Source organism: Halichoeres trimaculatus, unplaced genomic scaffold (assembly GCF_033239565.1).
Source record: "Halichoeres trimaculatus isolate MK-OKI-2021-1 unplaced genomic scaffold, fHalTri1.1 fHalTri1_scaffold_20, whole genome shotgun sequence".
In the NCBI taxonomy this organism is placed as follows: domain Eukaryota; kingdom Metazoa; phylum Chordata; class Actinopteri; order Labriformes; family Labridae; genus Halichoeres; species Halichoeres trimaculatus.
In genome coordinates, this window is record NW_027437198.1 from 3,476,778 (window position 1) to 4,014,568 (window position 537,791).

General features: G+C 40.8%; 13 protein-coding genes across 20 annotated transcripts; 5 read left to right on the forward strand and 8 right to left on the reverse strand.

The window, feature by feature from the left end:
• Nucleotides 1-4,115: 4,115 nt before the first annotated feature.
• On the reverse strand, nt 4,116-121,363 carry septin9a (septin 9a). Of its 5 annotated transcripts, none has more exons than XM_074696438.1 (11): nt 121,243-121,363; nt 75,179-75,925; nt 22,717-22,926; nt 17,160-17,288; nt 16,673-16,754; nt 16,325-16,462; nt 11,560-11,677; nt 10,815-10,910; nt 10,615-10,711; nt 7,855-7,906; nt 4,116-5,510 (listed from the first exon to the last, which is right to left on the reverse strand). In XM_074696438.1, exons 1-11 carry the CDS (start codon nt 121,262-121,264, stop codon nt 5,369-5,371), a joined length of 1,833 nt encoding a protein of 610 aa, XP_074552539.1. In that variant the 5' UTR covers nt 121,265-121,363; the 3' UTR covers nt 4,116-5,368. The 5 variants fall into 5 exon arrangements, with proteins under 5 accessions (XP_074552539.1, XP_074552536.1, XP_074552538.1 ...); XM_074696435.1 differs by lacking the exon at nt 121,243-121,363 and adding an exon at nt 91,730-92,024; XM_074696437.1 differs by lacking the exon at nt 121,243-121,363 and adding an exon at nt 77,339-77,755.
• Nucleotides 65,130-72,213, forward strand: LOC141809317 (uncharacterized). Its single transcript, XM_074696297.1, has 3 exons — nt 65,130-65,155; nt 65,469-66,335; nt 72,207-72,213. The coding sequence occupies exons 2-3, from the start codon at nt 65,470-65,472 to the stop codon at nt 72,211-72,213; spliced, it is 873 nt and encodes a 290-aa protein (XP_074552398.1). The 5' UTR covers nt 65,130-65,155; nt 65,469.
• A 52,903-nt stretch (nt 121,364-174,266) lies between the features above and the next one.
• Nucleotides 174,267-184,141, reverse strand: LOC141809992 (uncharacterized). 2 transcript variants are annotated; one of them, XM_074697280.1, is made up of 4 exons: nt 184,052-184,141; nt 183,597-183,923; nt 182,745-182,860; nt 174,267-174,659 (listed from the first exon to the last, which is right to left on the reverse strand). In XM_074697280.1, the coding sequence occupies exons 1-4, from the start codon at nt 184,116-184,118 to the stop codon at nt 174,573-174,575; spliced, it is 597 nt and encodes a 198-aa protein (XP_074553381.1). In that variant the 5' UTR covers nt 184,119-184,141; the 3' UTR covers nt 174,267-174,572. The 2 variants fall into 2 exon arrangements, with proteins under 2 accessions (XP_074553381.1, XP_074553380.1); XM_074697279.1 differs by having other exon boundaries at nt 182,745-182,863.
• Nucleotides 184,142-197,221: 13,080 nt separating this feature from the next.
• On the reverse strand, nt 197,222-217,928 carry LOC141809043 (jupiter microtubule associated homolog 1-like). The gene is made up of 5 exons (XM_074695850.1): nt 217,732-217,928; nt 215,320-215,462; nt 203,728-203,873; nt 203,311-203,341; nt 197,222-197,756 (listed from the first exon to the last, which is right to left on the reverse strand). The coding sequence occupies exons 1-5, from the start codon at nt 217,785-217,787 to the stop codon at nt 197,623-197,625; spliced, it is 510 nt and encodes a 169-aa protein (XP_074551951.1). The 5' UTR covers nt 217,788-217,928; the 3' UTR covers nt 197,222-197,622.
• A 976-nt stretch (nt 217,929-218,904) lies between these two features.
• LOC141810161 (small ubiquitin-related modifier 2-like) lies at nt 218,905-233,735 on the reverse strand. Its single transcript, XM_074697535.1, has 4 exons — nt 233,581-233,735; nt 230,128-230,259; nt 222,602-222,673; nt 218,905-219,640 (listed from the first exon to the last, which is right to left on the reverse strand). Exons 1-4 carry the CDS (start codon nt 233,599-233,601, stop codon nt 219,578-219,580), a joined length of 288 nt encoding a protein of 95 aa, XP_074553636.1. The 5' UTR covers nt 233,602-233,735; the 3' UTR covers nt 218,905-219,577.
• A 619-nt stretch (nt 233,736-234,354) lies between these two features.
• On the forward strand, nt 234,355-249,495 carry nup85 (nucleoporin 85). The gene is made up of 19 exons (XM_074697534.1): nt 234,355-234,533; nt 234,884-234,974; nt 235,063-235,219; nt 235,325-235,395; nt 235,485-235,528; nt 237,132-237,201; nt 237,284-237,405; nt 237,571-237,705; nt 238,240-238,362; nt 238,464-238,595; nt 238,674-238,780; nt 240,146-240,229; nt 240,328-240,393; nt 240,532-240,683; nt 240,780-240,897; nt 242,070-242,170; nt 243,632-243,783; nt 245,502-245,603; nt 249,334-249,495. Exons 1-19 carry the CDS (start codon nt 234,501-234,503, stop codon nt 249,430-249,432), a joined length of 1,959 nt encoding a protein of 652 aa, XP_074553635.1. The 5' UTR covers nt 234,355-234,500; the 3' UTR covers nt 249,433-249,495.
• A 94-nt stretch (nt 249,496-249,589) lies between these two features.
• gga3b (golgi associated, gamma adaptin ear containing, ARF binding protein 3b) lies at nt 249,590-270,568 on the reverse strand. 2 transcript variants are annotated; one of them, XM_074697532.1, is made up of 17 exons: nt 270,502-270,568; nt 268,356-268,440; nt 268,197-268,272; nt 268,019-268,117; nt 267,824-267,947; nt 267,646-267,749; nt 267,421-267,501; nt 267,126-267,263; nt 264,467-264,548; nt 264,251-264,376; nt 263,914-264,159; nt 263,740-263,822; nt 263,512-263,651; nt 263,147-263,424; nt 255,070-255,239; nt 253,873-253,983; nt 249,590-253,688 (listed from the first exon to the last, which is right to left on the reverse strand). In XM_074697532.1, exons 1-17 carry the CDS (start codon nt 270,539-270,541, stop codon nt 253,578-253,580), a joined length of 2,094 nt encoding a protein of 697 aa, XP_074553633.1. In that variant the 5' UTR covers nt 270,542-270,568; the 3' UTR covers nt 249,590-253,577. The 2 variants fall into 2 exon arrangements, with proteins under 2 accessions (XP_074553633.1, XP_074553634.1); XM_074697533.1 differs by having other exon boundaries at nt 263,914-264,162; nt 270,502-270,565.
• Nucleotides 270,569-270,731: 163 nt separating this feature from the next.
• mrps7 (mitochondrial ribosomal protein S7) lies at nt 270,732-273,634 on the forward strand. Its single transcript, XM_074697473.1, has 5 exons — nt 270,732-270,831; nt 271,357-271,548; nt 271,644-271,707; nt 271,802-271,969; nt 272,054-273,634. The coding sequence occupies exons 1-5, from the start codon at nt 270,788-270,790 to the stop codon at nt 272,273-272,275; spliced, it is 690 nt and encodes a 229-aa protein (XP_074553574.1). The 5' UTR covers nt 270,732-270,787; the 3' UTR covers nt 272,276-273,634.
• mif4gdb (MIF4G domain containing b) lies at nt 273,305-280,185 on the reverse strand. Its single transcript, XM_074697474.1, has 6 exons — nt 279,982-280,185; nt 279,188-279,269; nt 276,436-276,545; nt 276,002-276,157; nt 275,784-275,876; nt 273,305-273,532 (listed from the first exon to the last, which is right to left on the reverse strand). Exons 2-6 carry the CDS (start codon nt 279,264-279,266, stop codon nt 273,305-273,307), a joined length of 666 nt encoding a protein of 221 aa, XP_074553575.1. The 5' UTR covers nt 279,267-279,269; nt 279,982-280,185.
• A 111-nt stretch (nt 280,186-280,296) lies between these two features.
• On the forward strand, nt 280,297-285,263 carry LOC141809667 (mitochondrial thiamine pyrophosphate carrier-like). The gene is made up of 7 exons (XM_074696795.1): nt 280,297-280,605; nt 281,340-281,503; nt 281,654-281,809; nt 281,886-282,056; nt 283,507-283,691; nt 284,315-284,441; nt 284,527-285,263. Exons 2-7 carry the CDS (start codon nt 281,372-281,374, stop codon nt 284,740-284,742), a joined length of 987 nt encoding a protein of 328 aa, XP_074552896.1. The 5' UTR covers nt 280,297-280,605; nt 281,340-281,371; the 3' UTR covers nt 284,743-285,263.
• A 6,937-nt stretch (nt 285,264-292,200) lies between these two features.
• On the forward strand, nt 292,201-298,528 carry LOC141809795 (mitochondrial thiamine pyrophosphate carrier-like). The gene is made up of 7 exons (XM_074696985.1): nt 292,201-292,506; nt 293,241-293,404; nt 293,555-293,710; nt 293,787-293,957; nt 295,408-295,588; nt 297,576-297,706; nt 297,792-298,528. Exons 2-7 carry the CDS (start codon nt 293,273-293,275, stop codon nt 298,005-298,007), a joined length of 987 nt encoding a protein of 328 aa, XP_074553086.1. The 5' UTR covers nt 292,201-292,506; nt 293,241-293,272; the 3' UTR covers nt 298,008-298,528.
• Nucleotides 298,529-302,242: 3,714 nt separating this feature from the next.
• pitpnc1a (phosphatidylinositol transfer protein cytoplasmic 1a) lies at nt 302,243-409,449 on the reverse strand. Its single transcript, XM_074696986.1, has 9 exons — nt 408,839-409,449; nt 347,614-347,762; nt 329,863-329,951; nt 327,479-327,486; nt 317,477-317,548; nt 313,271-313,366; nt 307,187-307,342; nt 306,557-306,620; nt 302,243-303,520 (listed from the first exon to the last, which is right to left on the reverse strand). Exons 1-9 carry the CDS (start codon nt 408,884-408,886, stop codon nt 303,210-303,212), a joined length of 993 nt encoding a protein of 330 aa, XP_074553087.1. The 5' UTR covers nt 408,887-409,449; the 3' UTR covers nt 302,243-303,209.
• A 60,007-nt stretch (nt 409,450-469,456) lies between these two features.
• On the reverse strand, nt 469,457-518,881 carry cacng1b (calcium channel, voltage-dependent, gamma subunit 1b). Of its 2 annotated transcripts, none has more exons than XM_074696882.1 (5): nt 518,392-518,881; nt 485,313-485,387; nt 474,893-475,030; nt 471,067-471,305; nt 469,457-470,956 (listed from the first exon to the last, which is right to left on the reverse strand). In XM_074696882.1, exons 1-4 carry the CDS (start codon nt 518,630-518,632, stop codon nt 471,073-471,075), a joined length of 687 nt encoding a protein of 228 aa, XP_074552983.1. In that variant the 5' UTR covers nt 518,633-518,881; the 3' UTR covers nt 469,457-470,956; nt 471,067-471,072. The 2 variants fall into 2 exon arrangements, with proteins under 2 accessions (XP_074552983.1, XP_074552982.1); XM_074696881.1 differs by having other exon boundaries at nt 469,457-470,976; nt 518,392-518,880.
• Nucleotides 518,882-537,791: the final 18,910 nt, after the last annotated feature.

Here is a 537,791-nt window from a genome sequence, read left to right on the forward strand (position 1 = left end):
TCAAATTGAATCTGCCTTCTGTGAATTAAAATTGAATTCTCTGTTTTGGAATTTTGAAAAAAAAGGTTGAATTCAAGTATAAAAAGAGTTGAATTTTCATAGGAAAAATAAAAATTCAAAATCAATTAAAAAAATAAATCCAATTGAAAAAATTAATTCAATTTCAACACATTAAATTTCATTACCCATCATGCTTTTTCACATTCAATACTCTAATTCAAATTCAGTTTCTGATGGCACAAATTTAACCTCATATTGATCCCTCATCAGCAAGCTCTCCATAAAGTTTATTTGCGAATTTAGAGCTTCAAAATTCTTCTTTCAATTCAGTTTATGAAGTAAACTCTCACCACTTGAGTGTGTGTGTGTGCGTGTGTGTGTGTGTGTGTGTGTGTGTGTGTGTGTGTTTGTGTGTTTGTGTGTGTGTGTGTGTGTGTGTGTGTGTGTGTGTGTGTGTTTGTGTGTTTGTGTGTGTGTGTGTGTGTGTGTGTGTGTGTGTGTGTGTGTGTGTTTGTGTGTTTGTGTGTGTGTGTGTGTGTGTGTGTGTGTGTGTGTGTGTGTGTGATGTGTGTGTGTGTGTGTGTGTGTGTGTGTGTGTGAAGTTCCATAAACAAATGGCAGCACAGTATGATACACAATACTTTGTAACTGCTCTGAATCAATCTGAATCATAATGTTTATATAATTGTTATACTTTTTAATCAAGCTTGATATCCTGATATTTTGGATTTTAAACTCCTTTTGAATCAATATTTACGGTGGCCCTGCAGTGTAAAACAAAAACAAAAAAAGGCAACTTGAGAACAAAAAAGAACAACAAACAAAACAACACCAAAAGAACATGGAAAGGGTAGGTACCTGGGGCCTGTACTACGAAGCTGGATTAGCTCTTAAAGAGATAACTTCCAGGGTAAGTTTTGGGTTTTCGAATGTGGCACTACGAATGTGGATCTCTTTAGACACGTTGCCCCGGTAACTGATGCTGAACGCCAAACCTGGTCTGGAGCAGGTTAAGTTCCAGGATAAGAGCTCACGGGATGTGACAGACCGCCCGGTTCTCTCGGGCGGGCATAAAAGGCCGCTCAGTCACCAATTTGCTCAGCTGGAGTAACGTCCTCCGGCGCGGGACCACCCCCTGTCTTTTTGGCCCAACATTTTTTCTTATGGGCTGTGAACAAACAATATCTTACTGATCATCATAACTGAGACATTGTCAGGGAAAAGTAGAAATGTGTGCAAATGGAATCTTTCATACTGACCACTTTGAAGGATGTTTTTATATTTATTTTTTATTTGCTCCCACGTCCTTTTTTCCCCACTGCTATTGCTTCTACAATACAAACTGCCTATAATGAGCGTTTTCCTTGGGATTTATAGGAAAGTGGACTCTTTCTAATTATGAGGTCGGATATGATGCTGATCACACACACACTGACTGACAACATGAATGAATAAGGACCTAACTGCCCGTGTCGTCACATGATGAGATAGGTCTGTTAATATCAGCATTTTGGAAATTCACGCATTCACAGAGTCGACGATTTTTTACAGCAATCCCTCCAGCTTCTTGCAACCACAGTCGTGTTGCTCCTGGCCTGGATAACACTGCTGTACTTGTATTTTTGCAGGATTATTTAAAGTAGTAAAGTAAAGTAGTAAAGTAGGCTGCTCTCTTCTACATTGTGGAAAATGCTCCAGGGCCACTAACCACGCCCATTTTATGTGCGCGCGCACAGATCCTAGCTGGATTCACTTATCGAGTTGATAACGAGCTTCATAGTACAGCAGATCTGGATGAAGGAGATCCGGTGAAGTTCAGCGAGTTGTCGCAGAGTTGTCCTGGATGACTTCATCCAGCTTTGGCTTCAGCTTCGTACAGGCCCCTGATATGAGAGTAATTGTTGCTGATTGGACAAACACACCATACATGTCCCAGCCTTTTGGACTGGAAGAAAAAAAAGCTTCATATGTGTTTTGGTGCCTGTAAGACAAAGAAAAACGACTGAAAAGACTTAATGTTTTGCTCTTGCATCTTGAAATGATAAAGCCAAACTTTTGAAGATGTGGTGAGAAATTTCAAGATAGCTCAAATGTTGAAGACACCACCTTCAAGTAAGTTAATGAAAGTTTGTTTTCCCTTGCATGTATTCTTAGTGTTTTTTGCATTTTTTTCTTGTTGCTGCAATGTCTTCATTGTTGTTGTTTTGTTTTTCACTTTAAGGCTATCATAAATATTTATAATGTACAGCACCTCATGTTAACCCATCTTCTTCTTCATCTCCTTTTTGGTTTTACATTTAGTTTTTTGTTGGTGAGTTGTCTTCTTCATTTTAGCTTTCTCCTTTCTGTTTTATACATTTTCTTTTTGTTATGAAGTTTTTTTTGTTTTGTTTTTGGGATGTCCTTTTGTTTTATTGTCTTTTGTTCGTTTTGTGTTGTTTTTTTTGGTTGTTTTGTACTTCAGGGCCACCATACATGTAAAAAATTTAAAGCAATACATGTCAACAGTCTTAGTTTTTTTATGTATTATTCACTGTTGTTGAGTTCTTTTTTTGTTGTGGTGCTTTACGTTTTTTTAATTTCTTTCTTCTTTTAACTTTTCTGTCGTGTGTCCTTTTTTATGTTGAGATGTAATTTTGTTTTTGTTATGTTTTGCACTTCAGGGCTACCATACATATTGTAAATGTAAAGCAATACACATCAAATCATCTTCTGCAGTGTCACCAGCCTGCAGTCAGTTGTCAACCTGTAAATTAGTTTCATCCACGGGTCTGTGGCTAAAGAAAAAGCCTCTTTTTACATCTCCACGGCAAAGAAAATCACAACTAGTGACAGATCTACCTGTTCAAGGACAACAAGACATGAAACTAAAAGAATTTTGTCTTTTTCGTTGTAGGCGCTGCCCAAGTATCTGCCTGTTGCAGCAGCTCTCTCTTCTTTGTCCGTTTCTTGTAATTTTTTTTGTCTCTTTTTTGTCATCTTTGTATTTGGAGTGGATCATTACTTTGTATGGTTCATTGTTGGTCATGGACACCAAACTTTTTGTGTCTTCAGCGATATTTTTACTACTTTTCTCCTGTGTTTGTCTGGAGATCCTACATGTAACCATGGCTGCATTGTTTACATGTGAAATTAGCTGTTAGCAGCCTGTAGCATGTCAATGCTAACTAGCGTAAGGCCTGATGTTTCCCACAAGTTGAGGAGGAGGAGGTGAGGACGATGTGCTGGTTCTCGGGTGTGAGCTGGGAGGTGACGTGGACCGACGTGGACCTGTCCTTCCTTCCATCCATCGTTGTTGGGAACGTGGGACCTGTCTCCGGTGGGATGGACGAGCTAGCTGTTCTAGCCCAGTGGCAGAATGGCATCGTACTGTCCACGGATGTTGACGGAGCTGACATCGGACGCCGGCGCCACATTGGAGGAGCTTCACCTGCTGTGAGCAGACAGGATCCAGGAGACAGAGACTGAACAGACTGCTGAAGAAGCTCAGTCCTGGACCCTGTGGAGGTGGAGACTGGCTGGGCTGGAGAGTGGTGAACAGGCTGTCGTCATCTATTTTCTTATGGACCTTTTTGCACTTTCTATACACTTTCTTACTTTTGTTTTATTGATTGCTGCTGTGACTCCTGAATTTCCCCTCAGGGATAAATAAATGATTATTATTATAGTATTTTCTATTCTTTCTATTCTCTATTTCCCTCAGAGGAGAGGAGGAAACCCCCACAGTCGTAGTCCTTCAACCATCATCAGTGTGTTAGCAATACCTGAAGAAGCTAACATCAGCACATCCTCTCACAGATCCAGGCCTCGTCTGCATCTCATCGTCTCCTGTCTCTCTGGCTAAAGCAAGAAAACACTCACTTATGCATTCAAGTAATTAGTGCTCATCAACCATGCACAGACCTAGCAGGCGGCCATATTGATTTCAGAGACGAATCGAGGGAAAGCTTAATGACATGACGATTAAAGTGCTCCAGTGTGTGAATTAAACTTGCTACGAGGATCCATTTAGGGGGGAAATCATCTGAAGCCTGATTCCTTTGCACTGAAACAGTCTGACGTTAGAACGTGATGAATTCATGGGGCTTTAACTGCACAAAGAAAATTGGATAAAGTTTATTTACAACTTTAATCTTTATTTCTTTAAAATTATATAAAGGAAATTTTGTTATCAATAATACAAGTACAAAAAAATTGGCAGAACAGAGACGCATATACAGGACAGAGCATGACAGTGAAAGTTAAGGAAATGATATATGATGTATATGATGGAAAACTGAAGCAGAAGGCCGTCTGATAAAAAAAACAGGATTTCTTCTTGCAGAGATTTTAAATGTCTAACTGTTGTCTACATGGCACCAACAAACCTGCTCTCTTTCCAGTTTCAGCAAACATGTTCGCAAACATTCTCCAATAAATAAGGCCCTGTGACGGGCCCAAAGGCAGGAAAACTTGTGTGAGCGTGTAAGAGAGTGTCTGTGTGTGGGTAATATGAATACGTGGACCAAAACAAATGACAAACTTTCACAATTTTCACGTGCATAAATACTTGCTCATCTTAAATCACTCTTTAGATATTCCTATCAATAAAAAAAGACATTTACTACAAAGAGTTTGAAAAATCCAACATGACATGAACGTTTAGAGCAGAACATGAAGGAGAAAAAAGATAACCTAACACATGTGAGGTGATCATCTTTTTGGTGTCACTGTGGGGATAGCCCTGATCACAAAAACAGACGGCCAGTCGTGGCTGTTTATCCGTCACATGTTGGCAAAGCGCTGCTCGGCCTCTTTCCAACATGTTTCCAACGACAGATGTTTGCAGAGATCAAGTGCAAGACTGAATATCATCACTTCTCACGTATGTTGTTGATAAGAAAGTGAAATGCTCTGTTGTTACTGCATGGTTTCTTAAGGCACTGTTAAAAACATGGAGCTTGAAAGAAGTAAAAGTGGTGGTGGTTAACTTGAGACTGGTTAAGGCTGGTTTGACTCTTGAAGATATAACGTTTCAGTCCATCGTGTCTGGCAGATGCATCGCGTCGACACCATTTGATAAAAAACTCAAAGGTAAGCTGTGGCTGTAAAATCACATCCCAAAGACTCAAACGTCTCTTCACTCTCTTTGTGAGCGACAGTGAGAGGATAGTGTTTGTGTGTAAGCCGACACAAGGACGTGGCTGCTGAAAGTCATTGTAAAATTAAGTCCCTCTGGCAGGCGAAGGTACGGTCCCACCTGTGCGATAGAGACTGATGGAGTGGAGGGCTGGAGGGCTGGGAGGATCGACAGAGTGAGGACCGACAGAGTCTCATAGCAAAATGATTGACACCCAGATGAGGTCATCTGCAGCCAGGCAGGTGGGGTTTACATCTCATGGGCAGAGAGGTGGTGTTCTGGGATACCGTTTGCGTGAGCCACCACTGTGTTGCTCTCATTGAGGCGCCTCACGCGATACATTTCATAGTGGATGCTGCTGGTGATGTCCTTAATGTTCTGCATATGGGTCCTGGAGAAAAAGATCAAGCACAGGCATGAGGAACCGAGATGAAAAGATTTGAAAAAGAATCACACAAGTCTGCAAAAAATTATTGAGTCATGAATTTGATTTCCTAAGGCCCTGTGTTCCAAGGTACTTCGGTTGGAATTGGTCTTAGATATGAAAAAAAAAAAAAAAAAAGTTAATTAATGAGATTAATCTCAGAAATTTACAAGAATAATTTATGATGATTTAAAATAACTTTATTCATATGAATTTATGATATTAATCTTATAAATTAACTAAACCTGCATATAGCTTAAATTTAGCTGCTGTCTCCACCGGGTGGTCCAGTATGGATCAGTTTGATCAGATCAGTAAACCCTGATCCTGTTTGCGTTTCCACAGTCAACCACTCCCCCTCGTGGTAGGCAACGTGTAAGCCAGATGCCAATAGCTGTGCCAGCAGAGCAACACAGTGATCCCTACTTACAGTTTTTAGATTGATCTGTTTTTTAATTTTACTGTTACCCTGCCATTTTATTGTTGGTAAATCCAAATTTTTTGATCTAGTTACTTTAAGTGATACTCCTGAATGGAACAAGTTGGGTCCTATCACAAGGTTTAGGGCAGAAATTACCCCTACAGCAGTGTTTTTGTGCAGCAGAAGATCAGGGCGCTCGCACCAAACACCCCCTCCCTGCTCGTCAGCCGTTTTCCTTTGCCCTCAGACGGGGCTAGGGCTGGACAATTAATCGGATTTTAATTGTGATTTCAATTTTGCCATCTGACAATCAAAAAAACAATATAATAGAAGAAAAACAATTAATATGCCACACAGTGTAGATGTATGCAAGTTCCTGTGCTTCATAGCTCTTCTGTGTTCCATGTGCAGCCACAGCGAGTGTGTGTGACTTGTGTGTATCAATAATACTGTATGTGCCACTTGCTGGTTCTTTAAAGTTGTGTTTAAATCAGTACTGAAGTTTTTGAATAAATGAATAATTGTGTATATTAATTGTGATTTCAATATCACTTAAAATAATCGGGATTCTTATTTTTACCATAATCGCCCAGCCCTAGACGGGGCCATATTTTACTTTACACAAATAAACGGACTCCCACCGAAAAAATCTGATATCAGTCTGCATTCATGCTTTATTTAGAGAATTTTCAGTGTGTTACTTTCACACAAAATCACCGCTAAATAAGGCTCTAGTTCTCATTGTGTCGTAAAACGGCGCTACCTCTGCTGCAGAGCCACAGCTGGCTATGAGGTGCTCGCCGCTTAGTGTATAAGTCCGCGTGCAGCGTGCTAGATATAAACAAACGCAGGTAGTCTGCCAGGAAGAAGACTCACGATGTGAACTAGAGCCTCATTTAGCGGTGTTTTTGTGTGAAAGTAACGCGCTGAAAATTCTCTAAATAAAGCGTGAATGCAGACCCATATCAGATTTTTTTGGTGGGAGTCTGTTTATTTGTGTTTTTGGTCAAGTAAAATATGGCCCCGTCTGAGTGCAGAGGAAACCGGCAGAGGAGCAGGGAGGGGGTGTTTGGTGCGAGCGCCCTGGGCTTCTGCTGCACAATATCACTGCTGTAGGGGTAATTTCTGCCCTAAACCTTGTGATAGGACCAAACTTGTTCCATCCCAGAGTATCATTTTAAAGGTCCAACTAGGGACAAGAGTTGGAAATTAGCACTTGCTATAAACCCTTTGTGCAGCACAGCAGATTTGTGCTCTGTTGTGAACTATGTTAAACTGCATTGTCCTTACCAAATAGATAAATTCAGATTCAATTTCAAATTCCTGCCGAAGAAGAAAAAAGCAACACGGTAAACAAAGAGCAATGATGGAAGACATCCATCCACTTGTCTTCATTAGCATTAGCATGTAGCTCTTTGTTACAAAGAACAATCAAGCTTTGTTTCAGAGAAGGCTGTGAGCCGCCAGGAGGAATACAGCAGCTGCAGCCACACAGGAAGTGATGACTCTTTTGACCAATCAATGGTCTGCAGTGTTTCTAGCCCCACCTTCTGGGGTTGGGCCAGTATGTTTGTTACACCAACAAAAGGGTACCAAAAAGTGGGACGGTACAGGTTGGTAATTTGGGGACCTGTCTGAGGGTTAGTCAGTGGAAACACCACAAAATGTGTGCCATACTGAGACAAACCAAACCGAGCTGCTTGGTGGAAACGGGGCTTGAAAATCCCCCAGAAGCCTGCTTTCATCTAATTGGCCAGCTTTCAAAAGCTTCCTTCACTGTTGCCATGGTACAAAGCTGCTGTCACTGATTTCAGCAATGTACCTCTATTAAATATCCTTCCACAGACAAAACTCAGGACAAAGTGACAAGAAGAGCTCAATCAATCTCACCTGATGAGGAGATCCCGTAAATAAGCAAACTCACAGTGGGCTATGTTCTCAACTGATGTGGAGAGAGGGAGAGAGATACAGACAGACAGACAGAGAGAGGGAGATTATTAGTTGTAGGCAAAAACATGAAGTGACAAAAACAAGTGACAAAATAAGAACCCAAGGATAGACACTGCTGAGGCTGTGTTATTCCTGTATCATCCACTAGATGGAGTCAGTGAGCCCAGCATGATGTCTGTGTTCTTAACAATATACATTTTAGATCTCTGTTACCAACCAATCTAAATCAAGTCCTCTGAAGAGATAAGACTATCTACTCAGATAAACCCTGTGTGTCTATTGTTGTGTGTGAGTGTGTGTGAGAGAGAGAGTGTGTGTGTGTGAGTGTGCAGCTCACTGCAGGAAATGAGACTTCCTTAATGAGACACTTGATAAGAGGTGGGGCCTCCTGTCTGGAGTGGATAACATAATTAAATATTGAAAGACGAATGCTGTGTGAAGAATGGATGATAAAAATTCAGCACAGCCCTGGTGGCGATGGTGCTCTATTGACGAAGCTGAAGATTTCCGCTCTTCATCATCTTCTATTGAAGATCCATTAACCCAAGATTAAGGGAATAAAAAGATGAGAAACAGTATGTGTTTGATTTTTCTCTTATCCAGACTTCAGAATCAGAAAATCCCCTCAACATATTTATCCCTATGTGACTGTATGTGTGTGTATGTGTGTGTGTGTGTGTGTGTGTGTGTGTGTGTGTGTGTGTGTAGAGTAAACAAATGAGGCCTCTTCAAATGGACTGGGTGTGCTGCCAGTCTAAACCAGCTGCATGGCACACGCCAGCAGTCTGAAGCTGAATGGAGCTTTGTTTCTCTGACAGACTGACTCTGACGACCTTCATACATGTCCTGTTTCTTTCTCCTTTTCAAAAAAAAAAAACCTGAAGTAAAAAGTTTTATGGTGTGTCATCCACTTTTATGAATGGACCTGTACAAAACCAAGGCAATGTGAGGAGTGTCTGTTTGGCAACTTTTTTTTTTCCACTCAGGATAAAGACTCTGTTTCCCATAAGCAGCATCGCCTAACACTCAAAGACATGACTCTTGACAAGATGAGCATTTGTTTTGGAAGCGAATGAATAAAGAGCAGATCTTTAAAAAACATATTTTCTTTGTTCAAGACAACTTTTGACAGAATGCAAAGCAATGAGGTAATGTGTTTTTTGTAGTGACATAGCACTATTGTTGGAAACATGACGTCAGTAATTTGAGATATAAAAATATTAGATCTCTACTCAAAGATTGATATCCCCCCAGATACTTTATTTCTTCTTCTTTTTTTGCTTATATATTTATTTATTTATTTATTTATTATTATCATTTTTTTCTATTCTGTTCTGTAAATTAAAATGACGATGAAAATAAATGGTTTAACAAAAATGTAATTTGTGATGTGCAGGTAACCTTGTTAGCTTGTGATTTAGCCTTTAGCTCATGCTCTAGCTCTCTCATGTGTATCTTTCTTCTGCAATTCTGTCCTTTTTCTGTCTGACAGTAAAGCTCCAGAAAAACACAGATCTCTCTTCCCTCTACTAAAGTTCATCAGACGGCGTGGTGTCGTCATAGAGACTTCAACGTGCTGTGAATCAATCTGACCTGATCAGGAAGCTAAGAAAGAGTATTCTGAAATAATCTTGAACCAGTAATGTTGGTGTTGATAATCTTATTTTAATGTACGGATTAGGATCAGGCATATATCTAGAAGAGAGACTTTTTCAAAGTCACTTAGAAAGTCCTCACAGAGACTAAGGCTGTATTCAGACCAGAAAAGTCCTTTAGTCCTCTTGTTTGGTCCGGACCAAAAGCGGAATTTATTTTTTTCTTTTGGTGCGGTTCGTATTCAGATTGTACTTTTTGCAAGTGGACTATATTCTGTAAACACATCCACGTGTGAGACGATCAGTGCTCTCATTGGACAGCACTGACAAAGGTGGCACACAGAGTACAGACCCAGAAATGGAGGTAAACATGTGTTTGTGCTCTTATTAGAGCTGCAAAATCATTCTCAGTTTCAAGAGCAGCTCCTTCAAAGAAGGCTTAACAACACCGTTTACAATTTTGGAACAGCAAAGACGGATGCGCGCAGCAAGGAGACGCTATACTCTGTGTGTCCTGACCCACAACATGCTAGCAACAGCGTGGCTAAACAGAAGACGGAGGATCAGGTATGAACCAAAGACGGTTAGGTTACGGTGGCTTTATAGGCCCAAAAGGCGCATGTATCCTGTAGTTAGTTCGGATGGACCTTGGTTTGTATTCAGACCTGCACCAGAGAACCACGAACCGCACCAGAGTTCGTTTGGAAGCGAACCAAGACCACCTCAAAAAGTGGGTCTCGGTCCGGTTGTTTGGTCCACACCAGGGTTCGTTTGTGTCTATTCACACCTGCATGAAAAGTCCACACCAGCGTGGGAAACAAACCCTGGTCCGTTTAAAGTGGACCAAAAAGTCCAGATCTGTTTATGCCCTTAAAGAGGACTTTTGGTCTAAGACGTAAATGGGTTTGTGTTGTCCAGGAAAAATCTGGCCTGACTACAGGTACTGAGAAATATTATTCAGAAAAAAAACTATTTTAGTACTGATCTTTTTTAATTGTAGATTACGAACAGGCAAATATAAAAAAGTGAGACTATTACTAATTCTAAAATCTGTGATAAGGTCCTCAGGGGGTGTTTTATTAGGAAACAAAGGTTACATTTTTACCTTCAATGGTTCCCCACTTGGTTTTCCTCCCCAGCAGCCTCCTGCCATTCACCTGGTACTCCTGATCGCTGCCCACCACCGCAAATGGAATCATCTCCTGCTCAGAGGTCAAAGGTCAAGCAACAGAAATGATTAAATTCATGTAGATTGACAGAGAGAGGTACCTCTGTGAGGTCAGTGTTAGAAAATAATCCCCTCACCCTGATCTTTTCATTGATCATTCTGTCCTCTGCATCCTCATCAAACTCTTTCTGAGGGTACACGTCAATCCCGTTGGCTCGCAGCTCTTCCCTGATCTGTAAATTAAACAAAAAAAAAAAAAACAAAGCCTGTAATTCCGGGAGTGATAACACAGACCTGTGTAATGTTGTCATGAGAGACATCAAACAAACGTGTCTAAATCTGTAAAGTGGACAGATTAAAGTGGTGTTAATACTGATCTGCCTCTTAATCACTCAACAAGTTCAGGCTTAGTCATAAACCTCTGTCTGTTTACAAACAAAATAAAAACAGAGGTCTGATGAATCCCTGAAAACACACGAGCACATGTTTCTAAACCAGAGGGGAAGTTTAGCCTCCTCATTGCAAATGAGAGGTGGGGGAAATCGGTGGTCCTTGAAGACTCGGCCAATAAAAACACTCAAATAAAAGGCTGCAGCCTTATAAACTGTGAGGGGGAAGTGAGGAAAGTAGAGGGTGACGGTAGGGAATGACAGAGGGAGATGCTCTGGAGCTTGGAATTGAGCCATGTTTGTGACTTTTTCAGAGAATGAGAGGAAACAACCACCAGAGAAAACCACAGGAACTTCTCCTCTCTCGGGTTACACCACAAACACGAAAAACATGCACTGAGAGGAGGGGAGGAGAGAGAAGATTCTGCTTGGTTTTAAATGTTATTAGAGTTAGAGAAAAAAGCAAAAAGGGTAGGAAAAAAGGAAATGCTACCTTCTTTTTGAAGAAGTCCCTCTCCTCCAGGGTGAGAGTGTCTGCTTTGGCGATGACCGGCACAATGTTGACCACCTTACTGAGACGTCTCATGAACTCTACATCGAGAGGCCGCAGACTGAAGGAAGAGGAAGATGAAATGACAAAGAAAAGAGAAGGATAAAAGGGAATTAGAAACAGGAGCAAAAGCATAAATGTAATGAGGGTATAATTCCACTGGAGGGCGTATGTTCCTCACTGTCACACGTGGAGAAACTTCCACGCCTGCTAACACACTGTATTTACACTTCCAGCTGTTGCATTCATGACCTAATCCTGCTTTACGGTGTGTGCGAACAGCTGCGTGATGAAACGAAGCTCAGTTTGAGGAACAGGCGTCTTCCTGCAGTTTAACAAACGCGTGTGGTTACAGTGGTGCATTCTGCTCTCGCCAACACTTCCACAAGCACTGGCCATTGTCAGCAGGCAAAAGCACACTCAGAAGATTGATTGCATGCTCCCTGACATTCACGCAGACTCACTGTCTCTCGTCCTTCCTGCCTCACTCTCCCGTTGGACTGTTGAAGGCGATCCCTGAGCAGCTGCTGCACAGCCCATGTGACATCTGCAGCTCTGGATCAACATAAAATGTCAGGGCAGAGAGACAGGGGGCCATTTCACACCAGGCCCCTGCCTGAGAAAAGACAGGCTGGGACACAAAGTGCAGCTCTTGAAGGGGCTCTGCTTTAAACTGTGTGTCTCTCTGAGTGTGTGTGCGTGTGTGTGTCTGTGTGTTTGAATGAGGCAGACAACCCACAGCTGCTGGACATTTTCCCAAGACTGCCTGCTTTCCACTCGAGCCGGGTCACACAAATTCAAAAGCTATAAAACGCACGGTGAATCTATCACTGATAGACACATGAGGCTCTACGCACCCTTGCCCTACTTCTCCCTGCTCGTACACCCCAAGCCTGTGAACACCAAACTGTGCCGAGCTGGACCAACAGAGAGCAGAGTTCCATCAGAGCCAGATGTGGGATTCTGAACCAGATCCAGGGGAAGAAATTTGGGACACTGTGCTGCTGCAGGGCCTGGGGGGAGAACAGCATCTTGTGTGTGTGTGTGTGTGTGTGTGTGTGTGTGTGTGTGTGTGTGTGTGTGTGTGTGTGTGTGTGTGTGTGTGTGTGTGTGTGTGTTTGTGTGTGTGTGTGTGTGTGTGTGTGTGTGTGTGTGTGTGTGTGTGTGTGTGTGTGTGTGTGTGTGTGTCCTGGGATCTGTTGCATGGTGCTGAGCGGAAATGTGAAGTGATGTGTGTGAATTCATTACAAAAACTACAGCAACTGAAAAATGTCACCGTTTTTAGAGAAAATAGGAAACATTTCAATATACAACCACGTTAAAAACATTGTTACTGTTGGAACAGAGGCAGATGCTTACAGTAATACTCCGGGATGACTTTCAGACAAAAACATTGCTAAAAAAGGCTCTAGTTCTCATTGTGTCTCTTCGTCCTGGCAGATATCTGGCACGCCGCGCGTGCGGACTGATGCACTAAGCGGCGAGCACCTCGTAGCCAGCTGTGGCTTTGCAGGGGAGGTAGCGCTGTTTTATGACACGATGAGAACTAGAGCCTCATTTAGCGGTGTTTTTGTGTGAAAGTAACGCGCTGAAAATTCTCTGGATAAGGCGTGAATGCAGACCCATATCAGATTTTTTTCAGTGGGAGTCCGTTTATTTGTGTTTTTGGTCAAGTAAAAAATGGCCCCGTCTGAGTGCAGAGGAAACCGGCAGAGGAGCAGGGAGGGGGTGTTTGGTGTGAGCGCTCTGGGCTTCTGCTGCACAAAATCACTGCTGTAGGGGTAATTTCTGCCCTACACCTTGTGATAGGACCCAACTTGTTCCATCCCGGAATATCACTTTAAGATACTGTTTAAGGTGTAGTGTGTGGAGGTACGGATTTTAGCAACACAGAGCTTTCATTTTAGAATGAGTCCATCTGTTCCTAAAACATCCCATCACTCAGTGACTCCCAGCCTTTGCAGATCAAAGGGGATCCTGAAGATGGCCTCATTTATTCTGATCATCATGTTGATGGCGTTGATGCTGAGGGACATGTCTCATAGCTGGAGAAACAACAGGCAGAAAGCTCCATGACAGACACATCACCCTCTGATAGCTCATGTTCTGTTTGACAGAGCTAGCCTTCAACAATGAAGCACCAATCCACCTCTGACTGTCAGAGAGAAAAGAAAACTCTCAGACAGAGAAACAACAACGTTTGTTAGACTGTACCATAAACAATAAACAATGACCTTTACAACCAATGAATGTTGCTACAGAAATGTTCTCCAACGATACGTGTCACCTTTACCTGTGGAGCAGAAAACAGCCAACTTCAGCGTCGTCCTTCAGATCCAACTTTTTCATTAATGACTCCCAGCTTTGAAACTCTACACTCATGTTTACTCTCCTTTTAGTCGTTGACTGTCCCGGTTTCTCTTCATTCCTTCCTGATCTTTTTGGAGCAAAATCTGATGATTTACACTCATGTGATGCATGTTTGTGATTCTCCAGCACAAAATACTCTCAATACCAAGTCTTTCAGGCAAAACAACAAGAACATACAACAGATGTAAATGGTAAATGGACTTGAGCTTATATAGTGCTTTTCTAGTCATGGACTACTCAAAGCTGCTTTACACCACAGGTCACAGTTACCCATCCACACCCATTCGCGCTCACAGTCACTCACTGATGGAGTGCTGTCGACGGATCCAATTTTTACTATGATAGCTATCCATCAGTATCTCTAATACAGTCTCGCCCTTTCATACCCATTCACACACCACTGACACAGCAGTGGGAGCAACTAAGGGACTCTACTAAAACCAGTTGTGCCCAAGGACACATCGCCATGTTACGCCCAGAGCTGGGCTTGAACCTGCAACCTTCTGATCACCAACCAAGCGCATTCTCCAACTGCGCCACCTACGCCCCTTGATACCTTCTACTCCTACTGTAAAAACAACTGCCTCCCTCTCTTCTTCTCTGCCTGACTCCCAGGTAGATTTCAGGACCGGTAGACAATCATCGCTGTTTGTCATGTCTGCCTACGTGAACAGGACCCAAATTGATGTAAATATAAGAAAAATAAAAATTCTAACTTCATGAGAAAAAAAGGTCATGTTTTATGTGAAATGCTGCCAACTTGTACACACTGCAGCTTTTGAAGCACCCTTATTCTTTTTTCAACCAGGTAAAATCGAGACAACTACTACTACAAGACTTAGGAAAGGTAATTCATGCCTTCATTTTTTCCAGACTGGACTATTGTAACTCCCTCCTCCCTGACTTAAATAAAAAATCTCTCCATTGCCTCCAACTTGTCCAGAATGCAGCAGCTAGGCTTTTAACTGGTTTTAGTAGACAACATCACATCACTCCAGTTTTAGCCTCCCTTCACTGGCTCCCTGTGAGTTTTAGAATTGATTTTAAGATTTTATTGATTACTTTTAAATCACTCACGGGCTTGACCCCCAGCTATATCTCAGAACTTTTAACTCCTTTTCAGCCAGCCCGCAGCCTTAGATCCTCTGGTGAGGGCCTCCTGGTCGTTCCAAAGTCGAGGCTCAAAACTAAAGGTGATTGAGCCTTCTCCACCAGAGCACCTCGACTTTGGAACGACCTGCCAGAGGAGATAATGCATGCGGAGTCTGTAGCTTCTTTTAAGTCACTTTTAAAAACTCACTTTTATAGAACTGCTTTTATGTGATGTTGTCTTTTAGTCCTTTTAGTCTTTCATTCTTTCTTTTATTTTTATTCAGATTGTTTATCTTGCCTCATCTTTTGTCATTCTTTTAATCTTTTATTGAAGTCTTCTAAGCTATTTGTGTTACTGTTCTGTCTCTTTTATCTATATTTTGTTTTATTGCTGTCTCCTATTTATAAATTTAGTAATGTATCTTATTTATTAACTTTAATTATTTATTTATTTATTTATTTTTAGATTACTTGATCTTACTCGTCCTCACGGTCTCATCTTATGTAGCAGTGTTCCTGTATTGTCTGGGTTCTTATGATTTATGGAGGGGGCCCTTGATTTATGGGGCTGGAGTCACTAGACACCTAACACCATCAGGGTACAGTTGCACTTATGTTTTGCTGTACCCTGGTGTGTTGTGTCTCCAGCCCTGTGAGGTTGGGGCCTCCTCTGTGTCTATGGCTAGCGGCCTGTTGTGCCCTCTTCTGGGGTTTAAGTTCTTTGTGTTATGTCTGTGTTTGTGTTATGTGTGTGTTTGTGTTAAGTTTGTGTTAAAGTTCTTTGTGACTCTTTATTTCATTTTGCCTTTGTGTTTGTCTTTAATTGTTCTTTGATTTTATTTAACCTTCCTTTTTTTTTAAAGCTATACTCTTATGCTTGCTGTCGATGTCAAAGCACATTGTAAACAAATGTTTTTCAAAGTGCTATATAAGTAAAGTTTATTATTATCATTATTATTATTATTATTGTTATTACTACTAGTACTTATTTACTTTTTTAAATGAGAATTCACCATTATTCCCATCTAAAAACACTAAGCTATAGGTCAGTTAAGGTGAGTTACCTGGCTGATGTTAGAGCTTCATCATTATCGTGCAAACAGGAAGTGTTTTCTCATCTACCTCCTTCCAAGAATGCAAATAAGTGCAGCGCAGCATGGGTGTGTTTGTGTGGTTGTATTAAAAATGAAGATTGAGCCTCTCTCAGCTCTGGTTGTGTATGTTCACTCTCTCTTTGTGCCCTCACCAATGTCCCGTAGGGGGGATGAAGTAGATGCAGCAGTGGACTCTGGAGTCTGGGATCCGTTTCTTCCTGTTGATGTTGATCTCCTCCTGCAGGTACGCCTCATACTGGTCGTTGATGAACTTCATGATTGGCTGCCAGCTGAAACAAACGAGGGGACGTAATGAGGGGGAGAGGGGAAGTACAGCAATGCAAAGTAAAGGGAAAGAGGGATGTAAGAGAAGAGGAAGGGGATAACACAGGACATGGAATGCTCTCAGAGATAAGAGGGAGACACAAAGGAAGAGATGAGGGGAAGTTTGACACCAGGAGGAAGAAGTAAGGGAGGAGCAAGGTAGGATGGTAACTTACCAGTTCTCATTGTTGATCTGGTCTCCAAATCCTGGTGTGTCGATCACTGTCAGCTTCATTCTCACCCCTTTCTCCTCGATGTCTGCACAGAAAGAAACACAAAAAGCTCAGCTTTACATTATCAAAAAGGATAACTGTAATGTGCATTCTGGGTAAGGAATGTGGGGGTATTTAGGGATAAAACTGCAGCTAATGCAGCAAAAATGGAAACTTGGCTTATTTTGTAAGGCCATTAATGAATTCAGACATTGCTTCAGCTGTGATTACAGTGAATTATAAGGTATTAAAACCTTTTTTAAGAAAGAGCAGAAGAGGAATTAGAGAGCAGAAAAATAACATGCTGAAAATGTCAGATGTAACTCCACAAGCAGTGTGTAAGGGGAGAGGATGACGAGTACGAGCAGTTGTTTCTTGGCACAGAGTGCAGGCAGAGGCAGACAGAAAGCAGAGGTAGCAGAGACAGGGTTGAGGTGGAGGAGGGACCCACCGTGACTGATGGACTTTATTTCAATTGTTTTGGGGATCTTCTCCTGGGCCATGGCCAGCACTGACTTGCGGCTGACTTTAGACTTGAACAGGGTGTTCATCAGAGTCGACTTTCCCAGGCCGCTCTGTCCTGTGAGGCGGAAAAAAGAAAAACACACACACACCTTAAAGACATCATTTTTCACACCACTTTAAGAATGTAGGACGACTGCAGGCCGTCACAGTGACGAGCTGCAGGTGCCTGAATACCAACACATTATCAGCAGATCCATCACTGAGTGTGACAACAACCTAAACACACTGTCAGTGAGACAGATCACATCGGATAGCCAAAAAGCACGGGTAAGTCATGTGAAGAGGATTCTATATGTCTTCAGATGTACCCCAACATCCTAATTCATCAGGATAAGAACCCTGTTTGTTCAAAGACTTTTTGTACAGCACATCAGCTGTCTTAAGCCCAGGTGTGTGGGTATGTCTAAACCAAAAACAGACATCTATATGCCTTCATTCACCAAATAATGTGTCTTTACTGAGGATTTACCAACCCAGCTTTGCCACAACCTCTCAAACCAAACTTTTCACTTGTTCTTCTCTCTGCTTCTTCAGTTTGTCATGTTTCTGGGAGCATTGTTTACACTTCCCTCCTCCCCAGTCACCTACCCTCCCTGTCATCAGTTCTTCAGATGTTCCCCACCAGCCCCATCTGGTTATCCTGTCTGCAGTTGGCTTGATCACCCCCTCAAAGACAAGCACACCTCGATGTCCAAGGTCTTGGTCCAAGGACTTCACAAGGTGAACATCATTTTCTAAATCTTGCAACATAAAATATCCTTCAGTTGTGATTAAGAAGTCACGGATTGAAACATTTTGGGGTGTATTTACACTTGTGGCTCGTTTGCTTTATTCTAATTCACAAAAGATCCAGTCGATGAAGTTAGCGTAAGTTTGTGCAGGTCACAATAGTCGTACACCCCTGTATCAGGGTATTATTTGTTCATTCGATATCCGTTTTAGAATCCAAAATCGGAAAACGGATAACGACTTGTTATACAATTCCTCGTTTTCAAATCGAAAATCAGAAAATAAATACCGGTCTTTTTTTCCCTGTTTTGATTTTGTTTTTAAATTAAAATTAGAATATGAGAGAATGGAATTATGATGGGATTTTTAATCCGTGTATGGTTCGTTCTTTCGTTATTCTGTTTCAAAACAAAATTAAAAAAAAACGAAAAACTGACATGTTTTTTTGTTTTTCTGTTTTAAAACCAAAACGGAAAAACGGAATAACAGAATTTAAAAAAAAATTTCTTTTAAAAATTAAAAAACAAAAAATAATAAAAGATTGTGTCAAAATTGTTTGTTTGATATTTTGATTTTAAATGTGAACATCTCTAAAGTTAGACAAATAACTCACATTGAAGGTTTATACAGACATGTTCCTGAGCTTTTTTTAAATATAGGTAACAGATTGCTGACAATCCACTCCATCTTATCTGCGCGCATCTGCATTAACCCGTGTGTTTCAATGAGATAGTCAGAGCACAGTCTGCTGCTGTCTGATCTGGTCGCAGATAAACCAAGAAACATTAGAGAGGAGCTGGCCCACAAGGTGACGCGCTTTGTGTCCTCTGATGTGCCCCGCTGTCCATTCTCCTGCTGCAGGGACAGCGGCTCTGACTGTCTCCGCTACCGGGTCTTTCCAGCACATTGTACTGCTCTGTTACTTCTGTTACAACGATCTGTTACTTATATTAAAAAAAAGCAGTGAGTAACTGAGCAGTACAGTGATGAATATCGTGATGTTATTCTAAGGCTACATTGCCCACCCCTACTGTTTACATGTATTTCAATCTCGTGCTGACTTAGCTCATAGTCTGATTTCTGATGCTGCATGTTAATGTACTGACTGTTCCAGAACAACTGCCCCAAACGAGCCCTGTGATTACACCCTTACAGCCTTCAGCTGTCTGATTCTCAGGACAAGACCAACTCTGACCACCTGAACACTGTAAACACACATCTCCACAGCTCAATGACGGAGAGTGTGGAGGGCTGCTGTACCTGACTGACTGATGGACGGACAAGATAAACGGCTCAACTTCAGGTTAAGACAACATAGAGACCAAAATTTTGCACACAGCTTGAGGAGCCAAGTTAAAAAGTTAGGAGTTTGACAGCATGGATGAACCAAATGTTTTGAAATGCTACATCTCTAAATGTGTCTTTGTTTGACATCCTGGCTAGATCAACTATCCTCACTGCAACCTAGCAAAAAAAGTGATGAATTTTAAAAAACAGAACTTCTTTTCAAGATCTTTTTTTTCCTCCCTACTCAGACTGAATTATTGGTTAACAAAGGCAAGCCACATATCTGAGAGTGCATGAGGAAAAAAGAAAAAACAGGGATCCTTAGACAAATAGTCCTACGATCTTTGCCAACAGGCATTTCTTTTATTTAAGCCAGACCGATTTTTTTTTTTTTTGGATCCAATTCTGTCACAAACCACAAAACTTGGTTATCTTTATCAAATCTTGAACAGCATCTCAGTATGGCATATAGTTTGACCAGTGAGTAACATCGCCACAGGAAACAGGTTTGCTCAGTTTTGTTTAGAAAGCTTTGATGACTTTCTGCTGCTCCGTGTGAACCCTGAGGCTGCGTCTTTAAGCCTCTTTATTTGAGGATGAAACACAGACCAACTGGCGAGACATCATCCAGAGGAGACACGCAGCATGGAGGAGGGTGTGTGTTTTATGGTCCATGTCTACTGAGGAGCTGCGTGTTTACGTGTGTGTTGTAATTAGCTTCAGTTTTAAAAGGTGTCTGATCACAGTGACGATGACTCACTGAGGGAGCGTTTTCTGTGGCTGCTCATTAAAACTTTGGAGGCTCTCATTGCAGATAAAGTCTGAATGAGAGGACACACATCAGAGCAGCTGGCTGAAGATGATTTCTGATGAACACATTTAAGTGTAATCATAACAAGGCTGACAGTTCATGTTTAACTGACCTGAGAGTCTACACTCGATTATGAGGCCATGAGAAGAAAAAGACGAGCTTTGTAATTAAAGATTTGCAGGATGCTCGTGTGTGCATACATGCAAGCTAGGTTTACAACAACCAGGCACATCTTCACACACTGGTGAGAACCTCCTGCAGTAATTCCTCTCGCTGAATTTTAGCCTACTTTACTCATTCAATATTTTTACTCATATAATAATATGTACTTTTGTGTGTTTATGTGGTCATAAGCATTACTTTGAGCAATAACAATACTTCAAAGATTTTCAATGTAAAATATTTATTCCTCAATATATAAACTTGCAGTGCTGTGCTAATGTCCAGTATGGAAAATCATGTCCTCTTCCACTGCCTCACAGTCACAAGGATGTGTTTTGGTACCTAAACATGGTATTGTTCGCTTTTTTTCCATGAACTGGTAATCAGTGCTTCAGGCAGAATTCGGTCGTTACCTAAAAAACTACCTAATTCAGCACCTATCCTTACCCTTAGCCCAGGGGTCTGCAACCTGTGCCTCTGGAGCCTCATGCAGCTCTTTGACTCCTTTGCAGTGGCTCCTTGTAGCTTTAAAAATATTGTTAAAACAAAGGGTGTTTTAATTTTTTCTTACAGAGGGTATTTATGATACACCTCTTGACATAAAGCTTTTAATTTTTTGCAATTTTTTGGAACTTTTTTGATTTTTCTTAATTTCAATTTTCTGACACTTTTGCAATTAAGAAAAACAATCTATATTTTTAAGATTAAGCAAATTTTTTGAATTCTTTATATAAATCCCCTTTTTTTTTTGCAATTTTTAGAAAGTTTTTCAATATTTGGAAGTAAAGCAAAATTTTGAAATTGCATTATTTAGTTAGTTGTTTTTTTTTTTGTAAAATTATTACATTTCAGCAAATGTTTTGAAATATCACAATTTTGCCCATTTTTTAATTTCTTTTTTATTTAACAAATTTTTGATTTAAAAAAAAAAAATATTTTCAACTTATTGAAACTTCTTAAAATTTGCAGATTTATTGAAAATAAAAAACTAAGAAATCACAAAACACACACAAAAACTTCTCATTTAGATAATTATTCACCAGATTAAACACTTTTTTGTCTCAATGTGAAGATAAAGTTGATTTTGTGGCTAGCAAATGACTTTCATCCAGGTGAGCAGAGGCAAAACGGCTCTTTGAAAAATAAAGGTTGCAGACCCCTGCCTTAGCCCCTGGTTTTGTGGGTGCATGTCTGGTCTGCTCTTGAAATCGGGACAAACCTGGATCTCACTTGAAACCACAGGGTATGACAAATTTCCTATAATATCAATACATTTATTTAATCAGATATCCAATTCTTCGCTACTCCATGTAAACATTAGCCATGTTTTAAATTGTTGGTTTTATTTTGAAATTGCTCGTTTTAATGATCTAGCTAACGCTGCTATAGCGACAGCTGTACCAGGATAACAAATTCACAGCAAACAGACTTCACTACAATGAAGTGCATTTCATGAATGATTAGACAGGTAAACTGCATTCAGGCGCTGCATTGGCTACATCAGCTATGATAAGCTATCGTTACAGCATTCAGAAGATACATAATATAGCTTCAGAATACTGTTAGTTCACTGTTAACTTTACATAGCTTAGCTGTCTCATCACTCATGCAATGCAGTAGATGGAAGTGAAATCAGTTTGAAGCCATGTGTTGCCCTAATCTAGCATAAGTTTATCATCACTTTGTAAAAATGTGTTCAGTTTGGAAGTGAATAAACGGTCACTCTAAATATGACACAGCGGCTAAGTGACCAGGGGTAATGGCATAGAGGGGACAGAGTGACGTCTTGTTCCTAGGAGATGTGTTTTCACCTCTTCCCCTGCCAAGGCGAAGAGGTGGATGAAGGAGAAGGTAAAGAATGACAATTGGGATCGGCCTTTAGTCTGACATCCCCCTGCTGATGCGGCTTGCTTCCCTCATAAACGAAAAATCAGCCTGAATGCCTTTCTTCTTATTTCATCTTGTAAGTTAGAAATTGTAACTTTTGTTTGTCTTCGTGCAATCTGTTGTTCAGGAATTCTAACCCATTTTGGGACCCAGGCACTAAGTACATTTTACAAGGAGCAATCAATGGACTGAGTTTGAATCACAAAACTAAGTGAGAATGATTTTACATCCTTGGTAAAAGTCCGGGGAAAGAGTAAAAATGTGGGCTTCTTGAGGCTGTAAAACAATCAGTGTCTGCTCAAACAAAGGCTTGAAACAGAGGATGCAAACAGAGTCCAGAAAGAACAGTGAGCATCACAAAGAGTGATTAAAACCTCCCCAAGTTTTGAGCTTTTTTGCAGGAAGTTAGCCAACACGTGGATAAAGCTATTAAACCTCACAAAGGTTTTTCAGTTACAAGCCTGTCGCTTAGTAAATCAGAGTAAATCTCTGAATACAAGCTTATCCACCACAGACATCCTGCCCTGGAAACAAAGTAAGAGAAGTCTGTAAAGGAGACAGATTCTCTAAAGGGTTCGGTGGACCTTTGATTCACAGAGCTACTTACCCACAACCATGATGTTGAGCTCGAATCCCTGCTTCATGGCCTTCCTCCTCATCTGCTCCAGAATGGCATCAATGCCCACATAACTGAAGTCCACCACTGGTCCCCCGGCCTTCTCTCCGTACAGAGCCCCCATGGCGGAGGACACCATCGCTTCAGGCACCACCGCCTCAGACATGGCACTGCTGTTGTAGCTGGGAATCACCTCTGGCCCTGATCAGAGGGAGGGGGAAAGAAATACGAGGGTTAGAGAAGGTTGAAAAATGTCTGCTGAGGTGTTGAAAGAGGAAGGCTGTTTGAGCGTCTGTCTGGCCGTTTCTCAGACAGAATTTACTGTTGTGCCTTGTTAATGTTGTTAGTTTCGTCCCCTGTGTAATAATCCAACTCTTTGTATGTTTATTACCAAAATTCTCAGCAACAACTTGGACCAAGTTGTTTGCCTCCAAAGGCCAGCTTCAGGTGGGGTGTAGCATTACATTAGAAGAGGAAAGGCACAGAACACAAACACCTTAGGGATGGACCGATTATCAGCACTAATATTCAGCATCTTGAGGCATATCGGCATCTGCCTTTTTTTAAAATCCAACAGCAAGAAATATACTTAATTCTGGGATATTGTGGATTTGGTGAAATGTTTTGCCAAGTGCAGAAGCTCCAGACAGCAAATGTATGTTTCCAACACAAGTTTTGGTAGCAGACTCTCCCACAATTGAAATCAACATCCCAGTCATCAACAACTAGTAACATCACTGTAAGTCCAACAACATTACATTAACACAAGCTCTGCTTGCTTGAAGTCCCTCGATATGTTTGTGTTAATTTCTTGAAACAAGGTTGCAGGAGAGCATATTGAGGTGAAGGCTAATTAGTAACTTTAATCAAATGGCAATCTCCAGTCTAAAAATATGAAACAATGTGGGGGTGCTAAAATCTGCTGTAACTTGAATGGCTGGCTCTGGAAGTAAAGCAGGTATTAACATGTTTACAGCCTGGTACAAAAAAAAAAGAAATTAAATTTTAGTAATACAGAAAAAAAACCTTTATTTACTGTACAAAATTTTAGGGAGCTGTTTATTTTTTCGAAGTTTTCATTCAGCTTTATAAGACATGCTGCTGAGTCTGGGAGCTGTGAAATAAAAATAACAAACATATGCTTAAAGGCATTTATACAAACTTAAGTGGTGGAGTTTGTATTATTCATAATTTTGACACTAATATTTTTACTTTTACTGCAAATAAGTATTGGCTCCAAATATCAGTTGCCGGTCTCCTTATTTATTTATTCATTTGTTCCATACATGAAAGCTGGCAACCAAATCCATACACAGGTGCACATTACACCCTAAACAAACACATTCATGAAAGGAAAGGAGCAGCGTGAAGAGAAATGTCTCTTATAATTGTCTGCCCCTACTTGAACAACTTTTAAAAAAGAACAGATGGTCTGACATCACAAACAGTTGGATTTCAACAGCCTGCATTAACCTGTCATTGATTTTAACAAAAAAAAACAAAAAAAAACCCAAATAAATAGCCTACAATCAAATAAAGAATCCCCCAAAATTTTCAAATTTAAATCTCAAAACATGTATCACATCCAATTTAATTTTCTAGTGTGTATTGACTCATTTTTTTTGCATTTATACATTTTTTTAAATTGATAAGTCTCTGCACAACCCTTTCCTCCTGCCTTAGCCACAAGTCCTGTGATTGAAAATTCCATATTTTTACACCTGCAACTGAAGTACACATTTGCTTTGAAGTAGTTTGAGGGACTTGGTGCTTAAAATCAAATTTTCTTCTATGATTTTGATCTTCTATGGTAAACACAAATAGCTTTTGTAGGTTTTCTGGTAAAGCTCTGTTTCTGGCTTTAAACATAACTAGTAATGTCTGAAGCTCTATTATCTCTGGAAGCTTCAATAACCCTGATTTAATAAATAAACTACTGGTGTGTTCTCTAAATTTGACTTTGTGAATGATTCCGATCGCTCTCTTCTGCAATAAAAACAAAGGCTTTATATTAGTCATATATGTATTACCCCACACTTCTGCAGAATAACTCAGATAAGGCAGTATAAGTGTTATTGTGTTGCCAACAACCAGTTGCTCCAGGACCCAGTCTTTGCAACCAAAACACTGGTTTTCAACAAAATGTCCAAAAGTGTGGATAGAAATGAGTATAATGCTCACAAAAATGATTAAATCATCCACGGATGGCACCTTGTTTTGGTGTTTTTTGATGGATTTTTAGAAGGCCTCAGAGCTGCAAAAAGAAACAGTAGCAGCCATCTTGTTCTCCACAGGAAGTGGTCTCCTTGACTTCTAATAATCAGTATCGGTAAAAGAACTAAATCAGTCTTTCTCCAGAGCAGAGGTTCTTGAAATTTTCTTAAAGTGCTTCAAAAGCTCACAAATTCCTAGATTGTTGCTCATAAATCCACAAAAACAGCACATGCAAAAGGTAATCTATATGCTCATCACCGCTTGGTATGCACCTGCTGGAGGGAAGGGAGCAAGTTTCACTTCACAGACCATAAACCTGTTCAGTTGTCTCTACCTGCTCTTCAATCAAACACACATTAAATAAATCTTTCAAAATGGTGCTTTCCCTCCAAAGATTTTAGACTTGATAGAAAACGATCGTCTCAGTTGTATTTAAGCCGTTTGCACTTGGCAGAGCGTTTCCCTGCAGTTTGTTTAGACAATGATTAGCTTAATTCCTCTCATTGGAATGCCTTTGAATGTGTGTCTAATCATAAGGTAAATATTCAGCAGTTTATACCCTCATTGAAGACACTATTGTGCCTGCAGAAAGGGGACTCCGACCTCTTTAACAATGTGCAAAGTCAGTGTAGGCGAAGAATTTACAGTGTGTGTGTGTTTGTAGTGATTCATGTTGCTGTCGCCCCCCTTCTCAGGGCCTCTCTTCCCTTCTCATTCTACATAGTGCTGAGTTACTGTCCTGTTAACATGAGAGTGGAAAAGACAGAGACGACGGAGACTGAAACCTGATACACTTACCCGCATACCCTGGGTCAAACACACAAAGCTGGAGTACATGCTTGACTTTTTCAGACACTAAGTTGAATTGAAGGATCATGTGAAGGTGGACAACGCACAAGAATGAAGTGAGAACACCCTCAGCCCCTGAAACCAAGGCATACGCAGAAACAGAAACTTGTCGAGCCTTGGAGCGAAGCATCCTACCCACTCTGCTTTCCAAAACACACATTTAACTCACTAACAAACAGCTTTTTTAGACCATGTTGTGGAGCAGGCTCTTAAAGAAAGCTCATTGACTCTTGCGTTAGTGATTGCTAAGTTTTTTTTTGCTAGGCTGTTCTTCTCATTTGGTTCGCAAAGTCCCACAGGAGCATTATCTGTCAACAGAGCTGTCATCATGGTATTGTCTCCCCCTTTAAAGGCAGAGTCTGCAAGATTTTCCTGAAAAATAACATGCCAACTTTTACAGGAAAAAATCCTGCTAAATTGTCTCCTCTGGACCTATATATATGTGTGTGTCTGTGTCTGCCTTAACCCCTTACTCTGCCTGGATAATGATGTTTTGTTTGTGTCGGGGCATTTCTGGGCATAGAGTAGACATGGCTACCTTAGCTACCTTTGCTACCCAATCACAGTGCACCCAGTGCGCAAGTGACTTTTCATGTTGTTGATAGCAAGTGAAGAAGCTAATCAGAGCAGTGATAGTGGATGTAGCATGAAGCAACAACAACACAAACAAAGTGAAACTAAATGCCAAACAGATAGAGCTTTTTCTTAAATGAGGGTGGAGCTTGGCTCAACTTTCATTTGCGACTTTCGCCTTTCAGTGATGAGAGTTTGCTTTCTGCTAACCAGGTATGTGTCAAATACCCGTGATTAGCTTGGGCTGATGTGCCAAGTCAGGTCAGTGTGCTCTTGAGCCTCTTCCATGTAGAAACATGATGCTATCTCTAGGGATGGGTACCTTTCACATTTGAAACGATACGGTACTGATGCCTGGTACCTGGCAATCAGTACCGGTACTCAACGGTACCAATTTCGGTACTTTTTTTGTGTTTATGTGGTAAAAATATAAACTTCTTTAATAATAATAAAATGTATTTTTTTTCAATTTAACATATTTATTTGTCAATATGTAATCTTGCAATGCTGTGTTCATGTCCAGCATGGAAAATCGCTTACTCTTCTACTCCCTCAGTCACAAGATTGCATTTAGGTACCTAAACATGGTACCTTCTGATTTTACATAAATCGATACCAGGTACTTTGGACAGAATTCGGTCGGTACCTACAAAAAGTACCTAATTTGGTACCCATTCCTAGCTGTCTCTGACCTTCTACTATAACTTTGTGCCATTTCTCCATCTGTTCTTCTCCTGGGTGACTTCAACCTTCACTTCAAAAACACTAACTGCAAATCTGCCACTGATTTCCTCCAACTTCTACAATGTCACAACTTCATTAAACATATCAATTTCCCTACACACACCCATGGTAACACTCTGGACTTGGTCTGCTCCACCAACATCCACCTGCAACAGATATCCAGTCATAATCTTCACATATGAGCGCAAGAAGGATTAACAATCAGCTGATGTGAAATACAGGCGAGTGCCGGAGCGCAGCACTCATCATTACAGAATCCACAAAATGATTTAGATGAAGGTTAAAGTAAACATAAAAGTAAATCTGGACATATCGTTGAATCTAAGTTTTCTCCACGGCTCATGTGACGTTTAGGTTAAGACGTGAATCATTACAGCATAGAAAACTCAGAGGGAGATAAGAGCGCATCTATGAAAACTGTTAAATGATCATAGGAAGTGCAGATTTGATGTCCTCAAACAACTTTTCCAGCCATGGTCTGCATTTGCCTATAATGTGTGAGCTTTGGGGTGGAACTCCATCATGGGTGATGAGGAGCAATTCATTTTTCTTTTATTTTCAAGATCTACTGGGGATCAACCGGTCGATCGTGATCGACGGGTTGGCGACCTCTGATCTACAGTAATCTCAACACCTCTAGCACCTTACCCACCTCCCCACCTGGCTCCCTACCCTCCACCACCCAGCCCATATCAAAGTTTTCCCCACTGGCCCCAGGAGACCTATGCATCAACAATGAATACCACTACCTGTACCCTGGACCCCATGCCATCAACACTCATCAAAGACTGCCTCCCTGATATCTCACCTCTGCTCACTGCCATCGTCAACTCCTCCCTCACCTCTGGTTTTGTCCCCCAACCTCTAATCCCGGTCACCTTGGCATTCCCACCCTTCTTGATCTCACTGCAGCTTTTGATATCATCAATCACACCATCCTCCCATCTGCAATCAACTCTACACATCACCGGCACTGCATTCTCTTGAATCAGATCATACCTCGCAGACAGATACCAGTTCATCCATATCAACAACTGTAAACAACTGTACCTCCACCACAGCTCCCTTGACCTATGGCGTCCCCCAGGGCTCGGTGCTTGGTCTCCTACTCTTTATTCTCTACATCCTTCCCACTGGTAAAATAATCTGTCGTCACGGTCTCCGGTATCACTGCTATGCTGACAACATCCAACTTTACACCTCCACCAATTCTATCTCTGCTCCAACCCTCTCCACCCTGACCAGCTGCCTCTCAGACATTAAATCCTGGATGCAAGCTAACTCCCTACAACTCAACTGTGATAAATCTAACCTCTTGATCACTGGCCCAAAACCCCTCACCACTACCACAAAAAACCTTTAAACTATCATTTGACAATGTTTCCCTCCACTTAAAAAATATTGCCCGTCTTCGTCCGTCTCTCTCCTTTTCATCCACGCCTTGATCACTTCCAGACTCGACGGCCTCCCTTTGAAACAACTCAATTAATTGCAATACATCCAAAACTTCGCTGCCCGCCTGCTCACTGGCACCAGCCCCCAAGATCCCATCACTCCTGTCCTCCAGAACCTTCATTGGCTCCCCATCAAACAGCGAATACACATACTAAGCCCTCCATAACCAGGCCCCTTCCTACCTCTCCAGCCCGCTCCACCACTACACCCCCTCGTAACTTTTGGTGACCAAGCCTTCCTCCTTCCCCTTCCACCAGACACCAAGCACCGAACCTGGAGGGACAGAGCTTTCTCTGTTGCCGCCCCCCACCCTCTGGAATGCTTTACTACTTCACACCCTACCTGTCCCAAGCTCTTTACACCTCTCCACTTTCAGAAAACTCATCAAAACCCACCTTTTCAAAAATGCTTGAAATTTTTGATCGCCTCTGAATGTACTTGGTTGTATTTTTTTTCTTTCTTCTTGTCTTGCTTTTTTTTAATTCATGTTTTATTTTCTGTGTTGTTTTATATACTTTTTTTATTATTAACCTGAGTAAAGCATCTTTGAGGACCTAGAAAAGCGCTATATAGATAAATTGTATTATTATCATTATTATTATTATCACTATTATTATCATTATCATTATTATTACAGGTGGTTGCTGGGCTAGTGAGTGCATAGCCACGGTTGGAGGCAGTGGGTGTGCCCTGCTGCTAGCACTGATCCTAGGAGGAAGGAGCCCAGTATAAATGTTGTGTTTACTGACAAGTAAGGAAAATTCCAACAGAACACTGGGCAAAAACACACCTAAGAACAAAATGTAAAAAGAGAAACCATGCTTGTCAAAATGTCTTTCATTTTTTTCTGTTGTACTGGATTTCATGGCATGTTCAGCAACTAGCCAAATCCTTTGGCTTCACTGCAGCCGACCTGTCGAGTCATCCATCATTTTACAAAGCTCTTGGCGCATAAAAACATGGAAACACACCCAGACCATTAGTCCAAAGTTGCTGCCAAGAATTAAACAGCTTTTCTTTTTCAGTTAGAAAAAATAAAAATAAATAACAGCCTGCCAGGAGGAGAAGAATTCCAGACAACCAGCCGGCTAACTCTAGGAATTAAAACGGACAAGGAGTGAGAACATTGCTGGCGAAAAAAGTCTAAATGCTTCGCCTGGTACAGCAATGATAAATCGGAGAAATACAGAGAAGAATGTAAATCCAATCTGGTTTTGTCTTTAAAAGTGCCCCCTTTGTGTGTGTGTGTGTGTGTCACAGAGACCCACCTATGGAAGCAGCTCTTCTGGCCTCCATCACCACTTCCTCATCCTGTTCCAGCAGTCAGTCAGCAACTTACTCTCTGGCCTCCACCTCTCCTCTGCTTTGACCACATTCCTCTACCTCCCCCATTCCTCCACCTCTCTTTCTCTACAACCTCTTTTTATCTTATCTCTTCTGTCGTCACTCTCTCTCTCTTCCCATCTCCTGCTTTTCTATTGTCTCTCCTGGTCTTTATTTTGGATCCTTTGTCCCTTTTCTACACTCACCTAAATTCTTTGATTTCCTTTTTCTCCACCCAGACGTTTGTGTGCTTTAATCTTCCTCTGACCGCTCCTCCTGTCAGTCCACCCATGCCTGTGTGTCAGTGATGTGCTGCAAACAGAGATGTTGGCCTGAGGCTAGAGGACTTTTACAGGAGAGGCTGCGGCAACCAGACCTCACCTTGGGCGGGACACATCAAAGGAAAGGGACATAAAAAGAATAGCAGGGAGACACAAGATCAAGTGTCAGCTTCTGAACTTTCGACTGTCATTTAATGGCCGATACCCCGTCAAAACATCAAAGTGAGACTGCCTCTTTTAGAGGTTCAGCAATGACGTGACAGAAATGTATTCATCCTGACTTTTTCTTGCTTCATTACAGGTTTCTCGCAACACTAGCACAAACATCTCCTTCACATCACCAACTGGTTTCCCAGAGAGAAGCAGCGACACTCAACGTCCTTTAACGGTCCTTCATGAATGCACACCACCTCTTTTCCCCACATTCAGAGTCAAACGCTGTGAACGACTTGGCAAACATGCAACACAGAGAGAGAACAGGATCCTGAAGCATTACTGTGGGAAACCCTGCTCTACACCAAACAATGCAGAAAATAAATCTCTGCAAGTGCTAAACTGTTTCAATGCAATGCAACTACAAACCCCACAAAGTCGTGACACTGATCGAAGAATGTCAAACTGTATGAACACCAATAAAACCAGACTGCGAAGGACTTGGAGGTAGCCAATTGTAAAACATCTGCATGAAGTGACCATTAATCAGACAGAGGTATTCAGGCTTTCAGCTCTTCCATGATGTCCTGCCAGAGCTCTGCAGACGTTCAACTTTTCCTCGCCAGTAAACACAGGTGTCAGGAGACAGACGGGTGGATCACGACCCCGTAAATGTTAGCAGAAATTTGACCTCCACATGAGAAATGTCTAGGCCTGGTGAATTACCAGCTGAATAGAGCCTAAGCCTACCAGGCTTAAATTATACAGGTTTACTTCAGGTCACATGAGCAGAAACAGCACAGCATGGCGGAAAATTCTGGGTTTCTCTGTCTAAATGCAAACAAGGATGGTTTAATAAGTGTCTAATGAAGTCAAATGATGTTGCTCCACCTTTTCAAAACAGATCATTTGTGCAGTTGATAGCAGCAGAAATGTGCTAATGCCATAGCTATGTTTGAGGTAGCTGTCAGGTGACTCAGTTTAGTCGTGATAATTACAAGCCCCTGCTAACTTTGGCATGTTGGTGAACGAGAACGACACTACCCAGCTGAAACACAGCCCTACAGCCAAGACCAAAAAGAAGTAAATGCAAGGCAAAGACAGTGAAATGGATGCTCAAATACATCTTTGATTCATGCCAAACAAACAACCTAGTTTAAGAATTTCTGGTCAATATAATGAAGCCCATTATTATCCATTATTCCAACCTTCCTGAAGTTTGAGCACATTCTCCATGACCAAGAGTGTCAGCAATGTGCATCAAACTCATCCAAAATGTAGTATTTTCAACAGTCTTTGGGTAAATAAATGTCACCTCTGGCTTCTCCTCCTCCTTAAAGCAGCCATAGGAGTCACACCCAAACTCTGCAGCCATTCTGCCTAGTTAAAAATAGTACTCTGATGTTATGTCAAAATCATCAGGATTAAAGCCAGTTAGCTAGGGATGAGTACCGAATTAGGTACTCTTAATGGTACCGACCGAATTCTGTCAAAAGTACCGGGGAACCGATTCACATTAAACCAAAAGATACCATGTTTAGGTCCCTAAGTACAGCCTTGTGACTGTGAAGGAGTGGAAGAGAAGGCAATTTTCCATGCTGGACATGAAAACAGCATTGCAAGGTTATATATCGAAGAATAAATTTGTTAAACTGATTTTTTTAAATATTTCATTATTAACCAAATTGATATTTTTACCACATAAAAACAAAAGAATACCGAAAATTGGTACTGTTAAGTACCGGTACCGATTGCCAGGTACCAGGCATTGGTACAAATGTGAAAGGTACCTATCCCTACAGTAAGCTAACTCCAGTGGCATCTTAGTTTGGCCCATATCAGCTGACTATGGTGGCACAGAAGTGTAAACCAAAGTTACAAAGTTGGAAAGACTTTTACAAACTTTTAACAAATTTATAAAACATTTTTACAACAAAATAAGAAAATTTGCCAAGCAAAACACTTTTACAAGGGAGAAAACAAACTTACAAGATGCAAAACACTCTTACAAGTCCTGAAACAAATCTACTAGAGCTGTAATGAAAAAGCCAACTCACAATATCAAATATGTTAATGGGCTCAAGATGCAAAAAAAATTGAAAAAGAGTCACATATAAAAATTTCAAACACATGTTTTCTTTCTTTTTTGATGCTTGTCATTTCAGTACTTTCTTTAAAAAATGATTCCCATGTCTAACTGACGTCAATGGAATCAGGAGTAATATTGGGATTTGCAATGTATTTGTTGTGTACAGAACAATAAACAGCAAAGTTTGTCTTTGAAATTAATGTCCTATCCTAATGAAAAAAAAACCCACCTAAAGTTACTCTACAAACAGGGTAGACTAGGTTAATAAATAAAACGCACCCTTCCTAACACTGTATGTGTTTATGAAGCAGCTGTCAGCGCTCAGAGGATCAGTCTAAAAACAAACAGTGAATCATTGCTCTTGTTCGAACCCTCAGAATCAAACTGAACACCTTGTAACAAACAACCACCTGTTAAAAAACACAAGCACTTAACACAATGGAGCCAATAGTTTAGGACGAGCGCATTAGCTTTAAACTGTTGTGAACTCTGAAAATCTCACACTGCTATGTCTTTCCTCAGCACCTCCCCTTAACACAAACTGACTGACCTCTCATCTAAAACCACTGTTCTGCATTTAGCATTGTAAAAATGTTTTGTAAAATGTAAATCTGTTAAAAGTTTGTAAAAGTGTTTCCAACTTTGTAATTTTGGTTTGCACATCTCAGCCACGGTAGCTGACAGCTCAGACCTTCAATGTATCCATTTGACAAGTCTCAACAGGTGAGCTCTTTCTCATATGTGGACGTTAAGTGTGCTCTCCCTTCCTCACACTGTAAAAAAAAAATCATCCTAATTTAAGGGGTTATAACTCCAAAATTTCTGAAGTGTTTTTTCTGTTTTTCAAAAATACTATACAAACCTGTAAAGTTACAGAAATTACCTGTAAAATAACATCCTGGATGTTTTTTAAGTATTATGCCAATAATGACATGCAATGTTTATTCATTTATTTATTTTTTTAAGTGGACATATCGTGCTTTTTTCTCCTTTTCACTATGCCAGACTAGGATGCCTGTAAAGCATTTCTGCCCTCAGTACAAGTCATTTAGTTCCCTAATTGCCCCACAATAGTGTTCTCAATATCCTCATTTTAGGCCATTCTGAAGCTTTGAAACGCTCCGTTTCTAGAATGACCTCCAGTAACCTCGCAATGTCACAGCCCTTTGTGCTCTGATTGGTCAGTTCTATCAGAGGGGCAGAGGGGGTAGAGCAAGGGGGCGGTTTTTGCAGCATGGCAGTATTTACAAAATCGCCGTATTTGATGGGGCAGACTGAGCGAGTTTGCTGTTTGTCAAAACTTCACTGTAAGGCATTGATAGCACTAATAAAATGGCAGAGTGTAGGATACGTCCTTTTGTATTGGACCCCGAGTCAGACCCGGACGGTTCTGTAGCTCAGGAGGAAGAAAATCCACCTCCACACAGATCATCCCAGGACGCTTCAGTGTGGTGAGTCAAACCGGTACTGTAACATGTATAGTTTATACCTGGAAATATAGGCAGTCATCACCAATAAACTATTTCTATAACAGGGCTCCATCCTGCTCCTTCACTTTTCTCTGTCTGTTTTATCCATCATGCTGAAAGTGTAGTCTAAAGATCGCCTCTACCGTCAGTTCCTCACTATGTTATTACCCCAGCATTATTGTGGTCCAGGTTCACAGTGCATGTCAGAACAAGCATGCAAATATCACAGTCTCACAAGTATTACGACGTCTGCTAAAACTACAGTGTTATAACTGCTAATTCACCATGTAAAGCCGAGCTGCTCAGCAGAGCAGAGTCCCTGCATCCAGCATCTGAGGGGGGATACTCGGCTCTTGGTGGGTGTATCCCTCAGTGGCGGTTGTGTGACTAACTGACATCACAGAGGAGGAGCTGCTTTATCAGATTACTCCAATAAAAAGAAAGGATCCTTGTGTCATCTCGAAGGTCAAAATCTTGCAGCCAAATGGCAATGACCTATTTTCAGAGGCATCAAATCTCGTTCTAGGATATCAGAAAAAATACAATATCTCATTTTTTGAAAATTCAGGGGGTGAAAGGTCTTGTTTTCAAATTTGTAATATTATATGTAAGTATTAAATCAGGGATCAGCATATGTCCCTTTTAAGTATTATGCCAATAATGACATACTATGTTTATTTCTCTTTTTTTGTGATGGAAAAACTCCTGTTTTATCTTTTTGGCTCTAAATCACAGTCAGGTTTTGGCGTATACGTCCACATACAGACAGGGAAGAGCAGGGGGCTCTCAGAGCAGCGCTGTAACCCAAAATTTTACTTGGTGAATGCAAGAATTCTCATTTGTGAGCGAGGCCCTGACTGAAATGTAGTCAAGTGAAGTTGTTACTGGGCACATTTAAGGAGAGGGGTCTCACTGGAGGCCTGAACTCCCACATGCCATTCTTGTCAAGTCAGCGTCAGAGTTGCAGAGAAGTATTAAACCATGAGAACCAGAGCTCCCACCACCATACTCTTCTGATTTAGGAGTGAATTCACCCTTAGCTCCACTTTCTGAAAGATTTTCCTCTGAAGCTGAGGGACGGCGTAGATAATGCATTTGCTCTAGGTCTGTGAGAGAGCAAAATAATTTTAGAATTTGGAGAGCAGAGAATGACTCGTGAGCTCGCTGTAATCCTGTTTTCAATTACAGGCACTGAAGAATTTTCTTTTCTTGCTTGCAGCAGCATCAGGTTACTTTGCTTTCTGTAAATATGGCCAGACGTCTCTGATACCTCAGAAAGGAAAGGTGGGCAAAAATGGCAAAGAAGACAGAGAAGTAAAAAGTCCACATGGCAGAATAAGGTGATATTAAGAGAAGGGTGAAAGTGTCAGAAAACTTTTAAAATGTAGAATATGGAGACGACTATCGAGTAGCGGGAGTTAGAAAGTTAAGCCAGGAAAAGAGTGAGAGAGAGGTGGAAGGAGGAGGGGAGGAAATAGTAAACGAAAAAAGCCAGTGGAGAAAAACTCTCTTGATTTATTCCTCACAGAGTCCACATAAGCCTCCAAACAGAGATGTAGATCCGGCAGAAACCAGATAAAACCATCCCTTTTTTGACTCACAATAAAACTGAGAGGAACCATGAGGAGCTGTGTGACTGTGTTGTCTATGTTTAGTGAGATGTGGTTTCAAACCGCTAAGCCGTGCCTCAGCTGTCCAGGGTGTTGATCTTGACAGCGTGGCGAGCAGGTCAGAGGTCACGTTACCAGTTTAGGTTGGTAAAGAGGAGCGCTGGGGTTTGTCTTCTGGTGACAAACCAGTGATTTGATCTTTAACCTGGCTACGTCATGCGAGAGGAATCTGTCGAAGGATAAGGACTGGAAACCTGGATGAAGAAAACTCTGAATCTGGAGGAGACGTGTAGGGAGGAGTGGGTAACATTAGGGAAAGGAAATTATTAGGAGCACTGTAATTTCTTCTTTAAATGACCAACATTCAGTTTCAAAGTATCCATGACTCTATCTCACAGATCAATACAACAACATTAACACAGACTTATTAATAGTTTCCTGAGTTCCTAATCACATACTAACTTTTGGCACATCTTATGATGCAGAATAATCCAATCTTACAGCAGGACAACTTCACTTTCCTATGAGCAAACACACTTTAAAGTGACGTTTCTGTGGCTTCGTGTTCGGCAGCTCGACGTGGCACTTGTTTTATAACATCCCTCTCTGTCCCTGGTGCTCCATGTCAAACACACATTAGAGGACTAATCCGCTAAATGGAGTCGTTTGCATATTTGCTCCACTCTAAAATCTTTTTATGGTCCCTCTTTAAAAACATCTGCTGCTCTTCTCCTTATTTACATTCCCAGACAGGACAAAGAAAGCTTGTCGTCCTGTCTCATCTTCACATTGTTGCTACTTTTTCTTTTTTTGTCTTTCTCACAGTGACCCAGATGCTTCTTCAGGAGTGTTTTTGCTGCTGTGGATAATTTTCACTGTGACGAAATCAACCAAGTTTCTGCAAGCTTTTTTTTTTTTTTTAAATAACTTTTGCCCAGAGGAGGAGATCATGAATGAGCACAGTCAAGTTGGCTATGAACATATAAAAAAAGAATTAAATCTGGGGATATTTGATTGCACTGATCCGGGTTTCCAAGCTTCCCTCCAGCACAGAATCAATTAGGTATCTCAGACCACAAGGGTTTGGGACAGACCCAAGGGAGGGACATAAACATGCATCTATACACACCCAAACGCTACTTTCCCACCCTCTGACAGTGAATCCTTTAATAAAAAGAGGAAATTGGAGTGGTGGCAGAGCAAACAGGGACTGTTGTGTTATGAGGGAGTGTTTGTGCAATGTGAGGCTAAGTTCCCAGAGCCTCCATTATTCAGAATTTTGCAGTAAGCTGGCCTTTTGACCCTACAGGGTGCAGCTCGCTCATCAGGTCACCTACAGACTGAATGCTGTGTGTATGTGCCTGTTTGGTCTATTCCAGTGATTTCCAATCTGTGGGCCGAAGGTATCACATGTGGGCTGCCAAGCCTACAGATTCTGTTTTAGCTTCTATCGTGTTTCTCCTGTGGTCAGCTCAGTCCTTTATGTTCAAGCTTCAATGAAAAAGTGCTCTGAGAATGCGTAAAATGGCACGGTTTTTGCCACATGTAAATGATCGCATCTAGGCCTGTCACAATAATCAATAAATCAATTAACCGAACGATAAATAAAAACGTCCTCGGTAAGTTTGCCAGCCTCGATAAACTGACACGTGCATGCATGTTTGTTTTCCTCCTCTCTTTCGACCAAAGAGGCTGAATGAGAAGATGGCTCACTACGTCTATCTTTCCTAACATCGGGGTGCATAGGTTCTATAGCGGATCTAGTGGATTTATAGCGGAGTGAGCATCTGTCAAAAATGCGATCTTTGGGGTGAAGATGGGGCTGCTCGCGCGTACACACAGAAAGAGCTGAAGCGAGCGTCCTGAGGGGTAGGGAGGAAACACACGCTAATATGAGTGATGGCACGAAGGATACGGTTCTTAAGCCGCCTGCCACAGTCCCAGTGTGGGAATATTTTGTTTTTTATCAGAATGAACAAAGTGTGAGCTCATGAACACCAACCAGCTGATATGTCACATTAGTTTGAAAATAGTGGCGACGAAGGAGAAGAGGGGGAGGTGCAGTGGAGCCTTGTTCTTTGACTCTCTTACTGAGGCTTTTGGTCTGCAAAGTAAATAGAAATAAAAGCGCCAAATGGTGGGTGCTCAAAGACAGCTACATTGCCAAAGAAATGCAGCCCTTCAATACGGTTGAAAGGCAGAAATGTTAAAAATGTTTGACAGACAGTACGGATTGACTGGGAAAAAGTACATGTTACAAACAATTCAGGAACTGTATAAACTCCCTTTAATTTAGGCTATAGTTTTTATTGTTGTTGGTTTTTTTTGGAGTTTTGTTTTTTCTTTAGAGACAGGGTCTATGTTTTATTGTTTTTGATTAGTATTAATTATTTTCATTGACATGTATCTTTTTCTAAAAGAGAGTCCATTTCATTTTCATTGTATTTTTTTTCTTTTTCTTGTTTGTTAAATTTATTATATTTTTTGTTTAATTTATTTTATTTAAAAGATCCTGACCTTTTAATTACAGTTAAATACTCTTAAAAAATTAAAGTTTCTTGCTTTTGATATGATGTACTCACTTAATTATCCCATTTATCATAATTACATCAATGAAAAAATGAAAAAAAAAATCAAAATAATATTGACAATAATATCGTTTATCAGAGATAATATTTTGGAAAATTATCGTCTAGCAAAAGTTGTTATCGTGACAGGCCTAATCGCGTCTCATTGCGACACCAAAATAAAAGCCACCGTTCTTCTTCATTGTGGATTGAATTCTCCCTCTCTTTCACTGGCTCAGTCAGTCTCCTCCACCTGAACTCTCTCCTGTTCTGAAGAGAGAGCGCCGTTGCGTACACCCGCAGCGCCTATGCGAATCACACACTGAAGACAGACACAACTTCACAACGACACACGTTTCACTATTTTAGAGTCAGCCTTCTCACTATATGATTCACGCTGCTTGAAACTCTCCTTATTGGAGAGGATGCTACATTAGAGCAGAGCTACGTTAGTTTAACTCATGACATATCGTGTCAACACCAAAAAAGAAAGAAAGAAAACAGCGAAGGCTCTGATAAACTCTTCATCAGCGAGTGCTGCGTGCTGCACCGTTATCTGTCTCTGTCCCTGAGAGGTCTCCTGCAGTGTTTTTCAAACCAACCAAGAGAGAGGGGGTGGATGGTTTTTGAGTTGTCGATATAACGCCCAAGTACGGGACTTGATTTGACTTAGAAAAGCTTGTTGCAGACAAACTTCATATTTACAGTGAAATATTTAGTCAAATCATAGCTAGAGTTACTACACACAAATAAATAAATAAATAATTCAATAAATGGTGCGACCAAATCATGTGCTGGTGCGACCAACTAAGAAAGTTGGTTGCACCAGTGCTACCAGTGAAAAAGTTGGTGTAGAGCCCTGAACATGCATTTTTTTTTTCAAGAGTCTGGAAAATACCTGGAAAAAAAGGAAAATAATGTGCTGACGCACCTGTCAAGACAGAGATGTGCCACTTCACGGAGCTACAGATGTAGATAGGCTCTTCTACTCCTTCTTCTTCTATTGTTTTGTCTGAATGGTTGGCAACTGAGGCCATTACTGCCCCCATTACTACAGTGTAAACAGCCAAACAAACCAGACTTTCCGGGGGCTCACTCAGTATGTTAACATGCACGCAGCAGTCCGACTGAGGTCATAACTTGATTGTAAAGCCACAGCTGGAGATCTAGTCCTTTCTACGTGTACATGCAGAGAAAAAAATGGACCTCTGTCTGAAAACATCTTACTTTACTTTGACAGACGAGTGCAGCAACCCTATTAACTATGGTCATCTACTTCCTCTTCAGACTGAATGCTGTGGCATACCAAGACCTGTTGAGTTCCACCAAATCCAACCATTGTCCAATAGCAATCTTGCTTTTTAGTTGTGTCAATCAAGCTATGTTTTGTCCTAAGCTGTTTGTGACTAAGCTGTTTACTGAGGGTGTGCAATATCACACTGTCTATGATAATACTGGTATAATGTTTTTTAAGATATAAATTTGTCATTTCATGATATTTACAGTGCAGAGACGCAGTGATGTGTGACGCTCCTAGCTGTGTACAAAACAATAATGTCAGAGAGCAAAAGTAGCAAGGCAGCATCAACGTCATCCTCACATGAGGATTTAGTGCCTAAAAGAGGAGCTACCTCAGGGATGTGGAGGTGGTTTAGCTGAACAAAGTTCACCAATGCAGCAAATGGGCAGGAGAACTATTACCGGGAAAGGTGGAAACACCACAAACATGTTCCATCACCTAAAGCTGAAACGCAATACAAACAGGCTTTGAAGACGCGTAAGGAGGACGTGAAAGCTACATCATTGTTAGTGGATTTTTTGCCTCTATGACAGACTTGTGATCGAGCTGAACGTCTGGGACTCTGTATCAGCTTTACCCCTTAGTCACACAGAAAGCATGCACAGCCCAGTCCACGGATTTTGGGTGCGTGCCAATTCATACTGGATGCGTCTCTCGAGCACCGGGCAGCACAGTGCAGGGCAGCAGCCATAGCAGCTGGGTACCTGAGATCACAAGATCATAGGAGACCCACATGTTCCTGCAGGAATCCCAGCCATGACAACATACTTTCATGGTAATTAATTAGTATGGTAAGCTAATCTGTCCCTCCCAAAACTTCAGCACCTTCAGTCCATGCCTTCTCCTTTCTGTTGATGTCCTTATAGAAAGAATGTGTTGTGTCGTATAGAATGATGAAGTTTTTCACCTGCAAGATCAACTTTTCCTCCTCTGGATCTAACCTGCTTACTATGTTTATATTTCAAGCTTGTGTGTATTAGTAAATGATTGGAAAAGTGGCTTCCATACTTTGTGTGCAATATCATTTTTTCCTCCATATTTTCATAAATATTGCTACCACAAATTTCCTTAAAATATCATGATATAATTTCGAGGCTGTATCGCCCACCCCTAATTACACCCCCAGGTTATAAATCATTAGGATGTGATTTAGGGAAGACCTAGTATGGTTGTAACATGAGGAGAGTTGTAACTCCACCAATTCCACCAATCAGGGATAAGATAGGAGTCATTAAATCATTTCAGTATTTACCCACTTCCACCCTGATCCCACATGGTGGTGGTCAGGGCTGGAAATGGGTGCATGCAGATTCTATAGAGAGAAAACTAACTTTGAGGTAATAAAGTAAACTTTTTGACTAAGAATATTCTGTTTAGTACTTATAATCGCAGATATAACTTTTTCACTTATATCATAATAAAATGTAGTTTTTAGGGTAAAACCTGATGCATTTTATTATGCTAATTTCAATCCACTATGCTAATACAGCTAGCTAAACACTGGCTGACAGGGTTGGGGTGGGTTGTAACACATTCTTAAAAAGTATCACAACCAATCCTTTTTGTACAACTAAGACCATGTCCTTGATTTTAATAATGTTACTTGATGCCCAGGCAGTGGAAAAGAAAGACTGACAGAGGTGTGCCTGAAGATGTTTTTATAAAAGCATCTGATGAAGTCACAAAGATCTGCAGGTCAGTCAGATCAGTCACAAAGGCTCATGGGATCCGCCATACTACTACTACTACTACAAATCACTGCAGAAGCTGAGGGTCCAGTGATGTCCCAGTGTAGGTTACTGGAGCTGCAGCAAGTGGCAGGAGGAAATGATGCACCACAAAAAAGAAAAAAAAAAGCCACCACTCCAAAAAAAACAACTATTTGTGACTTTGATTAAAAGTACACAATCACAAACTCAGTTTTTGTTAGACCTATGTGTTCTTTACACACCTACACTGTTTCGTTTGAGCATACATACAGTTAAGGATGAACTCTTGAGCCAAACAGGAAGTGAGTTATGGTCAGTCACAGAGAGAGACGTTGTTCCAGATCCTTCTTTGACCTTATGTTTTTGCTTTTCTTATCTAACTGTTTCAACTTACCCCAGCATGTGTTATAACCAACCCTGATAGTGGGGGTGGTTGCGACAAAGGACCACCAAGTATTCGACATCACCTGGTGAGGTCTGTGATATTCTTGCAGAAGCTTGAATAGGAACAATTTGTAGTAAACAAATGTGGGTACTTTTCATTAAAGTTTGAGAACTCTGACTCAAAAATTCAGCGAGTTGGAGGTGCTGAAGCAAAAAGTGTTACGATACCCGGGCTCCCTTATTGCATCGTTTTTCCTTACTACACCTATGCGTCTGTCTCTTACCTTCTCCATAGACCCCTGATACTTTGAGTCTCTGAGGCCAATGTTGTGTCGATGTCTATGTGAGTACTTTTGAATCTAGATTTACTTTGCAGACATTTGAGAAATGTTTCTAAATTGCAGTAAATGACAGTCGAAGCCCACAGGTTTGTCTAGACTGCCAGAGGAATGTGTTCAGTCTCCACATGCAGTGGTGCACAACAGAGCTGTTGTCTTTCTAGGCTCTTCCACTGCCTGTGTCGTCAATCAACCAACACAGGGAAAGGATCCTTCAACTGCAACAAAGCATTTACAGTTTGAATCCACATTTTATGGCTACAATAGCACACCTAACCTCACTGACCCCTCATCAATCCAAGTCTCATTTATTTATTTGAGGAAAGCAATTCTTCATCTTTACCACATTCCTCATTGCAGCAGAATGAATTTTTAAGCCTTAAAATAATATTCAAGCCCAAATCCCCTCAACATTAACCCCAAAGTGTGTTTACACAAAAGCCAAATGAATCAGGAAGTTGCCAATTTTCTGAGGCGATGTTCTGCACAGAGAGGCTCAAAGATGGGTAATCCAGCTTTCTCTGATAGCTGCACACTGACAGGAGCTGTTGAAAGCCATAAGCCAGAATGTGCTAGCTGAGCCGGTAGAGGGTATCTTAATTTATCTGCAGGACAAGGCGTATCAGGGAAAAGTGGGTTCATGGAAACTGTGATCAGGGTGGTCGTTTCACAGCGCAGTCCTAAGCTCCGTAGATCCTGGCGACTGTATGTAGACTTCGCCCAACATAGTGTGATGTTTCCGCACAAAAACACACAAAACAACACGTACAGACAAATTAACACTAATACCAAGTGGAGAGCCATGAGCCGCTGTGTCTGCGCTCGCTGCCATATTGCAACTCAAAGTCCAATATTCTTATAAAAGATTATATTCCAGTCAAATATGCGTTGGTCATTTGGGGATCCGTCCCATGATTAGTCAATGGAAACGCCACAAAATGCGTGCCTTACCAATACGAACCAAACTGAACGACTTGGTGGAAACAGGGCTTAAAATGGATAATGACTGTATTTACAGAGTTGTAAAGAACTTTAAACTAAGATATAGAGGTCAGAATGCATTTTTTCTTGCCAAGCTTTAAACATGTTTAGTCGTGCTGTAAAAATGGGCACTGACTGTGAGTGTGTCTTGGCTTTTCAACTCAACCTGTGGACACCTGCATTTCTGCTAGGGGTGTAACGGTACACAAAAATCACAGTTCGGTACGTACCTTGGTTTTAGGGTCACGGTTCGGTACATTTTCGGTACAGTATGAATCCGTGTATGGTTCGTTCTTTTGTTATTACCAAAACCAAATAATGGAATTACAGAAAAACAGAAAAAACATTTCTGTCCTGGTTTTAAAAATGGAAAAACGAAAAAATAAAAAAAGATTGTGTCAAAATTGTTTGATATTTTGATTTTTAATGTGCACAATTCTATATAAAATTAAAGAAATAAACCACATTGAAGATTTATACAGACATGTTCCTGAGCTTTTTTTTTTTTTTTTTTTTTTATAAGTAACAGATCGCTGACGATCCACTCCATCTTATCCACGCGCATCTGCACACTCTGGTGTGTTTCAATGAGACAGTCAAACCAGGACAGAAAAACGTGGTTTTTCGTTTTTTCTGTTATTCCATTTTTCCGTTTTGTTTTTAAAACAGAAAAACAAAAAAACAAGTCAGTTTTTTTGTTTTTTTGATTTTGTTTTGAAACGGAATAATGAAAGAACAAACCATACACGGATTATAAGGCTCTTCAAGCTCCGGTTGGTCGTTAGCAGCAGCCATGATGCACAATTCAGACGCAAGCTCCTGTGGCTACGGAAGCTCTTTGATATTCATCTTCTGATTGGCTCACCGTGAGACGTCACGCCCACATGATATGCACATGATTGCAAAGAACGAATCACAGACCACTTTCCTCATGAATATTAAAACATCTTCCCTGCTCAGCCAATCATAGACAAGTCCTCACGTGAATATTAAAGAGCCATGGCTAACGTAAACTTAAGGTACTTGTTCGAATACAACACTGTACCGAACCAAACAGCCGTATGGAGCGGTTCAGCACGGATACATGTACCGTTACACCCCTAATTTCTGCACTTGCTACTTTTCATAGCAGGGGGTTGCAGATCTGTTTGGTTCGTAGTGAAGAAGAAAGGTAATCATGAATCCCAATTAGAAAAAGCAGCTTTCTAGATATAACATTAGTCAAAGTCATTTTTCAGATGTATCAGTAGCTCAGGTCGGGATTTAAAGTCCAGGAGGCCATGTCCTGTTTTCTATCAGAGCTCTTTAAGGTTGTGATACTACCAAAAATTAAAAGGTGAGGACAGACAAGCTGCTTCACAAATATTAAAAGACTGATAAACTGTTGATACAGCAAACTCAACATGATGTAGTTTGATTGCACGACTGTAAAAAGCTTGTACAATATAGAAGCACAGACAAATGCTGCAAGGCCACATATGCTGACAAGCAGATCTGTAATGCTGTCACCCAGACAAGTACAAGGGCCAGAGGGATTGGGAGGCACGTTTTCGGGTTTTCTAACAAAAAATAAGGCGATAATCTGAGGTTAGGAATTCTGTTGGGATTTTGGCCACAAATTTAGACCTCATTACTAAATTCCATCAGGTATGTGAATTCCAAACAAAGGAGCACAGAAGGAGCGTGATTGTATAAAACAAGATTGGGATTAGGGTCAATCTGGGTATTTATCTTTTAATATCAATAACGTAGTTTCTATCTGAGTCACAGTAGTGATTTTATCAGATGTGATCTTAAACTGTATGGGAAAAATAAAAAAGTTTAACACTTTGATAACTTTCATTATTAAGGTGCCATGAATTTAAGAGCACACAGACAAAAAGTTGCTCTCCTATTGGCCTGGCCCTCTTCAAATCCTGGTGTGTGGGACACAAGGCCCGTCACTCTGGGTCTCTCCAGGCTTTAAGAGCGGTATTTATGGACTATGACTGACCCACATACAAAGCTCTGGAGTACAATACACTCAAGAGACTAAACTTCTTGTTGTGATTATATGCTGAGCCTCTAAATGCCTTCAACAGTGGTTTTTGTATCACAGTGAGTTGTTAGTCTCTGACGTTTAATGCATGACATCCAGGAGTAGATATGGGTCAGTAGTTTGGGTAACCTCAGTATTCCCATCAGGATAGAAGAAATCCAACAAATAGCAAGACAGCTGCTTGATTTTTTTGGATGAAAAACTGTGAAGTTAAATTGTTTCCCGGTATATGTCACACTACATGGATAAAATTGTATTACTTTGGCATTACAACGCTCAGGGTCACTCATGGAATATTTTGCATTTCAAAGCTATGATGCAGAATTCCCCAGCAGATGCATAATCTCTCTGCCCAGACTCAAAGACTGAAAGACGAGATGCAAAAGGTAATGGTGACCTTTTCAGCGAGCAGTCAGACACACTGGTGAAAGGCCACTGTCTGTTCTCGCCTGGCAATGCAGCGAGGCACAAAAGAGCGCCTTTCAACAGCCCTGTGTGTATCAGAGTGTCTGAGGCAAAGCAGAGGAGGCTGACTCACCAAAAAGGCGAAGGTTGGTCGCAGGTTTTCATCCAGGGCTGAAACGATTCCTCAAATAATTCGAAAACCTTGGTTACAAAAAATGATTGAGGAATTGTTTAATTTATTTCTGAAGCACGGTATTTTGTCTATTACTTTTAAGCTTTAAATATATTTCTGACAGCACCTCATATCTGTGGCCATAGTTTAGTTTTGGTTTCTCTTTCCTATAGCTTTTTCCGAGTGAGTGAGTGTTGCCAATGAGACCGGTGCAATATGATCCTACATGAGCTTCATCGGATAAAAGTTGTCACTTTTAAAAAGTTTGGGGAGTTTTGACATTAGTTTGTGAGTCAAATTCCAAAAACTGAGGATGTGAGTGAACTATTATTTCTCTAAATCATGTTATCAGGCATAGGGATGGGTACCGAATTAGGTACTATTATAGGTACCGACCGAATTCTGTCAAAAGTACCAGGTATCGATTCATGTAAAACCAAAAGGTGCCATGTTTAGGTACCTAAACACATCATTGTGACTGTGAAGGAGTGGAAGAGAAGGCGATTTTCCATGCTAGAAATGAACAGAGCATTGCAAGGTTATATATTAAAGAATAAATATGTTAAATTGAAAAATTTTCATATTACATTTTTAAACAAATTGATATTTTTCCCACATAAACACAAAAAAGTACCGAAACTTGGTACCGTTGAGTACAGATACCAATTGCCAGGAACCGGGCATCGGTACCATATCGTTTCAAATGTGAAAGGTACCCATCCCTAATCAGGCACTTCACACCGAGAGCTGTCAGGCTGTCAGAGCTAGAGATGCAGAGCCATTAGGGCCAGGGTAATTTTTTCCTCGTCAATATTCCTCATGTATCAATTTAGGGATACTCCTAAAGTATCCAAATAACACAGCACCTCATCTATTTGATAAATAAAACACACCTGACTATAACTTTTAAACTATGAAATAAAGTCTCTTTTGCTGGTCCCAAGCCCAGGCAAAGGATGAGGGTTGATGTTTTGACATAAAGGGAAATAAACAAAAATCAACCAAATAAAGCTCATTAGTAGTACTCATCAATTAGATGACAATTACATGCAAATGACCCGTTATGCAAATGAGGCAATGGCATCATTTAGCAACTTATGTCATAGTAAAAATAGCCTTTCAGAGTGAAGAAGATGAAAAATAGAAAACATAATAAAGTTTGCTGGGCAGTTTTCAATTCTGGCTTAAAAGTTATAGATTGGATAATATTTCAAGTGACACTGGTACCTGATGTGCTTCATTATTAGTTCAAATGTCTTATTTTATTCAAATTCTACTTCACACCTAAAGCCTGGCTCACACTACAGGATTCTCAGCCCGGTTTAACCCAGATTGGTCCTCCCAACAATCTGGGAAGAAATCTGGTCGGGGACTAAAATCGTCCCCGACGTTGGGCCAAGATTATCTTCTAGTATGAGTGATTAACAGATGAATCTTCAGCCCCACGATCGTCTCGAGGAGCTGCCCCAATAATTTTCAAACATGTTTGATATTTATCTGGATGATTACAACATTCATTCTCACTGAGGATGAAAACAGCCAATTAGAGAGAGCCCCCTTAGTACAGCAGCAAACTGTTGTTTTATCAGTGATGGGTGTGAGATCATGCCATTATTGGCTGATACAGCAACAGTTTCACCTCTGTCCCTCTGCGTGCGCTTAATGGATTAAAGGCACCGCTGCAGACAGCTCCGCTTCTCTCTCCTCCTGTCCCACCGATGTGCTAAAAACCTCAGATCAAACAACTGAGCACATGTGGTGCATCACTCTCTCTGGTCAAATAATCTTGGTGAAATCCTGTAGTGTGTGCTGGTCAGTATTTTCAAATCTTGTTGTTAGAGCGTGCTTAAGATTTGAGAGAAGATGATCTGTGAAGATTCTCCTTATATGTGAGATACAACCCGATTTCAGAATCTTTTAAGATTTTTAATATCCTGTAGTGTGAGCCAAGCTTAAGGTGACTTGTTTTTAACTTGTTTCAAACAAATTTTCATTTAAAGAATAATTGCTCTTTAAACAAAAACATGTTTTATCCTATTACTTAATTGATGGAATTTAAAGTAGAAAACTGAAACACTAAAATATTGGATAGCTGCAGCCCTACTTTCATTTATTTTATAGTGTTGGAGGCCACTGTTTGTTACCCTCATTAAGAACAGAAAGCTTGATTGATGGCAGGCTGTTATTTGATAATGGCATACATGCAAAATTACATTAAGACTAATCAGAAAAAAAACAGACTGAGAGACAAACTTCACTGAAAGAAGTTAAAAGAAACATTAAATTGTGGAGGAGAAAAAAATGTTCAACTTTGATCAACACTTGACATGTTGTGTTCTCCACTGGCAGGAAAATAGACATTTTTCCACGGATCACAATTTGCTTCTTAGGACTCTTCACTGGACTTTCCAAAACAGAAACTTAACTTTAATGAGTCCCTTCAGCCAACTGACCACATGTGTGGAACTAACCTTTAACTTTGCAGCACAAACACACACACACACACACACACACACATACAGTCTAGTGTGGATATTGACACAAGCAAGGACGCATTACAATAGAGAGAAGTGTCAGAACAGTTAGAAGCTGACATGATTGAGCATCTGTCTTTATATACAGATAAATATTTGTGTTATGCTAAAGTGCATTGATTACAAAGCCTGCTACAGACCACACACACACACACACACACACACACACAAATTGGTGGACGGAAAGCAAAGGAAACGAAAACCCTCAACAATGTTAAACTGGAGCACACAAGCAGCTAAAAATTCAGTCAAGAACACTTTTTTTGCAACAGCAGGCTTGACGCTGAGTCACTAAAAACAACAGCACAATGCAGACACATAAACAGCTGGGCTCTTGAGTCAAATATGGAACGGTATGCAAAGATATCAATCAACTTAAGTATGAAAACAGATGATTAAATCTCTAAGCAGGAAAAGAAACCTCCAAACTCAGAATTAAAAAACAACACACTACACATCATTACTCCCGCTTCTCCCAACTGCTTTCTCACAAACACTCACACGACACACATTCCCTCCTGGCATTTAAAACACTCACCGTGTGAAGTGTGTGTATGAGTGAGTCGCCTCCTCTGCCAAAGTGCAGCTCTCCGGATAAAGGCCAAACTCTGCTGTGGCTCTGGAAGCTCCCTGCCTGCCCCTCCCACCCGTCTGTGTCACATGACTCAGCAGAAAAGGCAATGGGACACGCCCACTTCCTTCCAACAACCCACTCCCTCCAACAGAGCAAAAAAAAAAAAAAGGAAAAATGTCAGCCCCTGATGTTTCCAACTTCAGAGAAGATCACATCAGACTCTGACAAGGCGTCTGTGTCTGAGCACAGGAAGAGGAGTTCTGGTGAAATAAGGCAGAGACTGTTTGGGCATGTTTCTACTCAGAAGTTGCCTCCAGCTTTAAGCCAGACGAATGTTTTTTCTTTTCTTTTTTTTTTTTTTTTTACCTCCAGAGATAATTTACAACCCTAATTACCTGGCCTGACCCTCTCATCTGCTCCTTGGACTCTACATACATCGCATCCCTCTCATGCTTCTCACACAGACCAGAAACAAATCCATCCCCTGAAAAACTTAATCTCTTCCTCTCCACGTCCATCTGGTTTTAATTTGAGAATCAAAATACTCAAGAAGTGTTGGATGGGTTGTCATGAGGGCTGTTTTATGTTCTGCATAATGAGCAGAGGACAATATCAAGATTTTTTCTGCATTAAAAAGAGGAGAGATAGGTAAGGGTTGAGATATTGTTCTTTCAAGCTATGGGGGTTCAAATTATCTTAAACCTCATGTTTCATGACCAAAGTACAAACATTTTAATCATTTCTGAAAAGTAAAATTCCCCAGTTTTTCAATTTTGCATATAAGATGTTAATGGTTTTGTAGAAATCCTAAAAATTCTCTTTCAACCTCAGATAGTCACTGATGCAGCCTCCACTTCATTTTTAAAACCTTAGAGTAAGCCTGTCACAATAATCAATAAATCAATTAACCGAAAGATAAATAAAAACGTCCTCTGTAAGGTTGCCAGCCTCGATAAACTGACACGTGCATGCATGTTTGTTTTCCTCCTCTCTTTCAACCAAAGAGGCTGAATGAGAAGATGGCTCACTACGTCTATCTTTCCTAACATCGGGGTGCATGGGTTCTAGAGCGGATTTAGCGGATTTAGCGGATTTATAGCGGAGTGAGCATCTGTCGAAAATGCGATCTTTGGGGTGAAGACGGGGCTGCTCGCGTGTACACACGGAGAGAGCTGAAGCGAGCGTCCTGAGGGATAAGGAGGAAACACACGCTAATATGAGTGATGGCACCAAAGATACTGTTCTTAAGCCGCCTGCCACAGTCCCAGTGTGGGAATATTTTGTTTTTATCAGAATGAACAAAGTGTGAGCTCATGAACACCAACCAGCTGATATGTCGCATTTGTTTAAAAATAGTGGTGACGAAGAAGAAGAAGGGGAGGTGCAGCGGAGCCTTGTTCTTTGACTCTCTTACTGAGGCTTTTGGTCTGCAAAGTAAATAGAAATAAAAGCAACAAATGGTGGGCGCTCAAAGACAGCTACATTACCAAAGAAATGCAGCCCTTCAATACGGTTGAAAGCCAGAAATGTTAAAAATGTTTGACAGACAGTACGGATTGACTGGGAAAAAGTACATGTTACAAACAGTTCAGGAACTGTATAAACTCCCTTTTATTTAGGCTATAGTTTTTATTGTTGTTTTTTTCTTTTGAGTTCTGTTTTTTCTTTAGAGACAGGGTCTATGTTTTATTGTTTTTGATTAGTATTAATTATTTTCATTGACATGTATTTTTTTCTAAAAGAGAATCCATTTCATTTTCATTGTATTTTTTTTCTCTTTCTTGTTTGCTAAATTTATTAAATTTTTTTGTTTAATTTATTTTATTTAAAAGATCCTGACCTTTTAATTACAGTTAAATACTCTTAAGAAATTAAATTTTATTGCTTTTGATATGGTGTACTCACTTTATTATCCCATTTATCATAATTACATCAATGAAAAAATGAAAAAAAAAATCAAAATAATATTGACAATAATATCGTTTATCAGAGATAATATTTTGGAATATTATCGTCTAGCAAAATTTGTTATTGTGACAGGCCTACCTTAGAGCAAACCGATTCCTTCCACTGTTGACTATTCTCATAGGGTTTGTATATTTGTGTGATTAAAGAGTAGAGGAACAGCTGTCTCCAGCCTCATTAAGTCTAATTACACAGCAGTGCAGAGGCTCGAGTGCAGCCTTACAGCTACAGAGGCAGAGACACACACAGGGCAGCACCTGCAGACACGATGAAGACCTGTGTGTGTCAGAAAGAAAGAAGAAGAAAAAAAAGCAAAATATGCTGGAAAATGGGTTGGATTCAACTCATTACACCAATTATCTGCTGGGGAAGAAAAATCTAACACCTGTGTTGAATGCCAGCTTCATCCAGGACAGAAATAAACCATCTGACTAACATGAACCATCACTATAGGTCTCAAATGCTTAACACTACACCAACATACTTGGGTTAAAAAAAAAAAAACACTCAGATGTCCTTGTATGTATTATCAGAAACAGGTTTTACCAAAAAAGGAGTTAAGATGAAGCCTTGTTATACCAAGTTTTACAGTGTGGTTTACGGTACATTTTCCCAAACATAGGCCCCCTCGTCTTAAAGCCGTCCAGTCTGTGCCGTCTCTCTTTTCATCTGCCTCTCTCTGAAAGTCCACTTTATCGCCCCATAAAAAAACAGACTGACAGGAGTTTCCAGGGGGTTTAAAAGACACTCCAGAGTTTTCTTGATTCCTTTCCAGAAAAAGCTCTTAAAGCAGTTGTTATTTTTTACTATGCCTGGCACAGAAATACCAAATGAACACAGATCAATAACTGTCGTACTGCTCATAGTACAGAGGAGCAGATTAAAGACACACTTTACATATTTTCCTCTTTATAGATTAAAAATGACAATATGAGCGCCAAGAGAAGTTACTTCTATATGACATTTCTCAGTATCTCTGGGGTCAGAATTCCCCAGGAATACCCAAATCCGTTTATGGCACACAGACAGCGAGATCCTATGATGACAGTATGGCCAGCAAAGATTATTAGTGAGAAGCAAAATGTGTTCTGTTTCTGGAGAAAAGGGTTTCTTGTCCCGATTTAGTTGTAATGTTGGACATTAGAGCTGGACTGTCAAAAAGAGAAAGGCCAGAAAAGCAGAAAAACTGTGATAGTGCAGTGATAGAGCATGGGATAAATTATGGGTTAAACTGTGACAATGTTCATTCCTGTTCAAACTTGAGAGTCTATCAATGAAATGAAGAGTGGGGTTACGTTAGCTCTGCTTGGTGAGATTGAAGTTAGTAGAGGTTTACATGCAAACCATTAAGTTACACGTTACAGACACATCTTAGGCCCCGTTTCCACTAAGTGGTCGGTATGGATTCGACAAAGGTGTTTCCATGCATTTTAATAGTCTGATCTCACACTAGCCACGGTTACATGAGGAGTTTTTCGTCTTTCTGAATTGAATCTTTCCGAATGACTTTTCCGAAAACAATAGTATACATGGAAAGGAATATTCCAATCTCTGGTCTATATGTGCCGTTGTAATCAAACAGAAAAGTTAATGGGGCATGCACAGAAAAACGATAACATTACGAGATTTATCAAAGCTGGAGGACGACAGTTTGTTTATCACTGTGTTGCAATACTCTGAGTTATAAATATTGCAAGTTTTTTGTCTGTCCAGTCTTGAAATTATGTTCATTTCTTTCAAAGTTTGGATCAAAAACAAACTTTCCGCAGCAGTCCAGTGCTGAGTGGATACATGATCCCTCAATCGGTTTGGGGAAAGGAATATTCCACCCCTGTGAAACCGATTAAATGTCCAGTCGGATTGAAACTTTTCTTTTCGGAATGAGGTGTTTACAAAGGTTAAATTCTTTCCGTTTCAGCAAATAAACCGAATGCAAACAAAATATTTAGGTCCATGTAAACGTGGCTACTGACTAAGCTCATAGTACGATATCTGAAGCTGCATGTAAATGTACCGTGTGAGTAGCTCCCTGCTGGGAGTATAGCCTGGAACTGAACTACGGCACAAAGTTTGCTTGTTGCCATATTTCAACAAGCAAACTTAGAAATGCTATGTAACTAAAAAAATAAATCAATTACCTCGTCACTTTGTATTCTGCACAAAGTTGTCTGGAACAAAGGAAGTCAAATTATTTTATTGCTTCCAAAACAAATGCACAGCTTGGCAAAAATGACGTCCTTACAACAATAGATGATGGTGTTCATGGGAAACATTATTTTCATCCCATAAAAAACACTTCTGATGAAACCAAAGAGGTCACTGCAGTCAATGCCAAACGAATAGTCCTCCAACTGCCTTTAAAAGTGATGTAATGGACCTGGATTGATAAGAACTATTCCTCTGAAATATCACAATGAGGAGCAGAAGTATGGAGTGATGTCTGTTTTTGCAGATTTTGCTCTATCAACTGCATTTCATTTTCTTAAACATGTTTAGTGTAGGATACAAGAACAGTCAGGGTATAAAGATCCTGTTTTTTTAATTATTCGTATGCTACACAGAGATAAACTAGTTGTCATCACTCTTCTGTATTGATTTTAATTGAGCTAAATGTTACACTATTTATTATGTATGAGTAATTTGCCTTGACATGTTGTGTTTGTGTGCCAGGAGACTGAGTGTGGACTCAGATGACTGAAAGTTAGGCTGAGTAAGCATTTCCAACACAGCAACCAGTGCATAACAGTGGCTTTATAATGCCTCTGAAGAAACCAGTGGGTAAGCCATTAGTGCTCTCAGAAAAGGAATCATTACTGTCAGGGTCAGTGTCTGATGCACAGGTGAAACAGCCTTTCCTTACATTTTCCACAGCAACAGCTCACAATGAGTGTGTTAATGAGTCAAACAAGGCGGGAAGAGGGTTTTCTTGATAATGTTCATGAATGCACAGGACAGGATCAGCAGAAAGACTCAGACTAAACTACAAATGTCGCTACTTGCTACTTACTACTTACTACTTGCTCTGAACACAAAAGCTCGCCTCTGTCAATTCAGGTTGACTCTTGAACAAACACAACTCGATACACAGATGTTGTTGCTATTAAAACAAACAAGAAATCACAGAGGACCAACCTGGAACCAGTCCCCAGTTGTCTCTGAATTCTTGGACAAACAAGTTCACAGATGCAATAAGCAGGTAAGAAATACGACGATGGTAGGATTACAGACTGACTTTTTTTGTTACAGGCCTTGACTCCTGAAAAACTCTGCGCACATTAAACCAAACCCTTTGTTTGATTGGACATCATTTGGCATGCTCCTCTTTTATGAAGCTGCTGCCCTTTCCACATGAAAACGTACTGTAGTTTTGACGAGGCAGGGGCTGGGGTCGACAGAGAGTACATGGCACAGGGCTGATGTTTCTGGGTCGTGCTGAGCCAAGATGGTGTCATGTATTGGCAGGCGGAGTGCAGGGCTGCCTGGCTGACCCTGACAGAGTTCCACACAGCTGTCCAAGGTCTTTCATAACACAGAAACATGAGGAATAGAAGCAGCATGACTCACTGGGTGCATTTTATTGAATGTTTCAATCGCTGCTTCTTTTCCTCTGCGAGGAGCAAGCAAAGCTTTCATATTCCTGATTGTAAAATAATTGGAGCATAAATGAATAACCTATAGGAAAATAAAGGTTGAGTCTGGATCATACTAAAGTATGTGCAGCTACCAGCAGTGAACATTTTGAAGTTTCTCATGAATACCAAAAGTGAGGATGAAAATCAAGCAAAGCATCGTTTGTATGATGGTCTTGTGTTTCCCATGAGAAAGATGTGGGTGGAGACCACAGGGAATGAAACTAAATGTTTTCATTGTCTGTTTTTTTTTTTTTTGTTCTTTCTGACTTTGACAAGGAGAACAGCAAAAGCTTCATACAGGATAACAACAGATCACACAGTGAGTGGAGCCACTTTGGTGCTCGTGGGTGTCAAATGATTCGACCACCCTGGGAAAAGAAAAAGCATTTTCCTGGCGTAGATAAACAAAAAAAAAAGCAGTGAAAGGATCATCTTCTATCAGCTGTGCATATACAAACACATTAAGATACATCTGCTCTGCTGTTAACAATCTTGATCAATGAAAGTTATAGTTCTCTTCAAACACAGGTGTCTGAATCAACTACCTGTGTGACAGCTCCTTCTGCTGGTTCCACGGAGAGTTGCAGCTGAGCAAGCTTCTGAACAAGAGTTTAACAAAGCAGTTACACAACCCTCCCCTTTTGTTTGCAGAAGATCAGAAGAGAGGCACAGATTGGAAGTCCTGAAAGATTTACTTCTTTGGACCAGATTAACAATGGAGGACCCTAAAATAAGACAGAAATTAGCACGCTTAAAAAAAAAAATCTGTTTAAAGCTTGTGATGATGACCTAGATGTCATCCTGTCCTCTTAAAACATTATTTCTGGCACGAAACTTTTTGGACATCCAGTAAAACCACCTCTCCTACATCCACTGGCAGGCTCAAAATATTACCCTACAACCAGGGCTTGACGTTAACTTTTTTTGCTTCCTGGTGTCATGTTTCAGCTTGGGGCTGCTCTGCACCAATGAGCAACAGTTTGTGTGTTCAGGGCATGTAAAACTGAAAATACTTCACTCTTCTTTGATCCAAGACTTGAAAAAAGTGTTTTGTACATAGTTCCTCACAATTTTTAAGCCTTTAGCCCTGGTTGCCCTGACCTCATAGAAATATAGAAGTTCATATTGCACTGAAAATTGAGTCCACATTGTGTAAAAATGTCACAGAAGCAAAAACCGTCCTAAAAATCAAATCAGCTTATTTTAGGTACAGGAATGTGTAGATTTTGTAAATATAGAACCATATCACTTTTTTTCATGTGTTCCTTATGCCTCATACTTTCGCAGAAATCCTCCTGCCACTATACCAACATTTATCAATGGGGCAGCTGTTGAGACTGTGACAGAATATAGATATTTAGGAACCATCCTAGATAGAAAACTGACTTTTGATGCTAACACCAATGCTATTTGTAAAAAAGCCAATCAGAGATTGTGCTTCCTGAGGAAGTTAAAGGGATTTAGTGTTGACAAATCTCTTTTGAAAGTGTTTTACTCATGCTTTGTTGAGTCCATATTGACCTTTGCTGTGATCTGCTGGTTTGGTAACCTTAGCATTGCAAACAAAAACAAGCAAGGAAATATTACCAAACTTTGCAGGAAGATTGTTGGCATAGACTTGAATGACCATGTTTTTCAAGTAAGAGCTTCTAAGAAGGCAAAAATGATCCTGGAGGACCCACGGCACCCCCTGCATGCAGAGTTTAGGCTCTTGCCGACAGGGAGGAGATTTGCTTATGTAAGGGAGGCAAAATGCAATAGATACCTGAGGTCATTTGTTCCATCAGCTGTTAGTTTTTTAAATAAGTTATAGACATTTTTGATAATCATTGCTTAAATTATGTTTGTTGGGCCTTTTAAATAATATAGACTATACAGACAAATGCTGCCTTTCGCATACATTGCACATTGTTCTTAACTATACAGTGTTGGTTTTATCTATTTATTCTTACTTTTTTACTGTCCATGATGTAATCCATGAGTTAGTCAGACTAGCCAATACATGTATGTTTTTTTTTCTTGTTTGTTTGCTTGTTTCTGTTGATGTATGTTCTACGGCTGCAAAACAAATTGCCCCTCGAGGACAATAAAGATTTTCTAATCTAATAAGGGTACCTAAAAATGTGTTGTATACATTCCCACTAGAGGTAGACCGATATATCTGCCGGCCGATATATTTGGACATTTGTCTCCATCGGCCATCGGCCATCGGCCGTATTTTCTTTTAAAAAGCCGATTTTTGATCCGTTGTATAAAATGACGAATGATGTTAAAAATATAAGGAAATATGTGATGTAGTTTTTATACATTGTTTTAAATTTTGCATTCACTGCATGGTTTGTGTTTTGCAGTTGCAAAAATAATTAAAATAATCTTTTTCAATCATATTTTGTATGCAAGCTCATTCTGTCAAAAAAAAAAAAAAAAAACATTGTGAGAAAATCGCTTTGTTGACTCAGTATCAGAGATCATATTGAATCGTGGGTTGAGTGTATCGTTACATCACTAGTCAGAAATGAAGGACAGGTTTGATATTTTTGTATGCTACATAGAACTGAGAGGCTGCAGACTGATCTCATTACCAGAGTTATGGGATTGGTGAGAAAAATTAGTCTTAAATTTGCTTCATCCAAAAAAACCTTCAAGAAATCAACTTCATGCAGGCACAATCCTCCACTTGCAATTTTTTAAGCCTGTGTTCCTTTAATACCTGTACCATTTCTTCTTCTTGTAAACAACCTAACAGAAAGGGGAACTTTAAAAGAGATTAGCTCAACATTCAAAAACAACATTCCTAATATTCCTTTGACTTCAGTTGTGCCGGGAGTCATTCTAGTGAATGCATGAAACTTGAACAAAACGTTATTTGTCATTGCAACAAGTACAACGAAATGGTACTTTTTTTGTATTATTTAAGGTTTTGACACAAGAGTTTGGAGAGCTGGCATGTTAAAACACCAAAATAACAGAAAAGACATCCAGCTGCAGCTCTATGCTTTGGTTTATCTGCATGTTTAATATCTCTTTGAACTTCATGAGAATTCCTGGAACTGCTGTCTTCTGCTGTAAGGATTACAACATTCGTAAAACCATTTCCAATTAAGGGCAGGAAGTCTCTGGGCCTGACTCGATTAAACGTTCTTTCTAAATGTTGATGGTCTTAACTCATTAAACCATGATTAAACAGTGGAGGTATTGTCAGTTTTCATAAGTAAATCCTGAGGACACTTTTCCCTCAATTTGTTCAGACTAAGTGATTTTTTAAAGAAGACGGAGGAGAAGAAAACATCACTCCTTAACCATTTAAGGTGTAGGCTGTCATAGCCAGCAAGGCTTTTACTGCGGGCAAGAATAAAAAATGGTGCTCTGGAATTTTACACGTTTTCTCAGTAAAATATTACAGCTGCACTACTTTCTGCGGCATGGTTTAAGTAGAGCATCTATGAAATCAAAATTTACCCCTTTGTTTCTTCCAAGTCAAAAAAAATATGTGCCCTGACAACAGAAGCTGAAATAAACCACCATCAGCTGAGTAAATTAGGAATTTTTTAGTCAGAAAATTAAAGTTTGAATCTGTTGTCAGAGAACACACCAAGGATGTCAAAGACCTCAAACTTGTGTTTTTTTTCCAGATACCCCAGCCTTTAGTGATCTGTAGTAGGACTTTCTGAAGAAGCTTGGTTATTTATTATATAATGTAAGACAACAGCTTTGGTAAATATGATTGAAAAAACAAATGCTTCAATAGAAACCTTCAAAATAAATTCAAAAGCATTCAACTAATAGCTAAAGTATAAATTCTACCTAACCAGAATGTATTGAGTAGTGAGAGTGCCGAATTACAAAAATAAATCTATAAAAGAATAAAAGAATAAATGAATAAATAAATAAATAAATAAATAAATAAATAAATAAATAAATAAATAAATAATATAAGAATCTATAAAAGAATAAATTAAAAAATGAATTGATAAAAATATTATATAAGAATCTATGAAAGAATAAATAAATTAAAAAAATAATATATAAGAATCTATGAAAGAATAAATTAATTAAAAAAATAATATATAAGAATCTATGAAAGAATAAATAAATTAAAAAAATAATATATAAGAATCTATGAAAGAATAAATTAATTAAAAAAATAATATATAAGAATCTATGAAAGAATAAATAAAAAATGACTTAATAAATAAATTATATAAGAATCCACAAAAGAAAAGGCTAAAAAAAAAATATATATATAAAGAAAAATAATAAAAAACAAATTTAAAAGTGCTTATTTATGAAGAAAGAAAGAAAGAAAGAAAGAAAGAAAGAAAGAAAGAAAGAAAGAAAGAAAGAAAGAAAGAAAGAAGGAAAGTAGCTTTATGAAGTGATACTAATCAAAGAACAAAGCCTTTAAATAAAAGGCTAATTAAAGTAAAAATAAAAATAAAAAATAAATGAATTAATAAATAGAAAAGCGCTTGATAAATTAATAAATAAATAAGTAAATGAATAAAGAAAGAAAGAAAGAAAGTAGTGATGAGGTGATATTAATCAAAGAATAAAGCCTTAAAATAAAAGGCTAATAAAAGTATAAATAAGATAAGATAAGATAAGATAAGACATACTTTATTAAATATTAAGACAAATAAATAAAAGTATCTAAATCACCTTATAATGTCACTTTAAAAGCAAAGGAAATATGCGCAGAAAAATATGCGCAGCAGGAATGTCGTTGTACGCATGCGCAGAAGGAAACCTATCGAGGAAGAAGGATGGCGGCTGAAAACTTGACGGGATAACTTTTAAGATTGGCTGAAATTACAGAACACAACGATTAGGACAGAGAGTATGTATTGGGAACGGTAGAGGACGTAATGGAAAGTGTTGGTGTTATGTGTGCGCTGACCAACACAGACATCGCCGGCTAGATCAGGCCTTGTGTTAAAATGTTGTCATATGTTATGTCTTGGGTATCGAGGAAGGACAAGCATGTTGGGATATGCTTTGTTTACATTCTCAAGATTTCGCCACACGAGCTCATCGAAGTCTGTGTGGGTCAAAGCACACATACCAGCACTTACCTAATGTCCTCCTCGTCCCAAAAACATATCCTCCATCATAATTATGTTGTTCTCTAACTTACAAGTGTTCTTCTGTCAAGTTTTCTGCCGCCATGTTTCTTCTCGATTAAGATTCCTCCCATGCTTGTGATGCAGCCACATTTTTACTTCGCATATTTTTCTGTGAACATCTCCTTCACTTTTAAAGTGACATTATAATGTAATTAAAATACTTTTATTTATTTGTGTTTTATATATAATTTTATTAGCCTTTTCTTTTAAGGGTTTATTTTTTGATAAATATCACTTTATATAGCTACTTCCTTTCTTTCTTTATTTTTTTTATTAAGCACTTCTCTATTTATTTTTTGATTTGTCTTTATATTAATACTTTTATTAGCCTTTTCTTTTATGGATTCTTATATAATGTATTTATTAATTCATTTTTTAATTCTTTTATAGATTCTTATATAATTTATTTATTGATATATATTTTTAATTATTCTTTTATAGATTATTTTATACTTTATTAATTCATTTTTTATTCTTTTATAGATTCTTATACAATTTATTTATTACTTCATTTTTCCTTCATTTTTTTTAAATTCATTTATAGATTCTTATATTTTTTTAAATTAATTAATTTATTAATTCATTTATTTACTTTCTTCCTCTATAGATTTATTTTTATAATTTGGCACTCTCACTACTCCTTATAAATGTATTCATTATGAATGCAGAGTGATTGTATCGATCTTAAATAATAACACTCGATGATAAACCAGGCACAGCTTTAAAGAGCAGCTCCCCATCCTGCAGTATCAAGTGCACACCCAGTCTCAATCCACAAACTACTTCAGGACTCAGAGTCACTTCACATCTCACTCATTCCAACAATAAAACATGAAGACTTGTCAGCTTTAATCTCCCCTACACACACTTAACCAAAACCCAAACAAACACTTCCAACAGTGGAATGAGTATTTGAGAAGACAGAGGAAGTTTCATAGAAACAGTTAAATTCCTGCAGTCAACAGTAATGCCTGCGCGTCATTAGTTTCGTTTTCAAGGAAACGGTAACTTCAGGAGTTTTCTATGTGCTACCACTAACACAGACCCCAGGCAGCAGCAGACTGAAGTGGGTGAGCTCTTATTTTCTGTTTTCTAAATTCTGAATTCACCAGGAATCTATTCTCATATGACTACTGCTTGGCATTAAATTCAAAATACTCAGGGAAAGTTCAGATCTTAAATCTTTTAAGGGCTTTTTTGACAGAGGAAGACACAGTGCAAACGCTCTGCTTGTATTTTTGGCTGATCAATTTTTGGTCTGTAAAACAATTTGTAAAACAGTTTAAAAAAGGTAACAACTTGATTCTGTTTGAGAAATCACAGCATCAGGCAGGGAGAAGACAAAGGCCGTGGCAGCTGGTCTTCTTTTGTCTACACTACAAACGCTGAGTTATAATGTGGTCAAAGGCTTTGATACAAATTGTGTGTGCCAGTTCTTGAGATTCACATTAGGAATGAGAAGACGCCTCATAGTTAATATACTGAGCTTCTGAAAAATAATTGTAGTAACAATCTGAATGTCTTTCCAGAATGTGGCTGATGGGAGGAGAACACTCTTGGGTGTGTGTAGCTTTGCTCTCAGCCCTGTGCTCTGTGTCGGCTGTGCAAAAGCTTAAAACCATAGAGGACCTGAAGGAAATTGACTTTGGTGAGTCTGTACCCACTCACAGTCTGGTTCTGCTTCACTGGTTTGCCAATACCATCATCATTGATGACAACAACCGAATACGACTGACCTTTGACCCCAGCAATGGAGATTATGGTTCACATCCTTACAGAAACCGTGAGTGGTTGTTAGACCCACTACCTCAAGGACATCGATACTACACTGTTGGAAGACTCCGTCAGGAAACGCCAGTCGAGCTTCCTGACTATGTTGTGGATCCTCCAGCATGTGTGGATGGAAGAGACAGGGACAGAATTGTATTTAGAGTCTGTGGGGAGAGGATAGACCGAGTCTATATCACACAGCATTATGAGGACTCAGATGGCCAGGGGGCCTTGTACGATCCAGATCACACCTATCAAATCACAACACACCTCTTAGGACAGATCCAAGAGTTTTCACTGCGAAGAAGCTTTAACAATCTAGTACAACTTAGGGACCGATATGAAGGTGATGTTGATGTTTCAACTGTCAGAAACAGCTGGAGACACCTGGCCTGCCTTGGACTGTTCTTGTGCATTGTGATGAATGAAACAGTCTACTATCAGGAACAAAGAAGAAGGCCAGAGAGGAGGCAGAGACCAGAGTTGAATCCAAGCAGAGGCTCAGGCAGCAACAACTCTAAATGGACAGACAACAAATGGCTGCGCTGTGGACTTGTACTTGTACTGTTTGCCTTCATTGTTTTCCTGTGTTACAGCGCTAATATCTTACCCAGAGTGTAAATATTATGAATGAGAGATGGGCTTGATATCTTTGTGTACCAGAGGGTCCAGAGTCTGCAGACCATCAATATGAAGGGAGATTGGTGCATCAGTTAACTTGTGATTTTGCTTTTCTGAAGGTGCCCTTTGGCCTCCAAGCTCTGATTCAGGCATCCACTGTAAAAAGTAAAGTCATGTCAATGTCTTGTTTTTTTCATGTTATGTCTATGTCATCATTTTATTATTCAACATATTACTAAGATGTTACTACCCTCTGCATACCAAAATCCAATATTGAACTTTATGGTCACAATCATATATTTTTTATTTGCTGACTGCTTAAATATCATGAATCACTGCTGATTCCTCCAACGACTGCCTGAACTCGACAGTCTTCACTGTCTTTATGATGAATTAGAGCTTCACAGCGTGTCCTTTCAATGATCGTATTCAGCTTTTAGAAACATGGCTGTAACTTTGATATGTTTTTGTACTTCCTGTGGTGTGAAAATTGTGACCATTAAATAATGATTTGTCAGACTAACCTCTGTCAGCATCTTCATCATCATCATCAAATCAACTTGATCAGCACCCATCTTTCCCTGCAACTCCCTCTGTTCCACCAACTAAATCCTCCATTCAGCAGTAATCCATCCGCTGACGAGCAGAGCAACATAACGAACCAGCATCGAGATGCGCTCTGTCAAGCAGGGGCGGACCAGACTTTTTAGACTGGGGTGCCCCCGACCAGGGCACTGACTTATGCAGGGAGGCATGAAATTTGTGAGTCCGCAATTGAATGAATAACGTTTATTTTTACTTATTTGTTTGTATTAAATTACAGGATAAACAGGCTACAGCCTTAAAAAATAAAACTAGACAGAAACAAAGTTTTTTAAATCATTTAAAAGCAGAATATATAACAGAACAGTGCTGTAGTGCACTGAAACAGTACTGTACACGCTTTTCCAGGCAGTATTTTTAAATTCAAAATGTACAAAATGCAGCTTTCAATGTGATTGTGAATGTGCCTCCTTTAAAACTACAGAGTGAAGTTATTGAAACAGAAGAAGAGCTGAAACTTCAATTCCAAGAGCCAAATAGAGGTTACTTTTCTTATTTCAAGTTTTTGACAAAATTAAAACAAAACTGGTTGTGTCAAAACTACAGATGGACCAATATGAATTTTTCACGGCCAATACTGAATATCAGTCGTCAAAGAAGCCAATAACAGAAGCCAAAAACAAAATTTTGATTAATCCAAACTCATGCTCAACTCATGGGTGGCCAGAGTGTGCATTATTACAAATTATCACCATTTATCTTTAACTTCACTCTTTACTTTAAAAACTATGAGTAACTATGATGTATCTCAGCATGGCTGCAAACTTTGCGGCTCAGTTAGGCAAAAACCTTCATGTATTAAGATGCCCTGAAAAGCTGAGAGTCTTCAAAGGTGAGGTGCTTTTATACAGTCTTAAAAAGTTATTCTGGTTTGAACCAGTCATCAGGAAACCTCATCGCCTGGGCAACGATGTGATCAGTGGTTTTGTTAATATCATGTTTGCTTGGTATAAAATCTGCAGCGTCTGACCTTGATGTACTGATTCAGGTACCTAATGTAAATATCTGATTTTAATATCTAAGACTTAACCTGCCTGGATGTTTTTAAAACACTTTTATTTCTTTCCATTTTATTTTTTCTGCCCTGAAAATGAAGAAAAGAAAGATTGCTTTTATGTTTTAGTTACAGAACATTTTGTTAATTATGCATGTCAACTTAACCCTTTCACAAACATTTGAACTAGCTCTTTTCAGTGCTTCTGATCGTCTGTGAGTTTATGCACCCTGCAGGCTCTAACTTCAACAGCAAACTGATTTGGTTTCTCGCTAAGAGACAAGGATACTGTGACATTTCAAAGTAAATGTATTTGATCTGAAAAAGTAGCTTAGTTTAAATTCTTTGCACTGCCATTACTGATGATCAAGTACCTGATTATATCCAGATTTAAGAAACATTGTTGTAATTATGGTTTTTTTTTTTATTTCCTGTGGTGTGAATATTTGTGCTATTAAAATGATTTGTCATTCAAACCCCTGTCAGTGTCACATGTGTAAAAACTAAGGAATAAATGTGTCTTTTTTTAAAAACAATCTGAGTCTCATGCCAAAACCACCAACAAGAATGATCGTATATTGCTTTAGTAGAAGCAAAATCAAGAATCAGAACCAAAGACTAAAGAAACTGAGACAAGCTGGGAGGTTTTTGTGCTTTTTTCCCCCCGCATTTTTCCAGAAAAAGACTTAAAAAATGAGTTCTTTTTTTTTTTTAAAGATGTGGTCTTGTATATTTTGTTTTGGCTTCATTCCGTACCTTTGGTATCCCTGTAGTAGCTCTACATGATTTATTTTTTTCTTTTTTTTGAATACTCTTATTTCAGCCTCTTTCTGAGACACTTTGTTTTACTGCTGTCTGAAACCTTCCCTCTGATTGGCCAGCCCTGTGGAGGTCTGTGGAGGGGGCAGAGCTATGAGCAGACCTTGGTGTTTGAGGCCTGCCTCCTCAACATGACATGGGTTAGAAGATCCTCGTGCTATGACCTCATCATTTCAGCAAGTGTCATGACGATCAATGTCCTATTTTCTGGAACAGACCATTTTTAACAGTTTAAAGGGAGATTATTAGATTTCAATAATGATTAAAAATCTCCAGACGTTTAGTCTGGACATCCAGTATTTTTTACTTTATATCCTTGTTTAAAGTATGGGAAAGCCTAATACCTCCTTTTTAAATATTAGGGGAATAAAACACTTCACTTCAGTATTTTAAATTAAAAGTAGGGTAAGCAGAATTCTTCTTAAAAATAAAATGCCAACTTTTACAGGAATAATCCTGACTCAATCATTTCCTATGGTCTTAAAGGAGACAATGGTCATAAATGTGAAAGCACACGTTTTATGATGTTCTAACTCTAAGTTCATCATGTAAAATCTGTTCTCAGTGTTTGATTGTTGTGTTTTTTCCTTCACTTAACCTCGAAAAACAATTTGTTTTTGTGTTTTTCTTCATTTTAAACTGTTTTATTCTCATATAACACATTGAAAGTTCAAAGCATCCCAGAAAAATTGGCCAAAGCATTTACTCACAGGACATTTTTTGACCGTTTAATAGTTAAATTTAAGCAAAAAGGTCCAGACATGCTTTTTGAGGCTCAGGTATTAAAGGGTTACGTACTCACACAGAGTCAATCCCCCAGGTTTCCATCTATCCTCAATGTGCCAATAAAACAACTTTATGAGGTGGAAGTTCACTGCACACTACATCGTCAGTTGTATCCTTTTTAAAATATAAAAAGAAATAAACATAAGTAGGATCTTTTAACACACTGAAAAGGAGAATTAACTTTCTCTAAGAAGACATAAGAAGTTTAATCACTCCTACAATCAGACTTCTTGTTAAAACCGGTTATTCCAGTTCATCCTCACTTCCTTTTCCAGAGAAACGATACCTAAAAGAGTATTGTCTGTTCTCCAACAGAAGTATAGAGCAAAAGTCTTCTGGCAGCAGACGGGTGCAGGTAAGCTCTTACTTTTTTATTCAGGCCACTACTTCGCATGATTTTTGTTCGGTATTTGACTTAAACTACTTTATCAGTGTTCTTCAATCTCATTTCTGTGTCTGTGTAAAATTAAAGGGAATGTTTTAAAGTCAATGAAACCTTTTTGTTCATATTATCTAGATATAAACACATTTTCATTTTACTGATAGGGATGAAATAAAAGTATCAATGAGTTAATGACTACAATAAGTAATGAGTATAGTGATTAGTTGAAAAAAAATCAGTATGACCAAACCAAAAAAAGCTGAAAAACTTTTGAAATGTTTTACAGGATGATGAAGATGACAGGAGGAGTCGCATGTTGCTGTGTGGCTCTGCTCTTTGCTGTAGCCTCTGTGTCAGCATCTGTGAAAAAGCTTAAATCCATCAAGGATCTGAAGAAAATCGACTTTGGCCGGTCTGTGCCCGCTCACAGTCTGGTTCTACTTCATTGGTTTGCCAATACCATCGACATCGATCTTAACAACCGAATACGACTGACCTTTGACCCCAGCAATGGAGATTATGGTACACATCATTACGGCAACTATGAAAGGCTTTTGGACCCACTACCTCGAGGACATCAGTACTACACTGTTGGAAATCTCAACTTAGGCTCATCGATACGACTCCCTGACCATGTAGTCCACCCTCAAACTTCATTGGATGGAGGAAACAGGGACAGGATCGTATTTAGAGTCTGTGGGGAGAGGATAGACCAAGTCTATCTCACACAGCACAGGGGACAAAATTATGATCCAGATCATACCTATCAAATCACAACAAACCTCTTGAGACAGATCCAAGAGTTTTCTCTGAGTGGAGACTACCAGACTCTGGTGGATCTAAGGAACCGATATGGAGGGTATATTGATGAGTCCACTAATGAAAACAACTGGGGACACCTTGCCTTTCTTCAACTGTTCTTGTGTATTGTGATGAGCAAAACAGTCCACATTCAGGGACAAAGAAGAAGGTCGGAGAGGAGGCAGAACCCTGAGCTGAATCAAAACAGAGGGTCAGGCAGTGACCACAACAACTCTGAATCCTGGACTGACAACCAGTACAACCACACAGCACTGGTAGTCAGAGAAATTAATCGAAACAGAGGATCAGGGACGAACTACAACTCTGAATCCTGTATTGACAACAAGTGCAGGTGCTGTGTAGTTGTAGTGGTTGTCCTTGTCATTGTAATTATTTTATCAGTGTTCATCTATTGGCTGAGAGGCTGAGAGGCTGCAGACTTTCAGCCCATCTCATTATCAGAGTTAGGAGGTGATTAGTGAATCAATTAAGTCTTGATTTTTCTTTGGCTGAAAACCTTTGGCCTTAGCCTTGAAACACTGGCTACATTTACATGCAGTTAATATTGAGGTAAAGGTCAAAATTACAGTTTTTGAAACATTTGGAATAACTTGGTCACATATGTGAGCAATCAGGGTTATTCCTGTTTACATGGTATTCTATTTAAAATAGCCACACATGCAGAAAATGACCAAATATTCATTTTGGAAAAGAAGTAGCCCAGGTTTGACTTCCAAGTTTTTAAAAAACAGAATATGAGCATATTCTGTTTTTTTATAAAAGGTTATTGGTGTTTTCATGGCCATGCGCAACTGGGTTACTGCTAATATTCCAAATATGAACGAGTTAATGACTGCATGTAAACATAGCCACTGTTTCATACGTCCACTGTAAAATCAGTTGAGGGTTTTATGTGTAATTCTTATATGGCAATTAGTGCTGTGAGGCGATTAAAAAAAATTAATCAAATTAATTACAGTATTTGTAATTAATTAATCTAATTAATCACATTTTAATCTCATATCTGCTTAAGGTCCCAAAATAAAGAATTTGAATTCAAGGACATTAAAATTACATTAAAAGACATTAAAAACATTTAAAAGTAAGGTGGGAATATATAAAACACATTTTTAGGTACCCTGAGGCATAAAGAACACATGAAAAAAGATGTTATGGTTCTATCTTTACAAAATCTACACAGTCCTGCACCTAAGATAAGCTGATTTGATTTTTAGGACGGTTTTTGCTTCTGTCACATTTTTACTCCATGTGGACTCAATTCTCACTGCAATATGAACTTCTATACTTCTATGAGGTCAGGAGAACCAGGGCTAAAGGCTAAAAACTGTGAGGAACTATGTACAAAACACTTTATTCAAGTCTTGGATCAAAGAAAAGTGAAGTATTTTCAGTTTTACATGCTCCGAACACACAAACTGTTGCTCATTGGTGCAGAGCAGCCCCAAGCTGAAACAAGACACCAGGAAGATGGAAGGAAATTTTCAAATAATTCTTTAGATTTAAATACAGGACATATATTGATATTTCAGAAGTTTAATGCAGTAAAGAGTGTAGAATTATCTGGGGTTCTTTTTCAGAATTGAGCTAAAGCAAACAGTTGATTTTCTGCAGATTTTCAAAAAGGACGTGTGAATAAACGAACTGGTACTCAGGAAACAAATTTTCTCATTCCACAGGAACCCACTGTGCCTCCTTAGCCACAGCTTTCCTAGCACTAATTGAACATTGCAGTTTGTAAATAACAGATTTTTTTTCTTTGCTACAAAGGGAGGATTTTTTTCATTTGCTGACTGTTAAAACATCATAAATCACTGCTGATTCTTCCAACGACTGCCTGAGCTCCAGACAGTCTTCACTGTCTTTATGATGAATTAGAGCTTCACAGCGTGTCTTTCCACTGATTGTATCCAGCTTTTAGAAACATGGTTGTAACTTTGATATTTTTTGTATTTTCTGTGGTGTGAAAATTGTGACCATTAAATAATGATTTGTCAGACTAACCTCTGTCAGCATTAAGTCAACTCGATCAGCACAAGTCAGATATGTCAAAACCAAATGGGGGGGTTCTATAAAATAATCTGCAAAAACACACACCCAACAAACAGATTAAAGACTTATCTGTGTGACTGTTTCCAACCCTTGTGACTTTCACAAGTCCTTGTTTGTAGCCAAGACCCAGGCAGTCCTATCAAAAGGCCTTTTCTTTTCGCGTTAAAGAGTGAATTCTGTTTTAACTGAGGGAAACTAGGTTAGCACTCAGCAGGCCGGCATAAGACCCAACAGATCATAAGATAATGACTCACTATTACAAACTGTTGCACACTCGGCTTGAGAAAAATGCTAATCAAAGATTCCTCACAGGACAGGTCAAGTCCAGAGCCAAGTATCCAAGTCTTAATGACAAACAGGCACTGCAGTCTGGTGCTGGTCCAGCTCTTACTCCACAACGTTGGAGCGGGCTGTTCTCATTAACAGGTCAACAAATACCGATGTGGCACAACTATTCAGCACCTCATAAAGAAACACCATGAATGCACCCATTAAGTATCTGTAACAATTACACAGAGAGCGAAGGGAGAGAGAGAGGGATGTCATCTGGGTGCTGTATCTTCTTTTAATTCTGACTTTGAAGTGATCCTCCGGGATGGAACAAGTTGGGTCCTATCACAAGGTTTAGGGCAGAAATGACCCCTACAGCAGTGTTTTTGTGCAGCAGAAGCCCAGGGCGCACGCACCAAACACCCCCTCCCTGCTCCTCTGCCGGTTTCCTCTGCACTCAGACGGGGCCATATTTTACTTGTCCAAAAACACAAATAAACGGACTCCCACCAAAAAAAGCTGATATGGGTCTGCATTCACGCTTTATTTAAATGGCGCTACCTCTGCTGCAGAGCCACAGCTGGCTACGAGGCGCTCGCCGCTTAGTGTATCAGTCCGCGCTAGCGGTGTGCCAGATATAAACAAACGCAGGTAGTCTGCCAGGACGAAGAGACACGATGAGAACTAGAGCCTTATTTAGCGGTGTTTTTGTGTGAAAGTAGCGCTGAAAATTCTCTAAATAAAGCGTGAATGCAGACCGATATCAGATTTTTTTGGTGAGAGTCCGTTTATTTGTGTTTTTGGTCAAGTAAAATATGGCCCCGTCTGAGTGCAGAGGAAACCGGCAGAGGAGCAGGGAGGGGGTGTTTGATGTGAGCGCTCTGGGCTTCTGCTGCACAAAAACACTGCTGTAGGGGTAATTTCTGCCCTAAACATTGTGATAGGACCCAACTCGTCCATCCCAGAGAATCACTTTAATGTCAGTCTCCAAACTCTGTCACTAGTCACTAAGGTACTGAATCAAAGTTTAAATCTCAGTACGGTTACACTTCAATACAGCAGCCAGGGGAAACAAGGTCAATGCATGAGACAAGACACAAAGACGAGAAGTTCACAGACACAAGTGTGCGTGTGTGCGTGCGTGCGTGCGTGCGTGCGTGCGTGCGTGCGTGCGTGCGTGCGTGCGTGCGTGCGTGCGTGCGTGCGTGCGTGCGTGCGTGCGTGTGTGTGTGTGTGTGTAAACATGAGATCACATCCTGTCAAACCATCACAGGGTTGAATACAGCTGCTCATCATTATCGCTGCTAAATCTACCAAAGCAAGCATGTCATTACAGCACCTTGTGCTTAACAACATCCGCTACAAAAACAACCTGTTATCAGCCAGTTCATCTTCAGAAACTCTCCCCCCAGGGCCAGGAACCCGGGACTGCGTCATCTGTGTAAGGGTGACTGTACATTTAATACTTAAAGCAGGAGGAAACTTCCAGAGCCCAGAGGAAAGTAGACCCTGGTCAGTTTCATACAAGTCAGGAAGCAATTATATAAGAGGCCAAACGGGCCACACAAAAACACCAGCGTCCAGCAGGATACACTGCTGCAGCAGGAGAAAGCAACAGATACAAACCAAGAATACTGCCAGTTTTCCATTCAAAAGAAACCTGAAATATTTATCCTTGAATTACAACATGAAAAAGAGAATGCCTGAATCAGTGCTGTGTTTACTTGCTGAGGAAATGGAAAGTAAACTGTAGTTTAGGGCGTGCTGTCAAAGTCATGTGGTCTGTCGGTTTAGTTTGACTCCCAAACAACTGCAAGTTAAAGTGAGACTTTCTCTTTTTATATTCTCCCTGCAAACAGACTTTTTACAGGAAATCACGCTCTGTCTCGCAGGCCTCATCTCTCTTTTTGTCCCTCCTCTTATCTGTTTATCCTCTCTTCTTCACTAACTGCCTTCTCAAGGCACCTCCCTCTCACCACATGCACAACTGAGCAGGAAGGTTGTAATCTGAGCCGAATGTGACTGAAGCCAAGACTTAATCTTCTCACTTTTTCTTGCTGATTCCCCCTCTTCTTACGAAAGTCACCATCAGCATGCTTATTTTCCCACTGGTTTACCAACGTTCTGCCTTAAAAGAAACTATAGTGCAAAAACCCCTTCAGTAAGACGCGGAGAGGGTAAAATCAGCATAGTGTGTTAAAGTGCAGAGATGAGAGACGGAGATACACAGACAGGCAACATGCAGCGTAAAAGGTGGAAATTGAAGGCTTTCTATTTTTAAGCAGAATGTTTTATGACCTCCAGATTTGGAATGTATCACCTCCCAGCCGCCTACCCCTCAATCCTTCAGCCAGAGAGAGAGAGAGAGAGAGACAAGCCATGAATGCAGCTGTCTCAAGATAACACGGCTACGCACATATACGACCACATGTTCAGACACATAGCAGCGAGGAGATGAGCTGATCTAGAGAAAAAAATGACCTAAAAGAAAAATAAAGATTTTGCTGATAAAGCAAAACAAGCTCGAAAAAAAAGACTGTATTTTTATATTAAAGGGGACATATCATGCTTGTTTCTCCTTTCACTATGCCAGACTAGGATGCCTGTAAAGCATTTCTGCCCTCAGTACAAGTCATTTAGTTCCTTCATTTCCCCACAATAGCGTTCTCAATATCCTCAGTTTAGGCCATTCTGAAGATCTCGTTGAAACACTCCGTTTCGAGAATGACCTCCAGTAACCTCACAACATCACAGCCTTCTGTGCTCTGATTGGTCAGTTCTATCAGAGGGGCGGAGGAGGTAGAGCCAGGGGGCGGTTTTTGCAGCATGGCAGTATTTACAAAATCACCATATTGAATGGGGCAGACCGAGCGAGTTTGCTGTTTGCCAAAACTTCACCCTAAGGCATTGATAGCACTAATAAAATGGCAGAGTGTAGGATACGTCCTTTTGTATTGGACCCTGAGTCAGACCCGGACGGTTCTGCAGCTCAAGAGGAAGAAAATCCACCTCCACACAGATCATCTCAGGACGCTTCAGTGTGGTGAGTCAAACCGGTACTGTAACATGTATAGTTTATACGTGGAAATATAGGCAGACTTCACCAATAAACTATTTCTATAACAGGGCTCCATCCTGCTCCTTCACTTTTCTCTGTCTGTTTTATCCATCATGCTGAAAGTGTAGTCTAAAGATCGCCTCTACCGTAAGTTCGTCACTATGTTATTACTACAGCATTATTGTGGTCCAGGTTCACAGTGCATGTCAGAACAAGCATGCAAATATCACAGTCTCACAAGTATTACGACGTCTGCTAAAACTACAGTGTTTTAACTGCTAATTCACCATGTAAAGCCGAGCTGCTCAGCAGAGCAGAGTCCCTGCATCCAGCACTCAGTTAAGTCAGCCAGAGCTAGTAGGGAGCTATATTTATACTCGGCTCTTGGTGGGTGTATCCCTTGGTGGCGGTTGTGTGACTAACTAACATCACAGAGGAGGAGCTGCTTTATCAGATTACTCCAATAAAAAGAAAGGATCCTCCTGTCGTCACGAAGGTCGAAATCTCGCAGCCAAATGTCAATGACCTATTTTCAGAGGCATCAAATCTTGTTGAAGGATATCAGAAAAAATACAATTTCTCACTTTTTGAAAGGGTGAAAGGTCTTGTTTTCAAATTTATTATATTATATGTAAATATTAAATCAGGGATCAGCATGATATGTCCCCTTTAAGAGCTTCAACTCAGTAACCACTTTCACTGAAATGTCGCAATAAATCAAAAAGCATGTTCCTGAAACTGTAACAAGGTCATGCTCCATAATTCTCAGCCTTTAAGGAGCCACTTCTCACTCCTTATGCTCATGCTCCTTGTTCTGTCCTAAAGGTACTGAAAATGCTGAGAGAAATGCTGAGAAAAAATAAGCCATATTACTGGAGAAGTCTGGCAAACAATGGACAAACAAGAGCTTGACTCAAAAACAAATGATAATACACGTAGACACTTTGTTTTCAGTAAAAAAAACCTCCACATGCTGTCACTTTCTGATTTGTAGCTAATTAGCATCGGCTGATTTAAGTAAAAGTGGGTCCATCCAGCTGCTGGCCTGTGTGAGTTATTTTCTAACTGCTGTCCTGGGACCAGCCCTGGGATTCTCATCACCACCCTTACTGACCTACATTCACAGTTAGTCTGGGCTGACAAGCTCTCACAGACTGGAGCTTAGATCCTTGAGGTTGTTATTTTTACCTCTCAGCTTCCTCCTCAGTTGGATCAACAGACATCCCACTGTAACGGCTGACGACAAATAAAAGTAGATGACGCCAAGTGAAATCTTTAATGTTCACTCATATATTTAGGCTTTACAAAGAGGAGAAATGATCGGGAACTGAGTGTCTGGATCAGAATAAACAGGGCTTGACATTAATCATTTCAGCAGTAGCGAGTAACACCACCGCTCTCACTCGTCACTTTGGCAGGTTGAATTTTTTAACTGTAGTTTCCTCAAACAGCATTTCAAATACTTAACGGACACGAAGAGAAGAGAAACTGGTCACAGATATGAGGAGCTGTAGGAACAATATTTAAACCTCCTTCTTTACAAACGCGTATCAGAATTAAGGTCACTCTGGAAATACTGTGAAATACTGTTTCTGAGCTTCTGTCGCTTCTTTTGAAAACTCACTCACTTACAGCCTGGCTTTTATGTGATGCCATCTTTCATTCTTTTTTTCTTATTTTTGCTTTACTGTCTTTTAGCCTTTCTCTTATATTCTATTTCCCACTGCTTTAAGTCCATTCATCCTTTTTTTATTTCCTCTATGTTATGTTGACATATTAAAGTAGTAACTCACTTTTATTCAGATTTTATCAAATCTGTTACTCACCTTTGTTTCACTTTTAATCCCTTCACTGGTACATTATAGGCCTTAATTGTTTATCCTTTGCTCATGTGTGTTATTGTAATTTATCTTTGCTTTAATATTATTATTACTTCATTATTTTTTATTATTGTATCATCATTATAATTTAATCTTTTCATATTTGCTTTCCTGCCTTTTGTTTTTAATTGCCTTTTATTGCCTTCTTTCTTTTTAATAATGAATATATGCTTTTAGCCATTATTTCAGTCCACATGGTCTCATTTTATGTTGCATGGTTCTTGTATTGTCTGGGTTCCTATGGGTTCATATGACTCGTGCTTTTTTGCCAGGGTCTTGATTTTGTGTACTGTTTTTAATGTGTTTGCCTGTGCTTTGTTGTGTCCTGTCTATTGCCAAAGCACTTTGTAAACTGTTGTTTTAAAAAGCGCTATATAAATCAAGTAATTATTATTAGGGCTGAACGATTTTGAAAATAATCTAATTGTGATTTTTTTAGTCTGATATCGTGATCGCGATTTAGCATGCAATTTTATTTATTTAATTTAATTCTTTTTTATTAATTAATTCATTTATTTTATTTGTATTTATTTATTTTCTATTTTATTTTATTTTATTTTATTTTATTTATTTTTTTTTGGGGGGGGGGGTATCTTTTGCACTATTTACTAAAACAATTAATAAAACCATTCTATACCATTCTTTAGCATGAAGGTCAGGCCTACATGTTATGATGAAATGAAATAGACTGAAGCATGAATTGATGTGAATAATACATTTTTATTTAACTATCACAATCACAGAAGAATATTGACTAATAGACATGTAATGTTTTTGTCAGAAAAACAGCATTTTGACTTTTGCTGGTTTTAAGGAAGAAGGAGCACAAGTTACTATATCCCCTCCAAATTTGTTACATAAAACGTTTTTTAAATTTTTTATTAATAAATTGCAGACTCTGGGATTTGAAAATTGCACTTGGTTACATTGCGATGTTGGTTTAAATTTGATTAATTGTTCAGCCCTAATTATTATTATTATTATTATTATTATAAAAACAAATTATCTCAAATAAACGTGACTTATAGTCCAATGCGACCTACATGTTGTTTTTCTCTTCATTGACTGATATGAATTCAAATTCAAATCTATAACTAGTATCCCAAGTGACTTATATTCCAGACAGTCTGGTACTTACTTAATTACTGAAACATTGTTGTAAATATTGAAGCAGACAGTCTCTTGCTATTTTTTTTCAGTTTAGTTTTTATCTTTTCAATTCATCTTCATTAAATGCAATAATCAACTACTTCTTTTATGACTTTGTCGTAATTAGGGATAGACAATATATTGAATACTTGGTATATTACGGGTTGTTGCACGTCAGATGTATAAAATGACTATATCGCAACCATCGTTTTTTCACATAAAATGAGAACAACCTTACACACAACCTTTTTTGAAGCTAAATACCTGATCAAACTCTGTAGCATAAACATTTATGTAGTCTTGATTTGAGTGTAAACGGGGGTTACCGGTATTTACATCTAGGAAGGTTTTGAATCTAGCTCTGGTCATTTTTAGCACTTCATCGTCAGCTTGAATCACATTTAACATCATTATCCAACAACAAAACTGCGTCTGGTGAAAATTCTGAGAGGCTAGCAACTCTGGGATACCACTAGGCACAGTAGCTGGTGAGCAAAATAGTTAATGTCAAGCCCTGAGAATAAATTTGTGTTTGTTTGACCTTTCAACAACCCCACTCCTAATTTATATAAACATCCCTTCACACAGGTCTGACGAAGCTGAAATGCATAATGAGCTGTCAGGAGGGCCAAAGATTGTAGAATAGAGAAAAATCCACTTTACTCCATAATTAACTCAAACTAAAATACCTCCTGGGAATCTTTTGAGCAAATTGTAAGTTAGTAGGTTAAGTAGTTTGAAACACAGACGGACTGAGCAGGTACTCACGGTCTGTTGGTCTGGCAGCAGGCGGCTCTGAGATAGGAGAGTGAACCCTCTCCTCCCGAGGTTCCACCAGAGAGGGCAGGGGGGCACTGGGAACAGGAGGGGGGTGGCTGTTATTCTCCACTGCACCTTGCACCAGACCATCTTGTTGTCTGAAGACCGGCATCTCCGGCCTCCTAAAGGTCCCCTCAACTGGGCTGACTGCTGGGGGTGGGGGCTCGGCTCTTCTCTGAGGGGGCTCTGGGATTCTTGAGACTGGGGCCGACGTCAGCTGGGTGTCCATCCTCCTGGGAGGGGCAGGTGGCTCACTGGGACGCGTCACACTGAACTCTGCCCTCCTGTTTGTTGAAAAGGAGTTGGAGGAGGTGTCCAGGGAAGTACTCCGACTGCTGAGGCTTACTTCAGGCCGTTTGAGGCCAAAACGGGCAATTCCAGCACTGGGTGAGCTGTCAATCTGCTTTGATGAGACTTCAATGGAGATTTCAGTGCGCCGTGCAGAGGCTGCATCAGGGTTACGACCCCCTGATAGCTCCATTCGCCTCATGCCTGTCTTGGGGGATCGTAGATTGGAGGACTCAGAGGGAGAGGATCTGGAAGAGGAGTAATCAGAGCTGCGAGAGCTCAGATCATAGCTCCGCTGGCTGGAGGCAGAGGAGGTGGATGAGCGAAGGGGGTTGGTTGTCCGACGAGTCAGGGGTGAAGGGTGTGTGGATGAATCTGTCTCCTCAACCTCAAACGACCGTTTCAGCGCTGGAAAACAGAGAACAACTGAGTTAAACAAAAAACTACAAAACCCTGGAGCAGACTGCTATGATGTGAGGAGGCAGCCGAGGCTCAGTGATGATCGGCTGTCTCTCAATCAAAAGGTTGGTGGTTTAATGCAAGATCTGGAAATCACATGCATGAGTGTCATTGGACAATTAACTGAGCCTTTAAATGCCTGCAGTGGTCTTGCATGAAAGTATATGTATGGAGAAATTAATGCGTGCAACAGACACACATTTGATGGATTTACTAAAGCCCTGGAGCAGCTGTACATATGACTTTGACTCATTGAGGTTGAAAAGGCGCAAGCATTGGATCAAAGCAGGATCTAAACAGCTTAGATTAGTTTAAAAAACTAAAAACCATTTGTTGTTGACTGGAAATTTAACGTGAAAGACAAAAACTTAATTCTACAGCAGATGTCTGGGAGTCAGCGCCACATCCAGCGTCAACAAGTTTTGAACACATTAAAAGTTCACATGAAAAATTAAAGTATTTCTTTTAAAATCCTGCCAGCAAGACCAAACACCACTTATTTTGAATTGACTAGAATTTACAAACCATTCTTCAAATCCGAAAAGTGAAAAACTGGAGAGCACCTGATCTCAAGTGAGGCTAGTAACATATCTAAAAAGACCAGATAGTACGAGAAAGTACTTCATCACTTTGATTCTCATGTCTTCTTTGAAATTTGGCAGAAAATAGATCATTTGCTCGAGCTAAAATATATTGAAAGCAAAAAAACAAAACAAAACGATGCTTTGGTCTGCTTTCCTGACCCCAGAAAAAAATGAGTCCACAGCGATTGAAAAAATAAAATCCAAACATCAAAAGATCCTCTTAGTGCAGTGCCACCACCACTATTTTTCCTTTGTTCCTTAGGTTTGAGTATATCTAAAAATGTGTTGTATACACTAATTCCTTATTTTATCTATTTATCTATTTATTTTAAAAGCATATAAACAGAGAAGTAGAATTTAAGTTTTGTTTTCTTTCTAATGATTATAGCTTCTTAATTTTGTTACACTGCATGAACACAAAATTGAGTTGGTTTATGGTTGTCTTAAATCTAAAGAGGTGCGGGACTTAACTTTGCAGAGAAAATTAAAAAACAGTGACAGAAACAAAAAACGACCAGAAACTGCTTCGGAATTACGACTTAATGCTGCTTGCATTGCTTATCTCTTCATATTTGCCAATTGTAATATTCTATAATATAACAGCAGGCTTCATTTCATACTGCTGAAATTTAAAACTGAAGAGCATAGCCAACTGTAAGGCTAAATGTTACTGTACTATAATTTACAAACATTGAGCACCACTTTTTAAACATCACTGCTGCAGGCTGCAACATCATTCAAACCAAACAAAGCAGAGTATCACACGAGCTAATCTTACCAGATTTCACACGCTTGACGTAAGTCGACAGCATGGCGTTTGTCCAGTTATTCTAAACCCACTCGATAAATATTTTACCTTGATGTTATAAAGTAGTTCCCCCACAAACACTGACACAAACGGAGCAGAAACGTAATCCTCCTGCTAAAGTTTTGAAGGTAATTTCCTCGGAAAACGGCTTGACTGACAACGCCACGCGAGTGCTGCTGAATGACCACGTGACCACAGCCAACCGGTGTTACGGGAAAATTTGACGCCTTATTATTCTGATTCCTCTTTGGCTGTGTTACAAACCGCCTACGCTAGCAATGTTTCCTGATTTGAGCGAAAACTAGGCAGAGTGTAAAAAATCCCCGGATGTCCTTCTGACCCAGGAGCATTTCTCAGTAAGCAACGGACCAGTCCACCTGTTTCCATCAAACAGCGTTAACGCTGTTTGTGTATGCAGGTCTATGGGAAGCACTCGGGTTTAGGTGAATTACCGTCATCTTCTGGTATGGGTCGGCATTACAACAACAATACAACAGTCTGTGTGGTAGAAGTGACGGTCTGTGGACTGTGGCTGTGAAGAAACAGCCATGTATACATGGACCCAAATATTCCGCTTGCATTCGGTTTATTTGCTGAAACGGAAAGAATTTAACCTTTGTAAACACCTCATTCCCAAAGAAAAGTGCCAATCCGAATGGACATTTAATCGGTTTCACAGGGGTGGAATATTCCTTTCCCTAAACCGATTGATGTATCATGTATCCACTCAAACGGAAAGTTGTCAGGGTACGTTCTTTCAGCGCATGCTCAGATATGACGTAAGACGCAACTAGAGACGTTCCTCAACTTTAAAAATGGCCGCGAGCCGTCAGCACTGAAATGCTGCGGAAAGTTTGTTTTTGATCCAAACTTTGAAAGAAATTAACATAATATCAAGACTGGACGGACGAAAAACTTGCAATACGGAGGATTGCAACACCGTGATAAACAAACTGTTGTCCTCCAGCTTTGATAAATCTCGTGATGTTTACGTTTTTCTGCGCATGCCCCATTGACTATTCTGTTTGATTACAGCGGCGCATGTAGACCAGAGATAGGAATATTCCTTTCCATGTATACTAGTGTTTTCGGAAAAGTCATTCGGCAAGATTCCATTCGAAAAGACGAAAAACTCCTCATGTAACCGTGGCTGTTAAATCGAATCAGTTCGAGTCTCAAAGAGGTGTTTCTCTACCAATTCATGAAAGTCCATATTTATTACCTTATTTAAAACCATAAGTGAATTATACTGAAGCGAAAAGAAGAAAAGAGAGAGAGAGAGAGAGATACTGTAATACCATAAACAAAAAGACAGTTCCTTACCATAAACAAAAAGACAGTTCCTTCTAGAGTTATATAACTTTTGGTCTGGTGTTCAAAGTCAAATATGGTGATTCTGCTGTAATAACATTTCAATGCTTTTTCATATTTTTTATTCATAAAAATAGGACCCTGACCTCTCTCCCTGGTTTATTTTATTTTTATTATTTAGAACTCCTCTCTGAAATCTTACAACCATTTTCTTCCCTTGGTCAATTTATCAATGTTTTTATTTTTTTTATTTTTTTTTGTATTTTTTTAAACTCTTATTTAATTTATATTTTATTTCATTGTTCCTGTATCTTCAACACTGATTTATGTTTAATACTCTTTCAGGTTATCTCTTTACATGTTAATAACTACAATGTCAACATGTAGTTTGTGTTGTACATTTATAATCAACGTAAAGAAAAAAAAATCTTCATAGCCCTGCTGTCTGAAAATGCAAACCAGTTACTGTTTTTCTCATTTTTTTTGTTATGATTAATATTTTCTCTTTTGCCATGTTCATTCACCACAAAAAAAGAAATATGTTTATTTAAACAGCCCATCATGTTTGTTGTTCTTTTATGCTTTTTTATTTCTGTTAACATTTCATATGTACAGGCCTGTTTACAACAAATGCTCTTTTTAAGAGCTGCTTTCATATCTAAAATATATTTTAAATTTGTAGATAAATTTCAAACCAGACTTTACAAACATTTTAGCTGTTAGCCCTGTTAAGTATCTCTTCCACACTTTGCACTTCGTTTTTTCTCTTACTTCACTTGGTTTGTCTTAAAGCTTATAACAACCAACCAAATAAGTATGCAGTAGGAAAATCATTGTTGTTGCACACACATCTTACCTACGTATCTACTCACTATAGATGTGAGCCTAATTCACTGATCTCATGGGAAAAAATCTGTACAGAAACAACGGGAACCACTTACTTGTTTTTTATGTCATAAATTCCTGAAAAATGCAGAAAACATCCCATTAAATGATTCAGATAATAACCCTCCCTCTCTCTATCATCCCATCTATTGACATGTATAATACATTAATCCATGAGAATGAGGCTAACATTAAGATTAATTTGGAAGTAATCAATTAAATAAGTTGACTTTTGTAGAAGTGCATGTTAAAAACGCACCCCTATGATCATAAAAGCATAGCTGTGCTTTTCACATGGTAACACTTTCTTTCTTTTCTTTTTTTTCTTTCGTTTTCTTTTCTTTCTTTCTTTTTTTTTTGAGACAAATTGGCTCAGAGTTTTCTGTGAAGAAAGTTAGTCAGTGTTGTCCTTTGAGTGCTGAAATGAGTAATCTAGTCACACTTAAGCCACTTGTCAGATACATACATGGTTGTATGGATAAAGGCTTAAAGCAAAACAAGAGTAAATCTTAATTAATTTATTGATTAACCGTCATTCCTAATGAGCATTACTAGCAGATCCTCAATAATGTGTGAGGCATTTTGGCAAGGCCTGGAACAGAAAACTGTATAAAGTGTTGGTGATCGTGATATAATGAACTGTTAGCCTGGGATTGTACTAATGTTTGGTGTGTGTGCCTGGTGACAGATAAGCCTAGCACAACAAAATCCTCAGAGACCCCGTCAGTGAAACACTCTCTCTGTCGCTCTGTCTCTCTCTGACTATGCATCTGTGTGTGTTTAAACACAGCTGTAGTGTAAAGCAAACACACCCTGGAGAACCCCGCATGGAGCAAAACTATTACCCTATGTTGATGTCATACCCTACTGCATCCTGGGAGTTTTATGTGTATGTGTATGCACTGTACTGAGATAGATGAGGCCACACATCCACAACATCATAACTGTAGAACTTTCCCTCGAGGAGAACCTGAGGGGCTGCAGCCTCACAGCAAGAAGGTCACTGGTTCAATTCCCAGCTTGGCTGGTGGGTCTTTCTGTGTGGAGTTTGCATGTTCTCTCTGTGCATGCGTGGGTTCTCTGCGGGTCCTCCGGCTTCCTCCCACAGTCCAAAAACATGCTCATCAGGTTAATTGATTACTCCAAATTGCCCATATGTGAGTGTGTGTGTGAATGGTTGTCTGTCTCTGTGTCAGCCCTGTGATTGACTGGCGACCAGTTCAGGGTGTACCCCGCCTCTCACCCAGGGACAGCTGGGATAGGCTTCAGCATGACCCTGAACAGGATAAGCAGCTCAGAAAATGAATGAATGAATGAATAAGAACCTGAGGAGGTATTAAAGCTATGTTTCTACCAGAACCACCCTTTCATCCATGAGACTCCAAGTTTAAGAAGTTACTGTAGTTTTAAGTTATTAAAAGTTCCTGCTAGCAAAGTGTTGTTATAGCTCAGGCAAAAAAAAGTCTGTTGACATGGGAAGAAGTCTTTTAAGTTCTAGGTGCTGTATTCATCCGAAATATTCAGCACTGTAGGTTACACCTGAAAAGTGGAAGTGTGCCTTCAAAAAGTACCGCAATAAAGTACCGCAATAGCAGGAACCTTTTGATTTACTCTATAAACCCTGGTCTGATACCTCTGAAGTTCCTCATCCTTGGAGACTATTTAAATAAAACCAAAGGGTCTTTAAAACACCCTAAAAGGTTCCTGCAAAGTGGGTGGTGCCTGCTCAAAACATGGGGACAGTTAAGTCTCAGGAACTCTCCAAGGGCTGATAAAGGTAAGCTGTGTGTTTCCACGACAACCTATTTCACAAAAAGATCCCTTTGAAAGGGTTGCACTTTGTAAACACACAGGGACTTTGGATGTTACATCAGTTAAAACCGCATTTACATCATCACCATCCATAATAAGATGCTCCCACATGTCAGCTGACCAGTTTTGCTTTTAATAAAAAAATAAAAAATAAAAGAATTTAAAAAAAAGCGTCATTAGCATGAATTTTTGATAGTATATGTAATCAGGCTTTAAAAACCCTTTGAAATGAGTATATGTGAGCTGTAAATTTAACCTCTTTTTACTCTGAGTCTACTCTATTAGCCCCATCTCTTTAGTCTTCATTCAACCTGGATTTTACAAAAGAAAATGTTTTGAAAGTTTCTGGACCTTGTTAAAGTTCCACGTTGGTCTGAGTGATGTCATGTAAACATGCCTGCAGACCAAACTTCCAAATAAGGATGACCTTTTCAGCCGAGCACCGTGTTATTCACCCAACACACATAAGAGGATATGAAACTTCCAGTCACATGATGATGGTGCTGTGTTCTCCAGTGTAGCATGTACTAGATGAGCACCACTCAGACATTCTCTACGCCTCTCTAAGCGTGACAGGCGATGAATTAAATGGATAACAAGAAAAAGTCTGAAAATCTGTCTTACTGCCAAACCTCTATATGATTAATTGGTCTCTAACAACAAAAAAAATAATTTTATTTTCATTAGATCAAATTCTGTTTTTTTTCTTTTATGGGTCATATGTTTTCATTTCGTATCACATCAAATTACATTGCTGCTTATTGCGTCATATTTTTGTTTGGCTTTCTCCTGCACAAGAAATGGTCAAAATGACACTGTAAAATATGACACTGTAAAATTAAGGTAAAATCCAACCCTGCTGCCAGTATTTTACCATTATTTTACAGCACAGCAATTTTTGTCCTGATGGTGTTTTGTAACCGTGAGTGGGGAGGGAACACAGTGGATATGAGACCTGCTGTACATTGATATGTTGCGCAGAAGGCAAAGGCTGTCTTTGCCTAAGTCAAATTACTGCTTCAGTAGTGATATTTTAAATTCACTGAAAAAACATGCACCCACAAAAAAAAAAAAAAAAACCCTCAGTGAATCTTTTTCTTTATTTTGAAATTGGTCAACACACTATAAAAACCACCAGGTACAATGTCTTTGCCATGTGAAGCACAGACAGCCATTCAGTGCCGTTAAGTGCATACAGCCAATCCGTGCAAAGTGGAGCACAGCTAGCTGGGCCGTGCCATTGAGCACAGATAGCCTGTCCATGCTAAATAGAGTGCAGACAGCTGTTCTATACCATGTGGAGCACAGACAGCCAGTCTGTAACATGTGAAGCACAGACAGTCCGGTCATGCTTTGCCAGATAGCTGTTCTGTGCCATTAAGCACAGAAAGCTGGTCTGCGCCATTTGAAGCACAGACAGCTGTTCCCCTGCAACATCTCAATGTACAGCTGGGTCTTATATCTACTGCGTTTCCTCCTCACTCATTGTTACAAAACCCCATCACAACGAAAATTACTTTGCAGTAAAAAAAAAAAAAAAGGTAAAATACTGGCAGCTGGGTTGCCACAAGTTTTTTGTTTTTATTTTATATTGAAATTCTTCACAGTGTTGTATCTAAACATAACAGGATTTTACTGTTAAAATTTCCTCGCTTATTTACAGCAATTTGTTACAGTGTACTAAACCTCATCCACCATTTAATGCTTCAGGAAAATGAATACATGAGGAAACTGCATGGCACCCATCTGCTGAAGTTCCCTTGCTGTATGTTAGGAGCAGATATCAGACTAGGTCTTCTTTGAATGTAAATGCAGGTTGTCAACAAATTAACCACAACCAGAAATTGAGGACAGTATTCCAATACAGCCAGTTTGACATCTTAAGCACTTAAAGCTGAAGTTACTGACATTCCCTTTAGAAAAAAAAATGTTCTGCAGTTTATCACAGTAGCATAAAAGGAATCTGGATGCCAGAATGTGCTCAAACCCACAAGAATAAAAGCATATGGTCCTTAAATACAGTCTCAAAGGCCAACTCTCCTCCCTGAAGGCGTCTCTTACAGTTGTCAAGCACACTTTCCATTCCCTGCAGACTGAAAACAACTTTCTCCTCAGTGCACAAAAGAAAATCTATCATCACATGCTCTTTTTTATAGCCCCAGCATGCTGACTTTTGATAACAACAGGCTCTTTCCTAAGTTTTGCATCAATGCCGACCTCACCCCACGTGTTCAACAGGGTGAAAAACACAACTTTGGAGCCCAACAAAGACCTGCTATGTTCGCTCCACCTCAGAGTGACCCTTACGTCTCTGGGGCTCCAATGTTGTCGGCGCCATGAGCAGGAAACCTTTTTCAACTAGGAGGCCAACTGAGGAGCTTATTGATAATCCTGATGGGGAGGGAGACTCCTGGGGATGGAGATAATCAGAGGACTTCCTCTCTCTGAGGCTCTATCAGTGAGCTTCCTTGAGGTTTTATCTCAAGACAAGAGCCCAACCGGCACATGGACCCTTCTCTCCTTCTAGGAAAAATACTTATATTAATCTATCATAAGAGCACAGTTTCAGTGCATTTAGGGTCACAAAGCACAAACTTGACAGAGTTCCTGAAAAAAATCCCAAGCCACAGCTAAGTGGTAGTTGCCTTATAATAACAGTTTTTCTTCCAGAAGGCTTCTGAGATCTCACGTGATCTTTCATCAAACTTCTCACGTCAACATAAAGGCATTTGGTACTACGAAACAGGGCCGGTCCCTTAATTTAGAGGACATGTTTTAAAAAAATGGCTTCATTGAACAGAGAACAGTAAGTGCAGCAGCAACACTGTGCTTCATGACTTTCAGGGCTAAATCTCTGAGTGTTTATAAATTAACAACTTTGTCAAAAACATATCTGTGAAACCAGAAGCCACTCTGAGCTTATCTTTAAAAACATGTCTCACTTCTATTTCTATAACCTCTCTTTGTGTTTATATGTAAACACCTTCAGGTTGATTAAATCTTTAACTGTACTGACAGTTAAATGCTGTGTTGGTCCGATAGTTAAAGAGAGAAACCGGCTGTGCTCACATTCACTCCTCCACAGCTTACCCCGACATTTTCACCCACCACAGAAATCCACTCCTGTGGAATTTCCTCTCACTCTGCCTGTGAATATCCTCAACGTGCAGCTCAGAGATACAGGGGAGAAAGATATTCAACGTTTGTCTTCTCTCAACCCAGACATCTTGCTCACAGAAAGAAGAAGGCTGAGTTGTCCCTACTGTACGTACTCTTTGTTTCAGAGAGAGGCCCACAAACCACTTCCAAGGAGCTGTAAAAATGACTCTGCATGACTGTGTGTGCATTTTCTCTGAGCTGAGCGGGAAGCTGAGTGTCCCGGTCAATGATCTGTGTCACTTTGTGAGGGTGAAGTCACAGCTGAGGTCATCAACCTCAGGGGCATCACCAGCAAGCACCGCGAGTGAATCACCTCCGTAATAACAAAGAAAAAACACACTCTTCTTACTTCAAACACTTGCTCTTTGTGGGACTTTTTACTCATGAAGTGCGAGAATACTTGTGCATTGATATACATGTTAGTGAGCTGTCCTGATTCCCAAACTGTGGGCTGCGGCCCCTTGGTGGGCCACGGAGGTATTGCAAGAGGGCCACCAAATATTTTCAAAAATAGCATGATTTTTGTGGGAGTGGTGTTGTAGTTATAGAAAACTAAAAATGCTGCTTCATGTTACAGATGCTGTGTTGGTGACTGTGGAGCTTACATGTTTCTCCTGTGTTCAGTTCAGTCATTTTTGTTCAATCATCAATAATAAAACAGTGCACTAAGAACGCAGTATGGCAGGATTTCCACTACACGTAAATGATTGTGTTTCACTGCCATGCCAAAATAAAAGCTGCCATGCCTTCAGAATTATGATCTCTTTTTTTTAAGATGTCTCAAAAGTAGATCATATTGTACATGCGACAGAAACTTTTAAGAAAGCCACCAACAAACACTTGATGCTGCCCTCCAGAAGAAAACAGATTTCTTTCACAGGTGTACCATCTCTCTGTGTTCTTTTGTGACCACTTGTGGAAACCAAGGGGCAACATTCAGTTTGAAAAAAGAAGCCTATGCAGCAGTGCGAAAAGCTGCTATTTATTAATTCATTTCTCGAGAATTTGCAGACAGGGGCGTATTTAGTTGTTTGGGAGCCCAAGGCAAACCCAGTCAATGGGGCCCTCCATGTCCTTGTAACTCATCTTCCTCAGAGCTAGACTGGCCTTCCCTGGGTCCACTGTCTCTTTCTGAGAATCAAGGCATGAGACACTGTAAATCTTGTACATGGTAACTTAACACAACTAAATGCATTTCCTCAAGTTCTGTACTTTAGTTTGATTTTGAAAAAAGTGAATACATAATTTAGTCCACTTTGTCCTGGATTTGAAATCTTTTATGGTCAATTGACAGCTTATTTGTCCCACAGTGGGGAATTTACAGAGTAACAGTAACAAACAAGAAAGTATGAAGTGAAAAACATTACAATAGGTAAATATTGAAAAAAAAAAACAATTTAGTAAAGAAAAAATATGTAAATATCAAGCACAACATAAAACTGGAAAAAAATCCACTAAAAGAGGTAATATTTACAGTTACCATACTTTTTGGTACTGTTATTTTAAAGATAATGTATTTTTATTTGACCCCCTGTCCAGTAAGTTATGTATCCAAAAAAGAGATTTTGAACAATAATGTTAATCACCAACTCAAAAAGTTTGATTTTGAGAAAATTATCCTATTTCCTGGGTTAGATAAAGTCCTTAAAATTCTAAAAGTCTTATATGTTTATCTCAGATCTCAGAGCAACATTGTTTTTATTTCCCACTTGGTTGAAATTAAGAACAAAAATGGGGGAAAAAAAGTGTTTTTTCTTGAATCAAATTTTCAGATGTGTTGTAACATGGAAAAGCCCATTGAATAAGAAGGGGGAGTACCCATAACAATTATAAAGATTAAGCCTTTTGATGTATTTTGAAGCATTTGAAGTAAGATTCAGAAAAAAGAAATGCTTTCAATTGAAGAGAACTTCATAAATCAGTTTTTAAGAGATGATGCTTTTGGGGCCCCTGGGAATCTTGGGGCCCCAGGCAACTGCCTGTGTTTGCCTAATTGTAGCTACGCCCCTGTTCGCAGCCCCCTGAAAAAAGGACTTTTACCGCATTAAAACATATTTACAGTCCAGGTCAAAAAACGGCTTGGGTCTGAAACGCTAATTTTGCTATTGGCACACACTGTACGGTGAGTGAAAATTTTTCTAACTTAGCAGTTTAGGATCGTCTGAAACAGAGACAACGCCTTGTCCGCTGATAGGCTCCATGTCACTGTTGCAGGAACGGACAGGTGACCTCACAGAGACTACGTCCATATTTTATATAGTCTATGGTCTTAACCAATAAGGGACAGAGCTTCGGCGGGTCTTAACCACCCAGCTCAGTGACCTGTGCTGATGCCCACATAAGAAGTGCCCACAGACGTGTTTTATCATCTGATGATTGGTGCGGTGCTTGTGCTGTAAATTAAGTGGCGCACTCCTCGTGATTTAACAGGAGTCACCTTTCTGCTCTCATTGGGATAGAAGTTGTAGTTTGTTTATCTTTCCTGTCATTCTTTGAAAATCAACAAAGGAGTTTTCCTCCAACTTTTGTTGATCAAACCCGAAAGCCTGTTAGCTTCATACCACTGTCACAACGTGCCTCTGTGCAGGGGCGTGTCCAGACTTTCAGACTGGGGTGGCTCACTGAAGGCAGTGGCAAGTAGGGGTAGCCAGGGTGTGCACATATACAATTTATTACCATTTATGCTCTTTATGCTCTACTTTAATAAATATGTATGTTTTGTACTCCAGGGAATGATTTTAGTGTGAAATGTGAATCATTTAGCCAGTTTAATAAATTCAATTCGTTTTTAAGCCCAGATAAAAAGAAAAACCTTAGCCTGGCTGTAAACCATGCCATTAGATGAGGCTAAATTATGTTTGCGTTAAATTATTTATAAAAGTTTCAAGTTGTGAGAATCTTTTATTTTTGCTTTGTCAGAGTTGGGGGGCAAAGCCTTCTTCAAGGTTTCAAAAAGTTCTTGAGGAAACCCTGTAAGGCCTCTGTATTTAAGGTTGGAGGTAGATTGCGAAAACGTTTGAGGCTTAAAACTGAGCCCTGACTGTATTCACACACTTCCCATCATCCCAACTCCTTTTTTGTATTTTTGTAAAAAGTAAACTGACCAAACTTAACTCTGACTCCTTCGCTGCATCAGCGCCAAGCTGTACTGAGCCTCCCAGGGTCATACATCATGGTACATGATGGTGACACTGAGGTATAACCACACACCCTGCTTCAACAAGGAGCAACACACACCACTGACAACAACAACAGTTGCCCTTTTTGTTGTTGTTACACATGAGTGAAGGTGTGACTCCTGCCTCATGCTTTAAGCACACTTTTCCCCTCTCCTTTTTCGTGAATGCCACTTATCTTTCTGCTCTGCTGCACAGTGTAAGCCTTCAGCGCAAAGAGCAACAGCAAGGTAGGGAGGCAGACAGTCCCCGTACATACCACGAGCAAACTGGTGTTGACAGAGGGGCAGCCCTGGACAAGTGCAGATGCGTCCCTAATGGCTGTGTGTTTGAGAGAGAAAGGAGACAGATAGTCAGATAGACAGCATCTTAAGGGAGAGGTGTCGGCCTGTCAACCCCCACACCACCACCACTACCACCAACCCACCCTCCTCACCCCAGCAGCAGAGAGAGGGGCCGAGGATGGACGAGCTGCTGAGAGGAAGAGGGGGAAGCAGGAGGATAGAGTGGGAGGAGAGAGATGACAGGGAGAATCTGTGGGCCAGGGGAAGAGAATGAAAAGGAGAGGGGGGGCATGCCAGGTGTTCCCCCCACGGCCATGTGGTCAGAAGTTGTCCTCTGACTTAGCATATAGTAGATAAAAACACTCATTTGACATCCCTCATGCTGTTTGTTCCCAAAAAGGAGTCAAAAATAGTGGCATGCTCTCCTGCTAGCATGATGATCCAAGTCAATAAACACATAAAAATATACTTATACGTATGACGATATGCTTGTTTTTTTTTGTTTTGTTTTGTTTTGTAATTGTGGTTCACACTCAATAATCCCATTCTGCAACAGAAAATGTCAGTATTTTGACTTAAATATATTGTACATTTGCTATCCTTAACAAAACAACTCTGGAACTTGGAACTTGTGTCTCATTCTGTGACATGACTTTGTTTTAAACCAGAAACCAGTGTTTATCTTTCATTATATGGTTATTTTAACATAATATTGTTGGAATTAAAGGTCCTTTAGGGAATTAATTCCTTATTTCAAAGTAGATTGGGATTTCTATTGAGGCCAAATTTAAAAAAAGATCAACAGCAAAAAGAGTGATTACCATAACATCTGGAATAGAGGTCTCCCCTGTTCCATAAGAGGCTATCTGCTTTGGGACTTTAAGAAAAAGGTCTGACTGTCCGTCTACATAAAGAGCTTCTTTTTTTTTTGAAAGCCTTATAACCATCTAATTGAAGTAGAACAGCTACTACCAAGTGCGTAGACATTTGGGTCTTCAAGCACCACCTTCTGGGAAAGCACCACAACATGAAAGAAGAACTCTCTGCACAGTACACTGGTGTATTGTTCACACTGGTGTGCAGAATTTGTGTCTCATGCAAGGTTATGAAACCCAATGATGGTGGGCAAAATATCTGAAACACCGAGACAAAGTTTCATTACAAACCAAACTGCCTCGTCAGAGGCAGAGAGACTGGGTTAGACCTGGGTTAGCCTTCTAGCTAACAGCTGCTATGTGTCTATCCATCAAGGCTGTCTTTGCAAAAGCCTTAATACCTCAAAAAGAATGACTTCAGGCCTAAACTGGTTTTGTACCAGGCTTGTAACTTATCTATTTTTGCTGATAAGACACAGCATTTAGCATGGAGGTACAGACACAGCCTCAAGTGGACACTTGAAGAACTGCAGTTTAAGGCTTCTTCATTTTGGCCTCTTTTCTCAATATTTGAGGCTGCCAATTGTGGGAAAACAACTAAAACATGAGGTACCACTTTACTGACAGGGGGCACCAAAGTCAACACAAACTAGGGATGGGAATTGAGAAGAGTTTATTGATATTAAAGCCCTTATTAATTCTGCTTATCCGATTCTTTATTGATTCTCTTATTAATTCTTCATGTGAATTTTTTTCTGTACAAAAAGTAGCTTTACAGGTTTTCTGGGTCAACAACAATTCATTTAGTTTGTAAGTAAACAAATATGAAATCGGCCACTGGATCGGGATATCATTGGGCGTAGATAAATAAGAATAAATAAAAATTGCACGCCACATGATGTTGATGTGCTGTTTTGTTATATGTTATTGAATGTAGTAGGCTATTTAGTGTTAGAGGTTACAGCAATGCTTTAAGCAGTTTGGAACCTTGATGTGAGCTGGCATGTGTGTTTTCTTGTATCTTGCCTGTTAGTATTTTGACAGTCAGAGTTCCAAGTATTTTTTACAGAGTGTAACTGTGATATGTTTCTGTGATGAAAGTTGAAATTCTGTTGTAAAACTGAAGTTAAACCAATGTATTCTAACTGCTAGCATTTCAATGCAATTTCCCATATAAATTAGTATCCAGCTAGCGCTAACTTTTCTTTATGATTTGTTGAATGTACTGAATTGGAATCTTGTGTAAGAGGGTTATGTTCATTTTTTTGTGTGTTCATTTCTTCAGTAAAATTTCAAGCTGAAAATTCTGGATTAGAGTTTTCTTGAGAAACTGTTATCATATGCTATGCTAAGGTCCGGCAGTTAAGGGAATCGTTCAGCATAGAGGCTAATGATATTGAAGGATTGAACCAATTCTTGTTGATTATTAAAGAGGACATATCATGCTTGTTTCTCCTTTTCACTATGCCAGACTAGGATGCCTGTAAAGCATTTCTGCCCTCAGTACAAGTCATTTAGTTCCTTCATTGCCCCACAATAGCTTTCTCAATATCCTCACTTTAGGCCATTCTGAAGATCTCGTTGAAACGCTCCGTTTGGAGAATGACCTCCAGTAACCTCGCAACGTCACAGCCCTTTGTGCTCTGATCGGTCAGTTCTATCAGAGGGCCGGAGGGGGTAGAGCCAGGGGGTGGTTTTTGCAGCATGGCAGTATTTTCAAAATCACCATATAGGACGGGGCAGACCGAGCGAGTTTGCTGTTAGCTAAAACTTCACCGTAAGGCATTGATAGCACTTCAGCTCTTCGGTGGTGAGTCAAACCGGTACTGTAACATGTATAGTTAATACGTTTATACTCGGCTCTTGGTGGGTGTATCCCTCGGTGGCGGTTGTGTGACTAACTGACATCACAGAGGAGGAGCTGCTTTATCAGATTACTCCAATAAAAAGAAAGGATCCTCGTGTCGTCACGAAGGTCGAAATCTCGCAGCCAAATGTCAATGACCTATTTTCAGAGGCATCAAATCTCGTTCTAGGATATCAGAAAAAATATGATATCTCATTTTTTGAAAATTCAGGGGGTGAAAGGTCTTGTTTTCAAATTTATTATATTAATGTAAATATTAAATCAGGCATCAGCATGATATGTCCCCTTTAAAAGGAAATACTTTTGGATACCCATCCCTTATACAAACCAAAAGTTCCGTACAGAAGTTTTAATTAAACTTTTCAAAATAAAAGAAGTAAAATAATTCATTTTTAAACACAGCTATGTCACTTTTGTTGGGAAAGAGCATTTCTTCTAGCGCCAAAAACTATTTAGAAGAGTGACCTGTTCCCATTTAGCTGAGAGGGATGAAAAAGACTGTTAAACTAATGCAGTTTGTCAGGTGCATGAAACTTCAAAGGCAGGACATTTTTTCAGGCATTGATGGTCAAAATCTGCTTCAGAAATCTCTTGTCTTGCAGTAAATATCATATTTGTATTTAAAATACTCAATATTTGGCTGAGTTACAAAAAAAATAAAGATATTCTACCATGTTGTAGCTTCTTGATAATGTCTCAGTCTCAGTCCAGTGTTTCCCACCCAAATACAAATCATCAAACACTCTAAGATTTCAACAAAAGTTTAAATGAACTTTAAAAAGCAACATTTTTATCACTCTCACATCTAAAAACACCATGGCCTAGCTCAGGCGTCATCAATCCCCTTCTCTATTTTTCCAGATCTGCTCAGTTCCAATCAAACATGTGGAAACCATCTATAGTGTCCTCATGGCAGGGTTACAGAGAGCCTCTCCACAGAGTGAAGATCAGCAGAGGAGCAGCACAGCTTAAAACAGAGAGCAAAAACTAACCTTCAAAGTCTGATATGATCCCCTCCAAGTGAGCGTTGACAGTGGAATCAGACATTTTGGGGAGCGGGTGTGTGTGTGAGGGTGTGTATAATCTCACAGAGAGGGAGCTGGGTTCCCTTTCCCCAGCTAGGAAAAAGTCTTCCAGGGGCGAAGTCCTACTTTCAAACAAATCCCAAATTAGGAGCCCATGCAGGAGAGAGGAGGGGAGTAAGAAAAACACACACACACACACACGCTCAGTGATCCAAACCCCTTGCTCTGTCTCCCCTCTCTTCCTTAAATCAGCGACTTGTTTCTTCTCCTCTCCTCCTTCTCAACTTCCACACTGAGGAATGGGCGAGCCATGTCAACCCCCCGCCCTCCTTCTCCCTCTCCCTGTCTCACTCACTATCTTCCCTCCCCCCTGTTCCCCTTCCCTCCTTTCCTCCCTCCTCTTCTCCAGCCTTCCTCTCTGACTCTGTGAAAGCTCTCATTTTTGACTGGGCTGGTCCAATTATACGCATGCTAACATTCAAACACACTTCCTGTAGGCCCGATCACATGACCGACACACAGTCAAGAGGGAAAAAAAAATTTTCCTGAGATTTTTGAAAACTTTGCTCTGTAAAATCTGCTCTGATCAAAGAATCACATGAAGTCACAGAGAATGAGACAAATCTGATCAAACTTGTCTGACAGTGGACGGAGTTATAAAGGCTGGGTAAATAAACTCAGCGTGGAGACAGGATCAAACTATGCACTGATATGGTCAGGACAGGCTCACGCAGGCGGTCAGTGGAACGTCTGACATGCTCAGTTGCTCTGTAGGCAGACATCAATAAATAAGTAGCCTAATGACTTAATGACCATGTGAATGCGTCTCTGTGTGTGAGTGTGTATGTCTGTCTGTGTGTGTGTGAGGGGGGCAGAGGGGGAGGAAGGACAGGGGCGTGGGTCAGTGCGTTTGTAAGAAAGGAGGCGGATGTGGTAGTCGGGGGAGGCCTACATCAACAGCATATGAGTGTATATGTCCAGTGTTTGCACTATCAGCAATAAGATCAGCAGTTCCTATACGGTCATTTGAAGGGCATGGAGCCACCGCGAGGGGACGGGCGCCAGAAGAAATAGCCTTTCTTTGTTTTTTTTTAAGAGCAAATATTCACAAAGAGTGACACATCTGACATTTGATTCAGGAAAAGCAGGATGAGATTTTGGATGAGTGGGTGACCCAGATGAGGACAGAGTTTGTTTGTCATATATTTCAGATGAAATTGAGAATGAGATTATGTTTCTTTTTCAGTGTCTCATCTATCATGACATGTAGGATATACTTTTTATTAAAATGTTAAACATTGATGCTGATTTTCAGAAAAAAAACAAAAAACAAAACCTGAGCTGTGCTTGAGAGGAGAAATATTTATTGTAGAGGATTTGGTCTTAAAGGCTTAGGGGCCGTTTACACAACAACTGTTTTACGCAAAAGTTTTGTTGCGTTTCAGCCTCCCGTTTACACGGAAAGGTGTTTCAGCTGACCCAAAACGCAAACTTTTGAAAACGGTCTCCAGAGTGGAATTTTTCTGATACGTTCCTGACACCGTTGCCGTGTAAACAGTAAGCTGGCGTTTTCAGTGGAAACGCTGACGTCACACTCTGCCTCACACGCGCATACAACAGGACAACAGTACCGTCGTTACAATCCTCGTGAACTACCGTGTTGTGCTGCACAATCTGCTGTATCTGCAGACTGTCTTTCAACAAAATGTGCATCTTTTGCTCCACTTCTTAACTTAGTATTCCCCAATGCACCAGATGATCAGCTCAACTCTACTTGGAAGGAGATCTCCCAAAAGCGGCTTCTGAACAAGACAGTTATAGCACCACCTACAGGCCTGGTATGCTTACTATAGTGTTTTCAGTCCATCAGCGTTTCCGTGTAAACGCAGATTTTTTTCACTTCGTTTTCACAGCGTTTTAGCATTTTCAGATGAAACATTGTCGTGTAAACGGGGCCTTAGAGAAACTATAATGTTCAAAACTGAGCTGTAATAGCAAAATAAGAGCAACTTGCAACGGGGGGGGGGGCAATGTGTGCACTTTAAGATCCCTGTGAGGAGTCTCTAAGGGCGTATTCAGACCTGGACTGTTTGGTCCACTTTAAACGGACCAGGGTTCGTTTCCCACGCTGGTGCGGACTTTTCATGCAGGTGTGAATAGACACAAACGAACCCTGGTGCAGACCAAACAACCGGACCGAGACCCACTTTTTGAGGTGGTCTCGGTCCGCTTCCAAACGAACTCTGGTGCGGTTTGTGGTTCTCCGGTGCAGGTCTGAATAAAAACCAAGGTCCATCCGAACTTACCACAGGATACATGCGCCTTTTGGGCCTATAAAGCCACCGTAACCTAACCGTCTTTGGTTCATACCTGATCCTCCGTCTTCTGTTTATCCACGCTGTTGCTAGCATGTTGTGGGTCAGGACACGCAGAGCATAGCGTCTCCTTGCTGCGCGCATTCGTCTTCGCTGTTCCAAAATTGTAAACGGTGTTGTTAAGCCTTCTTTGAAGGAGCTGCTCTTGAAACTGAAAATGATTTTGCAGCTGTAATAAGAGCACAAACACACATGTTTACCTTCATTTCCTGGTCTGTATTCTGTGTGCCGCCTTTGTCAGTGCTGTCCAATGAGAGCACTAATCGTCACACACGTGGATGTGTTTACAGAATATAGTCCACTTGCAAAAAGTACAATCTGCATACGAACCGCACTAAACGAAAAAAATAAAGTCCGCTTTTGGTCCGGACCAAACAAGTGGACCAAAGGACTTTTCTGGTCTGACTACAGCCTTAGTGATCTTGAAAACGTCTCCCTTTTAGAAAACTGCCTGATCCTAATCCAAACTTTAAAATGGGAATATCAATAGGAACGGCACGTTAAAGTCTCCCTGACAACACCACACCGACCGATGAGGGTTAGTAGAGAGAAGGGACATCTGTGTTTTTCTCTGCTGAAAACGATTCCTGTGATTGATTTTGTAGTGGTGGTAGACACTGGAGCCAAACTTTCAGACAGAAAAAGGACAGAAGAGCAGAGGAAAGACAAACAGGAGAGAGAAAGAGCATGGGCTAAAGGCTAAATCACTGGCTAAACTGTTTGTGCTAATGTCTATTCCAACCCATATGCAGCAGTGATCTACTCACAGCACCAGGGTGTGAAAAGTGCTTAATATTGGCAGCTACTAAACTACGGTACAATCTGACAAAGTTCGCTTGTTGTCATGTTTTAAACAACAGTGCTACATAACTGTACTGATAAATACTTTGTCACATTGTAAATTGTAGTAAAAAGTTGTCTCGAACAAAGAAAAATTGTTGTGATCTGATCGCCATTCATTTCCAAAACAAACACACACCTTGTTTAAATGTCACGTTTTCACCACAGTGTGCGTGGGACTCTTTGCCAGAAGGTGGTGCTGCATTCTTATTAAAACAAATCCTTCTCACAGCCTCTTAAATATCTACTACTATCTTAAGACTGTCTATAACTGTGAGTGTCTGCTACAAACTAAACCTTGAATCTGTCATGCTGTGGACTTTACCCACCTGAAGAATCTTTGATATTTAAAGATAAATCACATGCTTCACTTTCCCCAGCATGAAATGTCAGTTCCCACCCAGCATGATACAGGCATGACACTCTAAGATGTGCTTGTCCATGTGGATATGAAATGACTGATCCAGTTCAAAGGGAACTGTTTGATGCCATTTTTAGACACATCCTACTTGTACGTCTTCTGTCAGAAAGAGGTATGGTCTGTTAGATTCCTTATATCTGTGTGTTCTTGAAAAATATCTGGGAAATTACATTTTCATCTCTCCTTTTTATAATCAAACTTTGCCTGTCAAAAGTGACCTTTCCATGTTTTTGACTTTTTGCTCTGCCAGATCGTAAGAAGTAGCCCTGAGGCAACCATAGCATACAGTGGGGAAAATAAGTATTGAACGCACAAACTTTTTCTCATCACATTTATTTTCAAAGATGCAATTCAAATAAAATTTCTTCCAGACATTGGTATTAACTCAAATAATCCACACATGAAAAGAAATCACAACGTTCAGGTCCAGAAATAACTATTATTTGGAATTAAGTGCGATAACACAGGAAAAAGGTTTGAACACGCTGACTGAGACTCATCTAATACTTAGTGGAGAAGCCTTTGTTTGCAATGACAGCTTCCAGACGATTCTTGTATGTTTGAACTAATCGCCCACACTGCACAGGTGTGATTTTGGCCCATTCCTCTGCACAGATTGTCTTTAAATCTTGAATATTCTTTGGTGCCCTCTGGTGAACCCTTTTCTTAAGTTCTTTCCACAAATGTTCAATTGGATTGAAGTCAGGTGATTGACTCGGCCATTCTAACAGATTGATTTTCTTTTTTGAAACCATTTGAGAGTCAACTTTGCCATGTGCTTTGGATCACTGTCCTGCTGGAAGGTCCAGCCACATCTCATCTTCATCATCCTGGTGGATGGCAGCAGATTCATGTCAAGAATTTCCCCATACATGGCTCCATTCATTGCTCCGTAAATTATATGAAGTTTGCCAACACCATGAGAGGAGAAACAACCCCATGTCATGATGCTTCCACCTCCAAATTTCACAGTTGGTGTAGTGTTTTTTGGGTGATGTGCAGTGCCATTTCTCCTCCAAACATGGTCTGTAGTATGACAGCCCAAAAGTTGAATTTTGGTCTCATCTGACCAGACAACATTCTCCCAGTATTCTACAGGCTCGTCAAGATGCTGTTTAGCAAACTTCAAATGAGCTTCAACATGCCTTTTCTTGAGGAATGGAGTCTTGCGGGCTGAGCGTCCATAGAGGCCATGGCTGTGGTGTATTGTTTTCTCTGTACCAACTGTACCTGCTGCCTCCAAGTCTTTCTGGAGCACTTTCAGGGTGGTCTTTGGCTCGTTGAGTACTCTTCTGACTATCTTTCTGACTTCCTGGTCAGAAATCTTGCAAGGAGCTCCTGTGCGTGGCCTGCTGATGGTAAGGTGGTGCTTCTTCCACTTGTGACTAATGGCCCCAACGGTGCTGACTGGACTATTCAGGTGCTTTGATATAAGCCTGTAACAGTTCCATTGTGATGCTGAGCAACAATCAGGTTGTGAATTTCTTCAGAGAGCTCTTTGCCTTTACCCATCATGAGGTGTGCTGTATTTAACTGCTTGGTGAAAAACGACCTTTTTTATAGGACCATCAATTTGCTCTAGCCCAGCTGATGTTGGTTTGCACTAATTAGAAGTTCAAGTAATCATTACTCTAGATTTCAGGTGGTATGGTGCATTTTCTTGCCAAAGTATATAGCCATGGTGTTATCGCACTTAATTCCACATAATCATTATTTATAGACTTGAATGTCTTGATTTTATTTCATGTGTTGATTATTTGAGTTAATAACAATGTCTGGTAGAAAGTTTGTTTGAATTGCAGCTTTCGAAATAAACATAAACAGACGCGTTCAATACTTATTTTCCCCACTGTATGTTGCCTTTTACCAGTTTTTTTTTACCAGCCTCAGGTTATAGCAGTAAACCAGTTCTGATTGTGTTTTCATCAAGATAAACCACTGAGTGAGGACCAGAAGGTTTGAGCCCCAAAATCCTGTTTTATGTTGCCTATTCATTATATCTTGCCTGAGCAAGTCAGTGTGGTATAAACATTAATGTTTTCAGAGAAACATTAGTTCCACAAGTGACATATATCAGTTTCTCCAACTGACCACGTCTTTCATCCAATAACTTCTTTTCAACATCAGTTTAATATCACAGTAGTTTAAGTGACCAAGTTGAAGCATGTTGATGATGTTGTCTTCAAGTTAAGTGTTTGTATGTCACACTGCATCTGACTTTTATCATTTCAAACACAAGCAAATGGAGAAGTTGTTTTAATTTCAACTTAATTTGTCCTTTCAATTTCAATTGACTTCAATTGTGCAATTTGCATAGTCATCTCTGTTTTTTCTTAGTGAACAGTGTAGAGTATCACTATATATCACCATATTGTGATAGTGTAATACACTGTGACACTGTGCTATTGTGATCCAAATATTGTGATGACACATGCTTGATTTAAAAGGCAGAGGACAGGGGAGCATATCTTGATAAGCTGATTTAAGCTTATACTTTTCAGTTCTAAATACCAGCAATTCAATGTTTTGTGCTCTCGTACAATCACTGTGATCCGTTATAAAAAACACATTTTTAACAAACAAAGGCTGAGTACTGTTTAGAAATCTCAGACCGCTTATAAACTGTTAGTAGAAGGAGAGTTCATTGAATATTAAGATTTCTATGATATACTTGTACGTCTTTGCTCTAAAATAAAGGCAAAAGCTTGGACCTGTTTTTTTTTATAGGTAATTATGCTATGATTGTACTGGTCTGGCTCACTTGAGATCAGAAACTGAAATGAGTTTGACACCTCTGTCACAGCACTTCTGGGAAACTTTAAGCAGTTCAGTGCACGTGTCTGCATGTAACTCTGCTCTCAAAAATGCACTACTGCACTACTGTTTCAAAAATAAATAAATAAATATATATATATATATATATATATATATATATATATATATATATATATATATATATATATATATATATATATATATATATATATATATATATATATATATATATATATATATATAAAGAATAATCTAAAAAAAAGAAGAAGAAAAAAAAAAAACCTGAGGTGAAGCTGAGAAATGTGTTATGGGAAATAACAGCAAGTATGAAAACTGATACAGATTCAAGCTGGAGTAAATCAATCAGACTGCAAAGTGAAGTGAATTCCTCAATGGCTGTTGTCCCATGTGCGTGTGATTTATCACAAAGGGTTTGGGACTGAAATGCTGCATGTCTGACTGTCAGAGTGTTGCTTATATTGGAATCTAAGTTTACATTTTCTGTTGATTTGGGCGTCTTAACAGTTCTTTAAACGCAGATGAGCACACATGCACAAATACATCCTGGCTTTGTCTTGCAGTAACTTTTTAAAAATTATTATTTGACCTTTATTTCACCAGGATTATCCCTGTTGAGAAGCAAGATCCCTTTTACAAGGGAGTTCTGGGCGAGACAGCAGCACTAATAAGTTTCACACAGAGGGCAAAGACAGAGACAAAGGACGGGAAAAAAATCAAACAAGTGCATAGGCTCATCAGATGATCCTTGATCTTCTGATTAAGATGATTAAAATAGTGCAAGCTAACAGGATTATCCAGTTTTAGATGCCCTTGTAGCTCAGATGATGATGAAGAATCAAAGACACTGAAAGCTTTCTGACCAAAGACAGAGCATGACCAAAGGGACCAAAGACATAATCTGACCGTTTAAATGAAGGTTACAGCCGGGGCCAACCTGAGGAGTCGGTATAGAGCAGAAATAAGACGGCAGATCATTTAATATGCCTTATAAAGAAATATTTACCAATGCTCCATTCTTCTGTTGTGTATTGAAGACAGACCTGCTTCAAGACACAGTGATGTGTGCAAAATTCTAAGCCCAAGACAAAGGGCAATGCAGCATGGGAAACTGAGTCCAGAATTTTTAGAGGCTGATATCACCATAAACAAGGATAGATAAAAAGATTGTCTGAATTAGCTTTTTATTAGCAACAAACGAGAACAAAAATCCTTTGTTTCTTTAAAAGGAATCCAACTTCACCCTCAGTTTTTTGTCAAGCTCTGGAAAGGGATAGGTACCTTTCACATTTGAAACGTTTCGGTACCAATGTCCAGTACCTGGCAAGTGGTATCAGTACTCTAAGTACCATTTTTTGGTACTTTTATATGTGTTTATGTGGTAGTAAATATTGATTTTTTTAAACAATGAAAACCAAAAGTTTTTCAAATTAACACATTTGTTTTTCAATATATCAACCTGAAATGCTGCGTTCATGTCCAGCATGGAAAATCACCTACTCTTCCTCTCCCTCAAAGTCCAAAGGATGTGTTTGGGTATCTAAACATGATACCGTTTGATTTTACATGAATGGGTTCTTGGTACTAGAGACAGGATTGGGTTGGTACCTATAAAAGTACCTAATCGGATACCAACCCCCAGCTCTGGTTGTGATGGCTAAAAGAAAGCCTTTTCAACAGTATGAACCCATTTAATCCCCTCATTTGAAAGAGAAAAATCTGACATTTATCTCCCACTACCCTCTTGGCAGTAACGTGCGGTGAGGTCCATGATGAGGGAGGCAGGCAGCCAGCTAAAGTTGAAATTTCTATTTGTGTGTGTTATATATACAGTGCACTGCTCACATTTGCTAATACAACCTATTACTGTCCAGCCCTGCCCCTTTAACATGGTGACAGTCTGTGCTGTGTGTGTGTGCGCGCGCGTGTGACATAGCAGAAGGAGAGACGGTCTGAGTGCATGTGGGGCGGGAGTACATTTTGGTCTTTGTTTCCTCAATAAATGTGCAGTTTTGCACAAGGTGCACCTTTTTTTCCTCCTCTTTAGTCTTTTCCCTCACTTTGGCCCGGACTCCTCGACACCGGTTACCAGCAACAAGCCAAGTAAATAAATGTTAATCAGCTTTCCCATCAACGGTTCGGAGACAGACTGAAGTCCCGGAGTTAACGAGACGAAATGCCAATTAAAACCCGAAACATACATTCATCTGTATTTCTACAGGATTTACATCAAAGGAGCAAGAGCAAAATAGGAACAAAAGTAACCCGTTTCTCAACAACACAAGAACACAGGCCAGGCACCTCCGGTATACTCTATTAAATGTCTGCACTAACAAACCATCGCGAGACCTCAAAGAGGGTGAGGTATTACAACCTGTGGAGGCAGAGAAGCGCTGTGCCTCATCGATGCCCACGTTAATCAGCGTGAGACCTTAGTACGCATGCGCGAACCTGCAAAACGTTGTGGTTTCAAGTAAACGGTCTCTCTCTCTCTGAGTCTCTGCCTCCGACGCACATTACAAGTATGAAGCCAGCGTGAAACGCTGTCCGTCCCCTGTTAGCCTCCCTCTTATTGACAATTCAGCAATTTCCTTTTTTTATTTTTTAATTATGACAAATTGTATACGAACAACTGAAAAATTATATTTTTCTAAATATATATATATATATATATATATATATATTTCTTGTTAGCCTCAGAGAGGCACTGCCTCCCCTGCCTCCCCTGATCACACACCACTGCCTCTTGGATGACGTACATCACTTTAGCTTAATCAGCATTTAATACCAGTTTTAGTTCCAGAGATTTCTTTGGACAGCATTAGAGGCAGTCTGTAGTTGGTTAACTGCACTCAAAATAAAAAAGATCCTGAAGAGTAAAGGATGGTGTCATCCACATAAATATCTTCCTGTCATAGACCCATGCAAAGTATCAAACCTGCAATCTTTACACAAGCAAAGTCTCAATTTCAGACTTCTAATTTCTACCATGAAGACTTTAAGGACACCAAATGCAAAGAGCTTAGAGCTTTTGTCTTGATTTTGTGTCACCTTCTGCCGACTTCTTTGTATTTTTTCAAATGTACTTACAGCTCTTATGTAAGAGTCTACCTGAAGTTTGTCAATTAAGTATGAACCTTGCTTTCTCCAGCAGGGGTCAGCATGACTCCTATAAATAAAACCTGTCGCTTTAGGCAACAGCGTTAGCATTGTTGTAGCACACAGTAATGTGATCTAGAAACAGATAGGTATGGAGACACGGGGAGAATCCTGCTCCTGACACACCCTCAACCCACAGAGTGTGTCCTGCCCAGCGCATGTGTGCCAGATTCTTGGCACACACTCAATCAGACCCACTCTGAGTAGCATGCATGTATGCGCACACACACACACACACACACACACACACACACACACACACACACACACACACACACACACACACACACACACACACACACACACAGCAGCACCAAAAATGTGTGCAGCAGATGCATGCAAAAATACGAAGCATGCACTGGGCCCTGCACCCAACCCTTTCGCTCAAACGCACACACAAAAATAAAAGCACACTTCCTTCCAGTGCATATCCCTGCAAGCCCCAGCAGGCCCAGACAGCTCCAATCCAATCTGCAGGAGCAACTGTCACACACGGAGGACACTCCAATGTTTTAGCTCTTATCTCCAAAGAGCTACAGTTAAACCTTGATGCAGTGTGATCACTTCTTTGAAAACACTTTAACCTGCAGGAGGCAGAAATATCTGTTGCACTTGGAACAGCATGAAATGTTCGTGTTTGGCACAGCGAGGCCATATAAGGTCATGTGACATCAGCACTGATAAACTTAGCTTTGTGTGGTGTGAATGCTGCTTTCTGGTTTATCTGGTGTTTCATCAGCTTCCTTGTGAGAAGTGACTCATTCATGTTATCATTGCTGAATGGAACTGACACACGTTCAAAAACTGGCACTGACACAGTGATCAAAGCTGGAGACAATCTGCATATATGGTATCCACATTCAGGGTCATGTTCAACATCTGCTGAAACAAATGACAGCTCATCTCTGTTTACTCCATTTCTCAAGAATTTGGGGGTGTGGCCACTTTTGTTTTGATTGACATCTGGCTCCTCACACGACAACAGCACATGTGGCAGTCAGTGCAAGAAACTCTGAACTGTGTCTGAGTCAACTTACATTTGAGATGTTTACTTTAGCAGCAGTTTACTGTTGATGTTGGTTGTCTTTGCTGCCACTTTATCACTCTCAATAAATTTACTCCTTCATGCAGGGATATGAGTGATGGGTTAACATCTTGGTGGCAGTGGTGCTGTGACTATACCCCCGTTTCCACTAAGCAGTCTGGTGTAAATCAGTACAGTTTGGCACCCTTCTTGGTAGGCCGCTTGTCAGCCACATGTCAATGGCCATGTCAGCTACATAACACCACGACCAGGGATGTCCTATTACAGAAATAATGACTTCCGATCCAATCCAATCTTTTCCTGATATTTTTTGCTGATATCGATCTGATACTGATACATTTCTCTGATAAATCCTGTACTTTGTCAGGTGATTCTATTGTAAATGACAAATCATATTTGTTGAACTGGAGTGAGCCCTGTTGGTACCTCCTCGAGGAACACTGACTTTACAAATGTTGCAAGACAGTGTTTTACTATCAGTGCTTTCCAAAGAGAAGTTGTCCCACACAGATGAGCCGTAAAGCGTGACGGTGCTGAAATCACCCGATCATGTAACAAAATCCGATGCTATTCCCTCCTAGCAGGCCTTCCTGTGTGTACATTTAAACCTCTGCAGATGATCCAGAATGCAGCAGCATGTCAGGTCTTTAACCAGCCCAAAACAGCACACTTCACCCAGATGTTAATCTGGCTTCACTGGCTTCCAGTAGCAGCTCCAATCAAATTCAAAGCTCTTCGTCTGGCTTACAAAACATTGACAAGAATGGCTTCTTCCTACCTGGGGTCTCTCATCCAGGTTTACACTCCCTCTCACCCACTACACTCTACTTGTGAAAGACGCCTGGTGCTCCCAGCCCAGCGCTGCTCCAAATTACTAGCCAGACTCTTCTCCTCTGTTGTGCCCAAATGGTGGAATGAATGACCTAACTCTATACAATCCGCCGAGTCCCTTACTACTTTTAAGAGAAGTCTGAAAACTTATCTGTTCAGGGAACACTTGCGCACTTAAGTTGACCCTTCTCCTCTTTGCCCTCAGGGGTAGAATGAGTCAGTAGGTCTCAGACTCAGCTCTTGTGATTTTTTAGCACTATTACTGAATGTTGTTGAAGATTGAAGTATACTGTTGCAGCAATTAATTGTGGTTTGTTGGCTTGTTGATTATTGTAAACCCCCCACCCCACCCCACCCCCACCCCCCCAAAAAAAACAAAAAAAAAAGCTTGCACTTAATGGCAGCACCTGCAGCCGCACAACTTGTAGCATTGTTATCGCACTAACTAGGTTTTCCTTCCATCTAAATTCTTGCTAGTGTTGTACATTGCTTTGGACAAAATCGTCTGCTAAATGAAACTGTAAACTGTAAACTGTATTCAGTCCTTGAAAATTAGCCATACTGGGCGCAGATACAGATCAGTGTATCGGCTTGGGACATCCCTAACCACGACACAGTGTTCCACAGATTGGCATGTGGCTCTTTGTTACAATCAAGCTTTGTTTCAGAGAAGGCTGTGTGCTGCCAGGAGAAATACAGCAGCCGCTGTTGCACAGGAAGTAATGATTCTTTTGACCAATCAACAGACTGCAGTGTTGTAGCTCCATCCTCTGGGGTCACCCCAGCAGAAGTGTACCAAAAAGTGAGAGGGTAAGGATCAGGGACCTGTCTCCGTATTAATCAATGAAAATGCCACAAAATGCGTACTGTACCGAGGCCTTTTCAAACCGGACTGAACCGCTTGGTGGAAATGGGGCTTATGAGCACTGCTCTGGTGCCGGGAACAGAGGGGAAGAGGGATGGGCGATTTTCAGAATGATGTGTGCAGCTGCAGTTGTCTGCCTGAGCTAGCTTGGAGGTCTTCGTCAATGTTTGGTGGTCCAAATGAATCCAAATCTGAGTGCCAAAAAGCCATCTGATCTGAAATACTCATTCAACTCCTCCTGAGTGATGAGTTATAAATTGCTATTAGTGCACACGTGTAACATTACCTTGGATGTCCTTATCTGCACTCTGTAATACTAATGTGATGCTAATTTAGAGCTGTTGTTTTAGCTTGTGTGACATAGTGACAGATCTTAACTCCCACTTAGTATTTAGAACCTCATGTATCAGATATAGACCATCAATGCCCTGATCTCAACTCTGTGAGATTAAAATAGTCAACCTCAGTTGACAGCCAACACCCAAGGGGGTCAAGAGTCAGCTACAGCTTTTCATAGCACCAACATCCTGGGGTAAAGAAAGTGTCAGTGATATTTTCAGGTAATTATTTTATATACCATGTAACAGAAACGTTGGGTTGAAGTTTGGAGCTGATTCAATCAGAAGTGTTATAAGGTCTAATTGTTACACCCTCCCATGGCGTCCCAGTAAGGGCCTGCTAGTTTTTAAAATGCAGTGAAAGGTATACAGATGAAAAGAGACAGAGACAGCTAACTGCTTGAAGAAACCCAGATCACCACCACTGTGAAGAGCCCCTCATGAGGGCTGAAAAATGTGAGGAGCAGAACAGGAGGAGGAGGAGGAGGAGGAGAACATCCATAAACAGAGGCCGGGCTGCAGTGACAGTTACTCGAGCAGTGCCAGGGCAACAGTAGGTTGAACACACACAAAGACGACAACAAGTCCTCAAGTCTGTGCTTCGGTCTTTCTGTTTCAGACTCATCATAAAGCACACTGACCTGACAGTGGGGATAAAATCCTTAAGATGTTATGAGCCAAAAATGGAGCAACACCCATGAGTTTTAGGAGACACCTTTGACATCTGCCTTGTACCATTCTCTGAATCCCCTGACCAACTATCCTCACAGTGAGGTTGTCGATCTAGTCTGTTATCACTCTAAGTCCAGACTCTGACTGCAGTTGGTGTGAGATTTCATGTCATCACCCCCTAATTTCTGCTGTATTGTTAATCTGCTCAGAGTAATAAAATGTTTGGAGCCTAAACCTCACAACACAAACAGTGCTTTGGAGCTGTAATAAAGTTTTAATCAATACAACATGATCTGGATAACTGAAACATGGAGTGAGTTTTTCAGGAAATGCGTCTAGAAAAAAAAACATTTTGGGCTCTTTGCAAGTTTCCTGCAGTGCCAAGAGAGGCAACACTCAAGGTGCAGAGAGGCGCAGAGGAGCGCATCCACGCCTCCCTCTGCGCAAATGGCAGAGAGGGAGGAGAAAAGCCGTGAGTGGGTTTAACACAGCCGAGCGCTGTCTTCACCAATCAAATGAGCGCCTCTCCTCACCTTTAAATGCGTTGCGGCCAAGGCGCAGTGACAATTTCATTTTATCATGGACGACGATGGCAGCAGCAGCTCCAAGCAGCCTAACTTCTCCCAGGAGGAAACTGATGTATTGGTCCGGGAGGTTCAAGCTCGCAGTACCAGAATATATGGTACTGTGAACAGACCTCCACGGGCTGATGATGCAAAAACAGCCTGGGGTGAATTTACAAATACTGTTAATCAGGTTTGTCCAGATATTCTGAGAACTGCCGCTCAGTGTAAAAAGCGGTTCAATGATGTAAGGAGATGGGGCAAAAGAAAGCTCAGTGATCAAAGGAGGCACATGGTGGCCACGATGCGATTCACCATGTCGACCACCTTGCGGGACAGATGTAATCTGTTCCTGTGTCGTGAATAGGAGTGAAATGAAGGGACAGTTAAATTTAAACACTAAAGTGAGCAAATAGATTTATCATGCTTGTGATCCACCTGCATTCCTGGTCTGTCATCGCCAAATAGCAGAGCCTTTGGTGATATATCCTCTCCCGGTACCTCCTCCTCCTCATCCTCCTTGCAATAATGTACTCCATCTATTTAGATCACGTTTACAATAAAGATTAATCCAGAGATATTTTGGCAATCACAGGTAAATCCTTAATACAAATCTGAGTGTCGTACCGTTATTCAGCAAGCAGTCTTTTTTTCTTTTGAATTTCATGAGATAATAGAAGCCAAATATACTCTGCCTGGGATGATGTGGCTGTTTGTGGTTGACTGAGAGATGTGAAGGCGTTAGTTTGCATCACTGCTCCAGCTGATTTCAATTAAACGGCTTGAATCTGACATCAGATGTGATGGGACAGTTAGATATAAATGTACATGCTGGTTTAGACGGTTTCATTAAATAGTGATTGCTGTGATTGTTTATTGCATTAAAATGTGCCTGACATGCCTGACACTCTGGAAACCTGCCTCTGAGGCTTTGTTGACACGTGTGCACATGTGCGCCTGTCACCACATTACAGCTGTGGAGGGTGCACTCCGCTTTGCGCCGAAAATTGACCAGGTTGGAGCTGGCGAGCTTTCAGCGCACTTTCTGCGCTGTTTTTGTCACGAAATTGTCGCTGCGCCAACATGAATCTGCTGACACCTCCTCCTGGTGCGCCATCAACTCCCCCTGGTGCGTCGTCACACCTATCTCTGCACAGACGGTCTACCAAATTGTCAAATTGGCAGCGCACAAAATTAACACTGCGCGGGGTGCGCCAGGCTTGCGCCCCGTGCACTGCGCCATGAAATTAGAGCCCTTTGTGGTCATTTCCTTGAAGTTTATGTAATCAATATGCAATATGGCTGCTTGTTACAGCAGCTCTCTTCAGTGATGTTTTTTTTGTCTCTTCAGTTCTCTTTGTATTTGAAACCTTTCTTTACTTATTATGCCTCATTTGTTGGACATTGACACCAAACTGGTTGTGTTTGCAGTGTTGTGTTTCCTTTTTTATTTTTGCACCTATGTGTGTCTGGAGATCTTACATACCACCAAGGTTGCATTGTTTACACAAGATTTCAGCTGTGACTGGTGTTCTCTGCGAGCTGAGAAGGAGTGAGCTGTGGTGTGAGCTAGGAAGAGACAGCATCGACCTGTCCTTCCATCCATTTTTATGGGGGAAGTAAGATCTATTTCCAGTAAGATAGACGAGCTAGCCGTGCTAATCCTGGAGGCTGACTGGAGAATGATGGCCGAGTTGTCGTCTCTAATGGACTTTTGTTTCTATATTCCTAATTGACACTTATTGTATTATTCTATTTATATATTCCTGATTTTTTTGCACTATATACTTTCTTGTCTTGCTGCTGTGACTCTGTATTTCCCTTTCTTTTCCATGTGTTTCAAGGAATGTCCGAATCCTTATCATTGAATCAGGGTTAAACCTCAATACAGGACTTTAACTCACACTAACCTTGTTTCACTCCTTAAAACACAAGAAAATGTCTGAAAAGAACATAAAATGTAACGTATTACGTGAATAGTTTGCTATAACATCAAAGGACAAAGTGAGATTAGCACCTTGATGTCTAAAAAGCAGATGATTGTGAATGCAGTGATTCTAAAGAGCAGTTTTCTTGCAATACATCTGCTCATTCAGGAGAGCATGGCCCAGTTTTATGAAGTGAATAATGATCCAATTAAGTCAGGTTTAGACAGCCATCTCTTTGTTACACATTATGAGTGTCAGCGACAGAGGAAAGCCCAGCATCCTGCTGAGTTCATCCTAAAACAACAAAGGCTTTGTCGGCCTGGATGCAGACAATCGCCCATGAGTCAGTCTGTATCTCATAAGCCATCTGAAGGAGGTCAGATGTGTGAGTGCTGTCTGTTGGCCAGTGTGTGCATTGATTGCATGTGTTCTTTGTTCATGTATGTGTGTGTGTGTGTGTCTTGGATGTCCCTGATCAGGGCTGACTGGTTACCGCTGCTCTGTTTACATGGCAACCTCCATAATAAACGGCTCTACCTGGACTGTGACTTCAGAGAAGAGGAAATGTGGAGAGAGGTGTGCCAAGAAAAAAAAAAAGGAAAAAAGACAGAAGTGAAGTGACGCTGACTGCCTCTCATGGCTTTAATAGAAACAAGGATCAGGAAGATTCCCCCTGCTCTGTGTGAGAGGGCAGAGCCAGAGAAGGAGAGCAGGGTTAGCATGACTAATGGAATCAGCAGCTCTGTACAGTAAACACAACCAGAGAAGTGCCTGGCTTTCAGTGTAGGCTTGCTGCTTTCAGCTGAGTGTGGGAATAAATGGTGAGGGAAAGCAGTGCTGTGGGGATGAGCAACAGTCCAAAATGTTAAAAATGTTTGCAGACGAAAGACTTAAAACACTTACACAGCTGAGGGTGATAAGTGACCGCTGACATGCAGCCTCTGGAGCTGAGAAAGCTCACATGAAGGGGTGAAAAACTGTCCTCAAGTGGCCACTTGAGAGTGGTCCCAAAGGTTAGTCAGTCTATGTGGAGTCCAAGGTCTAAATACCCAAGTTCACAGCAAGACAGCAAATGTTCAAAGCCTGGTACAAAGAAAAGTTGTTGGTATCTCTAACATATGTCTCTGTTTAAGACAATATGTGGGGAGATATGTTAATAACTCACCCATTTTCACAATAATAAGGCTTCAATCATTGTATAATTACAGGTATGGCAGCAGGAGCTGCTACCACTTCAGCTAAATCAGTTACTAGGCCTGTCACGATAACAAATCTTGCTAGATGATGGTTTTCCAAAATATTATTGGCGATAAACAATATTATTATCAATATTATTTTGATTTTTTTCCCCCATTTTTTCATTGATGTAATTATGATAAATAGGATAATAAAGTGAGTACACCATATCAAAAGCAAGAAACTTTAATTTCTTAAGAGTATTTAACTGTAATTAAAAGGTCAGGATCTTTTAAATAAAATAAATTAAACGAAAAATATAAAAAATTTAACAAACAAGAAAGAGAAAAAAAATACAATGAAAATGAAATGGACTCTATTTTTAGAAAAAAAAAAATACATGTCAGTGAAAATAATTAATACCAATCAAAAACAATAAAACAAAGACCCTGTCTCTAAAGAAAAAACAAAACTCCAAAAAAAAAAAACAACAACAATAAAAACTATAGCCTAAATAAAAGGGAGTTTATACAGTTCCTGAATTGTTTGTAACATGTCCTTTTTCCCAGTCAATCTGTCAAACATTTTGAACATTTCTGGCTTTCAACCGTATTGAAGGGCTGCAATTCTTTGGCAATGTAGCTGTCTTTGAGCGCCCACCATTTGGCGCTTTTATTTCTATTTACTTTGCAGACCAAAAGCCTCAGTAAGAGCGGATTGTCAAAGAACAAGGCTCCGCTGCACCGCTCCTTCTTCTTCTTCGTCGCCACTATTTTCAAACTAATGCGACGTATTAGCTAGTTGGTGTTCATGAGCTCACACTTTGTTCATTCTGATAAAAAACAAAATATTCCCACACTGGGACTGTGGCAGGCGGCTTAAGAACCGTATCTTTCGTGCCATCACTCATATTAGCGTGTGTTTCCTCCTTACCCCTTAGGACGCTCGCTTCAGCTCTCTCCGTGTGTACACGTGAGCAGCCCCGTCTTCACCCCAAAGATCGCATTTTTGACAGATGCTCACTCCGCTATAAATCCACTAAATCTACTATAGAACCTATGCACCCCGATGTTAGGAAAGATAGACGTAGTGAGCCATCTTCTCATTCCGCCTCTTTGGTCTAAAGAGAGGAGGAAAACAAACATGCATGCACGTGTCAGTTTATTGAGGCAAACTTACCGAGGACGTTTTTATTAATCGTTCGGTTAATTGATTTATTGATTATCGTGACAGGCCTATCAGTTACTGAGCTTAACTTTCTGTTTGTTTGTGATATGGGAGCCTTAAAGAGGCTTTGAGGAGTTTCTAAGTGATCTTGTATAAGTCTCCTTTTTAATTATAAGCCTGATCCTTATCCATACTTTAAAATGAGATTATTAGCACCAATACAGATTATTCCCAAATGCTACTTTTTAGTCTCCTGGGTCGGGTTGATCGGGTCAGGTAAGACCAGCTTGATGTACAGCCAACCAAGTCTCCATGACAATACCACGCCGGCTGATGAGGTTTAGTAGTGAGAAGAGAGATCTGTGTTTCCCACAGTCAGCAGTTATTCTGCAGTGGTCTGTTATAACTTGAGAGTCTATCAATAAAATGAACAGTGAGGTAATGTTAGCTCTTCTTGGTAGATGACAAGACATAACCAGGATTCAACGTTACACATTACAGACATGTGTTGGAGCCCCAGGCTGTGAGTAGGGCTAACTATATCTACTAACCTATGGTAGAAACTGACAAAGTTTGCTTGTTGTCACATTTCAAAGCATAGCTCCACATAACTGTTGATAAATACCTTACCTTGTGGAGTTGTATCTGGTAAAAAGTTGCCTTGAACAAAGAAAAATAGATTTTAAAAGATCTGATCTCCTTTCATTTCCAAAACAAACACACACCTTGTTAAAAGTCACGTCCTCACCACAGTGTGCGTCAGACTCCGGGTCAAAAGGTGGCGCTGCAGTCTGATTAAAACTGATACTCCTCACAGCATCTTTAAAGGAATTTTTCATTGCAAATTAAAGCTCATATTTTGATTTCTGTTTAACAAACTACAAAAAAGCCTTAGAAAATACGTACACTTATGCCGGGCAGACACTGTGCGATTTTAGAAATCTGACTGTCGGGGAAATGCTCCCACTGCACGACCAGGTTTGTCACTCGTACTCTATTTGACCCTACGACATGCTGTACGACTGCTGTCAGCCATGATTATTGACAGCCATGACTACTTGTCGGCATCAGTCGGCGTGTGACGGCACAACGTGGTTGAGTGTGAACAATGAAAAACAAAGGTTCCTAGTTCCTATGACAACCACAGCGTGCCTGACAACAAGATGGCGAGCAGGCAGCAAGTTGTTGCAGTTGTGTGCGCTGTCTTGTGCGCTGAAACTAAAAAAAAAAAAAAGAAAGAAAAGGATTTGGGTACGTGAATGGCTGAGGAGGAGATGTGGTCGGTATGGGATGTCCATCCTTCATCAGGAGCTTGAAGTAACGTTAATGTTAAACTATATATTGTTTTACAGTAGCTATGATAGTTTCACGTTAGCATTAGCCAGCCAATGTTGCTTTAAACACCATACTGCCCCGGCAAATTCCTCATCTGTACCCGATAACGTTATGATGAACATAGTTCCTAATGAATGAATGATAGAATCGTGACGTAACACCACTCACACTGTACAAGCTACGGTGAAAATGTCTGACATGCCAGAAGTTTGATTGGGAGGTCGCAGCATTATCGTTAGAACGTAGCAGCAATTCATCCTTCCTCATGAGTCTTCTCACACTGTGCGGCTTACAACCTCCCGACCTGATATCCCGATGCTACAATATTTCCACGATGACGCAGCGTGGTCTGCAACCAAGGTTATAATAGTTAACTAAAACGAAACTGAAAATGAAGACTAAAATTTTAATTACATTGCAGTTAACTCAAACTAATAAAAACTAGAAAAGAAAACAAAAACGATAAGTAAACTAAAACTGTATCTTGTGTTCACAAAACTAACTGAAACTTACCAAAATTATAGAGAAAATGCCCTTGGTTTTAGTTTCTGACAATATTAATAGCCTAGAATTTAAATCAATCCAACACATTTTCCCAACCAATGTTACAACGGTTTGAGGCAGTTGTTAGCGCCATATAGCACCATCATAACGACGTACTGGGTCGTGCTTGTTTACTGCACTGACTGGCTGTGCGCTGTGCTGCAACGAAACGTAGTGGAGCAATGAATCAGAGCGTCTGTAATAGTTTAATTTTATGTGAGTCTGACTTTAACTGTATTTAAGTCTGCCTTTCATGTTACAGAGTCCAAGTTTCTAAATATAAAAGCTCATATTATATAGTTTTACATTGTTTTTGTTTATATTATTTTTATGTAATTTAGGTTAACATTATTTTTATATAATTTATTTTTTTATTTTTTATACAAAGTTTATATATATATATATATATATATATATATATATATATATATATATATATATATATATATATATATATATACATTTGTTTTAAAGGCAGCTGCAGCCAGGTCAGAAGAAGCTGAAAGAAAGGAGGGGGGACGGAGCGCACTAGCGCTGCGCGTAAGGACAGGTGAGTTAGTTAGGTCCAGATAAATGTTTATATTTCCGAAGACTTAATGTACTTAAAAAATATTTTATGTATCGTACTCTTAAACTGTGGTATTACTTTTTGATTTTAGTTCTTGTGGGCAGAGAAAATAGCCTTTGAATTTGGTACCGTCTGTCCCTGTTAGCGTCTATTTCCTCGTCAACATCAATTAATGTTTGTGTCTTACTGAGGGAGAGGAGACAACTTTCTACTATATCCAATGTCCTTAGTGGTCACATAGAGCTCATACAACCCCACTTCAAAAAAACTGAACTATCCCTTTAAGTATGAAAAAACGAAAACTAAACTAAAACTAAACTAAAACTAAGCCTTGTTGCAAAAATCAAAACTAAATAAAAACCACAATGCCCGCTCTAAAGCTAATTAAAACTAAACTGTAATGGAAAAAAAAATTCAAAACTAACTAAAACTAAACTATAATGACAAATCTAAAACTATTATAACCTTGTCTGCGACAGCAAAATTGTGATTAAATCCCCTCAAAATCGCACAGTGTCCGCCTGTTATTAGCGAATTCATCTGAGGCAAAGTGAAGCCCAAAGATTTCTGTCTGTATAATGTAAATTCTTCTGATTGAGCCCTACGTAGCCTCTCAGAGATACTACAAAATACCCAAAGCTGACCACCAGTCACAACGCAAGGAAAAGTGGTGTACCTCTTCTGCAGTTCTTCTGTAAAAGTGCATTTATGTACACTTTCACTCTGAGATGAGGACAGGACCAGTTTTGATCAGTTATCTTGTTTGCGTTTTGTGGAACAGGTTTGCTGGCTGGTTACTCTACTTATGATAGAAAACAAGGTTAAAGGTTGACATATCCAGAAAAACATATAAGTGAAAAGTGATGGATCAAAAGTTAAACTAAAGACAAACTTTGCTTTAGAAACTTTGAAATAGACATGAAGTGAAAATATCTGGACCCATTTTTGTTAATCTTTCCATATATTTTTAGCCCAATCCCCTCTTCCACTTAAGGTCATCTGTGGCTGCAGAAAATAAACATGGAGTCAGTAAAACCTCAAGTCTTAAAATAAAGGCATACAGCAGAAAAACAAGTGATGCCATGGTAGGTTTTTTTTTTTTTTTCTTTTTGGCAACGTTTAGTTGGAAGTGAGCATATAGCTGCTCACATAACTTTGGCGGCAACTCTCTGTAATATTTGGTGACTGGTAATACACGTATGAAACCCTGTGCTGTGGCCTCAGAGACCACACGGTGAATGAGCTCTGTGTAAAGTTTATGCAAAGCTGTAGCAACAGCAGCTGCCCTCAAGCAAATGTTACACAGCAGCACCCAGCCAGGCCCTGCTAACTTTAATCAAACACAGCACCTGTTAGAAAGAAACACACACACACACACACACACACACACACACACACACACACACACACACACACACACACACACACACACACACACACACACACACACACACACACACACACTGGCAAACCCCTTCAATTACTCTTGCTCTGTGGTTTTCTTTGCAGTGAGCATGGGCTATATGATTGAGTGAGTGTATCGACTGTCTGCACACATGCTGCTGCCTAAATAAAGAGAGCAGCTGTCCTCCATCCAACAGGATTCTCCTTTAGTCTCTCTCTGTCTCCCTTCTTTTTAATTAAATGACTAACCTGGTAGAAAACTCTGTGAAATAGAATTCTTGTGTTGATCCACTCAGCGTGTTGCCACAATGACTCACCCAGCGAAGCCTACCGTGTCTCACCACGAGGTGCGTGGCCTCAGCTAACCTTCATAAAAACTCTTCTTACACTCACAGAGAGGGACACTCAAAGCAGTCAAAGGTTGAAAACAAAGCAGAAACAAAGCAGAAAGAGAGAGGTCAATGTAAAGGGAATACTAAGAAGCTTTTCAACTGTACACCTCCACCTAGTGGTGAATGTGTATGTTGCATATTTAACAGACAGAAGCAAGATAATCACTGTTGTCATAGGGATAAAGAAGTGGCCAAGAAGGCTCATAGACATATATTTTTTACCATAGGGGAGGCTGGGGACACTTGTAACATTTTTGACATCTCTGTCTTTAACTTTGAGCTCTTTTAACCCAGTGTCTTCAAACAAGCTTTAAGTCTCTGCCAATAAATGGCCTCGAAACTGTCTGTGCAGCATAAACAGGAAATGCATGGCCCCATCTCAAAAAACAAAGAATGTCATGTTACAACTGACCCCATGGTTTGAGACAGTTGAAACACACCTTGGGGTGACATGTAACATGATAAAATAAGGACCATGAGAATGACTCAGGATGAGAAAAGTTTTGTTTTGCTTTGCTTTTTTCAAAACTTATAAACAAACTTGCTGTGGTTCTGCAGAGTAAAGGACTTAACCCTATAACACCGAACGTATCAAATGTGACCCGTGAGTTTTAAAGGCCTCCATCTCATCGGCATAAATTGTTTTCTTGAAAACCTGTTAAAAGTGTATGAAAACAGTAAATCTATCTATCTATCTATCTATCTATCTATCTATCTATCTATCTATCTATCTATCTATCTATCTATATAAATATGTATATATATATATATATATATATATATATATATATATATATATATATATATAGAGAGAGAGAGAGAGAGAGAGAGAGAGAGAGAGAGAGAGAGAGAGAGAGAGAGGTTTTCCTCTAATTCCATTCAGAAAGGACACTTTTGGTCAGCAATCATTTTCTGTCAGAGCAATACAACATTGGAATTCAATGCCCAACACTATCAAATACATCCATGAATACTCCACTTTTATATCCCATCTCAAATTTTGGCTTATAGACAACTACAAGTGTAGACACTAATCCTGGACAAATGGGAAAACCTGTGTTGGATGTGACATAGTCATTGATGCTACCTGCCTTAATTCAATGTCTTAATGAAATGTTTTATCCGTGCTTTGAATGTGGTTTCTATGATTATTTCTTCACGCTTTGTTGTCTCAGTCTTGCCTTTTAATGCATAAATTGCTGTGTGTCTTTTCTAATTTTGTGTGATAAGTTGTATGTCTCTTTTATACATTTTCTTTTGTGTTTAATTGTATCTTAACTTTTAACAATTACATTGTGGGCTGCCTATTAAACCAATGGCCAGGGACTACGGCTGGAAATTAGCTGTACAGGCTTAAGCTGCCCCTTTTGCTGCATAGTGAATTAAAGGGGACTGTCCACGGAACAATAAACATATAAACTAAACTATATATATATATATATATATATATATATATATATATATATATATATATATATATATATATATATATATATATATATATAAAGCATCAGATGAAACAAAATTGAATCAAATAGGAAATTTTGGTCCAGACGAATCAGAGAAACCAACACTGAGATTTTAATGTAAGCCAATCAAAGCTGGATTTAAGGCACTTTTTAAAATCACATTTGCTTTGATAGTATCATAATCTTTGCATATATTATGAGTATTTTTCTAAAAGAAAAAATGTGCATGCTCTATGTTTGTCCACACTATCCCTCCCAGTTTCTCACTCTATCAATTCTTAGTACAAAGTCATACAAGTCTCCAAAAATGAAAAGAAAGGCAAAAAAAAGTTTGTTGAAAAGTGACCTCTGAGACGTAACACAACAAATGTGTAACTGGTAAGGTGCACGTCCTGTGAAAACTGACACCAGAGCCTAAATGTACACAAATGTATTTGTGTGAATGTTTTTTTTCTCAGCCATCTGCTGGTCCCATGATAAACTTACACCAGCAGCTACTGGCCTGGCATGCATACTGCAGAGTTTTCTGTCTTTCAACAGAAGCATTAAGAAGCTTTCCATGACGGTCAGCTCAGTTATCTGACATTTCTGCTGTTCCAGCCCTGACCCTGAGGTCTCAGCCAGGCCTGACTACGTCTGTGTCAAACAGACTTCCCTCAAACATCAGCTGACCTCACTGTGACTGGAACCAACAGGACACGTCAGCACCGTTATTCATAATCTCAGAGTGGGCGATGGACAGTTTCCGTTCATCGCTCCGACTCATGGGAAAAAAATCACAGGAAACAAAGGGAGCCGTGCAAAGTCAGCATCACCACCCAGAGGGAGGAACATCAGTGAGGAGAAGTGAATTAATCCAAGTGGAGGATGTAACGTATTCATACAACGGGTCCAGACCAGAAAGAACACGTTTCAGTAAATTGTAATCATGTGAATAAAACTAAAGCATTTCTCATTAACAGTTGGTGGAGTTTGGGACACAGCTGGTTTGACTGACAGGTACCCAGGTCTTCGCCAGTAACCCAGATTCATTTGGCGGCCTCTGCGCCACCTTGAGTCACTTTTTCCAACATGGTTTCCAAATGCGTCGCTGAGGCCATGTCCATGTTTTATAAAGTTTTTGATCAGCTGAGCTGAAAAACAGATTTAAATCCTCTCACAATTATTATTTTTTTAATGTTATCTCTCTTTACTGAAGATAAACAGCATAACTCAATGTTGTAGACCCTCTATTGTTGTTGTTTTTTAAAGACAGGAAGCTAACAGAGCTATGATGCCTTTAGAAAACAGCTGACAGACCTGGATGTTGCAGTGCAGGTTACATTTTTTCATTATTTTCCAAACTGAATCACTGCATCTAAAAGCTGCAGACTTCTTGCCTCTAGAATTAAAACCACCTCAGGTCTTTCATTCAACCACATCTGAACAATCCTAAAATACACCAGCACATTAAGCATGGGCATATGGGTGTAATAAAATGTATTCAGCTTTTGTTGGTGAATTACTCCACAGTGTCCTTTGTCTGAGCTACGATTGTTAAGAGTTTGGACTGTTTTCTGTTTTGGTTCCATATTTGTGTAGCACCAACAAACTTAATTGCTTCTCAGTTGATTTTTGTTCCCCTTTCTTCTTCTGTTTCCTAAACCAGTCACTTTCATGCAAATTAGCTACAAAGAAGATGCTGTATGAAATTAACTTTACCGTCAAACTAACTTTGGCTTTGTTTATCTCTGTACAATAACGCCTCTGACGACAAAAATCCATAACATCAAAAGTTTTGGCTCATCAGGACACTTAACAGTCGATTTTTCTTTTTTTTTCAATGCAACATAAAGATGTTAGTCAGATTACAGAAGACAAGCTCATTTACAAACACATATTAGAAAATATATAGAGGTTTCCAGGGGCTGTTAGGTTGAAATATTTAAGTATTTTTTTATTTTTGTATTGTTTATCGCAAATTTTGCATGAAAAGGAGCAGATAAAAGATTATATCTGTTCTTCTTTCACAAATCATTCATTAAACCAAAACAAAAACACTTAATTCCAAATCAATCGAAAATAAATGAATAAATAGGCTGCAGTCAAACAGCTCCCTCAAAGGTCCTTCTTAATTCAATTTCATCTTCCAGTACATATTACGTTGAAGAAATGAAAAAAAAAAGACTTTTTCTCAGAGCACCAGAAAAAGAACCACACACTGACTTGATACCACTGGCTTTAATTTTTCTTTAAACACCTTGCTTGATGATGTCTCTTTAATATCTCTGTTAAAATTATTCCATAAACTGATTCCTTTTATATTAAAACAATGTTCCCCTTCTTTGGTTCTGAATCTCCAACCAGCAGTTTCCACAAACTTTGACAGATATCTGGGTGTCATGATTGATGACCAGCTGACCTTTGAGGCTCACATGGCCTTGACTGCTCGAGCTTGTGGATCTGCCGTCTATAACATCAGAAGGATCAGATCCTACCTGACACAACAGGCCACGCAGCTTCTAGTACAGGCCCTTGTGACTTCATGCACCTGCAGCTCTCCTCTAGCAGGCCTCCCAGCGTGTACATTTAAACTTCTGCAGATGATCCAGAATGCAGAAGCAAATCTGGTCTCTAACCAGCCCAAAACAGCACATGCCACCCTGCTGTTAATCTCTCTTCACTGGCTTCCAGTGGCACCTCCACTTGAATTCAAAGCTCTTCTTCTAGTTTACTAAACATTGACAAGAATGCCTCTGCCTACCTGGGGTCTCTCATCCAGGTCTACACTCCTTCTCGCCCACTACGCTCTGCTTGTGAAAGACGCCTGGTGCTCCCAGCCCAATGTGGCTCCGAATATTTAGCCAGACTCTTCTCCTCTGTTGTTCCTAAATGGTGGAATTAATTACCTAACTATACGATCCACAGAGTCCCTTTCTACTTTAAAGTGATACTCCGGGATGGAACAAGTTGGGTCCTATCACAAGGTTTAGGGCAGAAATTACCCCTACAGCAGTGTTTTTGTGCAGCAGAAGCCCAGGGCGCTCGCACCAAACACCCCCTCCCTGCTCCTCTGCTGGTTTCCTCTGCACTCAGACGGGGCCATATTTTACTTGACCAAAAACACAAATAAACGGACTCCCACCAAAAAATCTGGTATTGGTATCGAGAACTAGAGACTTATTCAGCTGTGTTTCTGTGTGAAAGTAATGCGCTGAAAATTCTCTAAATAAAGCGTGAATGCAGACTGATAACCGATATCAATACGGAGTACTGCAACACTGTGATAAACAAACTGTCGTCCTCCAGCTTTAATAAATCTCGTGATGTCTACGTTTTTCTGTGCATGCCCCATTGACTATTCTGTTTGATTACAGCGGCGCATGTAGACCAGAGATTGGAATATTCCTTTCCATGTATACTATTGTTTTCAGAAAAGTCATTCGGAAAGATTCCATTCAGAAAGACAAAAAACTCCTCATGTAATCGTGGCTACTGACAGCTACGAGGTGCCCGTCCGTCAGTCAGGTCAGCTGTACCTCTGATTGAGTAAAACTTGTCTTAATATCTTCAAAATACTGAGTAATGAATTAATTCAGCTTCAGTAGAGTGTGCAGAATAAAGCTGTAAAGATCTTTATTTCACAGGTGTGTATTTGTTTCTGTTTCTTCTGGAGCCTCTTCTCGTGCAGTTTTTAACACTCCTGCTTTAGTGTCATTTCTCCCAGACAGGTTTTCAATTTGAATCCACCAGGCTGTATTCAGACCAGAAAAAGTCCTTTGGTCCACTTGTTTGGTCCGGACCAAAAGCGGACTTTATTTTTTTCATTTGGTGCGGTTCGTATTCAGATTGTACTTTTTGCAAGTGGAGTACATTCTGTAAACACATCCACGTGTGACGATCAGTGCTCTCATTGGACAGACCTATACAGACCTGGAAATGGAGGTAAACATGTGTTTGTGCTCTTATTAGAGCTGCAAAATCATTTTCAGTTTCAAGAGCAGCTCCTTCAAAGAAGGCTTAACAACATCGTTTCAAGTTTTGGAACAGCAAAGACGAATGCACGCAGCGAGGAGACGCTATGCTCTGTGTGTCCTGACCCACAACATGCTAGCAACAGCGTGGCTAAACAGAAGACAGAGGATCAGGTATGAACCAAAGATGGTTAGGTTACGGTGGCTTTATAGGCCCAAAAGGTGTATGCATCCTGTAGTTAGTTTGGATGGACCTTGGTTTATATTCAGACCTGCACCGGAGAACTACGAACCGCACCAGAGTTTGTTTGGAAGAGGACCGAGACCACCTCAAAAAGTGGGCCTCCGTCCGGTTGTTTGGTCCGCACCAGGGTTCGTTTGTGTCTATTCACACCTGCATGAAAAGTCCGCACCAGCGTGAGAAACGAACCCTGGTCCGTTTAAAGTGGACCAAACAGTCCAGGTCTGAATACACCCTTAGTCTAACAGAACCACCTGGACTATCCCCTGCTAGCACAGGCCTGACAACTTTCCCCGACAACTTTTCTGGGGAAATCCTGCAACTATACTGTGAGTGCATAAATAAACAAGTTAACAATCATCTATAAGGAAACATACACACTAAATGTCCTGCTAAGGCTGTTACAACTCCCTAGAGGAAGCACCTGGAAACATGGGCCACAATGAGAGAGAGAGGGAGAGAGGGAGTGAGAGAGGGAGGGAGAGTCAAACATGCACACTTGTCAACAGTCTCACCTATGTCCAGATTTCACACAGTGGGTAGGTGCTACAAGTTATGCAAGATAACCACAACACAAACATGCTGGCTGCAGTTGATTTAAGAGTTTGAAACTCCCAAAAATCCCATTAAGAAGCAGACAGCACTGATGAAAACTGCCATCAGTCTAAACTGAATATTATTCATGGTAAATAAAGACAGGGGGGGGGGGGGGGGGGGGGGCAAAAAATGTGTCAGACTTCTGTTTGCCAAGTGTGGAGCGAAGTGGGCTTTTCTCTGTCCTGTTAGCTAAAGGAGGGACTGACTGATGGCCAGAGTGGGATCAGAGCCACGAGGGACAAGAGTAGTACTGTTCAAACAGAGCTCCTTCCTGTTTTCACACCACAGAAGAATAGGAGAGAGCAGATGGAGAAACAGAGAGAAATGTCTTAGAAATAAACATGTTTTTTTTGTTGTTGTTTTGTTTTTCTGGACAGTTATTTCACGGGAAGTCCTTCTCCCATACTTTTCTACAGGGCTGTACAAAAAGCATGATTTCAAGAAAGACAAGACGAGAGAAGAGAATGTAAGTGAGCAACAACCTTCAGAGACCAAGTACTGAACTGGAAACAGTGGAAACAGAGGGCTCAAACAGAGACAAAGAAGCCTGCAAAGAGATTAACAGAAAGAGACAGATAAAGTTAAACAGGTCCACTGAGCTGCTCCACAAACCATGCAGAGCTCCAGCTCCAAACCCCAAAGAAAACAAGCAGTCAGCAAACAGGACAGAATAAGAGAGTGGAAAATACCATGGAGGGGGGAAGAGAGGCAGGCTCTTACAGAGAGACATGGATCACAGAGAGGAAGATGATGGAAGGACTTTAAAAGACACAGAAAACGTCCCTCCAGGCTGCGTTTGTCTTACCTGAGAATTTGTCTCCCTCCATAACCGGATCACTCCCTCCACAGCCACATGTAGTCTCTGCTCTCTGACTCCCCACTCCCTCTTTCCCTCTCTGTCTTTTTTTGGACTTCCCTTCCTCCCTCCCTCTTGTTCCTCTTCCTCCTCTTCTTACTCTCCCTTTCCTTTCCTCTCCCTCCCTCTCCCCACTTTTTATTCCTTCAGTGTGTCTTGCTAATGAATCCAGAATTACGACATCCCCATGTGCTGATCATATGTTGCAGCTCTCTTTTTTTCCCCCTCTGGTGACACTGAGAAACTGAAGCAGCATTGTGTCTTGAAAATAGAAACCATTAGCTCTGCCATGTGACATGAACCGGCTCCTTACAGACTAAAATAACCTGCTGGACCTGCAGACGCTTCCGTCTGCAAACTCCAAATGTTCCTTGTGCGGGCGCTCATTTGACACCATCCGCAATCTTGGTCATGCTGGACTGAAAAGACGTTCCTTGAACTCTGTCTAGACTTCCTCGAGGTGGATCCTGACAGCTCTGCTTTCGCAAATGTGCGGAGGGATGATAGCCTGTGAAAACACCGCTGAAAAACAATACAGGAGGGAAGTGAGGGTGGAACTATCAAAACACACTTCCTAAAAGATGTTTAGATACAGAAGAGCACTCGTGTCTGTGTTATTTTTGAGGACTGAGAGAATATTCCAGAAACACTGAGCGGGAGGGAGTGTGTGTGTCAGTGGAAGTGTGTGTGACCTGTGTCTGCATTCAGGAAACTCATGTGAACCTTAACCCTCGGCATGCTGCTCACATTGCACCAAAGGGGGGTCAGAGGTCACATGGCAAGCGTCTGAGCCCTGATAGAGAGATCAAACACACTCAGACATGTCAGGCTGACGGCTCCAGCAACACACACTGCTGTAGTGCATGTATGTATTGCATGTTGACCTGGGTGTGGCCTGTCTTTGTGAACTTAGGTTGGCAACTAGTGAGACAATGTGTGTGTGTGTGTGTGTGTGTGTGTTTGTGTGTGTGTGTGTGTGTGTGTGTGTGTGTGTGTGTGTGTGTGTGTGTGTGTGTGTGTGTGTGTGTGTGTGTGTGTGTGTGTGTGTTTTATTGATGTTAGTGATATTTCCACTAATCTTTGATTTAATCCATCTGCTGCAGTTTACTATATTTGGTGTAGAATAAATCAGCACAGTGCTGCCCCCTCATGGCCAAATGATTGAAGATGACAGCTAGAGTGGACACTGGCAGGTTGTTCACAGGGAGATTCAGGTCATTTCAAACAGTTAGGAGCACAGTTTTCAATGTTAGGGCTACATTTGTCCATTAAGTTATTATTATTATTTTTAACTAAAATCTAACAATGTTCATGGTGTTGGATATTTATGAAAGAACATTTAAAAAAACACATAATTTGCCAGGCACTCACTGTATTTAAAGCCCCTGTGAAGAGTTTCTGGGTGATCTTAAAAAATTATCTCTTCTAGATGCCTAATCCTAATCAACACTTTTAAATGAGATTATCAGCACCATTATGGGTTATTTCAAAACACTTCTTCTTAACTTACTGATCAGGTCAGGCAGGACCAGATTGATTTATGGCATGTCTAAGGGCGTATTCAGACCTGGACTGTTTGGTCTACTTTAAATGGACCAGGGTTTGTTTCCCACGCTGATCTGGACTTTTCATGCAGGTGTGAATAGACACAAACGAGCCCTGGTGCGGACCAAACAACCGGACTGAGACCCACTTTTTGAGGTGGTCTCGGTCCGCTTCCAAACGAACTCTGGTGCGGTTTGTGGTTCTCCGGTGCAGGTCTGAATACAAACCAAGGTCCATCCGAACTAACTACAGGATACATGCGCCTTTTGGGCCTATAAAGCCACCGTAACCTAACCGTCTTTGGTTCATACCTGATCCTCCGTCTTCTGTTTAGCCACACTGCTAGCATGTTGTGGGTCAGGACACACAGAGCATAGCGTCTCCTTGCTGCGCGCATTTGTCTTTGCTGTTCCAAAATTTGAAAAGGTGTTGTTAAGTCTGCTTTGAAGGAGCTGCTCTTGAAACTGAAAATGATTTTGCAGCTCTAATAAGAGCACAAACACACATGTTTACCTCCATTTCCAGGTCTGTATTCTGTGTGCCGCCCTTTGTCAGTGCTGTCCAATGAGAGCACTGATCGTCACACACGTGGATGTGTTTACAGAATATAGTCCACTTGCAAAAAGTACAATCTGAATACGAACCGCACTAAACGAAAAAAAAAAAAAAAGTCTGCTTTTGGTCTGGACCAAACAAGTGTACCAAAGGACTTTTCTGGTCTGAATACAGCCAAAGTGTCTTTGACACCACCACGATGGCTGATAGAGTTTAGTAAGAAGAGATTTGTGTTTTTCTCTGCTTAAAACGATTTCTGTGATTAATTTTGTAGTGATGGTGGACACTGGAGTCTAATGTCATACACAAGCTAAAGGCTAAAACAGGCCAAAGGCTTAAACACAAGCTCAAGGTCAAAACACAAGCTAAAGGCCAAAACACAAGCTAAAGGCTAAAACATGGGCTAAAGGCTAACACAGGAGGTAAACTGTTTGTGCTAATGTTCATTCCAACCCACAGTCAGCAGTTATTCTGCAGTGGTCTGTTCAAACTTGAGAGTCTATCAATAAAATAAAGAGCCAGGCTATGTTAGCTCTGCTTGGTGAGGTTGGAGTTGGTGTATGAGCACTGGTAGGACATAACCAGGATTCACTAATGTTACACATCACTGACACGTCTCAGAAGCACCAAACTGCCAATAGTGCTACATATAGCCAGCTACTAAACTACGGTACAAACTGAATAAGTTTGCTTGTTGTCAGGTTTCAAACCGTAGCTCTACCTAACTGTTAATAAATACCTTACCTCAGGGCATAAGCCTTGTTGTTTTTAAGGTAGGGTCTGCATGAATAATTGTTACATGTTGATAAACACAACAATAAACACACAGATCACAACCACAGCCCAGACTGTGACTACGTGAATGCACTCACTAGCCGAGCAACTACCTGAAACGTCACGTTTCCAAGTGGGAGACTCGAGAGCCGTGCACCTGACTTGGTATGTTAGCACAAGCTAATCACAGGTATTTGACACATTCCTGGTTAGCAGAAAGCTAACTATCATATCTGATTAGCTTCTTCCACTTGCTGTCATCAATACGAAAAGTGTGCTGGGATTGGCTGATGTAACCACGTCTACTATCTGCCCAGAAACGTCCCGACGCAACCAAAACATTACTCCAACACTGACACACATTTTCAGAGGCCCAGAAGTGATGATTTAGAAGGATTATTCCTGAAAAAGTTGAGTTTTTTTTTTTTTTTTAAGGAACATTTTGCAGACCCTTCCCTTTGATGGTGGAGTGGAGTGGAGCCTCCAAGAGAGTCCACTGAGAGTGGAAGTCTGCAGCTGCACCCCTCTCCACAGACCTGTTGATTCAGCTTGAGTACAGCTCCTTTCACACATGCTCTCCTGATTTTTTTTTTTTTTTTTTTTCCAGACTTCTACCTGCTTCCTTCACATCATGGTTCATCCCAACCTCCTCCAGTAATTTTACAAAGGGGCTGGCAGAGAAAAGTCGAGGAAAACTGGGGGGAAAATCTGTCCGTTTGCATTCATGCACAAAGCTATTCAAAATTTTAAAGGGTTCGGTGCATGTGTGAATACAGCTTTTGGAAGACCTTAGAACCGATGAACCAATGCTTTTCATTAAATCTTGAAGTGATTTCCTCTTGTTCTTTTGAACTTGAGCCAGGTAAAACAAGAGTTGAGGAAAGCATATAAATTCATATGAATTCATTATTAGATGTGTCAATAGGGTAAACTTTTACAGCTCATTTAAATCCTGTGATATAAAGTCTGTGTCAAAAAGAAAGATGTGACCAGTACCAGATGGGGTTTAACCACTAATTCTGGTGTCTTGTGTTAGTGTGCGTGTGTGTATGTGTATGTGTACATTAACTAAGGTTACAGTAAAGCATCTTCCCGCCCACTGGCTCGTAAATCTGCCCTGTTGGCCCATATTTTGTGTGGGGCAACTGTCTCCAAATGACAATGAGCACCTACACACACATTTATGCCCCGTAGCTACAGCACTAGCGTCAGGGAGGTCTGCTGACATGCAGGGCCTCATCCACAGCCTAAAGTACTTCCCAACAACCTTTGTGTGAGTGGATCTGTTCATTCAAATCTGAATCTGAATGAGTCTGAGTGTTTCTGCCTGATCTTTGAAACATATAATGCAGACAAAAATTAAAAATCATGAATCACAAAATTTGGGGAACATTTTTCAAATTTTGTGCACACCCAGAAAAATGACATAGACAGCTGCTGCTCACATCCTGACATGGCATGTACTACAATTTGGCATCTAGAGCAAATGATATGACCCTATAAGGCTTCCATACTACCTCTTTTGCTGTGTTTACTTTTTGTATTAAATGGACCACTACATAATTATACAAACAACAAAATTTACTCCAGGTTTTAACCCGAAACACACACACTAACCACTACATTTTGACTGTGCTTGCTGTATCTCCTGCCAGCTGTCTTTAAATGAATGAACACACACCCTGAGGCCAGTGTGTGAGTCTTAAACTCACCCTGCATGCTCGTACAATTCAGATTACTATGACAAAAACTGACACAAAAGGAAATGATCTCACGTTCAAGTCACAGCTTGCATTTTACAATTCTGGTAAGCAAGCTGTTGCAAAACGCATGTCGCCTCCTGTGGTGAGTTTGTCTCGCTGTACAGTTTACAATCTGTGAGTACACTGTGAGCGTGTGTGGAGGATATCACACTTTAGAAGGCATAGATTTCACAATCTGGTGTTTGACTAAATTCATTTATTTATTTCATTGTTTCGAAGTTGATCCAAAGTTCAGTGAAGTCAGCCGTTGTTGGCTTTAACAACACCTCTTTAAAACCCACCGAGTGGAGTTGTTGAGACCAGGTCCATGTTTTACACAGATCACGGTTTTCATCAGTTCAGCCTGTACTGACTGTATGAGCAGATGGAAAGATGCAGAAACAGAGGGCACAGGGCTGCAGTCTACTTACTGGGGCTGGTGATGCCTGACGCCTCTCGTTCTGTTCTCCTCGCCCGAGCGCTGGCTGATCTCACTGTGAGGGGTGGAGAAGACAAATCAACAGATGTATGATTAACTAGAAAAGCAATTTCTGAAGAAATTGCGCTGTGAATGCAGAATGCTGAAGCAGCTTGCGCTGAACTGCTAATGCAGAATGCTGAACATGGATGACTGAAGATATGTCTGAAAATGGCTGAATGAAGTCTTAAATAACTCGCGCTGAAATGCTAAAGCAGAAGCTGAACATGAATGACTGAAGATGTGTCTGAAAATGGTTGAATGAAGTCATGCAAGGCTTGCACTGAAATGCTAATGCAGAACGCTGAACATGAATGACTGAAGATTTGTCTGAAAATGGTTGAATGAAGTCTTTAAAAGCTTGTGCTCAACTGCTGATGCAGAATGCTGATCAAGAATGACTGAGGATATGTCTGAAAATTGTTTAAAGAAGTCCTGTAAAAGCTTGCGCTCAACTGCTAATGCAGAATGCTGAATTAGCCTGCCATGAACTCTTGGATGAAAGGAAATGAATGGACAAATAAATGGAATGGATGAATGAATTTAAAGTTGAAATGGTTGCGTCTATTCAAAAATTAAAGGAATGAATGAAATTTTAAAGAACATTGATGGAAATAATGACCTGACTGAGGGGAAAAGTAAGTCGGCTATCTTAAACCCTGTTAAAATGTAATCCTGTGTGTCCTGTGTGTGAGTTTTTTAACCATGTAAGCCTGTAGGCTGAGGCCCATCTGAAGCCAGATGTTGCCATGGTGATCATTGTTTACCAACTGCCATCAGAGAGCTGGTGGAGTCTGTTGATTCCCAACACATTCCCTTTGAAATCAGGGTGTAAAAGTGCTTGAAATTCTGACAAAGAAAATGATCATGAAGCATGAATCAGTGCAATCTAAAATTGGATTTAAAAGTTTGAATGGCTGAATCAATTCAGAAATTAAAGGAAGGGATTTAAATTAGAAGAAAAAAATCTGGGAAAATAAGGAGCTGACTCAGGGAAATGGAAGTCAAATGCTGTTAAAGTGTGATACTTTCTGCCCTGTGTGTGTGTGTGTGCGTGTGTGTGTGTGTGTGTGTGTGTGTGTGTGTGTGTTTGTGTGTGTGTGTGTGTGTGTGTGTGTGTGTTTGTGTGTGTGTGTGTGTGTGTGTGTGTGTGTGTGTGTGTGTGTGTGTGTGTGTGTGTGTTCAATCATGTCAACCTGTCTGCTGAGGCTTATCTGAAGCCAGATTTTGCATTGGTGATCACTGATAAATTAACAGACACATGCTTGTCTTTGTTCCTGAATGTTTTGATGAGTTACTATAAACAGCTGCATGAGATCAAAGGTTACCACGGTGACCAGCTCGTCAAGGGCAGCAGGTGCAGGTGCACAACTTTGCCCTTGTTACTGTAATCTTCTGAAGATTTTGTGGCAAAGCAAGAGTCCGAATCTCCTGTCACCTTGCCAAAACCGTGAGGGCTAGAATAAAAATGAACACACCGTAGGAATCCTGAGACCCAGAGGAAGCTGTCCGTCTAAATTTCATGCATGAAGGTCAAGAAACGAACCCACGAGAGCGATAGATAGATGAGGGAAATTTTACTGATCTCTGAGAAAACCCCTCAGGAATTAACATGGAGGTATATGGGGATTTTTTTGAACTTCTCATGACAGTTGGCCATTTTGTGAAAAAGTGCTCCATCCTTTTGCTTTAAAAACCACTTTTTCAGAAGCAGGACAAGCCTCTCTCCATTTTGATATATAAAATGCCTATGTGGAGTGAAAATTGTGACCAAAAGAGCAGTTTACCCAGAAATTTTTCAGGTTTGGTTTCACCCTCTCCCTGCTCTAAGCCGAAACATTCCGTCCAATACACACCAATGTTAAACGCCTCGAAGAGCTGAAATGCATCATGACCTTTGAAGGGTCATTGTGAAGAAACTATGAATGCTAGGAAACATTTGAAACCAACTGAATGAAGCCAAAAGGTAGCTTAATATTTTAAAGTTTGAATGGAGTTTGTAGCTGAATGTATGACTGAATGAGGAGCGTTTGAAGCAGGCTGAAAAAATGTCCTGAAAGGAGAAAATTTTGAAAATTCCTCATTCATCTCTATGAGACCAAAAAACGCACAAATTCTGAAATATCTCGAAAAGTATTTGTGAAAAGTGTCTGAAGAGTCATAGCCCCCTTGTCCCAACTGAAACACACGTTTTGAAGTTTGAACGGTGAAAATCGGTTGAAGTTTGCCTGAGTTTTAGCGGTCCAAAAAAGCGGGCGGAAGAATGAAGAAGAAGAAGAAGAAGAAGAAGAAGAACTAGACAATTTCCGCGGAAATCGTGAGAGGGGCTCGGGCCGCGGCCGGGCTTTTTGCAGTCATCAAACATCAGAAACACTGATGTGACCAGACCTTGTTTTGTACTGACTTCTGATTGAACAGGTGTCAAATTATCCCATGAACAATGAAGCGCGCTTCGCGCGCACACTTTCATATCTTGAAAATGTTCAGAAACACAGATGTCAACAGATCTTGTTTCGGACTGACATAGCGAAACACTCCTTAACATTTCTTATTTCTGATTCAACACGTGTCAAATTACCTCATGCACAATGAAGCGCACACTTTCATATCTTTACTGTTCTAGCCCCAAAACATTATGTCACAAACATACACCTACATATCACAAGACATGGGAGAGTGGCTGGTTATAAAGCCTTAACCCCAAATAAGCTCTTAAGAACTTGTTAGAGTACTTGTGTGTGTGTGTGTGTGTGTGTGTGTGTGTGTGTGTGTGTGTGTGTGTGTGTGTGTGTGTGTGAGGGAGAGAGGGAGCGAGAGGGAGCGAGAGGCAGCGAGAGGGAGACAAAGCGCGAGGGTGAGAGAGAGAAAGAGAGTATTGAAAGGAAAGGGGGTTCATGTGTGTGTGTGTGTGTGTGTGTGTGTGTGTGTGTGTGTGTGTGTGTGTGTGTGTGTACACTTTCATATCTAAACTATTCTAGTTTCAAAGCAATACGTCACAAACATAGACTGTATAGTGGATAACGTGGCTCCGCCATTTACAATTGCACAGTTCTTAAGCCAAAATACCTCCGTCAAAGGCGCAGCCATTGGCAGCAGTTGTGCAGCCAGAGTCTGCGCAGTACAGACTGTGAGGGATTCTGGGAGAATCTGAGTGGCGCTAGGTATCAAAACTAATAACTTCATTTTTCTTTTGTGAGTCTAATCACTTCTTGACTCTACGTCCTGACATATTTTACAATCCCAGAAAAAAAAACTGTGTGTGTGTGTGTGTGTGTGTGTGTGTGTGTGTGTGTGTGTGTGTGTGTGTGTGTGTGTGTTTGTGTGTGTGTGTGTGTGGGTTGGCTGTACGTGTGTATGTGTGTATAAGAAAGTTTGGGTTGGCTGTTTAGGCATAATAAAGAAACACATGTGTTTCCCTGTCCCTCAAAGACCTAATCAGTGATTACCCACAGCTGTGTGGTTACCATGGTGATCATCATGATGTCATAATGAGTGTGAAGTGGCAGTTGAACTTTGGAACTCCTTTGTATCCACTGATCTTAAGCTGGGTTTTTGGGCTAGACATAGGTCCGAACAAACTGCATTTACGCTGAAACCCTAAGGGCTAGAAGAAAAACAAAAACATTGTGAGAATCTGGAGACTCTGATGAACAAGATGATATGCTTTACAAGCTGGTAGGACTAGAACTGACCGCAGCAGGGTGATGTATAAAAGTAGTTAGGAATCAAGTTGATGAGAAATATAGGTCAGATTTTAACATTACTTCAGATTACAGGGATGTGACGGTTTCACTCACACTGAGGCGTTTTTTGGCAAAACAGTACATTTTTGGGGTAAAATACTCCCTGTGTAAGAAGCAGGAGATGTCAGGGAACTTCGTTATGTAGTTTTTATTTATCTGCTGTGAAGATTTTGGAAGTTATGACAATTCATTGGAGAATGCTGCAACCTGTCATCAGCCGCCTCTCTCACTCTACTTTCAGACATTCCGCACTGGAGGAGCTGAGGTTTCAGGGCAAAAACCAAAAAGTTTATGTTGCTTCAACAGTAAAATCTCAAAAACTGTAATAGATATCAAAAAAGTAAAGTCATACTCATAGAGCTGAAAGATCAGTGAACATTTTAGTGCAAAAATGATGCCTGTAAGTGGAAGTATGCCAAAGTCTTAGCATCTCATAGTAAGTGGAAATTTTGGGCAGTGAGAGGGAGAGATTCCTAGGTTCCCCATTCATTCTCTATGAGGGATTTTTCGCCGTTTTTGGCCAATAAGTCGGCCAAAATTTGGCGAATTGCTGAAAAAAATAATAGCACACCATTCCCGGCCGAGCCGCACATTTTGATGTATAATTTGTGGGGGTTTTCTCAAAGCCCTTGGAGGAGAAGCGAGCCAAAGTTTTGGCCGGAAGATGAAGAAGAAAAAAAAAAAAGAGGCGAACGGAAGAGCATTAGGGGCTCGTGGCTTCGCCACGAGCCCCTCTCCTGCATAGCTTGCTATGCAGGAGAGGGGCTCGTTCGAAGCCCGAGCCCCTAATAAATTTTTTTGTCACAGAAGAACATATGCTGTGAATGCATTGCTGCATTCACAGCAATGATAAGTCTATTTGTAAGTCCCTGGATCTGGAAACACTCTTGGTTTGGCATCACCTTTGTCCTCTCTGCCATCAGACCCCAAAACAAACAAACCACAGTCACTGTTGGGTGTGTATACATGGAGGATCATGTGGGAGGTGCAGGTAGACGTGCTGTAAGCTGGAGTCAGGAAGTTAAGATGTTCTGAAGTGTATCGAGTATGTTCCTTATAACTCCCAAATAGAGGAAAATCAAGATCCATCCATTCATCCATTCATCTATCAATTAATCTATCAATCATACATAAATCCATAATCAATCTATCTAACCAATTCATTCACATATTCATCCATCTACACATCCACCCATCCTTTATCCATCCATCCATCCATCCATCCATACATACATACATACATACATACATACATACATACATACATACATACACACATACAGTCATCTACTCATCCTTTATCCATTTAACCATTCATGGACGTATAATTGATCTATCTTTCCATCCATCCACCAATCTATATATTTAGGATTGATCTATTTGTTTGACAACCCATTCATTTGCCAGTCCAATTAATCCATTCACCCATCCATTAATTCATCAATTTATCCATACATTCATCAATCCTTTACCCATTCAACCATTTATGCAAGGGATAATGCCCGACGAGGTGTCCATTATCAGAAATTAATAGAGGACGCAGAGTCGTGAACCATCTGACGCGAGGATGGTTGCTTCACTCGTTGTGACGCGTTGCTAAGGTAACCTCCTCTGGCCACAGAACCTGCGGCTGGGTCAGCTGCAGTTGTTGTATTAGGCCTAATCAGTGGAGGGAAGTGTGATGATTGCTTGATGTTACGTGAAAAAAGTGTGATTTCAGAGGGCAAGTGCACCTCTTATCGTTTGTGTTTCCAAAGAATGAAGCGATTTTATTTTCAAAGAATCAAAGTCAACAGATAGTTTACTTTTAATTGTTTTTATTGCAAGAAATATTGTCCACCATTCATTCTGATCATTAAATGTGTTATCAAGAAAGTAAGTTTATCCTACATTGATGTTAAGTTTCCGTTGTCACGGTTACCAACTACTGTTTGATCCAGCGCAGTAATTTAGAACCATCAGGCTATTTGACCAGGACTTCTGTTCTAGGTGTCCTTTATCAACTTTTAACAGACACCCTGCAGCCAATCAGAATCGAGTATTCACCCAGACCATGGTATAAGGATCTATAATCCATCCATTCATCCATGAATCAATCAATCCACCCATTTATGTACCACCAATTTATTTGTTGATGCATCCATCCATTTATTCATCCACCAATCAATCCATTCATTCTTGATCCATCCATCTATTTGACAATCCATTGGTCTACAAATCAATCCTTTGGCCCATTCATTAATTTGTCAAACTGTTCACCTAGTCATCTCATGATAAAATAGGTAAACCAGAGAAAAACTTTATGCTTGCTGTTGTTCTTCTTTTAATTTCTTAATCATTTCTGATTAAAAAAGTATTAATGGACTACTTTGTTTAATCTGCAGATTCATGGAGGTCTGATAGATTTAGTTTTCAGGCTCATTTCACTAAATCTTTCAGGCCAAACATCTGGAAAGGAATTCAAACTAAAGAGTACAACAGCATTGAGACTAGAGCTGAAACGATCCCTCGAATGATTTGAGGTACTCGATTACAAAAAATACTTCAGTAATTTTCTCTGCCTCGAGGAATCGTTTAATTTTAAAAAAGATCACAGAGTGGTATTTCAAATAGAGCTGAGGCCATATTAAGAGAGTTTTCAGACCCCTCAAGCTACCTCTTATACAAAATAGTAACTAGCAACAAATCTAGCTTCTTTTCTGGAGTTTGGAGACTAATGGGTCATTCTACAAAACAGGTGCCATTTGGGTCCGCAACATTTGATGAGATGTACAAAGCACAAAAAATGTGTCAAAGTGCATTTACAAATTTTGGAGCTACCAAAGCAAGTGCTCTTATTGACATGCTGTATCAGGAAATTCTATTTCTTAAAGAGAAAAAAAATCATTTGAAAAATAACTGCTCTTTAACTAAACAAAAATGTATTTTATCCGATTACTTGATTAATCGATGGGATTTTCAGTAGAATACTCAAATACTAAAACATTCGATAGCTGCAGCCCTAATTGAGACAGAGGGAAACATATACCAACAGTGGGTTAAAGGAAATCGGGTTATAATCTAAAGTCAGAGGCACAAGTGTGATAAAAGGTTAAATACTTCAGAGCGCTCGTGCTAATTCACCCATCCAGACAGAGAAAAACCCATCAGGGGCTGCGTCCATCAGAGGAAACATATTCAGAGTGATGTAAAGTGAAGTTTCAAACGCTACCACAAGCTCTTTCAGCTCAGCCTGTGTCTCTGTTCGGCTGTGTCCTTCAAAGGATTCTACCCCCAAAGTGGAACACAGGTATGATTTTCTTTCCTCCACTCCCCCTGTCCTACCTCCTCTGAGCCAGGTCCAGGCTGCACAAATGAGGTTAGCTCATCCTGTGGCTGATGAGTCAGTTGTGTCATCCTGTTTTTAAGCTTTTTTAAATACTTCCCACAACAGATCACGGCACAGCATGACGTTCATTTTCTCTTAAATAATGCCTGCAAACACTGTGGTTTACCTCTGGTGTTGTTGAAGTCACAACAGAGACAGCTGGTTGCAGAGGAGGAGTGAGTGTGTACTGCTTGAGGATGTGAGTACAGCTAACATAATGTGTGTGTTGAAGAAGCAGGCGGAAGGTGAGACACCAGTTCCCCCGAGTTAAAATCATTTTAAATGACTGTTTGAGTCTATACAGCTGGAAACATCGCTCCACCTTAGAGGACGACACGTTGATGGATTGATGCATTTTCAAGCTTAGTCTGTAGGTTAAGACCAACTTTTTATTTTTGCTAATTAACTTGCTTCTTTGGTGTTTGTGTGTATTCAGCTTCCAATGCCCATGCAGCCGGCCTCTAGTGGATATTCTTGGTACTGCACAGCCACTTGAGCTTTATATTTAAAGGAGACATATCATGCTTGTTTCTCCTTTTCACTATGCCAGACTAGGATGACTGTAAAGCATTTCTGCCCTCAGTACAAGTCATTTAGTTCCTTCATTGCCCTACAATAGCGTTCTCAATATCCTCATTTTAGACCATTCTGAAGATCTTGTTGAAACGCTCCGTTTCAAGAATGACCTCCAGTAACCTCGCAATGTCACAGCCCTTTGTGCTCTGATTGGTCAGTTCTATCAGAGGGGCGGAGGGGGTAGAGCCAGGGGGCGGTTTTTGCAGCATGGCAGTATTTACAAAATCACCACATTGAATGGAGCAGACCGAGCGAGTTTGCTGTTTGCCAAAACTTCACCGTAAGGCATTGATAGCACTAATAAAATGGCAGAGTGTAGGATACGTCCTTTTGTATTGGACCCCGAGTCAGACCCGGACGGTTCTGCAGCTCAGGAGGAAGAAAATCCACCTGGACACAGATCATCTCAGGACGCTTCAGTGTGGTGAGTCAAACCGGTACTGTATCATGTATAGTTTATACGTTTATACTCGGCTCTTGGTGGGTATATCCCTCGGTGGCGGTTGTGTGATTAACTGACATCACAGAGGAGGAGCTGCTTTATCAGATTACTCCAATAAAAAGAAAGGATCCTCGTGTCGTCACGAAGGTCGAAATCTTGTGGCCAAATGTCAATGACCTATTTTCAGAAGCATCAAATCTCCTACCTGGCTTTCTGTTTCCCACAATGCATGGCGCCAACGCTGTTTATAGATGCAGATGGCACTCAGGGATTGAATGATTTTTAATCAAATTAATCAAGGGAAGGATTTGTATAGTTTTTGTTTTTGGTTAGTTCATTATTTCAGTGGTCTAAAGTCAATTTTACATTCATAAAAAAAAAAAAAAAAAAAAAAAAAAAAATCATTGAGAGATTTCAGATCCTGTTTTGATGAATCAAAACTTTGAAAGGTTTATTAATCTTGTTACAGCAGAATCAAAATATTTGATTTGTTAATGTTACAATAAACTTATATTGTTGATTAAAATATGATCTGGAAGGGATTGACTTTTATATTTTACAGCTGTTGGGAAAAAACACTTCCATAAATACATGTATGGTAACAAAGAAGTTAATTGATTGTTTATATTGACTTTACTAAATTATATTATTTATTTGATTTATATATTAAGGGACAATGTACAATATTTAGCATAAATGTCACTTTCTGAAGCAGTGTCCCAGAGTTAGTTTAGAGCTAATTTTCATCTGCATGACATTAACCTGTATGTGGTTGGTGTTCATGTTGTCATTGTGTCATTGTGTTGATGTTGTTGTCACTACACTATTATAAAAGTATCATGAATGTTTTTGCCGACCTCAAGTAAAGTGGAACACTTTGGACTAGTCATTAACGCTAACATATAAAGGTAAACAGTTACTGGAAGTTTGACAATCAGGCCTGTTGTGACATGTTAATGTCAAGTTGTCGAAATGAAGACGTCATGGTTATGACAGGGTCATGAGGGTCTTATGTATACCCCTTCAAATAACGTGTTATCAAAACTCCTTACAGGGGCCTTTAAAAATCTTTAAGCATTGGCTCATTTCTACTTCCCATGAGCACGATCAGCTCTAAATGATTTGCAGGAGGGAAAGTTGGCAGAAAAAGCAGGCGGGTTAATGATAGAAGGGGTATTTTTTTCTAAATCTATGTCATTAAGATAAGAATACTGCAGTTAAATAAATTGGCAGGAGTGTGTGTTAAGGTCAGAATAACCCTACCTCCTCTCTTTCTCTTTCTCTTTCCCAACAGCTGCAGCCTCAGCACTTTGAGCACCTTGTTCAAAAAGTCAAACTTAATGACTTTTGTGCAAAATGAGGAGAACTTCAGAACTTTTAGAAAATAAGTCAAGATCAGTCTCACGATCATTTGTTAAGAAATATTACAAACAATCAAGCAAAAATTGATGCAAACGTCAACTTCAGTTGTTTCTGGCTTCATGGAGGAGTCGAGGAGGCAGGACTGACTCATTCTTTAAACTTCTAAATGACTGAGTGCTCAGGCTGCTCCAGTTGAAAAAGCAGCCTCTTTTCTTCCTTTAAGAGCAAATCATTAATCTCCCATGAGCCCTGTGATGACACCATCAGTCTATCATGTAAGTGTGTACATTTTAAGTGCATGGAAAAATGACAGAACAAATAAAGACCGCCAAGCTGTTCAAGCCTCGCAGCCAAAAAACATGTCTGTGCCTATTTACATCTCTGGCCGGGAATAGAGGTAGAGAAAGGTTAGGGAAACACATACACACACACACACACACACACAGTCACACACATAATCGAACAACACAAAGAGCTTCACACAGAGCACAGAAGTTGACTGTTGCTACAAAATAGTCACGGTGACAAAAGCCACAAAGCCGTGTTGATAAGACGTTTGCCGCCGGTAGCCGTGTGGTTTAAAACCAGGGCAGAGCACTAACAGACACAAAGATGACACACATTAACCAATCACAGCCAGCCTCAATACAAACTGTCAGACTGACATCTGCACAGTTAAACTGTTTGTTGGCACAGAGATGTGAATGTGTGTGTCTGTGTTCAGTCTGTGACTTTACTCACCTGCTCAGTCTTGTCTGACGCCCCGCATACACACACTCATACACACACAAACAGCACATTTCACTGCTTGAACGGCCCTTGTTCAAAATCTCCCATCAGTTTGATCCATGCCTTTTTCCTATGAAGGGGGTTAGACATCTTCTGAGGTCATGTTTTCCTTTATGGCAGCTAAAACATAGGTCATTACACACAAAAGGCTCTAATTTCGTGGCACAGCGCGCCAAAAACAGTGCAGAAAGTGCACTGAAAGCTCGCCAGCTCCAACCTGGTCTATTCTCGGCGCAAAGCAAAGCGCACCCTCCGCAGGTGTAATTTGGTGACAGGCGCACATGTGCGCACATGTCAACAAAGCCTCAGAGGCAGGTTTCCAGAGTGTCAGGCACATTTTAATGCAATAAACAATCACAGCAATCACTATTTAATGTAACCGTCTGAACCAGCATATACATTTGTATCTATATTAACTGTCCCGTCACATCTGATGTCAGATTAAAGCCGTTTGTCATAATGGAAAGTTAACCTGACGGCAGCTGGAAGTTTGATGCACATCTTACAATTAAACAATAAACAGCCTTAACATCAGATACTGAGTATATATCTGGTTCTCTCATTTCATTTAATTCAAAGAAAAGAGGGAGAGGAAAGACAAAGAAAAAAGAGACAAAATAAATGTGTGTCACTCAGGATTTACCCCTGATTTCCCATATTTCTCTGTTTAAGTCTTTATTTTTAACGTGATCTAAAAAGATGGAGTACATTATTGTAAGAAGGATGAGGCAGAGACACCGGGAGAGTATACAGTATATCACCAAAGGTTCTGCTATTTGGCGATGACAAACCAGGAGTGCAGGTGGATCAAAAGTATTCTGAATGGATAAGCCAGCTGTGTAACTGTCTCTTCATTTTGTACTCCTATTAATGACAAAGGAACAGATTACATCTGTCCCTGGAGCAGGCCCACACAGTGACGTGCTTCGTGTCCTCCGATGCGCCCCGCTGTCCATTCTCCTGCTGCAGGGACAGCGGCTCTGACTGTCTCTGCTACCGGGTCTTTCCAGCACACTGTTTCCGCGGTACTGGGGATCACTCAGACCAATCAGACACTGCGCCTTGGCTGCAGGGCATTTAAAGGCGAGGAGAGGCGCTCATTTGATTGGTGAAGACAGCGCTCGGCTGTGTTAAACCCACTCACGGCTTTTCTCCTCCCTCTCTGCCATTTGCGCGGAGGGGGGCATGGACACACCTCTCTGCACCTTGACTGCGCCTCTCTTGGCACTGCAGGAAACTTGAATAGTGCGCGGGACACGCCCTGTCCGCACGGCGAAGACCGGCGCAGGGCAGGTGCGCCTGCGCTTGCGCCTGGTCTACGAAATTAGAGCCCACAGTGTTTATGCTCATGTGACATAATGGCCACAAGTCAGATTCTGCAACGAAGAGAAGTCTGACAGCTTGTATGTTTCCCATGGACTTTTGAATGCCTGGTGTAGTCTCTGTGACATCAGTCAGTGGATGGCGTCCTGCTTTTTGACCCTCTGAGTTTGTCTGTCATCATATTGCTCTTCTGGAGACAGAGGTGACCGTTAACCAGCAAGGAGAGTGAAGTTAAAAAATTAGTGGAATCAAGCTACACCCTGCACAGATGTCAGCCAATCACAGGACTGACATGAACAGACAGCCAGTCATACCCACAACTATATGGACAAATTAGAGCCGTGACTCTCAGCTGATGGGTTGTGGGACATCATCCCACTTGGCTCAAAGTTCTGAGACAGCCTTCAGTGGTCACTTGAGGTATTGCAGTTTATGACAGTTCTTAGCTTTCCTCCTTAGCTTTCCTGGTTTTAACTGAAGGCCTGCACTGAATGTGTGTGTTTGTGTGTGTGTGTGTGTGTGTGTCAGTGAAGTGCATGGCTCTACCACATGTCGACTGATTAGTTATTGGTCACAGGTGAGCAAAAATGTAAACACAGGGCACAGGGTGCAGCACTTTAACACACTTAAAGCACAAGAGCAATCACACAAAGACCCCCCCCCCCCCCCCCCCCCCCCCCCCCCCCCCCACACACACACACACACACACACACACACACAAATAAGCACACACAGATGAATGGATGCTTGCAAGCAGCTGCACTTGCAGAGGTGAAGTGATTTGTAAAACATACACTATGATGCATGCTCTGTCTGCCTCTTATACACACACTTCCTGAGATTTGTGTGTTTGCAGAAGGAGGCCACAGAGTATCTTATGCGAGCAGGAGTGCAGAAAGAAAGAAAGAAAGAAAACTCACCTCCCTTCTTTCTTTTCCTCTTTTTTTTACAGTCAAAGTTCTCCCTGCATGCACTGTTAATCCACTGTTTTGTTGAAATGTCAATTGCTGCATTGAAACACTGACTCAAACTCTATTCATCATTTAATTTTAATATCTCTATCCCATCTAAACCTCCTCCTTAACAAGTTTTACTGAGGATTACATGAAATAATAAGACCAGAAAAATTGAGATGAATCACAACTTTCTTAGAAGTTAAAAACACGACATGTTATCCTCTAATCCTGAACTCACCTCTCCATCTATGCGCCTCTGCACGCCCATCTGTTCCTTTGTATGTTTATGGCCCTTATTACACATTTTGAGGGTATGCCGCAAACATAGCGTTACACAACTCTGCCTATGAAAGAGCTCAGAGTGGATGGACGAGTGGAGAGATAGACAGCTGGAGAAGAAAAAAGAAAGAAAAGAAGACAGACTGAATGGCTCGATGACTATTTGTCAAGATTTGTTTTTACAGCCCAGATAAGGCCTTTACCTGGCTGCATTTTTAATGAGCACCAAACAAGTCCACACAATCACCCACAGACCCACACACACACACACACACACACTCACACATCATAGTCGTGGAAAGACGTCGGCCTTGACCCTGAACTGCACTCCTCCCAAATGAATAGCCGTTGTTCTGGAGCCAAAGGTATGAACCGACAACACCTTTTCCTACCTCTGCACTTTCAACACACACCGATCCTTCACTCAGCATGCTTACAGAGAACCAACACAGCTTCACCAAACACACAGTCACCTCTCTGTGCTCCTCGCTATGCAAACACCGGCTCATATCATGATATTAAAGTGGCTGAAGCCCGGGTAAGACAGGATATAATGGCAGACTATAAAACAATACTGGTGTGCCAGATAAAGATCGACCTTCCTTCTTGTGAGGCTGTTAAAGCCACTGAGTCATTTGAATAGTCCATAGAGCTTTATGGGCTGAAAGTCCCTCAGGAAACATAAAGCAACAGGATGTTGCAGGTGAACAACAGAGGAGCGAGAGGTCCCGTCTGTGTGCGTGTTTGTAAATGTCAGAATAATGAAGAGCAATATTGATTGTTGAGTGGATTTTATCTCCTCTTTATGTCCTCATAGTTTACAAGTTTTTGTAGAGGATGGAAAAGAAGTCATCTGGTGAATTCGTTCTGTTTAACAAGCTCAGAGAAAAAAAAATCCCTTTGTATTTCCATATTGTGATAAGAACAGAATATAATGCATATATAAGGCATATAATTAAAATGTTTCTCAAATTCCTGGACTCTTCATGCACTATGGATAGGGATAGGTACCTTTCACGTATGCAACGATACGGTACAGATGCGCGGTACTTGGCAATCAGTACTGGTACTCAACGATACCAGTTTTCGGTACTTTTTTGTGCTTATTTGGTAAAAAATATCAATTTGTTTAATTATATATATTTTTTTGTTTTTCCATTTGAAATATTTATTCTTTAATATATAACCTTGTAATGCTGTGTTCATGTCCAGCATGGAAAATCACCTACTACTCCACTCCCTCACAGTCACAAGGGTGCATTTAGGTACCCAAACATGGTACCTTTTGATTTTTTGTGAATTGGTACCCGGTACTTTTACAGATTTTGGTCGGTACCTATAAAAGTACCTACTTCGGTACCCATCCCTAGCTATGGAAATATAATGAAACGTTTTTTTTTTAACTTGATGGAGTAAAGAAATTTTGGTACAAAGGTAAATGTTTAATGTTGTACAAAATCAGTGGGTGACGAAACTGTTACATATTTTATCCCGTTGGTCCTTGCTAAACTATACCTTGTCATAAATTATTGCATCAGATCACATAGTATTTCATTACATCACATCATATGGAGTTGTATCGTATTGTATCAGGTCTTATCATAACACTTTGTACATAAAGTATCTGATACAATCACATTGTATAGTATTGTATTGTATCATATTGTTCTGTATAGTACTGTATTATATTGTATCACATTGTATCTTATTGAATCGTACATTACTGCACCGTACCGTATCTGTTGTATCCTATTATATCATGTCTTGCCATGTTAAATTGCAATGTTTCTTACTGCACCATATTGCATCAAGTCATATCATATCTTGTTGTATCTGACATACCCAGTGGCATTTTAAGTATTATACTGCATCATAACTAATTGGATCAAATTGTATAATTTCTTATGGCGTCGTGTCATGTCACATTGTATTGTATTAGGGGCGCGAGTTAATAAGATTTTATTGATATTAATGCCCTAATTGAATCTGCTAATTGATCCGATTTTGTATCGATATCCCTTTACAATATCTTTCTTCGTGCCAAAAGTAGCTTTACAGGTTTTCTGTGTTCACAACATTTTATTGAGTTAATAAATATGAAATAAGTTACTGGATCTGGATATCTCTGGTTGAAAAAAAAAAAAAAAAAAAAAAACTAAAAATAAGTAAGAATTGCACGTCATGTGACATTGATGTACTGTTTTGTCAATAGTAACTGACTGAAGTAGGCCATCTAGTGTCTGGAAGTGGTTACAGCAATACTTTGAGCTTTTTGGAACCTTACTCTAGTAATGCTAAAGTCACATAACTTTTCTTTCATTTGCTTGTGAGTATTTTAACATTTGTAGAATTTTTTTAACAAAGTGTAATTGTGATATGTTTCTTCGATGAAAGTTTAAATTATGCTGTAAAACCAAAGTTATGCATTATCATCAAGCTTGTGCTATTTTTCTATATGGTTTTTGGTCCATTATATTTTAACCATGTTGAATATAATGAACAGGAATCTCCTGTGAGTACTGTTCATTTCTTTGTGTGTTCAGTTCTTCAGTAAAACTTAAAGCCGAAAATCCTGAATTAGAGTTTTCTTAGTTCGTTATCATCTGCTGAGCTAAATTTGCTGGGGCAGACCAGATGACGTAAGGTCCAACATGTTCCTGTATAAGGTGAAGAAACCATCGGGGAATTGTTAAGCATAAAGGCTAATAATGTCCATGGACTGAACCATTCTTATCAATTCTTAACAGGAACTGGTTTATGATACCTGAGCCTAGTCGCACTGTATCATGCCCTATTGTTCGGTACTGTATTGCGTCATATCTTACTATATTGTATTGTATTGTATCTGTTGTATTGTTTTTGATAGTATTGTTGACATATGAATCATCACATCATGCTATAGCATTTTGTAATGTTGAAACCACACTGTATTACATGTATTGCTGTATACCATTGTAACTTACCATACTGTATAATGCCATATCAAATCATGTCATATCACATCATAGCATATCGTATCGTATTGTATCGTATCGTATCGTATCGTATCGTATCGTATCGTATCGTATTGTATCGTACCGTATCGTATCGTAACGTATCGTATCCTATCGTATCGTATCCTATCGTATCGTATCCTATCGTATCCTATCGTATCGTATCCTATCTTATCCTATCGTATCGTGTCGTATCCTATCGTATCATATCTTATCCTATCCTATTGTGTCGTATCGTATCACATCACATCACATCACATCACATCACATTACATCATATCATATAACATATATCATTTCATATCATATATCATATCATATCATATCATATCATATCATATCATATCATATCATATCATATACTATTTAACAGTATTATATTAGCTTACAGTACAATTATATTCTACTATATCATATCTTCGCATCGTTTCTTTACATGCTGTGTTGTAACATACTATAACACATTGCATTCTGTTGTGTTGCTGTACTGTACATTGGATTGCATCATACTGTATCATACTGTACTGTATCATGTTATACTGTCAGTTTCTTATTCAATTTCATCATTCCATGTCCCACAAGATCACATTTTTTATTGTGAGTGGTGTGAGCCACATATTAACCTTATGTGTTTCATATGAGTCTGCAGGAGGACTCTGGCCTTTCTGGTCTAACAGAAACTAAAGTTGGAGTATAAGTTCAGCCAGTAGAGTTATAAACGATTAGCAGTGATAAATATATCATGCAATAAAAGAATCCATAAAACGTTAAGGTCCACAACATGGTCATAACATGGATTACTATGTTACAGCAGAAGAGCTGTATTTAACTCGGTGGATGGATGTGAATAACTAACACGTATACAGTTTGCTGTTGCAATAAACTATTTTTACATGTCTCAACAGGACTAAGCTGCTCCTGCCAAACAGGAGTTGTTGTTTCTTGCAGGGTTCAAGTTGACTGTTGTTCTTTCCTCCTTCAATGTTTGTGGTTTAGACTTTCTAACAAAGTCAAAATTAATTTGCATCCGGCAGGAGGAGAGAACTAAAGCTAGGGCTAAAACATCCAAAAAGCGCAGTTCCAAGAGCAGCCTCTGGAGGCCGGCTCCTAGAGTGATCCAGGACCCAAAGACAAACTGTCCCATATCTTAACAGCTGGACCTATCATCTTCTCATGCTGCAGTACAGCCTAGTATCCCAACAGCCAGTTTAATAGACTAATAAATTTTCTCACTAATACATTGGAAGTACTTCAGTCAGTACCGCTATTGTTAATGATATGCCTGTGCCAGCACTTTATCACTGTAATACCCACATCTAGATGTCAGTGCACATGTTCCACCACACACCAGAACCACTGTGAGCCTGCTATTATCTTTTTACAGGCTCTCTCCTGGCCTCAGGCTTACAGTACAGACGGTCTGTTATATCACTGACACCCCCGGCAGCAGCAGCAGCACAGGCAGCATCACAGAGCTGCATTCTTGGCTGCAGGTAATTCACACTGTGGATGTCCTCTGAGTGGACACTTCAGAGCTGGCTCCAGAGAGGAGTGTGCAGACACAGATTGGAAGTGTTCTGCAAACAGGAAGGTCTTCAATCTTAAATACATTCATGAACAGTGTGAAAACAGTACACGGATCAGCATTTGAACATAAGTTTGATCATGAGCAATGTGCGCTACCAGATTAGAGTTAAAGCTTCTCTAATCCCCCGAGGATTCAGTTTTAGGCTTTCTAGCCTTCCAGTTAGACACACCTTCTGGGTCATAGGAACTTTACCTGTCAATACATGTATTCTTATGAGAAAACTTTCAATGAAATCAGGAAGATTATTTGCGCTGGTCTTAGTCGTTTTGGAAAAACAATTCACATTAGCCAGGATTAGCCTTGATACGAAGAGCTGACTCTTTGATGAATATTTTGATACCAGACATCTTTTTTACTAGGGCTGGGCAATTATTCCAAAAAAACCCTGACATTTAGAGCTTCTAACTGATGTAAAACTGTCGTGTAAACTACTGATTGTGTCGTCTGCGCCTGTGACAGTAAACCAGGTGTCACAAAGTGTGAAGGCTGCCAGAAAACCAGCAGAAGAAGAAGACATGACACTCAGTATGTTTCAATGCGGGCAGCAGTTCAACTAAGGTCATAGCTCCATTGTAAGGCCACAGTGAGGGGGGGGTCTAGTCTTGTCTGTGTATATGTGCAGAAAAGAGAATCTGACTTCTGGCAGAGAATGTCTCACTCTACTTCGATAGACGCTGTGTCCTTTTTAAAAAATCAAAGCTGTGAGCGTATCAAACTAGTTTAGGCTAAAAAACAATATTCTAACCACAACAGCTGAGGATGCAGCTGTAGCTCTATGTTTTTATGCCAGTATGTGCCATGGTGTTTGTTGTGTTGGAGCCATAGACTGTATGAGCACAGCGACTCTATTATTTATGGTCATCTACTTCCTCTTCCTGCTGAACACCGAGTGTACCCAATCCTGCCGAGTCCAACCATAGTCTGAAAGCAATCTCACTATCTTGGTGTATCAATCGTGCTACGCTTTGTCCAATTTCAATTCATCCAAGCTGTTAACATGCACATATATACAATGGGTAACATCATCACTAACATAGGGTATACTTAAGACACAAAATACCCAATTAAAAAAAAAATACTTCACATCAAAATACGCTGAAGTACAATAATACATGGCAAAGTTAGGAACTCCTCTTTTACTTTTCCATATACAAAGTCTCATAAAACAAAAGAAGTATCATGAGCAAACCCAAAAGTAAGGCTGTGTCCGAAATCACTCCCTATTCACTATATAGTGAATACGCCATTTTGTAGTGCTGTCCAAAATCTGAGTGAGCATGGCCATTCACTATATAGTCCACTCAATGTATCCCACAATGCATTTTGAATAGTAGTGTATTAGCGATGCTCACTATATGAGCAATATATACCATTATGCATTTCAGTTCAAACAGAAGAAATGGCTGATTACATGTTTAATGATTACTTATAGCATGAAACAACATTAAAAACTGTCAGAGAATAACACTTAGCTCCCTGTTTAACTTTCGGACGAGCGCGTCTCACAACTTTGAGCTGAGAAACAAACAACACGGACGTTAGCCGTTGAACCGTTCCACGTGGGTGATGCATTCACTGGACCTTGTAATTCTTAAACACAGCATAAGTTCCCCACAAATATACGGTTTATTTATTTAGAAATAACGTGTAATAAATGTTTCTATTGAATTTGGCTGTTGCAGAAAATAAGCTAAATATAATATTAGGTATTACTAAAACAAATACTGTTTTGCAGTTTTTAAGAAAAGATATAACTGTAAATCCCCAGCCGTCCGTGAGCGACGCAAGAGTAAATACGTCACTGTCAGCGGCTTGCGTATGAGTGAGTTGTGTCCGAAATGTTGTTTTAATTTAGCTGATTGAGTGGACTATATAGTCAACTACATCTAATTCATCTAACTGAGTAGTGAGTAGGGAATGAATGAGTGATTTCAGACACAACCTAAGGCTCTAAAATTTGTGAAAAATCAGGAAGTCATAGATGAAAAATTCCTTTAAATAAAAATAATTAGCTGGGATTTTTTGGCTAAATGTAGCTCTACTAGCAGCCTCGTGCTACGACGTAACCTTAGGCTAACCTGAAGACAAGCTCTTACAGTACATTTAGTAGCCGTCCATGGCTGGTAGGAGTGGTACTGCGAGCCAGGTGCTCTAAGACGTTACATTCGCAAATAAATATCGATCAGCCCCTTATTTGTTTCAAAATAACACAAATATTTACTGAACAAACTGAGTTGAGAGGGGGATAATTGTACATTACCTGAAACAGAGGTAGGAGGTTCAATTATTCGTGATTGATTTTTGTAAATCACCCAGCCCTAATGTTTCATTTTCAGGTTCTTTCTGAAGTCTTGAAGTCAAACATGCAGCTCCAGGACACCATATTTCAGATCTCTAGACCAGAGAACTGTACCTGCACGTCCACGTCTTCTAATACCTTATTAGTCCATTATTCATGGGCTTCTGGGAGGCCAAATTGAAGGTTAGGCCATCCTCGGCATGCTCTACTAGATGACAGGGCAAATATGTCTGAACACAGTTTATAGCCTGACTTTCAAGTTACCATCTAACAATAGCTCCAGGCTGAGAATCAAAGCCTGGCTGCCTCTGCAAAATAAACAGGCTCAAAGCTGTAATGCACTGTCACAAATGCACAAGTTAGGAGTAAGGTGTGCACATGTGTGTGTGTATGTGTGTATATGTGTGTGTAGAGCATAAAAACACATACCAGGAGGAATGTGTGTGTGGAAAATAATGACTGTGTGTGTGTTTGAGGGGCTGTTATTCATGCAGGTTACTCATTGATCCGCCAAGGGAGTCGTGTGCAAGGCAGGGATTGGCTCCTAGTGCAGGGTTCATCTGTGTGGGGTTGCATGAGTGAACGCAGACACACACACAGACTGACACAAGCATGCGTATATAAACAGTCCCAGACACACCTATACAACTTACACACACTCATTTACTGAAACCTTAGAAGTTCTTAAATTTTGCTTGTGTGTGTGTTTGTTGGTGTGTAAGCAGGGAGCATTTGCATACAAAACACACACACACACACACACACACACACACACACACACATGCCAGCCTTCTTATCCCAAAGTCACCCCTCCTAATCTCTAATGCTTGTGTAAACACCCCTACACGTTTGAAAGGTGGGCCTTTCACAGCTCACACACACACACACACACACACACACACACACACACACACACACACACACACACACACACACACACACACACACACACACACACACACACACACATCTTCCTTCACAAACTTTGTTATTAGACCATTCCCTGAGTGAGGTTCTGACAAAGAATGTGACAGCTCCACTCAGGTCACACAGCAAAAGAAACACACACACACACACACACAGAAAGAGAAGGAGGAGAGGCTGCATGACCCAGCATGCGCTTGGCTCCAATGGAAAACTGAACTGTCGGACGCTCCATCACACAAAGACGCGGGGAAGAGGAGCTGAGGAAGCTGGAATTCAGCAGGTTTTGGTCGTGTTCATGAGAGTGAGCTGGGAAGATTGAGGTGATAGAAAGCAGGAGATAAGGAAGAGGAGAGGAAAGGAGATCAGAGGAGAGGCAAAGGAAAGAGGGTAGAAGGAGCTACGGCGTCATGTAACTGACAGCGAATAGCATGATGTCACAGCAGCACGACACAGTGAACCCTGCTGATAAATCTAATGAAGAAGAAAAACATGACACAGTAAACAAAGAGCAAAAATGGAATACATCCAGCAATTCTTCTTCTTTGTGATTGGCATGTGGCTCTTTGTTACAAAGAACCATCAAGCTTTGTTTTAGAGAAGGCTGTGTGCCACCAGGAGGAATACAGCTGCTTGGTAAATGATAATTCTTTCAACCAATCAACAGACTGCAGTGTTTCTGGCTCCACCTTCTGGGGTCAGATCAGTACATCTGGTACCCCAACGGGAGGGAACCAAAAAGTGGGACGGTACGGGTCGGTGATTTGGGGACCCTTAGTCAATGGAAATGCCACAAAATGCATTCCTCAACCAGGTGAACTGAACTGAACTGCTTGATGGAAACAGGGCTTATTAGTCCCTGCAATATAAGGAGAGCACCAAGCTGCCTGGTTTCCATTGACTGTCTATAAATAGGAAATAAATAGTAAAATGATAACCTTAGTAAGTAGCTATTGCATAACTGATAGCCATCAGCAACCAGCTAACACGCTGCCCACCAAGAAGGGCACCGTTGGTTGTGGAAACGCATCAGGCTCTACCAAGTACTGATTTAAACTGGACTGCTTGGTGGAAACAGGGCTATAGTTGAGAGTAAACCCCTACACTAAGGTTACAAAGTTGGATCACATTCTGTTCAACAGTTTAAAACACACCACTACGAACCAAATAAGATCAGGTGACTTGGTTTTGATTGCTCTTTTAGGTATGATTAAGACAAATTTGATCTAACTATTAGGGTTATTGTAAACCCAACAGAAAGCTGATTTGGACAAGTAGGCTTAAAAAAAAAAAAAGAAAATCATGACATTTTAAGGACCACTTGAGGATTGGACTATAAGAGTCTTTACAATAGATTTCACCAAACAGAATCAGTATCAAAGATTTGATATTTAATGTAAAGCATCCGTTGGGTCTTTTAATTTTGTAGATTTTTGCGCCCCCTGTGGAGAAAATGACTATTTGTCTGCTCATTCAGAGCACTTGTAATCCAGATTTAGTAACAATTCAAAGTCTGAACTTGAATCAGGTTGAGACAAAAGTAATTTGGATTTCCTCCTCTTGCTTGGGAAAATCAAAAACAAAATCCATGGTTTCCAAAACCTAGATCATTTTTCTAGATCAAACATTTTTAGTGAATTTTACAATCTTAACTGGATGAAGAAAAAAAAAATCATTTCCTCTCTCAACAGAAGGAGCAACTCCTCAGATACTCTCCTCTGTAATCTCAAACATGCACACACTGCAAGATTTGAGAATAACAGAGTGAGGCTCATGAGAGGATATTACCAAAATTATCATGTGTGGCAGAGGAAGCGATGTACCACCTCACGAGAGGTGTAAACAAAGTGGAGACTAAAAACAACCTGCTATGGCAAAAACAGAGGGCTGGAATCCAAAACACAGACAGAGGGAAACAAGTTGGAGATGAGAAAACTGGACATTACCTGTTTATTTTTTGAGTAAACTGGTTCAAAACTAGACTTTTACTGAAGCTTGATGAGCGTCCAAGCTGTTTGGTGTAGGACTGGATCTGTTTTCCCTCCAGTTTACCAACTCATCGGTAACCCTTTATTTTAAGGTCCTGTAATAAGCATTAATAAGACCTTTGTAAGTACTTATAAGATGCTTATTAACATTATTATTTTTTTGTAAGACTACATAACTGCTTAATAAGTGTTTAATAAGGTCAATGTAATAGTTAATACAAGACAACTTAATCTGTAAGGTATAAGTAACCTAACCCTAACCCTCTTTGTTTTTTTGTCTTCTGCTTTTGTCTCTCATGAGCCCGACCCCAGCCCTTCCCCTAAACCTCACCATTCAGGACCCCATGCCTAAAGCTAACCTGTGGGGCCCCATGCCTAAACCTAACCTGTGGGGCCCCATGCCTAAACCTAACCTGTGGGGCCTAACCCTTACAATGACCTTATTAAACACTTATAAAGCAGTTATACAGTCTTATAAACACATAATAATGTGACTAAGCATCTTATAAATACTTAAAAAGGTCGTATTAATGCTTATTACAGGACCTTAATATAAAGCGATACCAATAATGCTACATAGCATAAAAACTTACATCAGATTCCTGAAATGATTCTTTACACTCCTGTAGTCCTTTGTGGTTTGGGAAACAAACCACAAACAAAGAGAGCATAGGAAGATGTGTGTAAGATTTTCTCTGCAGATAAGTGAAGGAGGAGGGATCCCCACTGGTTGTGGTAGTCAGGGCTGCATAAATCTGAACCCAGAGATCTCTGTGAAACTTTATTCTTGACATATTGTTAACAAATGTATGTTAAAACTTAGAAGCAGAACGCCTCCTGATCCTTCCCCATCAATGAACTGTGAAGAGGTAAGAGGGGGAAGGAGTCAGATTAATAATTTGAAGCTATTTTGGTGAGACAGAACAAAACCCAACCTGCACAATCAGTTTAATGACAAAGTCTGACAGAGATCTTTGATAAGCTGCTTACAGCTGAATACAGAGTTCAGATAACCTCTGTGCCTGGTAGGATTTCACAACCAGATCCATCGAGACCTCAGAACAAACCAAACCTATTGTCTTGCAATCAGATGCATAAATCAAGTCATTCTTCAGGGTATTAGTGTGTGTGAGGGGGGTGATGACACTGCTACATAAAAACGTCAATCAGAGCAGATTTACAAGATAACTGTCCTGTGATTGGAAAACAACAGCTAATGAATCGTGCAGATTCAGAGTTTAATGTATGATTTATCTCTCTGAAGTTTTAAGTTTGACACAGGCCCGTTAAACTTCCCCACTTGTTATTTTTCTGCGCACAAACCTTAGACTCTGCCAGGAGACTTGAAGAGGAATGAGCACAGTTTATCTCTCTGTGCCATCTCTCTGTCATGATGTCACTTGCAGTCATCTTAGGAAATTTTACAACCACACCCACGGATCCATGTGTGGGGGATTTTTTTCCAAAGAGGAATCCTGCTTAATTCATATCTTATCTAGTTTGCTGTTAACGCTAATAAACACCTGAAATTACATCCACCGATTGTAAAAGTTTGAGCTTTTACCTTTAATCAGTCTGTGTCTGCAGACTGATTAAATCTTTACAGACAGCTCAGGTTGAGTTGCAGGTGAGAGGGAAAAAAGCTTACCTGGATATGAAGATTTCTTCATGGTTCTGGATGTTTCCTCTCTGGGACAAACCGCGTAAACACTGCTGAAAATCTGACAAGTTGATGGGTAGCTCCGGGTTCTCTCTGCGTCAACAGGACATCCGTAACTTCTCCAGATTCTTTCTGGCTCTGCGTTTCTTCTTCCTCCCTTTCCCCGTTTCAGTCACTCCTACACAATCAGCTTTCCAAAAACACCTGGACGCAGGTACACACACCTCTTATTAAACTTCCTGGTCTTAATCTCGTCTTAATTTCCACAGCGGACCACTCAGAGAGGCGTAGTAGTGGGAATGGAAAGGATCTCACCTGCGCTCCTGACGCACGCCTCAACGCAGTCCTGGAGCGGGAGGGGTTTATGTACACGGTGAGTGTGTGCTCCCACAGATCGAGAGTCAGAGCAGGAAAATCAACTGCTCATTTCCCAAATAGATAAAAAATAGGATTAAATAATCGGAAGTAATTTGATCAGGTTTCTGCAACAGAAGTTGATCAACTGTTCCACTAAATATCCTTATGTTGCTGCAGCTGAGCGACAAACCACTTACCATAGGTCGAAAGCACCTATAAGGAGCAGGGGCGTATTTAGTCGTTTCGGGGCCCAAGGCAAACCCAGTCAATGGGGCCCTCCATGTCCTTGTAACTCATCTTCCTCAGAGCTAGACTGGCCTTCCCTGGGTCCACTGTCTCTTTCCCAGAATCAAGGCATGAGACTGTGCTAATCTTGTACATGGTAACTTAACGCAACTAAATGCATTTCCTCAAGTTCTGTACTTTAGTTTGATTTTGAAAAAAGTAAATACATAATTTAGTCCACTTTGTCATGGATTTGAAATCTTTTATGGCCAATTGACAGCTTATTTGTCCCACAGTGGGGAATTTACAGAGTAACAGAAACAAACAAGAAAGTATGAAGTGAAAAACATTACAATAGGTAAATATTGGAAAAAATAATTTAGTAAAGAAAAAATATGCAAATATTTAGCACAATATAAAACTGGAAAAAATCTAGTGAAAGAGGTGATATTTACAGTTACCATACTTTTTGGTACTATCATTTTAAAGTTAATGTATTTTTATTTGACCCCCTGTCCAGTGAGTTATGTATCCAAAAAAGAGATTTTGTACAATAATGTTTATCACCAACTCAAAAAGTTTGATTTTGTGAAAATTATCCTGTTTCCTGGGTTAGATAAAGTCCTTAAAATCCTAAAAGTCTTATATGTTTATCTCAGATCTCAGAGCAACATTGTTTTTATTTCCGACTTGGTTGAAAATAAGAAAAAAAAAATGGGGGAAAAAATTTTTTTTAACACTTTCTTCCTGAATCAAATTTTCAGATGTGTTGTAACATGGAATAGCCCATTGAATAAGAAGGGAGGGGGAGTACCCAAAACCATCATTAAAGATGAAGCCTTTTGATGTGTTTTGAAGCATGTGAAGTAAGATTTTGAAAAAAGAAATGCTTTCAATTGAAGAGAACTTCATAAATCTGTTTTCAAGAGATGCTTTGGGGGCCCCTGGGAATCTTGGGGCCCCAGGCAACTGCCTGTGTTTGCCTAATTGTAGCTACTTCTGATAAGGAGTATTTACTGGGTATGAAACAACTCGTGATCAAAACCGATGCCTCTTAATACATTAAAAAATTTAAACTCAAATAATATTATAAAAATAAACTGAGACCATCAGCTGCATGACTGATGATTTCCATAGTGTGTGTTTTTTTATGAGGGGAGTTTGTGACAAATGAAGCCCTGCTTCATTCAAATCTGCACAATAAATGAGACATCCAACCATCATCAGAACATTGCTTTATGGCAGCTGATACTTCCTAAAGCAAGTCAAGATAAGCAATGACTGCTTTGTCCACAGGGGGCACCAAAGCTAAAAAGTCTAACACTTGAAGGAGCATTGGTTAGAAATAGTCGGCATTTGGTCAAACAGAAATATTGAAAATGAGATACAATGTTTATTTATGTTTATGAGGGATGTTACAATAAGTGAACAATAAACCCCATAAAACTTAAGTTTTCTCTTACCTTTCTTTTATTAAAAGATGATAGAATATTTTTAGCAATTTTGCATAAAAGAATTGGTACCGAGTATTTTCTGACGGACAACCACAAACATGCATCACATGAGCGTAATTCATCAGATTTTGGTCCAAAAAGATCAGAAAGAAATGAAGAGAAACTGGGACAGATAACGACTAAAAGGAGAGTAAACATGGGTGTAGAGTTTCCAAGCTGGGAGTCATCAATGAAAAAGTTGGGTCTGAAGGACGACGCTGAAGTTGGCTGTTTTCTGCTCCACAGGTAAAGGTGACACAAACCGTTGGAGAACGTTACCTTAGCAACGGTTATTGGTTGTAAAGGTCATTGTTTATTGTTTATGGTACAGTCTAACAAACGTTGTTTCTCTGTCTGAGAGTTTTCTTTTCTCTCTGACAGTCAGAGGTGGATTGGTGCTTCATTGTTGAAGGCTAGCTCTGTCAAACAGAACATGAGCTATCAGAGGGTGATGTGGCTGTCATGGAGCTTTCTGCCTGTTGTTTCTCCAGCTGTGAGACATGTTTAGCAGCATCAACGCCATCAACACAATGATCAGAATAAACGAGGCCATCTTCAGGATCCAGTTTGAGCTACAAAGGCTGAGAGTCACTGAGTGGTGGGATGTTCTAGCAACAGACGGACTCATTCTGAAATCTGGACTGCATCTTTAACATGGTTCCTGAGAGAAGAGGGGATGAGGTTTCCGAGCATGAGCTCTGACTTTTTTATGGTCAATATCACAAAATCTTAAGAAGTCCAGGTGGCCTGAATGGGTCTTGGGTGATAAAGGGTTGAAATAAGCAAAATTCTCACGAGTCTACCCAAACTCCACACAGGACCTTTATGATGAGTCAATCCATTCTGGGTGGGTCCTTTCTGACCACCACAGGTCCTTGTCTTTTAAGCAGTAATGTGTTGCAATAGGCATGTTTATAAATCATAAATTGAAATCATAAATTTACATCTTTTCTATCTGAGAGCCTGACTTTAATGCTTTTTTTTGGAGGGGGTAGGCATAGTGGATGAGCCAGAAACTGGGAACAAGTGAGGAATGACGTACAGAAAGGGGCCAGATGTCAGAACCAAACCCGTTCCACCCACGTGCAGACTAAAGCCTCAGTACAAAGTGTGGGCAACTGAACCACAAGGCCAAACTGGGACCTCAAGAGTCTGACCTTCAAAATGATTTTAAAAAGAAGCTCTTAGGAGGATTTTGCAGTGTTTACTTTTCTCTGAAGAGAAGATATTTTCTTTACAGGTACATACATTTGTAAGACTGGAGCTCCCCTGACAGTGCAGTGCAGAAACAGTCTTTTAAAGATTTTTAAAGATCTTCAGAGTTCAGAGGGGAAAAAAATGATTCACAAAGGTAACAGGATTCTTTGTTTTATGTTTTTAAATCGTGATTCTTTTGTTCAAAAAACTTTTTTTAATCTATCTATATTTTTCATTTATCTAAATCCTTCATTTCAGTTTTTGTTTATAAGCTGGATAGGAAAAAAAAGTTACCACTTTCTTCCAGCAGAGGAGGAGATGTATTGCTCTGACCCATATTATGTGCATTTTTGTGCAAATTTGGCTCCTGATATAATCTGTTAACATTATCATCATCATTCAACTTTTTCACATGGTCTGGTTTCTATAAAGCAAAAAAAAATTCACAAAATTGGGATACATTGAAGAATCGCAATATACAAACTGAATCAGCACCCAAAAAATGGTCGAATCGGGAGAAAATCACCAATAGTGCAACACCACATAATGATATATTTAAAGGTAGGGTCTACAGGAATTTTTGGTTACTTGTTTGTTTACACAACATTAAAACTGGGTTTCTCCTCCTTGGATCAGTGCCAGCTGCAGCACACACCCACAGCCTCCAACTGTGACTACGTGAACACACTCACTAACCCAGCAACCACCTGTAGAATCATGTTTCTACATGGAAGAGACTCAAAAGCCATGCACCTGACTTAGCATGTTAGCACAAGCTAATCACAGGTATTTGACACATACCTGGTTAGCAGAAAGCTAACTCACGTCCCTCTTCGTCCAGTGCCCAAAAGTGAGTGAAAGTTGATCCAAGCTTCACCCTCGTTAAGGACAAAGCTTTACCTGTTTGGAAATTTGTGTCACTTTGGTTGTTTTTCTTCCTCTGTGCTATGTCCACTGTCTTAGCCGTTCAGGATAGCATGTACTCTCACTATTATCAACACTCAAAGTCACTTGCCCACTGGACGTGCTGTGATTGGCTGTTGTAACCAAGTCTACTCTCTGCCCAAAAACGTCCTGGCATGACCAAAACATCAACATACAGGCAGAGGAGGGGGTTGAGGCAGACACAAACACTGACACACATGTATAGAAGCCCAGAAGAGAAAATCAAGCTGGATTATTTCTGTAGAAGATTACATTTTACTTTTTTTTTAGGAAAATCCTGCAGACTCTACCTTTAACTGCCTGAATATTGTTGCTGGGGAAGGAGGGAGCAGATTGGAGCAAATGCAGGCAAAATAGAGTTTAAAAAAAATCCCAAACCAAAACCATTGTGACAAGTGCCCTAGAAGAACCCTTACAAATAAACCAAACACGATTCAGAGTCTGACCTCTAACTGGAGGATAGGCCTTTTGAGTGTTATGCCATCATGTGTTATTTCTAGCTTTTTGCTTTTTTATGTGACACTTCCCTGTATGGTTGTCTGTCATTGTCAAGGCACCTATATTCTCAGGGTTGCAAAGCTGGAGGATGCACACGCAAAAACAAAAAACAAAACGTGATTTTATCCCTTTATGAAAAAAAAAAGAAAAAAAAAAAAGCTAAAATCATACAATACAAGGTCAAGATCAGCAAAGACATATGTTCAGAGGAGGCACCATATTCAACAAAATTCAAGGTTTTATGTCTTGGTTCTCACTGAGGCTTAAAGGATGCCTGTAAAGCATTTCTGCCCTCAGTACAAGTCATTTAGTTCCTTCATTGCCCCACAATAGCGTTCTCAATATCCTCAGTTTAGGCCATTCTGTAGATCTCGTTGAAACGCTCCGTTTGGAGAATGACCTCCAGTAACCTCGCAACGTCACAGCCCTTTGTGCTCTGATTGGTCAGTTCTATCAGAGGGGCGGAGGAGGTAGAGCCAGGGGGCGGTTTTTGCAGCATGGTAGTATTTACAAAATCGCCATATTGGATGGGGCAGACCGAGCGAGTTTGCTGTTTGCCAAAACTTCACCGTAAGGCATTGATAGCACTAAAAAAATCAGTCATCTCGCAATGACTTATTTTCAGAGGCATCAAATCTTGTTCTATGATATCAGAAAAAAATACAATGCCTCATTTTTTGAAAATTCAGGGGGCGTAAGGTCTTGTTTTCAAATTTATTATATTATATGTAAGTATTAAATCAGGGATCAGCATGATATGTCCCCTTTAAACTCTAAAACATTGTCCCAGTCAAAGCACAGATTATCCAGATGTGGTTAATCATAAACACTTAAGGTCAGGATAAGGGTAATCTAGAATATAATGGTATATAATATAGTCATAGTTATTAGTTATAGTTACACAAAGTCTGTGATACATTCTAAAATAGTAGGGCCCAGCTTTGTTATGTCGACATATGAAGGCTAACACCTGCAGATCATGAGGTAAGGTAAACAACAGGTGTAAAGAACCCTCTCTGAATGTAATACTATAATTAATTTAGCAGACCGTACCATCCTCCACTCTTCACCACGTCTTTGTCGTGTGGGCTGCCTTGTGTGTCAGCATGTTGTGTGTTTAGTATGAGATAGAGGACCAATCTGTTTGTTGTATCAACTTTGAGGTTGGGGTGGATCCACGTGCTGACTTAGCCCACATCACTTCAAACATTCAGCTGTGCTAACGACCTCTGACCTTTACAAACCATGTGTGTCGTCCTGCTGCACGTTCATCAGAGCTGAAACCACACCTTGCCCCAGAAGACTCTCGCAGGGCTGAGCTGCAGAGACCTCTAGTGCCTGTGGGGTGGTAATGTCCTCTAATCTGTGCCTGTGCTGCAGAGCTTTAAAACAGATTTGAAGCTGAAGGAGAAAGAGCTATTTTCATCAAATTCTGAACTAGCAAAACATTTTCATCCATATGATTGAATTCCTGTTAGATAAAAGACTTTATGGCAGTCAGATCTCACTAGAGCTAACACAGAAATTGTTTTTAGAGCATTAAAGTGTACATTTTTGACCACAGAATTCTGAGTTGAAGGACTAAACCTTTGGTTCCTGTGTCAAGCTGTACCAGCAATGTGTGAGCGTGTCTCAAGTTGAAGTGCAAAGCCCACAAACCATGAGATGAAACTTAGTTAAAGAAGCGTCATAGCATGAAATGCAGTGTGGAAGGAAAGTAGAACAGGAAGCTCAAATCTTTTTAAGTTTACCAAACACCAGATTCTGCTTTTACAGGCTGATTTCAGCTCTGCTCAAATGTTTTCACCAAAGTTTGATAACTTAACCCACAGGGTAAACTTCTGAAGATCTTATGCCTCTTTAAAAGTACACAGTCTTGCTCTGAAACGTAGACGTGCAGGGGAAGTGAGGCATGAAAAGTCAAGTGAATCATCTGTTTTGAATGTCTGAATGTGTTTTGCACCCAAGGGACACATGTGTCTCACTTAAACTTCTACAAAGTTGTGTTATGCTGACGATGGAGGTTACATTTGCTAATTGAAACAGAAAACTTTTTTTTTTTTTTTCACTTTCACAAAGACTTTTCATTCCTGATCCTCTGCACCACGCTGTAACACTGTATGAGCAGAGATATTTTACAGTTTTTCTCCACTGGTTCATTTCTTCAAACAGAAATTACATTCTCAGAACAACATGGACAAACCTCCAAACCACTTGGAAACTGTTTATTACATACCTGAATTTCCCATTCATTTTATCAAATGTTAAATGTCTTAACCTGGGAACAATTAAGAACACATAGCTTACAGTTAACACCATGGACTATATATAGAATGGACGGCATGGCGCCATCATTTACAACTGGTTTTGAAGCCAAAAGACTCCCACTAGAGGCGCCAGTATCATGCAGCCAGAGACGCAATGGAGATTATGAAGGACCCTTGAGAGAATCTGGTCAGAGCCGGGTGTCAAAATTTCTTCTTTTTCTTTTGAAAGTCCAATCTCTTCTTGCCTCTCATTCCTGACACATTTTACAATTAGAAATTTTATTGTTTTTCATTTTCCTGTAGCTTCATTTGGTTTTCTCATCAGCAGATGGTAACTGTAAATACAGACACAGGCGTTATACATTTCAGCTTCAAACCTGCTGCTAAGCCAAATGAAGCTACAGGAAAATGAACATCTACAGAATAACACATCAACATTTTAGGATAGAAAATAGGAAATGGAAACTAACAAATGCAATATAACTTTGATTTAAACCATATTTTAAAATTAGACATCAAGAAATGACGCTGAAAAGAAGCCCTTTGAACGTGTGTTTGCTAAGTGGGCTCACCCACTCATTTCTTCTTGATGTTCAAGTGGGGTCATGGTTAGACGTCCAAATAGTGCACTTAATTTGAACGTTGTGTAGACATCTAGAATTGGTTTTGGACTGACAGACGCGATATAGACTTGATCTGCATGTCCATCTGTCTAATGTTTGTGGGTAGAGCTTGACCAGGACCAGTACAATTTCTGAACGTGGAGGTGAAAGTAGATGAAGGGCAACTGCCTACTGAGAAAGAAGAAGAAGAAGAAGAAGAAGAAGAAGAAGACGAAGAAGAAGAAGAAGAAGAAGTAGAAGAAGAAGAGGAGAACAAGAGGCAAAGGAGTGTGAAGACACTCTTGGCTCTAATTTCATGGCGCAGTGCAGGGGGCGCAAGCCTGGCGCAACCCACGCAGTGTAAATTTTGTGCGGCGCAGCGTGCGCTGCCAATTTGACAATTTGGTAGACCGTCTACGCAGAGATGGGTGAGACTGCATGCCAGGGGGAGTTGACGGCGCACCAGGGGGAGGTGTCGGCAGATTCATGTTGGCGCAGTGACAATTTCGTGCCAAAAAAAGTGCACTGAAAGCTCGCCAGCTCCAACCTGGTCTATTCTCGGCGCAAAGCGGAGTGCACCCCACGCAGCTGTAATTTGGTGACAGGGGCACATGTGCGCTCACGTCAACAAAGCCTCAGAGGCAGGTTTCCAGAGTGTCAGGCACATTTTAATGCAATAAACAATCACAGCAATCACTATTTACTGTAACCGTCTGAACCAACATATACATTTGTATCTTTATTAACTGTCCCGTCACATCTGATGTCAGATTAAAGCCGTTTGTCATAATGGAAAGTTAACCTGACGGCAGCTGGAAGTTTGATGCACATCTTACAATTAAACAATAAACAGCCTTAACATCTGATACTGAGTATATATCTGGTTCTCTTATTTCATTTAATTCAAAGAAAAGAGGGAGAGAAAAGACAAAGAAAAAAGAGACAAAGTAAATGTATGTCACTCAGGATTTACCCCTGATTTCCCATATTTCTCTGTTTTAGTCTTTATTTTTAACGTGATCTAAAAAGATGGAGTACATTATCGTAAGGAGGATGAGGTGGAGACACCGGGAGAGTATACAGTATATCACCAAAGGTTCTGCTTGGCGATGACAAACCAGGAGTGCAGGTGGATCAAAAGTATTCTGAATGGATAAGCCAGCTGTGTAACTGTCTCTTCATTTTCTACTCCTATTAATGACAAAGGAAGAGATAACATCTGGCCCACAAGGTGACGCGTCGCCGATGTGCCCGCTGTCCATTCTCTTGGTTGCAGCGCATTTAAAGGCGAGGAGAGGCGCTCATTTGATTGGTGAAAACAGCGCTCGGCTGTGTTAAACCCACTCACGGCTTTTCTCCTCCCTCTCTGCCATTTGCGCGGAGGGGGGCATGGACGCGCTCCTCTGCGCCTTGACTGCGCCTCTCTTGGCACTGCAGGAAACTTGCAAAGTGCGCCGGTCACGCCCTGTCCTCGCAGAGAAGGCCGGCGCAGGGAAGATGCGCCTGCGCTTGCGCCTGGTTTACGAAATTAGAGCCCCCTGTGTTACAGTTTATTATGTTGTATTTGTTGTGTTGTTACTTTGATGCATGGAAGATACTTTGTTTATGAATAATAATGGTTACAATTTCCTTGGCAGTATGAGTGCAATTTGAGATGTCAAACCTTGGAGACTGTTCTTACCATAAAATCCTTTTTTGTTTGTTTGTTTGTTTTCATTTTTGTTTTTTTAAATTTAGGGGGGGTTCTAGGGGCCCATTCTTGACAGGGCCCAGAAAGTCCCCCGAAAGACCCTGGTAACCTTTGTCAGTGGAGGACTGGGCTAAGACAGAGAGGTGAACATGAGGGATATTTCAGTTGTCCTCTGCCATAGTGACAAAACATCCAAACGTCTTGAGCTGCACTGTGTATACAAAGCCATAGGGACCATGCAATTTAGTGGCACTGACTGTTAGAATGAGAAAGGAATGTCATTTTGACTTGTGAGTGAAGTGTTTATGGAGAGCTATGAGCTTTTGCAGGTGAACCATGGTGTGGTATTGAGCTGTAAGACTGTTTTTGCCAAATGAGGAGAAATGAGCCAAACCTATGGAGAAAAACTGTAAAACACTTCACCCTGTGCTGAGTAAGTGAAAGATAAAGCAAAGGGAACTTGTGGTAATGTGAAGTAAAGTCCTGAAAGGGTGAGCAGGGGTCTTGTCTCACCCTGTTGGTATTCTAATTTGCCTAAGCACCCACTCTGTACATTTTCCCATGTAACACCCAGTAAGCAGCCTGGAACTAATCAACTCAAGCTGTTCATGTGAAAATGTTTTTATTGACTCATAATGATTCATTTATGCAGCAAACAACATTAAACTGAGCTTTTGGTGCTCCGCTCAAGTTCAAGCCTTGAGCTGCAAGAACAAGGGGCTATGAATGATCAGAATTAAGTAACTAACACATTCAGGTTTGAGGCCATATTGAAAATTTGTACCAAAGGTTTCCTCTTTTTGACATCTTCCAAATGTCAACACCAGGAGACACGACTGAGTGCACACCAGCAGGAACCAGAAACCTTCTGCAGAAAGATGATAATAATCATGAAGTGCTGATTCAGAGCCTCGTTGTCTCTGGGAACCAGATTTAGTAGACAGTGGTGCCTACAAACAGTGTGCAACTACACAGTATGACTCCTGGGATTGAGCTCATGAGCTCCTCTCACAGAAAAGATTAACTCTGAATCATGCTAATGTGTGAGCAGTTCAGGCTCTTTCTGCATGCATACATCAAGTTATTAAAGCTACTTTGCCTTGTGAGGCAGGCTCATGGCTAAGACGGCCTCCGTCTGTTTAATTCTCTCTGTGTGGAAAAGCGTGTCTATGTAGGTCAAATTTCAGTCATCTCAAAGTATGCTGTGCTAAGACTTACCATCAGATCTGTACAGCAGCAGCCTCAGACGTTTTTAACATTCATGCTCAGGAAAACTCAGCCTGATGTATAATAAAGACTGTGTGTGTCCCAGATTCAGATCAGCGGGAGAGAGTGTGTGTCCACTATCAGCAAAATTGAAGCAGGAGAAAAAACATCTCCACAAGGAAACTTGTGAATCTATTACAACTCGTAACACTGGCACATGTTCCACATTTTAAGGAGGCACTGTAAGGTGTTTGCACAGTACAACATGAATCATGTTGTGTGCACAGGGGCGAAGCTACAATTGGGAAAACACAGGCAGTTGCCTGGGGCCCCAAGATTCCCAGGGGGCCCCAAAGCATCTCTTAAAAACTGATTTATGAAGTTCTCTTCAATTAAAAGCATTTCTTTTTTCGAAATATTACTTCACATGCTTCATAGTACATCAAAAGGCTTAATCTTTAATGATGGTTTTGAGTAATACCCCTCCCTTCTTATTCAATGGGCTATTCCATGTTACAACACATCTGAAAATTTGATTCAGGAAGAAAGTGGTAAAAAACCCTTTTTTCCCCATTTTTTTCTTATTTTCAACCAAGTTGGAAATAAAAACAATGTTGCTCTGAGATCTGCGATAAACATATAAGACTTTTAGGATTTTAAGGACTTTATCTAACCCAGGAAACAGGATCATTTTCTCAAAATCAAACTTTTTGAGTTGGTGATAAACATTATTGTTTAAAATCTCTCTTTTTTTTGGATACATAACTCACTTGACAGGGGGTCAAATAAAAATACATTAACTTTAAAATAATAGTACCAAAAAGTATGGTAACTGTAAATATCACCTCTTTCAGTACATTTTTTCCAGTTTTATGTTGTGCTTGATATTTACATATTTTTTCTTTACTACATTATTTTTTTCAATATTTACCTATTGTAATGTTTTTCACTTCATACTTTCTTGTTTGTTACTGTTACTCTGTAAATTCCCCACTGTGGGACAAATAAGCTGTCAATTGACCATAAAAGATTTCAAATCCAGGACAAAGTGGACTAAATTATGTATTCACTTTTTTCAAAATCAAACTAAAGTACAGAACTTGAGGAAATGCATTTATTTGCGTTAAGTTACCATGTACAAGATTAGCACTGTCTCATGCCATGATTCTCTGAAAGAGACAGTGGACCCAGGGAAGGCCAGTCTAGCTCTGAGGAAGATGAGTTACAAGGACATGGAGGGCCCCATTGACTGGGTTTGCCTTGGGCCCCCAAACGACTAAATACGCCCCTGTGTGTATATTCATAAAATTGGACTGTCTAATACATTTAATGAAGAGAAAGGCAAAACTTACAGCTATAATATCAGACAATAAGATCACATTGGTGAGAACATGCAGGGAAATCAACAAGATTAATAATAAATTCATCATGGAAGATACCTGTACACAGGAGCCTGCAACCTGTGGCTCTGGAGCTTCATGTGGCTCTTTGACTCCTTTGCAGTGGCTCCTTGTAGCTTGGAAAAATATTATCGAAATCAAGAATTTAATTTTCTTACAGAGAGTATCCATGATTAACTAAAGTGATAGTAAATAAAATCATGATTTTATATTTTGTTGAACTGAATATACATCACATCTTTGATTCAAGCCTGGCACCGCTCTACTTCACCTTCTACAACATCAACAGCCCACCATCTTTCCATGCACCTGTGGCTAAGCTCAAGTTTTACAGCCCTGGGAAGAAAACTTAATATACAAAAAGACAGATCTGAATAAAATTAGAGGTTTTAATTCTGTGCGGATGGATATTGAACTGCTGATGTGCAAGCTTGAGACAAAAGGCTGATATTTGGTGAGAAATAAGCAAAAAACAAAAAATGATAAGTTGAGCATGTTATAAATTTTAAAAAATCTATTTTAGGTAATTATCATTATATTTTTCTATGTTTAGAATTTATTCACCATGTTGTCTTTATTATGAAGGTAAAGTAGATTTTGTGGCCCTGGAATGACTTTAATCCAGGTGAGATGGGGTAAAATGGCTCCTTTGATAGTAAAGGTTGCAGACCCCTGCTGTTGACTAACATGATATATGGATGTAGTCTTAATAATGTAACCCATTTGTTTCTGATACAGAGTTTTAAAGCCCATCATTGTCATATTGGAGATGATAAACTCAACCTACCTTTGTTTTCAAGTCTGAGGAAAGTGAAGAGGTGGACATGTAGCCTCACTGCAGACAGTAATGCACACCTGACAGTCTAGTCAGCCATATCTTTATATTGGCAAACCTCATAAATTTAAATGAGTCTTTAACAAAATTAAGGCCATACAGTTTGTGCAGGGTGTGTACATGTTTAATTTTGCTGTAAAAATCAGATTTTTTGCTTATAGCTTATCATCTATAGATAATCTACTGACAAAATATGCCTCTAAAGAAGATCAAGAAAATTATTTTAAATAAATAAATAAGTCTTCTTTACATATATCTCTGTGAAGTGCTTATCATCTGACATCCCGTGCAGTCATTTGTGCTCAAAGGTTGCGTTTTTCTCTGTGAAACACGTACTTGTGAGGTTGACCTTTGCTGCTCAGGCCGTATGAACATCCTGTCACCAGCAAACCATCTGTGTTGCTTAAGTCTCAAAGTCAACCACAAGGAGAAAAGAAAAATCAGATAAAAGAGAAAAAATTATGGAAATGCTTTTAAACTTTTAAACATTCTGTAGCTGGTACCAAAAAGTACGGAAGCCTTATGAGGCAAATGATGGAAAATATATGTGATAATCCATATTTTTTTTAAGTTTACAGGTCAAAAAGAACACAGCATGAAATTAAAAACATGTCCAAAAAAGTTTTCTCAAACAGATTTTCTGTCATTAATTTAGTTCTTATCCTGATAATTTATGCAATTTGGTTTTTCAAAACAGCTTTAGTTTTTATTGGTTACTCTGTGTTGAAAGTGAAGATACAATGATGTGATAGCTCTGAGGACAAAAGTTGACCCAGCTGAGGAATCTTAAGCCCCGTTTCTACTAAGCAGTCTGGTATGGATCAGTACGGTTGGATCAATAAATTCTGATCCTGTTTTCCCTTTTCTGGGCGTATTCAGACCTGGACTGTTTGGTCCGCTTTAAACGAACTCTGGTGCGGTTCGTGGTTCTCCGGTGCAGGTCTGAATACAAACCAAGGTCCATCCGAACTAACTACAGGATACATGCACCTTTTGGGCCTATAAAGCCACCGTTACCTAACCGTCTTTGGTTCATACCTGATCCTCAGTCTTCTGTTTAGCCACGCTGTTGCTAGCATGTTGTGGGTCAGGACACACACAGCATAGCGTCTCCTTGCTGCGTGCATTCGTCTTCGCTGTTCCAAAATTTGAAACAGTGTTGTTGAGCCTTCTTTGAAGGAGCTGCTCTTGAAACTGAAAATGATTTGCAGCTCTAATAAGAGCAAAAACACACGTTTACCTCCATTTCCAGGTCTGTATTCTGTGTGCCGCCTTTGTCAGTGCTGTCCAATGAGAGCACTGATCGTCACACACGTTGATCTGTTTTCAGAATATAGTCCACTTGCAAAAAGTACAATCTGAATACGAACCGCACCAAAGGAAAAAAATAAAGTCTGCTCTTGGTCCGGACCAAACAAGTGGACCAAAGGACTTTTCTGGTCTGAATACAGCCTCTGTTTCCACAGCCAACTGTGCCCTTCTTAGTAGGCAGTGTAAGCCAAATGCCGATAGCCACGTCAGTTACACAGTAGCGTGAAGCTTAAGCAGCATGACAGTGTACCCCGCTACACAGTAAACAAAGAGCAACGATGGAAGACATCCAGTGATTCGTCTTCTTTGTGATTGTCATGTGACTCTTTGTTACAAAGAACAATCAAGCTTTTTTTTTTTTTTCCAGAGAAGACTGTGTGCTGCCAGGAGGAATTCAGCAGCTGTCGCACAGGAAGTGACCATTCTTTTGATCAATCTACAGACTGCAGTGTTGTAGCTCCACCTTTTGGTGGTGAATCAGTATGTCTGACACACCAACAGTAGGGTACCAAAAAGCGGGATGGTCTGATCTAAACCGCTTGGTGGAAACAGGTGTTTAATCAACAAGTTTAATGTGTGGTTTGGTTAGATATGAATCCATGTCAATGCTGGCTTCACTTTTGTTCAACAGGAAGTAGTGGATGTGTCATTTATCTTTAAGTCAGTGGTTATAGCTGAAGAAATAAACTGTAATATAGTTAATAATCCTAGAAAATGAAATTTAAAAATATTACTCTGAAAAAGGTGTTATTTCACAGAAAACTTAATTTAATCTATTGTTAAACTGTATCAAACAAAAAAAAAAAATCAACCTATCTCTAAGAGTTGGTGCTGAATGTCACAGTTTCCGCTCTTGCAGCTGTTTTGGGGGGAGGGGGAACCTGTAAATAACTGCTTCACTTTGTATTAACACCTGTGGATCTGCAGATCTGTTACTGTGCTCTCTGGACACGCTGTCTCTGCATGAGGTGTCACAATCTAAATGGAAACGTCTGTTTGTTTGTATTTTTATCATTGGGGTGTTTCACCTGTGTCAGCATGTTATCTCTGACACAGTCAGCAGTGTTTTTGTACCTTATCATCTGGTGTTTCCTGTGCCAAATACACCACAGGTACTGACACTGTTGCAGCTGCACAATCAGTTTTCTGAAGTTGTGCAAAATGGAGCATGAATGAAACAGAAGAGTAGATGAAAATGTGAAGCCACAACTCTTCCAGCCTCAAGCCTCACATGTGCATACACACAGACAACAATGTGCTGCATACTCATAATGGAGTGATAGTTAATGTGCAGAAATATTTACGTGATCAGAGGCAGGTCAAGCATTTTTCATCCATTAGGCAGTCTTTGGTTTCAAATTATTAAATTTTAACTAAGTCTTTAGATACAAGGATCAGATATAAAGAAAGGCCGATGTTACCCTTAGCGAACCCTCTGGATCTGCTCCTGTTCGTTAGGTTCAAAAACATTCAAACTGTCTCACTTTGCAGACGGAACTGATGGCCCCGTGTTCTTAACCTGCTTTTAAACATGCTTTTGTTGCATGTCTGGCTAAATGCATGTGGTCAGATGAAATATGTCAGCCTCTTTAGTCCTGTCCTTCCTGCTCTCTTTCAGATGCCGTGAATCTGAATGTGCTGATCTTGTTTTTCTTGTAACTGGGGTCCCAGTTTCCGTTCTCTTGCGACCACTCATCTCAAAACAGTTTCCTCCCCACGCTGGACCCCCTTTCTTTCTGAGTTGTTCTGACTGGCCCCCCCTTCCACCAACCACCAAACACACACACACACACACACACACACACGTGACACTTCCATACAGCTTAAAGGTGTGATGACATTTCACACTTGCCGTGGCTGAGGCTCAGCCTGTGGTAGAAGAAGACAAAGGCAAACATGCAGTCACTTGTGACCACACTGACATTTGCTCAAGTAAACAATCAGCCGCCTTACACGCTACTTAAGAAGTTTTTTTTTTCATGGAGTGACATGTTAACAATCAGTTTGAGTTTGCATGCAACCTCTTGAATACTACTGTTTGTCTGGTTTCTTAATTTACTGTGTTTTGAAGTCCAGTGTTTGCATTTCAGGACACACTCTGGGCTCTACTTGGCACCTGTGATGTATTACTGCACTGCACAACTATTTAAATACAACTTTGAAACATGACCTGATTTCTTCTTTTTTTATTGCTGACAAAGAATATTCTCAGTTTTATACTGTACATTTGCTTTTGGAGAAATAAATATACAAACACTTTGATGGATGATCCATTTTGATGTGCGGTGTTGACGGCAGAAGTCAGGTGAGCCACAAACGTGTTGTAAGAGATATTTTATTAATGGAACATGTGCATAAAAACAGGTCACAGTGTATCCTGTTTGCTGCTGTGACTAGTTTGCAGTAAATGATGTGATGATAAACAGTAAGACTCAGGGACTTGCGTCATCAGCTGCATAAATCCAGTGCTTTGAAAGAATCGCTAAAGTCTGACAGGTTGGCTGGAAAAATAAAGAGCTTCAAAAGAAATTTAAAAGAAAAAAATATATTCATACCATTTCAAACAGTGGAGAACACAGCAGCCCCCTAGAGTGAAGCCAAAAACTTTTGAGTTCCCTCTATTGTCAGGCTTCAGTTGAGGTCATAAAGCTTGTCTCCTCCATGGGTCCAACTTGAATTTAAAATAAGATAAAATAAAATAAGTGAATTCTTAAACAGATTGATGTGTTATCATTACTTTTAGGTTTGGTATCCAGTTATTCTGCTCTGTTCAAACTTGAGAGAAGAGTGAGGTTATGTTAGCTCAGAGCACCAGGCTGTGAGTCGAGCTAAATATACAGCCGGCTTCTAAACTACGGTACAAACTGATAAAGTTTGTTTGTTGTCACATTTCAAACAACAGCGTTATGTAACTGTTGAGTAATACTTTATTATAGCGTTGTATCTGGTAAGAAGTTGTCTTGAACAAAGAAAAGTAGAGGTAAAAAGAAGGTCTGGGGGGTATTTCAAGAAGCTGGCTAAAAAAGGCTGGGCTATCACCGATAAGCGTGGCTTGAATAAGCGGCCACTTCAATCTTAGCTGCAAGTCGTTGCACTGACGAGGCTCAGCTGATTTTTAGAGGTGCTTATTCAAGCCAGGCTGATCTAAGCTGCGGCTAAGCGCGTGTACGAGGTACATGTGTTAATGTTTAATCAAACACTGACTGAAACAGAAGAAAAAAACATGTATAGATGAGATGTTATTTTTTTATCAGAGATGATAGTGATACAGCGCTCTATATTTAAATAAGGGGGAAGACACAAAAGTATCTCACCATTTGGAATCACATTTACATTATCATCATGACCAGAATGAGCTGCTGGTAAAAGGAAGGTATTTATATGGAAAATCGTGGCTGTTGTCACCTTTTATATCATAAGACAATTTGTGTACTTTGAGGGTGACAGAAGAAATAAAATCAGATATTTTCAAATAGTTAGCACTGGTGGGATCGAACCCACGCTGTAAAACACCTGTGTCCTTCACTCTAACCACTCAGCCACTGACTTACCTGCATTAGGAACAGACAGTCTAGTATCTGACATGTCTTGATTCCTGGTTACTCCAGTCTAGTATGACAGGGGTGCAGGGTCGGCTTCAGACAAAATTCAAGGGGGGGGGGGGCATCAAAACAACAGCAGGAGGGCACAAAGTCTTGCTCATGACTGGATTTATTCTGTATATCTATGTCTATGTTTGCCGTTAAAACACACATCAAGAATTGATAAACACATTGTCCAAAGTCCAAATTTACGCCCACAAGAAGGCACTAAACCACAGCTGAAAGTCACGCATCTCTCTCTCTTCTCTCCCTCTGGTGTGCACACAACTATGCGCTCCAGCGCCGCGCACCAATATTAAAGCAATTAAACACAAAATGTTTACATAAACAATGAAACCCAAACAGTAACTTTAAAGATAGCTGTACCTCTAAAACAGCTGGAGGCAGTGAGTGTTGCTGCTAAACCTCCTCAGAACGGTGTCCTTCCACTCCGTAGTACATTAAGTCTCTTTCAAAGGAAAGCTGAACCAGCTGGGCCTTTCTCCAGTGGAGCATCACACGTCTGTTATCAGAGAAGATGTTTCTTAGTGTGGAGAATGAATTCTCACACATGGCGGTGGAGGCTTCGAATGTAAGGGCATGTTTTAGAGCAGTCAGCACGCTCAGCATTGTGGCCAGATGTGCGTGATATTTAGATAGAACGTACTGGATCGTCCAGTTTTCTTCATTTTGTGCTCTTTTCTGCTGACTGAAAAACTCTCTCGCGACCTCAAACTCAGTCTGAACTACTGGTGACCCTGTGAGATTCATTATGTGTCATTCATTATGACATGACCCCTGACCTGGTCAGGGGTCATGTCCGGACCAATCAGCACCTCCCCTAACTAGACAATCGATCAACATTATTTTCTCCTTTTGTTTTTATTCCCTTTTAAATACACATTTTTTGAACCATTTTTTTTAAATATTACAAGAAACATGAATTCTAGAACTTTAATTTTATTTTATTTTTTTTCACGAGGCTCCCCCTTGTAAACTGGGGGGGCACAGTCAATCTACTGGGGGGGCACAGCCCCCGAATGCCCCCCCTTGACGCTGACACCGCAGGGGCGGTACACCTGTCAAAGGATAAGGCAGGTGTCCTAAGGTGAGCTCAGGGAGGACGGAAACCTTCCGTGGAGCTGAAGGCCAAAAGCTTGCTTGATCTTGATTTTCAGGTTGGATACAGACCGTGAAAGCGGGGCCTCATGATCCTCCTGACTTTTTGGGTTTTAAGCAGGAGGTGTCAGAAAAGTTCCCAAGAGGTCTCAACTTGTGTTTTCGAACAAGAACATCATTAGCTGCGTTTCCACCAAGCAGATTGGTTCGGTTCGTCTCGGTACGGCACGCATTTGGCGGCCTTTCCACTGACTTATCCCTGGACGGATCCCTAAAAACCGAGACGAGCCGGCTTACTTTTTTTGGGACCCTTCCATATGGGTGCCAGACTGAACCGATCTGCTCTCAGAAGGTGGAGCTACAACACTGCAGACCGTTGATCAGTGGCGGTTTTTCACAGAGGCCAAGGGAAGCCTGGCTTCCCCAAAAAATATTGCAAGAAAGAAAAAAAATAGCCCATAGACAAGCTTAACCACAATGTATTTTATATTGTCATTTCCTTGTCAAAACACTACATTGGCGCACTTCTGCTTTGGCTGAGCGTGAGAAGCAAAACAGCACCCTCCTGTCAAGCTCTCATTGTGTATTACACTACGTGTCTCATGCCCTCTGCCCTGTCAGTCAGCTCGGAGGCCCGCTTCACTTTGCCTCCCTTAGAAAAACAAACAGCCCGTATTAACCAATCAGGTTGAAGCAAGGCTCATCGCTTACTGGTTGATGCATCATTAAAAAAAATATGTGGGAGGCCAGATCGTATCTGGCTTCCAGCCCTACCTACATACTACTTTCATAAGCAGTATGTAGTATGACTGTTCAGTTGGGTTAATTTTTGTAGTATGCTACGCTGGTCTTCAGTTCAAAGAAAACGGAAGTTGGCTACGACTGACTTTTTTTCCCCAAAAAACTTTATTGAAAATGTACAAAATAAACAAACCACAAGTAACTTATCTGCAAATATATTGCCAGAGAGAGCATTTTATATTAACTTTCAGTGGTGGAGATGATGAGGATTTAAAGATAAAAAATGTGTGTGAAATGGCTCTTAAATTTATATTCCTCTGCTACTCCGGTTGTTGTTGCTCCGCTCTCTGCCATTTTCACTTCTGATATGGGACCAGGCGCGTTGCATTGTGGGTAACAGCATGCGAAGCAGACTGGTCCGATGCATACTGTGGATTTTTCCCGATTCAGTACGTCATCCGGGTGTTTTTCTCATACTACAACTCTGACATTTGTTCGCATACTGCATACTGCATACTGCATACTGCATACTGCATACTGCATTTTGGTCGAATCAGTAGGCACTGCTAGTATAGTATGCGAATTCGAAAACAGGCAGTGGCTGTTTCCCAAAGCCAAGGTACCTTGCCTTGCATTGGTCTGATGTGGGCGTGGGGTGGGCGTGGGCAGGCATCCACATCATCAGTCCCTGCTCAAGTGCTGTTCCAATGTTCATGTCCTCCGGAGGCATATGTCCTCCGTTTGGTTAGCATGCGGCTAATTGACCAAGGATACACAGGTGTATCCTTCGCTGCCTTGCCATGGCCATAAATACCCAACATGCAACGCGTGAATCTACGAAAAAGGAAAAAAAATGGAAGGAAAAGACGCACCAGAGGAGGCGCATGGTAAATTCCAATCTAAATGTAAGTAACAAAATACACCTCTGAAAATAACAACTTATACCATGTCCACCTCTTAACTCTTTTTTGTGTCACTCACGTAACTATAATTACTGAGAAGCTGCACCTGCAGAGTGTCAATGATGTAACAATAAAAAAGCAAAAAGTGTAGAAAAGTGGCAAGCTATGACAATATTTGTAGCCATCTGAGCTCCTCCCAAAATATGCCTTTGTAGGCTGTTCCATTAGCATCTTCTTTAAGCAGAGGCAGGACACTTGCCATGGATTGGAAGGAAGTGGCTTCGGAGGCACTGCCTTCAAAGGCAAGGCAAGGCAAGGTACCTGGGCTTTGGGAAACAGCCAGTGACTTGTTGCTAGGCACTTGACGTCATCGCGTCAACACCAGCACCGTTTAACACCGCTCCGCAGATCCACTCAACCGGATATTTTTTTATTTCTTCACTTTTTTATCAGTTTTTAAAAATCTCCATTTATGTGGGTGAAATCGCCGTGTTCGTGTGTTTGAGAGGCCCAATTGGACAGAAAAATGGACGTTTAGGAATATATCTATATACGTGTGGTTCAGGCCTCAGAAGTTCGTCGGACCTTCTCTGAGTCTGCCCGGGACCAGGCTTGTTGCGCTGGCTAATTTACCATGGTTACCAAGCCATGCTAGCTCTTAGCCATGCTAGCACTTAGCCTTGCTTGTGGAACCAAACTCTCACTAAAGTTAGCGAGGCTAACTGAAATAAGCCAGGCTTTGAGCTAAGCCAGCTTCATGGAACCCCCCCCAGATCTTCATTCATTTTCAAAACAAACACACGCCTTGTTAAGAGCCATGTCTTCGTCACAGTTTGCCTGAGACTCCAAAAGGTGGCGCTGCAGTCCAATTAAACAGTATCTTTAAACGGAGGAAATGAATGTATACAGCTTTATTTTAAATGATTCTTTGCAGGGGTTTAAAAGAACAGGGCTTTCACTGCTGAACCATCTCTACCTCCTCCCATAATGTAACAGCTTAACCACTGTAGTGTCACCTGACTGCGTGTAGAGATGAGGTCAACCATATTTAACAAGTTTCAAGAACAGTATGACATAAAAATTTCACCCCATGTCCGTCTTAGAAATACATATAAAAACGCATGTTAAAGTCGTAGTCTATCCTGTTTTCTAGCTTGACCCACGTCAAGGGCGGCCTTAAGCTCTTTACTGCAGCTGGTCACCAAGGGGAGCACTAACAGTTTTACTCAGTATACCTAATAACCTCTTCATGGTTTTTAAGTTAAGTTAAGTTGTGGAGGCCTCATGTTTGTATTTTTAACACAGCAGTTTCATTTCAGATTTTTTTTTGACACTTTGAAATCCCTTTTGTTGCATTGGCAGCTTTTTTTCTGATTTAGTTACCAAGCTGTTGCAAGGTTTAATTTTTTACAACATGATTCAGTTTGCAGTAAGGGTTTCCAAGTAATACCTCACTTTTTTGGTGTCTTTGTTATGACGAAGACACTTTTGCTCAATTCAAACTCTCTTTGACACAGAAACAGCATTTTCGCCGTCTAAAATGTAAACTTTTAAAAGCATCCTCCAGAGTGGATTTTTTTTCTGAAACGCTGCAGCCACTGTTGCCACGAAAAGAGTGAGCCTGCTTTTTCAGAGGAAACCCTGACGTCACATGTTCCTCAGAGTTTCCACTGAAAACATTTTTTTTCACTTTTTATCAGTTAATGAAGACAGTTCATTTTTGTTTAATAGTTTGTCTGGATAATTTTATGGTGTTTTTATGAGTTTGTGGGATATATAGTTTTTTTTGTCACCTTTGTTTCCCCCTTGTGTTTATGTCAGACTAGTCCTTGGTTAATTTAACCCCCAATCACTTAAGTTTAATTTTGCTTGTTAGGTTGCAGCTTTAGTTCTTTTTGCAGAGTTTACCTCTTTTAGTGTGGGCCCAGGATTGTTTTTGTGTTGTTGTTGTTGTTTGTTTTTGTTTTTAAAAACATGTTGAGTTAAATATAATCTCGTTTATTATTATTATTATTATTATTATTATTATTATTATTATTATTTATTAGAATAGAATATAACTTTATTTGTCATTGCAACAAAGGACAATGAAATTGCATTTTCAATTCATTTTCCAGTTTCATCAAAGGATCAAGATCTTTTCCCCCACACCTTTGTCCTTTGCCTGATTTGCCTGAAATAAGTCTTGGATAAAGCCACCAGTATCATGACATTCAGTGAAAATTTTGGTCCTCTGGAAAGAAATTTCACAAACTACCTAACTTCACTACACAGAGCAGCCCCAAGCTGAAACATGACACCAGAAAGATAAAAGGAAATTTTCAAAGAATTCTTTAGATTTAAATACAGGACATATATCGATCACTCAGTGCTTGTTCGATGCAGTAAAGAGTGTAGAATTATCTGTTTTTTACAGAATTGAGCTAGAGCAAACGGTTGATTTTCTGCAGATTTTCAAAAAAGGACGTGTGAATAAACGAGATGTGGACTGCAGTCTCACAAAAATCCTCTCTTCCCCCGGTTTAAAGCATGTTGCTGACGTCACGTGTGATACATTCAGGGGCCGTCAGAAAATTGAGAATCTGACGAGAACAACTCTTTTTTTACAGCTTTTGAATTGGACAAACGTTTTGTAAATGCCAGATATTTGAAAATAAGTGCGTCTTTGAACCTCCCCCGGGTACCAGATTAATCTGCATTAATTTTTATAACGCCTGAATTTGCGGTGTACTTAATTAATCTAATTAACACGTTAAAATGACAGCCCTTGTGTTGATGTGTTGGGATTAGGACAGACAAGACAGCTGGTCTATGCCATTTGGAGCACAGACAGTCTGAACCCTCTGCGCAACATTTCAATGTACAGCAGGGTCTTATATCCACTGTGTTCCCTCCTCACTCACGGTTACTAAACACCATCACAAAAAAAAAATTACCTTGCTGTAAAAACTTGATGAATTAAGTTCAACCAACATCTTTTTTAGTGTTTGTTTTACACTGTATCCATATAAAAAGAGACAACTTGGAAAAATAAATTACATCAGACAGTTCATCATTCAAAAAAAATAATAAAACATATATTTATTTAGACAACTTAAATGTTGTTATAAAAACTTTTGGTTGTGATGCATTTTAATAAAAAAAGTGAAATGAGACGTCATCCATTAAAAAGTAATTTTTTACTTTACAAAATAAATGAGAGAACACATATATTGACATTAAAAAAAGTACATACAATGATCTGGACCAGCTCATGTTCCAGTTGAAAATGACTGACACTTTAACACAGACAAACTGAGACAGGTGTATGTGCTTGTATGTAATAAAGTTGTGTTATGCCCTCTGTACATCTTGGCAAACATTTCAGACACAGTGCAGGTTTGTATCTCTTACAGTTCTTGCCGCTTTCAGTCATCGACAAACAGACACACGGTCAGACAACTTGCTGAGTTGCTACATTTGCTCGCATGCATCACCTTGGCTGTGCAGACATGGAGCTCAGGATGGCTTCTTGCATGGTGACGGCTTCAGCGTCTGACTGTGCCTCGCATATCTTCGTAAACATCGTTGTTGCTGACACGCTGTGGTTTCACTGTGGTGCGCAGAGCCTTGGTCTGTAAACACATTGCGGTCAGTAAGTTTGATGTCATGCTGTAACAAAACACCAGACACTTTTTAAAACAAAAAACCTTCTGTTTACTGTGTCTATTTCCTCCTTTTTTTATTTGAAGTAAAGGTAAAAGTTTTAAAACTCTGTTTTGTCAGAAACTTCCTTCAGTGTGAATCTGATCTGAGTCATTTGCTCGCAAACAGTTTCAGAATGACTTTTTAAAGAGTACAGAGAGAAAGCTTTGAAGCTGCTCTTTAAGGATCAGTTCTGGGCTCTGACTTATTTACAGTTTATACAAAAAGTCTTGTCTTTTTAAAAACTTTTGAAAATTAGGTGAAGTCATGTTTTATGCTGATGATACCTTCCTTGATTTCAGCTTTTGTTTGCATGTCATTTTGAAATCCTATTCAATACTTTTACAATGGACGGGTTTTCAGGGATGACTTCCCTTGTTTCCATGTACTGTTTTTTTTTTCATATACATTCATAACTTCCTAAAAACAGTTACTGTATATGTAAAGGTGATATATTCTACACACATGCTACTGACCCCTCTTTTATCAAAACTCTTTTTATCACTGTGTCGGTGTAGATTTTCCCACACTCACAGGACATTATTTGAAGCTTTATAGGTCTCATATGACACAAAAGTGTGAAAAACAACTTTGTCGTTTTATCTTTAAAGTGAAACTCTGGGATGGACAAGTTGGGTCCTATCACAAGGTTTAGGGCAGAAATTACCCCTACAGCAGTGTTTTTGTGCAGCAGAAGCCCAGAGCGCTCACACCAAACACCCCCTCCCTGCTCCTCTGCCGGTTTCCTCTGCACTCAGACGGGGCCATATTTTACTTGACCAAAAACACAAATAAACGGACTCCCACCGAAAAAATCTGATATTGGTCTGTATTCATGCTTTATTTAGAGAATTTTCAGCGCGTTACTCTACTCAAAAACACTGCTAAATGAGGCTCTAGTTCTCATTGTGTTGTAAAACGGCGCCACCTCCGCTGCAGAGCCACAGCTGGCTACGAGGCACTCGCTGCTTAGTGTATCAGTCCGCACGCGCGACGTGCCAGATATCAACAAATGCAGGTAGTAAATGGTAAATGGTAAAATGGACTTGAGCTTATATAGCGCTTTTCTAGTCATGGACCACTCAAAGCTGCTTTATACCACAGGTCACACTTATCCATCCACACCCATTCACGCGCATATTCACTCACTGATGGATCCAATTTTTACTATGATAGCTATCCATCAGTATCTCTAACACATTCCCTTTCATACCCAGTCACACACCACTGACACAGGAGTGGGAGCAACTAGGGGTTGCTCCCACTCCTGTGTCAGTGGTGTCTTGCCCAAGGACACGTCGCCATATGTCACCTAGAGCTGGGCTTGAACCTGCAACCTTCCGATCAACGGCCAAGCGCATTCTCCAACTGCACCACCGACGCCCCCAGGTAGTCTGCCAGGATGAAGAGACACGATGAGAACTAGAGCCTTATTTAGCTGTGTTTTTGTGTGAAAGTAACGCGCTGAAAATTCTCTAGATAAAGCATGAATGCAGACCCATATCAGATTTTTTTCGGTGGGTCTATACGGAAGCGTATTGCATTCACTTAAAGAGAAAAAACAACTCAGGTTTTTCAGAGTAATTTATTCTTTGGTTTGTTTTTTGTGGTAATTAATTTTGTTTTTCTGATTAATATTTTTTTTATTGGTTGTGTTTTTTGTTATAATTATTTCTGTTTTTATTCTTTTTTTTGTTTTTTGTTTTTTTCCAGATTACTTTTTTTCCTGTTTTCCTGCGTAATTTTTTGGTGCGAGCGCCCTGGGCTTCTGCTGCACAAAAACACTGCTGTAGGGGTAATTTCTGCTCTAAACCTTGTGATAGGACCCAACTTGTTCCATCCCGGAGTATCACTTAAATGCTTCACTTTACTGACATGGGGACATACTTGTCAAACTTCCCCTTAACCACTTTTCATTCAGCAAAAAAAAGCAATCATCACACAAACAACTTCTTTTTCAAATCTAGATCTCTGAATTTTTTTTGACTTGATCACAAAACAGCTCAACAACTCTATAAAGGCAAGAATAATTTACTGCCAAGAAACATTTAGAAAATGTTTCATGAAGGGGTGGGGGGTGTTGTGGTTTAAGGGAAAAGGTAAACCTAAAGGTTAGACGTGTGTACAGCATTAAAAAGTTTCTGTATAACTGTGTGGGGTTCAACTGTGGAACAGACTGAGTGCAGAAGTAAAAAATATTTTGAGCATAAGTTTCTCAGGGTGTGATAAATACATTTGTAAAGCAAGAATGAATATGATTCTTTTTTTCTGTGTAAATATGTTGTATATTCACTGTACATGATTAAAAATTGTTTGTAAATCTTAGACAGTGTTATAGAATTAGTCAGGAAGTATAGCAACATTTTAAGTGGCAGGGTGAGATGAGTTTTGACTTCTTCCTCCTTTTCAGTCATGTAAACTGAGAACCTGGTTATTGTCTTGTTTTGTTGTTTGTATTTTTAATTGTTGAAGTTGTCATCTACATGAATAAAAAGAAGAATCATTCAAAATGTTATCATTTTTGTCTTGTGTGCATAAAAGAAAGATCTTTTGGACACTTGTCAATAATCTTGTCTGCATAGAATTAGAAAAATGTGTGGGAAGCCGAAGATTAAACCTTTTCTTTTTTCATTATATTTGAGGAACCAGGTGAACCCAAACCCTTTCACTTTTGGTTCAGAGATTTTTATTTCAGGGAAAAAAATAAGTGCAGGGGCTGTCCCTGTTCACTATAATGTAAATTTTTCTCATTGTTTTTCATTTGTCCTGTTAACAGAAAACAATAATGATTTACTGGCAAAATGACCTCAGAGTGTTTGAATAACCTTATGCTGAAGCTTCAGTAATGTTTGGTTACAATATTCAATCCCTGGCGAAAAACAGACAAGTCATCTGAGAAAGGATGTGAGCGTCACTGTAACCTAACATGTTTTAGGTGCTTTTATGACACTATAAATAGAGAGGGCAGGGGCGGATACTGGAGGCTGGTAAGAAGTTCTTGAAACAAACAGTTTGTCAAGGGGCAGGATTTAGAAATGATGTTCCCACTCACTGAAAGCTGAGGCATGGGTCTCTGACAGCTGAGCTTCAGGAAGACTTCAACAAAGAGAATCATAGTTTGAATCGTTTTTATAGTTTTAATTTTAGAACTTTAAAACTGTAAATCATTAGAATATAAATATATTTTCTCTTCATTTATCTTTTTAAAATTGAGTAAATAATTTATTGTTGTATACAACACATCTCCAGGTTCCCTCAGCCTAAGGAACAGAAGGAAAGTATTGGTGATGGCACTACATCCAAAGAATCTACAGGTGTTGATCAAACTTGTTTTTACCAGGAATGGTCGAGTACAGATACCTGGCATCAGTATCAAGGCGATATCAGCCTAATTTCAATGTACTGAGTACTCGTAAAGGCTGCTGATAACCAGAACCCAAAAAGATCTGATATGTAGTAAGTCCTCTTCGCCAATAGATGGCGCTACATTTCTGTGGTTTGACACCAGAGCAAATGTGCGCCAAGTCCTGTTCGGACAACATGGATCAGTTAAACTGTTTTATTTTGAACTTCAGTTAATTTAAAAAGGATTACTTAAACTCTGAAAGCTGTTATTTAGGTTGTTTTTTTTTTTTTAACTTTCATTGATTCATTACAAACTAATCATGAACTCAGAGAGAGTTGTTTGTGTTTTATTTTGGACTTAATGGCAGAGTTGACTGAGCAAAATAATCTGACTGTGATGCTTCTGTCATGAGTTTGCTTTTTGTTGATTTCTGGGTTTAAGTTTCCCTTTGTTTCAGTGTTTTGGTGTTTCTTTGTAATTATTCATGGGAGCCTTGTGTTCCCCATTTACATGACAACGGTTTTAGGGTGAAACTCAAAAGTTTACACAGAAACTGCGTTTTAGCCGACATAAGATGCAAACTTTTGGAAACGACTTCCAGAGTGAATTTTTTCTTAAACGCTGACGTCACGCTCCGCACTGTGCGAGCATATACAACAGCACAACACCCTTACAAAAAAGAAACATAACTCAAGTTTATTTTATTAAGTATACTGAAGTAAAGGCAAAGTGTATTTTTCAAGTACACTTTTTTACAGCAAGTGTACTAATATTAATATACTAGTAGTTTACTTACCAGTGTACTTTTTCAATACTTATTGGGACTAAATTGGCCCATTATAGTTTAAAAAAGTATTCTATAAGTATTTTTTTTAGGTTAAAAGAAGTAAACTTTGAGTACACTACTAGTTTGTATTCAAGTTTTATTTTGTACTGCAAGTACTGCAAGTAACGAAACTTACACATACACTTTAAATTTACTAGTTACATACTTCTGGCACACTTTTCCGTTTGTGAAAGTATACTGTGAAGTGTACTGCTGGTACACTTTAAGTCCACTAATTATATGATAGTAGTCTACCTTTAGTTCATAAAAGTATACTAAGAGAATACTAAAAGTATGTTGTCAAGTTAAGAGTAGTAAACTTTGAGTACACAGCTCGGTCATATTAAAGTTTTATTTGGTATTGCAACAATACTACAAGTATCATACTACTAGTATTCTGCAAGTATACAACTTATAATCTTCCAAACCACTTTGTAGTCTATGAAAGTGCACTCTTAGGTATACTTCAAGTCTCAATATAGTAAAAAAAAATTCAATACGCTGCTAGTTTAATAGTTTTTAAACTGTAAGTATACTCTGAAGTTCTTCTTAAGTGAACTTAACATCATACTTATATTTGAGTTTTTATTTATTGTTTTTGAACCTAAAAATAAAAGAATAGAAAAAGCACAGAATAGAATAGGCACAGCTACAACCCAAATTCACTTGAACGTTATGTAAGTTTGACTACTTACTATACTTTTCCTTTGTATGTCTTGATCAAAAGGTTAAGTATATGCCAAACACACAGACTTTTCCTTATACTTCTCAGTTAAAGCCAAGTATACTTAGACTTTCTTTATACTTTTAACTATAGGCTAAGTATACTTGGACTTTTAAATATACTTTTAAGTATAATCTAAGTATGCTTACACATTACTTTGTTAAGTATACCTGGGATAAGTACATTGAAAGTAAACTGAAAGTGTACTGTCTTGAAAATAAGTATACTAATAGCATACTTTAATAAACTTCTTTTTTGTAAGGGCAGTCTTGTTGTTCCGATCATCGCGGTCTACCATGTTGTGCTTGTGCTGCTCAATCTGCTGAATCTGCTGATTGTCTTTCAACGAAATGTGCATCTGTTGCTCCACTTCTGCTCTTAGAATTCTCCAATGCACCAGATGATCAGCTCAACTCTACTTCGGTGAAGATCTCCCAAAAGCGACATCTGGACAAGACAGTTACAGCGCCATCTACAGGCCTGGCATGCTTACTACAGTGTTTTCAGTCCCTTGGCATTTCTGTGTAAACTCAGATATTATTTTCCTTTTAGCGTTTTCCGATGAAACATTGTTGTGTTAATGAGGCCGTGGTTGATCTTTATGTGTTTCCTTGTGTTTCATTGGCTTTGTTACTCTGTGTTTGGTTTAGTTCTCCTTGTGTTTACCTCCTGTCTGGTTGTCCCTCATGTTTCACTCATGTCTCATCCCACTCTTGTGGTTAATTGTCGCTGAAGAGCAAATGCAGCGTTTGTCCATCATTAATTCATTTGTCTTTCAGAAAAACAGTAACTTCTTAAACTTTAAAAGGCCTTCTAACAGCACAGTTGACTTCTTTCAGCTACCATCTTACTGTATTACAAACTCTGAAAACTACTTTTGCTATATATTCACATTCAGCTAACTGAAAGGGCTTTAATTTCGTGGCGCAGCGCAGGGGGCGCAAGCCTGGCGCAGCCTGCGCAGTGCTAATTTCGTGCGGCGCACCGATTTAAGGAGTCAGTGAGCAGATGAGTTCAACGTCCTGATTTATTATTTTGTTCCCATTTATGAACCACTGCTAGTCATTACTTTTGGAAGCTACACATACATTATTTTAGGTATTTACCTACTTATGAACACATTACTCATACGAAAAGTTTCCATGTTCCTGTTATTCTAAACCAAGAAAAACACATGAACGTGGTATATTGTAGTTCTTCAGTTTTGTGTGAAGCAAGAAGGTACAGCTTCTGTTCACACCATTTAACTGTGCTGATCTTCACTGCGTGCTTGGTTTCGAGGTTAGGGTTTGTGTTGCTGTTGGCTTGAACCACATCTAAAAATGGATTTTGTCCTCAATCTTTTCTCTATTCATTTAACCCAAGTAAATCATCTAAGTTGACCTCATTTGCAGTTTTGACCTATTGTCTTAGAAAAAAAAAATGATATCGGTCTGATCATTATCCTGAATTCTCCAAAAGATATGACATTTAGATGTGGCTAAAATGCAATGTGAACACAGCGGTGGCAAAAATTGTTTTAGAACTCTTGGCATATTTGACCTTTAACATGCACTCCATAAAATACAAATGCAAAAAAATATTTTTTAGTAAAATTGTCTTGCTGCCTCTTCATTTAGCAACAATTCAGGTTATATTCAGATTAGCCAACCAGGAAGCAGATATGCAAGTCAACCAGCTTGTTGAGCTGCTGTTGAGGGTCATTTTGTCTTTATATGCAAGCCAATGCTGCACAGATTTAAATGATATAAATATTGAAGCTGTTTGATGTATATTTTCTAACCACCTCTTAAAGTGATACTCCAGGATGGAACAAGTTGGGTCCTATCACAAGGTTTAGGGCAGAAATTACCCCTACAGCAGTGATTTTGTGCAGCAGAAGCCCAGAGCGCACGCACCAAACACCCCCTCCCTGCTCCTCTGCCTGTTTCCTCTGCACTCAGACTTATATATTTTACTTGACCAAAAACACAAATAAACAGACTCCCACCAAAAAAATCTGATATCAGTCTGCATTCACGCAGCAGAGGTAGCGCTGTTTTAAGACACGATGTGAACTAGAGCCTTATTTAGCGGTGTTTTGTGTGAAAGTAACACACTGAAAATTCTCTAAATAAAGCGTGAGTGCAGACCGATATCAGATTTTTTCGATGGGAGTCTGTTTATTTTTGTTTTTGGTCAAGTAAAAAATGGCCCCGTCTGAGTGCAGAGGAAACCAGCAGAGGAGCAGGGAGGGGGTGTTTGGTGCGTGCACCCTGGGCTTCTGCTGCATAAAATCACTGCTGTAGGGGTAATTTCTGCCCTAAACCTTGTGATAGGACCCAACTTGTTCCATCCCTGAGTATCACTTTAAGAAGTGGTTAGAAAATATACATCAAACAGCTTCAATATTTATATTATTTGAATCTGTGCAGCATTGGCTTGCATATAAAGACAAAATGACCCTCAACAGCAGCTCAACAAGCTGGTTGACTTACATATCTGCTTCCTGGTTGGCTAATCTGAATAAAACCTGAATTGTTGCTAAATGAAGAGGCAGCAAGACAATTTTACTGAAAAAATATTTTTTTGCATTTGTATTTCATGGAGTGCATGTTAAAGGTCAAATATGCCAAGAGTTAAAAAATAAAAATTTGCCACCGCCATGTTCACATTGCATTTTAGCCACATCTAATTGTCATATCTTTTGGAGAATCCAGGATAATGATCAGACCGATATCATTTTTTTTCTAAGAAAATAGGTCATAACTACAAATGAGGTCGACTTAGATGATTTCTTTGGGTTAAAATAAACAAAGACAAAATTGAGGACAAAATCCATTTTAGGATGTGGTTCAAGTCAACAGCAACACAAACCCTAACCTCGAAACCGAGCACGCAGTGAAGATCAGCACAGTTAAATGGTGTGAACAGAAGCTGTACCTTCTTGCTTCACACAAAACTGAAGAACTACAACAAACCACGTTCATGTGTTTTTCTTGGTTTAGAATAACAGGAACATGGAAACTTCCCTCAAGTTTCAGAAGCGTCTGTGAGTCATGGCTCATCACAATCAGCTTAATCACACATATTCACCCACACACTGACTCACACACACACACATTTAGAGGCAGTGTTACCTTGATGATCCACACGAAGAAAGCCAGGAGGATACCGAGCAGCACAACGGCAGAGATCACCACAGACACCAGGACCAGGTCCTTGTTTGGTTCCCCACACTGCTGTGCAGTAGATTCTGCTAAAGAAATATAGAATAATAAAACAGATTAAAATCAAGTTATTGATCCAGACCTGGGAAATTGTGGTGTTACAGCAGCAACTGTCAGAGCCAGTAGGACAAAAAACAGATACAGGGTAAATAAGCATTCAAAATATAAATAAGCATTCAAAATATAAATAATGGAAATGGAAGAGATATATACACCAAGATTTAAACTAACATACCTACTGGTTTAAAAAATTAAACACAACAGTAGCTTAGACTGGCCATCTGAATGTATAGAATGTAAAAAATTGTTATTTAGGTTGAGAGGTGAGGTTTGAAAGTTGAGCTGCTCAGATTAATGTCGTCATTACAGGTTTAATGTGACCCATTAATCAACTCACTGGACTTACAAACAAAACTCTGTGATAAGATAAGCTTGACATACCAGAAGACGTCTGTCACACAGCACTGTTTCATGTCTTAATGCCATTGTTCATCATTTTCCCCTTTTTCTCTTTACTTATTCACTTTTTATTTTATTTTTTTATTATGTCTGTTTGATGTCTCACTCACCTCCAACCTCCCTGAGCCTGATATTCTATTCTCAGATTCTCTGCCATTTTTTGTGTGCCAAAGCTCTTTGTAATAGATTTGTTTTCAAAGGTGCTATATAAAGTTATTTATTATCACTATTATTATCATTATATACAGTTATGAGACTTCTCCTGAGCAATGATGATGATAAAAGAGATAAACAGAGACTCACCACGGTTCACCACCAGGAGGACAGACCCCTGGCCTTTGGTTTTTTGAGGGGACATGCTAATCTTCTGGTACTCGCACCAGTACGGATCAGTGTCGTCAGAGGTCAAGTTTCTGATCAGAATGTCCACATTTGGAAAAACTCCATGTGTCTGAAGTCTGCTTTTGAAACCTGTTGCTATCGTATCCTTTTCTGACCCTTTCTGTCTGAAGAACACGTCAAAATCATTAAGACCTTTCTTTAGGTACATGTAGCTCTGGTCTTTGGTAGGGAACCTGCACTGGATAGTGATGGAGTCTCCTGGATCTTTCCAGATTGCTCCACTGCTCTCTACATAGACAGACAAAGAAACATGAAGGGAAGGGTTATCCTGTTTTTATACCTTTTATATGATAATATGAACCAAACTAACAAAAAAACATCAGTTGTGACTCATTAAAGTATAAAAGCAGTCTCACCTGAGGCACTGAGCGCTGTGCAGCAGACAGAAAGGATGGTTAAGAGCTTTAAGCAAACAGCAGACATACTGACGATGACTTTCTCACAACATGCAGATCTGCATCTAACACTCAAGTAGGAAACGTGTGTCTTTTAACCCTCGCCACCAGACATGGAGCAATGTGGGACCGCCACCACACTCTGATGTGAACAGGATGTTGACAGCCAGATGTGTTGTCAGATTAGAAACAAACTCTCTTCAATGCTGACCCAAAAAGTTTCATATAAATAAAATTTATACATTTATTCCAGTTTTTATAGAAGAGAAAGTCCCCTGTTATATACAAACAGTGCCCTCTAGTGGCAGACGAGGGAACATGAGAAAGAAAGAAGAGGCCCTCACAATAGAGTGAGACAGTAATACTTCACAAGTCATCAAAAAATATCCAACTTTTTTGGAAGTGAGAGTGAAGAAGACGTGATAGACGAGGTTCCTCATCAGACCGCACTGAGTCATAAGACACGAGATGAAAGCAGCAGATCCTGTTTTTTCAAACATTACTGTATCAAATAAAAGTCAGCACACACTCCACAGCAGAAATAGGGCAGAAGTTTGGTTTAAGCAGAGCGTGGAGGACTTGTGTTTGCAGTGCCCTCTGGTGGCAGCAGAGTGAGACTGCTGTGTCTGAATATGAACCATTTAGAGAGAAAATCTGAAGATCTTAACACCTGAAACTCTGTACATCTGCAAAACTCACGTGCTGGAGTTAAATATTTGATAAATGAGCTGTTTGATGAGATTTCCTCTTGTCCATTCACCAAAGATTTATGACATTTTCTGATTGGGTAATGAACCCTTTTGACATTCACAACAATAAAAACATAAGTGTTGCTGTTTCAGTTGATGTTTTTATGAATTTTCCCATAGTGACCCTATATGTTTAGACACAGTTTTTTTTTTTAAGTAAAGGTGTTAGAAATGTTTATCGAAGGTCGAAATTGTTCTTAAAAAAGATTTCTTGATCTTCCAGTGAAAGCCAAATTGATGAAAACTGGTTTTTTTTGTAGTCATTGTTGTTGTCTTTTTTTTCCTTTGAAAATATGAAACTGTACAAGTCCATGTATATTTTTTATGTAGTGACAGAGTTCAAGGGTAACTTTGAATCCCATCCAAGAAAAGCCAGCGTTGACTCAGGATAATTTGAAATGTTCACTCTCATGTTAGTTTTTATGTTGAATAAAATCTTGATCAGTCCTTAAATGATAAATATTCATGTCCCGAGGCATCCGTAAAATTTTGATAGCTTAAAAGTGGTTAAAATGGCCAGGACTGAAGAGGATTTGTACGGTGTCCATTGGGTGTCAGACGACTTGCAAAAGCCACAACACGAATGCAAGAACAAAAACACAACAAAAGTTATAACTTCATCTATGACAAAAAAAAAAAAAAAAATTGTAGGGGTCTTATCTTGTGACATCCTTCATAGTACTTTCATTTCTCTATTTACCAGTCATACGCCATCTTGTATTTAGCTTTATGAATCAAAAAGTTAGCCTCAGTGCTATATTTATCATAGCTGAAGGTATAAAAGAAAACAATCATTTACTTACTTTCACAACCTTTCTGTGCTGTTGGATAACTAACCTCTTTTAACATCTGTTGTGGCTGTACTTGTGTTGTGTTATGGTTTTTGTATTTGTGTTGTTGGGCTTACATCCATGTTGTTGCTTTTGCAAATCTGCTGACACCTGCCCACCACCATGTTTAGGGCTGCTGGGTGTGAAAATATATTTAAAAAAATAAAAGAAAGAAAAAAAAAAACCATAAAAATTGATTTAAAAAAAAATCGAGGTCTATTATTTTTTATTCTGAGAAAAATGTCTGATTTCTGAGATTAAAGAATTGAAAATTGAAAAATGGAAAAAAATTTTGGACCTTTTTTTTTCCCCAGTGGCCCTAATTCTCTCCTGAACATTATGGGGCAACTAAGGAGCCTTTTGTGTGTGCAGTTGTCCATGTGTCATTTGTCAGTCAGGACACGGGGATAGAGACTTCCATGATGACAAACGGCTTTAATCTGACATCAGATGTGACGGGACAGTTAATAAAGATACAAATGTATATGCTGGTTCAGACAGTTACATTAAATAGTGATTGCTGTGATTGTTTATTGCATTAAAATGTGCCTGACACTCTGGAAACCTGCCTCTGAGACTTTGTTGACGTGAGCACACATGTGCGCCTGTCACCAAATTACAGCTGCGGAGGGTGCACTCCGCTTTGCACTGAGAATAGACCAGATTGGAGCTGGCGAGCTTTCAGCGCACTTTCTGCGCTGTTTTTTGCACGAAATCGTCACTGCGCCAGTGCACGGCAGTGCGCTGCATGAAATTAGCACTGCGCAGGGTGCGCCAGGCTTGCGCCCCCTGCGCTACGCCACGAAATTAGAGCCCATGGTTACAAAACATTTTCTCAAAAAAATTGACTTTGCTGAAGAATAACGGTAAAATACTGGCAGCAGGATTGAAATTTTTCTCAGTGCTGTATTTTACGAACTTTTGGATATTTCTCATTAACTTTCTTACAGCAATTTCTTACAGTGCCCAAAAGATAAAGAAATTAACCTTAAACGTACCCCTCAAGCTCTCTGAAACATTAAGAAAGGATTCATCTTCAGATTTTCTTTGAGATATTCCACTTCTACATCCTGTATTGAACAAAAGAGCAGAATTTTGTACGCACACCATGTTTTTCAGGGGGAATTCCTGTCCCAGGTAACAAACACAATACTGAATAATTGAAATACTTTGCAGATACTAGCTAAATGCAGCATACACTTGCATTTTATTTGTCTCTTTTTGTGTAACTGTGTTAGAACTGCTTTTTGGAGCTATTTAACCCAGTATTGATAAGCATTAACAGCTGCCAGTGGGGCTGATGCATCACTTCCAAACACTGACGACACATAACCTTTTAGTCATTTAAACATCCTGTGTGTCATCAGGATGGGACTTAAACATCTGGTAAATGGTTTTATTATACACAAAATCAATATCTGCCCTTAAGTCATCACTGTGTTTTCAGAGGAATGACCATGAATAATTTAAAACAAATCAACAAAGCAGCCTTTTTGTAGTCCTTCAGTAATATCAAAGTGTGTTTGTGACATTTAGTGATTTTGTTGTTTGGTATCTGTAAAATGAAAAATTGTGTCTAAACACTGAAATTCTCTGTGACTTCATGCTGACAGGATTTACTACTGCAACCATTGTAATTTGAAGCTGAAATGAAGTCCACAAACCCCATTAAGTCATCACAGTCCTAAGAGAACTGTAAACTCAACATCAATAACGTTTATAAAAGCTTCCCCTGTCTTTGGGGATAAATTCAACAAAACAACCCCGTCCTCTCCAGCATCCTTTGGGACAGGAGGAACAGAAAGGTCTCCGCTCTTCTCCCCATCCTCCTCCTCCTCCTCCTGTCTCATCCCATCATGCATGTGAGGAAGAAGCAGGCTCAGCGTTGGGGGAGATGTATGCTCCCTTTGGTGCTGCTGAAACAGGCCTGTGTACTTGGCAAACGCTGCTTCCTGTTGAGGGCTTCTGGTGGCGTGGAAACGAAATGTTTTTGACTCTGTAACACAATCAAGAGTCTCTGTTTTTGGTCACGGGGAGGACAGGATGCCGATTAATACAAAGCAGAGTTATTCTGGTGGCAGGAAAATAGTTTCTGCCACCAGAATAAGTCTGCTTTGTATTAATCTTTTGGCTTTTTGTGACTCAACAACGCATTAACCCTTTCATGAATAATGTGAAAGAAACATACACAGTAAATTTGTCTAATTAAATTTTACTCAAATTGAAAAAAAAATTCACTCTAAAAAAAGAGAACATATGATCTCAGACTACATGGAGTAAAATTGGCTATTGCTGTTGTTACTTTTACTCCATTTAATGCATAAATTTAACTCCTCGTGAAGATAATTGACTCTGTGTAGCATAAAATAAAACATAGCCTGAAGCTGTTTTACTCAATTAAAGGGGACATATCATGCTGATCCCCGATTTAATACTTACATATAATATAATAAATTTGAAAACAAGATCTTACGACCCTTAATTTTCAAAATATGGGATATTGTATTTTTTCTGATATCCTAGAACGAGATTTGATGCCTCTGAAAATAGGTCATTGCCATTTGGCCGCGAGATTTCGACTGACGTGACGACACAAGGATCCTTTTTTTTATTGGCGTAATCTGATAAAGCAGCTCCTCCTCTGTGATGTCAGTTAGTCACACAACCGCCACCGAGGGATACACCCACCAAGAGCCGACTGGCTGAGTGCTGGATGCAGGAACTCTGCTCTGCTGAGCAGCTCGGCTTTACATGGTGAATAAGCAGTTAAAACACTGTAGTTTTAGCAGATGTCGTAATACTTGTGAGACTGTGATATTTGCATGCTTGTTCTGACATGCACTGTAAACCTGGACCACAATAATGCTGGGGTAATAACATAGTGAGGAACTGACGGTAGAGGCGATCTTTCGACTACACTTTCAGCATGATGGATAAAACAGACAGAGAAAAGTGAAGGAGCAGGATGGAGCCCTGTTATAGAAATAGTTAATTGGTGAAGTCTGCCTATATTTCCAGGTATAAACTATACATGTTACAGTACCAGTTTGACTCACCACACTGAAGCGTCCTGAGATGATCTGTGTGGAGGTGGATTTTCTTCCTCCTGAGCTGCAGAACCATCCGGGTCTGACTCGGGGTCCAATACAAAAGGACGTATCCTACACTCTGCCATTTTATTAGTGCTATCAATGCCTTACGGTGAAGTTTTGGCAAACAGCAAACTCACTCAGTCTGCCCCATCCAATATGGCAATTTTGTAAATACTGCCATGCTGCAAAAACCGCCCCCTGGCTCTACCCCCTCCGCCCCTCTGATAGAACTGACCAATCAGAGCACAAAGGGCTGTGACGTTGCGAGGTTACTGGAGGTCATTCTGGAAACGGAGCGTTTCAATTAGATCTTCAGAATGGCCTAAAATGAGGATATTGAGAACGCTATTGTGGGGCAATGAAGGAACTAAATGACTTGTACTGAGGGCAGAAATGCTTTACAGGCATCTTAGTCTGGCATAGTGAAAAGGAGAAACAAGCATGATATGTCCCCTTTAAGAGTTGATTTCCATTGGATGTACAGTTTAGAAAGAAAGATGCAGCTCTCAGAGCTAATAGTGAATCAGAAGAGCTGACTCCCATCGAGTGGGAGTCGGCTCCCAACATTTGTCTTTTCATTGCTCAGCTCTCACTCGATCCATTAGCTCTGCTCAAGGCAGAACTTTGTTTTGATTGACAGCATGTTAGCTATGCATATGAGGATATAAGATCATACCATTATATGAAAGCAGAGAGTGGGACACTATGTCATGTAAAGCACCTTTGTGTTGCAAAAACATGTAAATATGAAGCAGCAACTGGATCAGCATCTTTTGATTGTTTTTTTGTGCAAAAAATGTCTGATTAAAATGTTCAACGAAAATACGAATGCCTACTTTTGTAAGAGTAAAAATGTACAAAATGAGGCGATATGAGGCTTCTTGTGAAAACACTGAATGCAGTAGAGTTTATCAATACACAAACAGTCCATATTTACCAGGTTGGGCAAAAATATCAGACATATAATACTATATCAGGAGGCGTTCAGAAGCCGAAAGAGACGGCTCCTTTTTGGGAGCCCAGCCAAAAGAACCGGCTCTCTGAAAACAGCAGAACATCCCATCACTAGTAGAGTTGTTTCACTCATTGATAGAAGAGCTGGATGTCATTTCATAAAGTTGTATTTCACTCATGCTCTCTAAAAACTGTTGGATCAAAAATGACTCAATGTGGGCTGTTTTAAAACCCTAACACTGGGACATTATGGCCTCAGCACAGCAGTAGTTGATTGGACCCATGAAGATGGGTTGGTCCAATGGACGGCAGGGTCTCATATCTAATGCGCTCACTTCTCACTCAGTTATAACAACCGTTAAGTTACAATTGGCAATGGCTGTGTGATAACTGTGAGGGAACACAGTGGATATGAGACCTGGTGTACATCAGGATCTTGCACAGTGGGCACAGGCCACCACGCAGCACATGGTGTGGATCAGTAAATGGTAAATGGTAAACGCACATCGACTGGCTGTCTGTGCTGCTAAAATACTGTCCCAGTAGTGATACTTGATTGTAAGCTGAAAAAAGTTAAATCTCTTTTTCACTTTATTTTAAGTTTGGCCAACATAACTGAGCCCACCAATACATCTAATTTATTAACATTAATATATATATATATCAAGTACATGGCCATTGCTAAATGGAGCTCAAATAGTTGGTCCACGCTGTAAAGCACGGACAAACTGTCCATGCTGTGAAGCACAGACAGCCAGTCTACACCATGGAACTCAGACTGCCATGTGCAGCCTAGCCAGTCTACACCCACCATGTAACAGCACAATGTATCACAGGCTCTCATATCCACCATGTTCCCTCCTCACTCACGGTCACATAATGCCATCGCCACCATTAAAACTCAAACTATTTGCAAATTGTAACTCAACAGTTATTGTAATCATGAGCCAGCTGGTGAGGGTAGGTACACAGTTTACTCCCAATAGAATTATTTCTGTGATTTTACTCCTAGTTCTGCTTCTGAACCTTACAATTGTACTTTAAAATGAGTAAAATTACTCCTCCAGAGGAAAATAATGGTAATTCAGGAAAAAACTACTCATAGACATGGCACTATAGTTAACTTAAATGGTTCCCTGTTGTGGACCCATCCATGAAAGGGTAAAACATGTGTTCTTGTTCTGTCCTCCTCTCCCCCCCCCCCCCCCCCCCCCCCCCCCCCCCCACTCCTCCTGCTCCACCCTCTGCTCCTCCCTAGATCCTGGATTAGTTGCTGAGTCAGTGCACTGTGTCTGAATGAGTTGTATTGATTGACTGATTGCCTGCAGCGTCATTCAGAGATGACTCACCTCATTTCCCCCCTCATCTCCTCTACCTCCCCTGGGAGCGCACACACACACACACACAACACACACACACACACACACACACACACACACACACACACACACACACACACACACACACACACACACACAAACACACACACACACACACACACACACACACACACACACACACAAACACACACACACACGTGTGCACACACACACACAGCCCCACCTGGAGCCCACATGCTTTAATAACCTTGTCAATAAATTGAAGTGAGGGGAGGATGCTCACACTCAGTCATCACAGACATCAGTTAAATAAGCTGACATATGGCTGTGGGGGAGGAAAATGGTAATCTCCTGTCTTTGTAGAAAGATTAGTAGGATGATCAAGGGGGATAGAGCAGAGTCTGATTCTAATATGGTTTCAGTGATTAGCTGTTGACCAGCAGAACCAGAGCGCTGAATACATTCTCTACAGCAGAGAGATACAGTAGGGGAGACTGGGGTTATGTCAGATCTTTTTTTTTTAACATTAAAGTGATACTCCGGGATGGAACAAGTTGGGTCCTATCACAAGGTTTAGGGCAGAAATTACCCCTACAGCAGTGTTTTTGTGCAGAAGAAGCCCAGGGCGCTCGCAACAAACACCCCCTCCCTGCTCGTCAGCTGGTTTCCTCTGCACTCAGACGGGGCCATATTTTACTTGACCAATAACACAAATAAACGGACTCCCGCAGAAAAAAATCTGATATCAGTCTGCATTAACGCTTCATTTAGAGAATTTTCAGCGCGTTACTTTCACACAAAGCCACCGCTAAATAAGGCTCTAGTTCTCATCGTGTCTCATGCCCCACTGATAAATCAAAGAAAAACAAAAATTTGTCACAGTAAACAAAGAGCAATGATTGAATTGAAGCAATTTGTGTTCTTTGTGATCGGCTTGTGCCTCTTTGTTACAAAGAACAATCAAGGTTTGGTTCAGAGAAGGCTGTATGCCGCCAGGAGAAATACAGAAGCCGCTGTCACACAGGAAGTGACAACTCCTTCCACCAATCAATGGACTGGAGCAGGGGTCTTCAACCTGCGGCTCTGGAGCCTCATGTGGCCTTTGACTCCATTGCAGTGGCTCCTTGTAGCTTTAAAAATATAATAAATAGACAGTATTTTTTTTTTTTTTTTACAAATTTTTCTTCCAGAGGGTATAAATGATAACAAAACAGACACTAAACAATTCACAGTTTAACATTGTGTTGTACAAAATATGTATAACCTCTTGCAATAAAGCTTCTACATTTTTTCTTTTTTTTTTTTTTAACATTTTTTTTTACTTCAGTTTTTTTTTTTTTTTTTTTTTTTTTTTTTTACATTTGCAAATTTTTTGCACATTTTTTTATTTCATTTTTCTTTTCTTTTTTTTCCAAATCTTGTTTAGAGAATTATCCACTACGTTTTTTTTCCTTTGCCTAAAATGTTATACACTTTTTTGTCTTTATTGTGAAGATGAAGTATATTTTGCGGCTCTTGAATGACTTTCATCCAGGTGAGCTGAGGCAAAATGGCTCTTTTGAAAGTAGAGGTTGCAGAATGTGTGCTAATGGGAGCCAAAACATGCCAAAGTGGAAAACCAAAAGGTGCGCTAAAGCAAAAAGTGCCTTCTTTGTTGTTATTTTTGTCGCCCCTGACCTTCAAAAAGTCTGTTTACAGTCTGTTTGCGGTGTGTAAAAAGATTAAGACAGCAGCTGAAGCTATCCAGCCCGACTCTGTGTCTTAAGGTAAAACAAAAAGCACAGGACATTCCCCTGTGGGTACAGCTCTCACTGAAAACAAGCCTTCATTGACTCCTTTCCAACATCCTGGCATTTCTCCAGGACAGGAAGTTCTATTCCTGATCCTCGGTGACCTCTGCATGCCTTTCACAGCAGATGAGAGGCTAAAACACCGCTGTGTGTGCCACAGTCTTTTCTCAGGCAGCAGAGGGTTTGACAGAGCAGGAGCTTTTTGGCAGCTCAGGAGGAGAGAGCAGACTCCAGATGTATGCTGACAGTTATTTTTACTCAGGCCTGACTTAAAGTTACTCTTTAAACAGAGTGGTGTGAAAACTGTAGGGATGCTTTACTGTAAAAAACAAAACAAAAAAACAAATCCAAAAGATCATACGCAACAGCAGAGTTAGTCATGTATTTTCATCATGTGACAGGATTTTGCTGTCTATCTAAGTACATGTGAATAAGTAGGATTCTTGTGTGAAGGGCACTATTACACTTATGTAAACATTTTTACTGTTCCATCACTGGCAACAATTGCCATCATCACAAGAGAGGGGAGGTGTGCTCTCCCCACATTGGTCTTTGGCATTCCATACAGGCACATAGAAGGGCAGCCCTTGAAACCAAGACAAACTGGGACCTCACTTGAAACGAAGGGGTATGACAAAATTCCCATGATATATATTTTTGTCAGATATTCAACACTTTGCCACTCCACGTAAATATTATATTTTTTGAGGGGGCAACTTTGAAATCATTCGTTATAAGGATCTAGCTAACCCTGCTATAGAAAAAGCTTCAGCTAATGATAGCAACCAGGGTGACAGATTCACAGCAAACAGACTTCACTTCACTGAACTGCATTTCATTATGATTACACAGATAAGCTGCTCAAACAAAAAACAAGGAAATTAGAAAAAATATGGCGCTCGACTAAAACAAACGAGTCCTGCTCGTGTTGGACAAATAGTCTTAATGAATATGAGAAGGCTTTGCGGCTTGTGCGTGCAACTTATTACTCTGCTCTTATAGAAGAGAATAAAAACAATCCAAGATTCCTTTTCAGCACTGTAGCCAGGCTGACAAACAGTCATAGCTCTACTGAGCCATGCATTCCTCTATCGCATAGCATTGAGGACTTCATAACCTTTTTTAACAATAAGATATTAAAGATTGGAGATAAAATAAGTAACGTGTTCAATGCAACTGTGGTAGAACCTTTGACCAATGGCGAAATCGCGGAAACGTCGCTTAGAGCTAAGATACTCTTGGACTCCTTTTCACCTGTGGACTTGTCAGAACTGGATTCAACAGTCTCTTCAGCCAAACCATCGACTTGTCTTGACTTGGCTGCTGAAGGAAGTCTTTCCCTTGGTCGGATCTTCTTCACTAAGGATGATTAAAGGATGTTATTGACAGGCTACGTGCCCCAACTTTTTAAAGTTGCTGTTATTAAGCCTCTTATTAAAAAGTCTACTTGATTCAGGCTCTTTGGTCAAATACAGACCGAGATCCAACCTCTCTTGTATTTCTAAGATCTTGGAGAAAGTTGTCGCGAATCAGCTCTGTGAGTTTCTTCATAGCAACATCTCTTCAAGGTCTTTCAGTCTGGGTTCAGAGCCCACCATAGCACTGAGACCGCGCTGCTGAAAATAATCAACGAACAACTTTTGGCTTCGGACAGTGGTCTTCTTTCTGTGCTCAATCCTAGTGCCGCTTTCGACACTATTGATCATGGCATTCTTCTGCAGAGATCAAAGGGTCTTCTTGGTATCTCAGGAACCGCTTTAGTTTTGCTTTGATCGAATCTTTCTGATTGACATCAGTTTGTTCATGTGAACAATGTATCTTCTTTGCACACCAGGGTGCAGTATGGAGTTCCTCAAGGTTCAGTGCTTAGACCGATTCTTTTCATCTTGTATATGCTTCCTCTCGGCACTATATTGAGGACACACTCCATAAACTTTCACTGCTATGCAGATGACACTCAGCTTTACTTGCCAATGAAGCCTGAAGAAACCAACTGCTTCTCTAAACTTGAAGCATGCCTCAACGACGTAAGGTCCTGGATGAGCAGAAACTTCTTACTGCTGAACTCAGAGAAGACTGAAGTCATTGTTCTTGGACCTAAACATCTCAGAGAGGCTTTCTTGAGCAACATCGCCACCTCGGACGACATCAGCTTGGCTTCCAGCACCACTGTCAGGAACCTGGGAGTTCTTTTCGATCAAGACCTGTCCTTTAACTCTAACATTCAACAGGTCTCAATGACAGCATTTTTTCACCTTTGTAATATCAAGAGAATTAGACACATCTTGTCTCGGAGCGATGCTGAGAAACTAGTCCATGCTTTAGTTTCTTCTAGGCCGGACTATTGTAACTCTCTTTTATCCGGCTGTCTTAACAAGTCCATCAGGACTCTTCCGCTGGTTCAGAACGCTGCAGCTCGGGTACTGACTTGGACTAGGAGGAGAGAGCACATCTCTCCAGTGTTAGCGTCTCTACACTGGTTGCCTATAAAATCTAGTATAGAGTTTAGAATTCTTCTTCTGACTAACAAAGCGCTTAATGGCATCGGGCCATCCTATCTTAAAGACTTAATCGTTCCATATTATCCGTCTAGGTCATTGCGTTCTCAACATGCAGGTCTGCTCGTTGTACCTAGGGTCTCTAAAAGTAGTATGGGAGGTCGAGCCTTTAGTTATCAGGCTCCTCTTCTTTGGAATAACTTACGGGTTGAGGTCAGGGGAGCAGACACGGTCTCAACCTTTAAGAATAGAATTAAAACCTTCCTTTTTGATAAAACTTACAGTTAGAGCTGGATCAAGCCTAAACCAGCTCTTAGTTATGCTGCTATAGGTTTAGACTGCCGGGGACACAGGGCTCCTGTTTCCCTCTTTTCTGTCAGTCTAACTTCTAGTTTTAATGTCCTGTTATAGTTACTGACCATACACCTCTCTGGGAGGCTCTGAGTTTGTCTTGTAGGTTCCTCGAGATCGGTGATGTGGACGGCCTGCTGCTGTACCTCTGTCTCCCACTCTCCTCTATATGTCTCTAACCCCAACACAGTTGAGGCAGATGTCTGTCTAACATGAGTCTGGGTCTGTCTGAGGTTTCTGCCCGTTAAAGGGAAGTTTTTCCTTGTGATTGTAACTTGCTAAATGCTAAACAGTTCTGTACTCATGTTGGGTTAAGATAAGATAAGACTCCTTATCTTGTCTTGATGTTGGGTTTCTGCTAATAAAATTTACATTTACAGGTCTAGACCTGTTAATGCTTTTGTAAAGTGTCTCGAGATAACGTTTGTTATGATTTTGCACCATACGAACAAAGACTGATTGATACTTAGGAAAAGCTAATGTTACAGTATTCAGAGGCTACATAATATAGCTTCTGAATACTGTAATTAGCTTAACGTTAGCTTTTCATAGCTTAGCTGTCTCATCACTCATGATATGCAGTACATGGTAGTGAAGTCTGTTTGCTGTGAGTGTGTCATCCTTATCTGACATCAGTTTATCATCACTTTGTAAAAATGTGTTTGCTTTGGAAGAGAGGAAACCGTGGCTCTGCCTTCAACACAACCAGTGATCAGAGAGGGGTGATAAAGTAGTGGGAATCGAGTGGCATCTTTTTTCTAAGAGATGTGTTTTTACCCCTTTGCCAAGGGGATAGAAGGAATAGATGGAGGGGTAAATGGGAAGGGGAAAAAGTGACAATTTGGATTGGCCCCAAGTCTTTTGACAAGAGTAGTCCTGATTTAGATATACAATCTCTTCTAACCTGGGGTTGTATTTTGGAAAAAAATAGAGAAAATTAACTTAATTTACATCCAAAGATAGCTTTGCTTTCCCAAATAACATGACAATAACAAAGAAAAATGTAACATAGTTCTTTCATGAGCCTATGAATCAAACCGTCTCCCCTCAGCATGTTCCTCCTGATGCTAAAGAAGGAAAATAACCTCAGACTAAGACGAGCATGTCCATATAAAGACATCTGTGAATGAGGTGGTGCTGTTGTTTCAAAGGTAATATTACAACTCTGCCTTTTGGACCCACCTCCTGTCTTTAATGTCTTAACACCCTCAAAAAAAAAAAGAAAAAGTCCATCTTAAATCAGTCAGAAAGAGAGCCAAATATCCTCCGAGTGATGTCATCCACACATCGAGCCTTTTCTCTTGTGGAAGGGCTGGAGCTTTTGTGATTACTTTGGCTCGGAGGGTTTTCAGTCAGAGAGCCTGATTGTGCTCTCAGCAGCCGCAGCCTTCAGGCTCCAACACACAGGACATAAATAACTCGGCTCCATGTGATCACTATTTATGCTTATCCAAAGTGGAATGGGAACCAGAAATATAATCAGTTTCACTTCAGAGAAAGAAATTAAAAAGAATCAGCCACAGCAAATTCACATCAATCTTTATTGTATTTAGAAATCCACGCATCAAATCTTTTTTAGTATTTTTTTTCCTTTACCATTTACAACAGGGAAGAATGAGGGACAAGCTAGACGTCATGCCTTTCCCAGCAGGCGCGATGCACTACAGGATGGGCTGAAATGGAGGGTAGGGCCAAGAGATACATAAAGTGCTTTTGTCAACAGTTTTCTTCTTTTAATAGAAAATAGGATCAAAACAAAAGGTTTGAGGGTGGAGGGAAAGGACTCAGGGGTCCATGGACGTGACAGAGTGTGAAGAAGGTGAAGAAGGGAGAAAGGTGACAGTTTGATGAGGAGGAGAAGAGTGGTGGGGGTATTTATCTTTAAAAAATAAAAAAGCGTTCCAATGAAAAACAAAAAACGAGTGGTCTCAACCCAGGATGAGGCTGGACTTGCCACCAGGAGGGTTTCTTCGGCCTGTGGTGGAGTTGTTGGCAGCTCCCGACGGGGCTGAGGGTTCCTTCTGCAGCTCCCGCTCCTCTTGTTCTCCATCCTCGAGACACTCTGCAACACAAAACAAAGACCACATGTGAGTCCAAAGCACCAAACTATCAGTCATATTCCTCATGGTGTGCAGTGTTAGAGCTTCAAAACTTAAAAAAAGTTCAATACATTTCATATTGTGCCTGAACCAACAGCTCCAGACTGAGAAGGTTGAATCTAACTAAAGCAGATGGTGATAAATGGCTTTAACAGTGCTGTCTTTTAAAAATGGGAAACACAACAACATAATTACAAGTTTTTTGGCTAAAATTGTGACAGATGGTTCGGATTAAACTCAATCTTAGAGTTTGAACACCACATGAGGGAAATTCACAACTTTCTATTCTTAATGGATCTGTAAAGATGAGGGGTGTTTGGACTCAAAATTCGTCTGACTCATGGACGAGTGTAAGGCTGTATTCAGACCAGAAAAGTCCTTTGGTCCACTTTTTTGGTCCGGACCAAAAGCGGACTTTATTTTTTTCATTTGGCGCGGTTCGTATTCAGAATGTACTTTTTGCAAGTGGACTATATTCTGTAAACACATCCATGTGTGTGAGGATCAGTGCTCTCATTGGACAGCACTGACAAAGGGCGGCACACAGAATACAGACCTGGAAATGGAGGTAAACATGTGTTTGTGCTCTTATTAGAGCTGCAAAATCATTTTCAGTTTCAAGAGCAGCTCCTTCAAAGAAGGCTTAACAACACCGTTTACAATTTTGGAACAGCAAAGACGGATGCGCGCAGCGAAGAGACGCTATGCTCTGCGTGTCCTGACCCACAACATGCTAGCAACAGCGTGGCTAAACAGAAGACGGAGGATCAGGTATGAACCACAGACGGTTAGGTTATGGTGGCTTTAGAGGCCCAAAAGGCGCATGTATCCTGTAGTTAGTTCGGATGGACCTTGGTTTGTATTCAGACCTGCACCGGAGAACAATGAACTGCACCAGAGTTCGTTTGGAAGAGGACCAAGACCACCTGGGTCCAGTTGTTTGGTCCTCACCAGGGTTCGTTTGATTGACTTGAAGAGATTATTGGCTGCCTTGTATTCAAGTCCTCTTTTTTTCTGAAAAGTTTCTTTTTCATTAGAGGATAAAAACAGGGTTTTCCTTTTTTTTTTTTCCATTTTATTTATTTTTTTCCTTTGTTTTTCCTTTTTTTTCTTTTTATATAAAGAAAAAAAAACAAAAAACAAAAAAAAACAGGGCTTTACATCACATGTAATGATGACTGACAGCTGCCGTTCTTGTTTTTTTTCTGGATTAGTAAAACATATAATAAGAGACAGTCAAGAAGAGATTAGACACTCGAAAGAAAATATATAACTTTTGTCATCTGGCTCCACTCAGAGTTCCTCATAGTCTCTACTGTGCAAACTCTGGCTGAACAATGGCGGCGCCTGTGACGGGCGTATTTTGGAGCCATGCTGTCCATTGTATATACAGTCAATAGGCTGAGCAAAGATCAGAGTGTAGCTTAAGTTAGCAGAGCAAGCACCATCAGCCACCAGTCTTCTTTGAAGTTCAGCTTTCACATGATGTAGTTGTTACAAATACCAGTTTAACCAGACAAAGCCTAAGAACTTAGCTCTGTTTTCTAAAAAAAACTGACAAACTGCACCACGCTACAAGATGCCACCTGTCATCTGTGCTTGTTTACATCCAGGTTGTAGGGTGTTGTAGCACAGAGGTAGGTGCCACTAGTGGCTTAACAGCTCATGCCAGTCCTTGCGGTCGGTTTATGTTATTTCCTACAAGAGCGTCAGGGGTACGCCACTGGTTGTCCAGCGGCTTGTGGCACTTCCTAGCATCTCGTGCCGATTCCTACAGGGCATACTGTGTTTTTTTCCCGTCTTCAATAACTAGCTAACATTAGAGCTGGCTCTTTGGCCTTGAATGATTGACGGCAGCTGTTCTACAGATGAAACAACGTTTAACTACGTTTGGGCTGACAAAAACATCATACTTGGTTTAATTGCAGAAAGATTCTGGTTCAGCATTTAGTTAATTAGTTAAGATTAATCAAAAGTTAATACTTGGGGCATGAGGTGGACACGTTATGGCAGTTTGCTAGGATGCTCAACACCGACTTCAGCTTCACCTCTTTGCCTGTGTCGAAGCTAATTAAAAGTTTTTTTGAGCTCCAAGGTGTCTCCAGAGGCCAATGGTGGATATAACTGAGGTTACTCACAAGTTTTGTACATGCGCTGATCAGACTATGGTTTGTAAACTTTTGAGCAAGATGTCAGATTAATCTATACTATTTACAGAATGTTAAGAAAAGAAATAAGTTAGGGGTAAAAATCTAACAACTATACTTAGTGTTATCAAGGCCTCACAGGCTAAATGCTTTAAGTCAAAAGTTTTTATTGGTGAGAGTGCCTGACTGGGGTTATCAGGTGTGCAACAGTGGGCTCTTGTAGTCAGTTATTGGCTGAATTCTTGCAAAATGTGCAGATTCAAGGGCACTTTTAACTTTAATGTCCCTGGCAAATGGAACCACTTGGTTTTAGTTAAAACAAACTTTTTTTCAGGCAGAACAGACACTCAACCATTCAGAGGCTTAGCGTGAGAGAATGAGGCTGCTGCTCTGAAAAACAAAAAAAAAACACAGACAACCACAAAGATCTGAATTTAATGTCACTGCCATAAATGTAGATCCAGGAACTGAAACTACACCCTCTCTGGTGAACATTTCTAAGGCTTTGTGCATGTGTTTTTCAGGTGTGACTGTTGTCATTGTGCAAACATTTAATGGACAGCTGAGCAAATAACAGGAGGAAACATGTTAACTGAGGACAATTATGTATTCAGCTGGATTCAAGAAGGTCACAGCATTTCTGACTTACAGAGATTAAATAGTCTGCAAACACAGCACAGATGGGATCTACCATGACCGCATCAAAGGTTGTTCTACTTGGGAATAAAAGTGCATTTAGCGCAAGCTCTTATAGAAAAAGAAACATAAAGATGAGACGCCGGGGCTTGTACATAAAAGACATTATTAGATTTGTGTGATGAAGCTGATTGTTGTTGGATTTAGTGGTTTTTGTTCATTAAAGCTGAATTTGAAGTTCAATGAATGAATTGGGAAGTCTTTTTTTAACTTTTTGAATAACTTCATATTGTTGTCATTGGCTGTGTCTCGTGGCTTCCCATACAGTACTTCTAAATTCTACACTTGATAAAGGCTAGGACAGGGTATCAATATTTTTGGATACCTGTACCTATAAAGACACCTTCACTTTGATACCAGTTTCTGAACAATTCTTTTTATGATTCCCATTTTATCATGTCAATTCTAACTGATAGAAAATTACATCAAACAATATGGTACAAATCTTGAGCCCTAGTTTTCAGCTGTGGTATTTTTCCCACTCTGAGCAGCTCTCTTATTAAAAATATATAACACAGTCCCGTGCAATGGAACAATTGCAAACAAGTGACAAGTCAGTCTATACTGAGTGCACCTTAAGTGTGTTTAATTGAATTTTCTTCTTCTCATCTTTTTTCAATGTCAAAATGTAATGTCAATCCTCCTCTTCTATCCAGGGTTAGCCTGGATCCAAAACTGACCAAAAGAGAGAAGTGTCAGCATGATTCATTTGCATTCAAATGTCATCTTCAGATTATGGATCATACGTGCTGTCTGCGTTTTTGTGCTTGTGCATGAAGTGTATCATGCTAAAGCTCACCTCTCTGAGCACAGCACACTTGGGCACTCAGTGCAACAGTGCTCAGATAGGGACAGCTGTGTGAGTGTGGAGGACTTGTCTGAGTGTTTTGAATAGGGGAGGGGCTCAGCAATGTGCTCACAGATGCTTGTTGATGAGCAGAGGGTTCTGGAGATCAATGCATGCTTTCACCTCAGTCTCCAAACTCCAGGAATATCACAATACAGAGACAGAGTCGCTAAGTTGGCAACACCTGCACGTTGCAACACGTGTAATATTACAGCCAATTGACTGTGGCATTATGAGGTCTTCATCATGTGATATCATGTGTTGCTAGGCACCGCCCTTTTGGCTATGGCTGCCTTTTGCAGCAACTCTCTCTTCTTTGTCCGTTTCTTGTATTTTTTCGTCTCTTTTTCGTCATCTCTTCATTTGGAGTGGATCATTACTTTGTATGGCTCATTTGTTGGTCATGGACACCAAACTTTTAGTGGTTTCAGCGATATTTTGACCACTTTTCTCCTGTGTTTGTCTGAAGATCCTACATGTAACCATGGCTGCATTGTTTACATGTGAAGTCAGCTGTTAGCAGCCTATAGCATGTCAATGCTAACTGGTGTAAGGCCTGATGTCTTCCCACAAGGTGAGGAGAAGGAGGTGAGGACGACGTGCTGGTTCTCAGGTGTGAGCTGAGAAGTGACAACATGGACCTGTCCTTCCATCCATCGTTATTGGGAATGTAAGATCTATCTCAAAAAGATGGACAAGCTAGCTGTGCTAACCCAGCAACAAAGGGAATACCAGAGGGCAGAGTAGAGCATGACTGAAGAAGCTCAGTCCTGGACCCTGTGGAGGTGGAGACTGGCTGAACTGGACAATGATGGACAAGCTGTCGTCATCTATTTTCTTATGGACCTCTTTGCACTTTCTATACACTTTCTTACTTTTATTTTCTTGATTGCTGCTGTGACTTCAATTTGGTTGTACTTGTTACAATGACAATACAGTTCTATTCTATTCTATTCTATTTTATTCTATTCTAAACCATTTGGCTATCAAAACTTTTGGCTTGTTTTGATACTTGGTCGGTGCCATAAAAGAAGCAAAGTTCAGTAACTGGTCCTATGAAGGCCAACATGAACATTCAGACTTGGAGTCACCACAATGTTTTTATTCATAAAGAAATAAGAGCTCTGAACTACACCTATAGGAGGAGATAAGCTACCAGACTGCAGGATCTGAGCAAAATGAGGCTGAATGTTGAAAAACAGATGCTGTATAAACTAAGTTTGTGGTTGCAAACCAAGTGACCACAGTGCACAGTCAAGCAAAGCTGTTTCCTTGGTAAGTCTGCCCTCTTTCACAGCTGCTCTAGCAGAAGCCTCTCTTTCCTCTAACCACTCTTTTGATCGTGGTTTAACAGAAACACAGAAAATGAAGTGCACTTACATATCAACCTGATGCAGTAACAGGGCAAATAAGTGTGCTTTAATTTGTAAACCATCTCAGAGAAAGAGACAAACCATCCATTAGCTCTGGAGCCAGCTGCTCTCTCACACACCAGCACCTGGAGGTTAATAAAAAGCCCTTACTAAGTGAAACCTGTAATCTGAGAACAGCTGCTCGACTACAGACCATCGCACCATCATGACAGGGGAAACCACATCAAAGGGATCATGTGATGTTGACTCAGACAGGGAGAACATGTGTACAGTGTTTTAATAAGTTAGCTCTGGAATTCCAAGAAGGAGTGAGACATGGGGGTCAGGTTTTCTGATTGAGCACCGAGCTGTTTACGAATAATCTAAGTCATGCAGTGCTGTTTAGACATAGGGTAAGTGGGACAAACACTCTGAAAGCCTCTTTATAAACTACTGAAGTGTGCTGGAAACTTACCATCATTTGCTGGTTCTTGGCCATTTTCACTCTAAGGAGGAGAGGAACGGGTATCAGAACAAAGTCTTCCTCCACAGGAAGAAATAAAGACATCATTGCAAATGCTGTTTCATTATCTCATTACATTTCAGTTAAAATTATGCAATTCTAAATAATTCCAGCTGTGTCAGGCATTAAATACTGGCATAACCCCAGATTAAGGATTAAACATTCATAAAGATACAACTGTCTGTGGAGAATCTACCAAAACAACATCCTGGGTCTGTTTCAAATACATGGATAAATTCTTCCACCCCCCTGATTTTTCCACTGAACTGTTTGGAATTATAGTTAATCTACGACTGTGTGCTCTTTAGCTCCAAACTAGGCTGCAGCTTTGTTTTGGAAACAGCGCCTGTCTGGGTATATGACACGTACCTCTTTCTGGTTCCACACCAAGGCTGCACCAGAGTTGTGGATGGTGGTCAGTTCTGGCTCGGGGTTCTTGGGGAAGAGGAGAGGCTGCTGGCACCGCCTGAGGGGGGCAGAGGGCTCCCCGCACAGGGTTCCTGTTGGTGCCCCGGCTGGATAGGAAAAAAAACCACTTTGTAAAGACAAATACCAAACTTTAATAGCTTTTAAAATGTATTTCTTTCAGTGCTGCTGATGTTAACACTGTTAGCATTTCTGTGAAACACTTTGAACTGTTCTTTGTGTGAATGCTTTATCAATAACCTTACCATGCCTACGGGTCACCTTTGAGCTACAACATGCCATTTTATTCTAAAGGGCTGTACACCAACAGCAAACAGCTTTTCTTGTGAAGCACATTCTTGTGATTTGAAAAGAAGCATGAGAAAACTCTCTTTATGATTTATGCTGTTTTTGCCTGCTGGTTAAGTCACGCGCACCATGTGCAGAGGCTGTGGAGCTCAAGCTGGAGGCCATGCTTTGACTGCAACTTGCAGATCCTGGTTTCCTGCTCTCTATGCCCTAGGGGCGGGAACCCAACTAGGTACTTTTATAGGCACCAACCAAATTTGGTCTGCAGTGCTGACAACTGATTCACGTAAAGCAAAAGGTACCATGATTAGATACTTAAACGCGCCCTTGTGGCTGTGACAGAGTGGAAGAGTAGCTGATTTTCCCTACTGGACATGAACACAGCATTGCAAGGTTATCCCTGGAAAAAATTAATGTTAAATTGAAAAACTCAGATTTTATTATTAAACAAATTCACATCTATTACCACATAAACACACAAAAAAGTTCAGAAAATAGGTACTGTTGAAAACTGATAATGATTGTCAGGTACCAAGCATCAGTACCACATCATTCTAAATGTGAAAGGTACCCAGCCCTACTATGTGCCGTACTACCATTGTAAATAACCCCAAACATGACTCCAATAAAAGGACAACTAGAGATGGGTACCTTTCACATTTGAAACGATACGGTACCGATGCCCGGTACCGATGCCCGGTACCGATGCCCGGTACCGATGCCCGGTACCGATGCCCGGTACCGATGCCCGGTACCTGGCAATCGGTACCAGTACTCAACGGTACCAAGTTTCGGTACTTTTTTGTGTTTATGTGGTAAAAAATATCAATTTGTTTAATAATGAAATATAAAAAAATTCAATTTAACAAATTTATTCTTCAATATATAACCTTGCAATGCTGTGTTCATGTCCAGCATGGAAAATCACCTACTCTTCCACTGCCTCACAGTCACAAGGATGCATTTAGGTACCTAAACATGGTACCTTTTGGTTTTACATGAACCGATATCCCGTACTTTTGGCAGAATTCAGTCGGTACCTATAAAACTACCTAATTCGGTACTCATCCCTAAGGACAACTAACCTTAACTAAGCATTTTGTGCATGTGTCTTGATTATCAACGATTTTCTATGAGCGGTTATTGATTTTCCATTTGACAGGAAACCAAAACAATTGCACCTATAAAAAAGAGTCAGTTGCTGAATTACATCTTTCATTAAAAAACAACTCAAAGCCCTTTCTGTGTAGTGAAGTTGTTAGTTTGAAGTGTATCAGGCTAGCAAACGTTCACACTCTTGCAAATAAGTGTCCACATTTGGAAGTTTTTTTTTCCTGTAGAAAAAAAAATGCAGCTTTGGAGCTGTGTGTGTTCACAGCTGTGTAATGCCTTGCACATTCATGACAACTTATTGTAGCTTTACAACACAGAAATGAACTAGGGGGTCTAAACACAACTCTGACAAGATGGTGTGAGACTACAAGTGTAAATATCAGACACTAACACAACTGTCTCAAGTTTTTCTCCTTTCAGTGAAATGTTCTTTGGATTATAACTTTATCTGACCTGAATCATCAAAACTAGAAAGTAAGGAATCAATCCAATTAGCTGTGAGGCTCAGCAGAAACACAGGACTAATGTCTTTTGTCACTCTAATCACATCATGTTTGAACCCCCTCACATGTTGTAACAGACTGTGCTGTACAGCTCCAGTGAGGCATGATGGGAAACCAAATATCTGAATGGCAGGAAACACTGTGTGTGCTGTCTTTAAGTCAAAGCAACTTACAGTTTGGTTTCAGAAATAATGACAGAGTGAGTGCTCTGTATTTGTTTCTGTTTCTTTTTTAAAGTAGTGTTAGAGTGAGTGCTCTCACTGCTATAGACAATCTTTGACGTTTCTTATCGCTAACTTTGTCTTGTGTCCAGTTCTGAGACTGGGGAGAGATAAACAGAGTGGACTTCACCATATTGATCATGTATTCACAACGCTTCAGCCAGCACGCACTGTGAGAACAGCATACTGTGGATGACAGAGATAATGTTCTTTTAGAGCCCAAAAACAACGAGCAGCTTTTCACTTAAAATAGTCAAAAAGTTCAGTGAAGAAATGCTGGACACTTGGCTACATGATATCTTATTGACTACATGATGGAAGGGGCGGGAAAGGATCAAATGATCGATGATGGTTTCAGTTAATGAATTACAGAAGAACGGTCGTAAAAGAATAAGGCTGCAATGTTTGATTTGAATCGACACACGTCTGTCAAAACTAGTGCACGGCTCTAGTAAGTGTATGCAGTACACTTCAAGTCAGTGCAAGTATCCGATTTGAGATGTCACTGACGTTTGTTACCATCAAAAAGGGGCGTTATTTGTTAGTATCAGCCAAACGAGTGTGAAAATTAGAAACACTCACATGGAACATTCTTGCACCCCTACTTTATGTTTCCTAAACTTTACAACCTAAAGCTGAGATTATTATTTTATTTTCAATTTGCTTGGCGAGCTACATATTGAGGGTCAGTGAACTAAATGCTAAAAAAACATAAGCCTGCAAAAAAAAAACCATTTGGATTGTATACATGTTTTAAGTTCAAGATATCCTCCTGACTACCAGGACAAAAAATATTGTCCAATCACAAAGATTTTAAGATTCCCCAATCTTTGTGAGGTTATTAAAATACTGAACACATTTTTTTGAAAAAAAGTTTTTTATATTTCAGATATTATGTGTCTACTACAGTGGACATTGGAATGCCGTACATGTGAAACTGCACCTTGATGGCAATCATTTCGTGCCAAAGAAAATACCAAAAAGTAAATTTAAGAACAAGTTTAACTTGGAAACACAAAGAAAAACTTTGCACTTTGTGAACATTAAATATGTTTTGCCCTTGCAGCCGGATCTGCGACACCTTGCTGCATATGTTTTTGTCTCCATTTCTGGAAGATGGATGGCATGTTGGAGTTTTACTCAGCAATCGCAAGCGGCCTTGACACCTAGACAAACCTTCTGTCTTCCTTGGACCTTTTTTACAACACAAACTGAAGGTGTACTTTGGATTCTTGCTCCACAGTTGACGCCGACTGGACTTAGATGTGGACTGGTCTGCTTCATCTGACTCCCCTGCATCTGCTTGCCCTGCCTGAATTTCAGAGCTCTCTAAATCATCTTCCTCTGCATCTTGATCTTCATCAGACAACTCAATATCTGAGTTTCCATCAACAACTGCAGTAAAATTCTCTCTGCTTCTGAGAATGAGTCCCTTTCTTGTCATTTGAAAAAAACAGAAAAAAATGAAGAAAATAACTACAAATGTCCACTACGGAGGACAATTTTTAAAAACTTAATTACAATGATAAAATACAGTAAAAACTGACAATGTTCAAATGTGTTGTTTAGAGTCCCATATAAAATATGCCACCAAAATTTCAAGCCAAAATTTGCTGATTAAAAAGTTATATACACTTACTTTTCCTCTTCCCATAAAATGCACTTGCACTGGTGGACGCCATTTTCCTTAATGAAAAAGAGAAAGGTACCAAAGCCCCACCCTTTAACATTTGGTATTATTGAAAAGCCCTAAATATTCTCTATAGATGGCATGAGGAGTTTATTCAGTAGTGTGAAGTAAGTGGAAGATATCTAGGTTTAAAAATGTCCTCCACAGACGACAAATTTGAACTACAGGTAGTCAGGAGGATATAGTCATACTTCTACTGGCAAAGTTCAAATCCTCAAGATTTTACTGTAACAGAAACGCAGCACATACAACAGTATACTCATTGTTATAAAAATCCTTTTATGCAGAACATTAGTAAAACCTGTTTTTTGGTTGTACCCATCAGGATCATGCAGATGATGACATCTTGCAGGCAGTTCTTGCTTGCTTCCTACTGTGTGGATTTTTTCACCTCACTTGTGCCTCAACTCACTGAGATGACTTGAGAAACAGACATGTGTCCTTCAGGCTACAAGAGAAAAAAGTCTCACTATTACTGTTCAGGTTTTTGATCAGTTCAAACAGAGGTCATATAAACCTCACCCTGAGGTACATTTTAGATTTTAAGTTTTCCTCCTCTCAGCCAATAGATTACTTTGAAAGTAGACAGGAAGCACAGGAGACACATGACCAAACATGAGTCAGGCTTCAGAGAGTGGAGTCATGCCATATGGACACTAATCCAATTAGTCACCCCAGGCCCAAATGTAACAACTCCATGAGGCAACTGTGCGTACCACAAGCTTCATCTCCTCTGATTCGACTGAACATCATTGACTGTAAAAACACGACGCAAAAATCAGCGAGAATCAACAGGAGACATCATCAAATCCGCTTGGGCGTCTGCAACAGACCCAGAAACACGGTGGAACACTTCCAGGCAGACAGCCCCAGTGCCAAAACTCACATAACCCCGTAGCGCCTGCATATTCCTTTAGCAGAAAGAGCATTAAAACTCAGTGTTTGGCTGCAGCAAGGAAACAGGCTGTGCTAACCAAAGCCACATAAGGTAACAGCAAAGCTCCAGCCCAGAGAACCAGGGAGGGACAGACAGACAGAGTGTCTTTGTCATAGGGGGGGAGAGCGGCTGCTGAAGGAGCGGAGGAGTGCTCATTGTTTTTAATGGAGTGATGTGATTCAGTACAGCTGAGAGTTTCCATCACACAATGAGAGCTCCTTCATTACCAGCTCCCTATGTCTGAGGCTGATCAATCCACTGGGTAGTGAACAACAAACAGCAAATGGAAGAGGATTAAAGCAGATCCACAGGCCAGACTCATGCATTACATTATCATCACTCCAATACATAGCTTTCAACTTAACCTCATAGGCCTCCTGGGTCCATGGCGTTTACGGTCTCTATCAGAGTGCTGCTGACCTCACAGGAAAGCAGAAATCATGCTGCTGCTGCTAGCCTCGGCTTCCTGTGAGATTACAGAGTGCACATCATGTGGGCAGGAGCTGAGGGCACTTGGACAAACCAACGACTCTGGAATCTGAATGCCCCAAAATCCTGACGTACTTTGTGAAACGGAATCATGTGCTAGCGGGAAAAGAATAGCAACACAGAAAAATCTGAAGAGGATTTTTCGACTGGATCTCGAAGGAATGAGGAGTCGTAAACTCTTACAACCACAGCATTTCAATGCTGCACTGGTTATGTTTTATTTCTCCAAGGCCTTTTTTTGTTTCAACTTCCTGAATATGCAATAAACATCACGTTGGTTCAAGCTAATATTTGGAGTAGACTTTCCCTTGCTTGTTATGCATTTTCTATGCATGCACACAGAGCCGGACTCTCTGTTTCGAGAGAATGCTTCTCTTGTCACAGATCCCACGTTTGTAGCTGAGTTGCAACCATATGAAAAAGTCTACTTTGAATGAGTTAATATTTGAGTGATTCTATAATAATGGATACATTTCAAGTCCATGGGGAATACTTATCAATTTTATCAAATATTATTTTTAAAGGGGACATATCATGCTTGTTTCTCCTTTTCACTATACCAGACTCGGATGCCTGTAAAGCATTTCTGCCCTCAGTACAAGTCATTTAGTTCCTTCATTGCCCCACAATAGCGTTCTCAATATCCTCATTAGGCCATTCTGAAGATCTCGTTGAAACGCTCCGTTTGGAGAATGACCTCCAGTAACCTCGCAACGTCACAGCCCTTTGTGCTCTGATTGGTCAGTTCTATCAGAGGGGCGGAGGGGGTAGAGCCAGGGGGGGGTTTTGCAGCATGGCAGTATTTACAAAATCGCCATATTGGATGGGGCAGACCGAGCGAGTTTGCTGTTTGCCAAAACTTCACCATAAGGCATTGACAGCACTAATAAAATGGCAGAGTGTAGGATACGTCCTTTTGTATTGGACCCCGAGTCAGACCCGGATGGTTCTGCAGCTCAGGAGGAAGAAAATCCACCTCAACACAGATCATCTCAGGATGCTTCAGTGTGGTGAGTCAAACCGGTACTATAACATGTATAGTTTATACGTGGAAATATAGGCAGACTTCACCAATAAACTATTTCTATAACAGGGCTCCATCCTGCTCCTTCTCTTTTCTCTGTCTGTTTTATCCATCATGCTGAAAGTGTAGTCTAAAGATCGCCTCTACTGTCAGTTTCTCACTATGTTATTACCGCAGCATTATTGTGGTCCAGGTTCACAGTGCATGTCAGAACAAGCATGCAAACATCACAGTCTCACAAGTATTACGACGTCTGCTAAAACTACAGTGTTTTAACTGCTAATTCACCATGTAAAGCCAAGCTGCTCCGCAGAGCAGAGTCCCTGCATCCAGCACTCAGTCAGTCGGCTCTTGGTGGGTGTATCCCTTGGTGGCGGTTGTGTGACTAACTGACATCATGGAGGAGGAGCTGCTTCATCAGATTACTCCAATAAAAAGAAAGGTACCTCGTGTCGTCACGATGGTCGAAATCTCGCGGCCAACTGGCAATGATCTATTTTCAGAGGCATCAAATCTCGTTCTAGGATATCAGAAAAAATACAATATCTCATTTTTTTGAAAATTCAGGGGGTGAAAGGTCTTGTTTTCAAATGTATTATATCATATGTATTATATCATATGTAAGTATTAAATCAGGCATCAGCATGATATGTCCTCTTTAAACATAAAATTGTTTTAAAAACTATTTAAATAATTAATTTAGATAAAATAATACACTTTGTGTATTTTACTCATTGAAAAAAAAACCCTATAAATCAGCAAGGGTTTGCTCCAAAGTCACATGACTTGAATCAGTTGAGGTCACATCCTTTTTGGTTGAAACCATTAAGATTTCATCAGAATGATTGTCTGTACATGGTGCGCTTTAATTGTTTATCAACGAAAATGTGAAGACATATGAGGTGATGGAGTTCAGGTGGTGATATGTTCAAGGTCTGGAGTTGGCACAAGGGCCAAAAAATTGAGAAAATGTCAACTGTGTTAGCGTTACAAAATGTAGTGTTGTAGAGACAGGTTTCTCTCTTCTTGTCCTGTCAGCTGTGTTACATGTGGTGTTTGTGCCATAATTCTTTTCAATTTTGGCTAAACTGTGATATAAATGATGAGGGATATTTCTAGGGAGCATAGTCTGTCTTAGAAATGTTTAATAAATCTAATAGAGATGTCCCAATATTACATTTTCACTTCCGATACAATACCAATACTATAGCATTGAGTATTGGCTGATACCGATATTAATCCGATACGATATCAGCATCAAACATGCACACTTTTCTTACTTATTCTGTAGTATGTCTGTCATGTTAGAAAAGGCTTGATTAAGTGATATTATTCAAACACAGAACAGTAGTCAGCAACAGTAGGTATGAAGAAAAACTGACCCATTTATTATTAACCAATGGGTAACAGAAACTGCTTATATTGGAGATTTTGGATGCATTCCGATACGATACCGATACTTGTTTTTTTGCTGATATAGGGCCGATATCCGAAATCAATATCAGACTGGGACACCTCTAAACTCTAAATTCAGTACAATATGGAATGATGCTTATAAAAAGTCAAATTTTTTTTCCAAAACAAAGTTGACAAAATAATGCGCCACAATTTTTTGTAACTTAAATATTTAAGAAATCATTAAAACCTAAGCTTGAAAATGAATGGATTTAGTACGTTCCAAACAAATAGAACATGAAGCAAAAAATTAGTTTTTTTTTTAATTTTTTGTATACCTGAAATGTTCCTCTGATTATAGAATCACTCATTTCAGTTATGAAAAAAGGCCCCTGCTAAACCCTGTGATAAAGTCTCACTGAGCTTGACTGTCCATGTATCCAACAGCCCCTTCATGAAGGGCCTCAACAGGGAGAAAGTAGGTCAGCACGAGCTGAAGGTAAGGAGTGGCTGCAGCCTCTGCCACAAGTTGCAAATGAACACGAGGAGGAAAAAAGGCAGAGAGGTCGAACAGCAGCCGGATTATTCAGCTGATGAGACGGTTCCATTAAGCCCGTCTGAATCTGCATCAATTACAGACTTGGAGAAAGACAAACAAAATTTAATCACAGCAGGGGAAACTTTCTTTTCCTTTCTTTTAGCCTCTTTTTTTTCAAACCTCAAGAAGGAATAGTTCCACTCTCAATCGTAAGAAATGACGATACTTCAAGGCTCTGAAATACTACACTGATAAAAAGAAAATAACTCATCTTCCCACAGCTAATGTTCCTCTCACTGGAAAATCACCTGATGGTAAACAATCCTCAACAGAAATGTGTTTATAAAATCAGAGTGAGAGTAGAGAGGCTAACGGTGAGGTCAATGATAATCCAAGTAAACAAGACGCTGCTTTAACATCATCTGGGGTTAAGCTAGGATTCATTTTGACCTCAAATTACAAAGTAAGCTCTTCTTACTGTCTAATACGGACACCTATGAGGCTCATGACAAGATGAGATCTGTTCTTTAATACAAGATCTCTAATTCCAATCAGTAGCGACTAGCCAGCGCTCTATTACATTCACACTGGAAATCTTTTTTTCTTCTCTTTTTTATTCAGTTTCACATAAAAAAAACGTTACTGCAGAGACAGAATTGATGCTGCACTTTTTGCAACCTAGAGCACATTATATCAGAGCTAAAGGCCATCAATGAAGCAAACAAAAAGAAGTATTTCAAAAGGATCTCCACAAGATGGCACGCCAAAGCAAACAAACCTGTCCATTTACACCAGGAGTTCATCCCCAGGTCACACACACACAATGGTCCTCAAACCTGTTATAGCAATAAACCGCGCTTGTTCTGCCAGAAACAAAATAATATCCTCCTCCAGCTGTATCCATTAAAGTGGAAAACGAGCAGAAGGCTTCCTTCTAGTTTGACCCAGACCCAAGAGAAACAATGCAAACAGGAAGAGGCTTTACTGTCAGCAGCTGCTGGCTGCAGAGGTCACAGGCAGAAATGATGATTTTAAGGTAGATTCCTCTTCGTCCACACGCAGGAAATTTGATGCACCATGTAACTGGTTTGCTACAAAACGGCCAGTGTGAAAACATGTGATCTGTAACTTGTGAGGAACTCACAGCCCTCAGCTGAAATGCAATCTGTGCTCTGCAGGGCTGGAAATTTTCTCTTTGTGCTATTCTTTTGAAGAAATATGTGAAACTTAAAACCCCTGTGGATCTGACTCAAGCAAACACAACCGTGGTATCACAACCCATTATCTTCTTAAACATTCATACATACATATATTTTTAAATATATATATATATAAATATATTTATATATATATTTTTAAATATATATATATATAAATATATTTATATATATATATATATATATATATATATATATTGGGGCTGCAGCTATCGAATATTTTAATATTCGAGTATTCTACTGAAAATCCCATCGATTAATCGGATAAAATACATTTTTGTTTAGTTAAAGAGCAGTTATTTTTCCGAATGAAAATCTTTCTCTTTAAGAAATAGAATGTTCTGATACAGCATGTCAATAAGAGCACTTGCTTTGGTAGCTCCAAAATTTGTAAACTCACTTTGACACATTTTTTGTGCTTTGTACATCTCACCAAATGATGTGGACCCAAATGGCACCCGTTTCGTAGAATGACCCATTAGTCTCCAAACTCCAGAAAAGAAGCAAGATTTGTTGCTAGTTGCTATTTTGTATAAGAGGTAGCTTGAGGGGTCTGAAAACTTTCTTAATATGGCCTCAGCTCTATTTGAAATACCACTCTTTGATCTTTTTAAAATTAAACGATTCCTCGAGGCAGAGAAAATTACTCGAGTATTTTTTGTAATCAAGTACCTCGAATCATTCGAGGTATCGTTTCAGCTCTTGTCAGCTTGTTGCTGTGGACCAGTTAAATACCACAGACAGGAGAAAGCCTGTAAGCAACAGCTTATAGCAAGTGAAGCCATAATTATTAGAGCTCCCCCGGGTGACCTGGATATGGATTACACTGGAAAAATAAATCCCAAGTCAAATAAAAAATTGCAAATTTAGTCTTGGTGATTTTATGTTAAAAAAATATTAATTGCCAGCTCTGCTGAGTCATGTTATTGAGTATCAAAGGAATAACAGAAGCGGTTCCTTTACTGATCTGAGGGATTTTTGAGATTTCCAGTTAAATGTCTGTTTTGGTTTGTTAGTCCTGCAGCTCCACCAGCACTTTATGTCAAAGCAAATCAAGGTGATATTTTTGCTTCACATCTCAGTAAGAGAATGGGGCGTGATACTTCCAATAAATGGTGCAGTGGTGCCTGAATTTGTTCTCAAAGTTCTGAACACAGTGTTGAAAAATTGCTCTGTGGCTTTAACTGGTGTTAATATGATGATGCAGAGCCAAAGTCCTGACACCCACACTCAAGATCTGCAGCTAAAAATAAACCAAACCAGTCAACATTAACATCTGTGGAGGTCAATACTTTAAGAAGAATACTCACACTGGAGGTGAAGGTTGTGTGTAAGGGACTGTTTCAAATCACACACAGAAGCATAACAGAAACTGAAACTCAGTACCAGGAAAGTCGCCTTCAGAACAACAGCTTTGGATTGACTTCTTTTCCTATTTAAAGTGTCTCCCTCTTTATATAAACCATCTTTAAGGAGAAGAATAAGAGTTCATGATGTCTGGCTGAAGTTTCACCTGTGTGATTATAAGCATGCCTAAACCCACCACTGAGCTGGCACCATGAATGTTTAATTCAAGCTTCTCTGGCTTTGTGTTTCCACTGACCTTGACAACTCAACGGCCTTTAAAGGTCTCACATCCGCTGCTGCATTTCTCTGCCCCTCCTTACGTCGTAAAGCTTCCCCTGAGTCTCTCCCAGGCCACACGTTCACCAATTGACACATTTTTAACTGACCTATTTCTTTCCATTGAGAGCTACTCCTCAACTCCATTTAATATAGCCTGGTTTCAAATTACCCTTATCCCAGTACTCCAGGGTTTTTGGCTATCACACTCGTGGGATATTCTTTCCATCAACCAAAACGGAAAAATGCTAAATAACACAAAAAATGTTTTCCTAGCTGAAGATTTAGTCCTGTGTTTTCTGCTTACTCAAGGTGTCTGGTTGCTGTGTCATGTTTGGAAAGAGTGAACCTGTTATTATATGCTCAATTTTCTCTTTCTGATGCAAACAACCGGTTAATGTTTCCTCATGAATTAGATCAGTGCTGTTTCCCCTGTGTCTGCTTTTGAAAACGGAAACTGAGCTCAGGTTAATCTGAGGGATGTTAGATTGAATTACTGGGTGGGTTGTTCCTCCGATGAGCATGGGGGTCATCAGGTTCTGCGAAGATGCTGGAGGCCATCTTGTTTCTGCGCTGGGGGGTGGTGTTTTCATCTGAGCCGAGACTGAAGCTGGAGTCCCCACCTGGCGGTCGTAGTACCCTGGAGAGCAACAAATGAAGAATTAGGATGATTTCTAATTGACACCCTGCTCCATGCTGCTGAGGCTGATCTGAAGCACACAGCCCCTGTCACATGCTAATGAAAAGACACAAAAAAAATCAATGCTCAAATATAACATGAGGATGCCTCCAGCCACTTGGAGCCTTCCTGACGACTACGCCCTAAACCTTTAATAAACATACCAGTCTCACGAAAACACACAGGCTAGGCTAGCAGCAAGGTCTCTGCTCCCTAAGCCCCGGCTGTCAGCCTGTCAGACACACAGTCGCAATCTCTGCCCGGCAGCTGACTCCCCTCACACATAATCACAGAGTTAGCTGGCTAGCTGCTGCCTCTCATACAGATTCTTTTGCTATGACACACAAGGGAATGGTGTCAGTTCCTGGAAGCATTGTTGGACAATTATTAAATGAGTCAATCAAATTTGATACCCCATTTGGGTCAAAAAGAAGACAATGTGGGTGAAGAGTTTGTGGTCCACAGCTAATATAGGTCACCCAATAAAGAGACTTTTCTAGACCAACAAAGGAGACCTGCATGCAGGCTAGTGCAAGGCAAACAAAGCCCACTTTGCTCCGACATTCCTTCGGCCACAAGCTGAACAAAAGGAGCGCGATAATGACCAGGGAAACAGTTTTTCCTTGCTGTGCTGAAGGACGGACAAAAACTGATGTGTTTGCAGACCCCTGCCGGACCCCTCCCTCTTTTTTTCCCCAGCAAACTCTCCTCTCTCCTCAGAGTCCCTGAAGCCACCAGCTGACACACTGAGCAGCTGTCTAAGGGCCAGGCAGGCAGATGGAGGCCAAAAAACAACCCAGCTCTATGAAGAAAGAGCCGAGGAGGAAAATCTACCCAGCTCTCACTGCAGGCTATGCATTTTCTCAACCAATTCTAACATCTACATACTCGTGTCTGTCACACTTGGCTGTGACAGTAATGCCGAAACCAGACTTTACCTCCTGGCCAGAGGGGATGAGCTCATGCTTTCCACGCGGATTGCATTGAGGGAAAAGCTTTAAGCCGCCTGGCAGCAGACCCCACCCTAGAATGAAACTGCAAATAATATCAATAAATGAAATTTTTGGGGGGTAGCTGGAGGGCAGCTTCATGCAGGTGGAGCTCAGGAAGATCTATCTGAGCTCCAGAGCCAAAGATGGCACGTCTGATAAGGAGGGTGGGAGGCTTTTGATGGCCTACAAAGATTTTAGCCTCATTCTGCAGAAGTTGCTGCTGTACGGATCCCTTTGATCGGCCAGCAACAGAAATGACCAGCAGCTCGCAAAAGGGGCTTTAAGGAGCAAAAGCAAAAGAGCTAAGGAAAGATTTACAGGCTTAGCTGGCTCAAAGCCCCCACCCAAGCCCCCGCATCATCAGAAAACAGCATGCGGCTTCAAAACGCTTAATGACTGACCGAGATTTGACTTGCTGACACCGAAAAGGCTAATTGAAGAGATTTTCCTTAAAAGTCTGGATTATATGCACTGAAATCTGCAAGGTAGCCGCAGTTTAAGGTCATTTTTCTCGCATTATTTTCAGTGCAAAGGGGCAGGAATACAACCAGACGAGACGCATCACACACTGGCAAGATACGCCTGCATGCCTGGAGGATGAGTGGCCTCTCCGGTTGTTTTTCAAGTAATAAAGAGACTAAAAAGATTCAGTTTAATCTGTGGGAGCTCAAAAAACTTCACAGTAACAAACAATGAGCGATTTCGCTCAACCCGTTAATGACATACGCAGACCGAAGTGCCTCGTCTGGATCCTCCAATCGATCAAACGTGCACCACAGCTTGTGAGCCGGGGCTTTAGTCTGTTATTGGAAAACTGTTGTTGAAACACAACTATTTTAGTTCTGAACTTAACACTATTTTCAACTCCTCACAGCGGTGTAAACCCACACCGCCAGACGAGCTGTGACTTGAACTGCAAAAAGTTATTTAGCGGTCGAGTTCAAACGTCAGGTAAGTTAGCTCTAACCTAGATAGAGGAGGAAATCATCCCCTCGCTTTTCAGCTTTCTTCAACTACCAATTGTTTTATAAAGCACACACACAGGCCAAACAACAAACTTATATGGAGCATCAGTCGCCAAATAAGATTAACTTAATTGGCAAGATGTGACAGTTGAACTAAATCCAGAAAAATCCCTCGCCTGCCAGCAGCGGGCTGCCGTTGAATGGCAGGCTGCCTCAGAGCAGAAAAAGAGGCACTTCTTTGTTCCTCCGCGAGGCGTTTTCACCTCCTATTACCTGGAACTGCTCTTTGCGCCAGGTTCCATTCCTTTAAAGGTGGTCGTCGTCGTCATCTTTACGGAGTAATTTCGATGTATCGGCAGGAACAAACAGTCTATGAGAAAGTAATGTAAAAAAGTACTCCTTCTTTCCCCTTAGAGATGCGACAGGATACAGACTCCACCCGACACTGAAAAACATAACGAAGACCAGATCCGCTGGTTCTGCGGTGCCAGCCCACGAAACCCATCCCACCAGCTTTCGACCCGTTCTGATTGGATAGAACGCCAAGAAACTCCTTCCTGATTGGACAGGATATTACAGAACTTGGCTGTCATTGGACAGAACCGCATAGACAGGCTCGCTTGTTGATGGCAAGTCTTTGGCATAATGTCAGTGGTCATACAGTAGTCTACATCCCCGAGGGCTTGTTTCTATTAACTTATCTTACCACAATGGTTACTACAGTCCGCAAACTATTTGAGCATCTAAGGTTAGGCGCATGCTTCAACTTCTACCTCCTGCAGAAAATATATGAAGTCTTACCTTCATTCTTAAAAAGCACACAATTCTTGCTCTTAGCCCAGAGTGTACACAAATATTTCATCAGTTTTTATTTGTTGCCCCGTAATGAGTCATTTGCAGGTCTCTGAATCTTGATTTATTAGTGTTCTCAGGATGGTAGTGCTGGTTTCTAACAGCTTAATTAAAGTCAATATGTTGAGACAACAAGGCATGTTTTCTTGTGATAACAGGATCCTGTTCATACAAAAACCAGTTTGTCTTCTTCTGATCATGAGGATGTCAGGAAAAAACAACAGGCTGGTCAGTTAGCGTTTGGCCAATTGGCATTTGGTCAAGATTTCAAGTTACAACTGAAATCATCTGTGAATCAACAGTGAATAAATCATGTGGATACATGTCTGCTTAGGGCTTCCACAGATTTGGAGAACAAATGTGTCAGAAATTTTCTAAACAGCCAGTTAATCGTAGACAGCTTCTGTGGTGAAACTAAGTCAAACTACTGAAGATCTTGAGACTATAAAACCATAGCCTAAATTAAAACCAGGCTTTAAAGTGGATTCTTGTTTTGGTTATAACTCGAAAATGTGTCTGGGTTGTAAATATGTCCAGGGGCAGATCAAACCATCACACCAGAAATCCAGACAGAGTTAGTGGAAGTTTGGAAAAAGACAATAGCTTTATTTTATCAGGCATCTCAATAGATAATACAGATGTTTATTTGACTGGAACATCTCAGGCTTCCCGAAATCTGAAGCTGGGCCTAGTCAAACCATTACTGAAGACATTTCCCTACACATCCATTACTATATAAAAGTGTATAAAATCAAATAAGTTTTAATGAGAAAATAAAACAAATGACCATCCAGCCCCATTCCCTGACTGAGTATAGAGCTGACAAAATGATAGCCAGTCCCAAAACAGTACACTGTAGGAAGAGGTTTGTTGGAACACTGAACAAGTGGAGCTCAATGACATTTGCTCAGTAATGTCAGTTTAAAATGTCTCCCTTCATAGCCATTCCTTTTTGTCTGCAACCTTAAGAAAGAAACCCTTCAAACTGGGAAGTACAGTCAATATTTATCACAACTCTGCCTGAAAACACAAAACCTGAATACGCGGCAATCTGGATTTAATTTATGTACAAAACCAAACACAAAAAGAAGAGGAAGGGTAAGAGTGAAAATATCATACAGCATTTATGTGAAGCAGAGAAATGAGAACTTCTTCTGCATTAAAATTCTGTTGAGACATCAGGACGAGTTGCAGAGAAGCAGCTGCAGAGTGACGGACTGGGGAGGTTCGCTGAGTGAAGGAGGAAAACTGTGACGTGTGTGGTTGATTAAATCAGGCCTCCGGTCTGTTGCTGAAACACATCAATTGTATCTTCATCTTCCATTTCCAACTGTTGGAAAAAAACAATAGGTTTGACATGAGTTTTAATAAACCTCAGATTGTTGCTAGCTTTGCTTGTGTATATATATTTTTTCTATAATATCAATTGAACCTTTACCCAACAGCATTAAAAGACAGCTTATCATACTTTTTAGTTTAAAGTTTATCGTAGGAATAGGCCGATTATTGGTGCTGACATTCTACATTTTGAGGCATATCGGCATCAGCCTTTTTTTAAAAATCTGACGGCTGATAAAAAATCAATTTAAAACTGTTAATTTTTGCTCCAATGCAGCTGTGCCTCTCTGTCTTCAGTCACTATTCTGTCTCTAGCATTGTCCCACCCACAGTACCATTTGATTGTTTACAAGAAGAGACAATTATTTTTAGAAAAAAATTACTTTCTGTCGAACACTTTATGATGCTTTTTATTTCTCTTTTAGGTTTTCATTTAACTTTGTAAGACATGCTGCTTAGCCTGCGAGCTGTTTGATAAAAAATATGCTAAAAAGCATTTAAACAAAGTTAAAGATGCTGGGAAGAGGATCTGTTTCAATTGGACTGCATCATGCATGACTTTTATTTTGGAGTTAAATGGAGATAAGATCACAACAAATTTTCTTTGTTCAAGGCAACTATTTACCAGATACAACGCAACGAGGTAAGGTATTTATCAGTACAGTTACGTAGCACTGTTGTTTGAAACAAGACAACAAGAAACGTGAGTACTGTAGCTGTAGTAGTACAGAAGTAGCTGGCTATAGTTAGCACTACTGTGTCCACCATCACTACAAAATTGATCACAGAAATCGTTATTAGCAGAGAAAAACAATCTCTTCTCACAACTAAACTTCATCAGCTGGCGTGGTGTTGTCATAGAGACTTCGACGTGCTGTAAATCAATCTAGTCCCGCTCGACCAGATCTGGAAGCTAATGAGTTGCATTTAGGAATAACCTATAGTGGTTCTGATATTCTCATTTTTAAGTGTGGATTTTAAGGCTGTATTCAGACCAGAAAAGTCCTTTGGTCCACTTGTTTGGTCCGGACCAAAAGCGGACTTTATATTTTTTGTTTGGTGCGGTTTGTATTCAGATTGTACTTTTTGCAAGTGGACTATATTCTTAAACACATCCACGTGTGTGACCATCAGTGCTCTCATTGGACAGCACTGACAAAGGCGGCACACAGAATACAGACCTGGAAATGGAGGTAAACATGTGTTTGTGCTCTTATTAGAGCTGCTAAATCATTTTCAGTTTCAAGAGCAGATCCTTCAAAGAAGGCTTATCAACACCGTTTACAATTTTGGAACAGGGAAGACGAATGCACGCAGCAAGGAGACGCTATGCTCTGCGTGTCCTGACCCACAACATGCCAGCAACAGTGTGGCTAAACAGAAGACGGAGGATCGGGTACGAACCAAAGACGGTTAGGTTACGGTGGCTTTATAGGCCCAAAAGGCACATGTATCCTGTAGTTAGTTTGGATGGACCTTGGTTCGTATTCAGACCTGCACCAGAGAACCACGAACTGCACCAGAGTTCGTTTGGAAGTGGACCGAGACCACCTCAAAAAGTGGGTCTCGGTCCGGTTGTTTGGTCCGCACCAGGGTTCGTTTGTGTCTATTCACACCTGCATGGAAAGTCCGGACCAGCGTGGGAAACGAACCCTGGTCCGTTTAAAGTGGACCAGGTCTGAATACGCCCTAACTCATATAAACCAAAGTAATCTAATTTTAACATTATACAGTACATATTCTTCTTTCTAAACATGTTTGACACACTACAGGAGAGTGCATCTCTGCAGCTCTTATCATAACTCCAGTTTAAACTACAATGTTTTCCCTCCGTTACGTCTCATCACTACTTTAAATGTCACGCTGGCATGATGGTGGGACGAAGATGTCCTACCACTCTGCTGGCATCACATGCAGTAAGTTTACAGAAGAATCACTGTGAGCTTTTCATTACCTCTTACAGTAATGTAATGTGAAATCACACTAAAATTAGAACTGAGAGGGACCAATACAAAAGGTAACCATTGTGAAATTGTTTCAGATCCAACTGACACCTCTTTGACCACTGGTTGATGATCGGCCATGAACTTTTGGTTCCTCTTGTAGTTTTCCAGTATGGTTTCACTGGCAGTCGTCTGTGAAGTTAATATCCTTTTTGGGGCAGATAGTGTACTTGGGCCTTTGTTTTCTTCTTTCCATTATTCCAAGCGAGAAACTTCTAGAAACTATCAACTCTGATTTTGGGAGAGCATTGTTCTCATAAGACTGGTCAGAGAGTCTCACAGTTTCCAATGAGCCTGACTAACATATGGGATCCTTTTTGGGCTCAGCTCTGTAGATTTTCAGTGTTGTGGAACAGAGCGAGTCTTAGGGGCTGGATTAAAAGGTAATTTAGAAAAAAACTAGTGCCTCCTTTTGAATGCTCATTACAGAGTATCTGCATAATCCTCCTCTACAGGCATTTATTAGTGATGTCCCTGAAACCACAGCTTTTAAATAAAAATCTAATTGATTTAATCATGTGATCAGGCTGATTTAATCCTTCTGACTTTCCTATGAACACTGCTCAAGGTGGACACATCTCAACTTTGTTTAGTCTAAGTACTTTCATGCCCTTTAATTGTACATAGCAAGACTTGTTTACAGACTGAGACGATTTTGGTGCAGTGCAGACTGTAATCATGTATGTACAACTGAAGTGGAAAAGAGCATCAAGAACACCAGTGAGTGCTTCTCAAGGTGAGGGCATTCAAAGAATGTCAGACGTATGGATTCCTCATGTATTGGAGAAAGAGGCACCAAAATGAGTAGACCTAATGCTGGATGTGGAAACACAAGAGATTAAACTGTGACATCATCAAAGGTACAGGGGCTTGGGGTTTTCTGCTTGTTAACTTCTCTACAAAGCATTTTTTGTGACACTAAAGTTATCATTTAAACACTTGATACATACCTGTGATGGTGTGTCCGTCTCATTTATTGGCTGTCCATCAAATCTGAACCTGATTTGCCTCATTGAAAGTCCCTGAGGAGATAAGAACATAACACTTTTATTCAAATCAAGTCCTATGACTCAGATTTCCTGCAAAAATTATCAAAAAAAAATCTGTTCAAAGATTGAAAAGCTGAAATTCAAACATCTCTGAGCCTAAACAACAGAGAAAATAAACTTCTATCACACACACTAGTCACACACACACCAAGCCATAAAAAAGTTGTTCTCACAGCAGATATTAACCTATTTACAGCCTGCTTTAAAAAATGTCTCCTGTCTGAATCGCTAGCTTTCCTAATAGGCACACACTTTACATGGGGGGAATTTTTTTCTAGCCCGGTGGTTCAGATGATATTGAGATTGTGACCTCGCCCAATCAGAGGCACAGCTCAGCTCACGCGACCGACAGGTGCCCTATAGCTGTACGCGAAGCCCTTGCCCCTACTAATATGGCCGCAATAGGCGACGTGCTTCATTTTCCGTTTCAGAAACAGACGGGTGACGTCCGGTAAACTACGTCCATGTTTTATACAGTCTATGTCATCATCCCACCTGAAATACATGGTCCCATCTTTTGATAAGGTCAGACTGATACCTCTTGTGTATGTTTTTGTCCATTCTAAAACTGAATTCTTGTTTGTTTGTTTCAGCACAGACAGTTTGCAGCCATTTAGCTGTACCAGAATTCGCTCTTAACTAATTCACATCAGTAATTCCTGGGCAGGAGACAGATTAGGTTAAAGACAAACAGTACATCATACAGACAGCTAAAAATTCATCATAACCACTTCACATCTACAAGGATACCTTCAAATGAAATTACAAGGCAATATTAAATCATTAGAAGCTGCTTAGTGAACCATTTGTACTTTCTTTTGTACTCTTAAAAAAAAATTAGACATAATTCAGACATCTAGAACATTAAATAAGACCTTAACTGTCTCTAACTTGGGAACTTTCAAGACTTTACAATTGAGATGGGACCAGAAATAGGTACTTTTGTAGGTACCGACTGAATTCTGTCTCTAGTAGTAATCAAAAGGTACCATGTTTAGGTACCTAAACGCATACTTGTGACTACTAGAGAGTGGAAGAGAAGGTGATTTTCCATCCTGGACATGAACACAACATTGCAAGGTTATATGCTGAGTAATAAACGTGTTAAACTGTAAAACTTTGAGATTTTATTATAAAAAAAATTAATATTTGTTACCACATTAACACACAAAAGTATCAAAAGTTGGTGCCTTTGAGTACTGATACTGATTGCTAGGCATCAGGTTCAGGCATCAGTACTGTGTTGTTTCAAATATGAAAGGTACCTATCCTTACTTTACAAAGATGTATGGACACAGTCATTTTATTTTTTTCTCATTTTGTTTTGTTGAATCTGTTTTTGTTGTAAAATCATGTTTAAATTTGTGCATTGATTCGTTTGTCTGATGCACAGTTGATGTGTGTATTTGTCAGACAGTACAGTTTTAAAGTGATCCTCCGGGATGGAACAAGTTGGGTCCTATCACAAGGTGTAGGGCAGAAATTACCCCTACAGCAGTGTTTTTGTGCAGCAGAAGCCCAGGGCGCACACACCAAACACCCCCTCCCTGCTCGTCAGCTGGTTTCCTCTGCACTCAGACGGGGCCATATTTTACTTGACCAAAAACACAAATAAACTCCCACCGAAAAAATCTGATATGGGTCTGCATTTACGCTTTATTCACACAATTTTCAGCGCGTTACTTTCACAGAAAAACACAGCTAGATAAGGCTCTAGTTCTCATCATGTCTCTTCGTCCTGGCAGACTACCTGCGTTTTTTTATATCTGGCACGCCGCGCGTGTGGACTGATACACTAAGCAGCAAGCACCTCGTAGCCAGCTGTGGCTCTGCAGCGGAGGTAGCGCCGTTTTACAACACAATGAGAACTAGAGCCTTATTTAGCGGTGTTTTTGTGTGAAAGTAACGCGCTGAATAAAGCGTGAATGCAGACTGATATCAGATTTTTTCGGTGGGAGTCTGTTTATTTGTGTTTTTGGTCAAGTAAAATATGGCCCCGTCTGAGTGCAGAGGAAACCGGCAGAGGAGCAGGGAGGGGGTGTTTGGTGCGAGCGCTCTGGGCTTCTGCTGCACAAAAACACTGCTGTAGGGGTAATTTCTGCTCTAAACCTTGTGATAGGACCCAACTTGTTCCATCCCGGAGTATCACTTTAAGGATTCTTCCTGAAGTTCGTCCCAGTAGAATAATGTGGTGCACAGTCTTCTGTAGTGAGACAGGACTAAAGGGATAATGAAAAACATCTGTGTCTCGATGTACTTTTCAAAATGAGCTGCATGACAAACATGTCTGTTTTGGCCTGCTCTGCTCTGTCTCCTTTCTTCCAGAGGGTTCAGCACTCATTTCACTTTCATATCCAGTGGAATGTCAGTACTTTAGTTTCTTTCCATATTCTGCTCCTGGTTTTTCCTGTAGATGTAGATTCTTCCGAATGAAGGAGACACTGTCAAACATCACAATTGTTTCAACAGCAAAGCTTCAAGAATCAAGCCTGTAAACTCATTAGAATAAGTCAGCATTCCTGCATCTCATAATAGAAAGTAGCCAAGCAAAGGACAACTTCAGAGGAGATTTAACTCAGAAATGCTGACAGAGACAATGAGATATCGTTTGTGATAAAGATGTGAAATCAAAAACGAGAAGATAAGAGCAGCTGGGTGATTAGCCCAGAAGAAGTAACGGTGAGAGAAAACAGTATGGCATCAAACAATCCATTACTGTGAGCTTCTGCTTTAAATCTCTGACGTTTTATTGGTCTGTCACATGATTGTTATGATTAGTGAAAGGGCTGTGACGACAATCCTTCCAGAAGCTTCACCAGGCAGGTCACTTCAGCTGAAGTAACCTATTTTTAATGGGAGGGAATGGGGATGTGTTGTTCATATGAATGTACACACAAAATGTCTAAACTGCAGCTTTAAATGCAGTGCTGCAGAGGAGGGAGAGCAGTAACGCAGAGCTGGATCACAGCCAGTAAGGGATGAACAATGACTCTTTCAGGGGAGAAAGACTGATGATGTGACCATGATGAAGTTCTCTATAATGGGCATCATCCGGCTTAAATTTCACATTTGAACTTTTGACTTTCTGCAGCGTCTTTACATGGCTTATGTGATGTGTGTGTGTGTTCTATTAACACCTGTGAAGTTAATATCTTCACACTTCCGTCTGTAATGATTAAAAATCACTTTTCAACCTCAAAAAGTCCAAGCAGAGAGTAATTTGACATTTCCCAGCCATAATTTCTTGTTTGCTGAGAACACTGCTGGAAAAAGGTTCATATAACCAACAACAAAGGGCATGTTTCTGAATGCACATGGCTCTAGATTAGGGCTGCAACTAACGATTATTTTTAGTGTCGACTAATCTATCAATTATTTTTTCGATTAGTTGATTAATCACGATTATTTTGAGTTTCAACCTAATTTGGCCTTTAAAAGGTGCAGACCTTTATAATTCAACCTGTGTTTTGCATTTTTACTGCATTTACCCAGAGTTAGGTTCTCATCTCTGATTGGTCAGCCCTGTGTCACGTTTGTTTGTTTGTTTGTCTTTATTTCATTCATGATGACGTGAAAAAATATAAGTACTAGGCTATACAAAAAATAAATAGGCTAAATCTCAAACTGAATGAAGCAGGTAACAGGGAAATTAAGTTGTTGTACGCAGTGTTGGACAGACCGCTTATTAGTGACTTTGGGCCCGTTTTCTAATGTTTATTTGCTCATTGGGGCTTGCTTTGCTCTCTGTGCGATCCCGTCTGACTCTCCCCCAACTCTCCATGACAACGCGTCAAGTTTCGTTTCTCTACATGTGCTACTTCCACTTCGCTCATGCACACTCCGCCCCTCCTCCCCGCTGAGTGTTACCGCTGCAGTGTGAGCTTGAGAGTGATAAATTTCCTCTCTTTTCAAAAGTTAGGGGAATTTTTTACACTAGTTTGTCGCTTAGATCCTGAAAAACTGTTGGTAACAGAGAGTGACGGAGACTCTCTAGATTACGTTATCAGACGCTAAACTCCGGGAGCTGTCAGGCTCCGTCAGAGCCTCCGTCAGCGCGCAGCGCTCTCTGGAAGTGGAGTTTTTCCTCATCAATTTTCCGCACGTATGAACTTAGTGATCTTTTCCCATAAAAGTATCCAATAACACAGCACCTCATGCTGTGAACTGAAGTTACAGATGAGTATTACCCCCTGGTATTTGATTTCACCATGTGACAACAACAATAAAAACAATAATACGACGCGTCGACTATTAAAATTTGCGTCGATGAATTTTTTTCGTCGACGTAGTCGATTATGTCGACTAATCGTTGCAGCCCTACTCTAGATTACTCTCATCACTGCCGGTTATGCTTTCAATCAAGTATAAACACGTCTCTGCTTCAAAACTGTTGCTTTGAGTGTTGAGTAATTACAATAATTATTTTCATGTGAAGAAAAAGCAGCATCACTGGATTTCAAATGTCTTCAAAGGCTTGCTACAAACCTTGCAGCTGGAAAAGTTGGGAAAAGTGGCAAATATCCAGATCCTCTTGGTCTCCACTTTGAAAAGGGTTTTCGGTGGCTAATATTGAAAAAGTCTCTGCAGTAAAGGCCTGACTGTGAGTTCCAGAATGGCTGCATTACAATCACAAAGGTGTGTCAGGTAAGGTCATATGCACGCCTCGGAGACTCTCTTGGAGGCTCCACTCCTCCCTTGTCAGAAAGAAGTAATGTGAGGATGTGGAGTTTAAAAAAATAAACAAATGTTTTTTATTGGGCTACACAAGAAAACAATTAAATAAATATGAAATTGGTCACTGGATCTGGTTATCACTGGACTGAGCCTAAATAAAAAAAATAATTAAAAATCACACCTTACCTGACATCAATGTTTTGTTTTGTTTTGTTATTTGTTATTGACTGAAGTAGGCCATCTAGTGTCTCAAAGTGGTTATAGCAATAGCCATGAGCCTGCCTCCTGAAAACATTTGCCTGTTAGTATTTTGACATTTGACGTTTCCAGTATTGTTTATTGAGAGTAACTGTGATATGTTTCTGTGATGGAAGTTGAAATCCTAGTTCAAAACCAAAGTTATGTCTATCATTAGCATATAACTGCAATTTCCCGTATATGTTGACATCAAGGTAACGCTGTTTTTTCTATATAATTTCTATCCATTAGTAGATATATAACATGTTAAATGTACTGAACAGGAATCTAGTGTCAGAGAGTCATGTTCATTTCTTTGAGAGTTCAGTTCTTCAGTAAAACTTGAAGCTGAAATTCCTGATTCAGAATTTTCTTAGGAAACTGTTATCTATCTGCTTAGCTGAGGGTCGGCTGCTACGGCATCATGTAAATAATCGACCAAGCATCAAGGCTGATGATGTCAGTGGACCAAGGTTATAATAGTTTTGGATTTGTCATTATAGTTTAGTTTTAGTTAGTTTTGACATTTTTTTCCATTACAGTTTAGTTTTAATTAGTTTTGGAGCAGGCATTCTAGTTTTTATTTAGTTTTTGTTTTTGCAACAAGGCTTAGTTTTAGTTTAGTTTCAATTTAGTTTTTTCATACCTTATTAACCAGGTGCAGGATTCAAAAAGGTGAGAGTAAATATTTTGTTACACTGTTTATTTTCCAGTCCAACATAGTGCTCACTGCTCAGTCAATGCTGATACTGAACTGTTGGCTGCTGCCTTAAACACAAGGAAATAATATAAACTTAGTATAAAAAATATGAACATAAATTATATGAAAATAATCTTAATATGAATTACAAAAAAAACATAAAAATGAATTATATAAAACAATATGATACGAGCTTTAATAATAAGAAACTTGGACTCTGCAACAATAAAGGCAGACTCAGATGAAATGAAACTATTACAGATGCTCTAATTCATTGCTCCACTACGTTTGGTCGCAGCACAGCGCACAGCCAGTCAGTGCAGTAAACAAGCACGACCCAGTACGTCGCTGTGATGGTGCCGTACGGCACTGACAACTGCCGAAAACTGTTGTAAAATAGGTTGGGTAAATGTGTCTAATTAATCTAAATCCTAAAGGCTGTTAATATTGTCAGAAACGATAACTAAGGACATTTTGTCTATAATTTTGGTTAGTTTCAGTTAGTTTTTTGAACACAAGATTCAGTTATAGTTTACTTATCGTTTTTGTTTTCTTTTCTAGTTTTTATTAGTTTGAGTTAACTGCAATGTATTTTAAATTTTAGTTTTTGTTTTTAGTTTAGTTTTAGTTAACTATTATAACCTTGCAATGGACTGAACCATTTCTTATCAGTTCTTAACAGGAACCAGTTCTCGATACTCATCCCTACATTTACCTCATTAGTAGACCTCAATGAATCTTTTCACTGCTTTATCTCATGAATCTAATACCAAAACAGTTGGGGAAATGAAAACGGTTGAGATCATTTCGCCAAACAGAGATGCCAACCAATTCATGCTGTGATATTGATGACGTGACTTTAATACATTTTCTTTTTTCAATCTAACACTCAAAACACAGAAAACAGTTTACCCAATGTTACTTTGAAGGCAACTTTTATTTTGAAATTTTACTTCACAATCGGACATCACTTCCTTTTGACAGAGGGAGAGTGGAGCCTCCAAGAAAGTCTGCTGACAGTGGAGGTCTTTAGCTGGACTGTGGGGGAATTTATGTACAGTAGTGTGGATGTCCAAGCCAATAAAACCACAAAGATATGACTATCCCAGAGCTGTGCTCTAAGGGCCTACACTTACCAGAATGCATTGTGTATGAGCTTCAGTGTCTATGACTTGCTTCACTGCATTTCTGCCTCCATAAACTCTGGCTGTTATAAATAAAACTGGAAACCCAGTCAGCCAAAACTGTATAAAATGCATCCTCTGTGCTCATACTTTTGGGTGCTGCTTTTGCTGTTAGTGATGTAGTTTTGTCGCAAGTATGCATAAAAGTCAGAGGCAGAAACCAGAGATCCTTTCTAAAAAGAAACTGCTGCTGACTGCTGTGGTGGAGAGAAGGACAACAGGTTTTGCAGATGTTCTCTAATGTTCCCTGGAGACACGGAGGGCAAATGCATTTTCTGCAGATGCTTTTTAGAATACATTCTTAACTAAAAGATATGTTAAAGTCTTTAAGAGACAGTTTGTTCTATTTAAGAACATACTGGCTGAGTCACTCAGTCTTTACATCTATCAGCTTCCTGACAAAGGAAAAGATTAAAGAGTGATATTTGAGAAGCTTACTTTCTATTTTAATATTTTTCTTGAGGACTGAAACAATTTGAACATCTAAATACTGGAAACTACATATGTACATCACTTGCAATAATACATTTTGAAGTCCTGAAGTTCAGCAACCAGTTGTTTGAAACATCTTCCACAATATCCTTCTATCATCATGTAATGTCTTATTAGTGCACATGCGATGCCACACCTACCTGTCTCTCGCAGTAGGCTTTCATCAGTTTGATGAGCGGCGTGTGTCTTTTGATCTTGAACTGCACAACAGATCCATCCTGACCCGCTACCTTCAGGTTTATGTGTTCGTTGTTTTCTGTCTTGACTGCCTCCTATGAGAGAAAGTCAGAGAGAAAAAGAAAAACAGTAAACACAGACTCCGAGGCAACCAGAGCTGGAGGCTGAGGAGCAAATGAAAGGAAGGGATTAAAGTAGAATGTCTCCAACACATGACAAGATACAGACAACATGTCCTTCTTGAAAAGAATCTACCATGTCCTGTCAGTTTCCACTAAATGTATGATGGCCATCAGACTCCTTCAAGGAGAAGAATGGCCCAGAATTTGGATTTAGCCAAAACTTTCAACCAGCTCTACCCGTGATTTATTTTAGCGACACAGTTTGACTGAACTCAGTGAATCAGGAGAGGAGTAATGGCAACACAGCTGCTCATCTTTTGGAATTTCAACTCTTCGACGAGCACTTTTCAAACTTTTTGTTCTCTTTCTACTTGTCAAAAAACTGTGAAGACTTGCAGGACTTTTTTTGTTGCCAAGTTGACTGGAAAGTACCACCACGAGCAGCACAGCATAGCAGTGAAGAAGATAATTATCCTGCAACATGGCAGAGCAACCTTATTATCATATTTCTACCAGTATGCTTTTGACATGCTGGACTCGCTATGGGACGAGACATTTTCAAGAGGATTTAAAAAAAATGTATTTGATGTATTTTGATGTTTTTATAAATATACATGTGTTGGGCTGGCCACTTGGTAACTATTACTGACAAGGAACTACTGTCTAGATGAAGAAATCTATATTTATTAACAAATTGATTGAATATTGTTTAAAATCTTTATTCTATGATAACACGAAGAGCAAAAATTAGGATAAAGATTACAAAAAAAAGTTAAAAATAACAAAATAGTAGGGATTGGTGAGCACCAGTATTGGTATAGGGCCGATACTGGCCTTATTTCAAGGTATCGGCACTAGCAAAGGCTGCCAATACCAGCAGCTTGTTGTCGCTACATTACTGCGGTTTGGTACCATGGCAAATGTGCTTCAGGTCCTGTTCAGGCAACATGAATGAACCAGGGAGAGTAAAGGCTGGCACACATTACAGGATTCCTCAAATCTTTTCAGATACCACACACTTAACGACAACAAAAGACAGATTTCTGTCTTCTGATCTTATAGTGTGTGGTGTGCACTGCTGAGTATCAGCTTCTTCACGCTCATTTTCTAAGTCTCGCGTAATAAAAGGAAACTTCTGTGTAAACAAACATGGCAGACCAACAGGAAGAAGCAATAATGTTTTTATCAGCCTCTTAATCTCTGGAAAAACTCACAGAAAAGGAAAACAATTATAGAAAAAGGAACGTTGGCTGTATGCTTGGTTGTTAGGCACTGCCCAAGTAGCTGCCTGTTGCAGAAGCTCTCTCTTCTTTGTCCGTTTCTTGTCATTTTTTATCGTCTCTTTATCGTCATCTTTGTATTTGGAGTGGATCATTACTTTGTATGGTTCATTGTTGGTCGTGGACACCAAACTTTTTGTGGCTTCAGCGATATATTTACTAATTTTTCTCCTGTGTTTGTCTAGAGATCCTACATGTAACCATGGCTGCATTGTTTACATGTGAAATTAGCTGTTAGCAGCCTGTAGCATGTCAATGCTAACTAGTGTAAGGCTTGATGATTTCCCTCAAGGTGAGGAGGAGGAGGTGAGGACAACGTGCTGGTTCTCGGGTGTGAGCTGGGAGGTGACGACGTGGACCTGTCCTTCCATCCATCGTTGTTGGGAACGTGGGATCTATCTCTGGTGGGATGGTTGAGCTAGCCATGCTAGCCCAGCGGCAGAGGGGCTGCCGGAGGGCAGAGTGGCATCGTGCTGTTCACGGATGTGGCTGACAGAGCTGACATCAGACGCCGGCGCCACATTGGAGGAGCTATGCCTGCTGTGAGCAGACAGGATCCAGGAGACAGAGACTGAACAGACTGCTGGGGAGGCTCAGTCCTGGACCCTGTGGAGGTGGAGACTGGCTGGGCTGGAGAGTGGTGGACGGGCTGTCATCATCTATTTTCTTGTGGACCTTTTTGCACTTTCTATGCACTTTCTTACTTTTGTTTTCTTGATTGCTGCTGTGACTCCTGAATTTCCCCTCAGGGATAAATAAAGTACTTTCTATTTCTATTCTATTCTATTCTATGCATTACAGTGTCAGTTGGTGGTGAATACAGTGGTCACAAGTATTAAAGATAGATTTCTCACTTCCTCTTCGGTCAGTCAGCTGAGTCACCTGTCGTCCTGATTGGCTTTGCTCCTGTATACCTGACATTACACACTGTGCCTGCTCGGCTCCTACCAGAGCGCCCTACACACTACAGGATTTTTCGTCCCCAATAGTAAACATGCTCATTGTCTATGATCTCTCCCTCTGAGGCCCTCTGAGTGGCTCCAACCAGACTAAATCACTTTTAACACACCCCACAGCACAGGAAAATCACATACAGTGTCATTTGCAAACATCAGACAATCAAGATGTTAGTGGCTTTAATGGTTAGAAGGAGATTGGAGCAAAAATCAGCTACATTATCCTGTAGTGTGTATCGGCCTTTTACATTTAAACCTTTTTATTTTGCACTTCAGTTAATTAAAAAAAACATTACAACTTTGAGAGTTGTTCATTTTGTTTTGCACTTTATGCACTTTTTACTTCTTCAAGTGACTGTATTGTCTCTGATTAAGGTGATCTGCCACTGTTTACTGAAATTTTATCTACAGTATCAAAAGAACTAGTAGTATCAGCACTCAGTACATATATATATGCATTTATATATGCTCCCTTTTTAAACCAAAAATATTATTATTATTTTTCTTGTTTTCTTATTAGGCTTATTACAACTTGATTGCATAATAAAACACAAATGGATTACTTAGAGCAGTTCCCAACAGCAGCCCTGATACTAATAGATTTCTCGGACATTAGCAGGCACATTTTCTCTTTGTTTACATCCTATTTCAGCGTCTACAAACTTCGACACAGCCAGATGTCAGCAGGGATTTATCAAGATCGACAGAAATACCGGCTGAAACCACTGCTGGAGCACAAACTTTCTCTCACTGAATCATACACAAGCTATTTCCAGCTCAAGCCATCCCTGCCCTCCCACACCAGCACTGATAAACTGAAGCATGCTCTGAGGATGAAACCAGCTGTGTGTGATCAAGCAGAAAGCGATCTGCGCGCCTGTGGATGCGCGTTCACAAACCTTCCGGTCTATCAAAGTAGGCATAGCCAGTAGTTAAATTAAGCTCTGAACTTAAACAAAATGAAACAAATCGCTGAAAATGTCCGTTTTTGCAGTGTGCAGCTGTCTTAAAAAACAGCTCAATAGATTGGTGTGTTGATACAATGTAGAAACACTAACCTTTGGTTTTTCATCAGCCATGGTCACTCTTTTGGCGCTTCTCTACTGCCACACAAAGAATACGTGTGCGCGCACGCACACGTTCCCGGTTTAATAATTCGAACCGAACGTGCGCGGTCACGACACAGTGCGCGTCCACAGTAATTTCCTGTGAATGGCTGAAAGTGGTCACATGGGTTAAAGCGCGGTCCTGGCATGGGCGGGAGAGTTTCAATGCGCGTTAGAGAGGCACCCAGATACGCGTGCACGCGCATAACGATATCTTCCTCTTTGTTATCATGTTTGCAAAAATAGCCCTTCTTTGTCAACTTCTTCGCCTTCCTAATGACCTCTTAGCTGACGATTTAGTGTAAACTCATCCCCATAAAACAACAGAGTTTCAAAAAACTGTAAATTCAATATTTTCCCTTCCCTCTCCCATTCTTTAACACCACAAATCCCAGTGGCCATCTTGTTTTTCTGTCTGGTGATGATGATGATGAACCAGAATTATATATATATTAAAAAAAAATCTGTACATACACCTACATATCAGTAAATCAGTATTTCTTGGATTAAGAAACTACCAGTACTTGAGTTATACTAGTTAAAACAGTTTTATTCTGTACTCAGAACAGTAAAGATTCTTCTTATGAACCAACATGTTTCCCCTGGCTTTGAGATTTCTGTATTGAAGTCACTTGTTATAGATAAATACTTTTAATTTCTCTGTATTTCGGAACAAAACACCCTCTATAATCACAGGCAAACGCGGCGAACGGAAACTCAGGCAGTTGGAAGGACAGCCTTTCAGTGACGCATCACACATGCGTCGCAAGGGCTTGAATGACTGAGGCGCGTACATAGCACCTGTAGGTTTTGGTGTGTGGCTGAAGAGTTTCTTAATTATCCTTTGGGAGTATCTGGTGTAATTTTTCCTGATGGAGGAGGTGGACGTTGAGCCGACTGTCACCGTAAGTAGCAACTGGAGTGAAGATTTTTGCTCCTTGCTCTCCTTTTTCTGTAATTAGGAATGCTAATATGCTAACTATAGCGCAATAATATAGCATGAAATAAAGTGTCCTACACAACACGGTAAATAAACATGTTAATGAATGAAATAGTAAGCTGAGTCAGGTAAGTGTAGTTAATATGACAGTGTTGGATCATTTATCCCAGTGTTTTAATCATGTGGCAGAGTCAAACAGCAGATTGAAATTTGGTCAGGCTGTAGAATCATACATTGAAAAAATGATATTCAATAACTTCAATGTGCTTATTTTGATTTTTTTATGGCTCATCTTTCTCTGTTCTTTTAATGCAGGGTATCCCAGCAGTCAGTGATGGAAAGCACTTGGGATTTGCATGGGGTCCTGGTGGTATCCTTGCCTATGAGACCAGTTACCCTTCATCAGGTATACACGAGTAGCTTGTACATCCCATCAGGCAAGTCTTCATTTTCACACCTTCTGATAACCTGATGTATATTTGTCTGTACTTCAGGAGTCACAGGATCAGGCAGCTCCTTTATTCATGAAGTCAGGAAAGATGAGGACATTTATTCCCCCATTCTACGCAAGCTCTTCAACGAGTCACATCACATCTTTGTTGGTCTGCAGACAATCAAAGAGGACCTCCCGAGCAAAAACAAAAAGCCACAGTAAGACTGCCTGCCTGACACCTGTCCATGTACTTAAGAGATAAATCTGAGTTATACGACTCAGAATGATATAATAACAACAATCTTCTCTTTCTTGCACCATAGATTCGTCAGCATCAGTAAAAACTACAGATCTGTGATACGGGCCTGTATAGAGGAGCTTCAGCAAGCTGCTGGTAATAATTTGGTCTGAGATTTTGAGATTTGATTCTTCAATTGGATTATTGAGGGAATAATCAAGGTCACATCTCTCTAATGTGTGCAGTTTCAACGAGAGTTGCAGATGTGGCGACACAATATGGAAATCAGGTATGGTCTACTTCTTCACCTTTATCCCTGTTGCTACATTGAGAAGCGACACATTTTTTAAATCTTGAAAAGAATAATGGGCAATAAGTTGCATCCAAGAAGAGCCAAATAATAGTCATTGTTTACACTTGTATCAAATTTTATCAGATTTCTGTACATTGTTATTAGGGCTGCATGTTATTGGGAAAAATATATTGTGATATTTTTGTTACCTATTTTTATTTCTTTTCTGAAATTTACTACTCCACTCTGTTCAGTTGAATTCTCCCTGAAATGATGTAAACAGACTCTCACCTAACTGCCTCTGTCTCTCTCTCTGGATGTTATTTACGTTAGTGTTAGCTTTGGAATCTAAATCATATTGATGTTTGTTAATTATTGATATTGATCTAAAATATCTTCTGTAAGTGATTCTTTTCACAACAGTTAAGACTTTGTAACAATGCACTCCTGCACAGCGGTTCCTTCATTTAAGTTTCACTCTGCAACCAAATAATAAAACAGGCACACAGTGGTAGCGCATTCAGGCTTAGCAGATGCGCAGTGGCTATCTGAATATGTCCTTCTCCTGAGTTTTGTCTTTTTGTGGGCTTGTATGACCTTTTGCCACAGATTTAGATGAATGAATGAAAAGTAATGTTTAGAGCAGGGGTCTGCAACCGCTACTTTCAAAAGAGCCATTTTGCCTCAGCTCACCTGGATGAAAGTCATTCAAGAGCTGCAAAATATACTTAATCTTCACAATAAAGACAAAAAGTGTATAACATTCTAGGCAAAGTAAAAATCTAGTGAATAATTATTTAAAGATTTGAAAAAAAAAAGAAAAATGAAATTAAAAAATGTGCTAAAGCGTGCAAAAAAATTGAAATGTAAAAAAATGAAATGGAAAAAATTTGCTGAACCTAAATTATGCAATTTCTAAATTTTGCTTTATTTTTTCAAAATAATTGTAAAAAAAATTCTAAAAACTGTGAAATATGTAAAAAAAAAAATGGAATTTAAAAAAAAACTTCAAAATTTTGCAACCCCCCCCCCCCCCCCCCCCCCCCCCCCCCCCTTTTTTTTCAAAATTTGAAAAAATGTATTAAAAAAAATTGAAGTTAAAAAAATGACAAAAAATGTAGAAGCTTTATTGCAAGAGGTTATACATATTTTGTACAACACAATGTTTAACTGTGAATTGTTTGGTATCTGTGTTGTTATCATTTATACCCTCTGGAAGAAAAATTTGTAAAAAAAAATTGTTGATTTATTATATTTTTAAAGCTACAAGGAGCCACTGCAAAGGAGTCAAAGAGCCACATGGGGCTCCAGAGCCGCAGGTTGCAGACCCCTGGTTTAGAGACATTTCAACAAGCACGTTGTGTTTTGCAAAGATGATTCCCCTTAGAAAGAGAAAAAAAGAATAGTTTCTGCATCACCTTGCCATATGAATATTGTGCATGCACATATAGCAGTGATGATACTGAAATGATGTATTGTGCAGCTCTTATTAAGAAACTGGCCGTAAGTTGTGGAGCAATTTGTTCAAGGTGCTGTTGCAGTGATTATTAATTTTCTCATGGTCATTGATCTAACCAGAGTCTCTATTTTGGCGTGACAGGCATCCATTCTTTTAGCCACTGAGCTGATCTGGAATCTGTGTGAGGTGCTGTTCATCGATGCTGCTTCAGGTTTGAATTGTTCATGGTTTATGTCACATCTCCATGTATTGTTTTTAACTTTAAGCTGAATCTGGGATGTCTGTGTCCTCAGCGGGGTCCCTGCTGCTCCACCTCCTGGACTGGGTACGGTTACATAAGGTCGTCATGGATGAGAAAGCCAGAGAAGTGCTACAAAGTGAGAGTCCTGCAGAGCACAGTGACTTCTGGGACGTGGTAGGTGCTGCTCATCTGAAAGCTGCTTGCATAGCCAGCTCTGACTCTATGCAAGAATCACACAGGAGGCACACACATCTTGCATATAGTGCTTCAACATTTTGCTTGGAATGGTGGACAATTTGAAATCCCTGATGGAAAATGTTGTGCGTTTGTGCTGTGCAGGTGGTGAGTCATGTGCTGCAGGGCAGGTTGGAGGAAGCCAGGGATATGCTGGGGAGGAGGGCCAAACTCCAGCCCGCTGCCAGGAACATGTTCAAGCTGATGGACACTTTACTCAGCAAGATGCCTTTCTACAATGTAAGATTATCCCTCAGTGGATCCTCCTACCTGGTAGCTTTAGAGAAACATCTGCGATGCACATGATTTGGTACAAGCTGTAATAATAATTTCTACTATTTTTTTTTAATAAAATACTGGTCTGTAAATCCTCTCTCCCTTCACAGATAGCATGCAAAACATTTTACCATACCAGCTTTATTTATAGAGCACTTTTAAAAACAACCACAGCTGTAGACAAAGTGCTGTACAGGTAGATCAAAATGAAATGATAAAAACAGATAAGTAAAAACAGACAAATAAAAGAAAAACATTTTAAAAACAATAAAAGCAAATTAAAAAAAAGCAAGTAAAAGGGAATAAATGAAAATATAAGAGAATAAGACCAGGCAAAGAAACTAAGTCTCGCTGGAGTTAAAAGCCAAAGAATAAAAATGGGTTTTAAGACGTGTTTTTATCATGATCACATGATATACGGTGTGTCTGTCTATAAGTCTGGGTTAAACACCAGCTTTTTAAAAAGTAATCAAAGGGACTTCCTGTGGAATCTTTCAGCCTAGTGGGACCCAGACGCTCACAGAGTTTGATGTGAAGTGGAGACACTGGCATGAGGAGGTTGACCGCTGCCTTCAGGATAACTCATTTGCCAGCAACCAACACCTGGAGCTCATCTGTAAGGTCGGTGTTTGAATAAATTGATTAATAACCACATTGTGGTAGACATTTGTAACTTATTTATTTTACTGTGTTATGTTTTAATCCAATTTTTCTTATTTTAGATCCTTGTGGGGGATGAAGACACGATGCTGGAGCAGAAGGGACTCCTGGGCTCATGGTACCACTTCCTGGTTGCCAGACTGCTCTTCTGCCATCCAACAGTCAAACCCACCGAGCTTCACTTTTACGCTCAGGTAATCCGCCGCAACAATCATGTTTTATCCTAACTTCAACAGATGGCTGTAATGTATTTGTTTTCTAACGTGTTGTAGTCATGCATGACCATGTTTCTGGACCCGAGGAGCGACCCTGACCCCCTGAACAGCATCTTATTGGCTGCGTTTGAGTTTGACATCCATCAGGTCATCAAGGACTGCAGGTAACACTTCAAACTGAATTTATACTGTATGTACAAGTAGGGCTGCAGCGATTAGTCGACATAATCGATTAGTTGACGATAAAAATTCATCGACGCAAATTTTAATAGTCGACGTGTCGTATTATTGTTTTTGTCATTGTCACACGGTGAAATCAAATACCAGGGGGTAATACTCATTTGTAACTTCAGTTCACAGCTTGAGGTGCTTTGTTACTGGATACTTTTATGGGAAAAGATCACTAAGTTCATACGTGAGAAATACTGATGAGGAAAAATCTCCACTCACAGAGAGCGCTGTGCGCTGACTGAGGCTCTGCTTGGACAGCCTGACAGCTCCCGGAGTTTAGCATCTGATAACGTGATTTAGAGAGTCTCCTTCACTCTCTGTTACGGACTGTTTTTCAGGATCTGAGTCACAAACTAGCGTCAAAACTCCCCTAACTTTTGAAAAGAGAGGACATTTATCTGAAGGAGCTCTCACTCTCAAGCTCACACTGCACCAGTAACACTCAGCGGGGAGGAGGAGGGGCGGAGTGCGCATGAGCGAAATAACGCGTGTAGAGAAACGAAACTTAACACGTTGTCATGGAGAGCTGGGAGTAAATCAGGCAGGATCATAAAGAGAGCAAAGCCCCAATAAGCAAATAAACATTAGAAAACAAGCCCAAAGTCACTAATCAGTGGTCTGTCCAACACTGAACAACAACTTCATTTCCCTGTTACCTGCTTCATTCATTTTGAGATTAATTTAATTTTTTGTATTGTAGGCTACTTATATTTTTTTATGTCATCATGAATGAAATAAAGACAAACAAGCATGACACAGGGCTGACCAATCAGAAGTGAGAACCTAACTCTGGGTAAATGCAGTGAAAATGCAACACGCAGGTTGAATTATAAAGATCTGCACATTTTTTTTAAAGGCCAAATTAGGTTGAAACACAAAATAACTGTGATTAATCGACTAATTGAAAAAATAATCGATATGTTACTTTAAAAATAATTGTTAGTTGCAGCCCTGTTGGACTGTAAGAGTAAACAGACTGGCCTTTTTATTTTTTATAATTTTATTCTATATTTTGCATTTTGCTGTGCAAAACAGTGTTGTTTAATTAGCTTTGTTATGAGAAAGATCGTTTTGGCAGTCATTTGGGATACATTATGGTTTTGAAATAATTGAACAACAGAAAAATAATCGTTAGACTAATCGTCCAATTAATCATTAGATTAGTCGATTATTCAATAAAATAATCGCCCGATTAATCGTTTTAAAAATAATCGTTTACCCCCAGCCCTATGTACAAGCCTGACCATGCTCATCACCACAGCCTGTAGTGCTTCTCACACCTCATGTTTTTCCTGCAGCATCGCTCTCAACAACTGGTGGTTTGTGGCCCATTTGACAGACCTGTTGGATCATTGCAAACTCCTCCAGTCTCATAATCTACAGTAAGGACTCCATCAGCTTGTTTAACACTTTAAGCTGAGGATGATATAATTCTAATCATAAGGCATCTCTAATGTCTTTGTTGTGTTTGTGCTTTCAGCTTTGGCTCCAACTTGAGAGAGTTTCTCCTCTTAGAATATGCGTCTGGTCTCTTCACTCATCACAGGTAGGATCAGATGAGGATCATTTCTCGGGCTCTGCATTTCCTTTATTTCACGTTCAGGCAACGTTTCATTGTTCCAGTCTGCGTGGTGGGGTACTATGTTTTCTTACAGATTGTGTTTGTGTTTGTGTTTGTGTAAAGTCTGTGGCAGCTAGCCGTGGACTACTTTGACCACTGCCCAGAGTTTGGACGTGTCTACCTGGAGCTGCAGATTGAGCACATTCCTTTAGACACGGAGCGCAAAGCACTCAAGGTGCTCAGGATCTGTGAGAAGAGGCAGATGTCAGAGCAAGGTAGAGGCTTCTTTTTCACACTTCCCCCTGTTTTCTTGTCTTTACATTTATTTTACACAAATACAAACCTACTTTTGACTTTTTGTCCTTGTGTAGTGAGGAGTACCTGTAAGATCATGGCCATGCGCGCTCTGAGGAACAACAGACTGGGCTCGGCTCTCTCTTGGAGCATCCGGGCCAAAGATGCTGCCTTTGCCACCCTCATTTCAGAGAGGTTAGTCTTCTATAGAGTGCATCTGTACTGCAGATTCAGAAATAAAGATTACATTTGGATCATTTGTTTTTTTGACATCAAGAAATCCTCTTTTTCAGTTACACTCATTAGAAGGTTTTTTTTTTTTTTTTACCTCCAACCGTTTCCAGATCCTGTGAAGTAACAGTATTGAAAAACAAAGGGCATATTCAGACCTGGACTGTTTGGTCCACTTTAAACGGGCCAGGGTTTGTTTCCCACGCTGGTGTGGACTTTTCATGCAGGTGTGAATAGACACAAGCGAACCCTGGTGCGGACCAAACAACCGGACCGAGACCCACTTTTTGAGGTGGTCTTGGTCCGCTTCCAAACAAACTCTGGTGCAGTTCGTGGTTCTCCGGTGCAGGTCTGAATACAAACCAAGGTCCATCCAAACTAACTACAGGAAACATGCGCCTTTTGGGCCTATAAAGCCACCGTAACCTAACCGTCTTTGGTTCATACCTGATCCTCCGTCTTCTGTTTAGCCACGCTGTTGCTAGCATGTTGTGGGTCAGGACATACAGAGCATAGCGTCTCCTTGCTGCTCGCATTCGTCTTCGCTGTCCCAAAATTGTAAACGGTGTTGTTAAGCCTCTGAAGGAGCTGCTCTTGAAACTGAAAATGATTTTGCAGCTCTAATAAGAGCACAAACACACGTGTTTCCCTCCATTTCCAGGTCTGTACTCTGTGTGCCGCCCTTTGTCAGTGCTGTCCAATGAGAGCACTGATCCTCACACACATGGATGTGTTTACAGAATATAGTCCACTTGCAAAAAGTACAATCTGAATACAAACCGCACCAAACGAAAAAAATACAGTCCGCTTTTGGTCCGGACCAACCAAGTGGACTAAGGACTTTTCTGGTCTGATTACAGCCAAAGAGCCTATTGTTTCTCCCACAAATCTAGAAAAAAATATCAATAAGACAACGTTTTTTATATTTATAACACCTAAAGAGATGAAAAAGCTCTCTCTGTCTCTCATCATTTTACACCAGACAGAAAGAGGTGTGACAAATAAGAGCTGGGTTAAACTAGCTCTGCTCTGCAGGCGGTTAAAGTTCCTGAATAAATTGCCTCTTACTCATATCCTTGTTAGAAACATGATCCAGCTTGTGTGCGTGTGTGTGTGTCTGTGTGTGTGTGTGTTAGATTTTTACAGGATTACTGTGCCAGAGGGACCTTCTCTGATCTGGATCTGATAGACAACCTGGGGCCTGCGATGCTGCTCAGTGACAGACTCACTTTCCTAGGTTTGAACCCTCATCATCATCATCATCTTTATCATCATGTGCTCTCACAAACTGAATTTACACACAAGTGAGGGAACAGTATGTCAAGGCCGACTGTCCCTTTAATCCGTATCAGACGATCACATGAGACTCACAGAGCTGTGTGTTTACTCTGAAGTATAAATAAAGCCGTGTGCTGCTTAATGCAGTAACATGTGACCGTATGTTTTTCATTGGAAGATGAAGCAGCACATCTTAAAGTGATACTCCGGGATGGAACAAGTTGGGTCCTATCACAAGGTTTAGGGCAGAAATTACCCCTACAGCAGTGTTTTTGTGCAGCAGAAGCCCAGAGCGCTCGCACCAAACACCCCCTCCCTGCTCCTCTGCCGGTTTCCTCTGCACTCAGACGGGGCCATATTTTACTTGACCAAAAACACAAATAAACAGACTCCTACCGAAAATCTGATATGGGTCTGAATTCACGCTTTATTTAGAGAATTTTCAGTGTTACTTCCACACAAAAACACCACTAAATAAGGCTCTAGTTCTCATCATGTCTCTTCGTCCTGGCAGACTACCTGCGTTTGTTTATATCTGACACGCCATGCGCGCGGACTGATACCGTATTTTCAGCACCACAAGGTGCACCTAAAAGCCTTCAGTTTTCTCAAAAGTCGACAGTGCGCTTAATAATCTGATGCGCCTTGTATATGGATCGATATTGATTACGTATTTCCCGCACTATAAGGCGCACCTAAAAGCCTTCAGCACAGAAAATAGTTGGACAGGAAAATGTGCGGCTCCGTGTGGATGTAGTCTGTGTTTGACTGACTTATTGACTGTTTTGTTGACATTCCCTTTAGCACAGCTCCATCTAGTGGATGCATAACGCAACCCCAGCCACTACGATAGCTTATTCTATGCGCCTTATAATGCGGTGCGCCCTCTATATGAAAACAGTTTTCAAATAGGCCATTCATTGAAGGTGCGCCCTATATTCCGAAGCGCCTTGTAGTGCGGAAAATACGGTACACTAAGCCGTGAGCGCCTCGTAGCCAGCTGTGGCTCTGCAGCGGAGGTAGCGCCGTTTTACAACACGATGAGAACTAGAGCCTTATTTAGCGGTGTTTTTGTGTGAAAGTAACGCACTGAAAATTCTCTAAATAAAGCATGAATGCAGACCCATATCCGATTTTTCGGTGGGAGTCCGTTTATTTGTGTTTTTGGTCAAGTAAAATATGGTCCCGTCTGAGTGCAGAGGAAACCGACAGAGGAGCAGGGAGGGGGTGTTTGGTGCGAGCACTCTGGGCTTCTGCTGCACAGAATCACTGCTGTAGGGGTAATTTCTGCCCTAAACCTTATCACTTTAAGCGAAGATACAAAGACTCTGTATTCTCCAGTATTTTCCAAGTCTTTGCCAGAAAGTATTATCACTGGCTGGTGTTTCTGGGTGAAATCTGAGCCCTCTCTTATTTCTAGGGAAGTACCGTGAGTTTCACAGGCTGTACGGAGAGAAGCGCTTCAGCGAGGCAGCAAAGCTTCTCCTCTCGCTCATGACGGCAAAGATCGCCCCCCGAAGCTTCTGGATGACTCTGCTGACCGACGCCCTGCCTCTGCTGGAGCAGAAAGAGGTGACTCATTGAAAAGTGTTCAGTGTTCTGAGGAATGACCTACAGGGCTCAGACATTTTCAAAGCATTTTGACAGACCTTTCAAGACCTGCAGATTATGGTTTAATATGACTGTATCAACACAGACACCACCAAAAGAAGAGTGAACTCTCCTCTTTCACGTCTGTCTTCCAGTTTTTATCCAAAAAATGTAATTTTTTAGATTGTGCTTGTTCTATCCTTTGATCCTCTCCTTGATCTGTTGTCTTTTCTCATGATCCCCGCTCTTTCTCTCCGAACTACTGCTACACATCCTCTGTTAGAGTGTGAACTGCCTGAACTTTTCTGACGTGCAACGTCTCGCCATGTTTCTGTCATCTCACATCTTCTCATGTCTCTGCTATTCTCTCATCAGAGAGCAGGATGATACATAGACAAATTCCAAGATAAATTCACTGCATGTGAAAAATCAAGCTCCAAGATAAATTCACTGAAGCCCTGACATATTTCGAATAGAATATATTAGAATAGAATAGAACAAATTTATTAATCCCTAAAGGAATATATTGAGTCATTGCAGCAAAACAAGAAAGTATAAATTGCAAAACAGTTTTAACTAGAAAAAAAGTCCATCAGAGACGACAGCTTGTCCATCATTCTCCAATCAGCCTCCACCTCCACAGGGTCCAGGACTGAGCTGGACTTCTTCTCCTGTTCAGTCTCTCTCTCCTGTATCCTGTCTGCTCACAGCAGGTGAAATCCTGCTTTCTTGTCCAGTGTTAGCTCTGTTAGCCAAGTCTGTGAATAGCATGATGCTACTTTCCCCTATGGTATTCCCTCTGGTGCTGGGTTAGCATGGCTAGCTTGTCCATATTTTTGGAGATAGATCTTACATTCCTTACAACGATGAATGGAAACACAGATCGATCTCGTCACTTCTTAGCTCACAAAGCAGCACCAGCACATCATCCTCGCCTCCTTCTCCTCAGCTCACAGAGAACACCAGCCCCAGAACCGGTTAGCATTGACATGCTACAGGCTGCTAACAGCTGAAATCTTGTGTAAAGAAGTAAAAACACCACTGCAAACACAACCAGTTTGGAGTCCATGGCCAACAAACGAGACATAAAAGTAACAACAGGCTCCCAACTGCTGTAACAGGCAGCCCCTCTTGTGGCACCTAGTAACGCCTTTCCTTGGAGAATTTTATTATTACTTATCATAATCTTTCATCTTTGGTACATCTTTTGTAGCAGAAAAAGTCAGATACGGTGTCAGAGAGCTGGAAATTCTTGTAAACACCCAGCTTTCTCTCAGGGCAAATTAAGAGAACAAAGAAACATTTATAATTATAAGATTATAAGCAGAGCGCATTTGTTATTTCCTGTGTCTGAGGATCAGTGATAGATCTTTGAAGCTTTACTTAACTGTTGCAGTGACTGATTTGCAATTTAATTTTCTTTTTTTATGGATTTCATATTTTTCTTGTAGACTTTGCTGTTCCTTATCATTGGAGATATTTTTTCACAATGTGTTGAGATAATAATAAACCCTCAGTTAAGATGACTGTGTCCCAGTCCTAATCTCTGAATTTCTTTTCCATCTTTTTGCCTCTCCAGAGTATTATTTCAGCTTTATGTCATTCATATTCAGTGAAAGCAAGATCTGTCATAGTTTCTCATATTCTGATGTTTTTTCTTGAATCAACTGTTTTAACCACAAAATTTTTTTATTCTGTAGGTAATATTCTCTGCAGACCAAACCTATGAGCTGATGTTTTGTTTAGAGGAACTCACCTCCTCTCTGAACACCACAGCTGGCGGCACAGATGGACCCACACAGGTATGCATCACATTTGCAGATCAAGCCAAGACTGAGGCAGTAGGGCAGAGTTCATAGTGTCACCTTTTTTTTTTGGCAAATCTGAAGCCTTGCATAAAAGTATTGTTAAAGAATGAAGAGGAAAAAGTTGTATCCATATGTTGAAAGATTTGACTTGAAAGTCCCAGTGTTTATGAGGGATGGAACGGTCCGCAAAATCCCTGGTTCAGATCTTATCAGGGTTTTTGGTTTGGTGTAAATTATTTTCAACATCCCAGAATACCATATATTCTACTAATCCACGGTTAACAGTTTGTTTTTATATCAAATCTGTCATGTATAAACTAGGGCTGTGACTTTAACGCATTAATTAGATTAATTAATTACATCGCACATTTACGTGTTATAAAAATCAACGCAAGATTAACTCATTAGCTACCGGCCATTTTCAGAGCATCTTGAATGATCTTTTAAGACCCAAATAATCTTGTTTTCTCTGACCATGTAAACACCAAAGTTACTTTAGAAGAGTAGACTCTCTTCTTTTATGTCTTTCTTCCTGTTTTTGGTCCAAAAAACAGACAAATTAAACTTTTTTGATAGCATTCATCTTGGGCGCTCCATCCTTTGATCCTCTCCATGATCTCCGTCGTCTTTTCTCACGATGGTGCCGCTCTTTCTCTCTGAGCTACAGCGACACATCCTCAGTTGGAGCGTGAGCTGCCTGAACTTTTCTGACTTGCAGTGTCTCTCTGTGTCCCTGTCATCTCACATTTCTCCTCATATCCATGCTGAGCTCTCGTCTAAAGAGCGCATCGCTGTCACCCACAGTAGTTTACGAGCAGGATTTTGATTGACAAGCTCCACCAGACCCCGCCTCCCTCGGCTGAAAAATGTAATTTACTTCTATAGACGCAGTAAACAGTAATCAAATGTCAATGGCGGGGAACACGGACATTTTAATTGATATTGTCCAGTTAAAAAAAAAGGATTTACAAATCTTCTCTTTTTCGTGTATTCATTCGAATACATTCATTCACTCATTAGTCATGCACTATGATTTTGTAATGCCTGAGAACTCAAATTCTTTATGTGGGGACCTTAAGCAGATATAAGATTAAAATGTGATTAATTAGATCAATTAATTACAAATCCTGTAATTAATAAAAAAAAAAATTAATCTCCTGACAGCACTATTTACCACATAACGGCTGATGAATGTACTTGAAAGTAGTGTCCTCAATTGCAATTAATTACAATTAATTAATTACAAATAGCATAATTAATTTGATTCATTTTTTAATCAAGTCCCACCACTAGTATAAACGTATAAAACCTAAAGCAGGGGTCACCAACCTTTTTGAGAGAAATGAGTGGTACGAGGGGCTACTTGCCTGATACAAAATTCCTGAACAAAATTGCACAGATCACTTTTTAATGACAGTAATAATAGTAGAAGTAATGTGAGGAGACTGCTCAAATCAATGTTAATTATTCCACAATTAATATTAATGATTAACACGACAGCGATGGCAGGAAGCATTTCTTGAAGTAACTCTGTTGTGACCAGTGCTGAATTTAAGACATGCCTTGCAGGCACCTCAAGTGGTTCCTGTAGGTGCCAAGGTACCCATGGGTGCTTTTGGTGACCCCTGACCTAAAGAATGAGGCAGTTTGCCATTTGAAACACCATTAAAGCTGGGTGTGACCTTGCAAGATTCAACATGCCAACTCCTCAGTAAGGAAAGTGTCCATTGGCTGTCCCTGAAGTAACTAAAAGTCACTAAATGACGCTACCGCCTAATTTGCGTAATAAGCCATTTGCATGTAAGTGACATGGATGTTAGATGAGAAAGGAATAATGTGGGACAGACAAAAAGCAGGTAAATAACTATAAATATGTTTAAAAATACAAACTTCTTGGAGCACAGAGGGCCTAGTGGTTTAGGTACCGCTCCATGAGGTTCACCTCACGCAGGTGGCCCGGGTTCAAATCATAGACTGTATAAAACATGGATGTAGTCTCGCCGACGTCACCCGTCTGTGTCTGAAACAGAAAATGAAGCACATCGGCTATAGTGGCCATATTGGTAGTGGCAAGGGCTTCATCTACAGCCATAGGGCGCCGGGTGTCACGTGACCCTCAGCTGTGGGGGAGCTCACAATCTTAATATCCTCTGAGTCAAAAAAAAAAAATTCACCCCCCGTACAGTGGGAGCCGGTAGTAAAATTAGCGACTCAGACAGGAGACGTTTTTTGAACCAGGCTGTAAATAGGTTAATTTCTGCTTCGAAAATGGCTTTTTTTGGCTTGGTGTGTATGTGACTTCCACTACTTCCGGAGCCATCCTCAAGCAAACACTCCAGAAACAGCAGATTTTAGCACTTCCACATTGTCTCATATTCTGAGACCGGAGGTTGCCGCTTGGTTCAAATCCAGCCTTTGACCTCTTTCTAGCATGCCACTCCCCCACTCTCACGCTGTTTCCTGCTCTACTCACTCCTCTCTACTACTCAGTTAAGGGCAGAAAAAGCCCCCAAAAATAACTTTAAAAATTCTTGTGTGGATTTTTAGTCAAATGTTGACCCTTCTCCTTTACCCGGGCTTAGGACCAGCAGTAGAGACCCAAATGAGACATGCACTTGCTCTATTCAATTGAATGCAGTCATCTGCTCTGGAGCAGCAGGAGGAAACTGCTGCAGGTAGGGATGGGTACAGAATTAGGTACTTTTATAGGTACCGACCGAATTCTGTCAAAAGACTCAGTATCGACTCAGGTAAAACCAAAAGGTACCATGTTTAGGTACCTAAACACATCCTTGTGACTGTGAGGGAATAGAAGAGTGGGCAATTTTCCACACTGGGCATGAACACACCATTGCAAGGTTATATATCGAAAAATAAATATGTTAAATTAATTTTCTTTATATTTCATAAGTAAACAAATCAATATTATCAATATTATCAATATCTACCACATAAACGCAAGAAAGTACCGAAAATTGGTTGAATTGAGTACCGGTACCGATTGCCAGGTGGTACCGTATCGTTTCAGGTGTGAAAGGTACCCATCCCTAGCTGCAGGTGAGGAGGACTGACCGTCTGTTTTGAATAGGAGAGGAGCTCACAGCAGCACCTGCTGCTCATTGAGGACAGTAAGATCAAAACATGCTGTCAATGTCAGTCTCCAAACTCCAGATAAGTCACTAGCTTTGTTGCTAGTATCTTAAAGAAGTCTCCTTAGGGGTCTACAAAAACACTGAATATAATTGGCAACACTCAGTCACAGATTTATCTACCTCTTTCATACCGCCAAGCTGACACTACATATAAAGTGCTCTCATACAGCAGAACGGTGCAACGCCACAGGCACATCCTCTGACTCCGTCTGTTCCCTTTGCCATGTACACAACACACTCACCTCCCTCTACAGGTGTCCTGCTGTGCTCCTTTGCCTCGCATTGCGTATGCATATGATCGAAATCACAAAGAAAAAACATGAACCGAGCAACACATGCGCCTTGATCCAAGTCAGATAAACTGAATGGTTTGGATTTTTTTCATGAACCCTGCCATTCTTTAGTGTTTATATAGTGTGTTGAAATAATGGCTGTTTAGACCTTTATTCTGAAGTGCATGTGATGTTATTCAGCTGTAACCCTTCCTGAGGAAAAATGGGGGGCATGGATCTGATGTGCAGAAATACAGCCAAACAGACCCAAACAGCTCTAATTTGTGTTCTTTGTTTCAGGATGAAGACATCGAGGTGACAAAGGTGGAGCTCCTGAGACTCGCTCTGGCCAGGAATCTCGCCATGGCCATTGTCAAAGAGGGAACTGTGGAAGCATGAACAAAAGCAAACAAAGCTCTTCTTTTGCATTTTTGTATTGTAAATAAATTCAACTAATCAAAATGTGCTCTTTGATAATAAAACTATTCTTTACTTACACTGTCTTAAATTTGACCTTTGGTTCAGTTTTTGAGAAGTTTAAAATCAGAAGAGCACGTCCTTTGAAAGAATGTTTATTTTTCATGCAGCGAACACATGGCACATCATATAATATGTACACTCCCCCGAAATCTACATGTCACAAGTTCACACAACTTATCAGACAACAAACAACTGGTACATTACATTTTTAATTATGTACATCTAACACACACCTGTACATCTGACATCACGAGTCAAGGACGACCAGATTTAATGAGAGTCAGATTTGACTGGTTCATGAAACTCTGAACAGCACAACTCAGTTACACCTCTCTTACAAACTTCCCTTTCAAGCGGACTAAAATGTAAATTTCTTGGTTTACATTTTCAAGGTTCAGTGATGCACTGAAATACTGAGAGAATAAATAAAACACCAACATAAGACTTCTTAAAATACAGAATGAAAATATGCAAGCCAACTGCTCACGGATCTGATTTTGTTAACTCAAAAAGAAAGAAAGAAAAAAAAAAAACTATTGAATGATTAAAACAGGAAGAACATAAAGTGCAGTTGGTTGCTCAAACATCATTCGGCTTTGTTGATCAACTATTGCTAAATGGGGCTAAAACGTGCAAACGATGAAATAAATACTAAACGATCCTTCTGTGGTGATAACCAGCATTCTTGGATCATTTCTAGGTCCTGTCCACAGTTGCTGGATTAAAAACCTTAAAAACAGTCATTTCTGGGGTCCACCAGAAGTCAACTCTCCTTAGATCAGGGGTTCCTTAACCTTTCAGCATGAGATCCTGGAAAAGCAGTGCACGAGTCCAGTGACCTCATTAGAGCCTGATAGGTAACAACGACCCAATACAAAATATGTAATAAAACATTAAATGTAATAACTGATCCAAGATGTAACAAGCTGAGCCCAAAACACAAAAACTTTTTGCCTAAAATGTAAATTGGGTTAGTTAGGTAAGGGCCCAAGCCCCCAAAACAGGGGAAGGCCCTCCTGAAACCTCAAGGTATTATTATTCTTTCTTTATTCCTTTCTTTGCTTTTCCTGTCTCTTTAACCTCAAATTGCGTGCCTTGAGCTCAAGACTAACTTGAACGCACCCAGTTTAGAAAAATCCCCAATTTTTTCACATCTTCTTTTCAATTGTGCTCCGAAGTGTCTTTCAGGCCTTCAAAAAGCATCACCAACCAAATCATGTCCTGCAGTTAAAGAGTGCATCTATGCTAGTGGCACTGCATCACGCTCTATCTCCCAACAAACCAGGAAGTCACTGTAGCTCCCTCATATGAGGTCCAGTCTGCTTCAAATTTCACACACACCATCAAGGTCCACCCCCCAACACATCATACCTCACTTCTTTGCTACTGCAATAGTGCCACCCTGTGGAACTAGATAGTAGTATCAGTCCCATACATTCGATGCGTCTCAGTGCGTTAACTTTGTGCTTCCTCTGTCCTATCTCCTCCACAAGACCTGAAGTCGCCATTTTGAAGACTGTCCCAAAGCAATAATTGCGCTCAGAAGAGAGAGGAGAGAGGATGGAGGAGACTGATCGGAGGAGCTATGATCGAGGAGACACGAGAGCTGGCTTTGCGGAAGTCTTTTCACTGACAGACACGCCCCCATATAGAATATCACTCTCTGATTGGATGCTGCAGCAGCTCAGACTTTACATGAAACTCCACAAATACAACAGAGTTTAATTAGAGAAAAGACGAGCTGAAAACAGGCACAGAGGATCGTTCAGAAACTGATCACAAATCTGGTAATAAAGTGTTTGTTGTGAGTTTAAAGCACAAAACACTGAACACAACCATCTTTAAATCAATGTAACAGAGGATTAATACAGAAAACTGACTGATAAATAATATCTTCCTGAGACACAATAAACTGGGTTACATTAATGAGCTTCAGAGTTCACGATCAGATGGGCTCTAGATAAAGGCTAAATAGTTCATAAATAATCTCACAATTACGCATTTTACCGGTAAAGTGATCCATGAGCTTCTAAACAGCACACAGAATAAACAGAGAGCAGGTTTTCTTCATGGTAACGTGTGTGTTTAACAGGTTAAAGGAACAGACAAATCTCTGTTACTGTTTCTGTTTGATCAGAGTTATTACAGCGCACATGTGCAGACACACAAACAGCTGTTAGAGCTGACTGACAGATGATCCAGAGGTGATCAGCTGATGCCGTTATCACTGAAACACGTTGCCCCATGTGACGTTCTAAAGGAGAGGATGTCCCATTGCTCTAAAAACGAATCTCCTCCATCCTCTCTCCTCTCTTCATTTCCTCGCGTCTCTCCCATGCATCTCTGGTGGGAGGGGCTAAGACGCAAGTGAACGAAGCATGTGGAGGAAGGAAGGATGGAACTTAGGAGCTTTGAGATGCACCCCAGGAAGTCACCGTAGCTCCCTCATACAAGGTCCAGTCTGCTTCAAATTTCACACACACCATCAAAGTCCGCCTCCCAACACATCATACCTCAATTCTCTGCTACTGCAATAGTGCCACCCTGTGGAACTAGATAGTAGTATCAGTCCCATATATTGTCCAATCTGTTCCAAATTTAACACACGTGACCACATTCCTATACTGGGCTCATATGCACATACATTAGGGTGATAGGAATAGCGCCACCTATTGGACACAAGTGATATTCACTTGAGTAAACAACTTTAAACATGCTTCAAATCATCATCTTTCTTTAATGATCTCTCCCCCACATTACTAAAGATGATAAAAATATCAAAGACACGGCCATAACTAACTGACTAAATTTATCCATGTATGCCTGCAGTAGGGGCCACACCTCATCTACAGACATAGCTCTTTGCTGAAGCGGGTTTTGCCGCACATGCAGCGGTCGCAGCATTGCTGTTTGAGGCTTTAATTACATTTGGGTTGTATTAAAACTTTAAATTAAATTTTAGGCTCAGGACTTTTGTTACATTGTCCAAAAGTTATTACTTTTTTATTTTTTTTAATTATTTTTCACATTTTTTATTTTATTAAATTTCAGGTCGTTGTTACAAATCAAACTCTAACAGGGCCTGTGATACTTAATTTAGCTGATCAGTAGAAAATTAGACAATGTGCACATATTTCTGTTTACCTTAAATTAATAATACCATTATCCTGGCTTAGTCACATCAGGAGTCCAGTGCAAACTCTTGTAATCCCTATTTTTGTTTATATTTTTACTATGGTGGATGAAATGCGCTATCATAAATAGTTTTTGATTTTGGAAGGAATTCCTCCCCCTGCCCAAAGAGGTCCCAACCCCCACTATCAGAACCACCTCCTTGGATGGTTAATTAGTTCAACTTGAAATTTATTGAAGGGACCTTGAGAAAAATACAAGTATTTTGTTCACAACTCAAAGGTTGTGGCTGTAGCAGCCCGTGAAAAGTTGATGTCTATAAACAGTTCCTGGGCTCCTTCAAGGATGAACTTCTTCCAGAGCTCTCTGCTTATTCATCCAATGTTTGTTGTAAAGCTCTTCAGGAGTGATGTGGTAAAGCTGAGACTGAGCTGCTCCACATCGCAAAAATGCACCGTAGCACCTCAAGTATATTAATCTTTGTTCAGTCAGAGGAATCAATAGAACAACTTCTTTCTTTTTTAATAAATTATGGATTATTTAAAAGAACTGGAGGTTAATCATCTTAACAGACTTTAACTTTGAGGTTAGTGTGTATAATAATCTCTGTTACGCTGCTTGATTGCACTTAAGATGCTTGATTTGATCTATTTGTAGTACATATTAAAATCGTCTTGGATCCATTTGGTTAAGTATCTCAGCAGCACAGACTTGTAAACATCACAGCCACTGTACTCACCATCGTTAGTTTGTTAGCTATCTGCAGAGCACTGTACATGAAAAAAGAACGGCAAAGGAACAACTATCAGGAATGTGAAGCTGAAGGGTTGAGAGCATCTGAATCCACCAACTTCCTGTCTGCAGTGCCTGTGACCAAACACCTCCTCGTGAACCCCTCCGTCCCTGCTGGGTGGTAGCAGGTCGACTCGCTGCTATAGATGACCCCACATCTCCTGCGGGGGGAACTGGTCCACCTCTCCCACCTCGTTGCACAGTCGGTCTCCGAGTGTGAACGCCAGCTTGTAGCGCAGACGCACCTTCTCCTGTGAGGACATGAACCAAGATCTTTAATAGCATTCATCGAAAAATAGTCTCCATTGCTTGCTTTAGAGATAGATGTTACACTTACAGCAGAAAAGTCAAGTTTAACTTCTCTATACTTCACCATATTGATTTCTTTCCCCTCCTAATCCTGGGGTTTACCGCTCATGGTAGATTGTCACCTACCTTCGTTGGATTGGCCAATAACATGATCTGAGTGATGGAGGCTGGAGGGAGGATTGGGTTAAACGCTGCCAGCACTGCTCCTGAAGGAGGCTGCAGTTTCACCTTCATCGACTGTGGGAGGACGAAAGAAAGAAGTCAGCGCTGTAGTTACCTCTCAGTTACAGGTTGAAGTCAAACTTTCGCAAGTCTTAGTGTGTTTTCTGTGGACAGTATTCAGGGTATACGCTGAAATCCTGAGGTTAAATGAAATACCTTTTTAAGACTTTTTAAAAAACCTTTCAAAAAGTCTTAAGACCTTATCTCGACTTTAAGCTGTTGTTAGCACCGATCTTTGACAGTTGTGGTTTGCATTTACTAAACTACTGTACGAACTGAGTTTGTTGTCACATTAGCCTACAGATATGTTGGGCTGCTAGCGCTACGTATAGCCCGTGCCTCACAAAATTACTACTTTGCTTGTTGTCACGTTTCAAACAACAGCGCTACGTAACTGTATTGATAAATACCTTATCTCATCGCGTTGTATCCAGTAAAAAGGTGATATGAGCAAAGGAAATTTGTTCCAAAACAACTGAGATCAGGGGAAGCTTTCTGTAGATGGTAAGAATCCAAGATCCCAGGTTGTCAAAAGTCTGAGAAATTTTCTCAGGAGGCTTGAGAAACTCTAGAGAGGAATATTTTGCGATGCTAAAGCTTTTTCTAGATCCTCACGCTGGTCTGTGATGAGTGTGATGAGCAGAATGATCGTCCAATCACCAGGTGTGGTTCTTTTTGAAGGTCCAGACCCTGGAAACATTTTCCAAACAGATGGACTATTTCCGTGGTGGATATATGGAACTGTCTGTCTGGCGTGTCAGGTTAGTTTGTAACAGTCCAAAGGAGGAAAATAAATATCCATGGATACGTTTGGAGTTAAAGCTTGAATACCAATAAAATGGAATACCTCATAAGATTACCATTAAGACTTTTTAATACTTTTTAGGGGCCTCAATTTTCCCACAACTGAATTATCAACTTTTAATACTTTTTAAGACCCCCTGGACACCCTGGTATTTAAATGCAGAGGGTGGCTGAATGATTGAACCACAAAAAGTAAAGTAGTTCAATCTCAGTATTTGAAAGATGGAGGTTTCTCCACAAAGCAAACTTAAAATAAGGCAAACAAAAATGAGTGAAGAAGACAGTTGATTTGTCTACCTTTGGGACAGCAGCTTGCAGTAACACATTGTGGACAGGCTGGGGAGCTGTATTAAGCATGGACACCACCATTACCAACACGTCAGGCCTGCCAGGGGGGCAGTCAGAGGCAAAGTTAAGAAGCATTCGAACACCGTCCTTATCGTACGCTGTCACAGGAAGCACTTTACCTGAAAACAGAGAGAAAACAACCAATCATACACAGGCACAGATGTAGCTCTCTTTACCTCTATCAATATGAACTGGCATTACTCTTACTTATTTAAGTTCAGTGTGTTTTCGAGGACACTTGAGACATATTTCTATGTTAGGGAAAATTTGGTGTGTTGTTTTCCACCCAAGAGGGCAGTTTAGTAAGTTTTACCAGGGGTTTGCAACCTGCGGCTCTGGAGCCTCATGTGGCTCTTTGACTCCTTTGCAGTGGCTCCTTGTAGCTTTAAAAATATAATAAATAGACAATTTTTTTTTTTTTACAAAATTTTCTTCCAGAGTGTAAAAACAAAAACAACATAGACACTAAAAAATCACAGTTTGACATTGTGTTTTACAAAATATGTATAACCTCTTGCAATAAAGCTTCTACATTTTTTGTCATTTTTTAACTTCAAATTTTTTTTTACATTTTTTTCTAATTTTGAAAAGGGAGGGAGATTTTGCAAATTTTTGAAATTTTTTCTAAATCCCATTTTTTTAACGTATTTTGCAGTTTTTAGAAATTTTTTACTTTTTTTTTTTAAATAAAGCAAAATTTAGAAATTGCATAATTTAGGTTCAGCAAATTTTTTCCATTGCATTTTTTTACATTTCAAAATTTTGGCACGTTTTTTCCACATTTTTTAATTTCATTTTTCTTTTTAAAAAAAACCTTGTTCAGATAATTATTCACTAGATTTTCACAATGCCTAGAATGTTATACACTTTTTTGTCTTTATTGTGAAGATGAAGTATATTTTGCGGCTCTTGAATGACTTTCATCAAGGTGAGCTGAGGCAAAATGGCTCTTTTGAAAGTAGCGGTTGCAGACCCCAGGTTTTTACCAATCTGGATGGCACTTCAACACACATTTTGGCTCCCAAGAGGTCACTTCAGTGCATGTTTTTTTTTTTGCTCAAAGTATTTTTATTGACATATTCAAATCATACATAGGAGTATACAGAAGAAATTACATGAACACAATACAACCCCCCCCCCCCCCCCCCCCCCCCCTCCCCGCTCAACAGAGCCCCATCCCTACAACAGTATTACTGTACCGTTAGATAGTTAAATAATGATAATCTTATAAAGAGTTATTCTTGTACTTAAAAATATAAAAATAATTTAAGATAAAAGTCAAAAGATAAATAAATCAAATGGATAAATAAAAGTAAAATAAATACAATAACAGTCAAGATAATATGGAAGTATTCAGAAAATGATAAAAGGAAATAAAAATAGAAATAAAAAAAAAAAAAAAAAATACACATAAAAACAAATAAACAAAAATGCAACTTAAATACACGGGCTATAAATAATTACAATATGGGATCTATTTTATAAATTTCAAATGTTGGTGTCATCTACTTTTTCTATGTATGTCAAAAAAGGTTGCCATATAGTATAAAACTTTTGGGCACACCCTCTTGTGGAGTAACGAATTTTCTCTAACACTAAATGATGTAAGAGGTCTTTAATCAACATTTTAAAGGTTGGCGGAAACTTCTCCTTCCACTTAAGGAGTATAAGTCGTCTGGCTAGAAGAGATATGAAGGCTATTGCATCCTTTGCTTGTCGACTAAGGTGCGTATCTTGTGGAATTACTCCAAATATTGCAGTGACAGCAGAGGGTTCTATGGGTATTTTTAGGACATCTGAAAGGGTTTTGAATACTGATCGCCAGAAACTATTTAATTTTGGACAAAACCAAAACATGTGTGCGAGGGTGGCTGATGCTTGCATACATTGGTCACACATAGGATTGACATTAGATGTGAACTTTGCTAATTTCACTTTCGACCAATGCAGGCGGTGTAAAACCTTGAACTGGATAACTGTATGCCGTAGGCATATTGAGGAAGAATGTACTCTTTTAAGGGCGTTATTCCAAATCTCATCAGAAAAGTCAATCCCCAAATCCTCCCTCCACTTATTCTTCAGCGATGTCAAGGATTCCAAGTTATATACAGTTAGTAAGGAGTAAATTGTTCCAATAATACCTTTGGAGCATGGATTAAGTCTCAAAATTGAGTCCAAAAGAGAGCTAGGTGGCTGTGATGGAAAATAAGTGAACGATGTTGATACAAAATTACGAAGCTGTAAGTATCTGAAAAAATGAGGACGGGGGATATTAAATTTGAGCATCAACTGATCAAAGGATATGAATGTATTATCAATAAATAAATCTTCTATTGTGGCAATCCCTCTCTTAATCCATTCGTCAAAAGCTCTATCTATAGTTGATGGTGCGAAGAGATGATTTCTCACAATAGGAGCACAGACTGAGAGGTCCTTGAGAGAGAAGAATCGTCTAAATTGCGTCCAAATTTTGAAAGAATGTTTTACGATTGGATTTGAGGTGTACTTGGATATAGGGTCCAAAAGAGGGAGCTTGGAACAAAGCAAGGAGTACAGAGATGTGTGGCAACAAGATAGGTTTTCCAATTGCAACCATTTATCATTAGGCAAAGACTCCTTCCAGTATAACATAGTCCTAATGTTGGCAGCCCAATAGTAAAGCTGGAAGTTAGGAAGGGCTAGTCCACCATGTTGACGATGCCGTTGTAACATGCCTTTCCGTATACGAGGACGTTTTTTATTCCAAATGAAGTTTGATATCAATTCATCTATTGCTATAATGATTATAAGAATAAGAATGATTTTGACAAAAATATGGGAACACACTGAAACACATATAAAAATTTGGGCAACACATTCATTTTAATTGTATTAATTCTTCCTCCCAGTGATAAGGGTAATAAATTCCAACGCTCCAAATCTTGCTTAAGGTTATGTAATAAAGGTGAAAAGTTAGCTTTAAAAATATCTTTAAAGGCCTGTGTTATCCAAATTCCTAAATACTTAAATTTTTGTGTACTAATTTTGAATGGGTATGAGCCAAAATTGATGAGCTTAGCTGCAGGATTTACTGGCATGATCTCACTTTTTTGTAGGTTAATTTTGTATCCTGATATTTTACTAAATTCTTCAAGTAGGGTAAGAGTGTTTGGTAAACTAGTAACAGGGTGAGACAGATACAAAAGCATGTCATCCGCATAAAGGGATACTTTATTTTCAGAGCCATTTCTTTGTATTCCCTTTATATTGGCCTCATTGCGTAACGCAATTGCTAATGGCTCTATCGCGATAGCGAATAAAAGTGGTGACAAGGGACAGCCTTGCCGAGTGCCGCGGTGGAGAGGGAAAAAGGAGGAGAGATTGTTATTTGTCCGGACTGCCGCTAAGGGAGAGGAATAAAGCACTTGTATCCAAGAAATAAATCTTTCACCAAAGCCGAATTGTTTAAGGACATAAAAAAGATAATCCCACTCCACCCGATCAAAAGCTTTCTCAGCGTCAAGTGATACTAATATTTCTGGGATGTCGGGTGGAGTGGGATCATAGAGGATATTGAATAGGCGTCTGATATTAAAAAAAGAATGGCGGCCTTTAATAAATCCTGTTTGGTCATCAGAAACTATCGAGGGTAAAACTTTTTCTAAACGGCATGCCAACATTTTTGAAAGAATTTTACTATCCACATTTAAGAGTGAAATGGGTCGAAAAGAGCTGCAATCTAAAAGATTTCTGTTGTCTTTGGGGATGAGAGAAATAGTTGCTTGCCGCATGGTTGGAGGAAGGGAGCCAGTAGCAAGTGATTCCTCAAATACAGAGAGCAAGATAGGGGCAAGTTGGGTGGCAAATTTCATAAAAAATTCACTTGGAAACCCATCTGGTCCTGGGGATTTCCCGTTTTTCATGGATTTAATCGCGTTTATAAGTTCTTCTATAGAGAATGGTTTGTCTAGATCAGATACAATCTCGTTATCAACTGTGGGAATATTTATTTTCTCAAAAAAAGAGTCAAAAAGAGCACTATTCCCAAGAGACTCTGTAGCATATAACTTTGAGTAGAATTTATGAAAACACAAATTAATCTCTGAGTGTTCCCTGTGGTTATTTCCCAATTCATCATTTATCTCGGCTATTGTTCTATTTGCAGTTTTTTGATGGAGCTGGTGAGCAAGAATTTTTCCAGCCTTTTCTCCAAACTCATATGTCTTACTTTGTGTTTTATTAATTAGGTTTTCAATGTGCCTAGTTGAGTATAAATTGAATTCTGTTTGTAAGTTTTGACGTTGTTTGAATAAATCCTCAGATGGCATAAGGGTGAGTGCTGCATCTAAATTAAGAATATCATTTGTTAGTTGTTCAAGCCTCGCATTACGACATTTCTTTTGCCGTGCGCTGTATGCTATTATTTGTCCCCTGAGATAGGCCTTCATTGATTCCCATATTGTTGAGGGACGCATTCCTGGGGTCTGATTAAAATCCAGAAAGGATGTTATTTCAGATGACATAAATTTAATAAAATCTTCATCTGAGAGTAATAAAGTATTGAGGCGCCAAGGATGATAGTTGCTGTGGGAGATTGGTATGCATAGAGTCATCAGAAGGGGGGCGTGATCTGAGATAACTATTGCCTGGTAGTCACACTTACTCATTAATGGGAGAAGTCTTTTATCTAAAAAGAAGTAATCTATACGGGAGTATGTCCTGTGCACGGGTGAAAAAAAGGAATAACTTCTAGATGTTGGATTTTTGAAACGCCATGCATCAGATATACCATTTGTGTTAAGAAATAGCTGTATTTGAGAGGCAGCCTTAGACTGGGATATTACTCTGGATGAACTACGATCTAAAGTAGGTGATAATGCACAATTCATGTCCCCTCCAGGAATAAGGTGGTGTGTGTCCATGTTTGGAAGTTGTGTGAAAAAATTCAGAAAGAATGAGCTGTCATCCCAGTGTGGTGCATAGACATTAGCCAGGATGACTGGCGTATTGTATATCCTGCCTACTACGATTATGTAACGTCCTGATGTATCTGCCTCAACTCTTGACATAACAAATGGAATTTTCTTGTTAATAAGGATGGCCGCACCTCTGGATTTAGAATGGAAGTTGGAATGGTATGATTGACCAATCCAACCCCCCCTGAGTCGAAAATGATCAGAAGTTCGAAGATGTGTTTCCTGAAGATAGGCTATGCCCACATCAAGATCTCTCAGATGGGATAATACTTTTTTTCTTTTGACCGGATGGTTTAGGGATTTTACATTCCAGCTTATAAAGGTTACATCGCAACTTCTGGAGTTCGAACTAGCTGTGGTCATATTCAAGAAGGAAGATTAAAGGTGTACAGAAAATCTTACATTTTCTAGAGTACTGAAAGAAGCCCTTAATAAAAACAATAAAACAAAAGAAAAGGAGACATCTAATGAAGTCTGGTACAGTAATTCCCCAACCCTCACCTATTAGAACAAGGTGATCCCCAAACCCCTCGCAATAGCATCTACACATTTAAGTGTTTGTATGAGGATGCACTAGCTCTAGAAGGCCAAACTCTACTGTAAATAGAACATAGTTCAATATAATGCACATTTAAAACTCTAAATGCAATCAATTACTTCAACTTAGAAGAATGAGAAGGAAGGATAAAAAATAAAAATATGAAATAAGAAATAAATTGGATTTCCCAATGTCATCTCAACATTGGGTTGCTTGATGTCAGTATTATTAATACTATTAAAGAAACATAAAAAGTAAAATATTGCCCCCATTGCTGCACAGTCTAAAGGATCAATGAAAAAAAAAAAAAAAAGGTAAATTAAAATTAATAAATAAATAAAATAAAAATAATCACAAGCAGGTGTGCAAAATTAGTAGAGATAATATCTTCTCTTCCCTTATTAAGTGTGTGAAGTTTATAGCAACAATATCTTAACATAACAATAAAAAAGAAAAATAATGAGAAACGAAGTATATAAGCAATAGAGAAGCCCACATTATACCGTCAGCCACGGGAAGGGTGGATTTTATCAAAAATATTTGTAAACACAGCAATATCCTAACCAACTACAGTGGCTTTGCTCACTATGTACAAATATAAAACATGCATAGGAGAGAGAAAAAAAGAAAAGTGAGCTTCAAATCAAAACAAAGTTCACTAACAACTTTGTAAACACAATATATCAGTCAAAGTGATACATCCAGGCGCCAGAGTGTACAGCACCAACCTTATTCTGATGTGGGTTAATCACCACCATATCACTCACATTCAGTCCACTGCAGCATCCTGTAGGATCGTGGTTCTCACGTAAGCCATGGCGTCCACCGGGTTTTGAAACTGTTTCTCAGTTCCATTATAAGTGACACGAAGCCGTGCTGGGTAGACTAAGCCGTATTTAACACCATCTATTCCGCGGAGCAGACGTCTCACCTCGCTGAAAGCGGATCTGGCCTGTGCGACGCTGGGGGGATAGTCCGGAAATATGGAGATGGCGGTACCTTTAAACTGCAGCGGTCCAGACTCCCGAGCATGGCGAAGAATGTCCGCACAATCTTGGTAATAATGCACTCTCGCCACGATAACACGAGGTTTGCCGTCTGGTCTCCTTGCTTGTAGACCCCGGTGAGATCTGTCGATCAGTATATCTTTTTCCATTTTCAATACTTCTTTAAGCAGCTTGGATACTGCAGCCGGTGTGCTTGAGCCTGGGGTCTCGGGGACATTTAGTATTCGGATATTGGAGCGCCTCATTCTCCCCTCCATATCAAGGCATTTCTCCCGGAGGTTGGTTACCTCTGTCTCGAGTTTCCCCACCTTGGTTATCAGCGAAGTCACGTCATCTGAGCACGATGAGAGCCCTTGTTCCATGTCTGATATAGTAGCTTTCATCTTCTCCACCTCGGAGCGGATGGCTGCGGTGTTGTTAGCCACCTCCGCCTTCACTGCGTGTAGCTCGGCCTTAACAACGTCAAATTCCTCGGACAGGGCAGTCTTTAACTCCAGTCTAAGCATTGCAGAGATATCTTTCTTCAATGACGTCAAGATCTCAACTTTAAGATCCGCCATGCCCGTCTGGTTATCACGCCGCGGTGGCGAAGTGCCGCTCTCGGTCGGTGAGTCACTCGAGCTCGATGCTTTAGGCCCGGCACTGGAGGATGCTCCGGTATACTTGAACTTTCGCAAATTGTTAGCCATTATCACGGCTATTTTACAGCTGAACTGACAGAAAATGAAAGTAACAAACTTAAAATAGTACTTCGTTTCTATTTGTGGGTATAAAGTGCCTTAAAACAACTTTTAATCCAAATTTCAGCAGAGCTTGTCGTTTCTGCAGCCTACTCCATCACCTGCTCGCTAGCGCCCCCCCAGTGCATGTTTTTTAACAACTTGTTGCCCCCAAAAGCTGGGGCGACCAACCCACCTGCCCCTCCTTTGTGCACACCACTGCTTGGTACAGCACATATTTTGTGGCTTTTCCTTTGACTACAACTCAGACAGGTCCCCAGATTACTGATCTGTACCATCCCTCTTTTCCCTCCCTCTCTTCCTGTGTAACAGCGGAAATAAACAACACCAGCCAACCCTTTAAATCTCTAGCCAACTTCATGAAGATAACTTTCTTTTTGTTTGGATAACAGCGTCACCGAACAGCTCTGTGTGCTCTGTGTCCTGTTTTTCCTTTGTTGGATTTATTAGCGGGGTACACTGAGGAGCGCAGTAATGCCATCGCGTTATTACAAAGCTGACACAGCTATCAACATTTGGCTTCTGTGCAGCCTACCAAGAAGGCCATGGTTGACGGTGGAGATGCAAACAGGATCAAGCTTTAGAGATCCAACCCGTACCAAATTGTACTGATCCATACCGGGCCGCTTGGTGAAACTAGGGCTACTGACGGGACTGTGGAGTACCACAGAGTTCAATTCTTGGTCCTCACTTTGTCTCCTTAGCTATGTTTCTACAAGACTGAAACACCAAGATTGACAACACAGGACATCAAAGTAAAACTTTTGGATCTGATTCTGTTCTTACTGGGTCTGATCGCCTCCAGAGGGACGTGGACACTGCTCAAAGAGACATCTGCAGCTCTGGCGGGGCTGCCCTGGAGAGGAGGGTGGCAGGGAGACAGGGAGCGGAACAGTGGACTCCCTGGGGCTGAGCCCAGGCTCTGTGCCTTTGTGTGGCACAGAGCAGGAGAGCCAGGCATTACACCATGGAAAAGAGAAGATGAGGAGGGAGAGCCCTGAGGAGGTATGAGAGGAGGCACTGCTGCAGGCGATCCAAAGCTGCTTCCCCTTGCCAGCACCTGGCTGGTAAAAAAACAAAAAACAAAAAAAAGAAAATAACGACAGAAATAAAGTGTTTACACAATTCAAAAACTGCAAGTGACTATGTACCTTTTGTGATCTGGGAAGCCCATCATGGCCAAGTCCTGCAAGTTCTGCAGACTGTTTGTTGCAGCTGTTGGTTCAGCTAGGGGCACTGCCGGACCAGAACAAGGCACACTCCCAAAAATGTCAACACCTGAAGCTGGAGCCTGCAGAGGAAACATTGGGACAAACTGATTCATTAGACACTGTTGGACAAACTGTGAATCTAACAGGTCCAAAATGTTTAATATGTACCTGCATGGATGTCCACTGGTTGGACAGTTCACTTAACTTGGGCTTTGATTGGCTGCTTATAGAGGTACGGGGGTCGTTCAGTCCTGAAAAGAAGGTACAGGTATATGTTGCTGATAAAGAAATCATTTGTTACTCTCAATTCTTTCAAGACATTTTTCTGTTTAACCAAATTACCCAAAGACAGCAGCTCATCATCCAGCAGAGAGAGTGCAGAGGAGGCTTTGGCGAGGGGTGGATGACTGGGGCTGCTGCTCTGACTGCCACCGCAGCCGAGCAGGTGTTTGGGAGGAGGAGGCAGTACGGGTATGGAGGAGGCAGAGGGATTGGTGGAGACAGAGATAGGAAAAGAGGGAGGAGCAGCAGGCTGGGGGGGACTTGGGGTATCGATGCCAGCGAGGTCGATCAGTGTGTCTGTAGTGTCTACTGTGCAACAGAGAGAGAAAAGTTACCTTCAGCAGATTTCTTCTTCTCTATGGCGTTACACGAGTTTAGAGAGAAGAATATCTCTCACCATTCTCACTTTGACCAGCTGAAGATGGAGGCTCCTCGTTGTCTCCATTAATGGGCAGCCCCTCCACGATCTTCTTGTAAGAGTTGATGACCCTGGAGAGGTCGTCACTGGCTTGCAGGATGTCACCTGAGGGGTCAAAGGTCAGGGATTACAGTTAACACAAAAGAATATTTTTCAAATGTTGAGACTTTAGCTTTGAATTATAACATGACAAACCAAGACTGGTGTCATTGTCCTCTGACTCTGTGGCCATTTTAAAAGCAGCACGTCTCAGCTTGTCACAGCGCTCAAACAGTTCCTGTGAGAAAAAAACACGAGATGTGCGGCACATGTGAAGAAATCTAAGGTCCAAGTAGATATTATTGAAATTGTACAAAATTCTGTTTCAATTTATTGACATAACATCAAACATCCCATAGTACAGGTATCTAAAGAGTCTTTATTATCAGATTAGAAACAACAAACCCAGGAAAAATTACAATAAAACACTGACATTTTCAAAATCAAGGTTATTTTCTGAAATTTTCAGGCACATTTGAGACATGACACGGCTCTTTTCTGTGTATCTCAACTGTCCACCCATCCGCGGATCAGTTCGCCAAGCAGGGCTTGACATTAACACCGGCCAACCAGCCGAATGCGGGTGGATTTCGACAGTGGCTGATAACACGGCCGCTCCCACTGGCCACTTTGGCGGGTTGAATTTTATCTCAAACATGGAGCAGAGAGACAAGCAAAAAGATGACTCTGATGATGAAAGCTCTGAGGAAATTTAATTTACCTCTCTTCATTGTCATTCTCATGAAAAAAGAAATGATTTTCTGATTACAATCATGAATAAATATTTAAGCAGACAGTGTCTCTTGCTGAGTTTTTATCAGTTCAATTAATCCCCTTTACCATTTTAATATAAGCAATAACAAACTACTATTTTAATTACTATGTCTTAATAGACTGCATATTTTCATATGAAAGGAGCACAATGTTACACACAACTTTATCAGAGCTGAATACCTGATTAAGGACCTGTAGATTTTAACATTGATCTAGTTTTGTTTTGAGTGTGCATAGGGATCATTTACATTTAAAGATGTTGTAAATCTTTTTTAAGTAAACTTTAGCATGTCATCATCCGCTTTAATCATATTGAACATAATTATCCAACAACAAATTGTGGCCAGTGAAAATACTGAGTGGCTAGTAACTCAGGGATGCCACTAGCCACTGTGGCTGGTGAGCAAAAAAGTTAATGTCAAGCCCTGCCGCCAAGGTCCCACACTGCACCCGACCCCTATGGCCCCTCCTGCAGGTGGTGAGCCCACGGGAAGGGGGTCCCACTTGCCTCTTTGGGCTGTGCCTGGCCGGGCCCCATGGGAGCAGGCCTGGCCACCAGGCGCTCGCCATCAAGCCCCAGCCCCAGGCCTGGCTCCAGGAGGGGGCCCTGGTGACCCACGTTAAACCATTTTTTGTTTGTCATCATAGGGGGTCTGTATGAGCTACACTTTGTCTGGCCCCTTTCCTAGGATCTGTTTGCCATGGGAGACCCTACCAGGGGCATAAAGCCCCCGACAACTTAGCTCCTAGGATCATTGGGACATGCAAACCCCTCCACCACAAATATATATATACATATATATATATATATATATATATATATATATATATATATATATATATATATATATATATATATATATATATATATATATATATATATATATATATATATCAACTGTCTACATTTTAATTTCCTTACTGTAGCATCACCTTTCTGAGTCCAGAGTCTCATGCTTACTGTCCTGAAGATACAACATTTAACAAGGCATGTGCTTGTTTTGGAAATGAATGGAGACGGGATCAGAACAATTTTCTTTTTTCAAGACATCATTTTACCATATACAATTCAACAAGGTAATGTAATTATCAACAGTTACATAGTGCTGTTGTTTGAAAGTTTAGTGGCTGGCTATATTTAGTGCAGCTGACAGCCCAGTGCTTTGAGACGTGTCTGTAACATGTAACGTCAGTGAATCCTGGTTACATCTACCAACTCTAACCTCACCAAGCAGAGCTAATGTAGCCTGGCTCTTTATTTTATTGATAGACTCTCAGGTTTGAACAGACCACTGCAGAATAACTGCTGTATGTGGGTTAGAATGGACATTAGCACTAACAGATTAACCTATGTTTTAGCCTGTAGCTCATGTTTTAGCCTTTAGATGATGCTCTATCTCTCTCCTGTTTCTCTTTCTTCTGCTCTTCTGTCCTTTTTCTGTCTGACAGTTAGGCTCCTGTGTCCACCATCACGACAAAATTAATCACAGAAATCAATTTCAGCAGAGAAAACACAGATCTCTCTTCTCTCTACTAAACTTTGTCAGCCGGCGTGGTGTTGTCATGGAGACTTAGTCGTGCTAGTCCTGCTCAACCCGATCAGAGAGCTAAGAAGTAGCATTTAGGAATTACCTATATTGGCGCTGATAATCTTATTTTAAAGTGTGAATTATGACCAGGCATAGATCTAGAAGGGAGATTTTTTCAAGATCACTTAGAAACTCCTCACAGGAGTGCTCTTCACAACCTGATGTTTGTGCCAGTTCACTTAAGAGATGACTGGATTATTGCTAAGTTTTAGGCGATTAGTTCCAATCCAAGACAGATGGTGTGTGTACCTATTAACTTTGACTAAAATCTAAATTTCAAGTTTATATCTAACCATGAAATACAAATCAAGAAGAAAATGTGGTACCACTTTGTACGCAGTGTGTTTTGAGAAGATACTATTTGGTTACTTCCCTGGGGGTTGACAAGCTGTTTGAATTTAACAATAACTATTGTGGTTTTGTGTGTGTGTGAGAGCGTTACAGAAACACACCTTAATGATCTCCTTGTCTGAGTCTGTTGAGCTCTCTCTATTGTAGTGTGTCAGCATCTCCGTCAGCAGCTTGACGTTTATGTTCACCTCCTCCAGAGTGTTCATTCGCTTTGTGACTTTCTGCACTCGAGCCTCATCCTGGGAAAAGCAACAAGGCTGACAGTTAACGGTATACCACACATCTGAATGTTTGCGCTGAAGACGAAAAGTGGCGCAGAGCAAGGCATGGCTTAAAAACTTTGATAAACAGATTTTTACTACTGTGTAATGCAATTGAAATAACCCACAAAGTTACCTCTTTCACCATGTTCTTGATGAGTCTGTTGGCCTCCTGGAGGTCCTCTGGGTTTTTACTACGCAGAAGCTCTGCAAGTAGCTGAACACACCCACACAAACAAAAGCAAACAAATAAATACCAGTTTGTTGTGATCACAGAAAAGTATCATCTGCATGAAAAATTAAACCATGAGCAAAATGGTTACAACTTTGAAGCTTTCCTTATATCTTTTCCATCCCTCACCTTGCCCATGTCTTCGTTGTCAAACACTGGATGTTTTGGTCTTGTTGGGGGAGAGGGAACCAGCGTCCTGTCCAGTGGTATCTCTGGGTCAGTTGTTACAAGGCCTGAAGTAAGCGAGGACTAAAATGAGCTTCCTCACTGAGGGACAAACTCTTCTCATGTTTATTATCTCACATACCTTCTCTCCTCAGCGTCTGGTAGGCTTCGCTAATTTTTACTTCATTTGGAAAAGCCACTGTCCAGCTGTATAGCATCTCCACGATCTTCAACTTCACCTTCTCCGGAGCAGTGCCACCCATGTACTGGAAACAGACGTTGATTAAAGAGGCTTCACAGCGAGGCATACAGAGTGAATTATTTTGAGAGTGCTCACCTTTGGAGAAACAACTTTTATCAGCTCATTTAAAAATCTGTACTTTCCCACTTCATTATGAAACCTTCTCCCACAGTTCTTCATACACGCCTCCAATACCTGCAGACAAAATAGCTACAATTAGCCCAAAGAGTATGTTTTGATTGTTAACAGGAAGGCATGTCAAAGTATTTCTCACTGTCAGAGCCTGGAGAGCTTCCCATTCTTGTGGAGAGTGGATTTTATGGACGAGCAGAGTTACAGCTATTTGAGGGCTGCAAGGAAAAAAAACGAGATGATTATTCTTCTGAGGGATTCATGTTTTCAAGGGATTATTTATGTGCTTTCATAGACCTACCCTTCTAGTTCTTTGTTGATCTGATCACAGAAGCCTATGATGTACTCCCAGTCTTCCTGTCTGTTCGTTGGGTGGGTGGCTTTATCTGCAAGGGACAAGTATTCACAGAAATTTGTCCAGTGTGTTTACTTTATTATAATAATTATAATAATAATAATTATTATTATTATTATTGTTGTTAATAATTTATTTATTTTTCTTCCTACTTAAAGAGGACATATCATGCTTGTTTCTCCTTTTCACTATGCCAGACTAGGATGCCTGTAAAGCATTTCTGCCCTCAGTACAAGTCATTTAGTTCCTTCATTGCCCCACAATAGTGTTCTCAATATCCTCATTTTAGGCCATTCTGAAGCTCTGAAACGCTCCGTTTCTAGAATGACCTCCAGTAACCTCGCAACGTCACAGCCCTTTGTGTTCTGATTGGTCAGTTCTATCAGAGGGGCGGAGGGGGTAGAGCCAGGCGGCGGTTTTTGCAGCATGGAAGTATTTACAAAATCGCCGCATTGAATGGAGCAGACCGAGCGAGTTTGCTGTTTGCCAAAACTTAACTGTAAGGCATTGATAGCACTAATAAAATGGCAGAGTGTAGGATACGTCCTTTTGTATTGGACCCCGAGTCAGACCCGGACGGTTCTGCAGCTCAGGAGGAAGAAAATCCACCTCCACACAGATCATCTCAGGACGCTTCAGTGTGGTGAGTCAAACCGGTACTGTAACATGTATAGTTGATACGTGGAAATATAGGCAGACTTCACCAATAAACTATTACTATAACAGGGCTCCATCCTGCTCCTTCACTTTTCTCTGTCTGTTTTATATATCATGCTGAAAGTATAGTCTAAAGATCGCCTCTACCGTCAGTTCATCACTATGTTATTAGCGCAGCATTATTGTGGTCCAGGTTCACAGTGCATGTCAGAACAAGCATGCAAATATCACAGTCTCACAAGTATTACGACATCTGCTAAAACTACAGTGTTGTAACTGCTAAATCACCATGTAAAGCTGAGCTGCTCAGCAGAGCAGAGTCCCTGCATCCAGCATCTGAGGGGGGATACTCAGCTCTTGGTGGGTGTATCCCTCAGTGGCGGTTGTGTGACTAACTGACATCAGAGAGGAGGAGCTCCTTTATCAGATTACTCCAATAAAAAGAAAGGATCCTCGTGTCGTCACAAAGGTCGAAATCTTGCGGCCAAATGGCAATGACCTATTTTTAGAGGCATCAAATCTCGTTCTAGGATATCAGAAAAAATACAATATCTGATTTTTTGAAAATTCAGGGGGTGAAAGGTCTTGTTTTCAAATTTATTATATTATATGTAAGTATTAAATCACGGATCAGCATGATATGTCCCCTTTAAGCTCTATTTTTCCTGTTTTTGTAATTGTTAGTATTAATTCACAATAATTGTACGGAGAGAGTGCAGTTTAAGCCAGATTTAAATTTCTTGTATTCTTGAAGATACTTCGCTATTCTGATTCTGACTGTGCAGTACAGAGGAGAGAGGGAGCAAATGTTAAAAAAATAATAATAATAATAAAGGAAAGGAAAGGAAAGGAAAGAAAGAAAACTCTTGCATTATTTGGATGCAGTTCTATCAGATATTTTTTGAGCAATGCAAGAGTCACACAAAAGAAAATGAGATATATGGTTCAAGAGCGAAAAGTAGAGGACATTCAAACATTGACAGTTAGGGGAAAAAGACAGCTGCATCAAATGCAAATTACATCCTGTGGTGAATGTGGCCTCCACCGACTCCTAACAATGCAATAATTGTTTTTAACCCTCCTCAGTGTGATTACTGGTCTCTCATTGTATTGGAATTACAGCTCAGTAATCATGTGGCTCATTCAACAGCTGCATGCAATAAGCTCTACAGAAGGACGGACTAGCTTCAAGAATCACTGCTCATATATATAGCTGTCAGTGGTAAAGTGGTCCACACACAGTGTATGCTCTCCACCCACCCTGCTGATGATGCAGACAGTCAACTGTCAACTAGGACCCTCTATAGACAGTAAATCAGCTTTAAACGCACTGACAGCGACTGTACTGACGGGATTTACAGCCCTACCGCCCCGAGAAATGCATCTAGCTAATTATCCATCTTATTTAATTCATAAAACGGGATTAATCACTCACTGAGCCAAGATTCAAGCGACTCCCCTTCCTGGTACGCCATAGCTCATAAAACATCGCGTGATGTCATCAGCAGCGTCTGTGCGGGCTTAAAAAAATGAAAACAAACAAACAAACAAAACCATGTACAATACACATTTAAATGCAAATGAATAGAATATGCTTGAAAAAATATATTAATTCCCCTTTAATCGAAATATTAAGAATGAGTAATGAATTTAGCTATTTTTGAGAAGGCACCAGAGGGACATACTAATTTGAGGTCCTAACTGACACTCACATTTCCAACATGGCGGCTTCCATCACAGGATTGCTTAAACCTTGGACACCAAGGTAAAAACATATTTCACTAGATATAGTAAATAGTCCAACAATGTCGTTGTTCATTTGACATCTTTGTATAAATGGCGTAACGCTGCTGAAATTTTCACGTTAAAAATTTGCTTATTTCGCTTTGTTACGAAGTGAACGAGCGCGTATGCTTAAAAGAAGCTTACATGAGTATAACGGTAGTGTAGTTAAGTGTCTCACAACATTTTCATCCTAAATTCACATACTTTAAGGGCGGTAATGCTTAGTGGATATAGATGGAGAAATAATTTGTTTGTTTGTGACAAAACTTTATGGTAATCTGTGTAGGATTAGGTAAACTGAACTCCAAGTCCACAAGTAGAGATTTTCTCTCCTGTATCACAGGCCAGTGATGTCATCTTTACAGACATAAAAGTATACCATCTGTCTTTAATTCAATTAATGTCTTTGTAATACTTATTTTTGTGGTATATTTGTTGTCTGTCTGCAATTTTAAGTAATGTTGTACATAATGAGGAACACTTGCTTTGTGTCATTTGTTTGCAGGGTGTTCCTGGTGAGATGGGCCAGGTACAACCCGTACTACCTGGAGCCAGAGTTTAGGAAAGATGCATACAGCAGGCCGGAGGCAGAGCTGAGTCCCGAAGAGAAGGAAGAGCAGAAGCTCAAAGTGCTTAGACCCATCAAGGCAGCGGCCAACAGCGTCAACAGCTCCGTGTTCTATGACCCGGTCATTGGGTAAAATAATCAAACAAACACTGCATTTATTTATTTTTAATTTTTTTACAAAGGTCTTAACACTCCAGATTCTCATTTTCCTCTTTGCTTGTCAGTAAATTCATCAACATGATGATGAAGAACGGGAACAAGATTCTGGCAAGAGAGATCATGACAGATGTAAGAAAGCAAACTCTGTTCACAGTTTCAAAGACAAGCTCACAGAATAAATTTTGTAATGTGAAAAACTTACAGTTTGTCTTTCTACTTCCAGACTCTGGAGCACATCAAGCGGAAACAGGTGGAGAAATACCACAAAGCTCCACCTGAAAAGAGGGAAACAATTGAGTGTGACCCTTATGCTATTTTCCACCAGGCTCTAGAAAACTGTAAGCCGATTGTTGGCCTGGCCAGTATAAAGAAAGGTGCAAAGAATTACCAGGTGAGTGAGGAGGAAGATCAGTGTTTGTCGGGTTTTAGTTTTGTAGGAACATTTAAAGTCATATCACCTTCTGTGTTGCCCTAGGTGCCCATTCCTCTTTCGGAAAACAGGCAGCGGTTCCTGGCGATGAAATGGATAATCACAGAATGCAGAGAGAACAGACACAGGCGTACACACATGTATGAAAAACTTTCCCAGGAACTGTTGGCAGCTTCTGTGAAGGAAGGGAATGTTATCAAGAAGAAGCATGAGCTGCACAAGATGGCCGAAGCTAACAGAGCCTTCGCTCACTACCGCTGGTGGTAGGAGGAAACTCATCAGGACTGAAACTCTTGACATCGGACAGTCTGGAGTCTTGCTTTTGTAAATAGTGACAAAGTAAACTCTTTGGGGAAAGGACAGTTGGAAATTGAAACAGAACACACGCATTTTTTGAGAAAGTGCTGGTTAAAAGAGTCATATAGAACTGTGTTGTTCTTTCACATTCAATAAACACATGACACTGAATTCAGGAGAAACTTCCAGATTTATTAGAACAAATAAATTTGCTTTTAATGCACAACCCAACCATAAAACTGGAATAAAGTAGTGTAAAATTGTAACAGCCTGTGCAACAAAAAAGAAAATCAGTAAAAATCTGACTGATTTGTAAAACGCAGGTTCATTTCAGCCTTTTCCAATCCCTTTGCTTCTATTCCAAAATTCAGATGGATTAAAACAAACAAAATATCCCTGACAGGGAAAAAAGGTTTCTTTTATAAAACGCAGTGACATAAGAGTCCTGCTGAAAAAAACTATGCAGAAAATAATGAACAGCATTTCAAACCATCCAGATCTTTAAACTCTAAAGTATTCAATTCGTAAGTAAGATAATTATTTGGAATTAAGTTAAAAAAATTGGTCACACAAAGATAAAATGTAAAGCAAAGACCAAACGACTTGTATCTGACTGGAATATCTGCCTCAAGCCTTTTGAATTTGGTTAAAAAAGAAGTTGGATTTTGAAATGTCTGAAAACAGGAATGTCTACAAGATACAAAACAACGTAAAAATATCCTCAGCTTCACCTGAATGTGGCTAAACCTCGTAAACAGAATTTCAACTTCTTGTGAACTATTGCACATTACACATCCAGAGCACCATGTCTCAGAGAACGTATCGGGAAGAGAACAATCCAGCAGTCTTTAGATCAGTCTTAGAAACCATCAGCTCTAAAAAACTATCAGCTGATTCCCTGGAGGCCATCTGTTTGGAGATTGCTGGTTTTATGATCAGACGACGAGGTACTCAAGGTGCTCAAGGATTGGCTAGCACGCCTGAAAACCTCACTGTGTCCTAGTCAGCGATTTCACTGTAGTAGTATTTGTGTGCGGTGCTGCTGAGCATCCAGCCTCCGGCCCTAAACTCCAGGATCTCCAGCAGCAGCAGACGGGCCATGGAGGTGAGGCCCTCCTGCAGCAGGAAGCCGTCCCGCAGGAGGAAGAAGAGCTCGTCCATGCGCTGGACACTCATCTTCTCCAGCTGCTCTCCGATGCGATGCAGCTGCAGCACCAGGCAGTCCACCTGCAGAGAGGCCGTGGAAACATCAGTGTTCCCAGAAAACAAAGCAGAATCACGAATGAAATGTCCTGAAATGTTTTCAGCCTTGACATGTCTCAGACTTTTTTTTTTTTTTAATATTTTTATATAATTTCACATTTATCAGATCAGGTATTTATAAATGTAATAAATATATGGAATAACCCCTCCGCTAAAAACTTCAAAAAGTGTTCCTTCGACAGGTCATATTTTATCCAAAGTTCCTGAAAGTGATACTCCGGGATGGAACAAGTTGGGTCCTATCACAAGGTTAGGGCAGAAATTACCCCTACAGCAGTGATTCTGTGCAGCAGAAGCCCAGAGCGCTCGCACCAAACACCCCCTCCCTGCTTGTCAGCCGGTTTCCTCTGCACTCAGACGGGGTCATATTTTACTTGACCAAAAACACAAATAAACGGACTCCCACCGAAAAAATTTGATATCGGTCTGCATTCACACTTTATTTAAAGAATTTTCAGCGCGTTACTTTCACACAAAAACACCGCTAAATAAGACTCTAGTTCTCATCGTGTCGTAAAACGGCACTACCTCCGCTGCAGAGCCACAGCTGGCTACGAGGCGCTCGATGCTTGGTGTATGAGTCCGCGCGCAGCGTGCCAGATATAAACAAACGCAGGTAGTCTGCCAGGACGAAGAGACACGATGAGAACTAGAGCCTTATTTAGCGGTGTTTTTGTGTGAAAGTAACACTGAAAATTCTCTAAATAAAGTGTAAATGCAGACCCATATCAGATTTTTTCGGTGGGAGTCCGTTTATTTGTGTTTTTGGTCAAGTAAAATATGGCCCCGTCTGAGTGCAGAGGAAACCGGCAGAGGAGCAGGGAGGGGGTGTTTGGTGCGAGCGCTCTGGGCTTCTGCTGCACAAAAACACTGCTGTAGGGGTAATTTCTGCCCTAAACCTTGTGATAGGACCCAACTTGTTCCATCCCAGAGTATCACTTTAAAAGTCATTACATGTTTGTCCTTATGATATGTGTCCATAGACTGTATATAGAGTGGACAGCGTGGCTCCACCATTTATCATTGTACTGTTTTGAAGCCAAAATACCGCCATCACAGGCGCAGCCATTGGCAGCAAGTGCAGCCAGAGTCTGTGCAGTAGTGACGATGAGGGATTTTGGGAGAATCTGAGTGGAGCTGGATGACTAAATAAATAATTATTTTGTTTCTTTCGAGAGTCTAATCACTTCTTGACTCTACCTCTTGACATATTTTACAATCCCCCCAAAAAATACACAAGAACGGCAGCTGTCAATCCTCATTAAACGTTACCTAAAACCTTGTTTTTAACCTCTTGTAACTAATAAAACGAAACTATTCAGAAAAAAAGGACTTGATTACAAGACAGCCAAATTATATCTTCAAATCACCACAACAATCGGACGTGAGAATCATTTCTACCAGGAGTATTCATTTTTTAAAGTTTGACCACAGCCCATCTGGAATGAATGGAAAGCCAGATTTTTTAATCTATACTGCAGCCAGTCACCAGGAAGAGGAGTTTTTGTGGAGACCTCACTTCGAGCTGAGCAAGATGATGTCCATTTTTTTTTACAGTCTATGTATGTGTCTGTTTTAACCAAGGGGCAACATCTGGCTCAGAAAAAGAAAGCCTATGTGGAAGTGCTTAAAGTTGTTGTTCATAGAGAATCCACTTGAGGCTGGCTGCAGAAAGACCAGAAACCACGTAGACACCCAGCCCAAAAATCAGACTTTAACAGCTTGGGTCTACAACGCTGAGTTCACTACTGGCACACACTGTGCAGTGAGTGAATTTTTTCTAACTCGGCAGTTTAGAAGTTATTAGGATTGTTTGATTGTCCAATCAGAGACACAGCTTTGCTCACGTGACTGACAGGGGCCCTATAGCTGTTCCAAAGGAAGCTCAAAGCTCACGTCCTATCCAATGTGCATCCGTGGATTGGCTTCATTTCACTGTATCAGGAACAAACGAGTGACATCGCAGAGACTACGTCCATGTTTTATACAGTCTACGGTTTTAACTAAAGTAAATCTTACAGTTCCTATCAGGAAAGTCATAGCATTCAGTGGATAAGGGACTTTTTACTATGATGGACTCTTGAACCTGCACACCTGACAAAATTTTCCCACATGCACAATTCATCATATCAGGTTTTCTAAAAACAAAAAAGAAGGAATTGAGAAGCCAAATAAAAAATTAACAAAAGAAAACTAAGCAGACGCTGTTCCTCACCTCCTCCTCGTTCATTAAAGCGTCTGGTTGGGCCAACCTCATCAGACAATCGAACACAGGACGAACCAGAACAACCATGGGCATGTTGTTCACCTGTATTCAGGACATAGAAGGGAAAGTTGAAATCACACTTTCTTGACCTGCCTGACACCACATCCAGCCCATAAGTGATTTTAAACAGCCAGCAGTGAACAAACGTAAACCAAACAGCAGCTTACTTTGAGGTAGTCGAAGATGTTACAGATAAAAGTTACGTAGCACACCCACTCCTGCAGGGAGCGCCCCCTCATCTCCTCACGCTCCTCGAACTCCTGCTGGAGCCGGTTCAGCAGGTTACTCCTGAACACTTTCCCATTGGTCTGCTTGGCTTCGGCCTGCGTAGAGGGAGGAGAGGGAGGAAGTGAGGCACGGACAAAAAGTCAGGAAACAAAGTGGAGCTGGTAAGCTGGCTTAAGAGCCTCCTGTGGCGCGAGTGTAAAAAAAACAGTTAGGCATTAATAAGATAAGAGGATTTGGAATTTGGTTAAAGAGACTCAATCAGATATGTAGGTCCTGCTCTGGTTTCTGAAATCCTCTGTCCCAGTAGGGTTCTGAGTCTCTACCAAACAAAGGAAAAAAACAAGCGGCTCATCAAAGTGAACACAGCGTGAACCTGAACGATGGTGTAGCAGATGCGTCCGGCCTCTTTGCTGAACACCTGGTCCTTCAGAGACTGATCCATGATGATGTCGGACACCTTCTCCAGGTTGACTGAACTTGGATCTGAAAGGGAAAAACCTTCACTGTAGCCACTTGTTGAAGGGGTAAATGTCTCCTAACGTTGTTAAAGGATAAGTCCGGTTAATACAGCTTTTACACTGTTTATAGAATGAAGTAGAACAAAATACTCACTCATAAGGCTTTCCTGATCCAAGCAGTGCTTCGGAAGATATTTAGATCCAAAATCATGCAGCAGACTTCCGTATAATAGGATCCATCGGGGCATAGACAGAGCCGCTCCTAGAACTGCATTAATCGTCCAAAAGCTTGTGTTTTTCACCAATATTCCATCATGGTCAGCTCCAGGTTAGTCCTCTGCTGCAGTCTGTGTCACTCCAGACAGCGCTGTGTGGCTGTACTGACCTCTGAACTGACAAAGACGTTTGCCCCTCCGCACATGCGCAGTGCGGCTCATTGTTTCAGGGGAAGACGTGTAAAATGGACAAATATCTATCTGATGAAGATGTTGTGGAGGAGAACTTTGAATATGATGGGTGTCATTACAGTTTTGAGCCAGTGTTAACAGATGACGAGCTCAAAGAAAGGAGGAAGTGGAGTCAGCTCTCCAGAGAGCAGAAGGGCAAACGTAAACAAAGTCTTTGTCAGTTCAGAGGTCAGTACAGCCACACGGCGCTGTATGGAGTGACACAGACTGCAGTAGAGGACTAACCTGGAGCGGACCATGATGGAATATTGCTGAAAAACACAAGTTTTTGGATGATTAATGCAGTTCTAGGAGCGGCGCTGTATGACCCGATGGATCCCATTATACGGACGTCCGCTGTACGATTTTGTATCTAAATATCTCCTGAAGCACTGCTTGGATCAGGAAAACCTTCTGTGTAACAATGTAAAAGCTGTATTAACCGAACTTATCCTTTACATTTTGAATCAACTTGCAGTATAGACAGCTGGAGTTCTGGCTAACTGCTACACCCAGCACATGATGGAAGTCAACAGGTAAACAGTGTGTCAGCCTCTCTTGGAGTCGGTGATGGTGAATGGTGGTTTGATCTTCAAACTGATGATCTATTAAGTGCCAGACCACAAACAGTCTAATAAACCATCTCCTTTATGCAGATGTTGTGCCCAAATGGTGGAATGAATTAACTCCATATGATGAGTCCCTTTCTACTTTAAGAGATGTCTGAGTACTCATCTGTTGAGGGAACACTTAGGCCCTTAATCTGAGCCTTCTCCTCTTTGTCCTCAGGGGCAGAATGAAGCAGATGCTCTCAGACCCAGCTCTTAGTCCATATTTAGTACTGATCATTGAACATTGTTGAAGGTTTAAGTATACAGTTGCAGCGCTTAATTGTGGTTAGTTATGGACACATTATTCTACAGGGGAAAAAACAAAAGAAATTCTTCTTGCACTTAAAGGGCAACTCCAATTTTTTGACACCTGGACCTTATTCAGCTTCACCTTCTTCAGCTGACCCACCTGAAGATGGTAGATGAGCTGACTTTATGATAACACTGGTGATGGATGAAAAAGTATAGCCGAAATGAGCGATTTTACAGAGATTATGTCCCGCCCTGAAGCTCCCTTGCTGTGGCCCCCGCTAAGTGCGGCTCAAATCGGTTGGATCTAAATAACTTCTGAAGGACTCCGAGCTGCACAATGTTTGTCTGAGTGAGTATATGAGCATGCACACACCTATAAATAAGGTCCAGGTGTCAAAAAAACGGAGTTGCCCTTTATTGGCAACACCTGCAGCCAAATAACTTGTTGCACTAACTACAGTTTTCCCTTCTGTCTGAATTCTTGCTTGTGTTGTACGCTGCTTTAGACAAAAAGCGTCTGCTAAACGTTACTGTAGATGCATGGTGGCCGGTAGGTGTCGGCCAATTGGCACAAGCAACAACATAAATGCAAACACAGAAACACAACAGCAGTGCAGACACAACGGAAGTTCAGAAGACAGTTATCCTAACAGACACAGAAAAGTCATGAAAGTAAGAATTGATTTTTTTTTTACCTTCAGCCATGATAAATAAAGCTCTGAAGCTAATGTTATTGATCCATAAAGCTAAATAGAAGATACGGAACTTTTCTGGTAAATAAAAATACAAGTACTATGAAGGATATTATAAGGTGAGACCCCTAACAAAGCTTTTTTTTTTTATCATTGATGAATTAAAAAAGATGATCGCATCTTTTCGGTGTCTGTTAGGATAACTGACCTCTTTTAACTTCTGTTGTGACTGCACCTCTGTTTTGTGGCATTTGCATTCATGTTTTTGCTCTTGCATTCATTTTTTGGCTTTTGCAAGATGACCTGTTTGTGTGCGGTCCACATTATGCCAGTCTCAAGCAACTCCTGACTCAGCGTGAGTTTGTCATGTAGAAAAAAAGAAGTAGAAGTATCATGTTGATCTCTTGGAATTAGGAAAATAAGATGCTCTACTTTCCTGATTTTCAGTGGCTTATAGTGATCCTGATGTTTGTAATAGGGTCACATAATGTGGTGACACTATACAGAAAGATTGAAGATTGGGCTTATGATGATAAAAGAAAATGTGGTGATTGGTACAAACAAGCAAACGTGCTTTCATGCAGGTCTAATTTGTGTTCAGATGTAGTAATGGTAACTTTTTATTCACTTTTCTGTTATGGAGACAGAATATCCCTACTTGCAGACCTTTCAAGGCTGTCTTCAAAAGCTTCTGTGTCTCTGGGTCCAGAGCCTGGATCCTGGAGTCATCTGAAGAATTCTCCATTGTCTGTGAATGGAGAAAGCTCACAAATGATTCCTGGGAGGTGTCACACGGTAAGGATCAGAGAATGCATATTATTAATAGAACTCATTGTTAGAAAAATACTAAAGTTTTAACATGTATTTCTAACGCATGGTTCTGCTTCAAGGCCGGGACACAGAAGGCAGACAGAGAGAATGAGAAAGCACAGAACGGTCAGTGTGACAACAATAAGCAGAAATCCTGTGCTGTCATCAGACTGCCTGCTCTTTCACTGAGGGATAGGAGGGATTACCTCTCAGCTCAACCAAGAGGTCACCCGGTATCCCAGATCATCAAATGTAGCACATATTACCACGCTTAGACGGTAATATCGGAGAAACGCGCGCTAAATCAACACGTGTATCACGCAAACTTAACAAGTAGCGTTAATATTACATGACCGTTAGCTTAACGTTAACTCGTGTGAAGTTAACTTTTTTATCTCTCTGTGGGGAAACCCGCAAAATGTAATATCAAACGCAGCTTAATTTGCGAGGGCATGACACCTTTGTATAACAGAAATAAGCTTGTTAGCGCTTTGCCCATTCGCTAAATCCAAATGTTAGCGTTACCTAAGAGACGACTTCACGTTAGCGTCAAGTTTACACCAAACCTAAATTTACCTCACAACCGCCCGACAAAAATCAAATTTACAGACCAAAGTTGGTGGAAAATGTAAATTACGGTAATTACTTACGTTACAAAAAATAAGTGCGCGAAAAAAATGCCAAAAATGTCAGATAATCCCCTCTTTTTGCGGTAGTAATGCCACTTCACTGGATGTAAGCAAACGTTCTGTACAGACTTTCAAAGATGGAGCATCACACCAAGATGAATCCCCGTGCAGGGCGGTTTTGAGTCGCGGTTACCCGTATGTTAATCACCGCGTGTTTATGTCGCGTAGGGATACATCTTGATTCAGATATATTGGCTTTGGTAGGTGGAGTACTGACGCATTTAGGTGCTCCTTTAAAGCTCGGGGTTTCTTGATTCGCAAGTCTCTTTCCCACTCTTTGACTAGTAGTAAATCGTATAAAAGTTACATTTGATTCGCTAAGACTCAGCTTTCAGCCAAGAATTACTATTACTTTAGATTTTCTTAATCATTTCAAATTAAATGTAAGTTTATTTGAGCTGTTTTAAGCCAACGGCTAGTTAATCTTTTATTTTGTTATATCACAAATTACCCGGGCTCCTTTCAGACCCGGAAGTATTTAGCACATATTTGGGGCGTGCACTAGAGAGCCCGGTCAATGTATTGTACATCGTGTTCAGCACAGTAGCAGCAGTGGTTGTATTTATGTAGGATTTATATATTCCGGTAAGTGTCTGTTATGGGTCGTTTCTCACAGCTATGGTGTTGTTGTTAGCTTTTAGCTTAGCTTACCCCAAGGTCCCACTGAATGCCCTCTACATGTAACTGTTAGTGTGATCTTCATGGTGTGTCATGCATGGTGTTGGTGTAATATATTTTGTAAGGCTTGAAAATTTCGTTCTATTATTTGTTTTTAAGTTATTTATATATTATTCGATTACAGATGTTATGTGATTTTTCTCAATGTAGGGTACAAATACTGAAAGACACCAACAGAACTACACAACAGGACACATCTTGAATGATTCTTCTGTTTCAAACAGAATACAAAGTGTTTATTGTCGAAGCAAAGTCATATGAAAAGTCCTCGGCCGTTTTTGAATTTTGTTCTCTCCATACTTAAATACTTCAGTGTTATTATAAATAGCTCCACGTTGCTGCACATGATTGAAAAAAGAATGATACCAAATCCAAAGTTATCCTTCATGAAACACACCGCTTGCTACCTCGACCTTGGTTCTTCCACAGTATTTGGGCAAAGAAGCAAATTAAGACCTATGATCGGGCCGGTAATTTATTTGTTAAGCATGAAGACAAAGACCGTGATGTAATGCAATCCAATGTAATGAGCAACACAGATTTAATCATCTTTATCTATTTATCCCCCCTGAATTTCCCCTCGGGGATAAATAAAGTATTTTCTATTCTATTCTATTCTATTAATGTCTTTCTGCTGCCAGGTGAACTGATAGGTCTCTGAGGCTGTGGAGACATGGTGGGCTACGACCCTGGGGCTCAGGGTGCTGCCTTTACACCAGAGGAAGCGGCCCTGGCTGGGTCAGCAGCTGGGATGGTAACCCGAGCCCTTGTCAGCCCTTTTGATGTGCTTAAAATCAGATTCCAGGTAAAGTTATCTCAGCAGATTACTGTGCATTCATAAAGTAATTCTAAATCTCTTTTAACATCCGCTCCTCCTTTTAAATCCATACAGAATCTTGTCGTAGACATTTTAAAAGCTAGTAAAGGTATTTGCTTCTATGTCTTGTCCCTACAGCTGCAGATTGAGCGTGTATCCTTTAAGAGGCCTGAGGGAAAGTATTGGGGAATATTTCAGGCGTCCCGCTGCATTCATTCAGAGGAGGGACTCTCTGCTTTCTGGAAGGGTCACATCCCTGCACAGCTGCTCTCCATCTGCTTTGGCGCTGTACAGGTACGTCCCGATAACATCAGATTTCACATCACAGCTTTAAAAGGGAGACTGACATGAGATTGCTGATGCTCTACAGTTTGCCAGTTTTGAGTTTCTGACTGAGGTGGTGCACAAGACGACAACATATGACAGTCAGACATCTGGAGTTCACTTTGTGTGCGGCGGTCTGTCTGCCTGCTCTGCCACGGTGGTCTGCCAGCCTTTGGACACTCTGCGGACACGCTTTGCAGCTCAGGGAGAACCCAAGGTAAGCCCTTGCTTTTGATGGAAGTCAAATCTGTCAATATGCACAGTTTCTCTTCTAGTTACTTTTATTGTAAGCAGGAGGTAAACAGAGGAGTTCAGCTATTATTTTTGATAATACTTTATTGAGATGTAGCTCATGTGATGGATCTATCTCTTTAAAGGGGACATATCATGCTTGTTTCTCCTTTTCACTATGCCAGACTAGGATGCCTGTAAAGCATTTCTGCCCTCAGTACAAGTCATTTAGTTCCTTCAATGCCCCACAATAGCGTTCTAAATATCCTCAATTTAGGCCATTCTGAAGATCTCGTTGAAACGCTCCGTTTGGAGAATGACCTCCAGTAACCTCGCAATGTCACAGCCCTTTGTGCTCTGATTGGTCAGTTCTATCAGAGGGGCGGAGGGGGTAGAGCCAGGGGGCGGTTTTTGCAGCATGGCAGTATTTACAAAATCACCACATTGAATGGGGCAGACCGAGCGAGTTTGCTGTTTGCCAAAACTTCACCGTAAGGCATTGATAGCACTAATAAAATGGCAGAGTGTAGGATACGTCCTTTTGTATTGGACCCCGAGTCAGACCCGGACGGTTCTGCAGCTCAGGAGGAAGAAAATCCACCTCCACACAGATCATCTCAGGACGCTTCAGTGTGGTGAGTCAAACTGGTACTGTAACATGTATGGTTTACACGTGGAAATATAGGCAGACTTCACCAATAAACTATTTCTATAACAGGGCTCCATCCTGTTCCTTCACTTTTCTCTGTCTGTTTTATCCATCATGCTGAAAGTGTAGTCTAAAGATGGCCTCTACCGTCAGTTTGTCACTATGTTATTACCGCAGCATTATTGTGGTCCAGGTTCACAGTGCATGTCAGAACAAGCATGCAAATATCACAGTCTCATAAGTATTACGACGTCTGCTAAAACTACAGTGTTTTAACTGCTAATTCTCCATGTAAAGCCGAGCTGCTCAGCAGAGCAGAGTCCCTGCATCCAGCATCTGAGGGGGGATACTCGGCTCATGGTGGGTGTATCCCTCGGTGGCGGTTGTGTGACTAACTGACATCACAGAGGAGGAGCTGCTTTATCAGATTACTCCAATAAAAAGAAAGGTACCTCGTGTCGTCACGAAGGTCGAAATCTTGCGGCCAAATGTCAATGACCTATTTTCAGAGGCATCAAATCTTGTTCTAGGACATCAGAAAAAACACAATATCTCATATTCGAAAATTCAGGGGGTGAAAGGTCTTGTTTTCAAATGTGTTATATTATATGTAAGTATTAATTCAGGGATCAGCATGATATGTCCTCTTTAAGTCTTTGCTCATTTTTTTCACCCAGGTTCTGCAATTTGTCCTACTCATGTAATCAGCCTTTATGTCCTGCTGAGAAGCACTGAAAACACTGAGGTGAAATTTGCTCTTGAGTCCCCCTCTCACCTGTCTCCTCAGGTGTATAGGAACCTGCGTCATGCTGTGTCTACAATGTGCCGCTCAGAGGGAGTGCTAACATTTTACCGCGGTCTGTTTCCTACTCTGTTGGCTGTGTTTCCTTACGCTGGACTGCAGTTCTTCTCCTACAACATCTTTAAAAAACTTTTGGCTCCACCAGCTGAGGCCGGGAAGTTTGGAGGTCAGTGGAGATCATACTCAGTAAAAACATGACGACACATTATGCACAGGCTTTAGGGACACAATGCATCAAAACTCATTAGGTGGGTTAACATGCTCCATATAGACAGCTGAAACCAAATGGAATTTCATCCACTTTCACAGGGGTAGAATATTCCTTTTCCCAAACTGATCAAAAATAAAGTTGTGTCATATAAACAGAAACAGACAGCGGTCTGGCTGCATTCTGTCTGAACATGCCCTGTCTAAGTGAGAAAACTCATTCGAACCAGTCTTTCCTGTGGACCTTTATCCGCAGCTTTCTGGTCCTTGGAGGGCTCATATGTACAGTCTTTTCAAACCCCTTTAGCGACTCTTTTTCAAAACTGAAACTAACAACAAATCCAGCGGTTTTCTGGAGTTTGGAGACACTGACATGAAAACATGCATCAATCTTACCCTTCCCATGGAGCAGTGGGTACTGTCTTGTGACCCTCCCTTATCCAAATCACTCACAGGCAGACAAGTCCCAAACAGTTACAAACATATTAACATTTTTTACACACTTTCTGTCTCCCCCATGATGTTACTCCTCTCTCCTACAGCGTCCATGTTATTTACCTGTGAATTACTTATTATTTAAATTAAGGTCTGCAGGATTTTTCTGTGGAAGTGGAGCTGGAATAATCAGTAAAACCATCACTTACCCCTTCGACCTCTTCAAAAAGAGGCTGCAGGTTGGCGGCTTCGAAGCAGCCAGAGTTCATTTTGGACAGGTGAGCTCTTTTTTTTTTTCCCACTGTGCACCATACTTTCACACCACTTTGGTACAAAATCTCATCTCTTTTTCCTCCCCTGTAGGTGCGGAGTTACAGAGGCCTGCAGGACTGCGTGCTACAGATAGCCAAAGAGGAAGGTCTGCGAGGTTTCTTCAAAGGCCTCTCGCCGAGCCTTGTGAAGGCTGCACTTTCAACAGGCTTCACCTTTTTCTGGTATGAGTTTTTTCTTGACGTCATCCGTAACTTCAGAGAGCGACGGGGAACAACTTACCTCAACAGAGACGTGGAGAAAAGATAATGATGTAAAAGACACTTTGGCGCCCATCAGAAACTGCCTCCTTTTACTTTTTTTCCTGTGCTTCACAAACATATCACTGAGTTTCTGTTTTGTTTACAATCATAAGAAAATATGACCTCATTCTTATTGTTCATGCGCTGTCTTTACATCATGTGTTGTTGCATTGAATGTTTTAGAAAATATTTAAAATTTTACTCTGGGTTTTTAAGGGTAATGGTTGCTTGTTTTTGAGGGATAAATGTCTTCATAACATTTTATGTTCAAGCTGATCTTTGCACATTTAAAGCTTGGATTTTTATACACAAGTTGCAGTTGTTGACTCACATTTCATCAAATAGCAAAGTAGCTTTAGCCGTGTAAAGACAAGCAGTGTATTTATTTTATTATACGTTTTAAAAGCAAACAGAATCCAGTTTACTACAAGAAACGCACTGCATACTTAGAGCTTAGTGGAAGTCTGTCCTGCAGAGAGGAACTCTAAAGAGAGGCTGTGCCTACATGTCTGTCAAACACTTTCAACTTCAGGTCATTGTTTTGTAAATAAAATGTTTCGTAAAGATTGACTCTGTGTGTCCTCCTTTGACAAGAAGATTCTCACACAAAAGAGAATCGATAACTGATCATTCCTTTTTCTCTGCAAACCTTACTGAGTTTTAAGAGGACTGTAAGGTGAAGTGTTGGGAATAATGACGTTAAGACTAAAGATGTTGGGCTCTAATTTCATGGCGCAGCGCAGGGGGCGCAAGCCTGGCGCAACCTGCACAGTGCTAATTTTGTGCGGCGTACCACCGTGCGCTGCCAATTTGACAATTTGGTAGACCGTCTGCGCAGAGATGGGTGTGACTGTGCACCAGGGGGAGTTGACGGCGCAGCAGGGGGAGGTGTCAACAGATTCTTGGTGGGGCAGTGACAATTTCGTGCCAAAAACAGCGCTGAAAGCTCACCAGCTCCAACCTGGTCTATTCTCGGCTCAAAACGGAGTGCATCCTCCGCAGCTGTAATGTCAACAAAGCCTCAGAGGCAGGTTTCCAGAGTGTCAGGCACATTTTAATGCGATAAACAATCACAGCAATCACTATGTAATGTAACTGTCTGAACCAGCATATACATTTATATCTATATTAACTGTCTTTATTTTTAACATGATCTAAAAAGATGGAGTACATTATTGTAAGGAGGATGAGGCGGAGACACTGGGAGAGTATACAGTATATCACCAAAGGTTCTGCTATTTGGTGATGACAAACCAGGAGTGCAGGTGGATCAAAAGTATTCTGAATGGATAAGCCAGCTGTGTAACTGTCTCTTCATTTTGTACTCCTATTAATGACAAAGGAACCCGCTGTCCATTCTCCTGCTGCAGGGACAGCAGCTCTGACCGTCTCCGCTACTGGGTCTTTCCAGACACTGTTTCCGCGGTGCTGGGGATCATTCAGACCAATCAGACGCTGCGCCTCGGCCGCAGGGCATTTAAAGGCGCTCATTTGATTGGTGAAAACAGCGCTCAGCTGTGTTAAACCCACTCACGGCTTTTCTCCTCCCTCTCTGCCATTTGCGCGGAGGGAGGCACGGACGAGCACCTCTGCGCTCGTCTGCGCCTTGACTACGCCTTCTTGGCACTGCAGGAAACTTGCAAAAAGCGCCGGCCAGTCACGCCCTGTCCTCGCGGCAATTGATGAAATGTCAGTAGGTGTGAGTGTGTGAGTGGTTGTCTGTCTAGCTTTCTGTCCCACCTGACTTTTTCTCCTGGGACATAGAAGAGCTTAGCTCCTGGTTTGAGTCCTCTTGTCAAACCACCCTGGACTCTGTGGTTCCTTTGAAGCCCAGGCAGCCAAAGGCTAAACCTGAGCCCTGGTTTAACGACAGAACGCGTGCTGTCAGGAGGCAATGTCGCCGAGCCGAAAGGAGGTGGAAGAAGGATAGACTGCATGTGTCATATCAAATGATGAAAGACTGCTGGCGTCAGTATCAAAACACAGTTAAAGAGGAAAAAAGGGAACATTTTGCGTATATTGTGTCATCTAACAGACATAACCCTCGTGTTTTATATAACTCCATCAACTTTGTTCTTAATCCTCCACCAACTACTTGCCTTGAAGCTTCTCCTGAAGTGTGTGAGGAGTTCTTAATGTTTTTTATTGGAAAGGTTGCCTCCACAAGAGCTTCCATTACATCTCCAGACTCTGACCCCTCTGTCTCTGCACCTTGCTCTGCTGCTTTTAATAAGTTTGAGCCTGTGAGTCTGTCCTTCTTAGAGGATGTAGTGCGTGGTCTCAAGCCCTCAGGCTCCCCCCATGATCCTGTGCCGCCACGATTCTTTAAAGAGGTGTTCCCAAGCATTACCTTGTATATCCTTTCCATTGTTAATCTTAGTTTGGCATCTGGTGTGGTCCCCGCTAAATTTAAACATGCTGTTGTGCAGCCCCTGCTCAAGAAACCTGGTCTTGACCAGTCTGTGTTGGCTAATTTTAGGCCTATTTCTAAGCTGCCGTTCCTTTCAAAGATTTTAGAGAAGGTTGTGTTCTGTCAGCTAAAAACTTTTACAGACAGAAATGGGACACTGGAAATGTTTCAATCAGGTTTTAAAGCCCTTTATAGCACAGAGTCAGCTTTAGTAAGAGTTTTTAATGATATCTACTCCATCTGTGATTCTGGTGATTATGCTGTGCTGGTTTTACTTGATTTAACTGCTGCTTTTGACACAGTGGACCACAGTATTTTAATATCTCGTTTAAAAAACCAAGTGGGCCTATGTGACACTGCACTTGATTGGTTTAAATCTTATCTGGCTGATAGGTCCTTCAGTGTTAATATTTTAGGCTCAGAGTCATCTTCTGCTCCTCTGTCATGTGGGGTCCCACAGGGCTCAGTCTTGGGGCCGTTACTCTTTTCTTTGTATATACTGCCACTGGGGTTTATATTTAGAAAGCATGGAATAGCCTTCCATTGCTATGCTGACGACTGTCAGATTTATATGCCCTTAAAAGCAAAAGATGGCTTTTCAGTCAAACCCCTCCTTGCTTGTCTTGAAGACATTAAATCTTGGTTGGCCCTGAACTTTTTAAACTGTAACGAAAAGAAAACAGAGGTTATGGTGTTTGGACCAAGTGGCCCCTGTGAGTCCACCTCTGTTGATCTTGGACCCCTGCCAGTTTATTTTGAATCAACTGTTACCAATCTGGGTTTTAAGTTGGACAGTGATTTTAAACTAGACAGCCAAATTAAAAATGTTGTGAAGTCTTGTTTTTATCAGTTAAGGCGGTTGGCAAAGGTCAAATCTTTTATGTCCAGGCAGCACTTTCAAACAGTGATCCATGCTTTTATCTCATCACGCTTGGATTACTGCAACGCAATTTATGTTGGAGTGAGTCAGTCCCTGCTCTCCCGTCTGCAGCTGGTCCAGAACACCGCTGCATGACTTTTAACCGTAACAAGAAAAAGAGAGCACATCAGCCCGGTACTGGGTTCACTCCACTGGCTGCCTGTGACTTTTAGAGTTGATTTTAAAATTCTTATGTTTGTTTTTAAATGTTTAAATGGCCTTGTCCGCCCTACTCACCCTCTCGGTCCCTCAGGTCAGCCGACCAGCTGCTCCTGCAGGTACTGAGGTCCAGGAAGAAGCTTAGAGGGGACAGGGCCTTCTCAAATGTTGCTCCCCGATTGTGGAACTGTCTTCCCCTGCACATTAGAGAGGCCCCTTCACTGTCCTCTTTTAAAACACGTCTTAAAACTCATTTTTATTCTTTGGCTTTTAACTCCAGCGAGACTTAGTTTCTTTGCCTGGTCTTATTCTCTTTTATTTTCTTTTATTCCCTTTTACTTGCTTTTTATTTGCTTTTTATTGTTTTTACAATGTTTTTCTTTTATTTGTCTGTTTTTACTTATCTGTTTTTATCATTTCATTTGATCTACCTGTACAGCACTTTGTCTACAGCTGTGGTTGTTTTTAAAAGTGCTCTATAAATAAAGCTGGTATGGTATGGTATGGTCTATGTGTCAGCCCTGTGATTGACTGGTGACCAGTCCAGGGTGTACCCCGCCTCTCGCCCACTAACAGCTGGGATAGGCTCCAGCCACCTGCGACCCTGAACAGGATAAGGGGTTCAGAAAATGAATGAATGAATCAATGGCTCTGATCTGGGAGCTCCCTGCTCTTCCTCATGCCTACATAGAATGCTGAAGCCTAAAGTCAGGAGTGTAAACATCCCTGAGTATTCATTTTTTAAAGTTTGACCACAGCCCATCTGGAATGAATGGAAAGCCAGATTTTTTAATCTATACTGCAGCCAGTCACCAGGAAGAGGAGTTTTTGTGGTCAGTACAGCCACACGGCGCTGTATGGAGTGACACAGACTGCAGTAGAGGACTAACCTGGAGCGGACCATGATGGAATATTGCTGAAAAACACAAGTTTTTGGATGATTAATGCAGTTCTAGGAGCGGCGCTGTATGACCCGATGGATCCCATTATACGGACGTCCGCTGTACGATTTTGTATCTAAATATCTCCTGAAGCACTGCTTGGATCAGGAAAACCTTCTGTGTAACAATGTAAAAGCTGTATTAACCGAACTTATCCTTTACATTTTGAATCAACTTGCAGTATAGACAGCTGGAGTTCTGGCTAACTGCTACACCCAGCACATGATGGAAGTCAACAGGTAAACAGTGTGTCAGCCTCTCTTGGAGTCGGTGATGGTGAATGGTGGTTTGATCTTCAAACTGATGATCTATTAAGTGCCAGACCACAAACAGTCTAATAAACCATCTCCTTTATGCAGATGTTGTGCCCAAATGGTGGAATGAATTAACTCCATATGATGAGTCCCTTTCTACTTTAAGAGATGTCTGAGTACTCATCTGTTGAGGGAACACTTAGGCCCTTAATCTGAGCCTTCTCCTCTTTGTCCTCAGGGGCAGAATGAAGCAGATGCTCTCAGACCCAGCTCTTAGTCCATATTTAGTACTGATCATTGAACATTGTTGAAGGTTTAAGTATACAGTTGCAGCGCTTAATTGTGGTTAGTTATGGACACATTATTCTACAGGGGAAAAAACAAAAGAAATTCTTCTTGCACTTAAAGGGCAACTCCAATTTTTTGACACCTGGACCTTATTCAGCTTCACCTTCTTCAGCTGACCCACCTGAAGATGGTAGATGAGCTGACTTTATGATAACACTGGTGATGGATGAAAAAGTATAGCCGAAATGAGCGATTTTACAGAGATTATGTCCCGCCCTGAAGCTCCCTTGCTGTGGCCCCCGCTAAGTGCGGCTCAAATCGGTTGGATCTAAATAACTTCTGAAGGACTCCGAGCTGCACAATGTTTGTCTGAGTGAGTATATGAGCATGCACACACCTATAAATAAGGTCCAGGTGTCAAAAAAACGGAGTTGCCCTTTATTGGCAACACCTGCAGCCAAATAACTTGTTGCACTAACTACAGTTTTCCCTTCTGTCTGAATTCTTGCTTGTGTTGTACGCTGCTTTAGACAAAAAGCGTCTGCTAAACGTTACTGTAGATGCATGGTGGCCGGTAGGTGTCGGCCAATTGGCACAAGCAACAACATAAATGCAAACACAGAAACACAACAGCAGTGCAGACACAACGGAAGTTCAGAAGACAGTTATCCTAACAGACACAGAAAAGTCATGAAAGTAAGAATTGATTTTTTTTTTACCTTCAGCCATGATAAATAAAGCTCTGAAGCTAATGTTATTGATCCATAAAGCTAAATAGAAGATACGGAACTTTTCTGGTAAATAAAAATACAAGTACTATGAAGGATATTATAAGGTGAGACCCCTAACAAAGCTTTTTTTTTTTATCATTGATGAATTAAAAAAGATGATCGCATCTTTTCGGTGTCTGTTAGGATAACTGACCTCTTTTAACTTCTGTTGTGACTGCACCTCTGTTTTGTGGCATTTGCATTCATGTTTTTGCTCTTGCATTCATTTTTTGGCTTTTGCAAGATGACCTGTTTGTGTGCGGTCCACATTATGCCAGTCTCAAGCAACTCCTGACTCAGCGTGAGTTTGTCATGTAGAAAAAAAGAAGTAGAAGTATCATGTTGATCTCTTGGAATTAGGAAAATAAGATGCTCTACTTTCCTGATTTTCAGTGGCTTATAGTGATCCTGATGTTTGTAATAGGGTCACATAATGTGGTGACACTATACAGAAAGATTGAAGATTGGGCTTATGATGATAAAAGAAAATGTGGTGATTGGTACAAACAAGCAAACGTGCTTTCATGCAGGTCTAATTTGTGTTCAGATGTAGTAATGGTAACTTTTTATTCACTTTTCTGTTATGGAGACAGAATATCCCTACTTGCAGACCTTTCAAGGCTGTCTTCAAAAGCTTCTGTGTCTCTGGGTCCAGAGCCTGGATCCTGGAGTCATCTGAAGAATTCTCCATTGTCTGTGAATGGAGAAAGCTCACAAATGATTCCTGGGAGGTGTCACACGGTAAGGATCAGAGAATGCATATTATTAATAGAACTCATTGTTAGAAAAATACTAAAGTTTTAACATGTATTTCTAACGCATGGTTCTGCTTCAAGGCCGGGACACAGAAGGCAGACAGAGAGAATGAGAAAGCACAGAACGGTCAGTGTGACAACAATAAGCAGAAATCCTGTGCTGTCATCAGACTGCCTGCTCTTTCACTGAGGGATAGGAGGGATTACCTCTCAGCTCAACCAAGAGGTCACCCGGTATCCCAGATCATCAAATGTAGCACATATTACCACGCTTAGACGGTAATATCGGAGAAACGCGCGCTAAATCAACACGTGTATCACGCAAACTTAACAAGTAGCGTTAATATTACATGACCGTTAGCTTAACGTTAACTCGTGTGAAGTTAACTTTTTTATCTCTCTGTGGGGAAACCCGCAAAATGTAATATCAAACGCAGCTTAATTTGCGAGGGCATGACACCTTTGTATAACAGAAATAAGCTTGTTAGCGCTTTGCCCATTCGCTAAATCCAAATGTTAGCGTTACCTAAGAGACGACTTCACGTTAGCGTCAAGTTTACACCAAACCTAAATTTACCTCACAACCGCCCGACAAAAATCAAATTTACAGACCAAAGTTGGTGGAAAATGTAAATTACGGTAATTACTTACGTTACAAAAAATAAGTGCGCGAAAAAAATGCCAAAAATGTCAGATAATCCCCTCTTTTTGCGGTAGTAATGCCACTTCACTGGATGTAAGCAAACGTTCTGTACAGACTTTCAAAGATGGAGCATCACACCAAGATGAATCCCCGTGCAGGGCGGTTTTGAGTCGCGGTTACCCGTATGTTAATCACCGCGTGTTTATGTCGCGTAGGGATACATCTTGATTCAGATATATTGGCTTTGGTAGGTGGAGTACTGACGCATTTAGGTGCTCCTTTAAAGCTCGGGGTTTCTTGATTCGCAAGTCTCTTTCCCACTCTTTGACTAGTAGTAAATCGTATAAAAGTTACATTTGATTCGCTAAGACTCAGCTTTCAGCCAAGAATTACTATTACTTTAGATTTTCTTAATCATTTCAAATTAAATGTAAGTTTATTTGAGCTGTTTTAAGCCAACGGCTAGTTAATCTTTTATTTTGTTATATCACAAATTACCCGGGCTCCTTTCAGACCCGGAAGTATTTAGCACATATTTGGGGCGTGCACTAGAGAGCCCGGTCAATGTATTGTACATCGTGTTCAGCACAGTAGCAGCAGTGGTTGTATTTATGTAGGATTTATATATTCCGGTAAGTGTCTGTTATGGGTCGTTTCTCACAGCTATGGTGTTGTTGTTAGCTTTTAGCTTAGCTTACCCCAAGGTCCCACTGAATGCCCTCTACATGTAACTGTTAGTGTGATCTTCATGGTGTGTCATGCATGGTGTTGGTGTAATATATTTTGTAAGGCTTGAAAATTTCGTTCTATTATTTGTTTTTAAGTTATTTATATATTATTCGATTACAGATGTTATGTGATTTTTCTCAATGTAGGGTACAAATACTGAAAGACACCAACAGAACTACACAACAGGACACATCTTGAATGATTCTTCTGTTTCAAACAGAATACAAAGTGTTTATTGTCGAAGCAAAGTCATATGAAAAGTCCTCGGCCGTTTTTGAATTTTGTTCTCTCCATACTTAAATACTTCAGTGTTATTATAAATAGCTCCACGTTGCTGCACATGATTGAAAAAAGAATGATACCAAATCCAAAGTTATCCTTCATGAAACACACCGCTTGCTACCTCGACCTTGGTTCTTCCACAGTATTTGGGCAAAGAAGCAAATTAAGACCTATGATCGGGCCGGTAATTTATTTGTTAAGCATGAAGACAAAGACCGTGATGTAATGCAATCCAATGTAATGAGCAACACAGATTTAATCATCTTTATCTATTTATCCCCCCTGAATTTCCCCTCGGGGATAAATAAAGTATTTTCTATTCTATTCTATTCTATTAATGTCTTTCTGCTGCCAGGTGAACTGATAGGTCTCTGAGGCTGTGGAGACATGGTGGGCTACGACCCTGGGGCTCAGGGTGCTGCCTTTACACCAGAGGAAGCGGCCCTGGCTGGGTCAGCAGCTGGGATGGTAACCCGAGCCCTTGTCAGCCCTTTTGATGTGCTTAAAATCAGATTCCAGGTAAAGTTATCTCAGCAGATTACTGTGCATTCATAAAGTAATTCTAAATCTCTTTTAACATCCGCTCCTCCTTTTAAATCCATACAGAATCTTGTCGTAGACATTTTAAAAGCTAGTAAAGGTATTTGCTTCTATGTCTTGTCCCTACAGCTGCAGATTGAGCGTGTATCCTTTAAGAGGCCTGAGGGAAAGTATTGGGGAATATTTCAGGCGTCCCGCTGCATTCATTCAGAGGAGGGACTCTCTGCTTTCTGGAAGGGTCACATCCCTGCACAGCTGCTCTCCATCTGCTTTGGCGCTGTACAGGTACGTCCCGATAACATCAGATTTCACATCACAGCTTTAAAAGGGAGACTGACATGAGATTGCTGATGCTCTACAGTTTGCCAGTTTTGAGTTTCTGACTGAGGTGGTGCACAAGACGACAACATATGACAGTCAGACATCTGGAGTTCACTTTGTGTGCGGCGGTCTGTCTGCCTGCTCTGCCACGGTGGTCTGCCAGCCTTTGGACACTCTGCGGACACGCTTTGCAGCTCAGGGAGAACCCAAGGTAAGCCCTTGCTTTTGATGGAAGTCAAATCTGTCAATATGCACAGTTTCTCTTCTAGTTACTTTTATTGTAAGCAGGAGGTAAACAGAGGAGTTCAGCTATTATTTTTGATAATACTTTATTGAGATGTAGCTCATGTGATGGATCTATCTCTTTAAAGGGGACATATCATGCTTGTTTCTCCTTTTCACTATGCCAGACTAGGATGCCTGTAAAGCATTTCTGCCCTCAGTACAAGTCATTTAGTTCCTTCAATGCCCCACAATAGCGTTCTAAATATCCTCAATTTAGGCCATTCTGAAGATCTCGTTGAAACGCTCCGTTTGGAGAATGACCTCCAGTAACCTCGCAATGTCACAGCCCTTTGTGCTCTGATTGGTCAGTTCTATCAGAGGGGCGGAGGGGGTAGAGCCAGGGGGCGGTTTTTGCAGCATGGCAGTATTTACAAAATCACCACATTGAATGGGGCAGACCGAGCGAGTTTGCTGTTTGCCAAAACTTCACCGTAAGGCATTGATAGCACTAATAAAATGGCAGAGTGTAGGATACGTCCTTTTGTATTGGACCCCGAGTCAGACCCGGACGGTTCTGCAGCTCAGGAGGAAGAAAATCCACCTCCACACAGATCATCTCAGGACGCTTCAGTGTGGTGAGTCAAACTGGTACTGTAACATGTATGGTTTACACGTGGAAATATAGGCAGACTTCACCAATAAACTATTTCTATAACAGGGCTCCATCCTGTTCCTTCACTTTTCTCTGTCTGTTTTATCCATCATGCTGAAAGTGTAGTCTAAAGATGGCCTCTACCGTCAGTTTGTCACTATGTTATTACCGCAGCATTATTGTGGTCCAGGTTCACAGTGCATGTCAGAACAAGCATGCAAATATCACAGTCTCATAAGTATTACGACGTCTGCTAAAACTACAGTGTTTTAACTGCTAATTCTCCATGTAAAGCCGAGCTGCTCAGCAGAGCAGAGTCCCTGCATCCAGCATCTGAGGGGGGATACTCGGCTCATGGTGGGTGTATCCCTCGGTGGCGGTTGTGTGACTAACTGACATCACAGAGGAGGAGCTGCTTTATCAGATTACTCCAATAAAAAGAAAGGTACCTCGTGTCGTCACGAAGGTCGAAATCTTGCGGCCAAATGTCAATGACCTATTTTCAGAGGCATCAAATCTTGTTCTAGGACATCAGAAAAAACACAATATCTCATATTCGAAAATTCAGGGGGTGAAAGGTCTTGTTTTCAAATGTGTTATATTATATGTAAGTATTAATTCAGGGATCAGCATGATATGTCCTCTTTAAGTCTTTGCTCATTTTTTTCACCCAGGTTCTGCAATTTGTCCTACTCATGTAATCAGCCTTTATGTCCTGCTGAGAAGCACTGAAAACACTGAGGTGAAATTTGCTCTTGAGTCCCCCTCTCACCTGTCTCCTCAGGTGTATAGGAACCTGCGTCATGCTGTGTCTACAATGTGCCGCTCAGAGGGAGTGCTAACATTTTACCGCGGTCTGTTTCCTACTCTGTTGGCTGTGTTTCCTTACGCTGGACTGCAGTTCTTCTCCTACAACATCTTTAAAAAACTTTTGGCTCCACCAGCTGAGGCCGGGAAGTTTGGAGGTCAGTGGAGATCATACTCAGTAAAAACATGACGACACATTATGCACAGGCTTTAGGGACACAATGCATCAAAACTCATTAGGTGGGTTAACATGCTCCATATAGACAGCTGAAACCAAATGGAATTTCATCCACTTTCACAGGGGTAGAATATTCCTTTTCCCAAACTGATCAAAAATAAAGTTGTGTCATATAAACAGAAACAGACAGCGGTCTGGCTGCATTCTGTCTGAACATGCCCTGTCTAAGTGAGAAAACTCATTCGAACCAGTCTTTCCTGTGGACCTTTATCCGCAGCTTTCTGGTCCTTGGAGGGCTCATATGTACAGTCTTTTCAAACCCCTTTAGCGACTCTTTTTCAAAACTGAAACTAACAACAAATCCAGCGGTTTTCTGGAGTTTGGAGACACTGACATGAAAACATGCATCAATCTTACCCTTCCCATGGAGCAGTGGGTACTGTCTTGTGACCCTCCCTTATCCAAATCACTCACAGGCAGACAAGTCCCAAACAGTTACAAACATATTAACATTTTTTACACACTTTCTGTCTCCCCCATGATGTTACTCCTCTCTCCTACAGCGTCCATGTTATTTACCTGTGAATTACTTATTATTTAAATTAAGGTCTGCAGGATTTTCCTAAAATCAGAAAATGTCAACTCTTACAGGAATTATCCTGCTCAATCATCTCCTCTGGGCCTCTATACATGAGTGTCAGTGTGTGTCTGCCTCAACCCCCTCCTCTGCCTGTATGTTGATGTTTTGGTTGTGTTGGGACATTTCTGGGCGGAGAATCAGTGTGGTAGCATCAGGTGGTTGGGCTAGTGAGTGTGTCCACATAGTCACAGCCTGTTTTCCAAACCGCCTACTACACTAGTAGTTCCTTGGCTGAAATTTAGTCTGTAGTAGTCAGTTTGCAAAAACTTGCAAAATCTGCAGTATGCCAAAAATCCCAGGATGTCCTACTGATCCAGGGAATTTTTTCAGTTTGCACCAGACCAGTCTACCTGGCATACTGTTTTCCAAACAAATTCATTAAAGCTCATATAAAAGACTAATTGCCCCTTTTTAACCATATGTGGATTAAATGGAAGTGTTTTTTCATCAGCTGTTAAAACAATATAAAAATCAAGATTTATTTTCGGTCAGTGATATAACTTTTGGTGTAAGATTAGAAATCAAGAGTGATGATTATGCCGTGACATGATTAACAAAATAAAAAACCACACTAGTATACTACAAAACAGACCCAGCAGAAAAGTCATACTACACACTACATGCAAAAGCAGTAGGTAGTATGTAGTGCCTACTACATACTACATTCGCATGTAGTGTGTAGTAGGTGGTTTGGAAAACAGCCACAGTCAGAGGCTATGGGTGTGTGTTGCAGCTGGCACTGAGCCAAGGAGGAGGGGCCTAGTTCTACTGTTGTGTTTACTAACAAGTCAAAAAAATTCCTGCGGACCCTACCCTGGAGCAAATTTGGCGACAGCCACTAGCTACGTTCCACATGGTGGAGTTGGGAACGCTGAAACAGGCAAACGTTGCAAAGCACTAACAAGGAGGCCTCTTCTGTATGTCTTCTTCTCTTCAGTGTTTCCAGTAAGGGTTGGGATCAAGCGATGCTGGATCAAAAGTGTAAAAACAGTCGCAACGACTGTGCTTAAGAGACAATAGATCTCTATCTTTGATAATGACATGATGTTTTTATAGATCTGCACATCACATTTGTAAAATGCCTGTTCTGATCAAATGTCATGGCACATGTAAACACCAGATACGATTAGATCATATCACATGTATACATCATGTAAACCTGACTGACTTTTATTCGGATACATGACATAACTTTTTTAGAGCACTCTGGGGTTCACATGTTGCTGTTTCTGTATAGCTCATAGAATGTCTGTGACCACTCCAGTAATAATAAGTATCATCTATTAAACCATTCCAACTCCTGTGATCTTATTTTCCCCCTTTAAAGGAACATTGAGGAGTCTGATCTGTGGAAGTGGAGCTGGAATAATCAGTAAAACCATCACTTACCCCTTCGACCTCTTCAAAAAGAGGCTGCAGGTTGGCGGCTTCGAAGCAGCCAGAGTTCATTTTGGACAGGTGAGCTCTTTTTTTTTTTCCCACTGTGCACCATACTTTCACACCACTTTGGTACAAAATCTCATCTCTTTTTCCTCCCCTGTAGGTGCGGAGTTACAGAGGCCTGCAGGACTGCGTGCTACAGATAGCCAAAGAGGAAGGTCTGCGAGGTTTCTTCAAAGGCCTCTCGCCGAGCCTTGTGAAGGCTGCACTTTCAACAGGCTTCACCTTTTTCTGGTATGAGTTTTTTCTTGACGTCATCCGTAACTTCAGAGAGCGACGGGGAACAACTTACCTCAACAGAGACGTGGAGAAAAGATAATGATGTAAAAGACACTTTGGCGCCCATCAGAAACTGCCTCCTTTTACTTTTTTTCCTGTGCTTCACAAACATATCACTGAGTTTCTGTTTTGTTTACAATCATAAGAAAATATGACCTCATTCTTATTGTTCATGCGCTGTCTTTACATCATGTGTTGTTGCATTGAATGTTTTAGAAAATATTTAAAATTTTACTCTGGGTTTTTAAGGGTAATGGTTGCTTGTTTTTGAGGGATAAATGTCTTCATAACATTTTATGTTCAAGCTGATCTTTGCACATTTAAAGCTTGGATTTTTATACACAAGTTGCAGTTGTTGACTCACATTTCATCAAATAGCAAAGTAGCTTTAGCCGTGTAAAGACAAGCAGTGTATTTATTTTATTATACGTTTTAAAAGCAAACAGAATCCAGTTTACTACAAGAAACGCACTGCATACTTAGAGCTTAGTGGAAGTCTGTCCTGCAGAGAGGAACTCTAAAGAGAGGCTGTGCCTACATGTCTGTCAAACACTTTCAACTTCAGGTCATTGTTTTGTAAATAAAATGTTTCGTAAAGATTGACTCTGTGTGTCCTCCTTTGACAAGAAGATTCTCACACAAAAGAGAATCGATAACTGATCATTCCTTTTTCTCTGCAAACCTTACTGAGTTTTAAGAGGACTGTAAGGTGAAGTGTTGGGAATAATGACGTTAAGACTAAAGATGTTGGGCTCTAATTTCATGGCGCAGCGCAGGGGGCGCAAGCCTGGCGCAACCTGCACAGTGCTAATTTTGTGCGGCGTACCACCGTGCGCTGCCAATTTGACAATTTGGTAGACCGTCTGCGCAGAGATGGGTGTGACTGTGCACCAGGGGGAGTTGACGGCGCAGCAGGGGGAGGTGTCAACAGATTCTTGGTGGGGCAGTGACAATTTCGTGCCAAAAACAGCGCTGAAAGCTCACCAGCTCCAACCTGGTCTATTCTCGGCTCAAAACGGAGTGCATCCTCCGCAGCTGTAATGTCAACAAAGCCTCAGAGGCAGGTTTCCAGAGTGTCAGGCACATTTTAATGCGATAAACAATCACAGCAATCACTATGTAATGTAACTGTCTGAACCAGCATATACATTTATATCTATATTAACTGTCTTTATTTTTAACATGATCTAAAAAGATGGAGTACATTATTGTAAGGAGGATGAGGCGGAGACACTGGGAGAGTATACAGTATATCACCAAAGGTTCTGCTATTTGGTGATGACAAACCAGGAGTGCAGGTGGATCAAAAGTATTCTGAATGGATAAGCCAGCTGTGTAACTGTCTCTTCATTTTGTACTCCTATTAATGACAAAGGAACCCGCTGTCCATTCTCCTGCTGCAGGGACAGCAGCTCTGACCGTCTCCGCTACTGGGTCTTTCCAGACACTGTTTCCGCGGTGCTGGGGATCATTCAGACCAATCAGACGCTGCGCCTCGGCCGCAGGGCATTTAAAGGCGCTCATTTGATTGGTGAAAACAGCGCTCAGCTGTGTTAAACCCACTCACGGCTTTTCTCCTCCCTCTCTGCCATTTGCGCGGAGGGAGGCACGGACGAGCACCTCTGCGCTCGTCTGCGCCTTGACTACGCCTTCTTGGCACTGCAGGAAACTTGCAAAAAGCGCCGGCCAGTCACGCCCTGTCCTCGCGGCAATTGATGAAATGTCAGTAGGTGTGAGTGTGTGAGTGGTTGTCTGTCTAGCTTTCTGTCCCACCTGACTTTTTCTCCTGGGACATAGAAGAGCTTAGCTCCTGGTTTGAGTCCTCTTGTCAAACCACCCTGGACTCTGTGGTTCCTTTGAAGCCCAGGCAGCCAAAGGCTAAACCTGAGCCCTGGTTTAACGACAGAACGCGTGCTGTCAGGAGGCAATGTCGCCGAGCCGAAAGGAGGTGGAAGAAGGATAGACTGCATGTGTCATATCAAATGATGAAAGACTGCTGGCGTCAGTATCAAAACACAGTTAAAGAGGAAAAAAGGGAACATTTTGCGTATATTGTGTCATCTAACAGACATAACCCTCGTGTTTTATATAACTCCATCAACTTTGTTCTTAATCCTCCACCAACTACTTGCCTTGAAGCTTCTCCTGAAGTGTGTGAGGAGTTCTTAATGTTTTTTATTGGAAAGGTTGCCTCCACAAGAGCTTCCATTACATCTCCAGACTCTGACCCCTCTGTCTCTGCACCTTGCTCTGCTGCTTTTAATAAGTTTGAGCCTGTGAGTCTGTCCTTCTTAGAGGATGTAGTGCGTGGTCTCAAGCCCTCAGGCTCCCCCCATGATCCTGTGCCGCCACGATTCTTTAAAGAGGTGTTCCCAAGCATTACCTTGTATATCCTTTCCATTGTTAATCTTAGTTTGGCATCTGGTGTGGTCCCCGCTAAATTTAAACATGCTGTTGTGCAGCCCCTGCTCAAGAAACCTGGTCTTGACCAGTCTGTGTTGGCTAATTTTAGGCCTATTTCTAAGCTGCCGTTCCTTTCAAAGATTTTAGAGAAGGTTGTGTTCTGTCAGCTAAAAACTTTTACAGACAGAAATGGGACACTGGAAATGTTTCAATCAGGTTTTAAAGCCCTTTATAGCACAGAGTCAGCTTTAGTAAGAGTTTTTAATGATATCTACTCCATCTGTGATTCTGGTGATTATGCTGTGCTGGTTTTACTTGATTTAACTGCTGCTTTTGACACAGTGGACCACAGTATTTTAATATCTCGTTTAAAAAACCAAGTGGGCCTATGTGACACTGCACTTGATTGGTTTAAATCTTATCTGGCTGATAGGTCCTTCAGTGTTAATATTTTAGGCTCAGAGTCATCTTCTGCTCCTCTGTCATGTGGGGTCCCACAGGGCTCAGTCTTGGGGCCGTTACTCTTTTCTTTGTATATACTGCCACTGGGGTTTATATTTAGAAAGCATGGAATAGCCTTCCATTGCTATGCTGACGACTGTCAGATTTATATGCCCTTAAAAGCAAAAGATGGCTTTTCAGTCAAACCCCTCCTTGCTTGTCTTGAAGACATTAAATCTTGGTTGGCCCTGAACTTTTTAAACTGTAACGAAAAGAAAACAGAGGTTATGGTGTTTGGACCAAGTGGCCCCTGTGAGTCCACCTCTGTTGATCTTGGACCCCTGCCAGTTTATTTTGAATCAACTGTTACCAATCTGGGTTTTAAGTTGGACAGTGATTTTAAACTAGACAGCCAAATTAAAAATGTTGTGAAGTCTTGTTTTTATCAGTTAAGGCGGTTGGCAAAGGTCAAATCTTTTATGTCCAGGCAGCACTTTCAAACAGTGATCCATGCTTTTATCTCATCACGCTTGGATTACTGCAACGCAATTTATGTTGGAGTGAGTCAGTCCCTGCTCTCCCGTCTGCAGCTGGTCCAGAACACCGCTGCATGACTTTTAACCGTAACAAGAAAAAGAGAGCACATCAGCCCGGTACTGGGTTCACTCCACTGGCTGCCTGTGACTTTTAGAGTTGATTTTAAAATTCTTATGTTTGTTTTTAAATGTTTAAATGGCCTTGTCCGCCCTACTCACCCTCTCGGTCCCTCAGGTCAGCCGACCAGCTGCTCCTGCAGGTACTGAGGTCCAGGAAGAAGCTTAGAGGGGACAGGGCCTTCTCAAATGTTGCTCCCCGATTGTGGAACTGTCTTCCCCTGCACATTAGAGAGGCCCCTTCACTGTCCTCTTTTAAAACACGTCTTAAAACTCATTTTTATTCTTTGGCTTTTAACTCCAGCGAGACTTAGTTTCTTTGCCTGGTCTTATTCTCTTTTATTTTCTTTTATTCCCTTTTACTTGCTTTTTATTTGCTTTTTATTGTTTTTACAATGTTTTTCTTTTATTTGTCTGTTTTTACTTATCTGTTTTTATCATTTCATTTGATCTACCTGTACAGCACTTTGTCTACAGCTGTGGTTGTTTTTAAAAGTGCTCTATAAATAAAGCTGGTATGGTATGGTATGGTCTATGTGTCAGCCCTGTGATTGACTGGTGACCAGTCCAGGGTGTACCCCGCCTCTCGCCCACTAACAGCTGGGATAGGCTCCAGCCACCTGCGACCCTGAACAGGATAAGGGGTTCAGAAAATGAATGAATGAATCAATGGCTCTGATCTGGGAGCTCCCTGCTCTTCCTCATGCCTACATAGAATGCTGAAGCCTAAAGTCAGGAGTGTAAACATCCCTGATTTTTCCAAAGAATACTCATACAATAATATTTACAACAATATTTAATTTCATCATTTACAGAATGCAAAATTCCATCAAGAGTAGCTTCAAAATAAACAGTTCAAATCAACAAAGCAGCCACATAAACTCACCACGACCCGTCTGTGAAATCTTAATTCAAACACATCAAGAAGGCAAAAATAAAGAAACACTTTTCTTTTCTTCACAATCATTTGAAAAGCAGCCTCTGGAGTTAAGTCATGCAGTTACAGAAGTCACCAACAGACTGTGGCTGGCATAAATCACCACAGATAACACTTAAAGAAGACATAGGGCCCATTTTAATACACAAAAGGCGGATTCATAGCAGCATCGTCACTGGGTAGGATATTCTTGAAGCAGATGTTTTCAGCAAAGTACATACATTATATACAAGGATTCACAATCACCGGACACCTGACTGTGCTCACTTCAATACTTGACTAATACAGTGATTCTGTCAAAAAGTCCCAACCACAGACGAACTGGAGATACTAACACGCTGAAGTTCACTAAGCGAGAGGCTCTGATGTTTTAAAGGAAAGCAGAGATGAAAAGAAGGTCTGTACATGTCGTGTTTTGTGCAGTGAGAGAATCTTGTCGACACCCTGAGCTTGGATTAAAGTAAGGTGATACTCTGGACTTGTTAAGGGAATGTATGCTACTCTCAATCTAATGTGACTCCATTATGTTTGATGATCCTAGCTGTCAGAGAAGCCTCTGTCTGCTTTAGTTTGACTCTCATTTGGACATTACCCTCACAGAGTTTTGTGTTCAGGCTACCTGTGCGCACCTGTTCAGGCAGTCCGAGAGCTTTTGCTGTGACACAGGCGGGTCGTCTGTAGAGGCTGGGGTCTCCAGGGCAGTGAAAGGTCTCCTTCACTTCAGCTGGCAGAGGGGGCATTGTGGGATGTGCTGAGCAGGCATCCTCTCCTGGAGGGGCTGGAGTCACCAGGGGCTGATTCTTCAGTCTCATTCTGGCTGTGGACTGGAGTTCCAGGAGAAGAAGCTGGGCAGTTTGAAGAGGGAGTCCCTGCGGCCCGGGTCTGGTAGGGTCAGAGTCTCTGGGGCTGACTTCTTCCGGGGGCGCTCTTTGGGCACAGTGAGGAACTCTGGTGCCTCCGTGGACAGAGGGGTGGACGGGGCACTGTTGGGGCCGCTGCGGGCGCATGAGGGCAGTGGAGTCTCTGTGATGGAGATCGCTGGGGGGAACGTGCCGATCTTCAGGTTAGTGGCTTCTTGAGAGGCTCGCTCGTACTCTCTGACCTCCTCCATGGTCATGTCTGTGTGGATGGAGATGTTTAACTTTTAGACATACTTGTAGGAAAATCCAGCATTATGATTGACAGAGAGACTGACAGATAGCTTTTCAGAAGGAAATACGATGGGGATGTTTCATGAGGTCTTTGTAAAAACATGAAAAGAAAAAAAAACTGGTCATGTGACGTGATGACTCAGACATTATCTAACCAGAGAAAGTTACAGGATGTCTTAAAACTGAGATTTATAACCTGGAATTCTTGTTTTATAGAATTTGTGATTTAGAGAAAATTACAAACAAACCTGTTTGTAATTTTCTACAACTACGGTGGTGTATTGCATTCAATCCTGTTTTGACAAATTTACTGTTGCATAAAAACAAGATATATTATTTATTTTTTAATTTCCGGTTTCTACCAGATACAACCTCATAAAAACAGGAATTTCTGAAAAGCTTTAATAGCTGGTCAAGCAACATGAGGGAGTAAGCATCAAAAACACACTTTTTACCAAAATAACAACCTGATGGATGGCAAACGGCCCCCATAACCTCGGCCCCAAACCAACTTTTGCATTAAATACACAAAGGAAAACTAGATTTGGAACACCGGCAGTTGCTGGTGTTTCAGCGTGAAGTGTGACCCTGTTAACTGGTGAATCCTGAGTAACCAATCACTGACACGCTGGGCTCAGCGGTTAGCAGTTAGCAAAATCACTCTTAACTGCAAAACACCAGTCTACAATGATCAGAATCGATAGGTGCTGACTCTGTTGTGTAGAATCGTTTCGGGGAATTGATCACGGATTAACTGAACATTTTTATGCTGCTTACTACGGAAGCGTATTGCATTTCAAAAAAAACCTCAGGTTTTTCAGAGTAATTTGTTCTTCGGTTTGTTTTTTGTGGTAATTAATTTTGTTTTCTAATTCATATTTTTTTATTGGTTTGTTTTTTGTCATAATTATTATACTGGTTTGTTTTTTTGTTATAATTATTTCTGTTTTTATGACTAATTTTTGTGGTAATTAATTTTGTTTTTCTTAATAATTTTTTTTTGTATTGGTTTGTTTTTTGTTATAATTATTTCTGTTTTTATGAGTTTTTTTTTTTTTCTGTTTTCAGTTTACTTGTTTCCTGTTTTTCGTAATTTTTTTCCTGAAGTATCGAGCTACTTCGAAATCCCGTGAGAACCTCCAACCTGCAGACAACTCCCGTGGATGATCCTGTTCGGCACATATATGCTTTATCTACATTGCTTCTACATTGGAAAGCTGGTAGAAAGTTAAGTTTAAAAATACCATGAAAAACAGCAGGTAGGAGGTTCTTGCGGGATTTCAAAGTAGTAGAAGTAGCGTAAACTACAGTAGCCCTGAAGTGCAAACCACAACAGAAAATAACTAAACACAATGATATTATTAATAGAAGAGGTAGGTGACATGAGTCATCGCTGATTAGACAAGAGGGAGGACTTGACGAAGACACCGTTCATGATTTGACCAGGAAGTTATTCTGTGTGCGGTTGTGTGTGTGGTGTAGGCACGATTTGTTTCCATGTTTTCCAGTTGGTGCACTGTTGGACATGTCTGTCGCTATATTCAGCAACTTTTCAGACCCCTCTAGAGACTTTTTTTCGAAAAGGCGTCTAACGACAAATCCAGAGGCTTCGGAGACTGATGTGAAAGTGTGTTTTGACCTCTGCTTCTCAACGAGCAGCTGACGTCAGCCCCTCCCCTACCCAAAACACTCACAGACGGACAAGTCCTCCATGCTCACAGCTGGCTGCTGGAGCCAGGTGACTGCATGCAAATGAATCGCTCATACTGTCTCTTTTAGGCCAGTCCCAAGCCCGGATAAAGGACAAGGACTGATATTGTGACATAAAAAACAACAAGAATCAACAGATGAAAGTCCATTTATACCTGTAAACATAATTAAATTGTTTGGGGGGGGCTCTCAACCATACAGTCTTCGTCCACTCACACAATGTGATTCCTCTCTCCCACAGCATCCATGGCAATCACATGCAAATGACTTGTTTTGCAAATTAAGCAATGACGCCATTTAGCAACTTCTAGTACAGCCAATAACAACTTCCTTCACTGAAAAGTTGGTAATACTGGGCTAAAGGCAGAATAACTTCCTGGTCAAATGATGAACAGTGCCTTTGTCCAATCAAGTCCTCCCTCTTGTCCAATCAGCAATGACTCCTGTCTCCCACCAGTACCTACCTCTTCTGGCAGCTTGATGTCGTTGTGTTTAGTTATTTGCTGTTTTGGTTTGCTCTGCAGGGCCACTGTAGTAAACCATCAAGCACAACATGAAACAGTTGATGGGACACATTTGAAGACTTTTCTAAAAACAAAAACTGCAACTCGCTGATTTCAGTACTGCAGTTTGCATTATACTGGGAAAACTCCTGCATTCCTCTGTGTTTGCTAGAGATGGGATAATACGCGATTCCCGCAATTTGATTTGATTATGTTTTTTTGGGGTGCCGATTCAATTTCAATTGCAATTCTTCAATACTTATAGTTTTTGTGATTTTTAGTTTGCATTTTTAACACCAGACCATGTGAAAAAGTTCAATGATGGTAATAGGGATGGGTACAGAATAAGGTACTTTTATAGGTACAGACCAAATTCTGTCAAAAGTACCAGGTACCGGTTCATGTAAAATCAAAAGGTACCATGTTTAGGTACCTAAATGCATACTTGTGACTGTGAGGGAGTGGAAGGATAGCCAATTTTCTATGCTGGACATGAACACAGCATTGCAAGGTTATTCAATTAAGAATAAATATGTGTAGTCAAAAAAAATATGTATTTTAATACTAAACAAATAGGTATTTTTTACCACAGAAACACAAAAAAGTACCGAAAATTGGTACCGCTGAGTACCGGTACCGATTGCCAGGTACAGGGCATCGGTACCGTATCGTTTCAAATGTGAAAGGTACCCATCCCCAGATGGTGATAATGTCTACAGATTATATCAGGAACCATGTAAGTCTGTGGAGGTCACCAAAGAAAACCAACGTTTCATTTTCTATGAACTTACCAATCCACTCATCCACCCAGGCAAAGGCCTGCCTGTGTCCCAAGAGCAGGACATCCCGAATCACCTGAGCAGAGGCAGAAAAAAAGAGACAAAAATGATGCAGAAGACAGAAGAGGCAAGGTCACAGGCATGGAGAGTATAAGAGGGACTGTGTCAGGGAAGAAAGTCCAGGAGCGGAAGTATGAATCAAATTCCACAAACTGGGATTGGAGAGTTTGAAAGGCTTTTAAAGTTGTAAATGTTCCCGTTCACCCCCAGAGGCTTGTGATTAATATGAGTCATCGTTTGAGTAATGGCTCTGCCATAGTGTGGGTGTAGTGTGTGTGTTTGTGTGTATCCCTTAGGCAAGGAGAGCACAGGGACAGTTCACTCCAGGGACAGATGCTGCAGAGGACTAGGTGAAGGGTATCTGAAAACAGGAGATAAAACGTTTGAATTGAGCAGCCAGGGTAAAGGGAGGTGAAGCAGGGCTTTCTTTAGGAGGTTGAAGAGAAAAGATGCTGTGGAGGAGAACGCTGACGCATCAGATTTGGTTTAAGCCCAGGTGCTCAGGTGTTGTATGTTATCAGAGCAGAGGAATCTACAAGTATTCCCCTCACAGAAACTCATGTTCTTTATCTTCATCCCTACCTTGTGTACGAACTGCTCCACACGTGTCTGCAGACCCCAGACTTCAAACTTCACTGTGACAAGTTTGTAGGAGCACATGATGGGGTCCTGGGTGTCGATCCATCCCTCCTGCAGGAGGCCCCGGTTTGTCTTCTTCGACTGGAAATACCGCAGATCCTACGAAGCCGGAGAAAGAGGAATAAAGAAAAACATTTTAGGATTTGCATGAGCAAAAATCATCTCTGAGGATTGGTTAACTGTTCACCTAACTCTAACTAAAGTGATCTCTTTTCCTCCTCTCTTCCTAGAAGACAGCCTCAAGTGCATGTATCAGCAGCCTCCTGCAGGGGGCAGTCTTTCTGCATAGTGTGAGTTCCTGATCGCACGGTGTATGTGCATTAATCACTGCTCCCTGTGGACTCATTATGCTGTGGTGCTGGTTCGTCTTGGGGTCATGCACTGACTGTGGATGTGCGTGAAGGAAAGCACTTCAGGAGGAGAAGGAGGTCTGTTGTTTTTGTCTGTGCATACAAATCTTTTGTTTTTATGGCCGACAAAGAGCAGGAGGGATGAGAAATGCTAATGAGAGCAGAAATTAACTTTGACATTTAAATTCTTCTAAATGTCATGCAGCCTGACTTGTGACCTCTGTCTGTGAACTTTGTTTCTCTGGAATAAACAAGGTGATGCTTGAAGTTTCACTCATATAGAGCTGTTAGTCTTAGGACAGGCTTTTTTTCTGTTTGCAGCAGCTTCCTCTTTTCTTTACAACTATTTCAGATACACAGATCTTCCTTGACTATTCCAAAACAAACAAGATTCATCACACAGGTGCTGCTGATTTTAGCTTTGTGATATGGAGCCTTATCCATCAGAAGATGGGTACACTGTGCTCATAAAGGGATGGACGTGGTCAGCAGCAATACTCAGGTAGGCTGTGGACTTTCGACTGGGGCTGTCACTTTAACGCATTAATTAGATTAATTAATTACACATGCATGAAAAAAATTAATGCAAGATTAAGTCATTGGCTCCCAGCCATTTTCAGAGCATCTTTAACAATCTTTCAAGAACTAAATATTATTGTTTTCTATGACTATGCAAACACCAAAACTACCTAAGAAGAGTGGACTCTCTTCTTTAATGTCTCTCTTTCTGTTTTTGATCCAAAAAACAGACAAAACATACTTTCTTCAATCACGTTCCCACAGGGCGCTCCATCCTTTGATCCTCTCCATGATCTCTGTCATCTTTTCTCACGATCACACCGCTCTTTCTCTCTCTGAACGACCGCGACACATCCTCAGTTCGAACGTGAGCTGCCTGAACTTTTTTGACTTGCAGCGTCTCCCTATGTCTCTGTCATCTCACATCTTCTCCAGTTGATAAAAATGTGGATGTATAAATCTTCTCTTCTTCATGTATTCATTTGATCAGTCATGCACCACAATTTGGAAAGTCCAAGAATTCAAATTCCTTATTTAGGGACCTTAAGCAGATATGAGATTAAAACACAATAAATCAGATTACTTAATTACAAATCCTGTATTAATTCGATTATTTTTTTTAACTGCCCGACAACACTACTTTAAACTATGCTTAATTGGTACTAAGGGGCCAACTGTGTGCCAAGAAAATATCCCCCACACCATTACACCACTACCAGCCTGAACCGTTGATACAAGGCAGAATGGATCTCATCAGACCAGGCAATGCTCTTCTCCTTTTAGGCAGCATGGTTCTAATATTGTCTGGGTTCCTATAAAGTACTATAAATTATGGAAAGGACCTTTTCACATGTCTTTTTACATTCTCTCTCTCTGTTAGTCTTGATTTAAGCTGTGCTTTTTGTTTTTACTTTATTGTGCTCATTGTTTGTTTGTGTTTTGTTATTTTGTGCTGAATGCTTGTCAAAGCACTTTGTAAACTATGTTTTTAAAAGTGCTATACAAATAATTTAATAATAATAATAATAATAATAATAATAATAATAATAATAATAATAATAATAATAATAATAATGCTACTACACAGCGTCTCGCTCAGAGACTGTATAAAACATGGACGTAGTCTCGCCGACGTCACCCGTCTGTTTCTGAAACGGAAATTGAAGCACACCGGCTATAGCGGCCATATTGGTAGTGGCAAGGGCTTCACCTACAGCCATGGGGCGCCTGTCGATCACGTGACCCTCCCTGTACCGTGGGAGCCGGTAGTAAAATTAGCGACTCAGACAGGTGACGTTTGTTGAACCAGGCTGTAAATAGCTTAATTTCTGCTTTGAAAACGGCTTTTTTTTTTTTTTTTTTTTGGCTTGGTGTGTATGTGGCTTCCACTACTTCTGGAGCCAGCCTCAAGTGACCACTCAAGAAACAGCAGATTTTAGCACTTCCCTATTGTCTCATATTCCCAGACCGGAGGTTGCCGCTTGGTCTCACTTCATAATAACATGCTGGATTAATCTGGGCTTATTGATTCACAAGTTGTTGTCTTTGTTGAAATAATTTTTGAAAATGTTTCAATGTATTTAGTTGTAATTGTATTTATTGCATGTTTTGAAAGCAGCTACGTTGTTACTTAAAATCTAGTGAAGTCCCATGCATTAAACGGAAGATGGAATTTTTCAATAGCTAGTAATAACTTGTGTTCATATACAGTATTTATCCTGTGTATATCAATGAATTTATTACATATATCAGCCGATATATCGGATATCGGCCTATATATCAGATAACGGTTTCTTTTTGCCCCCAGTATCGGCATCGGCATCGGCAAAATCCCATATTGGTCGGGCTCTAGTTGTAATGAGTGGTTATTTGAGTTACTGTTGCCTTCTATTATCTCCTATCCTATATAACCCATCCATCCATTATCTTCTGACCTCTGGGATCAACAAAGCATTTTGAAACTTCTGCTCACCAGATACTTCAACTTTTTTGGAAGCATTCTCTGTAAACCCTAGACCAACTTACAAAGTTTACTTATTGTCACATTTCAAACAACAGTGCTACGTAACTGTACTGATAAACACCTAACCTCATTGCGTTGTATGTAGTAAAAAGTTGCCTTAAACAAAGTAGATCTGTTCCAAAACAAACACACACCTGGTTAGTCACATCTTCACGACAGAGTGTGTGAGACTCTGTGCCAGAAGGTGGCACTGCAATCCAGTTAAAACAGATCCTCCTCATTGCATCTTTAACAAGGTGTGTGTTTGTTTTGAAAATGAATGGAGATCAGATCTTCTTTTAAAAACAACTTTTCTTTGTTCAAGTCAACTTTGAACCAAATACAACGTGACAAGGTAAAATATTTATCTGTACAGTTACGTAGTGCTGTTGTTTGAAACGTGGCAACAAGCAAATATTGTCAGTTTGTACAGTAGTTCAGTAGCTGGATATATTAAGCTCTACTCACAGCCCACCCTTATGAAAGAAAAAATATATTGCAGCATATTGGAAAATATCACGTCATATATTAGGTAATATATTCCCATATATGGGATTTAGTATTTAAATTTTTCAATATATTGCAATATATGAAAAGCAGCAATCATTTGTATATTTTGCAATATATTGCAATATATTTCATGAATATATAATATATTGTATATGTGCCCTCAATATATTACTTTTCATTTTTCATTTTTCGTTGCTAGGCGCTGCCCAAGTAGCTGCCTGTTGCAGCAGCTCTCTCTTCTTTGTCTGTTTCTTGTAGTTTTTTTCGTCTCTTTTTCGTCATCTTTGTATTTGGAGTGGATCATTACTTTGTATGGTTCATTGTTGGTCATGGACACCAAACTTTTTGTGTCTTCAGTAATATTTTTACTACTTTTTCTCCTGTGTTTGTCTGGAGATCCTACATGTAACCATGGCTGCATTATTTACATGTGAAATTAGCTGTTAGCAGCCTGTAGCATGTCAGTGCTAACTAGTGTAGGGTTTGATGATTTCCCTCAAGGTGAGGAGGAGGAGGTGAGGACGACGTGCTGGTTCTCGGGTGTGAGCTGGGAGGTGACGACGTGGACCTGTCCTTCCATCAATCGTTGTTGGGAACGTGGGATCTATCTCCGGTGGGATGGACGAGCTAGCTGTGCTAGCACAGTGGCAGAGGGGCTGCTGGAGGGCAGAGTGGCATCGTGCTGTTCATGGACATGGCTGACGGAGCTGACATCGGACGCCGGCGCCACATTGGAGGAGCTTCACCTGCTGTGAGCAGACAGGATCCAGGAGACAGAGACTGAACAGACTGCTGGGGAGGCTCAGTCCTGGACCCTGTGGAGGTGGAGACTGGCTGGGCTGGAGAGTGGTGGTCGGGCTGTCGTCATCTATTTTCTTGTGGACCTTTTTGCACTTTCTATACACTTTCTTACTTTTGTTTTCTTAAATGCTGCTGTGACTCCTGAATTTCCCCTCGGGGATAAATAAAGTACTTTCTATTTCTATTTCTATGTATTCCATGTATATCAAATATATAATAAATTGGAACATGTATTGGGAAAATAATATATTACAATATATTGCAATACATTTCAAAAATACATTGGTACATGTATTTTTCTTTCGTAAGGGCAGTGCTCTCAGACATGTCAGTAATGTGTAACGTAATCCTGGGTATGTCCTGCCAGTCATCTACCAAGCAGAGCTAACGTAACCTCACTCTTCATTTTATTGATAGACTCTCAAGTTTGAACAGACCACTGCAGAATAACTGCTGCATGTGGGTTGGAATAGACATTAGCAGATTCAGTTTAGCTCCTGTGTTAGCCTTTAGCTTGTGCTCTATCTCTCTCCTGTTTATCTTTTTTCTGCTCTTTTGTCCTTTTCTGTCTGAAAGTTAGGCTCCAGTGTCCACCATCACTATAAAATTAATCACAGAAATCATTTTCAGCCGAGAAAAGCACTGATCTCTCTTCTCACTACTAAACTTTGTCAGCCGGCGTGGTGTTGTCATAGAAACTTGGACATGTTGCATATCAACCCAGTCCTGCTCAAACCAACCAGGAAGCTAAGAAGCAGGATTTAGGAACAACCTGCATTGGTGCTGATAATCTCATTTCAAAGTGTGGATTATAATCAGGCATATATCTGGAAGGGAGACTTAGAAAATCCTCACAGTAACTCTTAGAAGATGCCTCTCTTCTAGGAATGAAGTTTGGATTTTGTCAAAGCCCCCTTGAAGAAACGTGAAAATAGAAAAGCCCTCTGTCATGAAAGGCTGCTTTACAAGAATAAAACAGTGTTCTTTCTTTGTCTTGATTCATCTCTTCCACTCATTCATCTCAGTCTGTTTGTTGCTGTGCTCTGTGTTTGACCTGAAGTGCCCTCAGCATTGAGCTGCAGAGAAACACACCTGCTGTAAGTGCTATGATGTGTTTGTTTAAACATCCTGATGACTGTGGATCAATCATGCATAAAGTAATTACCCAGGAAGCCTCTGTGGTGCATTGACAGGTGTGACTTTTCAAAACCAGTCTGTCTTTAAAATCAGACACGTGAGTTCTAATTTTAGCTCTGGCAGCAGCTCGCTGCTATTTTTAGCTCTGAGAGGAGACCATAAATCCTGGAGGGAGGTGGGTATTCAAACACGTCTTTTTCTGTGTGTGTGTGTGTGTGTGTGTGTGCGTGTGTGTGTGCTCTGAGTGTTAGTAATAAAACAGTGCAGTGACATTATGACTCCTTGCAGTTATTAATAGCTCGTGTTTTGATCCCATCACATCCTGGTAGATGGGCACACACACTCACACACACACACAAACGCATACAAATGTCAAATCCCCACAGTAAATGTCCATCTTCTCCCCCCACTCACACACACAAACACACACATTTCCATCACTTGGAGGGGGCAGATGGCAGGCGGGTGGTCAAAAAATGAGCTGAGAAAGATAACACTCTTTTCTGTTTGTCTGCTCACACGCCATCTTTTGTCTCCACTCCTCATTTGATGAATTTGCTTCTGTTCTCTCTCATCTAATCTCTCTTTCAGCATTTCTTGCGCCTCCATCTGTGTCTGCCATGTGTGCATGTATTCATTTGGTCTGAGATGTGAAGACACAAACACTCGTCAACACAAGCAGGTCGGTGCCTCTCCTTCACCCCTCACCTCTGACTCTTTGTAGTGACGCTCAGGGATCTCATCATAGGCGATGTCCACTAAGCACACCTCGGTTTCCTCCTCTCTGGGCTCGCTGCTGAAGATCTGAGGAAGAGGGAACAGTTTGGAGGGAAAAAAATCAATAGTGCACTTCAAAGGCTGATTAATGTCGTGGCATGATGTGTCACTTGGAAAGGCGGTGATGGCAAACAAATCTTGAAACGTTCAGAAAGTGGAGGCTCAGAGAGCTGAGGGGGTAGGAAAGTACAGAGGACATTGTCAGCACCTTCCTTTCCTCTGGCTTCACCTTCACTGAATAAAAGTGAGGGTGAACGTGACTCACACAGTCAGGGACGGGGCGTGTGCTCGGTGGTATGTGCATCCGTCTGACTCACACAGGAACACAAAAGAGCAGTGAAAATAGTTACCTTCCCACGTTTAGGACATTTTTTCTTTTGAGCAAAGTTTATGTGCCTTATATTAAGTGAAATAAACTTAAAAAAGTTAATTCGGAATAAAAAAATGTTCATCTATACAATCTCTCAGTGGAAAACAGCTGAGAGAGACCTCCCTCTGAGGGAGGTATTTGTATTTTTACTTTAAAGGTGCAGTGATACTATGTTTATATTTGTTTGTAAAGTATTTTAATCCCCATAAAACTCTAGTGTAGAAGCCCATAACGTAATAATGACCTATAACGTAATAAATTTGGCCTTTTTAAAATGTAATAGGCCCATAACGTAATAACTGACCAATAACGTAATAAAAGTCCTGAACCTATAGCGTAATAACTTTTGACCAATAACGCAATAACTTATTACGTTATTGGCCGTTTTTTACGTTATGGGCCTGATGCAAGAAAAATAGAACTGAACATATTTAACCCGAGCACAAAAATAATGAGGATTACTGTTTTCTTTCTTATATTTAAACATAAAAAAAATCTAATTCAAATTATTTTCTACATTGAAAAAACACACCAACTTGTCTTTGGCAAACAGCTCTTAAAGACCAGTTATTACATTTTCAAAGTTTTTTTTTTTTTTTTGCATCAGGCCCATAACGTAAAAAATAGCCAATAACGTAATAAGTTATTGCCTTATTGGTCAAAAGTAATCAGTTTATTACGTTATTGGTCAGTTATTTCGTTATGGGCCTATTACATTTTAAAAAGGCCCAATTTATTACATTATGGGTCGTTATTACGTTATGGGTCATTATTAAGTTATGGGCTTCTGCATCTAGTTTTCTTTTTATCAAGTTAGGAAAAAAAAGCTTTTTACATTTACAATACTGTAGGTCCTGTTCACCAGGCAGGCATAACAGACGGCCATGTTTGTCTACAGACGATTTTGGGGGGACAGAAAGAGCGAAACACAGTTTCCAATATGAGCCTTGCTGCTAGTCCTTAACTCTGCCTGGAAGTCAGGCAGAGAAGAAGAGAGGAGGCAGTTGTTGTTTTTCCACAGAGCAGAAAACAACTCCACAGAGTTTATTTTTGTTATTTTGCATGGAAGAATTGGTATTGAGAGTATTTTCTGATGGAGAATGACAAACATGTATCACAAGTGTGAATCATCAGATTTTGCTCCAAAAAGATCAGGAAGAAATGAAGAGAAACTGGGACAACGAGTAAAAGGAGAGTAAACATGAGTGTAGAGTTTCAAAGTTGGGAGTCATCAATGAAAAAGTTGGGTCTGAAGGACGACGCTGAAGTTGGCTGTTTTCTGCTCCACAGGTAAAGGTGACACGTACCGTTGGAGAACGTTTCCATTGCAATGTTTATTGGTTGTAAAGGTCATTGTTTATTGTTTATGGTACAGTCTAACAAACGTTGTTGTCTTTCTGTCTGAGAGTTTTCTTTCCTCTCTGACAGTCAGAGGTGGATTGGTGCTTCATTGTTGAAGGCTAGCTCTGTCAAACAGAACATGAGCTATCAGAGGGTGATGTGGCTGTCATGGAGCTTTCTGCCTGTTGTTTCTCCAGCTATGAGACATGTCCCTCAGCATCAACACCATCAACATGATGATCAGAATAAATGAGGCCATCTTCAGGATCCACTTTGATCTGCAAAGACTGAGAGTCACTGAGTGATGGGATGTTCTAGGAACAGGTGGACTCAGTCTGAAATCTGAACGCTCCATGTCAATAATATTCTCATTTGTACACACTGCACTTTTAATTTATATATTCAAACTTTACGCAGCAGCAAAGCAAACACTTTACTTCGCCTCTCCTCTCACCTCCAGAACACCCCCACTTGTTACCATCCATTCTTAAAAGTGAAATCACAGCCATCTGTGAAAGAATCATAATGGGGTTTGCAACTCCCACAAGCCACCTCTAGGTGGAGCTACAGACTTTTGTTTTCTGTGACAGAATAGATGAGGTATTGCATAACATTCAGAATTGTGTTAAGTGGTAGAGAGGGGAAGGTGGAGAGCAAACAGAGAGTTGCTACTCATACTTGTTTTCTCTTGTAGTTTTCTTATGAGATGATGAAGGAGACAGTAGGTTGGTGCCTTTTTGTCCATGCAGGTTAAGAAAAACCTCTGTTTTGTATGATTTCCAATTTTATAGAGTTTGATCATGAAAAAATAAATCAAAATCTGGTGAAAGCATCTCAAAAGGATTCTTTATCGAAGGGAAACAAAGTAAAGAAAATGAATGGAAGCCTGCCTAGGACAACATTTAATTTTGTAAAATGGCTCAAATATACCAGATACGTCTGCAGTCTGATTATGTTCTGGTGCGTCTTGACTGCGTTTGTCAAATCACACTGGCTGTGTGCTCAGCCCAACAAGCTGTATGACTGACAGACATATCCCACTCCACTCCACTGATAAATCTCTCTTTATCTCTCTTCATGTTGGGCTGTAAAACCTCAAACCTGTTCACTCCTGGTCTGGCTCCACTCATTATACCTGTTTGTCATCGTAGTCAAGATAAATATGAACTGATTTTGACACGGTTTGTTTTATTTTGAAAGTCACTGGGTGTTTTTAGGAGCTCCCCAAGCGGCAACCTCTGGTTACGAATATGTGACAATAGAGAAGTGCTAAAATCTGCTGTTTCTCGAGTGTCCGCTTGAGGCTGGCTCCGGGAGTAGCGGAATTCACACCAATACACACCAAGCCAAAAAAAGCTATTTTCAAAGCAGAAATTAACCTATTTACAGCCTGGTTCAAAAAATGTCTCCTGCCTGAGTCTCTAATTTTACTACCGGCACCCACTGCACGGGGGGGGATTGTTTTACTAACTCGACAGTTCAGAGGATACTAAGATCGCAAGCTCACCCAATCAGAGGCACAGCTCAGGGTCATGTGACTGACAGGCGCCCTTCAGCTGTACGCAAAGCCCTTGCCGAAGTGACGTCGGGGAGACTACGTCCATGTTTTATACAGTCTATGGAGTTTCCATGCATGACTTCGAGTCCCGCTCTGTCTGTTTTGCGCATCACAGCACCGGCATCTGGCAAAAATGGGATGGTTGCGTGGTACCTGTGACCTACATTAGCAGACATGTAGCCAGATCCATTGACTGTAAAAAAAACAAAACAGATGCCATCTTGATCAGGTTGAAGTGAGGTCGCCATAAAAGCTGCTCCCCCTGGTGGCTGGCTGCAGTATAGGCCAAAAACCCATCTCCCCAGTCATTCCAGATGGGCTGCGGTCAAACTTTTAAAAAATTAATACACCTCGTAGAAATGTTTCTCACATGTGTTTGTTGTGGTGATTTGATGTCATTATTTGTGCGCCTTGTATACAAGTTTTTCTTTTTCTGAAAAGTTTCGTTTTCATTAGTTATAGAGGTTTAAAAACGAGGCTTTACGTCACATTTAACAATGATTGACAGCTGCTGTTCTTGTGTAAATTTTGGGGGATTGTAAAATATGTCGGGAAGGAGAGTCAAGAAGAGATTATTTATCAAAAGTAAACTTTAAATATATTTTTGTCATATCATTAAAGCCTCCACTCTGCAGACTCTGGCTGCGTATCGGCTGCCAATGGCGGCGTCTGTGATGGTGATATTTTGGCTTCAAAACCGTACCATGGTAAATGGTGGAGCCACGCTGTCCACTGATGTCACTTCCTTCTGACAGTGGAGGAGTGGAGCTTCCAAGAGAGTCTGCTGAGAGTGGAGGTCTACAGCTGGACTGATTTGTGAGTGTGTGGGGGCAGATCCTCTGAACATGTTACGCTGTATGATACTCACGTTATCATTGCTCCCCTTGTTGTCCTCGTATTTCGTCTGGATGTGGATGGAAAACTTGGGCAGAAAGGAACACTAGAGGGGACAGAGAAGAGAAAATGCTCTGTTAAATCAGTCTAACTGCTGCTGTTGATGTCTGGCTCCATCTTTTACCTGTATTTTTGTTTTTCTGGTGTTTATACTAAACAGATTTTTTCTCCCCTAATAAGACGTTGCATTTGATTTAAATGATGAGACGGTTAAAAAAGATGAGCACAGTGATTGCATTGTCAAATCATAATTCATTGGAAGAACGTGGAAGATTTCTGTCAGCTGAGGGATGAGAAGCGTGACCAAGTGAGTGTCTGTGTGTGTGTGTATGTGTGTGTTTTATTGCTCAAACCAGATGAGCAATAATGATTATTCTCTCCCTGTGTAAATTTACAATAGCGCCGCACATTTGCATATTTTCTCACCACTACCCACACAGACACACAAAATCAACTAGAATCCAATATCTTTAAATATGTCAACAGATGTTCATGACCACAGCGGAAACTTCCACAGACATTAAACCATCAAAGACTAGATACTGTGTGTGTGTGTGTGTGTGTGTGTGTGTGCGTGTGTGCGTGTGTGTGTGTGTTGCATTTCTTAAAAAAAAAATCAGATTTGTTTTCATATTTGAAATCTTTGTTCTGTCATTGTAAATCCTTAACACAGAGTTGACAAAGAAGCTCTGACAGTCCTATAAGCCTGCTTGAGGTTTTCTATATTACATCTCAGATTTCTACATTACAAACCTCACATTAAAAAACTTGAAAAAAAAATTGAATTGAATTGAATGGAATTGAACTGAACTGAATTGAATTGAATAGAATAGAATAGAATTGAATTGAATTGAATTTTTATTTCGGTCATGTCAGCACACTTATACAATATCACACATTGTCAATAGATGATCACATTGTACATGACTGAAAGGGAAGACGGGAGAAGCAGAGCTTATCTAGTCCCGTCCTCATTTCCTCAATATTTAGTCTCCTCTTTTTCACATATCATCAGATTATAATAAATTTTGATTCCATTTACAGTGTCCATATTTGATCTTTAATGTCCAATGTTTTATTTTTTATTTTTTTTTCATTGTTAGGCGCTGCCCAAGTAACTGCCTGTTGCAGCAGCTCTCTCTTCTTTGTCCGTTTCTTGTAATTGTTTTCGTCTCTTTCTTGTCATCTTTGTATTTGGAGTGGATCATTACTTTGTATGGTTTATTGTTGGTCATGGACACCCAACTTTTTGTGGCCTCAGTGATATTTTTACTACTTTTCTCCTGTGTTTGTCTGGAGATCTTACATGTAACCATGGCTGCATTGTTTACATGTGAAATTAGCTGTTAGCAGCCTGTAGCATGTCAATGCTAACTAGTGTAAGGCTTGATGATTTCCCTCAAGCTGAGGAGGAGGAGGTGAGGATGACATGCTGGTTCTCAAGTGTGAGGTAAGAAGTGACGACATGGACCTGTCCTTCCATCCATTGTTATTGGGAACATAAGATCTATCTCCAATAAGATGGACAAGCTAGCTGTGCTAACCCAGCAACAGAGAGAATACCAGAAGGCAGAGTGGCATCATGCTATATATGACATGGCTAATGGAGCTAACATCAGACACCAACACCATGTTGGAAGAGCTTCACCTGCTGTGAGCAGACAGGATCCAGGGGAATGATGGACAAGCTGTCATCATCTATTTTCTTGTGGACCTATTTGACCTTTCTATACACTTTCTCGGTTTTGTTTTCTCGATTGCTGCTGGGACTTCAATTTCATTGTACTTGTCACAATGACAATAAAGTTCTATTCTATTCTATTCTATTCTATTCTATTCTATAACTGACCTCTTTTAACTTCCACTGTGGCTGCACTTCTGTTGTGTTGCAGCTTTTGCATTTTTGTTTCGGTGTTTGCAAAGTATCTGACCCCTGCGGGTAGGGATTAGTACCTTTATCATTTGAAATAATATGGTACCAATGCCCGGTACTCAATGTTACCAATTTTCCATAGTTTTGCGTGTTTATGTGGTAATAAATGCTGATTTGTTTTAAAATGAAAACCCATAGTTTTTCAGTTTAACACATTTATTTCACAGCGTAATAAACTGCAAAGTTGTCTTCATGTCCAGCATGGGAAATCTCTCACTCTTCCACTCCCTCATTGTCACATGGATGCGTACCTAATTTGGTACCTATACCTACCTACCAGCCACCGTACTTCTGAGATAGCCAATAGCTACTTTCTGCACTGTGTTGGAAACATTGGAAGGAACGGTCAAACATTGCAAAACACCAACAGGAAGGCCTTTTCCATATGTCCTCTTCTGTTCTTTCAGTAGGAAAAAAGTCACAACTAACATGGTTAATAGATGATAGACCTCCATCTTTGATAAAAATGGGATTTTTTTATTGATTGATGGGTCAGATGTCTGTAAATGTCTGTTCTGATCAAATGCCGTGGCACATGTAAACACAAAACATCAAAACAAATCGCATCACATCAGAATGATTTCAATCAGAATAATAATTAATAAAACAGTCTGCAAACAAACCCGACCAGATCTCAAGAAAACAAGTAAAATAAACTCATTAGGAAAAAATGAATGGATGCATTTCTGCTTGGAGCTTCCACACAGATTCAGAGTTCTTACAGATATTTGCTCATAGAAATTAGTGAAAGCACATTTTTCCAAAAGAAAAACCCAGTTCTCATACTCCTGAGTTTGTGCAGTAAAAAAAAAAGTTGTTCATTGGATCTTACATCAGTTTCATGACCTCACTCAGTCATCCAGATGTTCCTGTATCTGTTCCCTCTCCAGGGAGAGATCGGCCTGCTGCTGATTTTATTTCTGCCTCATTGATGTTTCCCCTCTGCAGCAGGCATAAGGTAGGCAGGCTGATGTTCCCCCCGACTTCCCAGAGCAAATCATTAGTGCTCTTTTTCAGTGACAGTCAATTCACGAGCTGCAGGGTTTCTGAATGGCTTCAAAGGGAAATTTGCTTGATAAGTAGATATTGACTGGCTGATTGATGCAGTGGAGACAGGTGAATTACCAGAGCTGAGGGTGAAATGTAGATTTCATATTCTAACTTTTGCATGTTGAGGAGCTCTGAATAATAAAAAAAGTAATTTCAGTTGGACAAATCTTTTTGACAGGCCGCTGAATGTGAAGCTTAGAAGATGGGGTATCATAAATTGAGGAACCCAAATATCTGAGATGAGCTCAGTGGCGTCACCCTGAGAGAAAATTATTCAAGGCAAGTCCTGTGGTTTAGTCTTTGAGTAACTGAACATAATGGCCCTCGCACCGGCACCCGCACAGGCACCCGCACCCGCACCCGCTAATGAATGAAAACAATAGACTATATGGAGGGATTATCAGTCTAAGTCATCACAAAGATGCGTAGGCACCTTGACCGCAGAAGCAGCGTTAAGCTCCATTCATTCAGACCAGTTCGTTTTTTTTAACACTAAATTCAACCTGTTAGGAGCATGAAAATGTACAGTTGTTCTGTGGTCAATTTTAGAAACAATACTTAACAACAGAGGCAACGTCTATCAAGTTTTGACCGTCACAGAGCAACAGGTGTTTCGGAGCCAATAGAGGCCATGCTAACTGGTAAATCTCAGCCAACAGTATCCATAGACTATATAAAAAAAAATTGGATGTCATCTTGCTTAGCTCGAAGTGAGGTTGCCAGGAAAACTGCTCCCCCTGGTGACTGGCTGCAGTATAGGTTAAAAAATCCAGCTTTCCAGTCATTCCAGATGGGATGTGGTCAAACTTTAAAAAATTAGTACACCCCGTTGAAATGTTTCCCACATCCGATTGTTGTGGTGATTTGGAGATATTATTTGTCTGCCTTGTATTCAAGTCCTCTTTTTTCTGGAAAACTTCATTCAGGTAGTTGTAAGAGGTTAAAAACGAGGCGTTACGTCACATTTAACGGTTATTGACAGCTGCCGTTCTTGTGTATTTTTTCAGACTCTTGAAAGAAAAAACAATTATTATTTTTGTCACCCGGCTCCACTCAGATTCTCCCAGAATCCCTCACAGTCTCTACTGCGCAGACTCTGGCTGCACAACTGCTACAATGGCTGTGATGTGACGGGGTCATTTTGGCTTCAAAACTGTACAATGGTAAATGACGGAGCCACGCTGTCCACTCTATATACAGTCTATGACAGTATCAGTGATTAACATCAGAGAGTCACCAGTTACCAAGGTCACACTTGGATCACAACCAAGTCGCTCGTCTCCTGGTACAAATGATCATAAAACTCCAGTCTACTGGGCGCAGTTGCGCACCACACTTCTTATCCAGGCAACAAAATGACCACATATGAATTTACTGAGATCAGTTTTTACGTGAACTAGTTTGCAGTAGGGCTGCACGATAATCGCAATCGCGATCGCAATCGCAATCGCAATCGCAATATCAGCACATGCAATTCAGATTTTTCTCCATGATAACCAAGCAAGTCTGTAGACTCATCATGACACAACTTTTTTTTATTAAATCGCAAGCACAATCGCAATATTGTCCACCTAATCGCACCTTTTCCCCAAATCGTGCAGCACCAGTTTGCAGTGTTGAAAATCTTTTATTATCTGCCTCCGACGCAGTGTAGGTTGGTCCGTCCCTCCATCACTTCTGCCTGAAACTGATGCAGACCTGGTTAGAGCTCCATTACCTCAGTCTGTGACAGGTTTACAGACTCACCTCCTTTCAGAGCTTAAGCACATTTTCAAAAGCCAAATGTCCCCTTTTCTGGACCTGAACAAAAACAATAAGAATGTGGCTTCTAATAGTTAGATAACTTGGATTAATTAAGGTATAAACAAAAGGTGTGTAAAACAAAAGTTTAAAACTCTGTTGTAGTTTAGTTTGTCACATCCACGCTGCTGACAGCTGCAGTGATTTCCTTGCAGACAAGTTTTTTTTTTGACTCGATGAAGCCACTTTTTCGGCTACCGAACAACACAGTGTCATTTCTTTTTACCTTGATTACTATAGTGTTGTTTTTTCCTGTAATGTGTGCCTCCATGCTGTAAATCCGGCCAGCTGAACCTTGAATATTTAGGGGGGTGTAATGTTAATTACGATCATTTTCAGCCACTGCATTTATCAACACCTGATTAAGTGTACACTGTGATTGGCCCTGGTACGCACGTTTCATACACCACACGTGAACATTGCGGTAAGCTCATTTGTACACCCAGATCTCCACCAATTCGCACTCAAGATCGATAAATGAGGGCCGCTGACAGTGTCCCTACTATTCTTGCACTCATGATCTGCTTTCACATTTCTGAAGAAATATCAGGCTTTGATTATTTTCATGTTTGTCACTTTTCCTGTATTTATTCACTTTGAAACAGCACCACCCAGACATGCTCTTGTAAAGGGTAAGCCTTCTCAGCCAATAACATTGATTTTAATCTAAATATTGACTTCTACAATCTCTATGTCACTCACGGGCCAACCTACATCCCTGGAAGGATTATATATAAATCCACCAGGCTGGGAGAAATGAATAAATCAATAACTGGATGTAATTACTACCATTGGGCATTCTTTCTAATCGGCTGGATAGAAACAACAAATAATGAAGAAATGAACAGAGGGAAAGGATAAACCCACACTTGTTTTGGGATTAATCAAAGAGTTAAATCACACTGCTTGTTTGACTAATGGTTGATGGTTGAAGTCTAATGTCACTGTAGAGCAGGGGTTCTCAAACTCTTTTGACCATGGACCTCTTCTAGGTTAGACATTTTCCCAAGGACCCAATCATTATCATAACAATTGTATGCATAATATTAATACTACCAAATAATGCACTATGTAGTATTTTGCAACCATAGAATTAGGATGCATTTATTCTTTTAGAGTATTTCATTCTGTAAACTTTGAGAAAATGTTACCTCTGAGGCAGTGGTGTGCACAGAGGGGGGTCAGGAAGGGTGGTTAACCCCCTCATGGCCCAATTGTTGAAAAACAGGTGCATAAGTGCCCTCTTTGAAGCCAGAACATGTGTCCAAGTTCCCTCATGGTTGGCAAAACTCACTAAACTGCCTTTTGGGTGACAAAAACACAATATATGTTTTTTATCTTCTCTTTGCCCCTGCCCTTTAAAAAGTCTGTGCACGCCAACCCACAAGGGTGTTTTTTGTTTTGAGATTCTTTTTTAAAATCCTTGCGCACTAAGGAGTGATAAAAATGTCACAATCACATGAGAATTGATCCCATGAGACAAAACTAAATTGGGTGGGAGTATTGTAACCAAGGGACAACATCCGGTCCGGGAAGTGCTAAAAGTTGCTGTTCATTGAGAATCAGCTTGAGGCTGGCCGCAGAAAGACCAGAAGTCACATACACACCTAGCCATAAAAACTGACTTTTACAAAACACAATAAAGCTGTGCTCTTTAAAAAAATATATACTTTTTTGGATAAATATTAATATTTCGTAATAATGAAAAGTGGTAAAGCTGCAAAAAAGGAAGGTGTAACTTGAAAACTCCAGAGCACAGACTGATGAGTGAAGTAGCGAGGCTCCATAATCCACCCCCCTGGAGCTGCACTACACTCATAAAGAATAGTGTTACCACGGGTCCTGGAGGGTTTTCCTCACATGAAATAAAATGTTTCATGATCCAAACCTGATCTCAATAATTATGTTAGACAAGCCAAGACAGTCCAGCTGCAGACCTTCACTCTAAGCAGACACTTGGAGGCTCCACTCCTCCACCGTCAGGAGGAAGTGATGTCAGGAAATAAAGTAAAAATTTAGCTTGATGCTCACGTAAATGGGAAATTGCTTTTATATGCTAGCTTCAGAACAGCTTTGTTTTGGGTCATTGACCTGCTGGAGGACCCAGGACTGACACCAAGCTTTGTAACTCTGGGCAGCACATGTTGCTCCTGGTCGTCTTGGGATTTCATTGAATCCTGCACAGAAAAGTGACCTGGCTGTTCAGACCACAGTCACATTATGAAAATCTGATATGTATCCAATTCAGTTCCACATTTTAAAGTGGCTTAAATCTGAATCAAAAATATAATGTGGGCCTTATGTTCACATCTGCTGACAGAGAGCTGACGGGACTTGGCAAGAAGCGCCAGTTTTGTCTTTCTTCTATGGAGGTTAAATACAGTCTCATGGACCTTAGGGAAAATGAAAAGTCTGATACAAGATGTTATTTGTGTTTTGATTAGATTATTGTTGCTGTGAGCACAATCTGATCAGTGAAGGTCAGAATAACAAATGGAAAATGTCAGAAAATACAAACACTCCCTCCCTTCGTTGCACACACGCACAATCACATCTCATTCCATGAACTGAGTTTACCTGTGACAGCGATGACATGTAAAGAAAATTTCCATCTAATCACAAAGAAATAAAGGGATAAAGGTCATGGTACAGCCGAGTAATAAGAGATGAGCATTACTGAGCCCTCTTTGCTGTGAAACAAATTGCCTTTTCATTGTTGTTGGGAAATGAGCATTCCCGTACGTGCATACATTTCATACATTTTGCACCCTGAAAGAAGGTGAGCCATGCTTTCACACAATTCTGATGCAGTAAAATGAGATGTAAAACAGATATTTGGAGCCAATATCCATTTGCAGTAAAAGTGAAAATATTAGCAGTAGGGGTGGGCGATATAGACCAAAATTTATATCTTCTTCATATTGCGATAACAATATTATATTGCGGTTTTACAACATGTAACAAAGTGAAGTCTTTTCAAAACATGATTCTGACTGATCTCTATTATAAGTGTACACATCCTACCTAGGTTTTGAGGTTTGACCATAGACACTTACGTATGCTTACATATTACATTAACATCCTTGTGCATTAACTTCTGGCCATGCTTGCTTGCGTGGAGGTCCAGGACTCAGGACATTTTTAGTTAAGACTTATTATACTATCTTATTTATGTATTCTTGAATGTTTTGAACAACATACTTTCTTGTATTGCTGTGGTGACTGAATTTCGCTTCAGGTATTAATAAGGTATATTATTCAATTCAATTCAATTCAATTCTATGCTATTCTATTCTATTCTATTCTATTCTATTCTATTCTATTCTTTTAAAAAAGTGATATAAATGGAAATGGATTGTTTTAATTAGCTTGTTTGTTCTTTCAAGACTAAGCTCTAATTTCGTAGACCAGGTGCAAGCGCAGGCCCACCTGCCCTGTGCCGGCCTTCGCCGCGCGGACAGGGCGTGACTGGCGCACTTTGCAAGTTTCCTGCAGTGCCAAGAGAGGCGCACTGAAGGCCCTGAGAGGCTCAGGGGTGCCTCTCAGGGCACCCCTGAGAGGCAAATGGCAGAGAGGGAGGAGAAAAGCCGTGAGTGGGTTTAACACAGCTGAGCGCTGTTTTCAAATATCAAATGAGCGCCTCTCCTCGCCTTTAAATGCCCTGCGGCCAAGGCGCAGCGTCTGATTGGTCTGGGTGATGCCCAGCACCGCGGAAACAGTGTGCTGGAAAGACCCGGTAGCGGAGACAGTAAGAGCCACTGTGCCTGCAGCAGGAGAATGGACAGCGGGGCACATCGGAGGACATGAAGCGCGTCACCGTGTGGGCCAGCTCCCGGGACAGATGTGATCTGTTCCTTTGTCATTAATAGGAGTACAAAATGAAGAGTCAGTTACACAGCTGGCTTATCCATTCAGAATACTTTTGATCCACCTTCACTCCTGGTTTGTCATCGCCAAATAGCAGAACCTTTGGTGATATACTGTATACTCTCCTGGTGTCTCCATCCACCTTACAATAATGTACTCCATCTTTTTAGATCACGTTTAAAATAAAGAATAAAACAGAGAAATATGGGAAATCACGGGTAAATCCTGAGAGACATACATTTATTTTGTCTCTTTTTTCTTTGTCTTTTCTCTCTCTCTTTTCTTTGAATTAAATGAAATGAGAGAAGCCAGATATATACTCAGTATCAGATGTTAAGGCTGTTTATTGTTTAATTGTAAGATGTGCATCAAACTTCCAGCTGCCGTCAGGTTAACTTTCCATTATGACAAACGGCTTTAATCTGACATCAGATGTGACGGGACAGTTAATATAGATACAAATGTATATGCTGGTTCAGACGGTTATATTAAATAGTGATTGCTGTGATTGTTTATTGCATTAAAATGTCCCTGACACTCTGGAAACCTGCCTCTGAGGATTTGTTGACATGTGCGCACATGTGCGCCTGTCACCAAATTACAGCTGTGGAGGGTGCACTCCGCTTTGCACTGAGAATAGACCAGGTTGGAGCTGGCGAGCTTTCAGCGCACTTTCTGCACTGTTTTTGGCACAAAATTGTCACTGCGCCAACATAAATATGCCGACACCTCCCCCTGGTGCGCAGTCACACCCATCTCTGCGCAGACGGTCTACCAAATTGTCAAATTGACAGCGCACGGCGATGCGCCGCACGAAATTAGCACTGTGCAGGGTGCGCCAGGCTTGCGCCCCCTGCGCTGCGCCATGAAATTAGAGCCCAATGAAGTTCATTTCAAAGAGTCCTCTCAAAAATGAACAACGAATAGATGAACAGCACTGTGTCCAGGCCAACCCACCTGTAACTGATATAGCAATGTATTCATGATAGTTTGTCTCCATATTTCCAGCTCCAGGTTGCAAAGGATTTCCATCAAAGAGAAAATCAAAGGGTGTCATAAAAGCTAATGTGATGACATTGCTAGAAGAGAAGTTTGCTAATGCACAGCTAACAAAAATACAGATGTGCAAAGTATGACAGATGGTGCATCACATTATTTGTGTTTTCATTTGATCATGAATTCCTGCTTGGAACCAAACATCTATTTGTGACAGCTGCATCCATCCACAACAAAGCACATCCACTCTCACCTCTGACCTCCACCACAAAGATTTACATGTCAGATCTTTTTTTCCTGATAAATGTGTGTGCATGAGCAGGTACTCACCGTGTACTCTGATCATATTCCCAGCAGAGGCAGGGGGTATAATGGACAGGAGCGGGAGGTGTGTGATGGAGGTGGACACATCGAAGACAGGAAAGGGATCAAAGGTATGAGGGAGAAAAGAGGAGAAAAAAAGGTTCAAATGAAAAAAAGCTCAGTTACAGTAGTTTAGAGTAGTTAAGGCACTGGGAAAATAAAAGCTCAGCGGCATCATCCTTTGCTTTATTCTTTCTACACATGCTTTACATGCTGCTGAGCTGAAATAGAGTGAACATATCTGTGATGGTTGAAGAAATAAAAATTGCTGCTTTCTGGCAAATTCATCATTTTGTGTCAAGTTTGTTTTGGGACCTTCAAACCACAGAGATATCACTCCTTAGATGATAAAAAATAACAGTCACAGGTGGACTCAGCGCGCTACAATAACAGATGAAAAGCTGCCAGTTACTGCTGATACGCAACACATCATACCAAGGCTGACACTGAGATGCCTGCAGCAAATGATAAAGAGAAACAGTTTGTTCTAGAGGAGGGCTGGCGTGTACTTCAGTTGCTGCTGCGCTCATTGGGAGCCTCTCGAAACATAGAGTGCTCTCTTTGGAATGTAACAGTGATCCAGGGCTGTTATTGATCAAAACCTGTAAAAATGAAAACATGCTGCAAACTTTGGCTAACAAGAAAATCATGGTCATTTCGTATTTAAACAGAGTGTGAGGAGGATTTGTTCTAATTTGACTGCATTTCTACCTTTTGGCCCAGCCACAGTAGTGAAGACATGACTCTTAACAAGATCTGTGTTTGCTCTGGAAATGAATTGAGATGGTTGAATGGAGAAATTTTTTTTAACACTTACTTTTTCTTTGTTCTTTGTTCTTTTTTCTTTGTCTTTTTCTTTGCAGAGCTAACGTAACCTCACTGTTCATTTTATTGATAGACTCTCAAGTTTGAACAGACCACTGCAGAATAACTGCTGCATGTGGGTTGGAATCAACATTAGCACAAACAGATTAGCTCCTGTGTTAGTCTTAAGCTCGTGTTTAAGCCTTTAGCTCAGGGGTCTGCAATCTTTACTTTCATAGGAGCCATTTTTCCTCAGCTCACCTGGATTAAAGTCATTCAAGAGCCACACAATCGACTTTATCTTCACAATAAAGATGAAAAATTGTATAGAATTTGAAACGTAAAAAAAATCTAGTAAATAATTAGCTAAACGAGAAGATTTTGTGTTCATAAAATTGTAAATGTTATGTCTCAGTTTTTTATTTTCAATAAATTTGCAAATATAAAAAATTGAAAACTATGTAATATCATAAAGTTAATGAATAAATAATAGGATATTTCAGTAAGTTTGTGATTTTTTTTTTCAAAAAACAAAAATAAAAAAAAAAAATGGCTGAAAATGCAAACAAAAAAAAATCAAAATTGTTTTTAAATTTCATAAATTTGCAAAGAAATATTAAAAAAAACTGTCTTTTTACAAATTTTCTCCATCTTAAAATTATCTAAAAAAATTGGGGGAAAAAAATGCAGAAATTAAAAAAATAGAAATCTAAAAATTAGCAAAATCTTAAAAAGAATTTGGACATTTTATTTCTAAATTTGAAAAAAGTTTACAAAAATGAATTTCAAAACATTTGCAAAAAGTTGAAAAAAAAAGACAATTAATTATTTATGAAATAATGAATAAAAGTTATTTGTTTCATCTATATTTTTTCAAATCTACAGGGAGCCACAGCAAAGGAGCCAGAACACCGCATGAGGCTCCAGAGCCGCAGGTTGCAGACCCCTGCATTAGCTCATGCTCTATCACTCTCACGTTTAGCTTTTTTCTGCTCTTTTGTCCTTTTTCTGTCAAACAGTTTGGCAGCACAGCCACTTCCTACATGTAGGGCCCCAAAATCCATGGGGGGCCCTATTTTGCGCAAGGGGACGCATTCTCTACAAATGAGCAAAGGGTATACATCACAGCCACAGCATGGGTAGAGCAAGTCAGCCCAAGGCAGGAGAGAAAAAATAGAGGTGAGTAACACCTATGCATTGTCAGCTAGATGCAGGTGGAGAGATGGTCCCTTTAGTTCATCACTACAAAATTAATCACAGAAATCAATTTCAGCACAGAAAAACAGATCTCTCTTCTCTCCACTAAACTTCATCAGCCAGGGTGGTGTTGTCGTAGAGAATTGAATCAATCTGGTCCTGCTCGATCTAATCAGGAATCTAAGAAGTAACAGTCAGGAGTAACTTATAATGGTGCTGATTATCTCATTTAAGGTGTGGATTACAATCAGGCATATAACTAGAAGGGCGACCTTTTCAAGATCACTTTGAAGCTCCTTACAAGGACTTAAATGTGATGACATGGATGTACAGTTTGATCAAAGCCTTACCGGTGATAGTGAACGGGTAATAGTTCCAAGCCTTTTCTGTGACGTAGAAAATTTTAGGGACCACAGCTCGAGCCCAACTTGGCAGCTTGCTGAAACACAAAAACACAAGCAAAAGGATTTGGAAATTAAAGGACTGCAAGGATGAAAAGTCGACAGAGAAGTTGGCTCACTTCCTTTCTTCTCTTTTGCCCCATCACCTCAAAAAGTAATGACAAACATCCAGCTGTGTGGGGCCATAATGGAAGCCATATGAGCAGCCACAACAGCCCTTAGGGAAGTTAATAACAATCATTAAACTCTTGCACTCTGTGCTGGAGTTTCACCAGTTTGCAGTCTGATAGATACAGAGAGGGACAAAGAGGTTGAAAAGTTAATGGAACTAGCTGTTCCCTAGAAGAAATTGATTCTTAAAAGTTGCTCAAGTATAAGTTTGGGGCCTGTTTGGGCATCTAATCAAAATGCAAATGACTCAAGAGGAAGAAGAAGTTGTACAGAGACAAATCGTCTGGGTACAGAAAAGAGATGTGCCGGATTTTAGAGGTTAATGGGGCAACTTTTTCAGAGAAAGGATGCAACAGAACGAAAACTTACTCCATAATTATACACCGACACCGTACAGATGAAATTTGGTGATCGAAAATTCAGTCACTGAAAATGGCCCAGAAGTGCTTTCAGTTTTCCATTGAAAGACTTGTATCACTGAAACAGCACAGTAAAACAGTGGGCCAAAACATTATGTATTAACAGCATTAATATGTATTACCAAATAAACACACATATAAGTACTGACAATTAGTACTGTTGAGTAGTGATACTAATTGCCAGGTACGGGGCATCTGTATCATATTGATTTAAATGTGAAAGGTACACATCCCTACTTTTTCTATACCCCAAGAGTTGGCCAAGCCTGCCCCTACGTCTCCCTCTCATTCCTTTCCAAGTAAGAAATAAATATTGTATTAATTGTTAAGTGTCATGAAATGTATGTGCTTATTTCAATCAGGAGAGACTTAAACACCATAAAGAGTTATGAACCAATTTAATGAACAAATGCATGCAAAGATAGTTTGGCGGTTAGACCCCATCAATCATTGAGCAATTAATAAATGAAAGGGGGTGCAATGACATTGAGAATTATGATATCCCCCGATGGAGTCTAGACACTGGTGGTGGTGATAGTCCTAAGAGGCTTGATCTGTGATTCATTGAGAACTGCGGGCTGCGGACTTCGGACTCGGGCTGCGGACTGCTGGGCTGAGAACTGCTGGGCTGTGACTGCGAGGCTGCGAACTGCAATCTGCAGCTGCAAGGCGGACGACTGCTGGGCTGAAGAAAGAGGACTGAGCCATAAAGACTGGGGGTGTCTGGGGAGGAGGAGGGTCAAGACGCGAGCCTGAAAGACAGCTGACAAGCAGAAGAGATGGCATTTAAACTTTGACAGCTATGAAATGATTGGCTAACGATTGAAGCGGAAACGATGTGATTGGACAGAGAAAAAATTGACGCGCCTCCCAGTCAGCTGATAGACAAAGCGGGAAAGAATGAGTGAACAGAAGTGTGTGTGAGTGTGCCCCCAGTCTTCCTGACTGAACTTTCGCTAAGCTTCATTTCAATCAGGAGAGACTTAAACACCATAAAGAGTTATGAACCAATTTAATGAACAAATGCATGCAAAGATAGTTTGGCGGTTAGACCCCATCAATCATTGAGCAATTAATAAATGAAAGGGGGTGCAATGACATTGAGAATTATGATATCCCCCAAAAGAATAAAAGAATACTTACCTGAAGCCAGTCTGATGGTTCTAGATAATTGCAAGAAAAACATAGAAATAAAGTTACGATAATGCAAATAATTGGGGTAACCACCAGAAGAGACGGAAAGGAAAAAAGAGGAATAGAACTCAGCCTCTAATGTCAGCACTGACAGAGGCGAGAGGACTGATGACCTTGATTACAGCAATAACAGAGGTGAGAGGACCTTGAGAAAGAAATGACAGTGAGCAAGGTCCGACGACCTTGTTGTCAGCAATGACACTAAGCCTAGGTCCGACGACCATTGTCACTAATGACACTAAGCCTGGGTCCGACGACCTTTGATTGCAGCACTGACGCTAAGCCTAGGTCCACTATTGTCAGTGATGACACTAACCTAGGTCCGACGACCTTTGCCAACACTGACGCTAAACCTAGGTTAGATTACCAATGTTGTCAGTGATAACGCTAATCCTAGGTCCGACGACCTTTGCCAACACTGACGCTAAGACTAGGTATGACAACCACTATTGACAGTGATGACGCTAAAGCCTAGGTCCGACGACCATAAGTCAGTACTGACGCTAAGCCTAAGACCAAAGATTCTATTGTCAGCAAAGACACTAAGCCTAGGTCCGGCGACCATTTGTGATAGCATTGACAAGGAGCAGAGGTCCGACGACCATTTGTGATAGCATTGACAAGGAGCAGAGGTCCGACGACCATTTGTGATAGCATTGACAATGAGCAGAGGTCCGACGACCATTTGTGATAGCATTGACAATGAGCAGAGGTCCGACGACCATTTGTGATAGCATTGACAAAGAGCAGAGGTCCGACGACCTTGAGAAAACATGACGGTGAGCAGAGGTCCGACGACCTTCAGAAGAAATGACAGAGATACGAAGTGTCATAATTGCCTAATGTGAATCTGACCACCACCAGTTATATGCTTACCAGGGATGAGGTTTCAGAGCTCTTTGACTTTTGATGACAGTATCGATGTCTGGGCGTATGTAAGAAGCATAAGCCGTTGAAGACCAGCGCCCCAGACGTTGCAGAGAGGTAGCAGCAAAACCTTGATTTGCAGCCGTTGTAGCAGCACCTATCCCAAATGAATGCCCTGAATAAAGCTTAGGGGATAATTTACATTTTAAGAGCACCTTCTCCAGGTGAAAATTAAACCAAGATTTAGAGAGGGGAAGATATCCTGAAATGCAGAATAGAGGTGAAGAAGGATGAGATTTTGGTCTGACCTGCAGATATTTAACCATAGCTTTAAATGGGCAAAAAAGAGAATCTGTGCGAGCAATAATGACGTCGCAAGCGCCACCACATTTAGAATGCTTGAGGTGGAGCCTGTAATGATTTGGAAAAAACACCAAATCGGAAAATGTAATGTCCAGATTAGGATTGTGAATTTTGGAAGCTGAAGTGAATTCGCCGCTTCTGAGGAACGCATAGAAGGCTAACAAAAATATGGACTCTAACATTGTGTCGACATAAGGAGAGAAAACACCTTCTCTAAGAACTGAAAGCATTTTGTGTAAAATGGACAGAGTAATGGGTAATCTGCGGTCAGGAGCTGAGGGAGAAGCTTTAGAAATACCTTTCAGCAACAATTTGATGGCAGGATTGGAAAAAATGCTTGGGAAGGCAGGATCAGAACACCTAATGTTAAACTGGATGCCGGCAACCAAACCACGGATATATTGAGGTTTGAAATGGCGAACGTCCATGCAATAACAAATAAATGCACAAATAGTTTTTAATAGGACGGGTTTAAGTGGCACATTGATGGATAAGCAAAACATTGCAAATGTTTTCCAAGCAAAATCATACGATTTCAGGGTGGAAGCTGCCAAGCCCTTCCTCATGTAACTTTTGGCAGCCTCCATGTATCTAAACAAAGAGGTCTGCCCTAAAAGAGAGCTAACTCCTTGAGGGGAGGAACTGGCGTTGGAGCTGGATTGGCTTCTGGACAGATGCTGCGGAAGGTCTGGAATTTAAAACGGGAGAGTGCGTCAGCTAAAACGTTGAAATGACCAGGTATGTGACGAGCAGTGATAATGAAGTTGTTGGTAACAGCTGACCAAGTGATACTTCTCATGAAAGGCATGATGTCATTAGCGGAGGAGCGCCCTTTATTGATGATACACACTACAGCTTGATTGTCACAAAGCACCGCGATGCGCTTGCGCCGCCAGTGATGCCCCCACACGCGACATGCCACCGCGATTGGATAGATCTCATACAGCGCGGAAGAAGGATCAAGCCGAGGAAAATCCAGAGGCCAGTGGCTAGCGAACCACTGGCCTTGGAAAAACCCCCCAAAACCCACGGATGGAGCCGCATCCGTGAAAAGCCGAAGAGAATCTGAGGACTGCACGAGCTCGTTATAGAAAAAAGTGACCCCGTTCCATTGATCTAATAGGAGAGACCAGAAGCGCAGGTCAGAGCGACAGCCCTCATCTAATGAAACAGTGTCATGCAGGTTGGAGACTGAGGAAGCCTTATCTAAAAGACGAGAGATAAATGACCACCCCTGGGGAATGACGCGCATGGCAAAATTTAGGTGACCGAGGAGAGAGAGCAACTGTTGTTTAGAAATATTTTCTGCAGTACAAAACGAAGAAGCGCTGACAGTTCTGCTGCTAATCGTGATAAGTTTATTGGAGTAGACGGGTGATTAGTTATCAAGTCTTTGAACCTCGCCGGTTTTGCTGCCGCGCAGGGATCCAGAAGTTCCTGTTGCGCCGGGGGCAAACAGACCGGGGGTGAGCGTCCCTGCAACTGCTGCAAATGTGAAGAAACATACAATTCGGGTAAGAACACACATTTTCGTTAAAATTATTACAAATGGGAATGTTCATAAACCGATGCACTTGACGCCCTTGGGCGTCAGTTGAACGCACAGAGAAAGACGAAGGCTGCGGCAAAGGAGGGACGGCCGCAGGTGTGGAGGACTGGAACGGAACAGACGGGCACAGGGAAGCGGAGTGACCTACATTCCCGCAACTACCGCAAGACGAAGCCTGCGATCCTCCTACGAGCATAACCAGGAGCTCAGTGTCCAGAACCGACCAGTCCAGGCGAGTGTTAAATTGGGTAATGAAAAAAGCTGCTTTGCTGGAGAAAGATTTGTGATACTGATAAAAAAGTCTGCCATATTTCAGATTCAGGTCGCCTATCAGTGCCAGATAAGAGTCCAGCTCCGCCCTCCTCTCCGGAAAAACTGAACATATAACGTCCCGGTAAATACCAAAAGCTACCAGAAATTCTCCGATGGAAAGCTCTCTCATTAGCCGAGGATCCGCATTTTTTAAAACTGCAGTAACATTTTCTCCCGGAGCTAGCTTTGTGTTACACTCGGGGGACGGCAGAATGAGGCTCACCATATTAATGTCTTTGCCTTGCAGAATTTTTGATCTGAGGCGTGCTGAGATATTGGCGGCTTGAGGAACAAAAGGCCTACCTAGAGGTGGTGCTGGGGCAGCGGTGGCTAGTGAATGCTGAGCCGCGGTCAGCGTGCCTGAAGAGGGATCGGATGAGGGCGCGGGCTGAGGCAAGAAGGCCTGGGTGGCGGGTAATGGAGCTGGTGGAGCGGCATTCTCCAGAGACCGAATGCGTGCGTCTATGGATTCCATGGAGTTAGCCAAGGCCTGGATCGAGGATAGAAGGAGGTCGTCCGATGAAGATGGTCCGGGAGTCGCGGATGGGGATGTGAACACCCGAGCTTGGTCCGCTGGGATGACGGAACTTTTCTTCTTGGCCGGGACTTGAGGGTGGTTGCGTTTCGCAGCCCTTTTCCGTCCACGGCCTGAAGCGGCAGGAGGAGCCGGAACATCTGGACCCGGGCTCTGAACGAACTCCGCAGGGCTCTCGCGGACTGCTAGATCCACCAGCTGGCGGAGTTGAGAGACAGAAAGCTCTGGATCCGGCGTGATGCCGAGCTCTTGAAGATGAAACCTTAGAGCTGTCTCATCTGGAGGGGCTTCCCCACGACGCAGGAGACGAGCGCTTCTGCGCCGACAGCCCGATGAGGTAGACGCTGTTTCAAGCGTAAAATCCTCGCCGAGGCCCGGACCACCCGGGAGCTGGTCGATATCGGAGTCGGACATGGATTTGACTGCTAGCAACACAATTAAGGTAAGAAGGAAAAGATTTGCCATTCGAGACGCGAGCCTGAAAGACAGCTGACAAGCAGAAGAGATGGCATTTAAACTTTGACAGCTATGAAATGATTGGCTAACGATTGAAGCGGAAACGATGTGATTGGACAGAGAAAAAATTGACGCGCCTCCCAGTCAGCTGATAGACAAAGCGGGAAAGAATGAGTGAACAGAAGTGTGTGTGAGTGTGCCCCCAGTCTTCCTGACTGAACTTTCGCTAAGCTTCATTAAGGCTGCTTTTAGTTTGCAAATAGCTTATTTGTCCAACTAATTTCACTCAGCTGACCGTTTTAACATCCACTGATGACAATCTCAACTCAGTTTTAGTCACAGTGTAAATGACTATGGTTGAGGGCTCAGTCAGTTAGTTCAGTTAACATACCGAACTGAGAGGGAGAGAGGGGCTGCCACCTAGTTTGTTCACTCACTGAACAGGCTGAACTAAATATTCGGCCGTGTTTCAGCTTGTTGAATTCTAACTTGCAGGCAGAGCTGCAGAGAAGAGGTGAAAAAATCTTTTGAATGAATCATTTTATTGAACTGATTCTAATGATTCAGTAAATTCTAAAGAACTGTTTTTCTCACATAGCAGATGGAGAGTCAGGAAAAATAATGTCACAACCACCACAAGAACCAGAAAAGAAATCTCTGCCTTCTTAAAGCGCTCCCAGGGCCATCTCTGTGAAGGCAGCATTATTCTTTGAAGCATGATTATTCATTTATTAATGCACTGTTTTGAGTGAGGTAACACAGTCATAACCAGACATCCAATGATAGCAATAACTGGCATGGTATATATATTTTTTGGTATTTTGGTGTTTAGTCTTGGTTTCATTATTTTAGATTTTTTCGGTTTCGACCAAGACTTTTAATTTCTGTATATCCCTTGTAAACCATTTTTACATACTGAATATAGTTAGACAGCATGAAATCAGCTGTTATTGATGCCTATTATGTAGGGATGAGTACTTACCACATTTAAAATGATACAGTACAGATATCCGATACCTGGCAACTGGTATCGGTACCCAACAGTACCAATTTTTGGTACTTTTTTGTGTTTATGTGGTAAAAAAAAAAGAAATATATATATATATATATATATATATATATATATATATATATATATATATATATATATATATATATATTTATATTTATATGAAGAATAAAATCTTTTTTTTTTCAATTTAACATATTAATTCTTTAATATATAAATTTGCAATGCTGTGCTCATGTCCAGCATGGAAAATCACTTATTCTTCCACTTCCTCACAAGGATTTGTTTAGGTACCTGGACGTGTTTGATTTTACGTGGATCAGTACCCGGTACCAGGGGCGTAGCTACAATTAGGTAAACACGGGCACTTGCCTGGGGCCCCAAGATTCCCAGGGGCCCCCAAAGCATCTCTTAAAAACTGATTTATGAAGTTCTCTTCAATTGAAAGCATTTCTTTTTTTCTAAATCTGACTTCACATGCTTCAAAATACATTAAAAGACTCAATCTTTAATGATGGTTTTGGGTACTCCCCCTCCCTTCTTATTCAATGGGCTATTCCATGTTACAACACATCTGAAAATTTGATTCAGGAAGAAAGTGGTAAAAAACACTTTTTCCCCCATTTTTTCTTATTTTCAACCAAGTTGGAAATAAAAACAATGTTGCTCTGAGATTTGAGATAAACATATAAGACTTATAGGATTTTAAGGACTTTATCTAGCCCAGGAAACAGAATAATTTTCTCAAAATCAAACTTTTTGAGTTGGTGATAAACATTATTGTACAAAATCTCTTTTTTGGATATATAACTCACTGGACAGGGGGTCAAATAAAAATACATTAACTTTAAAATAATAGTACCAAAAAGTATGGTAACTGTAAATATTACCTCTTATATTTTTGTTCCCAGTTTTATGTTGTGCTTGATATTTACATATTTTTTCTTTACTAAATTATTTTTTTTCAATATTTACCTATTGTAATGTTTTTCACTTCATACTTTCTTGTCTGTTACTGTTACTTTGTAAATTCCCCACTGTGGGACAAATAAGCTGTCAATCGACCATAAAAGATTTCAAATCCAGGCCAAAGTGGACTAAATTATGTATTTACTTTTTCCAAAATCAAACTAAAGTACAGAACTTGAGGAAATGCATTTAGTTGTGTTAAGTTACCATGTACAAGATTAGCACTGTCTCATGCCTTGATTCTCTGAAAGAGACAGTGGATCCAAGGAAAGGCCAGTCTAGCTCTGAGGAAGATGAGTTACAAGGACATGGAGGGCCCCATTGACTGGGTTTGCCTTGGGCCCCCAAACCACTAAATACGCCCCTGCTCAGTACTTTAGACTGAATCCAGTTGGTACCTATAAAAGTACCTAATTCAGTACCCATCCCTACTTGTAAGGAGACACTTTCACTGCTGTACTTTGAGAAAAGTCATAATGTTTCTTTACACAAGTATCTGAACTTTCATCAAAATAGCAACATTAAATGAAACAGCCATAAAAAGATAAAGTGAGGTCATGTTTTCATTAAAGAGCAGATAACTTCAATCCAAAACAACATTCAATCCAAGTTTCTAACTGAATAGCTGCCATCATGAACACTAAATGGGCTGATAATCGGGCACACATTCCTCATTAAGCTGAAGCAAACTTCTCCGCCAGGATGATTCTCTTCTAAACCACCATTGATTATTTAACTCCCACTCCCAGTCTTATTCCGTATCCAGCAGCTGTAATTAAATGTGCAGATTAAACTGCAGAGCGTGGAACTCTGGGACACGAGACAGACAGCTCACTCTCGTCTCCCTCCAACGGGCTGTCAAACCACCAAGGGTAGTATCCAGACACAGCACACTTGCTGCATGTCCTCACACTCCCTTAACTGCACACACACACACACGCACACACACACACACACATGCACAGACTGCAGTTATAACACGGTAACAGGTGGTTAGTGGGCGGAGAGAGGCAGCCGTGCTGCGTCCAGCAGCGAAGGCTTAAATTATCCATCATTTACACAGATCCCGTCTCTGTCTGCCCCCTCACACACACTGACACACACTGACACACACACACTGACACTCATAGACAAAGGCATTAAACCCTCCTCTTCTCTGAGTTTGTGAATGACATTTAACATTTCCCAAAGGCTCTCTTCCTTGTCACTTCTGACCACAGATTCCCCTCTCCTCTGCCTCCGACATTATTATTCTCCGCGCGGCTGTTTGCTCTGTCTCTCGGTCTCTGTCTTATTGTCGACCTGTGGGAGTTTGTGGCCTTGTTGTTTGTGACAGTTTTTCATTCTACTACAATGGGCTTCATCTTTTCAGTTATCTTTCATACACCCAGAGGGGAAGACATTCAAATTAAAATCTGTCAAGAAATACTGGGAGCTAATGTTTGTAAGAGTCTATTGTTACAAGAGGAACAAGCAGGGAAAAGACACAATAATACATTAAGCTTACTCCAGTGCTGTATCTATTTGTTTATCAACAACTGCATTTTGATTACAGAAACACTGCGGAGTATAATGGTTTGTCAAGCTACGTGAGGGAGTTAACCACCAAAAAACACATTATTTTGACTTTATATCATCACTTTGATGAATGGTCAAGCTTTGTGTAAAAGCAATGAGTGGATAGAAGAGATCGGCAAGTGAGCAGACATTCAGTGGACAGACGTTTTTAGTGGAGAAATCCAGACACAATTGTCACTGGACTGTGAAATACCAGGAAAGAAGTGTGTTCCAATAAATCATAAAGGTGACTAAATGAGAAAACCTTTTTGGGGTGTTCTGAGGAAAAAAAAAAACTGGAGAAACCTTTTTTTTAAACGGTCAGAGCTGATCTAAAATTGTGCAGATTTTCAAACCACTACTTATTAATGTGCTATCAAAAAAGCCAAAGGAAGGATGTAAACTGTTTATTGCTCCAAATGGTGTGTTTTGGAAATAACAGCACAAGATCTGCATGAATAGGGATGGGTATCACAAACCGGTTCCTGTTAAGAATTGACAAGAAATGGTTCTATCGACAATATTAGCCTTTGTGCTTAGCAATTCCTTTATTTCTAATGCTGCACAACTGTATGTCAACTATTTGCTGCAGCTATCTTAGCTTAGCATAACAGTTCCCCAAAAAAACTCTGGTTCAGGATTTTGTGCTTGAAGTTTAACTGAAGAGCTGAACACACAAAGAAATGTACATTACTCTCTCGCAAGAGATTCCTCCATTAAACATGGTATATAGGCCTGTCACGATAACAAATTTTGCTAGACGATAATTTTCAAAAATATTATTGCCAATAAACGATATTATTGACAATATTATTTTGATTTTTTTTCCATTTTTTTCATTGCGGTAATTATGATAAATAGGATAATAAAGTGAGTACACCATATCAAAAGCAAGAAACTTTAATTTCTTAAGAGTATTCAACTGTAGTTAAAAGGTCAGGATCTTTTAAATAAAATAAAATAAACAAAAAATTTAATGAATTTAACAAACAAGAAAGAGAAAAAAATACAATGAAAATGAAATGGACTCTTTTTTAGAAAAAAATACACGTCAATGAAAATAATTAACACTAATGAAAAACAATAAAACATAGACCCTGTCTCTAAAGAAAAAACGAAACTCCAAAAAAAAAAAAAAAACCCAACAACAATAAAAACTATAGCCTAAATAAAAGGGAGTTTATACAGTTTCTGAATTGTTTGTAACATGTACTTTTTCCCAGTCAATCCGTACTGTCTGTCAAACATTTTTAACATTTCTGGCTTTCAACTGTATTGAAGGGCTGCATTTCTTTGGCAATGTAGCTGTCTTTGAGCGCCCACCATTTGGCGCTTTGATTTCTATTTACTTTGCAGACCAAAAGCCTCAGTAAGAGTGGATTGTCAAAGAACAAGGCTCCGCTGCACCTCCCCTTCTTCTTCTTCGTCGCCACTATTTTCAAACAAATGCGACATATCAGCTGGTTGGTGTTCATGAGCTCACACTTTGTTCATCTGATAAAAAACAAAATATTCCCACACTGGGACTGTGGCAGGCGGCTTAAGAACCGTATCTTTCGTGCCATCACTCATATTAGCGTGTTTCCTCCTTACCCCTAAGGCTCGCTTCAGCTCTCTCCGTGTGTACGTGCGAGCAGCCCCGTCTTCACCCCAAAGATCACGTTTTTTGACAGATGCTCACTCCACTATAAATCCACTAAATCTGCTATAGAACCTATGCACCCTGATGTTAGGAAAGATAGACGTAGTGAGCCATCTTCTCATTCAGCCTCTTTGGTGGAAAGAGAGGAGGAAAACAAACATGCATGCACGTGTCAGTTTATCGAGGCTGGCAAACTTACCGAGGACGTTTTTATTTATTGTTCGGTTAATTGATTTATTGATTATCGTGACAGACCTAATGGTATACATCTCCTAATGGACCAAAAACATATATGGGAAATTGCAATAATATGCAATCAGTTAGCACACATCGGAATAACTTAGGTTTTACAACAGAATTTCAACTTTCATCACGGAAACATATAACAGTTACTCTTTGTAAACAATACAAAAAAATGTCAGAAAACTAACAGGAAAGATAGAAGAAAAGGTACGTGTAGGCTCATGGATGGTGATGGCTTTAGCATAATGACAGCGCAAAGCATTGCACAACCACTTCGAGATAGGACATGGCCTACTTCAGTTGATAACGTGACAAAACAGTACATTGTTACGTGATGTACGATTTTGGCTCATTTCTATTTATTTGCATCTGAAAGGTATGCCATCTCTCCTGTTTTTACGCCATAGCTATCTCAGGAATTTATTTATTTCAGAATTTCCTGTTTTTAAGAAATATTATCTCGTAAAAACAGGATTTCCCATGACACTCCACTGCATGACCCGTTGCTGCATGTTTTTGCCATTAATCAGAGGTGCGGGGTCATTACAGGCAAGATAGGCTTTTTAATGTGTTTTAAGACCCTGTTTCTAAAGCCAACTATGCCCCCTCGTGGTCGGTGGCATGTAAGCCGGATGCGAATAGCTACATGAGTTAAATAATGGCATGATGCTGTAGTAGCGTGACACAGTGTACCCTGCTAATAAATCCAACGAATAAGAAAAATGCGACATAGTAAACAAAAAGCAATGATGGAAGACATCCAGCATTCCGTCCCCATTGTGATTACCATGTGGCTCTTTGTTACAAAGAACAATCAAACTTTGTTTCAGGGAAGTCTGTGTCCTGCTAGGATAAATGCAGCCACAGTCACAAAGGAGGTGACGATTCTTTCGACCAATCAACGGTCTGCTGTGTTGTAGCTCCACCTACCCTACAGGTGGCAAAGGGGTGCCAAAAGAGGGACAGCTGGACTTGGTAATTCCGACTTGGTTATATGCTGTCAAATGTGTGCTGTGCCGAGACGAACTGAACTGAACCGCTTGATGGGAATGGGGGCATTAGTTAACATTTGCATGTTTCATGTTTCTTCATCGAGATGGGGATTAAAGATTTTCAGGAATTCCTTTCCATTTCAGATTCCTGTTTTTACGAGATAGTACCCAGCAAAAACAGGAAAATCTGGAATTAATAAAATTCCTGTTTTTATGAGCTTGTTATGTTATCTAGTTATGAATTGGATCGATAAGCAGAATCAATAAGAGGACTGGTATCAATAAAATCTTTTCCTCACTCACCCCTTATCAATAGTTGGTAGGCGCCGCCCTGTTGGCTATGGCTGCCTTTTGCAGTAGCTCTCTCGTCTTTGTCTGTTTCTTGTAATTTTTTTCGTCTCTTTTTCGTCATTTTTGTATTTGGAGTGGATCATTACTTTGTTTGGCTCATTTGTTGGTCATGGACACCTAACTTTTTGTGGCTTCAGCGATATTTTACTACGTTTGCTCCTGTGTTTGTCTGGAGATCCTACATGTAACCATGGCTGCATTGTTTACATGTGAACTCAGCTGTTAGCAGCCTGTAGCATGTCAGTGCTAACTGGTGTAAGGCCTAATGTCTGTCCCACAAAGTGAGGAGAAGGAGGTGAGGATGACGTGCTGGTTCTCAGGTGTGAGCTAAAAAGTGACGACATGGACCTGTCCTTCCATCCATCGTTAGTGGGAACGTAAGATCATCTCCTAAAAGATGGACGAGCTAGCCGTGCTAACCCAGCAACAGAGGGAATACCAGAAGGCGGAGTAGCAGCATGCTATTCACAGACATGGCTAACAGAGCTGACACCGGACAACAACGCCACATTGGAGGGGCTTCACCTGCTGTGAGCAGACAGGATCTAGGAGACTGAGATGGAGCATGACTGAAGAAGCTCAGTCCTGGACCCTGAGGAGGTGGAGGCTGGCTGAACTGGAGAATGATGGACAAGCTGTCTGAATCTATTTTCTTATGGACCTTTTTATACTTTCTATCCACTTTCTTACTTTTGTTTTCTTGATTGCTGCTGCGACTTCAATTTCATTGTGCTTGTTACAATGACAATAAAGTTCTATTCTATTCTATTCCTATTCATGAGATCTTGGTGAGATCATGATAAAACTTGCTGATATGGTGAGGTCACCAAATAAGGATTACCTAGTAGGTTCATGATGCACTAGAGAGACGGGCCTCAAACACCAAGGTCTGGCCATAGCTGTGCCCCTGAAATGCCTCTGGAGGAGTTGGAGGGGAAACAGCAGCTGAAGTGAATGAATTTCTTCACACAGAGGCTGGAATAAGGTTTTCTACAGTGTGGGCAAAACAAGGTTTTTTTTGTCGTAAATCACGTAAAGCTACAAAGGGGGTACCATAGGGACAGTATAAAGCCTAAAAAAGGCACAGTACCCCTCTTCACAAGAGGCAGTTGATCCTCTGGGTGGTCTCACATTGCTGTAAATTATTGATACAGTGTTTGTTTTTCTGTACTCAGAGACCCGTATAGAAATGCCTGCCTCTTGTTCGTCTCCTGCCCTGTTCTTCATGACATCTGAGGCTCGCCACTGCTGCTTGTTGAGCTGAGTTTGCCTCTGTCAGATTCTTGGAAAGCCTTGCAAACAATTCACCAGGTGAAGTTACATTAACATAGTCTTATTTAGTCAGCTGAGACAAGAGATACTGTATGTGCTTCATGCTAATGTTTGGTGTTGTTTTGTGACTTTGCTGACAGGGAAGCCACAGGCCTGAGACAGCTCATGATAAGCGATGAGATAAATGATTTATTGGTGCAGGAGTACGCCATGCATGCTCTGATTACAGAATGAACTGAAGATAACACCCCAGACAGAAACAATGTGAAACAGAAAAAGTATCATTGTTTCAGTATTTGTCTGCAGACGATGTTCCTCTACAGAGCACATCTGTGCAATATCTGTTGGTGCTGAAGAGTACTCATTAAATCCATGTTTCACACCTCTGAAGGCTTAATTAATAATTTTTACAGCTTATCTTTTGCAGCTGGTACAGATTTAATACGGACAATCAATGAGGTGCGAAGTCTGGCTTTCTTCTGGATTCACCTCATCAGTAAAGTTAATGAAAAGTCAAAGTGTCTGTCTCATATTTTAGAGAATTACCAGATCATATTTTTTAACTTCAGCTGTGATAATTAAACACTGCTGGTGTGTGAGGTTGGGTCTCTGATTCCCAAAGTGAAGTGGGTGGATGGCACTTCACACCGCACATTGTGCTGTGTTTTATGGACCATTTCTCTGTTAATCCTAGAGGCTGTTCTTTGAGGAGTTTTCTTTCTCCATTACAGAGTGGTGGGTGGTTCTCTGCTGCACTGGCTCTCTCCTGCACTCACAAACCTGTTCCTTGTCACCACAGTCACCACACTGCACTGAAGCTCTGCTGAGAGAGGGATCCAGTGCCAGATTATTCCAGCTTCTCTGTTGGTATATGGTCGACTTGCTAGAGCTCTTATTATTATTAGTCCTTACAAGTTTCAAGTTTTGTAGATTGCCTTAGACTCATTTTCCGCTGTCTTCCTTTTTTTCCAGTGCCTCCACAAGCCTCCTGCGCAACTGCTCACTCTCTGCCAATTTCTCACTATGGACATTCACCTGCCGCCTCATCAAGCACTGCCCCTCACCTCCAGTAGATTGTTTCCTTCAACCTGCTCCTGACAATAAAATTCAGTTTGGAATAAAGTGCAAAGAATTAAAATAACTACAATAAAAATTACATAAAGTGCCTTAAGTATTATTCAGGTATGTCTACCATATAACAAGTAAAAGTGCTAATTGCAATTGTGCAGCAACATGTATGTGCTCATAACAAAAGTTTCATTTCATCATTTTCATGTCATTTTCCACCGCTTATCCGGGTCCGGGTTGTGGGGCCAGCAGTGCCATCAGTGCCATCAGCGAAGACCAATGGCTCCTGTCCCTAGCCACGTCCACTAGCTCCTCTGGGGGATACCAAGGCGTTCCCAGGCCACTTGAGAGATTTAATCTCCCCACCATGTCCCGGGTCTGCCCGGGGTCTCCTCCCAGTTGGGCATGCCCTAAACACCTCCACAGGGAGGCGTCCAGCTTGACGGCACCCTCCACTTCTGGTGTCTACCAACAGGTTCAGGGATTACCGCCTTGCACCCACAACTTCGGACAGCCGCCTCCGCATGTCCCCGGCCAGAACATATGGCCACAGATTAGCCGATACCACGTCAAAGTCGATTGTTGATCTGCAACCTAGGGTGTCCTGGTGCCAGGTGCACTTATGAACACCCTTGTGTTTTAAACATGGTGTTAGTTATAGAAAAACTGTGACTAGCACAGAAGTCCAACAACTGAACACCGAAAATGGAGTCTTCAATTGGGGTGTTTTCCAGCACCCGTCACAAGGACTCCAAAAAGGGTGGGTACTCTAAGCTGCTGTTTGGTGCGTAAGCACAAACAACAGTCAGGACACGTTCTTCAACTGGAAGGCGCAGAGAAGCAACCCTTTCGTCCACTGGGGACAACTGCAACACACCGGCAGAGAGCTGGGGTGCTACAAGGAAGCCCACACCTACTCCCCACATCTCACCCAGTGCAATGCCAGCAAAGAGGAGAGTCCAACCCCTCTAAAGAAGGTTGCTTTCAGAGCCCAAGCTGGGCCTTGAGGTGAGCCCGACTATATTTAGGCGGTATCTCTCTACCTCCTGCACCAGCTCAGGTTCCTTCCCCACCAGAGAGGTGTCGTTCCATGTCCTGAAAGCCATTTTCCGTAACTGGGGATCAGGCCGCCTAGGCTTTCGCCTTCGACCGCCGCCCAATCCACATTGAACCAGACCCCCATGGCTCGTCCTGCTGATGGTGGGTCTACAGGAGGATGGACACATGTCACCCATTCGGGCCTGATCACCCGAACGGGCCCCATGGGAAAAGGCCCGGCCACCAGGCGCTCGCCTGCGGGCCCCAGCCTCAGGCCTGGCTTCCCAAATAATATACATGAACTGTTTCAGATGTCAAGTGTTAGGAGCACATGTTTTTCAGCTTCCAGTGAGCAAGGACTCGTCCTGTAGAGCAGCTCTATTTCATTAGTGGCCTGTGGGCCACATGCCGCCCAAAAGCAACCCTTAACTGGCCCAAATGCAGCTGCCAAGTGATTGGGATTCAGGTCCGATGGGGCAAACATCTTTTACTAACACCGACAATTTCTTACAAAAATTCCAACACTACTACAATCATTGACAGCAACATCTAGCAAAGTAACCCACGAGTCATTGAGCAGGTGCATTTGAAAGGTCAACATTACCAGTCCTACACAGGTGGAAATAACATGTCTGTTTTCACCCAAAAACGAACAACCAGCAAGGAGAATCATCAGTTAAGTGGACTGGAAAGTCTACCAAGTCCAAAAACCAAACCAATGTGTTTGCTCTGCAATGAGTCCGTTGCAGTGCTCAAAGATTTCCGAAGACACTACACTGAAAAACATGACGCATTCCAGACAAACTTTCTTGAAGGATCCAATAAGGGGGCTGCTAAAATTCAGTTTGACTGTGTCTTACAGGTGGAGGTGTACTACAATAAAGCCGCCTTTCATAGTTCAGGAGGGAGCCATAGCAGCCCAGCTTGCGAAGGAGCAAACGTAAACAAAGTCTTTGTGAGTTCAGAGGTCATTACAGCCACACAGCGCTGTCTGGAGTGACACAGACTGCAGCAGAGGACTAACCCGGAGCGGACCATGATGAAATATTGGTGAAACTAATGAGTTTTTGGACGATTAATGCAGTTTTAGGAGCGGCGCTGTCTATGCCCCGATGGATCCCATTATACGGACGTCCGCGGCACGATTTTGGATCCAAATATCTCTAAGCACTGCTTGGATCAGGAAAGCCTTCTGGGTGAGTATTTTGTTCTACTTCATTCTATAAACAATGTAAAAGCTGTATAAACCGAACTTATCCTTTAATATTGCACTGCACTAATGTACACATTAATAAATTCAGTTGTACTCTAAAAACAGAAAATCAAACTTGATTTAAAAAAAAATCCACCTCACCCTTTGCTTTCAGTCTTTGTTATGAAACAAAACATCAGTGCTCCTTACAGTCTATCTAAAGGTTGTGATGTTATGGTAACCATGTCATCAATGTGACCTCATGCATCATCTTTTTCCTATGATAAAACTGCAAACGGGTACCAACATGATTAGAGATGATCCGTCTTTTTGAATGGAGACTGAATAGAAAGTTTATAGCAGAAAATGTGAACTTTGGTGGGGTTTTTTGGACCTACAAATCATCAAAGGAGAATAAAAAACACTCACCCTCGTGCATCATGAATAATTGATTAAAAGTGGTGTTTCAGTTGTGTTGCATAGCAGGAACTTGACACTCACTTGTTGAGGTAGATTCTTTTCTCTGTGAACTGGCCTGATCCGTGCTCGGGGTCTTCATACGGCTCGTTCTGGACCACCTCCACACCCTCACCACGTTCACTCTGTTCGTGACTGTGTTTGCTGATCATGTACAGCTGCCCGATCCGGTACTAGAAGACAAGAGACAGAACACAGAGATTAATACATGTGCTGAGGCAGCTTCTGCAAGAGCAGGAGATCGTACTGACATCATAAACGCTGTCGGAAGTTTTATAATCCAACTTTTATTTTCAGTACATTTCTCTTCTGGGGATATTCTATTTTATACACTTTAAATATGCAAGAAAAGTACAACTTCTCTAAAAAAAATCCTCATAAAACACTTTGTTCAAAAACAGAGGAAGAAAGTTTTAATAACAATTTACAAAGAAGCCCCAAGATATTCTCATTTTATTATTTAACCAATGGATCTCAGGTCCACAGGGGAACTAATAAATAGATTACTGCATGAATGCAGTTTCTCAATGAAGGATTCAAGGCAAACTGCTAGTTTCTTGAAGATATATTGTATCTTTTATACAGGAAATGTGAATATCTTTATCGTTTTACTGGCATACAACTCGTCTTTTTAAATATTAACAAAGAGGGAAGCAGTGTGTCCACAAACTGTGTAATAAATTGATGTAGTCTCTGTGACGTCAACCCTCTGTTTTTGTTACTGAGCTTTGAAGCAAATCGTTGACAGGGGCTGTATTGGAAATGAGTCAGGCTCTCAATATCCTCATTTTAGGCCATTCTGAAGATCTCGTTGAAACGCTCCGTTTCGAGAATGCCCTTCAGTAACCTCACAACGTCACAGCCCTTTGTGTTCTGATTGGTCAGTTCTATCAGAGGGGCGGAGGGGGTAGAGCCAGGGGGCGGTTTTTGCAGCATGGCAGTATTTACAAAATTGCCACATTGAATGGAGCAGACCGAGCGAGTTTGCTGTTTGCCAAAACTTCACCGTAAGGTATTGATAGCACTAATAAAATGGCAGAGTGTAGGATACGTCCTTTTGTATTGGACCCCGTGTCAGACCCGGACGGTTCTGCAGCTCAGGAGGAAGAAAATCCACCTCGACACAGATCACCTCAGGACGCTTCAATGTGGTGAGTCAAACCGGTACTGTAACATGTAGAGTTTATACGTGGAAATATAGGCAGACTTCACCAATAAACTAGAACAGGGCTCCATCCTGCTCCTTCACTTTTCTCTGTCTGTTTTATCCATCATGCTGAAAGTGTAGTCTAAAGATCGCCTCTACCGTCAGTTTGTCACTATGTTATTACCGCAGCATTATTGTGGTCCAGGTTCACAGTGCATGTCAGAACAAGCATGCAAATATCACAGTCTCACAAGTATTACGACGTCTGCTAAATCTACAGTGTTTTAACTGCTAATTCACCATGTAAAGCCGAGCTGCTCAGCAGAGCAGAGTCCCTGCATCCAGCACTCAGTCAGTCGGCTCTTGGTGGGTGTATCCCTCGGTGGCGGTTGTGTGACTAACTGACATCACAGAGGAGGAGCTGCTTTATCAGATTACTCCAATAAAAAGAAAGGATCCTCGTGTCGTCACGAAGGTCGAAATCTCGTGGCCAACTGGTAATGACCTATTTTCAGAGGCATCAAATCTCGTTCTAGGATATCAGAAAAAGTACAATATCTCATTTTTTGAAAATTCAGGGGGTGAAAGGTCTTGTTTTCAAATTTATTATATTATATGTAAGTATTAAATCAGGGATCAGCATGATATGTCCCCTTTAAGCTCCAGTGTCCACCATCACTACAAAATTAATCATAGAAATCATTTTCAGCAGAGAAAATAAACTTTATGCTAAACTTTGTCAGCTGGCGTGGTGTTGTCATAGACACTTCAACATGCCGTAAATCGATCCAGTCCTGCTCGACCTGATGGGGAAACTAAGAAGTAGCAATTTAAAATTATCCTGTATTGGCACTATCCTTTAAGTATCACAGCACTAGACTTTTTCAAGATTACTGAGAAACTCCTTACAGACCCCTGAATAACCATCAATGATATACCAGTATTTATCTGCAAACAGAAGAGAAAACATCCATACATACACACAATATATTTCCTGGTTTTCTAATGGAAAAAAATTGTCAACACATTTTCTTTTAACTAGAAATACCAAAGGAAAATTCACTCCTGCTGAAAGGAAGTTACCACAAGGTCGAGTCAAAATACCACAGTCTGTTTCTCAAATTCTCTTTCGCTGCCATTTCTTCTATTGGTTTCTTCGTATGTTGGTTATTATACGTAGACAAAGGTATTTAAATCTACGAATCCACCAATTTATAAGGTTCTTACATCAAGAGGGGGTATTCTTTTTTTCACAAAGGCTGTCTCAAGGGTTGATTTATGATCAACTTTTTTTTTTTGCAATTTTGAGTTTGTCATGTTTCCAAAGAGAGACAGGAAGTTGAGCATTCTGGTGTTTCACATTTTACCATCCTTACAAGCTCCAAAGCTCTTCAGACAAGGCCCCTTCAAACTGCAACAACAAGCTCTTGTTCAGAGTCCAGTGACTGATTTAACAGCCTCCTTTAATAGCAGCGATAAAAATACACCCAGAAAGGAAAATACCAGGATTACAGCTCTCACTGCTCTGTCTCGACACCTGAGGAAAGTCCACATAGCGAAGGAAAGCTGGGGGCTTAGGATCAGTCTGCGGAGCAGTGGCCTCATATCAGACCAGGACCAAAGCAGCACAACAATAGTAACAGCAGCAGAAGCAGGAGCAGGAGCAAGAGCGAGTGAGGTGATTCAATCCCACGGCCCCTTTTGACAAATCTGTCAACACACACATCACTCACTCAATGCTGTATGACCCACTTGGCCGAATGACAATGTCACTTTCTGTCGCCCTGACAGGGTTGACGGAGGGGGGGGCATCACACGGAAACTATTTTCCATACGTTTGGAAAACGACATTCACTGGAGCGAGGGTGCTCCAGGACGGAGGTTTCTAACTGCCTGTTGTCCTATTTCCAGGGCTGGGGAAATCGATCTGACCCTGATGGTGACTTTTGCCACCGTGCAAGAATGCCAAGGGTTCACATAGGACTCAACTGCTACACACACACACACAACTCCACTAAGGATAGCTGTGTTAAGCTAACGGAAAAAGCCCTGCCATGGATCTTTACTGTTCCGTCTCCACAGAGGAAAGAATGAAGAGGAGGAGTGTGAAAGTGTAACGGGAAAAGGCAGCCAGTGTGTAACATCTTATATCATAATGGCACACTTTCCATCAGCAGACCTTGTGGTTAAAGAACGGCATTGAGGCCCAGTATTCCCAGCAGGAATGTTGATGGTGGAGTGTTTCTGACTGAGCAGCTGTTGGAGTCTTGAATTATTTTTCCGCTGTCATGGCACAGTCGTTACCAGGAATAATAGAAGGGGAAACTTCATTTAGTCACATACAGGCAGCCATCAGAGGAACAATGGCAGTCAGTCTGTCAGAAATTCTGCTTTAAATATCTGACTCTTTTCCTATGCTCATTTTTTTCCTCAGGCAGTTAAAACTTTATCCAAATAAATCAAGTCAGATTATCTACAAGTCAATAAACCCAGCTAATGCTAATACAAAATGGAAAATCATGGCATCGCTCCAGAAACTTAAAGGAAACAATACAATGTGAAAAGTGTGACTGTAAAATAAGCCTGGGACGATGTTCTATTTTTGTGATTTGATCCTGTTGCGATTTTAGGGGGGGCAATTTGATTTAAATTACGATTCTTTGAAATTTAGGATTTTTGCAATTTGTAGTTTGCTTTTTCACACCAGACCATGTAAAAAGTTGAATGATGATGGTAATGTCTACAGACTATATCAACAGCCAAATGTTCCCATAAAATGCACATTGTGTCAGTCAGAGAGAAACCTTTTATCCTCTGCTGTAGAAAAGTGGTAACTTTTTTTCCACTCCAGTTTATAAACAAAGAATGAAATGAAGAATGTGAATTTGAGAAAACAATTTTTTTTTTTTTTTAACAAGAAATACCGATATTGATATCACCAAATAAAAAATCCCAATATATGGCATAACAATTTTTTCTCCCACCCTTACTGTAAAATAACAGTAAAATTCTGGCAGCAGAAATGGCTGGTAATTTCCTTGTTTGTTGTTTTTCCTGTGAATGTTCTGTAATTTTTTTTTAAACATAATACTGTATATCGAACATCTCTCCTTGATTGTTAATGAATCAAAAGGGTTCCAACTGAAGCAATTTGTCAGATCAGAATCTGTAAACCTGGTTTTCCACAGAAAAACAATTTATCACCTAGTTCCTATGTGACATCAGAGCAAAATAGCAGTATGAATATACGATACGTTGAGTCTTTAAGTTGATATTATTACTCTCCCAATGGTAATTAATTACACCTCTCTTTTGTTTTGTACTGCTGTCTTTTGTCTCTTTGTTTGCCAGTAGGGTCCAGCCCAGCTGAGCACTGTGTTAATTGCAGTCTGCTAAAAATACATAATTAGGCCCTCCTGGCCCTTTAAACCAAACCCTCCCGTCCACACCAAAAGAATGGCAGACAGTTACAACAGAAAAAAAGTTAGTAGGTAAAAAAAAGTGATTAAAAAAGAAAAAAATTGCAATTATAAACTGTATTTGATATGACACTGACATTAAATATAATATGTTTTGAATTCAAAAACATCAAAATGCAAAAAAATTATAAAAATGAATTAATATAAAACATTTGATTCATGTTTTTGACTCCAGTAAAACATTATCGATGCCATTACCTGTTTTGATGCCATATACATGATCAAAGCCAATATTCCCTTTTTTCAGTTTCAGGATATTTTTCAATTCCAAATTTTATTTTTAACATCAAACACTGAAGTCATTGTTTCGGCTCCATAGACTTTATGCTTATCATTTTACCCCTGCTATCATACGTCAGCAGATAGATAACAGTTTCCAACAGTTTCCTCTCACACAAGATTCCTGTTCAATACATTCACCATGTTACATATCTCCAAATGGACTAAAAAGGATATACAAAAAAGAGGAAGCTTGATGCTAACATATATGGGAAATAGCATTTATATGCTAACGGTTGGCATACATCGATACAACTAAATTTCAACTTTCTTCACAGTAACACATCACAGTTACTCTCTGTGAACAACACTGAAAACTCTAATAGTCAAAATACTAACAGGAAAATGTTTGCAAGCCAGAAGAAAAGTTGGAGCTAGACAGCTTACATCTGTCAATAACGTATAACAAAGTGAAACATTGTCAGGTAATGTGCAGTTTTTTCTATTTTTTATTTAATTATGTCCAGAAATATCCTGATACATTGACCAGTTTTATGTTTATTTAATAGTGAATTTGTTTCAAAATAAAAAAAATGCTGTTTTCTGTAGTTGTTGTTTTTTACTTCACATCCTGACATTACTTCCCTCTGACAGGTGGAAGGAGATCTGCAGCTGGGTCTCTTTCATTTTAGAACTCATGAATTTGTTATATTTAGGAGTTATTAGCATGGTGAGCAGCCCAGAATGAGAGGGTTCATGACATATAAAGACAAAGGAAAGAAGGATGGTCACAATCAGAGATCCATGTTAAAAATGAGACAGCCCAACAGCATAAATCTTCCAATTAGATGAAAAGTATCGTGGCAGAGTGCCCACTCGAGGGACCTCTGAGCATCCCTCTGATCATCAGCAGCATTAATGTACCAACATTAAGCACCATCTTCGCAGTGACCCCTGGCTCATTCAGGGTTCAGACACATTGTGTAAACACGCCAGCTGTTGTGGTGTTGCTCCTGCCTGCCTTTGTGTTCAGCCAGTCTGCCATACACCTGAGAGCCAGGTCTGATGAATGAGGGACTGTTTTCATTACTGTCTTTGTGAATCCTGCTGTAATGACTGGGAGATAGAGGAGGCTCTTGCTTCGAGCAGAGTGGCCCTGAAAATGTCATTCATCTCATCGTTTCTTTTTATCTGCAAAGAGAGATGACCCCATGGTTGCTGTAAACACTTAGCTTATGTGTCGTTTTTTTCTCTTCTGCAGCTCCTTTAAATCTATCATTTGATTTATCTCCCTTCTTCTTCTCTTAATTTCCCTCTTTTTCACCTCGAAAACTTTGGAGTTGGCTCATTGCTCTTTACAGGACTCAGTGAATCACCAGAAATTGACAAATAGCAGAAAATACTTTAACTTTTAGAGCTCATCTGTTATCAAAGGGGTTTAAAGGCAGGCTGACCTAAGAAAAATATTACAATCAATAATTATCCTGATTTTGATCCCTCTATACTTTCAGTCCTTTTGTAAAAATAATTCTCTTTTAAATGGCAGATCTTTACTATGATTTGGCTTGGGGTGGTTAATCTGTCTGATTTCCTGATTCGATTACCAACTGTTTTTTAATTAGTTTTCCCACTTACTGGAAATGACAGTCACTTACAGGTGTTCTTTAATTTACTGATTGCAACAATCATCCATTGTCTGATCCACTCCAGCCCCTTCCATACATAGCCAAGATGGAGATTGTTGAAGGTGAGAAGTGTCGCGTTCCACATTCAACAGTTTGACTGTTTCAAGTACGCCAGTTGAGAAACTTAAGTGCTCTACATTTTCCCATGCTGTTGGTGTGAACGTACAAACGCCTTCAAAACACTGTTGATTTGATACACAGCCCAACACTTATTTTCCACAGTGGCACTGCTTTAACCTCACAAACATGTAATTAAGATTTGAAACAGCATATGAATACATCCTATATAGAAACTCCCTCCTCATGCTTCATTTGACTGCATTTCATGAGAGGCAGATTATAGATAATCCCACAAGAGAAATTTACAGCCTCATGGAAAGGCCACAGAATGGTAATAAAGTTAGTCTGAATGCTTCTAATCACTACAAGATTGAGAATCATGAGCTCTGAGAGCTTATTTATACGGCACATAAGTTCATTTGAGTCAATGTGTTTGAGTGTGTGGTTCAAATCAAGGAGACTTAAATAAAAGGGAAATGAATTGAAGAAAAATAAACTGAATTTAAAGTCGGTCTGGGTTTCCTGCTAATTATTTTCATTTAGTTTCGGGCAGAGAAGCAAAATGTGGGCAAAACTATTCCCTTTCACAAAATATCATTTTCATATATTTCAAATTCTTCCCTTTAAGAAAAGTATGTGCCTTAACACAGTGGTTCTCAAATGGGGATACATGTACCCTTGGGGGTACATGAGTGCACTCCAGAGGCAATAAGTGCTACGGATGGGTACCTTTCACGTCTGAAACGATACAGTACCGATGCCCGGTACCTGGCAATTGATACCGTACTCAACTGTACCAATTTTCGGTACTTTTTTAGTTTTTATTTGTTTATGTGGTAAAAAATATCAATTTGTTTCGTAATAAAATATTTTAAAAATCAATTTAACAAATGTATTCTTCAATATATAACCTTGCAACGCTAGGTTTATGTCCAACATGGAAAATTGCCTTCTCTCCCACTCCTTCACAGTCACAAGGATGAATTTAGGTACCTAAACATGGTACCTTTTGATATTACATGAATCGGTACCCGGTACTTTTGACAGAATTCAGTCGGTACCTATAAAAGTACCTAATTTGGTACCTATCCCTAACACCATCTGTGAGTTATATCACATTAAAAACTAGGATGAATAAAGACCAGTGAAGAAATACACTTTCTGGGTGAGTGTGACAATAGTCACATGATTTGGGATGGGTACTTTTCCCATTTGAAATGATATGGTAGATAGTTGGTATTTTTTGTGTTTATGTGGGAAAAAATATCCATTTGTTTAATAATAAAATATATTTTTTCTATTTAACATATTTATTCTTCAAAATATAACCTTGCAACGCTGTGTTTATGTCCAACATGGAAAATCACCTACTTTACATACAACATCAGTACGTCCCTCACAGTCACAGGGATGCATTTGGGTACCTAAACATGGTACCTTTTGATTTTACATGAATCGGTACCCGGTACTTTTGATAGAATTTGGTTGGCACCTATAAAAGTACTTAATTCGGTACCCATCCCTTATAAGTGCCAATGTAGGTTGTCTTGAAATGCTACTTCTTAGTTTCCCTATCAGGTCGAGCAGGACCGAATTGATCTACTAAGTCTCCATGACAACACCACACCAGCTGACTAAGTTTGGTATTAAAAAGAGAGATCTGTGTTTTTCTCTGCTGAAAACGATTTCTGTGACTAATTTTGTTGTGATGGTGGACACTGAAGCCTAACTGTCAGACAGAAAAAGGACAGAAGAGCAGAAGAAAGAGAGATAGAGCACGAGCAAAAGGCTAAAACACAGGGGCTAAACTGTGCTAATGTTCATTCCTACCCACAGTCAGCAGTTATTCTGCAGTGGTCTGTTCAAACTTGAGAGTCTATCAATGAAATGAAGAGTGAGGTATACTAAAAATAAATAGTAAATAACTGCTCAGCTGTTGATAAATACCTTACCTATTTGCAAAGGATGGGTACTGAGTTTGGTACTTCTATAGATACTGACCAAATTATGTCTGAGGCACCAAGTCCCGATTCATGTAAAATCAAAAGGAACCATGTTCAGGTACCGAAACACATTCTTGTGACTGTGAGGGGCAGTTTTCCAGGCTGGACATGAACACAGTATTGCAAGTTGATTTATTAAGAAATAAAATGTTCAATTGAAAAACTTTAAAGTACACTAACTGATTATTATTAACACATTAGCACACACAAAAGTACTGAACATTGGTACTGATGAGTACCAGTATCGATTGCCAGGTACTGGGCATTGGTACCATGACTCGTCGTGTTGTATCAGGTAAAAAGTTGTCTTGGAAAAAGAAAATTTATTTCAAAACAAACACACACCTTGTTTGGAGTCATGTCTTCCCAATAGTGAGCGTGAGACTAGGGGTGCACTGATCACAACTTTCTGGCCGATCACTGATCACTGGTCTTTAAAAAGCCTGACCTGCCGATACCGATTTGGGCCAATACCAATTTTTATTTTTTAAAACTGACAAAATATATGTGAAATGTTCCAATCTTATTTTATTGAAAATCATCATGCAATACCTGTGAAACAACAAAATCTTTATGTTTTAGCTTTAAAAACCAATCAAGTGTCCTGAGTTTTAGGTCTCAGAGCAAAAAGCAACAATGGCTGGCTGTCAGGCCTTCCTGGAGGGATATAAGATCAGTTTCATATGTAAGGATGGGCTGATCACTGATCCCACATCACTGATCACCAATCTCCCAAAATTAAGGAAATCGGCAGCGATCGACAATTGTTTCTATTTAAGCACGTCTTTAGTTATTTTTGTTCTATAGTCGATGGAGTTTTGATGTTTTGTGTCTATCAGGCCAGAAGTTTCATTGTTAACAACAATGTTATTGTTAATAATGAATGTTTTATAAACCAGACACTAATAGTACAGTGCTGTGTTTTACATCTTTTTTTTTCCAGCCTAAACTGCTTTGTGCTTGTTAGGTGGCACTTGGCATAAAAAGCTTCTCACAGGGGGTACATCATGGAAAACAGTTTGAGAACCACTGCCTTAATATATGAGCTAACTACATTCAAGACTAAAAATAGATATCCTCTGAAAGAGTCCGGGCAGCCCCCCTTGCAGACATGAGAAGCAAACTTCCTCCTCTCTTCTCCGCCAGAATGCAAATGAGCGCATTTTTGTAATCCTCTTTGCAAAAGAACAAATGAAACACATCCAGACCTGAGAACATTTCGAGCAATTTGGCCACAAAGTACAAAACCATAACAATGATCTGAATGAAAACAAAGATGACAAGAACAAAGTTAAAAAGCCTTCAAACACCATGCTGTCCTCCCTGATACTGTAACACAAGGATGAAAGCAGGGAGTCTGTGCTGTGATCAAACTATGTGTCTCTTTCTGCCTCTCTGTTCATACACACCAGCAGGTGGTACGGAGCTGTGTTCATTGTGCTGCAGCCAAAGAGTGTGTTGGTGTGAGTGTAAGATAAGAAACCCTGACAGAGCGTGCACACACGCTTCCGCCCATGAGACAATTCGGGGGCATGGTGCTAACATGTAATTAAAATTCAACCACAGACAGAGTAATTGTTGCTCTGAGCGCTTTGCATTCTTGGATGAATGACTGTGCTCCTGTTGAGATAAATAGCTGTGGTTTTTTTTGTGTCCTCTGTATCTTCCTTAATGTGGCTCAGCTCTCAAAGAGGATCAGTTAAGTGTCACATTACTGTCAGAGAATAATGCAAATTTGTAGTTCATTGGTTTTCAGAGTTTAGTCATGGATAACAATACAATCTCTGCCTCTATCTTATGGGGGCTGACAAGGGCCAAACATGCTGCAAACTACACGCAAAAGATCATTTAGAAAACGCTGCACAATCAAAAATAAATGCAAAAGCTGAAACATGCTGCAAAGAAAACAAATATGCTCGAAAAGGAAAAAAACTGCATGAACAAACAAAACTTAAGTCAAAAACACACAAAACAGAAAACAACTGCAAACACAGAAACGCCTATTACAGTTCTACAGTTTCATTCAGCAGATGCTTTTGTCCAAAGCGATGTACAATGCAAGCAAGAAATGAAACCTAGTTAGTGTGACAACACTAGCTGCTGTGGGTTTGATGTTATTGCAGTTGTTTTGCTTTTTGCAGGTTTGTTTCTTTTGCAGCATGTCTCATTTGTTGTGGATGTTTGCATTTGCTTTTGACTGTACAGCGTTTCTGATAGTGTACATGTTTATCATTATCATTATGTAGGTTGTTTTAGCAGTTGTAGCCTATTGGCCCTTGTTGACCACCATCCTTTTTTATATTTTTATTTTTTTTACTTTGTTTTTTGCTTTTTCCAATATTACCCAACAAAATGCACAACAAATCATAAAAAAACAGAAATACATTTAAATATCCAAATTGTTCGTACTGTTGTTGTTGTTGTTGTTGTTGTTGTTGTGTTTTAATGAAGTCTTTTCTGCACAGTAGATATCTTCATCTGTATTATTAATATGGTAATTAGTCCTTTTCTTCCAGCATTGGTCATGGGTCCATGCTTTAGGCTCCATTTATACAACAACGTTTTATCTGAAAACGCTGAAACGCAGTGAAAAAAATCTGCGTTTACACGGAAACGCTGATGGACTGAAAATGCTGTAGTAAGCATGCCAGGCCTGTAGGTGGTGCTATAACTATCTTGTCCAGAAGCCACTTTTGGGAGATCTTCACCGAAGTAGGGTTGAGCTGATCATCTGGTATATTGAGGAATACTTAGTTAAAAAGTGGAGCAAAAGATGCACATTTTGTTGAAAGACAGTCAGCAGATTCAGCAGATTGAGTAGCACAAGCACAACACGGTAGTTTGCAACGATCGTAACAACGGTACTGATGTCCTGTTGTATGCGCATGTGCGAGGCAGAGTGTGACGTCAGCGTTTCCACTGAAAACGCCGGCTTACTGTTTACACGGCGACGGTGTCAGGAACGTATCAGAAAAATCCCACTCTGGAGACCGTTTTCAAAAGTTTGCGTTTTAGGTTGGCTGAAAAACCGTTTCCATGTAAACACAAGGCTGAAATGCAACAAAACTTCACCCTAAAACCATTGTCGTGTAAATAGTCTCTTAGTCCACAAGCGATGAGTTAGTTAGTAGACTTAGGGTGTATTCAGACCTGGACTGTTTGATCCACTTTAAACGGACCAGGGTTTGTTTCCCACGCTGGTGCGGACTTTTCATGCAGGTGTGAATAGACACAAACGGACCCTGGTGCGGACCAAACAACCGGACTAAGACCAATTTTTTGAGGTGGTCTCGGTCCACTTCCAAACGAACTCTGGTGCGGTTCGTAGTTCTCCGGTGCAGGTCTGAATACAAACTAAGGTCCATCCAAACTAACTACAGGATACATGCGCCTTTTGGGCCTATAAAGCCACCGTAACCTAACCGTCTTTGGTTCATACCTGATCCTCCGTCTTCTGTTTAGCCACGCTGTTGCTAGCATGTTGTGGGTCAGGACACGCAGAGCATAGCGTCTCCTTGCTGCGCGCATTTGTCTTTGCTGTTCCAAAATTTGAAACGGTGTTGTTAAGCCTTCTTTGAAGGAGCTGCTCTTGAAACTGAAAATGATTTTGCAGCTCTAATAAGAGCACAAACACACGTTTACCTCCATTTCCAGGTCTGTATTCTGTGTGCCGCCTTTGTCAGTGCTGTCCAATGAGAGCACTGATCGTCACACACGTTGATGTATTTACAGAATATAGTCCACTTGCAAAAAGTACAATCTGAATACGAACCGCACCAAACGAAAAAAATAAAGTCCGCTTTTGGTCCGGACCAAACAAGTGGACCAAAGGACTTTTCTGGTCTGAATACAGCCTAAATAACACCATGTGATTGATTGAAATCCATCTGCCCACACCGTCTCCAACATTGCTGCCGAGCACTGAGTTGTTAATTTTTGATTTGGGGTGTGACAAAAAAAGTGTTTAACATTTTTCCACCCAAATACCCTCCATCACCCAGAACTTGTGGACGACTTTTGTGTCACAAAAATACAATTGCCACTCACACGCTGACCAGTTGGTCTTCAGTTCTAGTTCCCATTTAGCCTTAACAGACCATGTGGCTGGCATACTATCTTAAAATGAAAAGCTGCGCCCTTTACAACACCCCCTCCTAAAACATCTGAAGGAATAATGCAGTGCATATTTTTTCACCTTGTCATTATCATAGGCTTAGTTTTGTGTCAAGAAATAATAATAAAGACATGAATCTGCTGCAGCAACCAGACCGACTCAAATCTCCAGCAAAGCACACGTCCTGCAGGACCGCACTGTGCCTTCAGGCAGTGTGTGAGAGAAACCCCTATTTGCTCTCTCATCCCTCACACCTGACGAAACCAACAGCATCATGATAAACACAGAAGTGCCCGACATCATACATCACAGAACTCCATTAAAAACTCAACCAGGAGGCCGTGGAGGGCGGTAAACGACATTGTGCTCCAGGCAGATCTCCAGTGAGCTGTGGGAGTCTTACAAAAGACCTGAGCTGTAAGAACATTTGTACAGAGCTTGGAAACAGAGGATTATTTTGACACATTAAAGAGGGAATTAGATTCACAATATTGCTTTCGCCAAACTGATGCATAAGTCAAAAAGAAAGAAAGATGGCAGCCAAGAGAAATAACAGTAAAAAAATGACTCACAGGCATCATTTGTTGCAGAGCAAATGTGTTCCAGGAAAACCTTGCAGTCGATTGCACATGAAAATGTCGAACGGTATCAGAGGAATCGTATCTGAGCCTGAATTTTCATATTTGGCAGCAGATTTTTTTCACCCCAGCTTTATCTGGACTCTTCCAGCCAGCTCCTCTCAAAATTACCAAAGGAAGTCAGAGTGAAGTGATGTGAGAACAGACTTTATATCAGGCTGGAAACACAGACGAGATCTAACAGCTTCAATAAAACATCTGAGGTGGAGAAGGAGGAACAGTGCCTGCACACCCGACCATTTGCACATAGTGTTGATTCAAATGTGAAACCGGTTTCTTTATAGCTCTCTCTTTGCTTCATTCACCATCATGTTGTAAACACTTCTGCAGCTTGCTTCTGATTTCATATCCTGCCCCCTGGGACTTTCCCACCACCCCCCTCATCCAGCACTGGAAGACTTCTCTCTCTGAGAAATCTGTGGAGTGCAAATGTGAAAGAGGCTCCAGACTGAAATGGCCTGGATACTTGAAGGTTTCATAAGGTCAAAGACAGCTGTGAAAAAGGAGTGTCAGGTGTTTCTCAAACACAGAGGCAAATCAATCCTGGAGAAGTGATTCAGAGGAGCTCACTGCCTGACCTCATGAACCTGCTTCATCTGAGACCAGACGACAGGGAGATAAAGGGAAAGCTGAACCACAGAACAGCACCAGGGCTTCTTCAGGTGAGTTTAAGCTCAAGTGAAATGCTGTCTACCAGTAAGAAGAACGTTTAAAAAAAAAACACCTTTTTTCAAAACTTAAACACAAAGTCTATCCAAACTTTTTGGCTGCATTGTGTCTACACATTTAAAATCCCATAATATAAATTTCTAAAGAATATGACAAGCATGTCTAAAAATCACTAGCGCCAAATTCAAGTTACCGTTGCATGTTTCCAAGCTGGAAAGCCAAAAGTAGAAAGAAGTATTCCAGGATTTAGTTTTCTGTGAGCTCAGCCTCAGAGATTAGCCCCATTTCCATTTAGCGGTTCAGTTCAGTTCGGTTTGTCTTGGTACAGCACATATTTTGTGGCATTTCCACTGACTAATCTTGGGACAGATCCTCAAACTACCGACCCTACCGGCAGTCTGTTGATCAGTGGAAAGAATCATCACTTACTATGCGACAGCGGCAGCTGTATTGCTCCTGGCAGCACACAGACTTCTCTGAAACAAAGCTTGTTTGTCCTTTGTAACAAAAAGCCACATGTCAATCACAAAGAAGACGAATTGCTGGATGTCTTCCATCGTTGCTCTTTGTTTACTTTGTTTTCTTCGTTGTACTTATCAGTGGTGTACACTGTGTCGGGCTATCACACAGCAGACAAGGCTATCGGCATCTGGCTAACATGCCGTCTACCAAGAAGGGCACAGTCGGTTGTGGAAATGCAAACAGGATCAGACTTCATGGATCCAACCTGTTGCAAACTGTACTGATCCAAACCAGACCGCTTGGTGGGAAGGGGACAGTAGTGTTAGGATCTTGAACATCCTGAGTGAGCTCAGAGTACAGTGGCTGCTCAGTCACACTGAAAGGAGTCAGCTCATGTGGTTAGGTGAACTGATTAGGACACCTTCAGTGATCCTTCCTTTAGAGGTGTTGTGGAGACGCCCAGCTAGTAAAGGCCACAGGTAGATCCAGAACTGTTTGTAGGGATTATTTAGGACCCAGAGAGAACCCACACATGCACAGAGAGAACATGCAAACTCCACATAGAAAGGCCCAGTGACCTTCTTCAATTTCAATTTCAATTTAGTTTAGGGGAGACCGGGGCTAGTTGTCACACGAGTAAGTTGTCACATTGCAATTATACTCTCCACCAGAGGGCGCAACTAAAAAGTGGAATACTAGGTTTCTTCCTTTGCATGGTCAGGATATATGGACTGAGTAAGAAGAGGACAGCACATTGTAAATTGAGATGAGCACCAATTAACCATTTCCATTCCACTACCCAAAGTAAAAAATAATTACCCTATATTTTTTTAAATAACCCTCATTCAGATAAAAATCCTTGCAGTTATACATGTGGACTTGTAAAAGTAGATATTATGGCATCCAGTCATACCTCAGCCATTGTCCTGATTTAAGCTAACTTTAAGATAGAGCTAATATTAGCAAACATGGTCATATGGGGCAACCCGTCACTGTCATTCTGGTGTAAGTTGTCACATGTGAGTCACATGTAAGTTGTCACAGCTTGGACCACAGCTGGTCTGAGAAAAAAAGTTACCCAGCAGAGAAAGAAGAGAAAAACTTCTATTCTAGCTGACACACCTGTGAAGGAGGCTCTTGAAGCTGAAAAGCAGGTACAAGGGAAGAAAAGACTGTTCAAAAAGAAAGGCAAGGCAGCCAAATCTAAAATGCCAAAGAAGCAAAGCACAGGAAAGAAACAGAGGGCAGATACAAAAAGAAAAACTCCAGATGACTCCTCCTCAGAAGAAGATGAGTCCCTGTGCCTGGTCTGCATAGAGCCATTTGGAAACAGCCGCCCAGGAGAAACATGGGTGCAGTGCATGATGTGCAAAGGATGGGCACATGAAGAATGCACCCCTGGCAATTCAGCCTACATATGCCAAAACTGCAACTCAGATGAGGAGTCTGACTAGTGAGCTCAGATTTTGTCTGAAGTTTTCTTTTGTTCCAGGACCAGTTTTAGTGTCAGTTTCATAATGCATGTTGCATAATGTTTCATGTTATTTCATGAGTAATAAAAGTGAATTATGGTCATTTATTCACTTTCAATAAAAAAAATAACAACAGTAATTTGGTCCTTATTTTATTGGTTGCAAAATCCAGTGTGACAACTTACCCCACATAGTGTGACAACTTGCCTGTTGGTGGGGCAACTTGTCACATGGTGACAATCTCCATTAGATTACTTATAACTCTGTACTGACACAAGATACGGAGATTACATGAATACAAAACATATAGCTGAGACTTTGGTCTTTCATCTGGTACAGATTTTTTTTATGTATGGTGTTTATATTCCAAAATAAATATATGAGTGTAAAAAGTGTGACAACATGCCCCGGTCTCCCCTATTTGATAAGGAGAGACAATGTACATTCATACACACTTTTAAGAAAAATAAAATGTAATTTTACCCAAATCTAGCTTCCAAGCTAATTTCCATTGGTAGTCCCCCCAGCTAAGATAAAAAAAAACAAACAGGTTAATAAATAAATAAATGAATAAATAATACAAGTATGATATTCAAAAGGTTCTATTCTTCTTGTTTTGTTACTTTTTAAGGAAAAGAAAGGACAGAGAAACATTATCATAATAAAACATTTTACAATACATTACAATCATAGTTTTTATTGCACACAGGTGGTCAGTAGCAGATGTTAAAGTGCTAGATTTAGGCAGTAAAGTGCTGGAGTTGAGTATAAAGTCAAAAAAGGAGAGTAGAGAGGTGATGATGTATAACTGTTTTTTGTCAAGTATTTTTATTGCTCTTTTGTATAGCGACTCCACCTGGCTGAGCACAGTTTTGGTAGTAAATGACCAGTTAGTGAACCCGTATTCAATATGAGATAAAACCATTGCATGCATAAAAACTCTAGCTGCCTCTGTTGTTAATGATGACCTAATAGATTTAAAATTCGCAAGACTGAATTTCATTGCTTTCGAAATCTTGTTTACGTGACACTTGAAGGAGAGGGTGGAGTCTAGAGTGACTCCTAGGGACTTGAACTTGTTTCCTCCTAGGAAAATACCGGGGTGAGTTATGACCTTTGGTGTTTTAGAAAAATTCATGCAGAGGGTTTTCTTGGTGTGGTGCTGTAAGGTTGCAGTGCTTACCGTTGCGCCACCATGCAGCCCAATACAACTCTTATTTATTTATTTATTTTTGTTTATTTTGTTGAACAATTATCTTGGAGTTTAAGGTTTTGCCTTTTTATCATCAAATTAAAAAAAAAAAAAAGTTTTACTAACTTGTCATCTAAAATATGCGTGTGATATGTGTCGAGAAATGAGCAAACAACAAAAAATATGTTTCGTTAAAATACATTTTCAGATCAAGCACAAAGAATTTGCTGGAAGGTACCAAATGAAGAGTAATGAAAGATTTTGTAAATGCACTGAAATTGATGTAAGTCACAAATGATCCTAATTTCTGTTTAATTTTTATTAAACTGCTAAACTGTGTTTATATTCCTATGTTTATTAAAGTGGGCTAGTTTTTATTTGATATGAGACACCACCCATCTTCTTGGCGTCAGGGTCTTGCTTACTGTGAAAGTTGTATATCTTTAATCATGCTTAGCCTTTTCATTTTTCCAGCTTTGTGCCAAGGACAGTACGAGATGACCTTTTTAATTCTGTAACTCGCTATCACTTGCACTCCCATCCTGTTTTTAAACTGTTGAGTTTCGGTACGCAAAACCTATCTGCCCATGCTATTTGTACTTTCTGTTCCCGGCAGTAAGGGGGGGAGAGATATGATTCACACACACACACATTCACACACACACACATACACTTGTAATCAAAATGTGTCTCTTTATAAGCGCTGTCTGTCTCTGTATTCTTCAGTGCAGTGTCATGCTTCACACTCTGTGTTGGTTGTATGGCCTGTACTCCTTGCAAGTAAAACCATTGGAAAACTTATTTTCTTGACTCGAGTTCTCTTTTTGAATGGATGTCGATTTGGACCTGACATTTACTCTGGTGCCGTGACCCGGATCCCAATAGATTCATTTTCTGACGTGGGGGGAAGACCAGCCGAAGCCCGTCGACGGCCAGCCTGCATAGGACAGTGCTGAAAGAAAGTCCTGGGAGGTGACATTCTTCGCCAGGCCGGCAAATAGGTGTTTTCTCCACACGCCAGGACTGGATTGACGGGATCCGAGGAGGACAAACCGAGTCAACAAAATAACCACTATATGATGTGAGTATGATACTCATGTGCACGCGGTGATCCTTGTAGAGTTCACCGAGAACCTAGTCCTTGTAGAGTCTAGGGGTAAAGTGCATGCGGTGATCCTTGTAGAGTTCACCGATAACCTAGTCCTTGTAGAGTCTAGGGTTAAAGTGCATGCGGTGATCCTTGTAGAGTTCACCGATAACCTAGTCCTTGTAGAGTCTAGGGTTAAAGTGCATGCGGTGATCCTTGTAGAGTTCACCGATAACCTAGTCCTTGTAGAGTCTAGGGTTAAAGTGCATGCGGTGATCCTTGTAGAGTTCACCGATAACCTAGTCCTTGTAGAGTCTAGGGGTAAAGTGCATGCGGTGATCCTTGTAGAGTTCACCGAGAACCTAGTCCTTGTAGAGTCTAGGGGTAAAGTGCATACGGTGATCCTTGTAGAGTTCACCAAGAACCTAGTCCTTGAAGAGTCTAGTGTTAAAATAGTCCTTGAAAGAGACTGTTTGAAATTGTGATACCTGCAGAAGAAACTTTTGAGAAAGTTTGCTGTGTGAATGTGTGTATGAGAGTTGAGAAATGAATGCTATGTTTCTTGAATGAAGCAGCAGTACTGGTGGAAACCTAACGGTGTTAACGCAAACCAGTAGTCTGTTGAAGTAGTTCATGAAACCTCTGGATTAAGGGAAACAACGTTGTCATAATGGGAAATTGTTATAGTTGTGGTAAGTCCTCCAAGGGCCTGGAGGCACAAGGAGATGAAAAATATATGCATTATGCTATTAGAAAAGAGATGTCCGGACGAAATAAATAAATAAATAAATAATAATGAATAAATAATAAATAAATAAATAATAAATAAATAAATAATAATGAATAAATAATAAATAAATAAATAATTAAATAAATAAATAAATAAATAAATAAAAATAACAATAATAAGTAAATAATGAATAGTAAACAAATAAGGAATAAGACAAATGGGAAGATGGAAAAAGAAATATGATGTTTCAGGAAGGTTGAAAATAGAAGAGAAAAAGAAAATTGTCAGAATGTTAGAAGTGAGTGTAGCCATGAAGACAGGGAAGTCGAGAACAAAAAAGGAGGTAGAGTTGGCTGCAGCCAGGGTGTGGCATAATGAGGCAGAGAACGATGAAGGGCAACACGGGAAAAGAAGCAGAGAGAAAAAAAAGGACAAGGGGTTACGTTAGCAAAAAGATAGTGAAGAACAAACGGGGCGTAAAAGAAGGAGATGAGCCAAGGTACAGATATGTATTTAGGCCGTGGCAACCCAGTAAAGTCATGAAAGTTTGTGTAGCGTTGCCTGACGTTAGAGAAGATCCAGAAAGGTGGATATAAAGCTTTCTAGACCTGATGGATATATACAGGTTAAATGGGCGGAAAGCAGGAAAAGCATTCCAGACCCCCTGGGGAAGCCTGGGGAAGGATTAAATAGGAAATCATATTAAAAATAATAATAATAATAATAAAATTTTCGCAGATAGCCCCGCCATTTTCATACAAGCTATAATTGCATGTTTGTCCACATTCCAACCTCCCTGTGGGAGTCAGATCCTCACTTACGTTGATGATTTATTAGTTGCATCTGAAACAGAAGACAAATGCAGGACTGACTCTCTCGCTCTGCTGTTACATCTCAGCAAAACAGGAAACAAAGTTAAAAAGCAGAAGCTACAATGGGTAAAAAAAACAAGCAGATTATTTGGGTTATTGCAGAGCTTTGATTCCCCACTATGCAGAGAAAACTGACCTTCTTTTGCAACTCATACATGGCCAGCCTATGGCTATGTCAGACAAAGTGATATGGACGCGAGAGGCTAGTGATCAGTTTGATAAGCTAAAACAAGAACTTGCATCCAGTACCGTGCTGTCACTACCAGTCTATTCCAAACCCTTTACCCAGACAGTGGACTGCAAAAATGGTTTTATGACGTCAGCATTACTTCAGCAGCACAGGATGAAAAACAAACCTCTAGGGTTCTTTTCAAAAAGATTGTACCCTGTTGCAGCCTCTTTACCACCATGTGTACAAGCAGTGTGTGCAGCAGCTATGGCAGTACAAATGACAGCAGATATTGTGTTATTTCATTCTCTAACTCTGCTAGTTCCACATGCAGTGGATGTCTTGCTTTTACAAACTAAGATGAACTTTCTGTCGCCTGCTAGACAACTGTCATACACTGCACTTCTCTTATCACAACCTCACATTACCATTAAACGCTGTACTGTTCTCAACCCTGCTACACTGTTACCTACAGAAGAGGACGGAGCTCCACACAGTTGTGTAGATGACACTGAGCAGCTCCAACTGCCAAGACCAGACCTCCTAGATACGCCCTTACCTAACTCTCTGTCTTGGTATGTTGATGGCTCGTGCTCTAAAAATGAACAAGGAAAAACACTGTACACAGCAGGAGATATTTTGAGCCATGGGCCTTGCCATGTCTCAACAGGAGGGATGGTATCAGTAATAAACCAACATTTTTATACATTAGGATTTAATTCCTTTTCAAAAAATTTTTTGCAAAGCATGCGAAACGTGTGTTAGTCATAACCCACAAGGAAATATCAGACCCAAACAAGGGAAATTTCCCAGACCAGAATATCCTTTTCAAACGTTGCATATGGATTTCATAGAACTGAACAAAAGTGGTACTTATAAGTATTGTCTAGTACTTGTAGACGCATTCTCAAAATGGGTTGAGATTGTCCCAGCAAAAACAGCAGATGCAGTGACAGTGGCAAAAGCCATATGTAAGACCATAGTACCCAACTATGGCATGCCAGAGACCATTTACAGCGATAATGGCTCTCATTTTGTAAATAACATTGTAAATAACATTGTAAATAAGTTGACTGAAAACTTGCAAATAAATCTGAAACATCATTGTGCCTACCACCCACAAAGTGCAGGGTTGGTAGAGAGAACGAATGGAACAGTAAAAGGCAGACTAAAAAAGTGTATGGAAGAAACAGGACGACCCTGGCCAGAATGCTTTGACCTGGTTAAACTGTATATGAGGATTATGCCAGGAGAAAGTGGCCTTAGCCCTTTTGAGATCCTGTATGGAAGACCTTATAGATTACCTGTATTCTCTGAAGATTTAGACAAATCAGAGGAAGAAGAAACGCTAGCAGACTACATGAGAAAGATGCTTGAAAGCAAAGCAGTGTCCAAAGCAAATTTACTGCCATCTGATTCTGTCTCTTCACAGGAACCAATGAAGGTGTCTCCGGGCGACTGGGCGTTCATTAAAGTCATAAAAAGGAAAACTTGGTCCAGTCCACGGTGGGAAGGCCCGTCCCAGGTCCTGCTGACCACGCCCACGGCTGTAAAGATCGCCGAGAGACCCAGTTGGATACACCTCAGCCACTGTAAACTACAGAGAGTGCTGGAGCCTCCAGACAGGTAGTGGGGAAGTCAGCCTACAAAGGGGTTTCACCTTTTAGTGGTGATTCGTCTCAACGGCTGTGAAGAAACCAACAGATCCCTACCTGATTAGCGGAGGCCCTCTGGTGGCTCTGTAGTGGAACAGCAATGCCTCTGTTGACCGAGGACAGACCGCGGAGGCGCGGCTTCCGTTGGTGCGCAGAAGGCTGCTGTGCTGTGGCTGTGTGTCTGATTTTAATTTTAGGAGGAGCTACGTGGTGGTTGCTACAAGACTCCAAGGTCGAGAGAAAAGGTCGAGGTGACCCCATACCCCACACATACGCTGCTAACACCTGGTGGAAGTATGCCAACCACACCGCTCAGATGAGAAACCTAACAAATTGTTATGTGTGCACTCATTTGTCCCAATCAGCACACACACCTGGTATTTGGCCCTATTCCCTCAATTTTGGTAAAGCTTCATGCCTGATAGGACTGTCAGCGCATCCTGGGATTGGGAAACGCCCACACAATGCTGATTTCAGCAAACCACTGACTCACTCCGGACGTGGGCTCTTAACAGCTCACGACTGCTCAAGCCTTACGGACCTAATGGCGTGGCTGCCGGGAAATGAGTCCTTACCCCTGCCTGGTGTAGTGTTTACACCTTCGTCATGACCTCCACTCATCAACATCCCTCGTCAAACAACAGAAGACACCGTCGCTCAGTTCCAGACATTTCAGAGATCCCAAAAGAAGAACGTATCTGGTCCCACCTGGAGAAGTTCGGTCTCCAATTAGTTCCCTGGGTAGGAGTGGGAGCAGCGTTGAATGAGATCGAGGTGAACAGGTACGCCATCATGAGATTGATCAACGACACCATGGCCATCACACGTGGAATGTCAAAAGAACTTGCAGCCCTGCGAGAAATGGTGCTACAAAATCGCCTGGCTTTGGACCTTGTCACAGCTGCCAATGGTGGCGTTTGTGCCATCATAGGTGACACCTGTTGCACTTACATTCCAGATGAGACTGGCGATGGAGGAATTATTCACCAAGCACTCCAGAACTTGACCGCCTTACTAACGTATGTCAAAGGACACACTCACGGAGCTACTAGCCCATGGGACCCCCTTTTCCTGGATTACGAGTGGTAACTGGTGGCAGGTTCTGCTCAAATGTTTAACACCTGTACTTGTTGTCTTGGTTTTGTTCTGTCTGTTCACATCATGTATTTTACCTTGTTTGCGTTCCATGATGATTAAAGTGGTTGGTGCAGCTTTCGTGCAGAACCAGCTCCTTCTCCAGACTCATGCTTATCAACCATTACCCAAAGAAGAAAGAAATTGTGACCCCCTGTTTATTAATTGACAAAGCTTAATGATGTATGTGTTGAAAGTGTTGTGACAAGAAACACATAACTGATGAAATGCTGTCAAAATGAAAAACAGGAGGGAAATGTGAAAGTTGTATATCTTTAATCATGCTTAGCCTTTTCATTTTTCCAGCTTTGTGCCAAGGACAGTACGAGATGACCTTTTTAATTCTGTAACTCGCTATCACTTGCACTCCCATCCTGTTTTTAAACTGTTGAGTTTCGGTACGCAAAACCTATCTGCCCATGCTATTTGTACTTTCTGTTCCCGGCAGTAAGGGGGGGAGAGATATGATTCACACACACACACATTCACACACACACACATACACTTGTAATCAAAATGTGTCTCTTTATAAGCGCTGTCTGTCTCTGTATTCTTCAGTGCAGTGTCATGCTTCACACTCTGTGTTGGTTGTATGGCCTGTACTCCTTGCAAGTAAAACCATTGGAAAACTTATTTTCTTGACTCGAGTTCTCTTTTTGAATGGATGTCGATTTGGACCTGACACTTACCATGGATTACCCCTAACTTAACACACCACTTCTGCTCTGTTTTTATTAGTGTTATAGTATTATGTTCACTGTACAAGCAAATAAAATAAATTAATAAATAGATAATCTGTTCAGATTTTGGCTGAAGGCCAAAGAGCAGGCTGTATGAAATAATAGTCTGAGTCAGTGTGCAGCTCACTTCAGATCACTGAAATCCTAATCACACATAATGATGAGAAGAAAGAATCAAAGGAGGTTAAGAGGTTAGTTTTGAAGTCTTTGAAGTACTCTTTTAGTTACTGACCAACACATCCTTGACATCATCAAGTGAATTCATGCAGAAGCAGAGAGTCAGAGAGGGCTACATGTATGCACGCTCTCATGCTCTCATATCTCACGACACTTTTCCTCATTTCAATAAACCGTTATGACTCCTTGCTACAGCAGTTTTTTACTCCAAACTGATGGTGACTGACACCTCATTGCCTCATTTAGCAGAAATCCTTCCAGTCTCAGCTCTCAAACCGTGACTTTTCCTCACAAGGACATGCATCGAACAGTGCTGTTTCAGCACAAACACAGGCATGCTGAGCGAACATGAATGACTGCATTTGCTCCGTTCCTGCTGAATCAGCTCAATGTGAAGGTGGGTGTGAGCTCCCTATAAGGGTTTGATAAATTTATGTGACAGAGCAGTGTTGGTCACTCCAGCTCTGTAGGAGGAAGCTGAGGATGACAGCTGGTTTATGGAGGCAATATCTTATGGTTGCACAACACTGGTGGAAGCCGTGCCACACAAGTGGACGATAGCCTTTCCTGATTTCATGGCCTCAGTCAGTGCAGCAGCTCAGAGCAGTGGAGCGTGACAGGTCTGGAGCAAGATAACCAGAGATGGTGCTTTTCCTCAGGATAAAAAGATGGTTCAGATTCTACCACAGAGCCTCAGAACCACATTTTGAGTCATGGTTGCCTATATTGTCAACCTATTTAAATCTTTAGCAGTGACACAAAGAACATGATTAAATGGATCACTTATGCTAGTGATCAGGTGCAGGGAGCAAGTTGTTATGTGTGCTGAAATCCCATCACCAAAGCAAAGTTTTTGCTACAGTGTCAACAGAAACATTCAATGAAAATTGAATTGTAAAGTGAGACATTAAATGCATGCAAATTTTTGAACTGCAATATGTTTGAATGTTAAGGAAATCCCTGAATCCATCTGTAAACTGCTCAAAACTAGGGATGGGTATCAAATTTGTACTTTTATGGGTACTAATTAAATTCAATCAGACTGATTCACATAATATCAATATCTTATCTTATCTCTTATCATTTTTTAAGATGCAGAAAAACATATTCCTGTGGGTACTGATAAGAGGAGTGATTTTTGTGTCTCTGCAAGTTAAAATAAGCTCATATACAGTAAGATAGTCATGATGCTTACTGTGTTAGCCCATCAATGGGGTTTTCCATTGACATTAGCAATAAGCTAGCAGACTTTCACTAACTGAAACTAGCTGGTTAAGAATCACTTAAGTAGGCTGTATATATAGTTTTCTATCTGTTTTACTGTGCTTTTGTGTGTTGAGCCTAATAAATGACCAAATCAACAACAGCTGTCTCTCATTTCACTAACAACCGTTCAGCGATCTGCCGAGCTGAGCACCTACGTTCAGGGAGGGGAGAATAGACTTCATCGGGCTTTTACTCTCCCACACACACATACTTCTACTATGACTATTTCCATATCAGTATTACCAACAACCTCAAAGTGATACTCTGGGATGGAACAAGTTGTGTCCTATCACAAGGTTTAGGGCAGAAATTACCCCTACAGCAGTGTTTTTGTGCAGCAGAAGCCCAGGGTGCACGCACCAAACACCCCCTCCCTGCTCCTCAGCCGGTTTCCTCTGCACTCAAACGGGGCCATATCTTACTTGACCAAAAACACAAATAAACGGACTCCCACCAAAAAAATCTGGTATCGGTCTGCATTCACGCTTTATTCAGAGAATTTTTACTTACTTACTTACTTTCACACAAAAACACCACTACATAAGGCTCTAGTTCTCATCGTGTCGTAAAATGGCGCTACCTCCACTGCAGAGCCACAGCTGGCTACGAGGCGCTCGCCACTTAGTGTATCAGTCCACGCGCGGCGTTCCAGATATAAACAAACGCAGGTAGTCTGCCAGGACGAAGAGATACAATAAGAACTAGAGCCTTATTTAGCGGTGTTTTTGTGTGAAAGTAACGCGCTGAAAATTCTCTAAATAAAGCGTGAATGCAGACCGATATCAGACTTTTTTCGGTGGGAGTCTGTTTATTTGTGTTGTTGGTCAAGTAAAATATGGCCCCGTCTGAGTGCAGAGGAAACTGGCAGAGGAGCAGGGAGGGGGTGTTTGGTGCGAGCGCTCTGGGCTTCTGCTGCACAAAAACACTGCTGTAGGGGTAATTTCTGCCCTAAACCTTGTGATAGGACCCAACTTGTTCCATCCCGGAGTACCACTTTAATTCATGTGATCAACGGACAGGTCTGGAGGAACTGTCAGTGAGCAGAGCTGCCACTTATGTTTACATAGCATTATTGGGTTCACCGTAACGTTAGTTGTGAGCTGTAGAGGACTGGGAAGTTTATTACAATTTTGGAAGATTACAGCAGCTTTCAGTGCTGATTGGCTGTTGTTCGACCCATGGCTCTGCTTGTGACCAATCAGATGGTACTGTGGGTGGGACAGTGCTGGGGAATGAGAAGTGACTGCAGACAGTGGGCTGTCGCATCAAAAAAAAAAAGGCTGATGCTGATATGGGCGCGCTGTGATAAGCTAATGTTATTATGCCTACTCCTCACCAAGAAATGTCCCAACAGAACCAAGCCACCAACATCCAGGCAGAGGAGGGGCTGAGGCAGACACAGACACAGACACACATGTATAGAGGCTCAGAGGAGACAATTGAGCAGGATTAATCCTGTAAAAGGTGACGTTTTATTTTTGGGGAAATCCTGCTGCCTACTTTTAAATGCCTCTGCATTTTTTTATATTATTTTTTTGTGTGTTTCTTATATCAAGAAAGAGCCAAAGAAATATGTTATTGTCTATATACAGGGTAAACTAAAGAGAAATAGAAGAAAAACTATAATTCATAACTTGTAAGTCACTGAAGTCTTTTGGTGAAGTGTGTGTTTGTGTTGTTTGTGGGGGGTTCCTTGTCTTTTGACCCAAGTAGGGGGCTCCAGGGAAAAAGGTTGGGAACCACTGATCTACAAGATCTGGTTTTAGGAGCCAAAATCTTCCCCATGGACCACTGAATGCTTCCCACCATATAAACTGTCACAGCGCTGCGCTCCTGCGGTGAGGTCAGAAAACACAAAGAAGATTTTGTTTAAAAGATCTGATTCTAATCCAAGGTAATGGTTTGGATTGTTGTTTTGGCTCATTGTCAAAGCTAAAAGTGATTATATAAAGGGTTAACGGATGGGAGGCTAGTCCTTGTGATCGAATTGTCCCATGGGTCTCCTTTGCTTTCAAGAGTTTAGTTCCTTGAGAGCCAGTACAATTTAAGCCTTTTATTTTGTTATTTTTAAAGAGGTACAACAGGAAAGTTGAAGAGTGAAATAAAAACCCTAGTCATGATTTATTCATTACTACCAAACAAACTAACTGTGTATGATGCAAAATCTATAGGTGCAAAGTTTAAGTTTGTCATCTAGTTTTCACTTTTAAGAGAGAGAAGAGCTCTCTTCTAGTCGTGGCTTTGGCTGGAAGCAGGAAAACAGTCCATGTAGGGCAAACGAAGTGGATTGCATAAGCCATATTGCAATCCGAGGATCCATAAAATATTGCCTGACAAGTAGCTCTGTTTTATTTCTATAAATAGATATCTGCTTCAGTGCAACTCAGTTCATATCAACTACATGGAAAAGGGAAGTTGAAACTCGAATGTCCTACAGCTCATCTGAATAACTATCTGCTCCATTGCAAGCCATCACAAGTCAGCCCTTAACCCCAAAGGCTTAAACATCATCAGATGTTAGCTAACATTTTTGGAAAGTGGAACATCATAATATTCTCTTTCATTTCATGTAGAGCTGAAACGATTCCTCGAATAATTCGAGGTACTCGATTACAAAAAATGATCAAGGAATTTTCTCCGCCTCGATGAATCGTTTAATCTTAAAAAAGATCAAAGAGTGGCATTTCAAATAGAGCTGACGCCATATTCAGAGAGTTTTCAGACCCTTCAAGCCGCCTCTTTGTCAAAATAGCGACTAGCAACAAATCTAGCTTTTTTTTGGAGTTTGGAGACTGATATGAAAGCATGTATTGATCTGCATCAGCTGCTTGCATCTCATATCTCAACAGATCGCACAGAACTTGGAATTTATCACCCAAAGTCACTTGATTTTACACTTGCTTGAAACAAATTTTCATTTGAAAAATAACTGCTCTTTAACTTAACAAAAATGTGTTTTATTCAATTACTCAATCAATCAATGGAATTTTCAGTAGAATACTCGAATACTAAAATATTCGATAGCTGCAGCCCTAATTTCATGGTGTCTGAAGTCCATGAGCTCAGATCTTCAAGAAGTTGCATGGAGCCACTTCATATAACCTGTGTCACAGACATGTGGAGTGGTATAACTTATTATTGCTGAGTGCTGCAGGTAGGAAGATCATCCCCTCTCTCCTTCTCCTTCTCTCCAGCCATCTCCTCATCCTCTTTCTCTGCAGCGTCTGAGGTCACGGAACCAAAGATTGCATAACATCAGGATCAGTCACCACGGCTCACTACACTCTGCATCACTCTCCCTCCCTGTGTGGCCTCCTGACAAGTCGTGTCATGAGTATGCATGAAACAGGAGAGGGAGGAGGAGAAGAAAAAGTGGAGTTTGAGAAAGCTAGATTATGGTGGAGCATCAGAGAGGGGCAGAGATTATGAGTGCCGAGCTGCTGGGGAAAGGTGTTCAGAAAAATGACAAGCTGCTGAGCACTTACATAAGAGAGCTTGATTGAGGACTGCTGTCTTTTTCACCCTTCCTTTTTCTCCCTCAGCAATTTATTTGATACATGTCACTTTCTCCTTCAACCTTTTATCCACTGGCAGTCTTCCCCGGCTTCACCAGCTCTTTCTCTCTTATCACTGTCTCATTTTCTTCAGCTCCATGTGCAGGTTTCAGAGCATTGTTATGGCAGCTTTTCTTCAGGTGCTACACTGTCTAGAAAAAAACTGCAAGTCTTCAAACCTGCAATAATAACTCAAAAATGTAATCAACCTAGGCTGGCATCAGCACCAGAGCACAATCAGGTTGCTTTACAGACTCATTGCCTGCAGGAAAATAAAAATAATTTATATTTATTTGTTCGCTTTTATGCAATGAATTCATTTCTGATGATGTGTTTTCACACCTGTGTCTGCAGTAAGTGTTTTGCATGTCAGTGCATTCATATGCATACAGAGATAGAGAACAGATATTGCTCTTAGAGGAAACAAACTTTGTGTCAAAAGATTTTTATTTATATTTAATTCAGGTAATTTATATTTGTCTTAATGTAAGAGTTGTGCTGTTTCACCTAGCTGCAACCTCTGGTCTGGGAATATGAGACAAAGCGGAAGTGCTAAAATCTGCTGTTTCTCCAGTGTTCGCTTGAGGCTGGCCCCGGAAGTAGCGGAAGTCACATACACACCAAGCCAAAAAAAGCCATTTACAGCCTGGTTCAAAAAACGTCTCTTGTCTGGGTCGCTAATTTTATAATCGGCACCCACTGAATTGTTTTCTAACTCGCCCGTTCAGAGGATATTAAGATCGCAAGCTCCCCCAATAAAAGGCACGGCCGAGGATCATGTGACCGACAGGCGCCCTATGGCTGTAGGGGAAGCCCCTGCCACTACCAATATGGCCGCTATAGCCGATGTGCTTCATTTTCCGTTTCAGAAACAGACCGGTGACGTCGGCGAGACTACGTCCATGTTTTATACGGTCTATGTGTTTGACCAAATATTGAGTTCACTACAAACATTAAAAAAATAAAAAAATAAAAGCTATGTCAATGGAAATATTCAACTATACATTTATTCTTATTGGATGACACGTATGAAGCAGCAAAGTAACACATGGACTAGCTTTCTGTGTTCAAATGGCATGGACCATGTACCTGATTAAGTTTACAGTATGTTGGCCAATTTCAAAGTGGAGTTAAGGTGACTTAGTGTTTTTGTTCGGCTAAAGGGGCCGTGAGAAGTTTCTAAGGGCGTATTCAGACTTGGGCTGTTTGGTCCACTCTAAACAGACCAGGGTTCGTTTCCCACGCTGGTGCAGACTTTTCATGCAGGTGTGAATAGACACAAACGAACCCTGGTGCGGACCAAACAACCGGACCGAGACCCACTTTTTGAGGTGGTCTCGGTCCGCTTCCAAACGAACTCTGGTGCGATTCGTGGTTCTCCGGTGCAGGTCTGAATACAAACCAAGGTCCATCTGAACTAACTACAGGATACATGCGCCTTTTGGGCCTATAAAGCCACCGTAACCTAACCGTCTTTGGTTCATACCTGATCCTCCGTCTTCTGTTTAGCCACGCTGTTGCTGGCATGTTGTGGGTCAGGACACGCAGAGCATAGCGTCTCCTTGCTGTGCGCATTCGTCTTCGCTGTTCCAAAATTTGAAATGGTGTTGTTAAGCCTTCTTTGAAGGAGCTGCTCTTGAAACTGAAAATGATTTTGCAGCTCTTATAAGAACACAAACACGTTTACCTCTGTTTCCGGGTCTGTATTCTGTGTGCCGCCCTTTGTCCGTGCTGTCCAATGAGAGCACTGATCGTCACACACACGTGGATGTGTTTACAGAATATAGTCCACTTGCAAAAAGTACAATCTGAATACAAACCGCACAAAACGAAAAAAATCAAGTCCGCTTTTGGTCCGGACCAAACAAGTGGACCAGAGGACTTTTCCGGTCTAAATACAGCTTAAGTGATCTTGAAAAAATCTCCCTTCCAGATATATGCCTGATTGTAATCCACACTTTGAAATGAGATAATCAGATTATTATAGATTTTACAGATTATAGATTATCCCTAAAGGCCTAAAGAGATTTGTGTCTTTCTTTGCTGAAAACGATTTCTGTGATTAATTTTATAGTGATGGTGGACACTGGAGCCTAACTGTCAGACAGAAAAAGGACAGAAGAGCTATGGCAAGACGTTTTAACATTTAAAGATTATTTTGGATATCTGCAAATACATTCTGCCTATTCACAATTGTCATTTCAGATATCTACAACCTCAGTTTATCTACGCGTTATACATCACTTTTCACCATTCATGCGTTTGGGGTTTCTTACTCAAGATATCTACAACGTCATTTCAGATATCCGTACTGTGAATTACAGATATCTGCAAATGAATTGTAGATATCTGTTATTCCATTTAAAGATATCTCTACAAACATTTTGACTGAACAGAATTAGATTTACTTTTTTTAGAAGATTTAAAGTATCTGTAATTCAGAATTCTCTCAACTTTTCTGGAGGGCAACGTGTGTGTCAATAAATGAACGTTCAAAGGATTTCTTTCAATATAACTGCCTAACTGACAGAAATCTTGCTATCGCTGGATGCAGGGGAGACAAGTATTTGGCATATTGTTTACCAGATTCCAACCGAAGGGAGAAAGTCTGGGTTCAATCTAACCTGATCCTTTTGATTTACATTTTCAAATTTGACTGTGAAACTGTGTTTTTTACTGTTTCTTGGCCGAAAAACGTCACTGATTTTTTTATTGTGTCGTACATTGTTTTATAATAATTACAGAAATGCTGCATGCACAGATGTTCAGTCTATAACACAAGTCATGTCCTCAAAAGCATTCAACCATGTATTACTTCCCCGTTCAGATTTTTGTCATGCAGTAATTTTAAATCTGTCAAAAAGTTTTTTGAAGGGTCAAAATTTAAAATGTTCGACGGCGGGGCCACTAAAGAAATAAAAAATTAAATGAATTTTCGAGAAAAAAACTCAAAATTTTCGTGTTTCTAAAGTCGCAAATTAACAACTTTAGAAACTCAAAAATTTGCAACTTCATTAAGCGAAAAATTTACGGCTTAATAAACTAGTAAATTTGTGAGTTAATAAAGTCACAAATTTGGCCATAATACGCCGTCGTAGTTATGTACTTCACTGCAAGATGGACCGAATTGTAAGCCTCATAAGATTGTACTTTGGAGCTGATCTCAGCAATAAGGAGATACTACTAGTTTTAGCCCAGAGTCATTGCATTCTTATGGGCAGTCGGGCTCTGAAAAGACGTTGTCGTGCCATGGGGCTGTTCAGAAGAAAGCAGCACACTTGACTTGTGGAGGTGTTTGTTTTTATCCTACAAGAAGTTTAACGCAGCGGGCAGTTACGGTAATATAGAATGAACTTTTTCAGTCATTGCATCAAGTACAATGAAATTGCAAACATATTGCAAACATATAGATGGTTCTCCAAGCTATACCGATGGGGTGTGTGGTTCAACAGGACACGAACGAAAGAGCGAGTCGTTGAACTTTACCCCTCAGGAGCATTTTATTAAAGGAATGAAAAAAAGTAAACAGCTGATCTCGCGCTTCTGCAGCGGAGACCAGAGCAATCGATTACAGTTTACAGTCCACTCAGACTTCTCAGTAGATCACAGATGAACAAATAGATCATGCAGAGACACATGAAAACATCTGACATCTCCCATATCTGTCACAAAACAACCTTCAATTTCACTTTTTTTTTTTAAACTAAGCTTTTTTCAGCTTATCTGCATCTCTCAAGCGTGGCACCCCCTGTGCCTGTGCATCAGCTAACACCCGGGACTTGACATAAACCAGTAAATTTATGACTTAACAAGGTCGTAAATGTGTGACTTTTTTAACTTGCAAATTTACTAGTTTATTAAGTCATAAATTTTCCACTTAATGAACTTGCAAATTTTTGAGTTTCTAAAGTCGTAAATTTGCGACTTTAGAAACTCAAAAATTTTGAGTTTTTTTCTCGAAAATTTATTTATTTATTTTATTTCTTTAGTGGCCCTAATACACCGTTGTAAAAATGTATTCCAGTTTCCTCAGTACAACTTTGTCTTTCTAGAGTAGAGTAAACGTTACGTAGGATGTTAAGCAGCGTTGGCAGTATACCTGTGTGTCATCAGCATAGTGTGAAAGTTAGCACACCCATGGTGGTATCTGTGCCCAGTGGGACTTCAACCAGACTCGAAAAGCCACTTGCACAGTTAAAATTAAGATGTGCAGGCAGTATTTTTTCTGATGGGTACAGCCTGAAATATTTGACTCATTTTTAAGCAACAAGAGCCAATCATCACAGAGACAGACTTAAAGGTTAGTCATTGTGGACTTCTGTGAAAAAGACAGATCAGTCTGAAACACAAACAAGCAAAGATTGATTCATGATTTCAGTGACTGAAGGCTGCCAGATGAATTTGGTTCCTGGGCAAATTGTGAAGCTGAACCAAAACAGTTTATTCAGACTCCTAAGCAGCAGCTGTGATGTTCAGGTGAAGGTAAACATGTTTGTGAGTCAACTCGCGCATCAAACAGTCCAATTTAATCGAGAACAGTTGTTCTCTGACTCTGCAGACCTGCAACGGCCTAAATCAAAGTGAGGAGAGAGCTCGGCATAGAGACATCAATCAGGCCATCTGTGGGGGAGCACAGCCCTCCCCTGGATGCTGAAGTGGCATTTGGTTCAGCTGCAATGCTGATTTATGATTTGTGATTTGCATGAAACATAATTTGCATGCATGGACACCGCAGACAGCACAACTTAAGTGGATGTGGCCGGCGAGACGTCAACCTTTGCTTTGCCAACTGCTCAATTCAATATCAGCTCTTCACCTCTTCTTTTTCTTTTTTAAAGAACTTTGCCTTCATCAAAAAGCAGGAAACTTTCTTTTCCAGCTCCATTCAGTCAGTTGAAAAAAAAAATAAAATCAATTTCCCCTATGTCACATAAGCCTGGTTTCCTTTCTGCATAACTTGAATTTCAGGTTCTTTGGGGAAAGCTATATTGTTTATTATGCATAGGGAGAGAACAGTGTACTTCTAGTGGAACCAGCAGAGATGGAGAGTGATAGGAAAAAAGTTGCATAAGAAGGGATAATGAATAGGAAAGAGAAGTAATGACCACAAGTGTTATCTTACATGCAACACCAGCCTCCTAATGTATTATTTTTCCCTGCATGGTTAGAGCCCACAGTAAACTCAGAAAGATTCATGTCAACACTGTTAAAACCCATCAAAGGTTTTGCCTTATGAGAAACATAAATAAAGATCCATTTCATGATCTCATATATCCAGACACAGCACTGGCTTTGCAATTCTAACCCAGAGTTTAATATAAAAAGCTGCAGTTGTAGAAGAAATAAGAGTGAGGAGGGCCATAACTGAGCACAGAGTGGATTTTATGGTGTGTGCATCAAAGTAAAAAAATGTGAAGATAAAAGTTTTTTTTTGCAAATTTCTTAAGGGAAGAGAGCAAAGCAAGGCAAGGGGTGGGTAACAAAAACCCAGTCCTGTTGAAAATCAATAAGAAATGGTTCAACCCATCGGCTAGTTTGCTACAGTAAGCTTAGCAGATAGTAATAGTTCCCCAAGAAAACTCTGATTTAGGATTTTCTGCTTAAAGTTTTACTTAAAGATAGGGATGGGCAAGTACTAAGGGGCAACATCTGGTTAGTAAAAATAGAGCCTGTGCAGAAGAGCTAAAAGTTACTGTTCATCAAGCTATCGGCACACACTCTATGGTAAGCTAATTTATTCCTAATTTGGCACTTTCAAAGTTATTAGGACCGTTTGATCGTCCTATCAGACATACAGCTCAGGTCACATGACTGACGCCGCCTTGAAGCTGTTTGAAAGGAAACTAACAGCCGGTGTCATATCAAATATGGTTGGAGAATGGCTTCATTTCACTGTCTCAGGAACAGACGGGTGACACCGCAGAGACTACGTCCATGTTTTGTACAGTGGAGTACCAGTATTGGGTATCTGGTATTGGGCCAATACCAGCCTTAGTTAAGGTATTGGTACTTGTGAAAGCTGCTGACACCAGCAGCCGATACTCAAGGCAAAAGTCTTATGTTTTGTAGGTCCTCCTCACCATTAGTTGGTGCTACATTGCTGCGTTTTTATACTACGGCAAAAGTGTGTCGGATCCATAGACTGTGTAAAACATGGACGTAGTCTCGCCGACATCACCCGTCTGTTTCTGAAACAGAAAATGAAGCACATCGGCTATAGCAGCCATATTGGTAGTGGCAAGGGCTTCGCCTACAGCCATAGGGCGCCTGTCGGTCACATGACCCTTAGCTGTGCCTCTTACTGGGGGAGCTCGCACTCTTAATGTCCTCCAAACTGCTGAGTTAGAAAAACATTCACCCACCGTACAGTGGGTGCCGGTAGTAAAATTAGCGACTCAGACAAGAGACGTTTTTTGAACCAGGCTGTAAATAGGTTAATTTCTGCTTTGAAAATGGCTTTTTTTTGGCTTGGTGTGTATGTGACTTCCAGAGCCAGCCTCAAGCGAACACTCGAGAAACGGCAGATTTTAGCACTTCCACATTGTCTCATATTCCCAGACCGGAGGTTTCCACTTGGTCGGATCCTTTTCCGACAGTATGAATGAACCAGGGAGAGTTAGCAGTCAAACTGTTTTATTTTGCACTTCAGTCTATTAAAAAAAAAAAAAAAACTAAAACTCTGACAGTTTTTGTTAATATATTAAAACAAATCGTAAACTCAGAGTCAGCTGTTTTTATTTCATTTTGGACCAAACAGCAGAGTGACTGTGCTGTCTTTGTTCAAAATAATCTATCACTGTTAATTGATATCTTATGGAGAAAAAGTATTAGTAATATTGGTACTTGGTACTGGTGAGTGTAGAGGGAGTACTTGAACTGGTATCAGCCTAGTCCGTTGCCAGGCACCTGTTGGCTATGGCTGCCTCCTGCTGCAGCTCTCTCTTCTTTGTCTGTTTCTTGTCATTTTTTTCGTCTCTTTTTCGTCATTTTTGTATTTGGAGAGGATCAATACTTTGTATGGTTCATTGTTGGTCATGGACACCAAACTTTTTGTGGCTTCAGTGATACTTTTACCACTTTTCCCCTGTGTTTGTCTGGAGATCCTACATGTAACCATGGCTGCATTGTTTACATGTGAAATTAGCTGTTAGCAGCCTGTAGCATGTCACTGCTAACTGGTGTAAGGCCTGATGATTTCCCTCAAGGTGAGGAGGAGGAAGTGAGGACGACGTGCTGGTTCTCGGGTGTGAGCTGGGAGGTGACGACGTGGACCTGACCTTCCATCCAACTTTGTTGGGAACGTGGGATCTATCTCCGGTGGGATGGACGAGCTAGCCGTGCTAGCCCAGCGGCAGAGGGGGTGCCGGAGGACAGAGTGGCATCGTTCTGTTCATGGAAGTGGCTGATGGAGCTGACATCAGACGCCGGCGCCACATTGGAGGAGCTTCACCTGCTGTGGGCAGACAGGATCCAGGAGACAGAGACTGAACAGACTGCTGGGGAGGCTCAGTCCTGGACCCTGTGGAGGTGGAGACTGGCTGGGCTGGAGAGTGGTGGACGAGCTGTCATCATCTATTTTCTTATGGACCTTTTTGCACTTTATATACACTTTTTTGTTTTTGTTTTCTTGATTGCTGTTGTGACTTCAATTTCGTTGTACAGTGACAATAAAGTTCTTTTCCATTCTTTTCTAAAAAAAGAAGAGGTATTGAACATCCATATTGAAAACTGAACACAAAAAGAAACCTACATGACTCTCTCGCACAGATTCCTACTCAATTCATTCAACATGTTAAACATCTCTTGATGGACCAAAAGTTATATAGAAAAAATAGCGCTAGCTTGATGCTGTCGTATACAGGAAACTGCATTGATAACCTAGTGGTTAGTGCACAGCACTTTAATAGTATCAACAGAAACAGCTTTCATCACAGAAACATATCACAGTTACTCTTTAAACAAATCTAAAGAAAAAAAAAATTCTATTTATGCCCAGAGATATCCAGATCCAGTGACCAATTTTATATTTATTCACATAATAAACTCAATCAAATGTTGTTAAAAGAGAAACCTGCAAAGCAACTTTTTGTACTGAGAAAATTCACAGGAGGAATTGATAAGAGAATCAATTAAGGCCCCGTTTACATGACGCCGAAAACGGTCGACTCCGCAAACATTTCGTTGCGTTTTGGCCTTCTGTTTAGATGAGACATGTTGCGTTTTCAGTGAAAACGCAAACTTTTGAGAACGCTCCCCAGAGTGGAAAGATCTGAATCCGCTCCTCCATCCAGCTTCGTGTAAACACAGAGCGGAGCGTCTCAGGGTGAAACGCTGACGTCACCGCATGCGCACTCGCGGTTTCAGGTGAAGGCTCAGCGCTCAGCCACATTTCCAGTTGAGCCAGTAGTTGGCGGTAATGCGCGTTATGGTTGGATTGCCGACCGTCTCACACAACAAAACGGCAGAAAAAGAAAGAACAGAAGAGGAGACTTCTCCTCCTGGAGTCGTATGAACGCGGATCGTTTTCACGCCGTCCTCATGTAAACGCGGGTGGCTTTTGAAAACGCAAAGGAAGAATCTTTGCGGGAGTCTCCGTGTAAACGGGGCCTAAGAATCAGATCAATGAGCAGAATCGATGAGGTCATTAGGATCAGTAAAATCTTACCAATAACCAGCCCTGGGCATGGCCTGATAAAAGTCAAAGTGAAAGAAACAGCTGTGTGATGTGGAATAATCTAAATTGGGAGTATCAACCAAATCCATCATCAGCCTAATCTGACTATGAGGCCATATGTTCATGTAGAGAAATCCCGCCAGTGGAGCCAAGAACACAACACTCTCTTTCCCTGATTGTCAAAATCATTCCCCTGCAGCAATGCAGCACTACACGTACTAAAAGCAGGTCTCACACTTCATCTACCTCACGACGTGTGCAAGGCTGAGGTGTTACACAGACTTTTACAGGCCACTCTGCTCTGTTTCTACTTTTAGTGCCACTACGGGTAATAGTGTTTTTAATCTGTGAAAGCATCATTAAATGTAAGGATCTCCGTTAATCCACCCGCTGAGTTATCACAGGAGTACTAATGAAATAAAGAAGACGTTTATCAGTAAGACTTGACAGCACCCTCTAAACCAGCCTCTACACACATCTAACACCACACACTCTCACATGGTCTTCTTGGGAGTCAGCCAGCCGTATTTCACAATGTGAGTCGTGTCCGTGACCTCTACGCCAACAATAGCTGTCACATACATTAAAAGGGAACACCTCACAGAATAAGTCAGTGAAAGGCATCCCAAAGAGGCCTGTGTGTGTATGACTGCATGAACACAAACTGTGGCGCTAACTTTTTTTGGATGCAGTATCACCATGTGCCATGTGATGAATTATAAAACAGGAGCATAAGCTTCCAGTCGTTCTGAAAAGGGATAATTTATAACCAGAAACAGGACCAAAAGCAGCCCATGAAATTGTCACATAACTGCAATTAAATAGCAATTTGAAGACCATAAAATAACAGATTAGTGGAGCCTTGCTGACAAAAGCAACAGATGCCATAAAGAGAGGGAGAGGAGGACTCATGCTGCCGGCCACCTGCACACATGGCACTCAGTGCCTGCCCAACACTGAGTCACAAAAACTAAGCAAGAACAAAAACAGACAAACATTCAAAAGTGTTTATTGCACTACACAAAGACGGGGGAACTAAAACTTCATGTGCCACAAGGGTGAGAGGTTTCTTTTTTGTGGTTGTGAAGAAATTCATTTTTCTCATAAAGAGCTTCAACAATAGCTCTCCAGCTCTTAAGCTGTGTGCACAAGCTGGAGCTGAATATATTCACCTTGGAACATGTTCTTCTCCTCATCTTACACTCAGTACATACTTAAAGCATATTTACACAAGTGCTGACATCAAGGTTATGAAGATACAAAGAAGGCTAACTGCACCAGGAGGTCGTCCTTGTTTCTCGTTGCTCTGAAAAACACCATTGTGCCGCAGATACTCGATGTAAGTGTGATGGTTTGGGTCATGGTTTGTGTTTTATGTATTTCTGGGTTTCAGATTTTCTTTTGTATCTTGAGTTTCTTGGTTAGTCTTTGTGATTCTTGTCTTGTTTTTTATGTTAGTCTGAGTTATTCTTGTTGTGTGTTTCCTGTTTGTCTCGTTCTTGTTCCTTGTGGTTCTGCTTTGGTTCTTGGCGAGTGTAGGTCTTTTGTTATGTTTATTCTTAGTGTGTCTGTATTTTGGATTTATCTTGTCTGCCTAAAGTTTCCTTGTGCTTGTTTTAGTTCTCCTCTTTTTTTTTTCACCTGCGTTTGGTTTCACACTTGTGTCTTTTTGGTCTGAGTGTATTTTGAGTTCTGCATCAGTACATTGTGTGTGTTTGCTGTTACGCTGTGCGTGGTGTTTCCACTTTTCATCCCTGCCTCCCTTGTGAGTGTTTCTAGTGTTTTCGAGTTTTGTTTCTTCACCTCTTTTTGTTTCCTGCTCTGTGGACCACGACACAATGAACTAACGTAAAGACAGAACCAGCAAATTTCTTTTTTATTCTTTGGACTGTTTTTCCAAGATTAGTTATTTTCCGACTACTTTCACAGAGCTGCATGGTCCGTGGAGGCCGAGGAGGCTGCCACAAGGGATGTGGTGGCCCCCGATGTCACAACTCCCCACACCCTGTCAGCACTGCAAACATGGCTCCTGACACAGCGGGGCCCTCCCATCTCCCTGCTCCTCACTCGGCTTCCAGGCCAACCCTTGCTCCTTTTTTTCCCGTATGGAACACCCCTACTGGAAAATATGTGTCTGTGATTTTAGATGTAAAAGATTCTTGAGGGCTCTGTCATGTCACGCGATCAGCTAATTCTGTAAACTTAAAAAAACAGTCGGTTAACCCCTGTTAGTGGGCTGCTCTAAGCTTGGGTTCCATGTTTTTGGTGTTTTTTTTGGTTGGAGATTTTGTAACAGGGCTGCCTTTCTGTGTGGAGTTTGCATGTTCTCAGGTTAATTGGTCACTTGAAATTTTCCGTAGGTGTGAGTGTGTGTGTGAATGGTTGTCTGTCTCTGTGTCATATAAATACAAACCTCTTTATATTTAACATTAACTTACATAATCTGTGATGGTGTTGTAGAAGTCCAGGTATATGACATTTATTGCAGACAGATATGAGTACCACATGTCAACATTTGAGATCTTCAAACTTAAAGAACCACTGAGTTACACTTTCTCAACCAAAAAGTGTTACAATCATCCCTGGTACCCCCTACTTATGATGTAAGAGCAAAAAAACACTGAGTCTTCCTCCTGATTTCTGCCTTAAATTGATATTTTTTATGGATTAGTTCTCCTTTATGTTGCTGTCACATGATGTTGATCTGGTGTGTAAAATGTATTCCTTGCTGATCTGTGCTCTGATGCCGTTCTGTACTGAGGTTCGGGCTTTCAAAACTGATCAAAAGATGTGTCCACAGTTGATTGGAATAACTTAATTACATAGAGAGATCCGTCCTTTTTGTTTCTTGAATAACCAGAGAGCTGCAGAGGTCGATTGGGTTCAAATCTTCACACACACACACACAAACCCTGACACCTTAGCTCTCACAGCACACACTCTGAAGAAAACCTCATCCTCACAGAGAGAGGTCTTAATCAGATGCATAGTGCTGATGTTTCTCTAGCAACCAGGGACACATGTACCTGTTATTTCTGTATGAACACAGAGAATCTGTGAAATTCCCACATATCGATGTCTTTTTAACCTGACACGCTGAATCTACTCTACAGGTTTTAAATGTACTATGTATAGTGATGTTATATCATGTAGGAGCCCTTTGACATGTTCAAAGGTTAATGATACATTCAGAGTGAGATACATGCTCAGTGGTAAAATACTGTCTTGGTGATGGCCACGCTGGGAGCTGATTGGGTGAACAGCAGCAGAGTATGGCATGATCGTCTCCCAATTACCCTTTTAAAGCAAACCCTTTCTAAAGGATCAGAGGATAATTATACAGCTCATTGACTGAATCAAAATCTACTGCTTTGATTAGCTGGAGGAAGCTTTCTGATTGGTGACTGGAGCACTCTCCATCCTTGTACAGAATCAGAGTCTCCAGGTTTGTGTTATCACGAGGTGCACATGCAGTGCTGAGGGTCTGGATTGTAATTTCCATCTTTCAGTCCGTGCTGGAACACTATGAAACTGAATTACTGCCAGAACAGGTGTTTTCCACCTACAACATCAAAGGACATGCAGGTTAAATCATTTGGTAAATGAACACTTACATTGACTGATAATGGCGGTACAATGAGGCAACAGCTCAGGATGAAATCTATACAGCCAATCAACTAGGAAATCCAAAAAGAAATTAAGATTACTAATCCCAGTCCGAGGTTGTAGCACAATATTATTAACAGATTGTGATCTAAAATGAAGTGTTTAAAACTGCAGTCCTGTGGAACTCTTCCTTGATGTCTCTGACAGGTTTATGTCCAGAAAAATCAACAAAAATGGGTAAAAGCCGTTCCAGGGTGAGGCACACCCATAGACTGTATATACAGTGGGCAGCGTGGCTCTGCCATTTACCATTGAACAGTTTTGATGCCAAAATATCACCATCACAGACGCCGCCATTGTAGCAGTTGTGTAATAATATATATATTTTTTTCTTTTAAGAATCTAATCGCTTCCTGAATCTACCTCCCGACATATTTTACATTCCCCCCCAAAAAATACACAAGGACAGCAGCTGTCAATCACTGTTAAACATGACATAATATCTCATTTTTAACCTCTTATAGCTACTGAAAATGAAACTTTTCTGAAAAAAGGACTTGAGTAAAAGGCAGCCAAATAATATCTTCAAATCACCACAACAATTGGACGTGAGAAACATTTCTACGATGTGTACTAATTTTTTTTAAAGTTTGACCACAGTCCATCTGGAATGACTGGAGAGCTGCATTTTTTGACTTATACTGCAGCCAGTCACCAGGGGGAGCAGTTTTCCTGGCGACTTCAAGTTGAGCAAGATGACGTCCATTTTTTTTTACAGTCTATGAGCACACTACCATGTAAAAAGTTGCCTTACTCAAATGCTCAGCATCTCCAACATTGTACAAAAAACTTCCATTTGCAAAGAAAAGCACTCAATATCTGTTGGGATATGGAAGCATGACTTCGAGCAGTAACGGCTGAAATACACCAGCTGCGTCTGCAGTCCATCTCTGCTCCTTCACAGCACCAGATCATTTAGGTTTCCATTTAAGTCAATGGGCTCTCATTTCGTAGACCAGGCGCAAGCGCAGGCGCACCTGCCCTGCGCCGGCCTTCGCAGTGCGGACAGGGCGTGACCGGCGCACTTTGCAAGTTTCCTGCAGTGCCAAGAGAGGCGCAGTCAAGGCGCAGAGGAGCGCAGAGGTGCACGTCCACGCCTCCCTCCGCACAAATGGCAGAGAGGGAGGAGAAAACCCGTGAGTGGGTTTAACACAGCCGAGCACTATTTTCACCAATCAAATGAGTGCCTCTCCTTGCCTTTAAATGCCCTGTGGCCGAGGAGCAGCATCAGATTGATCTGACTGAACACCGAAACCGCGGAAAGTGTGCTGGAAAGACCCGGTAGCGGAGACGGCCATTCTCCTGCTGTCCCTGCAGCAGGAGAATGGACAGCGGGGCTCATCGGAGGACACGAAGCGCGTCACTGTGTGGGCCAGCTCCTGGGACAGATTTAATCTGTTCCTTTGTCATTAATAGGAGTACAAAATGAAGAGACAGTTACACAGCTGGCTTATCCATTCAGAATACTTTTGATCCACCTGCACTCCTGGTTTGTCATCGCCAAATAGCAGAACCTTTGGTGATATACTGTATACTCTCCATTTATTTTGTCTCTTTTTTCTTCGTCTTTTCTCTCCCTCTTTTCTTTAAATTAAATGAAATGAGAGAAGCCAGATATTTACTCAGTATCAGATGTTGAGGCTGTTTATTGTTTAATTGTAAGATGTGCATCAAACTTCCAGCTGCCGTCAGGTTAACTTTCCATTATGACAAACGGCTTAAATCTGACATCAGATGTGATGGTACAGTTAATATAGATACAAATGTATATGCTGGTTCAGACTGTTACATTAAATAGTGATTGCTGTGATTGTTTATTGCATCAAAATGTGCCTGACACTCTGGAAACCTGCCTCTGAGGCTTTGTTGACATGTGCGCACATGTGCGCCTGTCACCAAATTACAGCTGCGGTGCGCCGTCAACTCCCCCTGGCGCACAGTCACACCCATCTCTGCGCAGACGGTCTACCAAATTGTCAAATTGGCAGTGCACGGTGGTACGCCGCACAAAATTAGCACTGCGCAGAGTGCGCCAGGCTTGCGCCCCCTGCGCTTCGCCACAAAATTCTCTTCCAGCTCCTCTCAACGAGAAACAAACACGGAATGTTTTTAACTTTCACTTACGCTTTTCAGCGCACTCTGTCCCCCTCTGAGTGCCGTTTGGTCACAGCAATTAGCTGTGAACTGCTCGAAACATGGCGGCAGATGAGTTTGATGCTATTTTACCACTGAATACCAAAATACTGCTAGCTGGGATATTATCAGAAGACAAATCCAAATCCAATACAATTCAACCAGATCCCAGGCTCAAAGACAGAAGTCACCAGAGTCCTTTCAGCATGACCAACATTATCCAGGTAGCTGCTTTATGGTAATAAAGTAATGTTATCTCCAAATTTAGTTCATATTGCAAGTTTAATATAATATAATATAATTTATAAGATAATATAATATGATCAGCCAGTTGAATAAATCTGAATGAATTATTTTACTGGAACTAAAAATATGTAACTACTAGGGCTGTCATTTTAACGCGTTAATTAGATTAATTAATTACAACGCAAATTAACGCGTCATAAAAATTAACGCAGATTAATCTGGATCCCAAACCCGCGAGGCGTTCAAAGACGCACTTATTTTCAAATGTCTAGCATTTACAAACCGTTTGTCCTACATGAAAAAAGTAGTATTCTCATCAGATTTTCAAATTTACGAAGGTCCCTGAATGTATCACACCTAGCAACATGCTTTGAACCGGGGGAAGAGAGAGTGCTGTTACGGGGACTGCCGTCCACATCTCGTTTATTCACTCGTCCTTTTTGAAAATCTACAGAAAATCAACCGTTTGCTCTAGCTCAATTCGGTAAAAAACAGGTAATTTTACACTCTTTGTTGCTTTAATTAAGCCCTGAATGATCGAAAAATGTCTTGTATTTAAATCTAAAGAATTCTTTGAAAATTTCCTTCCATCTTCCTGGTGTCATGTTTCAGCTTGGGGCTGCTCTGCACCAATGAGCAACAGTTTGTGTGTTCAGAGCATGTTAAACTGAGAATACTTCACTTTTCTTTGATCCAAGACTTGAAAAAAGTCTTTTGTACATAGTTCCTCACAGTTTTTAGCCTTTAGCCCTGGTTCTCCTGACCTCATAGAAGTATAGAAGTTCATATTGCAGTGAAAATTGAGTCCACATCGAGTAAAAATGTGAACAGAAGCAAAAAACGTCCTAAAAATCAAATCAGCTTATCTTAGGTACAGGACTGTGCAGATTTTGTAAAGATTGAACCATTACACTTTTTTCATTTGTTCCTTATGCCTCAGGGTACCTAAAAATGTGTTGTATATATTCCCACCTTATTTTTAAATGTTTTTTAATGTCTTTTAATGTAATTTTAATGTCCTGGAATTCAAATTCTTTATTTTGGGACCTTAAGAAGATATGAGATTAAAATGCAATTAATTAGATTAATTAATTACAAATCCTGTAATTAATTAGATTATTTTTTTTAATCGCCTGACAGCACTAGTAACTACATAAAGTTTGGTTTAAAATAAAAGGTTTGCTCAACATACCTGATTGAGATTTTACCCTTTTTGCATTAAAATTTCAAAAATCCAACCAAAAGGTCTGCTTGAATCATTATATTGATGTCATTTTATGCATCACAGGGTTGGATTTACCATCAATAAAGTGATTTAGAGGAGAAATCAGAATATCGTGATATATATCGTGTATTGAGATATAGCCTACAAATACCGAGATATTGGGTTTTGGCCATATTGTGCAGCCCTACTTACAGCCCAACGGGGAAGAGTGGGAACTCCTCGGTCTGTGACTCCAGCTGTCTGTCAGTCATGAAGTTTGCGACAAAGTTGACAAACACAGTCCTGACGCAACGGAACAGAGTTGGACAGCAGACAAGCTGGTGTATCTGAGGCGTTAGGCTTCTTAAAAGTTTTCCTCCTTCTTCCTAACAGTGTTTTACATTGGGAGTCTTCTTAAGATCTAAGACACTTTGTGAATAACTATGATGGTACCACGGGAATATTCTAAGAAAATGTTAGAACCCAAGGAATTCTAATAGTTTTTTTAGAATGGCATCACTAAGAGCTACTTCTAGCCTCTGGATGCTTTACAGGCCCAGGTTAGTTTCACAGACTCAGTTGCCAAAGTAACAGACTTTGAGGTTTAGGTCCATCTCTTTGTGAAACAGGCTTGAGTTACCCCTCTTCCTCTGGGTTAATTAACCTGTTTCCCTTATCTCAGGATTGACAGACTCTGAGTTTTCACTCAACCTGCTTTGTGAAACAGACCCCTGATGTTTGAGAAACATGAAATGTTTGCAATCATTCCCAGAGCAGCTGGAAGTTTCACCAACTTCATCTGTGTCCGCCCATTTGTGTCCATTCAACAGATGCATGAAGTTCTTAAGTTTTCTGATTGGTATAACAAAGAGCAGATGGAAAAACATGAGTCCACATCTAGTTGGAAAGCCAGGGTCACAGCAAAAAATAAAAATTAAAAAAAATAATCTTACAGTGTTATTTGAAACAAGCCTTTTCTGTCCAAAATAAGCTACTTCAGGGAAAAAGCACTACTCTTAATATAAATGAAGACCTGTTCATGTCCCTCCCTTTTATCACACAGAGTGCAATCACAGACGCAGCCACCCATCAGTCAGTGATGCACAATGCATCCTGAAACACTGTGATCACATTACAGTGTTTCACGCCCAGCTGCTCCCCTTCTCATGCTGCATCTCTGCTAACACCTGCCCCATAACTCCACTCACACATTCACAGTGTGTCAGCATGGTGACTATTCTCAGTGCCCATTGTGTCTCCTTGTTTGGACAGGATGTTGACAGTAAATGTGGTTTAGGGGAACAGGAAGAGAGCCAGTGATAGAGGCCATTAAGCGTTTCCTGTTCAGATGAGATGAACAATCTAAATTGTCCGTAGGTGTGAGTGTGTGCGTGAATGGCTGTCTGTCTATCTGTGTCAGCCCTGTGATTGGCTGGCGACCAGTCCAGGGTGTACCCCGCCTCTCGCCCAATGATAGCTGAGATAGGCTTCAGCCGTGACCCTGAACAAGATAAGCGACTCAGAAAATGAATGAATGAATATTCTAATGAGGTGAACAATGTTAGCTTTATGTTAAACTGCTGCTCAGAGACACAGGTGGACATTTTTCACAGGGTTGAAGTCACCATACACTGTAAAATGTGATTTCACACATTTGTTGCTCTAACGTTTTATTTTAAGTCAGAATGGGAAAAAAAAAATATTGAAATTGTTGTGATAACATAATTATGAATTCAAAATATAAAGTTTGATATGTAAACTTATTGTTTTATCATAAAAATTTGAGTGAAAGGGCTGCATTAAAATTTGATGTAAGTACAACAGTTAGTTCTGACACAAACATAAGTTAACTTGATTAAATAAAATGTTTTTTTGTCAACTCTTGTCTTGGATTGGTTGATTTAAACTTGTTCAGGGCTGATTGTTATTTAAATAGGACCAAGGTATAATCCAAGCGTCCAAAAAAACGTTATGGCCCCCCCTGAGGGATTGGAGAAACATGTATGACCCCCCCCAACCATAAACAGCATTTTTGTATATAATCACACCAGCAGTAAAGAGGGCAATAATGATGACGATTTCCATCAATAAATAGCACTGTATTTGACTTCGCCATTGTTTCTATATAAAACCTTACTCTGCCAGGTGGGGTCAGTATTGAGTTCACAAAGCTACTGTGAAACTAAATCTGGAAAAATCTTCCATTTGATTCTGACACTGCAAAATAAAGACAGACTGGGAGCTATATTTTTCGCATTTAAAATAAACAGCTGTGAGTATAAAAGCTGTCATTATCAACTGTCAGGTGTGAGTTTTTTTCTCTCCTACCTTCCCAGCTGTAGAACAGTGTTTTGTTTTAAACCAAATGGACCCGTAGCAGCCGCTAAAATCCATTTTGTGTCCTCTTGTAGTATTCCAAAGTGGTCCTTTAAAGAGCCATTCAGCATTTAACATACCTGTAATAGCTGCAATGTCATATGAGCAACAAAATACAGTTCTGCTCCTCCAAACTTGTTTCTACCAGCTTGCGCCATCTTGTCATACTTTGGTATGACCCACACTGTACTTTACGACCAATCAAATCACACTGGGTTAAACCAATGCATTAAACCAGGGGTGCTGGGTGAGAGAGCATGTCCATTGGCCACTGTTTTCATTCAAGCCTGGTGACGCCAGGATAAACGTGCCGCTATGAAAGTGATGTGTGCACAAGTGGGTAATACAGTCTATGGGGAAATACCATTGTGGACCACGCAGGGTAACTTTATATAGGGGAGTATAAAACAAGACCTCTGAATAAAATACGAATGAAAAAAAAACAAAAACAAATAAGCATACAAAACTTAACAAATTAAAGTTGCATGCACTGTAATTTATTTTTACACTATATTACTGTACATTGAAGTACAGCATATGAATGCAAAACAACAGTAAAATACTGGCAGCCCTGCTTTAACTGTTATTTTACAGTAAAGCAATTTTTGTTGTGATGGCGTTTTGTTATTTTTTGTCCAAAATTAAAATTCTAGGGCAGCCCTTTAACTCAGATTTTTACATCACATCACTCTACATTTAAAGTTTACATTTTCAACTTATAATTATGTGTTATCACAACAACTTCAGAAATATTTTTTTGTACTGATTTGAAAAAAATAACATGTAAAAACAACAAATGTGCAAAATCATATTTCAAAGTGTATGGTAATTGCAATCCTATTACAATCAAGTTACATTTAACAGTGTAACCTTTGTGTTAAATTTGGTTTTTTTTAACATCTTATCCAAATAGTATCAGCATGAAATGATGCTAAATCAAATGTTGTTTTTTTCTTGTGTTAGTTTCTTTTTGCCACAGACTTCAAACACTCCTACATTAAAGTGTGTTTTATAAAGTAGATATGACAAATTTTCAAAGGTTTAAGAACCTCTTGTAGTCAGATTTCACCCCTTCCAAGTATTCAGTGTACATGTCGTCACATCTTTCACTCTGAAAGACACATTTCAAGCCTTCTAATCCAAGTGAACCTATATTTTATTCATTTAGTCTCTAATATTAATCAGGCTCCACCTGGCTCGAGGGCACTTTGGCATCTCCAATATCTCTAATTTAAAAGAGAAAGTAGAAAAGAAGTTTTAGCCGTAGCGGAGCTTGCATATTGAACCCTCGGGTGCTCCTCACAGATATGGAATAACTGAACTGGATTTGGTTTACACTCAGAAAATATGTGGTGTTGTCAGTGCTTCAGGCTCTGTGTTCCCAGCAGAGATAAATAGTGACAATAACGTTTCCACAGGAGTCATGATGACAAAGCAGCTATCATTCTGTTTCCCAAACTCAGTAAATACTCATTTAAACACAGATTATGACCTTCCTGTTTGTGACAGGGCTTAAACCCAAACAGTGCTTAACCACGGCGCTGACGCAGAGCAATATGACATTTCAAAGTTGTTTGCAAAAGTTTTGCAAGGCATGCATGGATTAAGTCATCCTTTGGATATGAAGACATTTTAAGTGGGTTTACTTGCGCAGTTTTAAAGAAACATTTTAAAGAAATGTCCAGGGTTTGTCAGAGAACACACAGAGTGAGCTGATGTGATTTAAAACATCTTCACTCTGCATCCGCAAAGAACCAATCTGCTGCTGCACATTTCACCTAATTCTTCAAACTAAATAATGTATCAAGGAGACTGCCGTTTCCTAGAATTAGAGCAAATGCCATATTCCTGGTAAGTGTCAGGAAAATTCATGTGCGTATCCGTGACGAGTATGTCCATGCAAGAGACCATTAAAAATGTGTCACTGCCTTCACTAACCCCACAGGACCTCTTTTTGAAGCTAAAGCTGCCGTGTGTGGAGCTTCAAACACAGAGCTGGAGGAAACAGACGTCAGATTTTAGCGCAGCACAGGCTGGATGCTGTAAGCTTAGCTTTAAGCTCTTTTTGAAGTTCATGAATCACAGAGTCCCTGATCCCAGATATGAAAAGGGTGGTGTCATAGGGTTGCCAAAACTACACTCTGCTGAGGAGACAGAGGCTGTGTTGAAAGCTAGCGGGGCTACATGATGGTGCTGTTGGTAAGTAAATTAGCCAAATTAACATGAATTTAACCACATTGTTTCCTAATGAAACTACTAGTTTGATCTCACCTCTTAAACAAGCTGAAGCTAAATGCTCTGAACACCTTTCCACATTTCCATTTGACGATGGTTAGTGTTCCTCTGGTGATGCTCATAATGCCTGGGCCGATAATAAAAAACTGTATTTAAGAGCAGAATTTTTTTTCTTTTTATTATTTATTTGTATATATATAATTTATCTTTATCATTTTACTATTTCTCTTTTTATTAGCAATGTAGGAAACTACACTGTCTATGTAAATGTAAATTCTCATCATTCAGGTCAGAGTTATTCTGAACGCTACAAACCGAGGCAACTGTTTGAGTTTGTGAAGATGTTTCTCCTCTCATCCATGAGGCTTCATCAGCCTCATTATATTCATCCCAAACTATAAACAGTCCAGTTGTCTCGGTTTGAAGCGTTCACAATACACTTTCTGTGAGGGGTTTCCATCTGGCACCTTTGGGTCAGGCATGTGAGTTTGTTGTGTTGCTTCTTTTTGTTGCTGGACACTGTCTCGTCCGTGTTGATGGGCTCAATATTTCTACACTGGGGCTATAGCGTTTGGCTTTACTTCTGATTTCTACTACATTAACCTGTGTTGCCCTTTATGAACTCATGAGGCTCACTTGCTTCATTTTTTGTGCTTATGCTAGCTTGATGCTAGCAGCCCCCCCCCCCCCCCCCCCCCCCCCCCCCCCCCCCCCCAGGCAAAAAAAAAAAAAAAAAAAAAAAAGATTTTTAAAGGTCCCATATTATGCAAAAATCACTTTAAGTCTTTTGGTGAAATTTGTGGGCCTCCCAGCCCACAGAATGTGATATTTAATGACAAAACCTGTATTTAGTAGTGCTTTTGAATGTAAAATCCTGACCTGAAACAAGCTGTTTGGATTTGGGGGATTTGCTGACGTCAGCGATTCCCTTTTTTGACCAATCAGCCACGTAGTTCCATGCACAAGCTTCCCATCTCGGAAGAAGACAAGACTATGTGGCTAGAGTTCATTTATCAAGGGAATGGGCCAGCTACACTCAGTAAAACTGTGCATGTGTGTGCTAGTCACTTCATGACTGACTGCTTTTCCAACTTTGGACAGTACAACAGAGGGCTAGCAAATAGACTGGTCCTGAATCCAGGCACATCACCAACCATCTGCCAACAAACCTCAGACCCTGGAAATGTGAGTATTTTAAATGCTGTGTGCTGTGGAGCAGATGAAAGAGTTTTTCCTCAGTGCCCCCCCTGTCTCTGTGTTAGCTTCAGGATGCTAACTTTAGCTGCAGTTAGCCTGTTGTTTTAACCTGTAATGTTACGGTGAACGAGCTTCGCTGTTCTCTAAACATTGTGCATTCAGAGGCTTGTGGCGCCGCTCTCAGTGACGCAGAAGAGCAGGGCGGTATCAGCAGTGGCTCATTTACATATGAAGGCCACGCCTACTAAATCAATTCTAAACAGAGGGGCTATGAGAGCCTGGAAACAATGCTGCTGTGCTTGATTTATTGGCTTTTTGGACCAAAACATGTTACTACCATTTAATGGAAACATCAATGATCCATATTAAACTGCAGAAAAAGAAGCATAATATGGGACCTTTAACGACTGACAAGAGTGTTCACTCCGTTCATTCTGCTACCGAAAAACCCAAAATCTTTTATAAACCAAGCTATATAAGGGGCACTTTGGAACAGGGACTGCTGAGTGTCCTTGGATTTCGGTTCCAGCCCTCTAGTGGACAATCAAAGAACTGCAGTTGTTTACACTCCCACATTCTCTTTATTTCTCAACTCATTTAGTGACACAGGACAGTGAGTGTGATGAAGCAGGCTGTCATATATATCTTACAGGCACAATTTGTGTTGTCAGTCAAATTTAAAAGCTACTCCCTTTTTCACTTGGCTGATGCTAAAATCATGCGTATCATATCGAACAGAACAAAGCATGCTGCATAAACTACATGTTCCCTCGGTAAGAAAATATCCCCTTGGATATAATGATGCTGAGAAATGTTTGTGTTCCTTTGTGAAAAGCTGCTGCTTGTTTGCTTGGTTGCAATGTCAAAGTCATGGACTCTCTCCTTCCCTCAGGATACAATCACTTCTCACCTGTTTGTAAGTCACCTCCATTCCTACAACCTCCAGTCACCTGACCGACTGTTTCTGCACGACTGCTCCTAAATCAGTCCAGGGCACTCTCAGTTATAAATAGAAAAAACATTTGACCCTGGATGTTTACCACATCATTAAAGTTGTTGTTGGAGCAGGCAATTTGTTTCTGCTTGTATGTTGTGGTTTGTAATCTTGGCTGGCCTTCCTGGTAAACTGCCTCGAAAATGTCACTGGTGCTTCTCTTCTTGCACAATGGACAAACAAAGATATGGAAAAGCAGCTGTTTCTGAAACTGCAGAAAGCAGATGGGGATGTTGACTAGCTGCGATTAGGGCTGAACTATTAACTACATGTGAAGTCATATGGAGCTTATGATAAAACAACATTTTCAAATCCCAATTTGAGTGGTCACTTAACTTGCCAGTGAGAGCCTATTCTGCTACAGAATTAGCTTAGCAGATGGATACCAGTTCCTCAACAAATATTTGATTCATAATTTTCTGCTTGAAGTTTTACTAAAGAACTTAACACAAAAAAATGAACATTACTCTCTAATAACTGTTGATTAGTGAGTGAAAGAAGCTAATCGTAGTAGCTACAATAGTGGTTGTAGCACAGAGGAAGAAAAACACAAAGTGAAACGGAACAGAAAACAGACAAAGCTTTTTCCTAAACAAGGGTGAAGCTTCACTCACTTTCAGGAACTTGGAGAGCAGTACAGGACGAAGAGTGAGGCGAGTTAGCGTTCTTTTAACCAGGTATGTGTCAAATACCCGTGATTAGCTTGTGCTAACATGCAAAGTCAGGTGCACGGATCTTAAGTCTCTCCCGTGTAGAAACGTCATGCTACAGGTGGTTGCTGGGCTAGTGAGTGTGTTTACTAAAAAGTAACCGAAATTCCTGCAGTCCCTTCCTTTAAGTTGCTGTGGTAAATGCTTACAAGACTGCAGGTCAAAGTTATGTAGTAAGTTTACAACTGAAGTAGATTAATAAACCATTTGTTATCTTAACCCGTGCTGCTCATTTGCCTTACTCTTAAAATCAGCTTATACCATAGTCAGTGAGAATTCCAATGTCAACTGGCGTGCTTTAGATTGGTCTAATGCACGCCAGTTGACAGTTCACCAAATCACCATTGTATCACTCCACTGTGCGCGTTACCATAGCCTAATACATTATTATTATTATTATTATTATCATTATTATTATTATTATTATCATTATTATTATTATTATTTTATTTTTCAATAGGCCTATTTATTAAATGTTTTGATATTGTTCTTCAGTTTGTTGAAGTAGTGCGTAATTTGTAATGAATCTAATTCAACTTAATTTTAATTTACTATAAAGACCTATGAAGATTAACCCATTTTTAATCAGTATAATATAGCCTATATATATGCATATAAATATTGTTCCCATATAGGCCTACTATCTATTTTTGTGGTTGTTCTTTGGAGTGTGCGGTGTGAATAAACATTATTCATGGCGCATGGCATTCTATTTATCTTGACAATGATTGCTAAGACAAAAAAAATATTTTGGTTGACTAACAAAAAATAGTTCTTTATTTCAGCACATTTAGCAAGTTTACAGCAATTATTCATTATTTCTTTTAAACTTTACAGTTTGTGGGATCAAGGTATAAGAGGATTTAAACTACTCGGAAGCGTGCGTTAGGCCGTTCTAAGGCACTCCGCGGAGTAACACCACTCCGCTGTGCGTCGTGTTCCCACTCCACGTTGTGCCTTAGAACGGTCTTACACATGCTTCCTCGTTGTTTAATCATTACCTATCCTATAAGAAAGAACAATTTATGTAGAATAAATTTAATTTTATTATAATACAAATCAATTCGTTGCTTATTGAATAATACATGAGAAGAGGACCTTAAAGAGTCATTGCATATTAAAACACAATATTGAGGAAAAAGAAAAATCACAATTAGATTATTTTCCAAAAAGGTTCAGCCCTAGGAGTGGTACAAGCTCAGTTTACAGGGGAAAATTTCACATCTGTTAACTTTCTGCGGCAACTTACCATTTCCTCTCTAATGTGGTGCACCAGTTCCTGTTCTGTGCAAAGGGTCAATATAAACACACAGTGGTGTGCTGCATTCAAATCCTCACTAAAGAGCCTGAAGAAAACACATTTCACTTTAACTGCATCCATTTGTCCTCAAGATTAACTCCACCACCACAATTTAATGAGCTGATGAATTTGATGCAAATGATGCATTTTGATGCGGTTCAACACAGTGCGAGGCAAAAACAGCGGTCTCGAAATAAACAAGCCTTTATGCTGGAGGAGCACAGCCAGATGTAAGACAATGGGTGTAATCTGATACAACCTTTGTGAGTTTGACCTCAAGAACACCACCAGGAGACTGGATTTCAATTATCTGCATAGCAGGAGCTGTCCAGTGAACCACAGGCTGCAGATGGATAACCTAAGAGGACAGTCAGATGGGAGCAGTTCAAGTCATGATGAGTGGACAACTACCCACACAGACTTGGGGCCTGATCCACTAAAGGTTTGTGTGTATAAAAACTTAAAAAACACTGATTACGATCCTGGTATCAGGTATAGGTGTATCGGTGCCCCTCAAAGCTGGATCGGTATCACTGGGAAGGGGCTGATCCATGGTGCCGATCCAGGAAAACAGCTCAATGTCGTTTTTATTAGCGCTCTTGGCTACTTGATTTGAAATGTCACCTCTGATGCTCTTTCTTTTTTATTTTTTTGCAGCATCAGTTCCATGTGCTCATCTTCCGATCTTCTGTGTGCGTGTCAACATACTTGGGATGTCAGAAATAAAAATAGTGGAGACATATCATCTGTTTAGCAATGCTGTTTTTGAGCTGTTGGACCAAAGGGCTGATTTGGAGGTAGTCATAAGGAGCTATGCCATATCTGCTATGGAAAAACTCTTTGTAGTTGTAACTTTTTTCGTCTCTTTTTCGTAATCTTTGTATTTGGAGTGGATCATTACTCTGTATGGCTTATTCGTTGGTCATGGATTCCAAACTTTTTGTGTCTTCGGTGATATTTTTACTACATTCATCCAGGTCTACACTCCACTGCGCCCACTACGCTTTGCTTGTGAAAGATGCCTGGTGCTCCCAGCCCAGCACGGCTCTGAATCTCTAGCCAGACTCTTCCCCTCTGTTGTTCCCAAATGGTGAAATGAATGACCTAACTCTATACGATCCTCTGAGTCCCTTTTTACTTTAAGAGATGTCTGAAGACTCATCTGTTCAGGGAGCACTTAGGCACTTAATCTGAGCCTTCTCCTTTTTGTCCTCAGGGGCAGGATGAAGCAGATGGTCTCAGACTCAGCTCTTGGTCAATATTTAGCACTGATCATTGAATGCTATTGAAAGTTGAACTATATTAATGCAGCGATTAATTGTGGTTAATTATGGACACATTATTCTACATGGGGAAACACCAACAAAAAATAAACTTCTTACACTTAATGGCAGCGACTGCAGCCAAATAACTTGTAGCATTTTGTCGCACTAACTGAGGTTTTCCCTTCTGTCAAAATTCTTGCTTGTGTCACATGTCGCCTTGGACAAGATGCATCTGCTAAATAAGATTTTGTAATTGTTGGAATGATTATGGCCAGATCTTTCTCATTTATCAAGTTAAACTTGATGCATGAAATATGTACTTATGTTGCAATCCAAGCTTAAATGTCAGCCATGGTTTGGGGATGTCACACTCCAAAAGTGACTTTTTATTTCTAATTTAAAGTTTGTCAAAACAATCTTCTTTCAAGAAACTTCATTTCAATCTATTCCCCCTCTCTTCCTTTCCATGTGTTGTTTTCTGTGTTCCCTCTCCCTGACTCATCTTTAACGTCTGGCACATCGTCTGAACACACATGACTCTTTCAATCTGGTGCATGTGAGCAAGGTCACTGCCTAGCTGGGTTACTCAGGATACACCAAGGGACATGATTTTCAGAGCACAAAGCGTCTACCCTGGAGACATAAACAAGTGCTAACAACAAACCCACGGGATAGGGACATGCACTGATTGGCTGATAAATCAAACAGGTGTCTGTTTCTTGTGTTGCTAAGCGAAGCTGTTTGAAAACAGTGTTTGCTACTAAAGAAAACCCTGGACAGTAATTATTCTCTAAAGTTTACAGCCATGGTGATTTAATGTAAATATACAGTGTTTTGGACTAGAACTGCATCCAACTTCAGTTTTAAATTGAGTGTTTTTTGGGTTATGATGAAATTGATATCCTGTGTACTTTTGGAAAGAGGAAAGAGCAGTATATGATTTTCCTTTGACTTTTTGTCTTTGCATTGCAAAATCATTTTAAGCTTACCTGGGAACTGAATCTGCACTAGAGAGATCTACTCGAAACTGTTTTTCAGTTTTCAACCACTGCTATGTGGGGGAAAATATTTTAAAATATTGAATGCTGGTCAAATGTTATGCCTAAGGTGTAACATACAACCAAATGACAGTCAGCATCAGACAGATCAATTAACTGTTCATAAACAGTTACGGATGCGCAGTGAGTATGGCAGCAGAAATTCTGCAATGGTAAGTAAAGTGACGCGAGGAGGTTAACCACAAAAAAACACATTTTTTTCCACCCAAATAACTCCAATTTGACGGATGGTAAATGACTCACAGGTTTGTCAATAAAAGAAATTAGAAAACCAAGCCTGTGGCGCCAACAAAACAAGCTGCATAGAAAATGAATGGATCATAGACTGAGTTATAGTTTGATAATGTACTGTAGTTTCACTTTGAACATAAAAATCTGGTTCTGTCAGTAAAAAGGTTCCATGTTAGATCATAACCTCGGTCAAAAAACAACTTTTTCATCAAATACACAAAGTAAAAACTGGAGTTAGTGTATCAGCAATTAAAATGATTTGTGGTCAAACCTGATTACCTGAGGTTGGATAAAGAAGACATATTTGACACCAAAGCCACAGACACCACTGGTGTTTCAGCGTTAAGTGTGACCCTGTTAACTGGTGCCAGTCAGTCGACAGTCAGTGGCACGTTTGGCTCAGAGTCACCAGTTAGCATGGTCACTCTAAGGCTGTATTCAGACCAGAAATGTCCTTTGGTCCACTTGTTTGGTCCGGACCAAAAGCGGACTTTATTTTTTTCGTTTGGTGCGGTTCGTATTCAGATTGTACTTTTTGCAAGTGAACTATATTCTGTAAACACATCCACGTGTGTGACGATCAGTGCTCTCATTGGACAGCACTGACAAAGGGCAGCACACAGAATACAGACCCAGAAATGGAGGTAAACATGTGTGTTTGTGCTCTTATTAGAGCTGCAAAATCATTTTCAGTTTCAAGAGCAGCTCCTTCAAAGAAGGCTTAACAACACTGTTTACAATTTTGGAACAGCGAAGACGAATGCTCGCAGCAAGGAGACACTATGCTCTGCATGTCCTGACCCACAACATGCTAGCAACAGCGTGGCTAAACAGAAGATGGAGGATCAGGTATGAACCAAAGATGGTTAGGTTACGGTGGCTTTATAGGCCCAAAAGGCACATGTATCCTGTCGTTCAGATGGACCTTGGTTTGTATTCAGACCTGCACCGGAGAACCACGAATCGCACCAGAGTTTGTTTGGAAGCGGACCGAGACCACCTCAAAAAGTGGGTCTCGGTCCGGTTGTTTGGTCCGCTCCAGGGTTCGTTTGTGTCTATTCACACCTGCATGAAAAGTCCGCACCAGTGTGGGAAACGAACCCTGGTCCGTTAAAAGTGGACCAAACAGTCCAGGTCTGAATACGCGCTCAACTCCAAAACACTGGTAGCTCTGTAAGGTCAGAACGCAACAGAGGTTGACTCCAGGATAATGTACATTTTTAAGCTGCTCCAGTTTGAATTCTGTGTTTAAAGAATGCAACTTGTCCGAATGAATAGAGCTTGCTTCTGTTGCCAAAAGGAACACTACTGTTAATTCACACGTCCACCATTGCAATATTTTTGATGACACTGACAGCAAAATGGTCCATAGCATGCCACATTTTGGCAGTACTCTAATCAAATGAAGGGAAAGTTTGATTGGGCTGCATCTGACTGCTTTACTGAAGCAATAACCGGCACAAGCATGTAGACTTTAACTCAACTCAAATTTTATAGAGCACATCTAAAACAACCGAAGTTGACCAAAGTGCTGTACAGATTAAAAGCAGCAAAAAAAGCAGCAAAAATAACAGGATACAAAACAAAAATACATAAAAACAAAAATGAAATAAAAGAGAATTAAATATATTAAAATTTAATTCAAAATTATGCCAGATGACCAGTCAAGCCTTGATTAAAGCCAGGAAGAAGAGGTGAATCTTCAGAGAATATTTACAAACCTCAACTGCCCCCGCAGAGCAGATAATGTAAAGGCAAGATGTTCCACAGCCCGAGGGGGAGTCAATACAAAAGCTCTGTCACATTTAGTTTAAGTCTGGTTTTGGGGGTGACCAGAAGCAACTGACCGGTCGACGAAGTTCGGTCAGGTATTCAGGGGGCAAGGCCATTATCGATCAATGGGTTGGTGGATCAATCGGTGTCGAGTTCCTCAATTTTGGGGGATTGGTGTTTGATGATTGGCCAGTCCTTCCATATGAAAATGATCTCATATACCTCTGGGAAGGTCTGACAGCCAGCCATTGTCGCTTATAAATTCAATAAAATCTTAAAATCTATTCTAAAAGCAACTGGGAGCCAGTGCAGTGAAGTCAAAACATGAGAAATGTGGTCCCGCTTGCGTTTTCCAGTGAGGAGATGGGCAGCTACATTCTTTACCAGTTGCAGACGGTGTAAAATTGAGTTCTCTAGTCCAAAATACAAAGAGTTACAATAATCCAATGTAGTGTTGGTAAAAGCATGGATCCCAGTCTCAGATAACCAAAGAGACAAGAGGTGTGGTGGTGCTGACGTGCTAAGATTCACAAATGCATTTTTTTCATCAGGGAAAATCTGTAGCCAATCAGATGTCTCTTTCCTTTTCAGCCAATCACAGTCACTTAGATTCGAGGGTATCTGTTTACACATTTTTGGACCAGTTTACATATTTTATTTATTTATTTATTTAATTTTTATTTAACCTTTATTTAACCAGGAAGGTCCCGTTGAGATTAAGAACCTCTTTTATGGGAGTCCAGGCCAAAAGGCAGCAAAGTTACACAGTAAAATTATGGCGATTTACAATCAAAACTAATATTATGAAAACAGGTACAATTTGAGGAGGCTGTCTCAAGTGCTCTCAGCCTGGATTTTAATGCATTTATAGAAACAAGATCAGTTAATTTTCAATCTTTTTGCAACATGTTCCATGCAGCAGGAGCACAGTATACAAATGCCCTTTTACCCTGTTCTGTGCGAGCAAATGGAACTGAAAGCAACAAGAGGTCGTTTGAGCGCAAACAACAGGAATTAACACATCTCTGAGTGAGCAGGTTGCAAATGTAGGAAGGCAGTAGTCCAAGGATGGCCTTATAAATGAAAGTGTACCAATGTCTCAGCCTCCTGGTGGACAAAGAAGGCCATCCCACTCGAGAATACAGTTCACAATGATGGGTCAAAGGTTAGGACACAGCGCCGATCTGTTGAAGAGATGGATCTGAGGCAGTCATATACAACAAATCTCCGTAATCTAAAATTGATAAGAATGTTGCAGTGACAATGCGCTTTTTTGACTCGAAGGAAAAACAAAATTTGTTTTGAAAGAAAAATCCCAATTTCAGTCTGAGTTTCTTAACTAGATTGTTAATATGGGGCTTGAAGCTGAGGGAGTCATCAAGTAACACACCAAGCCATTTGTACAGATGAACCTCCTCTATGACTTTATCCTGAAGATTTAACACTGTGGGGAGAGTTTGAGATGTATTCTTTGAGCTTTTGTTTGAGTTTTTAAACAACATTAGCTTGGTCTTATCAGCATTAAGAACTAGTTTTAGATCTTGAAGAGTGTGCTGGACAACATCAAAAGCTTTCTGCAAAGATTCAATAGCCTTAGCTGGGGTTATGGCAAAACAATATATAATTGTGTCATCGGCATAAAGATGCATACTGGCGTCCGACACGTTTTGTCCTAAGTCGTTAAGTCGTATTTGTGGATGCATTTGCACACAAATTTTGCAATTTGTAAATTCTAAGACTGATCTGACTCCACAGAATCTGAATTGTTATTAATTTTCAGAAAAGTAGTCACTGAGGAACATACTGAATTCATACAGTAAAATTCTTTTTGGCAGCACACCAGCTTAGCGAAGAATCAGCATGGAAACGTGCAGTGTTATTGCTCCTGGATAAGAAATCATTAAGGCAGTGTATCTTAATAAGAACCCCTGCTGTGTCAAGATAAGAGTCTGATAACCAATTAAAGCTAAGGAGTCCAAGTTTGATGTGACAGCTGTACCTTGAGTGTTAGGTTCTCACACACAATTTAAGCTACAGTATCTAATGACTTGGAAAGAGGGGGAGTTTTGGTATTAAAACGCTTTCTGATCATATCCACCACTAACACAGAGGAACAAAACTGAACAGTATGTTTTATGTGCTGTCTGTGTGTGAGGATGCACTGTCTCTATTCGGCAGAAATAAACAGATTATCAGGCTACAAATGTTCATTTGCCAAGCCACTGACAGATCGATAGATTAGATAAGGTTTTACCATTATCACTCCAACAGATGTGATAGCTTTTAATCGTCCGCAGAGGGGAAAAAACTGTGCCTTTCATCAGCACAAAAGATGAGCAAAGCAGAAAAGCCAATCAGCCCCAGGATAGAGCTGTGATAAAGCAGCGTGCTGGTAATTATAAACATGAAACTTGTCGAGAAAAAAAATGTCCAAAGCAGAACGATGGAGTGAGATAAGGATCAGTGGATTTCAGGGGCTGCTATTCAAGAGGGCTCTGTGATTAAAAGTACAGATGACTTCGTTTTCATCCTCGACCAAACCAAGAACACAATGTGCTTTTCTAGACTGCAGAGAGGGATTGTTTCTGAACAGACTGAATAAAATCTGCAGTGATTCTCAGAAGCACTACAGTAACAGTGTGCACTCTCTCTGTAAGTGGCAGCTTATGAAGCAGGTTAAATGGAGTGCAAAAACCTATACGACAGTTAAACTCAATAACCCACCTCAGCGGGAACGTCTGTTATTCAAGACCAGATAACAGTGGAGGGAACTGTCTGGAGGCTATCTGCCTGTTGTTTCGGTGGTATCACTTCAGCATGAAGACTGACAACGGTTTAACACCTTTAATTACATCACTGGGCGACACGGTTGAAGAACATCTAATACACAAAGTCAGAACTGAGCCGAGCACTTTAACGTGTGAGAAATACAGCATCGTATCTGCAGCCTGGGACGTGTAAACACAGCAGCATTACTGGGTCATGAAGCAGTTTCTGTGTCAGTGTGACCTGAAGGGAACCTCAGCCTGCAGACGCTCCACTGTCTCATCTTTTCTCACACATCACCCTCCTCCAAACACAAACAGTACCTTATGTGTTAGTGGGACTCTGCAAGTGAAGAAGATCAAATGTGGGCATTAAATCTGCATTTCAGTTACTTAGCTCTGTGAAAGTGATACAGTGTGCATGCAAAGAGGGGATAATGATGTATTCCTGAAAACAATAACAAAGACGGTAGCATCCTTGAGAGGAGAAAAACATTGCAGTGCTTTGATTGGACAAGGAGGTTGAACACGTCTACCCATAAAGCTTACAATAACAACCCAAACAGTCACAGCATATGCAGAACTCGACCTACACTGCCCCCTCTCCTGCTAGTGCCACACATAAATCTCTGAGGACTCGCATGATTTCTCTCCAAGTTTACAGAAAGACAGCAGCAGCTCCACCCGGCGGTGGCTGCAGGATCCTTGCTCGGCAGCGAGCCTCACTGTGTCCTTTGTTGCAAAATAAGCACATCATAACTTCTCAGTAAACATCGCAGTCTATTAAAGATGACGTGTAGCCATGTGGCAGTAAGCCGGGTTACTTTGAGAGCCACACAGGCGGTCAGTAAGACATCAGGACGCAAAACATCACTGAGACCAAGAAAACTTCACCTACCTCCTCCACTGTCAGAGGCATGCAGATGCGGTACTCCTTCATCAACATAGTCCTTGCACAATGGTGACAACAAAGAAAGGTGACGGCGGACGGACCTCAGTCTTCAGAGCGGCCTCACTGACAGGAATAAGTGACGTTTTGTCCGGTGAAATGAGGACAGGGGCATGTGAAGATGCACTGAATCCCCGCACGCTTTTGCATCAGCAGCACCTCCTGCAGCGGTTCAGCTGTGAGTCTCCTCACACAGCCAGGTCCGGAGTAGATAGGGGGGTCTCCCGGGCTACAAAGAGCCCTGTGCAGTGTATTCAGCAAGTCCCGAACAAGAGCTAAAACAAGAGGGTCAATTTGTCATCTTGGTGAAGTCTGCAGAGTGGAAAGTGGAGAAAAAACGCGTCAAACTCTGGGACAAGTCGCTCCGAGCGAAACCGCAGCTTCAAGCAGCTTGCCGCGGCTTTTCCAGCAGCTCGCGCCCGGACAAAGATCGAGTCTTTCCGCCTTTCTCCGGCTCTTCGATTCGCTCCGTTTAAACAGTCTTCACTTGATGTGGTTCACAACAATCTATCAGCGTGTCTCTCACTCCTCTGAGTATTCCCGAGATGCGCAGCCGTGGAGTGAAGTGCGTGTAGAGAAGGAGAGAGAGAGGGAGAGAGAGAGAGAGAGAGAGAGAGAGAGAGAGAGAGATGGGGGGGGGGGGGGGGGGGGGGGGTTTACAGGAAATGCGAGGATCAAACCCGAGACGTAAACCTAACTTGATTAAATTTTTCCGTTGTCAGATCACGCGCGCATTATGAAACGCTTCAAGAAAGTGACGAGCGCTGCGCACCTTTGTATTTCACCTGACCTTCCCATTCCCCATTATTCACCTGTTAATTTACTCTCTAATTGTACAATTTAGAAAACTACATAGCATAACAAACCATAGCACACAGAATACAGAAGGTCTAAATACCACCTCCGAAGTCTATACATAGTGTGTCGTCTTGTCACTCTACCCATAATGCTTTTCTTTTAGCTGCACTGTGCACACTGTACAGACTGGTACCAATCCTGAGGATTTAGAGTCAGAGCTGACCTTGGTTCTGGGCAGGAGCTGGCCATGGTTCTGAAATCAAGCCGGGATCAAAGTTTTGTGCTTCAGTAAAAGTTTTCACATCCCATCATCATACGATACTAGTGCCAGAGAAAACCCATAGTACTCCCCCATTCATTCCATTTTGATTTCATCGCCAGGCGCTGCCCAAGCAGCTGCCTGTTGCAGTAGCTCTCTCTTCTTTGTTGGTTTCGTGTAATTTTTTTTGTCTCTTTTTCGTCATCTTTGTATTTGGAGTGGATCATTACTTTGTATGGTTCATTGTCGGTCACGGACACCAAACTTTTTGTGGCTTCAGCGATATTTTGACCACTTTTCTCCTGTGTTTGTCTGGAGATCCTACATGTAACCATGGCTGCATTGTTTACATGTGAAATTAGCTGTTAGCAGCCTGTAGCATGTCAATGCTAACTAGTGTAAGGCTTGATGATTTCCCTCAAGGTGAGGAGGAGGAGGTGAGGATGACGTGCTGGTTCTCAGGTGTGAGCTGGGAGGTGACGACGTGGACCTGTCCTTCCATCCATCGTTGTTGGGAACGTGGGATCTATCTCTGGTGGGATGGTTGAGCTAGCCATGCTAACCCAGCGGCAGAGGGGCTGCCGGAGGGCAGAGTGACATCGTGCTGTTCATGGACGTGGTTGATGGAGCTGACATCAGACACCGGAGCCACATTGTAGGAGCTTCACCTGCTGTGAGCAGACAGGATCCAGGAGACAGAGACTAAACAGACTGCTGGGGAGGCTCAGTCCTGGACCCTGTGGAGGTGGAGACTGGCTGGGCTGAAGAGTGGTGGACGGGCTGTCGTCATCTATTTTCTTGTGGACCTTTTTGCACTTTCTATACACTTTCTTACTTTTGTTTTTTTCTCTTAAATGCTGCTGTGACTCCTGAATTTCCCCCTCGGGGATAAATAAAGTATTTTCTATTCTATTCTATTCTATTCTATTCTATTCTATTCTATTCTATTCTTGAAATGCACACTGTAACAAATTATTGTAAATAAACAAGGAATTTCAGCTGCAAAATACATTAAAGGACATGCTCTTTAAACTGAATTATTGACCATTTCCGCTGCCAGTATTTTCCTGTTATTTCACAGTGATTTATTTATTTATTTATTTATTTATTTATTTATTTATTTATTTATTTTTTACAGTGTATTTGGCACAACTGACAAATTAATGATGTAAAAGCTTTTGGAGTTGTGACATGGCTTTGTAGAAGGTCATAACAGAGGCTAACATTTAAGGATTGTTATATGTCAATAATATCCACTTTTAAAACAAAATCCAAAACTTTTCTTTCTTTACTTTTTTTTCTCCTTAAGGGTCAAAAAGACATCAAACCCAGTCCTATCCACTCTCCAATATGGCACTATGTCCACTAGCCATTTAAAAATAATGTTTTGACAAACCCTCCATGCAGACAGCAGAAAAAAGATAACACAAGATGAATTGATTATAATTTTTGTCACAATGATCAGTTCTAAAGTCCGATAGTTTTGATTTCCAAATTTTAATTCTGAGCTGTGCGGTTTTCGGCCATTCCCTAAAGGTCAGCAGTTTGCTACTTGTCAGTGGTAACTTTAAAGAAAGGAACATATGTATCCCAATCATGGTTAGTGCAAATATAAATAGTCCTTCTTGCAGCCAGATAAAGCAATAAAAAAAATCCTGATAGAGAGCTACATCCCAACTCTGATATACAAAACTAGCATTGACATTAAAACTATATAAACAGGTCTGGATCATGGCAAATCCAATTTTTTATTGCAACTTCATGTTGATATTTGTCATGATAGCCTTGATAGTCAACATCAACTCAGAAAAAAAGTAGGACATGCGTTACTTCTTTTGAACAGCAGATGTCACCAGAGGTCTTTACTGCAGTCTTTCATTTCAGGACTTGAAAAATAATCTGTTATACATGATATAGGAAATCACAACTACCAGTGAGGTGAAGCGGTAAATTTATTTCCAAAATTAATTTGCATTTGTCTTTCTATACAGTGGATTCCTTCTGCCAGAACAGTAATAAATTAAAGACTCACAATATTTATATCCCAACAAAATGTAGAGTATTTCTATTTTTAAATCCACAGTTATAATTCTTCAGTCTTCTTTTCTACTTTGGATGCAGGAGTTTCCTTTTGAGAGCAGTCAGTGTGCACTAAAAGAAATCATTTCCAGAGAAGCTTGTAATGCAATTCTCATTAAGGTTGTAGATCTAAACAAACCCATGCACAGGATTGTCTTCAGCTTTTTATCATATAATACAAATTAATAGTGCAAGATAAAAACAATATGCCATCAAGACTCTGACTTATATATTAACTGTACTTCAAGTTGTTGTTTTTTTTTAGTCTGATTTGCTAAAGTAAATCTTGAACTCAGGGTTGTAAAGGCTGAAGTTCGTTTGTCTCACCTCAAGAGGGTGCTATACACTCATGTGTATAAGAAATACATTTCTGTTAGTATGATCTAACAAGGCATTTCAAAGACAACAGCACATTTGTCATAAACTTCATTTGAAAATGCATGAACTCATCAGTATACACACATCTGCAAATATGAAGATATAAGATGTGATAAAAAAATAATTTAAAAAAACAGCAAAAAAAAACAAACTGTGGTTTAAATTTATTTGCACAGATAAAAAATAATAACCAATGGTAGTTCTGTGTGGAGTTCATAAGTCATCTTCAAACAGTCTCCCTTCTAGATCCCTTCTAGATATATAAGTGATCGAAATCCTCACTTAAAATAAGATTATCAGCACCAATACAGGTTATTCGTAAATGCTACTTCTTAGCTCCCCGATTGGGTCCAGCAGGACCGGACTGATTTGTCCAAGTCTCTATGACAACACCACACCGGCTGATCTGAGATCTGTGTTTTTCTCTGCTGAAAATGATTTCTGTGATTAATTTTGTAGTGACGGTGGGCACTGGAGTCTAACTGTCAGACACAAAAAGGACAGAAGAGCAGAAGAAAGATAAACGGCGGAGTGATAGTGCACGAGCTAAAGGCTAAAACATGAGCTAATGGCTAACGCAGGGGCTAAACTGTTTGTGCTAATGTTCATTCCAACCCACAGTCAGCAGTTACTCTGCAGTGGTCCGTTCAAACTTGAGAGTCTATCAATAAAATGAAGAGTGAGGTTATGTTAGCTCTGAGTGGAGATGACTGGTAGGACATAACCAGGATTCACAAATGTTAAACAATACAGACACATGTCAGAGCACCTGGCAGTGAGTAGAGCTAAGTATAGTCGGCTGCTTAACTACAGTACAAACTGACAAACTTATCTAACTAGATAAATACCTTACCTCATGGCGTTGTATCTGGTAAACAGTTGTCTTGAACAAAGAGAAATTATTCAGATCTGATCTCCATTCATTAAATTTATCTGCATGGATGAAAAATAACCAGTGGTATTTTAATAATTTGTATGTTAGATATCAAAACTGCGTAGTGTACTATTTAAAGACATTAAGAGAAACTTTCATGATGTGTTGATTTTGGTGACCCCTGGATGTGATTAGTGTTGTTTTTATGTAGCTACCAGAAACAAGTCACATTCAGTGCATTTACATGCAGTCATTAAAGGTGTAGTCAGCGCTTGTCTAATGAGCACTATTTGTCAAAATCGCCGTATTTCTTCTCTTCATCCACAAGATATCATCACTGACAGCATTTTGAAAAAAGTCCGGTTTCAATACACAGCCTTGGCTCTGAATTTCAGCAGGTAAATATTGTGGCACAGACTGAGCCACCAAAACAGGGTACACCCCCACACACCCAGGCGGCGGATCATACTCATGCGCAGATCAGACAGAGGGGGGAGGGAGAGTAGTATGTTGCATAGGGTGCGCAGTTAGCATAAGAAGGCAGTACGATACCAACATTAGCAATGGCAATGGCAACATTAAAACAGCCCAAAAGAAAAAGGTCAGAAGTGCATATAATGAAAAAGAAGGTCTATGACCATAATAGAGGGGAGACCCAGGTCAACATTGGTGTGGCTTTCCGACAGTGGAGGGTACTCCGCGATTTAACAGAGCTGAAAAAGGACGCTGTTGTCGTGGTCTTTCTGCTGGACAGGCAAGCAAGATTAGCTTTGTGCTGCTTCACATAACAGTAACAGCCGTCAGACATTTATCTTATTGTCTAAAATGTACTGTTGTTGTGATGTTATCAATTATGGTAGTTGAGTTGTGGCTACTGTTGTCTGACGAGTCAGGGTTACCTTAGCTTTGCAGCTTAGCAGCGTGCTAACCCAGAGTCTGTGTCAGACAAAATTAAACAGGGGGGCATTATGACAGGTGGAGGGGGGTTAAAGTTCTTGTTCATTACTGGATTCATCACCATTGTGTAAAGTTCTGATTCACATATACAAGGGACTGTACCACAATGAAAGCCACGTCTCTCCCTCTCTTTTCTCTCCCCCCGATGAACACACAACCGTGCGCCTTTAGCGCACCAACATTAGAGTGAACACCAAACACCATTCAATCAATCACAGAACCACAAAACCCAAACAATAGGAGCGAGTTTAAGATAGAAATACCTTTAAAACAGCTGGAGCTGGCGAGTGTTGCAGCTAAATCTCCTGTCCGTACGTCTGCGGATCAAGTCTCTTTCAAAGGCAAGCTCAACAACCTAGGTCTTTCTAAAGTGGAGCATCGCACGTCTCTGATCTTAAAATATTTATATATCTAAATATTATAATATCTGTTGCCACAATACTACTTAAACTTGACACACTACTACTACTACTTTCAAAGCAATAAATACAGCTTCACGTATTATAGCAAACTGACCCTTGAGCATTCGCTGGTCCGGCCCCCTCCATGTTGGTCAGCTACACAGTATCTACGGTCGTTTCCATGACAATGTACATTAATCAACTTTCGGCGTGGGGCCAGGGGTGGGGTATGAAGGGAGAGGCAGGTCTGAATTTGTTCATCATCAACCTCTCCACTCGTTTTCTCCCAGACCGCTGACTACATCTTTAACCTAAGCGGCAACCTCCGGTCTGAGAATATGAGTCAATGCTGAAGTGCTAAAATCTGCTGTTTCTTGAGTGTTCGCTTGAGGCTTGCTCCGGAAGTAGCAGAAGTCACAAACACACCAAGCCCAAAAAAGCCATTTTCGAAGCAGTAATTAACCTATTTGCAGCCTGGTTCAAAAAACGTCTCCTGTTTGAGTCGTTAATTTTACTACCGGCTCCCACTGTACGGGGCTGATTTTTTTTCTAACACAGCCGTTCAGAGGATATTAAGATCGCAACTCCCCCAATAAGAGGCACAGCTGAGGGTCACGTGACCGACAGGCGCCCTATGGCTGTAGGCGAAGCCCTTGCCAATATCAATATGGCCACTATAGCTGATGTGTTTCATTTTCCATTTCAGAAACAGACGGGTGACGTCAGCGAGACTACGTCCATGTTTTATACAGTCTATGCTTTAACCTTTTCATATTTAGAATATTAGCAATAACCCCGTTGCGCGCAGCCATGTTAACACCAATAATCCTTTAAAACCAAAATATGCTCATATGCAAGTTTTTAAAAACCTTAAAATCCCTCCCTGGGTTCCTCCTTTTCTAACCTGAATATTTGGTCGTGTACATGCTTATCATGATATCCCCAATGTAGCCACTGACTTAAGGTTGTAAAAGTCTGATTTCTCACTGCTATTACAAAAGGTGGCCAGATGTATCTGTTAAACAGACTCATCGTGGCCTTTGTTTCATTCATCATTTTTTTCCAATCTTGTCCCAGTTTAATCCATGAGAGGGAAAAATTTTGAAAAATTCTCACTGCCAAATTTAACAGGTGAAGATACAAACACAGACACTTCAGGATGAGTACTGAATTTCTGCTCAGCTGGGTGAGATTATTACAGAGCACTTCAAAACTCTGCACACTATAGCTACAAGTTATGTTGCAGAACATTTTACTTGGGTTTGTTTTGCAAAGTTCAGTGTCTGAAATTAATAATGTGTCAGTACGAGGCAAAAACATACGCTTATACACACATGAGAAAACAAAAGCAATTCTTGGTCCAACTAACCACAAAACATGATGCTGAGCTGTTAGTTGTGGTAAACATGGTGAAACCTGCTACTAGACACATGCATCTGCTCACACACACACACACACATACACACAAAGAGAGGGAGGACCGGGTTTATTCTTGCCAGTAGCAGAGAGGAGAAACTGTTGCTAAGAGACCCGGCTTCCTCGTCTCCTTTCCGCTCAACATCATTAGTTGGCCTTTACATTTCAGGCCTCACAGCTCAGTCAGTCCGGAGTCACTGTGGAGAGCAGAGCTTGTTTCGTGTGATGGGGAGGGGAGGTGGGGGCAACATTAATAAGGGTTTTATTGGAGCCATCCGTCTAGGGAGGGAAAACACCGGTGTTAGATTGGTGTCACGGGCTGGCTTAATGATTACGTTACACTCAGGGGGATGGACTGAGTGTGGAGAAGAGCGAAGACGTGTGGATGTCTTTCATGCTTCATTTGTGTTACAGTCAAACTTGTTGTCTGTCTTGTAGGGAGTGATTTAATCCATGCAAAGTTTAACACAAAGCTTTTCCAGTTCATGCTTTCTAGTGAGAATTCAAAGGTTTCTGGGTAAGTTTTGAGTTCTTTGATCTTGGTTTTACTCTGTGGAAAATTTGTTCATGGGATATTTGCTTATTCCTCTTATTCCACTTTTGCTGGAGGCATACTAGATAACAGCAAAAGCCAAGACCAAGAGTGTAAACACATTTAGAGACACTAAAAGATATCTCTTTGATCAGCTCTTTTGGCACAAGCGTAAAAACAATCTGCCACAGTTGGAACTTATTTTTACAGTAGTGTGTGAGGAGAGATGTTGGTGTGTTTCTTTCTGTGCTATTTATACTGGTTGGTCTGAATTTAAATCACATTCTGCCGAGGACCAGGACCAGTCAGGATTTAGATACACTGAATCAAATTAAATGACATTTTAGGGAGCTGTTTTCGTGACATAACCTCCACCTGCTGCTTCAATACTTCTTTTCTGAACATACAGGAAGTAGGAGAAAGTTTGCAGGCTTCCTTTCCCCAGTCCAGCTGCAGACCTCCACTCTCAGCTGACACTTTTAGAGGCTTTACTCCTCCACCTTCAGAAGAAAGTGGCTTCAGGATAAGAAGTAAAAAAAAAAAGTTAAAAATAAAATTTGCCTTTTAAAGATGGAATTACATTCACACTATTCAATTAGTCTCTTAACAAATGATCATTAAAATATTAGAAAATTGTGACTCTCCCTCAATGACTATTACTGATCTGTTTAATTCACTTGTAATTCTAATGCCAACTATGGCAGCAAGGACTGTGAACATTTTTTATGCTGTCAAAATAAAACTGTGCATTTTAATGATATGTTTTGACTTTCATTTACCATATTTGTCAAAAGAAAAACATGACACTTCCTGGGTAAGGGAAGCACTGAACACTTTGAATACCCCTGAATTTAGATTCATCTATCTACTGAAAGACTGATTCTCTATAATAATAAAATAAAATTTTAAAAAAAGTGGCAAAGACCATCTCTTATTTTTGAGCTAGCTTAAAAACCACATAGTTAAGAAACAACATCAGGCTAATGTTTCAGAACTTTCCCCTATGAACCAAATCAACTCTGTGGGTAGAAAACTGGGCGACATATTGTCGACCCTTTGCTTCTCTTTTTTGAGACTGGTCTTTTTTTCTCTTCTTTTTTTTCCTGACTTGTGCGGCATCTTGCTGTCTCTGACTCCAGTATAGAAAAAAAATGCAAGCTGTCCCCTTCTTGGCTATATGAGCCCAGAAGAATTCACATTTTGGTAAGAGGATAGAGCTGGGAAGAACCAAGGTGTTGAAAAACACTTTAAAGTGATACTCCTGGATGGAACAAGTTGGGTCCTATCACAAGGTTTAGGGCAGAAATGACCCCTACAGCAGTGATTTTGTACAGCAGAAGCCCAGAGCGCACACACCAAACACCCCCTCCCTGCTCCTCTGCCGGTTTCCTCTGCACTCAGACGGGGCCATATTTTACTTGACCAAAAACACAAATAAACGGACTCCCACTGAAAAAATCTGATATCGATCATGGCAGACTACCTGCATTTGTTTATATCTGGCACGCCGCGCGTAACCAAGTGGAAACCTCGGGTCTGAGAATAGAAGACAATGCGCAAGTGCTAAAATCTGCTGTTTCTGGAGTGTTCGCTTGAGGCTGGCTCCGGAAGTAGCGGAAGTCACATACACACCAAGCCCAAAAAAGCCATTTTCGAAGCAGAAATTAACCTATTTACAGCCTGGTTCAAAAAACGCCTCCTGTCGGAGTCGCTAATTTTACTACCAGCACCCACTGTACGGGGGGTGAATTTTTTTCTAACGCGGCGGTTCAGATGATATTAAGATCCCGAGCTCCCCCAATAAGAGGCATAGCTGAGGGTCACATGACGGCCAGGGCCCTATGGCTGTAGGCAAAGCCCTTGCCAATATGGCCACTATAGCCAATGTGCTTCATTTTCCATTTCGGAAACAGATGGGTGACGTCAGCGAGACTACGTCCATGTTTTTTACAGTCTATGCTCGTAGCCAGTTGTGGCTCTGCAGCGGAGGTAGCGCTGTTTTACGACACGATGAGAACTAGAGCCTTATTTAGCGGTGTTTTTGTGTGAAAGTAACGCGCTGAAAGTTCTCTAAATGAAGCGTGAATGCAGACCGATATCAGATTTTTTTGGTGGGAGTCCGTTTATTTGTGTTTTTGGTCGAGTAAAATATGGCCCCGTCTGAGTGCAGAGGAAACCGGCAGAGGAGCAGGGAGGGGGTGTTTGGTGGGAGCGCTCTGGGCTTCTGCTGCACAAAAACACTGCTGTAGGTGTAATTTCTGCTCTAAACCTTGTGATAGGACCCAACTTGTTTCATCCCGGAGTATCACTTTAAAGTCAAGGCTTTGATGACAGAGGCTAATTTATTACCTGGGGTAACATGGTTTAATTCTGATACTGAAGCACTGTGCTGCGCATAGCTATAGATATATATAAGAACACTGGATGTCTTCAGGCGGGGTCGGCAGTATCGTTACCCGTGGCCATCTTGGGACAGAGGACTGCTCCAGTGCGCTGTACTGTGGTTGGAGGCAAGGTGGATGCTTTACTCACTTAAACATTGATTTATTACAAACCTTGTTATCATGGCTACCTATGCACTCGATGAAATTTATTATTGAATTTAATGGTTTTAATTATTTTTAAGTATGCAGTAGAATAACTAAGTCTCCGACGTTTCTAACAAACCAAGTCATTTAAAAATTGTTTGAAAATTGAGCAGTCTACAGTTATTTCAAAGTCCATGCTCCATTGACTTCAATGCTATGAGTGATCAAGCAGCCCTGTCCGCCATTGTGATGATGTTGCTTCCCATTGACTTGCAATGTGTACGAGTCATCTAGTGTTTGTAGATATCTATGGGCGTAGCAGCTCAGTTGATTGGTAGAGCCTTCAATCAATCAACTGAGCTTAGCGCACAGTGTGGTGCTTTCCAGTACATTGTAATAAAAAATAAATGGTTTTGAAAATAAAATAAAATCATAATATCATATTAATTTTTGTCAGTTTTATAATTCTATTTGGGGCCTTTCTGGGCCCCTGTCAATGATGGGCCCTTTCACACCTGCAAAAAAATACTAAAATCCCACAATTGATGATGAAAGGCAAACAGATTAAACTCTGTCTTAAAGCACAACATTCGGGTGTTCAGGATTGAGAGTTGAGATGTTACATTAACAGGTTTGATGTTGTTCGAGAGGTGAGATGACAGAGATTCTCTGCTGATAATTTACTGTTGCAATCCTAAGACTTGGAAATTCGCACTTGTTTTTCTGCAGGAGCACCAGTTTCTGCTCCCTGGGGTGTCGATGAGGAAAGATCTGAAGGGTTTTATCTTATGTAGTGTTGGAAAGGGAATAAGTACGAGCAAAAATCAACAATCAAAACATGAAAAGCAGTCTACACGTAGATTTGAATGACGCAGAACAGTCCTGTGCGTGTTTTCACAGGGGAGGCTGCTGAATTACCATAAATACACTAATGAAAGGGCAAGCAAAGCATGAACTCCAAATCAGAGGAAAATCATGGAAATTAGGAAAAACAGCATCATTTTGCAAATTTATAGCACATTTAATATCATTTATTTCAATGATAAGCACATTAAACATGAACAAACACTCCCTTTGTCACATCTGTTCTCATCCTTATCAATCATGCACATGCAACCTTCTACAGCCATGATTGACGTTTTGATGTCAAGACTGTTTCCATGGATACTCTGGCACCCAATCCACCTCTCAGCTGCTCCTATCCCTTGTCTGAAAACCTAAACATGAAAAGAGTGGTGCTGCTTCAAGACCATCATTAGTGTGAGAAAAAACTGTACCAATACTACAACAAAGTGCCCATGATCTGCCTTTTTATCCAGGTAATTTCAGTCCTCCCATTTCCAATCTAAGAGGTCAGACAGCCGCTGAAGTGTCGCGCACATTTCATTTAGAGCAGAAGATTGTGTCTTGCATAATGTATAATGAAATCCGAACTTATTGCCAAAGAAGAGATATTGCTGTGAGAGATGTGGCATCTTTTTTCATCTCCAGGCTCAGCTTGCATTTCTCCTCCAAGATTAAACGACAAGCGCTCAATATCACAGCTATTAGGGTGTGAGGTTGGGAGGGCGCAGAGTGCTTTGAAATGTGTACATACGTGTGTGTGTGTGTGTGTGTGTGTGTGTGTGTGTGTGTGTGTGTGTGTGTGTGTGTGTGTGTGTGTGTGTGTGTGTGTGCTCATGCACAGACTGAAATTGCATGAGTGCACGACCGTTAGCTAGCTTTCTGTTTTTAAAGACTCATGCTTCTGCCCCATCACTGTCAGTGCTCCATGTCCTCTCTGTTTACAGCAAGTGTGAGAGTTTTCATCCGTGTTCTTCTTTTTGTATTTTGATTTTCAAATAAAGCATGAAACAAAAACACATTAAACCTCAGACTTCCATAAAGAGGGAGGTTCAAAGTTTGAGATGGCTCAGTCAAAGCGCATGAGTTGAGTTCAGCGGCACACTGGATACTTTCAAACCAAATTTAGGGCCCAGATCCCTCCCTTAAGGTGTCAAATTAATTTCATCGTTCCTCTTTTTCTTCCTTGTGTTTTTGTTTGTGTGGTTTGGATTTTAACAATAAACCTTGTTTAACCTTTTTGTTTTTTTGTTTAATCAATCTCTGAAAATTGGAACTCTGCCCCTTGATATTACCTATCATGACAGACGTCAGTATGTGCCTGAGCCAAGCATTTGGTGCTCTCCTCTTAGTGATCACTTGATGCACCAAAGCAGGCTTCTGATTATCACTGAAAGAGATAAGAGCCTCATAAGCTTGTGCAGTATGAAACACTAGCCTACTATTACTATAATTTATGAATTTCTAGACCTCTTTATTTGTTGTTTATTTATTTCTCTATTATTTTATTTTATTTCATTTCATTTCATTTTATTTTATTATTTTATTTTATTTTAGTTAAGTTTAGTTCATTTTATTTTAATTTATTTTATTTCATTTGTAGGGGTTTTAAACCTTTTATTTCCAATGTAGGGCAGCTAATAGTGCAGATAAGTATGGAAACCCATTTCCGCCAAAGAAAAAAAAAATTGTTTTTATATCAATATCATGAGACACGAAGCTAACCACCAATAGAGAGACAGCAGGTGAATTTCCCTCCCAATAAAGTACATTCTATTCTATTCTATTCTATTCTATTCTATTCTATTCTATTCTATTCTATTCTATGTGTTTTACATTACTCATCATTTTGAAGCTACAACATAAAAACCTGCACAAATCTCTATTTCAGTGTAACTTAAAGCCTGGACTCACGAGTACATGATTAATCCAGCATTCTGGGCTGTCATTAGAAGATGTAAACAACTTTACCATGAGGTGTGTCTTTGGGTCCAAATGTATGAGGTAATGGTGATTAAGTGTAGCCCAGTTAAAGGTAATCAATCAATAATGTAATCAGTAATCACAGGCTTTGAACACTGGACTTAAAAGCATTTAGACTTTGTTTGATCAACCCGACCCCCTACAGCGCGTTGCCTCTCATCAACACATCTCTTCAAATTGGTCCAGCTCCAGTAGCCCTCATGAATTCTTTTTTAACTTGGCTTTTAATAACTTGGGTGAATGTTTGACTGCTCCTGCTGCGCCCCCAAATGGACACCAGCTGTGTTTTGATGTTTCTGTGTCCACAGATCTCAGCGGGAAACGTTAGAAATGACAATAACAGGGCAGCTGGTCAAAAGACAGCACAAAAAGAGAGTTCTTATTAAAACCGACTTCATGAACCAGCCATTAAGAGGTCTGTATTTGTTTATTAAAGTGACAGATAAGGACAATCATTGAACAGCAGGAGGCAGCTGAAAGGAAAACAATAGAAAGAAGAAGAAGAGTTGGGTTAGAAAAAAGAGGAGTGGTGGGTTTTAATGAGTAAAGGCGTGTGAGAGAGAACGGGATGAAAAAGGTGAGTTAATAATCCTTCAGATGGAGGTTAATGAGTTCCTCTGAGGCGCTTGAAGCTGCTGTCGAGATCCTGATGAAACCCAGGGACACGCACACCTCTTCTCACTCCTCTCTTCTTCCATTTCACCTGTGGAGTGGGAACAAAGACAACGCATGAATTGATGAGCTCTCTCTCTCAGTACCACTGATAACAGCTTGTCCCCAGCTGTTCAGGGACCAGAGACAACCAGTGCTTCCCACGAGCAGATTTATGTACAAGGTTAAAGGTGAAATCCAGGTGTGACAAGAACAAGTCAAAGCACTTATAGACCAAATAAAAACTTTAGCCCTTTGTTGCTCATATTTTAGCTCTTGTATTTGCTCTGTATGTGGATTGTACTTGATTATTTTGTAGCTTACTTGAATCTTAGTTTTAATGTCCGTCATGCCGTCTGGATGCTGAGGTGGCAAGTTTCAGGTAAACTCAGCTAGTGCAGCGGATAACTGAAAAAATTGTTCAAATGGTGATGCAAGCATGACATTTGGCACAAATACTCTCTAAAGTCTGCTCTTTTGAAAAGTGACGTTAGACCCTCAAAAATCAAGATGGCCACCATTTTTGAAACTCTTCTTCAATCAAATGCCCATTATATTAATATTTCAAATGGTGATGCACGCCGGAAATTTGGTACAGGCTGACAAAGTTCAGAAGTGAAAAGAAAGATCTGTGTTTTTCTCTGCTGAAAATGATTTCTGTGATTAATTTTGTAGTGATGGTGGACACTGGAGCCTAACTGTCAAACAGAAAAAGGAAAGAAGAGCAGAGGAAAGAAAAACAGTAGAGTGATAGAGCACGAGCTAAAGGCTAAAATACAAGCTAAAAGCTAACCCAGGGGCTTAACCGTTTGTGCTACCCACAGTCAGCAGTTATTCTGCAGTGGTCTGTTCCAACTTGAGAGTCTATCAATAAAATTAAGAGTGAGGTTACGTTAGCTCTGCTTGGTAGATGACTGGCAGGACATAACCAGGATTCACTAGCGTTACATTTTAAAGACTTCTCTAAGAGCACCAGGCTGTCAGCTGCTCTAAATATAAACGGCTACTAAAGTACATACAAACTGACAGTGTTTACTTGCTGTCATGTTAGCTCACAGATACATCGGAGCGCTGGGCTGCTGATAGTGCTACAAATAGCTGGCTACTACAAAGTTTGCTTAACGTCACGTTTCAAACCGAAGTGCTATGTAACTGTACTGATAGTTGTTTTGAATAAAGAGAATTTGTTTGCATCTAATCTTCATTTAATTCCAAAACAAACACAAACCTCGCAAAAGTCATTTACAGCAGTGTGTGTGAGACTCTGGGCCAGAAGGTGGCAAGGCAGTCTAATTAAACCAGATCCTCCACATTGCATCTTTAATATTTTTAAAAGCCTTTGCCTTTTTCAAGAGGAGTTAGCTTTCATGCTTGAATCACCATGTGAACAATTTGTTTTCAGTTGTCTGCTGCACTATATTTGTGTATATGTTAAAGAATATCTGGACTGGCGCTGTCCTTCTGCAGCATGCATTGTGATCATAGCACAGGACAGATGTTACTCCTGCTTTGGCCTTACGGCCTGTCGCACCTTCTCCGGTGCCAATGCGGGCAACTGTGGGGTCGTCAGCTGGAGCCTGCCATTCACTGATGTTTCGCCCCCTATTCCAGTACATCTCCCAGCAGGGGGGGCAGTGGCATTTGGGGACGTCTCCCCGCCACTCCCTGCAGCTGCCCTTAAGCGGGTGTTTGTCCTCATCCATTTTCCTTTCTCCGAAGCCACAGCCAGTAGCTCACCTTCTCGGCCTCTTCTCCCAGTTCCTTCACCGCTTTCCGCAGGCTTGTCCCCATCATCCCAGCACTGCCAAGCAGCTGAACAACAGACTTGCCGACAAAGGCCCCTGCTTCCAACCTCCACAGGATGTACTCTGGCTTTCCAGCCAGCCTCTTGGCACTCCGCCGCCGAATACTTGAGGTGTTTCCTCTCGTGGGCTGCTGTCATGCCCTTTCCCCAGGGGATGGTAAGCTCAATCATGTGGACTGATCTCTCCACGGCAGACCACATGACAATGTCTGGCCTGAGAGTGGTTGTTAGGATCTCTCTTGGGAATACCAGCTGTCTTTTGAGGTCTGCCAGCATTTGCCACTCCTGGTCTCAGGATGGTCATTTCCTGCATGGGTGCTCTACGTGTTTCGCCTGGCTTGACGAAAGCAGCTAGCGCACACCTTGCTGGCTCCAGGGTGCCGTTTGCTGCCACCCTGTGTCTTTCTAGGAGCATTGCCAACTTGGCTAGCACTTGGTCGTGGCCACCTTAAGCGTCCCTGGGTCAGCGCCACCTTGCATTCTAACAGAATGTGCTGGAGGCTCGCCTTGGTGGTACTGGTCAATTTTAGAGGTAAACTGCAAATTTAGACACATGAATCGAAATACAGTTAAGTTGTAAAAACTTCGTGTAGGTGGACTAATTGGGATTTCAACATTAGGTCAACAATTAAAGGTAACAGAATGATGGTGCAGTCCAGTGGCAGTTGCTGGTCAGTCAAGGAGGGGAAGCTAATTTTTTTCCGGCCTACATCATAAATTTGTTGATTTAAACATAAATTCTACCCTCCATGCCAGCTTGCTTGCAGCGTCCAACTGTGTTAAAGCGCTGAGACGCTGCGGGGATGAATGAGAAGGAGGTGGAGCCAGTTACCTGTGATAGGTAGCTGATTCTGAACAAAAGATGAAGGAATTCTGGCGCATATTTTGTCAATGAAATGTACACACAGCAGTACATGTCCCCATTTTTGGGGGGACATTTTAGGGGAAGCTGAGCTTCCCTTGTAGTCTAAGAGCAATCGCCACTGGTGCAGTCATGCCTGAGGTGTAACAAATGTTGCCTATTCATCCAAGAGGAATTAATTTAAAAGTGTAATGTAAAAATAAACAAAAAAAACCCAATATCATATCACTTAATTTTTCAGAAGGAATACACCACATGTGCCTTTGGCCCAGGTTCAGTCTTGCTCTGTTGCATGTTCACTGCGTGTTTTCTCATCCAGGCTCACACCAGCCACATGTTCAGCCTGCTGCCTTGCAGGACATCAGACAGCTGGAGTTGGGAGACTGAGGAATCCCCATTCTTCCCACTCTAATGTTGAGCTTGTCTTTGTTCATGTTGAGCTGTGTAACCTCAAACCTGTTGGCTCCTAGTCTGTCTCTGCTCCTTGTTGTTATAGTTTAATATTTTTTTTAGGTGGTTTCTGCGCACAACTTCCTCTCCCTTTCAAACTGCTTTTTGCAAATTGACAACTCACTGCTTTGCTGGCATCTGGCAAATTTAGGAGGCTTACATATCTGCTGCAACCTGCCGGATCAAGGATGTAGCCAGACCAGATGGGATCCAGTTTGAGTTGAGGCTGTGAACGGATTAATCAGCTGTGTGAATTTTGGCCATTTAGCCATCCGTAGAGCAGTTCAATCAACAGTCGTCCAACAGCCATTCAGCCATTTTTTAAAGTCCACAAGCAGGAAATCATGTGCTGGTGCAAATCCCCTCCTAAATTCACTATCACAATTAACAAAGGCAACACACAAACTCCTGGTCAAGAATAGAATAGAATTGAAAAGAATAGAATAGAATTTACTTTATTAAACCCTGAAGGGAAAGATTCAGGGCATCAATTTATAGAAGTATACAGTGCAAACATACAAGGATATAAAAATAGAATAATATAACAAGTATGATCTACAAAAAAATGTCCATCAGAGACGACAGCTAGGCCATAATTCACCAGTCAGCCTCCACCTCCAAAGGGTCCAGGATTTAGCTGGACTTCTTCACCAGTCTGTTCAGTCTCTGTCTCCTTTTTCCTTGTCCAGTCACAGCAGGTGAAGTTCTTCCAGTGAGGTGTTTGTGTTTGGTGTTACCTCGTTAGCCATGTCTGTGAATGGCATGATGCTACTCTGCCTTCTGGTATTCTCTCTGTTGCTGGGTTAGCATGGCTAGCTTGTCCATTCTACTGGAGCTTGATCTTACATTCCCCATAATCATAGATGTCAATGTAATTTCTTTTTAGCTTACTGGGGTGTAAGCTAAAAAGACTGCACTGTTGTCCTTCCCCTTAGCTCACAGAGAACGCCAACCCTAGCACCGGTTAGCACTGACATGTGACAGCCTGTGTGTAAACAATGTAACAATGAATTTAGAATCTTTAGAGACACAGGGGCAAAAAAAAGTTGGGAAAAAAAAAAGTAAAAAAAAAACCCTGCAAATGCGACCAGTTTGGTGTCAATGCCCAATACATGATACAAAAGACCTGCTCTAGATACAAAGAAAACCAAAAAGAGAAGTAAAATATAAAAAGACCAAAAAAAACAACAACAGAGAGAGAGCTGCTGCTAACAGGCAGTCACTGGGGCGGCACCAGAGTATCACTAACTGCTGACTAGATAAAAATCCCCCCAAAAAGATGGCTGCTACCGAGGCTATGTCAACATTGGAGAAGGCAAGCCTGAGAGATTGAAACCCAAAACAGAAGATGTTTTTTATTATAAGAAATATCTTTCACTGATCAGCTGATCCTTTCTGAGTTGTCTCTATAACCATTCGTAAGCCCAGAGGTGGAGGTATCAGGTTGTGACGGTTAAGGTGGAAAAGATGCCCTGTAGCGATCCACTCATTGGGAACATGTGGTCTTGAATAATCAGACTCTCTCACTTTCAGCACACTCAAATCCAGCAGATTAATAATGTAGGCGACTCATTTCTGCGAGGAAAGCCAATAATTGGATGGAAATCAGGCTCGATATGCCCTACCTCCTCTGTGTCTCTCTAATCAAACATGCTATACACACACACACACATTCTTCACACATACGAAAAATAATGCATTCATCTCACGTTTGGAAACGCAAACTGAGAGCAAGGAAGTTAACACGTGACTGACACACACACACACACACACACACACACACACACACACACACACACACACACACACAGCACCCCAGTCACAGGTGACTGCAAGTGCCTGTGACAGATGTTTGTTTCTTCATGAACATGGGTATTAGTCCACAATGTGGAAATAATTGGCTATATGCATAATTTCACTGCTTCACTGTCACATATCTGTACTCCCTATTAAATGATTTAGCATAACAGCAAATTTGGTTGTGTGTTTGCAAATTTTAAACCTGTTAATAAAACAGAGTTAAAGAGGGCCCACGTGACAACAAATTCAGGCCTTTTGAATAACCTCTCTGAGCAAAATTTGACTCAATTTAAGTGTAGATGTTAAAATGCTACTCCCACCTTATAGTACAATTAATTCTTATCTTAAGTCAAAATTCATGTCAAATCTTTCTCAGGGCTCTAATTTCGTGGTGCAGCACAGGGGGCGCAAGCCTGGCGCACCCTGCGCAGTGTTAATTTCATGCTGAGCACCGCCATGCACTGCCAGTTTGACAATTTGGTAAACCATCTGCGCAGAGATGGGTGTGACTGCGCGCCAGGGGGAGGTAGCGACATATTCATGCTGGCGCAGTGACAATTTTGTGCCAAAAAAGTGCGCTGAAAGCTCGCCAGCTCCAACCTGGTCTATTCTCGGCGCAAAGTGGAGCGCACCCCACGCAGCTGTAATTTGGGCGCATATGTCAACAAAGCCTCAGAGGCAGGTTTCCAGAGTGTCAGGCACATTTTAATGCAGTAAACATTCACAGCAATCACTATTTAATGAACTGTCTGAACCAGCATATACATTTGTATCTATATTAACTGTCCCGTCACATCTGATGTCAGATTAAAGCCGTTTGTCATAATGGAAAGTTAACCTGACGGCAGCTGGAAGTTTGATGCACATCTTACAATTAAACGATAAACAGCCTTAACATCTGATACTGAGTATATATCTGGCTTCTCTCATTTCATTTAATTCAAAGAAAAGAGGGAGAGAAAAGACGAAGAAAAAAGAGACAAAATAAATGTATGTCACTCAGGATTTACCCGTGATTTCCCCTATTTCTCTGTTTTACTCTTTTTTTTTTTTTTACATGATCTAAAAAGATGGAGTACATTATTGTAAGGAGGATGAGGCAGAGACACTGGGAGAGTATACAGTATATCACCAAAGGTTCTGCTATTTGGCGATGACAAACCAGGAGTGCAGGTGGATCAAAAGTATTCTGAATGGATAAGCCAGCTGTGTAACTGCCTCTTCATTTTGTACTCCTATTAATGACAAAGGAACAGATTACATCTGTCCCGGGAGCTGGCCCACACGGTGACGCGCTTTGTGTCCTCCGATGCGCCCTGCTGTCTATTCTCCTGCTGCAGGGACAGCGACTCTGACCATCTCCGCTACCAGCACTGTTTCCGCGGTGCTGGGCATCACTCAGACCAATCAGACACTGCGCCTCTGCCGCAGGGCATTTAAAGGTGAGGAGAGGTACTCATTTGATTGGTGAAAACAGCGCTCGGCTGTGTTAAACCCACTCACGGCTTTTCTCCTCCCTCTCTGCCATTTGCACAGAGGGAGGCGTGGACGCGCTCTTCTGCGCCTCTCTGCGCCTTGACTGCGCCTCTCTGCGCCTTGACTGCGCCTCTCTTGGCACTGCAGGAAACTTGCAAAGTTCACGGTCATGCCCTGTCCGTGCAGCGAAGGCTGGGACTGGTCTACGAAATTAGAGCCCTCAGTGTTCAAAGTCAACACTTATATTGTGTCACTTTCAACTCTTCTGTGGTGCATTGGAAACACAAAAAATACTCTTTAATAAAAAAAATGAAGATAAAAACAATTTACCTCAGTTAAGCCATGAAACACAATCAGTAGACATTTATCAACCACTGTGTGCTTTCTTCTGTGTTCATAAAACCATGTTGAGGTAAATCACACATATAAAAGGCAGTGCTTCAGTAGAGGCTAAATAGTTGTAAAAGTGATATTAAATATAAATCACATGAAATATTAATGCTTAATAAATAAGCAGGCTGGGGATTTCAATGCTGAGACAGTGGTCCTTCGTACTACGACCAGTTCCTTGTGTGACACTTTTCCTCTTTGCGCTGCTGTTTATGAAAACACTTCCAGGACACTGGATGAAGGGAGCATCGGTGTAGTTTTATATTGCAGTATGGGACACAAAACAACCACTGAGCTTAGTTTCATCATAAGTTGATCATCAGTTCGCTCCCCCAGCAAAGACATGAAAGACTGCACCTGACCATGTCATGCACAGAAGTTACAACAGTGCCAACTTCCGCCAACATAAAAAAATAGTGATTGTGTCCTAAATTTAACAGATATTTAACAAAATTATTTACACTGTTACACTTGCACAAGTGTACGATCTGAGCAATGGCATAGGATTGTGTATGTACCTTATGGACATGTCCACACCAATCTCAAACAATGGCTGAAATGTCCCCACCAATATTAAGGTTGAAGGGGAAAAAATGTGCCTCATGCAGCACACCAAGGGCTTAATCCTTACTTATTTTGTCACTGTCTCCCAAATATGTCTTTGAGACCGTGCTTTATCGTGCAACGAAATGCAAGGCACCTGAGGAAAACAGTCCACTTAGGTAACCGCTAATGAATGAAAATGCCACTTCCAATTGTTTCTCACTCTCAGTAAAGATCAATTTGTTACTTTCACTTTTCTTCGGTGACAGAAGAAACAACAGATCTGTCCTGTTTGTCAGACAGCAGTGAAGTGGCAGGGTTACAGCAACAAGTGATTTTGAATTAGGACATGGTGTTTAATTTAAAAATGTAAAATGAAAAATAAAAAAACAACCAAGGCACACTGTGGTAGAGCTGTGAATTTTTTACATTACTATAAGCAGCAGGCAGACATGTTTTTTTACACAGGGATTTTTGGTTGTAGTTCTGGTTTAGAGATCCTGATTTAAAGGTTTTGTCTTGAACAAATAACTTTTTACCTGAGGATACCTTACATTAGGGAAGCTTTTTTTTTCTTTCTTTTAAATCATAGCGTCATGGGTTGATTTTGTTAATATCAAGTTCTACTCCTCATTGCGCCAAAGCCAGCATAGCATTGAGCTGTCAATATGCTTGTGTTTCGTTGTTAATTTTTGTATAATGCAACGTTTAATGAAGTTATTTGAGCTGCTTCATCTGTCATTATGCCATTACACAATTTGAAAAAATGTGATGTTGAGGAGGGAGTAACCCTGCCTACTCTCTGCCCAGAATGTTTCAACAACCAAAACATCAACATACAGGCAGAGGAAGGGGCTGGGGCAGACACAGACACTGACACACATGTATGGAGGCCCATAGGAGACGATTGAGCAGGATTATTCCTGTGAAATTTGACAACTTATTTTTAGGAAAAAGCTGCAGACTATACCTTTAACTATATCATACCGCCATATACCCAGGCTCTCAGTAAACAGAACAAATCATATCCCATTAAGCATTTTTATTTCTTTGATAAAAAAAACATTATGGATAAAATTGTAATCACTTTAATACATTTTCCAACACAAACATTTCCCTAAAAACTACTTTCTCTAGACAAAATATGATGTGTTAACAAACTTATCATACCACAATGCTTTCAAGGGCATAGAACGATGAGCAGATGTCATTGGAGTCTACTCTCTGAAGCATAACAAGTTACATAGTCGGTGCCTTTCCTCTTCCCATCTGAAGGACATTTCATGTCATTCTGAATGAACCCAAGAGAAGTATTGGTGGAATGCTGTCAACACTTTGTGAATAATTTTTTTAACACCCACAAAAAGTAACCTCAAACACCAGCTAAGGTCTGTGTTTAACCCTTAAATGGTTTTCGTATCCTGGGAGGTACAGACATCTGGCAGGTTGTGTGGGGGGGCAAAAAGTATTTGAAATTTTTATTTTAGGAAAAATCTAAGGCGGGGATGGGTCAATTACAAGGTCATGTGACTTCATGCCAGTATTCAAAATTATACTGATACATTTCTATAAAATTTCAAAATGGCAGCCTACGTGGAAAAAGACAGTGACCATGAGGCAAGTCCTTATTTTTTATCATGTAAATTATATTTTGGCAGAACTTGTTTTAATAAAATATTGTTCCTTAATAATGAATTTATGTATTGCTTTTTAGAGATGATGAATTACATCTACACAGCTTTGATAATCAGGTGTTGAATGTCTGTATCCTGTGGGATACATTGTCCGGATAGGGGTATTAAATGGGAAAACTCGATCACAGATATACATGTGTTTTGAGGACAATACTCGATAGATCCCCAATCATAGAAAGTTGTAAAATACTACAATATTGATTACTTTATATATATATATATATATATATATATATATATATATATATATATATATATATATATATATATATATATATATATATATATATTGCCCAAGAAATAAAGGCAACAAAAATCATAACAAAGTAACTCCAAGTCAGTCACACTTCTGGGATATCAACCTGCTCAGTTAGGAAGCAACACTGGTTTGAATCAATTTCACTTGCTGTTAAGCAAATGGAATATATAACATGTGAAAATGAAAGGCAATAAACAAGACAACCCTAAGAAAGGAATTGTTCTGCAGGCGGTGGCCACTGACCATTTCCCTGTCACTGTCTGTTTTCATTGATGCTGGTGATGGATTTGATATATAGTATAGTATAGTATAGTATAGTATAGTATAGTATAGTATAGTATAGTATAGTATAGTATAGCACAGTACAGTACTGTACAGTAATGTATATAACGGTACAGTGCAGAACAGTAAAGTATAGTACAGTTTAGTATAGAACAGTACAGTACAGTACATTAAAGTATAGTATAGTAAACTATAGTATTGTAAAGTATAGTATAGTACAGTATAGTATAGTATAGAATAGTTGAGTATAGTATAGTATAGTATGGTATAGTATAGTATAGGATAGTATAGTAAAGTTAAGTATAGAATAGTATAGTATAGTATAGCATAGTATATAATGTATAATATTGTAAAGTATTGACTTATTGCATAAACCTTTCCACAGCTCAATACATGTCAAACATTTTGAATTTTTCAGTTTTTATCCAACTTTTTTCATAAAGTCGTGTGTTAGATCTTAAGGGGAGCTAATTAATTGCTTTTTATATGTTCTGAAAGTTAAAAATGTCATTTTTTAAAAATTGGTAAAATTTCAAATTTATGCCCCTAAATGGGCAACGTATCCTCAGGGATACAATGTGTAAAATTGAAAATAAAGATCATATTCAGGGAAAAAAAAAACCATGGAAGTGTTTTATTATAGCTTAGATACATTAGAAAATAGCAATTAAATAATTTTCAGAAATATCTATATGTGCTTGCCCATTTAAGGGTTAAATAAGTTAAACTTTTGCTTAACTCCAGATTTTTCACTCCTCTATCCACCCCTGCTGATGAGCACAGAGCATCCTTGTGTTTTTCAGAGCACTTGAGGTATAAATTGGGAGTACTCAATGTTCCAACACCACAGAGTTGTAACTATGTTTAGCACTTTGTATAAAGTTGTTTTCCGTCACAGTCTCTTGCTGAAGCACTAAAGGAGCTAAATTACTTTTCAGTGAGGCTGATTTTGTGCAAATGTCATTGCTCTACAAATAGAAAGGCTATTATAATGCCAGAGTTTAAAATAACTCACTTTACCTCTCTCAGCCAACACTTAAAATCAAAAAATGTCACGTCTGCCTCTTTTCAAGGTTAAAGATTTAGGTTTTAGAAAAAGAGTGAGCACTTACACTGGATGTAAATTAAAACCGTGAAAAAACACACCTTCAAGTGTCAGACAGATGGATGGAATAAAATACATGTTCAAAAAAAAAAAATGGAGCACGTAGAGTACTCGCAGCTGTGACGCACAAACCTGATGCAAATTACACTAAGTAGAATTAAAAGAGGTGGGTGGACGGCCAAGCTGGAGGACGAGTGAGTAGTGCGCCACAATTAAAGCCATTCACTTTCTCTTCATTGGATCACATCCAGCTAACGACTTTTGTCAACCTCGACACAGACATGCATGTTAAGGTGGAAATAACCTTTATCCACAGCTGTCATGGAGAGAAGCAGAGCCAGAGGAGGCAGAGGGACGGCTGCTGGAGCCACTGGAGGGTGTCAAGCTGAATCAGTGCAAAGCATTTAGAGAGCGACGGTGTCGGATACAGTAAGACACAGCTCTAATCAGCCTCAGGCATGGATCAGCTGCTGTGAGGTGTTTGACCCTGAGGACAGTTTACCTGACACAAACATTTATGTGTGCAGTGAACTTATCGCTGCTTAACTGTCACATAGAATGAACTCATATTACACTGAGTAAAACGTTCACTTGATTATTTCAAGAGTGGATCTTCGTTGCTCTGGACAAGACTTTTTGAAGTTTCAAAAGGTGATACATTCTCCTAAGAACAGATGCTAGAAGAGCCCATGTGTTCCAGCAAACAGCATCAGATCACTTTCTTGCAGCAGTCACATTTGCACCAGAAACACCACCATTTTTGATCCATTATATCATCCATTGTAGCGCATTCATCTCTCTCCATTTTAAGCTGTTGTCAGTCCAACAGTTTACAATAAGTTACACCCAAGTTGCGCAACATGAAGTGTCAGTTAGTAGAAAAGAACGACTTTGTTGTGATGTATTTTGTTTATACTGGTCTTAATTGCCCTATCAATAAAAAGTAAAAGGTCAATTTTTGTCAGGACTGTCCTCAAAAGGAAGGAGAAAGCAACCTTCAAAGGTGATTGATTGTTTGATTGACAGAGGTCAGCTCTATTTGCCCTGCAACACATGGCCACAATTCAAATTCCAAGATTCAGGAAATTGTCGTAAAATTTTTGACGTGTGATTTTAAACGGATTGAAAGCGTCTCTTGCACAAAAGAATATGAATAGATAATTGTGATATAATAAATATAACAGAACATCAGAACTTCATCATGGACTACTGCAGGAACTGGCGACTGGCTCAAGCTGCTGGTCAGTCCTCTGTCCTACTACTGCTTGACTTGTGTGCTGCTTTTGACACATTAAACTATCAAACCCTCCTCTCCACACTCTCTGAACTTGGCATCTCAGGATCTGTGCTGTCTTGGTTTAAGTCCTACCTCACAGACAGATCCTTCAGATTGTCATGGCGAGGAGAAGGGTCTAAATCACATGGCTTATGAACAGGGGTACCCCAGGGTTCAGTCCTCGGTCCCCGACTCTTTTCCTTATACACCACCTCACTTGGTGCAGTGATCCGCTCTCATGGCTTCCCCTACCACTGCTATGCTAACGACTCTCAGCTCTTCCTGTCTTTTCCTCCTAATGACACAACTGTCTCGGCTCGGATATCAGCGTGTCTGACTGATATCTCCACATGGATGAAGGAACGCCACCTTCAGCTAAACGTGTCCAAAACTGAGCTCATTGTCCTTCCTGCTTGTTCCTCGGTTCAACTACAGATCAATGTCCTGCTTGATTCCAATCAACTTGTGCCCACAAACTCTGCCAGAAATCTGGGTGTCATGATTGATGACCAGCTGACCTTTAAGGTTCATGTGGCCTCAATTTCACAGTCTTGTGGATATGCCCTCTATAACATCAGGAGGATCAGACCCTACCTGACACAACAGGCCACGCAGCTTCTGGTACAGGCCCTTGTGATATTATGCATCAACTACTGCAATTTCCTCTTAGCAGGCCTTCCTGCATGTACATTTAAACCTCTCCAGATGATCCAGAATGCAGCAGCATGTCAGGTCTTTAACCAGCCCAAAACAGCACACGTCACCCAGCTGTTAATCTCTCTTCACTGGCTTCCAGTAGCAGCTCCAATCAAATTCAGAGCTCTTCTTCTGGCTTACAAAACACTGACAAGAATGGCTCCTGCCTACCTAGGGTCCCTCATCCAGGTCTACACTCTCTCGCTCACTATGCTCTGCTTGTGAAAGACCCCTGGTGCTCCCTGCCCAGCGCGGCTCTGAATCACTAGCCAGACTCTTCTCCTCTGTTGTTCCTAAATGGTGGAATTAATTACCTAACTATACAATTCACAGAGTCCCTTTCTACTTTTAAGAGAAGTCTGAAGACTCATCTGTTCAGGGAACACTTGTGCACTTAAGTTGACCCTTCTCCTCTTTGCCCTCAGGGGTAGAATGAGTCAGTAGGTCTAATATTCGGCTCTTGTGATTTTTTTGATTATTGTACCCCCCCCTCCCAAATAAATAAATAAATTTGCACTTAATGGCAGCACCTAAAGCCAATTAACTTGTAGCACTGTTGTCACACTAACCAGGTTTTCCTTCCGTCTAAATTCTTGCTTACGTTGTACGTTGCTTTGGACAAAAGCGTCTGCTAAATGAAACTGTAAACTATTAACTTCAGGTTCAGAGTCACTTCTGGGAGCGCAACATCAGATTGGCATCAGCTCGAAAAGGGGATTATAACAGGGTGCAGTTAGCCTCTTTGCCCTTGCCATGAACATGGTGATCAAGTAGAATGCAGAGGTCCTCTGTCCAAGTCTGACACGCGGCAACCTCCAATAAGAGCCTTCATGGACGACCTGTCACCACAATGGTGCCTAGAAAAACTCATTTCCTGGGCAAGAATGAGTTTTTCCTTTTCAGCAGCCTCTATGAGGAGTTCAGAGTAGAGTAGCTCAGACAAGAGAGGCTATGCTCTGTCGGGACTCCAAGGATGCAAAAGTTTCATCAGCAGGCATCATGGCGAAAGCAGGCAGGAAGTGGAAAGCTCAGGAAGGCCTGGTGGTAGCAGAATACCGACTGAGGCACAGACCATTGAAGGGCACAGTGGAAACTGGGCGTGCAGGGTTGGGCGCCTGGCCTCAGCCTCGCTATGAGAAGGCTGAAAGCAAGGACCAATTGCGACTAGTCCTAAAGGAGGTGCGGCAGGAGTCAAGGAACAACGGACCAGGAGGATGGTGGGCATGCAACAGCAGAGAGCTTGGATGAGGTGGGAGGGAGCGCTGGACCGGGGAGTGTCCTGGGCAGAGATCTGGCAGGCAGAACCCCAGCGCATCAAGTTCATGGTCCTGGCTATGTACAACGTCCTACCCAGCCCTGCAAATTTCCACCTCTGGGGCAAGAGCGACTCGCCAGCATGCTGGCTATGTGGGAGGTTCACTTGAGCAGTTCCTCAGCAGCTGAAAGCACTGGTGGTGGGCCGCTATCGCTGGTGGCACAACCAGGTGTTGAACTCACCTAATGACTGACTTAAGGGGGAGGCAGACTCAGTGAATGTTCTCCAGAGACTTTTCAACCCCCAACCTTGATTCAGCTTGTTAAAGTTTAAGTACAGAAACGATTTGGTGAACAATTTGTTTTGATTTCTTTCGAATCATTTTTCTGAGCTGATTCTAATGATTCATTTGACAGAAAAGAACTTTTTTTCCCCAACACTACTTACAGGAAACATTCAACCTCTGTCATTGCCAACAAAGGTTATGTTACAAAGTATTAAACTGAATTTTGTAATTGACCAAAGACTTACTTTTTCTCCATAGTTTACAAATAAATTCTTTAAAAATCCTTCAACTGAATTTCCTGGATTTTTTTCTCATCTTGTCTCTTATAGTTGAAGTGTTCCTCTGATGAAAATTACAGACCTCTCTCATCTTTTCAAGTAGGAGAACTTCAAAATCAGTGGCTGACTAAATACTTTTTTGCCTCTGTACATCAGAAGCAGCCACATACAGGGGTTCACATACTAAAGAACAAATATAAATAAAACAAAGATATACAGCTATACACACAAACAAGGACAAGCACATGAGTCATCCTCGCACAAGTCACGAAATGACATGCATCCTAATCTTCTGTTATCCCACTGTAAACACACCACATACGTTTATCTCCACCACGCAGAACAACAAGGTTTTCCCCACTTTTTTCTTTCTCTCCCTCCATCTTCTGACTTTCATTCTCTGTCTCCATGGTGACTGCAAAAGCCCAGACTAAAAGTCAGGCGTGTGCTCTGTAATGAGAAAAATAAGAATTAAGACTTGGAAACTTTTGGCTGTTCTTATGTTTCCGTCCTCCCACATCACCCATGAGTGAGTCACAGACCCTGCATGATGCAGACGAGAGAGAGTGAGAAAACTGTCCTTCTGCGGGCGTCATTCAAACACGCTGTGACACTGCGCTTTTTGAAATGTATAGGTGATACTCGTTGAAAAATGTTAGTACTCTGTCATTGTCAAAGAACACTAAAGACGGCTCCACAAGATTTCACTTCCAGGAACTTGACTGCAGATTAAAAGCATTAACAAGAATGCAGAACATATCAAAGATTGAGTTTTTCTGTATTCTACAACAGCAACATTGAATCAACCCCAGAACTATGCAGAATGACCTGCAGCGAGCTGGGACCAAAGCTATAAAGGGACTCAAAGGTTTTGAGTTGAACTTTTGTTGTTGACCAAATACTTATTCTCCAGCATAATTTACAAATAAATTATTTAAAAATCCTACAAAGTGATTTCATGAATGTTTTTCTCATTTCGTCTCTCACAGTTGGAGTGTACTTCTGATGAAAATTACAGACCTCTCTCATCTTTTCAAGTAGGAGAACTTCAAAAATCAGTGGCTGACTAAAATCTTTTTTTTCCCCACTGTATGGGCTTAATAAGACGTCCATAAGACACTTCGGGCTCTAATTTTGTAGACCAGGCGCAAGCGCAGGCGCACCTGCCCTGCACCAGCCTTTGCTGCGCGGACAGGGCATGACCGGTGCACTTAGCAAGTTTCCTGCAGTGCCAAGAGAGGCGCAGTCAAGGCGCAGAGGTGCGTGTCCACGCCTCCCTCTGCGCAACTGGCAGAGAGGGAGGAGAAAAGCCGTGAGTGGGTTTAGCACAGCCAAGCGCTGTTTTCACCTATCAAGTGAGCACCTCTCCTCGCCTTTAAATGCGCTGCGGCCAAGGCTCAGCGTCTGATTGGTCTGACTGATTCCCAGCACCGCGGAAACGGTGTGCTGGAAAGAGCCGGCAGCGGAGACGGTCAGAGCCGCTGTCCCTGCAGCAGGAGAATGGACAGCGGGGCGCATCGGAGGACACCAAGCATGTCACTGTGTGGGCCAGCTCCCAGGACAGAATTAATCTGTTCCTTTGTCATTAATAGGAGTACAAAATGAAGAGACAGTTACACAGCTGGCTTATCCATTCAGAATACTTTTGATCCACCTGCACTCCTGGTTTGTCATCGCAAAATAGCAGAACCTTTGGTGATATACTGTTTACTCTTCCAGTGTCTCCACCTCATCCTCCTTACAATAATGTACTCCATCTTTTTAGATCACGTTAAAAATAAAGACTAAAACAGAGAAATATGGGAAATCAGGGGTAAATCCTGAGTGACACACATTTATTTTGTCTCTTTTTTCTTCGTCTTTTCTTTGAATTAAATGAAATGAGAGAAGCCAGATACATTGTTGATAGATATATTGCCCGTTGCTAGGCGCTGCCCAAGTAGCTGCCTGTTGCAGCAGCTCTCTCTTCTTTGTCTGTTTCTTGTAATTTTTTTCGTCTCTTTTTCGTCATCTCTGTATTTGGAGTGGATCATTACTTGTTATGATTCATTGTCGGTCACGGACACCAAACTTTTTGTGGCTTCAGCGATACTACTTTTCTCCTGTGTTTGTCTGGAGATCCTACATGTAACCATGGCTGCATTGTTTACATGCAAAATTAGCTGTTAGCAGCCTGTAGCATGTCAATGCTAACTAGTGTAGGGCTTGATGATTTCCCTTGAGCTGAGGAGGAGGAGGTGAGGACGACGTGCTGGTTCTCGGATGTGAACTGGGAGATGACGACGTGGACCTGTCCGTCCATCCATCGTTGTTGGGAACGTGGGATCTATCTCCAGTGGGATGGACGAGCTAGCTGTGCTAGTCCAGTGGCATCGTGCTGTTCAGGGACATGGCTGACGGAGCTGACATTGGATGCTGGCGTCACATTGGAAGAGCTTCACCTGCTGTGAGCAGACAGGATCCAGGAGACAGAGACTGAACAGACTGCTGGGGAGGCTCCGTCCTGGACCCTGTGGAGGTGGAGACTGGCTGGGCTGGAAAGTGGTGGACGGGATGTCTTCATCTAATTTCTTATGGACCTTTTTGCACTTTCTATACTCTTTCTTACTTTTGTTTTCTTAAATGCTGCTGTGACTCCTGAATTTCCCCTCGGGGATAAAAAAAGTATTTTCTATTTCTATATACTCAGTATCAGATGTTAAGGCTGTTTATTGTTAAATTGTAAGATGTGCATCAAACTTCCAGCTGCCGTCAGGTTAACTTTCCATTATGACAAACGACTTTAATCTGACATCAGATGTGACGGGACAGTTAATATAGATATAAATGTATATGCTGGTTCAGACAGTTACATTAAATAGTGATTGCTGTGATTGTTTATTGCAATAAAATGTGCCTGACACTCTGGAAACCTGCCTCTGAGGCTTTGTTGACATGTGTGCACATGTGCACCTGCCACCAAATTACAGCTGCGGAGGGTGCACTCCGCTTTGCGCCGAGAATAGACCAGGTTGGAGCTGGCAAGCTTTCAGCGCACTTTCTGTACTGTTTTTGGCACAAAATTGTTACTGCGCCAACATGAATCTGCCGCCATCTCCCCCTGGTGCACCGTCAACTCCTCCTGGCGCGCCGTCACACCCATCTCTGCGCAGGCGGGCTACCAATTTGTCAAATTGGCAGTGCAAGGCGGTGCGCCACACAAAATTAACACTGTGCGGGGTGCGCCAGGCTTGCACCCCCTGTGCTGCGCCACGAAATTAGAGCCCAGAGCCTTTAATCTCAAGAGCTTGAGCTTTTCATACTAATTCTGCCTTGAAGCCCCTGTAGGAAGTGATAGCTGGTCTTGAAACTGACTGAATTCTCTTTTTGCATCTGTGCCTGCTAACTGTCCTTTTTCCCTTTTGTTAAGACCAGCATGAGAGAATTGTTAACAGTTTTCCCACAGTGTCAACAAGCTGAGTGAAAGTCATCTCAGTTGTCCCTTTTGTTTTTGAGAATGAATCACCATCTGGTTTTAACCAATCAGAATCAAGCACAGCTGGGTGATATAGTCTGATTAAATCAGATTTCTCTGTGCGTTGTCAGAAGTTGTTTTATGGCAAAGTTAACTTAAGTCCCTGTTGTTCACCTCTTCTATAAATAGTAGCTGATATTGCCAGATTCGAAAGATTAAAAACACAGAAAGTGGGAACTGTAACTCTTGTCCTGTTTCAAAAGCTCCTATCAAACGTTGTTTTAAAAATAGTTTGTCATCTCCATGTTTACCCGGAGCCTGCTGTATGACTGTTTGTATTTATTTCTTCTCTTCCTGTCTCCGCTCCTCTCTTACATAATGGCAGAAAAACATTATGGCAGTGCTCATATCTATTATTCCACAAGGGCCGGACTGAATATACCGCCTCCGTGCTCATCATTTTTTAACAATAGTTTCCGGTGCGCGTGTGTATGTGTCTGTGTGTTTTGGGCAATTACAGCCTGACCTTTTCTCCCACCTCTCCTCCCTGTTGATTGTGAAAACAGACTCAGATTAATAATTCACAAAAATTTAGAAAGAAACAGTGGGAGTTTTGACTACTCTCGTTGCCAATGGCAGCCAGACCAGAGCATGTGTTTGCATATTTGTGTGTGTGTATGTGTGTTTGTGTGTATCCATTTGCCTTTGAGTGTGTGTTGTAGTGAGCATGAGTGTGTAGCTTCAGGTGTTGTTGTATTTGAAATGTAAATTTTACACCAACTCAAAGCTTGTAAGCTTGAAGGCTGCGGATAGAGCGACTTTCATTCTCTGTCGTGGCATTTTGAGGCTGTCTTTGAATGCAGGGAGAACAAATGTACGATTCAAAGCAGAGTACACACCGCAAAGATTCTGTGCCTGATTTCCCCCTTCAAACAAAAATCAGTAAAGTCCTGATTTCTGATGGCCTTAGAGATTATCATGCCAGGTTTTCCTGTGCTGTGAGATTGTACACTCAATCAGGGCAGAAATGGCAAATGTGTAAAATGTTGAATTAACATATGTATTTATCGTGGTGTGTGTGTGTGTGTGTTGGGGGAGAACCTTCAGGGAAATGTAGGCACCCATTTGTGGATTGTCATATGGAACAGTAAAATAGCCAAGTAAGAAACAGGAGGCAAGGACAAGAAGAGCCAAGGTGACGAAAGTAGAGGTAGACCGATATATCATCCGGCCGATATATCGGGCCGATATTTGGACATTTGTCTCTATCGGCCATCGGCCTTATTTTCTTTTAAAAAGCCGATTTTTGATCCGTTGTATAAAATGACGCAATTTTTGATCAGGCACATGTGCGGGCAGCTAAAGCTGCCACTCAAGAAAGGACCCATGTGGCACGCTGGATAACATTAATTTACGTCAGAGTGGCGTGTGCTCGATGGAATCCAGGCTGTGGAAAAGCCTACACCTGTTGCATTTACATTGAATAATGATAAGATTTGTTGAACATTTTAACGTTTTTGTGGCTCTATGGCTCTCCAGTCTGCAGCATGTTAACTTCAAATGCTACTTTGTGATAAGTTTTAGCAGTAAGAGATTAGCGTGGTCTAAGTTGACTTTACTTGTACGTGTTCAACCGTGTTGGTGAAAACACATCACTACTGTACTGTTAACAACAGAACAAAGTAAATACGATGAAATGGCGAGAGTAGCTTTTGGTTACCATAGCGTTTGCCTTCCACATTTGCCGTAGCTAATGCAGCTCCTTAATGCAGCTTATCTCTCCAATCACTCATGAAACGCAGCCCAATGCAGTGAAGTCCATCCACTGCGAACCCGTCATCCCGGTCTGACAAAGAAGTAGCTATTATTAGCTGTAGATGTCACCATAGCAGGTTTAGGAAGATCATTATAACAAGCGATTTCAAAATAAAACTGACAGTTCAAAACAAGGCTTATATTTATGTTAAGTAGCAAAGGATTGGATACCTGATAAAAATATCTGTATCATTTAATTTGTTGTACCCTAGGCTTCAAGCGAGGTCTCCGATTATTTTCATTTAAAGGGCTGTGTAGGCCTTCCTCTTTATCTTATAGAGAACTGAGGGACTACTTCACTACACGTGCAAGTGCAAAACCAAGGGCTAAGGGATAGAATTGGAATTGGCCCAAAGTGTCTTGTAAAACTGGCACCCAAGTGGCTGCCTGTTACAGCAGCTCCCTCTTTGTTGTTTGTGCGTCTTTTAGTTTTTTCTTTTGGTTCTTTGTATGTGGAGCCTGTCATTACTTTTTTATGTCTTATTAATTGGCCATTGACACCTAACTGGTTGTGTTTGCAGTGATTTTTTACTTTTTTTTCTAAACTGTTGGGATGTTTCCAATTGTGCAAACCATTTGGGAATAAGTGCGCTTGCTCAAATGTGTTAGCACTGACACATTTGTTGCTAAATGTTTAAATAAAATCCATTCTATTCTATTCTATTCTATTCTATTCTATTCTATTCTATCAAACATATAAGAAGATGAGTTGAACAGAAATTATGACCTCAATAAATTCACAGAGTAGCTTAACCAGGGTGAAAACCCCAGAAGAGGATACTGTACCCGGCCTCTTAAAGACCGCAAACAGAGTACAGCACAGCACAGCACAGGGAGTAAGAGCATATTTTCTGTGAGAGGAGTGGTCTTTTGCATCATGGCGCATACAGGGTGCATGCTAAACTACTTTAGTAGCGGGTGCACAGGAGTAATTCCAGTGGCCCAGTGCAACACTTTGTTATAGATATGGTCTGTAGAACAAGATAAGCAGACACTCTAAGGAATTTAATAGTATAAAATATACTATAAAATATAATATAAAAGAAAACATACGGTCCCCCAAGCAGCAAGCAACCAAATGCTTGAAAATCATCCTGTTGTCTGCAATGTTTAGCCCCGTTTCCACCAAGCAGTCTGGTTTGGATCAGTACAGTTTGGTACGGCTTGGATCAGTAAAGCCTGATCCTGTTTGAGTTTCCACAGCCAACTGTGCCCTTCTTGGTAGAGGGTGTGTAGGGTTAGGGTTACCAATCAACAGACTGCAGTGCTGTATTTCCACCCTCTGAGATCAGATTGGTATGTCTGCCACCCTAACAGAAAGGTACCAAAAAGTGGGACGGTACGGGACGGTAATTTGGGGACCTGTCCCCAAATGAGTCTATGGGATTAGTCTGTGGAAATGCCTGATTATGCGTGCCATATCAAGACAAACCGAACTGAACTACTTGGTGGAAACAAGGCTTTTGTCATCATGTGTGGGCCTTACATTTCAACATCTTTTAAGGTTTTAAAAATCTTTAATTATGAAACACACTCACGTGGGTCTTTGGGAGCTCCTTAAGTGCCAAATGATGCTGGATTTTAGAGTGTCTGTTTCAGTTGAGGGTGAAGTACTCTGCTTCTTTTCCCCTTGTGCATGTGTTGAGACAGATGCACGGTGTAGGTGATTCACTCTTCATTTTAACTTTTACTGCAGCTTCTCTTCTTTCTGAAAAGTTTTGTTCAAGCTTTTTTACTTACAGATTTATTTTTATGCTGTAAATGCAGCAGAGAATGCAGATATGTATGAGACACCTTTTAAAGTTTACCGTTGCATAAGAGCTCACTGTGGAGGCTGTTATTTTCAGAGTGTGTAACTTAACACCTCATATGCAGGTTTGGTTGTGTAATGATGAAGGTCATAACCTGCTGTAAAACTCTTGGCCCATATTGTTGCCTTCATCATTCACAGTATGGTTTGTTCTCTCTCTGGTGGTGTAGCTAGCAGTGAGTGGAGAGGATGCACAGTTTAATGAATCAAAGGGTTGATCCTCCTGGTTGAATATTACTCCTGTAACAGTGCCAGATGATCCCTTTAATTATGAGCTGGGTTGAAGAACTGGAGTATTTCCCTTTAGAAATACTTGGGTATTCAAACTGCTTTTTACATTACTTATCAGGTAAGTCTGTGTAGATTTGTGGGCTGTGATAAAGTTTATGGGCAGTAAATAATTGAATGTTATTTTGATAATCTTTAAGGCCATCTTTGTAGACATCATTTCCACCACCTGGGTACAATTTAGAGCCACTGAAGGCTGTGGCCTGATTTGGGTTTTATAAAACTTTGGGGCCAACTCCAATCAGGTCACTTTTTCTCCCCCCTTCCCTTTGGCCCTGTGTTTTGAGGGCCAAAGGGAAGGGGCGAAAAAACATCTTTTAGAAACGAAATCCTACTAAATTCCCACTACATCATCACCTCTAGTTACTTGCTGGCTAAGTCGTAGGTAGAGGGACTGTTTATTCACTTCCAAACTGAACACATTTTCGTATCCTTTTTGATACCGTAAGTCTGAATGTTTTTGCGGTGTGAGTGTCCTACGGGCTCTGTTATCTTCGATCTTGGTTAGATGAGTTCGTTCAGCCTTGTGCAACAAGTTTAAAGCCTTACCAACCTCCATGGCAAACGAGTCCACCTCTTCCATGTGCCCTTTGGCTTCTCCAAGACGGTGTGACGCTGTCTCTGTTTTCCCTGCAGTCTCCTCAGTCCTGCTGTTAAAGCTATGGTCTACAATCTGAAACCCAGTTTGGCTGATGAGACACATTTGAAAAACGTAGCCTCACTCACCCCTCCCCTCCGTGTTCCAAGATCCCGCCCCCCAGCTTGTATCGCCCTTCTTCAATAGTGTCTTTGCCTCCTAACAACACGCCCCCTCCAACAGAGCAAGAAGCCGGCCGGCAGAAAATGTAACAAACAAGACAGTCATCCTCCTTGTAACACACGGTGGTAGCTTTTTCAATTGGACCGGTGCGATAAAAACTATGAATCAGCCAGCCAGTCGCTAACGTATATAAGAAACTGCATTGATATGCTTGAAGTTAGCAAACATCAGTTTAACTTTAGCTTCAGAATAGAATTTCAACTTTTATCACAGAAACATATCACATCAACTCTTACTAAAAAAAATACTGAAAATTTCAAATGTCAAAAGCCATGAAAGGCTAATGGCTGACTTCATAACTACGGAAAGTTTCCAAACAACTCAAAATATTGCTATAACCACTTTGAGACACTAGATGGCCTACTTGAACTATTCATATATTACAACAGAGTACATCAATGTCACATTGTGTGCAATTTTTACCTGTTTCTGTATAATTATGCCAAGAAATATCCAGACTCAGGGACCAATACCATTTTATTCATCTACAGTTTAAACTCAATTGAATATTGTTGACACAGAAAACCTGTAAAGCTACTTTTTGTACCAAGAAAATTGACAACAGGAATTGATAAGAGAATCGATAAAGAATCAGATCAAAAAGCAGAATCGATAAGGGCATCGGCATTGAAATCTTATCAATTCCCATCTCTGGTCTGTTTGCTGAGAATTTGTCACTCTGGTCTGACATCAGTGTAGATATTGTTAGCTGTAGCTGTGGCTATGGCAGTAGTAGCTAGATCATTATAACAACAATCATCAATCCAAAGCATGGCTTATATTTACGTGAAGTAGCAAATTATTGGATATTTGACAAAAAAAAATGGATATCAGGGGAAAATTATCATACCCCTTGGTTCCAAGTGAGGTCCCGGTTTAGCATCAATTCAAGGGCTGTGTAGCTCTTCCCCTTCATGTTACGAAGTATTGAGACACCCCTTCACTATGTACACGCAAAACTAAGGGCTAAGAGTTAAAAATAAATGGGATTGGTCCTTAATCTTCTTCCTCTACTAACGTCACAGCCTCCCTGATCCAGAATGAAAAATTAAAAACATTTTTCCTGGTCAGACTGCCTCTGACCTGCATTAACCAATGTAACATGGGAAGTGTCATCACTGTTACTCCTCACAAGCATCGCAGCAAACTGGTACCAGAGCATCCAACGCCCAATTTTAATAGGAAAACTTATGATTTCTGTGTTGGCAGAATGAGAAAGTTTTTCATACGGACAGCCCCTTTTTATCCTGCTGTTCTTATCAACGCTCGTCATTTGATTAGGGTTAAGGTCAGAAACCTCATCAGCTTCTTCTCCTGATTATCTCAGTGGGTGTGAGATGATATAAGATGTGCTGCTGCGTGCAGACATCAATCACATCATTATTGATTGTGAGCTCAACTGACACAATAAGCATCAATGCAGGTAAATAACAACACTTGTAACGTGTGATTTGTTATTGACATGGTCTCAAACAGCCTGTCAAACCCCCTCCCCCACACCATCTGACAATGTTTGTCTTTCCAAAACCAACAACCAGATAATCCTGCCAACTTTACACAGCACTTGGCAAGGTGTGTGGAGGCAGATATCAGTGAAACTTGAAGCGGCAGAAATTCTTCTGTTCTCCTCACGTTTACACAGCTTGAGCAGGATTGCATTTCAATTTCATGTAAAGTTCAGATTGGAGAAAAAAAACAATAAGAATAACATGATTCAGGATTGTTAAAGTTTCCTCTAATCTAGTGACATTTTCTATGACAAGAGTTTGGACTGTACCAAGCTTTACGTAAGAATCCGGGGTTTGGAGAATTTGGTGAAACTGTCCTTCACCTCAATGTTATTTGACACATCAATCATGACATTGTCTAAAGTAAGAGAGGTATTTTTGTTTGTGGGCAGATTCAGGAAGACTGTTTAGAACATTGGTGTTTATTTATGGCAGGAAGAGGATGTCATAAGAAGGCTGCCAATGCCAGTAGATGTGGAATATCACTTTTGATTGAAATATCTTTTGAAGCATTTTCAAATAGATTCATATATGTATGTATATATATATATATATATATATATATATATATATATATATATATATATATATATATATATATATATATATATATATATACATACATATATTTCCCCAATTTGAGAGACAGATAATCACAAGGCATTATTTTTATTTTTTTTCATTGCTAAGCGCTGCCCAAGTAGCTGCCTGTTGCAGCAGCTCTCTCTTTTTTGTCCGTTTCTTGTAATTTTTTCATCTCTTTTTCGTCATCTTTGTATTTGGAGTGGATCATTACTTTGTATGGTTCATTGTTGGTCATGGACACCAAACTTTTTGTGGCTTCAGCGATATTTTTACTACTTTTCTCCTGTGTTTGTCTGGAGATCCTACATGTAACCATGGCTGCATTGTTTACATGTGAAATTAGCTGCTAGCAGCCTGTAGCATGTCAATGCTAACTAGTGTAAGGCTTGATATTTCCCTCGAGGTGAGGAGGAAGAAGAGGTGAGAACGACGTGCTGGTTCTCGGGTGTGAGCTGGGAGGTGACGACGTGGACCTGTCCTTCCATCCATGGTTGTTGGGAACGTGGGATCTATCTCCGGTGGTATGGACGAGCTAGCCATGCTAGCCCAGCAGCAGAGGGGCTGCCGGAGGGCAGAGTGGCATCGTGCTGTTCACGGACGTGGCTGACGGAGCAGACATCGGACGCCTGCACCACATTGGAGGAGCTTCACCTGCTGTGGGCAGACAGGATCCAGGAGACAGAGACTGAACAGACTGCTGGGGAGGCTCAGTCCTGGACCCTGTGGAGGTGGAGACTGGCTGGACTGGAGGGTGGTGGACGGGCTGTCGTCTTCTATTTTCTTGTGGACCTTTTTGGACCTTTTTTCTTGTGGACCTTTTTAACAGTGATGACACTTCCCATGTTACTTTCTATACACTTCTTACTTTTGTTTTCTTAAATGCTGCTGTGACTCCTGCATTTCCCCTCGGGGATAAATAAAGTATTTTCTATTCTATTCTATTCTATTCTATTCTATTCTATTCTATTCTATTCTATTCGATTATATTCGATTATACTATATTCTATTCTATTCGATTATATTATATTATATTATATTATATTATATTATATTATATTATATTATGCACCTGCAATAAAAGGGAATAAATTCAAAATCTCAACAACAGTGAAGTGCAATTTAAAAACACCCTGTCCTGCATTTGTTGTAGACCTGCAGATTTGAAATAACTGTTTCTTTCTCAGATGGAAACTCTTTTCTCTCTCTTGTTGGGTTCAGATACCACTGTTACACATGCATTGATCAGCAGCAAAAGCTTTAAAGTGATGTAACACGTTGGGCCACTTGATACATAATACACTTTGACATTGAACATCTCTTTTCCTCTCTGGGCTTCATACTCCAGCTGCTGAACAGGGTTTCCTGTTTGGTTTGAGTGTTTTTGAGGAGAAATCAAGATTTGAAACCTCCCATGCAGCTTGAGGCAAGTGTACTGAAAGCAAATAGATCAAACTGTGAGCACTTGATAACTGTCTCAAGATAACCAAGGCGTGCTTTGTTCTGACATTTCAGACATCACAAGTGCAGTATAGTGCCAATCCCAGCTTGAAAGTTCAACACTCGATTGTGGATTTTTTCACATTACTTAATGAGTTTTGCTCTTTCATGGTCAGAGTCAATTTTTTTTTACTGAGTCAATTTTTTTATACTGTATATCAACGATATATGTAATGTATCACATTTCATGAAAATGGCATTATTTGCAGATGATACAAACATTTTTTTCTCCAGTGAGAACTTGGAAACATTAAAGGGGACATATCATGCTAATCCCTGATTTAATACTTACATATAATATATTAAATTTGAAAACAAGACCTTACACCCCCTGAATTTTCAAAAAATGAGATATTATATTTTTTCTGATATCCTAGAACAAGATTTGATGCCTCTGAAAATAGGTCATTGCCAGTTGGCCGTGAGATTTTGACCGACGACACGAGGATCCTTTCTTTTTATTGGAGTAATCTGATAAAGCAGCTCCTCCTCTGTGATGTCAGTTAGTCACACAACTGCCACCGAGGGATACACCCACCAAGAGCCGACTGACTGAGTGCTGGATGCAGGGACTCTGCTCTGCTGAGCAGCTCAGCTTTACATGGTGAATTAGCAGTTAAAGCACTGTAGTTTTAGCAGACGTTGTAATACTTGTGAGACTGTGATATTTGCATGCTTGTTCTGACATGCACTGTGAACCTGGACCACAATAATGCTGCGGTAATAACATAGTGATGAACTGACGGTAGAGGCGATCTTTAGACTACACTTTCAGCATGATGGATAAAACAGACAGAAAAGTGAAGGAGCAGGATGGAGCCCTGTTATAGAAATAGTTTATTGGTGAAGTCTGCCTATATTTCCATGTATAAACTCTACATGTTACAGTACCGGTTTGACTCACCACACTGAAGCGTCCTGAGATGATCTGTGTGGAGGTAGATTTTCTTCCTCCTGAGCTGCAGAACCGTCCGGGTCTGACTCGGGGTCCAATACAAAAGGACGTATCCTACACTCTGCCATTTTATTAGTGCTATCAATGCCTTACGGTGAAGTTTTGGCAAACAGCAAACTCGCTCGGTCTGCCCCATCCAATATGGCGATTTTGTAAATACTGCCATGCTGCAAAAACCGCCCCCTGGCTCTACCCCCTCCGCCCCGCTGATAGAACTGACCAATCAGAGCACAAAGGGCTGTGATGTTGCGAGGTTACTGGAGGTCATTCTCCAAACGGAGCGTTTCAATGAGATCTTCAGAATGGCCTAAAATGAGGATATTGAGAACGCTATTGTGGGGCAATGAAGGAACTGAATGACTTGTACTGAGGGCAGAAATGCTTTACAGGCATCCTAGTCTGGCATTGTGAAAAGGAGAAACAAGCATGATATGTCCCCTTTAATTAAAGTTGTTGCCTCAGAAATGAATAGAATAAAAATGTGGTTTAATGAAAACAAGTTATCATTAAACTTAACCAAAGGCAAAATAATGACATTTGGTAAGAGGAGTAAAATCATGAACGTTCACTTGGAGATAGATGGGGTGGAAATTGAGAGAGTTATGAAAACAAATTTCTTGGAATAACAATCGATGACAAATTAAGCTGGAAACCTCACATTAAACATGTACAGAGCAAAATATCAAAAAGCATTTCAATACTAAAGAAAGCCAAACACGTTCTGGATCATGCATCACCTCGCATACTGTACTGTTCTCTGGTTTTACCATATTTAAGTTACTGTTCTGAGGTTTGGGGCAACACATACAAATGTTCACTGCATTCATTATCCATACTTCAAAAATGAGCCATAAGAATTATTCATCAAGTCGGATACCTCGACCACACCAACCCATTATTTCTACAGTCAAGGCTACTTAAATTTTCAGATATTGTGAAATACCAAACTGCAATAGTAATGTTAAAGGCCGAATCCCACTTATTACCTGCCAATATTCAAAAACTGTTTAGGGGACATGGGGAAGGGTTAAATCTAAGGAGGGAAATGAATTTCAAAACATCTGCTGTACGCACCACAACCAGAACCTTTTCAATAGCGATCAGTGGGGTGAAACTTTGGAACAGTCTTCCACTCCTTTTGGAAATGTAAAAGACTGTGAATTAGGGATTAGGTAATGTTATTCTTCTTCTACATTTTCAAAAAAAAACTTTCATTCATTCATTCATTCATTCATTCATTCATTCATTCATTCATATCCGCGTTGGGATCAGATATTCAGTCGGGTATTCTATAAGGAGGCAGGGTTTTTTCCTTAGCAGAACTCATTGTCATCTGAAAGAAATGTCCCTTCTCCAGATCCTCTAAAGCCGTGGCAGCAGGTGTCAGAGAAAAATGCACTGAAGGGAAACAAAGCGCCTTCTCGCCACTGAATGTGCACCTTGTCACACACTGATACCACTCTGCTTCCTCTCATGGTCATCTCAGTGATGATGCCCAAGGATCAGTGCTGCCAGTAACACGTTACTCTAATATGACCACTTTTTCAGTAACAAGTAATCTAACACGGTGCTATTTTCAAACCAGTAATCAAATTAAAGTTAAAAATCCATGTCACTGTACGTTACTATTCTTTTTTTTTTCTATTTTCCTTAGAGAAAAATATTTTCCTTCTTTTTGGCATGTAAGCAACAAGTCATGTTTCAGCATGAGGACAACTCAGGTGTAATACATACAGCCTTAAAGTGATACTCCGAGATGGAACAAGTTGGGTCCTATCACAGTGTTTTTGTGCAGCAGAAGCCCAGGGCACTCGCACCAAACACCCCCTCCCTGCTCGTCAGCTGGTTTCCTCTGCACTCAGACGGGGACATATTTTACTTGACCAAGAACACAAAAAAACAGACTCCCACCTCAAAAATCTGATATCGGTCTGCATTCACGCTTTATTCAGAGAATTTTCAGCGCGTTACTTTCACACAAAAACACCGCTAAGTAAGGCTCTAGTTCTCATCCTGTCGCAAAACGGCGCTACCTCCGCTGCAGAGCCACAGCTGGCTACGAGGTGCTCGCCGCTTAGTGTATCAGTCCGCGCACGCGACGTGCCAGATATGCACAAACGCAGGTCGTCTGCCAGGACCAAGAGACAGGATCACTAAAGCTGCGTTTCCACCAAGCGGTACAGGTCGGTTCAGTACGGTTTGGGACGGTTTGGGACAGTTAAGTCTGATCCCGTGTGCGTTTCCACAGCAAACTGTGCCCCCTCGTGGTGGGCGGCGTGTAAGCCGCATGCCGGAAGCCACAGCTGGTAAACAATAGCGCGACGCCGTAGCAGCTTACCCCGCGATTAAATCCAACAAAGAAGAAAACGCGACACAGTAAACAAAGAACACGGATGGAAGACATGCAGCATTTCGTCCTCTCTGTGATTTTCATGTAACTCTCTGTTACAAAGTGCAATCAAGCTTCGTTTCAGAGAAGTCTGTGAGCCGCAAGGAGAAATGCAGCTGCTGTCGGGGTGAGTGACGATTCTTTTGACCAATCAACCGTCTGCAGTGTGTTGCTCCACCTCCCGAGAGCGGATCGGTTCAGTCTGGCACCCATACGAAAGGGTCCCAAAAAAGTGGGACGGCTCGTCTCGGTTTTTAGGGATCCGTCCCGGGATGAGTCTGTGGAAACGCCGCTAAAAGCGCACCGTACCGAGACGAACCGACCCGGACTGCTTGGTGGAAACGCGGCATAAGAAGGTTTCTTACAGTTCCTTCTTCAAATCCTGAACATGCCACTTGTGAGTGAATATTTCTTACTTGTGATTTTACTCAGATGTGTTTTGACATTATTAAATAATATTGTGGTAATCCTTCTTTGTAGCTCAGTCACATGGTACTTCAACCAGTTTTACCTTGGCTAACACGGCCACTACCCCCAGTGCTTCTTCCCCAAGCGCATCTACCTCCAGTGATTCTGGGAGAGAAGCTTCTCTGCGCTCAAGTTGATGAAGACATACCTCAGGTCCACCATGTCCCAGGAGAGGCTTTCAGGACTTGCTTTAATGTCGATAGAGCACAGAGTGAGAAGATCATTGAATCTAGAAGACATCATAAGTAATTTTGCACAAGCAAAGGCAAGGGAGCACCACTTTTGAAGATAGGTGCAACATCTTTAGCAGTATTTATATTTTATTTTTGACTCAAAGTTTTGACATTTGCAAAAAATTGAGGACAGCTTTAGTCATTGCACTTTATTTTTTATATTTTTTTATAAGCAATTTTATTGGTTTGTACAGCTTTAATATTGGATATATTTGTTTTAAGAAATGTAGATGTGCACTTTTGATTTACCTACAATGGACACAGAACTTCAAAGGACACTACTTTTCAGTTTTCAGGGCCCCCAATCCAATCTTGCTTGGGGCCCCAGGGGAACCTTGCTACGCCACTGCTCATGCACCTCATGCACAACTACAGCCCGTCGGTCTGTTTCCTCCCCTGCACATTGTTTCCCATTGGACATTTTTATGTCCTTGTTCATTGCACTACTTACAGATACTGTGAGGAGGATCTGTTATAACTGGACTGCCTCTCCACCTTCTGGCCCAGAGTGTCACACACTGTCGTAAATTACTTTTAGTTAGGCATGTGTTTGTTTTGGAATAAAATGGAGAGCGGATCAAAACAGATTTTCTTTGTTTGGGACAACTTTTTACTGGATACAACACGCAGAGGTAAGGTAAGTACCTTACCTCTGCGTGAGTACAGTAACGTTACAGTATGAAACGTGAAATGAAGCAAGGGACTAAAAGAAAGGCACAGAGTGACCACTCTGAGTTGGGTGGTCTCAGACATGTCTGTAATGTGTAGCTAATGTGTTAGCTATGTCCTGCCAGTCATCTACCAATCAGAGCTAACGTAACCTCACTCTTCATTTTATTGATAGACTCTCAAGTTTGAACAGACCACTGCAGAATAACTGCTGACTGTGGGTTGGAATCAACATTATCACAAACAGTTTAGCCCTTTTGTTAGCCTTTAGCTTGTGCTTAATCTCTCTTGTTTATCTTTCTTCTGCTCTTCTGTCCTTTTTCTGTCAGACAATTAGACTCCAATGTCCACCATCACTACAGAATTAATCATAGAAATTATTTTCAGCAGAGAAAAAAACAGATCTCGTGGCGTAAATCAATCCGGTCCTGCTCGACCCGATCAAGAAAATGAGAAATTGCATTTTAAAGTAACCTGTAATATTGGTGCTGATAATCTTATTTTAAAATGTTGATAATGATCAGGCAAATATCTAGAAGGGAGACTTTTGAAAGATCACTGAGAAACTCTTCACATGGACTTTAATCTAAATGTTTAAGTTTATTTTTTGTATAAAGGTTACTTTTTACTTAATTAAACTATGTTTCGGTTTACCTCTGTGATATTAAATGTTTATCTGCTCAAGTCTGTACAGAAGAGAGTACACTTCAAGCCGGGAGTCAAATTCCTTTTCTTTTTTGAAGGTAATTGGCAAATAAAGGCTATTCTGATTCTGATTCAGGGGTCACACAGTTCAGTATGCAGAAACAGAACTAATCACTATCAGCACACAAAGGCTGCCTCAAGTCTGACTTTCGTAACAACATTTCAAAAGCCAGAGAAAATGTACTTTAGTGTGTCATACTAATTTCCCACCGGCTAACATTTGAGGATCATCAAGGGGAGAAAGATGAGAACTGTTACTGCTGTGATTTAAAAAATTATGTTCTTTCTTATAGACAAACTCTCGTCCTGCTTTAATCTCCTTTCCTCACTCACACTCCTCTCTACTGGGACTGTACACTCCAGTTCTTCATCACTCAGATTTGTCATTACTCTGTCAACCTGGAAAATACTACATAGTATTGGTAACCTAAGTTCCTGTACATACACTGCACACAGAGGCTTCTCAAGATAGCATATACAACACAGTGGCACTGAGAGCTGCTGACACCTCAGGGATGAGAAATGAGCTTTTAGATGTTGATGTTGATGTTGATGTTGCTGTTGTTGTTGTTGTATTACAAATGGTCTGTGTATCAGATTTAGCACCTGATCAAGCAGGTAGCACATCAGAAAAGGTGAGACTACATTCTCTGAATCAGGATGTGCATCATGAATATCAGATCACAAGTTACCGATCGAAAAAGACACTTCCTCCTTCAGTGTTGCCACAGTTACTTTGAAAAAGTAATCTGATTACTAGTTACTGACTGCTCCTTTAAAAGTAACTTAGTTACTTTACTGACTACTTGATTTTAAAAGTAACTCAATCAGATTACAAGTTACTTTGCAGCTGCATAATTTGGCAAAAATTGCACAATGCAATTAAAATGAATTATAATATGAGCCCACATGTTTTATTTTAAAGTAACATGCAGACATTGGTAGTTATAAAATGTGTACTTTACAATTAAAAATATAAATATTCATTTTACACATTTTGAATTTTAAAATACAACCAACGAATGCTTTTACAGTACCATTTTGGTGCACTGCGCAATTTTTTATTTAAATTATTTTCTTTTTAAATTCTTTTTTTTTTTTTGGTCTAGTTTGATTTTTATCAGTTTCATTTTTCTTAAAGCTGTAGTCTATTGAACCTGTATTTGTAATACAACAAGCATAAATAAATGTTGCTGGAGTGCGGGCTCACATAATCCTCAGTACCCTGCTTGGGGCACCCCAGTCTAAAAGTCTGGGCACGCCCCTGCTTGCCACCGGGTGCCCTGTTGTAGCCTACATTATGTTGCTCTGCTCCTCAGCGGATGGATTTGTGCTAAACAGAGGGTTCAGCTCTTTGAATAGAGGGAGTTACAATGAAAGACGGGACTCACCTTTCCCCAGGTAAAAATCAAACAACTTCTCAAGCGTTTATGGCCGCAGTGCGTGAATCTCTCTCTGATTGATTCCTAAATGTTTGAGTCAAATATCTTAAGCAAACTGCCAGTGCAGAGTGAACAACGAACCATAATATTATCATCTTTAGCTGACACATACTCAAAACAGTGACTGTGTTTCCAGCTAGAAAACCAACATCTCTCCTCTCCCCCTCTGTTTACCTTTGTGTAGCTGGCTGCTATTACTTGTGAGTTGTCCTCGTGCTGAAAACGTGATGAACACGCGACTCCTGTCAATCCCCGAGACACAAGAAAAAAGCATTTAGATTTTTTAACATGAAAAATTAAAAGAAAAGTAATGCACAGTGAGTTGAATAAGTAACTTTAATCTGATTACTGGTTTGGTAATAGTAACCCGTTAGATTACTCGTTACTGAAAAAGGTGGTGAAATCAGAGTAACGCGTTACTTAGTAGTGCGTTACCGGCATCACTGTCCTCCCTAATGGACTTAATAAAAGACACCCACTGCCTGTATTGGCATCACCAGATGAATGGATGGGAAGTTTAAGCTACAGTCCTGAATCAGTGTCCCAAAACCAGCATCACTACACGGGCAAATTGTATACAAAGCATATTTTTAGCTCTCACCTCTGTCTGTGATCTCATTTCACTGCTTTAAAATGTTTCTTGGAGCACTAAAGTTGCAGCTGCCCAGACACCAAGCTCTCTGGAATCATTGCTAAAACAACCCCGAACACAGCCAGGGATGTGTTACGACACACAACGGCTGCCTTCCTTGAAGGAACTGGACATGAAAAGCAGAAAGCAGTGGCTCAGAATGTGGAGCGTACACAGACGCTATGCCAAGAACACGAGGAGCAGCCTACCTCAGAAGGTGAGCTGATGAGTCAGCACAGAGAACTGGAGCTGAAGAGTATATATAAGCTTCCCACGCCGGAACCAAATCAGGGGCAATCAGGCACACACACACCTGACCCTGCTCTGTGATGATTGGCTCACCCAACTCAGAGTGGCCAAACTGCACCTCTTTTAGTCTCTTTACACAATTAGACCGGGTGGCCATGGTTACAAGGACAACATTTCTTCTTTCCGATTGAAATCATACTGAAGTCTTATTCTGTTTGGGACTGTGTCAACAATGTGATGAGAAATCTGCACTTTGAGCAAACGATACAATCAACTAGAATATCTCAGCACACCTGATGTGTCAGTTTCCTCCATTCTATAGGTTGGTTACACAAGGGCACTGTTTGAAACCTGTTCTATCCTCATCTACACCAAATAAATGACGTGAGATTCCCAGTCAACCTGCCAGTGGCACGCACACACACACACACACACACACACACACACACACACACACACACACACACAAAGGACATGAAGGGTGGTGTGGACATTACAGTGCTACTGTAGAGATGCTGGAGCTTTAGGTACCTGTTAAAGCTGACACTAGCCTCTGATACAGTGGCGGCTGCTGGTCGGTCAAGGAGGGGAAGCTCATTTTTTTACGGCCTTCGTCAAAATTTATTTATTTTAACATAAATTCTACCCTCCGTTCTTTTTCAAGAAAATGATCTGTGACCCTGTGACCCAAGTGTTTTTCCAGGGATTTTACCAGTCTTCTCTCAACGCTCGTTTTTAAGAAAGGTAAACTCGCTGGGGATCGATAAAGCCTCCGGATCAGTCCAGAACAACTGAGAAGATGCTCCAGTGGAGGGTTATACTTCAAGATCGCTGACTGGCTCATTTCACTGTCAATCAAAAAGGGATGCAGCCTCAGACAGATCATCCAATCATCATGCTGAAGCCCAGCATCCAGGCCGGCCCATGGCCTCATAGACCCCCAGAGATTCTGAGTGTCCGATGGGCGGTATAAAGCCCAGCGTTTATCCAATGACCGTCTAGATCCACAGTGGAACAACCCACTATACACTTCCCCCCTCAGAAGACGCTCAGTGTCTGACTGTGTTAAAGCGCTGAGACGCTGCGGGGACGAATGAGAAGGAGGTTGAGCCAGTTACCTGTGATAGGTAGCTGATTCTGAACAAAAGATGAAGGAATTCTAGCGCATATTTTGTCAATAAAATGTACCCAAAGCAGAACATGTCACCACTTTTTGGGGGGAAATTTTAGAGGAAGCTGAGCTTCCCTTGCAGGCATAGAGCAATCGCCACTGCTCTGATATCAAGACACTCTTTTTTTTCCCTCCTTTAATTACAGGTGATGACAAAAGTATCAGCGAATCATACAGAATTCATGAGAGCCAATCCCAATTCTACCTCTTAGCCCTTGGTTGCACACGTGCAGGCCTAGTGGAGTTCCAATTCTCCAGAAGGTGAAGGTGAAGGGCGACACAGTCCTTGAGACAAAGACAAACCAAGACCTCGCTTGAAACTAAAGGGTATGACAAATTCCTCACAACAATAAATTATTTTTTATTAGATATCCAATCCTTTGCAATTCCACATAAATATTATATATGCTTGTAATTATGTTTGCTTTTAGCTTGGAATAGGTGTGCTCTAAAAGTGACACTAAATTTTTGGTTGAACTTTCTTAAAATTATCGTAGTCATGTTCTAAAGTTGACCTTGGCTGCAGTGGAGGATTGCCAAGTTTCTAGGCCCCACCATTGTTTCACAGTTTACTCAATAGGCCTAATCAGATAAGGATTCTCTGCAGGTAATATGTAATTATTTTTTTATTTATTCTATTATTTTCTTTTCTTGGTTGTTGTTCCTCATCCCAGCTCTCCATAGCATTTTCATCTCTCTGATATCAAGCTGAAATCAAACCAGCATGCCCTTTATTCCCTGTATCAAAGCAGCAAATGTATGTGATTTATTCAAGCACTCTCAGCCCAGAGGATATTTCATCTCCACATCTGTCTCCGTCTGCTCCTCCATCCTGGAGAGCACAGTATAGTTTTGTACAGACGGAGCTCGGGTAGGCCGTTACACTCTAGCACCGGGCTGGATTGCCTTATTACAGGTCTATCTCTTCTCGACAGTCACTACCGATCCAAGTCATTAGGCAGCGGAGTGCCTGCTTGAGAGAGTGCTGAAGCAGAAAGATAGAGGGAGGGCGGGGAGGTGAAGAGGGGAGACAGAGAGGGAAAGCTGATAAAAGGTAGGTGGAGATGAACCAATGGCTCACTGTCGCTTTCTCTGGAGGAAAACGGCAAAAAGGAGAGGAGGAGAAAAGAGGTGAGGGGGGTTAGAAAACAAAAAATAAGAGGATTAACGAGGGAAACAAGGAGCTGGAAGGTGGGGGAAAAACCTGCGACCAAGGAAACAAAGCAAGAAGCAATACGTGTGACAAAGGAAGGAGGTGACAAAAAGAAAGGGGAGAAATGGGAGTTTAAGCAAAAGCAGTGCTGGCAGCAGAGGGAGGGGGGAAAGTGTGATATGACGAGAAGAAAGTGTCAGAGAGAAGCAGGAGAAAACAGTCATACATATGCAAAGTGGAGAGAAGAGGAAGAGGGTGAATGGTAGTACTCAGGGCTTAGCTGAGAGCTTGGTTCAGTAGAGTAGATCAGCTGTTATGAGAGAGTCGCAGAGACTGAAACAGCATGAAATTAGCATCACTTTAACCCCCTGTGTGTCTGATTTAAGGCCCAGAATTCAGTGTGTTGGTGATTACAGGGCAGAGTTTGAAATATGTCTGAAATACATCTGTCAAAGTGAGGTCATCTTATTTTTAGGTCTAGAGTTTTATTACAAAGAGTCGTTCACACCAGCAGCTATTAAGCACAGCACCAGGGGTAGCATCCAGTAGTTGGCGTTCATTGTTTCCTCTCTGCTGCTGACAGGACATCACGGCTCTTTAAGGATCACTGCCGAGCTTCAGTATGTCCTTCCCCTCTTTTTAAGAGTCTTGTGTGTTTCTCTGTCATCACTTCTGCTTCATGTCCATCCCTGCTCTTTTTTTCTCCACGTCCACCAGATTTGGGGGGAAACCAAACCCTGTGATTTTCAAACCTTTCCTGCCAACTCGCTCTCTCCAAGGGACACGGCTGAATGGAAAATGCTTGTACTGTACAGCTGTGTGCAGAGAATAGTAACAGCTTTGACAGCACTCAGTCAGAGGTCAGGAAAGGGACTGACAGCGTAACATTCATAGCAGTGACTCATAGGAATCAGATGACTCCTGCAAACATCAGCTTCCCTCATCAACAACGTGACACAAAGGTGAGAGGAACTAGAGGCAGTTGTGCGACTACAGCTCACGGGAAATGTCAACAACTGTTGGGAGTTCAAATCATGGCAGACAGTCTTCCTCCTCTTCTTCTAACCACCCATCACCTGTGTTAAAATGGTTTATAGGAAAAGGGCCACATGAAAGTCAAGCTTCTGTACATTAATGTAAAAAGTACAAATGTCATTTCTGAGGCCCTGCTTACATGACGTTTCATCTGAAAATGCTAGTACAGTTAAGCTGATCATCTGGTGTATTGGTGAATGCTAAGTGCAAAAGTGGAGCAACAGATGCTCATTTTGTTGAAAGACAATCAGCAGAGTCAGCATATTGAGCAGCACAAGCACAACATGGTAGATCACGACAATTGTAACAACAGTGCTGTTGGACTGTTTGTGGTGGGCTTTTTTAAATTGCTTTATGCCTCTCCTTAGTTAAAGGTCCCATATTCTGCTCCTTTTCTGCAGTTTAATATGGATCATTGATGTCTTCATGAAATGGTAGTAACATGTTTTGGTCCAAAAAGCCAATAAATCAAGCACAGCAGCATTGTTTCCAGGCTCTCATAGCCCCTCTGTTCAGACACTCTGATTTAGTGGGCGTGGCCCTAATTTGTAAATGAGCCACCACTGATACCGCCCCACTTCTCTGCATCACCAAGAGCGGCGCCACAAGCTCCGATTAGTGTGAACAGTGAAGCTCATTTACTGTAACTCTACAGGCTAAAACAACAGGCTAACTGCAGCTAAAGTTAGCATCCTGAAGCTAACACAGAGACAGGGGGGACACTGAGGACAAGCTCTTACATCTGCTCCACAGCACACAGCATTTAAAATACTCACATTTCCAGGGTCTCAGGTTTGTTGGTAGATGGTTGGTAATGCGCCTGGATTCAGAACCAGCCTATTCAAGAACGTACGAGCAATTCAGTTTTGCTCATTCATAACTTACAGTGTAACTTACAGACTCTTTCCATAAAAAATTCTGTTGAGACCTATTTTGAATAATTTGATTAATCATAATTGGGGTTAGGTTTCTGAAGATTTTGCTCTGACCAGGAAGGCTTAGTTTCTTAATGGTCCAACACTGTCCTCTTAAAAGCAGTATTTGTAGATAAGTATGATGAGTTTTTTAGGGCGTATTCAGATCTGGACTGTGTGGTCCACTTTAAACGTACCAGGATTCGTTTCCCATGCTGGTGCAGACTTTCCATGCAGGTGTGAATAGTCACAAACAAACCCTGGTGTGGACCAAACAACCGGACCGAGACCCACTTTTTGAGGTGGTCTCAGTTCGCTTCCAAACGAACTCTGGTGCGGTTCGTGGTTCTCTGGTGCAGGTCTGAATAAAAACCATTGGTCCATCTGAACTAACTACAGGATACATGCACCTTTTGGGCCTAAAAAAGCCACCGTAACCTAACCGTCTTTGGTTCATACCTGATCCTCTGTCTTTTGTTTAACCATGCTGTTGCTAGCATGTTGTGGGTCAGGACACGCAGAGCATAGCGTCTCCTTGCTGCGTGCATTCGTCTTTGCTGTTCCAAAATTTGAAACGGTGTTGTTAAGCCTTCTTTGAAGGAGCTGCTCTTGAAACTGAAAATGATTTTGCAGCTCTAATAAGAGCACAAACACACGTTTTATCCATTTCCAGGTCTGTATTCTGTGTGCCGCCCTTTGTCAGTGCTGTCCAATGAGAGCACTGATCGTCACACATGTGGATGTGTTTACAGAATATAGTCCACTTGCAAAAAGTACATTCTGAATATGAACCCCACCAAATGAAAAAAGTAAAGTCCGCTTTTGGTCCGGACCAAACAAGTGGACCAAAGGACTTTTCTGGTCTGAATACAGCCTTAGTTTCTTCATGGTCCAACATTGTCCTCTTAAAAGAAGTATTTATAGATTAGTATGATGAGTGTTTTACAATGATAATTTAGTGAGCTGGCCCTTTTATGTCTGTTATTCTTTTATGCAGGTTTAGACTCTAGAACCACATTCTTCTTTTTACAGAGTTATGGTACTTTCCATTTGATCTTGGAAACTTTGATGAACTTCAGTAACCAAGAGCTCCAAAATCCAGTATGGCTGATCCTTGCATCAACAGCAAAGGGAATGTGTAGTTTTAAAAATATTAATCAACAGCTTGAGTTATTGAATCAATTATGGTGATAGTATTTTGTACCTAAAACATGCCCTCTCCCCTTACCTGGACAAACAGTGAACATTCAGTGACAGGTGCTATGACAGGTGCCACGGTAGGACACATTTCACAGGATGCTATTGATGATTTTTGGAAACAGGAAGATCACATATCATCTAGAAACCACCAAAAGGCTCCAAAGTCCACATTGGAGGGATATGTGAATCATTTTATTGTTGAGGAGGTTGTTGAAAAGCTTCAGTTACAGACTAAATTTACAGGTCTCAGAGCAAACGAGATCAACCGCATCACACAAAAATAAAACAGTATTTTTTACCATCTTTACCAAGAGTGTGTCTCTGTTAGTTTGGAGCTACAGTACTTACACTGAATCATTCAGCACAACATTTGACAACCTTTGTTTTTATTTGGGCTGTTACAGATAAGCTTATGAAGCTAAGCTCCAGAAGCTAATGTTAGCTTAACTAGAGCCTTTTGAACAACAGCTAACAATGATGTACGATCACCAAAGAACAAAAGCTAGAACAAAGAGACATGATGAACAGCATAGCTTGGAGCTAACGTTAGGCTAATTTATGCTAACGTTAGGCTAACTTTTGCTAAGGTTAGAGAAAATCCCAAAGCATTGGTCAGACTGCAGTGGTGGTTCTCGTGTTACAGATAACTTTGTATTTGTTTACAGCAAAATCACAATCTGCTGCTTGAAATACGATGTCAGTTTATCTTAGAGCAGATTGAGACATCCTTCTTCATTTGATTCACACTGAGTTAATGTTGTGGTGGACTGCACAACTTTATCCAAAAAAGACACTTTTCTCTGTTGAGCTGTGGCATATGAAAGACTTTCTGCCATGTATTTCAAGAGAATGTACGAGTGCAAGGGAAGGCTATATGTACTGTGATTGGCTCATTGTGTTCGAGGGCGGGACTTAGGCATAGGTCAATTTTAACTATTTTGAAGTCCAGTCAACTTCAAAGTGATGTCATCTCCAGCCCTGTCAGCTGACTTCAGAGGCTAATTTCCACACACCAGTATTCTAACAACTATGTTCCTCACCGATGTAATGCTGAGGAACAGTGTAAGAGAAAACATGTTACATCCATATTCTGTGTGTTATTCTAAAGGATGTGTTAAAGATATAATATACCAAACATATTAAAACAGGGAATGACTCTGATAGCCAATATGAAACATAGGCAGAGAGTAAATACAGCTGTGTCTGCTTTTCTCATGGCTTTGAGGTAAAGGCCTCATGAATGATTGAGTCTGCTTCATGCATCTATAACATCCACCTCAGAAGAGCCGTGACCTGCACAGCTCTGGAGCATTCCCAATAGGTGTGTCTCTCAATTCAGACATATTTTCTGGCAGAGAGGTTCCTGAACCACTACAGCTCTGAGGCACTGACACATAGATGTAGATAACGCCACTGGAAAGAAAACGGCTGAAAGGATATTTTATCCTCTGAATAAATCTGCTTCCATCAACTCACTTGAGATTTTAATAAAGAAATATAAAAACACGTTATGGGAAAAAGGTGTTAAGCTGTTTAATATGGTGACAGAATTATAAACAGGAGAGAACGAATGTTATTAAATATATTTACAAACCAGAGAGACACAGGGGGTATGCTTACGATAAAAGATCTGCCAAACTGCAAACATATATCGGACCTGGGATTCAGGAGTCGTACCAACACCTTCACTGGTCTCTGTAGAGTCTTTGTTGTGAGGTTCAGGTGCATCCTCCAAGCTACAGCACAAAATATTTGCAAACCTCAAAGTTTTATCCGGCAGAATCAAATTTGATGATTGAGGATTATTCAGTTTTTCCTTTAAATTATTTTTTGTTGAAAAGGACATTTTTTTTTCTGCGGAGTCCTGTTCCATTTTTTTATATTTACGCACATATGCCGGTTTTTGTGTATATTCTCTGTCACTTTTCAAATGTTTACCATGGTACATATTCATTGCTACTGTTAAATTTTAAACACTCATTCAGCATCCAAATATAATCCCATGTTTACATCACTGTAGTGGTGATTGCTCTAAGACTGCAAGGGAAGCTCAGCTTCCTCTAAAATTTCCCCAATTTTCCCCCTTTTGTTCAGAATCAGCTCCTATCACAGGTAACTGGCTCCACCTCCTTCGCTTTCATCCCTCGTCTCAGTGATTTAACACAGTCGGACGCTGAGCGTCTTCTGGCTTCAGTGGGGAAGCGTAGAGTGGGTTGTTCCACTGTGGAAACTGGACGGTCAATGGATAAATGCTGGGCTTTGTCCCGCCCATTGGATGCTCAGCTTTACTGAGGGCCTACACACTCCTTCTCCACGACGGAGTGTACTCTGTTATGATGTCACACTCGCAGCTGAATGAAGGTCACTTCATCAGGGTGTAGGGTATAAATACAGCTTTGGGACAGAAATGTCCCTCTCTCAGGCGGAAACAGATATACAAAGACAAAGAGGAAATAAAAGATATAAAAGATAAAAGAAACTTACTCCCACGCTTCTTTGGCTGCATTTCTTTTTTTATTGAAGAGTTTTTCATGTTTCACTCTCGCTTGAATGAATTCTTTTGTTTTTGTGACAGTCCCTGTAAATATTAAACACTCAAACAAACACCAACTGTCTGAACAAATGCAAGGCAGACCTTAATCAATGACATGCACATCTAAAGTTGTGAACATCTGCATGACAATCACTAAATATTTGTGTTAGTTTAACAGTGTTTGTGCAGGCACATATGCGTGGAACTTACGTTTGTATGTTGCTTACTCCATGGCTGACACCGGACACAATTTGGCGCTGCACGTGTTCAGCGAGTCGGCATCCGTGCAGACTCGCTTGTAGAGGGTTTTATAGCCCACTACCCCTCCCCACGGATCGGTTTGGGATGGCCCTTAATGTGGCGGACCCTCCGCAAGAACGCGCAAATAGAGGAGTAGTGGGTAGGGAGAGTGTGTAGGGGGCGGTTTGAAAAAGGCCCTGGGGGTCTATGAGATAGTGGACTGGCCTGGACGCTGGGCTTCTGCATGATGATTGGATGATCTGTCTGAGGCCGAATCCCTTTTTGATTGAGACTGAAATGAGCCAGTCAGCAACCTTTAGACTTACTCACCACCGGAGCATCTTCTGAGTTGTTCTGGACTGATCTGGAAGCTTTATAGATCCCCAGCGAGTTTACTTTTCTGAAAAGCGACGAGCGTTGAGAGAACACTGGTAAAATCCCTGGAAAAAACACCTGGTTGGTAGGACAGGGTCACGGATCATTTTCTTGAAAAGGAACGGAGGATAGAATTTAAGTTTAACTAAATAAACAAATTTATGATGTAGGCCAGAAAAAAAAAAAAGAGCTTCCCCTCCTTGACTGACCAGCAGCCGCCACTGCATCACTGATATAAAGGATTACTATGTACAAATGAACAAAGATTGTCACATTGAAATTGTGTCTCCAAGCAGGTCAAAGGAGAACGAGTGATGGTGGAGTCATGTTAAGTCTGCTCTTATTGGAGAAATAAATTGAGTCTATTTATTTCATATGGGATAAAATTTGTCCCTTTGGATCCTCAGAATGTTGGTCAACTTCTCCATTTGAAAGATTTCCGAGGTTATTTTGACGCAGTCGTCTCTTGTAAGTGGTGGTAGATTTAGCCAGTTACAAATGATGGATTTTTTTCCTAGCTGCTGAGAGGGCCTACAATAACTTTGTATCACTCCTTTTTTATAAAAACAATGACAAAGTGTTGATAAAGACCTTCAAAATTCAGAAGTTTCTGAGTGTTGTATATTTTTCAAGTGTTATGTGGATATCCTCCCAAAACAACGGGGATTGACGGGAGTCGCGTGTTCATCACGTTTTCAGCATGAGGACAAGTCATAAGTAATAGCAGCCAGCTACACAAAGGTAAACAGAGGAGGAGAGGAGAGATGTTTGTTTTCTAGCTGGAAACACAGTCACTGTTTTGAGTTTGTGTCAGCTAAAGATGATAATATTATGGTTCGTTGTTCACTCTACACTGGCAGTTTGCTTAAGATATTTGACTCAAACGTTAAGGAATCAATCGGAGAGAGATTCGTGCACTGCGGCCATAAACGCTTGAGAAGTTGTTTGATTTTTACCTGGGGAAAGGTGACTCCCGTCTTTCATTGTAACTCCCTCTATTCCAAGAGCTGAACCCTCTGTTTAGCACAAATCCATCCACTGAGGAGCAGAGCAACATAACGTAGGCTACAACGAGGCACCCGGTGGCAAGCAGGGGCGTGCCCAGACTGTTTAGACTGGGGTGCCCCGAGCAGGGTACTGAGGATTATGTGAGCCCACACTCCAGCAACATTTATTTTTGCTTGTTGTATTACAAATACAGGATCAATAGACTACAGCTTTGAGAAAAATGAAACTGATAAAAATCAAACTAGACCAACAAAAAAGAATTTAAAAAGAAAAAAATTTAAATAAAAAAATGCGCAGTGCACCAACAATGGTACTGTAAAAGCATTTGTTAGTTGTATTTTGAAATTCAGAATGTGTAAATTGAATATTTTTGTTTTTAATTGTAGAGTACATGTTTTACAGCTACCAATGTCTGCATGTTACTTTAAAACAAAACATGTGGGCTCATATTATCATTCATTTTCATTGCATTGTACAATTTTTGCCAAATTATGCAGCTGCAGGTGTTGCTGGCAGCTGCTGAAAGTAACTAACAAAGTAACTTGTAATCTGATTGAGTTACTTTTAAAATCAAGTAGTCAGTAAAGTCACTAAGTTACTTTTTAAAGGAGTAATCAGTAACTAGTAATCAGATTACTTTTTCAAAATAACTGTGTTAACACTGATCTTAATCATATTGTCTCCAACATGTTGGACATGTTTTCACAACAGTGTGCGCAGACTCCAGGCCAGCAGGTGGCTCTGCAGTCCAATTAAAACAGATCCTCCTTACAGCATCTTTAAAGTATCTGATAAAATTTTCCAGCGATGCTCTCTCCAATGTACCCAGTTTATTGGAAGGAACATCAAAACTGCCCAACTTCCCAAACTTCCACTGAGATCCTTCTCCCTGCTTCCCTTGCCCATTTTTTTTATGTTCAAAGTGTTGACATTTTTAACAATCAGAAGAGTTTTATACAGTTTTGAGATATTTTTTTGGTATTGAAAAGTACACAACTCTCAAAGTTTTACAAAACTCACACTTTGCTGTTGGAAAAACCTGAGAAATCACACTTCTGATTGAAATAGTGCCATAGTTGGAGACACCCAAAGAGTCATTCTGTTCTCGGCCATATTTGACTTTAAAAGCTTTGTAATGTATTTTTTTGTGTAAATAAAAGGTATACTGTCAAACCTTTTCTTACCAAGAACTCAAATATTTTATCTCCTCTATTAGGAAGAAAATCTGTATCCTATGCACAACATCTGAACACTTAACATGTTGTGAATTTCACAGGTTAATCACTTTCTGCCATATTTTAGTGTCAGATGAATCCATTGATTTTCCATTATCTCTTTTCCAGCTAAACTTATTTCTAATTCTTTCCATTTGATCCTGTGATCAAGGATTATTTAAAATGTGAAAAAACACGCAGGTGTCTTGAACTCTCCAAAGTACAAACCTGTATGATGACAGAGGAAGGCAGTGTTGGTGAAAATGTTCCTCGCAGACTACCTCAGGGCCTGATTGAATCATTTCTTTTTCCGTTTCTTTGTGAAGCAGCGCAATTTCTGCAACTTTAATTTCACTGCACCTGCACCGCCTGAATGAAATCGAGGCCAGAGTGACTCACAGAAAATAACACGTCAGATGTAAATGATGTTTTGTTAACAATAAATGGCCTCTGTGCTGTGTTAAATCTGCACAGAGAAAAAAGAACCAGTGGAAATGACTGCTTTCAGGTGAAACATGGCTTTTATTGCTTGTGTTAGAATAGGAAAGGTCATCTATTATTTGAACAAAATAATAATAGTGATGATAATAATAATTCAAAAAGCAGTCTGTCCGTCTGCAAAAAGGTTTAATCTGACAACAACCAAACAGTTGTCTACAGAACAGAAAGTTTTTAGCTTTACGGCGTTATTTACAATCATTAACAAAGCTTGAAAAAGTGGAATATAAAAGTCTCATCAGTTATACTACTACAGTAATACTTTCCTACACTTAAAAGCTTAAGTTCAATGACTCCAAAATAAAAGTGGCAAATATGCATGGCTCCACATTACAGTAACAAAAAATCAATGCAAAAACAAACAGTGCCACTAAAGTTTCTAATCATTAAAGCAATCGCACATGTATTTATATATATCTGCATCATAGCCAAGAGTTATAATTCGAGGGTGCTGTTCTGAATGAAGAGTGTTCAGGGGAAAAGTTAAAAGTGCAGTGTGTGGAAATTAGTTTTATAACTTAGTGATTCTCAGCCTTTGCAGATCAAAGGGGATCCAAAGATGGCCTCATTTAGTCTGATCATCATGTTGATGGCGTTGATGCTGAGGGACATGTCTCATAGCTGGAGAAACAACAGGCAGAGAGCTCCATGACAGCCACATCACCCTCTGATAGCTCATGTTCTGTTTGACAGAGCTAGCCTTCAACAATGAAGCACCAATCCACCTCTGACTGTCAGAGAGAAAAGAAAACTCTCAGAGAAACGTTTGTTAGACTGTACCATAAACAATAAACAATGACCTTTACAACCAATAAACGTTGCTATGGAAACGTTCTCCAACGGTACGTGTCACCTTTACCTGTGGAGCAGAAAACAGCCAACTTCAGCATCGTCCTTCAGACCAAACTTTTTCATTGATGACTCCCAGCTTGGAAACTCTACACCCATGTTTACTCTCCTTTTAGTCGCTGTCTGTCCCAGTTTCTCTTCATTTCTTCCTGATCTTTTTGGAGCAAAATCTGATGATTTACACTCATGTGATGCATGTTTGAGATACTCTCAATAAGAATTCTTTCATGCAAAACAACAAAAATATACTCGCTCTACTTCTCCTTCTTCTTCTTCAGCAACAACAACAACAACAACCCCCTCTCTTCTTCTCTGTCTGACTTTCTGGTAGAGTTCAGGACCGACGACAACGCTCATATTGAAAACCGATTCCTGTTCCCCAAAATCTGCTGTACACAAATAGGGCCATTCATTATGCCTGCCCTGTGAACAGGGGCCTGTACTATGAAGCTGGATTAAGTCATCCAGGATAACTCTGTTACAACTCGCTGAACTTCACCGGATCGCCGTCATCCAGATCTGCTGTACTACGAAGCGCGTTATCAACTCGATAAGTGAATCCGGCTGGGATCTGTGCGTGGGTGTGGTAAGCGGCCCCGGAGAGCAGCCTGCTTTACGGCAGAGGAGCAGCAAATAATCCTGCAAAAATACAAGGAGTACCACAGTATTATCCAGGCCAGGAGCAACACGACTGGGGCTGGAGGGATTGCTGGCAAAAAAAATCGCCGACTCTGTGAATGCGTGAATTTCCAAAATGCTGATATTAATAGACCTATCTCATCATGTGACGACACGGGCAGTTAGGTCCCTATTCATTCATGTTGTCAGTCAGTGTGTGTGTGATCAGCATCATATCCGACCTCATAATTAGAAAGAGTCCACTTTCCTACAAATCCCAAGGAAAACGCTCATTATAGGCAGTTTGTATTGCAGATGCAATAGCAGTGGGGAAAAAAGGACGTGGGAGCAAATAAAAAATAAATATAAAAACATCCTTCAAAGTGGTCAGTATGAAAGATTCCATTTGCACACATTTCTACTTTTCCCTGATGATGTCTCAGTTATGATGATCAGTAAGATATTGTTTGTTCACAGCCCATAAGAAAAAATGTTGGGCCAAAAAGACAGGGGGCGGTCCCGTGCCGGAGGACTTCACTCCGGCTGAGCAAATCGGTGACTGAGTGGTCTTTCATGCCCGCCCTAGAGAACCGATTGGTCAGCGGGCGCTTTGTCACACCCCGTGAACTCTTATCCTGGAACTTAACCTGCTCCAGACCTGGTTTGGCGTTCAGCATCAGTTACCGGGGCAACGTTTCTGGATAAAGAGAGATCCACATTCGTTGTACGGAAAACCCGAAACTTATCCTGGAAGTTATCTCTCTAAGAGCTAATCCAGCTTTGTAGTACAGGCCCCAGGGCCTGCATTAATGTCAATATAAAAAGATATGTTCTCACTTAATAAAAAGAAAACAAACATGTTATGGTAATTATTGTTCACTTATTTCAAGATACTTCACAAACATAAATAAACATTTTTTTCTCAATTCCAATGTTTCTCTGTGACCAAATGCTGCCAACTTCTACACACTGCACCTTTAAAAGAAGTTCAAATTTTAAAAAAAGAAAAGAAAAAAAAGTTTTTTGTGTGTTTACATAGAGTGTCTGAAAAATAAATATTCAAAACAAAAATCAGAATGCCTTAACATAGAATACAAAAAAGCTCTGGATGAAAGTCTTGTCAAAGTTGCAGCAACAAGCAGAAGATAACCAGATGATAAAGGTTTAAGTGCATTTTTTTTGACTCCACATTTCAAATAAAGACAAAATTATCTTTTTAACCTTTTCAATTAGGAGTTATTCCCTGGTGGATTAATAATCAGGAAAAAATTTGGTTCATAAACATCAATTAAAGTTGTAGTTTTGCGAGCAGATTAGATTTTGCTTCAAGCAGCTAGCATGACACAAAAATAGCTCGACGCAGAGATCATGTGATTTTACAAACGCCTGTTTGGAAGAATTTACTTTTTTTTTGTAGATGAATGTTGAATATTACTCTGGTGTCCCTCAGCTCTTAAACACACCAACAAAGAGGAAACCTTGCCTTATCATATTCAGATAATGTGAATTTCCTTTGTTTTCCTGCAGCTCTGAATCCATGACAAGTCTCTCTGTGGCCACTTTTATACTTTTCTTCAGACTTCAAACTTCAGCATTTGGGAAACACCTGGGAGAGGGTAAGTCATTAAAGGGTTAAAGATGAAAAAAAAACAACAACAAAAAAAAAACAAACACTTGGATTCTATAATTTCTTCACCTGTGTCTAATCTAAGGTGTCCGGCTCTGCGTCCATGCAGGTCTCCCAGGGGTTACGCGGCATGTGAGGCATGGAGATGAGGAGCAGGGCGGCACCACTGAGGATGAGGAGGGTGAAGGCGGCGCAGGCGCAGGTAAAGGACCAGGAGTAGTAGTACTCGATCCAGATGGTCTCGTCGCTGTCGATCATGCGTTTCACAGACTGGCGCATTACCTCCACAGAAATGATGATGCAAAGGCCTGCGTGCCAAAACAGAAAGAAAAGCAGATGCTTCACTTGGGTGGAGGTGATTGTGTTGATATAACAGTTTCATGGTGTTTACACTGAAAGGATGTGTGTTAGTTTCACTTTGAGTCAGTGACAGGAAACGTGAAGCAAGAAGGAAAATCAAAACAAGAAGACATAATACTTCAACTGATTATGTTTTGTTTGAAGATGACATCTTATTGAGTGTGTGAAAGTAAAACTTAAGGAGCAGAATGCAAGAAAATTAACTCATAGAGCTTGTGTTTTCTTTTTTGAATCTAATTTAAACCCATTCTCATTTTGGTGTTCTCTAGATTTAACTGCAGAGCATGAAACAAAGTGTTATGGGTGGTTGTTAATTTGTGTATCATTTCTACAGAGTACGGCCAGCAGTCACACTACTCCAATGTAAAACAGACCTGAGCAGGTACCACACACACACACACACACACATGGCACATCATGAGGCATCTGTTTACACGAAGCACAATCTCATCCCACACTTGCCAAACGAACTGGACTTTAGGGTTGAACCATGCTTATCATGTCCCTAGTTTGTTTTTCAATATGCTGTTGGTGAATGTAGATCAAATTAAAACCGGACATACACTTTGACACAGCCCCATCTCAAACTGCACGACCAGATCGCAAATTTCAAAAGTTCGCAGCCCATGAATCATGTTCTCACACTACATGACCAGATGCTCTGATGCGACCAGGGGCGTAGCTACAATTAGGCAAACACAGGCAGTTTTCAATTGAAAGCATTTCTTTTTTCTAAATCTTACTTCACATGCTTCAAAATACATCAAAAGGCTTAATCTTTAATGATTGTTTTGGGTACTCCCCCTCCCTTCTTATTCAATGGGCTATTCCATGTTACAACACATCTGAAAATTTGATTCAGGAAGAAAGTGGTAAAAAACACTTTTTTTTCCCCATTTTTTTTCTTATTTTCAACCAAGTCAGAAATAAAAACAATGTTGCTCTGAGATCTGAGATAAACATATAAGACTTTTAGGATTTTAAGGACTTTATCTAGCCCAGGAAACAGGATAATTTTCTCAAAATCAAACTTTTTGAGTTGGTGATGAACATTATTGTACAAAATCTATTTTTTGGATACATAACTCACTGGACAGGGGGTCAAATAAAAATACATTAACTTTAAAATAATAGTACCAAAAAGTATGGTAACTGTAAATATCCCCTCTTTCAGTAGATTTTTTTCCAGTTTTATGTTGTGCTTGATATTTACATATTTTCTCTTTACTAAATTATTTTTTTCAATATTGACCTATTGTAATGTTTTTCACTTCATACTTTCTTGTTTGTTACTGTTACTCTGTAAATTCCCCACTGTGGGACAAATAAGCTGTCAATAGACCATAAAAGATTTCAAATCCAGGACAAAGTGGACTAAATTATGTATTCACTTTTTTCAAAATCAAACTAAAGTACAGAACTTGAGGAAGTGCATTTAGTTGCGTTAAGTTACCATGTACAAGATTAGCACTGTCTCATGCCTTGATTCTCAGAAAGAGACAGTGGATCCAGGGAAGGCCAGTCTAGCTCTGAGGAAGATGAGTTACAAGGACATGGAGGGCCCCATTGACTGGGTTTGCCTTGGGCCCCCAAACCACTAAATACACACCTGGATACGACTTCACTGCTCACACAATACGTCCATATACCACACGTCGGACTCCGTATCATTCTTCTTCTGTGGTGTTTTGACAGCAACGTCAAATATAGGCAGGAGAAGAAGAAAACGCAAATGTGGGAGACGCAAATGGAAGATGCGCGACAAAAATAAACACGTTGCCTTGGCAATTTGTGCCATTCTGTGCGCAGAGACGACCACAAAAAAAAGAAGAAGAAAACGTATATGGGTAAAAAACTGGTTGGGCAGACATGAGCAGTACTGTCTGTTAATTCTTCAGCGGGAACTGGAGGTAAGCAGTGACAGCTACTTACCACTTTAGACCAATACTACCTACACATAACTTTTTACACTCCTTCCTTCTTCATCTGTGCATTGCGCATGCTCTGTGTAAGAGGTTGAGGCAAGTCGGCTCGTAGCACAGCCTCTACTGTGCGATACCTTCACGAGGAGCGACCAGGATTTCAAACAAGCTTGAATTTCTTGCGATCACGTCTCACGTCGTGAGACATCAATCTCTTGTCGTTACCCCACGTTTACTACACGAAGCACGACACACGATTGAGCTGAAATTCGTCCCGATCCCAAAAAATAGTTGCACGACTGGCAAATCAGCTCAAAACGAGCCGACAGTCGTACAGTGTATGCCCGGCTTAAGGAAAGCTGAGTTACAGGGCACAGGCTGATTTTGATTTCATTATTTAATCTGTCTGATCATCCTGACCTAGAAGTTGTTGAGGAGTAGCTTCTCTGTCAAGAAGGCGTGGATGAAGCTATAGTTGCATGCATGAGGATGGACAGCTAAATTTTTAATTCAAAGGAGCCAAATGAGTAACTATAAAGGATGACAATATGACGACTAAAAAGTCGTCATGATCTTTAGAGATGATTTTAATTTGGGGGAAGTGGGGCTTGGGTTGGGCATGTTTTTGTCCAGCCAATCATGTAAGTGCGCACACCTTTAGGAGATGAGACTCCAAGTTGACATGTAGTGCCGTGGGCTTCTGGATTTTTTTTTCTTTTGCTTAATAGTTTAAAAAATTCCAATAAAATTCATACCGACTGTGTAGAGCTTCAATACCTTATTTTCATTGAGTTCGTATCATGCTGGAAAGACATTAAGAAACATGTTGGTCTGATATCATTTTGATCTTTAAGGTGTAACTACCATTAAACTGGCTTCATCTAAGCTCTTCATGACAGAGAAGCTACTCTGTCGACACAATAATCAGACAAATTAAATAATAAATCAGAATTTGCCTGGGGCCCGTAATTCAACTTCCATTTTTTGATCCATATTAACAAATGAGAGATCAAAAAATGAACCACTTTTCTTTATTCTTTTTTCTTTCATTCCAAAAAGGAAGAAATGAAAACAAATCACTTTTCATTGTTTTGTTTCTTGATCATAATTGAATACCTTCATTTCCTCTAATGTCGTAATAGAATAGTTCTTACTTCTCTCCGCTGTACGACATCCTGCCCTGGTACCTTGATTACGAACACCTGCCCTCACTACACACCTGCACCTAATTACCTCGTTAACCTTCATTCATAATCCTCTTTGTTTGCCCTCCACATCATTTTCCAAGTAACTTTCACACAGTTTGCTCTCCACTGTTCGGTCTCTGACTTCTGCACATTTGGATGTTTGCCTTCAGCCAGACTGGATCTGTATGCTATCTCTGACAGTCGAGAAGAATATGACCTTTGTTGGTCCGTCAACCTAAACATAATTTGAACTTTAACCCAGTGTCTCATGCCTTTTTCCCATGTGGGAAATGTCAGAGCACTGCAGTTGACTGAAATGTTGAGGGATTTTTATTTTTATTTTAGCTACATTAGCTAAAGTGCCATACTGATGCTGAGTGCCAACTAAACCCTGACCCATGATTCACAACATCCCACACGTCTGACCTGCAAAGGCGAAGAACATCCCCGCAGGCCGGAGCAGGTAGTCTCGGCCTTTCCCGAAGGAGAAGATGACACAGAGCGTGCCCAGGATCATGAAGAACAGGGAGAAGATGGCGATGGCAGCTGCTGAGATATTATACTCTGGGAAGAGAGAAGAGATTAACAACGTCAGGATTAAGAGTGAGAGGGAAACATGTCCATGCTTTGTACAGTTTTTCTGTACATATATCCTTATCCTGTAGACCTATTTCCAGACTACGTCATCATGGAGATGCACACACATTTTGGCAAAGGAAGCAGCATTTACCATTCATTCAAATGAGTAATCGTTCAGTAAACAATAAATTTAACCTGTCAGCAGCATAAAAATGTCTGGCTGGTCTGAAGTCAGTTGTCATAAACCATACATCAGGGCTCTTGTCTGTCAAGTATTAACTGCTCCAGACCAACTGGTATTTTGGAGTTCATAGACAGTTCACAGCAGAAATAAACCTACTTACAGCCTACTACAAATACATATCCTGCCTGAATCACTAATTTCACTAAAAGCACACACAGTGTAGAGTTGTTTTGGTAGCACTTTAGATTACAGCCCGCGTCTTACAGTGTAGTTTCCCGTCTCTTACAGTGTAGTTTTGTCAACTGTAGGGGTAACTCTCACACATGTACCTTGACATTTTGCGGTACCTATCGGGTAGTTACGCTCTCGTCTTACAGTGTAGTTTCCCGTCTCTTACAGTGTAGTTTCCTCAACTGTAGGGGTAACTCTCACACATGTACCTTGACATTTTGCGGTACCTATCGGGTAGTTATGCTCGCGTCTTACAGTGTAAGTCCTGGAGTCTTACAGTGTAGTTTCCCGTGTCTTACCATGAACTTATCAAAACAGTGTAATTTTCCTGGACATATGCTCTAACTATGCAAACCTTGATGTATCACTTCCTCTTAAGAATCAGCATGGATAAAGATTATGTAGACCAATGATAAAGTTAAAAGCTGTAATGTATTGATGAGTATGGGTTTCACATAATAATGATATTCAGACGTATAAAATATCTTTATTTTTTTATACACACAGAGACCCCACATTGTAATTCTCCTTTTAAGTTACTGATCCATTAAGATCACACTTGCCTTTGCTTACTGGCTAACTATCCAGTATTTTCTGTTATAAATTGCCTCTGTTCTTCGTTGATGTGTTGCAAGCATTTTGTATATAATTTCATTCAGGCAACTTAGAGGGCAGACCGGGGTCCTTAGGATTTTGCGTATTTGCGTTCATGCCTTTATGCGGGCAGCCTGGGGTCCTCAAAGTTGTATATCCCGAACGGAGATTCCGCGATTGTTTAAAAGCATCTTCAAAACATCTTATAAGTTATCAGTGATGCATTCTTGAGGAAGTAAGTACTTTAATAGCTTACACGTTATCTTTAAGGAGTGTTCAGAGGGGAATAAACATTTAGTTTGTTTGTTTATGTGGCAGGAATTTTGGCTCTTGTTTCCCTTACGTTGCACTGCTAATGCTAAATAGCTAGTGGGCGCATCATTAACGTCTGGTAGACACTGTCTTTGATTCACCTTCTGTTATTTATTGTTTCAGATACCATACACTGCCAACCCTGTTGAGATGCACTACTGATAAGTGGCTGTTGGACGTTGATGTCACACACATTATTCATCCTCTTCGTTCATTCAATCTCCATGCATCCGGCCGTTGCTGTAATGCTGTTTCTTAAAGGATACATAAAAGACTGAACTGTGGACTGTGTATCTGCCTTTACTCTCTGACCGGAGTATCTGTGTGGATAAAGTGTCCAAGCATTATTCATCATAGAAACACAGATGTCAGTAGCTTCAACAGTTCCACTGCAACAACCCAGCACTTTACCTGTAACTACTGGTCAACACCTGGAACTGGACTAGATTATAAAATGCACACTAGTAGAGGGTAGTTGAACATTAAGTACAGCCAACAAGTGTGCACTTTAAAATCCAGCCCGGTTCCAGTTGTTGACCAGTAGTTACAGGTAAAGTAGTGGGTAGTTACACAGTAAGTAAAGCCAACAAGTGTGCACTTTATAATCCAGCCCGGTTCCAGTTGTTGACCAGTAGTTACAGTAAAGTAGTGGGTAGTTACACAGTAAGTCAAGCCAACATGTGTGCACTTTATAATCCAGCCCGGTTCCAGATGTTGACCAGTAGTTACAGTAAAGTAGTGGGTAGTTACACAGTAAGTAAAGCCAACAAGTGTGCACTTTAAAATCCAGCCCGGTTCCAGTTGTTGACCAGTAGTTACAGGTAAAGTAGTGGGTAGTTACACAGTAAGTAAAGCCAACAAGTGTGCACTTTAAAATCCAGCCCGGTTCCAGTTGTTGACCAGTAGTTACAGGTAAAGTAGTGGGTAGTTACACAGTAAGTCAAGCCAACAAGTGTGCACTTTAAAATCCAGCCCGGTTCCAGTTGTTGACCAGTAGTTACAGGTAAAGTAGTGGGTAGTTACACAGTAAGTAAAGCCAACAAGTGTGCACTTTAAAATCCAGCCCGGTTCCAGTTGTTGACCAGTAGTTACAGGTAAAGTAGTGGGTAGTTACACAGTAAGTCAAGCCAACAAGTGTGCACTTTATAATCCAGCCCGGTTCCAGTTGTTGACCAGTAGTTACAGGTAAAGTAGTGGGTAGTTACACAGTAAGTAAAGCCAACAAGTGTGCACTTTAAAATCCAGCCCGGTTCCAGTTGTTGACCAGTAGTTACAGGTAAAGTAGTGGGTAGTTACACAGTAAGTCAAGCCAACAAGTGTGCACTTTATAATCCAGCCCGGTTCCAGTTGTTGACCAGTAGTTACAGGTAAAGTAGTGGGTTGTCGCAGTGGAAGTACTGGACAGGTAGACAGTTAGCAGTGGCAAGTGTTTACTTAATGGCTGGGTTACTTAAAAGGTGAATTACTATGTGGGGTCTCTGTGTGTTTGAAAAAATAAAGTTTTTTTTTTTTACATCTGCAAGCCTTATCATTATTGTGTGAAACACATACTCATCAATACATTACAGTGTTTAGGTTCATCATTGGTCTACTTTATTCACCATACTGATTGTTAAGAGGAAGTGGCACATTAACAGCAAACGCATATGCCCAGGAAAATTACACTGTTTTGACAAGTTCATGGTAAGACACGGGAAACTACACTGTAAGACGCGAGCATAACTACCCGATAGGTACCGCAAAATGTCAAGGTACATGTGTGAGAGTTACCCCTACAGTTGACGAAACTACACTGTAAGAGACGGGAAACTACACCGTAAGACGAGAGCGTAACTACCCGATAGGTACCGCAAAATGTCAAGGTACTTGTGTGAGAGTTACCCCTACAGTTGACGAAACTACACTGTAAGACTCCAGGACTTACACTGTAAGACGAGAGCGTAACTACCCGATAGGTACCGCAAAATGTCAAGGTACATGTGTGAGAGTTACCCCTACAGTTGACGAAACTACACTGTAAGAGACGGGAAACTACACTGTAAGACGCGGGCTGTAATCTAAAGTGCTACCGTTGTTTTTATATATAACTCAGTGGTTTTAAGCAGGGGTCCTCAAACTTTTTTAGACCATGGACTCCTTTAAGGTGTGACATTTTTCCAAGCTCTCATTAATGTAACATGGATTAGCATAGTATTAATAATGTCTAATAGGACTTTGCAATGATAGAATTACATTAAATTTATACTTTCCAAGAAATTTATTTTGTCAACTTTGAGAAAATTTTGGCTCCAAGGTTTTATGTTGTTGTTGTTGTTGTTGCTGTTGTTGTTTATTTTAGTTTTTTTTGTGTTGTTGTGTTTTTTTTTTTTCCTATTGTTGCCACTATGAAGTGAAAGACACATCACGATCATATCAGAATTGATCCCATGGCACAAAACTGTATTCAACGGGAGTATTGAAAAAATAGCTGATTTTATTGGTCCAAAAGATCCCAGTTTTGTTTACATGCTTTTTTCACTCATACAGCTGACTATTACAAAAAAAAATAAAAAATTGTTTCACGGACCCCCAAGCTATCATTCATGAACTCCAGGGGTCCTGAGGCCCCACTTTGAGAACCACTGCTTTAGAGGGTACTGAGATCATGAGTTTGCCCAATCAGAGGGATAGCTCAGCTCACATGACTGACGAGTGCCCTATAGCTGTTAGTGTAAACACTCAAAGCCTGCCCAATTCCAATTTGGCTGGGCCAGCCTTTTTCTCTCAAAAATCTGTTTCAGAAACAGACGAGTGATGTCTGGGAGACTACGTTCAGTTATGATACAGTCACACTTTACAATGAAACGCCAGTGGGGTCTGTGGCTGTATTATTAAATGTGTCTTCTCTATCCAACCTCAGTTAACCAGGTTTGATCATAATTAAGCAAAATTAACTGCTGATTATCAAAATCCAGGTTTTACTTTCTGCATTTCACGAGAAAGTTGGTTTTGAGCCAAGGTTATGATCACTATTTAGTCTACTACTAAGACTTACTATGGAGAGTAAATAATTAGTCAACATCTATTATGATTAACAGAAACAGATTTTATGTTCAAAGTAAAACTACTTTATATTATGAAACTTTTAATCAGTAATCTTGAAATACACAACCATTAATCTTCTGATATGGTGCAATTCTCTGGACGTAGTTTTCTGGTTCATTTATTATGAACTGGGTCTCAGACTGTATGCTCTTTTTGGTTTGGCTGCAGTGCTTCTGCAGTCAAAATGCATGCACATCCACCGCTGTTCATAAACAAATAATCCCTCCATAGGTACGCAGTGTAGAAATAGGATTATTTAGCAATACCTAGCATTCAGACTAGATCTAGGATTAAGATTGAGACATGAATCGTTAAGCCATTAAATAAATCCTACTTCAGAAATAACCACAGTTTATCCTAACCACTTGTGACGCCACGCCTGACAGATAAGATGCTTCAGTCTCATAACAGGATGATTAAATCTTCACCTACTACCTCCTTCTAACTGTTAAAGATAAAAATAATGTAGCTTTCTCTCTAATCCACAACCTGAGGTAGAAATTATCTGCACAGGTTTTTTTTTTCTTTTTTCATTTTAGCACCCTGACTGGAGAGTGTAAAGGTGTAAATTAACATGCACTCACTCTGCGTCTGTTTAAAGACTGTTCATCTGTGCTTGTGCTTTGATGTTTCAACGGAATTGAATCAGTCAACATGTCGAAAATCACCTTCAGGGCCTTAAAGAGAAGTCATTTATCATACGGGGAAAACGCTGGTGTCTTACTCAAGTTTTAATCAGTCTAATTAGCATTTATGCTTTGATATCACACCCAGTCCTTTATTTCAGTTTACTGTCCCTGTTCATATCAGCTTCTCATTAATTGTTCTGTTGTTAAATAAACTTCATAGAAAAATAAACTTAATTTTGTTTACTTCATATTTAAATTAGGAAAGGTGTTGCCATGTAAGGAGTTTTAAGTCAATTATGAAACAGATTAATATCAGTGTTGTGCCTCTTTATGCACTACAAGATCATCAGCAAGAAGATTTGTTTGTTCTTCTTTGGTAATTTTTGATTTCTGAACTGCTCTCACAGATTTCAGGAAAAGTGCCTGACAGCCACCTGCCGAGCTGTTTTGATGAGTAATACATTTGACTGTTTAAAGAGTGCAGGATGAATCTTTTCTGTAGCGGCAGTGAGGAAAACTAGCTTGGTACAAATGACCAATAAAATATCAATCAAGTGCATAGATCACCATTTGCCAGTGGCTGGTTGTCTCCCTACAGACCAAACTTTGGCTGAAATTGATGTTGAACCCGTACCTCAGTGTATTCCTATATAAATATGAGTTGTAAGACCAGCAGATAAATGGGGAAAAAAATGCAAGCATTAAATTTGGCACAAATACTCTCTAAGGGCCATTCTATAGAAAAATTACATTGGGCAGTTAAAAATTCAAGATGGCTGCCATCTTTCAAAATGGTCCCCTTTTTTAATCATATGTTAATGTATGCATCTGGAAGTGTATTTCTTGAAAATGGCAATAGCCTACGAAAAATTAAGGTCGGCAAGATTTTTTCAAGAAAGAAGCCATTTTTGTTGGATGATGTAAAGGACGATACACAGAAACTAGTGGTGGGACTTGATTAAAAAAATTAATCAAATTAATTATGCCACTTGTAATTAATTAATCGTAATTAATTGCATTTTAATCACATCAATATTCAACATCAGAAGCAACACTTTTCAATTCAAACAGATTTTTGTAGAAGACGAAATCATTGAATATTCTCATACACAAGTTTAAACAACAAAATCCTGTTTATTTTGGTTTTTGTGGAGAGATTAAAAAAATAATGTAATCTAATTAATTAAAATTAATTAAATTAATTAATCTAATTAATCACATTTTAATCTTATATCTGCTTAAGGTCCCCACATAAAGAATTTGAATTCTAGGGCATTACAAAATTATAGTGCGTGGCTAATGTGATGAATACACGAAAAAATAGAAGATTTGTAAATCCTTTTTTTTTCATCTGGACAATATTAATTAAAATGTCCATGTTCCCTGCCATTGACATTTGGTTACTGTTTACTGCGTCTATAGAAGTAAATTATATTTTTCAGCGGAGGGAGGCGGGGTCTGGTAGAGCTTGTCAATCAAAATCCTGCTCGTAAACTACTGTGGGTGGTGCGCTCTTTGGACGAGAGCTCAGCATGGATATGAGGACAAACGTGAGATGACAGAAACACAGAGAGACACTGCGAGTCAGAAAAGTTCAGGCAGCTCACGCTCCAACTGAGGATGTGTCACTGTAGTTCAGAGAGAAAGAGTGGCGCCATCGTGAGAAAAGACGACAGAGATCATAGAGAGGATCAAAGGATGGAGCGCCCGAGATGAACATGATCCAAAAAGTTTGATATTTCTATTTTTTGGACCAAAAACAGGAAGAAAGACATAAAAGAAGAGAGTCAACTCTTCTTGAGTAACTATGGTGTTTACATGGTCATAGAAAACATTATTATTTGGGTCTTAAAAGATCGTTCAAGATGCTCTGAAATGGCTGGCAGCCCATGAGTTAATCTTGCGTTGATTTTTATAACCTGTTAATGTGTAGTGTAATCAATTAACCTAATTAACGCGTTAAAGTCACAGCCCTAACAGAAACACATTCTTTTGGTTTGTCCCTAGGTTTTTTAGGATTTAGTCATTTTGCCACACCTGATTTAACAGGGTGTCGCAGTGTAGAAGAACTGAGCCAAGGGTAAGTAGAGCAATAGATGACATGTTCATGAAGGAAGGTCAGAGATCACAGGAGACTTAAATGGCACTGGATGAATGATCTCAAACATGAGATCATTGTTTTCAAATGGAAACAATAGTTGGCAAACACATTTTATTTCTGTTACCACTTAAAGTGTTGGATTTTAAATTATGGTTTTGGAGCACTGTCCATTTAGTACAACAGCTGTGCTACTATATTCATCTTTCCTCAGACTCCTTATCTCGTCTTGATGTTGGGTCTTTGTAAACAAAATACATTTTTATTAAAGGTAACAGGTAAGGGACTAAATGATAAACCGGGCCAGAACTTAAATTGTTTTGCATCCACACACTGATCTGTTCAATGCAGTGAGACAGTGACTCAACAGGCCCATGTTTGCCCGCTGTCTCTGACACATAGATCTGAGTGTCATCTGCATAGCTGTCGTAGGACACATTAAAGTCCTTTCTGGATGAGCATGAGGTCTTAGAGGTCTTTCAGTCTGGTTTTAAAACTCTTCATAGCACCGAGTCAACTTTACTAAGAGTTTTTAATGACATTCTTCTGGCTAATGACTCTGGTCACTATGTCATTCTCATTCTGTTGGACCTAACCGCAGACACTGTGGACCACAATATCCTAGTGGCTCAGCTAAGCCATTTAGTGGGTATTGGTGGTACGGAATTGCTGTGGTTCAAATCATATCTGGCATGAGTGTAAAACTAGGTAACTCTGAGTCCAGCCCTGGCCCTGCGCCATATGGGGTTCCACAGGGGTCGATTTTAGGGCCCCTTTGGCAGACTATTTACTATTTAAAGCCAACAGTATCAAACTTGGGTTTTAAGGTGGACAGTGATTTTAAATTGGACCGGCAGATTAGCTCAGTGGTGAAGTCCAGCTTCTTTCACATAAGGCTGCTGGCTAAAGTGAAGCTTTTTCTTGCACAGCAGCACTTTGAAATGGTAATCCACACTTTTATTACATCTTGGCTGGATTACTGTAGCGCACTGTACCTGGGAGTCAGTCAGGGCTCCCTTGCACGTCTCCAGTTGGTGCAAAACGCAGCCGCTCGGCTTCTAACTGGAGCACGTAAGAGGGAGCACATTACTCCCATCCTGGCCTCCCTCCACTGGCTGCCTGTCTGTGCATTTTAGAGTCAATTTTAAGATTCTTTTATTCGTTTTTAAATCTTTAAATGGTCTGGCCCCCGTGTACCTCTCTGAGCTCCTCCATCTCCACACTACTTCTGGGTGCCTCAGGTCAGCTGATCTGCTGCTCCTTGAGGTACCGAGGTCAAAGCGTAAGCTCAGAGGGGACAGAGCTTTTTCAGTAGCCGCACCCAAATTGTGGAATGAGCTCCCCCTCCACATAAGACGAGCCCCCTCACTGTCCGCTTTTAAAAAAAGTCTTAAAACCCATTTTATTCTTTGGCTTTTAACCCAGCTTGAGACTCTGACTCTGCTGTTTTAGTGTTTTACGGTTTGTTTTAGTTTTTATTAATTGTTTCATTGTTTTAGATTATTTTTAGAACAATGTCACAACTTATTTTACTATGTGCACTTTTGTTTTAATGATTTGTTTTATTTACTGATTTATTCCTGCACTACTTTTATGTACAGCACTCTGTTTCAGCGGAGGTTGTTTTAAAGTGCTTTATAAATAAAGTTGAGTTGAGTTGAGAATTATAGCTGCATATTAGCTGACCTAATGGAGACATGTACAAATAGAACAACATATCACTTTTCCATCCTCTCTGATCACTCAAAGTGCTTTACACCGCTAGTCTCATTCACCCATCCACACCACATTCACACACTGATGGTAGACGTTCCTATTGTAAGAACCACCAGTTTATCTAACAAAGTCACACCCATCCACACACCACTGAACAACAGTGGGTGCAATTTGGGGTTCAGTAAATACTTCGGCAGGTGACTGCAGAACCTGGAATTGAACCCCCAACCTTACGACTCTACCACTGAGCCGCCACCACCACCACCTTCAAAAGATGTAATGTTTTTGGATAGTGTTGTGAGAAAATGTTTGTAATGAGTTGGCGCTATATAGATAAAGATTGATTAGTTGAAATGACAGCTAACTTAAATTTTTAGGTGTCATCAAGATATTTTTCTTAGGTTGTCTTTCAGAGAGCATTTGTACCAAAAGCCATGCTCGCATCACCATTTGAACTATTGACGTAATGAGCGTTTGATAGAAATAGCTGCCATCTTGAAAATTGGCCGCTGTCTATAATTTTCAAACGACTCACATGAGTTTTTCAAAAGAGTGTTTCTTAGAGAGTATTTTTTCCAAGTTACATGCTTACATCACCATTTGAACAATTCTCTTGAAATATGCAATTATCTACTGCGCTACACCAGGTTGCCGAAGCAACACAACCAGAAAGCACCTTGTGGGCTCTAACTAACAATATCTTCTGCAACAAATAACTACTAAAATGTCTCCTCAGAAACAATAATGTTGATGTTGCAAATCAAATATATGCAAACCCTGTTGAAATCCTGGATAAGTAATTAATGTGCTGGGAAAACAAAATAGGACCTTGTAGTGACCCCTGAGGAACTCCATAACTAATATGTTTGCATCAAAGTATTAGTACTGTTAATTAATGTTCAGGAATGTTTCTACAAATCATGAATTTTACATTATGAATACATTATTCTTACCTTTCATCTTCATATGACTCACTACTTTTGATGTTTCTTTTTACTTTTTTCTTCAGACTTGGCTGAGAACCAACCGTAATTGAGCTAAATCTTTGTTAGCAATCTATTATTTCTTGCCTCACATGTCTGTGGGTTGCTCACACTTCTCTGTGTGCTATTGTGCTGAGGCTGAAAAGGTCGGTGAGTATACACATGAAAAGAGAAAGAGCTCCTTTAAAATACGTTAACTTTGAAACAGCAACCATCCTGTAGCAGAAGAGATAAGAAGATAAAAACTGGAAGAAACCAGAGCAGATTCTCCTCTTCTGATCTAACAGGCAGCATGCACACAGCCGAGTTTGTATTTGTGATGTTGAAATGAAAAACTGGCATGCATTAGCATTTTTTAAAATCCTGTTTCAAATTAGTTGACTATGAAGTAATGTGTGGGAAACCTGGTGGTTGTGTTTGTGTATTTTACACCCACCTTTCTGGGTCTTGACTTCAAAAACTTCAGCTTCTTCCCCTGAGGTGAAGTGTTTGAAGTAGGAGCAGTTTTTCGCTGCAAAGGATGACAGAAAGAGAGAGTGTGAGAGAGAGAGAGAACAGGAAAAGATACATGAGGGGGAGAGAGCAGGTGACTCAGGTGGAATCTGAAACCCTGTGAGACTGAATTACTCATCAATGAAACTTGAAATCTCCTGGTGTATCTCATGAAGGAGCAATAAAAAAGTATGAGACAGCCTTGGACTGATGAAATATTTCTAAGTCAAGTTACTTAATCCTTCTTAATCGTCCCCTCTGGGCCTCTATACATGTGTGTCAGTGTCTTTGTCTGCCTCAACCCCCTCCTCTGCCTGTATGTTGATGTTTGTGTCAGGGTGTTTCTGGGTGGAGAGTAAACGTGGTTACCTCAGCCAATCTCAGAGCGCGAGTTGCTTTGCGTGTTAATGATTGCGAGTGGAAGAACTTAATCGGAGCAGTTAAACAGATAAAGCTTTTTCCTAAATAAGGGTGAAGTTGGCTTGACTTTTTCTCCATTTCAGGAACTTGGAGAGCTGGATGAGAAGTAGGGATGGGTACCAAATTAGGTACTTTTATAGGTACCAACCGAATTCTGTCAAAAGTACTGGATACCGGTTCACGTAGAATCAGAAGGTACCTTGTTTAGGTACCTAGATGCATCCTTGTGACTGTGAGAGAGTGGAAGAGTAGGCAATTTTCCAAGCTGGAAATGAACACAGCATTGCAAGGTTATATACTGAAGAATAAATATGTTAAGTTGAAAAAAATATATATTTAACTATCAAACAAATTGATATTTTTTACCACATAAACACAAAAAAATACCGAAAATTGGTACCGTTTAGTACCGGTACCGATTGCCAGGTACCGGATATCGGTACCGTATCGTTTCAAAAGTGAAAGGTACCCATCCCTAATGAGAAGCGATGCAAGTTAGCTTTCTGCTAACCAGGTTTGTGTCAAATACCCGTGATTAGCTTGTACTGGAATGTTAAGTCAGGTGCACAGCTCTCGAGTCGCTCTTGTGTAGAAATGTGGTACTACAGGTGGTTGCTGGGCTAGTGAGTGTGTTCACGTAGTTATAGTCAGAGGCTGTGGGTGTGTGCTGCTGCTGGCACTGATCCAAGGAGGAGAAGTCCTGTTTGAATGCTGTATTTTCTAATAAGTAATGAAAATTCCTGCAGACCCTGACTTTAGAATGGTCTGCGTCATACTATGTTCTGAAATGACTGACAGCAGCTCCTGCACTGGTGCTACACTCAAACTTCCAGCCCCATTCCTGGGATTCATCTGCCGGCGCAAGGGTCTTAAAGGGCAACTCCGGTTTTTTGACACCTGGGCCTTATTTATAGGTGTGTGCATGCTCATATACTCACTCAGACAAACATCGTGCAGCTCGGAGTCCTTCAGAAGTTATTTAGATCCAACAGATTTTAGCAGCATTTAGAATAGAATAGAAAATACTTTATTTATCCCCGAGGGGAAATTCAGGAGTCACCGCAGCATTTAAGAAAACAAAAGTAAGAAAGAGTACAGAAAGTGCAAAAAAAGTCCATAAGAAATTAGATGAAGACATCCCGTCCACCACTCTCCAGCCCAGCCAGTCTCCACCTCCACAGGGTCCAGGACTGAGCCTCCCCAGCAGTCTGTTCAGTCTCTGTCTCCTGGATCCTGTCTGCTCATAGCAGGCGAAGCTCCTCCAATGTGGTGCTGGCGTCCGATGTCAGCTCCGTCAGCCACATCCGTGAACAGCACGATGCCACTGGGTTAGCACAGCTAGCTCGTCCATCCCCCGGGGCTAGATCCCACGTTCCCAACAACGATGGATGGAAGGACAGGTCCACGTCGTCACCTCCCAGCTCACATCCGAGAACCAGCACGTCGTCCTCACCTCCTCCTCCTCAGCTCGAGGGAAATCATCAAGCCCTACACTAGTTAGCATTGACATGCTACAGGCTGCTAACTGCTAATTTTGCATGTAAACAATGCAGCCATGGTTACATGTAGGATCTCCAGACAAACACAGGAGAAAAGTAGTAAAAAATATCGCCAAAGCCACAAAAAGTTTGGTGTCCATGACCGACAATGAACCATACAAAGTGATGATCCACTCCAAATACAAAGATGACGAAAAAGAGACAAAAAATTACAAGAAACGGACAAAGACGAGAGAGCTGCTGCAACAGGCAGCTACTTGGGTAGCGCCTAGCAACGGAATTGAACAAGGAATTTAGTGGGGGCCACGGCAAGGGAGCTTCAGCACGGGACATAATCGCTGCAAAATCGCTAATTTCTGCTATATTTTTTCATCCATTGCAGAGAAATCCCCCAAAGTAGTCAGACATATATTCCTGGATAGATCCATACGCGTGTCAGCCGGTCTCAAGTCCCACTCTAAGCAGCAAACACACTCCTCATCTGTTGCCATAGGCGAACACTGTCCACAAGCACACCACCAGTTCACATTGAGTCGTGGACGTGCTCCTGTTTGTTGTTCTTGAGCCAGCTCTTCGTCTCTCTCCCTCTGCATCCTTCTTTCATGGAGCTCCTCGCCCGTTTACTCAGGCTCAAACCGGTAAGGACAACCATCAAACTCGAAGTCGTAGTCTGACTCTTCGACATCAGAAAAATACTCTGCCATGTTGCTCAGCAATGTCGGCAAAAAGTAAATCAACTGTACTTTTGTGTCGCGCCGCTATGATGTCATCTAAAGTTAGTTTACCAGGTCAGCTCTGGGTCAGCTGACCCACCTGAAGCCGGTAGACGAGCTTACTTTATGATAACACTGGTGATGGATGAAAAATATAGCCGAAATGAGCGATTTTGCAGAGATTATGTCCCGCGCTGAAGCTCCCTTGCCGTGGCCCCCGCTAAGTGCGGCTAAAATCAGTTGGATCTAAATAACTTCTGAAGGACTCCGAGCTGCACGATGTTTGTCTGGGTGAGTATATGAGCATGCACACAAAAAACGGAGTTGTCCTTTAACTACTGAGGCCATGTCCACTCGTGGCCAGGTATTTTCAAAAACGATTATTCCCCCCTCGTTGGTTTTGAAAAATACTTCTGTTCACACGCAGCAGGTAAATCAGCCAGGGAGTGGGGCTCGAGGCATGCCAAACCCGTAATGGGCTGTATTTTCCAGACGTAAAACCCGTGTCAGCCAACCAGAATGATCCCCCGTCATTCAGCTGTGACGTTTAAGAACTGAAAACTCTGTTTACCAGCGTCTACACAAAACCATGACACCAGAGTTTTCCAAATCTCCACTTTGGCCAGAGTTTGTAGAAAACATTGTTTTTGGTGACATAAAACTGCAGTTTCGTGTGGACGACAGGCGTAAACGTATGAAAATATAGGCGTTTTCCTAAATACCTGGCTACGTGGGGACATGGCCTAATCATCGCTCCTCAACATTTGCATTTGAAAACAAAATTTAAAAAGTGATGAAGGGTTAAAGTAAAAAATGACAGCAGAATTAATTAAAAATGGAAGCAAAGATGTTGTAAACTGATTGTGTGCACTTTATCTCCCACATCTGGTCTTTGATTGAAACACATTCCTGAAACTTACCAACTCAAGGACACAGTGTCTATATCATGCTATTTTCTAGATTTATAGCATCAGTAAAAAAAAAGAAACTGTTGTGGCTCTTCTTCTACAGTTTGATCAGATGTGTATTCAGCGGCTCTGTGTCCTCCTAAACTACAGCCTCAAATCCTCCTCTGCTCTCCATGTTTGCCATGATTACTCCCAGAAACCTCTTCACACCAATGTCTGCACAGCAATGAAACATTTCTGCATTGTGCAGCTTTGATCACAATCTTGAATAAAGCCTAAACAATTCTGCGAGCAGTCAGTGCACACATCAATCTGTTTGGACGGGCTGGGTGGAGATGGAGGGGAAGCTGTAAGGCCAAGTGAGTGTCCCCCTCTTCCCTCCAAGAACAACCCTTCTGGCTGAGATTAAACCCATAAAACAGACAGGTTCTCTTTCTCCCTCCCCACAAAGATGGACAATGTTTGGGTGCTGGTGTCTGCATATATATGTGTGTTCATGTACGATGTGTGTGTATGTGTGTGTACAAGGCAACAGAGGAGCTGTTTGTTACCCAGGATGAGAAAGAATCACTAAAGAGGTAACCTAGCAACAGGCTGCTGCAGGTTTTGGCTAGTCCTATCTATTTACCCATGTACAAGCAAATCAGGAGGAGAGCATGAATACTTATGTGTGTGTATGTGCACGTGTGTGTGTGTGTGTGTGTGTGTGTGTGTGTGTGTGTGTGTGTGTGTGTGTGTGTGTGTGTGTGTGTGTGTGTGTGTGTGTGTGTGTGTGAGGGGATTGACAGGCTGGAGTAATGGAGAGAGGGGGAATAGGAGGAAAGATCACAGTGCAGTGGATCTGTAAATATATTATTTTCATTAGTCTCCTCTCATTAGGTGTACCCACCTCTGGGGCTAAGCTAATCAAAGCTAATGTGTGTTTCTCCAGCCGCTATGAAGCCAATTATCTGCCCTCCACACAAAGACAGAGTAGGGGGACCTTTGAGGAAGGGAGCTTTGAAAGAGCCTCCAGTTATCTGCTCTGTATTGATGAAATGAAGAGTGTAAAACAAAACAAGGCAGAGAAAGTTTCTGTTGCTGCGCTTGCCAAGCTGTCAGGCTCAGCATGGCTCTTCAGAAGTTTATGAGCAAATTGAGCCAGATGTAGCCAACAATGAGCATCAAGTTTCCAAACTTTCTGTTGTTTATTTCATGAAAGATGGACTTTTTTTTTCACATGGCTTTGACATATCATCTACTATATGTTTATTCTATTCTACACTGTAGAATAATGTAATGCAATACTGACACTAGAATCTTATTTGGAGACATGTTGTTAGTTAGACTGATTGACATGAATGCAGCGCACATGAAAAGTCTGGCGATTGAGTGCTAAAGCTAAAGGTGCATTCATGGTGTCACAAATGTTGGTATTTTGGTAACCTTGCAGAGCAGAGGGACCTGCCTGATTCAGTTTCTGAAATCCTGCAGGTCCATCTTGTCAGGCTCCAATGACCAACAAATTCACTCGGCTAAATTCTGACCGGCCCAATCAGGGAAGAGTCACAGGAGCTGTGGGAGCAGACGAGACGTCAGCAGACTTTCGTACTTGTCAGCGTTCCTTTGATTCTTAAGTTAAATTTATAAAAAAGGAAGCTGTCGTCTAACGCCTTTTTCACAGCTGTTTCTCGTGTTCCTGTAGTTGTTCGTCTATTGTTTTTCAGCAGCGGCAAACATAAGCTACATCATACTGTGGCTTGATGTGGATTGGTCTGTGGTGAGTGTGTCAATCAGAACGGTCATCCAATCACCAGCTGCTGATTTTTTTTGAAAGTCCCGCCTCTGAAAACAAATCTGAAGAGCTGCTACCCAGATGGACTGGTGAAATATTTCCATGGCAGATATATGAAACTGTCCGTATCCAAAGTTGAATCTCCAACTCAGAAAGTCAGATGAATCACACCAGCCAGGACTAGAATTCATTTTATTCATGTAAACAGTAGTTACATGTTTTATTGTACATTGCAATGTTGAGGAGTAGGTATTTTGGCAATACGCCTAAGCCAGTTTGAGGATTTATAAATTTGTTATTACCTGAAATAGTATGGTTGCTAGGCCCCGCCCTGTTGGCCATGGCTGCCTTTTGCAGCAACTCTCTTTTTTTGTCCGTTTCTTGTAAAAAAAATGTTCCTCCCTTTTCGTCATCTTTGTGTTTGGAGTGGATCATTACTTTGTATGGTCCATTTGTTGGTCATGTACACCAAACTTTTTGTGGCTTCAGCGATGTTTTTATTACTTTCTCTCCTGTGTCTGTCTGGAGATCCTACATGTAACCATGGCTGCATTTTTTACATGCAAACTTAGCTGTTAGCAGTCTGTAGCATGTCAATGCTAACTGGTGTAAGGCCTGATGTCTTCCCACAAGGTGAGGAGAAGGAGGTGAGGACGACATGCTGGTTCTCAGGTGTGAGCTAAGAAGTGACGACATCAACCTGTCCTTCTATCCATCGTTATTGGGCACATAAGATCTATCTCCAAAAAGATGGACGAGCTAGCCATGCTAACCCAGCAACAGAGGGAATACCAGAGGGCAGCGTAGCATCATGCTATTCACAGACATGGCTCCAGGGTTAGGGTTTTTTTATTTTTTATATTTAATTTTTTGGGGGGGAGGCTCAGTCCTGGACCCTGTGGAGGTGGAGACTGGCTGGGCTGGAGAGTGGTGAACGGGCTGTCGTCATATATTTTCCTGTGGACCTTTTTGCACTATCTATACACTTTCTTACTTTCGTTTTCTTGATTGCTGCTGTGACTCCTGAATTTCCCCCCGGGGATAAATAAAGTATTTTCTATTTTCTTTTCTATTCTATTTTCTAGTGCTACTTCTGTCCTTTACAATGTGAATTCAGGTAAGCTTTACAAACTTATTTTTATTTATGTAAGTATGTTTTTCTACAGATACAAATGTTTAATAAAAACATATTTTGATTCAGGCTTTATGCGGTGGAAAAAAAACTCTGTGCCCCCTGGCTACAACAACCCTTTCTCATTGAAACATTTATTACAACAGGGTTTGGGCTTTTTTTATAAAAAAAAAAGAAAAAGGAGAAAGAGAAAAGAATTATTTGGATCATTTTTATTAATTTAGTGGTTATTTTAGGCTTATTTCCTTTTTAGCAGAGAGCTACAAAGAGACAGGAAATAATAGGTGAAAGGGTTTGGGGAATGACGTGCACAAAATCATGTCAGCACCATGAACTGATCATATGACCAGGACAACAAGGACTGTAGCCTCTGTGCACTTGGGGTACTACCCGAGCCAAATCAGCCCCACTAGAATTTTGGTCAGTTTCTGAGTAGTAACACAGCCTGTGTGTCCATGAAAAAGAACAAGGCATGATTTTTCTCTGGCAGCACTTTTGGAATTTGGGGGGACACTTTCCAGGAAAGATTTTCTCAGCAAACTGCAGACCAGGCCGTCACACTCTTTGGTCACAGCGGACTGCCAAAGACTGTGTCAACAAGCTTACTCCAGCACCAGCCTCCTGCCAGGAACCTGTAGTAGCTAGTTTCTGTCACCAACTCAAACAGTCATCAACTTACTGTCAGTGTCCTTTTTCATGATAAGCAAATGTGACACTTTGTTGTGAAATTGCTGATAGTTTTTTTCTAATTTATTTTTGCTTTATTCACATTACAACTGTCAGGATATCCAAATTTTACCTCAATATTATTGAAGTTTAAAATGTTCACGACAGCTGACCACTCTGATGCCTTTGGCTGAATATCCACCAATCATGTCTCAGGCTTTTCCCCTGATTATTTCCTATTTTCTCCCATTTGCAGCCACTGTTGTTCAACAGTTCCTGCAGGCTGGAGCGTCCACGAACATCCTGTCTTTTAACATAATCCAACCAATTTTCAAACTGCTGAGGACACTTTATTTGGGTGCAGGCACTTCTCTTGTGTTTATCATCTCAGACATATTTTGTGCTGCATTAGAAGCCAGACACTTCAGTCAAGGCTAACAGGGCAGCTATAAATTGAGTCTCCTTCTTCTTTTCTGCTGCGACTTCTTCATCTCTGTCTGTCCTCCATCCAGCATAAAGACCAACCCCCACCAATTAGTTGCATTGCATGTTAAAAAAGAAAAGGTGTTCTTTTATTGTTTTGCATTAAAGGTCTCATATCATGCAAAAATGGGTCTTAAGCTTTCCTCCCAGCCCACAAAATGTGACATTTAATTAAAAAACCTGTACTTAATAGTGCTTGTTAATGTAAAATCCTGACCTAAAACGAGCTGTTTGGATTTGGGGGGATTTGCCGACGTCAGCGATTCCCTTTTTTGACCAATGAGGAGCAAGTCTGACCTGATTGGTCCACCAGAGCAGATACCCCTGAACCTCCTCCCCGCTGCTGGAGGAGAGGAATACCAAAGTTGAAGAGCCATCACTGCTTTGTTTTTGGCTGTAAACAGCCACATGGTTCCATGCACAAGCTTCCCATCTCAGAAGAAGACAAGACTAACGTAAGGTTCACACAGGACGCGCCGCGCACAGCAGTTTCGGATCGGCACCGGGGTTAACCGATGTAATTGTTCACACAGCACCCGCGCGGAACGGCTCGCGCTCTGGAGCGCCTCCGCTCCGCTTCTCTCTAGTTTTTCCACCAGCTGCCGCACCGTAAGCGCCAGTTGTAAAGTTTGGACGGAGCAGACAGAAACGTCCGATCACTGCCGAGCTGAGTCGATGTCTGATCACACACACAGAGCGCAGCAGAAAAGGCTTCATGTGCAAACAGCCAAGCACCATGCGCGGCGCCCCCGCTCCGCGCGCGGTGCTTCCTGTGTGAACTTAGTGTAAGTGGCTAGAGTTCATTAATCAAGGAAATGTGCCAGCTACACTCAGTAAAACTGTGCAGATGTGTGCTAGTCATTTACAGCCGACTCCTTTTCCAACTTTGGACATTGAGACAACAGAGGGCTAGTCAATAGACTGATCCTGAATCCAGGCGCATTACCAACCATCCACCAACAAACCTGGGACCCTGGAAATGTGAGTATTCTAAATACTGTGTGCTGTGGAGCAGATGTCAGAGCTTTTCCTCAGTGTCCCCCCTGTCTCTGTGTTAACTTCAGGATGCTAACTTTAGCTGTAGTTCGCCTGTTGTTTTAGCCTGTAATGTTACGGTAGAAGAGCTTTGCTGTTTTCTAAACATTGTGCACTTGGGGCTCGGTAGTCATGGTTACATGGCGCTGCTCTCAGTGACATGGTATCGGCGGTGGCTCATTTACATATGAAGGCCACGCCCACTAAATCAGAGCGTTCTGAACAGAGGGGCTATGAGAGCCTGGAAACAATGCTGCTGTGCTTGATTTATTGGCTTTTTGGACCAAAACATGTTACTACCATTTCATGAAGACATCAATGATCCATATTAAACTGCAGAAAAGGAGCAGAATATGGGACCTTTAAAGAATTGTTGTTGAGAGTATTTTCTGATGGAGAATGACAAATATGCATCATGAGTGTAAATCATCAGATTTTGCTCCAAAAAGATCAGGAAGAAATGAAGAGAAAGTGGGACAGACAACGACTAAAAGGAGAGTAAACATGGGTGTAGACTTTCCAAGCTGGGGGTCATCAATGAAAAAGTTGGGTCTGAAGGACGACGCTGAAGTTGGCTGTTTTCTGCTCCACAGGTAAAGGTGACACCGTTGGAGTACGTTTCCGTAGCAACGTTTATTGGTTGTAAAGGTCATTGTTTATTGTTTATGGTACAGTCTAACAAACGTTGTTGTTTCTCTGTCTGAGAGTTTTCTTTTCTCTCTGACAGTCAGAGGTGGATTGGTGCTTCATTGTTGAAGGCTAGCTCTGTCAAACAGAACATGAGCTATCAGAGGGTGATGTGTCTGTCATGGAGCTTTCTGCCTGTTGTTTCTCCAGCTATGAGACATGTCCCTCAGCATCAACACCATCAACATGATGATCAGAATAAATGAGGCCTCTTCAGGATCCCCTTTGATCTGCAAAGGCTGAGAGTCAAAACCTGAAAGCTCCATGAAGCTAAAACTCACCTTTAAGAGGAAGACGATAGCTTCACTAATTCGCCAACATACCTGCTGGAAGTAACTTGGAACCCCTTTATTGGGGCTGTTTTGCAGAAATGTTTGGTGTATTATTTGTAAGTGGTGCTAAGATTTGTGTTCCATTGATTCATTGATTGGTTGCAGGTTGGGGGCTGCATGAGAAAACCAACCAACAAAAAAGCAAGCAAACAACACAGCGAGTCAACAACAAGTGACTGCAAATTGGAGGATCAGGTAAAAAGGTTTGTCTTGAAAACAAAGTCTCTTTGTTGTTTCTTTATCTGGGAGCTGAATAAAAGCCTTGTTTCATCTGATTCCAGGCACCTCACACTGTTTTCGTCTCAGCCACAGCTTCACATGGCCAAAACTGGAAGACTAATGCTTCCAACTCCTAAATTAACCATAAATTTCTCTGCGAAGAAACTCCAAAGAAATGTTTTATGTTCCTGGAAATAAAATCCAGTGTGTATTATAACTGTGGTGGACATCCACACTGGAGAAGGACATGAAGGCGACCTTTCAGTCTGGCTAATGGGCAGATTTAGTTCTGGAGGCTTGAGTGATTAGAATCGCCTGTCACTTTAGTTTCGCCTCTTTCCATTAAACTCTGCTGCCACCTCCTCGCTTTGATACACAGCCTGGACTCTTTCCTCCCTCCCTGTCATTTCCACCTGTTATTACACCTGTCTGCCTTTTTTGTCTTTTCTTTGTTCTTTGTTCTCATTTCTGCAGTGATTTTCCGTCTTAAACCAACCTACTTTTCCAAAGTTGTGCTTTCCTCATGATTGGAGCTGCACAGACGCTTTGAATTTCTTCTTGAAAATGCTGTCTTCATATTTTGGGACGGAGAAGTTTTTGTAGGTGAGGGCTGTTCTTTTTCTAGCTGAATGACCGACTAATTCTGGGTCAATGTGAATAGGATGGGTGGTGGTGGTGATGGTGGGAGTTAAATTTCTATTCCACCAGGAGCTGTGATAACTGGGACACATCGGCACAGGACGTTCATCTCAGCTCAGTCCTGCATGTGTTTGCATGTTTATGGAAGCCTGAAAGAGTGTTTCTTTGCATGAGCGGCCTGGCCTTCAGTATTAAATCAAAATATTAAAGGGGACATATCATGCTTGTTTCTCCTTTTCACTATGCCAGACTAGGATGCCGGTAAAGCATTTCTGCCCTCAGTACAAGTCATTTAGTTCCTTCATTGCCCCACAATAGCGTTCTCAATATTCTCATTTTAAGGCCATTCTGAAGATCTTGTTGAAACGCTCCATTTCAAGAATGACCTCCAGTAACCTCGCAAAGTCACAGCCCTTTGTGCTCTGATTGGTCGGTTCTATCAGAGGGGCGGAGGGGGTAGAGCCAGGGGGCGGTTTTTGCAGCATGGCAGTATTTACAAAATCGCCATATTGGATGGAGCAGACCGAGCGAGTTTGCTGTTTGCCAAAACTTCACCGTAAGGCATTGATAGCACTAGTAAAATGGCTGAGTGTAGGATACGTCCTTTTGTATTGGACCCCGAGTCAGACCCGGACGGTTCTGCAGCTCAGGAGGAAGACAATCCACCTCCACACAGATCATCTCAGGACGCTTCAGTGTGGTGAGTCAAACCAGTACTGTAACATGTATAGTTTATACGTGGAAATATAGGCAGACTTCACCAATAAACTATTTCTAGAACAGGGCTCCATCCTGCTCCTTCACTTTTCTCTGTCTGTTTTATCCATCATGCTGAAAGTGTAGTCTAAAGATCGCCTCTACCGTCAGTTCATCACTATGTTATAACCGCAGCATTATTGTGGTCCAGGTTCACAGTGCATGTCAGAACAAGCATGCAAATATCAGTGTCACAAGTATTACGACGTCTGCTAAAACTACAGTGTTTTAACTGCTAATTCACCATGTAAAGCCGAGCTGCTCAGCAGAGCCGAGTCCCTGCATCCAGCATCTGAGGGGGGATACTCGGCTCTTGGTGGGTGTATCCCTCGGTGGCGGTTGTGTGACTAACTGACATCACAGAGGAGGAGCTGCTTTATTAGATTACTCCAATAAAAAGAAAAGATCCTCGTGTCCTCATGAAGGTCGAAATCTTGCAGCCAAATGGCAATGACCTATTTTCAGAGGCATCAAATCTCGTTCTAGGATATCAGAAAAAATACAATATCTCATTTTTTGAAAATTCAGGGGATGAAAGGTCTTGTTTTCAAATTTATTATATCATATGTAAGTATTAAATCAGGGATCAGCATGATATGTCCCCTTTAACAAGTCTGACTGGCACCATCTTAATCTGCAAAGCCCAGTCTAGCTCAATCTGTAAGTGAAGGCAGCCGCTCTCTGTGTTTTCTTTCATATTTACATAATGAAGAGTGATTCATTCAGATTTTGAACTTGTTTTCTGAATACTCAATCAGCTGCACACCTCCACACTGTCAACTTTGCAGCCAAAGTAAGAAATTGGCAGACGGGAGAGAAACATTTCCTGTATCCAAAGAGTGATTTTGGTGGCTTATGGTTGCTTTTTAAGGTTATCGTTCCGTAGGCATGGGCCAAGCATCTTGTCACTAGAAGATGCAGAAAAGGAGGATTTCTTTTGGAGTTGGGAGTGCTCTGGTTGTGATGTCTCTCCACTCTAAAACCAGCAAATATGTTAGTTGACCTCTTGGATCCTCATAAAAAATCTCTCATAAACACCTCATCCCTGTTGTCTTTACGCACATGCATGAAGGAGTGCTCACGTGCACACTAAACCATCATGTGCGTGCTTTATTTCCCAGGGCGATGTTAACCTCTTCGGGTTCACCTGATTTTTACAGCACTCAAGCTGTCATGCGTCATTTTGTGGGAAGCTAATTTCAAAGTCATCTGGGTTCACCGCTTTGCTTCTGCTGTTATACAACCTCTTTTGGAAGGCAGTGTAATTGTGCCGCAAATGAAACAGTGTTTGTGTGCGTGCCTCCTGATGAATATCTCCCTCTGTGTTTGGGAAAATGCAAATGTGTGTTATTATTAGGTCCAATCACCACTGCTGGCTTGGGTAAAGTGCTGGGTATGCTCACAGAGTGTAGTCCACTTTCCAACAGCATATTTCTTTTTTCATCACTGTGCTTTGCTTCTGAATAAAACCCTCACCTTTCATCGCACAAAGGTAGAAAAACAGCTACCATAAACCCAGTGACCGGCTGCACAGATTTCTTATTGGTTCGAGAACTTTTCCATCCCGTATTAAGTCTTCTTGAGGTTTCTGTCAGAAATAAGGAATAAATACTCATCCAAATAAATCTTGGCTTTTATTCCAACCCCAAAGACCTGGACTGTTTGGTCCACTTTAAACGGACCAGGATTCGTTTCCCAGGCTGGTGCGGACTTTTCATGCAGGTGTGAATAGACACAAACGAACCCTGGTGCGGACCAAACAACCCGGCCGAGGCCCACTTTTTGAGGTGGTCTCGGTCCGCTTCCAAACAAACTCTGGTGCGGTTCGTGGTTCTCCGGTGCAGGTCTGAATACAAACCAAGGTCCATCCGAACTAACTACAGGATACATGCGCCTTTTGGGCCTATAAAGCCACCGTAACCTAACCGTCTTTGGTTCATACCTGATCCTCCGTCTTCTGTTTAGCCACGCTGTTGCTAGCATGTTGTGGGTCAGGACACGCAGAGCATAGCGTCTCCTTGCTTTGCGCATTTGTCTTTGCTGTTCCAAAATTGTAAATGGTGTTGTTAAGCCTTCTTTGAAGGAGCTGCTCTTGAAACTGAAAATGATTTTGCAGCTCTAATAAGAGCACAAACACATGTTTACCTTCATTTCCAGGTCTGTATTCTGTGTGCCGCCCTTTGTCAGTGCTGTCCAATGAGAGCACTGATCGTCACACACATGGATGTGTTTATAGAATAAAGTCCACTTGCAAAAAGTACAATCTGATTACGAACCCCACCAAACGAAAAAAATAAATTCTGCTTTTGGTCCGGACCTAACAAGTGGATCAAAGGACTTTTCTGGTCTGACTACAGCATAAACTATTATGGCTGAGAAGTGCAAGCCAAAATTACAAAGTTTGAAACACTTTTACAAACTTTTCTTAAATTTTCATTTTACAGAACATTTTTACAATAAAAAAAATCTAAATTAGAAAAACACTTTTAAGTCAAATTTACAAATGTCAGATTTTTGATGGAAAGGAAATGTACTTAATGCCAAATGTGACCTGAAAGTGATTAAACCTGAAACCTGAAAAACACAGCAGTGCATTAATCATGTTCAGTCTGATTTCAGAGACTGACCACATGAAAAGCAAAACCGTATTTTTTGGCTATATTGGGTTCAACAAAACAGGTAAAAAACATAATTAACTCACCATAAACTTTTTATAAATTCTTATAAACTCCGTAAATGTCACTTCTTACAGGTACCGAGGTGTTCATCTCAACCATAAACTGGACTGGACTGTAAACACTACTGCACTTTACAAGAGGGTCAGAGCAGACTCTATCTGCTGAGGAGGCTGAGGTCTTTTGGGGTGCTGGGGGCACTCCTGAGCAGTGGCAGACTGGGACTGAACAACAGCTCGGGACTTCGACTCAGCCTAGCACATCAGTAGACGCCCCCCCACCCCCAAAAAAAAAAAAAAAAAAAATCAGTCCCAAATCCTCCAACAACGCTGTCTGGCACTGTCCCCCGTTCGGGCAGTGTGATTGACAGGCGACTCTGCCACAGCCTAATCCACCCCACCCCCTCTCTCTCATGTTGCGGCTGTGGCCCACTGGCCCACTGGCCCATCAACCCACCGGGGAAATTTTGCGCGGAGAGAGGTGTGGACGCCCATCTCTGCGCTCCTCTGCGCTCCTCTGCACCTCTCTTGGCACTGCAGGAAACTTGCAAAGTGGGCCGGTCACGCCCTGTCTGCGTGGCAAAGGCCAGCGCAGGGCAGGTGTGCCTGCGCTTGTGCCCGGTCTACAAAATTAGAGCCCTAGGAGTCTGAGGAAAGATGAGTGAAGTAACACAGCTGTGGTGCTGAAGGGACAGTGCTCCTAAAAAAAAAGGAATTCAAAGTCAACCAACACTTTAAGAGATTTCAGAGGTTCTTCTGGGAGAAGATTGTTTTCATCTTTCATTTTTCGTAGACCATTGCCCTTTTCCAGAGGAGTGGTGAACTTCCGGATGTGTTAACGAATATATGTCAAAGCAGCGGTTGTCTTGAAAAAGGTTGCCATCGTTCAATTTTAAGTGGCAAACACCTGTTCCTGAAAGGGTTTCCTTTGGAGAGTACGAGTGTCAACTTTCATACTTACATCACCATTTGAGATATCTTTTTCACTGCTGATCCACTGCACTAACATGTTTAAAAGTCTGGATGAGTTTCATATCTCATTGTACTGTAACACATGAAGACAGGGCTGCACGGTGGTGCAGTGGTTAGCTCTGCTTTTTCTGGGTGGAATTTACATGTTCTTCCTGTGCATGCGTGGGCTCTCTCTTGCTTCCTCCTACTGTCTGAAAACATGCTTGGTCACAGTACATTGCCCATTGGTGTGTGTGTGTGTGTGTGTGTGTGTGTGTGTGTGTGTGTGTGTGTGTGTGTGTGTGTGTGTGTGTGTGTGTGTGTGTGTGTGTGTGTGTAATGATTTGTCTCTATGTGTTAGCCCTGTGATAGCACCCTGTTAGATGAGTGTTACAGAGACTTCACTGAAAGTTGATTTTTAGCCCCTGATGGGTTATTGAAAACATTTTCTGCTGACCCTGAATCCACCACATGTTCACATTAACTGGGGTGAATTAAATGTGATACACAGCGAAGCTCAGTCAAAAATAAAAAGGCCATTTTTGCTTCAAATACATGCAAGACAGTTGTTTTAAATATGTGCTAACACACCAGAGGGCCAAGATGCTGTTTGCTTTGTAGTTCAGTTTGGGTCTGTTTCACTCTGTGCAGGTGCTCCAAGAATTATGTGCTTCCTTCACTGTCTGATCTTCTGAAATCCTTGCCCCACTGTTCTTATTTAACTGACCCTGTAATGTAATACCAACTCAAGTAGGGGAGAACAGGGTTAGCTGTCTCACTTTTTGCTCTAGTGTGAATTGCTCATCTTTAATACATCTTTTAGTCGTCATTCCTACAATAAATAGCTTGAGTTGTTGGTTTTAACCGGGTATCTCTCTCAGTTCTGAACATACTGTAACAAAAAGGGAATTTACAATCAAAGACACTGACAACCAACTCCATGGGGATGGTTGTCACAAAGTTTTGGGTTGTTTGTCACAATGTTATTTTAATGGGAAAAATCTTTTTAAAAAGGTAAGAAGGAAGCATGACATTTGAAAGTTTCATTGAATTGACATGTTGAAAAAATGCATCTTAACACAATAAGCAAGGAATGTGAACAGGAAACACATCTTTAGGCCAGCCCACTGTATATAACATATAAATACAGGGCTTAACATCAACCTTTTTGCTCACCAGCCACTGTGGCTAGTAGTATCCCAAAGTTACTAGCCACTCAGATGCAAATCCTATAAAAAGGATTTACAACCTTTTTAAGTGTAATCGACCCCTGTTCACACTCAAATCAAGACTAAGGGGCCATTTACACGACAATGGTTTAGGGTGGCGAGCAAAAGTTTTGTTGCGTTTTAGCCTCGGGGTTGCACTGAAACTGCATTTCAGCCGACCTAAAACGCAAACTTTTGAAAACGGCCTCCAGAGTGGGATTTTCCTGAAATGCTCCCGGCAATGTTGCCATGAACAGTAAGCTGGCATTTTCAGTGGTAACGCTGACGTCACACTCTGCCTCGCGCGCACGCATACAACAGTACAGCAGTACTGTTGGTACGATCATCACGAATGTCACAAGGTGTGTGGGTTTGGAGGTGTGACTGGAGGTATGACTGTTCTCTTTTTCTGCACAAAGGTTTTCTCTCCCTTCCCCTGGGGGGCACAATCAGTAGCTGATGAGAAACACCTGTTGCGGTGGCACTAGAGGCTCTTCAGGGGTGTGTTGTGTGTGATAGCGGAGACGCGTGTGAGTGAACACAGGGTGCCAGGGAAGCGGTCTGCTATGGTGGAGTGACAAAGAGCACGAGATACGAGCAGGAGATGCGAAAGGAGTGGTCTGGAGCCGTACAGTGACGTGACGGGAACCACAAGGCACACAGGTGCAGGAGAGGGTACAGAGTCACTAAGTGGATTTGTTTTTATCAGAGTCAAAAGTCTGGGTTTCCTTGTTTTAAAAATCGAGTGTTGTGCTGTTTGTGGTTTTATTGGTTTTATAGTTTTATTTTACTGAGGACCCATGGCCGACAACTCTGGATTGTGAATCTACAACAACTCGAAAAGTGACTTTTTCTTGCATCCAGACCCTGCCTTCTGCCACCTTCTTTGGACGGAGTCACTCCCTACCTGTGAAGAATCTGGACTATCTGCTGTCTTAAGAAGAGGGAATAAGACTGTCACGAGGGATCAACTTTAATTTGTTTTACCATAGAGACTGATTATCTTTTAATAAATTGTACATTATTGCATCTTTTAAACTAGTCTGGCTTCTGTGTGGACAGTGAGCCCCCCAAGAGAATAAATTGTTAAAAATTATAGCTTTTCCCCCGTTACACGAACTACCGTGTTGTGCTTGTGCTGCTCTATCTTCTGAATCTCCTGACTGTCTTTAAACAAAATGAGCATCTGCTGCTCCACTTTTGCACTTAGTATTCCCCAATACACCAGATGATCAGCTCAACTCGTCTTCGGTGAAGATCTCACAAAAGCTGCTTCTGGACAAGACAGTTATAGCACCAACTATAGGCCTGGCATGCTAACTACAGCATTTTCAGTCCCTCTGCATTTCCTTGTAAACGCAGATTTTTTTCACTGCGTTTAAGCGTTTTCGGATGAAACGTTGTGTAAACAAGGCCTAAATCAATGTTTGACGCCACAGATCATTATCAGGTATTCAGCTCTGATCAGGCTGTGTGTAAGGTTGCTCTCCTTTTACATGAAAATAGGCAGTCTATTAAGGCAGAGTTATACAAGTAGTAGTTTATCATTGCATTTAATGGAAGTGGTGAAGGGATGAAGAAGATTAATTGAAAAGATAAAAACTAAACTGAAAAAAAAACTAGCAAGAGACTGTCTGCTTGGATATTTATTTCCAACAGTCATAGTCAATATGTCACTCTGTAGTATAATTATACATTTTTTTGCAGTCGTAACATTGAAAAATGCGTCATGACAACAAAAACAATATACAGAAGTCAAACTAGAGTAAAAGTCACATTAATTTAGAATGATTTGGTTTGTTAACATTATTTTCAGAGTGAACTTTTTACATATAACTTTGATAAGGGTTTGTATATAAGGAAGTTTAAATATTGTTCTTACAGCTCCTCATATCTGTTCCCAACGAGTGCTGCTCAACGCCCATACTCCCCTCTTTTCCCTGCTCTCGGTGAGTGTTGTTGGTGAGATCAGTGCAGTGTGAGCTTAAATGAGCTCCATCCAACAAATGTCCTCACTTTCAAAAAGTGTAAAGGAGTTTTGACGCTAGTTTGTGCCTCAAACCCTGGAATCTGTTTCCAGTGAAGAGCGAAAAAGACACAAGTGAACTTATAAATTATCAGGAGCTTAACACCAGGGGCTGTCAGGGTGTCAAAGCCGCAGGCTGGAGATGGAGTCTGAGCGCCTGACAGCAGTTATATCAGCAAAAGACTTAGTGAATGAACCAATGAGCAAAGACTGTGTGCAGGCAGTGCTCATGGGAGTTGTAGTGTTATTATCTCATACTGCAATTGGTTTAGTATTTCAGGTGCTGTTTCAAAAAAAACACAATTACATAATTCAACCCACCAAAGTGGCTAGTAGGAGTGGTGGTGTCACCCGCTTCTGCTGAAATTAACCCGCATTTGGCAGGTGTTATTATCAAGCCCGTATATATATATACATAGGTGACAACCAACCCTAAAAAAAAAAATCACATCCAACCCCAATTGGAATTTCTTGCTAGTATCAAGGCTAACAACTGTGTAATAACTAGTTAGCTAGCTAAACACAATCCAAACTATTGATTTCCCTCCACACTTCTTATGATGACAACTGATTTGTTATGAACCTGTTGTGTCAAAGCCAAGAAGAAAAATATCAAGGAGCTAAATATTTAGATTTTGACATGAAAAACACAAAAAGTTCTCACCTAGTTCAGCTGTCTCACTCCAGACAATTCCTTAAATTTCCAATCCTCAGTTTGAGAGACATCAAGTTATAATAAGTTTGGCAACCAAACCGTGTGACAACTTACCCTGTTCTCCCCTAACCCCCAGCTTTTCTCTTTTTTCTGTCAAACCAGACACACTCCTCAACTATCCAAACTGGTGCCAGTAAAAGAAACCCAGTTTGGTATCAGTGAGCCCTGCAAGATTTTTTTTCTCATTGTCTCATTCTGTAGCCCCGGGTGATGGATGGTTAGCTCTGTCAAAGTCACAGAAAATCACACATCACCCAAACTCATTTTGTAAAGGGGGGCGAGAAAATGACCGGTTTAAATCCAATGAACGTCATTGTTAGACTGTGTGCCAAACACAGCAAAGAGGACTTCAGGGACACCACATTGTCTACACAGATCCATTTCTGGCAGACTCCGGAGCCACAAATGGAGGGACGGGCCTGGATAATCAGATCTTTAAAGCCTGGCGTGTGAGCTAATGGCAGAGCTGTGCCCTCGCATTCCAAATCACAGGACATTTTCAGATAATATGACAGAGCGAGTCATTTTTCTTTGTATCCACGAGCAGGAACAATGTTGTGGTTGAAACTAAGTCAGTAAGGGTGTTTGAAAAAAAAATAGCCAAACACTGAGGGAGGCTGCACTTTGCTGAACTAGTCGAGCTGCTTCAAAACAGAAAGGTCTCCTGTCTTTCTGTGAAATCAGATCGACTTGAAGCAGACAAACAGGTGCTACTCTGCAGGCTGTAATGGGCTGAAAATGACAGTGTTTACATCGCAGATGTAAATGTCTCCTGGAATAGGGACTCTTGGCTTGAAACCACTTGTTAAACCCCAGTTACAGAAGAGCTGTTCTTCTAGTACAAGCGTCTGCAACCTGCAGCTCTTTGACTTCTTTGCAGTGGCTCCTTGTAGCTTTAAACAAAATACCATTGAAATATAGATTTTTTAAATTTTCTTACAGAGGGTATTGAAGAATAAAGACTCTAGGCTCTAATTTCGTGGCGCATCACAGGGGGCGCAAGCCTGGCGCACCCCGCACAGTGTTAATTTCGTGCGGCGCACCACCGTGTGCTGCCAATTTGACAATTTGGTAGACCATCTGCACGGAGATGGGTATGTTGGCGCAGTGACAATTTTGTGCCAAAAACAGTGCAGAAAGTGCACTGAAAGCTCGCCAGCTCCAACCTGGTCTATTCTCGGCGCAAAGCGGAGCGCACCCTCCGCAGCTTTAATTTGGTGACAGGCGCACATGTGCGCACATGTCAACAAAGCCTCAGAGGCAGGTTTCCAGAGTGTCAGGCACATTTTAATGCAGTAAACAATCACAGCAATCACTATTTAATGTAACTGTCTGAACCAGCGTATACATTTGTATCTATATTAACTGTCCCGTCACATCTGATGTCAGATTAAAGCCGTTTGTCATAATGGAAAGTTAACCTGACGGCAGCTGGAAGTTTGATGCACATCTTACAATTGAACATTTAACAGCCTTAACATCTGATACTGAGTATATATCTGGCTTCTCTCATTTCATTTAATTCAAAGAAAAGAGGGAGAGAAAAGACGAAGAAAAAAGAGACAAAATAAATGTATGTCACTCAGGATTTACCCGTGATTTCCCATATTTCATGCATTTATATTTTGTTGAACTTAATATGCATCACATCTGTCAATAAAGCCTGCCACCGCTCTGCTTCATCTCCTCCAACATCAACAGCCCACCAACTTTCCATACACCTGTGGCTAAACTCAAGTTTTACAGCCCTGGTAAGAAAACTAAATCTACAAAAAAGCTAATCTGTCAAAAAATACAAATTTTAATTCTGTGTAGATGGATTCAATAAACTGTCAACACGCTCTCATAATAAACATGCTTGATATTTGACTTCAGCAAACAACAAAAACTGATGAGTTAAGTGGTAGTATTAATATATGTTATCAAACTCAGGTTTGTTTGGGGGTTTTTTCAAAAACGTCGACATTTTTGAAAAATCTTTTTTTTTTTCTTTTTTGCAACTTTTTGATTTTTTTCCCCCAAAGCTATTAAATTTCATTTTCTTTGAAATTGAAAAATTTGTGAAATTTTTGCAATTTTAGGGGCTGGTAGTTATTTAATAGGACCGGGGTATAGTTGGGACGTGATTAAGATATAATTTTTTTTTTTTTTTTCCCGCAGCCACTAAAACCATTTTATGTCTTGTAGTATTCCAAAGCAGTCCTTTAAGGAGCCATTCAGCGTTTAACATACCTGTAATAGCTGCAATGTCATATGAGCAACAAAATACAGTTCAGTCAGACAACTCACGTTTGAATAGTTTATTTAGCAGCAAATATATTTTATGTTTGGCGTCCAGGCTCCGGTCTCATCACCCCTCACAATAAATTTACATGGTGACATTGAGGAGTGATGAGCAAAACATACTGAACATAATCCCCCCGGAGCCTGCAGGTGGTTGCTGGGGTGGTGGTGGGGGCAAAGAAACATGCAGCATTACAAACGCAGGGCAGCCAAGGCATTGACAGGCAGAGAGGGATGAGAGACTCCCGGTTTAAATAGACCGCCCAATTGAGAGAGTGTGATTGCAAGATGGTTATGACGTGTGAGACACGTGGTATGTGTATAGCAGTGCTGCTCGAGTTGACTGCCTGAACTAGCTCGCGGGCTCGCCTCATTTCAGTCAGACAACTCACGTTTGAATAGTTTATTTAGCAGCAAATATATTTTATGTTTGGCGTCCAGGCTCCGGTCTCATCACCCCTCACAATAAATTTACATGGTGACATTGAGGAGTGATGAGCAAAACATACTGAACATAATCCCCCAAAACAAAATTTAGGAGCCTGGGCCAGAATGTAGAGCCTACTATGTGTGACCATGGCACCAGCCGCCGTGAGGCCATTCCCCTCCAGTACAGCGCCTGTAGAGGAATATACTATCTAGTGTTCTCTTCTATGTGTGACCATGGCACCAGCCGCCGTGAGGCCATTCCCCGCCAGTACAGCGCCTGTCGGGGAATATACTATCTAGTGTTCTCTTCTATGTGTGACCATGGCACCAGCCGCCGTGAGGCCATTCCCCGCCAGTACAGCGCCTGTCGGGGAATATACTATCTAGTGTTCTCTTCTATGTGTGACCATGGCACCAGCCGCCGTGAGGCCATTCCCCGCCAGTACAGCGCCTGTCGGGGAATATACTATCTAGTGTTCTCTTCTATGTGTGACCATGGCACCAGCCGCCGTGAGGCCATTCCCCGCCAGTACAGCGCCTGTCGGGCAATATACTATCTAGTGTTCTCTACTATGTGTGACCATGGCACCAGCCGCCGTGAGGCCATTCCCCTCCAGTACAGCGCCTGTAGAGGAATATACTATCTAGTGTTCTCTACTATGTGTGACCATGGCACCAGCCGCCGTGAGGCCATTCCCCGCCAGTACAGCGCCTGTCGGGGAATATACTATCTTGTGTTCTCTACTATGTGTGACCATGGCACCAGCCGCCGTGAGGCCATTCCCCGCCAGTACAGCGCCTGTCGGGGAATATACTATCTAGTATTCTCTACTTTGTGAGGCCATTCTCTGATAGCACTGTGGCCGCAAGGGAACATTCTACGTTGAAGATGCAGACCTATAGCATTTATTAGATACTTTCTTTAACCCAGCAAACCACCTGGTATGCATTGACAGTATTAAGCAGCAAGTAAAATCACTTTTCTTTCATTAACACTTTCAAGCAGAAGTTCAAGGGCTTTTGAGCAAGCTGGATCTCTTGAGAACCATCATAGCATTGCTAGCAGAAGACAACTAGCAACCCAGGGATTTGGGTGTTGAGGCAGGCAGATGAGCAGCAATGGGCATCCTTGATGGTCAGGGACTGAGGGGACTGGAGTTCGTCTGGCAGGCAGTAGCACAGGCAGAGAGCAAGCAGCTTTTGGAGAACCAGGATCTCATCATAGGTTGTGACCATCGATGATGAACAGGAGGACGATTGATGGGTTGAGGGATGATAATGCCAATGTTCCATCATAAAAACAAAGAACAAATAATGGTATTAGTTTCAGCAATAACCAGTGGCAAGATCTATCAGAGTTTCAAGAATATGGAATAAATGTGCTCTTCTAAGTTGAATCAGAATAGTGAGCTCAAATGATAATATAGGAGAGGCCTAGATTTGGATTTGCCACTGAGAAACTATAAAGCCATGAAGAGAACTGCTTCTCGAAGAAGAACAATAGAAGTCAAATAGGTCTTAATCTCAACACTGACTTATGCACCAGTGATTTAAAGAGGGGCATTCTTTATCATTGCTTGGAGGATATGCCTTAAGTCATTGAGAGCAGCAGAATGGAAGGGTCCCCAAGAAGAATCTGAAGTCTTAGCATCTAATGTAAAACTAAATCCAGACGAGCAAACCATTAACCATAAAGAATCCCCCAAAACCAACTAATGGAGCAGGATCATTATAAACTAGAGAGAATCTTAAGTCTCCACAAAGTCATTGCAACTGAAGAGAGATCTAATGAAACCTATATCATTATTATAACTTCATTGAACATTCCTTGTGGCAACACCATAGCTCTTGCTCCGAATAGGGAAGGGAGTTTGACCTTAACTTACTGAGAATTTGACAAGGTTGTTTAAAGAGCACAGGACTGCTAAAATCTTTTACTAAACCAGTACTCAGATGATTCACAAAACATCTATTGGGGAGAATAAACAGAGCTTTGGAAAGAGCCGTCACGTCACCGGAGTTGAAAGATACTTCCTATTAATTCCTCGATTCAGCAGGAGTGAGCCTCCTGAAAGACAGAGCGAGGGTGGCTGTCTGCACACCAACTCCACATAGGCATTATTTAACAATTAGGAAATGCAAATGTTTTAATTGCAAGAAAACAAACAAACAAACAGGGAACTCATATCCTGAAGAAAAAGGTGCCTGACCCTTTAAGAATGATCTATAGAGCTAGACATGAATTTGGCTGGAATTCTGGGGCCGGCAGGTCTTGTAACAGTTATCACACAAAGAGAAGTCATGAAAGAGTCTCGGGTTTTACGCCCGGTAAAGCCAGCTTGTGTGGTCAAGGAAATAGGCTCTGAAGTTTCAACAGGTTTTTTTTTTTTTTTTTTTTTTTAATGTATATCATTTTCATTTATAATTAAATTTATTATTATTGTGTATTATTATCATCCTGTATTCATTCATTCGTTATCTTTATTAATAATTATTATTATTATTATTATTTATTTTATTATATTTGTAATTGTCATAAGTATTATATTTGTTTTTATTTTTTATTTTTAATGCCACAATAGATATAACTTAAAACCCAATTCACATTTTCACTGGCAAAAGAAGACATAGGACATGACAGATTCAGAGCACGGATTGAAAGAAGAGTCAGATTAAGATTCTTCTTAACAATTTAAAGGACTTCCCTGGCTGATGACCAGAAATTAGATGTTTCCACAACATTCATCTGTTAATGAATTATCATTTGCAACGCATTGATTTTTTTTTTTTTTTTTTATTAATTAATTAATTTTTTATTATCTATTCTTTTTTTAATGTTATTATAATTATTATTATTTTAATTTTTTATTTTATTTATTTATTTAATCATTTATTTTTAATTCATTTTATCATTTATTTATTTATTTATTTTTTAATCATTATTATTCTTTATTTATTTTAATTTTCTTCCGGTCTCACAGTCTGACATAAATGCACTGGCAGAGGTGAAAGACAGCAGCACTGCCTTCAAACATACCCCCATGCAGAGGAGCAGCAATGAAACTCTGAGAATTGGTCATAACTGCATGACCTCTCCCAATCAATTAAAAACAACTGAATGCATTGCAATAAAACACTGAATATATGCCTTTTGTTTTATTATTATTATCATTAAACTATTATTTATTATAACTATTATTTTTTTATTTCATTTTCATTTCATTTCAGTTTATTTCATTATTTATTCCTCTATATCTTTGCTATTTCTTTATCTATTTTATTTATTTATCATTGTTTTATTTCTATACCTTTATAGAAGGTATAGCATATTTCTTGTATCTTATATCCATTCCTTGTATCTATTTAATTAATTTATGTATTTTAAAAATATCATAATTCATAAATTTATTTATTATTATTTATTAATTTATTTAGTTTAACTGACACTGAATTGCCTTGCTGCTAAGATAAACTTGCTTTTATCTTTAATTTCTTTATTTATTTGTTTTACAGAAAATGTCATACATTTCAGCTCTTAGCATTCATATTCAGGCATTTTATAAAAAAAAAAAGAGGATTTAAGACAGTTAAGATCTTAAATTCAAATTATTGGATTTTATGATTAAAGGCTTTTATACCTTGCAGATACCCTGAATCGAATCTCTGAATGTACACGACATCTTGGCTGAAAGATTGAGGTGTTCAAAGAAAGAGCCACCATAGATGAGAATGAGGTCTGATAACATGGCAGAGTAACAAATTCCTCACTGTATTGAGCATAAACTGCAAGCAGGTTTAAAACGCCTAAAGCCTTATAGATTCTGCCATTGTAAAAGTTTTACAGACCTGGATCACTATTCTCAAGAACCTGCAGAATTTTATGCAATCTACAAAACTTTTGTCTGCAAATCCGAACCCACGCAACGTAATCTTTACCGATATAATGTCAAAGCCTGTCGGAATAAGAGCAAAGATAATACGCATATTAAATGATAAAGTAACTACATCTTGCACAACCCCCGTGTCTGCTCTGATACGACAATGAATAAATAAATAAATATATAAAAAGCATCAAATAAGTAAGGAATAATTACAACACAAGCGGGAGAGTGTTGGCTGAGGGGCTTAGACCTGCGTCCTTTGAATGACGGACCAGTGGCGGACTTTTAACTTTATCAGTTATGAAGGCAATTGAAGGCACAACGAGATTACCTGCAGGAATTATTCCCCAAAGAATCAAGAGCGACAGGCAGCAGGGAGCAGGGACCGAGAGCCAAGGCAGGGGCTGGGACTGCAGTTCCCAGGGACCTTTGCGGCGTCAGTGGGAAAGACCGGGGCAGGTACAGCAGACACGGGAGAGCCCAGGTCGCTCACATGGCGAGAAAGGGAGTCCATGGCATTCAACTAGGCATTTCTGACGATCGGAGACTCCCCCGAGAGGTGAAGACAGAAGAACGCGTCGATGGAGGTGTCAGGATCCGGCAGCTCTGATCTCCGGTTCGGGAGAAGCAGAGTGAGGAGCAGAGTGCGCGCTTAAGCTGGAGCTTTACCTTCCCCCTGGAGGGCCCGCTGTTCGCTGTGCCTTCGACACCCGGCGTCGAGGCATCGGGGAAGGTTTGTTGGATCAGCAGATGATCAAAACTGTTAACGGCTGAGGCTGACCAGGAACGTTAAACTACGGCTTACAGCTCTCCCAGGTTGAGGTGCATGAGCCGCCCGGCAAGTCATTTGCTGGTAATGTAGAAGGATGATTCATTCATGGAGCAAACTTCGCCGACCGAGCCTGGGTTTCAGGAATAAACCAACGTCCGCCTCTGAAAGTCGAGACTCACCCTTTGAATCAGAAACGGCGAGAGACACCGCGACCTACGCAGCCAGAAGGTAAAATCACGAGCGGCAAAGAAACATGCAGCATTACAAACGCAGGGCAGCCAAGGCATTGACAGGCAGAGAGGGATGAGAGACTCCCGGTTTAAATAGACCGCCCAATTGAGAGAGTGTGATTGCAAGATGGTTATGACGTGTGAGACACGTGGTATGTGTATAGCAGTGCTGCTCGAGTTGACTGCCTGAACTAGCTCGCGGGCTCGCCTCATTTCTGCTCCTCCAAACTTGTTTCTACCGGCTCGTGTCATCTTGTCATACTTTGGTACGACCCACACCGTGTGCACAAGTGGGAAATACAGTCTATGGGGAAATAACATTGTGGACCGTGCAGGGTAACTTTATATAGGGGAGTATAAACCAAAACCTCTGAATAACATACGAATGGAAAACAAAAAAAAAAAAAAACATACAAAACTTAACAAATCAAAGTTGCATGACCCCCCCCCGAAGCCAAAAGAAAAACCTTATGGCCCCACCCAGTGCTCCAAAAAAAGTTTGGGAACACCCCCCCACCCCCGTTTTGGACCAGCCCCATTTGCATATAAATGTCCATCAGCCCCTTATCACAAAGAAATAACTAAAACATGACATATATAATTTACTAAATTAAAAAAACTTTTCCATCGGATAGCTATTCACTACATTTTACTTATGTATAGAATTTTACACACATTATTGTCTTCAGTAGAATAGAATAGAATAGAATAGAATAGAATAGAATAGAATAGAATAGAATAGAATAGAATAGAATAGAATGGAAGAAAACAAAGTAAGAAAGTGTATAGAGAGTGCAAAAAGGTCCGTAAGAAAATAGATGATGACAGCTTGGCCGTCATTCTCCAGTGAATTGTGAAGATAAAGTAGATTTTGTGGCTCTGGAATGACTTTAATCCAGGTGAGCTGAGGACAAATGGCTCCTATGAAAGAAAAGGTTGCAGACCCCGGATCTAGCAGTTTCCAGGGGCATACATTTCTCAGTGACGTCAAACGATGATTGATGATAGCTGATGGGTTCTGAAATGAGATGTTACATAACTTGAAGTCATTATCTACATTACACCAGTGTCCTGAGTTAAATTCCCCTTGACCTCAAACCTTCTCAGACCTTCACACAATTTGTCCCCGCAATGCAGCTTCAAATATCAACTTCAAGCTCTCTGCAGCATCATATTTTGAGGGACTGACTAAGCCGCTGTATTCAGCTTCTTCAGAATGAAAGCAGCCGTTTCTGTTCTGTTTCATGTTGCTTTTCACCCAACACTCTGCAGGTTAAAGCTGGATTGTTGCTGAGTCTGTCAGCCACAATATGGCCTTCGCTCACTCCACAGGAGGTTGACTCATCCACGGAGGAATAAAATCCTGAGCCACTGCTCCTAACAGATAAACATTTCTGACTCTGTTTGGACCGAGCAGGTGTTCTGGCACATTTTTATGACAGGCAGCTGTCACAACATTTCCCAGTCACCCCCTCTCTTTTGAAAACCCTGTTTCATCTGAATACTCTATAAAGTGCTGCCCTCTTTTCCTGTCTACGGAGGCATCCCCTGCCTCTATCGCACCGAGCACACTTCACTTTTCTCCCCCGGTTCCCTCCATCACCACCCCCTGAGTCCCCTGTCAGGTGTACTCTAACTCTGGAGCAGGAGCAGGAAGCCACACTTCATTAAGGCTGGTACTGATCCTGAGGTGCAGGAGCTGGAGGCTATGTCAATGATAGAGTCGCAGTGAAATCTGTCTGTGAGGCTGCGAGGCACGCGCACACAGCCAGAGGCCACAGAGACACCCTTTATCCCACTGCTGGCTCTGTTCAAACAGGGCTGATAATTAAAGCACAAGGAAATTTGTGAACTTCAAATAAAGAAAGCTGAATGCTCCAGACTTACTTTTCACAATTGCATTCACACAAGTACTGAACTCCTTGAAATGTCACAACAATATTCAGGAGAGTCACATGTCACAACATAAACCCTAAGCAGCTGAGATTTACATGGATTTTTTTTCCAGAAGCATATTTACACATGATGTGGCAGGGGTGGCATTATGGGTGGGCCCAGAGGTCCCCAGCCCACCCACTTTTTAACAGCCTACACAACTTGTCTCTGAGTTTGTTTGTTTTTTTGTTGTTTTTTTTTCAGTTTTTATTCAATTTAATTTAATTTAATTCAATTTTATTTTATTTTATTGTATTCTATTTTATTTTATTTTATTTTATTTTATTATTTTGTTAATTTAAAAGAAGCATTGTGGATTTGTTTTGTTAGTGTTAGACAACCTGTCTTTGTAAAATGAGCAAAGTTTGGCAATCATTTTAGCCAGCTGGAAAAAATGAATGAACAAACAGTAGTGACACATTAGGTCTCATGTTAAGACCAGAGAATGGTTTTGGGAAAGACTGCAGGGTTTTTTCTTTTATTTAACCATGGTTGAAGTCCCCGCTCTTCAAGCCTAGGTGCCAAAAGGAACCAAATTTGCTTTGAAACCACAAATAGTTACAGTGGTGTATTGGTCAGTCATTTTTATTAATTTAATCAGTGATCCACTAACTTTGATAATTTAAGGCCCAGCCATAATGGTTTGGCCCACCCAAAGCTGAAATCCTGTCTTCATCATTGACTGTATATTGAGTGGACAGCGTGGCTCTGCCCTTTATCATTGTACAGTTTTGAAGCCAAAATTCCCCTGTCACAGGCGCATATGATAATTATTTTTTTTCTTTTGAGTCTAATCACTTCTTGACTCTACCTCCAGACATATTTTATAATCCCTGAAAAAAATACACAAGGACGGCAGCTGTCAATCATTGTTAAATGTGACGTAAATCTTGTTTTTAACCTCTTATAACTAATGAAAACGAATTTTTTTCAAAACAAAGAGGACCTGAATACAAGACAGCCAAATGTTATCTTCAAATCACCACAACAATCGGATGTGAGAAACATTTCTACGAGGTGTATTAATTTTTTAAAGTTTGACCACTGCTCGTCTGGAATGGCTGGCGAGCCATTTTCTTTTTACTTCTACTGCAGCCAGCCACCAGGGGGAGCAGTTTTTGTGGAGGCCTCATTTTGAGCTAGGCAAAATGAATTCCATTATTTTTTACAGTCTATGGTCTTCATCCCTATGATGTGGGTGTATACAGCAGTTGTCACGACACCATCTGATGGAGACTGTGCTGTATTCATTTCAGTAAACAGGGTGGATCACCTTTTAAATTGCCAAGAAAAAAAAAAGACAAAAAGAGAGAGAGAGAAAAAAAAGAGTCCTGCTTCAAACTTCCTGTCCCCGCTTAAACCAGGGAAATCATTCACACTGGTCTTGTTTTTGTTTTTTTTCGTAAGTCAAATTATTTTCACTAAAGCTGCTTCATTTTACACATTTTGAATTTTAAAATACACAAATGCTTTTACAGTACCATTTTTGGTGCACTGGGCAATTTTTTATTTGAATTATTTTCTTTTTAAATTCTTTTTTTTTGGTCCAGTTTGGTTTTTATCAGTTTCATTTTTCTTAAAGCTGTAGTCTATTGATCCTGTATTTGTAATACAACAAGCAAAAATAAATGTTGCTGGAGTGTGGGCTCACATAATCCTCAGTACCCTGCTCGGGGCACCCCAGTCTAAAAAGTCTGGGCACGCCCCTGCTTGCCACTGGGTGCCCCGTTGTAGCCTACATTATGTTGCTCTGCTCCTCAGCGGATGGATTTGTGCTAAACAGAGGGTTCAGCTCTTGGAATAGAGGGAGTTACAATGAAAGACAGGACTCACCTTTCCCCAGGTAAAAATCAAACAACTTCTCAAGCGTTTATGGCCACAGTGCACGAATCTCTCTCTGATTGATTCCTAAATGTTTGAGTCAAATATCTTAAGCAAACTGCCAGTGCAGAGTTAACAACGAACCATAATATTATCATCTTGAGCTGACACAAACTCAAAACAGTGACTTAGTTTCCAGCAAGAAAACGAACATCTCTCCTCTCCCTCCTCTGTTTACCTTTGTGTCGCTGGCTGCTATTACTTGTGAGTTGTCCTCATGCTGAAAATGTGATGAACACGCGACTCCTGTCAATCCCGAGACACAAGAAAAAGCATTTGGATTTTTTTACATGGAAAATGAAAAGAAAAGTAACGCACAGTGAGTTGAATAAGTAACTTTAATCTGATTACTGGTTTGGTAAAAGTAACGCGTTAGATTACTCGTTACTGAAAAAGGTGGTGAAATCAGACTAATGCGTTACTTAGTATACTAAGCAGTAACGTGCGGTGAGGTCCATGATGAGGGAGGCAGGCAGCCAGCTAAAGTTGAAATTTCTGTGTGTGTTATATATACGGTGCACTGCTCACATTTGCTAATACAAACTGTTACTGGCCAGGCCTGCCCCTTTAAAGCGGTGACAGTCTGTGCTGTGTGTGTGTGTGTGTGTGTGTGTGTGTGTGTGTGTGTGTGTGTGTGTGTGTGTGTGTGTGTGTGTGTGTGCGTGTGACATAGCAGAAGGAGAGACGGTCTGAGTACATGCATGGTGTGTGTGGGGCAGGAGTACATTATTTTGGTCTTTGTTTCTTCAATAAATGTGCAGTTGTGCACAAGGTGCACCTTTTTTTTTCCTCCTCTTTAGTCTTTTCCCTCACTTTGGCCCGGACTCCTAGACACCAGTTGCCAGCAATCAGCTTTCCCATCTACGGTTCGGAGACGGACTGAAGTCCCGGAGTTAACGAGACGAATTGCCAAGTAAAACCCGAAACATACGTTCACCTGCATTTCTACAGGATTTACATCACAGGAGCAAGAGCAAAATACGAACAAAAATAACTTATATCTCAACAACACAAGAACACAGGCCAGGCACCTTCGGTATACTCTATCAAACGTCTGCACTAACAAACTATCGCGAGACCTCAAAGAGGGTGCGTTACTACAACCTGTGGAGGCAGAGAAGCGCTGTGCCTCATCGATGCCCACGTTAATCAGCATGAGACCTTAGTACGCATGCGCAAACCTGCAAAACGTTGTGATTTCAAGTAAACGGTCTCTCTCTCTCTCTCGGAGTCTCTGCCTCCGACGCACATTACAAGCATGAAGCCAGCGCAAAACGCTGTCTGTCCCCTCTGTTAGCCTCCCTCTTATTGACAATTCAGCAATTTACTTTTTAATCTATTAATTATGACAAATTGTATACGAACAACTGAAAAAAAATATATTTTTTATTAAAAAAATATATATTTTTTTATATATATTTTTTTAATATATATATATTTTTTCTTGTTAGCCTAGGCGAGGCACTGCCTCCCCTGCCTCCCCTGACCGCACACCACTGATACTAAGTAACGCTATAGCCCGTTAACGGCATCACTAACAGTAAACAAAGAGCATCGATGGAAGACATCCAGCATTTCGTCTCCGTTGTGATTGGAATGTGGCCTTTTTGACAAAGAATAATCAAGCTTTGTTTCGGAGAAGGCTGAATGGAAACGCTGTACAATGCCTGCAGTTATAACACCAGGATAAAGGATGCAGCTCACCTCTCAGGGAAGAATAAGGGTGTTAAGTGGTTGAATTTCTTTTTAACAGATCTTCTTAGAAATTGTCCTTCTGTTTTGATCAAAGCATACCTCACATCAGCAGCCATCAAGGCTGAGCCAGAGAAATAAAGTATCTCATAGTGTACTGTACCAGTGTGCTGATCAAAGAGCAAACACAAATGCAACATTAGCATGAGGTGAAACAGATTTCACTTCTTCTCCTACACTGAGAGTCCATCAGCCGTGACAGCACAGCTTTGTGTTTGTCACATTAACTCTGAAGCATGCAGCGCTTCCCCTCCATTACGCCACCACTTCAGCTGTTTGACTGCGCTTAATTGGCTTAATTATCTATCTGTGGAGCATAATGATAGTACAGTGACAAAATGGCCACAGAGCTGTTTCACAGTCGGTTCAAGACATGTGTCTCATTATCTTACTGTATTTTTTATGTGTGTGTGTGTGAAAGCACAAACAAGCATGTGTCAGTCTGTGTGCAAGATGAGAGAAAAACAGGAAGAGGTATTAGCATGTGGGGGCAAGTAAAGCTTGAGCAGGAAGGAGGAAAAACAGTTCCATTTTTCCTCCCTTATTTATGATAATGATCTGCACAGCGCCTGTCAGAATAATTCAATTAAGAGCACACAACTCCCAAAACTGTTACACTTCTATTTTTCCACCAAATTGAAATCCATTAAAATCCTTCTTTGATGTAGAAACAAGATTAAAGTGTTTTTATGCCTCAAGGTTGGCTATTTCCTGTGCAAATAGAAGAAATAATGTTAAAAGGGTGATTCTCTGTTGCTGGAAAAATAAAGTCTCAAATATGAGGCTTTTTAAAATTCAAGTGTTGCACAAAATTGACCACCATTCGCAGCTCGAAAAGTCCTTTCAATAGTTGTTTTCATCTACTGTGACCTCCATGCTACAATATACATGAATAAAGGAGGACAGAAAATGACAAGGTTGCCGTTTTCTGTCCTATTCTCACCTAAGTTATACTTTTTAGGGTGATGTTACGTGTGTTTAAAGCCACACTCCTGACCTCAGAGGTATCAAAAGTCTCCATACCTCCAGGTAGAGTGATGGGGCCGCAGCCTTTGCCCTGAGGGTCCTCCTCCACGATGAAGATGCTCTTCTTGCACAGCCTCCAGAGGCCAAAGTGGGCCGCCTCACAGGTGGCGTTGAGCTTCTCCACCCGCGGGCTGAGCACGGCCCAGTGGTCGGTCACCACCGCCGCCAGCATCGCTGACATGCCCACCACGATCACCACGGACGTGATCTTCACCTTTGTCGCCTGCTCCTCAAACATGCTGCTGCTCCAAAGTAGTGAGTGTGTGAGTGTGTGTGTCTAAAGAAAGAGTGTGTTATCGGAAAAGACCACCTGAGACAGTCCAGCTCCCTGATTGATGCTCAGCTCCTTGATGATGCGTGTTGGCTCCAGAGGTTCCCCTGTCTTGTCTCCAGCTTCACTACGCCTCTGATGTCCTCTCGTCTGTCCTGTCCTCAGCTCTTTCTGTCTCTTCCTCTGCCTGGTGCCTGGTGCTTGGTGAAAAGGGGACAGATAACAGTGCCCTAGATTCCTCTTCACTCTTCTCCTCCTCTCCCTCCCTGGTTGCCTTTGGTGAACTGAGGCCATTTACCTGCTGGATGAAGATGTGCTGGGATGATTACATCTATTACATCTAATAACAGCCATTCTGATGTTGGTTCAGACTCTTTTATTTGAAGTCTAGACTCAAAGTAAAGATTAACTTCTAACATCAAAGAAAATCTGGCAACTTTGTGCAACTTTGATGATTTTTTCCCCAATATTTCATAAGCACACCAACATTACCAACCTATCACCTTTTGTCACATCTTTCATGTCTTTACTCCGTTTGATCTGTTTTCAGCGTGAGTCTCTCGGGTGCTGTGAGCCAGGGGACCCAGAGGATGGAGATTTCCTTTATTAGTTGTCGTCTGATCCACTTATTCAGCCAATCAGCGGTTTAGCTCTGAGATAAAGGTCCCACCTGATGCTGGCAGCTGATCCAGATTCAGAGAGATGGAAAAAAGGGCTCTGACACAAGACATCCAAAAATGCCCATTTAAAAGGATTCATCACGCTGCACTGAGAGAATTCTTGATTTCAAGAGCTTCACATGTCCCTGTTTTGATCAAATCATCATCTGTCTGTTCCTGGGTGCGCTGACTCATGCCAGCTCAAAAAAGTATCATACAAGTGGCTGTGACCTTGCTCAGAAAACACTGTCTGGCTTCAACCTTAAATTGTACTTTCAGCAGCTTTCCAAAAAAAATGACAGCACTCGCTTTGAGGATGAAAAAAAAAACCTGTAAAAGCCTGAAACATCTCAAAGGCACAATCAACCTTCTCCCAATGAAATCCTTCGGTAAATGGGCATGCTTTTTATAAACCTCTGTGCCCCACTTTAAAAAGGACTCTGGCCCATTTTTCAGCCCTGACAACACTCGTACAGCTCTGAGTTTTTAACACACTAAATGCTGAGATCTTAAAGGCGCAGTGTGAAGAAATCAAGAGTTTTAGCGACATGGAGCGTTCAGATTTCAGATTGTCACTCAGTGACTCTCAGCTTTTGCAGATCAAAGGGAATCCTGAAGATGGCCTCATTTATTCTGATCATCATGTTGACGGCGTTGATGCTGTGGGACATGTCTAATAGCTGGATAAACAACAGGCAGAAAGCTCCATGACAGTCACATCACCCTCTGATAGCTCATGTTCTGTTTGACAGAGCTAGCCTTCAACAATGAAGCACCAATCCACCTCTGACTGTCAGAGAGAAAAGAAAACTCTCAGACAGAGAAACAGCAACATTTGTTAGACTGTACAGTAAACAATAAACAATGACCTTTACAACCAATAAATGTTGCTACAGAAGCACTCTCTAACTGTACGTGTCACTTTTACCTGTGGAGCAGAAAACAGCCAACTTCAGCGTCGTCCTTCAGACCCAACTTTTTCATTGATGACTCCCAGCTTGGAAACTCTACACCCATGTTTACTCTCGTTTTAGTCGTTGTCTGTCCCAGTTTCTCTTCATTTCTTCCTGATCTTTTTGGAGCAAAATCAGATGATTTAGGGGCAGTTTTTCCGAAACAGTGAGCAGCCCCCCCCCCCGAAAACCCTGGTTCGTTTGGGCATATGTGAACACAATAATCGCCCTTGGATGCGGGCAAAACAATCAGGTCGAGATCACCAAAAATAGGTGGTCTCGGCTCGCTTCCATTCAAGCCCTGTAGCTGGTACTTCACAGTGAGAACACAAACGCTTCAGCAACCGTCACAACAAACTTATAACTGTGGCTCACACTGTAGTCACGGTGGGGCAGTAATGAGCTCGGTTAAAAACTATACAGTCAATAGTTTGAATGTTTTTATTCGATTTTTCTTCATATACATAGCTACACACAGCATGAGAACATCCAGAGACCCTGGAACATCTAGAGACAACAATGTTTCGCACACATCGTAAAATCATTGAAAATAAATAGTTATTTAAAAAAAAAAAAAATTAATAATAAAGAATAAAAAATGAAATATATATATACATACACATACATATAAACACATACATACACACATACACACATACACAACAACTATACAGTCAAAACTGTAGAAGAAGAAGAAGTAGAAGAATCGACAACAGCAACAGAAGAAGAGAAGACCAAAGAACTGAAGAAAATGAGTTGTGGGCTCATGTGGAGCGTGAGGAGAAGTGCCTTCATGCAGTCGGGACTCTTAAAAACTACACGTTGATCATATCCTGCACACTGGTACATGAGCCATAAATGCTATAATGCTAATTAGCAACACACGTTGTTGATGCTCCATGAAGACAAGGAAACCCCTCACCTTCCAGGTATGATTTCTGACCAATAAGAGAAAAAGTTGATCACACATGGCATTTATTTACAACTTTGAACCAGCAGACTTTTGCCTTGTGAACACAAATGAACCAAGTGACAGCTGTCATTTTTGTATCATTTTTGTATAATTTTTGCCCCTGAATTGGAACAAAGTTAACGAGCCACAGGTGTGAATACACCCTAACACTCATGTGATGCATGTTTGAGATTCTCCATCAGAAAATACTCTCAATACCATGTCTTTTGTGCAAAACAACAAAAATACACTATCTCTCTTCTTCTTCTCTTCTTCAGCTACAATAACAACAGCAACAACAGCTGTCTTCTTCTTCTTCTTCTTCTTCTTCTTCTTCTTCTTCTTCTTCTTCTTCTTCTTCTTCTTCTACGGTAAAAACAACAACAAGGGCCAACATCTGGTTAGTAAAAATGAAGCCTATGTTGAAAGTGCTAAAAGTTGCTGTGCATCAGGGATCCGCTTGAGTCTGGCTGCAGAAAAAGCGGAAGTCCCATACACACCAGGCCATAAAAAAAGGCTTTTACAGCATTACAAAAATATTTACTGCCTGGTTCAAAAAATTATCTTGGGACAAAATTTAGAGCAACTTTTGAAACAAATAGCTAATGAAATGAATAAACAAAAGCGTTGGTTTAACGTCAATAAATTATTATTAAATTTAAATAAGACTAAATTTATGCTATTAGGTAAAATGAAAACTGATGTTGCAGGGCAAATCAAGGTTGATATTATAACAATTGAGAGAGTTCAACAAAATGTATTTCTAGGTGTTGTAATTGATGATAAGTTATTATGGAAACCTCACATTAATTATTTAAGAAAGAAAGTTGCAAAATGTGTTGGTTTTATGCAAAGAGCAAGTCATGCCCTAAATCAGAATGCCCTACTTATATTATATAATTCATTTGTATTGTCATATTTAACTTATTGTATTGAAATTTGGGGAATTTATTACCACCTGTGACACTTCCAAAAAAAAAGGCCATGAGGATTGTTCATAGAGTAAAATTTAGGGAGCATACTAATCCACTTTTCTTAAGATCATCAAATTTAAAATTCCATGATTTGGTCGGATACAAAACAGCTCAAATAATGTTCAAGGCATCAAAAAAAAACTCTACCTACAAATATTCAGAATATGTTTCATGACAAATATGTGCATCACTCATATAATTTAAGAGGGAGTAATAGACTTTACCAGCCAAAAACAAGAACAACTCTAAAATCAATGTGCATTTCTATACAGGGAGTCATCTTATGGAACAGTTTAGCAGAAGAGTTAAAAGCAAGTTCAAATATTGTTCAGTTTAAACAATTGTTTGTTAAAAATGTGATGTTCGAATATATGGAGACGACAGACTGAAGCCTTCTGTTGAGGATGTGAATTAGGGGGAGATGGGTCTGGGGTCAGAGAGTGCTGGGGCTTTGTTTTGTCTGGATGAGTGTTGTTGGGAGTGTGGTTCTATGTTTGTTTTGTGACTGGGAGTGAGGGATTGGAAATGTAAAAGTGTTGTCTTCATCTGTTCCCTTTTCAAACCAATGTTGTGTTGTATTGTGCAGGTTTGACATAAAAACATCACTGACTGACTGACTGACGGAAAAACGGCCGTAAAGCAGAACCCAGCTATCAACAACACTGTATGATGGGTGTTTTTTTTTCATAAGTTATTAGGATCGTTTGATCGTCCAACCAGAGACACAGCTCAGCTCACTCGACCAATGGGCGCCATGTAGGTGTTCAAAAGGGAACTCAAATCAGGCATCATAAGCAATGCAGCTGCGTAAGCAGATTGGCTTCCTTTCACTGTTTCAGGAACAGACTGGTGACATCACAGAGACTACGTCTATGTTTTATGCATACTATGGTTTTGCTCTTTCTGTCACCCAAAATCTGCCGTAGACAAAAAAAAAAAAAAAAAAGTGGACGTTTGCCATGAACAGGACCATAGTGATGTAAATATAAAAACCTTTTTCTGAATAAATAAAAAAAAAAATTGAAAGTTTTATGGGGATTACTGTTAAGATCCTTCTTAAACATATATAAACATTTTATTTCATTTGTTTCTCTTTTTGGGAAACCCTGACAACTTCTACACACTGCACCTTTTAAGCAGGAGCAAGTAAAGAGGAAGTCATAGCAGAAACCTGAGGGTGCGTTACTTATGGTGAACTGGGAGAAAGAAAAAAAAAGTGGAATTGTTTTTAGCTTCCATTCAAAATTCCTCAAACTGCACAGCTAACGTTTGTGTGTGAGATGCACATGAATGGGACAGTAACAGCACAGTGAGTGTGACGTTTGGCATCTCAGAGAGAGGACGATATGTGAAGTGCTTTCTGTAAACACCATCGGCAGCTAACTGAAGCAGGAAATTGATCATTAAAGATAAATCAGCTCACAAGCTCCCTTTCCTTCAGCAGAAAGGTTCCCACTGTGCAGTCTAAGAGGAGATGAGAGACAGTTTATCACGTTCCACCTGGATGCTTTCATTGCAAAACCGCCTGTTCTCCCCGAGGACGCCACTGAAAGCGACCGCTCGGCTCTAAATGTGTAATAACAGCGTCTTTTGGCACAGCCCGTCTCACTGGGTGACCCTGTGACCTGCTTCATTTCCTCATGGCTCCCTGGAGACTGCAGAGACCAGAACACCTCTCAGCTGTGGAGTCTCCAGGCAACAGGCTGCAGGAAGGACGACTACAGAAATATGTCAGCCATGATGTGCGTGTGTCATTCCAGGATGACAGGAAGAGAAACATGATGTGACACCTGGAAGAGAGGCCTGACTCTGACTCACCTGTGAGTGCCTCTCTCTGAACTGTCACCAACACTTCCTCATATATCACTGACAAGAAGTAAGTACGACTATGAGAACATTGACTGAAAGACATCAGATCACTTCTGTTGATAGGATGATTGACATCTTCTTTTGATCGACTCCATAACTTTGAGCTGAGCTTCATTCGCTGGTGACTGTGTTTGGATGTGGAGGTGGCACAACGAGGAAAAGAGATAGTGTGTATTCAGGATGTGTGATCTTATCAGTATTATTTTCTCTAAGAGATACTTTACTTTATAAGGCTTTGTATTGTCCAGTGGTTACCCTCCAGATCCCTTTTTCTCTCAAACTGGTGTATAAGAAAACCCTGCTGCTGTTTTTTTTAAGGCCCTTTGTCCCCCCCTCTGATTGGCCAGTCCTCTGAAAGGTCGACTCAAAGGGTGCCTCTCAAAGCTCCAAAGCTCCATCCTTCCTTCCTCCACATGTGTCGTTCTCTTGCGTCATAGTCCCTCCCACCAGAGATGCATGGGAGAGACGCAAGGAAATGAAGAGAGGAGAGAGGATGGAGGAGATTGGTTTTTAGAGCAATGGGACATCCTCCCCTCCCGAGCGTCATATGAAGCGACGTGTTTTTAATTGATGACTGCATCAGCTGATCACCTCTGGATCATCTGTCAGTCAGCTCTAACAGCTGTTTGTGTGTCTGCACATGTGCGCTGTAATAACTCTGATCAAACAGAAACAGTAACAGAGCTTTGTCTGTTCCTTTAACCTGTTTAACAAACACGTTACCATGAAGAAAACCTGCTCTCTGTTTATTCTGTGTGCTGTTTAGAAGCTCGAGGATCACTTTACCGCTAAAATGCGTAAACTGTTGTGAACTCTGAAACTTATTAACGTAACCTAGTTTATTGTGTATCAGGAAGATGTCATTTATTAGATTTCTGTATTAATCCTCCATTATATTGATTTGATGATGGTTGTGTTCAGTGTTTTGCGCTTTAAACTCACAGCGAACACTTTATTACCAGATTTATGATCAGTTTCTGAACGATCTTCAGTGCTTAATTCCAGCTCTTCTTCTCTCTCATTAAACTCTGTTGTATTTGTGAAGTTTCATGTAGAGAAGTCTGAGCCGCTGCAGCATCCAATCAGAGAGTGATATTCCATATGGGGGCGTGTCTGTCAGTGAAAAGACTTCCGCAAATTCAGCTCCCGTGTATCCTCGATCATAGCTCCTCCGATCAGTCTCCTCCATCCTCTCTCCTCTCTCCCCTGAGCGCAATTATTGCTTTGGGACAGTCTTTAAAATGGCGACTGGGAAAGTACTTCCAGACCTGCGGAGGAGATAGGACAGAGGAGGCCTGAAGTTAATGCATTGAGACGCACCCATATGGTGTTTGGCTATGGTGTTTGAGATCCGGCCCTTCAACATGTAATGAACTAGTTAGATTATCCTTATGAGATTACCGTATTATTTCAGCAAGTCTTGTAAAGACCTTTGGAAGATCTTCTGACGATCATGTGAAGAACTCATGCTCAACGTGGCTAAGAGCAGGGAACTGGTGGTGGATCAAGAGAAAAAAGATTTCACTGATTCCTATTTCCATTCAGGGGATTGACATGGATAGTTACTAGTACTTGGGGGTGTACTTGGATAATAAACTGGACTGGAGTAAAAACTCTGGCAGTTCACAAGAAGGGTCTGGAAAGCCAGAGACATTATTGAGGTGGAGCTCGACTCTCTGACTGTGGTGTCTGAGAAGAAGATGCTGTCAAAGCTGCAAAGCATCTTGGACAATACCCAGCACCAGCACCGTCGTATAGGGGGTAAAGGTGATGACGATTATAAGGGCCCACAGCCCTCCGGGGCCCACACACAGCCCCCAGTAGCTTCTATGACAAAATTATTATACATACACTGAAATAATATATATTCATACGAATGAATCAGAATTAAAAGAAAGCCACAAGGCTTACAATTTTCTAATCTTAATGATTTCAATAACCGCCTTTGCCCCTTCTTAAAAAGTGGTTTGGACCACACCAAGATTCGTTCTTCCTCAGCGAAAGTAAGTGAGCGCGAGCGAACTCCAGCAGGGCTTGGATGGCACCCAAAAAACACAAGTCTGGACACTAAAAAAGAGTTGAAAAGGAGTCCAGGAGTAGAAGCAGCACAGCAGAGGCCCAGGACATCGAAAGCTTTTTTTCTAAGAATGGTGAGAGTAAAACTACAGAAGACGGCTGAAACACTGCCTACTTGTTCATTCATTTAATGTCTGCAACATTAGCTTACCTTTAAAGGGGCGCAGGCTGGAGCCCATGTTAGCTGTCATCTGGGCACACTACACTCTGAGCAAGTCATTAGTTTAATAAAAAAAAAAGTCGCCACTTCCTAATTATTACTATTTCAGAGGCTACTACAGTAACTGTGTGTTTCACCCATATTGTCGGACAGTTCTGCAGTATGCGCCCGCTCAGAGGCTGCATTGAATTGTATTATGATCCATTCAGGTTCTGCTCAGTAATTATGAGCATCCGACGAAGGTCAGTTACGTTACCACGATGTGTTCAATGCAGTTTTATAAATGTGTTTTTAGTTGGGCATTTGAGTAAATTCAATACAAAAAATGAATGTTCAAAGTTTTGTTGTTCTTTGTTTTCATAGCAGCATGAAACAACAACAACATTATAGCTGATAGCAACAAAGAAAAAAGACTTTTTAGAATTTTGGGCAGTTAACACTGACTTTTGAATTGTTTTAAAAAAAAAATGTCTGGGAAAGTGAAGCTGTCCACTTAGAGCTATGGTACTAAGAAGCCCATTTGGATTTTTTCCATGAATAGGTTAGTTCTGCATCAGGTTTTCCATGAAACATAATATTTAGTCCCCAGTAGTCCAATGATGCCTTTGATAGTGAGTGTGTGACTTAGACACTGGTCGCCTATTTTGGTTTATTAGTGGATTTATTTTCCTTACTTCAGCCTGGAGCCCTTTAACTTTTCCTGACATGCTTGAGCCATTGTTAAAGCCCTGTCCTCTGCAATCTGCAATGTCAGTGTGGTTCTCCTCTAATGTCTTCAGTATCATCTTTTATATTTCATGGCCAGTCTTGCCACTGAATTCTTCAAACATCCCACTGATCATTCTCCTTCTGAACAACATATCTCAACAGGATTACATTCTGTTCCTTGTGGGAGACATCAGGAGTCACATCACATATTACCGAGTAATGAATTGCACACCGTCAAGAACACTGAAAAACAGGAAAATTGAAGGTTGTAATGAATGGGGTAGAGGGGCCAACACCAACATTCTTTCAGGGGGGCCAGAATTCCTAGCAACTGCCCTAGCCAGCATCCACAGTGAAGTTCAACATTCTGTTTAATACAGCTCATCAAGTGCAACCTCTATAACAAAGGTTTGTATTGACTTTAGACGACAACCCTCAGTTCATCGATGTAGTGCTGTTCTCAATCAACCAGTAGAGATAGTGACCAGCTATAAATATCTTGGCACTATTATTGATAACATGTTAAAATTTGATATGAACTGTGACATGCTTTGCAAAAAAGGCTAGCAACTTTTTTTCTTCTTTTTTTTTTTTTTGGTCTGAGGAAGCTTGCCAAATTCCAGGTGGATCGGAGCAGGATGAAAATATTTTATAGTTCATTCACTGAATCTGTCATTTCCTTTTCAATCATCTGTTGGAATGGCAACCTCGCCAACAAGAACTTCTTCAGGAGCTTTGTGTGAGTGGCGTCAAAGTTAGCTGGAGTGAATTTCAGATCTCTGGATGAGATTTTTAACCTCCAGGTGCTTTAAAAGAGCCAAGTTTATCTGTAAGGATGTTACTCACCCACTTAATCCTGAGTATAAACCGCTTCCTTCTGGTGTTCGTCTTGCTGTCCCCCCAGCTACCAAAAACAGCTTTAAGTACTCCTTTATTCCTCTCTACATTCAGGCCTTGCATGCCGCAGAGAGAAGGAGGTGACTTCATTGCCTCCATTGCTGCTATATCCATTCGTACCTGTAGCTATTTATTGATATTTATTGTACTGCTATTGCTATTTCTACTTACACCATCAATTTTTATAATTTATATTCATACTCAGACTTTTTATTAATACCAATATTAATGCACTTTATGTCTGTGCCCTTATTTCTAACATCTTGTATGTTTTTGTTATTTATGTCTTATGTATGCCTTGTGCTGTTGAAATGTGTTACTAAATGCGTGTCTGCTGCAAACCAAATTGCCCTTCAAGGGACCTTTAATAAAAAGACTTTATTGAATATTCTGTCTAATCTTGCCTGTTTTTCATCTTGCCTTGTCTTACTTCTTATGTAAATAGTTTTTTTTCTGGTTTCGTACTTGTCACTTATTTTGGTACTTGCTGCTTACTTTATTGCTTTTTTTATTGTATATCTATCACTTATTTTATTACCCTATTACATCTTACTTTCCAACTGTTGTATTATGTGAAGAGCAATGGTAATAACAGATTTCCCCCTGGGATAAATAAAGTATTTCTGACTATGGTTCTTGTTTTAATAGATTCAGGGATTCCAACAACATGGAAAAACTGTGTATAGGGGTTTAAACATTTGCACACATTTAGTCAGGAAATCCAGGGTTGTTACTTTGTCCATGTTGAACTATGGAAAAGCATGATAACCCCCTCTTTAACTATCAAATGTATCCACTTTATTGACTGTATATGAAGTTGACAGCGTGTCTCCGCCTTTTACCATTGCAGGGTTTTAAAGTGGACATATCATGCTTGTTTCTCCTTTTCACTATGCCAGACTAGGATGCCTGCAAAGCATTTCTGCCCTCAGTACAAGTCATTTAGTTCCTTCATTGCCCCACAATAGCGTTCTCAATATCCTCATTTTAGGCCATTCTGAAGATCTCGTTGAAACACTCCATTTGAAGAATGACCTCCAGTAACCTCGCAACGTCACAGCCCTTTGTGCTCTGATTGGTCAGTTCTATCAGAGGGGCAGAGGGGGTAGAGCCAGGGGGCGGTTTTTGCAGCATGGCAGTATTTACAAAATTGCCATATTGGATGGGGCAGACTGAGCGAGTTTGCTGTTTGTCAAAACTTCACCATAAGGCATTGAGAGCACTAATAAAATGGCAGAGTGTAGGATACGTCCTTTTGTATTGGACCCCGAGTCAGACCCGGACGGTTCTGCAGCTCAGGAGGAAGAAAATCCACCTCGACACAGATCATCTCAGGACGCTTCAGTGTGGTGAGTCAAACTGGTACTGTAACATGTATAGTTTATACGTTTATACTCGGCTCTTGGTGGGTCTATCCCTCGGTGGCGGTTGTGTGACTAACTGACATCACAGAGGAGGAGCTGCTTTATCAGATTACTCCAATAAAAAGAAAGGATCCTCATGTCGTCGTAACGTTTGAAATCTCGCAGCCATCTGGCATTGACCTATTTTCAGAGGCATCAAATCTCGTTCTAGGATATCAGAAAAAATACATCTAATTTTTTGAAAATTCAGGGGGTGTAAGGTCTTGTTTTCAAATCTATTGTATTATATGTAAGTATTAAATCAGGCATCAGCATGATATGTCCCCTTTAAAGCCAAAATACCCCGTCACAGGCCCTGCCATTAGCAGCCAGAGTCTGTGCAGTAGAGGCTATGAGAGAGTGAAGCTGGGTGACAAAAATATATATTTTTTTTCTTTTGAGAGTCTAAACTCTTCTTGGCTTTCCCCCCGACATATTTTACAATCCCCGCAAAAAATAGACAAGAATGGCAGCTGTCAATCATTGTGAAACGTGACGTAAGCCTCGTTTTTGACCTATAATAATTAATGAAAATGAAACTTTTTTGGAAAAAAGAGGACTTAAATACAAGACAGCCAAATAATTAAAATCACCACAACAATCAGACATGAGAAAAATATTTACGAGGTGTATTGTGTTTTTAAAGTTTGAATGACTGAAATGACTGGGGAGATGGATTTTTTTTTTTTTTTTTTTTTTTTGACCTATACTGCAGCCAGCAACCAGGGGAGCAGTTTTTGTGGCGACCTCACTTTGAGCCGAGCAAAATGACGTACATTTTTTTTTACAGTCTATGATCCACTTTGTCATGAGTAGAGAAAAAAGGGGAGAGATTCTATCTGTTGTAGCACCAGGTTGTAGAAATGTGTTTTTCTTACTAACCAACTAAACATGTCAATATGGTGCTTTTAAAGAGGTAACTCAGTTTTGAACCCAACCTCAAGTGGCCACTCAAGGAACTACAGTGTTTGCACTCTCAGGGCTGCCTCTCAGTCATGCAGTGGTGGGTTCACCTCAGTTTAGAGAGGAGAGGAAACAACATCAGCTTAGACAGCACCTCTGACTCACCTGTGAGTGCCACTCACTGGACTGTTTTCAGCATTACCCAGCAGGGTAAGAGCAGTGAGAGAAAGACATGAATCACCTCAGATGAAATCAGGAACGACAGCTCTAAACTCAGAATCGACCAGCTTCAGTTACACTTGCCAGCATCTTTGTTAACATTTCTGATCCAAGATGAAAAACAACCTTGACTTGTGGCTAATTTTACCCATAGCAGGACAGATTGCATGGCTGTCACAGGGACCCGACTGTATTCATTCAGTAATGACAGGCAGCATTACTCAAGCTGAATTAGATTACCCATACCCTGGAGCCATTTTTATGAGGGTCACATTAATAATGTTCTCTGAAACAACAGGATCAGAAACTGTACATGTGAGCCTCCGAGGCGCTGCGTGCACTCAGTGACCAGCTGCAGCCAGAGCATCCGCTCGCAAACGTGTCACATGGGACGGTAAATGTGGGATTAGGGGCAGATATTATGAACAAAAAAGAAATTAGGGGGAATTAATAACGGACCTATAGTACTACAAAAAAGCCCTAACCTCTTTTTAATGGAAATACAATCCTACAAACACCTGACATAGATTACTCTGTGTCCAGCTAATAAACCATTCAAATGGCAAGTACAGGCTCAGGCTTTAAAAGCAGAGGCATAATAGAAATAAATCACCTCAGTGCCATCTTGAAGCCTTCAACCTGCCTTAAAGAGAAAATTTCAACTGGTAAAAAGAGTTTATTCTCATTAAGTAGCCTCTCTGTGTGTTTATTCCTTTCATTAGTATATTTTCATGACTCCCACACATTGAGGAAGCATAGTTTCACTCTGACTACTGACATAAAAAATGTTTTATCTTGTCTGGTGGCATCTCTCATGGTGTCTCTGACAGCATTTTAAAGTTTGATGTAAGAGCGCTGCCACACACACTGATTTATTTCTTCGCACAAACAATGGAGCAGCACAGATTCAGACATGTGTGGCAGAACTGTCAGGACTCGGAGATATGAGCAGCAAACAGGGGCACGTCCAAAGGGGTGACCTGGGTGTCGTGGGACCCTCATTGTACTCTGATGGCCTAACAGGATGTATGATCTTAATAGTTTTAGCTCGTTTTAAAGAGGAAGTGTGCATTTTTAGGGCTTTATATTGTACACATGGAGCTTGCTGAGTAGTTTTATTTACAGCTCACTTAACATTTGACAACAGATGGACGGGCAGATCAAGTCTATATCACATCTGTTGGTTCAAGACTAATTCTGGACGTCTACACAACCAGAGCCATCGCGATAAGGCAGGCAAACCAGGCTGTTGCCTGGGGCCCCCTGCTGGCCTGGGGCCCCAAGACAAGGACTGTTATGAATCAAATGCAACGACAAACTGTGTGAGCGCCCCTTGGCAGCCAAGGTGCAATGACACTGTTATCGGGAGTCAGGATCTCCCCTCAAGGGGGCCCCTCTCAGTAGTAGCTGACAGCATGCAGCAGCCAGCCGGTTTCATGATCCCTGCAGCCGGTAACTTTACTGTCTATACAATGTGTTTGTAGTTTTATTTATATTGTACTTTTAAATTAATATGCAACCTGCACTTTTTTCTAGGGATGCACGATATTGGATTTTTGCCGATATCCGATATGCCGATGTATCGAAATCCCTTTTGGCCGATACCGATACCGATACCGATAATCACAAGTTTGTTTGTTTTTTTCACTGTAGAGAAAGCTAAGTCTATCCTGTACTGGAAATTATATGTTACTCTTATTGTCACGGTCTTATTTGTGTAAGAAACACACATAAAACAAGACAAAAAACATTTGATTTTACCATAAATAAGAAATGTATTATTTCTTCAAACTCAAGACATTCAGTATTGAAACACAGGAAAATAATTTCTTTAGATCATATGAACTTTAAATGTACAATGCATTTTTAAACATAACCAAGTTGCATTTGATTATTTTAGAGCTACTGTAACAACCTGGTGACAGACACAGAGCTCTGAAGTGCAAATAAATGAAGTGCTACATTTTATTTAAGGGGCTTATTTTTCAGATGGAAAATAATAATAATCCTAACTTAAAAGCACCTTATCGGCTGTGCATATCGGCAGAAATTTTCATATCAGCCGATACCGATATTGTGCCGATAATATTGTGCATCCCTACTTTTTTCATGTTGTTTTGAACAATGTGTCCTATTGACGTGATGCCTGAATCGTTGACCTTACTGTATGTGTGTGTAATTTTATTTATTTTTTACCTGCACTCTTTAAATTCTGTTTTTGGAATAATGTGTCCTTTGCAGTGTTTTATTCCTAATGTAGAGATTTGCACTTTTTGTGAACCGAAAAATGTTGTATTTAGTTACTGTACTACTGTACTTATTGGAATTTTATAGTTGCTGGTTACTCTTGATAGTTATGTTATTGTTGTTATGATGATGGTGATGCAAATGTGCATTTGACTGTCAACTTTTTTGACGTCAAGTGCGGAAGTGAGTACAATTCGCAGAGACGTTCAAAGAACGTACTTTCAAACTCATTTCAGACATCTAAGTTGAAGCACAAGTTTGAATAAAAGCAATACTTTAACATTTCCTGTTTTCCATTCTAAAATCATGATTTGTTATCCCATCAAGGTTATTTTTCCTGTAGCTTCATTTGGCTCAGCAGCAGGTTTGAAGGTGAAATGTATAACGCCTTTGTATGTATTTACAGTTACCATCTGCTGCTGAGAAAATCAAATGAAGCTACAGGATAATGTACAGGAACAGTCTGCCACCTTCTGAAACTGGACTACAGCTATGCACAGAAACTAGAAGCAGCAGAAAAAATAAAAACAATAAGAATGACCCTTCTAGTTCTACTTTTGCAGTTTTCCAAATCAACTTCCAAATTACACTTATCTGTTGACTGTCATGTCTGCATTGTTTCATTCTTTTCTGCAAATTCATGTCATGCTTTTATTTTGAAATCACTAACCCTTGTCTCTTTTTTAGATGTGTTCCTGTCTGCCCTGCCCCCATCTGGTCACACCTGCTCCCTGATTGTTCCTTCCCCACCTGTTTCCCATTACTCTCATTACCTCTTGTATCTAACCTCATGTCTCTCAATTTCTTTTTACCAGTTACTGCACATGTAGTAGTATGTAGTAGGCACTACATACTACCTACTGCTTTTGCTTGTAGTATGTAGTATGACTGTTCTGTTGGGTCTGTTTTGTTGTATACTACTTTGGTTTCCAGTGTGGGAAGGTGGAGCTATGGTCGTTTTTTTTTTTTTTTGTCTTTAATGTAAATATACTTAACAAGCAATTGACAGAACTTGGCATTTGGTTATATTGTTAATCATATCACACAGAATCATCATTCTTGATTTCTAATCTTACACCAAAAGTTTTATTGTTTACAGAAAATAAATCTGAAAGGGATTTTTATTTTTTACAGCTGATGTAAAAACCACTACTATATAATCCACATATGGTCTAAAAAGTGAATTGGTGGTTTATATGGGCTAATGAATTTGTAGAAGTAAACACCTCATTTACAACTGAAAGAGAAGATTTACATGTGTTTCTTTGCATCACTTCACTTCTATCTCATGGACGGTCTAACGCTAGTGTTGTGTTGTAATTATAATGCAGATTAATTCCAGTAGATGGCAGTAATTCACCAAAACCTGTCACCGCATAGAAAACAGCGTTAGCACTGCGCATTGTGGGAAACAGTATGCCAGGTAGTTTGGTCTGCTGCATACTGAAAAATTTTCCTGGATCAATAGGACATCCGGGGATTTTTAGTACACTGCAGATTTTGCAAGTTTTCGCATACTACCTACTACATACTGAATTTTGGCCAAAGTAGTGGGTACTTCTAGTGTAGTAGGCGGTTTGGAAAACAGCCATAGTCTTGCCATGTATTGAACCTTGCCTGCCTTTTTTGACCTTGCCTATTGCCACACATCTGCCTGTTTTGGACTGCCTATCTGTATCCCGACCTCTGCTTGGATTTCGATTAAAACCTTTTTACCCTTTGAACTCTGGTTTTGGGGTCCTGCATTCATGTCCGCCTTTCTGTGCTTAAGTTCATGACATTGACGGTAATTCAGCCAGCATGTTTGTCCCCTAAAATCTTCCCACCCTTGTTGCTGTGTTGGCCAGTCACACCGCAGTCACTCTGACTCTACACTGCCTCTACTGTTCATGTGTATCTCGCTTCAGCTTATGTGGAGGAGCACAGCTGATGCCTCAACGAGTCAAGAAGTCCAGCAGCATTGTAGTCAAGTGATCAAACCTTGAGTGCAAGTTGGATCATAAGTCCTCAGTGTTGAAGTCCAAGTCAGGTCAGTAAAAGCATCCAAGCTGCCATTCCCTGAGTCTGGATCTTAGCCACGTCCTTATCATTAAAGGTCCCATATTATGCAAAAATCACTGTATTAAGTCTTTTAGTTACATTTTGGGGTCTTTATGAGGGAAATGTGCCAGCTACACTCAGTGAAACTGTGCATATGTGTGCTTGTCACTTCACTGCCAACTGCTTTTCCAACTTTGGACAGTCCAACAGAGGGCTGGCAAATAGACTGGTCCTGACTCCAGGCGCATTACCGACCATCCACCAACAAACCTCAGACCCTGGAAATGTGAGTATTTTAAATGTTGTGTGCTGTGGAGCAGATGTAAGAGCTTTTCCTCAGTGTTCCCCTTGTCTCTGTGTTAGCTTCGGGATGCTAACTTAAGCTGCGGTTAGCCTGTTGTTTTAGCCTGTAATGTTACGTTAAATGAGCTTCGCTGTTTTCTAAACATTGTGCACTCGCAGCTCGTGGCGCCGCTCTCAGTGAGCGCTGCTTTTTTGCCGCAGCGGATCAGCGGGCTGTATCAACGGTGGCTCATTTACATATGAAGGCCACGCCCACTAAATCAGAGCGTTCTGAACAGAGGGGCTATGGGAGCCTGGAAACAATGCTGCTGTGCTTGATTTATTGGCTTTTTGGACCAAAACATGTTACTACCATTTCATGAAGACATCAATGATCCATATGAAACTGCAGAAAAGGAGAATAATATGTAATAATATGGGACCTTTAATAAATATTAAGATGAGGGATGGTTTGGCCCTGAACATGTACTGACTGCGTGAAACCGTTTGACTGTGTAGAGTTAAGAAAACTACTTTCTGATTCTGTCAGCTTGTCTAAAGTTTAAATCATCTCTGACGTTACTGAGCTGTGTATGAATGCACATCACGCCTCTCTTAATGCAGAGAAGCGCTCATTGATTCTGCTGCGGTGGTATCACTGCAGGTGTTGAGTAAACTCTAAAATACCTGCAGCCCACCTGCTATGAATCAGAATTTTAACAAACTAAACATGCACTCAGTGGGTGAGTCACTTCAGGTGTTAATGCTCGTTAAAGTTTGAGCTGGTCCCCGTCTTCTCCTGAAGGTTCTTTACACACTGAGCTCATTGCTCTGCTGTTTGCTGTACAGTCTCTCAAAATGCATGATTTGTGATGGCTCCATAGTGTTAATGTCCAGGTCCAAGTCCTCCTCTGTATCCTCTGATCCTTAAAACAGCCAATGCACGAGTACAAGCCCAGGCTTGAGTCATCAGTGCTGAAGTCCAAGTCATGAGTCCTGGACTTGATAAGTGAAACACTGGCACAGGGTGCAGCCAGCATGTGCATATGATCGTGTTGTCGACAGAAATGTAGACTCTGGCCTTAAATCACATTTGTGCACACACTGTAACAAATTTAGGGCTGCAACTACAGATTATTTTTGATGTTGACTAATCTATCGATTAATCAGTATCGATAATTTGGACTCCATTTTATATCAGTGGCCAAAGAAGGCACACTTTTAGAATCTAACCTGTGTAAATCAACCCATGGAGGTGCATGTTGACATGATTTCACCTTCCTTTTAGTATCAAATAGTTACACAGATGACTCAACAAATGACAGACAAAATGTTATGACTTAAAAAAGTGTTGTACTAAGAAGAATCTATAATTGTTTGTAGTCTAAAACACAAAGAGATCAAAACTGAATATAAAAAAATCAAAGAATATAGTCCCTGTTCTATATGGAAGCTTAACAGTGAAGTCAGACAAAAAATAACACATCCTAGAATGAATGAAATATTCTTGTTAAATACTTTATTCTTTACATAGTTGAATGTGCTGACAACAAAATCACACAAAAATTATCAACGGAAATCAAATTTGTTAACCCATGGAGGTCTGGATTTGGACTCACACTCAAATTTAAAGTGGAAAAACACACCATAGGCTGATCCAACTTTGATGTGCTGTACTTTAAACAAGTCAAAATGAAGCTCAGTAGTGTGTGTGGCCTCCACGTGCCTGTGTGACCTCCCTACAACGCCTGGGCATGCTCCTGATGAGGTGGCCGATGGTCTCCTGAGGGATCTCCTCCCAGACCTGGACTAAAGCATACACCAACTCCTGGACAGTCTGTGGGGCAATGTGGCATTGGTTGATGGAGCAAGACATGATGTCCCAGATGTGCTCAGTTGGATTCAGGTCTGGGGAACAGGCAGGCAGGCAAGTCCATAGTATCAATGCTTTCATCTTACAGGAACTGCTGACTCACTCCAGCCACATGAACTCTAGCATTGTCTTGCATTAGGAGGAACCCAGGGCCAACCGCATCAGGATGTGGTCTCACAAGGGGTTTAAGGATCTCATCTCGGTATCTAACGGCAGTCAGGCTACCTCTGGCGAGCACATGGAAGGCTGTGCATCCCCCCAAAGAAATGCCACCCCGCACCATTACTGACATTACTGACCCACTGTCAAAGTGGTCATGCTGGAGGATGTTGCAGGCAGCAGAACGTTCTCTACGGTGTCTCCAGACTCTGTCATGTCTGTCACACGTGCTCAGTGTGAACCTGCTTTCATCTGTGAAGAGCACAGGGCGCCAGTGGCCAATTTGCCAATCTTGGTGTTCTCTGGCAAATGCACGGTGCTGGGTTGGTAGCACAACCCCCACCTGTGGACGTCCTGCCCTCATACCACCCTCATGGAGTCTGTTTCTGGCCCTTTGAGCAGACATATGCACATTTGTGGCCAGCTAGAGGTCATTTTGCAGGGCTCTGGCAGTGTTCCTCCATACACTGACACTGACACTCACTGACAGACACAGCAAAACCTTGCCACAGCTCACATGTTTGGGCGTGCTGAAAGTGGGAAACGAGGTGTGTTCACATCACCACATTCACACTTTTCTCGGCGCGGTGTGATTTATCAAGGGGAATAGCGTGCAGCCGTGTGTACGCAGAGTTTGATAGATCTGAAAAGAGTGTATATATTTTGGTCGTATGCACTATTTGCCTTTTCGTCGTAAGTGAAATATAAGAGGATGTTTACATGCTGTAATAAATGAGGCCCCAGGAGAGGAG

Coding starts and splice junctions, on each gene's coding strand:
- LOC141810161 (XM_074697535.1), bottom strand. CDS start 233,601: ATGGCTGATGAAAAACCAAAG. Junction 222,674..230,127: donor AAGCCTACTGCGAGAGACAG/GTAGGTGTGGCA, acceptor TTATCTCCTCAG/GGACTTTCAATGAGGCAAAT. Junction 219,641..222,601: donor AGACGGACACACCATCACAG/GTATGTATCAAG, acceptor TTTTTCCAACAG/TTGGAAATGGAAGATGAAGA.
- pitpnc1a (XM_074696986.1), bottom strand. CDS start 408,886: ATGTTGATGAAGGAGTACCGCATCTGCATGCCTCTGACAGTGGAGGAG. Junction 329,952..347,613: donor AAAAGAATCTACCTCAACAA/GTGAGTGTCAAG, acceptor TTTGTGTTTCAG/CAAGCTGCCAAGTTGGGCTC. Junction 306,621..307,186: donor TGGAGCAGTTCGTACACAAG/GTAGGGATGAAG, acceptor GCCTCTGCTCAG/GTGATTCGGGATGTCCTGCT.
- nup85 (XM_074697534.1), top strand. CDS start 234,501: ATGGAGGAGGTGGACGTTGAGCCGACTGTCACC. Junction 234,534..234,883: donor ACGTTGAGCCGACTGTCACC/GTAAGTAGCAAC, acceptor CTTTTAATGCAG/GGTATCCCAGCAGTCAGTGA. Junction 237,202..237,283: donor GTTCATCGATGCTGCTTCAG/GTTTGAATTGTT, acceptor CTGTGTCCTCAG/CGGGGTCCCTGCTGCTCCAC.
- mif4gdb (XM_074697474.1), bottom strand. CDS start 279,266: ATGGAGAATTCTTCAGATGACTCCAGGATCCAGGCTCTGGACCCAGAG. Junction 276,546..279,187: donor TTTGAAGACAGCCTTGAAAG/GTCTGCAAGTAG, acceptor TTTCCCTTTCAG/ATCCAAGTTCAGTCAACCTG. Junction 275,877..276,001: donor ACATCTTCGACTACCTCAAA/GTAAGCTGCTGT, acceptor TCCTGAATACAG/GTGAACAACATGCCCATGGT.
- mrps7 (XM_074697473.1), top strand. CDS start 270,788: ATGGCGGCTTCCATCACAGGATTGCTTAAACCTTGGACACCAAG. Junction 271,549..271,643: donor TTCTATGACCCGGTCATTGG/GTAAAATAATCA, acceptor TTTGCTTGTCAG/TAAATTCATCAACATGATGA. Junction 271,970..272,053: donor AAGGTGCAAAGAATTACCAG/GTGAGTGAGGAG, acceptor GTGTTGCCCTAG/GTGCCCATTCCTCTTTCGGA.
- septin9a (XM_074696435.1), bottom strand. CDS start 91,784: ATGTCTGATTCCACTGTCAACGCTCACTTGGAGGGGATCATATCAGAC. Junction 16,463..16,672: donor CAGATCAACAATGAGAACTG/GTAAGTTACCAT, acceptor CGTTTGTTTCAG/CTGGCAGCCAATCATGAAGT. Junction 10,911..11,559: donor GGGACTTCTTCAAAAAGAAG/GTAGCATTTCCT, acceptor TTTAATTTACAG/ATCAGGGAAGAGCTGCGAGC.
- LOC141809317 (XM_074696297.1), top strand. CDS start 65,470: ATGATGAAGATGACAGGAGGAGTCGCATGTTGCTGTGTGGCTCTGCTC.
- LOC141809795 (XM_074696985.1), top strand. CDS start 293,273: ATGGTGGGCTACGACCCTGGGGCTCAGGGTGCTGCCTTTACACCAGAG. Junction 293,405..293,554: donor TGCTTAAAATCAGATTCCAG/GTAAAGTTATCT, acceptor TTGTCCCTACAG/CTGCAGATTGAGCGTGTATC. Junction 293,711..293,786: donor TCTGCTTTGGCGCTGTACAG/GTACGTCCCGAT, acceptor GATGCTCTACAG/TTTGCCAGTTTTGAGTTTCT.
- LOC141809043 (XM_074695850.1), bottom strand. CDS start 217,787: ATGACGACGACGACCACCTTTAAAGGAATGGAACCTGGCGCAAAGAGC. Junction 215,463..217,731: donor GGCGCAAAGAGCAGTTCCAG/GTAATAGGAGGT, acceptor GTTGCTCTCCAG/GGTACTACGACCGCCAGGTG. Junction 197,757..203,310: donor CCAAGAACCAGCAAATGATG/GTAAGTTTCCAG, acceptor TTTGTGTTGCAG/AGTGTCTCGAGGATGGAGAA.
- LOC141809992 (XM_074697279.1), bottom strand. CDS start 184,118: ATGTCTGCTGTTTGCTTAAAGCTCTTAACCATCCTTTCTGTCTGCTGC. Junction 183,924..184,051: donor CACAGCGCTCAGTGCCTCAG/GTGAGACTGCTT, acceptor CTGTCTATGTAG/AGAGCAGTGGAGCAATCTGG. Junction 182,864..183,596: donor CCTCCTGGTGGTGAACCGTG/GTGAGTCTCTGT, acceptor ATATTTCTTTAG/CAGAATCTACTGCACAGCAG.
- cacng1b (XM_074696882.1), bottom strand. CDS start 518,632: ATGTTTGAGGAGCAGGCGACAAAGGTGAAGATCACGTCCGTGGTGATC. Junction 485,388..518,391: donor CCCCATCACTCTACCTGGAG/GTATGGAGACTT, acceptor CATCCTTTGCAG/CGAAAAACTGCTCCTACTTC. Junction 475,031..485,312: donor TGAAGTCAAGACCCAGAAAG/GTGGGTGTAAAA, acceptor CTCTCTTCCCAG/AGTATAATATCTCAGCAGCT.
- gga3b (XM_074697533.1), bottom strand. CDS start 270,541: ATGGCGTACCAGGAAGGGGAGTCGCTTGAATCTTGGCTCA. Junction 268,273..268,355: donor ATCAACAAAGAACTAGAAGG/GTAGGTCTATGA, acceptor TTTTCCTTGCAG/CCCTCAAATAGCTGTAACTC. Junction 253,689..253,872: donor TATTGGCCAATCCAACGAAG/GTAGGTGACAAT, acceptor ATGTCCTCACAG/GAGAAGGTGCGTCTGCGCTA.
- LOC141809667 (XM_074696795.1), top strand. CDS start 281,372: ATGGTGGGCTACGACCCTGGGGCTCAGGGTGCTGCCTTTACACCAGAG. Junction 281,504..281,653: donor TGCTTAAAATCAGATTCCAG/GTAAAGTTATCT, acceptor TTGTCCCTACAG/CTGCAGATTGAGCGTGTATC. Junction 284,442..284,526: donor CCAGAGTTCATTTTGGACAG/GTGAGCTCTTTT, acceptor CCTCCCCTGTAG/GTGCGGAGTTACAGAGGCCT.